The sequence below is a fragment of the Canis lupus genome, chromosome 6 (assembly GCF_011100685.1).
Source record: "Canis lupus familiaris isolate Mischka breed German Shepherd chromosome 6, alternate assembly UU_Cfam_GSD_1.0, whole genome shotgun sequence".
Taxonomy (NCBI): Eukaryota; Metazoa; Chordata; class Mammalia; order Carnivora; family Canidae; genus Canis; species Canis lupus.
Window position 1 is genome coordinate 40,488,015 of NC_049227.1, and position 553,126 is coordinate 41,041,140.

A 553,126-nucleotide genomic window follows, 5' to 3' on the forward strand; every position below is an offset into this window, starting at 1 on the left:
CGTGCTGAGGTGCGTGACCTGTGCTCGGGCCAGCTTTCAGGTGACCCCTCAGTGCCCACTCTGCGAAGCGCCCACGGCCAGTGACCAGGAAGGGCCCTTCCTGGGGCCTGCAGCTCCCAGCCTCTGAACTGCCAGCAGGTGGAGGGGCAGTGCTGGGGCAGCCAGGCTGGGGGCACGCGGGGCGCCCTCCCTTCAGCACTGACGGACAGCTGGAGGACCCAGGACGGCAAGCACCCACACGCCAGGAGCCAAGACCTGGAAGGTCAAGCGGTCCCCTACCAACAAGGGCTGACCTAAGACAGACCGGGGCACTTCAGGGTTAGGGTGGAGGGCGGGGGGGCTTCCTGGCTGGCAGTGAGCACTGCTGTTTGCATTTACGGTGGAGTTCCACCAAGTGTTCTGTGGCCCCACCCTGTGCCCCGGGGGCCAGGGAGGCTGGGAAGCCCAGGGCAGGGGCCAGGCCTGGGCGGCCAGGGGGCCAGACAGTGCACAGGCCCCTACGGGTTTAAGAGCATAAACAAAACACCCGATGGAGCCAGGCGTCCTCCCCGCTTCCAGCTTCTCCATCTGTGGGCTCCAGACGCACAGGGTAGGCAGAGGGCCAGGGTCACCCAGGGCATCAGGCTGGGGACAGGGCTCTCCTGGACCCCCACCGACCTGACCCTGGGGTTGGGGCCTGCAGCCAATGCCTCAACAGTGCCATCTGTCCCCAGCCCCCAGTTCTGCTGGTCCCACCTGTGGGCACCAGGGCAAAAGTCCCACTGACCGGCTTGGCAACAGGAGCCCGTCGCACCGCCTGCATAGGGAACTGTCCACTCTGGGCACTAGGACCGCAGGTGGGACCTGCAGTATCACTCACCCCAGACCCTGGAAAACTAGCAGGGAAGTGGCTCTGCGCAGGGTCTTGGCCTTGGACGTGTCCACACCCCAACAGCCCCCCAGGTTCCCCCTCACTGCCACCCCACAGAGCATCCAGGTCTCCCAGGCCTGACCTTGGGGACCCTCTGGAGTCCTGGGATCCCTGCTCATCACCAGCCAGGCTGTGTCCATTCACCACTGCTCTCAGGTCGTTGACCCGTGGCCAGCACATCTGGGCTCAAGCCCCTTCAGGGCCCTGCTGGGTTGGGGGTGGGGTCCTCGGCCTCCCCCAGGCCTCCGTTGGTATATCTGTGTCCAACACACAGGTAGCTCAGCGTGAGCAAGGTGGTAAATGCACGCTGGCTGCTCCTGTGGATGCCTGGGCCGCGGGCTAACAACTCCCACTTCCAATCAGCCTTGCCCACTCATCCCCAGAACCTTCTCATCGTCCTCCCTGTGATGACAGTGGTACCTGGGCTCTCCTCCCCAGCCTGGCCGCCCAGGCTACCTTCCTGATCCTGGAGCCGAATCCTGTCGGGGTGTGTGGTTCTGGTGGGAGTGATCTGCATGACCCACAGGCCCTGATCCCTGGTTACACATCCTGGCCTGTGATGTGCCCCTGTGGCCCCCACGCCCCAGGAGGGCCCCTCAGCTGAGCTCTGCCGGTATGCAGCCTGGAGGTGGCACCCTGGGGCCTCCAGGAGGGCTCTCCTGCAGCCGGACGCCTCACACCCCTCCCTGGGGGGCCGTCGGACCTCTGTGCACAGGCAGCTCTAATCCTCAGGAGACTATCGTGGCCTTGCCCCCGAGCACACAGACCACCACTGCTCTGCCTCAAGAGTCCTTCTCCCGGGGAAGGAGACAGGGTCACTGTGCAAGCGGAGGCCGGGGCGTCCGTGCAGAACACCTCCCGGCAACTCTGCTTTATGGTTACGGGGCCGCTGAGTGACGGACAGAAACAGACCTGCGTCAGCGTCCGCGGGACAGAGCTGGGCACGGAAAGCAGAGTTCCAGTATTTATTATCATACATATATATATTTTATGTGTATACACAGATAGTTTTCTCTCTTGGAAGTATTAAAAAATTGATCAACCTTCAATCTATAAAAAATACCTACTCTACATGATAGAAAAATCTCTCCTGCAAGTTTACACTGATTTACACCCAAGGCTTTCCCCAAAATGTACAATACGAGGCAACGTCTTAAATCTTAGTGTACAATGTGGGCCACAGGGAGGATGGAGGATGCAGGGGGCACACACGCCCACACACACGCACGCACACGCACACACACGCCTCACACACGCCCTCGCACACAGCATGGCCAGCCTGTGTGTAGGGCCTTGACCCACCCGGGAGCACTCAGGGGCTCCTGGTCCGTGCTCAGGCTCAGGGTGGGGGCAGGCCCAGCAGCCCCCACAGTGGGCAGAGCCTGGCAGGGGTGAACCAGGGCCAGGCAACGGCCTCCTCGAAGGAAGCCCCACGTTGCTGGGGGGCTGTTCTCTGCTCCTGACAACCTGCACCGCCCGGCCTCCCACAGAACGTGGCTCGGGGAAGGACGGCCACATCAGTGGCTTCCAACTCCCAGAGGAAGCTGCTTCCAGACACTGGGCCTCTGGCCTGGGGATCGGGACCTCACCCAGGGTGGCCACGGCCACGGGGGCGCCGTTTCTCACCAGGACACTCTCCACTCTCCACCCGCACCGCACCCCATCCGGAGAGCACACTCCACATGGAGCGACTCGCGAGTCCTGACTCAGAGCGGAGGTTCCTGCCCCGGCCCCCAGGGGGGTTAGTGCAGCAAGGGTCTGGGCCGTGGGAACAGCTGCGTGGCCTGGAGGTCCCTGGGTCTGAAGCTGGACTGCAGTGCGCCTGGCAGCTCATGGCCTGAGCAGCTGACGGGTCCTGCGGCTTCTAGCGGACCCTAGTGTGCACTGCCTCGCCCACCTGTACTCCCCACAGCACCGCCTGTGGCGAGAGGGTCCTGGGGCCCCTGTGACGTCCAGGTGAGGCACGGGGCAGCACACCGCGGGGATGTAGCCTTCCTCTCCTCCCTGATGGGCAGGGCGGCAGGGGGTCTCCACATGGGCGGGAGCTTGCAGAAGGGCTCGCCTGAGCCTGAGATGTGGTCTCTGCATCTCTGCGGACAGTAGGCCCAGTCCTACCCTCTCCTGCATGGGCCCCGATCCCAGGGCTCCCACTGTTCTCCCTCTGCAGACCCGTCAATGCACCCCAGCCCAGCCGCTGGTCTCAGCTGTGCGCGCACTGTGGCCATCTCTTGGGTGCGGATGGGGTGCTGGGCCCACCGGCTGGGCCTTCCTGCCTCTATTTAACCTCCAGGATGGAAGGGTTGGTCTCCATGATGGCCACGATGATGCGGTCAATGTAGTCCTGCAGGCGGAAGTTTATCTCCTCCTGCTTCTGAATTGCGTCCATGAGCTATGGGAAGAGCAATGGTCAGTGCCAGGCCGGTGCACAGACTGTGGCGCGTCGGGGCGCCGAGCCTGCACGGGCCTTACCTCATCTCGGGAGACAGAGCTGATCTCCGCAGCCAGGGACTCTGAGAAGGACGTGGAGAAGAGGTTCTTGGCGCCCTGGATGCTCAGGTTGATGATCTGCCCGTTGAGCTCATCATTCTGCTCCTTCAGGTTCCGGTTGTCCTGGGTCAGGGACGGGACAGCAGCGTCATTCTTGGCTGAGCCCACACAGCACTGGCCCCGACGGGGCTTGTGGCTCCGGACCCGCCCCCGCACGCCCCTGCCCCTCCTGCAGGGGTGCAGGGTGAGTCTGCCCGCACCTGCTTCAGCCTGCGGACCTCCTGCTCCAGCTCACTCTCGCGGGTGCGGCTGTTGTACTCCTGCAGGCCCACGCTGCTGCCCCGGCCCCTCCTCTGCTCGGCCTCCAGCTTGAAAAGCTGCAGGTGCTCCAGCTGCCTGCGCAGGTCCTCAATCAGCTGCGGGCAACCACGGGGGTGAGCTGGGCTCCCGGCACTCTGCCCTCGGCTTCCAGGCCAGTCCCAAGCAGATGACAAGCCCACCCTCCCCAAACACCTCACGCCCAGCACCCCTGCCCAGCACGATGCGGTTACCAGCCTCAGGTCTCAGGACATGGGCGCACCATGCTCACCTCCTGGGTGGCCTCCTTGTCCCTCTGGAACTGGTGCCTCTCGTGACTCAACCTGTCCCCCAGCTTCCTCCTGTTCTCCTGCTCATCACTGAGCCGCAGGGACAACTCTTCAATCTCATCCAGCAACTTCTGCTTCTCCTGTGAAAGTAGGGTACTGGCTGCCAACATGCCTGCCTGCTGCCCTGTCCACGGAGCTTTCCTGAGCGGGCTCAGGACATGCAGGGTGCGTGCGAGCCACCCCATCATGGCTGAGGTGCACACAGCAAGCACACAGGTGGGCCTGGGGAGCTCTTGGTGTGGGGTGGCTGTACAGGCCACAGGGGCAGCTTCTCAGGGGAGGCAGGGCAGGGACGACCCACGCAAGACCAGGATCTGACCCATGGTCACTCCGCGGAAACTGCGCACGGGAGCCAGAGCCCATGTGGTCTTGGATGTCCTGGCAGGGAGGGGAGGCTGGGGGAGCAAGGCCTCTCGAGTGAACACCTGCAGGACAGGGCACAAGGGTCCAGCTGGTCGGCCCCTCAAGGCCATCAGCCTAGAATCGGACTGCAGGTTCCTCTCAGCTGAACCTCTGCACCCATGGGTCCCATGTCCGTGGGAAAGATGGGACGCCAAGCAGGGACCAACACCTTCCAGCAAAGTGACGGCCAGGCCCAGGCTGTGCCTGTCCCCGCCAGCGTCATCAGCTTGCTCTACAGAGCAGCACGTCCTCCGGGCCTGTGGTCATAGCCCTGGCTGGGGGGCTGCCCTGCAGCTGGCCCAGCTGACCTCAGGCCGCGTGCTGGGGGCTGGGCCCCGTGTACGCAGTGCTCCCAGCTAACTGCTCACCTCCTCCAGGCGCTCGATGTTAGCCTTCAGGCAGGGCGTGCAGGACCTCAGCTCCCCGTTCTCCTCGTCCAGCTGCTGCAGCCTGAGACACAACAGCGAGGCTGCGACCTCACACCCAAGAAACGGGTCTCCTTGAGGGTGGGAGCCCACGGTCTCAGCAGCCCTGCTGGGAGCCACTGGGGACGCAGACAGGCTCCCCAACACACCCCAGCCCTTATGCACCACTCGGGCACCTGAGGGCCCAGCTCTTCTGTAAGCCAGGACGGTGATTAAACATACTCTGGGCGTGGGGATACTTCTGGGTTTATAAAACCATAAACACAACCCTGGCCCCTTACAGCTTCCCGCATGGCATGTGTTCATTGCCGCAGTGCCCTTGCCACAGCCCTCGGCCACCCCAGGACATACTAGTCACCACACCACAGTCTCCCTTTATTTCCCATCCCAGGGCCCCCCGGGCCACACTGCCCTCAGCCGCCTGGTCTCCTGCGTCCCCCTGGTCGCTGGCGGTCTGCAGGACTCCTCTGGCTTTTCAGGACCCTGGCGGTTTGATCAGTTCTGGTCCCGTATATGGTACGACGCCCCTCACCCCGGGCGTGTCTGGTGTGTCTCGTGACGGGACGGTCACAGAGGGGAGGTGCCCTCGTCACCAGATCAGGCACCTGGGTCCACACGACTCCACGGGTGATGCCGAGCCGGGTCACCCGGTGAGGTGCGTCTGCAGGTGTCTCCTCCCGTCGGGTCACTGGGCCCAGCGTGCGCCCAGGTTATCATCTGGGATTCCTCTGTAGGGAGGGCTTGTGCGCTCCCCTCCACTTCTTCCTCGGTCCTCACCTTTCCTTTCGCGTCGGGTTATGGTCCAACAGTATTATCATCAGTGTGATACTCCAAGTGTCCCGGCTTTGACCACCAGGAGCCCTGGGAGTGGCCCATCACCGTGTGGATGTGTCTGAGCACTTCCCCTATGTTCTGACGCTAGGACATGCTGCAGGCTCCGCTGGCTCCTCCCCCGCGCCAGCCACAGACTCGGCCTCTCTCCAAGGACGCTGGTTCCTTTCCAGTCCTCACCATAGTGCTGCCTCCTGCAGCCCCCTGTACTGACCACCGTGGGCTGAGGCCACGCCGGAGCTGCCTCTGGGCTGGGCTGATCTCAGGGCCCTGATCTGCCCCCCTCCAGCCCCTAGGAAGTGCAGGAGGCTGACCGGACCCAGGCGCAGAGTGGGCGGCAGGACTGCTCTGAAGCAGTGACATGGAATCCTGCCTGGTTCCCCTAGGGCGTCAGGACACCCGGTCTACGTCACACCTGGCAGGTACTGTCCTGTACAGAGCCCTAGGGGAGGAACACTGAACCACACCGCCGAGGCCCAGGAACAAGGTCAGCCAGCTGCCCGGGCCTCGCCGGCCCCGAGCAGCACCCCACTCCGTCTGCACGCAAGGAGGGCCCAAGTCCAGATGGCCGGCACGGCTCCACGTGCAGCCCCTTCCATGGCCGAACTCTGCAAAATGCACCGAGCTCTTCTCTGGTAACGACAACGTGCCCCAGCCCCAGGAGCTGGAGAGGGCTAGAGCCACAAGACATGGAGTCCTCTCACAAGTTCTGAAAGCGGCTCTGGCTCAGCTCACAAGCCCTATGAAATGCCCCCCTCCCTGAGGAGCTCTGGGGGGCTCTCAGGTGGGCTCTCAGGAGCCTCTTCACCTGTCTGCCGACACATGCAGGTTCTCTCTCAGCAACACTCTCAGAGCTCTGCTCGCTGGCCCCGCTGTACGCAGGTGGCATCCCTCCAGCCTGGACCCCGCGCGGGGCTGCCGTTGCTCTCGAACTTTTACTGATGTCGTGTGCAGGCCGTGCACCCCCCTTCCTGACTTTTCAAAGGCTTAACTCCATAGGAGCAGGAAGGCACTTCCGTCAAGTCCCAGAAAGGGCTGGTGCTCTGGCCAGGAGGATGGCAGCGCGCGGGGTCTGAGCACTCGCATCTGGAGCGGTGTGACAGCTTTCCTCAGGGGGCTTTCCCCTTTCCCCTAACCCTGCTCCATCCCCAGCAGCCCTCGGCCAGGCCAGCCCCAGGGGAGCGCCCCACCTGGCCTGCAGGCTCTCCACCTCGATGCTCCGCTCCCGCTCCAACTTGCACACCAGTTCTCGGTGCCTCCGCGCCTCCTCCAGCGCCATCTCACAGGCTCGCAGCTCCTGCTCCTTCAGCTGCTCCTCAAGGGCATTGGCTCTGTGAAGGTGAAGGGGGGGTAAGAGGCCTTCTGCTCTGCCTGTCTGTGCCCACCTGGAGGCGGGGCGGCAGAGCTGGGGAGACTCCCACCCACAGCTGTGGTCGGGGATGTTCTGAAACAGAGCGTGTGCCCCCTAGACGGCCCCTGCGTCCCATACCCGCACCCAGGGCCTCAGAACCCTGGCAACGTCCCAACAGCGGGGACGGTCTCCATCGCTCTCAGGCAGTCCCAGTGCGTGGATAGGAGCCCTCCCAGGTGCCCACCCCCGGTAGCACCTTGCACCGACACTGCAGGCTGGGCAGCCAGGTCACCACGGCAGAGGCGAGAGCAGGAGTTTGCAAGAACATGAGGACAGAGGAAATGTTCACACCGGGGCCCTGCCCCTGCCCACCACGCCCAGCTGTGGGACACAAGGGCTGACCACCCTGAAGACAAGGGCTCCAGGCCCTGCCCACGGAGCCCAAGCCCCGGCCCCAAGCTGTGCACGCACATAGGCTTCTCAACCTCTTTTTGGTGTGTCACACCTGAGAGCGAACGGAGCTCCATGGGAAGTGTGTTGACGCAATGCAGCCAATGCAAACACAGAGGAGGACCTCGCGCAGGAGAAAGGCCTTACAATTCACAGCTCAGTGGATACCACTCCAGGCAACAGGAGCAGCACGTCAGGAGGACATTTAGAAACTAATTCTTAGAAATTGACAATTTGAGAAGAAAAAAATTTTAAGTTCAGTAGGAGAGTTGAAGGAGAAAACCGAGGATATTATATTTTTAAAAAGAGAAACATGGGGTGCCTGGGCAGCTCTGGGATTCAGCGTCCGACTCTTGAGCTAAGCTTGGATTCTGAGATCAAGCTCCATGCCCACCTTAAAGAACGGGGAAGTAATGAAAAGGAAAAGAAAGTCCCAGAAGGTTTAACACATTTGATGAACAAAAGTTCAGACAAATAAGGAAATAAAGCAAAATAAAGTATAGAGAAATCATTCTGAAAACCTTCCCGTGGGCGCCCGGGTGGCCCAGTGTTTGAGCATCTGCCTTGGGCTCAGGGCATGACCCGGGGTCCCGGGATTGAGTCCCGCTTCCGGCCCCTGCACAGAGCCTGCTTCTCCCTCCACCTGTGTCTCTGCCTCTCTCTGTGTGTCTCTCATGAATAAATAAAATTTAAAATAGATTAAAAAAAATAAAACCTTCCTGAAGCTGAGGGATATCTTTGAGATGAAAACATTGGAACCCACGTGCCAGCACAGGAAACGAGATCCTCCGGCGTCCAGGGGGAGAACTCAGACCCCACAGAGGGCAGCAGAGCCCGCCTGCCAGGTTCCTGGGAGCCCTGCTTCCGGCTATAGTTCCAGACCCGGCCACACGATCAGTGCACAACACGCCCCAGGCACACGAGGCCTCAAGAGCCTGCTCCTGTGCATCCCCCACTCCCCCGCAACCATCCAGGATGTCCTCTGCAGACAACCAATGAGCACGAGAAGAAGAAAACATGGGATCCAGAAAGCAAGAAACCAAGCATGAGGGAAACCTGGGTGGCTCAGCTGGTTGTGTCCAACCCTTAGTTTTGGCTCAGGTCATGATCCCAGCCAGGGTCATGAGATCAGGGCCCATAGTGGGCTCCCTGTTCTGCGAGGAGTCTGCTTGAGATTCTCTCTCTGCCCCTCCCACTCACACATGTGTACGCATGTTCTCTCTCTGAAATAAATTTTTAAAAAGATTTTATTTCTTTATTTGAAAAAAAGAGAGTGTGCACGCACGTGCAGAGGGAAGGGTCAAAGGGAAGGGGAGAAGCAGAGTCCCTGCCGAGCAGGGAGCCTGACATGCGGCTCGATCCCAGGACCCGGAGATCATGACCTGAGCTGAAGGCAGATACTTAACCTACTGAGCCATTGGGCGCCCCATAAGTAAATCTTAAAAAAAAAGCCAAGCACGAGAGCCTGTGTGGGATCTGGGGTGCAGGGAGAGGGGCAGCAGCCATGCAGCAGGCTGGCAACAATGTGAAAACCAGGAACCGTCAAGAAGCAGCAGAACCTGCTGTCCTTAGGAGAGCTCAGGACACAGCCTGAGCCGCGCACGCCCTGGGCCGGAGAGCGTGGACTTCCCAGTCCATACATGGGTAACTGGTGTGTCCCATCAGACAGACGGTGCCTCCCCAGGCAGCGGGAGAAACGACAGGGCGGCCCATCCAGGTTTCCCTGGACGTGGACACGGAGGGAGAGCAAACGTCTCTGGAGATGTGGCATAGGCTGGGCGCAGAGCCACAGCCCAGCCTCGGGCCACGCAGCCAGCTGTGCTGTGAGAGCAGGGGGCAGCCGGCCAGCCCAGGCTCTGGACAGCACAGAGGACCTGCTCCTACCGTGCAAGTGACACCCGGGTGGCACCTCGTGACGACTCGTTCTACTCCGCATCCAGAGAGCAGCCTGCCTGCCCCACACTGGAGGCCGGGTCGGGAAGGTCAGTGGCACCCGGGACGCAAGCATCCCCTGCAGGAGCCACGCGAGGGTGTCACGGCCTGTGTCCACCTGCCGAGTCAGGGCTCAGCGAGCACACGGAGGCTGCGGGGGGTGGGCCTTTCCCTGAGGTCACAGTGTCTGGCGGGACCTCCTTCACGCCCCCGTGGGCATCGCCACCATCCTAGCCCCAGAAGACTGTCCCCCTGGCACCTAGGCCCCGCCAGGCCCACCCAGAGAACACGCTCCTGAGCCAGGCTCATAGGCTGCACGGCACAACTGGTTACACAACACAAAGTCCCTGCGGGGGAAGTCACACCACTGCCTCCGTGATGCGCCGTCCGCCTTGGTGCGTGCTGCCCCACCGGCCCACACGGTGCGTCCTCTCCATCAGCACTTCCCGGTCTCCTCACCTCCGCTAAGTGCCTGCGAGAACCCGCCTGCTCCCAGGGTGGTCCAGCCCCCAGTTCACCCGGGCCTCGGTGCCCTTGCCTGCAAGCTGGGGGCAGCAGGGGCATCTGCCTCCCAGGACACATGGGAGGGGATGGGGATGATGTGGGTGACTCGAGCACAGCAGTCGTCCAGAGTAACAAGACTGCCTCCAGCACAGGGTCAGGAAAGCTTCTCAGAATCGGGGACACAGGCCTTCCCACGTGGCCTCTGCCTCCATCGAAGGCCAGCCTCTACCTGGCACTTGGTGTGGGTGGCGGGGGTGCTGGCCCCACTGCTCCTGAGAGGGGAGGTAGTGCCTCCCCTCGCGCCTTCTTCCGGGGCCTGAAAGGTGCCAGGGGAGAGTGCAACATGCGGGAACCCCGCTCAGGAGGCCCGGGGCACTGGCCCCTGACCTGGTTCCCAGCAGCTGATGAGGAGACTGCTCCAGAGCAGTGGCCGAGGCTGCGAGGTGGGGCCTCACCAACAGGCAACCAGGACCAGAGCCCCCCTCACCTGTGCACCAGCTGCAGGTTCTCCTGCCTCAGGCGGCTGTGCTGCTCCCCGTTGGCAGCTGTGTCCTTCTCCAGCTCCGACACCCGCTTCTCCAGGAACACAACCTTGGTAGTGACACAGGGGTGTCAGAACCGGGAGGCAAGACAGCCTGCATCCCCAGCCAACTGTTCAGGAGGCCGTGTCCACTGCACTGGAGCAGGCCCATCTCAATCACGGAGGAGGAGCATGCGGGGGGACAGAAGGAAGGAGGAGGAGCGCTGGGGAGACAGGGGAGACGGGAGGGAGCACGTGGGGGGGACGGGAGGGAGTACGTGGGGGGGACGGGAGGGATAGCAGGAAGAGCTTGTGCAGGGAACGAGAGGCAGGAGGAGCACGTGGTGGGGATGAGATGGATGGTAGGATGAGACGGGAGTCAAGAGGAGCATGTGGGGGGGACGAGAGGCAGGAGGAGCACAAGGGGGAGATGGGAGGGATGGGAGGAGAAGCACATGGGGGGACGGGAGGAGGTGACCGTGTGCTGTCACACCCCTTCCACAGGAAGGCCGCCGGGGGAACCCAGCCCCACTGGCTCTGTGGTCAGCACCCTGAACCCAGAGCACCCTCACATCCTGCCTCCAGGGCCAGGGCACTGATAGGCCCACAGATGAACACGGGGTACAAGCGACCTCTCCCCTTGCACCCCCAGCCCCGGGGCCCTGAGGACACCTGCTGGACGACGTGAGGGCTGGTGAAGAATGTAATCAGCCCCCGGTGGCAGCACCACCCCTGTCAGCCCTGCAGCCAGCCCTGTCCCCCGTCCCCCAGGCCACAGCCCAGGCCCTACCTTGTCAGCAATGTCCTCCTCCATCCCCTCCACGGGGTCTGGGGCAGGGTCCTGCAGGGACTCAATGGTCAGGGCCCCCGATTGGTGCAAGTGCCTGTGGAGAAGACACAACAGGACAGTACAGACGAGGCCCTTGAGCAGTACACAAAGGGGAAGGGTCAGGGGTTCTGTCAACATGAGCGTTTCCAGTGTGCAGGCTGATGTGAGAACCAGACCCGGGCAGCCCTGGGCCCCAGCCTCCACCAAACAGGGTCCCGGCAGGACGCTGTGACCCAAGTGCCACAGAGAACCCCGCTGCTCTTTGGAACCTGACCTCCTGGACTCCCTCCCTGGCAGTTAATGGGTGAGGGTACTTTGTCCTCGGGTCATAAAACACGACGTCACTCCTCGCTCCGATGTGAAATTATCTCACCTTCCACCATGGGCCCCGGAAACAGGACTTCAGGACCATGACCTGCACACCTAGCGTCCCCACATGTGCTCTTGCTACTTCATTTGTGGCAGCCACAGGGAGGGAGCGGGGGTGTCCCCTGGGGTCGAGCTCGGGGAGGGGCAGAGACAGCATGCTCCCCTGTGGCAGCAGGCTCCAGGGGCAGCGCTGTGGGCCAGGCCAGGGGCTGTGCGGCCCAGGCACCCCGTGGGCCTGTGCGGACCCCTGCACCCTCAGAACTCCTGCCCTCACTCCTCAGCCACCGGCACCCTGGCAGGTGCTCAGCAAACACGTTTGCAGTCACTCTAGGGACAGTCCTGTTGGCTGCTGAGACAGTGTATCAGCTCTAATGTCCCTGCACGTAAACGTCTCAGGGCGTTTGCAGAGTGCCTGCGGCGCGTCCCCTGTGCCGACCGGGCCCCGAACTCGGCAGCCTGACATTCAGAGCTGTGGGGCCTTGAGAAAGCCACCGACCTCCCTGAGCCTCACTCGCCTATGAAGTGGGGATCACAAGCCACAATGAGCTGTAAGCGAGGACATGTGTGAACAGCTCCCATCAAGGACGAAACGCAGACTAAGAATTCAATGAGATGCTATTAGACATTATACCGAACGTCTCCATGTTATCACCACACAAGTTCTCTCTCCTTTTTGGTATTCACTGACGCTGTGCGTTTCTTTTTTTTTTTTTTTTTTTAATTTTTTTTAATTTTTATTTATTTATGATAGTCACAGAGAGAGAGAGAGAGAGAGAGAGAGAGAGGCAGAGACATAGGCAGAGGGAGAAGCAGGCTCCATGCACCGGGAGCCTGATGTGGGATTCAATCCCGGGTCTCCAGGATCGCGCCCTGGGCCAAAGGCAGGCGCCAAACCGCTGCGCCACCCAGGGATCCCACGCTGTGCGTTTCTTAAGTTTTTCTGAGAACTGTTTGAAGGGCATCTTTGCCCCTGGGATCCCAAGTCCCCTGACGCGTCCTGGGTGCGACGGAGCACCCTCCTGTGGATGTCCTCGGACTCCCTGAGGGACACAGAGCCCAAAGGTCATCCTGTTCTGTCCAGTGCTGCTTTTCAACGCCTGTGACTTTGGCCCGAACAAGAGCTCCTGATGTCACTGCTGGGGCAGGAAACGGCCCAGCCCAGCCCCAGAGACCAGCCTGCAGAGAAGCCACAGCCTGGGGTCACCCGTCCTGAGCTCCCAGAAGGCAGATGGCAGCACGTTAGGCACATGCTGGGGAGGTGTTTGTGCAAATCCACCCTGATACACCCCAAGGGGGGCCTCCTGCGCTGTGCCCGCGCAGCTGCCCCGTGGAGGTCCTGCTGGTGCTTTCCTGTCCTGAGGCCGGCTCTGTGCTGGCACCTCCAGGTCCTCATGTGCACACTGACCCCAGAGCCACTTGCACCTGGGTCACGCCCCCAGCCCGGTTGCAGAGGCCAGAGCTGGTGGGTCCAAACCCCACGATGCGGCGACAGGGCTGCAGGCAAAGGTTGAGACACTGAGACGTGGAAGCACCAGCTGTTTTGAGTTTCCCTAGAACTCTAGTGCTGGTTTTAAGGACAAAGAGGCAGCAGACAACTGCGTGCAGAATGCAGAACAGGCCGTTTGTGGACAGGGACTACAAACACCTGTGGACGGGGCTTTCCTACCAGGTGTCTGCGAAGGGAAGATCACGTTCTCAGAGGGGGTTTCAAAGGAGCAGGCAGGCGGAGCCCGAGCTGAGGCAGCGCAGGCCGGGGGGCGGCGGGAGAGCACTCCCTTCCTTGGTTTCAGGCCCTGTAGCCATCTGGGGTGGAACACGGCAGGCAGAGGGAGGACTGGTGATCTGCGTGTGGTTGAAACAAACGCCCTGTTCCTAGGAGTCTGGGAGCCCTGCTATCCGGGGGAGGGCGAGGACAAGTGCACAGGGGGGCTGGTGGCCTTCACCTCTGCTTCTGCTGGCTCCTAGGCCCTAGGACTCTATACAGAAAGAGCAACACAGGAGGTCCACACGCCCACAACAGAGAGGAGGCGTCAGGGAGGGGTGGCAGGGCTGTGGCTGACCCCTGCCTGGGACCACAGAGTGGCTGTGCAAAAGGCAGAGGTCTGGGGGGGGGGGGGGGGGAGTGGACGGCTGGGGGTGATGGCGGGGAGGGACGGCTGGAGAGGGACACCGGGGGAGGGACAGCTGGGGGAGGATGGCTGGCGGACAGGAGAACAGCAGGGGAGGGATGGCTGGTGGGGGATGGTGTGGGGAGGACGGGCAGTGGATGGGGGGATGGCAGGGGAGGGAAAGCCTGGGGGGGACGGTAGGGAGGGATGGCTGGGGAAGGATGGCCGGTGGATGGGGGACAGCAAGGAGGGATGGCTGGGGGGGGATAGCTGGTGGACAGGGGGATGGCAGGGGAGGGCCAGCCGGGGAGGGGATGGCGGGCAGGCGGGGGCACAGCTGGGGGGGGGGATGGCTGGGGAAAGACGGCCAAGGAGGGACGGCTGGCAGGGGGATAGTTGGCGGGGCAAGCAGCAGTACTGCAGCCAACCGACTCTAGAAGCGGAGGCCTGAGAAACGAGAGCGCACTGTGCGGCGTCCTGTGGGGGGCACTGGCACCGCGGCCCGTATGACCTGTGCTGAGCCAGCCGGGCAGGGGCAGGGAACCCGGCCATGCCGCCACCTCCCACCGCACGGACGGCCACCAAAGTGTGTCCTTCACGTCTCTGCCATCTTCTCCTCGCTGTGGTGCCGGCGGGGCGGGCAAGCCAGAACCCACGTCCGGGCCTCGCCAAGACCCTCACTCACACTGCCATGGGCTCATCGACAGCCACGCATGGGGATGCCACCGTGCCCTCCCGGACCTCGCAGCACAGGCCTGGTGAGCTGGGAGATTCCAGCACAAACCTCCCCGCGCGAGGCACGGTCTGCCCACGGCAGCGGTCACTCTTGTCACAAGCCACCCCCAAGAATTATTTTCAGTCCCAGAGCACGAGAAGTGACTTGCACAGGTTTACAACAATACCTTGGAGAAGAGTATTTTCCAAACATGTTTCTAAAAAGCTACGATCAGTGACCCGTTTCAGGAGAACGTCTCAAAGCAGCCAGGGGTCTCCTACCTTGCCACCTTCCTGCTGGAGAGCCGCTTCGCTGGACTGTGTAAAATCAAAATAAACAGGAAAATCGTGTCAGAACAGACAGGGAGGAACGGGAGGAAACAGGAAGCAGGCTGGAGAGATACGGGCTGGGGGCTCTCCCAGCAGGCCCAAGGTCGGCCGCGTATGCGGAGCACCAGCCCCGGGGCTCCCAGGGCCTTGGCCAGGCCTCTCCCACAGAAGCCCCAGATGGAGCTGTGACCGGATCGCAGCCCGGGCCCAGCGGCTGCCGGGGCCCAACGCCTCCCCGCCATGGCTGGCCATCAGATGCCCCATGGACAGAGGCACAGGCCTGCTGGCGACGGGAGGTCTCATCATCAGCCATAACGCAGGCACTGGACCAACATGGTCCAGGACCCCACCCCGGCCGTGACTCGGAGGCCCGTTCTGCGGCCACTTTGGGGCAATAAATACGGTCAATCACATGTCGTCCAGCTGACGGAAGCATCAGCAATGGCAAGAAAGGCCAAACTTACCTTGATTTATTTCTGAACGCGACTGCTAAGCTATGGGCCTCAGCCAGAGAAGACACGAGCCCCTCCAGCACTGGAAGCAGGCCCCTCGTGTCCCTTACCGCGACGGGCCTCCACTCCCCTGGCCCGGGCTACCCCGGAGGAATGCGCTGCCTCAGTTACCCATTCAGGTCGCCCCACCTCCAGGCGCGTCCCTCCTACTTGTTCCGTGGAATCGGATGTAGGCCCCCTCCCGATCTCTCTTGCGTGCTCTCCGGGTACAAGGGGGCCACAGGGACCCCGTGTCCACGGGCCCTCGGCTACATGTGGGCCCTCTCACCCCAGAACCTCCCCCACCCCTGCCCAGCGGCAGCAGCGGCACCCTCAGGGCTCTGCGAGCCTTGGGCCACGGATGCCTCTGTGGACACCCCTCCTGGGGGGCCTCCTGCAGCAAGAGAGCAGACTGCCTCAGGGTCTGGAGGGGAGGCACCCACCAAGCCCCGCTGGCGGGGTGCCGAGGGGCGTCCGTGGCAAGCCTGCCCTGAGTGCTGGTGGCGGGCTGCTCCCTGAAGCTGCTGTTGTCGCGAGCTCCCTCCCCTGAGCAGACCGCGCCTCATCGCTTGGTCCCCGGTTCAAACTGCTGTGTGCTCCCCTCTCCTGGCAGGACCCCGAGCGACACCACACTGTGCATCCTAGCATCCCCGGACTCCCGGCCCTACCAGGACAGGACAGACTCGGGGTGCATGTCGGCCCCGTGCAGACAGCCCGGCCAGGCCACCTCGGGGGTTTATAATTTGAAAACAGACCTATTACTCTTCATTTCTTAATATTCTTGTTAATTTCTACAAAACAACTTGTATTCCTGGAGGCTCCCGGGTCCCTGAAAAGCAGGATCCCTAGAGGCACGCTCTGAGGTTCACTGGGAGACGATAGATTTAACATCAAAGCTTCCAGATACAGGTGGGACCGAATCACCTTTTGCCGTCCACAAACTATGACCCAATACATCTATTTTGTGGCAACTCCAGGGAAACCAACTAGCAAGACCTAGATCTCCGTAACGTCAGCGTCTGGGACAAATTTCCTGACAGCTGTGTCTTGATTACAGCAACAGTGTTAACGGCATAGGAGCCCATGTCAACAGGGTCCTCCTTGGAGCACGGCTGGGGCTGGACTTGGAGCCACACTGAGCTGCGCCCCAGGCTCCCCTCAAAAGGCCCAGCAGAGGCGACTGAGGCCGTCCTGCAGCAGGCTGTCAACACAGCAAAAGATCACTTCTAAAGTGTCCAGGAATGAGGGACCCCTGGAGAGCTCAGCGGTGGAGCATCTGCCTTCAGCTCAGGGTGTGACCCCGGGGTCCTGGGATCGAGTCCCACGTGGGGCTCCCTGCATGGAGCCTGCTTCTCCCTCTGCCTGTGTCTCTGCCTCTCTCTGTGTCTCAGGAATACATAAATAATGAGAGATGAGATACGTGTCTCTGTGTTTACTATCAAATACAGAGATGGCACTCCTGGCCTGGAACCCATGGAGGCAGGACAGCAGCCTCTGCACGGGGAGCACAGGTGACCCCCAGCCAGGTGGAGGGGCCTTCCTGGAGCTCTGGGCACCAGCTACACACACAGGATGAAAGGCTAGTTTTCCCTGCGACAGAGGCCAGCAGCTGTTGGGAGTCAGTAAAGGCCACATTTCCCCCCAGTCTCCCTGGAAGGCTAGGTTCTCAGCAGAACTGTGGGGACCTCCCCCCAGACCCTGCTCTGAAGCGGCCGACTGGCCACAAAGATCCCTCTGCACTCGACTGGGCATTTGCTGGATTCCAGTCTGTGCGGTGGGTGCTGCACAGAACATAAAAAAAACGGGTTGGGGGCGCCTGGGGGGCCCCGTCGGTGAAGCGCCTTCAGCTGGGGTCACAGTCTCAGAGTCACGATCAAGCCCCACTGGGCTCCTGCTCCCTCGACCTCTGCCCCCTCCCCTGCTCGTGCTCTTTTGCTTGCTCTCTTACTCTCAAATAAAATCTTAAAAAAAAAAAAAAAATGCAAAAAGAAAAAGGTTGAAGATACTGAATGTGGTGCATTGGACCCAGAGGCAGGTGAGCAGTCCAACAGGGCTGCCAGCCATGGGGACCCACCGGGAGGGCCTGGCTTGGCCAGGCAGCAGTTTCTAGAGGACTACTCCTGCAAGCTTGCCGACCAGGATGGCTTCCTTCCTACCACAACTCATGTTACCTCCCAGCAGCAGCAGCCCGAGGCCCCTTCTTTCAAGAGCTCACCGCAGACAGCCGCCCTGGGGCCCACAGCACCCCTTCCCGCCCTGTCCACTAGGCGGGTGCTGCTGTGGGAAACCACCAACGGACCCCAGGGGCTTACCTGCACTACAAGCTTCATCAACCACGTGCTCAGTGGACATGCCCATAGGCACAAGCTACTCAAGCACGTTTTCTTCAACTGTCAAGTCGTGGGGAGCCAGCAAAAGGGCTGTCTCCTCCCCGAGCTCTGGCCTAAGCAGGCTGGTGCAGGGAACGGAGAGGGAGGCAAACACGGACGCACACGGGAACCGAGTGACAGGACGGGGACCAAGGCCGGGGCGGCGGGCACATGCTGGACCCCAGGGTAGTAAAGGTGGGTATCGTGGTAACAGGGTCTGAGGCAGCCTCACAGAACTGAGTGCGGGGACACCTGGCCGGCTCAGTCGGTGAAGCACAGGACTCTTGATCTCGGGGTTGTGGATCTGAGCCCCATGTTGGGGGCAGAGAATACTTAGAAATAAAAAAAAATCTTAAAAAAAAAAGGTCCAAGGGAAGGCTCACCTGATTTAAACAGACTCCTGGAAGCTCTTTACAAATGTGTGGGGTTTTTTTGTTTTTGTTTTTGTTTTTTAGAGCAAGAGATCATGAGGAGGGGGTGTGGGGGGATCCCAGCAGAGTCCACGCCAAGTGTGGAGCCTGACGTGGGGCTTGATCCCACAACCCTGAGGTCACGACCTGAACCAAAATCAGCAGTCAGAGGCCCAAGGGACAGAGCCACCCAGACGCCCCTCCAGATCTGTTTTTTTTTTTTTTGGGGGGGGGGGTCCAAGTATACCCAACCAGCGGAGCAGGGACTTGGACCCAGATCTGTTTTTAAAGACGAAGCTTACTTTACATTTCACAAAGCCCTCTCATGTGACTCCTTTAGTAAAATGAGGAAGGCTGCTCTTTCTAGGTGCAGACTTTGCCTCACACGGACTTCCCCATGCAGGACCCACAGCGTGTGAAGGCTGTTTCCACCCGGGGTCGGCGGCAGTGGCTCAGATGGAGGCATGCACACAGCAGGGGCAGAGGGCACCCGACACAGGCTTGGCGCATGCGGGGCAGGGGGCGAGCGTCCCTCCCGCTGGACGAACAGCAAGGCCAGGCACTAGCCAGTTACCTATTCTTTTCAAGGTCACTCAGACGAGCGGAAAGATCCTCGAGGCGGTTGATTTGTTTGTGGCACTGGCTACAGTAAAACTCAAAAGCCTCATCAGTGAGGATGCTGTGCAGCTTTGCAGCAAGCGGGTCGGTGCTAGAGAGACGAGAAGCGTCAGTTCAGGAGACAGGGAGGACCCACCAGGTTATCTGCGACCCCGTGGATGGGCCCTGGCTACGGGAGACGCTGGCTCTTCCTCCGGACCGCTGGGAGCCCACCTCCCTCAGCGCCACCTCAGGACTGGCTGGAGCAGTGGGGGACGTGGCCACACACCTGTTCCTTCCTGCTCAGGTGCTCGGAGGAAACAGGTGCAGCCCATCGGCTCCATTCTAAAACAAAACCCCTTCCTTAGCAGGACGTGAGCGACTGGACATGCTGCTTTCCCCTTTGTCGAAAACACGTCAGTGTGGGACAGCAAAGCACTGGCGGGGTTCTACTTGCTGTACTGTAGCTCCGAAAGCCCACCCCTGCTGAACTAAGAGTGCACGAGGAGTCACCAAGAATTAGGCCATCTTGAAGGCCTTCGTTAAAAACTCAGGATTCAGGACACCCAGGTGGCTCAGTGGTTGAGCGTTTGCCTTCAGCTCAGCGCCTGATCCTGGGGTCCTGGGATCGAGTCCCATGTCCGGTTCCCCGCATGGCACCTGCTTCTCCCTCTGCCTCTCCCTGTGTGTCTCTCATGAATAAATAAATAAAATCTTAAACAAAACAAAACTCAGGATTCTCTTTGCCTCCCTGTGATCTAATCTCAGTGGACTTTCAGGGCACTGGCAGGGCACCTGCTGAGGGAAGATGAAGCAGAGAGGGAGCTGTGTCCCTGGGGCATTGGGGCCTGCTGGCTTCTGGAAGCCTGCTTGGAAGTTCCACGTAAAGGTAGGTGGAAGGGAAACATTGGGGGGGCGGGGGGCGGGGGACACACACCTGAGAGAGGCACAGACTAAGCAGACAAGAAAGGTTCCCAACCTGGACAGACACGTATTTAGCAGTGCCCAGTCCTCGACCTCGGCATCACCACCACCACGAGTGTGCGTTCGGAGAGGAAAGCTGCTAAAAGCACCCGCACGCCTCACTCACACCAACTCCCAGGCACTTGCCACAGAGGCCCTTCCCCAGGCCAGTAGGTCCTCTGGGCCAGGGCAACAGCCTGGGCAACACAAGGGCCTTGCTGTTGCGGGGTCAGAGATATGTGGCTTCAGGTGTCAGCAAAGAGAGAGGGTCTCAAGAACTGGCCGTAGAGGGGAGAGGCGACGGACGCGGACCAGTTGTGGGGCCAGCCAAAGGCTGCCAGGTCCTCGTCTAGATACAAGTGAGGCCCTAAGAGGAAGGCGAGCCGGGGAGGACCCAGCTCCTGGAGTGAAGGTCCACCGTTTAGACCTAGCACTTCAGCTGACTGAGCAACAACTTCCCACACAGTTGGGGGATGTCTGATAATTATAAGAAAATGAATCCAGAGAGTCATCCCCGATGTTAAAGCCTCCCGCAGAGGTGGATCAGAGGGTTCAAACTTGCGACTACAAGAGGAATAAGGTCTGAGGACTGAATATAAAACATGGTAACGACACTATTACATAACTGAAATTGCTGAGAGCAGACCTTACGTCCTCTCTCCCCCTCCCTGCCCACACACACACACACACATCCCAGCAGAGCAGGGCCATATTACCTGGGGGTGGGGAAAGCGGGGTCTCTGCAGCCATGCTCCCCACTGCAGAGGGTCTCCAGGGACAGCTCTGCCTCTCTGCCCTCGCCATAGTCCTCAAAATGCTCCTCGCCACCTATCACAGTGACGACGGACTGGCTGTGCAGGTGGGATCTGCAAAAGCAAAACCAAAGGGACTCGCTGTGACTCGTGGCCCTAGAACCAAAGGGGTGACAGCACCTTCCAGCACAACATGCCCGAGCCACATGTCTGAGTTCCAATGTCCTAGCAAATGTGTTAGAAAGGAGTAAATGAATCGGTGAAAGTGACTTTAACAATATATTTTAACTTATTCCAACGTATCCAAAATATCTTTTCAGAAGCAGTATTTTATATTCTTTATTTTGTAAAACGTCTTTGAGATCTGGGGTTTGCTGTGAACGTCCAGCACACCCCACTTCTCTCAGCAGCTCCACATCAGGCATTCAGCTGCAGACACAGGCCCACGTCTCCTACAGACAGACCCCGGGCCTCTTCCAGGTGCTGCTGTCTTCATACGACTGCTGGCCAGCATGGGGACAGACTTCTGCTGCGACGTAAAATTCAGAATAACAGACTCCAACGAGGGAAAATAAAGGGCTTGCTAGCACCTGTCCTCCTCCTAAGGAGAGCACTCCTCCACACCCACCCTCCAGAGTACAAGGTCATGGGACCGGGTAGGTGCTGGCAGAGCCTGGGCCAATGCTCGGAAACCCAGGGCTTCAACATGGGCAGAGAACAGCTGTGGCGTCCTCAGAGCCTCCACCAGGGCTGGATTAAGCTCATCACCACTAATCCACGCAAAAACCTGAGAGCTGCCCCTTTCAGTAGAGGAAAGGGAGCCTCAAGGAGCCATGACTGCCCTGTAGGCAGAGTGAGGGACGGAACTGGGTCCCTGTGCACGTGCCCCAGACCCACGCGGCTGCTCAACATTCAGAACTGGTTCCAACTTCCCACCCACAAATGCACACACCCCTGGAGCAGTCCTGAAGCCACGACAGACAAATCCCATGGTCTTACACCTGCTTTCAGTTACAATGAAATCCAAGTGAACTGAAATGGGGGTGATCTTAGCACTTCATACCATCCTCTGAAGCATATCTGTAAATATGATTACATACATATAAATGAGGGCACCTGGGCGATGGAGTTGGCTAAGTGTCTGACTCCTGGTCTCAGCTCAGGTCATGATCTCAGGGTCATGGGATCAAGTCCCGTGTCGAGCTCTGCGCTCAGCGTGGAGCTCAGGTCATGATCTCAGGGTCATGGGATCAAGTCCCGTGTCGAGCTCTGCGCTCAGTGTGGAGCCTGCTTGAGATTCTCTCTCCCCCTCTCCCCTCCTCCCCACTCCCTTCCAAATAAATAAATAAATAAATAAATAAATAAATAAATAAAACAAATACATGAAGCAAAAATCTTTGTTCAAACACTAGAAGACCTGATATTATGAAGATGTTGATTCTCCCCAAATTAATCTGTATCAATACAACCCTAACCATAATCCCTGCAGATGCCTTTCTCCAGAAGCCAACAAGCTGACTCTAAAGCCCACAGTGGGGCAGCCCAGGTGGCTCAGTGGGGACACCCCAGGTGGCTCAGTGGTTTAACGATAACTTTAGCCCCGAGCGTGATTCTGGAGACCTGGGATCAAGTCCCACATCGGGTTCCCTGCATGGGGCCTGCTTCTCCCTCTGCCTGTGTCTCTGCCTCTTTCTCTCTCTGTGTCTCTCATGAATAAATAAATAAAATTAAAAAAAAAAAAAAAGCCCACAGTGTGGGACGCCCAGGTGGGTCAGTGGTGGAGCATCTGCCTTTGGCTCAGGCCATGACCCTGAGGTCCCAGGATCGAGTCCCACATCGGGCTCCCTGCATGGAGCCTGCTTCTCCCTCTGCCTGTGTCTCTGCCTCTCTCTGTGTCTCTCATGAATAAAAAAATCTTAAAAAGTCATAAATATAATAAAAATAATTTAAAAATTAAAAAGCCCACAGGGAAAGGCAAAAGGCCAATGGCACCAACACAGCGTGTCAGGAACCAGGCTAGAGGACTGACAGACAGTTCAATCCACAACACGCTCGAGTACAAAGACTGTGCTGATCCAAGAATGGACAGAGAGCACAGCGTGCGTGCTCCCGACCGAGCCACACACACTTAGCCACAGGACCAAGGTGATACCAGACAGCGAAGAAAGGAGGAATCTTTTCAAAACTGAGGCTGAGTCGACCGGATAATCATTTGGGAAATGACCCCTACTTCACACCCCAACAAAAATAATCAGTCACAGAGAAATTGCAGATCTGAATATAGAAATGAAAAAATAAAGCTTTTAAGGGAAAACAAACGTGAACATCATAGTGACGTAAAGTAAGCAAAGATTTCTACAACTATACAGAGGTGATAACCAGAAAAGAAGAATGGCTAAACCAGGCCATAGGAGAATTAAAAGCATCTGTTCCTTAAAGACACCTGCAGGAAAGTGAAAAGGTGACCTATGGAGCAGGAAATACATCCCTGTAATTCACTACCCAGAGAGAAGACCCACATCCAAAATATATAAAGGGATCCCTGGGTGGCGCAGCGGTTTGGCGCCTGCCTTTGGCCCAGGGTGCGATCCTGGAGACCCGGGATCGAATCCCACGTCGGGCTCCCTGCATGGAGCCTGCTTCTCCCTCTGCCTGTGTCTCTGCCTCTCTCTCTCTCTCTCTGTGACTATCATAAAAAAAAAAAATATATATATATATATATATATATATATAATATGAGCTCCTACAAATCAGTAAGAAAAAGATAACCCAACAGATCAGGAAAAGTCCAATCCCACCATGGCCTGTTTTTGTAAGGTCAGAGTGGGACACAGCCATGAGCCATACCACTTGTACTTCACCAGGAAAGCCTGCGTAGTAGCCACTGAGACCATACAGCCTGCAAGCCAGAGAAATACTTATTATCTGACCTTTTGTAGAAGTCTGGAGACCCCAGCAATAAACAAACGGGTAAAAGACTTGAACATGCGCTTCACAAAAAAGAATCTCGAAATGGGCAATAAATGCAAAAAAAAAGGCACTCAGTCAGGAAATGCAAGTAAGAACCATCCCACAGCAACACCACACTCGACACCCTCCAGAAAAGGAGCTCAAGGGATCCCTGGGTGGCGCAGCGGTTTGGCGCCTGCCTTTGGCCCAGGGTGCGATCCTGGAGACCCGGGATCGAGTCCCACGTCGGGCTCCCGGTGCATGGAGCCTGCTTCTCCCTCTGCCTGTGTCTCTGCCTCTCTCTCTCTCTCTCTCTCTGTGACTATCATAAATTTAAAAAAAAAAAAAAAAAGAAAGAAAGAAAGAAAAGGAGCTCAAAAAAGCAGCATAGAGCAGGCGGTTGAGGAAAGGGAGTGACCAGAACCCCACCGGCAGCTGGCAGGTTAAGCACTTGAGAGAAGCCGGCCTGTACCTTTCCCACAACCCAACAAGCATGCTGCAGACGCAGCACCAACCCCCTCCCAGGGACAGACAGGCCACCAAGACATGAGGTGCTTGCAGCAGCAGCTTTGTGCAGAAAGCCAGAGTGAACCACCCAGATGGCCACCAGCAATGAGTTAAAAAGCTGCAGCCCACCTCATACAACAGAATGATAATAGTAAAACAAATGACGGACAGCCATGCACAAATACTGGGACAGACCTCAACAGCCATGACATTAAGGGAAAGCAGCCGGGTGTAAAAAGGCTACAGTGTGGGGGATCCCTGGGCGGCTCAGCGGTTTAGCACCTGCCTTCAGCCCAAGGCGTGATCCTGGAGTCCGGGATCGAGTCCCACGTCGGGCTCCTAGCATGGAGCCTGCTTCTCCCTCTGCCTGTGTCTCTGCCTCTCTCTCTCTCTCTCTCTCTGTCTCTCATGAATAAATAAAATCTTAAAAAAAAAAACTGGTACGCTTGAAAAAATTCCCTAACTTATCAGTGAGGATTGCCTCTTAAGTGATTTATTTATTTATTTTTTAAAAGATTTTATTTATTTATCCATAGACACAGAGAGAGAGACAGAGACACAGGCAGAGGGAGAAGCAGGTTCCACGTAGGGAGCCCGATGTGGGACTCGATCCCGGGTCTCCAGGATCACACCCCAAGCTGCAGGTGGCGCCAAACCGCTGCGCCACCGGGGCTGCCCTCTAAAGTGATTTATTAGGCAAATGCTCAGTGCTGTGTGGTCACTCCACCCGAGGCGCAACCCGGGCCGAGCAGCGCGGTCCTGAGGGGCCAGGTCACCTGCGAGGCTGCGGGCCTGTCCCACACCGGCTGCACTCACGTGTCACCATGTGATACTGCCGTTAATGAGGAAAAAAACACAAGAACTCTGTGAGGGCCGAACAAGAAAGGAAATCAAATAAAATAAGCAAAACGAAATAAAATCAAACCACTTGCAAGGCTGCGAGGCATGACGGCTTCCCACACAGCACAAGGAAAACTGCCGGCTCTCATCCCAGGGCCACGCAGGCCACCCGGCACCTGTCGGACCCCGCCCTCTCCCTTCGCAGGTGTTCAAACACCCGGGGACCCGGGGAGCAGGGGCAGGAAGAAGACCTGGGAAGGGATGCGGTCCGGATAAGCAGGTTCCAAGATCCTGCTGGGAGACGTGCCCTGAATATGGTGTCCTGCCCTGGTTTCTAGGAACTTCAGTGAAGAAACCCAGAACCCAGTTCTCCCTACAGCCAAGGAAGCTGTGCCGTGGGTACAAGCAGGGTATCTGTCGCCAGGAGGAGCACCTCCCAACACAGAGGTCCGCTGTGGCTGAGAGCGGGCTCGGGGCAGTGGGCGTGCGCTCATACCAGCACGACAGGCCATGCCGCAGGGCCTCCATCCTCCCCAGGTCCCCCAGGGACTCTGCACCGCTGACTCCAAGCCCTCCACAAACCCAATGTGCCCACGGGACACATCCCCTCAGTGTCTTACGAACAATACTCGTGCCATGCCCACACCCAGCCTACAGACCTGCCCGGGAGCAGCAGCAGAGCACCATGGCCGGGATCCTCCATGGTGTCCAAGCACTCAGGCTGCAGCTCAGGGTGCACCAGGGTGCTCGTGTCCTCGTCGGTGAAGGTCTCACACTCGCTGTAGGTGCTCTCAGACCCCATGTATGCACTGTCTGTCACCTCATTGGCCTAGGAGAAGAATGCTGAGAGTCAACGCCACGCTCTAAAGTGGCCAGGCGTCAGTAAGCCCCCATGCCCCACACCGCGCCCTACTGCAGGCACCTTAGAGACCACGTGGCGGGGCAGCCTCGGCAGGCTCTCAACCACACCTGGGAGCAGAAACGTTAGCCTATAAAAGAATCCAATATGTTTAAATACTGAAACACAGGCACATGTTCCAAAGCAGAAAAGCTACGAGAGCAATTCTGAAAGTTGGTTATGTAGGTCTACCTAAAAGAGAGAAGACCTGCAACAGCACATGATAAATCCCAGTGAGCCCACCCATGTTGTCACCACCAGCACCGCAGTTAGTTCTCTCCTAAGACCAGGAGAAGAACACGCTCGTTAAAAAGTCACCATCAATATGTGTTATGTACGCTCAGGCTACTGCTTGGAAACTCAATCACGGGGTCTCACCACAACACACTAGCTCATCGATTATTTAGACAATGCATTTCGTTCACTGGTTAAAGGTCCACCTTCCACAAAACCGATCTTTGTTTTCACTCTCTGGATCCTGTGCCCAGCACAGGGCCAGGCACGCAGCACAGTGCAAATGGCTCAAACCCAAAGAATCAAGCCATTTTCATTTTATTGTCTCAGCTTTAATTACAATGCAGTTGCGCTCATTATGGAAAGAGGCCAACAGTTCAGGCTCAAAAGTCTGAAGTTGAGATCCCTGGGTGGCTCAGTGGTTTAGCATCGCCTTCAGCCCAGGGCACGATCCTGGAGTCTCGGGATGGAGTCCCACGTTGGGCTCCCTGCACGGGGCCTGCTTCTCCCTCTGCCTGTGTCTCTGCCTCTCTCTCTGTCTGTCTCTCATGATTAAACAGATAAAATCTTAAAAAAAATAAAGTCTGAGGTTAACAACATGAAAACAGGTAAGAGGGACATCTGGGTGGCTCAGCGGTGGAATGTCTGCCTTCAGCCCAGGTCGTGACCCCGGGGGTCCTGGATCGAGTCCTGCACCGGGCTCCCTGCATGGAGCCTGCTTCTCCCTCTGCCCGTGTCTCTGCCTCCCTCTGTGTCTCATGAATAAGTAAATAAAACCGAACACACACACACAAAAACCCAGGTAAGATTCTAGAAAAGCAGCTGGAGAAGAGTGCATTGTGTCCTGTCATCCTGAGGTAACTGCTCCTCCCCTAACTCTGCGGGCCTCTCCTGGCTGCAGCCCCGGGCCTCTCCTGGCTGCAGCCCCGTGGCTCCTCGCCTCACCAGGGGGCGTGAAGGCCCAGGCCGGGCTGGTGGGATCCTAGCGTGACAATGACAGCCCAGGGTCCATCCTCCATCCACTGCCAGCCCTGTGACCCCACACTGGGTCCCCACAGCTCCAAGCCCTGTTGCCTCATCTATAAAACGGGAGTGGGATCGAGAGACAGGGAGGTACGGAGAGAAACGTGGAAGACCGTGGGCTCACGGCCCCAGCTGTGTGCAGCCAGGATGAAATGAATGATGAGAGGCGGTGCAGATGTTCAGTGGTGTTACCTGTCTCCACGGGAAGACCCCGTCTTCCTTGGACTCTAAGGCAACTGAGGAACCCCTCAAAACCACTCACTTCAAAATCTGAAGCCAGGAAATCCCTTACAGAGCCTCAACGTCACCGAGCGGGTGTCACCTGCTGCTGGGCAGTGTGAGGCAGGCACTGGGATGTCAGGGGCAGGGCCCGCAGAAGCAGCACAACAGGACAGGAACTAAACCCCCCCGCCAGTCCCTGACGTCTGCTGGGGACGGCTGCTGGTTCGCTGGGCACATCGGGTGCCGCCTCGAATCACCCAAGGATGGAGAGGACGCCCACCCCACGGCCCGCTGCCTGCAGGACAGCCCAGGGCACCCTCACTCCTCAACCGCTCAGCCCCACTCCCCCCAATCCTCACCCAGCAGGCCCATCAGGGACCCTGAGATGATTTCCTGGGGAAGAGAACTTAAGTCTCGAGGTCAGCCTCTGAAAGGCTAACCGACCAGTGCCTCCGAAGAGCACAATGCTCCCCCCCAACCCCCGGCGGTGTGGACCCTGGGCCCGCGACTCGCAGCCCAGGGTGTGCGGCAGGTTAGGCCAATGCAGCCCGGAACCGAGGCCTGGCCCCGGGGCCTGCTGACCTCACGGCGAGGGGCGCATCACACAGCTGGGGCCAGGCTGCAGTGCACGCCGGACAGGCCAGGTGCGAGCTACTCTCTGCCGACGGACCAGTGACACAGCCGCAGCACACGTTCCCTTCTGGGCAACTCACCGGCCTTGGACAGCTGAGCGGGGTGGTGCTCCCCCGCCTCTGGCTCCTCACCCCTGAAGCAAAGCCGCTGCTGCACACGGAGGAGTAGACGAGCGCTGCTCCCGCCTCACCAAGGCGTCAGGTTTGCACTAACCCTTAGTTGGCCCCAAATTACAGAGCGGTCCCACCCGCGCCACTGCTCCCACACCCGCCCCCCGGGGAGCTGAGCGGTGGGAGCCCAAGGGCGCAGGGTCCGGCTCGGGAGCCGCTGGCGCCACGATTGTTGCCCCCCTGCCCGGCGCTGCTCCGCCGACGCTGGGCCGCCCTGCACAAACGCCAGCGGCCAGGCAGTTTCGCAGAGCAGCTGGCTAACATCTGCCTTTCAGGAGCGGCCGAGGTGGCCTCAATGCCTGGCCCGACGCACCAGCCCGCACCCGCCGCCACACAGGACCCGGCTCTGCCCTGAAGTCAGTCTGTGCTGTCAACTTTAAAATTATTTACAAATTACAGACGTTAGGACGAACTCCCTGGAAAACCAAAGCACACGCAGAACACTGCTGCCCCGTGCGAATGTGACCTTCCGGGCTTACCGAGGGCATGCTGGCGGGTGAGGCGGCGGCCCGGGCCATGGCAGGAGCCCACCCGGTCGGGCCCTTGGGAAGCTCCGCTCCCTGCCCTCGGCGCCGCGCCCCACGCTCCGGCAACTGCTGGGCACGCCGTCAGGCCCGGCCACCAGTCACCACCAGCCACCAGCTTCCGCGGCCAGCCACGCGGCCTATCTGCCAGTTTGCTGGCGTTTAGGCAAAACCGGCACGCTCACCTGAAGGCCCATCACAGCCTTGGAGAAAGTTTAACCTGCTCCCAGACACGCTCCATTAAACCTCCTGCTGCACGGACCGGTGGGGGGGGGGGGGGGGTGCGCGCGCAAAGTTCAGGAAGTGTCCTTGTCAGCTCCAAAACAGACCTCAGAGCAGGGGCTTCCGCTGTGACTGCCAAAGCTCTGCTGTGACAGTCTGCACACAAGACGCAGGCCCTGTCCCCAGGCCCCGTCCCTGCACCGAGGCGGCCCTTTGCTCTGGAGGCCTCGGGTGAGGAGGAGGAGGAGGAGGAGGAGGAGGAGGAGGAGGAGGAGGAGGAGGAGGAGGAGGAGGAGGAGGGGCCGAGAAGGCACAGCGGGAGGTGCTGATCGTCTCTGCCAGTGCTGTTCTCCGTGACCCTCCCGATGCCCGTCAGCAACCCTGAGACGTGGGCTGGGCCCTGCACCCGTCAGTACCTCCCAAGCAGGTGTCCCCCCAAGGAGCCATCAGGAAGCAGGAGGACCCAGGAGCCCCCAGCCGCGGAGGGCAAGGGTCCACTGACCCACACTGTTGTGTGTTCTCCCAGGGAGTCAATACGGGCTCACATAGGTCTGAAGATCCCCGCCGCAGGGTCCCCAGACGGGAGACGTGGGCGTAACGCACGTGCTCCCCACCCATATTTTTACTGAACTTTCAAGATAACATGATGCACAAGCTTCTCTAAAGGACCCTCTCTCTACGAGTTTCACAGTACCTGGTTCCAATCCCCTCAAAGTCACAGCTGAATATCCTAAAAAGCATAAAAAGACAAGGAAGAGGACAGCCCGGGTGGCTCAGCAGTTTAGCGCCGCCTTCAGCCCAGGGCCTGATCCTGGAGACCCGGGATCAAGTCCTGCATCGGGCTCCCTGCATGGAGCCTGCTTCTCCCTCTGCCTGTGTCCCTGCCTCTCTCTCTATCTCATGAATAAATAAATAAAATCTTAAAAAAAAAAAAAGACAAGGAAGAGCCTTCAGTGCACATGATGAAGCAACAGAAGCTAATCAGCAAAGGCCGCTCACAGGCTTCCAACTCTGCGACATTCTGGAAGAGGCAAAACTACAGCCAAAGACCAGCCGCTGCAGGTGCTGGCAGTGAGGGAGGGATGAGCGCAGGAGCAGAGGTGTCGAATGGAGGCTTCCCTGCGCGACAATACATGATGAACACGTGAGCTTGTACACTCGTTAAAGCCCACAGAATGCATGGGGCACCTGGGTGGCTCAGCCGGTGCAGTGTCCGCACCCAGCTCCGGTCATGACCTTGGGGTCCTGGGATCGAGCCCCGCGTCAAGCCCCATGTGGGGGGCCCTGCTCAGCGGGGAGTCTGCTTCGCTCTCTCCATCTGGCCCCTCCCACCTGTCTGTGTGCACACTCTTGCTAAAATACATAAAAAATAAAATCTTTTAAAAAATTATAATAAAAACTCCCACAGAATGCACACCACCAAGAGGGAGCCCTAATGTAAACTACAGGCTTGGGGGTCCCTGGATAGCTAGCACCGCCTTCAGCCCAGGTATTGATCCCGGGGTCCTGGGATCGAGTCCCACGTCAGGCTCCCTGCATGGAGCCTGCTTCTCCCTCTGCCTGTGTCTCTGCCACTCTCCGTGTCTCTCATGAATAAATAAATTAATTAAAAACTAAACTACAGGCTTTCGTTAACAACAATGTATCGATCCTGGATCAGCAGTTATAACTAATGCACCACACTAATGCAAGACGCTCATGATGGAGAGAACCGTGATGTGTGTGTCAGGGGGGCAGCGAGGAGAGTGAGAACTCTCCATACTGTATGCTCCATTTTCTGAGAGGGTAAAACAGCTCAAATATAAAGTATTAATTATTTTTCAAAAGTAACAACAAAAACTTAGAAAATATTTTCTCCTTTCTGAAAAAGAATCAGAAGTATCCCTTTTGCATTCTCTGAAACACTGACTTCCTAGTGTGCTTTCTGGAAGTGGCAGGTGACAAGATCAAGGTGGGAGCTGGCCCCTGGAGGGCACCAGAGGCGGGAGGGCCACAGCTTTGTGGCCTCAGGGCTCAGTCTGCACAGAGGACAGGAGGGTCTAGAGTCTGAATCTCCATAAATCTGCTGTCCCAAGGTGACCCCAAAAGTGGGGACAGTGCGTGTGCCCAGGTCCACTCGGTTTCGAAGCCTCAGGGCCTCTGTCCCCGGAGACTGTCTGGGTCAGGAACTGGCATCACACATGCACACATGAGGGCCCTGGAGACAACCCCGTGCCTACCTCCTCTACGCACCTGCTCTCACACCTGCAGGTTGTTTCATCATCATCATTAGTGAGTATTTACCGTACATTTCCCGTGTGCAATGCCAGGGTTTACACGCGGGGGGAAATGGGGCCCGCGGCCAGCCTGGGCCACCGCCAGGATGCCGCAACGGGGCATGGGCGCTCCTCCTTGCACTAGCACAGACGCTGACCTGGGCGTCCGCTCCGGGTGTGCCCACAGGACCCCTTTTGCCCAAGGCTGGCCACCAGAGCTCCGGGTGGGCGCGGGCACGGTTCCACCGAGGTGCACGCAGCTGCCCCCGCGTGCAGGCGGCCGTCAGTGTCGCCGTGGAAGGGACCGGCCCCATGTCAGTGTCCGGCGCTGCTGCAACGGGGGATGGCAGCTGGGGTTTACGACCACAGAGGTTTATCCTCTCAGAGGCCGAGGCCACGGTGTCGTCAGGCCCTTCCGGGGGCCCCCTCCTGCCTGGTGTGGCTGCTGGTGGTCCCGGGCAGCCCTCCGCTGCTCCGTCGCAGGGCTTCCGCGTCTCCTCCTCTCTCCTGTCATTGCATTCAGGGCCCAGACTCCTACCAGCGTGATCTCGTCCTGATGTCCTTGATGACATTTGCAAGGACCCTTTCTTCAAGTAAGGTCATGTTCACAGGTTCCGAGGGATCCTATCTTTTGGGAGACTACCATTTAGTGACACCCACCTCCACATAACGTGTGAGAAACTGATACGACGCCATAGCAGAAACCTGAGCAAGGGAGGGAGCGAAAGATGGTGCTGCAGATGCTCAGGCCCAGCTCTGTGGGGAGGGGAGACAAAGGTCCAATGCTCACTAAACAAGTGTCTACACGGAGTGTCTCGACCCCCCGGGTACTCCGATAAAGGAAAGGAGGATTCCCCTGACCTAACTTGAATTCCTGGAAAATGCGAGGTGTGTCACGCTGCACACACTTCCCCACCTTGCCCTCCTCTGCTCAGGGTGGCAGCCTCCCTCCATCACAGGGTCTCTGGCAGTTCATCTCACAGGTGACACACCAGAGTCCTGCACACACCAGCCGCCATCCAGCCGCACGTGCCCCAGTCAGCACGGCGCCTCCAATGCCAGGACAGGGCCTGGCACCCTCAGGTCACACACACAGAATGAATATACCATCCTCGCTCAACGGGATGCCTTGGGGAGTTGAGGCCTGGCCTGTGCTTTGGGACAAAGCTGTGAGTGCTGAAGGCTCCCCAGCGGCCCCAACATCTGTGCCACCAGAAAGGATAGTCAGAAGGTGAATCCATGTTATCTGAGCTGACTGCTACGTGGAGCAGCCCCCTCAGTGGGGACACAAGACCCCAGCGGGAGGCAGTGAACGGCTGTGGACTTTGAGAAGCTGCTCTAGGCAACCCAACCCTTGTCCCTCCAAGGTGCTAAGGCTCACAGCCACTGTGCCAAGCCCAGCTCTGTTCCCTGGGCAACAGCTTCTAAGGTGCTCCGGAGTTTCTCATGTGTATTTTTTTTTTAAGATTTTTATTTATTTATCTATGAGAGACAAACAGAGAGAAAGAGAGGCAGAGACACAGGAGGAGGGAAAAGCAGGCTCCATGCCGGGAGCCCGACGTGGGACTCCATCCCGGGACTCCAGGATCACGCCCTAGGCCAAAGGCAGGCACTAAACCGCTGAGCCACCCAGAGATCCCCTAATGTGTATTTTTAATAAGTAAAAATTCCAGGTCCACCCACATGGGCTATCTTGGCACCTGCCCACCCCTCCAACTGGTGGGACACAACGGTGTGGTCTGTCCTCATGGCTGTGCTCACAGACCTCCTCCTTGCCGTGCAGACAACAAAAAGCCCACAATTCTAGGTGACACCATGTAGTCATAGCAACTGTGGGGGCAGGTGGCAAAGAAGCATGAGGTGTTAGAAGTCCCTAAACTCAGAAAATGATTTGAAATTTGGTAAAACAAAAACTTCACAGCACGTCCCCAGCTCTGGCTTTGCTTGGCAGAGAAGGTGACAGCACCACCACTGGAGAGCCCTCAGACCCCCGCCCATCCCTGTGCTGACAACAGGCCTCATATGGGCAGCAGTGGAGCCCCCAGAGCTCCCAGTGGTATGCACGAGCTGCACGGGGAGCACTGCCCTGCCCTCCCTGCCACTTCCTGCAGAAATGGCCGGGGCACGACTAAGTGGCCATACAGAAAGACAGTCACGTCAAACTCCCTTTCGGCCCCTCGGTAAGTACCACTTGCCTCAAAGGTAACGAAGTCGTCGAACTCATCGGGGCAGGCGGGCGGCTCCTCGTCCTGGGCAGGTGCGACCCCGCACAGCTGGCCATCGGACTCTGCAGGAGAGAAGACCCATACTGAGCAGGGAACCCAGAGCACCCCCAGAGGCCAAGGGGGGAGGCGCCGGGGTGGTAAACACTAGCGGGGGCTCTGGCTGGCCCCCAAGAAGCCTGGAGGAGGCAGCGGCACGGTTAGGACAGGAGGGCAGGCCCCGCCTCCAGAGCAGGTGTGCAGGCCCAATGGTAAAGTGCTTGTTTCTTTAAAAGCCCTGACAGCACTGGGGCGCCTGGGAGGCTCAGTCAGGTAAGCATCCGACGTGGTTTCAGCTCAGGTCATGATCCCAGGGCCCTGGAATCGATCCCCGTGTCGGGCCCCACTCTCAGCGAGGAGTCTGCTTGGGAGGCTCTCTCCCTCTGCCCCTCCCCCCACCAATCTCTGTAAAATAAATATTTTAAGTAATTAATTAAGTCCCCAACAACATTGTAAAGAGAGGGAGCAGGATCTCAAATCTGTAACATGCTCATGGACTTTAAAAAGTATTAGGTACCAGGACTTAAATTTTTTAAAACTTTGTGTTTGGGGAGATGTGGGTATTAAACAAACCAACATAGCGTCTCGTCCTGGTGCTGGACTCGCTGGCGGCTTTTACATCCTTTGTTTTTGTTTAACTTTATTTTCTGTGATCAACATTTCATATAAGGAAAGCCCTTCACAACGGGCAGACTTCAAGTGTGACGTGAACAACACACACATCAGTTCTCGGGCACGATCAGTCCTCACAGCCTCAAGCCTGCAGGAGAAGCCACTTCCACCGTGTGTGGGGCGCTGTCCGGGCGCAGCCCGTGCCGGAGAGCAGGGGAGCAATAGACGCCGCCTGCTTCCCGATGTTGTGTCACAGGGCTGCCGCCCCAGGAGGAGAAGTGTTTTTGTGCTCCCTGTCCCGCCTCCTGGGAAGTTCCTAAGGGTCAGGGCTGCCAGGGAGCGGGACAAGCCCCTTGCCCCCTTACCTGGATTCACACCAACCACGTGACTCTCGGAGCTTGTGGGCTGGTGGCCAGGGGACCCGATGTGGGATCAGAAGGCTGCACACCCCGCCCACCACCAGGGGCCTGGTCAACCACGGGGCCTGCACAGAAGCCCGAGGTGCAGGGGTTTGGGAGCCTCGGGCGGGAACACATGGAGGTGCCGGGAGGGTGGTGCAACCTGAACTCCACAGGAGCAGAAGCCCCTATGTTCCAGACACTTCCAGACCTCACCCAGTGAGACCTCCTCTGGCTTATGCATCTGTAACCTTTGAAACAAACTGCTAAAGGTAAGTAAAGTGTTTCCCTGGGTTCCATGAGCCATGATAGCAAATGATCAAGCCTAAGGAGGGACCCTGGGGGCCCTGAATCCACTGCCAAGTCAGACAGAAGTGTGGGTGGCCTCAGCACCTGAAGTGGGGTCTTCCCTAACCCCCCACAACTGGGGTCACAGCAGATTACATCGTGGGACCCTAACTGGTGTCCCCAGAAAACTGGACAACTGCTTGGTGCTGAAAACCCACACACTGGGTGTCAGTGTTGACAGCCGAACACAGGCCACGGAGCAACTGCTTTCTCAGAATACACCACTTACTTACCTAACGTACATCACGTAGCCAGCAGTCCCTTGCTTGACTCCTCCTAAGTACGCCCTGTGCCCGCCCCACATCAAGAGCTGCGCCCTGTCCTGACTGAGCCGGAAGACGTTCTTGTCTGGCGGCTGTAGCAGGTGGGAAAACACTGCTGACTGCCCTCAGGAGCCCCACCGGGCTCTCCAGGCACCAAGAGCCAGGAAACTGGGGGAGGGACCTTCGCCACCAAGCAGTGGCAGGACACGTGGCTCCTCCGCCTGTTTCTAAAGGACTCAACTTGAACAGAGTACCAACCCTTTCCTTTGACGACTGTGTAAATCCAAACGCTGATGTCCTTGGCAACTGTGAGATGCCTCGGCAGCTCCAAACCAAGCTGCGGCAGTGACTACAGCCCTTATGCCAAACCCCGATGTGGCCTTTGCTCTAAGAACCACAGGTACTTGTCGCAGTGGAGCCGTTCTCCCCAGGAGCGTGGCTAGGTGCCCGAGTGGGACCCACGCAGCAGGCGAGAAGCAGCCTGCGAGCTGGTGGGCCGCCGTCAATGCGCCAGAGCTCGGGGCGAGGAGCTGGAGAGCAATGACTACGCCGGTGCAGTTCGAGACTGCACGCGTGGCTGCTAAGAAGACCGAGAGTCTTTGGCCTATTTTTCCCTCTCGAATGTTAATGGTCTTCCTTGCCCTTCAAAAACCCGAGGCAGAGAATCAAAGGTCTCAAAATGCAGCCGACCATGTTCGCTGCGCTGGACGTGTGCTCAGCCTCGAGGGGGACAAGGGGCCGAGGGGTCTTGTCCCACATCGTGAACAGGGGCACGTGGTCATCGCAGCAGCTTTGCCCTCCCGGTGGGAACTGAACAGGATTCTCCTGTTAGCTTGCTCTATCTGAACGAAAACAATTCTCGGTGAAGCGGACATTTTTAATGTGCAAGTATCTTATTCTTCCAGAGTGTGGGGGTGGCCAGCTCGCTGGCCTATTTGTAGCAATCCTCCCCCACCAACTTATTCTATTCCTGAAATAAGGCCTGTGGTATGACAGCGAAAATCTCCCCGTGCTTCGCTGCCAACTGGGTCAACACGCCACGGCCCTTGCTGTGTCGCTCCTGGGTGTGGAGCAAGCGTGCCCACCAACACAGGCTGCCCGCACCGGAGGAGGACCCAAGCGAGCTCCAGCAGAGCTCCACTCTCCCAAATGCTATCAAACACCAATTTCAACATCACATCTGACTTGCTCTTATTTTAGTTTTATTTCCACTCTCCTTTCCTGACCAAAGTAAATGATGAAATCAAACTACAGAAAAAAAGAAAAACAAAGCCTGAAGCCCAGAGCCCACCTGGCAGCATGTCCAAGACCAGCGGGGAGGCCCCAGTAGCACGGCCTGCCCCACCTGGAGGCCCAGCCCCTCGTGTCCACTCCAGGCTATGGTCCTGAGCCCAGGGGCCACTCACCCACCCCGTGGAGAAACCCAAGTCTTCCCTTGCCCACAGCCTGCTGTGACCCCAGTACCCTCACCTATACCTTCTGACCCCAGAGACCTAACCTGGACACACTGGCCTCCCTGTAGCCCCCAAACATGCCAGGGCGCACGCCCAGGCACCCCCACCACTGCTTCACCCTCCTCCCAAGCTCCTGTCACCTCCCGTAGGGGCCCTGCCTCACTGTCTGTGGGCTCTCCTCCACTAGAAAGCCAGCTGCTGAGGGCAGGGGATGCCGTGCTGTGTCCCTGGAACACTCTGGCTCTGCAGTGTCTGTGCCCACAGTCCTCACGGGCCACATCTGGGCCCTCCCTCTGCTGTGGCCCTCATCCACTCTGCTCCAAGCTCTCAGTACTGCAACCCCTGAGCCCAGCCACTGGACAGAGCCCCCCTGTCATGCACCCCAGCAGCAGACTGTCACTCAGGGTCCAGGGCCTGCCACCCCACTTCAGGAGCAGGGGTCTGCCCCACACAGACTAAATTCAAGGGAGGGGACACCACCTGCAATGTGGCATCACGAGGAGACCAAGCCTCACCCTCCAGGGACACGTCTATTCCAAAATGTTCTTGCAACAGAAAAAACACAGCATTTCCATCTTGTCATTTTGTTCAGAGAAGAATAGATGAACAAGAAAACAGGGGCACTTGGGGGGCTCCATAGCTGAGCGTCTGCCTTCAGCTCAGGGTGTGATCCGGGGTCCCGGGATGAAGTTCCACCTTGGGCTCCCTGCATGGAGCCTGCTTCTCCCTCTGCCTATGTCTCTGCCTCTCTGTGTCTCTCATGAATAAATACATAAAATATTTTTAAAAAACAAACAAACCTTAAAAAAAACAAATAAGAGAACAAAACACCAAAACAGCAACAACAACCCCAGAGAAATATACACCAAACAAATCAGAAGAGATTATAAACTGGAAAAAAAGGAGAGAGAGAGAATATAACCAGACAGGAGAACAGAACAGAGCAATACACCAGATCCTGGGTGTACTTTTTGGTCTATTTGTTACAAGAAACTAGATTCCAAAACTGTAGAGAAAGAAAAACTTATATAGACACAAAAATAAAATTAAATAGGGGCACCTGGGGGGGATCAGCAGGTGAGCACCTGCCTTCGGCCCAGGGCGTGATCCTTGAGTCCCGGGATCGAGTCCCATATCAGGCTCCCTGCATGGAGCCTGCTTCTCCCTCTGCCTGTGTCTCTGCCTCTCTCTCTCTCTCTGTCAAGAATAGGGGCAGCCCCAGTGGCGCAGCGGTTTGGCACCGCCTGCGGCCTGGGGTGTGATCCTGGAGACCCGGGATCGAGTCCCACATCAGGCTACTTGCATGGAGCCTGCTTCTCCCTCTGCCTGTGTCTCTGCTTCTCTCTCTGTATGTCTATGAATGAATAAATAAAAAATCTTAAAAATAAATGAATAAATAAAATCTTTAACAAAAAATAAATAAAATAAAATAATAAAATAAAATAAAGGGGAGAGCAGGCCAGAGCAAGCTCCGGATGGAGACAAAGAGCCCTGGGAGCTCCGCCCAGGACCTCTCCCAGGGCCTCACCTTGTGGCTCCCCTCTGCCAACCCCTGGAACGGACCCACACAAGGCAAGGAGGAGGGAGGAGGAGTGGTGGGTGTAAATGGAGGTTGGGGGGGTGCCTGGGTGTGGCACCCTGGCAGGTTTGGGGGCTGCAGGGAGGCTCGTGAGTCTCAGTTAGGGTGAGATGAGGACTAAAGGAGACAGTCTGTCCTCTCACCAGACTGATGCTCCTTAAGTCACTCAACTTCAGGACACGTGACCCACAAGACAGCCACGTAGGGTGACAGCCAGCAGCCCACAGATAAGAACCAGCCTCAGCAGGCATCCAAGGCCAGAGAGTGTCATACAGCAGCGGGCCCCAAGCCGTCCAGGAGCACCCGCAGACTCCCAGGTCATGACCACCTGGGGACCCCACAGTTGAGCTTCAGTGTGCATGAACCACGCTACTGCGGAACAGACTTGCCACCAGCCTGCCAACAGGACTGTGGACTTCGGTGGAGAGGGCCTTAGAGCCACACGATGGCACCAGCCGTCTAGCTGGCCACCACCCTGGGCTCTTTCCTGCCCACGCCCCTAGGACCAGCTGCCACTGCTGCTCCCAGCCATGACCCTTCAGAGGAATCTGGATTCCTCAACCCCCTCAACCCGGGGAAGCCCAGTCTCGCCCTCTGGCTCTGTGGTTTCAGACCCAGAGACACAGATGCTGCTGACCTACTGGTAATGCTGTGCACGAGCCACCTGCCTGACAGGCAAGGCCAGTGTTCTGTGGCCAGCAGGTCACTAGTTCTGTTTCTGTGGTCACCCAGGAAATGGGTTCCTGTTGGTAATGAGGAGCAGTCACGACAAACCCAGGGGGCAACCGTCATCCCTCCCATAGCTGGAGAGTGAACCAGTCAGTGCTGACAGGCTGAGAGCAGCAAGAGGCAGTCCTCGCACCCTTAGCCAGTCGTCCTCGTCCTTCTAAGGACTGTTTCTAAGTAGTTCCCATTAGTTTCTGGATTCTAGATTTTTCTACTGGCAACCTGGGTATAGTACCTGAGATTTCAGCATACCCTTCCCCACTTTCCCTCCCCCAACCTTCCAAAATAGCTAAGTCTAATCTTTGGTTACATAAATATTCAATTTGTTTAATTATAATGCCTACATAAAATAGCACTCATTACCAGCCACGGCGTATTCTAGGAGGACATTTTCCCTCTTTTTCAGCCTCTTGTTTCTCCTGGCAATAGTAATTGCTTTCTGGTATCTTAGGCTTGGCCTCTATGCATCTGTCACCTTCCCATCCCTAGCCTGTCAAGCAGAGCTGTGAAGGCTTCTCTGATGCCCCCCCAGTTCAGGGGGGTCTCCAGGTTCCATCACCATCAACCTAGAAGCCTCCACCCGGCCGGTCAGTCATGTGAGCATGAAGGTGAAATACAGCTGTAGAAAAGTAATGATGCCATCGCCTTTGTGGAGACGTGTCTCCCCCATGACTGAGGTCACACAGACAAATGTGGTGAGGCTCGAGGTGTGCACATAAGAGCCCGTGTACCGGGGATCCCTGGGTGGCTCAGTGGTTTAGCGCCTGCCTTTGGCCCAGGGCGCGATCCTGGAGTCCCGGGATCGAGTCCTGCGTCGGGCTCCTGGCATGGAGCCTGCTTCTCCCTCCTCCTGTGTCTCTGCCTCTCTCTCTTTCTATGTCTATCATAAATAATAAATAAATAAATATTTAAAAAAAAGAGCCCGTGTACCTCCACTAGCGGGTAGGTAAGCACTGTTAGGCACGCTCACCGCACGTGTAAAATCTGGCCGTGCCGCAGACCACAAAACAAACTCAACAAACACCAGAGAATGAACACAGAGATTCCATTCTCTATCACACACAATGAGGCTTGAAATTAATGACAAAGCTTTAAAAAACATTTAGAAATTAAAAGAACTTGTGAACAACTGATGAGTCAGAAATCACAATGGATTTTAAAACTAAGAGAAAACAGTATATGCTGAGTTTTACACACGTTAACTGACAGAAGTTGCTGGGGAACAAAGCCATCCCAAGGGTCCTGGGCACAGGTGCCATAGCCGAGGGAGGTCCTGAGGATGTGCTCCATTTAGGAAGCCACCAAAGGCACTGGAGATTGAGCAGAGGCCAAAACTTGCATGAAACCGCCACGGAAATCTTCATGCAAAAGCATGAAGGCTTAAATAACTTTATAACTTCCGAAAATCACCTAAAGATTACAACGTATCGGCCACAAGGATACAGACACAGGAATGGGACTCTAAGCCTCAAACCTCAGAAGTCATCCAAAGGCTCTCTTCCTCATCCCCATGCCCACATGGCATTACCCACATCACCCATCCCCTGCCAGTACCACCTCCCAGAGGGTCTCCTGCCCCACCCACTCTACAGGTCCCTCCCCAGGCCCCATCTGCCCAGCAGGTGGTGGCGCCCTCACCACCCTCACCATAGCCTCTCCATCCTCAGGCTCAGCCATGCTCATCATACTGGCCTCAGGACAGCTCCAACACTTGGACCAGACCTCAGTCCAGCTCCCCTTGCAGGGGGCTCCTCCCTGGAGCTGGTCTACAGGGTTCTATGGCACAGCCCCCACCCGCCACACTGACAGTCCTTCCTTTGATGGGAGCTCTGCACCCACAGGTCCCCCAGGTCGCCGGGTTATGCTGGTACTCACATATGTGTGGGCCCACTGGGTGAAGAGCAAAGGGTCACATGGGTCAGGAAACACAGAGTGCACCTCAGGCACCTGGGCTCAGTGTTTTAGGAAACCCAGCCCCTCTGGGACACTGCTGGGCAACACAGCAGACAGACAGGGAACAGATGAAATAGGGACTCTACCAACAAGTGTTGATATGACTGCAGATCCAAGGGCATCCCTGACCCGGCCACTGCAGGTCCTGCCCAGGTCCTCCAGCTCTGACAAGGGCAGGAAGAAGGGAAGAGCGTGCAACCAGTGCCTTTCTACCACCATCAGCCCCAACACCCCGGGCTGGAACTGGGGCATGAGGAAAAGAGGGCTCTCCAGAGCTCCAGAATTCGAAGTGAAGAGGTAGTGGACAGGCACCAGGGAGAGTGTAAGAGTGTAAGATACTAAGCTTACACCCACAAAACCAGCCATCCCAACCTGTGTACAGGCCCCAAAGGCATGAAAACATGTGTCCACACAAAGACAGATGTCACTAGCTTTATTCGTAACAGCCCCAAACTGGAAACACATGAGCCCCCAAACAAGAGGCTACCCCCTGGGCAACAGATAAACAAGATGTGGTACAAACATACAATGGAACAGTGCTCTGCGTCAAAAAGCAGACTCTGGTCCATGCAACATGGATGAATCTCAAAAACACCACCCACAGGGAGAAGCTGCGAGTAAGAGCCCATTCCAACGATGCCCTTTGTGTGAACGAAGCCCATGAGAGGCAAAACTGATCTCGGGTGATGAAAATCAGCCAAGATGGTGTAGAGAGAAGGGAGGGGCCACGTGAAGGCCGTGAGGGAATGGTCTGTGGTGATGCTGACACTTGGCAGGCATTTCCGTTACTAGGCACTAAGAATGTAACAAAATTCACAGAATGACTTACGATTTACTTAAGATTTGTGCATTTAACATACGTAAATTTTTACTCAAAGTAAAGCCACAAATACTAAACTCTAGGTAATGACTGGCACACATGCTAAACCGTTTATGGTAAAGTGTATGGGAGTTCATGATTTGAAATGCAAACCATTAAAAAAAAAAAAAAGGATCCCTGGGTGGCGCAGCGGTTTGGCGCCTGCCTTTGGCCCAGGGCGCGATCCTGGAGACCCAGGATCGAATCCCACATCGGGCTCCCGGTGCATGGAGCCTGCTTCTCCCTCTGCCTGTGTCTCTGCCTCTCTCTCTCTCTCTGTGACTGAAATAAATTAAATAAATTAAATAAATTAAATAAAATAAATAAATAAATAAATAAATAAATAAATAAATAAATAAATAAAAAAAAAATAGAGGTTGGCTTTGTTGTCCAGGCGGAGTGTGGACAGGTCTGCGAGAACATAATGCAGCTGCATATGGCCTGCGGAACACCAAGAGCAGTGCTCGTGCAGGTGCTCATGTGTAACCCTTTCAGTACCCTGGCATGTCCGCCAAAGGGGCAGCAGCTTTCTAACATCGTGGGCAACAGGCTGAGTTAGTTCTGGGAGATAGGATGTGTGAGGAGCAAACAGGGAGAGTGCACCTGAAACCAGGGTGGGTGCTTTAGGGGCTTGGAGGTGAAGGGAAGATGTTAAGCCCAACCAAAGGAGCCTGAGGAGGAAGGGGCTTCCTAAGGGTGGCTGAGGGCACAGCAAGGCGAGGGCTCGAACAAAGGATGCCAGGAGAAGGAAGCACACGATGGGGGGACTGACCTCCGTTCCTGATGGCAGCGATCCCTCGGTAGAAGTCCTCAAAACTGATCACACCAAGCCCGCCGGGGTCCAAGTATTTTGTTAAGTCCTTCACCTGCAATTGTCAAGCAAGAATGTTATTCGAGCCTTAAAACATCAGAGGGGGGTGCACTCTGTACTTGACCCTCTTGCCACATCCAGGCGAGCAGCCCACTTGCAAGGTGTAATGCTGAGAATACGAGCCGCCAACAGCTCCAGCCACAGACAGGAGGCCTCCCAGGAGAAAGCTGCCAACAGCACCCAGGACCATTAATGACGGAATAAGATCCTGCTCTCAAAGGTCAACATCATACTTCCCGAGGAAGAAGATCAGAAGTGTGAAGTTTGAGGGATTATTCTAGCTAGTATCTGGACTATTATTAACACAGCATAGACCTGCTCATCCATTCCAACAGGCCTTCCTGGCTGTGCAAAATCCTTAGTAAAAATAACTTAGGCAAGTAGACTCTGGATATCAAAAAAATCATAAAAAGTAAGATGATTCACACAAGGATGTTACACAGAATGAAATTCTTCAGAAAGAAGATACATTTATATTTTCAAGTCTAGACTAGGTTTCATCAAAATTTAACATTTTTGCACTTCAAAAGACACCATTAGTAAAAACCAAAAGACAAGATACAGTCTGGAAGAAGATATTTGCAAATCACATATCTCATAAAAGACATATCCAGAATATATAAAGAACACTTATAATTCAACAAGATAAACACCACTATTTTTCTTTAATGGGCAAAACATTTAAACAGACATTTTGCCAAATAAGATAGAAAGTAAGCACATGAAAAGATGTTTGAGATTATGAGTCGTTGGACAAATGCAAATTAAAACCATGATATCACTCACTAGGAACGGCTGTATTCAAAACAATGACGACAATAACAAGAGTCGGCGAGGATGTGGAGAAGCTAGAACCTCATACGTTGCCAGAGGAACGTAAAATGGTCGGGCCAATGTGGAAAACCATTTGGCAGTTTCTTAAAAAGTTAAACATAAGCTCAGCAGACAACACAGCAACTCGGCTCTTGGGTACCCACCCCAAGAGGGAGGAGAGGGAGGAAAACACATGTCCAACAAAGGCGTGCATGCGAACATTCACAGCACAACAGCAAGAGTGGAAGGAACCCAACTGTCCATCAAAGGAGGAATAGGTAGGTACACACAGTGTGGTCTATCCATACGGCAGACTATCCAGCCCTAAAAAGGAATGAAATACTGACACACACAACATAGATGGAACCTCAAACATTCCACTAAATAAAAAAGCCAGACACAAAAGACCACAAATCATATTCTTTCATATATAGAACATTTTCATAAAAGACAATTTACAGAGATGAAAAGTAGATCAGGGGTTGCCTGGAGCTGTGTGGTGCACAGGGACTGACTGCAGACCGTACAAGGGACCTTTCAGGGGGTGGAGATGTTGCATGACTACAACATGTGCAACACGACTGTGGTGGCTGCACAATTCTACAAACTTTTTTTTAAGATTTTATTTATTCATGACAGACACAGAGAGAGAGAGGCAGAGACACAGGCAGAGGGAGAAGCAGGCTCCACGCAGGGAGCCCAACGTGGGACTCGATCCTGTGACTCCAGGACCACACCCTGGGCCGAAGGCGGTGCCAAACGCTGAGCCACCCGGGCTGCCCAATTCTACAAACTTATTAAAATTCGTTGAACTGTATACTTACGATGAGTGACTTTTATGGCACATAAATTATACATCAACAAAGTTCTTAAAAATAAATGAATACAGAGGGGCGCCTGGGTGGCTCCATTGGTGAAGTGTCTGCCTTCAGCTCAGGTCATGACCTCAGGGTCCTGGGATCGAGTCCTGAGTCGGGCTCCCTGCTCAGCAGGGAGTCTGCTTCTTCCTCACCTTCTGCCCCTACCCTGCTCACTCTCTTTCAAAAATAAATAAATAAATAAAATCTTTAACAATAAATAAATAAATAAGACTCAAGGCAGTGAAAATATTGAAGACAAAAATGACCTAATAAATAAATAACAGAAGCCCCAGAGAAGCAAAATCAAAGGTACAGAAAAAATATTAAAACTATAGTTAAGAAAACTTCTCTAAAATAAAAACAGGGGATCCCTGGGTGGCTCAGCAGTCTGGGGCCTGCACTGGGCTGGGGGTGTGGTCCTGGAGTTCTGGGATTGAGTCCTGGGATCGAGTTCCGAGTCGGGATAAATAAATAAATAAAATCTTTAAAAACAACAACAACAAATTTTCCATGCATGTTGAAAAACTACAATGGATACTGAGTACCAACTCTCGACTCCAGAAGACCTATCCAGGACTTGCTCTGGTGAATTTCCTGGACTTTATTTATTTATTTATTTATTTTTAAAGATTTTATTTATTCATGAGAGACACAGAGAGAGAGAGAGAGAGAGAGGCAGAGACACAGGCAGAGGGAGAAGCAGGCTCCATGCAGGGAGCCCGACATGAGACTCGATCCTTTCCTGGATTTTAAAAGAAAAAAACCCTCTATGCAAACTTCAAGTGACTTTATAAGGGAAAATATGATGATCATTAAACTGTTGAGCAGTAACACCAAGTAATAAGGAATGTTCGATTCCGTCGTCTGAAGTGTTGTTCAGGATGGGCGCCCTCATGCAATTGAAAAAGAAGAGAAAGATATCAGAGCGAAGGCATGAAGCAAACACAACATAATCCTGAATTTAAGTATCATTATGAGGCATCACTCATGATATATTAAATAAAACAAAGACTGTCTAACGCTGTCCAACTAACTTAGCATCCAGGCTGTGATACTGAAACCCCACTTCCCGTGGAAAGAGACACGTGAGGAAGTGTGCAAGCAGAGCCTGGACTCCCCTATCGCATCCGAAAGCAAAGACGCCAGCAAAGACTCACTGGGCCACTCCCCATACCTCAGGAGCCAACATCGGAGGCCTCACAGCCCCACATGGTCACGTGGGCACTGATCAGAATAACTCAGGGACTGAAACACATCAAACATGTTTTAATCCATGAAGGTGTGATTATGGTATAAATAAATAAATAAGGGGATCCCTGGGTGGCTCAGCGGTTTAGCACCACCTGCAGCCCAGGGCATGATCCTGGAGTCCCGGGATCGAGTCCCATGTCAGGCTCCCAGCATGAAGCCTGCTTGTCCCTCCTCCTGTGTCTCTGCCTCTCTCTCTCTCTCTCTCTCTCTCTCTCTCTCTCTGTGTGTGTGTCTATCATAAATAAATAAATCTTAAAAAAAAAAAAAAAAAAAGAAAAATAAGTGGTCATCATTGGAGGACCCCAGGGAACCAGCTGATTCTTGTGAAAATTAACAAATGAAGGGAAAGAGTCAAGGCGTTAGCCTGCCTTTCCTCTACAGTCAGTCAGGGAAGTGACAGCAGATGACGGCAAGTCTCTCTTTATAGAGCACCCCAGCTAATGAATGGGGGGGGGCGGCAAGGGTCCAAGTGCCCCGGCCTGCAATCCTCCATGAAGTAACGGGCAGAATCAATGACCCTCCGCACCTCTGGACACCACAAAGACTACCAGACACCACGTGTGTCCTGAGGGAAGCTCACAGCACCAATCAAACCTCAATCTAACTACCAATTTAGAAGAAATACGGTGATCAAAGCAATATTTTTCAACAATATCACATGGATGTAACCAGTGAACCCACGGTGAACCCACTGAATGAGGACCCTGAGAGAGAGAAGCGAACTCCTGTTTTCAAGGGAAAAGATGGAGAGGAAGCCCTCGCTCAGAAACACAGAAGACGTACCTATCTGTGACCATGTAAGGGCTTTCTGGATCCTGATTCAAACAAACTTGTTTTAAATCATATTTATAAGAATCAGAAACTTGAATATGGATCCTACATACTGAATACTATTTGATATTAAGACGTCTAATTTTTGTAGGTGTGACAATGATATTTTAGTGATTCTTCAAAGGGCCTTCCTTCTTTGATATACTTACTGAAATATGTAGAGATACTTCAAACATCAGGGAACGAGGCACATACATGGTTACATACATGGAACCAATTGGCCATGACTGACAATCGCTGAGGCTGGGGGTGGGGTGCTGGGGAGGCATCACACTACTCTACCTATTTTTATATAGGTTTGGACTTTTTCTTAAGATTTTATTTATTTATTTGGGAGAGAGAGAGAGCGTGCACATAAGCAGGGGGAGCAGCAGGCAGAGGCAGAAGGAGCAGCAGCAGACTCCTCGCTGAGCAGGGAGTCTGACACGGGGCTTAATCCCAGGACCCCAGGACCACAACCTGAGCCAGAGGCAGACGCTTCACCGACAGAGCCACCCAGGCGTCCCTAGGCTTCGACTTTTCTATAATGAAAACTTTAAAGAGAGAGAGAAAACAAAACTGGGGGAAAAAAAAAAAGAGCAAAGAAAGCAAGAGAGGATCGACGTTGGAGAAGGCAGTGAGGAAAAAAGGATGAGGCAGTGGGCCAGGAAGAGATCTCACCTCTGACTACAAAAGGGGGGCAGGGCCAGCCAGGAAGACCAGGGGATAGAAGGGTAGGGACATGTGAATACCTGGCGTTGGGATGTAGACAAGGTATTTCAAAGGTAGACAACCAAGGCTGAGGTTGAGGCCAAACCCATTACTCTATACCACCCACAAAGGTTTCACGGGGCCTCCCTGCAGTGGGCAGGCTAGCAGGCTGCCGTGTTCACCCTCTCCCCACTAGCAGGTAGCGTAAAGCCAGACTGGACCAGCTCAAGCTGACTGACTCTAGAGGTCTAGGGCTCCCCGCCAGAGACCACGTCTCCCCCTTCTCCCTCCGCTACAGGGAGAAGATGGTGGCCACCACCCCTCCATCCCTGGGCCCCGAGTGCTTCTGAGATACTGGGCTTGGAAGTCCATTCATCTGCTGACTTCTTTAATTTTTTTTTTAATTTATTTATTCATGAGAGAGAGAGAGAGAGAAAGAGAGAGAGAGAGAGAGAGAGACTGAGGGAGGCACAGGCACAGGAAGAGGGAGAAGCAGGCTCCATGCAGGGAGCCCAACGTGGGACTGGATCCCAGGACCCCAGGATCAGGCCTTGGGCCGAAGGTGGCACTAAACCGCTGAGCCACCCGGGCTGCCCCCATCTGCTGACTTCTTGAGATAACTGAATCAGAATTACTTGTAAAACACCTCCTTCCTTATCTTACAAAAGCCTTCATTCCTAAAGCACATGATGTCTAGTGAGATACCTGCACGGCTATATAACCTGGAATCCATACTGGCCAATCTGTTCGTAAGATGTCTAAGAATTTTGAGGCACCTGTCTGGCTCAGTCAGTAGAGCATGTGACTCTTGATGTCAGAGTCATGAGTTCAAGCCCCATGTTAGGCATATAGCTTACTTAAAAAAAAAAAAAAAAAAAAAAAAAAGGCATTTCTAAGATTTTCAACAACAAAGCTACTAACCGAACACAAAGTACCAAGTTGTTCATTCTGAAACATTAACCCTATGCCTTTTAAACAAATCATTAACTAGGAGTAGGCCCTTTTACATGTTACTATGTTAGAAGATGAATCAAAGTATACACTTTTTAAAGTCCACTTTAATTACACTTTCTTTGCAGTTTGGAGAATACATCAATTTCCCCGTAGCTGATGACTGGGCATGATATTTTAATTCTCTAAGCCCAAAGGACTCCAGTTAAAGGTTTTTAGAAAAAACAAGGAGACTGTGAAAAATGAGAACCCGGCTCTTCTTACACAATCCAACAGAGCCAGAAGGACCAAGTCAAGGGACACACACTGGAATGTCAAAGCCAGCTAGTCCCCTCTCCCGGGTGCGGATCCCTTACGTTACAGAAACACCAGACTGCTAGCAGCTGCAGACAGACAGAGCTGGCTCGTTTTACTAACAACTTATATTGTTTCTGCTACAGATATGGAGACATGATGTGGAAGAGAAGAAACGAGAGAAAGTTTGCTAACCGTATTTAAGGCCAATTGAAGAGGCACTTCTAAAAATCAAGCTGAAAGCGTAGCTCTTCACAAGGAGAAACTAACCCCATTTTGCGACTCCTGTACCTGAACTGTAATATTTTCAGGGGTCATGGTGATACCATCAAGCACCTCAAACTCACATGTAAAGAACACCCCACCCAACCAAAGTAGGGGACACATTCCTCTCAAGTTGCACACGTACATTTACTAAGAGACCACATTCTGGATCAGAAAACAAGTTTGTATTCGAGTCAGTATCATTATCATTAGGGAAACACCAATTAAAGCTTCAACGAAGGGCATATCTGTTTGAATGGCTGAAGTTAAAAAGCCTGGCCATACCAGGTACCCCAGGGGTCTGGAGGGAGACAGGGAATGCAAACTCTCAGGCACTGTTGTTGCGAATGTAAACTTGCACAACCGCTTGGCAGGTTAACCACATACCCACCATATGATCCAGTCACTTCACTCCTACCTGTTTACCCCAAAGAAACGGAAGCATTTGTCCAAAGACTTGTGCTGAATGATCACAGAAGCTGTAACAGCCCAAAGAAATGTCAACCACCTAAACACCCATCAACATACGAACACGTGAACAAAGTGCGGTATTCCAGGGGTGGGAGCAGAAAAGAAGCCATAATGATAATAACCAAAATGTGTGGGGGATCCCTGTAGCCATTTACAAACTTCACGTCAGATGTGCAGGTGGGTGCGAGCAGGCAGGCAAAGAAGCAACTCTCAAAAGCCTGATTACAGATCATTTCTGCCGCTTGCCTACAGTATGGCATCTATACTTCTTTCTACAAGGCATATATACGTCGAGTTTTTCCTGCTGCTTTGCAGAAGTCCTCTGTCCTGAGATGCACCAGCTGGTGACCCCCCCTCAATGGCTCCCACTCAATGGTGCCCCCAAGGGAACGGCCAGTGCCAGAGGGAGGTATCCAGAGCTCATTGGCACAGATGCTTCCACTGGCCTCTGCACCCAGAGGTGGACGCCCCACCAGCACCAGCACTCAAGATGCCATTTCCAATTTTGCTTACTTTGATTTCACAGCTGAGCAAAAACTAAGTTGTTTTGATAAAGTTAGAAAACACTAAATGTCATATAATTTTCAAAGTTTATAAACAGGGAGACAGAAAGGATGTCTATGTTTTGCTTCCTTACTGACATCTCTGGAAATAAGCCTGGCATGTTTTATTTTTTTCAAAGACTTTACCTATTTATTCCATGCCAGGGATCCCTCCTGGCATGTTTAAATAAAGACAGAGCTTGGGATCCCTGGGTGACTCAGCAGTTGGGCGTCTGCCTTTGGCCCAGGGCGTGATCCTGGAGACCCGGGATCAGGTCCCACGTTGGGCTCCCTGCATGGAGCCTGCTTCTCCCTCTGTGTCTCTGCCTCTCTCTCTCATTATGTCTCTCATGAACATGAGGATTCTCAGTATAAGTTTTTTTTTTTTTTTTTTAAGATTTATTTATTTACTTACTTGAGCTAGGAGAGCACAAGCAGGGGGAGGGCAGAGGCAGAGGTAGAAGCAGGCTCCCCGCTGAGCAGGGACCCTGATGCCGGACTTGACTCCAGGACCCTGAGATCACCACCCGAGCAGAAAGCCAGAAAGCCAACGCTTCACAAGCTTCACCACCCAGGCGCCTCCTCTCAGTGTAAGTTTAAGGCTGTGGCTCTTCTGGGGAGAGAGAGGTGAGGATGGAAAAGAGGTGCACGAGGCTATGGCCTCATCTGTAGTGTGCTACTTCTTATTAAAAAAAAAAACAACAACATGGTGAGGTGTTAATATCTATTGCCTTTGGTTGGTGCTGACAAAAGAGCTGGTAACATTAAGGAACTATTTTATATTACTTTTTACTTTTTTAGGTAAACTCCACCCCCAACATGGGGCTTGAACGCAAGACTCTGAGATCAAGAGTTGCTTGCTCCACTAACTGAACCAGCCAGGCACCCCAAGGGATTAATTTTTTTAAAGATTTTATTTATTCATTCATTAGAGACAGAGAGAGACAGAGACACAGGCAGAGGGAGAAGCAGGCTCCATGCAGGGAGCCCGACATGGGACTCGATCCCAGGACTCCAGGATCACGCCCTGGGCCGAAGACGGCGCTAAACCGCTGAGCCATCCAGGCTGCCCTGTCTTTCTAATAAATAAATCTTAATACATACAGCCTTTCGATTATCCTAGAGTTCCAGATCTACGTTACTTTGAGGTCTCCTCTCCCTTTGTATGTCAGCTTTTCAGCAGAGTTAAAACGTCATCCAAGGAGGGAAACCACCTCTGATGTGGCATAAAAACCTTTTCTTGGGCAGCCACCGGTGGCCTAGCGGTTTAGCGCCGGCCTTCGGGCTGGGGTGTGATCCTGGAGACCTGGGATCGAGTCCCACATCAGGCTCCCTGCATGGAGCCTGCTTCTCCCTCTGCCTGTGTCTCTGCCTCTCTCTCTCTCTCTGTGCCTGTCATGAATAAATAAAAAGTCTAAAATTAATTAATTAATTAATTAATTAATTAATTCGGGGGGGCGGCAGTGATGATAGAACTCTGCTCCAGCCTCCAACTGACCCCCACCATCTTGCCAGACTCACCTCACCACGCACCCCAGGCCCTGAGAGAGGTCAGTCGTCAAACACGGAGGCGCAGTGCTGCCAGGCCTGGGACGGGCTCACCCCAGCCCTGCTCCCAGAGGCCTGCTGTCTGCCCTCCAGCTTTGGGTGGTTTGGGACGGACCACTATGTCCTGGCCTAACTCATGTGGTCTCGGTGCTGTTTCTGGCTTTTCCAACCTGCATCCTGCGCGTGGGCCTCCTCGCGTGGGCCTCCTTGGGGGAAGTAGGCGAAGTGAGCGCTGCCGCTCCCCGGGGTGCCGAGGCCGTCCACAGCGCTTACGCACCAACTACACAACCACATGTAAACCACGGGAACGCCTTTCTCACAGAAGTTTCTCCTGGACTTAGCAATTCCCTTGCTTTCTAGCGCCTTTATTTTCTGTCCCTGCTGCTCCATGGAGCCCTCCGCAGGACGGCACACCCCCTTCACCATCTGAGTCCCAGAGGCCCCCCCACGGTGGCCTCTCCTGCCTCTGCCGCCCCCACCCTGCGTCCTTTCTCAGAGAAGCCAGGGTCCGATCCTAAGAGCCTTCCTGACTGGGACGCCCCCCTCCACGCTCCCCCGACAGGCCTGTCACACCCGTCCCAGAGCTCTGTGGGGCGTGCTCTCTGCCCACTGCCTGTTTGCCGTGGGTACTCCCCTCACTGCTCCGAGCCCGGGAAGGGCCCTCTCCACCAGAGACCCTGTGCTCAGGCTCTGCAGGTCTTCCTGAAGGAGCCTTCGACACCACCTCGGGCCCCTCCCTGACACGTCCGTCAGGTGCTATGCCTCGCTAAACCTGTACTTGCCTTATCTTTGGTCTCCTAGTCTCGATCTTTTCCATAACTTTCTGGGGAGGAGCACCTGGCTGCTTCAGTCCAAAGAGCATCCACCTCTTGATCTTAGGGGTCATGAGTAGGAGCCCCAAGCTGGGGGTAGAGGTTACTTAAATAAACTTTAAGGGAAAAAAAAAAAAGAACTCTCTAGGATATATTCTTGACTTCATCTGTCAACCTTTCAACTGGACGCTTTTATTTTTTAACTTCTGAGGGTGCATTTCAGTTCTCTAAATCAAGTTTTATTTCCCAAGGTCTCTCCTGCTCTCTGCAATGACTCTGCCCTTCAGATGCCCTCTGCTTTCCTTTTTGTTTTTGGTTATGGTCTCTCCCTTTCTTCTTGGAGGCTTTCCTCAAAGATCTGAGGACCCTGACCACCCTTCCTATTTAAAAGTGGTCAATATAAAGCTGATTAAGAGCTTAATCTGGTCTGCGTGGTGGGCTCGTTGATGGAGGCCTTACCAGGCGCTCCTGGCAGCACCCTGGCTCCGGTGTTGTCAGCTGCTCCAGGACTGGACACTCTGGGGGCAGGACCCTGACAGAGCTGTGTAGGCCGCTGGGGTGAGCCAATACTTTGTGCATGCATCAGTTGTGGCAGACAGCTGGCCAAGAAGTGGGCGCTGTGGAGTGTGACAGGGCCAGGCACAGGTGGCTGGACCTGAGAGGGTCCACTAGGACTCAAGGGCTGTTGCCTGCCAACGAGCAGCAAGAAAACAGATATCTCGGCCCCATGACCACAAGGAATGAATTCTGGCAACCACCCGGATGAGTGCGCTGGAGAACCTTAGCTCCAGGTAGAAAAGGGCCGGGAGACAGCCTGGGCACAAGAGGTGTGGGCCATATCCCAGGCAGAGGGCACGGCCGGGGGGAAGGTGTGAGGAAGAGGGGTGCTGATGGTTTCCAGAGACCAACCCTCAAGGAGGCTGGCTGACTGGAGCAGAACGGGCGAGAGGTCAGCAGTGGGAGGGGGGTCAGAGCACCCCGGGAAAGCCCTGAGTGCAGACGCTCCGGGATTAGCCTTGACGCTGTTGCTCAGCTGCCTGCTAAGAAAAGGCTGGAGGGAGTGCTGGTGGCAGCGAGAGCCTGAGGAGAGAGCGGCCATTAGCAGGGGCTGATGGTGGTTCACATCACGGAGTTTACAGGGCAGGCCTGAGAAATGGAGGGATGCTGGGTGTGTTCTGAGGTAGGGCCAAGAAAATCCCAATGGGTCAGATGGCAGGTGAGAGGAAGAGACCCTGTCATTGCCTCTGGAGAGCGGGGCCTCTGTTCACTGAGATGGGGAGACCGCAGGTGGCACTCGCAGCCTCGGCCCTGTGAGCCCGGGGGTTGGAGGGGGGGAGGCTCTGAGCCTCTGCGACATCCCAGGGTGAGCCCAGAGTTGAGGAGCAGCCCGGCTAGACGTGGGGAGTCAGGGGCCATGTGCACGCAGGACATCTCTGAAGCAAGCCTGGGAGTGAGGGCAGATGACGGGCGGGTACGAGGACCCGGGCCTGGACCTCCAGTCCCTGGTGAGGATGGAGGACCCAGGACAGAAAAGAAGACAAACCCAGGGCCAGTGGGAGACGAGCAGGTCAGCAGGTCGTGAGCACCACGGTGACACTCCCAAGTTGGATGCACCAGGACAGGCGTGGTGACGGGGTAAAGCCTGCACAGGAGCGAGCCCATGGCTCTGCACACATCTAAGCTAGAACTCGAGTTCTTTCGTTGACAGCTGCACTTTCTGAAGATTTTTAATGCCTTGAGCTACCTTATCTTCAGAAAGACCAGGACAGGGATCCCTGGGTGGCGCAGCGGTTTGGCGCCTGCCTTTGGCCCAGGGCGCGATCCTGGAGACCCGGGATCGAATCCCACGTCGGGCTCCCGGTGCATGGAGCCTGCTTCTCCCTCTGCCTATGTCTCTGCCTCTCTCTCGCTCTCTCTCTCTGACTATCATAAATAAATAAAAATTAAAAAAAAAAAAAAAAAGAAAGACCAGGACAGTGTACCCTTAAGGTTTTGAACTGTGTGGGGCACCTGGCAGGCTCAGTCAGGACGTGGGACTCTTGATCTGAAGGTTCTGGGGTCAAGCCCCACAGATTGCTTAAAAATAAAATCTGAAAATTTTTTTTTAATTTTTTTTATGTATTTATGATAGTCACAAAAATTGCTTAAAAATAAAATCTGAAAAATGTTTTTTTTTATTTTTTATTTTTTTTATGTATTTATGATAGTCACAGAGAGAGAGAGAGAGGGGCAGAGACACAGGCAGAGGGAGAAGCAGGCTCCATGCACCGGGAGCCCGATGTGGGATTCGATTCCGGGTCTCCAGGATCGCGCCCTGGGCCAAAGGCAGGCGCCAAACCGCTGAGCCACCCAGGGATCCCTGAAAAATGTTTTTAAAGTGTTTTAGTTGTGCTGAAAGGCGTGGGGGGGACCCCTGCTTGTGTGTGGGTGCGTGGCTCAGGGGATTCAGCGCCATCCCACTGGGTGGGAGCGGGACCGCCATGGTCCACGGGGCTCCCCCACGGTCCCGACCTGGTCCCCCCCCCCCCCCCCCCCCGCGACCCTCCTGTCTCCAGGGACCTGTCGGCTCCCTGTCAGGCTGCACACGAGTCACTGCAGGACGGATCGCGCTTTGTCCTCCCCTGCCGGGGGACACGGGGGCTGCTCCAGCTCCTGGCCGCGGGAGCGGCGCTGCTGGGAGCGCAGGGGGCGCTGGGTAAAAGGTATACTTTGACGGAAGAAAGCCACTTACAAGCAGCATGAGTGTAACACAGTAGATCTCATCACTCGGCTTCTCAAAGGTGTCTCCGAGCAGTGACAGCGGCTCCCTCCCATCGCCAACCCTGCGCACAGCCGGCGGCCCAGCCCTGAGCCCACGGCTCACTCTCCCTACCACAGTCGCAGTCCGGCCTGTAACAAACTATTGCCACCTTAGCAGCCGGAATCGCCAGAAACGTGCCCCCGAGAGCGCCAAGGTCAGAGTGCAAAATGAGTCTTAGAGGCGAGAGTGGAGGAGTGGGCAGCACTGCTTCCTTCCACGGCTGTGGAGGCGGCCCAACCCCCAGCTCCCCGTCCCGCCTGCCAGCACCCCCTCCGCTTGCAGCAGTCGTATCCCAGTCTCTGTTTCGGTCTCCACATCGCCACCTCCTCTTCTGCACTCAAATCGCCCTCTGCCTCCCTCTCAGAAGGACTACGATCACCGAGAAGGTCCATCAAGAAAACCCGCCTCGGGATCCCTGGGTGGCGCAGCGGTTTAGCGCCTGCCTTTGGCCCAGGGCGCGATCCTGGAAACCCGGGATCGAATCCCACGTCGGGCTCCCGGTGCATGGAGCCTGCTTCTCCCTCTGTCTATGTCTCTGCCTCTCTCTCTCTCTCTATCATAAATAAATAAAAATTATTTTTTTTTAAACATTTTTTTCTTTTTAAATTTATTTATTCATGATAGTCACACGGAGAGAGAGAGAGAGGCAGAGACACAGACAGAGGGAGAAGCAGGCTCCATGCACCGGGAGCCCGACGTGGGATTCGATCCCGGGTTTCCAGGATCGCGCCCTGGGCCAAAGGCAGGCGCCAAACCGCTGCGCCACCCAGGGATCCCAATAAATAAAAATTATTAAAAAAAAAAAAAAAAAAGAAAAGAAAACCCGCCTCAAGACCCTTAATTTAACGACACCAGCAAAGTCCCTTTTGTCATATAAGGTCACTCTCACCACTTCCAGGAATTAGAACCTGGATCTCTTTGGGGGCAACCATCAACGCACCACACCCATCTTACACTTTTCTTGAAATAACCATGTTTGGGTTTTTTTTTTTTAAGATTTTATTTATTGGGACACCTGGGTGGCTCGGTTTAGCATCTCCCTTCAGCCCAGGGCATGACCCCGGGCTCCCAGGATCGAGTCCCACATTGTGCTCCCCACAGGGAGGCTGCTTCTCCTTCTGCCTGTGTCTCTGTGTCTCTCATGAATAGATAAGTAAGATCTTTTAAAAACATAAATAAGGGACGCCTGGGTGGCTCAGCGGTTGGGCGTCCGCCTGTGGCTCAGGGCGGAATTCCAGGATCTGGGATCAAGTGCCACGTCGGGCTCCCTTCATGGAGCCTGCTTCTCCCTCTGCCTGTGTCTCTGCCTCTCTCTCTGTATTTCTCATGAATAAATAAATAAATTGTAAAAAAGTAAAAAATAAAAACATAAATAGATAGAAATGTATACTTTTTCCTGCAGCTAATCTTCACGTAAAGATATTTCTTTTTCTAGAATGTTTCTGAAAATACAATGGAATAAATGGGGGGAAATGTTCCTTTAGGAACGTATCTGTTGTGTCACTAAACACTTTTGCACTCTATGGATACACTGCATCTAAAACAATGAGGAAAAAAAATAAATAAATAAATAAATAAATAAATAAATAAATAAATAAATAAATAAATAAAACAATGAGGAGGGGATCCCCTGGTGGCTCAGCTGTTTAGCGCCTGCCTTTGGCCCAGGGCGCGATCCTGGAGTCCCGGGATCGAGTCCCACGTCGGGCTCCCGGCATAGAGTCTGCTTCTCCCTCTGCCTGTGTCTCTGCCTCTCTCTCTCTCTTTTTCATAAATAAATAAATAAATAAATCTTAAAATAAATAGATAGATAGATAGATAGATCAATCAATCAATCAATCGAGGGAAATCCCAGGGTTCTGGTCTACTTTGTTCACAGATGCACCCTAGGGCAAGAGCAGCAGTACCTGGCCTGGCCCACAACAGGTGCCCAATAAACATTCACTCAGGAAAAAGAGGAATCCATTACAGCAACGAGAAGCTAGAAGCAACAGGGGGAAGCTCATCATGGGATCGAGTCAGTTTACCGCCCCTGGAACTGACTATGGCCAGTACAAAACATGCCCCATAGGAACACCCCTTCTGTCCTGGAGTGGGGGCTGCCCAGAGTCGACCTCATGTCTCCCTTGTATGGCAACAGACCCTCACCTCCCCAAGGGAGAGCCCAATGCCCCCCTGAGTCCCACACTCTGCATCAAGGAAAGGCCTCTCTCTCCCTTGGAAGAACAGGAATCCCAGAGCCACCCTGCAGGGCGGCCTGCCTAAGAAAGACGCCAATCACAAAAGTCCGGACGCGTAACAGTACCTCCCTGGTGCAGAATGCGTGCAATAGGGCCCAACACGTCCCGACTGGTCCACTTACTTCCGAGTAGAAGTAAGTTCTTTTTTTTTTCTTTTTAAAGATTTTATGTATTTGTTCATGAGAGACAGAGAGAGAGAGAGAGAGAGAGAGAGAGAGAGGCAGAGACACAGGCAGAGGGAGAAGCAGGCTCCATGCAGGGAGCCCGACATGGGACTTGATCCCAGGACTCCAGGACCACACCCTGGGCCAAGGCAGGTGTCAAACCACTGAGCAACCCGGGCGTCCCGAAGTAAGCTCTTAAACGACTACAATCGAGACATAGTACAAATAATTGCTTTGTTTCCTAGGAAGGTACCTACAGCCAGAGAAAAGAACTGGGATGACAGGCACACACCTCAGGGACCCCGGGTACACAGCACAGCCTGTGATGGGAGGATGCTTATTTTACTAGACAAGAACAGACACAGCTACAGGTGTCATCTGAAACAGGTAAAATCCCTATTTTTTTTTTTTTAAAGATTTTATTTATTTATTCATGATAGTCACAGAGAGAGAGAGAGGGGCAGAGACACAGGCAGAGAGAGAAGCAGGCTCCATGCACCGGGAGCCCGACGTGGGATTCGATCCCGGGTCTCCAGGATCGCACCCTGGGCCAAAGGCAGGCGCCAAACCGCTGCGCCACCCAGGGATCCCTAAAATCCCTATTTTAAGGCAGCCAACCACCCACAGCCTCAACACTGGCCCCTGTGTGTGTGGTAGGTGTTTACAACCCGAGGTGTCGACGAAAGTGGGTAAGTGCCTAGGAGAAGACAGTCTTTCCCGGGGCTCCCTGGAGGGGCCCAGCACACGAGCCAACAGCTGCCTGGACTCAGGCCCCCACAGTCCAGCCACATGAGTGGGGACAGCATCCCTCAGCTCCCATTCCCAACACCAGACCAGATCAAAGTGATTCCTGTGTAGTTTACGGGTGGTTTCTGTTTTAGGTTTTTTGAGATTTGGTTTAAATCTCAAAGTGACAGTTCCTAGACTGGAATAGTATCTAGGATCCAATCTTGAAAAGAATAAAAAATCTCAGAGGCTCTAAATGCTGAGCATGAACCCTGGAGTGTCAGACCACCACTGCCAAAGTTAACTGTAGAACAGACCCAACGCCTAGGAAAATGTTTTGTTGTTTATTTTTTTAATTACCAGGAGATACTCGACAGTGGGGAAAACGTTTAAGTGAGTACAAAATGAACGGTCTTTGGGTTCTCATACTGCTCAACATCATGCTGTTTTCCTCTGCCTTCAGCTTCTGCATGCTGCTCTATAAAAGCAAACTGTTAAACCAAAACAAAGTCAGTATTTATTCCTTAATGACACAGATCAACAGCCTATTTCTGAAACTTATAAAAAACCGTAACACAGTAGTAAGGAACTCTACAGAAACTTGTAATATTTTTTAATTTTTCTCCCTAAGATTTTAGAGGGTGCCTGAGCTGACCCCCACATCACAGGTGAAGAAGTGAAGGCTGCAGGCCAGCCAGCACCATACGATGACACAGAAGACACATGTGCACAGAAATACTTGTTCACTAACACTTTAGAGGAACATCAGTTCAAATACAGTCACAAGAGAAATGCAAATTAAAACACTGATACACCATTCCCCGTCATCAGGTTGGCAATACTTTCCTAAAGAGCAGTTTGGTCACAAAAGAAAGAAAACTTTTTAAAATCTGTTCCCCCAGCAATTCCATTTTTAAGACTTTAACCTAAGGAGATCATAAAAACTGTGCTAGAAGATTCATCTACGTAAAAGCTTATAATGTAGAAAAGTGAAAATTTAACATACCAAATTTAACAGAATTAATCAAATTCCAGCACATTTGATCATATGATGGAAAACTAGTCACTAAAATCATGTTGTAGATACACAGTTATTAAGAGATGCTGACCATATACTGATTTAGAGTAGGTTAAAACTGTAAGTTAATCAGGACTCTGGTTTCGTTCATCTCTCATATAAGTAATAATTTAAAGGGCGCCTGCATGGCTCCATCAGGGAAGCATATGCCCTCAGCTCAGGTTGTGATCTCCGGATCCTGGGATCGAGCCCCACATCGAGCCCCACATCAGGTTCCCTGCTCAGCGGGGAGTCTGCTTGTTCCTCTCTGCCTGCCCCTCCCCACTGCTTGTACTCCCTTTCAAATAAGTGAATAAAATCTTTAAAAATAGTAATAACAATAATGATTTAGGAGTCTAGAAGTTTGAAGATTTAGTGTTAAGTGAGATTTGTTTTCTCACTTATTTGCATGTTTTTATTTAAATGAACATTATCGGGATCCCTGGGTGGCGCAGCGGTTTAGCGCCTGCCTTTGGCCCAGGGCGCGATCCTGGAGACCCAGGATCGAATCCCACATCGGGCTCCCGGTGCATGGAGCCTGCTTCTCCCTCTGCCTGTGTCTCTGCCTCTCTCTCTCTCTGTGTGACTATCATAAATAAATGAAAAAAAAAAAAATTTAAATGAACATTATCTGCCATTTTTTTCTTTTCAAGTTTCTTATTATTGCTTTAAAGGTAATACCAAACAGTGAGAACAGGTTGGTTTTTTTTAAGATTTTATTTATTTAAGTAATCTCTACGCCCAACACAGGGCTCAAACTTAAAACCGTGAGATCAAGAGTTGTGTTCTCTTCCAACTGAGCCAGCGAGGAGCCCACAATAAGAACATCACAAATACTAAGATTCCTCCTACTAGAAAGTTCTTTAGTAAAACAGAATGCCAAATGGTCTCTGGGTATGTAAAGCCTCACTAACTGGTACGTCCTGTGAAATGTATAAGGCAGGCTCCTTGAAGGGGGTTTTTAAAAGTAAAATCACCACAAGGTAAGTGAATGGTTTTTGTGTGTGTTTTTTTTAAGAGTTCATTTATTTATTCTTGAGAGACACAGAGAGAGAAAGGCAGAGACACAGGCAGAGGAGAAGCAGCCTCCACGCAGGAGCCTGATGCAGGACTCCATCCCGGGACCCCAGGGTCACGCCCTGGGCCGAAGGCGGCGCCAAATTGCTGAGCCACCCAGGGATCCCCAGTGAAGCAGTTTTTTGTTATAGTTTTTAATTTATTCATGAGAGACACAGAGAGAGAGGCAGAGAGGCAGGCAGGCCGAGGGAGAAGCAGGCTCCCAGAGGAGAATCCAACGATCCGATCCGGGGCTTCCGGATCAGGCCCTGGGGCAAAGGCAGACGCTCAACCCCTGGGCCCCCGGCGTCCCTTGAAGGAGGTTTTTAAAAATAAAATCACCAAGAGGAAAGTGTCTGGGACTTGCCTTTCTCTGTCACCAGCCAGAGTGAATCACCTTGATAAGGAAGAGTTCTCACAAAAGGACTTTTTGTTTCCCCACAGCCAAAAAATTCAGCCACGTTTTCCCTGGGTTAGTAAAGTAACCCACACACCCCGTGCTAGAATGACAGGACACTCTGTAAACGAGTATACGGGGCGGTGAGGGGCGCCCGGGGGGCTCAGGGGTTGGCACCGCCTTCAACCCAGCGCGTGACCCCGGGGTCCCAGGATTGAGTCCCACATCGGGCTCCTGCACGGAGCCTGCTTCTCCCTCTGCCAAAGTCTCTGCCTCTCTCTGTGTCTGTCATGAATAAATATTTTTTTTAATGAATAAATAATCTTTAAAAAAAAAAAAAAAAAGGAGGACGGTGAGAACAGGAGGGCACCCCCTTGCACTGCTCACTCTCAGAATCGCAGCCAACAAGACAGACCGTCCACCTGTCCCTTTGTGCAGAGAGCCACCCACCAAGGCAGCCGGGCAGAACCGGCTCTGGTCCACGGTGGGTCACTCACGGAGCTGCCCTTGAAACCCAAGCACAGGTGCAAAACACCTTCTGCCACTCACATGTCTGCTTTCCAGCAGCTCAGCAAAAAGGACTGCTCCAGAAGTAGAAACCACGACAGCATCCAAACACCTCGGGGTGCCAGAGCTGAGCAAAAGGACGGCAGCTCCCGGACACGGGCCAGCCTTGCGGACAATTATCAAAGGCAAAGCACGTGCACCAGCACCCACGCTGTCCCCTACTCCCCCAAGTACCCTTCACACTGACTTGGGCCCAGCGAGGCACCCTCCCCAGAGATGGGTCCAGGTTCAAATCCAGCCTGTCTCACCAACTCCCTCTGGCCTCCTCACAGCCATCTGGCAAACAAGCCTCCCGGCCCGAGGCTGCAGTCCTCACCCGCGGAGCAGCGTTCACCCAGACCCACGAACCAGCGGCACCCACCGTGCTCCAAGCTCAAGTGCTCCCACCTGCTTGGGAAGGACAGGTTGTCCTTCACAGCAAAGTCGTCAGGCTCACAGAGGAGAGGCTCCGAGCTCTCCTCCTGGCCTCACCCCCAGGCAGCACGTCTGTGGCACAGCGGGACCTCTCAGTCTGTAGCATTGTGGCCACTCTGTGTGCAACAGACGTTGAGAACCTGGAAGTGGCCCAGCGGCACTGCCCGGGGTCTCACCCCACACAGGGCTAGCCAAGAAGGGACTGCTGGCCAGCCCCAGCCCTGGCTTCCACCAGCACTCCGGGGTGCTCCAGGGCCTCCAATGCAGAAAGGGGCAGAGACCCTGGCCCGGGGGGCCCTGTGGGAGGAGACGGGGCACAGGGCTAAAGAAGCCACACACCTGGTTCACTTTGTAACCTCCACTATCGTCCCCACACTGCCCCCCAAGGCACAGGCCGGCAGGAACATTAGCCCACGTCACACACAGAACCTCCGATTCAGACTCTGACCTGGAGCCTGGGTTCTTTCCTCCTTAGCACACAAGTCAAAACCACGTTGCCTGATCACCACACTCCCGGATGGTATTGACCATCACAGGAAGAGGGGGTGGGAAGAGGGGGTGGGGCCTGGGTGCGGGGAGACAAGGGCAGGGCGTGTCTGCCCAAGGGCAGGGCACAGCGTTCTAGCCTGGGTGACAGCTCATATCACAGTTCACGTGTGTGAGATCAATTTGTAGTGGAAGCTACAGTGTCGGGAATAAGGGATTATTTTTATTACTACTACAGGATATTTCACACATGTAATTTATTCTGTCTCCTGTCTACATACGGGCCTTTAATCAGCAGCGCTTGACTGGGCGGTGGACATGCAGAGAGCTAGATCCGTCCCAAGGGAGAACACATCCTCGCTGCCCACTGAGACTGGGGAAGGCGTCCTGTCCTGCGATAAACATTTCTGAAACATTTGTTTTCTTAATAATGGACAAATAAATATGACGTTAGCTATGAGGAGTACTGACCCAAGATAATCTTTCTCTGTTCTAAAGGAGGTTGGGTGAGGAAGAGGCGACGGGTGTGGATAGAGTGCCTGCCTCGCCTTTCACCCTCCAGCTGTGCCACCAAGGAACCCAGGGAGCCTCCTCTCCCATCAACAGACGGCCTCTCCTGATGTGGCTGCTCTCAGGCCCTGACATCCCCAGATTCAGCACTCCATCTTTTTTCAGAAGACAGGCTTTCCTCCCCTAGAAGAAAAAAAAGGTGTGTCTTTTGTGTCTTCTGAAAGTCTTTAAGAGGAAGGCTCACTTCCATCCCGAGAGACAACAGGCAGGATGCTGGAGGCAGAGCAAGATGCTCTCTTTCAGCAGAAAACATTCTCTGGAATAAAGACATGGCTGGGCCTACAGAGAAGAGCCACATTATGTGGTCCTCGGGGAGGAAGGAGGGAGGAGGAGGGAGGAAGGAGGGAGGGAGGGAGGGAGGGAGGGGGAAGGAAGGAAGGAAGGAAGGAAGGAAGGAAGGAAGGAAGGAAGGAAGGAAGGAAGGAAGGGAGGGAGGGAGGGAGGGAGAAAGGAGAGAGGAAGGAAGGAGGAAGAGGGCAGAAGGAAGGAGGAGAGATAGAAGGAAGGAAAGAGGAGGAGGGAGGGAGGAAGAGGGAGGAAGAAGGGAAGAGGAAGGGAGGAGAAGGAAGGGGGAGGTGGCGAAGGGAGGAGAAAGAAGAAGGGAAGAGGAGGAAGGAGGGAAAAGGAGGAAGGAGGGAGGAAGGAGAAGGAAACTACAAGCTCACCGTGTCATGTAATACGTACGAGTAACACAACATAATGATACAACACAACACACAACAGAGCAAATGCACCATGTTTTACAGCTTGTCTATTTAGGCAATGAGAGGATAACACTGAAAATCCTACTCACACCTACAGAAACAGGTATACGAGATTCCTAGGAGGAAGAATAAATGTTTTTCACACAATAAAAATTAAATAGAAATCAACAAAAGGAAAATGGGGTCTGATCATTTCAGAGGGCCCAGCAGACACAGCAAAAACAAACACGCAGACAAGAAACAGAGCCCCCCACACACACACTTTTAAAACTTAGAAGTTGGGCATCTGGTGGCTCAGCAGTTGAGCATCTGCCTTTAACTCAGGAAATAAATTAATTAATTAAGTCTTTTAAAAATAAAATCTTTAAATCTTTAAAAAAAAATGTTAGAAGTATTTACTACTCCTATCTCAATTCAAACAGCCTCTAAGCCATTAACTCCTAGGAGGTGAGAAATGCATTTTCCTACTTTCTTTTGGCAACTCCCATAAAAAGCCAATGCAGAGCTTAGTACACAGTGGGCCACTGGCAGTACACACGGCTTCAGGTAACCCCACAACACCCTAGGGTCAAGTTCTTGAGTCATGAGCCACAAATATACATGCAGTTGATTCTAAAATTCCCCTCAGATGTCCCAAAGGGAATTAAAGTTCAAAGAACATGGTTTTGCACACTGAGCCCGCATTGACTTATCCTTTTTTTTTAAGATTTTACTTTATTCAGGGGAATCCCTGAATAAACCGCGTGGCTCAGCGGTTTGGCACCTGGCCTTTGGCCTGGGGCGTGATCCTGGAGTCCCAGGATAGAGTTCTGCACCGGGCTCCTTGGGTGGAGCCTGCTTCTTCCTCTGCCTGTGTCTCTGCCTCTCTCTCTCTCTCTCATGAATAAATAGATAAATCTTAAAAAAAAAAAAAAAAAAAAAAGATTTTATTTTATTCACGAGAGACGCAGAGACACAGGCAGAGGGAGAATCAGGCTCTCTGCAGGGAGCACGATGCAGGACTCAATCCCAGGACCCCGGGGTCACGCCCTGAGCCCAGGGCAATCAACCACTGAGCCACCCAGGCATCCCATGCTGACTTATTCTTTGAAAAGCACCCCTGAAGGGGTGCCTGGCTGGCCCAGGGGGAAGAGTATAGGACTCTTTTTTTTTTTTTTTCATTTAATTCTTTTTTTAAAGAATTTTATTTATTTATTCATGAGAGACACAGAGAGAGAGAGAGAGGAAGAGACACAGGCAGAGGGAGAAGCAGGCTCCACGCAGGGAGCCCGACGTGGGACTTGATCCCGGGATCCCAGGATCACGACCTGAGCTGAAGGCAGCGCCAAACCACTGAGCCACCCGGGCTGCCCCGAGTACAGGACTCCTGATCTTGGGGTTATGACTTCAAGCCCCATGTTGGGTGTAGAGATATGTAGATATGTGTATGAATACAGTAAGTAAATGCACAGCACTCTCCAGATGTCAGCAAGAGTCTAAAGTGCTCTACCTGCCTGTTCATTGCTCAAAACCTCCTGGGAATTAGGTCTCATTTAGAGAGAGGCCTAGAGCAGCAGACACCTGCCAGGGCCCTCGCCTACCTTAAAATAACTGGTACCCTCTGTCACTCAGCCTCCCCCTCGTTCTCCTCCGCATATCCCGCACCTCTCACTGGACACTGTCACTGGTTTTCCCAAGGTCTCCACTGGTGTCCTGCATGGGCAGCACTGGTCACTGCGGGCTGGTTCCCGACACCACTCTCCACTTTTTCCTTGCCGGCAGACCTCAATCCTTCCTTTAATCGTTTAATTCAGCCGACCTCTAGGAGCGCTGCTCAGGCCCGGCCTGCTGGGCGCCTTCATGGCACATGGTAGGAATGGACACAACAGAGATGACAAATAAGAGATTAAGTACAATATGGAATCTCCTACATGGTGTTAAGTGCTAAGGAAAACAGTAAAATCGGGAAAAGGGAACTGAGAGCGCTGGAATCGAGGGGAGGCTGGCGCAGGGAAGGGCGCCTGTCCTCACCCACAGGCGAATGCTCATCCTAACAGCCCCTGGGCGATGTTGCTGCAGGTCCAAGGCTGAAGCACGCTCACCCCCGGCCCCCCCACACACACACGGAGGGACCTGCCTGGAGAGCCTCTGTGAACCAACACAGCTACTAATGGGCCTGGAAACTATAGAGGGGTTTCTTCAACAGAGACACAGGGGAAAGGTCCTCTTTCTGCCTGGGGACACAGCTGCCACCACCACGACCACGATGACAACGGGCAGCATGCTTAGTGGATCAGACGGGGCCAGACCTGAACAATGCTATCAGGAGCCAGCCCTGGGGCTCGTCCTGTGTGGGATGATACACGTCCTTCATTCCTGGAGCAGGGACTGTCAGCTTTCTGCTCCCTGTCACTGAACTCAGACGGTACCCCGAGCCCCAGGCCCAGAAAGTACTGCCCTTCCCGTGGTCCAGAAACAGGGCTCACACCTGCCCACTGCCTCCTGTCCCCACACACCCCTCCCACACCCACAGACAGCCCAGGAGTCACCCCAGAGCTTGCATCTTCCTCCCATAGCCCCTACTCCAAGCAGAGGCCCCTGCCAAAGCCTGCGCTGGCCCCCATGCTGGCCCCCTCCTCTCTCTCCCCTATCCGCTCCTGCCCACTCCAAGCTGAGCCTGCTTTCTAAACAACTGATCCTGTCACCTACCCCTCTCTACTTAACCCCTTTAATCCCTTCCAGAGACTCTGGGATTGCAGGCCTGTGCCCTCCAACTCCGTGCCCTCCTTCTTCACTCCAGACTCTTCCACTGCACCTCCACCTGCCTTCCCTCCTCTCCCACCTTCTGCTTCACTAATTCTACTCAGCTTCAGAATGTCAGCTTAAAAGTTCCCTTAAAAAAAAAAAAAAAAAAAAAGTGACTTCCCCAAGGGAAACTTTCTAACTAGGTCGGATTCTCCACTACACAACCTCAAATAATCTCTGCTTTTCTTGCACAGCATTTATATCAGCTTGCAGTGCTGGCAATTACCTCTTTAATATCTTAAGAAAGGGCAGGAAATGTGTCACTCTTGCTTATCATTCGTCCCCAGCACCTATGACACCGGCCAGTACGGGGAAGATACTCAATAAAAGCCGCCACACACATTCGCCATGGGAATAGAGGGACAAGTGCTGAGCCAGAAATGAAGGCCAGGCACGTCTGACTCCAAGGCTCCCCCTCGGCTGTTACCTTGGACGTAGGCAGCATCCCGCTGAGGGGTGGCCACAGAGCCCCAACATGACTGACCATGAAGAGCACTGGTGACAGCTAACCCGGCCAGCATGCCCACAGCACCTTGCCCCTCAAAGAGCAGCACCGCGCGTGGCCCCTGCAGGTCACAGGGGCAGGACATGCAGGGGGCCCTGCAGCCTCTCAAGTTACTGTCTCAGGAGCTCTATTCTACAGGAGGAGCAGGAAGCCTCTGCTCAAACAGGTGAGGGATCTCCAGAAGCACTACCTTGTCCCTCTATTATCTACTTCGGATGCCAGAGAAAAGCTCCAAAATGCTAAGAAAGTCTGACTAAACCCCTTCCAGATACCTACAATTCCAAAGCCCAAGACAATAATCCCAATTTTCCCAGCACAAAAATGAAGTCTCACTTTAAGTCAGGTATGTGAAAAGTAATCTGTATGACTGGAGATGTAGTGGCACTACTCCGAGAGAAAAACAAAAATAAATGCCTAGTCCATCAACATTATGGAATATTCTAGGGTCACAAAAACCTAATTTCATGTATGTGGACTTTGTGAAAATATGAAAACTTACACAGAATGCAAGATAGGACAAGCTAAACCCAATTGTTTCCCACAGACAACATTCAGGGGAGAAGGGGAGGGGGCACCGGTCTGTGTCCCAGAGCTGTCTCCAGCTGTGTGATGCCAACAAGTCCTGCTGTCCTCATAACACAGGACAATGGAGAGGCCAGTGAGAGAAGCACTAGGTCTGTTCTGAAGGATGCAGGCTGTGGAGGACAGAGAGGGGCTTAGCCAGAGTTCAACGGGCTGAAGACAGAACCTTCTCCCCACGCTCTCCTCCAAGTCCATTGGAAAAACACTGCTCTGCTCCAGGGGAGAGGCCCTGAGCTTCCAGAAGATGCACACAGGTGGTCATCTAAGTTCCCATTTAGAAGAACACAGTAATGGAATGGCCACAGACGGAATGCCAGATGACCAAGCAAAGCACAGGAAGTGAAGAGGGCATCAGGGGTCGTACCTGAAAAGAAAAGCCTGGGTGAGTATCTGACATGGAACCTCATGTAGGAGGCCGAGTCAGGACAGCAGAGCAGAGGTGCTCCAAAAGCAGGACACCAGCCCGGCTGTGGGGAAGTGAGCCTCAGCGTGAGAACAGGGGCCAGGACACTACGGTGGAAGGCCAGGAGCTCATACTCAATGGTGAGATCCTCAGCAGACACCGCAGAAGGCTGAACAAGTGAAAATGTATAGTGATTCTAGGAAAAGCCAGAGGTCGCATTAGAGAGGAAAGGTCATCGCTGCATCCTCCACGGGTTTGCAATCAAGACAAACATAAAATGCCTACTTAACCCACATCAGGGTTAATTATACCGAAGAACAGAAGAAACGAAAGGAAATTATGTGGGTTTACTTTCCATAAGGGAAGGTCCGTAGAAACCATCTAAAACTGGGGAAAAGAACAGGACAAGGAAAGAGCCAGGGTGCCGAGGGGCCTGCAGACCTCCTGTTCTGCAGCGTGAAGTACACTACTTGACTATTTCAACTACACACATGTTAAAAAGTTAAGATTAAGCTGAAATATAAAATTAAAATAAGTACCAAAAAACAGGGTAGCACGCTGAGGCTACAGAGTAGCAGGGATGTGTCAGGAGGAAGAGGCCACTGTACGCAGACCCCTCAGGCTGGGTTCTGGCTTCTGGGCTTCTCTACCAGACAACAGCAGTGAGGGCAGAGGGCAGCCCCGAGGCCACCTGCGGGGCCAGCAGGGGGGCCCCAAGTAAGCCTGTGCAAAGTTAAGGTCAGCATAAATACAGCAGGGGGAGGGAGGGTGATGCTGAGACGTGAGATGCAAACATTTTCAAAACTCTCAAGAATAGCAGCTCCTCACCACGACCCCAAGACCAGGAACAGCAGCATCACCAGGAACCAGCTACAAACACACTTCTAAGCAGACCCCACTCAGACAACACACACCCTCTGGGGCGGGTCCCACAGTCAGCCTTAGTTAGCAGGGTCTCAGTGACTCTCACGTGTGCAAGCAGCTGAGAGCAGTCAACAACCCAGTCCCCTCGGCAGGTAAGGTAGCTGTCCTCAACCAGTGGTCAGGGGCGCCGGGGACCCTGACGCCCGAGTGCTCCGCGAGACCACGTGAGGTTCATGACGTTCCCAGGATCCTCTGCTTCCCTTCCTCTCTCATGGATGCACGGTGGACTCTGCACAGGCTGCAGGACACAGTAATAGATGGCTCACAGCACAGATGTAAGAATCCAGTTTTCCTCCCTTAAGTCAGACACCTAAGAGACTTGCCGCTCTTCTCACTATTTCAGAAAGTAGTATTTTTCATTTAAAAATGTCATTAGGGGGATCCCTGGGTGGCACAGCGGTTTGGCGCCTGCCTTTGGCCCAGGACACGATCCTAGAGACCCGGGATCGAATCCCATGTCGGGCTCCCGGTGCATGGAGCCTGCTTCTCCCTCTACCTATGTCTGCCTCTCTCTCTGTGTGTGACTATCATAAATAAATAAAAATTAAAAAAAAAATGTCATTAGGGATCCCTGGGTGGTGCAGCGGTTTGGCGCCTGCCTTTGGCCCAGGGCGCGATCCTGGGGACCCGGGATCAAATCCCACATCGGGCTCCCGGTGCATGGAGCCTGCTTCTCCCTCTGCCTGTGTCTCTGCCTCTCTCTCTCTCTCTCTCTCTCTCTGTGACTATCATAAAAAAAATAAAAAAAAAAAAATAAACTGTTAAAAATGTCATTAATGTCAACATGTAAGGGATTACTTTTTTTTTTAAGATTTTATTTATTTATTCATAGAGACATAGAGAGGCAGAGGGAGAAGCAGGCTCCATGCAAGGAGCCCAACGTGGGACTCGATCCGGGGTCTCCAGGATCACACCCTGGGCTTCAGGGGGCGCTAAACCGCTGCACCACGGGGGCTGCCCAAAGGGATTACTTTTTAGTCAATAAAAACATGTTTCAGATTTTTTTAACTTCATTTCCTAAAAGAATCAAGATCGACAGACAGAACTCACATTAACACAAGCTCTGTATGTGTCCCAAGAACATTTAAGCATGGGTAGCGTCTAAGGCAGAGTTTACGAATCAGTAGTCTGGGGCTTCAACACGCTCAGCAAGGACTGACCTACCACTGGAGGGTCAAAGTCCATATGTAACCATATGTAAATGCTTCCTACTTCAGTGGCAGTGAAAACAGGCCCAATCACAGATGGGAAATTAATTTTTAGGCACCCTAAGTATTCCTAAGCTTTACATATTTATTCAAATATTTATCCGTTTGAATACACTCAATAGAGAAGGGAAAAGAGAGTTCTTTCCCAATTTCCTTTTGAGGGAATCTGTACACTGAACAAGACACTTACATCCCTTAGGGGAGTACCACCCCCTGATAAATAAGAAGATGGTTTCAGCATACAGCTATTCTTTTTTTTTTTTTAAAGATTTTATTTATTTATTCATGAGAGACAGAGAGAGAGGCAGAAACACAGACAGAGGGAGAAGCAGCCTCCACGCAGGGAGTCCGACGTGGGACTCGATCCCGGGTCTCCAGGCTCACACCCTGGGCTGAAAGCGGCACTAAACCGCTGAGCCATCCGGGCTGCCCCCATCTTAGAGCTATTCTTAACTTCACATTTCAACCCCTTTGTCAACAGGAAGGGTAGTTTCATACCCTGTGCAATCTATGAATCAACAAATGCTACCATGGGTGCTGAGATATTAACCAGCACCTGTGTCCATGTGTAACATTCCTTTTATTTAAGAACAAAGGGTTTGGGGTTTTTGTTGGTTATTTTTAAGACCCATAAAAGCCACAAAATGTAACATTTAAGACAAAATATAGATTACCGTCAATAAACTTCCCGTATCATATTATCCCTTTTTATTCTGAAACATGTTAAACGCACTGTAAAGTTTAAATAATACAAAGAACACCTGATAACCCTCCTCTACATCCACCAATTACTAATGTCCTTCAACATTTGCTTCATATTTCTTCCAAATACCAGTACTTTTGTTGTGGAACTATTTAAGCTGCAGAGGGGCGCCTGGCTGGCTCAGTCAGTAGAGCATGCAACTCTCAATCTCTGGGTCATGAGTTCAAGCCCCACGCTGTGTATAGAGATCACTTAAAAATACAATCTTTTGGGATCCCTGGGTGGCGCAGCGGTTTGGCGCCTGCCTTTGGCCCAGGGCGCAATCCTGGAGACCCGGGATCGAATCCCACATCGGGCTCCCTGCATGGAGCCTGCTTCTCCCTCTGCCTGTGTCTATGCCTCTCTCTCTCTGTGTGTGTGTGACTATCATGAATAAATAAATAAAATCTTTAAAAAAAAAAAAATACAATCTTTAAAAAAAAAATCAATAAGCTTTGGACATCATGATGCCTCCCTAAACTTCCAGCATATATTTATTTCCTAGGAACAAGGACCGTCCTACTACACAATACCATTATGACACCACTGATATCAAGTATTCCTCTGTATTCAATTTTTCCCAATCATCCCAATAATGGCCTTCACGGTTGTTTTGTTTCCTTTTAATCCAGTTTCTAACCCAGAACCAGGCCTTACTTGTCACAGTTCTTTCAGCTCTTCAGTCTGGAAGGGTGCCCAACCCTTTCTACAGCACCTATTTTCAAGTGTCCAGGCAACTGTAGAATGCCCTACAGTCTAGGCTGTCTGGTTATTTCTCATTATTTCACTCAGGTTAAACATTTTTGGCAAGAATGTTAACCATCCCACGACATCCCATCAAGGGGCACATCATCTCCATTGGTGGGAAGTCGGAGCTTTATCACCTAGTCAAGGTGGAGTCGGACAGGTTTCTCCAATGTAAAGTTCTCTCCCTCCGGATCAACCATCTGTGGAATGACACTTCAGGACATGGGGCTCCTGCATCCCCTCCCCCTCAGATGTTTACACCATGGTTTGTTTCATTTTTTAAAGATTTTATTTATTTATTCATGAGATACCCAGAGAGAGAGGCAGAGACACAGGCAGAGGGAGAAGCAGGCTCCATGCAGGGAGCCCAACGTGGGACTCGATCCCGGGACCCCAGGAGCACCCCGAGCTGAAGGCGGCGCTAAACCGCTGAGCCACATGGGCTGCCCTACACCATGATTTTTGACAACCACTGATGACCTGACTTGAATCAATTATTACGTTGGTTGTCACAAAACACTGATTCACAAAAAAACGGTAACACAGGGATCTCTCAATCTGTCATTTCTACTTTGAAGGGCATCTGTCTATGAGGAACCCTGCGCCTCCTTTGGGGTGTCACTAGGACTGGCTCTTACTGTGTGCCACAGACTTTTTAAATTTAATATAGCCTTTATCATCATTACTCTTTTTTGACACTCCAAATGTCCCAGATTTGCCCACTGGGAACCCATTCAAGCTGCTCCATTTTTGACTTGTCCTCATCAATTTTTGAACACCTCTTTGCTTTCCGGTCCAAGATAATCCAGGCTCGCAGTGAATTTTGCCCACCTCAAGCCTGAAATAAGGTACTTCTCCGAGGATCCCTGGTTCCTTTACGGGAAATGCGGTTTCCAACCTCGATCTGGGGCCAGGTGTGCTCGCTACTCTTAGACTCTCTCCGAGGACACTGCAAGATATCATTTTTTAAGTCATGTCTTCATACTTCAGTTTGAGTCTCAAGACAACAGGGCTCTCCCTGACCTTCTACCATGGTTTCCTCTCCTTGCTCCCAGAGAATCCTGGTTCCCAGCACCAGAATTCCCATTTGCTCTGCTCGACATACACCCCAAGTGATCTCAGACCTGCCACGTTGATCGACAATGAACCTACTCTGTAGTGAGTTTCTTTGCAGCTCTATTTTTCTTTTGAATATAACCCACTAACGGTACAGAGTACTGTGTTTATGGTACTTGAATCAATCTCTCCTATGTGGTTATATTATTAATTCCATATACTTCTAGGTTCATTCATTTCTATTTGAATTCAATTTGGTTTTCTATCATTGCTATTTTGTTTGTACTTATGTAGAATATCTGGATGGTTCAGAAGTCAAAGATATAAAAGGCAGGCTCAGGGGATCCCTGGGTGGCGCAGCAGTTTAGCGCCTGCCTTTGGCCCAGGGTGCGGTCCTGGAGTCCCGGGATCGAATGCCACATCGGGCTCCCGGCATGGAGCCTGCTTCTCCCTCCTCCTGTGTCTCTGCCTCTCTCTCTCTATCATAAATAAATAAATAAATAAATAAATAAATAAATAAATAAATAAATCTATCTTTAAAAATAAATAAAAGGCAGGCTCAGACCAGTTTCACTCCCACCCCTATACCTTACACCTTGTCCCCACCCACTTCAGTAAATCATTTTAGTTCCTTGTCTATCCTTCTTGTGTTTCTTTTTGCAAAAAGAAACAAATTATATACATATTATTTCCTCTCCTTTCTAGTTTTGCATTCTTTCTTTCCTCTCCGGGTAACTCTCACCTCCTTACAGCAGGATCCTACTGGCCCCGGCCTGTTCTGGAGCCCGTGAATATAAAAACCCCAGATGGGCTGAGGATCCTCAATACCAAACCAGGACAGTAAGGAGAAAAGGCCTGGTTTGGGGGTCATAAGGTGTGGTTTCTTTCTTTTCTTTTTTAAAGTTTATGTATTTTTAGTAATCTTTACATCCAACATGGGACTCAAACACGACCCAGAGATCAAGAGTTGCACACTCTTCTGAACGGAGCCAGCTGGTGTGGTTTCTACTATATTTTTTTTTTTTAGATTTTATTTATTTATTTATTCATGAGACAGAAGCAGAGACATAAGCAGATGGAGAAGCAGGCTCCCCATGGGGAGCCTGATGTGGGACTTGATCCCAGGACCCCAGGATCACCACCTGAGCCGAAGGTAGACACTCAACCACTGAGCCACCCAGGCGCCCCAAGGTGTGGTTTCTTATTACTACCTGTCAATTCCTCTTCCTTTGTCTATCGTTCACGGCTCTGCACCTCACATCCCTCATCTTTTCTCCTCTTTAAAAAAAATCGTGATAAATTAAGAATACAACTGTAGGAGCACTTGGGTGCTCCATCCTCCCCAACTCAAACTCTCCCCATTAAACACTACTCCCCTCCAGCCTTCCCCTTGCCTCCCTTCTTCTTCCTAACTCTATGGTGTGACTCCAGTAGAAGCCTCCCAGCAGAGGGATCACACAACACCCAGTCTTTCTTAACACAAACTTTGCACACTATTTTGTACTTTCTTTCCACTTACTGCATCTTGGAAATCACTCCCCACCAGAGCATATGAATCTTCCGCCTTTATCTCTGATTATTTTTTTATATCTCTGATTTTAATTTGCATTTATCTTTCTCATCATGAGTGAGGGTGAGAATTTTCACACAGTGGCCATTTGTGATCTTCCTGTGGGATGTCTTCCTTTTATCCATTTTTCTACTTTTGTCTTTTTCCCTTTGATTTTTAAGAGTTTTTACATCAGTCTTTTATCTGTGACTTAAGGGTTTTTTTTTTTTTTTTACAGATATTTATTTGAGAAAGAGAGATCGAGAAAGCATGAGCATGTGGAGGCACAGAGGGAGAGGGAGAAGCAGACTCCTCACTAAGCCAGGGAGCCCGACTCAGGGCTCGAACCCAGGACCCTGAGATCATGACCTGAGCCAAAGGCAGATGCATAACCGACTGAGCCACCCGGGCACCCCTTATATGCTTTTTAAAAATCTTACTGAGGAGTGCCTGGGTGGCTCAGTTACGTGTCCAACTCTTGGTTTTGACTGGGGTCATGATCTCAGGGTAGAGAGATTAAGCCCCATGTCAAGCTCTACGCTCAGTGGAGTCTTCTTGAGATTTTCTCTCCCTCTACCTACTTATGCTCTTTTACCCTCAAATAAAATCTTTTAAGTAAATAAACAGATAGTTCATTAGAAAACCTGAGTTTTGGGGATCCCTGGTGGCTCAGCGGTTTGGTACCTGCCTTCGGCCCAGGATGTGATCCTGGAGTCCAGGGATCGAGTCCCGTGTCGGGCTCCCCACATGGAGTCTGCTTTTCCCTCTTCCTGTGTCCCTGCCCGCCAACCGCCCCCCCCGCTTCTCAAGAATAAATAAAACCTAAAAAAAAAAAAAAAAAAAGATTTTATTTATTTGAGAGAGAGAGAAAGAGAGTGATAGAGAGCACAAGTGGGGAGGAGAGGGAGAAACGGGCTCCCTGCTGAGCAGGGAGCCCAAGGTGGGAGGCCTGATCCCACGACTCGGGGATCATGACCGGAGCTGAAGGCAGGGGCTTCCCTAACTGAGCCATCCAGGTGCTCCAGTATCTTATCTTTAGATAAAGATTAGATAATCTTTAGATAAAGATTTTATTTATTTATTCATAAGAGACACAAAGAGAGAGGCAGAGGCACAGGCAGAGGGAGAAGCAGGCTCCCTGCGCGAAGCCTGATGTGGGACTCAATCCTGGGACTCCGGAATCACACCCTGAGTCAAAGGCAGATGCTAAACCATAGAATTTTTAGTAGAATTTTTTTACTAGATTTCCTTTATATACTGTTCGAAATTTGTGATACATGTACAGGCACTACTTTCCAAAACAAAATCAGTAACATCACAGAAAATTTGACCAGTACTTCAAATGAAACCAACTCCATTGCCATCATACACCACCCTATAAATGTACCTTCTTTTTTTTTTTTTTTAAGATTTATTTATTTATTTATTTGTTCATGATAGACACAGAGAGAGAGAGAGAGACAGAGACACAGGAGGAGGGAAAAGCAGGCTCCATGCTGGGAGCCCGACGTGGGACTTGATCCCGGGACTCCAGGATAGCACCCTGGGCCAAAGGCAGGCGCCAAACCACTGAGCCACCCAGGGATCCCCTATAAATGTGCCTTCTTAATACACACATACATACACAGCTAAAACTAATTTTTAGTATATCCCTCAAGACTCTTCCACATGGATAATTCTTACATAGCTATAATCAAAGTATAGGCACTACTCTATTCACTTGTATCAGAAGCACTAACCTAAAGTACTTCTGACACCTTATAATTATCACCTCTAAGGGCCACATAATACTCTTCAATGGATGCCTTTTTTTTTTTTTTTTTAGATTTTATTTATTTATTCATGAGAGAGAGAGAGAGGCAGAGACACAGGCAGAGGGAGAAGCAGGCTCCATGCAGGGAGCCTGACGTGGGACTCGATCCTGGGTCTCCAGAATCACACCCTGGGCCGAAGGCAGGCACCAAACTGCTGAGCCACCTAGGGATCCCCGGATGCCTAACTCTTGTCTGATATTTCAATCATTACTAATGTTTAGACCCGTTTCCCAATTTTTTTTTTAATTTTTATTTATTTATGATAGTCATACACACAGAGAGAGAGGCAGAGACACAGGCAGAGGGAGAAGCAGGCTCCATGCACCGGGAGCCCGACGCGGGATTCGATCCCGGGTCTCCAGGATCGCACCCTGGGCCAAAGGCAGGCGCCAAACCGCTGCGCCACCCAGGGATCCCCGGTTTCCCAAATTTAAACAAAGTTAAATGTTTGTAAGATAAGCACTTCATCAGCTTGGTGCCTTTCACAACCTCATCTGTGTGGTCTACACAGAATTAAATTCTTCCTGTATGTCAGATCCTATGCTTGAATAATCCCTAATAATTCTGAATTTTCCTGGAAACCAGTAAACCTTAGGCTTCCATTAGATAACGGGTATCAGAGATCTTTAATTTCAAAATACAGATCAAAAAGTGGGTTCAGAACAAGAAACATGGGAATTGTACCATTGCTGTGTAATGGAAGCATTTATTACATATATCTTAATTTACACTTTAAATATTTAGTAGTTATACCTGGGAGGTGATTTTTATTTTTCTCATTTTGCTGACTCATATTATTCAGTTTCATTTTTTTGAACAATGAACTTTTTTTTTTTTTTTTTTTTTAGATTTTATTTATTTATTCATGAGAGACACAGGCAAAGGGAGAAGAAGCAGGCTCCATGCAGGGAGCCCAACGTGGGAGTCAATCCCAGGACCCTGGGATCATGCCCTGGGCTGAAGGCAAGTGCTAAACTGCTGAGCCACCCAGGGATCCCCAAAACAATGAACATCTATAAAAATAATTTAGCTTCTATCCAGTATGATCTCAATTGTATACAAAACTGTGTGTATGTGTACAATAAAGTCTGGAAGAAGATGCACTAAAATGCTAATGGTGTTTTTCTCAGCATAGTGGGATTATTGGTTTTTCTTTTTTTTAAATATTTCTTTTATTCATTCATGAGAGACACAGGCAGAGGGAGAAGCAGGCTCCACACAGGGAGCCTGACGTGGGACTCGATCCTGGGTCTCCAGGATCACGCCCCGGGGCCAAAGGCGGCGCTAAACCACTGAGCTACCTGGGCTGCCCTGGTCAGTTTTTTGTTTTGTTTTATATCACTCTGTATTTTCAAATTTTTTAATAAGCATGTGTTACTTTTATAACATGAAAAAAAGCACTTTTAAGACACTAACAAAGTTGCTTGTGAGCCAAGCCCAGGAAGGAACTTCATTGGCCTTTTAGCGATTCACCCAACACACACACCCAGAGGTGTGTGTGTAGACACCCCACACCAGCTCACACATGCACCTGCTCACACAGCTGAGTTCATTCTCTCTCACACTCAAATGTAAGGTCAGGAAAGAAGACAGGGAGGACCCTGAAACAACTGAAAGGTATAGCCACAGGGCTTCCAACTCCTCAGCAGGAGGGATCCCAGATGAGGAGCAGGGAGACCTGAGCACCAACAGTTCCCTCAGCAGCCTCCTCACACAAGCACTGAAGAGGACAGTGCCTACAAGGTCACTGAAGGGCACTCAGTGTTTCAATGTGCAGGTTTTCTCTAGAAAGGAAACGCTTAAGCGTGTGTATAATCATAAAATGTGGAGATAAGCTTGATAATTATAATGAAAGGCCAAAAAAACCCCAGTCTTTTCTTACAATACTCTTAGAATTTATTTTTGCAAATTCCATTTTAGGATGAGTTGGTAATGGTTACAAAAGCATCAGCCCTCTCAGTATGAGGAGTCACGTTGATGAAGAATCTTCAGCAGTGGTCAAAGCCTTAAAAATAACCTATTCCAGGGGCAGCCCTGCTGGCTCAGCGGTTTAGTGCTGCCCTCAGCCCAGGGCCTGATCCTGGAGACCTGGAATCGAGTCCCACGTCGGGCTCCCTGCATAGAGCCTGCTTCTCCCTCTGCCTGTGTCTCTGCCTCTCTCTGTGTGTCTCTCATGAATAAATAAATAAAATCTTCAAAATAAAAAAAATTAAAAAATAAAAACCTATTCCAACTTGACAAGTAGCACCTGGATGGACAGGACTATCAATTCCTGTTTCAATAATATACAAGCAGAAAACTCCACCGCAGTCCTTTTTCTCCTTCCCTTTGCTCATTGATTACTGCCAGCACTGTGTTAGCTTACACCACACCTGATCTAGCACCAGATGATGTAAGGAGACCCAAACACACCATGACATTGCTAAAGAAAGAGGGACACAAAAGCCATCTGTATTATAAATAGGAGCTGTTTCCATGAAAGATTCAGATAATCAGCTTAAATAATTTAAAATGCTTCCTTCATAAACAGATTACTCAACATGCTACTTTTCACAACTTGACAATCATTAAGATAATCTAGTTGCTATCATCAAAGACAGCTATGTGACTAGCCTAAGAGTCTCATACACTCAGTATTTTGAAATCTCAAGGTGGAAAGTACACAAACTTGTGGTCATTATCACTGTTATCCACCTTATCTCTTCCTAGGGTTTTTTAAAAATCACAAATGTTTAAAGAAGAATGCTTATCTTTTAGAGATACATACTGATACATATGATGAGAGGTTATGTCTGCATGCGCTTCCTACACAGCATGAAAGGGGGATCTACAGGGCGCCTAGGGGACTCCATGGGTAAAGCGGCTGCCTTTGGCTCAGGTCATCATCATCCCAGGGTCCTGTGCCTGGGGCTCCTGCTAAGTGAGGAGTCAGCTTCTGCCTTCCTGTGCTCCTCCCCCTCCAATCATGCTCTAGCTCTTGCCTTCTCCCTCTCAAATAAATAAAATATTGAAGAAAAAAATAAAAACACAGTGGGGATCTACAGACAAACCAAGACTGCTGAAACTGAGCAGCAGTTTGGGAGGTCTCACTAAGCGATTCTCTCTACTTTTGTGTATGTTCGGACTTTTCATCTTAAAAGTTTAAAAATACTCATCATGGGGTGGAATTCCTTGGTTTTCTTTACTTGCCTATCAGGGTGCCTAGGTGGCTCAGCTGGTTAAGCCTCTAACTTTGGCTCAGGTCATGATCTCAGCAGTCCTGGGACTGAGCCCTGCAGGGAGCCTGTTTCTCTCTCTCCCTCTGCCACTACCCCCCTTGTTATGTTCTCATCTCTCTCTCTCAAATAAATAACTAAAATCTTTGAATATAAACTACTTCACTATCAAAATATTTTTTCTTTGTTCCTCTATAATGCATTCTGACATCAAACTTGGAAAAAACAATCCTGAGTCACAATAAAGTCTAGCAAAGTTTATACGGACACAAGTATCAACCTTTCATTAGTCTGTAAATCATCCGCTCCAACACAAGAGCTCTCCTCCACCATCCCAGGAAACTTGTCCAAGTCCAGGTACTAAGATGACCACACTCAGCACTGCTTCTTTCCAGTGCAGTCTCAGCCAGCAGACAGAAGGAGCAACGTCACAGTAGATCTCACTACACTCATCTATTCCACTAAACTCAAGTCATCTGGGCTTTGCCCCCAAACTTAAAATTCCATCAGAAGAGGGCACCTGGGTGGCTCAGTTGGTTGAGCATCCAACTCTTGGTTTTGTCTCGGGTCATGATCTCAGGGTCTCGGGATGGAGGGACATTGGGTTCTGCGCCCTCCCTCTGCTTCTCCCCCTCATCGTATCCGTGCTTGCTCTTGTGCGTGCTCTCTCTCTACAAAAAATTAATAAATAATATCTTAAAGTTCCATCAGGAGCTATTAAAGAATTTTTTTAATACTTTATGTATTTATTCATAAGAGAGAGAGAGAGAGAGAGGCAGAGACACAGGCAGAAGAAGAAGCAGGCTCCATACAGGGAGCCTGATGTGGGACTAGATTCTGGGACTCCAAGATCACGCCCTAGGCCGAAGGCAGGTGCTCAACTGCTGAGCCACCCAGGGATCCCCAAAGAATTTTTTTAGAAAAAAGATTTTATTCACTTGACAACGCACAAGCGCACAAGCAGGGGGAGCTGCAGGCAGACTGAGAGGGAGAAGCAGACTCCCCGCTGAGCAAGGAACCCTAAGCAGGGTTGGATCACAGAACCCTGAGATCATGACCTGAACTGAGGGCAGACGCTTCACTGACGGAGCCACCCAAGTGCCCCCAAAGCAAAGAATTTTGGCTCATTTCTACTTTTTGACTACAAGAAAGCTCTGCCCCAAATATCCAAAGTTTTTTCCACTATGATCCATAAGGACAGTTACCAAAGGTGTTTCCCAAGTGAAAAACATTTAATGGAAGTCATAAAATCTTACATTTATGGAAATATTTTGAGCGACCAAATCTAGTAAGTTGAGAGCCCAAAGACCTGGTGCTCCCCCCTGCTCAAGCACCAACAACTCTGCGAGGTCTCGGGAAAGTTATTCAGCCTTCCTGGCCTTCCAGTTCCTTACCTGTAAAGTGAGAAGGAAAACACCTGCGCACCACTGCCTCAGAAAAAGATGGTCCAGTGAAAGCGTACAAGAGCCTCCCGGGAGGCAGAGCCAGGGCACGATACAGAACCCCCTCGCAGTGTTCCCCTCACACCTCTGATGGGACCCAGGAAGGGCACGCAGGAGGGGAGACACACGGCACTCGTAGAAAACAAGGCGCTCTCCAGCCCAGCGGCATGAAGGAAAAGCAGGAAAAATCGCATCCACACTGTCCACGTAGGACAGGGTCAGTCACATACGTCTGTGTGCCTGTTAGACTAGAAGGGGAGCCGGGCTGCAGCAGCGCCTTCCTACACTGCTCAGTAAGAGCAGCACGCGGACCCCGACCGTCAGGATGGCCGCAGAGACACCACACCTTCCCAGGCTGAAAGCTCCGCGCAGGGAGCCCTGATTCAGGAGGACCCAGAGCTTTACATGGACGCTCCAGGGACACGGCGGGTCCTGCAGCCCTTACGAGGCTGTGGATAACCCACGTTATAACCCTAACCCACACCCTAAACAGCAAGGCATCGATTTTACCCCTTTTCTTAAAGACCTCTAGGCTTAAACACACTGTGCACTTCAACACCCACCTAACAAATGTCTGCAAATACCAGAAGCCCGTAAAACACAAAAACCAGGAATTCAGCGTGTTTTGGACTTCCTACTATTTGGTAAGAGGTTGGAGAGCGAACAGCAGGAGCCGACTTGCCGCTGGCCCGTGTCTCTGTCCAGATAAACCTGCCCGAGTGCCAGGCGCAGAGTGCCAGGCACAGAGTCGGAAGCCCAGGACAGAGCCCGAAGCGCCTTGCGCCGTCACCTGTCTACGCGGAGCGGGCCCTGACCGAGCCCTCCCTCCCTCTGGGCTGCTGCACCACCAGCTGATGGTCTCCCAAACGGCCACACGACCCAAGGCAGAGTGCCCGCCAACCACACACAGAAAGTGCCCATAACAGGTGTGAGCAGAGCCCTTGCGGGAAGGCCAGGCTGGACCAGCCCGCGGGGAGGTGAGGGCCCACAGTGGGAGCGCACCGTGGAGGGTCCGCTGTACACCCCTCCAGGCCGGGAACACGGGAGGGCAGGGGGAAGGAGTCCGATGGACACCCCTCCAGGCCCGAGGGAGGGGGCAGTCTCTGGGACACCCCTCCAGGCCCGGGAACACGGAGGGGCGGTGCAGTCCCCGGACACCCCTCCAGGCCTAGGGACACGGGGAGGGGTGAGCAGTCCCCGGACATCCCTCCAGGCGGGGACACAGGAGGCGAGCAGTCCCCAGACACCCCTCCAGGCCGGGACACGGGGCGGGGGATGCAGTCCCCAGACACCCCTCCAGGCCCGCGGGCTGGGACTCACCTGGTCCGCGCCGTACACCGTTGCGAACTGGACGAAATCCTCGATGCGGACCAAGCCGTCCCCGTCGCCGTCCAGGGCGTCGAACACGGCGCGGAGGCGGGGGCCGTCCTCCGGACACGCGGCGGGCTCGGTCGCGAGCGGGCAGGGGTGGCCGAAGTCCGGGGGCCGCCCCGGGGCCTCGGGGCCCACGTCCAGGGCCAGCTCGCCCCCCGCGGGCGCCGGGAAGCCGGGGAACAAGCCCACGTCGCCGCCCGCGAGCGGACCGTGGCCGAGAGCCCGTCCGCGGAGAGGAGCGGCGTCGGGGCAAGGCGGGGGGCAGACGCCGTCGGGCTCCGCGGCGCAGGGCGGGCGCGGGCCGGGGCCGGGGTTGGCGGCCCCGCGGGCGTCCGCGCAGGCTCCGGGCTCCGGGGCGCCGAGTGTCCGGCGCGGGGCGGGCGCGGCTGCCGGCCGGTGGGGCCCGCCGGGTTCGGGCTCGGGGTCGGGGTCGGGGTCGGGGCGCGCGCCGCCCGCGGGGGAGGCCGGCCGGCCCGGCTCCATCTTCATGGGCGCGCCCCCGGCCGCGGCGCAGGCCCGCGAGGCCAGTGGTGCGGCGGGCGGCGCGGGCGGCAGACAAAGGCGCTCAGGGCGCGGCGGCGGGCGCGGGCATCCCCGCGGCGGCGCGGGCGGGTGCGCGCGGGGCGCCCGGGCTGGTCGGGCTGGCGCTCGGGCCCTGCTCCGCCCTCGCCCATCTTCGCGCGGCGCCTCAGCTGCCCTCGGCCCGGCTGCGCGGCGGGCGCGGGCCCATGGCGGCGGCGCGGCGGGGGCGGGAGGGCGCGGGGGCGGCGGCGGCGGCGGCGGCGGCGGGCGGGGGGCCCGCGGGGGCTCCCGACGGAGGCGGACGAGGGGGCCGCGGCGCGGGAGGCTGAGGAGCCCGCGGCTGCCGAGCGAGCGAACAACGCCGCCGCCGCCACCGCCGCGCGGGCCCCGCCTTCCGTTCTCCGTCGGGCCTGACGTCAGCGCGTCGTGGCGGCGCCGGCCCCGCCCCCGCCGGCCCCGGCCAGGCCCCGCCCCCCGCCGGCCTTCCTTAAAAGGCGGGCGCCGCGGCCGCCGAGTGTGGGGGGTGGTCTGTCCGCGCGCGGGCGGTTCGGGCCCTGGAGTCGCGGCCGCTGCCGGGGGCGGGGTGAGCGGCGCCGAGGCGCGTGACATGCCGCCCCGGGGCGCGGGGCGCGGAGGGCCGACCGCCCTCCCGCGGGGACGCCGAGAAGTGCCCGCGCACCGAGGCCCCGGGGACGCGCCCGAGCCTCCCGCACCCGCACGACGGAGGAGAGCCGCTGTCGCCGGGAGGGCCCGGCCTCCCCAGCCGCGTGTGCGACACCGACCGCTGGCCCTGCGGTCACCACCGTCACGGGGACACGTGGAGACAGGCTGGCGGGCAGGTGACGCGGGCCCGGGCCGGGTGCGAGATGCAGCGCACAGGGAAAGGGATGGGGGCCGTGGGCACCAGCAACAGATAGGTTTCATAAGCAGCTTTGGCAAGAACCAGGGGAACCTGAAGCTCTGTTTCCAAGTGTACAGTGAGGAGCAGTGTGGGAATTAACTGAGTCATCCGTGTGACAAAACCCCAGGGCGTTGGGAAGAGGGAGGCAAGGGATCCTCCTCCCCAAACCTGTCACTTCATTATGGGAGCTGTATGCTTTCACGAGGAAGATCTTCTGTTCAAAGAGAAAAAAAAAACTACAGTTTTGGCAAGAATCTGAAACAGAGCCGATGCATCTGGCCAGACGTGATTTTGAGAGGTACTTAGAGTGATGTGTCAACCCCGCTAAATAGGACTGTTCGTGTGGGCACAGTGAAGACAACAGGAGTCCAGAGGAAGCAGGAAAACTCCGCCTCCCCTAGTCGGCTGATGTAGCCAAATGGAACGCCGGCATGGAAAGCGCACCCCCTTCCTGCTTGGAGCCCTTCCAGACTCTGCTCGGGAGACGTTGAAAGTGACAAGTTCCCCGGGTGCCGGGGTGGCCCCCATCCATAGAGCATCTGAGTCTTGATCTTGAGGACGCAAGTTGGAGCCCTGTGGTGTGTGCAGAGATTACTTAAATGCACACACACACACACGCACACACACACAAAACTGGCGAGTCCGTGGCCAGTCAATCCAGTGTCTTCTAGCATCCCCTCTGTGGCCTGTGGACATTTTTGGTGAGTAGCATTCCAGATGAAATGGGTTAGCTGGTTAGAAGCAGCCCCTGCTGCCACTTCCATGTGCTCCTCCACACCTACCCTATCCGTATTTTTTAAAGATTTATTTGCAATAAATAAATAAATAAATAAATAAATAAAGATTTATTTGCTTATCTGATGCGGGGGATGGGGGAGGAGGGGCAGAGGGAGAGAGAATCTTTAAGCAGACTCAGCACTGATCCTGGAGCCCCACACAGGACCTGATCCCACCACCCTGAGATCACAACCTGAGCCAAAGCCAAGAGCCAGATGCTTAACCAACTGCCACCCAGCTGCCTCACTTTACGCATTTCAACTTGTTAACAGTTACACAAGAGGAAGGGAGGGTGGGGTTCAGCTCACATCTGTCGGATCTGGGGTCTGGGTGAATGTGAACACCTCCCCCTGACTCTCCTTTTCTTTCTTTTTTTAAGATTTTTATTTATTTATTCATGATAGACATAGAGAAAGAGAGAGAGAGAGAGAGAGAGGCAGAGACAGAGGAAGAAGCAGGCTCCATGCCGGGAGCCCGATGCGGGACTCGATCCCAGGACTCCAGGATCACGACCTAGGCCAAAGGCAGGCGCTGAACCACTGAGCCACCCAGGGATCCCCTGACTCTCCTTTTCAAAAGTACTCAAATAACCACGTAACTTTGGAATTCTTCAAGTAGGTGAATTTCATTCACCTGTCTTCCCTGGTGACCTTTGGCTTGTAGGGAGAGATGTGAAGACAAAGACCAGCAAGGTGACTCAGCACAGCCCTGGCATGGCCCTGTTGCACCTGCCAGGGGAGCTGAGGGAAAGAGGTTAAGAAACCTCACGTGGAAGGTAAGCTTGTCTTTCCTGGGGTAAGGCTCCTCCATCATCTGGATGAGATCTGGCCGTTGACATCCAATGTTCAATTTGATCACAAACCTACTTAAAAAAAAAAGATTTTATTAAGTAATCTCTACACCCAAAAGGGGGATCGAACTCATAACAAGAGTCACATACTCCTCTGACTGAATCACCTGGGCGCCCCACAAATCTACTTTTTTCATGCATGTTTTTAAAAAAACCTTGAGGAAATACACCAAAATCATAGTAGACAGTACATATGATTTCCCCTATCCATGCTAGTCCTTCGAATTTAAAATGACATCTTGGATGCCTGGGTGGCTCCGTCAGTTAAGCATCCCACTCTTGATCTTGGCTCAGGTCATGACCTCCACTTAGGTAATGATCTCAGGGTGGTGGGATCAAACCCTACATTGGGCTCCACACTCAGTGGCGAGTCTGTTGAGATTCTCTCTCTCCTCTCCCTCTGCGCCCCTACCTGCTCATGTGCTCACTCGCTCTCTCTTAAATAAATGAATAAAATGGTGTCGTGTCTTGTTTGAATTTAACTGTCATGGCGGTAGAGTGAGGTTTTTTTTAAGATCTGACTTATTTATTTGAGAGAGAGAGCACAAGCACGGGGAGTGAAGGAGGGAGGGGGAGAAGCAGGCTCCCCACTGAGCCGGGAGCCTGATGTGGGACTCGACCCCAGAACCCTGGGATCATGACCTGAGCTGAAGGTAGATGCTCAACAGAGCCCCCACGCGCCCCTGGTTGAGGGTTTCTTGCTCTGTCTACTGACCAGCTGGAATCCCAAATATGTGAACTGTCCAGTCATAGCACTTGCTTATTTTTCCATTGGATTATCTGACTTGTTCTGTAGACAAAATTAGTTTTTGTTTTGTTTTGTTTTGTTTTACAAAATTAGTTTTTAACATTGCAGATATCTTCTCCCCTGCCTGGGGGTGACGGCCTTAAATCATGAATGGGCCGGGGGCACAGTTTACTCCATAGCAACTTGAAAGAAACACAACAGCTGTAACTGATGGGATTCATTTCCAGAAAACTCCCTAAAAAACCAGAACAGGGAAGCCCGGTGGCTCAGTGCCTTAGCGCCACCTTCAGCCCAGAGTCTGATCCTGGAGACCTGGGATCGAGTCCCATGTAGGGCTCCCTGCATGGGGCCTGCTTCTCCCTCTGCCTGTGTCTCTGCCTCTCTCTCTCTCTCTCTCTGTCTCTCATGAATAAATAAATAAAATCTTAAAAAAAAAAAACCCTGGAACTCAGCTTGTCAGATTTTAAAAAAACAACGGAAGAACAGAAACCTAGGAGGAAAGTGAGCAATGAGAGTAAGCGGTTCCAGAAGAAGAAACTCAAAGTAGCCCTATGCACGTACAAAAGATGCTTGACCCCGTTGGTGATCAAGGGACTGAGTGAAGATACCATTTGACACCACTGGAGTCCACGTCAGGCATGAGGCCAGCAGGACGGGGACTCAGCGGACTGCACAGCTGAGGGCCTGGTACCTTCAGGCGGGCGCTCGCCCAGGTCAGTGCCTGCCGGACAGATGCTGGCCCGGGCCCGCAGAGGCAGGGACGGGGTGTTTGGTGCAGCCCTGCCAGTGCAGTTCCCCGGAGGGACTGCGGAGCGGCGAGGAGCGGTCTCGCTACGTGTGCAGCAGGTGCAGCAGGTGCAGCAGGTGCAGCAGAGGCCTGTGACCCCCCACTTGCAAAGGCTGGACACGTGGTCAGTGACGTATGTTGCTTCAACCCTGTTCGTGTGTAGTGAAAACAACAAATGAGAGTGGGAATTACATCAAGGGACCAGAAGAGGGAGGGCAGCGGCGAAGCTTAGCTACAGCGCACCACGTGGGTCTCAGCGAGCCCACGCAGAGCAGTGTCAGCGCCTGGCACGTGTAGGGCAGGCATACCTGCGTGTCTCTGGCTACTTTCCAGGCTCGCCCACGTGTTTTCAGAATTTCATGAACACTTTTAAAATTAAGGAAATAAGTCTTGTACCCAAGGTCTCAAAGATTTCTGCCTCTAGGGGCGGCTGGCCGGCCCAGCTGATAGAGCACGCACCTCTTGATCTCAGGATGACGACTCTGAGCTCTGTGATGGGTGTAGAGATTACTTTAAGGGCAGCCCGGGTGGCTAAAAACAAAACAAAACAAAGACTTTTATTTTTTAAAATCTTTAAAAGATTTTCTTTACTTATTTGAGAGAGAGAGCATGAGCAGAGCAGGGGAAGGGCCGAGGCAGAGGGAGAAGCAGACCCGCCGCGGAGCAGGGAGCCCGCCGTCGTCGTGGGGCTCAATCCCAGGACCCTGAGATCACGATCTGAGCCAAAATCAAGAGTCAGACGCTTGGCCCACTGAGCCACCCAGGCGCCCCAGGCCAAATGTTTTTAATCTACAATTTTGGAAACAAGATGAACATTCTGTATTTAGGAAGCATACTTAGAGGAAGCCAATTTTAAGACAGGTCACACTCTCGCCAGCAGCCCCCAGCAGTCAAGAGCACACAGCCAGCCACACTCGTGTTTACTGATACTTTATTCAGTGGGGAAGGATTTTTTGTCACCTTCAAATTTAGTAAAGTACATTTCTTAAGAGTAAAAATAGAGTATGAGTTTGTAAAGCACAATGTAATTCCTCCTGACTCAGCTGAGGTTTGGATGAATTTATTGAAACATTTCACTCTGAGTTGCTCCTGTGTGGACAGGCCTCTCCAGCCCCCAGTGCCCGGAGCACTTTGTGGCCTACAGTCTGCACCCACCCCGTCTCCCCCGAGGCCGAGATCCTGGCCGGGGAATGGGTGTGAGGAGCCAGCACGGAGAGGTTAGTACGGGATCCGGGATTCGTTGTATTTGTATTTTGGCCTCTGGTCGTGCTTTCCAAAAATGTAAACATCTGATTCCCCTCATGCTGTTCCCATAGCCTAAAAATTGTCCAAGTTATAAATTGTGGTGGAAGAGTTAATTCTGTGTGTTTCTGATGAACGTTTCTCAACCTTCAAAAGACACCTGTCAGGGGGCGTCTGGGTGGCTCAGCTGGTTGAGTGTCCAACTCTTGGTTTCCGCTTAGGTTGTGATCTCAGGGTTCTGGAATCAAACCCAGTACATTAGGCTCCGCATTCAGTGGGGAGTCCGCTTGTCCCTCTCCCTCTATCCCTCCCCTCACTCATGCATGATCTCTCTCTCTCTCAAATAAATAAATAAATAAAATCTTAAAAAACACACACACACAAAAGACACCTGTCAGGTCCTGTCTCCTTGAGATGCTCTGAAATAGGGATATGATGAGGTGCCCCTACAACCCCAAGTCAATAAAGTCATCGTAAAAAAATAAATAAATAAATAAAGTCATCGTCTGAGAGTTTCAGGTAGTGAGGTCCATACCGGTTACATTTGTTACTTGAAGAAATAACACTAGACATAATCAAAATAAGTGAGTGAAGAGTTTATAGAATCCTCTCTCAATGGACAGGGTTACGTGGGCCTCCTCCCAGAGACCTGCACCAGAATTCAGGGACCAACATGAAATCCATCGATTCCCTGTGGGTGTAGGACTGTTTCACCAAAGGGCCAAGTCAGAATGAGCAAGAAAAGGGGAGTCCACAGACAGATTGAGTCTCCACTACAGTCCCCAGGACACAGCCCTGGTCCTGAGATATGAGCGGGGATGTAGACAGAGTATCAGATTAAGCAGCCTCCGCCATCTTCCAGCTGGCCTTTGGGTTTCACCAAAGAGGGGACCGAAGACTCAGCTGGTCACTGGAAAAGAGTATGTGTACACACACACATTACCAGCCTGGTGGGCTACACATTGGACTTTAGTGAGTTTCTTTGCTGTGAGTTGGGATCCACATGTGATGGTCTCCTAACACCCGCTTACTAGAAGCAGCTCCTCCTCAAGGCCACGGCTGTAACGGGGGTTGTCATGTTCACAGGATGTGATCAACCCCTGGCCACGATTTACCAAATAAGAGCTGGACTCTGGATCCAGATGGAGTGGACGTGCACCTTTCCTCAGGACTTTGGATGTGAGCTCTGTGCACAGGTGCCGGCCACGGCTGTACACGAGTGGCTGGGACCTGGTCATATGGAGAGCTCCGTGCAGCAAGGGGAAGGTGGGCTCCCAGGGACAGGGAGAGGTGAGAGAAGGAAGGGATGCTCGGTCCTGGGCCCTGGGCCCCCAAGCTCCAGTGCGCCCTGCCCCTGGCGCATCCTCTTGCATTCCCCGCCTTCGGATCTGAACGGCAGGTTGGGTTCTGCTGTGTGCGTCCAACACAAACCAGCCTCGGTGTCCCGAGGGAGAAGCCTGAAGGGGCCGTGAGCCCTTCTGGGAGGCCCTGAGCCCGGCCAGCCCGTGTGCCCACATGGACGGATGCCAAGGGGAAGACCGGAAGTTCGGGGGGCCGTTGTGCTCACGCCTTGGGCCTTGGCCAGTGGCTTGCTGTCCACTCGGCGGCGGGACGGCGTCTGAGCGATGAGGTCGCCCTCGGCCTCTCACAACCTTTGTGCCCCAGAACGGAAAAGGGAGAGGAAGATGGGGGACGAGGCGAACGACCCAGGGCGACCAGAGGTGGACACAGGGAGAGCATGGGCACCCGGGCACCCGGCGAATGGTGCAGCTTGAGCCTGGCACGTGGGAAACCAGCGTTACCTGTGCTCGGGCCTGATGCAGGGGACCGAACGGGTGCAGGCCAACCACGGTCCAAGTCTAGAGGTTACTATGGCAACAGAAGGAGTAAGCACAGACAAGCTCCCCCAAACTAGCACCTAAATTAACACTCTTTATTCCAGACAACTGGGGACTCCCTTTGCTCTCTGTCTGCGAGGGAAATGCCCAGATGTGCACCGCGTCACAGCGACGGCCCAGGAGTGGCCCCGAGGCCTACTAGTGGGGTTTGCTCCACGTTCACTCCCCGGGACCCCGTGAGGATGGGGAGCCCCAGCCACCCACTCCCCGGGCCCCCGTGGGGATGGGGGTCCCCAGCCACCCACTCCCCGGGCCCCCGTGGGGATGGGGGTCCCCAGCCACCAGCTCCCCGGGCCCCCGTGGGGATGGGGGCCCCCAACCACCAGCTCCCTGGGCCCCCGTGGGGATGGGGAGCCCCAGCCGCCTGCCCGCGGCCTCCTGTGCCCACAGCCCTCTGCTCTGGCGGTCGGACGTCTCCCCATGGCCTGGAAGGGCTGAGAGCAGAGCAGCCTTGGCCGTGGGAGGGGAGCCCGGGGTTGGGCTGCGGGTCAGCCTCCACAGCTGGGGGTTCGTGGAACTGACTGGGGGTCACAGGTCGTCGGCCCTTCCGGGGACCCAGCACTTCCTATGGGAACTCAGAGATGGTTACGGTGAAGGCACCTGCTGCACCAGCCCGACCCGGGGCCCGTGAGTCCGTCCGGCGTCGGGGGCCCCCCACGTGCTGTCGCAGATGAGCCCTCGACAGCGGCCCGGCCCTGAGTCACAGCCTGGGCACCTCACAGCCCCAGCTGATCAACGTCATGTGCAGCTGATCAATGACAGACGCCGTGTGTCTGGGAGGGACTGGCATGTGACCTGCTAGACCGCGCGAAGGCCACCTGCCATTCCCAACGCGGGCAGCGGCATGGCGCCATCCACCCGGGGCCGCAGGGCAATGCAGGCGGAGGGGACTCTGCTCAGGCCACAGCGTCCCTCCTCTTGCCAGAGCACCCGTCCTCACACGGCCACCGGCTTTCCCAGGTCCCCACTTGCCGACGGAGGTCATGGGACTTCTTAGCCTCCATGGTCCCGAGAGCCAGCCCCTATAACCTCCGGGTGTCACTGTCTGTACCCCGTTGCGGCCAGTTCTCGGGAGAACCGCAGTTGAAGTGACAGGTGACCGTTCCAGAGGCGTCCCGCCAGGTGGGACTCGAGCCCGCTCACCACCCTACCGCTGGCCACCTCCAGGGCCTTCCTCAGGGAAAGACGGTGGCCCAGCCTGGTGGTGGCAGAGGGGCCCCAATGACCGCCTCGGCCCAGCTTGGCCAGCCTCCCCCGGAACCCTTCCCCCTGCTTGTTCTCCCACCCAGGAGCATGAGGAGCACCCACATGTCTGCCTTGCTGCTGGACTCAAGGCCACCAAATCCTGGTCTCTGTGACAACAAGCACCTCTATCTTAATTTTTATTAATTTCAGTAAGCTCCAAGCCTAGCACAGAGTCCATGCGGAACTTGAACTCATGACCCTGAGATCAAGACCTGAGCTGAGATCAAGAGTGGGACCCGTCAGTGGCTAAGCCGCCCAGGCGCCCCAAGGAGCACCCTGATATTCCATGTGGAGGGGCTCCCCCTGCCCAGTGGCCTCTCAGCTGGCGTGGCTCCTCCCCCGAACTCTTTTCACACGATGAAGGGACTGGGACACGGTCCCATCAGGTGGCATCCGCGGCACAGGCTCAAGCTCCGTCCTGTAGCGGTGACCAGAACTGCCCAGGAGCAGGCCCGGGCCTCGCAGGGTAAGGAAGCTCCCTGGGCGCTTGGCTGCGGTGAGCCCCCCACCCAGGAAGCGCGCCGCCTCCCCCTGCCTCGGGGTGGGCTCCACCTGCCCGAGGACAGCACTGAAGTATGAGGTGCGACGCGGTTTCTCGACTCACAGAAAAGAGACAGGAAGGAAACGTCCCCATCTCAGAATGACTGGGTCACTGGTGATTCTTTTCCAGTGTCTTCCTTTACCTTCTACAAACACTTGCAAGCTCTATTTTATAGTAAAAACTGTTTTTTAGGAAAATGCATTTGTTGGCAAAATGCTAGGATCCCTGCTTATGCCAACAGGCGGTACAGACAGGAGAGAGCCCGACAGCAGCTCAGGGGCCTCACCTGTAAGGGCAGCTCAGAGTTTCCAACAAACCACACAGAAAACAAGTCCGAGGATCTGAGTGGTCCTGGCATGAATGTCAAGGGAACAGATGAGAGGCCTGTGGGATCATGCCGGTGGCAGTGATGGCCAGAGGAGGGCCTAGAACGTCCAGCTGTGAGTGGCACAGGACCAAGTCCCCTGGGATGTCCCAGCAAAGGACGACTCCAGGGCAGGTGGGGACAACCCAGCCCATGTCACCAAAGGCTGAGAGGGGATCCGTCTGTGGCCCAAGACCCTGGTGAGGTGACCCAGGACCCCGCCACAGGGGCCTGGATCAAACACACTTCTCTCGCCTCCCTGGCCTGGCTTCCCTTTGTGGAGGAAGATTCCCATGTAGGAGAGCAAGGACGGAAGACGGGGCCTGAGATGCCCTGCGGCTGCACTCAGGGACCCCGGGACCCAGCCGAGAAGGGAACCAAGGCCCCCTGGCTGGGCAGGCAGGGCAGGGGGGCGACAGCCGTACAGCCCAGGTCACCCTCCCAGGGAGCTCCAGAATGCCAAAGTGCCCCCAGCGGACATCCGTGCAGGGCGGGCAGCTGAGCAGGTGGAGATGGATCCGTGGGGAGCACATGTGGACGCGGCACCGCTGCCGGACCAGGCCCGCCTCTGGTTTCGATGCTGTGGACGAGGTGCAGCGTGGTGGCGGGTCCTGGAGGAGCACCGCAGGAGGTGTCCAGGCCCTGCGAGCGCCGCCGCTGCGTCAGCCATCCAGCACCCGTCAGCGACGGCCAGATGCCGAGGACATGGGGAAGGGAAGACCGCAGCAGCACCCCAGCTTTGCCGCCCGCGGCCCGGGCAGCACCCAAGAGTGGCTGGCCCAGGGTAGAAGCTGCAGGTGCACACCAGCGCCCTAGAGGGTGGCAGGCGGGGCAGGGCGGGTGGGGCAAGCGGGGGGCCGCCTCAGGGCTCCTCATCCCGGGCACTGGGGGCCAGCCTGGGGCGCACGGGCCATGGGTGCTGGGAACGTGTCACCCGAACCAAAGCCCAGAGCGCTTCTCGGCCGCATGGCATCCACCACAAGCCCAGCTCAGGGAGCAGGGGGTGCGGTGCAAGCCTGCCCCCCTCCCCGAGTTTCCACAGCCCACCCCCCCACCACCCAGGGCAGGACGAAGTCAGCAGCGGCCCTACAGTGAGGAGGCACTCTGAGAGGAATCTGCTCAAGGAGGGTGAGCAGGCCTCCCAGGCCGGGGGCATCGGGCACTAGGGGGACAAGGGGAAGGCAGAGAGCAGTGGGGCTGTCCGTGACCCACACGGCCCCACGGGCCCTCAGGCCTCCGGGGTGGGGGGGGCACCCGGCGGAGCTCCCAGAGAGATGGCTTCCCACCTGCTGCAGGCCCGACGTCTGTCCTGATCTGCAGGGAGGCACTGAGGCTTGGCGGGGCCCCCTCCCAGCACCCCCCACCCGTTCAGAACACCCCTCTCAGCCTTGCCTGACGTGGCCTTTTGGGGTAGCCCAACCCCAAACGAACCCAAGAACATGTCTAGAAATACACCCAAGGGACTCGGGAAACCCATCAGGACCATATGTGGTGACGTCAGCCCACGGGGCAGGGGTTTCAGGAAGAGGGCCACGGCCAGAGGTGACCCGCGGGAGGCAGGAGCGGCATCACCTAGAGCTTAGCAGAGGCAGTGAAATCTGCCAGCAGCTTGAGGTCATTAGGGAAGGTCAGCCATGCCCCGCCGTCAACCACCAGCACAGCGCCTGTCATATAGGATGTCAAGGGGCTGGCCAGGTACAGCGCGCCGTGGGCCACCTCGGTCTTGTTGCCCAGCCTCTGCAGGGGGATGTCCAGAACCTTGGTGCTGACACTGGCCTGGTGGCCACCTGCAAAAACATAAGGCTCAGCCCCATGATAGGGGACCCAGGGCCCCCCGCCCCCCACCCTGGGCTTGGAGACGGCCTCTTCCTGGGAGCCCAAGGAACCGGTCCTTCTCCTGGGTGTGTCCCAGCCAGCTGGGAGGGGAACCCGCGGAGGCACTGTGGGGCGTGGGGTCCCAAGGGCTTACCCAGCCGCCGGAACCCCTCCGTGCCACTGATGGGGCCAGGGGCGAGGCTGTTGATGCGGATGTTCTGGGGACCCCACTCCACGGCCAAGTGCCGTGTCATCGCATCTGCACAGAGGAAGGCAGGCATGAGGGGAGGCAGGGCCCGTGCCAGGCCTCTCCACTGCTGGTTTCCAGGGACAGGTGGGAGAAGGACCCAACAGGAGCCCAGGCCAGCCGACCCGGGGGGTGCCCGTACCCACAGCTGCCTTGGCAGAGCCCGCATGCACTTGAAGCACCTGCCCCCGGGTACCCAGAGTCGCAGTGATGTTCACGATCACCCCTCCGTGGTCCTGTAACACACGGGGGAGGGCAGTGAGTGGGTGGCCGGAAGAGGCGACTCCCAGGAAGAAAGCACACGCACCCTGAAAAACTTTTCGTAGAGCACGCGAGACATGTTGAAGGTGCCCAAGCTGTCGATGTCCATCACGGTCTTAAAGGCGTTGAAGGACAGTGCACTGGCAGGGCACAGGAAGTTTCCCGCTGCACCTGCAAGAAAACCACAGCGTGCTGGAGCCCCGGCAACCAGGACACGGCCCTCGGGGTGGTCCAGGCGCCACAGGGCAGAGCCCGAGCACTTGGGGGCCCCTTTCTTCTTGGGAGACTAAGCAGGACAGATCTCATGGGCTGAATTACGTCCCTCAAAGAGATATGCTGAAGGGGAATCTGTGGCGCTCAGAGATCTTGATTTCAGCTCAGGTCATCATCTCAGGGTGGGGAGAGCGACCCCACGTCCTCTGCGCTCACTGTGGAGCCTGCTTAAGACTTTCTCTCCTGCTCCTCCCCCACATCTAAAAAAATAATAATAATAGGGGTCCCGGAATGGCTCAGCTGGTAAGCATCTGCCTTCAGCTCGGGTCATGCTCCTGGGGCCCTGGGATCAAGTCCCGTGGGGACTCTACTCAGCTGGGTCCTGCAGCTCCCTCTCCCTCAGCTCCTCCCCCTGCTGTGCACGCGCTGTCTCTCTCTAATAAATAAAATCTTTAAATAATAATAAAAAGTTAAAATGTCCACCAAGGTTCTGGACATCCCCCTGCAGAGGCTGGGCAACAAGACAGAGGTCGCCCACGGCGCGCTATACCTGGTCAGCCCCTTGGCATATGCTAAAGTCCTAATCCCTGGTATCAGTGAACGTGACCTTATTTGGAAACATAACCTTTGTGGATGCAATCAAGTTAAGCTGAGGTCACCTGGGGCTAGGCAGGCCCAGACCCAGGGACTGCTGTCCTCCGAAGAAGAGGAGAGACAGACACATGTGGGGGAGGCCGCGGCCAGCAGGCGGAGACGCGCTGGGGAGCAGCCGGGATCGCCGGCCACCCCAGGGCGGGCAGAAAGGCCTGGAACAGAGCTTCCCTGGGCCTGAGGAGGGCGGCCTACCCACACCTTGGTTTTGGATTTGTGACCTCTACAAGTATGAGAGAACACATTTCTGCTGTTTTGGGCTATTCAGCCCGCGATACCTTGTTAGCTGCAGGAGATTGGGACATGCCATGTATTTTTTTTTTTTTTAAATATTTTATTTATTTATGATAGTCACAGAGAGAGAGAGAGGCAGAGACACAGGCAGAGGGAGAAGCAGGCTCCATGCACCGGGAGCCCGACGTGGGATTCGATCCCGGGTCTCCAGGATCGCGCCCTGGGCCAAAGGCAGGCGCCAAACCGCTGCGCCACCCAGGGATCCCCATGCCATGTTTTTAAAAGGGAATTTCAGCAGAGTGAGTCTTGACGTACCGTGCAGACTCTGGTGAGCAGAACGGGTCATACGGGCTCACCAACTGTAGGAAACACAGGATGTGAACACGGGGGCTGCGGTGGGTACGCGGGATTCTATCTACGAGCTGCTCAGTTAGTCTGTAAATCTAAACCTCTACAGGTTTAGATTAATTTTTTAGAAAAAATTATGGGTTTTTTTTTTTTTTTTTTTTAAAGGGAGAGTTTTGGGACATGAGAGTGCCCTGACTCTGTGTGTAGGCCGAATTCTCAGGATGTCCACTTGAGCCTTGGCCAGGACAGGACCCCTGAGGCCCCTGAACCCACCAGAAGGCCCTGGCCTCACCCATCAGCCACTCACAGTTAACCAGAATGTCGATCTTCCCAAACTCCTTCAGTGCCTGGTCCACGGCAGCTGTGATGGCTGGAAAAGCTCGAACGTCCAGAGATAAGGGGAGGCACCGCTGGCCAGTGGCAGCAGCCAGCTTCCTGGCAGCCTAGGAGCCAGAAGGAAAGAGGTGGGCAGCAGCCCAGTGGCCTTGTGGGGGAGTCTGACAAGGGGGATGTGTCCAGGGGATGCTGGGAGGCTGCCGCTTGCTGCTGGACCCCACTCCCGGAGGCACAGCGGCCAGGCAGCCACTCCATGCAGCCACAACCCCCGGTGGACAGTTCTAAGATATCCCTCTCTCTCCCCGTCTCCCTAGGACCCTCCTTCGACATTGCCCTTCAGGCCACTGGCCATGGGTCAACGGCAGCCCCAGCTGACTTCTAGTCCCTGCCACAGAGACCAGCTGTGGCAGTGGTGACAGTCTCCTCCCAGGTGGATGCAACATGCGAACCACCCTCAAGATCCGAATGAGCTGAGATCTCTCTTGGGGCCACAGTACCACCCAACACGAGAGTCTCCTCAGAAGAGATGTTGTAAAAAACCAGGGGGTACCCTTGGGAGGCCACTCGTACTGAAGGTCCATGTTTGGGAGAGAAGCAGGATTTGGTGTTGCCATCTTCTGGGCCTCAGGACCCTCCAGGCACAGGCTCTGGGCCCCACAGCCACCCATGGGTGGGATGGACACAGGAAAGACCCCCCTCACCTTAGACACTCTTGGAAAGCTTCTGCTGGCGATGACTGTGTGGCAGCCGTGCCTGCGAAGCCAGAGGGCAGGTGTGAGGGCAGCAAGGCACAGGGGACACACCAGGTCCCTGGTGCCTGCCTGGTGCTCTAGGCACAGCTCCTCTTCCCCAAGGCTCTCTTGGGCTGAAGCACCAGCCCAGGGCCGAAGGCACAGCTTGCAGAAAACACAGGGGCCTGAGCAAAGCCGAGTGGCACCAAAGGTACCCACCCTGGGGGCCCCAGTCTGGGTCTCTCTGGCATGCGGTACCCCAGCCACACAGAGATATGGTTCCGCCCCCAAACACCATGTACTCAGCAGTGACACAGCCGGGAGCCTCAAATGCACAGCCCGGCAGCTGCATGGGCCCTGCTGGGTGCCCTGGGCTTCTCCCTCCGAGGCTGGGGTGAAGGACAGGTAGGGCCCATGCTGAGGCCAGGGTGTCTGCCTTGCCTCACTGCCTGACACACTCAGCCTCACAGTAACAGTAGTAGCTACACCTGCTAAGCAGCCCCACCTAATCCTCAAAATGACCCTCAGCACAGCTGGCCACGCTCTACTCAGAGAAGCAACACGCACAAGCCGCCAGCTTGGAAAATGGGATTCACCTGCAATGGATGAATCCCCAAATCTCATCCAGTGAGACCCATTCTCTATGAAAAGTGGAGGCCTGGAGAAAACCGGGGAGGGGTCCATATCAACAGGCTTCCTCTTCCCCCCAACCCCAGCCTAACTTTGGCTCTTTCCTCTGGGACTCACAAGTGGTCAGCCTGGGCCTAAGGTCACAGATCTTGTGTTCCAAGAGACACTGTGCTCCGCACACTGCTGGAGTCAACTCGGCTCACCTACTCTGGGTTGGCAAGGCCCCAGGGAGCTTGGCAGCAGAGTTAGCTCAACCTATTGCACCCTTCCTCTGGTACAAATGGGGGTGCTGGGGCCAGAGTCTTAGTCTCAATGAACCTCTAGGAGACGATAGAGTCCTGCCTCCTCCAGGAAAGCACCTGACCCCTTTCAGATGCCCTCTGATGGCTTGTTGCCTAGAGGGGTTCCTACCACCCACCAGCATCTTGCCCAGGGATACAGCAGGGTCCATGCAAGGTGGAGTGAGTTTCGGGGGTGGGAGGGAGTGCAAGAGTGCATAGAGCAGTGCTCACCGCATAAAAATCTCAGCAATCCGGAACCCGATGCCAGAACCACCACCGGTGATGAATGCCACTTTGTCCCTAAGAAAACAGGAGGCATTTTAAGAGATAGATCCCTAGTTTTCTTTTTTTTTTTTTTTTGAAGATTTTATTTATTCATGAGAGACACACAGAGATAGGCAGAGACACAGGCAGAGGGAGAAGCAGGCTCCACGCAGGGAGCCCGACGCTGGACTCAACCCTGGGTCTCCTGGATCACACTGTGGGCTGAAGGCAGGCGCTAAACCGCTGAGCCACCCAGGGATCCCCCAATCCCTAGTTTTCTAACAGACCAAAATACAGCATCCAGTGTATTGCTCTGTTCTGCTCACCTGATTATATTCTCTTTCTTAAAAAAAAGTTGGTTTTTTGGTTTATGGTCTCTTCTGATTTGTTTAGTGTATAGTTCCCCGGGATCGTTGTTGCCATTTTAGTATTGTGTTCTCTCATTCATCTATTCTCTGGACAGAATGGCAAGATGGAAAAACTCACCTCAGAAAAGAGAACAAGAGGCAGTACTGACCAGGGACCTAATCAGTATGGACATAAGTAAGATATTGGAACTGGAGTTCAGAGTAACAATTATAAAGATGCAGGTTGAACTTGGGGGAAAAAAAAACACATAGAAGACACCAGAAAATCCCTTTCTGGAGAAATAAAAGAACTAAAATCTAATCAAGTTGAAACCAAAAAGGCTATTAATGAGATGCAATAAAAAATGGAGGCTATAACAGCTAGGATAAATGAGCAGAAGAGAGAATTAGTGATCTAGAAGACACAATGATGGAGACTAGAGAAACTGAGAAAAAGCAAGATAAACAGCTACTCACTGAATCACCAGGGGAGGATTTGAGAGAGAAGTGATGCCGTACAGCGAAACAATATTAGAATAATTGGGATCCCAGAAGAAGAGGAAAGAGGGGAGGGACAGAAGGTATATTGTAGCAAACTATAGCTGAGAACTTCCCTAAATCTGGAGAAGGAAACAAGCATCCAAGTCCAGGAGGCATAGAGAAACCCCCTCAAAATCAATAAAAATAGGCCAACACCCCGACATATAATAGTGAAACTTGCAAATCTCAGAGACAAAGAGAAAATCCTGAAAGCAGCTGGGAATAGGAGGTCCGTAACCTTCAAGGGTAGAAACATTCTCTAGCAGCAGACCTGTCCACAGAGGCCCGGCAGGCCAGAAAGGGCCGGCATGGTACGTTCAGGTGCTAAATGAGGAAAAAGAGAGAGGTAGGAATTTAGCAAGGCTTGGGAAGAGATCAGAGACATGTTACAGATGAGCATCAAATCTCAAACGTTCAAGACACATGAGTGGGGCACCTGGGGGGCTCAGTTGGTTAAGCATCTGCCTTTGGCTCATGTCACAATCTCAGGGTCTTGGGATCGACCCCACATCAGGCTCCCTTGCTCCATGGGGAACCCGCTTCTCCCTCTCCCTATGCTGCTGCTCCCCCTGCTTGTGGTCTCTTTCTGTCAAACACATGAGTTTTTTTCCTAAAGCAAGCCCCATCAATATGCTGCCTGCAAGAGACTCTTTATTTTTTTTTAACATTTTATTTATTCAGAGAGAGAGAGAGAGAGAGAGAGAGGCACAGAGACACAGGCAGAGGGAGAGGGAGAAGCAGGCTCCATGCAGGGAGCCTGACATGGGACTCGATCCCGGGTCTCCAGGATCACGCCCTGGACTGAAGGCAGCGCCAAACAAAGAAACACCTCAAAAGGTGAGCCACCCGGGCCGCCAAGAGACTCATTTTAGATCCAAAGATACCTCCAACTCATGAAAAGAAAGCTGGGGTAAGGCAGCCCGGGTGGCTCAGCATTTCATTTATTTTTTATTTATTTTATTTTTTATTTTTTATTTTTTTGGCTCAGCGGTTTAGCACCTCCTTCAGCCCAGAGTGTGATCCTGGAGACCTCGGATGGGGTCCCACGTCGGGCTCCCTGCATGGAGCCTGCTTCTCCCTCTGCCTGTGTCTCTCTCTCTCTGTCTCTTATGAATAAATAAAATCTTTAAAAAAAAGAAAGAAAGAAAGAAAGGAAGGAAGGAAGGAAGGAAGGAAGGAAGGAAGGAAGGAAGCGAGCTGGGTAGTACTCCTTCATTAAACAAATTAATTTTTTTTTTTTATTTATTTATGATAGTCACAGAGAGAGAGAGAGAGAGGCAGAGACACAGGCAGAGGGAGAAGCAGGCTCCATGCACCGGGAGCCCGACGTGGGATTCGATCCTGGGTCTTCAGGATCGCGCCAAACCGCTGCGCCACCCAGGGATCCCTCATTAAACAAATTAAATCAAATTAAATTTTAAATCAGGGATCCCTGGGTGGCGCAGCGGTTTGGCGCCTGCCTTTGGCCCAGGGCGCGATCCTGGAGACCCGGGATCGAATCCCACGTCAGGCTCCCGGCATGGAGCCTGCTTCTCCCTCTGCCTGTGTCTCTGCCTCTCTCTCTCTGTATGACTATCATAAATAAATTAATTTATTAAAAAAAAAAAGACCACCACCCGGACCAGGGTTAGAACACCACCCGGACATCTGGATCGCCGGCCGCCAGCACCCGGTCCTCTGCCGTCGCAGTAAAACCACCCGCCCCGAGCCACCTCCGCAGCGCTGCGCCCCGGGGGAGCCCCTGACTCCGTCCTCACCTGAGCAGGTCGGGGCAGAAGAGATGGCGGTACTCGGGGAGACACTCGTCCTCACTGACGTCGGGCGGTGGCTGGGCCATGGCGCGCGGGGCGGCCGGGGTCGCGAGGACAGCAGGGACCCGCCGGGGCGGGCAGCAGCGGGGCCCTCAACGGGGATCAGCGTCCTGGCCCGGGGGTGCGGGAGCAGACGCAGCGGTGGCCTGACCCCGGCGCCGACCCCGCGCCAGCCCCGCCCACAGAGGCTCCAGTTCCGCCCCGGACGCCCCGCCCGCGGCGCCGACGGCCGTGCTAGCCCCGCCCCGCCCCGGACGCCCCGCCCGCCGTGCTAGCCCCGCCCACAGCGGCTCCCAGCCCCGCCCCGGACGCCCCGCCCACGGCGCCGACGGCCGTGCTAGCCCCGCCCCGCCCCGGACGCCCCGCCCGCCCCGCCCGCCGTGCTAGCCCCGCCCACAGCGGCTCCCAGCCCCGCCCCGGACGCCCCGCCCGCGGCGCCGACGGCCGTGCTAGCCCCGCCCCGCCCCGGACGTCCCGACCGCCGTGCTAGCCCCGCCCACAGCTGGGCCTGGGGGGGCAGGCGCAGTGGTGCGGCGGGCATCGAAGGAGCTGGCTTCGTAACCGCCTCGGCCTTGATGACGGGAGCGGGCATCAGCGCCCTGGCCCGAGCCAGGGGTCACCGCGGACACTAGGTTCCGGGTCAAGAGTCGCTGCTCCTCCGAGCCTTAACAACCTGTTTGGGGGGCACTTAGCCCCCCGAGCCCCTCCCTTCACTGCTGCGGTGGAGCCGCAAGAGCCCAGGACCGCCTCCCCCTCGCATGGGCACATGGGCAGCCCGAGCTGCCCTCGTCCTCACAATGGCCTGCCCGGGAGAGGTTAGGGCACTGCATGCGAGCCCGGGGCGGGGGGGGGGCACGGCAGCCACCGGGGCTATGGGCCGGGATCAGGGCGTCCTTTATAAAGATGTCACAGGGCAAGCGAGGCCAAGGCGGCCACAGCAGATGCGAGGACGTGCGAAGTCCGGTACCGTGACAAGTGACCAGGGTCACAGCTGAGGACCAGAGCTGGTGTGATGTGTGCAGCGCCGACACGAGAACGGGGAGCCCTGGCCAGGCTCCGCCGCAGAGGCCGGGAACGGAGCTCTGCCCTGGGGGCTTCAGGGGCCCCTACACACCCTTCTCGCCGCCCTCCGGCCCTGCCCGAGGCAGGCAGGCCCCGCTGAGCATGACCAGGTGGGGGTGCTGGGCCTCGGCGTGGATCCCCGTACATTTCAGGCTGCGGGCCTTTGCACCTCTGCCTGTCTGATCCAGTTAAAAACAACGGATCCCCGACCGGTGCGTGAGCTTAAGGTAAGCTTTATTTCTACTCTCAAACTCTTACGGCTTTGCATGAAGTCCTCACCCCTAATCTGAAAGATGGCAGGAACTGTAACAAACAACTCCCGCCCGCCACAACACAGTGATGTCTCACCCCCCTTGGGGGAAGGGCGCTTACACTACGTAATTTTGGAGACCCCCCCAAAGGTTGTCTGGCACTTTGGCATAGAAAGGATTTGGTCCAATTTCTTACTGGCTCAGGATAGTAAAAGGCACATAGAGTTGGTTGCTCAGCTCCTCAGGGTAGCATGGAGCGGAAGGTAGACGGGGTCTGGGACAGAAGGGCAGACCGCCGGGGTGGGCTCGGGGTCTGCACACAGAGGTAGTTGATCCTGGGTGGCCGCAGGGTGGCTGAGGGCAGCCCGAGTGCTCAGGCTGCGTAGATGCTGCTGTGGTGGTTTTCGTCTGCCCAGTCCACCAGCTCACTGCTCTGAAACCATAGCTGGATCTCCCTCCGGGCCCCCTCCACAGAGTCGCTGGCATGAATGATGTTCCTGCGCCAACGAGAAGCAGCAAAGGTAAGGCAGGGACTTCATTGGGAACCTTGGAGGTCCCGGGAGGCATCTGCTAACCCCCTGCTATTGAGAGGGGCAAGCCCGGTGCTGGGCGATGTTTCTCCGTTGCAAGAACAGAGCCGGAAGACTGGTTCCAGACTGACCTTGGCCTCTCCCCACAACCTCACGCCCAGCCCCGACCCTATCTGGGAGCCTCGTGTTCCCACCAGCCATCCCATGCCAGACAACACACAGTGAGTGCTTTATCATCTCCTGTGTGCAAAGGGCTTCAAAAAACCTGTTCTGGCAAACATTAGGTGTGTGTGACATCCCAGCATCGAAAATCTCTGGCTTTCCTTTGGCCCCAGCAAGATGCCCAGTTCCCGTGGACCTGCCTTAGGAGCAGACTGCCACCCCACACTCAGGCCCTCCTCAACCCCTAACGAGCTGGCCTGTCACCTCCAGTCGCTTGAGTGTATCAGGGCCCCCAGACCTGCTGATGTGGACACTGAAGTCCCCCCTGATGGTGCCGGGGGCGGCCTCAGCTGAGTCGGTGTGTCCTATCATGGTCCTCGAGGAGCAGACCACATTGGGGCCTTCCCAGACCTGCAGCACAGAGATAAAGGCCGGTGGGATGGGTGGGGATCGCCAAGGACTCAGCAGCTCTGGGCTCCGCCCAGGGCCCTCTACCCCGCCCACCACCCCTGCCTGCCCTACCATGGCCACCACAGGGCCGGAGGTCATGTAGCTGATGAGCGATGGGTAGAAGGGCTTCCTCTGCAGGTCATGGTAGTGCTCAGCAAGGACTCTCTCTGGTGCCTGGGCAGCATTGGGGCAAGGGTGAGGGGAGCCCCTGGGCACTGGGCCAGGGACCGTGGTATCCTGACCTCAGGCGCTTTATAGATAACACCTACATGGGTTGGCACAGCAGCACGTACCTCCCCACCCCTCCCCTGCTACTGCCAACACCAGGATACTCCTCATGACCCGGGGCTGAGGTAGCCCCCCACCCGTCCCCTCAAGGACACCCATGGGCCGAGGGCCCTGGTACCTGCAGCATCTTCATCCCCACCAGCTTGAAGCCCCTCCTCTCAAAGCGCTGGATCACGTCCCCCACAAGCCGCCGCTGCACCCCATCCGGCTTCACTGCAACCAGGGTCCGCTCTCGAGTCCAGGAGGACCCTCCTTTAGAAAAAGGGGAATCAGGTGCCTCACCCTTTCACATCTGCCTGAACCTGGGTTCTGCCGCCACAGCCCAAGTGTCACCTGGCCGTCAGAGGGCCTGCCTCTACTAGAGCAGCTCTGGACCGGAGAAGGGCAGGGCTCACAGCAACGGATGCCCAGCAGGACTCTGCCTTTCAGAGAGCAACAGGGGGTCCCCTGGTGCTTGCAGCCCGTCAGGAGGGGCCGTGGCTCTGCCCATGCAGTGGCAGGGGCACCCATGATGGGATCCGGGCTCCCTGAGGAGGCATCTTCGAGAGGTGGGGGGGCAAATCCCAGCTCGGAGGCCACCCAGAGGCTCAGAGATGCCACATGGGAAAGAGGGCATGTTGTTGGCCTTGCTTTTGACTGCGGGGCTCCAGAGTGATGGCACGGTCACTGTCCGAACTCCACAGCTGCCGCGTGAGGAAGGACCCAAAGCGCATCCTCTGGGTCTGAGGGGAAGGAGTGGCAGGGAACCAGGCAGTAGTGAAGTGTCCCTTTCCCACCAGGCGGGCCACGCACAGGGGACAAAGGGAGCTCGGGCCTGAGGAGGAGGGCAGGGGGAGACTCCGGAGGGCTGTGCACCTGCTGCCCCAAGGCCCCCAGCTGCGCGGCTGGAGGCTCTGAAGGCCGCCGCTGGGGGACCCAAGCACAGGACCGAGCCAGCCCCAGGGGTCTCTAGGGATCACTGCAGCACAGAGGGGGCATCGTCGTCCCTTACAAGCCCGGGCCCCTGAGTCTCACTGACCCGCAGCCCCGGGTCCAGGCCCAAATGTGCTCTCGAGAGGAGCCTACACCCCGGCCGGGGGCGTCCGGGGAAGTCCTGCAGCCGGTGCCCCTAAGACCCCGCGTGGAGGGACCCTCTGCGGAGCTGGCCTGCCGCCAGCCGGCCCGGCACCCCGGGGGGCAGCTCGCTCCGGCGGCGTCGGGAGAGCCCGCGGGCCGCAGTAACCGGGAGAGGCCCAGCAGGCCCCGGGCTCCGGAGCCCTCGGGTCCCTGCGCCCGGGCGCGGGGAGGGGGTGCGGGGGCGGGGAGACGCGCGGGCGCCCCGAGGGCTCGCGCGCCAACAAAGGCCCGGCGCGCCCCCTCCCCCCCTCCCCCCCCTTCCCCTCCGCGGGTCGCCGGCCACTCACCCGAGTTGGAGCGCGCGAGCAGGCAAGGCCCGGGGGCCCGCGGGCCACGCAGCAGCCCCGGCAGCGCGGCGCGCCCCAAGACGCCGCCCATGACCCCGGCCCGCGGGCCGCTGGCTAGCACGGGGAGAGCGCAGGCGACGGAGCCCCGAAGGCGAGGGAGGAGGGGCGGAGGGAGAGGGAGGGGCGGGGCCACCGTGGAGGGGAGGGGAGGGGTGGGCGAGGCCGGGGAGAGGGAAGGGGCGGGGCCACCACGAAGGGGATTGAGGCGGGGCGGGGGCGGGGCCACCGCGGAGGGGATGGAGGGGGCGGGGCGGGGTCACCGCGGAGGGGAGAGGGAGGGGCCACCGGGGCGGGGCGGATGGAAGGGAGGGGAGGGGAGGGGAGGGGGAGAAGAGGTGACGGAGGAGGGGAGAAGAGGTGACGGAGGAGGGGAGGAGGGAAGGAAAGGGCGGGGCCACCGTGACGGGACAAGCAGGGAGGAGGGGCGGAGGGAGGGGAGGGCCCACCGGGGAGGGGAGGGGAGGGGAGGGGAGAGGGGCGACCGAGAAGGGGAGGCCGGGGTCAGGAGAGGGCGGGGCGGAGGGAAGAGGAGGGGCCAGAGAGAAGGGGAGGGGAGGAGTGGGGAGGGCAGTGAGGAGGGAGGAAGGGGGAGCTGAGGGGAGGGCAGGGTGAAGAACCCCGCATTCTGTTGCGGTCCTGCTGAGGTGGGTAGGTCGGTGGCCAGCTACTGTTGGCAGGAGATCTAGCGGATCTTAACGGGTTTTTGAAAAATCAAATATGCTTTTTGATGCTGCTGCGAGTGGAATTGTTTTCTTTAATTTTTTATTGTTCATTGAAAGTGTACAAATACAATTGACTTTTGTGTGTTGATCTTGCCTATGCTGCAGCTTTGCTGAACTCATTTATTAGTTCCAGTAGTTTTTTTAGTGGATTCCTTAGCATTCTCCAGGTATGAAATTATGTCATGTGAACACAGAGATCGATGTTTCTTCCTTTCCAGTGCGGATGTCTTTTATTTCATTTTCTTATTGAATTGTTCTGGCTACAATCTCCAGTAAAATATTGAATACAAGTGGCCTTCTTTTTCCACTGGCTTAATTAAGGTGAGGGGTTAGCTATTGCTGTGAGATTGCTTACCTTAAAAATGAAGTAGTCCTGTGGGGCCTGGGGGGCTCAGTGAGTTAGTGGGACTCTTGGTTTCAGCTCAGGTCATGATCTCAGGGTGGCGGGATCCAGCCCCGTGCTCAGTGTGCAGTCTGCTAGAGTTTCTGTCACTCTGCCCCTCCTCCTGCATGCTCACGTGTGTTCTCTCTCTCTCTCTCAAATAAATAAATCTTTTTTTAAAAATGAAGTAGTCCCAAAAAAATGGAATAGTCCATTAATTTATCAGAAAACAGTGGCTTTGTTCAAGAATAACACAGAATTGGGCCACCTGGCTGGCTTAGTTGGTGGAGCGGATGACTCCTGATCTCAGGTCATGAGTTTGAGCCCCACAGTAGGTGTAGAGATTCCTGGAAAAATAAATCAAAATCTGAAAAAGAAAAGAATAACAGAGAATTGGAGTTTGGGGTCTGCAAGGTAAGGCAAAGCCTTGGGCAAATCCAATGAACAGAGAACTTGATTTCATGGGGACAGAAGTGGACATTAGGAGCTGCTGTTTTTGGTTTTGTTTTTAAGATTTTTATTTATTTATTCATGAGACACATAGAGAGAGGCAGAGACACAGGCAGAGGGAGAAGCAGGCTCCACGCAGGGAGCCCAACGTGGGACTCGATCCCGGGACCCTGGGGTCACCCCTGGGCTGAAGGCAGGCGATCAACCCCTGAGCCCCGGGGTGTCCCCGGTGATGGATTTCTTCTAGGAGATTCCGCGTACATCTCTCCCTGTTGGGGCTTGTGATTCATGACTGTTTGTTGTTGATTCTTCTGTTGAGGTCTGTAAATGACAGTCCTGTTGGCGTCTGTAACTGACAACTCCTCCTGTACTTGATGATGAGTCATGGGCTCCCCCTCATTTAACTACCTGGCCCCACTTTAGTGAGGTTTCCCTTTATTAATTTTTTAAAGATTTGAGGGCAGCCCGGGTGGCTCAGCGGTTCAGTGTCTGCCTTCAGCCCAGGGTGTCATCCTGGGATCCTGGGATCAAGTCCAGAGTGCCGCATCGGGCTCCCTGCATGGAGCCTGCTTCTCCCTTTGCCTGTGTCTCTGCCTCTGTGTGTGTGTGTGTGTGTGTGTGTGTGTGTGTCGTGAATAAATAAAATCTTTAAAAAAATTTTTTTCTTAAAGATTTGAGAAAGAGAGGGAGGGGCAGAGAGAGAGAGAGAGAGAAGCAGATTCCCCGCTGCACGCAGAGCCCCGGGAGAGCCCTGATATCAGGATCGGGGCTGAAACCAAGAATCAGACACTTAGACAATGAGACTTCTTTTCATTCCTAGTATAAACATTTACAGTTATAAATTTCCCTGGGGACAGCTGAGTGGCTCAGTGGTTGAGCGTCTGCCTTCAGCCCGGGGTGTCATCCTGGGATCCTGGGATCAAGTCCAGAGTCCTGCATCGGGCTCCCCGCATGGAGCCTGTTTCTCCCTCTGCCTGTGTCTCTGCCTCTCTGTGTGTCTCTCAGGAATAAATAAATAAAATCTTAAAATAAGAAAGAAAAAAAAAGAAAGAAAAGAAAAACCAAACATATGATCCAGCAATCATGCTCCTTGGTGCTTACTCAGATGAGTTGAAAATATATATATACACACAAATTTGCACATAGATATTTATAGCTGCTTTATTCATAATTGCCAAACTTGGAAGCAACCAAGACGTCCTTCAGCAGATGCATGGATAAATAATCTGTGGTGCATCCTTACAGGGAATATTATTCAGTAATTAAAAATATAAGCTATGAAACCACAAAAAAAAACATGGAGGAAAATTAAATGCATATTACTCATTGAAAAGAGCCTATCTGAAAAGGCTAAATGACATTCTGGAAAAGGCAAGGGTAAGGAGACAGTAAAAAAAAAAAAAAATTCAGTGATTGTTAGGGGGTGGGGGGAGTAGGAGGGGTGTGAGCAGATTTTTAAGGTAGCAAAACTATTCTGTATGATACTACAATGGCAAATAGACATTGTTACACATTTGTCAAATCCAGAATGTGCAACACCAAGAGTGAACTCTAATGAAAACTGTGGACTTTGGCAAATAATACTGTCAGTGTAGCTTCACTGATTGTAACAAATGTAGCACATGATGCAGCAGCAGTGGGATGCGCATAGGGAATGAAGGCACGTTTGGGGGCAGAGGGTATGTGGGGACAACACACTCCTGCTCAGTTTCCCTGTGAACCTGAAACTCCTCTAAAAACTAAAATCTGTTCAAAAACACACACAAACCATGAAGAAAGAAAAAAGAAGTCACAGAATGGGAAAGAATGTTTCCAGTGCCCTAAACCCATCCATGGCGAGGGTCTTATTATCAGAAATCAATGAGTAGAAGACCGTAAGCCAGTGGCCCAGCAAATGCTTGCAGATTCTCTCCTCCAGAGCAAGTCCAAACAGCCAAGAAGCATACACAGAAGTGCGCAGCTTCGGGAGCGATCGGGGGAATGCAAGTAAAGCCAGAGGAAAAATCTGAACTCTGGGGCGCCTGGGTGGCTCAGTCCATGGAGCTTCTGACTCCTGATTTCCATCAGAGATGGAGCCCGCATCCGGCCCTGTGCTCAGCGGGGTCTGCTTGAGGTGCTCCCTCTCCCTCTGCCCCTTCCCCCACTCACGTGCCCTCTCTCTCTCTCTCTCTCTCAATAAATAAAACCGTTTTAAAAATCTCAGAGTCGGGGATCCCTGGGTGGCTCAGTAGTTTGGCGCCTGCCTTTGGCCCAGGGCATGATCCTGGAGTCCTGGGATGGAGTCCCACGTCAGGCTCCTGGCATGGAGTCTGCTTCTCCCTCTGCCTGTATCTCTGCCTCTCTCTCTCTATGTCTATCGTGAATAAATAAATAAAATCTTTAAAAAAATAAAAAATAAAATAAAAAATAAAAAAATCTCAGTCTGGGCAGCCCGGGTGGCTCAGCGGTTTAGTGCTGCCTTCAGCCCAAGGGTGTGATCCTGGAGACCCGGGATCACGTCCCATGTCGGGCTCCCTGCATGGAGCCTGCTTCTCCCTCTGCCTGTGTCTCTGCCTCTCTCTGTGTCTCTCATGAATAAATAAATAAAATCTTAAGAAAAAAATAAAAAAACTCAAAGTCTGAAAATTCCAAGTATTAGGAAGATCGTGGCCCGTTGGAATTCACGTACCGCTAGTTAGAACCTCAACTGACAAAATCCACTTTGGTCAGCGGTTTGGAATTATCAAGAGAGTGAAAAGTCAACCTACAAAATGCAAGGAAATATTGGCCAATCATATACCTCAGAAGGGTCTTCTTTTTTTTTTTTTTAAGATTTTATTTATTTAGGGCAGCACTTGTGGGGCAGCGGTTTAGCACTGCCTGCAGCCCAGGGTGTGATCCTAAGTCCTGGGATCGGGTCCCACATCGGGCTCCCTGCATGGGGCCTGCTTCTCCCTCTGTCTGTGTCTCTGCCTCCCTCTCTCTCTCTGTGTGTGTCTCTATGAATAAATAAATAAAATATTTTTAAAAAATATTTTATTTATTCATGAGAGAGAGAGAGAGAGAGAGAGAGTGCACCTGAGCCAGGGTGGGGGTGGGGGTGGGGCCGCTGAGGGAGAGGCCGGCTCCCCACTGAGCAGGGAGCCCCACGTGGGGTGCGACCCCAGGACCCGGGATCATGACCTGGGCTGAAATCAAGAGTCGGATCCTCAACTGACTGAGCCCCCTGACACCCGGGGGTGTCACTTCCAAGGCCACTTGCAGAAAGCCCTGAATGAGGGCTTCTCCTGCCTCTCTTTGACCCACACTTTCCAGGTGGGCTCTTCTTTCCAGCTCGTCTCTTGGCTGAATGAGAGCCTGAGGACAAAGTACCCCTGGTGGCCCCAAAGCCACCTGCCCCATCGTAAGGACGGCCTGGAGCCCGCAAGCCCGTGGCCACCCGGTGACTGACCTCAAGACAATGACTAGCCTGACCTCGCTGCCCCTGCTCGTGCACCCATCGTTGCCGCCGTGTGTCCGGATAACCTGGAAGTGGTTTCCACAGCCTGGACACGGTCTTGGACACGCCAGTCTGGTCTTCACCATGTCTGTGTCGTGGAAATAACTCTTCCTTGCTTCACCGCCTGTGGATCTTGTCAGCGGCCAGCGGCTGGGCCTGGGGTGTCTGGGATCCCCGAGTCGGGGGCTCTCGTGGCCCGCACCCCGGCCGAGGCCCAGCCATCCCGCCTCTCTTCTGTCCGCCAGCCGGGAGCGCCGCGCAGTCCTGCATCCACGGCCCACGCCCCGGCCCACGGCCGCGCAATGAGGAGAGCAGCACATCCCCCCGAGTCAAGGCTGGAGGCGACTGCAGCGGGGCCGATGCCGGCGGCCTCCCGAGCCGGACTCTCCAGCCGAGCCCCAGCCGGGCTCCCGACCCGCAGAAACTGCGAGGTCCCAGGTGCATGTTGCAGTGATAAACCAGTAGATCAAAGACCGAGGAGGGGGCGGTGTGGGTGGTCTCACCGCCCGGGACTGGGACCCGGTGTCTAGGACCCACGCTGCTATCCCGTCCCTCGGGGGCCAGGGCTGTGACCGCCTGGGACCACTCCCAGCCCTCTGCCCAGCACCTGCCGCCTCTCAAGGCCGGGCCCACGGGGTTCCAGTGTTGGGGTGTCAGTGTGGGTGAGGCCTGGGCCCAGGGTTGCAGTCGGGGCCAGCACAGCCTTGGATTTCTGGCACATTCCTGTGAATGTGCTGGTGGTCTTCACCCAATGTACTTGGGGAGACCCGGCCCAGCCCCCACGCCAGCCCTGCCAGCTGCTTCCATCAGCCCCGTTTCCCGGCACTACAACGGGCACTGCCCACACTGGGATCTCCCCACCATTCTTGGGGGTTTTGTTTGTTTGTTTTTTATTTTTATTTTTATTTTTTATTTTTATTTTTTTATTTATTTTTTTTATTTTTTTATTTTTTATTTATTTACGATAGTCACACAGAGAGAGAGAGAGAGAGAGGCAGAGACACAGGCAGAGGGAGGAGCAGGCTCCATGCACCAAGAGCCCGATGTGGGATTCGATCCCAGGTCTCCAGGATCGCGCCCTGGGCCAAAGACAGGCGCTAAACCGCTGCGCCACCCAGGGATCCCTGTTTGTTTTTTAGATTTTATTTATTTAAAATAAATAAACTTGCGGGTTTTAAACTTGCGCCTCCTTTGGATAAATGGGGATGTCCCTGCGCGTGTCCCTGCGGCGGGCCAGCCCGGAGCTCTGTCCCCGCAGTCCCCCGGCCAGCAGCCACAGTTCACTCTCCTCTAGACGTCACTGCCGCAGCTCCTGCTTCGGTCTGGGGCCGGGAGCCTCGCTCTGCACCACGTCCCTCTTCTGCGTTGGTCACACCGTGGGCCCGGCGCCCGGCTCCCCGCGGAACCCGCCAGAAGTTCCGGTCCGCAGTCGGTGGATGCGGTCCGCAGTCGGTGGACACGGCCCGCAGCACATCGGCGGCTCACGGCTGCTGGCGGTCGCTTTAGGATCCCTGTCCCCATTCCTCCATCTAGCAGGTTCCACCAACCGCTGGCCGGCCTCGGGTCTGTGCTGCGGGCATGCCACCGCCAGCGCTCCCAGTGCGCCCCGTGGGGCCCCTCCCGGGGTGTGCACGCACATTTCTCCCCATGAACTCACCCTGCTGTTACTGTAAAATATTTGTGTTCATTGTGGTCAAACTCTTTCTCCTGAAGTCTACCGACCTGATAAACGTAGGCACGCCGGTTCCTTGTGCTCCCCGTAGTGTGTCCGTCCATCCATCCACCTGTCACCCGTCTGCGTCTTGTGGACAGTCGGGCTGAGCCACTTCTAGGGATAGTCCAGGCTTGCTTTATCTGTTTCTTTTTAAAATTCAGTTGAGGGATCCCTGGGTGGCGCAGCGGTTTGGCGCCTGCCTTTGGCCCAGGGCGCGATCCTGGAGACTCAGGATCGAATCCCACGTCGGGCTCCTGGTGCATGGAGCCTGCTTCTCCCTCTGCCTGTGTCTCTGCCTCTCTCTCTCTCTCTCTCTGTGACTATCATAAATGATTAATAAAAAAAAATTAAAAAAAAAAATTCAGTTGGAGGGCAGCCCTGGTGGCTCAGCAGGTTTAGCACCTCCTCCAGCCCAGGGCCTGATCCCAGGGACTTGGGATCGAGTCCCACGTCGGGCTCCCTGTATGGAGCCTGCTTCTTCCTCTACCTGTGTCTCTGCCTCTCTCTCTGTCTGTGTCTCTATGAATAAATAAATAAAAAGTTTTTTAAAATTCTGTAAAAAAATAAAAAATAAAATTCAGTTGGACAGACTCTGACTTTTTTTTTTTTAAGATGTACTTATTTATGAGAGTGAGCAAGCAGGCGGGTGGGGGAGAGGCAGGGGCCGGGAGAACCTCGAGGCCGGCTCCCCTTTGAGTGCGGAGCCCGATGCGGGGCTCGACCCTAGGACCCCCGAGGTCGCCATCTGAGCTAACACAAGGGTCAGCCGGTCACCAACTGAGCCACCCGGGTGCCCCCTGCCTTTTTTTCTTATGTGAAGTATAACGAACACACCTGATATTCGTTTCAGGTGGACACATTGATGTGACAACTGGGTACAGGACACGGCGCTCACCATGACGGTGACGAGTGTGGGCGCCGTCTGTCCCCATCACTGTGGATGGCGTTACAACTACATCCCGGTGCTGCACTTCTCATTTCCATGACCTATTTATTGTATGACTTGAAGCGTGTACCTCCTCATGGCCTTGATCTACCTCACCTGTCGCTCTACTAAGCTGCCCTCTGGCCACCGCTGCTCGGTTCGGTAGTTAAGAGTGTGTTATTTTGTTTCTTTTTTCTTTGTTCATTTGTTTTGTTTCCTTTTTTTTAAATTTTTTTTTAAATTTATTTATGATAGTCACACACAGAGAGAGAGAGAGAGAGGCAGAGACACAGGCAGAGAGAGAAGCAGGCTCCATGCAGGGAGCCCGACGTGGGATTTGATCCTGGGTCTCCAGGATCGCGCCCTGGGCCAAAGGCAGGCACTAAACCACTGCGCCACCCAGGGATCCCTGTTTTGTTTCCTAATTTCATGGGAGTGGAATCCTATTGCAGGTGTCTTTTTCTGGCTATTTTCACTTAGCGTTTCATCCTCTTGGTCCATCCATATCATCATAAGCCCCAAGACTTCATTCTTTCTTATGGCTGAGAATATTCTGTTCTTTTTAAAAAGATGTTACTTATTGGGATCTCTGGGTAGCGCAGCAGTTTGGCGCCTGCCTTTGGCCCAGGGCACGATCCTGGAGACCCGGGATCGAATCCCACATCAGGCTCCCGGTGCATGGAGCCTGCTTCTCCCTCTGCCTGTGTCTCTGCCTCTCTCTCTCTCTGTGTGTGACTATCATAAATAAATAAATAAAAAATTAAAAAAAAAAAAGATGTTACTTATTTATCCACGAGAGACACAGAGAGAGGCAGAGACAGGCAGAGGGAGCAGCAGGCTCCTGCGGGGCGACCTCGATCCCAGGACCCCGGGGTCACCCCCCGAGCTGGAGGCAGATGCTCAACCGTTGAGCCACGTGGGCGTCCCAGATTTTGTCTATTCTTTTTTTTTTTTTTTTCGATTTTGTCTATTCTTAGAGGATGTTTTTGGCAGACATAGAATTGTGAGTTGACAGGAGTATTTTTTTCTAGCATTTTGAAGACAACATTCTGCTGTCTTCTGGCCTCCATTGTTTCTCACTTCTGAGAAGTTATAAATCATTCAGACTGTTGTTCCCTTAAACGTCATTTTTCTCCAGCTGCTTTCAATATTTTCCACTCAAGTTTCGTTTCCAATAGTTGAGCCTGGTGTGGTTTTCTTTGTATTGATTCTTCTTATGGTCACCAAGCTGTTTGAATCTGTAAATGTGTTTCACTAAATCTGAGAATTTTTGGCTATTAATTTCTCACCCATTCTTTTCTGCCTCCTTCTCTCTTTCCAGTCCTCTTGGGACTCCAACTGTATTCTATTGTGTGGTCCTTATGTATGTATGTATTTATTTATTTATTTGAGAGGTAGGACGGGCAAAGGGAAAGGGAAAGGGAAACTCAGACTCTGCATTGAGCGTAGAGTCTGACACGGGGCTTAATCTCAGAACCCTGAGGTCACAACCTGAGCCGAAACCAAGAGTCAGATGTTTAGCCGACTGAGCCCCCCAGGCGCCCGGATATCCACCTTGAGACCTGTCAGACCTCTGTTTGTCCCTGCTCAGGCTGCTGCTGGTAGGAGCCAGGAAAAATGGGCTCCTTCTCCTAGGACGGCCCCCGAATAGCCTCACCAGCATGTGCTGGCCCAGGCACAGGGCGAGGGGTGCCAATGGGAGCCTCCAAACCAGAGAACAGCTCTCGGTCCTCCTGCCCTGCATGCAGCTCTCACCCACCACCCTCTTCACTTGCCCCTTAGAAGGGGACCAGGAATCTGGTCTGGTCACCATGCTCCAATGCATTTGGACCTCATCCCAGGCTCACTGCAGGCTGAGGGCCTGCGGGCACTGCTTGTACCCTTCACCCTCTCCTTCCCAAGTGCCCAGGACCTGGCACGGGAAGCATTCATTCACCCACATAAAGTGGGGATAGATAAGAACCTCACGCTGAACTTCATGGAAAAAAAAAAAAAGGTTAACTTTTATTTATGCATAATTCTTTTTTTTAAAAAAGATTTTATTTATTTATGACAGACAGAGAGAGAGGCAGTCACAGGCAGAGGGAGAAGCAGGCTCCATGCAGGGAGCCCGATACAGGACTCGATCCCGTGACTTTAGGATCACACCCTGAGCCAAAGGCAAGCACTAAACAGCTGAGCCACCCAGGGATCCCTGGGTGAAGTATTCCTATGAAACCCAGATGTCTGGGGACCCCCAGTCCGGTTTATGGTGACAAGGTGGGGCCTAGGACAAGAGTAAGAAGGGGGTCTGCATTGCAGAACCCAGACCACAGAGGTCATGACCCTGCTCCTTCCTACAGGAGCCTGCAGTGGGGGGTGTGACAGAGGCCCTGAGCACACAGGGCAGCCAGCTCCTTCCCACCTGGGGTCTTCCTAGGGCCTCACACACAAGAAACGCTGGGAGGAGGAGCCCGCGTGGATTAAGGAAGACAGGGAGGGTGACCAGGAGCAGCCAAGGTGTCCGAAGGCCTGGAGCCCTCTCAGTGGGTGCAGGCCTCTAACTGGAATGGAAGCTGTGGGGGCTGAGGCCAGATGTCAGCTGGGCCCAGGGTGGCAGCACCACCAGCCTGCAATAGCCAGGGAGGAGGGTAGGAAGGAGGGGTGGAGGGGGTAGGGAAGGGAGGAGGGGAGGAAGGGAAGGGAAGGAGGAGGGGAAGGGAGGAGGAGGGGAAGGGAGGGAGGAGGAAAAGGAAGAGGGGAGGGGAGGGGAGGGAGGAGGGGGGACTGGAGTTGCCGAGGGGCAGGTGGGACAGGGGAGGGTGGGGGTGCCGCCGCACCCCCTCCTGCACAGGGTGGGCTGGGAGGCCCTGGAGGTGCCTTGGATCCAGGCGCTGCAGAGACAGCGTCCTCGCAGTCCCCCAGGTGTGAGCGTTGCCATGGGGACCTTGAGATGCTGGAGGCCCGAGGGCACCGGGCTGCTCTGTGCGCCTCACAGGGCTCCCCTCGTTACTTGGCTCGAAACTGCTGCTCCCGGTGCCCCAGCCTCGGGCGGACCCGCACCTTCCCGCACCTTCTCTGGCGACGGCCTGTTTTTCTTCCAGTTTGTCCTGGTCTGGGGGGCGGGGGAGCATCCTTCCTCGGTCCCCTTCCTCTCTGGACTGGATGACCTTTGCCTTACCCTGTACTTTCATAGTTTTCCTACTTACACAACAGTTTTTTTAAAGGAATCTCCACCCCCAGCGTGGGGCTTGAACTCGCCACCCGGAGACCAGGAGTGCCCGCCCGTTCTGCGGACGGCCCCCCAGGAGCCCCTACTTACATAGCACTTTTGAGGACACGGTCAAGTGACCGCCCGTTGCCTCCGTGACTCCCTGGGTTCCTGGCCCTCTCGCTTATCCCTGTACCTGCTTACCCCTGTACCTGCGGGGTGTGTTCTAAGTCGCCCTCTAACATTTTAGTCATTTTGTTCTCAACAGTGGCCCAACTCCTCTCATTGGAACTCGCCCTTGTGGCACGTGATGGGGACAAGGGACGCTGCCATCCCTGGCCGGGGGGTGGGGGGGTGGGCAGCCTCGGGGCTCCACGGGAGGCCCCCCAGGGGGGTCCTGGGCTTCTTCCCAGGGCGTGAGCAGTACTTAGTGCGGCCCCCCACCCAGCAGCCCAGGCCACCCGCCCTGGACACAGCCCGGGAGGAGGGGCCCAGGAGCCGCAAACTGAGGCGACCCTCTGGAGCAGCAGAGGAGGAAGTCTGGTGGGGACCTGAGCCCAGCCCGGGGTGGGGACAGGCTTCCAGCGCTCAGCACTGACCACAGCTGCTGTCCCAGCACCGCCCTGGCTCAGCCTCCTGCCCTAAAATTGCAGCTCAGCAAAATCACAGACGTGACCTCTGTCCCTTTAAGTTGAGAATAGCCAGCTGGCCAGGGGTGAGGGGGGCCCAGCCGGGGAACAAAGGGTCTCTTTGCTGGCATCACACCTGGGCCCCGTGCTCCACCCTTCGGCAACTTTCTGGCCCCTGGGCTGGCTGGGTCAGTGTCCCCCTCCCCCCTCCCTTCCTTCCCCTGCCTTCCCCTCCCTGAGCTCTCAGCCAACACCCCCTACACAGTGCCCAAGACACACCCACAGGTAAAGCCAGCCTTCCATCCTGGCCGCCTGCCGGGTTCCCTCCCAGAGTCCATCAGCATAACCTGCCCCCAGGTGCTTCCAGCAGGTCTGGGCCTTCCGTGCACCCAAGTTAAAAAAGAAAAAAATCCTACAGGGCTTTCTGGGGACTCAATTGGTGAAGCATCCATCTCTTGATTTTGGCTCAGGTCCTGATCTCAGGGTCGTGAGCCTGAGAGCCCCTTTCCTGCTTACGATTTCCGTCTCCCTCTGCATCCCCGTAAAAAAAAAAAAAAAAAAAAAAAAAAAAACTTCCTGCAAAATTTTGTAGGTAGCTTTCTGTATACACTGTTCCGCTGTTTCCTTTTCTGAGCCAAAGTGGCATCTGGCGCCGGTTCCCACTCAGTACGTGCAGCTTGCGGGCTTCTCTTTGACAGCTGCTCTCTGTGGCTGCGTGAATCCCCGTGAACGCCCGTGGCCTAACGACCTCGATGGGGAGTGGGCCCGCCGCAGCACACAGTGGCCTCTCCCCTCCTGAGCCTCCCTGGAGAGCGACTGGAGCAGAGCGGATCCCACAGCTTCCGGGATCCCCAACCTCTGCTCCCTAACATCCTTCCGGCGGGATTGAACTTTTTGACCTTGGCAGGTTTGTCAGGCAGAAGACAAGACATCTGTGCTTTTCAGCTTGCATCCCTCCAAGGAGGGGAAGTTGGGGTCTGTTCCCCTGCATTTGGGCGTCCATCCCAGAGCCTCCTCGCCTTTGCGGGAGAGTGGGCATTGTGCTCTTGATTTGCAGGGCTTCTCCGTCCCAGGCTCTTCATTCTCAACTCACTCAGATCGGCCCTTCACTGTAGGAGCCGCGAGCCTGGCCCAAGTGCAGCAGGTTCTCACCCGCCCGAGGCAGCGCGCTCCGCAGAGCCTGCATCTCCCCTGGCTCAGTTTCAGTCTTGCCTCTAGGCTTCTGAGTTTGGGGTCATCTTTAGAAATGCCTTCGTTTCCCCAAGACTCTGAAAAAGTTCCCCCAAGTTTTTTTTTTTTTTTTAAGATTTTATTTATTTATTCATGAGAGACAGAGAGAGCTCCGGAGAAGCAGGCTCCCCACAGCAGCCTGATGTGGGACTCGATCCGGGACCAGGACCTGAACCAAGGGCAGACGCTCAACCATCCAGGCGGCCCAGTTTTTTTTTCTTTAACCCCTAAATCCTTAACCTGTTTGGAATTCAACCCCACGTGAAAGGTGAGGGCAAATTCCACTCACTCAGGCGAATCGGCACCTTATAGAGGACAAAATTCCCACAAGTACATGGAGCTTTTTCATTTTCCCGTGGAAGTGTGTTCTTTACGCTCCTGGTGGTTTCGTGGTGTGGAGGACTCGGAGGCCCTGCCTGGGGGGCCGCTGCCGGCAGAGCACTCGGTGGGGGCTCAGCGGATGCTGGGGCGCGGCTCCAGTCCCCCGCTCCAGGGCTCGGTACAAGGCGTCCCGCCCACGGCTCTGGGACCCCGACACTCACGACCCACGGACACCTGCGACTGCACCTGCACGAGACACTCGGGACGTTCCGCGCATCGCCTCCGCCTCAAACGCGGTGGATTCCGCATTCGTGCCCCGCCACCTTCCCCTCTGAACCCCTGGTTCCCGCGCCCTCTCGGTCCCACGTCCCTCGCGCCAGCCCCCGACCCCCGGGGACCCTCTCCGTCCCACGTGCCTCGTGTGCCCCGCTGGGTCTACTGTTCTCAGTGACAACTGCTGTTCTCTCTTGCTCCAGCCCCGGGCCCCGGGCCCCAGGTCTCACTACCCACCCCTTGGGTCTCCCTCCGGCTCCCACGCCCCCTGCTGGGTCTCGCCCGCCCCCCTCCCACGCCCCCTGCTGAGTCTCGCTCCGCCCCCCGCCCCCTCCCCCGCCTCCGTTGGGTCTCGCTCCGCCCCCCACCCCGTGCCACGCCCCCCCGCTGGGTCTCGCCCGCCCCTCCCACGCCCCCTGCTGAGTCTCGCACGCCCCCTCCCACGCCCCCCGTTGGGTCTCGCCCCGCCCCTGCCCCACGTGCCCCGCGCGCACCGCGTGACCTCCATCCTGTCCCGCCCCGCGTCCCCCCGTTTGCGCGCGGCGTCGGGTCGGCACCCCTAGTCCACGACCTCCCCGAGACGCGTGCACCTCCCGGTGCCCCAGGTCCGCTTGGCGCCGCCCCCGCGCCCCCTCCCGCCCCCGCCCGTGGGTCCCGCTCTGGCCCTGCTCGCGGCGGGGCGGGGCCAGGAAGGCGGAAGTGCCCGGGGCGCCGGCGGCGGGGACCGGCCGGAGGATGGGAGCCCGGGGCAGAGGCGGCGGCGGGGGCCGTAGTGGCGGCGGCTGCCCGGGCGGCGGCGGGCGGCGGGGGACGCGGGCCGGGTAGCGCCGGGCGGAGCGCGGAGCCATGGGCCGGGCCAGGCCGGGGGCCGGGGGCGCGGCGGGGGCGGCGGGGGCGGCGGCGGTGGCGGCGGTGGCGGGGCCGCTGCTGCTGCTGCTCGCTCGGGCCCCCCCCGCGGCCGCCGGCGACGGCAGGAGGAGCGGTGAGCCGCGCGGGCGCCATGGGGTGCAGCCGGGGGTGGGGGGATTGTGACTCGGCTGGGGCGCCTGTGCGCTCACCTGCGGCGGCGGCGGGGCAGGTGGGCTGGGAGGACGCCGGCGCCCCTACCTGCCGCCGCGGCCCCTCGCGGGTCCCTCCCTGGGCGCCCAGGTAGCGGCCGAACCGGCGCGCGGGGCGGTGGAGGGGCGTGGGGGGGAGTGGAGGGCGCAGGGCGGTGGAGGGGCGTGGGGGGCGTGGAGGGGCGCAGGGCTGGGCGGAGGGGCATGGGGGGTGTGGCGGGGCGTGGAGGGGCGCAGGGCGCAGCTGGGGCGCTGGGCGGTGGGATTCCGGGCCCCTCTGGCCTCAGAGGTGGGCAGAGGCGGGAGAAAGTTGTTGGGTCTGGGAGTGGGCCCCGCGGGCGTCCGTCCTCACCCTCCACAGAGTCACAGCCAAGCCCTGGGCGGTGACCCCCACAGCTGGCCTTGCTTCTTGGCCGCTGGCCTCCAGGTGGACCTGAGGAGAGGGGTAGGCCTGGGCGGTTCTGCCCCGAGAGAGTCCCCTCCCTGTACTGAACCCCCGGGAAGTGGCTCCTCAGGGTCCTGCCTGGGGGAGAGACACTTGGGGGTGTCAAGCCCCCTGAGCGTTGCCTTGGTCTCCCGGGGCCCAGATGCCCGGCGGCTGGCATAGCCTGGGGTGCTCCCCTCCACTCCTGGCTCCCTGCCCCCCCTTCTCTGAAACTCTCCGAGCTCCTGTGTCTTTGAGGGCTGGGCCTCCACTTGGCACAGCTCTACTTGAAAGGTGGTTTCCCGGGAGATTGGTTTCTGGTTCAGCTGCTCCGCTGGACGTTGCCACTTTTGTGTCCACCCTCCTCTCCATCCTGAGGTCAGGGCTGGGTGAGGGCTCCCGGGTGGGGGGCGCAGGCCTGCGGACAGGGTAGGCCACTGGTCCTGACATCTGTGCCCGGGCAGGGTGTCCTTACCGGGTACCTGCCCTGCTCCGGAGGGTGCGGGAAGCGTGCCCTCACATGGGTTCCCAGTACAGGTTCACAGACTTTCTTCCGACTGATCCTGTGTTCTTGGAGGGGCCCACAGGGCGGGGTGGGGTGCAGGAGGCTGGTGCCCCCTGATACAGGTAATGGGCTCCTGTTCAGCAACGTAACTGCATGGTAGGAGGTCGGGCCGTAGGGCTGGGATGCTGGAGGGGACATGTCGCCCTGGTAAGGGGTTCCCTGGGTCTCAGGGCGACCTTGAGCAGGTCTCTTATCTCCTGTGCACCTGGGGAAATGTCACAGCTACCACCTGTGTTCCAGGTGTCCGCAGGCTGGCGCTCCCGCGCTGGCGGCTGCCGGATGTCTTTGCCCCGTTCAGGCCAGGGTGCTGGGTGCCCCGCTGGTGGACAGCTCTAGGACTCAGCCCACAACCGGGGGAATGGGACCCGGTGGCCAACGGCCACCTGGGAAGTCTGGACTCCGTCCTGCATAGAGCGTCCCCTGAGCTCTCTGCTATGTGGGCTCCTCTGGACCTCAGACCGGCTGTGCAAGTGGGTCCCTATCGTTTCTGCCATTGCTCCTCGGGAGGGCCAGCTCCTTCCCTGCTCATCTGGCTTAACCTGGAGGGGCCCCGGCCTGCTATGGGGGTGATGGCAGGCAGCCTGTCTCCCAGTGGGGAGGAAGAGGCCACATCCTCCTGCGTCCACAGCGGGGTTTCTCCCGGAAGCACTTTAACATCCATTAACTTCAGAGGACAGGGTGCCTGAGGGGAGGTGCTGTCTGCCTCAGCCACCTCACGAGGAAGCTGGGACCCAGAGGAAGGGAGGAACAGCCAAGGTCACAGGAGGCACGGGGCCTGAGCTGGTGCTGGGGCCAAACTGCCTGCCATCGAGCCCAGGCACCTCACGGCCCGCACCCCTGGCTAGCTGCTCCTGAGAACACAGAGAACATTTAGGGTGTTTCTGTTCTGTGGGAGCCCCGAGAGGGAGGGCTGTGGGTGGGCAGTGCTCGTGGGGCCAGACGCCTGCTCTGGTGCAGGCTGTGCTGGGCACACACTCCCAGGAGGGCCCTAATCGGGGGTGAGGCCTCAGGCCTCTGCTGAGCCCTTGACGACTCAGAGCTGGTCCTAGAAACGTTGGCAAGACAGGGTGAGCATCCGGTGCAAACTCTTAGAGCGGGGAGGGCAGGGGAGCCGAGCCGGGGAGCTTTGCACACAGGTGGGGACCTGAGAGCTCTATGCCGCGGGTGGAGGGGCGCTCCAGGCTGGGGCTGTGGGCACTTTGCTGCCAGGGGCCCCTGCCGTGCCTCTGTGCGGTCTGCACGAGCCCACCAGAGTCCAGGAACCAGCTGGTCCTCTGTCATCACCGCGGGCCAGGCTTTCGGCTGGGGCTCCATCCCCCGAGGTCTCTGCTTGCCTCCCCCCCAGACTCTAGTCTGGCTGTGCCTCAGGTCATCGTGGGTCTGAGCAGGTGGCCGGTCTCCAGGCCTGAATCCCCTCACCCAAGTGGAACCCCAGCAGGGGACAGGGGAGGCTCAGAGGAGGGGGTGCAAGGGTTCAGGGGTCCCGTGCCCAGGGCCAAGGGGAGATGGGCTGGAGCTCCCACGCGGCGCACTTCCTGCGTCCCTCAGCCTCCGTCTCCTGGCCTCGGAGCTGCCCGGGCTACATGACCGCGTGTGGGAGGGTGTGCGGGGACGTGCTTCAAAGGTCTCAGGCATTTGGGGTGCCCGATGTCCGGAGGCTCATCGTGGAAGCTGCCCGATTGGCGCGTTGTTGCTGGTCGGGGGAGAGCTGGCTTCAGGGTCCAAGGCTGTGCCGCCCGGGGATCAACCACGTGGGGCCGGGGGTTGGAAGGATGCGGCCTGGCCGGGTGGGACAGCAGGCGGAGAAGCTGCCAGGGCAGGAGAGGGCGGCGCCGCGTCGGGGTTGGCGAGTCAGGCACCCGCCGGGGCTCTGCTCATGTCTCCGTGGGACCGCGTGGGGAGGCGGGCGCTGTGGGCGCTGCAGCCTGGCTCACAGCCCCTTCTACCTGCAGATGTCAGACTGGTGTCCGAGCAGTTCTCGCAGTCCCCACAGAAGCTATCTTTCTACAGCTGGTACGGCAGCGCCAGACTCTTCCACTTCCGTGTGCCCCCTGACGCCGTGCTGGTCCGCTGGCTGCTGCAGGTGTCCCAGGGTGGCGGCCCCGCCTGCAGCCACGCCGAGGTCACCGTGTAGGTACCGCTGCCCGCTGCCGCCTGCCCCGCGCCCTGGGCCTGCGCCCGACCTGCCGCTCTCCGCCTGCAGGTACTTCCGCTACGGCGCGCCTCCTGTCATCAACCCCCTGGGCACCGGCTTCCCCGCCAACACCTCCGTACAGTCCCCCTTCTTCATCAAGATGCTGCAGAGCAATGCGTCCGTCAATGTCTCCCACCCAGCGCCTGGGGATTGGTTCATGGCTGCCCACCTGCCTCCCTCATCCCAGAAGATTGAGGTGAAGGTAAAAGGGCCGCTTTGAGGGGTGGGGGCAGGGCCCTCAGTGCGGGACCCCCCCTCCCCCCACCCTCGTCATTTATGCCCTTGGGGCCGCTTTTGCTTTAGGATCCACTGCCTTGCTTCCCTGTGCACTGCTGCAGCTCAGTGGTCAGCCCTGAACTCCTCCACCACCGGCCCCATGGGCCCCCTGCTCCGACCCTGACCCCCCTGCCAGGCCCCCTGCTCCGGCCCTGACTCCGCCGCAGGCCCCTTGCTCTGGCCCTGATCCCCTCGCCGGGCCCCCTGCTCCGGCCCTGACCCCCCCGCCGGCCCCCTGCTCAGGCCCTGACCCCCCCGACCCCGGGCCCCCTGCTCCAGCCCTGACCCCTGCCGGGCTCCCTGTTCCGGCCCTGACCCCCCCCTCAGGCCCCCTGCTCCGGCCCTGACCCCCCCCCACGGGTCCCCTGCTATGGCCCCAACCCCCACATCTCTCTCTCCTAGGGTTTTGTCTCTCCCAGTTGCGTGTACACTTTCCATCCTGACATGCTGGTTGTGCGGGCCGTCGAGGTCTCTATCCTGGAGCCTGATGTTCCCCTTCCACAGACTCTCCGCTCCCATCCCAGCTACCTCAAGTGAGTGGGACCTTGGGGAGGCCCTGCCTCTGGGTGTGGCAGACTGGGCGGTCCCCGCGCCCTCACCGTGGGGCCGGGGTCTCAGGGCCCGGCGGCCCCCTCCTTCGGCCAGCACCTCGTGGGAATGATGCGGGAGGTGGTGCAAGTCAGGGAGCCTGAGCGAGAGCGTGTCCCCTTGGCCACAGAATCTTCATCCCCGAGTACACCCAGGAGCTGCGGCTGGAGCTGCAGGGCTGTGTGACCAATGGGAGCCTGGGCTGCCCCGTGCGCCTGACCGTGGGCTCAGCCACCCTGCCCAGAAACTTCCAGAAGGTGCTCACGTGCATTAGCCTCACCTGGTCCTGCCACCTGCTGCTGCCCTCACCACCCTGGGAGCGGTGGCTGCAAGTGACGGCCAAGAGCCTGGCAGGACCTCACGTGTTGGTGGCTTTCAGGGCTGTGGCTGCCCTCACAGGTGGGCTGTGTGCAGAGGGCGGGTGCGCGTGGCTCTGCCCCCGCCGGACCCCCAGCTCCCCGCAGCTGAGCCCCGTCCTCCGACAGCCTGCAGGCCGTGGACCATGAACTTGCAGCACCTCCTGCAGAGCAGCCCAAACCGCAGCTGTAACGCCTCCGCGGCTCTGCTGCCCCCCGGCGCGGGCTCCTGGGTCCCGGGCAGGAGCCGCGGGGCAGGCGGTGGCCCCTTCTGCCTCACGAGCTACCCGGTCATTCGGGAGGACACGGACGTGCTGTCTGTGCGCTTCTGGCCCGCGGACCGGGTGTCGGTGCTGGTGCGGTCGGGCACCCCGTCGGTGATGCGGCTGTACCTGCACACGGGCACGGACAGCGGGGGCTCCCTCAGCATCTCCCTGCAGGCCAACCAGGTACCTCCCGCGTGCCTGCCTCGGGCCTGGCTCAGCGTGGGGCGCACCCGCCCCGCCCCACACACCACGCTTGGCTCTTCCTGCGCTGACGGGCTCGGACACGGGGTCAGCCTTTGGGGGGATGGGGACTGCACAGGCACCGGGGCGGGGGAGGGCTGTGTTCCCGGGGCCGTGCCGAGGGAGATGGGCTGTGGCCGGGGTCAGGCCGGGGGGCCCCAGCCCTGGAGGGGCCACAGAGGACAGTGGCCAGCGCCGGGCAGAGCGGGAACGCGGGCCCGAGCTCAGCGCGGCCTGTCCCCCTAGACCGCCATGACCAACAGCACCAGGGTGGCCGTCTGCGTGAACGCCGCCTCGCCCTTCCTAAGCTTCAACGAGTCGCTCAACTGCACCACAGGTACGGGCGGGCTGCACCGCCAGCTGTCCCGCCGCTGCGCCCCTGCCGCCTCTGAGCAGGCCCCCCACTTGCCCGCAGCCTTCTTCCAGGGCGTCCGCCTGTCTCTGAGCGCCGCATCCCGCAAGGCTGACCTCATCGTCCCCTACCCGGAGACGGACAACTGGTACCTCTCCCTGCAGCTGGTGTGCCCTGAAAGTCCCGAGTGAGTACATCTGGAGACCCGGGCATCACCGGGGGCAGGCGGCTGAACCCTGATGGCGGGACCGCGCACGGGGCTGCCCTACTCGAGGTCTGGAGCCACCAAGCGTCCTGCAAGCCTCGCGCAGTCAGTTGCCTTCTGGGCAAGATGAGGCATTCGTCTCCTGCACCTGGTCACCCTTGTTGCTACAGCCCCAGGGGCAGTACAGGGAGTCTGGGACCCAGGGCAGGCCGAGGGGAAGGGCACGTCGGCCTCGCAGAGCCCGCAGCTGCTGTCCTCCAACACGTCGAGCCCGGGGGCCTCAAGTGTGGTTCTGTGTGTCCAGGAGGCCGCTGGGAGCCCTGACGAGGGCCTGGCCAGCGCAGCTCAGTAGCCGGCCTTCCTGTGCCCCTTTCCCACAGGGAGTGTGAGCAGGCTTCGGTCCTCGTGGAGACTGCCTTGTATCTGGTACCCTGCCTGAACGACTGCGGACGCTACGGCCAGTGTCTCCTGCTGCGCAGACACAGCTATCTGTACGCAGGCTGCAGCTGTAAGGCGGGTGAGGGCCAGCCCTGGAGGCTCCAGACGCTTTTTTGTTTTTTTCTTCTTACATTTATGTATTTAAGCAGTCCTCACACTCAGTGTGGGGCTCGAACTCATGACTCCGGGAGCAAGCGTGGTAGGCTCCTCCAGCTGAGCCACAGGAGCCCCGCCTCCAGACACTTCTGCCTTTGGCATCTCAGCCCCGTGCCTTCCTCGGAGAGCCCATCTTCTCTCTGTCAAGGCCAGAGTGCGACTCTGCAGAACAAGGGCAGATGCCTCCTCCCCGTGCCTACCATGCACCCACAGTCCCCCACCCCTGCACCCCAGGCACAGATGCCACCCCCGGAGGCAGTACTGCTTGCTGACCTTGGCCTCCCCTGCCCCACACCTGCCCCACACCTGCTGGGCCTAACCCACACCTGCTGGGCCTGACTTGCCCCACACCTGCCCGGGCCTGCCCTACACTTGATCCTGACTTGCCCCACACCTGCCCCCTATCTGGCCTATACCTGTCTGGGCTTAACCCACACTTGCCCCACACCTGCCTAGGCCTAACCCACACCTGCCCCACACCTGCCACTGACTAGCCCCACACCTGCCCTACGCCTGCCTGGGCCTAACCCACACTTGCCCCACACCTGCCCTACGCCTGCCTCACACCTGCCCAGGCCTAACCCACACCTGCCCCACACCTTCCCGGCTTGTCCCAGCTGCTCCTGGGTGAGGAATGAGCTTCCCTGCAGGGCTCTAGGTGCGGGGTAGGCCCTGACGTTCAGGAGCACCCCGCGGGCCTCAGCCCCCTTGCCGTCCCTCGGGCCCGCAGGCTGGCGTGGGTGGAGCTGCACAGACAACAGCACTGCGCAGACCGTAGCCCAGCAGAGGGTGGCCACACTCCTCCTTACCCTCAGCAACCTCGTGTTTCTGGCGCCCATCGCCGTCTCCGTGCACCGCGCGCTGCTGGTGGAGGCCTCGGTCTACGCCTACACCATGTTCTTCTCCACGGTAGGCTGGCCGCGCCCCCTGGGTGCAGGGCAGGGGTGGGCTGCATGGGCAGCAGCCACTCTCACCACCCCGTGTGCAGTTCTATCACGCGTGTGACCAGCCCGGGGAGGCGGTGCTGTGCATTCTCGGCTACGACACGCTGCAGTTCTGCGACTTTCTGGGCTCGGGAGTGTCCATCTGGGTCACCATCCTCTGCATGGCACGGCTGAAGGCGGCCCAGAAACACGTAAGTGACTCCTGACTCCGGGCTGGGCCCCGGCATGCGGCCTGCCGAGGACGAGACCAGAGCGAGAGCTCGGCTCTCAGGGGCCTCCCATGGCTCCTGGTGCCTCCCGCTGCGAGGTGGCTGCCGGGCAGGGACTCGGGTGGGCGGGTTCGGTGAGGCCCCCGGCCGTGCTGCTGCAGTCCCTGGTGCTGAGGACACTCTGGGGGCTTTTCCGCCTCAGGTGGCCCTGGCTGATGGAGACATGGGCCCTGGTGCCCTGCCTGGCCACGCTGGTGCCTCCGACATTCACTGTGGGCGGACCCATGGGAGCCGCAGGTCCCAGCAGTGCAGGGGCTGAGGTGGTCACCTGCCCCCCAGCCAGCAACCCTAGGGGGTCTGGGCCGTGGGGACAGCAGCATGGTCACCGTCCCCGGGCTGCCTGCGCCTGTTGGACCTCGTGTTGCTGTAAACGGCTCTGGCCTGTGACCTTGCGGTCACCCCGTGTCTTGTCCAGGTCCTGTTTCTCCTGGGGACGCTGATCTTCGCCATGTCCTTGCAGCTAGACCGCAGAGGTGCCTGGAACACGCTGGGGCCTTGTCTCTTTGCCTTTGTGGTCATGGTCACCATGTGGGTAAGGAGCTGGGACAGGCCAGGGTTCCTGCCCGGACCCCCCGCCCCCCTCCCCGGTGGTTAGGCTGAGTCTGGCTCCCCCACACACCCCTACTTGGGACAAGACATCCTGGCCCTTCGTTGGGGCTGGGTTTCTGCTCCTGGGCCTGAGTCCCCACACGTGCTGAGGGCCGCCAGGGACCCCCCACGGCCTGGCCCGAGAGCGGTCAAATGTCTGTGCGCATAGGCCCTCTCTGCAGCCGCAGGACGGTGTTGCTGCCCGGACCTGGGTGGGCCCTGGGGGGCTGTGGCCGCAGCTCCTCAGCAACGCTCACCTGGCGGCTCCCCCAGGTGTACCGCTGCGGGCACCGGCGCCACTGCTACCCCACGTCCTGGCAGCGCTGGGCCTTCTACCTCCTGCCTGGCATCTCCATGGCTGCTGTGGCCGTCGCCATCTACACTTCCATGATGACCAGCGACAACTATTACTACACGCACAGCATCTGGCACATGCTGCTGGCAGGAAGTGCGGCGTTCCTGCTGCCACCGCGTGAGGAGCACACTAAGCCCTGGGCCTGCTCGCAGAAGCTCACTTGCCACTATCAGATCTGTAGGAACCACCGAGAGGAGCTGTACACCGTGACGTGACGTGGCCGGCTCAGAGACGCCTGCAGCTGTGATTTGACTCTCTGGCCAGGGGCAGGACCAAAGGAGAAGGACCCTGTCCAGATTGATTTCCAACAGAATAAAATTGCCCAATGCACTATTTGCTTACTCCCGAGGAGAGGACCACACCTCCAACCCCCAATTCCCTTGTGCCTGCTGGCTGCCGGCTCCCTGTGCGGGGGCCCCAGGGGCCTGGGCCTGGCTGCTTGGAAACCACAGGTACCACGCAGGGGCACGTTCTGTGTTCTGCCTAGAGGTGGTTGGAGGTGGGGAGAAAGATTCCCCATGGTCCCTGTTCCTCTGTGAGGTTCTGGCTTGAGCCCACCCCCCGCAGCCCCTGCCCCGTTGAGCCTGGGAGCTGTGCCTTCCCTGCATCCCTGGCTCCCTGATGGGGATGCTCCCTGCTGACGTGGACGTGTGGGGAGAGGGGACCACAGTCTGCAGGCAGGAAGCTGATGGGCCCTGGGGCTCCAGGAGAGGCCGGGGCCCCTGGGGAGAGGCTCCTGGGGGGGGGGCCCGCCCAGCTGCCCGGGAGTGCAGTGCCGCAGCCAGCCCGTGGGCTCCTGGGCCCTTGTGTGGGGACTTGCTCCTGGAGAGGAAGAGACCACGGCTGCCCCGTGGGCCGAGCCACTGCTGGGGAGGAGGCTCCCAGGGACCCGACCGGCACGCCCCGTCCTCCGTGGGGGAAGCAGGAGGCGGCGGCTGCACCGCGGTGGGCTGCTGTCTGTGCCCGGGCAGGGCTGGGCACCTGCTGCCCTGGGTGCCCGCGGCCCCCTGCGCTTGGGCTCATAAAGGGGAAACATTTCTATGTGGCGTTTCGGGAGTTAAAAGTTGGCAAGACATTTTTATGTAGCTCTGATTTTGCTGTGATTGGTGAGTTTAATATTTTACAGTGATATTTTGAGACACTGCAGTGTTTTATTTTAGACAGGGGAGAGGGGCGGGCGGCGGGGGGAGGGGAGGGGCGGGCAGGGGTGCGGAGAGGAGAGGGAGGCGGCCCGGGTGACAAGCCCCGCCCTCCGCCGCGGGTGAGGATGCGGCCTTGGCCGACGGTGCCTGGGGCTGCGGCCCTCGCCGCGGAGCATTTTCCACGGTCTCTAAGGACAGGAAGGGGGCGGGGCGAGCGCTTGACTGACGGGCTCCTCGGCCAGCGGGCGGCGGTCGAGCGCGGCGCGTCACTTCCGGTTCCGGCGGGGCGGAGCGGGGGCGCCGCGATGCCGCTGCACAAGGTCCCGGTCGGCCTGTGGAGGCGGCTGTGGCTGCGGGAGGGCATCTGCTCGCGGCTGCCCCCGCACTACCTGCGCTCCCTGCAGGAGGCGCGCGCGCCCGCGCCGGTGCACTACAGGCCGCGCGGGGTCGGGGCCGGGGCCGGGGCGGGCGGCCGGCGGGAGCGCGTGCAGGACGTCCCCATCCCCGTGTACCGGCCGCCGGAGGCGCAGTTGGGGCTCTGGGGCGGGGAGGGCTGGGTCGTCGGCTACAGGTACGTCGGCGACGACAAGGTAGGTGGCGGCGGGCCCCGGCCCCGCTCCTCGCCCCGTCCCCCGCCCCGCCCGGCCCCGGGGAGGCCGCAGCAGCGCGCGTGACGTTTCTGTTCCTCCTTTAGCTTTCAAAGAGGGTGAAGAAGGTGTGGAAGCCACAGCTGTTGCAGCGTGAACTGTACAGCGAGATCCTGGACACGAAGTTCGCTGTCACGGTGACGGCGCGGACCCTGGACCTCATTGACGCGGCCTACGGGTTCGACTTCTACATCCTGAAGGCAAGCCGGGGGCTGTGCGGGCGCAGGGCGGGCTCCCCCGGCGTGTCGTCTGGGGTGCAGGGTCCCCAGCGAGCGTTGCTGCCTCCTTCCCCACCGTCGGGCCTCCCTTTGCTCTCGGGTGGCTGGAGGGCCTTGCCAGCAGCCCTGCCCCATGCATGGTCTCCTGCCAGACTCCAGAGGAGGATCTGTGCTCCAAGTTCGGGATGGACCTGAAGCGAGGGATGCTGCTGCGGCTCGCCCGACAGGACCCCCAGCTGCACCCCGACAACCCCCAGAAGAGGGCTGCCATCTTCGACAAGTACAAGGTGGGGGCCTCAGTTGGTGCGTCATGCTCCCTGGGGGTCCTGTTGGCTGGCGGTCCTTCCGCTCACTGTGGGCCTGGTCCCCCCCCCCCCCAACCGGGGCAGGAGTTTGTCATCCCGGAGGCAGAAGCCGAGTGGGTCGGCCTGACGCTGGATGAGGCCGTGGAGAAGCAGAGGCTCCTGGAGGAGAAGGTGAGCATGTGTGAGCACCGGCGGACAGATGGGGTGGCGTGTGCTGGCCCAGGGAGGACCTGGCCTAGGGCTGCCGCACGTGGTGGGCCTGGGGAGGAGCTGCCCCGATGGAGCCACAACCTTGGGTTCCGTGTGCTGTGCCCCCTCTCCTCAGCGTGCTGATACTCTCCTGCACCCCGGCTGACTTCATAAATTCATGGACAGAAGGATTCTCGGGGGCACCTTTGGTTTGCCCAAGTAGCACTCCCTGCCCCGGGGTCTTTGCAGTCTCAGAGTTGAGGTATTTTTGTGTCTGCATCCTGGAAAGTCTGGAGTGGATGGTTGCTGCTGGAACTGGGAACCCTCCGTGGCCTAGGACCCCAAGGCAGGAAAGATGGGGACAGGAGCCCTGTGTCCCCAGTGGAAGGTGGTCCTTGTCTCGCGGACAGGGCTGTCTTCTGGGCTGGTGGCTGTAGGCCAAGCCTGAAGGGCCACGTTCCCCCCTGATGCTTGGCCAGCAGCAGCTGCGTTCCTGCCTCCCCGGAGCAGCTCACTGTGACCCCGTCTCGCTCCTGCAGGACCCGATCCCTCTGTTCAAGGTCTACGTGGAGGAGCTGATTGGGCAGCTTGAGCAGCAGGCCCTGTCTGAGCCTGTGGTGGTGCAGAAGAGGGCCAGCAGGGAGTGACTGCGCGGGGACCTGCCCCCCGCCCCCGCCACCGTGGGCGCACGAGTCTGGTGGGGGCTGGTGGATGAACCCCATCTTCTGTGCTGGCTCAGTGGCTGCCAGGGCTGGATGGGCTTTGTGGAGCCCCAGGGGTCTCCTGTCCCAGGGCCCCCAGAGGTCTGGGGCCAGCTTGCTGCCTCTGTAGTCCCCTCTTCTCCCCTGAGGTGGAGACCCAGCTGGGGCGGCGTCAGTAAAGTTTGAACTTGTCCGTGTGTGTGCTGCTTTGCCTGGAAGCCCCGAGTGCTCCCAAATGGTTTTGGACCTCGTCTGCCCTGCCCCAGAGACCCGGATGTGGCTGAGCTGTGGAACCGGGGTTCCTTTTGGTGTCTTGCCATGTTTTGCTTTCCTCTGGAAGGGCCCAGGGTGGTTGGAGGCATCTGGCAACAGATGCTCTCTGTGTCCACATCCTCATCTGTGTGGCATTCTCCTGGGCAGAGGCAGGGAGGCTGTGGGCTGACTCTGGGAGTGGGGGAAGGCTCCGCCGGCGTACCATCCAGGGGGGTGCAGGATGTGGATCCCCTTGGGATGCTGGGCCCAGTGCCCTGAGACTTGGGGTGCCTTGATCCCCTTTCCCGGCCCTGTCCTGGGAGTACTGAGCATCAAGAGCCATTCAGATCACTCTGGGAGGACGGGGAGTGAGTGATGCCCCGACCTGGTCCTGGCAGCTGACCCAGGGGTGCCCGGCTCCCCTCAGGGTGCTGTTGACGTGAACACACCTGGGCTGTGCTGATGGAGGTGAAGGCCAGACAGAGCATGGCTGGTGAACCCAGCCACAGGAGGGCCCTGGAGGTTCCACAGCACAGGGAGGTCATTGAGGGGTGGGGCCTGCCCTCGGGGCGGTCCTGAGGTCTGTGTGCAAGGCTGAAAAATGTTCTCTCAGTCCCAGACTCCTCTGGGGTGCACTCTGGACTTGTATGTCTCTTTTTTTCTTTTCATTATTTTTTTAAAAGATTTGATTTTATTTATTCATGAGAGAGAGAGAGAGAGGCAGAGACACAGGCAGAGAGAGAAGCAGGCTCCCTGCAGGGAGCCCAATGTGGGACTGGATCCCGGGACCCCGGGGTCACACGACCTGAACAGAAGGCAGGCGCTCAACCACTGAGCCCCCTAGGCGCCCCTCTGGATTCATATCTTGATGCACATGATTGTTTCTTCACGGGATGTTCCAACATGGAAAAAACATTAGTTTTTCATTTTTCAAAAATTTTACCAAACGTTGCCAGCGCCCGGCCTGCCCCTGCCCTGGTTGTGGCCTGCAAGGCCTGGCCGGGTTACCCGCACCGCAGCGCCTGGCTCCAGCGCCGTGGCCGGCGTCCTGGACTGGCCAGCCCTTCCAGCCCCCGCTTGATGGTTCCCACGCTTGGCCCTGACCCGAATCTAGCAGACCCCTTCCTAGGGCTGTTCTGCTCGTGTCACCTGTCCACCCACCCCCTGCCCGCTGTGCACCCCGCGTGCCCCCAGGTCATTGGCTCTGGCTCCCAGCTGCCCTTTGCTGCCCTCACCGAGGCTACAGGTCAAGGTGGGCAGCTCCTACCAGGACTCCTGTGCTCCTGTGTCTGCCGGTGCCCCAGGGGCTTAGGGCTGGCCAGGGCCTGTGGCTGGGGGAGGGTGGGCCGCTGTGGGGGTGGGTGGGCTCCCAGGAGGCGCCTTCCTGTCTGTGCTGGAGGCCCAGCGGCATTGCTGCATTCGGGGGTGCAGCCCTGCTCTCCCCGAGGCGTACAGCTTGCCCCAGGGACGGCCCCCACTCGCCTCCAGTGCTGCTGCTCAGTGGAAGGAGGTTGGTGTGGCCTCAGCAGGTCACTTCCCTCCCCAGAACCTACAGTGAGTGGTTCTGGCTGTGGCCCTTTTCGGGCAGAGTCAGAATCTGTTTGATCACGTTCTCACAAATACTGTCCGCCCGGGAGAGGTTCAGCAGTCAGCGAGGGAGGTGCTCGCCGGCCCACCCCAGATAAAGCAGTAGCCCAGGTCTGGGAAGGTTGCCCCTCCAGAAGGTGGGAAGGGGGACATGGGGACCGTGCGTACTCACTGCTGCACCCCCACCGGAGCTGAGCGCTGGGAGCCCACCAGGCCACACGGCCCCCTCCAGGTCCTCTTCCGTGTCAGCTGTGTGTGCCTGCAGTTCCTCAGGCCTCTGGATTGGGGTCGGTGGTTGTACCGACCCCCGTCAAGCCTGCAGAAGGCCGAGCTGCCCTGTGCTGGCCCCCGTGCGCAGACAGGCTGCACCCCTGTCCCCCCCGTCGCCCCTCTAGGAGCCCCTAGGCAAGTCCCCAGGCTCGCCTGTTTCTGTGACGGCCCAACCAGTCAAGGACCACCACGGACACGAGGGTTGGCCGCTAGCTGTAGATGGGGAGGTCCCTTGGGACCTGGGCAGTGGAGCCCTTGCCAGTGCGACCGTCAACACCGTGGGGTCCCGAGGCCCAGTAAGGGCAACTGAGGTCACAAGGGCGCAGCCCAGCCCAGCCCACGGCCCTGTGCCCAACCCCGTATGTGAGGGCTGTTGCGAGACCCACCGTGTGCACGATGGTTCTCCCCCTGGATCTGTGCCCCAGATGCCCTCCTAGGGGAGCCCCGGGTCAGCTGAAGGGGCTCAGCAGCAGCGGCCTGGAGCCCTGCCCAAGCTCCCCGAGCCCCAGGCTGGGGCCCCACCCCCTGTTCCCACCCACACCTTGCCCCTAGACAACACCTGTGTGCCTGTGGCGTCCCGCATGTGGGGGAGGCCCTGAGGCCCAGGACTCCCCGCCCCCCCCCCCCACCGTGACCCAACAACTCGGGGTGGGAGCCAGTCCTGGGGCTGGCTGTGTAGCCTGGCCCACCCTGAGCCTGTCCCCTTGGTGTGCGAGCCCCGCAGACCCACGTCCAGATTCCCCGTTTCCCAGGCTCCTCTGGCCCGGGCAGTGGCCTCCTCCGCTGCCCCTGGGCACCCGCGGTCCTGGCTGCCTCCCAGGGCCTGGGGCTCACGCTGTTCTTCGCAGGCCTGTGCCAGCGGCTCTCTTCCTCTTTTCTGTAGCAGGTGTGGGCTGGGCCTGGGCCCGGAGGGGGATGTGGCTTCCCGGGGCTCCGGTGGATCCGGGGCCTTGAGGCGTTGGACCCGCACAGGCGGCTCTAGGTGGGCCTGGGGGGCCGGTCCCCGGGGCAATGCTGTGTCAGGCCCCCGACGGGAAGCCCCGGTCTGGAGACACCAGGAGGGCTGAGCTGTGGGGCTGGAGCTGTGGGCTGGTGCAGCGGGATGCGGGGCCCAGGCGCCCCGAGGAGCAGGTTTGTGTGGGTTGGAGAGAGCTCGCTGTGAAGGCCCAGGGTCTCTGCCGCCGCAGGGCCGGCCGGGGCCTCGGGAGGCTCTTGAGAGGCGAGCGCGGGTCTGTGTGCTCCTGAGAGTGATGTGGGAGGGGTCGGCAGGCAGGAGAGCCGAGGCCCTTGGGGTCTCGGGGGATGCAAGCTGGGCTCTGAGTCCCTGATGTGGGGCCCCGGCCCTTTGTCCCGCCACCCTCACCCGTTGTTTGCTCACCAGTGGCCTGGCCTCCAGCCCCTGGGGCAAGCCTGACCTGAAATCCTCGAGGAACCAGGGGCCGCCAGGACATTGTTGCTGCCTCCAGCAGGTGGCCGGCGGGGCACCGACGGGCCCGGGGACGCCTCACGGCGGCGCACGTGAAGTGCACCCGCGAGGCGTCAGGAGCTGGTGCATGGCAGGGGCGCCGCCGGCCTGGCCCTCCGAGGGTGCTATGACCCACGCGCGGCCGACTCCCACGGCATCGGGAGTGGCTGGGGTGTCGGTGTCTGAAGGGGCTGGTTGCCATGGCTACCGTAGGGTTCTGAGGCCGTCATCTGGTCCCCGCCTCAGCCAATCGGCGCTGGGAACCCGAGCTGCAGCCCGGAGCCCAGTCCTGCCGAGCCACCGCGCCAGGAGCAGGGACCGCGGCCCGGGGCGGCTGCAGCGCCGAGGCCGAGCGCAGCATGGCGGAGCGGGGAGGGCGGCGCGGCCGGAGCCCCCAGGTGAGGTAAGCGGGCGCATCGCCCACTGTCCCCGGCGGCCCTCGCACCCCGACCCGCGCACGCGGCCGCTGGGGCTGGAGACAAAGGGGCGCACGAGGCGGGAGCCCCGAAGCCCGGGGCTGCGTCCTTCGCTCCGATCCCGTCCGGAGGCCGCATCAAAGACCCCCGGCCGGCCGGGCCCTCTCGCCACTGGGCCACAGGCCACGTCACGTCCGCGCCGTGCAGGGCGCATGTTTTTTTTAAATTCAAAAAGAGAAAGAAGAAAGCGACAAGGGAGAAAAACATCCACCTGTACTGGGCAGCGGCCATACCGCCCGGATCAGAGGTGCCAAATCCCATTACCCGGGCCGCCTGCGGACTGCGGGGAGGCAGCTGCGGTTAGGGGCTCGCCAGTGGAGATCAAAGGGGGCCACGCTTGTGTGTGTACGTGTGTGTGAGTGCACGCGGGCGGCCGGAGCGGGCTGCAGCCTGGTGCGTCACCTGCCCTCCACTGCCGCCCTCTGAGGCGCCGGCGTCCCTGCTGCACCGGGTGGGTGGACGAGCTGGGGGCGGGCCCACCGCGGCCTGCTGCCCGCCCGCCTGGCCAGCTCCGCTCCCGACCTCCGAGCCCTGCGCCTTCCCCCGGGACCTGGGCTCGCCCCACATTGGGTGCACGGGCCTGGAGGAGCACAGGCCTGGCCGGGGGCCGAGCCGGGAGCGGGGATGGGCGGCAGCCGCCTGCGGAGGCCGAGAGCCCCCAGATGGCCTGGCCGGCTTGTCCCAAGGTTCAAAGCCTCTGTCGGCACGATTGTTGGGTTATTAGGTAAACTCTGGGAAGCAAATCTTTTAATCCACTGTGGCTAATCCAGTGCACTTTTGTTTGCTACGACAGATTCTGCAGCAACAAAGGGCCGAGGGACCCCAGCATACGTAATCACATACTTAGAGTGTGGCCGCGGCGGCTGTGGGGCTCCTAGGTAGCCGAGAGAGACGTCTCTGGACAGCGGGGGCGGCCCTCGAGGGGCTTGGGCCTGGGCGGGGGTACAGCCCCTCCCTGCCTGCCCTTCGCCAACCCCCCCGCCCCCGCTACCGGCGCAAGGGGTCAATGGGCTGCCCTGGTGTCTGGCACCGCACAGGCTTGGCGGAGCCAAACGAGGTCTGGCAGGTAGAAGGAGAGGCCGCAGCGGAGGCAGGGGCCTGTGAGCTCCCGGCGCTGTGAGAGACCCCGGGGATGGAGGGCTCGGGTCAGGCAAGGACATCCCAGGTGACAGCAGGCACAGAGAGGAGGCCTGCCTGGTGTAAGGGGCTGCCACTACCAGAAGGGGGAGTGACCTGACACCATTCGGGACTCCGGGACTTCAGCCGCTGCTTTTGCAAGTCAGGCTGAGACCCCTCAGACACCACCCATCCTGGGAAAGTGGCGCTGGGGTCGCGGAGGCCAGCAGGCCCTCCCTGCCTGCACCTGAGCCCCAGGCTCCTGACGAGGGGACGCCCACAGACCTCTGGGGCCAGCGGGGTTGGGTCGGGACCCTCACTGTGCTGAGCACAGCTGCCTGCCCTGCCGCCCTGCCGTAGGCGGGAGGCGTAGGCGGGAGGCGTGCATTTGGGGAGGTGGGAGGCGTGCATTTGGGGAGGCGGGAGCTGGGTCAGCGCTGTGTCCCCGAGGCTCCCAAGGCGGCAGGCTGCTCTCCCCCTTCCCCCAGGCGCCTGTGGCTGGCGGGGTCACGCAGGCCTCAGTGCAGTACTGTCCTCCTGTCCTTGTGTCGTGAGGACATGGCCCTGGCGGCAGATCTCTCTGGAGGCGCACTATGGGAAGATGACCCGCGGTGCTCCTTGGCCTGGAGCGACGGGATCCCCGGAGGACCCTGAGGGTGAAGCCCAAGTTGGGGCGGGTGTGGAGGGTACCCTCGGACTACTCGCCGGCTGCTGTGCCCCTGCTTCCCTGTCGGCCCTGAGCCCTGGCCCTTGACCCGTGGGGGCTGTGTCAGGTCTGCTGGGTGAGTCGTCCAGACAGGGGACGTGGGAACGAACGCAGCATCACCAGCCGGGCCTGGCAGGAGCCGAGTGCTGCAGTCCCCTACCTCTGCTGTGGGGCCTCCTAGCCTTGTTCAGGGGAGCCTGTGGCGGCTCTGAGGAGCAGGGACAGCTGGGCTGGGATGACATAGAGCAGTATGAGAAGGTGACAGTCACCCAGGTACCCCCAACAGCGAGCTGATGCCAGAGCTGGCTCGTTAGACACAGGGCCCTGACCTTACGCCCCGGCTGGCCCAGCCTGGCTTTTGGGGGCGAGATCACCTCTGGGGTGTCTGCCCCAGGCAGCTGCAGCTGAAGACGCCAAAGAGCACTACCGATGCAAAGTGCCAGCCTGGATGACACAGCCGCCCCCAGGGCAAGCGGACGGGGATCCCGACAGAGCGGGGACAGGCAGGGGCCTGCCCTGACATGCGGTCCCCCAGGCTGGAGTGTCCATGGGCTGTGCTGGGCACCTTCTCACTGGTCCCGGGACAGTCGGAGCAGCACCATTGTGCCTGGCGTGGGCAGCCGCGTCCTGTCCCAAGGGCCCAGGCATCCAGCTCGCTCCCACAGGGGCCCGCGGGGTGGTGCCCGCTGCATTTTCTCGGGCACAGAGCCTCTTCCTGAATGCATAAAGGAAGTGCTGCAAGCACCCCCGAGTCTGCGCTCCGACAATAACCTATTAGTGCCCTGGAATATGGATGGTCAGCGTTCCCACCCTACAGGCACGAGCTCTGCACCCACAACAGCGGGCACCGAGCACGGGCCGCCTTGGTGCTCGGGCTCATGATCTTGGTGTGACGGCTGTGCATCCATCTGGGGTTTGCCGTGGGGACACAGGCGACACTGGCCCTCCCCCCAGAGCTCAGAACTGAGAGAGGAAAGACACCCAGGATGAAGGGTGGAGCCCGGGCGGCTGGAGCTGTGCCTCCAAGGGGGAGTCCTCACCACCCCCGCTACAACCGTCCACAGCCAGATGAGCCCGCGCCCCCCCCTCCTGCCGGGGCCTCGCCTGCCCTCCCACCGCCACCCCCCACACCTGTTGGGGCAGACCCAGAAGGGGCTAGGCCTGAGACCCCTCCCTCCCTCCAGAGGCCCAAATCCCATGGTCCCTCCTGCACTCCCCTCCCAGGAAGACAATGGGGATGTGCCCCCAGTGTCCCATGTCTGCAGCCTGTTCTCTGCTGCTGGCTTTCATCATCACACATCGGGCCATGCTGGACGCGCCTCAATATACTTGGTGCATCTTAGATGATTTCTTTTTTTTTTTTTTTTCGGATGATTTCTTTGAATCATTTTTTATGAGTGGTGTTCCTCAGCCAAGTGGATGAACACGTGTAAGGCTTCATTTTTTTTTTTTTTAAGATTTTATTTATTTATTCATGAGAGAGAGAGAGAGAAAGAGGCAGAGGCACAGGCAGAGGGAGAAGCAGGCTCCATGCAGGGAACCTGACATAGGACTCAATCCTGGGTCTCCAGGATCACGCCCTGGGCTGAAGGTGGCACTAAACCGCTGAGCCACCCGGGCTGCCCCACATGTAAGGCTTCAAAGCTCGCTTTATTTCTAAGTATTCATTTTATGTCTACGTTGAAGAAAATTATTTCATTTTTGCTTTTAAGTTTTTCATGTAGTTCCTGGAAAGCCGGAACAAATGTCCTCTACGGTTAATCCAATCAAAGCTTCTAGTGGCAAACCCTGGCACCCCCTTCACTGGGGGTGTGTGTGTGAAAAGAGGGTGCTCCATCAAGGAACTCACCTGTTCTGACATGAGGCTCCTGGGGCTCTTTGGTGTCACGTCTGGGTGGCTGACACAGTCCCTGCCAGGTCGCCCCTGCAGCACCGCAGGCCCGGTCTGGCCTTCCCTGGGCTCCCTCCTCTGGTCCACGGCTGCTCTCACCCTGCTCAATCGCCCCTCTGTGCCCACAGTTCTAATCTGCGGTAGCTGGGCTGCTGCATTTCCTCCAGGCCTTCTGACTCCCTTCCTGTCCCTGCAGGGTGGGAGCCCCAAGGAGCCAGGGGCCCGAGGGTCCTGTTCTGGTCCTGGGGCCTGGGGACACCTGCCGCCATGGGCCAGGAGGAGGATGGACGTGGACACAACCCTGGGAGCCTGGCCCGGCCACAGCAGCAGCTCTGCAGAACCAAGGCAAGCACTGGGGACCCGTGTCTGGGAGCGGGGAGGCAACATGAGGGCCAGTGTCTGGGAGCTCTTGCTGTTTGTCCAGCCCACCCAGGACTCCCATACCCCACAGAGACCCCGCTGTGCCCAGAAGGCCACCCACTGTGTCTCGTGGTCTCTAAGACTCCTAGGCTGAACGGAGTGGGGGAGGGGCTGCACTGGGGAGCCTGGGACTGTCCCAGCTGGATGCTGGTGAGAGTGACCCCCACTGTGATCACCCTAGTGGGGCCAGTGTGGGCTTGGTCGCATAGCCCCTCATCTATAGCCCCGACTGCCCCTGGGTGGTCTGGGCCTTCGGTAGGCTGGGGATGCGTCCCTGGTTGTCCTCATCCCTCACTGCCTCCCTTTCCTATGACCCCCTGGGAGAGATGCTGTGCTGAGACTTGAGGCAGGCTGGTGTGTCCCTACACCTGCACACCCCAGACAGGCACCACCCGTGGACATCTGGGTGGGAGGCTGGCTGTGGCCCGTGGAGCCCCAAGCCAGGACTTGTGCACTGGTATGGAGCCTGAAAGATGAGGACGCGCCGGGAGGGCAAACAGGGTCCAGGAGAAGATGTGGTGGCCTGTTGGACGGGGCACGGCCCTGCCCTGGAGACTGCGGGGAGCATCTCTTCAGGTGCAGGCCTCGTGGCTCTGTGGGGCACAGGCCCTAGGTGGTCACGGGGGTGCCAGAAGCAATTCCTGAGGGGCAGTGGTAACCTTTCAGTGCCACATCCTTCCCTTAGGGAAGGGCCCGGGGCGGGTAGACAAGGAGCTGGCCGGCTGTGCTTGCAGGTCGGGCAACAGCTGCTATGGCGACGGTGAAGGGCAGAGGTGGTGGTGCAGGAAGCCCTGCTCCCCAGGCTGCCGCGCCAGTATGACCTAGGGACAGCGTAGGAAGGAAAGCCAGGCGCTCGGCGGCCGGGCAGGGCGGCTCCGCAGCACCCGCACGGGCTCCCGCCACACCGCCGCTCGCCGCCCAGGCCCACCCAGACGCCCGCACCTGGGACCTGGCCCCGCCCACCAGGCGGCCCCGCCCCCTCCCCGCGCCCGCCGCTGCCCCGGGCCCCGCCTCCGCGCCGTCCGTCCCTGCAAGTGCTTGGGCCCGGGGCTCTAGGCCCCGCCCCCGCCCCGGGCTACGTCCCCGTCCTTCTCCCGCCCCCACGTTCCGGCTCCGCCCTACGCTCTCCGCTGCGCCCTGTGTTCGCGGTCCCTCCCCGACGCTCTGGGCCCCGCCTCCTGCTCCCGGATCCCCTCCTCAAGGCTGCCCCGCCCGGTGCTCCGGCCCCGCCCAAGTCCCTGCCCCAAGCCTTCGCCCCGCCCCCCGCTCCGGCTGGTGCGTCCCGTGCCAGTCCCGCCCCACGTATCCGAAACGCTCGCGTCCTGGCCCCGCCCCGAGCCTTTGGCCCCGCCCTACGCTCCGGGCGACCTCACTTCCGGTCTGGATCACGCTTCGGGGCCCCGCCCCCCGCTCCGGGCCCCGCCCCCCGCTCTCGGCCACGCCCCCGCGCTCCGCCCCACATATCGGCCCCGCCCCCCACGCTCGGGGGCCCCGCCCCACGCTCTTGGCCCCACCCCCCACTCTCGGCCTCGCCTCACGCTCTCGGCCTCGCCCCCACTCTCCGGGTCCCGCCCCACATCCTCGGCCCCGCCCCCCGCTCCGGGCCCCGCCCCACGCTCTCGGCCTCTCCCACACGCTCCGGTTCCCGCCCCACGTTCTCGGCCCCGCCCCCACACCCCGGGCCCCGCCCCACGTTCTCGGCCTAGCCCCTACTCCCCAGGCCCCGCCCCACGTCCTCGGCCCCGCCCCCACGCTCCGGGGGCCCCCCCCACGTTCTCGGCCACGCTCCGGGCCCGCCCCCGAGCTCCGGGCTCCGCCCTACGTTCTCGGCCCCCCCCACGTTCTCGGCCCCGCTCCGGGCCCCGCCCCCGCGCTCCGGGCCCCGCCCCACGTCCTCGGCCTCGCCCCCACGCTCCGGGGCCCCGCCCCGCGCTCCGGCCCCGCCCCCGCACTTCCGGGCGGCGCCGGCGGGGGCGCTCCGGCCTGGGCTTCGGCGCTCTGGGCTCGGGCTCCCCGCTCGGGGAAGCGATCGCGGCAGCCGCCGCCGCCGCCGCAGGACCGGCCGGAGTCGGTCCGGAGCCGCGTCTCCCGGTGCAGGCGGGTGAGAGCGGGCGGCCGGCCTCGGCGGCGCCCCCGCGGCCTGCCCCGCGCCCGCCTCCGGGCCGCCGCGCCGCCGCTGCGATGGGGGCCGCCCGGGGCCGCGCCCCCGCCCCGTCCCGCCCGCCGCGCCGCCGCTGAGCGCATGGGCCGCGCCGCGCCGCTCCCGGAGCCGGGCCGGGGCGCCGCCGCCGCCGCCGCCGCCGCGGGTGAGTCGTGCGGGCCGGGCGCGGGCCTGTGGGCCGCCCATTGTAGGCCGCGTAGGCCGGGCGGGCCGGGACCCGGAAGAGGGGCCGGTGGGTGCGGGCTCGGGGCGTGCGGGGCGGCGGCGGGGACGCGCTGCGAGGGCCGGGGCCGGGGCGGGAGCGGTGCGCGGGGGGCGGTGCGCGGGGTCCCGGGGGGTGGGCGTGAGCGGGGCCGCCCGCGGGCCCGGCCGGGATGCGCGTGTGCGCGGGCGCAGGTCCTGGGGCGGCCCCGTGACTCCGGCCCCGCGCGGGGCTCCGAGGCCCGAACCCCGAACCCCGGGCACCGGCTCCGCTCCCCCGAAGCCCCTAGCGCTTCCCCGCAGCTTGGAGCTCGGTGCCCGCGGAGCAGAGCCGCCCGGCCAGGCGGGGAAACTTTCTGCTTAGCGCTGAGGACAGAGGGGGAGCCCCAGTTCCCGGAGGGCCTCCCCGCGCAGGTCTGGGGTGGTTTATGAGGAGCCCCTGCCGCGCATCCCTGCCCCTCCGTTTTGCCCCCGTGCTCACCCTGCTTCTGCACGGAAGCTCTCCGGACACTTGCTTCGAGGCCCTTCTTTGGAGAACACACATGGTCTGAACCTGGACTCGGGTGCTAGCCCTGAGTTTCAGTTTTGAGAACCTGACATTCAGGCAGGAGAATGGACAGGCGCGCAGAGAACGGCGTTGCTGTGGGATTTTCAGGAGGTGTGGACGCTTCTTGAGTTTCTAGAGTCAGAAAAGTAAGTGGAGTCCTTTGGGCTACATTGGTCCTTGAAAATTTAGGAGGTGGAGGAGCAGATCACCTTGTGGAACAGCGGCCCTAAGCTTTTCAGGGTTTAGGTACCGGACAGGACAGCGTCGCAGTCATGCTCTATTGCTTCCAGGCTCCTATAAATCAAAAGTTATGAAGTTAGGTTTTAGTGGGATGAACATGTGTCTATACGTGTAGCATGGAGCTGGCTGCTGTGGCTCCACGGGGGTATGGCTCAGCAGTGACTACAGGAGATTTTAAATGCCCTATCAGCCTTGTAGAGCATTCGTCGGAGCCGTGGAGGACTTTTATGGAATCCTTTTATTGATGGTGGTTCCAGGCTGTTGGCCAGATTCAAGGCTTGTGGGCATTTGCCTCTGACCTGAATTAACGTAACTGCTTTATGTGTGGTATGCACGTGCGTACACCAAAACGCTGGGTGTGCTTCTGCTGTGGGAACCTAGGGACGGCGGGAATCAGAGCGTGTTTCCATAATGTCAGTAACTTGGAGAGGTGTCTTTGTGCTTCTGGGGCCACCGAGGATCGTCTGTCAGTTGACAGCCGAAAACAGATGTGAGTTATAAGAGCTATTTCTCGCGGGCAATGAAAAATAGTTTAAAATGATCAGGGCGGTGTGGGGGGGAGCCTTGTTCACACGTGAATTAAAATGTTAGCTTTTAAAGATAGCCAGCTTTGTGAATAAAGGGGTAGATGTTGAGTTTTGTTGCTGTTTTTGTCCTGCTGTAGTTCAGCATCTATGGAGGGCTAACGTTTGGCATCTATGACAATTGTCGTATGTGTTCGTGCCAGTGAATAAGTGTGCTAGGTGTTGTGGGTCCTGCAGAAAACGTTTAATCAGGCTGCTACCAGTAACTTACACGGGAGATAGTTGCGTCTCCAGAGCAGGCGACGGTGACTTGTAATTAAGCTCCCGTTGAATTGCAGTGACTCGGTTCTTTCTCAGGACTGGCGAACTGGAATGTGTCTGAGGGTAGGGCTCAGGGCGCTGGGCGCGGGCCCTCCTTCCTAAGAAGGCGTCCTGAACAGGACGACATCAGGTGTCCATGAGCCAGTGTGGAGCTGAGACACCACAGGTGCCCATTCACGTTGACAGGGCTCAAAGAGAGGGACTTTGCCGTCGTCGGAGTCGTCCGTGACAGCGGGGTGCCCGGCCCGTGGGCCTTGACCTTAAGAAGCAGGCTGTTCCTGCTGAGATTACATACTGCCCGGTAGTTTTCACGAGAAGTCATTAGCTGTAGAAATGTCACCTGGGGCACGTTATTGTGACCCGTTCTCTGTCTCTGGGGGCTTTTCGCTTCTAGCCATCAGCATCTGCTGGCACACGCAGTGCGTGCAGTGTGAGGATGCAGCTGTGGGGGCGGATCGCCTGGTGGCCAGGGGTGGGGAGCGGTGGGCGGGGAGGGCTGCCCTTGGTGTTGGTACTAGATTTAAGGTGTTTATTTTTCTTCCTCTGGCTTATTCAGTGCTCTGGGTGCTTGGAGCTGACACGCTTCTCTCCAGCCCATTTCTAGCCAGACCACCTTGAGGAGTGCGGGCCGCCAGGTGGGGCGGTACAGCCCAGCTCGTGGGCAAGCTCCTGTGGGGCATGTCAGGGAGGACCGGAGACCGTGAAAGAGTCCCGACCCGGGAGAGCCTTCCTTCACACCTGAGGGGGGCTTGTCGCAGCAGCCACGCAACCTGTAGTCCCCAACCCCCGAGAGGATGTGTAGTTGGGATTTGAGCTTATGGAGGTGAATCACGCGAGCTGTGTGCTCGCTTAGTTAAAAGCTGTGATTGCATTTGGACTTCATTTTCTTTTTCCGGGTCTCCTCCGTTCTTCAGAATACTAAATTGCTATTTGCTATCAGGAGGGCGCTTTCCTTATAGGCGAGGTCAGAGGCAGCTTTGTGGTGGAAGCATGTTTTAATATTGTCCACACTGTGATGTGGGATGGCCACCATGTGTGTGGGGAGTCCTTGGGTGACCCACCACTGTTCGTACAGGTGTGTGTTGAGAGCTCAAGGAACACGTCCTTGCGTGTTTGCACACGTTAGGAAGCATATGAGGCGTGCAGCGACGGGGTAGGCAGAAAGCACAGTGGCCGTGGGCCCACAGGTGTGGGGAGCAGATGACTATCTGCCGTGTGCTGTGCGGCGAGCCTGCCTTTCCGTACCTGAGTATCACGGTGATCCCGCATCGCAGGTAGGGCGGTCATCCTCATCTTACGTGTGAGGAACCGGCTCTCGTCCCAGTTTTTGCAGCCCGGAACACTAGAAAGCACATCTCTTTTCTCCGGGCCTGTTGGCTTCCCAGAGCTTGCAGGGAAGGGCTTGTTGTGGCTGAGATGGGAGGTCCCCAGGCTGCTTGTGTCCGTGATGTTCTGGCAGAAAGACACCTGAGGGGAGTGGCACTCTGTGTCCCTGTTCTAGGCGTTCATTTTTGAGATCCAGAGACGTACCTGTGGTTGTAAAAGTTCTCACAAATTGTTTTAATATAGCATAAACCTTGTGACGAAAGACTGAAAATTTAAACTGAATTTCTGGCTTTGAGTTCGAGTGGGAGGGCATCATTACGAGTCTTGTCTTGAGAAAACCTCTGTGGTCATGTTTCCATGGACCCACCTTTCCTAATCCTTGTCCTCTTAATGGTTTCAACAGGACAGATTGATTCACTTTGGAGCTATAAGTACTGATGTATTAGGGTGCAGCGCTCATTGTTCATTGACGCACAGAGTCCCAAAATGAATATCCAAGAGCAGGGTTTCCCTTTGGACCTCGGAGCAAGTTTCACCGAAGATGCCCCACGCCCCCCAGTGCCTGGTGAGGAGGGTGAACTGGTGTCCACAGACCCCAGGCCCGTCAGCCACAGCTTCTGCTCCGGGAAAGGTGCCGGGGTCAAAGGTGAGACTTCAGCAGCCACTCCGAGGCGCTCCGACCTGGACCTGGGGTACGAGCCTGAGGGCAGCGCCTCCCCCACCCCGCCATACTTGAAGTGGGCCGAGTCGCTGCACTCCCTGCTGGACGATCAGGATGGGATAAACCTGTTTAGGACTTTCCTGAAGCAGGAGGACTGTGCTGACCTGCTGGACTTCTGGTTTGCCTGCAGCGGCTTCAGGAAGCTGGAGCCCTGTGACTCGAACGAGGAGAAGAGGCTGAAGCTGGCCAAGGCCATCTACCGCAAGTACATCCTCGATAACAACGGCATCGTGTCCCGCCAGACCAAGCCGGCCACCAAGAGCTTCATAAAGGACTGCATCGTCAAGCAGCTCATCGATCCGGCCATGTTTGACCAGGCACAGACGGAGATCCAGTCCACCATGGAGGAGAACACCTACCCCTCTTTCCTCAAGTCTGATATTTATTTGGAATACACGAGGACAGGCTCGGAGAGCCCGAAGCTCTGTAGCGACCAGAGCTCTGGGTCAGGGACGGGCAAGGGCATACCCGGCTACCTGCCCACTCTGAACGAAGATGAGGAATGGAAGTGTGACCAAGAGCAGGACGAAGACAGTGGCAGAGACCCTGCTCCCCCCGGCAGGCTCACACAGAAGCTGCTTCTGGAGACGGCCGCCCCGCGGGCCTCCTCAAGTAGACGGTACAGCGAAGGCAGAGAATTCAGGTGAGTCGGATGCAAGGCGGCCGTGTTTGTGCTCACGTCCGAGCCTTGGACAGCTGGCAGGCACAGGTGGCAGCCAGGAGTGGTCTTGTGTCCCAGGCCCCACGTGGGCGTGCTCCTGCTGCTGGGGGTGAGCGTGGCGGTGGTTCTTCCTCTTGCTACTTTGACGCTTGCAGCACAAGGTTTTAATACGTGTAAGTTGAGGGCCCTTTGGCAAGAACAGTCCCAAGTGTACGGCCTTGTATGTCACGAAGAGCCTCGGATGTCCCAGAGATCGTGGCGTTCAGACTTGGCCTGTGGCGTGCAGGGGGACTTACCCCATACGTGTAATCCTCTTGGCTTAATACAGAGAGGAGTGGATGTAGAAAGCGTCAGTGCGGCCAGAATTCTGGATGGTTGTCTTTCGTGATCGTTTCCCCAGATTCCTCCTGGAGGTTGTGCAGCGCTGGTGGGGAGGCTGCCGCAGCAGGTAGCCACAGCGCTCTGGGGCCTTCTCTGGGGATCGTGCTGGGGGACCCTGTCCCCTCTGCTCACAAATTAAGAGCTGTGGTGCGGCCCAGTCCCGGTGGCATTTGATTTTGTGCTTAGCGCCTGCGCATGTGGCGCCTTGCGACGTGGGAGGTGCCCGTGGTGCTGTCGAGAGCTGTTTGCTGTTGGGAAACCTGGCTCCTCGTTCTTTCCTCGGCTGTCCCTTCTGTGCTTACCGGAGACTTCGCTGATGCGGGTTGGAGCCCCTCGCCGGTGCTAGCCGCCGTTGGCAGGGTGCTCCCATTGCCCACTCCTCTCCCTGCACTGGGGACACCTGTGTGTGAAACTTTGGGAGCCGGGAACCCGCGTGACCCCTGCTGATTCAGTCAGGAGTCCGAATCCTCTCCCCTCCCGCGCTGCTGTTAAAACCTGCTGGTTTCTTCAGGCTCACGCTGGTACAGAAACTGGCTGAATGTTCATGAGGTTTAAGGGTCACGTAAGTGGTGCAGTTCAACATACGCCATTTAAAGTAATGTTTGTGTGCCTTTTGCTCATTGTCTTAAGCTTAACGTTATTGATATAGCAAGCTTTTTAGGACAAGACTTGCCGTAAATTTATTCTAAGTAAGGCCAGTAACTACCATGGTTCTTAAAACCCAACCTAAAATGATTTAATTAGAATAGTTTTAAGATGGAATCAAATTCGAGGCCTGGGCTTCAGGGGAAAATTATTTATTTATTTATTTTTATTTTATTTTTATTTTTATTTTTTTGAAAAATTTTTAGTTAAATTCTGATTTATTTCTTTGTTTCTTTTTTCTTTTTGAATGTGTGTGTATCTCTCGATTTTATTTTATTTATTTTATTTTTTTGATTTTTATTTTTAAATAATCTTACACCCAGCGTGAGGCTCAAACATACAACCCCAAGGTCAGGAGTCGCATGCACCCCTGACTGGGCCGGCCAGGTGCCCCAAGGCTTGGGAATCCTTTAAATCAGAAATCAGAATTGGCTAGCTCAGTTGGTGGGGCGTACAACTTCTGACCTTGGGGTTGTGAATTTGACCCCCCAGTTTGGATATACAGATTATTTAAAAAAAAAAAAAAAAAAAAAAAAAAAAAGGCAAAGTTTCCTGAGTCTTATTCTGTATGTTTTTCAGTTCTCGTTTTTTTTTTTTTTTTTTTTTTTTTTTTTTTTTATTTATTTATTCACGAGAGACACAGAGACACAGGTAGAGGGAGAAGCAGGCTCCATGCAGGGAGCCTGACGTGGGACTCTATCCTGGGTCTCCAGGGTCATGCCCCGGGCCAAAGGCAGGCGCTAAACTGCTGAGCCACCAGGGCTGCTCTTCGTTCTTGATCTCTCTTTTTTTTTTTTTTAAATATTTATTTATTCATGAGAAACACATGAGAGAGAGAGAGGCAGAGACATAGGCAGAGGGAGAAGCAGGCTCCATGCGGGAAGCTTGACGTAGGACTCGATCCCGGGACCCCAGGATCGCCCCCTGGGCCAAAGGCAGGCGCTAAACCATTGAGCCACCCAGGGATCCCCTTGGTTCTTGATCTTAAGCAGCAGCTTTGCTTTTAAATTACTAGAGTACGTTGGCTTTACTTGTTTAAGTGCGTTGAGCTGTAAGGACTGTGGCACATTTTAGTTTTGACTTGCCTGTCGTGGAGCTGCTGGTGCGGAGGAAGCCAGGAGTTGGGAGTCCCAGCCACAGTTGAACCCCATTCTGCTCGAGGTTGGCTCTGATACTTTAGTGAGTGGAAGATCTCTGATGTCACGGTCATCGTTTACTAGCACCGACAGGTATGAGGTCCAGCACATTCTGCTTTGTCCTGCTGGGGTGTGCAGTTGGGTGCACTAGGCTGGGAATCACAGGAAATCCAGCCTACCCTGCCTTAAACAGTGAAGGGGATTAGGTAACTTAAATCAACGAAAAGGTTAGAGGCAGGGCCAGTTTCAGATGTGGTTTGATCTGGACTCCAGCCAGTTTTCTTTTAAAGACTTTATTTTTTAAGAGCAGTTTCAGGTTATCAGCAAAAATGTAGAGAGGTTTCCCGTCCCCCCCAACAGCCTCCCCCACATCAGTACCCCTCACAGAGCAGTGTGTCTGTTGCAGCTGATAACCCTACATCAATACCACTGCCACCCAAAGCCTGGAGTCTCCACCGGGGTGCGTGCCTGGTGCCGGGCGCGCTGCGGCCTGGATGGTCCGTCGATGACACGTATCCGCCACCATTGTGTCGGCTGAGTAGGGTCACCGTCCTGCACACCCTGTGCTTAGCCTGCTCATTCCCCCCACCCCACCCCAGGCAACTGCATTTGTCTCCCCCACCGTCGCTTTTGCCTTTTCCAGAATGTTCTGTGGTTGGAATCACACAGCGTGTGCCTTTTCTCAGTAGCTTCCTTCACATGGTAACAGGAGGTCCCTCCATGTCTCCTCGCGGCTTCTGGGTGGTTCCTCGTGAGCGCAGGTGGCGCTCCGTGGTGCGGACGGACTCCGTTCCTTCGTGTGCTCGCCTGCTGAAGGCCATCTCGTTGCCCCAAGTTCTGGGAATCATTAATAAAGCTGCAGTAAACCTGTGGTGCGGTTTTTGGTGTGGACAGAAGTTTTCACCTCCTTTGGGTAAACGCCGTGGAGCACGATTGCCGGGTCCTAAGGTGAGCGCGCGTAGATCGGTAAGGAGCTGCCGCTTCTCTGTCCCTGCCCTCCGTGGCCGCTGTGCTCGCAGCTTGAGGGAGGCTGGAGCAGCACCCACGGGCTCGGGCTCCCTGGCTTGGTAGCACACGCTGCCCCCAGCATTCACGGGAGGTCCTGCACTTGGCTCTGCAGGCCCAGAGGGCGGTGTGTGTGCCTCCGTGGCTGTTCCAGCATAATCTTGGTGCAGGGGCCCGGGACTGTGCTGCTGGGCTTAACACCAAGTAGGGGAAACCTGGAGGGACGTAAAGTGCCCACTGCCCCAGTGGTGGACGTGGTCCCGCAAAGGAATATTGGGGTGGAGAGGACAGGGAAGGGGTGGCGGTGCTGGACTGGAAATCTCCTGACTGGGGGAGGCACTTCCTGTGGGCAGCAGGTGCCTCTCCTAAGCATTGACTCTGCATGGAGGTGTGTGTGGGGTGATTACTTAGGACAGGATGACCGCAGGGTCTCTTGAACCTGAGCCCCACGGCTCCGTCGGTCCTACCTACTGTCTGGGCTCCTCCGATTGTGCTCTCTGGTGCAGTTCAGCCTTCCTGACTGGCCCTGCTGTTCCCCATGTCCCCATGGGAGGCCTGAGCGTCAGGCTTCATTTGGCCATGTGTGCGTGCACGTGGCTGTTCTTTATAATACACCCGATCTATGAAAGGTTAAATGAGTGTTATACTTAGGTTTCTGTCAAAGCTCAGAAAATACTGGTGCCCCTGGCTTTTTCTGGATTTATCCTGCTCACCTGGGGTCACTTTGAGCCCCTGGGTCAAGCAATCCTAGAATTCCTGGCTCTCTGCGTCTCCATGCAAATTCTGTTCTGTGGGAGTCTGTTTTTTTTTTTTTTTATAAAGCTGGATTCCCATTTTAATTAATTAATTAATTATGATAGTCACAGAGAGAGAGAGAGAGAGGCAGAGACACAGGCAGAGGGAGAAGCAGGCTCCATGCACCAGGAGCCTGACGTGGGATTCGATCCCGGGTCTCCAGGATCGCGCCCTGAGCCAAAGGCAGGTGCCAAACTTTTGCGCCACCCAGGGATCCCTGTGGGAGTCTTGATGCAAATTTTCCCAGTCTGTTACCGTAGTCAGTGAACTTTGAACGTAACTTTGGTTCACACCCACCATTTTAACTGGTTTGAATTGACAAAAGGTTCTCTGATGATGCCTGTGATTTGGCATTAGGGCCCAGGGGCTGTGAGACTTAGCTGGCCGCTCCTGTTTTACTTTCCCATCAGAAGTGTGGCCTGGGGGTGCCTAGGCCCCCCGCTGCTCCCTGTTCAGCGGGGACTCTGCTCCCTCTCCCTCTGCTCCTCCCCCTGCTTTGTGCTCGTTTGCTGTCTCTCTCTCAGATAAATGAATAAAATCTTTTTTTTTAAAGTGTGGCCTGGCCCCCCAAGTGCAGTCAGGGACTATGTGGGAGGGCCTGTCTCACATTCTCTTCCTGGGCCTGGTTGGTCACCTGCTCAGGCCTCCACCACCCACACTTAGCAGTGGCTGCTGGGTTCCATGCCGGACATTCACAAATGCTTTCCATTTCTCTTTACTACCTTTACCTTCCTCACTGGCTGAGAAGTTCCCTAAGGACTGCGTCTCAGCTACTTACTTGTGTGTTCCTGGTGGGCCAGCCAGCCTGGTGAGGAGCTCCTGGTTGGGGCTGGTCATCGTGGTCATGACCAGGAATGGACCATGGGTGCCGTGCATAGTAGGAGCGACTCAGCATGGAAAGGGCTGACAGCCAGGGTACCCGGCTGGGTGGGACTCTTTTTTTTTTTTTTTTTAAATTTATGATAGTCACAGAGAGAGAGAGAGAGAGGGGCAGAGACACAGGCAGAGGGAGAAGCAGGCTCCATGCACCGGGAGCCCGACGTAGGATTCAATCCAGGGTCTCCAGGATCGCGCCCTGGGCCAAAGGCAGGCACTAAACCACTGCGCCACCCAGGGATCCCTGGGTGGGACTCTTGATCTTGCCATGGTACACTTGAGCCCCATGTTGGGTGGAGAGGTTAGTTATCAATAAGAAAAATGCATATATATATATATTTTTTAATTTATTAATTCATAAGAGGCACAGAGAGAGAGAGAGAGAGGCAGAGACACAGGCAGAGGGGAGAAGCAGGCTCCATGCAGGGAGCCCGACGTGGGACTCGATCCCAGGTGTCAAGGATCGCGCCCTGGGCTGTAGGCTGCGCTAAACCGTTGAGCCCCCCGGGCTGCCCTGGATGTTGAAGTTTATATCAGAATTACATATGGTTTCAAAGATATGAATGACATGTTTAGATTTTAGTGATGTATTTCCTTCAGGGGAAGCTTATTTATTCCCCACCCCACACCTGTTCGTTTTGTAATCATTCTGACCTCCAGAAGTGACCGCAGCATCTACCCAAACCATTGGATCCTTGCTTCCTTCACCCCCACATCCAGTAGAGCAGCAGGTTCTGGTTCCCTGAGAGATGTGTGTGGAATCCTGTACTTCTTGCCATCTGCGTGCTGGCTCCCACCTCCTCCTCTTGGGCCGCTGCAAACCTTTTTTTTTTTTTTTTGCAAACCTTTTTTTAAGTGAACTCCATGCTGGGCCCAAGTGGGGCTCAAACTCCTGACTCTGAGATCAAGAGCTGGCACTTACCCGGCTGAGCCGCCCAGGCACCCCACTATAGAACCGCCTACCCGGGCGTGTCTTCTCCCTGCAGGGCCAAAGCAGTCTTTCTTTTTTTTTTAATTTTTATTTATTTATGATAGTCACACACACAGAGAGAGAGGCAGAGATACAGGAAGAGGGAGAAGCAGGCTCCATGCACCGGAAGCCCGATGTGGGATTCGATCCCGGATCTCCAGAATCGCGCCCTGGGCCAAAGGCAGGCGCTAAACCGCTGCGCCACCCAGGGATCCCCAAAGCAGTCTTTCTAAAGTGCAGTTCCGATCAGGTCATCCCTTCTTCCAGCTCTTTCAGGACGTCCCGCTGCACCCGGACTCAACCTCAAGCTCCTCTGTCCCAGCAGCACAGGCGTGCTGTGTGCGTTTCATATACCTGTTGGGGGTAGGGCTGGCCATTAAAATTTTAAAATTAGTTACAGGAGATTCTAAAAGTGTTTGTGTTTTTTTCTCTGCTTTAGTCATACAAAACGCCATGGTCTTCAACAGGTTTTAGCAGAGTCCAGCAGAATCTCTGCCGTTAGCTAGAAAAATCTGGAATAGAGAGGCCTCTCTGCCTGGGCCTCCGTATCAGTGTATTTGTGAAAGGGAAGTGCTCGCAGAGAGCCGACGAACAACATTGTTGACCAGGGCCCTTTGCATGGACTGCACTGCCCGTGGCTCTGACGTGTGGCCGCAGCTATTTTAGGAGAGCGTGGGCTTGATGTGCTTGGCCTGGTGTGCAGCTTTTGGAACTGAGCCATACCTATAGGTCAGCTGCCTGGTGTCCCTGCCCATTCTCATGTTTGTGCCCCAGTGTCCCAGAGATTTGCATGTGACTCGTACTCCTCAGCTCTGTTCATGTTTTCTAGAATCCTGATGTCGTTTACACCAGCTTACCGTGCAGGTATTATAAGCGGGATCTGGGCGAGTAGTGTTCACTTGGGAAGGCAAGGCAGTCTAATCGATCTTTCTCCAGTCCGGCACCAGTGTGACCGTGCGTACGTCCCTGTGTGTGGAAGAGAATCTGTGTTGCTTTATTTTTCCGCTGTGTCACATCAGTACAGATGCTCAGTTTTGTGAGCCACTAAGGATCCTCTTAGAGCCTCTTAATTCCAAAATGTGTTTGATCTGAGGAAACAGCTCAGTATATCTCCTCAGTCCCTTCCTGGGACGGGGGCTGGTTGCCTGACTTTGTTAAAGTAAAGTGCTTCAGCATCTTCAGAGAGTCCACAGAAGAGGCCGTGCGTAGGGCCCTCTGGCCTTGCCCATGTCCCCTCTGCGGTTGGACTCCCATCGCTGGGTGGCTTCTGGCGTTGGCCCAAGGACCTTCTCTATGGACCACTGAAACTTCTGGTAGCAACTGGTCTTGACTCTTCTGGTTTTAAGGGACAGGGGTGGCTAGGTGGTTGGGTGGGTGTCATTTTAGCCCCCCCCCCCCCCCCCCCCCCCAGCAGCAGGGAGCTTCTGTCCATTCCTGGGCCCTCTGCTCATCCAGCTTTGTGCACTTTGAGCTATTTAAATGCTTTGGTTTTGGTTTTGGTTTTGGTTTTGACATTGACCCTCTCTGGAGCTCTACTAACTCATCTTCAGTCTATAGGGCCAGGGTCTTCTCTTGAACCAATATTAAAAGATTTACTTCTTTATTTGGGAGAGAGAGAAAGAGACAACGTGCACACGTGCGTGAGTGTGGTGCAGAGGGAGAGAATCTCAAGGAGACTGTGCTAAGTGTGGAGCCCCAATGGGCTCGATCCCAGGACCTTGAGATCCACAGCCTGAACCCAAATCAAGAGTCAGACGCTTCATTGACTGGTGAGCCACCAAGGTGTCCCTTGAACCAATATTTAAAAATAAACATAAGGGAGACTCCCGTTGGCTCAGTTGATAGAGCGTGGGACTCTTGATCTCGTGGTGGTGAGTTCAAGCCCCAGGTTGGGTGTAGAAAGGACTTAAAAAAGACACAAAGAATGTTGCTTGCATTGTTGTTTGTGGTAGCTAACAGAGTTACTCCAATACCCAGTAGTGGGTTGATTGCACAGGTTTCTTTTTTTTCTTTTTCCGTATGGTTGGAGAATGTAGGCTTTTTCTTTTCTTTTTATTTTTCTACATTTTCCAAATGCCTATAAAATATATTTATAGAAATTAGAAAGGATTTATTAAAATATATGCAAAAGTGTATTGCAGGGTGGTCTAGATTATATGCAGCTATTCAGAAGCCTAGTTTATCTTTAAGAAGGATGCGTGTTAAGTGTTTTCTTTTAATGTGATCTTGGATCTTCTCCGAGTTTGTACTACTATACCAGTATTTTATTATATTTTAACTTTTATTTTATTTATTTTTTAAAAATTTTTATTTATTTATGATAGTCACACAGAGAGAGAGAGAGAGAGAGAGGCAGAGACATAGGCAGAGGGAGAAGCAGGCTCCATGCACTGGGAGCCCGACGTGGGATTCGATCCCGGGTTTCCAGGATCGCGCCCTGGGCCAAAGGCAGGCACCAAACCGCTGCGCCACCCAGGGATCCCTTAACTTTTATTTTAAAGGTTTTATTTATTTGAGGGAGAGGGCGAGCGGGTGGGCGCTGAGCGGGGAGGAGCCAAGGGCGGAGTTGACTCCTCGCCAGGGCGCCCGGCGCCCCTGCGCACCGTACCAGTGTTTTAAATTAATTTTAATTAAAAAACTTAATTTTTATGAAAAAAATATGGAGATAAGGAAGAACTCCAGTAATGCGGACAGGGTGATAACTAGGCTCTTAGCCCCGCACCGCCAGCGCAGCCCCTCCCGCCGCCCCGCCGCCGCTGTGCCGTGTCTTCCCCGCGTGGCTCCCGTGGAGCTTCGAGGGAGCGTTGAGGGAGCGTCGTGGGCCCGCGGCCCGCGACGGGGCGAGGTTCCGCGCTCTTGGGGGCCTGAGGCTTCATTGCAGACAGACGCCGCCTCCCTCGAGGCCTGGGCTGTGCTGGCGTGCTGGCGTGCTGGCGTGGCTCCGGCTGCGGCCCGCTGGGCGTGGGCAGGTCCCAGTGGGGCCTCTGCTGCTGAGGTGGGCCAGCGCGCTCTTTCTTGTACCATTTTTTTGTTTATATTTTTGATTTTTCGTCGCTGCAGTGTTCCCTTTGGTTATTTGGGCTTTCTGACGTAAATCTTCCCTTGCGCTGGATCCACATAAGAAACGCTGTGGATGTATTTCTCCACCTGTACAGCCTGCCGGCGGAGCGGTTTTCCCCAAGAGACGCGTGTCCTAAAGCCTTACCTGGGCCCACTGCCCTTGACGTGCTGGTTCTTCAGGCGTCTGTGGTGCCATGGGGTGCCGTGTGCTCTGTGGCGCCCTGTGGCTGCCGTGTGGCTGTCATGTGGTGCCCTGCGGCCATCCTGCAGTGCCATGTGGCCGTCATGTGGTGGCCCGCGGCTGCTCTGTGGCCCCTGTGTGAGGCCGTGTGGCGCCATGGGTGGCGGAGGGCTTGAACCGGCTTCTAATTCCAGTTGCCCGGCGTCTGCTTCGGTGGTTGCAGGGCTTGCGGGCCCGTGTTGCATCCCCCCGGCGTGCGGAGAAGGCCGACAGCGGTGCTCTGGGGCCACGGGGCGGCCTCGGCTGTCCTGTCAGCAGCGAGTCTCCTGGGACTGGGCCTTGCTCCGGGGCTTTTATTCTCTCTGTGCTGAGGAAAGTTGTCCTCGAACTCTGCGAGCTTGTTAAGTGTTGTTTCTTCATTGGTTTCCTATCCCCCATTTTCACCGTTTCCTTGTTTTGGAGTTTCCTATTATTTAGATATTGGACCATCTGAAATGAGCCTTCGGGGCAGCCCGGGTGGCGCGGCGGTTTAGCGCTGCCTGCAGCCCGGGGTGTGACCCTGGGGTCCCGGGATCGAGTCCCGCCTTGGGCCTCCCGCATGGAGCCTGCTTCTCCCTCTGCCCATGTCTCTGCCTCCCTCTCTCTGTGTCTCTATGAATAAATAAATAAAATCTTTTTTTTTTAATAAATAAAATCTTAAAAAAAAAAAGAAATGTTGAAATCAGCCTTTGCGTTTTAAATCTGTTTTTCTCCTGTTTTGTGTTTCTTTTTGTTGTGTTTCCTGGTCTTCCTGGTAAATGTGTCCTGTGTGTGTTTTCCGAGTGTGCGCGCTGATGAACATATTGCTCATGGGTCAACATTTTTTTTTTTAAAGAATTTATTTATTCATGAGAGACACACAGAGAGAGACGCAGAGACACAGGCAGAGGGAGAAGCAGGCTCCATGCAGGGGCCGGATGTGGGACTCGATCCCGGGTCTTTAGGATCACGCCCTAGGCCAACGGTGGTGCTAAACCGCTGAGCCACCTGGGCTGCCCCTCATGGGTCAACATTTTAAAGTCGTCCTGCACATGTTACGATCCCTTCCATGCTGCTTGCCCCGCTTTCCGTGTGGTGTAGTCTTTGTCTTCCCGGTTCCTTTATTATGGGTTCGTGCTGGTGTCCGTTGTGCCTGCTGGAAGTTTTACCCAAATGATGGTCCTTGGCTGTCCCTGGCTGTTCCTTCTCGTTTGGAAGTGAGGCGCGTGAGATGCACGCAGGCAGGCGGTTTGCAGGGGCGCGGGGGGTCAGCCGCCAGTGCCTCTCCCTGCTGGAGTCTCTTCTCCCAGCGGTTTGCTGCCCCTGGCGTGGCCCCCTTTTTGTGGGGGAGGCTGTTGGTGCCGGAGCCAGGTAGGTAGGGGAGCTGCAGGTCTCCCGGGTGACCATGCACACTTCCATCTAGTCCCTCAATTTTCTTTCTTTTTTTCCTAATTTTATTTATTCATGTACTTCTGTATCTATGAGAGACCCAGAGAGAGGCAGGGACCCAGGCAGGGGGAGAAGCAGGCGCCCCGCAGGAGCGCGATGCGGGCCTTGATCCGGGACCTGGGGTCACGCCTGGGCGGAGGCAGGTCAACCACTGAGCCCCCAGGGCCCCTCCGTTTTCAGCCGCCATCCCTGTGAGGCCTCGCCCTCTACTTGATTTCCCAAAATAGGAGCCTTTGATTCTCCTCCAGCCGGACGCTGGCCGGGCCACCGCACAGGACGTGCGGGGGGGGGGGGGGGGGGGGGGGGGGGGGTCGTGTGCCTGCGAGCGGGGTGGGGCGCCCGGGGTACAGCCTCAGGAGGAGGCGCAAGGCATGTGCGCGTGTGCGCCTGCCGAGGGCTGCCGGGCCTGCAGGCCGCGCCCAGTTCGCGGAAGGCAGGCCGCTGTGAGCGGTCGCGGGCCACGGTGAACGCAGGTGCGCCGCGATGGCCGCAGTGGGACGGGGCCTCCTGCTTGCCCGCCGGGAGCTCCCTGCGGGCCGGGAGCCTGCTCTGTGCCGCCGCGGCTCCTGGGGCTCGCACCCGGCCAGCGGTCGAGGTCGGAGCGTGGGCGGCGCGCAGGGGGCGGCCGGGAGACTGAGGCTGGACTCGCCAGCGGTTGCCCCGTCAGCCGCACCGAGACACTGGCGGTGCGCGGTGAGCGACGCGCACAGGGCCCTCTGCCCACGGAGCTTGCAGCTTATTCCAGCAGGGAGACAAGAAGTGAAAAGATAAAATCCAGGGCCGCCCGGGCGGCTCGGCCTGTCCAGCGTCCGCCTTGGGCTCAGGGGTGAGCCCGGGCTGCTGAGGTCCAGCCCGGGTGGCCCCACTGGCTGCCGCCGTCTGCCTCCGCCTCCCTGCGTGTGCTCTTTGCTGCTGTTTTTCGCTCTCTCTCTAATAAATAAAATCTTTACAACCAATGCAGAATGTTCCCGATGGCGAGAAGTGCTGTGCTGGAGTACAGGACGAGCAAGGGCAGTGAGGAGCGGGACGGGGTGGGGACTTAGTGTGGCCGGAGAGCCCCCCATGTCAGACTGATGGCTTTTGAGCAAGACCTCAAGAAAGTGAGAACACAGCCTGCACCTGCTGTGCACTCCACGGGGAGGGAGAAGGGCAGCAGGGCTGCAACAGACGGCTGGCAGGGACAGCAGTGGCACGAGCTCACAGTGCTGCTTTGATGTTTCCGAGAGTCAGTTAACCCACTGCAGCTTCTGCATTGGTCTCCAAGTCGCCGGTGTGTTGGATCCAGAGCCCTTAGCCTGCGTGGCAGGTGAGCCGCGGTAGGTAGACACCAGGAGTCAGGTGACACGGGTCTGCTGAGACGGTGGTGAGGGCGGTGTCTTGGAAGACAAATGAGCAAACCGTGTAGGAAGGAAGGAGGGATCAGTCGTCAGGCGCTGTTCACAGATAGAAGACGTGCAGTGGCAGTCAGCAGCTTAGTGCACAGACAGTCGGTGACCCTGCGTGCTGCCGGGGGTGCTGTGGGAGAGGTAAAAGTATGTTGAAACGACTTTTTTTTTTTTTAAGATTTTATTTATTAATTCATGACAGACACAGAGAGACAGAGGTACAGGCAGAGGGAGAAGCAGGCCCCATGCAGGGAGCCCTATGAGGGACTCGATCCCAGGACCCCAGGATCATGCTCAGGGCTGAAGGCAGGTGCTAAACCGCTGAGCCACAGGTGCTGCCCTCCCCTTTTTTTTAAAAAGATTTGAAACGACTTTCTTCTTCTTCTTTTTTTTTTTTTTTTAAAGATTTATTTATTTATGATAGACACAGAGAGGAACAGAGACACAGGCAGAGGGAGAAGCAGGCTCCATGCAGGGAGCCTGATGCAGGACTCGATCCCAGGACTCCAGGATCGCGCCCTGGGCTAAAGGCAGGCGCTGAACCGCTGAGCCACCCAGGGATCCCCTTGAAACAACTTTCAAAGTCAGCTTTAAACAACTCAAAGCTTTAAAAAAAGTTTTTTTTTTAAAGATTTTATTTGAGGGATCCCTGGGTGGCGCAGCGGTTTGGCGCCTGCCTTTGGCCCGGGGCGTGATCCTGGAGACCCGGGATCGAATCCCACGTCGGGCTCCCGGTGCATGGAGCCTGCTTCTCCCTCTGCCTGTGTCTCTGCCTCTCTCTCTCTCTCTCTCTGTGACTATCATGAATAAATAAATAAAATCTTTAAAAAAAAAAAAAAGAAAAGAAAATATTAAAGATTTTATTTGAGAGAGCGCACAAGAGCAAGAGCAAGCAGGGGGAGCTGCAGGCAGAGGCAGAGGGGGAGGGAGAATGAGAGGCAGAGGGAGAAGCAGGCTCCCTGCTGAGCAGGGACCCATGTGGGGCTGGAGCCCAGCACCCTAGGATCATGACCCGAGCTGAAGGCAGACGCTTCCCTGACAGCCACCCGGGCACCCCAACTCAGAGCCTTTTGGAAAGGGACTGTGTCTTTGTCTTAGTTGTACCTCTTGGCTTAAGAAGTGGTTTACAGGTTTGATCTTCTTGATAAATGTGTTGAGTTGAAATGATTTTAGCTACTAGAAAACACACGTAGGACTTGCAGAGTTTGGCAGCTTTATGCCTTTGAGCCATGGCAGTCACATCACCTTTTCGGATCCTGTCTTTTTTTTTTTTTTTTTTTTAAGTTTCTATTTATTTATTCATGACAGACAGACAGGCAGAGACACAGGCAGAGGGAGAAGCAGGCTCCATGCAGGGGGCCCGATGTGGGACTTGATCCCGGGACTCCAGGATCCCGCCCTCAGCCGAAGGCAGACGCTCAACCACTGAGCCACCAGGTGTCCCCATTTTTGTTTTTTCATTCTTTTTTTTTCCAATATTAGATGTTTCTGTTGTATGATTTTATTTATTTTTATTTTAATTTTTATTCTTATTTTTATTTTTTAAAGATTTTATTTATTCATAGAGACACACAGAGAGAGAGAGAGAGAATGGCAGAGACACAGGCAGAGGGAGAAGCAGGCTCCATGCAGGGAGCCTGACATGGGACTTGATCCCTGGTCTCCAGGATCACACCCCAGGCTGCAGGCAGTGCTAAACCGCTGCGCCACAGGGGCTGCCCTGTTGTATGATTTTAAAACAGGAGTCAGAAGACTCTGTAAAGAAATGAGTGGTTGGGCAGCCCGGGTGGCTCAGTGGTTTAGCACCACCTTCAGCCCAGGGTGTGATCCTGGAGTCTTGGGATCGAGTCCCGTGTTGGGCTCCCTGCATGGAGCCTGCTTGTTCCTCTGCCTGTGTCTCTGCCTCTCTCCCCCTCTCTCTCTATGTCTCAAACAAATAAAGAAATAAAATCTTAAACAAAAAAAAAAAAAAGAAATGAGTGGTTGCTGATAGGTGTCTCTGTTTTTCTGGTTGTGACTTAAAATGGCCTTTGGGCAGAGGCTGGTCTGCCTCATAGTGACCATGTTCTTGTCCTGAGAGCTGTGCTCTTCAGTGGTGTTACTTTTATAGACTGTGTGACAGGTCTGCTGTCGTCAGGTACACGAGCAGAGACTGAAGTCTATGCCCCATAGTTTATAAAACTCAAGTATTGGGGATCCCTGGGTGGCTCAGATGTTTGGTGCCTGCCTGCAGCCCTAGGCGTGGTCCTGGGGACCTGGGATCGGGTCCCGTGTCGGGCTCCCTGCGTGAAGCCTGCCTCTCCCTCTGCCTGTGTCTCTGCCTCTCTCTCTGTGTCTCTCATGAATAAATAAATAAAATCTTTTAAAAACTAAAAAAAATCTCAAGTATCGTTTGAAGGATGAAACACCCCTCTTCCCTATTCTCCCTGTCAACATTGTTGGCTTCCATGCCCGGCCAGAACTCACCATTTACAAGTAAATAATGTGAATAATTTATTGTGTGTCATTCCATGATGTGTTTATGCATATACAGGTTAACATGAATGTATTGTATTTTTAATACTTAATTCATTTTATTTACTTATTTATTATTTGTTTGTTTGTTTATCTATTTGAGAGAGAGAGTGTGCATGCACATGTGAGCTATGGAAGGAGCAGAGGGAGAGGGAGAGAATCTCAAGTGGACTCTGCTGAACCCAGAGCCTGATATGGGATTGGATCTCGTGACCTGAGATCACGACCTGAGCCAGGCTTAACCCACTGAGCCACCAAGGCACCACCATAATATATTTTAAAGTAGGGATTTTCTGGGATCCCTGGGTGGCTCAGCTGTTTAGTGCCTGCCTTTGGCCCAGGGAGTGATCCTGGGGTCCTGGGATCAAGTCCCACATCCGGCTCCCTGCATGGACCCTGCTTCCTCCTCTGCCTGTGTTTCTGCCTCTCTCTCTGTGTGTCTCTCATGAATAAATAAATAAAATCTTTAAAAAAATAAAAAAAAGTAGGGATTTTTTAAGGAGAAACAGATATGATGTAAAATTATTAGGTCAGTCCCACAGAGTATGATTTTTTTTAAAAAGATTTATTTATTTATTCATGAGAGACTGAGAGAAAGAGAGACAGAGACACAGGCAGAGGGAGAAGCAGGCCCCATGCAGGGAGCCCGACATGGGACTCGATCCTGGGTCTCCAGGATCACACCCCAGGCTGAAGGTGGCGCTAAACCGCTGAGCCACCCGGGCTGCCCCCACTGAGTATGATTATGATACACGATAAGTGTAAGTTCTGGATGTTTTGCCTAAATGTTAATTTTTCGTTTTTGGAGATGACTTTATTAATTACTGCAAACATTTCTAGGATTTTCTTTGTGTTTTGGATTGCTTCGCTTTTATCCATCATAGTGTTTTGCCCCATTATCCCGTGACGAAGGTGAGTGGACGGACTGGTGGCCCGGTTCGCTGCTAGGGAAGAAGGTGAGCGTGATGAGGGACAAGCTGGAGCTCGTGGCCGATGCAGCGCTGCCCAGCAAACACGTGCCCCCGCCAGAGACGCCGTGCTCAGCTTGGCTGCCTTGAGCAGGCCGGTGTGCAGATACCTAGAACCGCGTCCTTGACACCCTTCCTGGGGGGACTCCGCAAGGCCTGCGGTGGGCCGCGCCGGAGCCGCCCTCGCCCGGAGCCCTCTGGTTCCCGGTGTGCAAATAGCAGTGGTGGCGCTGGCGCGGCGTTCTAAGCGGGGCCGGGCTGGGCCGGGCCCAGCGGCACACATGCCTCGTCGAGATCCCAGCAACGGAGCGGGGTCGAAGGAATACCGGGCTTGTGCCTCGGTTCTTTGAAATGTCATTCGCTTTGGAATGTAAAGTTCTGTGGCGCTACGTGGAGCTGTGCTGGAGATGCTTTAAAGATAAAAATATTTCCGTGCTGAACAAAGATGGGCAAGTAAGAGCATCCCAGGCCCTGGCCTCACTCGCGCAGCTGTCATTATACATTCTCTTACACGTGAGCACGTTGGATGGATCCTTTGTAGTTTGGTTTTCTCATTAGGTGGTCTTGTGAAGTTCATTTGGATGAAGTAAAACCCTTTAAAGAGAAAATTCTTTTGAAACATTGTGAGAGAAAACTCATAAGCAGAAAAATCAAATAACTCTTATGAAAACAGCTACCTAGAGATTTTTTGTTTCTCCTCTAGGTTTTCAGTTTTTGCACAGAGGCTGCTTCTCTCTGGACAGACGGGCTTCCTGCAGGTGTTAGGGCTGCCAAACAACCTGGTAGCTTAGGGAAGGCCTTGAGAATTACCTGATGACGTTAAGAAGTAAAGAGGGTGACCTGAGGTTTGGAATTTGTGGTTGCTGCTTTACTTCAAGGAAACAAATCATACATATATATATATATATTTTTTTTTTAAATCATATTGTTTTATGGACAGAGTTTTGACTGCGGCTAGATTCTTTTTTTTTTTTTTTTTTTTAATTTATTTATTTACGAGGGGGATCCCTGGGTGGCTCAGCGGTTTAGCGCCTGCCTTTGGCCCAAGGCGTGATCCTGGAGTCCCGGGATCAGGTCCCACATTGGGCTCCCTGCATGGAGCCTGCTTCTCCCTCTGCCTGTGTCTCTGCCTCTCTCTCCCCCTATGTCTATCATGAATAAATAAATAAAATCTTTAAAAAAATTTATTTATTTACGATAGAGAGAGAGAGAGAGAGAGAGGCAGAGACACAGGAGGAGGGAGAAGCAGGCTCCATGCAAGGAGCCCTACGCAGGACTTGATCCCGGGACTCCAGGATGGCGCCTTGGGCCAAAGGCAGTTGCCAAACCCCTGAGCCACCCAGGGATCCCCCTGTGACTAGATTCCTAAGTGTTTTTGTAGAAACATGTATTTATTTATTAATTTAAAAAGGTTTTTAAAAATTTATATGGCAGAGAGCTTGAATTGAGGGAGGGGCAGAGTGGGAGGGAGAAGCAGGTTCCCTGCTGAGCAGGGAGCCCGATGTGGGGCTCCATCCCAGGACCCTGAGATCATGACCTTGGCCACAGGCAGAAGCTTCACCGACTGAGCCATCCAGGTGCCCCTTAAAAATTATTTTTAATAAATCACATTTTTGGGATCCCTGGGTGGCGCAGCGGTTTGGCGCCTGCCTTTGGCCCAGGGCGCGATCCTGGAGACCCGGGATCGAATCCCACGTCGGGCTCCCGGTGCATGGAGCCTGCTTCTCCCTCTGCCTGTGTCTCTGCCTCTGTCTCTCACTCTGTGATTATCATGAATAAATAAAAAATTAAAAAAAAATAAAAAATAAATCACATTTTTCCCAAGTCACTGTTTCGTCTTGTAGCTTCAAAGCTGAGAATGGGTCTTCCCAGCTTTGTAGGATTTCTTTGTGGGATTCCATTTGTAAGCCTCTGCATCTCATTTGGGATCATGGACTGGTTCAGGTCTGTATTAAACACGTTCTGTGTAGGGTATCCTGTGGTTCTCTAGCTTGTGTCTGAAAGGCCTCGGACGGGCGGGTACAGGTACAATCATAGTCGATTACTCCCATTGCCTACAGTTTACCGGGAGTTGCTATTTCTTTCTCAATGTTGCAACCTGCAATGACCTTGTGAAGTGTGGTTGGCCCTTCTTTGGAACTAGTAAGTTCATTGGAGCTGCGGTCTGAGGGATTGAGGCTAGAGTGAGGGGTTGGGGTCTCCAGGAGAGGGCTGACCCCCATCATTGCAATGAGAAAGATTCTTAAAAAACTACAGTAGGGGATCTGTAAAATGTTTTTTGTCCCACTTTTAGGTCACTACTGTGTAAGGTTCCTCTTTCCTCTTTGGGGTACCTGGGTGGCTCAGTTGGTAGATAAACTTCCTCTTTGTTGTTTTTTTTTAAATCTTCAACTCTCCAAAGTTTTTTTTTTTAAGATTTTATTTGAGCGAGAGTGAGCAAGCATGAGCAGGGGGAGGGGAAGAGGCAGAGGGAGAAGCAGACTCCCCACTGAGCAGGGGCCCACGCAAGGCTCCAACCCAGGACCCCGGGATCATGACCTGAGCCGAAGACAGACGTCTAACTAACTGAGCCACCCAGGCACCCCTAAAATTAGAAAATACAGATGAGCAGACCCTGATGTGATAACCCGTGTGCAGATCCCTCTGGAGCCCTCTTGGCACAAACCATCTTTATGTCCCCCACCAAGACCGGGCCCCTATCCACATGCCTCACAGTCATTTTGAAGGGCTGCTGGTTGCAGGAACACAGCTTCATGTAAACGTGTGGCCCAGAGGGAACGATACCCGCAGCTCCTGGCCTGCCTGCCTCCTGTTCTGTGAGCCTGTCCTCCGTGCTTGGGCTCCTGCGAGGGTCTCCTGCGAGATTCTGACTTCAGAGTTTTGAGTCTGGTTTGTTAGCCTTTGTATCGACTCTTACAGAAAGCTAGGTGGAATGGTGGGTTTTAACTGAGGGCTGTAGGCTTTCCCACCCAGTCCCCCTGTGTGGATGTGAGGGCCTCCGTGCCAGGACAGCTTGGTTGTGGCTTGTGTGGAGCGCTGTGTGCCTCTCATGCTGGCGCTCGGCAGGTGTGCTATGTGTGCCGTTCCTCACGGTACTCGGAACCTTTATGAAGGTGGGAGGGGCTTTGTCACCCACTTGGCGGGGGATGAGTGGCAGCTTGAGCAAGGTCAGTAGCTGGCAAGTGGTGGTGAGCGGGCCTTGGCCCGGGGGCCACTCTGGAGTCAGGCTTCTCTTCTGTCCACCACTGGCGGTGGGGGCACCTGGCTCAGTCTTAGCTGGGCCTGTTCCACAGAACACACATCCTCCCATCTTACTGTTTGGTTTTGACCATAAAGGAAAGGGCCTTTGATATGTTGCGCAACTCAGACCCTGTGTTGGGTGGGGTGCCTCAACGGTAGAATAAAAATAAATAAAGAGCCTGCAGGAATCTGTAACCTGGGCAACCCCATGCACGGGGAGCACCGTGGCCGACCACGCAGCTCTTACCTGGTACCACCAGGTGACTCATTCACCCTCTAATCTCCTCCCATCCCAAATTATCTCTGACCTCTGTCGGGGCGGCACATGTGCTCTATAGTCTCTGTCGCTGGCAGGCTGTCTCTTCAGCCTCTGGTAGCACCTGCTTCTGCACCCCGTGGTGACCCCAGGTGTCTGTCATCCAAAGCTCACGATGGATATGTAAGTGGGGGCGCGTAGGGGAGTCAGTGGACAATGCTGTTGGCCTTGCCTGGTCGTTTGTGTAGAAACCAAATTCCTGATTTTTGCATAGAGCATGTAAGGTAGAGACTTTTTTTTTTTTTTTTCTATTAGGTAGAGATTTTTTTTAAACCTGACATTGGGCTCATTTCTGTCATTAAATGTAATGACAAATGTGTAAACGTTTTGATATTTAGATAGAGAGGTCAGTTATTTGTTTTATGAGTGATAATACCTACACGTGAATGTGGGCAGCGTGCCCTGAAACCATCTCGCTGCTGGAGAAACACAGAGGCACGCCCTCTCTGGGGGCCGGTGCTCTGCACCTTGTAAAGAGGGTAATTTGAAACGGCACGTCCATCCTCACCCTTTGGCCCTTTTGCCTTGGTCACTTTGTGGTGGTGAAGGCTCTGCAGGTGAGAAGACAACTCTTGGAGCAAGTTGCTTTGTTAGGAAGCTGGCCCGTGCTCCTTCCTGAGGGTGCTTATGTGAGGGGCACCTGGATGCCGGGCAGGACCCCATCCGAAGGCCGGCCATGTCGCTCTGGGTGTGGGTGACGGGCTCCTCGCTCCGTGGGTGGCTCCCTGAGGGCGATGGGAGAGAGCTCTGGCCTGGCGGCCCCGCTCCGATTGGATCTGGACCCACACTCCCTCCCACTGATGAAGTCCAAGTGTGGGAAGGGTGCTGGTCGGCGCTGTGAGGTGTTGTGCACGTGAGGAGACCCCGTGCGACTGCCGGAACCTCAGGAAGGACCGCGGGCTGTTGCCAGGCAGGTGGAAAAGCAAGCCGCAGGGCTGCCGAACCCCACGGTGCCACCTGGCGGGCGGGCACAGACTGCTGATGGGAGCGGAGCCTGCACAGATTCAGAGCAGATGTGCCCGGCGAAGGAAGCCAGACAAAAGGGAGCGTGTGGCTCCCCTGTGTGGAGAAATCTAGAAAACACAGTCTAGCCACTGGTGACTGGTGGAGGAGGGGACTGGGCAGGGGCCTTCTGGAGTGGCATGAGGACACTCCGGGGTGATAGCTGCCTCTGCTGTCTGGTTGCGGCGGTCGGGGCATGGGTGTGGACGTGTGTCAGAGGTCCTCACCGTCTGTGCTTTAACGAAGTGTGCTGTATGGTGTGTCACACTGGGGTAGGGATGTTTCTAAAAAGGCATTTTACGTGCTTTCCTCTCAGGGAGCTAGGCTTTTAGAACGAGATGCTAAGGCTTGGGCAGAGCCCAGCTGTTTGCTTCCACGGCGCCGTGACAGGTGTGGGCTCCTGCGTGCGGCCACCGTCACTTGGGCCTCGGTGAGGACGGGGCTCTAGGGAGGGGCCGGGGCCCCTGGAAGCCCCCTTCTGACAGGAGGTTGCTTGGTAACGTGTCAGCGGTGGTGTCGCCTGGCCCGGCTGCTGGCTGCTGGGTCCATGGGGCAGAGGTGACGACCTGTTGGGCCCTGAGCTCAGCCAGGGACCCCTTCCCCTGGCTTCGTGGAGGTGGAGTGACTGACCCTGACGCATCGCTCTGTTTCTAGTGTAAGGGATTGTCTGACTTGTCAAAATAATGATCAGGTAAATTGATGTATTTCATAAGCTAGTGCGTAGTTTATGATTCTGTGATCTCACGCGTAAGATTCTAATACCATCAATCCCAGTTTTTTTTTTTTTTTCCAGTTGTTTTTATTGAGCTTCCGTCCTCCCATAAAATCCGGCCAGATTCCTGTGGACAAGTCCGCGTGGAAGCTGCTGGTCATGGCCCACTGCAGTCACGTGGTCCCTGCAGCCCACCCCAGATGAGCCCGAGTCCCCTCCTGGGACTGCTTCCTTGTAGCCTCCTCGTTGGGCGTGTGTCCACACCACTGCCTGTCCAGAGGGCCTGGGAAGACTCACGCAGGAAGGTACACCCGGTGTACCTTGGATCCCTGGGGAGGTGGCGGGGAGATGAGCAAGAACTGCCCACTGGGACAGACATCACAGCTGAAGGGGAGGGATGGGACGTACAGGCGTCCAGTTGTGGGACAAAAGGCACCACACAGGGAGTACGTACGGTCAGTGGTTTCATGAGAGCGCCAGACGCGGCGGACGGCAGCTGCCCCTTCAGGGGAACCCGGGAGTCGTACGTGGGGACATACAACACTGTGTCACCTACACTCAGGTATAAAACAGGGGCCTCTGGGTGGCTCAGCAGTTAAGCATCTGCCTTCAGCCCGGGGTGTGATCCTGGAGACCCCAGATCGAGTCCCACGTCGGGGTACCTGCGTGGAGCCTGCTTCTCCCTCTGCCTGGGTTTCTGCCTCTCTCTCTCTCCCTCTCTCTCTCTCTGTCTCTCCTTTGTGAATAAATAAATAAAATATTTTATTCATAATAAAATATTTTATTTATTTATTTTTTTAATTTTTTAAAGATTTTATTTATTCACTCATTAGAGACACACACACACAGACACACACACACACAGAGAGGCAGAGACATTGGCAGAGGGAGAAGCAGGCTCCATGCAGGGAGCCCGATGTGGGACTCGATCCCGGAGCCCTGGGATCACACCCCAGGCTGCAGGCGGCGCTAAACCGCTGCGCCACCAGGGCTGCCCTAAATAAAATCTTTTAAAAGATAGATTGAGCGATCGATCAGCTTAAAAGCCGCTGATGTGGTCAGTGAGTCCACTGAGCTGAGTGACGCAGCTTTGCAGTTTGCTGACAGCAAGCACGTAGCAACTTGCCAAGTATTTTTAGGGGTGGAGACTGTTTTCTGTACCTCGGTAGAATGGCACAGGGAGCCAGAGCGCTCTCAGAGGCGGCCCGCGTCTCCTGCAGGATGGCCGGGGTGAGCACAGGTGACTCTTGCAGTGGCCCCACGCCAGGGCCGCCTGGAGGCAGGGGAGCATGGGCCATCCAGGCCTCTGCAGGGGCGGCCTTGCTGTCGTGTGGACCCGGGCCCCACTGTCTGCATGTTCGCGTCTCAGGTCAGAGCCCCGAAGGCCGTCCCGGCAGAGCGCGGGGAGGGGATGAGCCCCGGCAGGTCCCTCCTTCGGTCACTTGTCTTGCGGCGGCCACAGCTCCCCGGGGGAGGCGACGGACGTCGGCCCGGAGCCGTGGGTGGGGCGTTGTGGTGTCCAGCTCAGGGCCCAAACCTGTCGAGCCGGGCGCTGCCGGTGTAGTCTGCACCGCCTCGGTGGACGGACAGACGGCCAATCCTGGGCCACCGGCCGTGGCGGCCTGGACGCCAAGGCCTCACCGGGAGCACAGCCTGGCGGCACTCTAGGACAGGCCGCATCCCTCAGTGCTGACAACCAGCCGCCTCCTTGGCCCTTCCTGCCTGCCAGCTTTTCCACTTAATGATAGGAGGTGATGGCTTCCTTCTCTGTCCTCCTGGAGAGAGACAGGGCTCGGGAGCGTGTCCACACGCACGCCAGCGGGGGAGGGGGCGGGGCGGGGTGGATTCTGAAGCCGGCTCCTCGCTCAGCTCACAGCCCGCTGCAGGGCTTGGCACGGGGCTCGGGGCTCGATTCTGGGACCCGAGATCACGGCCTGAGCAGAAAATGAGAGTTGCTACCCAGGTGCCCCCAAGGGGCGATAACCTTGAAGTGCGAGCACTCAAGTCCGTGACGGCCGTCCCTGGTCCCCAACCTTGGTGGCCTGCTCCCTGGCCAGGCCGCCATCCCTCGCTCTGCCCCGGCGTTGACCCCCATTCGAGAGGCCACATCAGTCTCCCAAACTCTTCCGTCAGGCCCTCTGCACCGAGAACCCGGGTGGGGGGCCCGGCTGGGCTTTGCCTTCCGACTTTCTGGTCCTCTTACCTGCATTCTTTACTTTTTTTAAGATTTTATTTATTTACTCATGAGAGACTCGGAGAGAGGCAGAGACACGGGCAGAGGGAGAAGCAGGCTCCCTGCACGGAGCCCGACGCGGGACTCGATCCCGGGACCCCGGGGTCACGCAGACGCTCAGCCGCCGAGCCCCCCAGGCACCCCTCCTGCCCGCACTCTCAGCGTTCTGCAGGCCCTGGCACGGGGTACTTGGCTTCCCTCATGTGCCTCCTCATCCCGGGTTGGGCGTGTGTAGGGCGCACACCCCTCTATCGGATCTGAAAGTACGCGGGCCTGTCTCGTGCTGGGAGCACCAAGTGAGCGCACTGTTCGGAGCGGAGAGCTGTGCAGTGGCAGCACGGTGCCGGGGAGCACTCCGTCCTCTCCTGCCTGCTGCTTGGTCATCTTGATTGTTCCTTCCCAGACATTCTGTAACTCTTCAGTTCTCTGCAGAATTTTTAGGAACACAGAAGCAGAAACCGGCTCCCCACCTCTCTGCAGCCGTGTTCCGGGAGCCTCCCGGGCTGAGGCCTGCCCGCCCCCGCCTGCCAGTGCGCCTGGTGTCTCTGGTTTGCGGGCAGAGCGCCCAGGCACGGCTGCAGGGCCAGCAGAAGGCAGAGTGGGGCAGGTTCTGCTGCAAATGGGGAGACGTGTGCCGGTTAGGCAGGGTGCTGAGCGCGACCCAGGGCCAGGCCGGAGCTGCCCTGGAGCTGCCGTGGAGCTGCCCTGGATGCGTCTTGCTGGGAACAGAGTGCGCAGCGGGGAAGCCAGTGTTGGCTGCTGTTCACACGATGACCGGGCCTTCTGGCTTTCCTTCTAATTGAAGAGTTTGAGGGAAGACGCACGGGAGAAGGTGCTCAAAGCCTCCCCTTCCCACCTGTCTGACCACAGGTGGGGCTCACCGCTGCTGGGGCCAGGGTCTCCTGACCTCCTGACCAGCCCTCTGCTGAAGCAGCCTCGTACCCGGGGTCAAAGCGACGGCAGAGGCGGACGAGGTGTGCTGGGGCTGGGGAGGGATGCACTGGCCGACACGTGCTCGTCCTGGAGGGAGTGACAGGAGCCTTGCGTTCCTACATTGTTCTCTTCGCTTTTATACAAGTAAACATTTCTTAGGATAAAAAATGTGTTCAAGGATGGACCAGACTAAACATACAGAGGAAAATGGCCGTGAGCACACTGCCAGGAGGATCTTTAATTCCAGGGTCAAATTTGGGGAAATTTGGGACTTTCCTTTGTCAGCTCGCATGGCTGGGGCACAAATCCCAGCCTCGGGCCAGCAGTGCTTCTGCACTGGGCTGGGTGGTGGAGGCGTGGACTTAAGGCAGAGTCACACCAGGAGCACGGGCCTCAAGCTGGGTGCAGGTGATTCTGGCGTCTGGCGGAAGACGCCTCGTCCAAACCCATGTCTGCTCCTGCAGAAAACTTTCCACCGTAACGGCCAGTCGGCAGTGATGGGTGGCCAGACACAGAGTGAGAGCCACCGGAAGCAGAGGCCAGAGTAGCCCTTGGCAGAGCTCCAGACGTGGGGGTCTCCACAACCTTTAAAACGTAAGACTGTCAAGTCCAGGAATCCACGGTTGACCTCCAGGACAACAGGAGAGGAAGCGGTGATGTAGCGACTTCAGGGCAGTGCCGTGGACGGTCCACACTGGCTGCCCCGCTCCCCGGGCCCTGGTCGCACTGCTGCAGGAGTGCCTGCAGTGTGGCCAGTGTGCTTGAGCACCTGCACTTTTGATTTATATAATTTTGATTACATTTAAATATCCTATGTGGCTAGTGGCTACCATAGTGGATGCTTTGCAAAATTAAGATATACAACAGCTAAAACAAAAAATCCCATGGATGGGGTGCTGGGTGGCTCAGTCGGTGCAGCATCTGCCTTCAGCTCCGGTTGTGACCTCGGGGTCCTGGGATCGAGTCCTGCGTTGGGACTCCCTGCTTCTCCCCCTGCCTCTGCCCCGCCTCCTGCTTGTGCACGCTCGCTCTCTCTCAAATAAATAAAACCCTTAAAAAACAATCCCATGGATAGATTTAACAATGTGTTGATTAGAGAATGAGCCAGAAGGAGTTATGCACGGGGCCGCAAGGGGGGAGAGGGGTGGATCCGAAACCTTCACGTGGACGGGGTGCAGTGAACTCAGAGGAAGAAGTGACCTTGGAGGAGCCGCTGATGGTCCTACAGTCTGCAGGGACAGTAATGGCCAGCGGGGTTCTGTGCACGGTTCCAGAGGGGGCTGCACGCAGACGCGGGAAAGCCTAGGTGCTCACACGGTCAGTGGCTGAGGAAGAACTGATAAGTACGCGGGTGACCGCAGGCACGTCTCAGGCTTCAGAACACAGCTACACAGCGAGCTGAGTTACGTGCAGGGGTCGCTTGCTGGCGGGGACACACAGGTAGGTGCTGCCACACGGCCGTGAGGTCCTGGAATCACCTGGAAGGAGAGGGCCGGGGCGTCAGTGGACTCTAGGCTCTGCTCACTAAGGACGCCTACTGTAGTTGCTATGGCAATGGTTGATATGCCGAGGCGTGGACCTACGCGGTATGGACCTATGTGGTATGGACCTACGCGGTATAGACGTGCTGGAGCAGGTAGAGTGTAGGCATTGTGCAAGGGACAAGTCTGGCCCTAGTAGCTGGGGGCAGGGCCTGGCCAAGCCCAGCAGGTGTGGTATCGAGCAGAGGGGCTTCAGGCTGAGACCCAAGGGTGCCTAGGTCAGGGTCAGGCGGGGGTGGTCAGGGACAGGGGCTGGTTCACCGTCTGTGTGCCGGGCACCCCTGAGGACACAGCCGAAGGAACAGCAGTGACGGGGTTGGGGGTCAGAGCAGGGACTTTAACGAGGATTTATGTCAGATGCAGAGAGTAAACAGACCAGAGGAAGGAGGGAGCCCATGTGGCTTCCGTGACCCCTTAGCCGTGAGACCCGCCTTTTTTCACCTCAGCTGACCACAGCCCTCCCGACCTGCTTAGGGAAGGCAGCGTGGGGACGTAGGTGCCTGGTCCCCGACATACTCTCTAGGCTGATGTGAGTGCAGGGGGCCAGTGGGGCCGGCTCCCCAGGGGTATGCAAGCCTGGCTTGAGCCCGAGTGCTTTTCTGCAGCACTGAGTGGACTTCTGGTAGCTGTGAGACGCATGACCTCGTGTCAGAACAAACGGGGACGTGACGTGGAGCATGATGCAGTGGGCGCCGGAATTTGTGAGGAAAAGATCACGAGGCTCTTCCTCGAGGATGCTTGAGTGAGGTGGTTGAAAGGAGCATCCCTGAGGGCGAGGGCGCGGGTCACGGCTGCAGGTAGCCCGACAGATGGAGGGGCTGACCCACACTCCGCCTGCTGGAGTGCAGCTTGGGTGTCATCCTTCATCCAGAGGATTCCTAGGAGGTAAGAGGCCTCACCTCGGGTGGAGAAGCATTGCTCCTGGTATCAGATAATCCGGTAGGTCAGGGCAAACCTGCAGCGGAGAATAGCTAGAAATGTCGAGAACTAGTGTTAATTTTTTATATATATTTAGATGGTAGGAGGGGAGCACGGAGGAGCAGAAAGAGAGAGAATTTCTTTAAAAATCCGATTGAAGGCTGGACACTTGTATGGCTTGGTCAGTTGAGTGTCCAACTCTTGATTTTGGCTCAGGTCAGGATTTTGGGGTCCTGAGAGGGAGCCCCACGTCGAGCTCTGCACACAGCATGGAGTCTGCTTGTCCCTCTCCCTCCCGCTGCTCTGCATGCTCGCGCTCTCTCTCTCTCTCAAATGAATGAAATCTTTTGTTTTTTTTAAGATTTTATTTATTTATTCATGAGAGATAGAGAGGCAGACACACAGGTAGAGGGAGAAGCAGGCTCGACGTGGGACTCAATCCCGGGACTCCAGGATCACGCCCTGGGCCAAAGGCAGATGCTCAACCGCTGAGCTACCCAGGCGTCCCTTTTTTTTTTTTTAAGATTTATTCATTCATGAGACACAGAGAGAGAGAGGCAGAGACACAGGCGGTGGGGAGAAGCAGCCTCCCTTCAGGGAGCCCAATGCGGGACTCGATCCCAGGACCTCGGGGTCACACGCTGGGCTGAAGGCAGCCACTGCACCGCTGAGCCCCCTGGGCGTCCAGGAGGATTTTCTTTTCTTTTTTTTTAAAGGGCAAGACCTCTTTTTTTTTAATTTTTTTTTAAATTTTTATTTATTTATGATAGTCACAGAGAGAGAGGCAGAGACACAGGCAGAGGGAGAAGCAGGCTCCATGCACCAGGAGCCCGATGTGGGACTCGATCCCAGGTCTCCAGGATTGTGCCCTGGGCCAAAGGCAGGCGCTAAACCGCTGCGCCACCCAGGGATCCCCAGGAGGATTTTCACACACAGTGCCTGGCCCTCCGTCCAGAATAGCCAGATACTGAATGGAAAGTAACCTGGGGGCAGCTGGGGATCTGGGGTCTGGGGATGGAGCCCCGTGTCGGGCTCCTTGCTGGAAAGGGATTCGGCTTCTCCCTCTGCCTCTGCTCCTCCTCCCACGTGTGTGCTCTGCACGTGCTCACTCTCTCTCTGTGATAAATAAAATATTTTAAAAGGACAGAAAACTAACCGTATGCTCAGGGATATAAAACAATATGATTCTTGAGAAAAATGAGTGTGAAGACGACCGGGATCCAGAGAATGTGGTTAATGGTCACCGCCTGGGTGGGGGTCTGGGTGGGGGTCTGGGTGAGGGTCTCCGGCCAGGGCAGGCGGCCGGGGGGGCAGGGGCAGCTTGTAGGCCCACAGGGCCGTGGCAGGGCTGAGCAGAGACACAGTTCGTGTTCAGACCGAGCAGGTGGAGCAGGAGCCCGGGCGTCCACGCTGTCTGCCAAGGCCGGTAGGGCCTGCGGCTGGAAAGGCCAGAGGTCGGGTGGTAGGGGACGGGCACCTGCTCGCAGCCGGCGTCCCCACGAGTCACCTGCCCGTGGCAGACGGAGCACCGTAGAGCGGGAGACGGCGGCTGGTGCATGCTTACTCAGAACGGGGAGCGTGGGAGCTAAACGTGTTGGTGTGATTTCAGCATCCCCTGTGGGACGGCCCTGCCGCAAGTGCCCGCTGCGACAGCCACGGTGAGGAGGGTGAGGAGTCCAGGCGCCGTTGTGAGAAGTCCGAGCCCGCAGCCTGGGGTGTCACGTGGTGAGGGTGGGGCCTGTGGAGCCGCCCGGCTCCAATCTTAGAGGGGAAAATCGGCTCGTTGGACAATGAAACGAATCTGGGTCTGTCCTTGGGGTTAGCGGCTGGTGTCTGTGGCCGTTGGGGCTCAGCCCGGAGAGCAGCGGCCCTGGGAGGGTCGGGGCTGAGGTGCACTCTGGCCTGGGTGTGCAGCGGGGGACGTGGCCATCGGTCACCCTGAGAACCGGGGACGGGGCGGCATGCGATGGGTCCTCGCCGCCTTCCAGGAGCAGGGACGGGACGAGGGACGGGCCTCTCTTCCGGACCCTGCTGCTGTCCTGTCTGACGCACACTGTGCCATGGAGCTGCTGGATCCTAGGCCATCCTGTTTCACTGTTTAGGGACGGCCACGTGGCTCTGGGGTCCGTGGTGCTGGGCCATTTCCTGCTCCCTCCAGACGTGCGCGAGGCTCCTGGAAAATAGATGTCCCACCTGCTGAGCAGGTCCGTGCAGAGCGAGGGAGGTGCAGCCGCTCCCGCTGCCAGCAGCCCCCCAGAGGGGACAGGTCAGGGTGCTGTTCAGGCAGAAGGGGGGAGACTCCCGGTGCAAACGTGGGGATGGCTCTGGGTGACCGTCCGTGGGGTAACACCATCCTAACCGTGTCCTGTGCGGTGTGGGACGTTTACGGAGTTAAAACACGGGACACCAATGACATTGGTGTGTGAGGGAAGTGAACGGAATTAATTCTGACTCTGTGTGGCCTGGGAGAAGGGAAACGCACTTTACTTTGGTACATCGGGGTGCCTGCTGCGACCTTTACGGGAACCACTAACAGCGGAGTAACAGGGTTATTTTGTTCGAGAGAGGAGATGGAAAATAAAAGTCACCCCAAAGGAAGGCGAGAAAGAACGAAAGAGTTGGAGCAGAAAGACCCACAGAAACCAAGTTGGCGAGGTGGTGGGTGGCCCTGCCCCTTGGTCACGCGCGGTGCGGCAGGACTGGTGGCGTAATCCGAGCAGAGGGGGTCCTGCTGCACTGTGGGCCCAGCTCCTCCTCCAAGAGACCCACCGGAGTAAAAGAATTTATTCAGTTAAACGTAGAAAATAGGAAGAAAGGTGTGCAGACGGCAGCCAGAGGCGGGCAGCATCAGCATGAAGCGGGACATGTTCCCGGGTGGGTCCGTCGGGGTTTTACTCTGCCAACTTTGAAAGGTCCAGCGTGCGGAAGTTTCTTGCGGCTCCTGGGAGGTTGGCTGCGCTGGCCGTGCCCGTGTGTGTGCACACGCTCCCCGTCTTGGGTCGCGGCTGTCTTGTGGGGACGCAGTTGCCACCTGCGACCTTTGCCCTCGCGGTCGTGGCCAGCAGCCAAGACTCCACACTGGCAGCTTCGTCCCGAGGGCCGCCCCGCTGAGCAGACGTCTGAGCTGGTAACAGGTCCTCCGTCCTCCTGGCCGCTGTGCTCTGCTGCACTGGCCCCTGTCGTCTGAGCCTGGAGCCCACACGTGGCGCGCTCTGCTCGTCCTGCAGTTGCAGGAAACGCAGACACCGTGTTTGTCTTATTTTTTATTTTTATTTTTTAGATTTTATTTATTCATGAGACACACAGAGAGGCAGAGACACAGGCAGAGGCAGAAGCAGGCTCCATGCAGGGAGCCCGACATGGAACTCGATCCCGGGTCTCCAGGATCAGACCCTGGGCTGCAGGCAGCACTAAACTGCTGAGCCACCGGGGCTGCCCATAAATATAATATTTTTTTATCGAGGGCGCCTGCAGGCTCCCTAGGTAGAGCGTGCGGCCCTTGATCTCTGGCTCGTGAGTTCAGGCCCCACGTTGGGCCTAGAGCTTACTTTAAAAAATAAAAGTAAAATTTTGTGATACTTAATTTTGCTGTGGCCGGCTGCCCTCAGTTTGTCACTTTACGTCAGACATAACCTAGATGAGGAGGTGTAACCACGCGGGGCCGGGGACCAGCTGGCCGTGTCTCTGTCCACGTCCCCGTCCTTTCCTGCGGGCCTCTGGACGGCCCGTTCCTAAGCCGCTGCCCTCATTCAGCTGGAACTTGCGAGTATCCCCGGGGAGCCCTCGGCTGCAGGGTGGGTCAGGAGGCCAGGTGTGGGTGGGACAGGACCCCTGTGTGGGTGGGACCGTGGAGCTGGCGGGTAACAGTACCCTGCTGCGCCTCACTGGCTGGAATGAGGGGTCACCTGGCTGGCACTCGTCGTGCCACGCTTCCTGAGACCGTGGACGCCAAGACCCCCTGGGGGAGTTGGCCCCTCTCCAGCCGCACTGCCTGGGCCACCCCGGCCCTGCACGTTCTGCGTGATGGGCGTTCAGGATACAGAGGTGTCTGGGCCCGAGTCTTGCTTGAGCACCTTTTCCTCAGTGTGTGCATGGTTTGAATCGGGGCTTCCAGAACATTCTCTGCATCGGGTCATGGTTGTCTGTTACCTTAGAAGTAACTGGAGTCTGAGTGATGCAGTGACTCTTCCCAGGTCCTTGTGCTTGGCGCAGGCCGTTCACAATGTGACAGGTGCCCGGGTCCTGTTGGCAGCAGTGCTCTCATCACAGGTGAGGCTGGAACCCAGGTGGGTTGTGTCCCGGCCACCAGGAAGGCTTGGCAGGCCCCGTCCTGTCGTAGCCTCAGACAGCCTTGCTGTATCTGTCCCCTTCCCGAATGCCTGTATGTCACTATGTGAGCACAGTCTTTGGGTAGCGGAGGCGTCAGGGCACTCGGCAGGGACGTGGCGGTGACGGGCGGGGCGGCGCCCAGACAGCAGCACAGCCTGCAGAAGTAGAGGCACGTGGACGGAGGACGGGGCCTGGCATTTAAAGTTGTTCAGGAGGGCAGCCCTGGTGGCGCAGCAATTTAGCGCCGCCCTCAGCCCAGGGCCTGATCCTGGAGACCCGGGATCGAGTCCCACGTCGGTCTCCCTGCATGGAGCCTGCTTCTCCCTCTGCCTGTGTCTCTGCCTCTCTCTCTCTCTCTCTCTCTCTCTCTCTCTCATGAATAAATAAAATATTTTAAAAAATAAATAAAAAATAAAGTTGTTCAGGATAAGGTGGATTCATTCAGGATTTGTGCTCACAGCCGACTCTCCATCTTGATGCAAGGAAGTGAGGTGGGTTACATAGTGACCGTTTCAAGTGAAGTTCTAAATGAAAAAAAAAACTATTGGATCATTTGAGAAAAAATAAAAGAATGTATTTTGAAGGTTACGACAAGGAAGGCCTGCTTTCTAAGATAGCGGAAAATCTGAAGGAAGAGATTGGTAAGTGGTTTTGTAGATGTGAAAACCTTTGTGCGACCAAAACCAACACAAAGTCGGAAAGAAAAGTGACATTTAGGGAGAAAGTATTTTCTGCCTGTGTCACTGGCCGTTCATAGTAAGACTAGAGGTTTTGGTAAACTCTGGAAAAGCCGTGAGCCTCCCAGTGGAAAGTGGACGGAAGGGGTGAGCGGGTCCCAGGTGAGGACGGGGTGTAGATGGCCCAGATGCCAGCCTGTGGGCTCCCAGGGGCACGACGAGAACCGGGGCATGCTGTGGTGAGGCTCGGCGGCGACAGGCGGCCCCATGTCCCCCGCCCTCAGGCGCGTCCTACCCGGGTATGTGTCGGGGCTGCCACAGGCTGAGTGGCCAGCAGATTGGGGCGTCGCCCGCCGCCCAGGTAGACCTCGAAGGTACCGGGTGTGCGCCGTGATCGGGGGGCTCCATGGCTCCGCCTTCAGCCGCCACTGACGTGTGTTCCTCTTGGCAGGTGCGGGTCCTGGCGGGAGCCTGTGCATCCCTACTACGTCAGCTCCGGCTACGCCCTCGCCCCGGCCACCAGCGCCAATGACAGTGAGCAGCAGAGCCTGTCCAGTGATGCCGACAGCCTGTCCCTCACCGACAGCAGCGTGTGAGTCCCCCCTTGGGCGTGGGCCATGCCCACCGCGTCGTGTGCCCCCTGCACCCCCACCGGCATAGCCGGGCTGCATCATTAAGGATCCGGAACTTGCAGCAGCTGCTTGTCTCTGAGGCCACGGCTGCTGGCACCTTGGAACGGGGGGAGCTGTCAGGGGGCTCACCGTACAGATGGGTGGCCGAGCAGGGCGGGTGGGGCGGCCCCCGGCCAGGCCCTGCTGTGCACAGGTGCCTCGTGCTCCGTGCCTTTCTGTCGTTTGAAATTTTGTCCCTGTCACATACTCTGCGTAGGACATGGGGAGGCAAGAGCTAAGGGCACTGGTACGGCCGGTCCTGTGCAGGGATAGCGCAGGGCCGCACGTGCCCAGAGGCCGTGGGAACCATCCAGAGCCACCTGGAGCTTCGTGTCCCCCAGGGATGACAGTGCACCTAACTCTTCCATCGTCCTCTTGATGGGAAAGTACCTATTTTCTGACACTCTCCTTTGCTTTGACAGGTGGCTTTTGGGGACCCAAACGCACATCACAAGTTTGATGTAAGACACTGTGTCGTTATATCAGGGCCTTACCCAGCCAGCCTGCCAAGGTCATTCGTGGTCCTGGCTGCCCGCGAATGTCACATTCACCCCGTTTTCAGTCTGGGTGCCATCCACCATCTGACTGCCGCTGCCGGGAGGTCCCTGGCCAGGGCCCGAGCAGGTGTGCGGTGTCCCCCGACCCCCACTCCGAGACGGCAGGGGGCCGAGGGCCAGGACTGCGCAGGGGTGGGAGCAGCCGCTGTCAGCTGGCTGCCTGTGGGGCGGCGGGGGCGTGGCTTTCTTCCCCAGCCAGCTTGCTTCCTCATGGGAAAAACCGTGGACAATCAGGATTAAATAAAAAAGGAAGGGTCACTAAACCTGTAGAGAAGACATCATAAAATTGTGGTCCCACTTCCTGTGGGGTTTTCACAGTCGGTGCCTCCTCTCTGCCTGTGTCCCCATGTTCTTCCCGCCGCCAGACAGGCCTTTTCCCAGCCACAGCAGTGCGCCCCCTGTCGCTGCGCATCTGGGGCACGCACCTTCTTTTCCTCTTTGGACCCAAGCTGGACCCGTCCCTTCAGATTGAACTTCTGTGTGTGGTTTTTCTCATTCGTTACCCTTTGTTCAGGTAAAATGTTGACGTGTTTAGCAACTTCTTATTTGAAATGGCTGTGTTTTCAGCAGTACCTGCCACGACCCCCACCAGCAGGTGACGGCTCGGGATTGTGCATTTGTAGCATTGGGTTTTCTCTTCCCTGAAACTGATTACTACAGTGAAAATCCATTTGTCCGCGCACTTTTTCTCGAAAAGTCTCTTAATTCTTTCACAGAAAATGACATATGGTTCCTAAATGAAAGATTTGAAGTTTCTAAAATATGGGATGCCTGGGTGGCTCAGCCATTGAGTGCCTGCCTTTGGCTTAGGGCATGACCCCAGAGTCCCGGGATCGAGTCCCACATCGGGCTCCCCTCAGGGAGCCTGCTTCTCCCTCTGCTTGTGTCTCTGCCTCTCTTTGTGTGTCTCTCGTGCATAAATAAATAAAATCTTTAAAAAACAAAATAAAATAAAATAAAATAAAATTTTATTTTATTTATTTTTTTAAATTTTTATTTATCTATGATAGTAGGCAGAGGGAGAAGCAGGCTCCATGCACTGGGAGCCCGATGTGGGACTCGATCCCGGGTCTCCAGGATCGCGCCCTGGGCCAAAGGCAGGTGCTAAACCGCTGTGCCACACAGGGATCCCAAAATAAAATTTTAAAAATATTTTTTTCCTGATAACTCTATCTTGGTTTACACTAAGATTCAGAAATACAGGCATAGTTGATTTGGAATGTAAAATATTTGAATATATATCAAGCAAAAAGTAGGATTGTGGGTTTCATCTAAATTATCTTGTAGCGGGCACAGCTGCCCTCAGCATGCCAACCACACAGTAGAGACGGTGGCTCACTGCACTTTGTGCACGGGTGTCTAAGGACAGTGTCTAATCCACAGAGGCATGTGGAATGTTTAAATTCCTGGTCAAAGCATATAAGAAACAAAAATTTGGTGGCCCTGGACACTGGAATGGAACTCCAGGGGCATGTAAAGATGTTTTAAATGCATTTGACTCACCTGTTCCTTGACATCTGCCCCCTTGGGTGCCCCTGCCAGGCTGCTGAGCCAGTCACATTGCACACCAGCTGGTGCCCTGACAGCCAGGGACACTGAGGCAGTGACAGGAGAGACAGGCTGTCCTGGATTCTTCCTCCCTTGCTCTGGCCCAAAGTACACCCTCCCCCTGGATGGAACCCCTGAGACATGTGATTTTAGGGGGAGAACATTACTTTCCTGCCTGCCGACACAGCCACTGAGCTGCTGGGTGTGAGGCGGGGCCAGGACATCCTGGGCACCTTGGGCGGCAGGTGGCAGCTTTACTAGGTTGCACAGCAGTTAATGAGGTGAGGTCAGAATTGTGGCTGCGTGGTTGACCCCTGCTGTCAAGTGAGAGCAGCACTGTTGCCCAGCCGCCACCCTGGGGCCGTGCTTGGGAGGGAGGCCGGGTCGCAGATCTTGACTGCAGCCCCTGGGGAACACGGAGGCCGAGGCCTTCCAACAGCCAGACGACCTAGACGAATCCGTTCCCGCCGTCAGAGCTGGGAGCCCACCTGGGAGTCCTTGGGTGAGGAGGAGACGGGCCTGGGAAAGCCACTGACCAGGCGTCTTCCTCTGGCGGGCGTTGTCCGTCCTGTTGGCTCCTGTGAACCGCTGAGCTTCCAGAGGCCCTTCACGTAGCAGGGGAGCACGGGGAGTTCCAGGGATGGCGCATGTGCAGCGGGGCGTTCAGCCCGGAGTGAGTGCACAGTCGTGGTAAAGACAATACAGAACTTGATTCCTGTGTTCGTGATGATCTTCGAAAGGGCTCATCACTGAAACACGTGTCCGGGCAACAGATTTGTGCACAGGGAGGTTATGCTCATTCAGCAGTTCACCGTGGAAGGTAGCAGAGCAAGTCAGAACCTTGGAAATCTCTTCCAACGGGGTCTGTCGTTTGGGGGCCCCTGTTCCTGGCCCCCTTAGAGCGCCCCTCCCGGGTAGGCACGCAGCAGCCCATCTGGGCAGTAAAGCACAGATTGCTGCACGTTTTCGGCAAAGAACTGGTAGTAAACATTGTGGTTTCGTGCCCAGGTACGGTCTCTGTCCTGTATCCCTCCCCCGCCTTAAAAACGGGGGCGCCTGGGGGCTCAGCGGCAAGCATCTGCCTTCAGCTCAGGATGTGATCCCGGGGTCCTGGGGTTGAGCCCCAAGTCGGGTTCTGTGCTAAAGGATTCTGTCTATCCCTCTGCCCCTCCTCCCACTGACGTGTGACTCGTGCTCTCTCTCTCAAATAAATCTTTAAAAAATAAATATTTTAAACAAATGGAAAAACCGTTTTTCGCTGTGAAGCTGTAGAAAACAGCCGACTCTACTCCAGGTTGAGCCAGCACAGCAGAGTCGTGTTGAGCTATTCTGTTTGCACTCACGCCAGGCTCGCTCTCTCCTGGACAGGGATGGAATCCCACCGTACAGGATCCGCAAGCAGCACCGCCGGGAGATGCAGGAGAGCGTCCAGGTCAACGGGCGGGTGCCTCTACCTCACATTCCTGTAAGTTCCGGCTGTGCAGCCCTCCTTCCCATGTGAGCCCTCCAGCCCTCTCACACCAGGCCCATCCCTGCTCCTACTCCGCCTGGCTTCCTGTGAGCTCAGCTCACGTCTAGGCACAGCCTGCAGTCATGCGGGTGGCCCGTAGACCCAGCCTGTCCAGTCCCTTCAGGAGCGGGAGGGCCGGCCACGGCACCTGCCGGGCAGTCTGGCCCCATTCTGGTAAGTGAGGTGCTTCTCCTCGAGGCAAGAGAGCGGCTGTGAGCCTGTCGCCGGCCCCTGCCTGGGCCTCCTGACTGCGGCTCCGTTGATACCCGGCGCCCCCGGGCCTGGCCACGTTACTGTGGCACTTTCCGTGGGAGCTGCCTCGGCTTCACCCCTTAGGGTGACAACACCAAGGTGCCAGGGGTGCTCCCGACCGTGGGCGCTGGGGGCTGCCCAAAGCGGGCCGGGCAGCCTGTCTACCTGCAGAGTTGCTCTGCTCACGTTGGCGCCCTGGCTGGACACGAGGGACTTCTCAGGGCAGAGGAGGAGGGCTCGCTCGCCGCCTCGGGTGGCCGCCCATTCGCGGTCTGTGCAGGAAGAGCGCGTGCGTGCAGGGTCAGCGCACGCCCATCCTCAGCCAGGGTCCCTTGGTTCGAGGGACCTTTGAGCTCCTTCAGATCACTTTAGTTTTGAAGCAAGAAGAGAGGTAGGTGATGGTGAGAACAAAGGATGTGGCTTTGTTCTGACTTCTGAGAAGAGGACCGCCCGGCATTTTGTCGCCTCCCAGCTGACTCGGCACGGCCCAGGCACTGACGTGTCTGCTGGGAGAGGAGCGGAAGACGCTGTGGGGAGCATGGGTGCGTGCATGTGCTTGCACGTGTGTGTGTGCACCAGCGGCCTCTGAGGGAGCCCCAGGCAGGTGCCTGCTTTGCTCTGCAGACATGTAGACTAAGAGCTGGGTCTGGGCAGGGGGAGCAGGAGGGGAGCCAAGTCCCCCAGAGGAAGGGGGTGAGAGGACACAGGAGCCACGTGGAGGCTCCCCTCCCCGCAGACCCAGGCTGCTGGGCGTCAGAGTCCGTGGCGATGCAGGAGAAATCTGTGCCTGTCTGCTGGCGAAACCAAGGTGGAGCGTGCAGAGGAACGGGGCACTGACGCCCCCCGGAGTAGCCCCTGGGCAGTACCTGCTCCCGGTGGGAACCAGCGACTTCGTGTGGTCCGTCAGATGGGTGCTGCCTGTGGGGGCCGTGGGGGCTGCAGGGATGTCCCCAGGACAGTAGCCCAGGGTGAGGGCCATCCTACACAGGAACTGGCTTCCAGTTTTCTGGAGTCACCGGGGAGACAGGAGTCAGAGAAACAGCCCAGCTCAGTACTTCAGGCCTCAGTGGGAGAGGAGGTCCGGCGGCCTGCGTCAGGAGGGCCCCTGGTAGGATGCCTGCCCTGCTCTGGTGACGGGACATCGAGGAAGCAACTTGCTCTCAATTTGGGAAATGTTCTTGCTGGAGCTCTTGCAACGTTTCTGCAACAACTTCTTTTTTTCTATTTACATTTTTTTTTTCAGGGCAGCCCGGGTGGCTCAGCAGTTTAGTGCCGCCTTTGGCCCGGGGCCTGACCCTGGAGTCCTGGGATTGAGTCCTGAGTTGGGCTCCCTGCATGGAGCCTGCTTCTCCCTCTGCCTGTGTCTCTGTGCCTCTCTCTCTCTCTCTCTCTCTCTCTCTCCCATAAATAAATAAAATCTTAAAAAATTTTTTTCACACTTTTATGTCCTATTTTTATTTTTAAGAGAAAGTCACATAATTTATAGTGGTGAAAAGAGAACACCAGATAATTCCAGAAATGTTGTTTCATGTTTAAGAGTAAAAGCAAATTGAACTCCAATTAAAAAAAAAAAAAGAGAGAAAACATAAAACTCAGCAAAACCTTAGCATCTTGGGGGGAACATTCTTTCTGATTTTGTGATTTACAGAAAGGCACAGAGAGACATCTTATTTTATACACTTAACAATTTTTTTAAAATTTTTATTTATTTATGATAGTCACAGAGAGAGAGAGAGAGAGAGAGAGAGAGAGGCAGAGACATAGGCAGAGGGAGAAGCAGGCTCTATGCACTGGGAGCCTGACGTGGGACTCGATCCCAGGTCTCCAGGATCGCGCCCTGGGCCAAAGGCAGGCGCCAAATCGCTGCGCCACCCAGGTATCCCCCACTTAACAAGTTTTTAAAAGGAAATTTCAAAAGATAAGCGCAAGATTCCACTCCAAAGGAAGGTGCCTGAGGACCAAGGATGAAGATTTCTTAGAGGAGTCTAAAAGAGATGAGTGTTTCCACTGTCAAACCTCCTCACTCTCATTAAATAACTGAGTTGATAAAAGGAAAAGGATCTGTGAGATTTTTCTCTGGAGACATGTTGAACACTGAGACACCGGACCCCCATCTCCACCCCAAAAGGGGATTTAGGGATGCTAATTTGTAATCCTCCTTTTTTAACATACATTATTTTTTTAAAATTTAAATTCCATTTACCAACGTATAGTATAACCCCCAGTGCTCATCCCGTCACCCAGTCACCCACCCCCTGCCCGCCTCCCCTTCTGCAACCCTTTGTGTGTTTCCCAGAGTTAGGAGTCTCTCGTGGTTTATCTCCCTCTAGTTTTTCCCACTCAGTTTCCCTCCTTTCCGCTATAATCCCTTTCACTATTTCTTATATTCCCCATATGATATGAGTGAGACCATATGATGTTTGTCCTTCTCCGCCTGACTTATTTCACTCAGCATAATACCCTCCAGGTTCATCCACATTGAAGCAAATGGTGGGTTATTTGTTGTTTCTGATGGCTGAGGAATATTCCATTGTATACGTAGACCACAGCTTCTTTATCCATCATCTGTCGATGGACACCGAGGCTCCTTCCACAGTGTGGCTATTGTGGACACTGATGCTATAAACATCGGGGTGCTGGTGTCCTGGCGTTTCATTCCATCTGTATCTTTGGGGTGAATCCCCAGCAGTGCAATTGCTGGGTCTTAGGGCAGGTCTATTTTTAACACTTTGAGGAGCCTCCACAGAGTTTTCCAGAGTGGCTGCACCAGTTCACATTCCCACTAACAGTGCAGGAGGGGTCCCCTTTCTCCACATCCTCTCCAACATTTGTGTTTTCCTGCCTTGTTAATTTTCCCCATTCTCACTGGTGTGAGGTGGGATCTCATTGTGGTTTTGATTTGTATTTCCCTGATGGCCAGTGATGCGGAGCTTGTTCTCACGTGCTTGTTGGCCATGTCTAGGTCTTCCTCTGGGAGATTTCTGTTTGTGTCTTTGGCCCACTTTATGATTGGATTGTTTGTTTCTTTGCTGTTGAGTTTAATGACTTCTTTATAGATCTTGGCTACTAGCCCTTTATCTGATACGTCATTTGCAAATACCTTCTCCCATTCTGTAGGTTGTCTTTGAGTTTTGTTGAGTGTTTCTTTTGCTGTGCAGAAGCTTCTTATCATGATGAAGCCCCAATAGTTCATTTTTGCTTTTGTTTCCCTTGCTCTCATGGGTGTATCTTGCGAGAAGTTGCTGTGGCCAAGTTCAAAAAGGGTGTTGCCTGTGTTCTCCTCTAGGATTTTGATGGATTCTTGTCTCACACTTAGATCTTTCATCCATTTTGAGTTTATTGTTGTGTCTGGTGTAAGAGAGTGGTCTAGTTTCATTCTTCTGCACATGGCTGTCCAGTGTTCCCAGCACCATTTATTGATGAGACGGTCCTTTTTCCAGCGGATAGTCTCTCCTGTTTTGTTGAATATTAGTTGACCATAGAGTTGATGGCCCGTGTCTGGGTTCTCTATTCTGTTCCATTGATCTGTGTGTCTATTTTTGTGCCAGGACCACACTTTCTTGATTCTCTTCTTAAAAAGATTGATTGATTGATTTCAGAGAGGGAGAGAGCACAAGCAGGGGGAGCAGCAGAGGAGGAGGGAGACACAGGCTCCCCACTGAGCAGGGAGCCCAGTGTGAGGCTGGATCCCAGGACCCCAGGATCATACTTGACCCGAAGGCAGATGCTTAACCCACTGAGCCACCCAGGCATCCCTCAAAAACAATTTTTGATTCAATAAGTTAACCAGAGTGAGTGTTCATTAAAACCAGAATAGAAAATGAGAGGTTGAATACAGACCTGGAAAGGCTTCTCAGAATATGGCATGGGGAGAATCAGGAAGAGTCAAGAACAACAGGTGTCAGTGGGGGAATGTTCCAGAATGGAGGAAGGCAAGGAGTCTTCAGGTTTTGGAAGGTCCTGGCCAAGTCAGCATGAAGGTAGAGCCAAGAAAGGCAGTGGCATGGCAGGGAGAGCCTGGCCTTCCTGTGAGGCATGGACGGTGCTGCGGCCCCACAGGCTTCCTGCCTCGGTTGACCAGCCCCTGGAGGGTGGCTAAGAGCATTGGCAGGCACTGTGCCGAGCATTGGGCCTGGCCCTCAGTGACCATTCAGTGAGAGCAGGAGGTCCTGTGTGTCCTGAGAGAAGCCGGTGTTGCCTTCGGGGGAAGGTCAAATGAGCCCCTGCTCCATGTGCTGTTCACGCATCCACAAGATCAGCCCAGACTGGTCGACGGCCAGGCCAGGGGGGTCAGTGCAGACGGGGAGCCAGAGGTCAGCCAGAGGTCCTCACCCGCCTGGGCTTTGTTTCTGGGGTCCAGCGTGACAAGAAGCTCTCGATCGTGTACTTACCTGGGGTGTGAGGAGCTTCTTGGCCTCTGCAGGGCCACAGCCGCGTCCGTTGTTTGACGGTCAGCCGTGGGCGGCAGAGGGCAGGACAGAGAGGGTGGGGGCCGCAGGAGCAGGAGCTCTGGATTCAGCCTTGAGAGAGCAGAGGCCCTCAGAGCAGCACGTTGTTCGGGGCAGTGGTTGGGCAGGTGAAGGGACTCCAGGTGTCCCTTGTGGACGCCCGCGGACATTAATCGGGAGACACCTGGCCCAGGCGGAGTCGGGGGCCCAGGCGGGGGAGCTCTGGTGCCCAATGGCAGGAACTATCACCTGCAGACGCTGCAGGAGCAGCGTCAGCGGCAAGGGTCCCGAGCCACAGGGAAGGATGTGGCTGCATGTCCTGCCTGTTGGCCATGGAGAAGCCCCCATCACCCCATCACCCTGGACACCCGTGTGCGGGCTTCCATGCACAGCAGCCCCTCCCAACTTCCTCCCCTGCTCCGCAAAATAATGGCTTTTGTTTGTGGGAGTGGTTTGCGACTTTTTTACAGATTGCTTAGCCCATAGATTTGCTTTCCCGAAGAAAGCCATCTTTCCTGGTAAAATAACTGATTTTTATTTTTAAGGGTAACATTTTTTTTTTTTTAACACTTTATTTATTCATGAGAGACACAGAGAGAGAGGCAGAGACACAGGCAGAGGGAGAAGCAGGCTCCATGAAGGGAGCCCGACGTGGGACTCAATCCCAGGACCCCAGGATCAGGCCCTGGGCTGAAGGCGGTGGTAAACCGCTGAGCCCCCCGCACTGCCCCAAGGGTAACATTTCTTACTCAGCCACCCAGACAGAGGTGTTCCCCATCGTAGCCAAGGCTGTGGGGTGCTGTGGCTGGGATGGTCTTCTGTGGTGGGGACACTGGCCTGCACCCAGAGCCTGTACACATCCGTTTTGTCATTGGGCAGTGGCAGGGCAGGGGGACGCGGGCTGGCTCCTGGGTTGGGCGAGGGGCTTGTTGGTGGCTGTGCTGGGGCACGTGGGCGCCTGCCCTGCCCCTTGAGCGTCAGATGGCTGCTCCTCGTGGCTGACGGAGGAGCCCTTCCCGTGCCCCAGAAGGTCCATGGCTTTAATGACAGTCTTTTCCTTGGCGACTTTCCTGTTCCTCTGCAGCTAGAAGGCACAGGTGTGGTCATTAGCATAACTTCTTGCAATGTGTGGCTTTTCGAAGCATAACCTGCAGCCTGGAGGCTCTTCTCCAGACCACACGGGCTTGGGGGTACATCTGCCGCAGCCGAGCCCCCGCGTGTCCTCTCGCCAGCATCACCCTGCCTGTGTGCACTTTGGCCTCGTGAGGACTTTTCACTGTGCCCTTGGTCCGTGTGTGCCGTCCCGCTGTCCGGACCTTGGAGCTCTGGCCACCCGGATGCCTGGCCTTCGGCCCTCAGCCCCGTGTGGGCCCTGCCCCTCTGGTCCATGCAGCGCCCGCGGAGGCAGCACTCCCTGGCCGGCCCTGTCGGCCTCTGCGCTTCTCACATCTGACGTCTGTCCAGGAAGACCCCGCCACGGCCTCTCAGCCTCTCGCCATCCCTACCGCCTGGCCTCTTCTGGGGACACTGGCCACCCTCAGTCGCCCCGTCCTCGTGGGCCTGGCCTCCTCACATCCAGGATCAACCCCGGGCTGCCTGCACCAGCTTGTCGTGCCGTTGACGTGCTGCTTGTGTCCTGGCCTTGCCCTCCTCTGCTTCCCTGTCCAGGGCCCTCTGAGGTCCCTGCAGCTGCCCCTGAGCTCATCAAGGCCAGTGTCGGCCCCACATGGAGTGTTGGTCTCTGTGCCCTGGCCACGACTTTCTCCCCCAGGCTCACGTGTGTCTGAGGTTAGGGACTGTTGTAGACGAGAAAAGTGAACACAGTCGGCTCCGACCCCCATGGGAGGCCTCCCCCCTCCCCCCTACCTCCCCCCTCCCCTCCCTTGGTGGCCCCCCGGGGCCCCCATTGTCCCCCTCACTTAGACCTTGGTGGCTTGGAGGTTTAAATGCTACAGTGCGCCTTGTTGGGACAGCTAATGAAATTGGAATGAGATCGGCTACTTAGGTAATAGTTGCCAGGGCACTCTCCTCACTTTGTACTATTTGTGATGAAGTGCAAGGATGTGTTTGGTAAAATCACGAAAGTGTTCAGGAAGGAGCGGGCTTCGTGTCTTCTCTCATGGCTCAAGGTGCACAAGCGTGTCTGCCTGTGTGTGCACACGTGCATCTGTGTCAGCGTCTGTGAGAGGGGATGGCAGTGCTGGCGGGTGTCAGCAGTTGGGGAATCGCGGTGGAGGGTGGACAGTTCTTTGGGCTATTACGGTGTTTTTAACTTTGAAGTTCTTTCAAAGTAAAGTTACGCCCCTAGAAGACTTACAGTGTGTTCCTGAAAGCTGCATTGCTCAGCTGTTTTGTCCAAAAAGGAAGGTCGTCTCATTTCCCCTGACACTTGTGCCCTGAGTTTTGTGTCTCCCACCCTTAGAGCAGAGCCGCATCCCGAGCCTGGTGTGGGCCCTCGGGGGCTGCTGTCCCGTGCTGCGCAGGGCAGTCCTGCAGGCTGTATCCCCCAGGGCTGGGCTCGGCCCCTCCCTCACACGGTCCCTGGCCCCGTAGGTCTGCCCCAGGCACTGGGCCTCACGGGGTATTGGCCTGGCCAGGCGTGTGCGGGGCACTTCCTGGGGGCGGCTGGGGGCCGAGGTGAAGGACACACCGGAGTTAGCACACCGAACCTACTCCCTGCCTAGGGCCCTGCCGGCTGCTGCCCTGGTGACCTAACCTGGCTCCTGCCGGCCCCCGGCTGCCAGTCCTCTGGTCGCAGAGGCCAAGGACACGGTTACCAGCCTCGCGTTCCCCTCCCAGGTCAGCGCTGGGTGAGGAGAGTTTTAGTCCCACAGCACGGGGGCCAGTGAGGAGGTTGACACGGAGCGAGAGGGGAAAAAATGAACAGTTACGTTAAAATGCGGATTTCACGTGCGATGTCTTGCCCAGAAAGTGCTCGCGTGCCACCTTGGCGCGGGTGGCGGTTCAGAGCCACACGTGCCGGCTAATCAGCAGTGTCTCCTCGCAGCGCACTTACCGAATGCCAAAGGAAATCCGTGTGGAGCCCCAGAAGTTCGCCGCGGAGCTCATCCACCGCCTGGAGGCCATCCAGCGGACGCGGGAGGCCGAGGAGAAGCTGGAGGAGCGGCTGAAACGCGTCCGGATGGTGAGTGCGCCCCTCGGGGAGGACTACGCATGGGCTCGCGCGGTGAGCCGAGTGGAGGGCGGCTTCAGGCCGCAAGGACTGCGTCCACTCTGGGGCTGGCCGCCTGCCCCTCGGAGCCCCCGCCGCCTGCTCTCCAGGGAGGAGGTGCCCGGGTGGGGGGCAGCCGCGGGCGCTCAGCAGCCACTCTGGGCCATGCGGAGCTGGGGGGCAGGCCGAGAGCATGCCCCGCTGTCGTCGCCCATGGGAGCCACGCAGGGGCCACGCGGGCTCAGCTCAGGAGGAGAGTGGTGGCGTTCGACGTGTGCCCAGAGCGGCCTGGCCGGGCCTGCCCCCCCTGCTCTCCTGTTGCTGCAGGCTCTGGGGGCTGGTACGCCCCGTCTGCCCTGCTGGCCCCTCCCGTGTCCCGGGGGCCCCCGGGGAGCACTGCCGGGTCCTGTGTGCCTGTGTGTGTGGACTGGAGCGTGGACTGGGCAGGGAGGGCTGGCGGCCCCCACCTGCCATCGCAGAGCACAGAAAGGCGTGAGGGCGGGACTTGCACGCCGTGTACCTTGTTTCGGGCCTGTGGCCTTGCTGGACGCTCAACACTGTGAAACCTTCATGCAGTTTGTAACTCACTTGCTTTCATGCTTCCTGCCCTAACTGCCAAGGACACACTTTGCCTCGGTCGCCTCTGCGCGTCATCCTGTGAGATTGGCTTCCTCACACGTGCGGGGGCTCCTGTGCTGGGACTTGGGTGACGAGCTCATTCCTCGAGTGAGGACTTCCCCGAGCCCCTCACACTCCACGAGGTGGCTTGTGCCCAAGGCTCCTGCACCCCGTCCTCCTGGCCGTGGGCCTTGCTCTGCGCATAGGGATTCCCTGCTGGAGTGGGAAGTGGCCACCGCTGGGGGCGCCCAGCGGGTGGTCAGTGGAGCAGCGACTCTTGATCAGGGCCGTGAGTTCAAGCCCCACGTTGAGGTAGAGTTGACTTAAAAAAGAAAAAATGGTCACCACCAAGTTTGCAAGTTTGTATTTTCTATTGTTTGCTCAGTATTTATGCGCAGTGCCTGAAATCAAAAACCAGGTTGCGCTTTAAGGAACGACTTCTGTCCGTGACGTTCATGTTTCCGATGGAGACCCGCGCCGTCCCCAGACTCGGGGAGCTCTCCCAGGAGGGGCCTACGCGCTTCCTGCCCCAGGGGTTGTGTGCAGCTCGAGGCCGGAGATGCTGTCGCGAGGCTGCTCCTGGGCCGCGGCACACGGGCACAACTGGCGGCTTCCTTGCTGGCCCTGCCGCTGCCCCCTGGGCTTCGGGAGCTCCCTCGTGTGACCCCGCTCCCCATAGCATGTCGGGACCTGGGGTTCGTGGCGGGGACTGGGGCGCGGGTGTGGTCACGGAGGCCGTCAGCACCATATGGCCCGGTGTGGAGGCGTGTCGGAGCACCCGTGCCAGGTGGCGGCGCCATCCCCTCGGCCTGCTGGCTTCCGGCCAGGTGGGCGCACCGCGGAGCCCCCTCCTCGGGCCCCCCGGCGGCCTGGGGGAGCGGTGGGAGGACGGGCAGGCGCCAAGCCGGATGCTGGCCTGCGGGGCGCGGGTACCCGTGCTTCGTGAGGCCGCCCGGGGGGATCGTGGTCGCTGTGCGCGCAGGCAGTGGGCATTGGCACGGGTGGCGGGCTTGCGGTCTCGGCTGGCGGCCCCGAGTCCCGGCGAGCTCCGGCGGCTGCGTGGGCCCAGATGTGGAGCTGTTTGTCGGGTCGGCACCGGCGTCGGCTCCTCCAGCGGGGCTGCCCAGGTGCTGCCAGGTCCGGCGGGGGCGCGGAGGCCAGCACCCAGCCCACGGGCCCCACGGGGCCTGCCCACCCCGACCTCCAGCGCCCCTGCCGCCTTCACTTGGGAGCCCAGCCTGCTGCCCGGGCAGCGCCTCGGCCTCCGGACTGGGGGGCCCGGCTCTCCATGGCCGAGTGCGGCCTGCGCCGCCGCAGCTCCCCTGTCCCCACGGGTGCCCCTCAGCCCTCGGGGCACCAGCACCGCCGGCAGCGCAGTTGCGTCGCTCACGTTGTGTCTATGCACAAAAACTCCGGAGAAAATCAAATCCAGTAGCCTGTTTACAAGGAATCCACACCCACGTGAGATTCCCCATCTTGTGTGATTTTGCAGCCTATAAGAATGTGTCATTAATCACTGTTTTTTTTTAAAGAAAAATGACTAAATAAGTTAATTTTATTGTGGCGCCTGAGCGGCTCAGTCGGTTAAGCCTATGCCTCTTGGTTTCGGTGCAGGCCGTGACCTCGGGGTCATGGGACTGAGCCCTGGGTGGGCTCTGCGCTCAGCGGGGAGCCCGCCTCCAGGCTCCGGCCCTCGGCCTCCTCCCACTGCCTGCACCCACGTGCTCGCTCTCAAATACATTAACAAATCTTGTTTAAAAACCTTACTTTTATTGTAAAATTTGGAAAGTAAGAGTGGAGAAGAAACAAACTATCTGCTAGGAAACCTCTAACCCTCTTGTCAGGGTTTCAAGACCCTGACATTGATTTTCTGTGATGGCAGAGCCGCTGAGAGAATGTATGTGATCTGGGCCCCCCGGGGTCGAGAGCGTCCCTCTTGCTCCCTGCTGCCCTCGGGGGTCACCGCCAGTGCCCCGGGCAGGCCAAGGCGGAGGGGTGGGGGGTGTGGGGGGGCCGTGGGGGGTGCCCGTCCCTGGGCCGTCCCAGCGCCCAGCGCCTGCGCCTGCGCCCTTAGCAGGCCTGGCGGGCCTGCAGCCGACAGCCCGTGCCAGCGAGGGGTCCGTATTTCCCGCTACACAACTACATTTGTGTTGCATTTCCGAGGGTCTGGTTACAGCACAGGCCCGGTCGGGTCGCCTCCCGTTCTTCTTGGTTGGTAGCGGGTTCACTCAGCATTATGCAGTTTCTGCAGTTCAGTGAGGCGAGGAAGGAGACTTGAGATGTATCTTTGGAGTTAGACTGACCAGATGTTTACGTTTACAAATGTGGTCCTGTGGATCCAGAGGAAACTCCGCTGGTCCAGTGTGACAATGTACCGAGAAACCCGTAACTCGATAATTAAGCAGGAAACAAGAGTTCCTCTGTACAAGGGCAAAATTTCCCTTGAAAAATATAATGGAAACTATGGCAATAAAATTGAGGAATGGGGCCCCCAGGCCGGCTCCACCAGAGGGGCTTGCAACTCTTGATCTCGGGGTTGTGGGTTCGAGCCCTGTGGTGGGGATAGAGATCACTGAAATGAAAATTTTTTTAAATATTGAGGAATAGGAAAATCATTGACTGAAAAGGTAAAAGTATCTTTATTGAGAAACACGAAAGTCAGTATGGAGGTTTCTCAGCGAGCAGGACTCAGGCTGGCACTGAGACCCTTGAACCGCAGGTGGGTGGCAGCCACGGGCGCGTCCGCACACTGTGGGTGAGCGTGGCACCGCTTCCTGGGGCCCAGCGCTTGCGGCTGGGTGGGAGCGGGGGCTCCGCAGCTGCAGGGAGGGGCCCTGGAGCCAGCCCGAGGCAGCTGGCCCCCCCGCACCTGGGCTCCGGGCTCCTGACCCCTCGGACCGCGCTGCAGGCCCACTTCTGTGTGACCCCACCCGTGAGGTTTCCATGACTGACAGGGAGCTGACACGTGGCCCTTGTCCTGCAGGAGGAAGAAGGAGAGGATGGTGATGTGCCCTCAGGCCCCCTGGGGGCCATTCATAAGCTGCCTTTGGCCCCCGCCTGGCACCACTTTCCCCCCCGCTACGCAGACGTGGGCTGCGTGGGACTGCGGGACGCACACGAGGAGAACCCCGAGAGCATCCTGGATGAGCACGTGCAGCGGGTCATGAGGACGCCTGGCTGTCAGTCACCAGGGCCCGGCCATCGTTCCCCTGACAATGCCCACGTGCCCAAGATCGTGGGGGTGCTGGGGGGTGTGCCCTCTGGGCACGGTAAGCACGCACCCAAGTCAGGGGCGAAGCTGGACACAGCTGGCCCGCACCTTCACAGGCACAGCCACCACCACAGTCACCACAGTGCCGCCAGGCCCAAGGAGCAGGCCGACGCGGAGGCTGCCCGCCGGGTCCAGGGCAGCTTTGCATGGGGCCCGGAGCTGCACGGCCACACAGCCAAGCCCCGTAGCCACTCGGAGAGCGTGGGTGCCGCCCCCAATGCCAGCGACAGCCTGGCCTACAGGTGAGTGCGTGCGGCAGCCTGAGCCGTGCCCTGGGGTTGGGACCGGGCATCCTTTGTCCCTGAACCTGTGGGTCTTCCCGGCCAGGAAGGGGACCGTGAGAAGCTGTGTCCCGCGGCTTCTCTTCTGCATTTCTAGGCCACGATTCCCCTTTGAGAGTCCTTCAGCCCTGGGGTGCCCGGGTGGCTGTCGGGTGAGCATCTGACCCTTGGTGTCAGCTCAGGTCATGATCTCGGGGTCGTAAGGTCAGCCCTATATTGGGCTCCCTGCCCAGTGGGGAGTCTGCTGTTCTCCCCACCCACCCACCCACGGTGTGTGCGCACACTCGCTCTCTCTCAAATCTTTAAAAAAAGAAAAAATGAAAGTGATTCAACCATAGCTGCAGTGACTGCAGGCATGTGGTGGCCTGAGTCCTGGCGCCAGGCATGGGTGCTGGGCCCGGCACGGGGGTGCCGAGGTGGAGGCCCTGGTTTCCGAGGGAGGCGTCTGGGCGGGGAGTGGCTGGGTCCCCAGGTGGGTGAGGGCAAATGCCCTAGCCGTCCTGCTGCTGTCGCCCGGACCCCTTCCTCCGCATCCTGCCAGATGGCCTTGGGGCGGAGCCCACGAGGACACGACTGGCGAAGCCACTGGGTTAGGGTGTGGTCCGGCGTCAGGCCAGGTACAGTCAGCAGGTGACTCGCGGCTCTTGCTGTTGCAGCGGGAAGGCCGGCACTGCCTCCAGGAGGAATGCCAAGAAGGCCGAGTCGGGGAAGAATGCCAGCACTGAGGTGCCCGGCCCGTCGGAGGACACAGACAAGAACCAGAAGATCATGCAGTGGATCATCGAGGGGGAGAAGGAGATCAGCAGGCACCGCAAGGCCGGCCACGGGTAAGAGGCGCCCAGTGGCCTGGCTCGAGGGCACGGCGCGCGTAGAGCTAGCCGACAGCCTCCAGCACGGCTCCACCAGGGCCCTGGCAGCTGTGGCCCTGCCACCCCCGTCTCAGCACATGCGGCGGAAGCAACGAGTCCATGGCAGCGGGGGCCCCAGGGGAGTGGGGGCCTTGATGTAGCCTCAGCGTCCTCAGGGCCGTGCCCGCCTGCTGCTGAGCTCTATCTCGTCACCCTGCCTCTGTGTGAGCTCCTCGTGCTACGCCCCACCTGCCATCACACGGCTGCTCTCGGGAGGTTATTTCTGGGCTGGTGACGCCTCTGCATGACACTGACCTCAGTTACTGGGGAGGTGAGGCTGGTACCTGCCCGTGTCTGCAGACAGACGCAGGGAGAGCCTCCCGTGCGTGCAGGTGCCCCCCAGCCATCTGCGGTGTCGGCACCGTCTGAGCAAGGATGCAGGGGCTTCTCCAGGGGAGCTGGGCCTCCAGATAGGCTGTTGCTGCTCCACGTGGGCCCATCCACCATGGGGAGACTCTGAGGGGTTGGGGGGCTGGTCAGACACCTCCCAGCCTGCAGACACCTCACTCGCAAAGCAGCCACCCGGGCCCTGGGGCTGGTGGGATTGACCCATGGGTGGGCGGGCCTCCCATTTCCTCCATCTCAGACGCCCCTGGCCCTCCATCGTGGGGGGCAGTGCACACCTGTCCTGCCCATCCTGGGTGGTGACAAAGGGTGGGGCCCCCCCTCCTCTGGGTCCCTGTGTCTGGTCTCCAACAGCCCTGGGCACACACGTGGTCACAGAGCCCGTCCTGGGCTAGGGGTCTGTGCAGAGCCCCTGGCTTGCTCTGGTTGGGGTGGGGGGTAGATGGAGGCTGCTCTGGATTTCTTCCTTTTTTGGGTTTCTGCAAGGAATGGCTCCATCCTGGCCACTCCTCCACCCCAAATGGACAGAGTAAAAGGCACATCTGGAGACAGTCTCAGGTTGGAAGGTGCTTGCTATTAGGACAGGCCATTGGGCGATGGCCCTTCCTTGTCTGCAGCAGGTCCCTCTCGCCTTCAAGCCGGGGGCTGTGTGCCTCTGCCTTTGTTCTTACATAAAGCAGGTAGGCAGGGGGTGGGGACAGGCAGGGAGAGCTAGGAGGGGGCGGGGGGCCCAGATCCAAGGTCTCCCCGGGGCTGGCCTTGCGGCTTCTTAGGGGGCAGAGCCTACCTCCCTCTGGGGTGCCTTCCCTTGAGCTTCTGGGGTCGTGAGCCCTCTTTTTGGGGCTTCCCCCTCGCTAAACCCCTCTTTCTGAGGCTACAGCCTCAGCTCAAGGACCCTCATGTTTCCGCTCAAATTCATCTAGCAGTTGAGCAAACGCATAGCGCACAGCCGTGAAGCATCTTTTGTGCTGAATTACAAAGGCAAAGCTGTGCTATCGTGCAGAGGGGAAAACCCAGAAAAAAATTACATGTTAAGAGTTACGCCACTTAAGTATTTTTGACAGGGAAGAGGATATACCAGTATAATGGGAGTAGGTATTTTTAAGTATGATATTTTGGATTATTTATATTTTTCTTTGAATTTACTGTGTATTTTGAGTTTCTCACGAGGAACATTTGTTTTGACGTTAAAACGTTTTTTGGTTTTATTTTATTTTACTTTATCTTATTTGACAGCATGAGAGAGCGAGAGGGGGAGTGAGAAGCTGGCTCCCCAGTGAGCAGGGAGCCCAGAGAGAGACTCAGGGCTGGACCCCAGGCCCCGGAGATCAGGACCTGAGCCGAAGGCAGATGCTTCACCGACGGAGCCACCCGGGCATCCTGATCCTGAAATGTTTTTTAAAAACACTAAAAATGTTTCTTTAAAAGAAGTTTTAGGGCAGCCCGGGTGGCCCAGCGGTTAAGCATCTGCCTTCAGCCCAGGGCATGACCCCGGGGTCCCTGGATTGAGTCCCACGTCAGGCTCCCTGCGTGGAGCCTGCTTCTCCCTCTGCCTGTGTCTCTCTCTCTCTGTGTCTCTCATGAATAGATAAATACAATCTTTAAAAAACAAAATTAGTTATATAGGATAGGATTTATATATTTTTTTAATTTTTAAAAAATATTTATTTATGGGAGAGACAATAAAGTTTCAATAAAGTTACTAAAACTAAGTTACGAAGGGGGTACCTGATGGCCGGTTGAGCGTCGGCTCAGGCCACGGTCTTGGGGGTGTGTGATCGAGCCCCTTGGTGGGCAGGGAGTCCACGTGATGTTCCCTCCACCCTCCCCCACTCCCTCGCTCTACAATAAATATATATTTTTTAATTACAAAAGAAAAAAAAAGGAAAGGGAAAAAAATCACAAAAGAAGTGTGTGACATAGACATGTCTGTGTCGTGTACAGGAGGAAACTGCAGCAGCTCACATGCTGGCCAGGGTCAGTGGTGTGTGTGGCCACCCCCGCCCGGTCCTGGTCCCGGTCCCTGGCACCTGCCTGTGGCCAGGGCTTCAGGTGCTGCCACGTCCGATTCTCTTGTTCCCAAAGGTCCTCTGGTGCCAAGAAGCAGCAGGTGCATGAGAGCTCCAGGCCCCTGTCTGTCGAGCGTCCCGGGGCTGTGCATCCCTGGGTCAGTGCTCAGCTCCGGAACTCCGTCCAGCCATCTCACCTATTCATTCAAGACCCCACCATGCCACCCAACCCGGCCCCCAACCCTCTGACCCAGCTGGAGGAGGCCCGCAGGCGTCTGGAGGAGGAAGAGAAGAGAGCCAGCAAGTTACCTTCCAAGCAGAGGTATGGGGGTCAGGGAGGGCAGGCCGCGCTACCTGCCAGGGCCGCGCCAAGCGCCTCGGCACTACTTAGGGGCCAGAGCTCCCCAAGGCCCGGGGCTCCCCCAGACAGCCCAGCTGCCCGCCCCCTGGCAGTCCTGGTCTCTCCTTTCCACTAAGAGCCACCGTGGGCTGGCAAGGGGCCCTGCTTTGTGAGCAGGGTCTGGGGGGGCAGGTGGTGCTGACCCTGTCCCCGTGGGGATGGAGAGGGAGCCCTCTTTGCTCTGTGAGTGGACACTCACACTGGCTCTTGCTGGGAGCCTGCAGTGCCCCATCACGTCGTGGAACAGCTAGAGGTTGGCGTCCGGTCACCCCGGTTGCTGGGCAGGCTGAGCTCAGTGGGGGCCCTGGGGGTGCCGTGAACAGTGCCGTCGGCAGCGGGCAGGACGGTCAGCACTGCTCAAGTACATACAGATGTTCAGGTTTTCTCCTGGAAGGACCCCAAGAACAGTGTCCCCCTTGCCGTGCCCTCCTTGGCCTCGGGGACCACAGAGGTGGGCCCACTGGCGATGCAGCCTCCAACAGACCCTCCCCCGGCGGCACCCCTTTGAGGTAGCAGGTGTTCTCTTCAGGCTACAGTGTGGTTTCCCTACCTTTTCAGCTGGGCCTCGAGGTCACTTCTCCCACATGGAGCAGGGTCTCAGGGCGGGTGGCTCCACAGTGACCCTGATCTCCTCGGACTTGGCCGGCACGCCTTCCCCCGTCTTCGATCACTGGTCATGTTTCCCAGGGGCCTCGCTGCGGGGGCCATCCAGCTCTGGGAGGCTGGCGGCAGGGTGCCCGTCTCATTGGGCAGAGCCAGGGGTCTGAGTGTGTCCCCTGGTCTTGAAGGCACCCACGTTTCCGGCTTCTGTCTCACACCGTGACCCTGCCAGCCTGGAAGCAGAGCGCTGGCTGGCATGGGAGGTTGGCCTGGCGCAGGGATGCCACGCAGCCTGACAGGGCCCGGGACCTGAGGCGGATGGGGTGGCAGGGCTGGCATGTGGGAGGTCCTCCCTGTCGCACAGACCCCTTGTGGGGTGCCGTCCTTGCCACGCTTGGGGTGCAGGGCTCGCGTCTGCTCTCCCACCAGCACCAGCAGACCCCACCAGCAGACTCCTGCTGCAGAGACACCAAACCGCCCCTCGGGCCTCTCGTGTCTGGGGCTGTGAGCCTCCTGACAGGTTTTGGCCAGAGGCTCTGGCATCGCCACTTGTCGTCGGTCCAGGCGCATAGGCCTCTTATCGATGGCTGCAGACACGGAGTGAAGGTCCAGGGCAGCAGTAGGGTGCGGGGCCCCCCACGAGGTCCTCGGGGACCCCCAGGCTGGCAGACGAGCAGTCGCCTCAGGGCCGCCAGCCGGCCCCCAGGACGGAGCAGCGTCTGAGCGCCGCCGAGGAGGAGCTGTGTGCGCGGAGGCAGCGAGGCCAGCCCTGGCCCGGAGGCCCTCAGGGCGGATGAAGGGATGAGACCCTCCTGCCTTGGATCCGCGCTCCCTGCGGGTGGTCCCAGGAGCTGCGTCGTCCAGTGAGGCACCTGGAACTGTGACTGACCCTGACGGAGCCCTGACCTTCCAGCCCCACGGCCAGAACATGTTTCCTCTGCCTCACACAGGCTGAGCCGTGTCTGGCGATGACGCAGCCTCTTGGGGGCTCCTGCCCCACCTGCCAGTCTGTGGCCCCTCGGCCGCGCCGCCGCACCTGCCCCAGCGCCCCCCCAGGCACCCACCCCGGCACCTGCGGCTCACTGACCCGGTTGTTCCCTAGGTATGTACAGGAGGTCATCCAGCGGGGGCGCTCCTGCATCAGGCCAACGTGCACACCTGTGCTGAGCGTGGTGCCAGCCGTGTCGGACTTGGAGCTCTCCGAGACAGAGTACGTGCGCCGCCCTGGCGGGTCCCAGTACCGCTTACCCAGACTGCGCGCGGCCAGGTCCTGCAGTGGAGCCACTGTCCCCGGGACCGTACCTGGGGCGCCGCACTGGAAGACACGGGCCGGGCTCAAGCTTCCCGTGTGCATGGAAGGAGATGTAGGCCGTCCTCGTGTGCCCTGTGGCCAGCAGGCCAGAGAGGAAGTTGTGCTCTGCCTCCGCTCCGGCCCATGTCACCCGCACGCCGTGACTGGCCGTGGTTCCCCTGGCTCAGCACCTGCATGGTGGCCCGGCTGTGCGCAGGGGCTGTGTGCACACCGAGCCCGCTCCGTTCTTGTGTGGAAGGCAGGCGTGCGTGGACGCGTCCGCTCCCCGGGCTCGTGCAGAGCAGGGTGGGCACTGGGGAGCATACGTGCACAGGACAGAGCGAAGGAGGGCCCCCTCCTCATCCCAGGCGATGCTTTGTCATGTCCAGCCCGATGCCTGAGGGGCTTCACTCCTCAAGGGTGGTCCCTGCGTCCCTCCTGCAAGAACGGACCCCCCGGGGCCCCTGCCCCCCAGCGGGAGGGTACAGGATGCGGGCAGGGCAGGCATGCGAGCTTGGCTCGAGCAGTGGAAGGCCGCAGGCCCAATTAGGCACCTTGTGTGCCCAGGAGCACGAGGGCGAGGGAGAGTCCCCACCGAGCGCTCAGATGACCTTGTGATGCCGTAGTCCCCTCTGGCAGGGCTCCGGGCCGGGGCCACGGGCTGCGCCGAGCCCACCTGGGCCGCCCTGGGGCGGTCACGGGGGTGAGCTGGATGACAGAGGGCACTTGCTGCCTGTGCTCTCGGACGCAGAGCAGTGCTCAGCACAGGCAGGACCAGCAGGCAGGTCGGGGACCGTGCGGCCTCCTGCCCTCCCTGGGGAGTCTGGCCGCCCACTGCCTCTGCTGTCTACACAGGGTGTCCGCGGTGAGCAGGTCCCTCTCCAGATCCCGGCACAGTGCTGTGTGCAGCCACCAGCCGCCGATGTTTCCGAAGCGGGAGGGCTCTAGGCCTTTCCGAGGGCACGCGCAGTGTAGACCCGCTGGGGCTGCGCTGGTTCCAGTAGCCTGGGTGTCTTGGAAGCCAGGAGCTGGGATCCGCCGTGGGGCCTGGCCCAGAGAAACTCGTTCGCCATGTTCAGTGGTCTGCGTATGGGGTGCCGCCCCGCCGACTCAGGCTGCAGGTGGAGACCTGAGGCCGTGCAGTGGGTGCGGCAGTGGTGGGCCACTGAGGCAGCTGGGCGTGGGGCGGGCAGGCGGGCCGTGAGCCGGGTCCACGCTGTGTACTGGAGTGCGTGGGGTTGGTGCCCGCCCGGGACCCCATGGACTGAGGCCCCCCTGGCCGGGCAAGGTGCTCGGGCGAGGGCGTGTGCGTTCGGCGAGACTGGCCGCTCCTGCGCGCCCTGTGTCCTGGGGCACCCGAGGCCCGTGGGCTGTGCCCTGGGACCCGACCCAGCCGTCACTACTGCACCTCTGCCCCCAGGACAAAGTCACAGAGGAAGGCGGGCAGTGGGAGCGCGCAGCCGTGTGACAGCATTGTGGTGGCCTACTACTTCTGCGGGGAGCCCATCCCCTACCGGACGCTGGTGCGGGGCCGCGCAGTCACCCTCGGCCAGTTCAAGGAGCTGCTGACCAAGAAGGGCAACTACAGGTGAGACCCGGGTGGGGCGGGGACCCTTCACAGTGCTGGTGCCTGTGCAGCAGGTGTGCACGGCGAGGGAGGAGGGGCTGCAGGGGGGGCCGCGGGGGGCGGGGGGAGGAGCTGCGGGGGAGGGGCCGGGGAGGAGCTGCTGGGAGGAGCTGCTGGGAGGAGCTGCTTGGGAGGGGCCTGGGGAGGAGCTGCCGAGAGGAGCTGCTTGGGAGGGACCGGGGGAGGAGCTGCAGGGGAGGGGCCGGAGAGGAGCTGCGGGGGAGGGGCCCGGGGAGGAGCTGCCGGGAGGAGCTGCTGGGAGGAGCTGCTGGGGAGTGGCCCGGGGAGGAGCTGCAGGGGGAGGGGCCGGGGAGGAGCTGCATGGGAGGGGTCTGGGGAGGAGCTGGATGGGAGGGGCCTGGGGAGGAGCTGCAGGGGAGGGGTCGGGGAGGAGCCGCCGGCCAGGCGAGCGCCCTTACGCTCACCACCACCCCCACCCCCCCCCCACCCCCCCCCGCCCCTTGCAGATACTACTTCAAGAAAGTGAGCGACGAGTTTGACTGCGGAGTGGTGTTCGAGGAGGTTCGCGAGGACGAGGCGGTGCTGCCCGTCTTCGAGGAGAAGATCATCGGCAAAGTGGAGAAGGTGGACTGAGCGCCGGCCTGGCGTCCGCGTCGCCTCGGGCCCTGGCAGGGACGCAGCGTCCGAGCCGGGCAGGCGCCCGGCAGGCTGGAGGCCCGTCCTGGGGGCCCATAGGCCTCCGTCTCTCCACGGTGGTCCTGCGGGCGTGGCCGGGCCCTGCTGCTGCTGCTGCTGCGGGTGGATCGTCCCGCTGTGCCCGGCGCTCTTCGCCCCGCGTCACCGTGCAGGCTCCGCCGCTCGACCCGGGACTCGCCCGCCACCACCTACCCCAGGCAGGCCTGGCCAGGCCTGGGGTGGGTGCCTGGGCCCCGGGCCTCTGTAAATTGTACATGTCACCGAGTGCCTTCAACACAGCTTGTCTCTTGCCTGCCACTGTGTGGATCCGGCGATGGAGCCCCGTCGCGATCGCCCACCCCTCCGGGCGCGGGCTCAGCGGGTCCGGGCCCCTCCCTCTTAGGGCCCCTGTAAATATGTACATTTCTCAGGCCAGGGCCAGTGGGGGGCTGTCCCAGCCCGTTTTTCATGCGCTGACTTGTACAATTATCTTTTCAAAGGTACTTGGATAATAATGAAATAAAATCATTTTTGAACCTTCTCGGGCTGCGGACACACACGTCTCCGGTGGTGGCGCCTGGCTGGAGGGCTTTCCGGCCCCAGGGGTCAGGGTGTGCGCAGGGTGTCTCCTGGACACCGGGGCATCCCCACACCAGACCCGAGTCAGGCTTTCACCCAAAAGGGATGGGGGCTACTCAAGACGGGTCGGGGCCTGGGAGGCTCCTGGGGTAACCCCAAGGGCCAGGGGGCCAGTCGTGCTCAGGAACCACACACAGTCCAGGACCAAATCTTTATTCACTGCCCAGCTTCCAGGGCATGGATGTGGGGGCAGCAGAGCGGGACGCGGGGGCAGCAGGTGGTGATGCGGGGGCAGCTACAGCTCCTCCTTGGGCTCCGCGCTGGCATTGGCTGGTGTGTCCTGAAGACAGAGGCCCAGCTGGAAGCTGCACCCTTGCTTCACCCCTGCCACCGGCAACCCCAGTGCCACAGGCCCAGAGACGGCGACCTTGGGACGGGCACCCACCGGGAAGGGGGCCGTGGGCTCCTCTGTGGGCTCCTCAGCTGGCAGCTCGCCCCCGTTGTCCAGAAACTTGGAGAAGGTCTCCACGTCCCTAGTGCTTTTGTACTCGATCACCTGATGGACGCCAGGTTCTGCGCAACACGCCCCACCACCGGGGCCCACCCCGGCCGGCCCTCGGGCTCCGCGCCCCACGGAGGAGGCCCCGCCCCCGGCCAGGCCCCGCCCCGACGCCCTGCGTCACCGGAGGCCCCGCCCCAGCCCGCGGAGGGCGCACCCGCCTCACCTTCCGCCCCGGGCCCGCCGGGAAGTACTTGAGGGTCGGGAAGCCGTGGACGGGGAAGGCCTCCAGCTCGTTGGCGGTGGCATCCAGCTCGGCGATGACAATGTCCTCGTGGTCCTTGTACTTCTCGGCCAGGGCCTCCCAGGCTGCGGCCATCGCCTTGCAGTGCGTGCACCACGGGGCGTCTAGGGCAGCGGGGCGTTGGCGCGGCCGCAGGGCCGTCCTCCCTCTCCCGCCCTCCCCCCGCCCCCCCCCGCCCCCCTCCTTCCTTCCCCCCCACGCCCTCTCTCCCTCCCCCCTCTCCCTCCCCCCGCCGCCGCCCTCTACACTCACAGAACTTGACAAACACGTTCTTGGTTTCATCGAAAGCCACCTGCTCGAAATTCTTGCCCACGAGGGTCTTGACCGGCCGCCTGTCCCAGTCGGGGGGCACGTCCTGGCTCAGGAGGTAGGGCTGCGGGACGGGCCAGGGCTTCACGGGGGCCGCAGGCCTGGCGCCCACGCCACCACCACCCCCCCCCCCCCCCGCGGACAGCGTCAGCGCACCTTGACCTGGCCGCTGAGCACCGCGTGGCAGAAGGTAGCGACCGCGGCCGCGGTGAGTGGGCCGCCGCCCACAGGCGCGTACTTCTTGGTGGTCTCCATGTTGATGATGCGCAGGGCGGGGGCCTCCTCGGCCTTCAGGCCGAAGTACTGCAGCACGTGGGCATTGCTGGCGCCCACGTCCACGACCACGAACAGCACCTGCCGACGGCGAGTCCGCGCTGGCCGCCCGGCCCGACCCCGACCCGACCCGGCCCCCAGGTGGCCCGACCCCCACCCAGGCCCCTACCGGCAGGTACCTGTCCTCGGAACGGGGGAGCCGCCTCCCCAAAGCCCTCCAGCAGCTCCCGGTGCTCAGCCAGCGTCTGGTTCACGAACAACAGCAGGTGGTTGAGGATCCTGGCCGCAAAGATCTTCGGGGACGTCTGCAGGGGCAGGCTGAGTTGGCAGGGCGGCTGCCACGGACACCCCCACCCTGCACCGCCCACCTCTGCAAGCACGCCTATAGCCCAGCTTGCCTGGCTGTTGAACTCTGTGACCAGGTGCATGCTGTGCGTGAGCAGGAAGCGTGACAGGTCCCCCTGGTCCAGGCCCAGCTCCTCGTCCACTGGGAAATCTGCCCGCCCCTCGTCAAACTGGACAGCACCGGACAGGTCAGCAGGAGTCCCGGCCCTGACCCCTACTCCCGTCTTGGCCCTGACCCACCTTCTTGAAAAGGACGATGGTGTCCTTGGCGACACCGAACTTCTCAAAGAGCTTCGGCTGGTCAGTAAGCCCGAAGGTCATGTCCAGAGCATCCTGGGCCAGGGCCAGGAAGGTGGCCACATCCTCGTCCTGCCGGTCCTGCGGAGCCCAAACCTGTGAGGTCAGCGGGCGCCAAAGGCCCCGCTCCCGCGGCCCGGACCCCAAGGGCAGCAGCTCACCCGGAAGAAGCCGATGACCACTACGTCCCGGCTATCTATCAGCGCCTGAGCTCCCTCCGCGTCCGCCAGCCGCATGGCGCTGGGCCCCACCCGCCGCCTCAGCCACTCGGCCATGCCGTCGGCCTCCTTGGGGCCTGCGGAGAGTCCCTTCAGCCCAGGCCCAGCCGCCAGCCACCAGCCCCCAGCCCCCGGGCCCGCGCCCCGCACCGGTGTACTCCTCTGGGTGTGTGCGGTTCCCGTCACGGAAGAACTTGAGCGTGGGGTACTCGGTCACAGCGAACTCCTTGGTCAGCTCCGCCTCCGCGGGCCCATCCACCTTGGCCAGCCTGGCTTCGGCTGACTCGGCCGCCAGCAGGGCAGCTGCCTTGCTGTACTCGGGGGCCAGCGCCTTGCAGTGCCCACACCAGGGGGCATCTGGGGGACAGGGCCATGAGCGGCCCTGGCCCCTGCCACCCCCGCCGCGCCACAGCTGGCCGACCTCGGGTCAGTCAGGTCTGGCCAGGAGCATCCCGTCCACACCTCCCTCCTTCGGGGCCCATCTGAGCGTCTGCCCCAGAGCCAGGCTGCTCAGGGTGCCTGCTTGGGCGCAGGGCGGCCTGTCCTGACCGGGTTTGAGATGAGCCGTTCAGCTGCCGCCCGAGGCCTGCGCCCAGCCACCTGTGTCTGCTTGCGGGAGGTGCCAACCTAGGAACAGTTCTCCCTTGTGTAAAAGCCTGCAAAGATCCAGTGGGCGAGCAAGGCCCGAGTGCTGTCTGGCCGCCACAGTTTGCGGATGGAGACGATCAAGCGTCTTCCCTGCACCTGCCTCCCCACCTCTCTTGCTCAAGATGGACGCCCCCCTCCAGGCTCAGCTCCCAGGGCTGGGCTTCCGACACCATTGGGCAAAGCCCCGGGAGCCCCGTGGGGGCCGAGTGCCCATTGGGGCAGCCCGGATCCGCAGGTGGGGAGCTGAACCCCGGGGTGGCCCCTGGGGCTCCTCCAGCCCGCCGGCCCGGTGCACTCACAGAACTGCACCAGCAGGGTGCGATGGGCCCGCAGGGCCAGGCCCAGGTTGCGCTGGTTCAGCACCAAGATCCCATCCTCCTCAGGGACCTTCTCCTCCTCGAGGGGCTCCTCCTCGGGCCCCCCCGGCCCCTGTCCCCGCAGGCCTGAGGCCCCCAGCAGCAGCAACAGCAGCGCAAGCAGGAGCTGGCCGTCCATGGCAGTGCCGGCCCACGAGGCAGGGGGCAGATAAGGGGGCCGGGGGCCAAGCGGCAGCCGCCACGTGGCACCCGGGCCCAGTCCCAGGAGATAAGGCCACCGCCACCCCCCCCACCCCCAGGGCAGGGAGGCAGACAGAAGCAACACCCAGGGCAGTGAGACAAGGCGACTTTAATAGGGCCGTTCAGGGCACAGGGGCAGCCCGGGGGGGGGGGGGGGGGGGGGCGTCCCAGGACGGGGCGGGGGGGGGGGATCACTGAGTGAGGGGGAGCCAGGACCCCATGGGAGGACGGCCCCCTGGGTGGAGGCATTCAGCTCTTCCAGTCCTGGCAGATGTGGAGGCCCCACTCCCAGGACAGGTGGTCCGTCCTGTCGTCATCAGTGAAGAAGGACGTGACCACGTAGGCCCCCCGCACCAGGGCTCCTCGGGGTGCCTCCTCCACCGGCGTCACAAACTCATACTCCTGGGCGCGCGGGCCGTAGCTGCCCACCATGTACACGGCCTTGTCCACTGCGGGAGGGGGGCCGTGAGGGGCCACCCCGGGCCCCGCCCGCCCGCCCCGCCCATCCCTGCGCCCCCTTACCACGCAGGCCCTGGCGGTAGGTGTGGTGCACACACTTGAGGCCACTGACGATCTCCCTGTTGACCTGAGGGACACAGGCGGTTAGGGGCGCCTCCAGGCACTGCGCTGCTGCCACCGGTGCCCCGCAACCTGGCCTCACCTTGAAGGTGATCTTCACTTTGTAGTCCACTCCCTCTTTCAGGACAAACACCTGGCCTTGGAGCGCAGCCAGCTCCCCTGCCGGGGAAAGCGCAGTTGAGGCCGGGCGCCTCGGAGCCCCTGGCCGCCCCCTGCCCGCCCGGGAGCCCCGGCTGGTACCTGTGAGGTCCATGGTGATGGGCCCCGGAGCCTGCTCGGACATCAGTGTCAGCCGGGTCACCTGCACGTTGGGCAGGCTCTCGTCTGAAGAAACACGGGATGTGACCACGGTGCCCCCCCGCCCGCGCCCCTCCCCGCAGGCCCGGGCCGTGCGTACCCACGACGGGGGGCAGCGGCCCCAGCAGCGTCTGCTTGTACTTGGCCAAGCTCTCGTCCTCGGGGTCCAGCTGCTGGAGCTCCTGCAGGCTCTTCCTCCCCGGGGCCCGGTACTCGGGCACGGCCTCGTCCAGGGCCTCGTCCGGGGGCAGCTGTCTCCCCTCCTTGTCTGTCAGGAGGACTGGGGGGTGCAGAGGGGCGTGAGCCGCTGCCACTGGCTGGCCCTGGCATCCGCTCATCGAGCTGGAGGCCCCCCTCTGGCCAGCCGTGCCCCGCGGTGCCCGGAGGAACTGGGGCGGCGGGGGAGGCTCGGGGTGAGGGGCTGGGGACCTGCAGCAGCACCCACCCCCGGCCCTGGGGTTGGAGAAGCCCCTGGGAGTTGCAGCCGAGTGACATCGCAGAGGCACCAGCTGCCACCCGTCTGGGGCTCCTCCCTGACTCCGAGGCTAAACACCAGGGTGGGAGGAGGAGGACCCTAATGGACACCCCACGGACTGCAGGCCCAGCTGGGAGTGGTGACCTGGAGGGCTTCCCCAGCTCGGGGGCTGTGCCCCCGACACCTGTCAGACCCCTGCGCCTTCCGGCTCCCTAGATGCTCTGGCCCTGGTGCCCCTGGGGGATGGGGGGCGGCTGTGGGCTCTGCGCCCCCCACCCTGGGGCGCCTGGGGGTCCGGGTCGCCTAGACCCCTCACCACCACCGGCCGTGTGTCTCTCTAGGCGCCTCCCGCAGTCTCTCCCGACAGGGTGTCTCCCTCTGCGCCCCAGCCTCCGTAATGGCCACAGCTCTAGAGGGGCCCAGCCCCACCCAAGGGAGGGGGGGCTGGGGCACGGCCCCCAGGGGAGAGGGTCTCCCGCCGGCTTCCCCAGCAGACCCGCCCACTCTGGGCTCTCTCGCCCCCCAGTGTCTGGCCCCGACGAAGCCCCCCACCCCCGCCAGGGCCCGGCCGGGCCGCGTCACAGTTTCCCCACGCGAGCCCCCCAAAGTTTCCGCGGGGGAGGCCGCCGCCGCCGGCGCCCCCGCCCCGCCGGGCGCCCCCGCCCCGCCGAGCGCCCCCGCCCACGTGGCTGCCCTGGCCCCGGCCCAGCCGGCTCACCTCGGGCGCACAGCGCCAGCCGGAGCAGCTCCAGCAGCTGCGCCCCCAGCTCGCACGCGTCCAGGCCCAGCATGGTGGCCCGCGGCCCGGCCCCGCCGCCGAGGAGCCGCCGCCCGCCCCTCCGCCGCCCGGCTCGGCGCTCAGCCCCGGCGCGACTGCGGTGAGCTCATCCCGGCCGGGAGCGCCCCCCGCGCCCAGCGCCGCGCCCGCGCCGCGCGCCCCCAGCCGCTCCGCGGACCCCGCGCAGCCCCGCAGAGACGCGCGTGTCGCCCGCACGGCCGCCGCGGTCACGGGCCCGGCCCAGCCCGCACCCCGCTCGGGCGGACCAGCCGCCCCACCCCGCGGCGCCGAGGGGGCCCGGGGGACCGTCCGGGGCAGCCCTCCGGGAGGGGCGGGCGGGGCCGGGGGCGGGGGGGTGGGCAGGTGCCGCCTCCTCCCCCGGCCCCCAGGCTCTCATTACCTGCCGCCGTGCAGGCCGCACCTGCGGGCCCGCGGTTCCCCTCCCACCCCACCCCCGCCACATCCCAGAGGCTCGCAGTCACAGGCGACGGGGACCTGTCCGCACCCGGAGACGAGGGTCCCCCCACGTAGGCAGAAGCATCATGGAGTCTCACGGCCCTTACTCCCGGGTTTCGCCGGGGCGGCGACTGAGCAGGAGAGGGCACTGACCCAAAGCAGAATCCTGGGGGTGGAGCCCTGAGGGGGTCTCTGGCCTCAACGCCAGGGAAACCTTGGGGTGGGCAGATGGGGGCCCCAGTGCAGGGAGCAGGGCTGCGCCGGCCTCAGGCTGGGACAGCGAGATGAGGGTCTGCGTGGAGGACGGAGAACCCCAGCCCGAGGCCCTCTTCTTCCGCATTCCCCTCTGCCCGCCCTCCCAGGCTGAGGACACCCAGGATTCATTCCCACCTTCAAGGAAAACAAAAGGGATTGGGGCCCCCTGCCGTCCTGGCTTCACAGGCAGACCTGTCGCGCCTTGGTTCCTTTGCCCCTGAGCGTCTACCCTGCACAAACAGCTTCTCCACCCCCAGCAGAGCGCAGCCGGGTGACCATGCCTTGACTCCCCTACCTGCACCCCAGAGGAGGGCCATGGATACGAGGGGACCCGTGGGCTTGGGTGGGGATTACCCGTTGCAGTTCTGTCCACAATTTTTCCAAGACAGGATTCCCCCAGCTGCGGGCCCCATTTCTGCTGCCCTTTCCCTGGGGGTGTGGGTGGGGTTACTTGATTAGAGAAGCCACTTGTCCCCAGGTAGGGGCAGCTATGGCCTCTGTGGCCTTCAGCATCAGTAGATACCCCCCTCCCCAACCCAGAAAGGACAGTCAGGCCTGGGACCAGCCTGACCCCACCGGTGCGGGTGGGGATGGTTGGGTGTTCACTGGGATTCTCAGGGAGGATGGTGCCCTGTCGGAGGTAGGACCCCCCCCCCCCAGTCCTCCTGCCCAGCTCACCCTGGACCTGGCCTGTGCGCAGCGGAAAGGGATCAGTGCCCGCTGTTGGCCCTCCTGTCCTGTCCCCAGCACCTCCGAGGGGAGGAGGGCACCCTATCTCCCAAACAGAAATAGACCCACTCCAACTTCTTAAAAAAGTCCAGCATGAGGGCTCGGGGGTGGAAGTAGCCAAGCTGACGGCGGGGGGGAGAGAAAGGCCAGGACGCGATACTGAGTGTAGAGGCCGCGGGTGAACCCTGAGTCTGGATGGAAAGCGGGGGGCGTTCGCGCGGGCCCCTCCCTGTCCACGGCTCCTCTCCCTCGGGCTCCGATACCCGGTGTCTGAGGAGCGGGGGAAAGGGAGCCGTCTGCGCTCTCGGCCTGGCCTCGCAGGACCCCGCCCGGCTCCCCTGCGGGCCCATCAGGGTCCACGCCCGCGCCCGCTCCTGGGGCAACCCCTCCGGGGGCCTCCAGGCCGCAGTCTGGGCAGCTGCGCAACAGGCCTTCAGCTGGGTCCCGCGCCCCCCACCCTCCCTGGAGACCCTCCTCTCGGAGCGCCCCCGCCTGTCCCCGAGGAGCTCGTCCCACGGGCACGGGCCTCAGTTTCAACTGCCGTGGGGGGGAGGCCCTGTGAGCACCGAGGTTAACGGGGCCGGGGGCGGGCGGGGCGAGCGCTGCCCGGGGGCGGGGCCGCGGGCAGGGGCGGGGCCGCGGGCAGAGGCGGCTCCGACACCCACCGCCATCTGGCCTAGCCGGCGCCATGGCCGGGGGACGCGCGGGAGCGCAGCTGCCGCATCTCAGCAAGGTAGGTGCCGGCCCGGAGTCCCCCGCCCCCCCCCCCCGGGATTTCGGGCATCCGAGGCGGGAGAGGGGAGGGGGCGTGCGCACGAGAGCGGCCGCGGGCAGGGGGGCGGCGGGGAGGGGCCCGCGCCTCGCCCCCTCCCCCCGCCCCTCCGCGGTCCCAAATCCACCGTCCTGCGCGCTAATCCCCTGCGAGCTCGCTGATCCGGGGCGTCCCGGCCCGCGCGGGGAGTCAGGACCCGGGGTGGGGGCTCCCCCCGCAGTGGCCCCTAAGGCCCCCCTCGCGCAGATGGAGCGAGTGGTCGTGAGCATGCAGGACCCCGACCAGGGCGTGAAGATGCGGAGTCAGCGCCTGCTCATCACCGTCATTCCGCACACGGTGGCTGGTGAGGCCCCGCGGGGAGCGGGGGCGGGGGTCCGCGGTGGCGGAGGCCCTGCCTCGGTCTACCCGACCCCACACCCCCTCTGCTGTGCAGGCGGCGACATCGCGGAGTGGCTGATCCAGAAATACTGCCTCTCCGAGGAGGGTAAGGGGGTCAGCCCCTCGCTCCTCCCGCGCCCCGCCCCCTGCCCCGGGTCGCCGCGCGGATGCCCTGGGCAGGGAGCTCGGGCCTGGTTCTCCGAGGCTGAGCCCCCACCCGCACCCCCAGAGGCCCTGCACCTGGGCACCCTCCTGGTGCAGCACGGCTACCTGTACCCTCTGCGCGACCCCCGCAGCCTTGTGCTCCGGCCCGACGACACACCCTACAGGTTTCAGGTCAGGTGCAGCTGGGAGCCCACGGGAACCCCAAACCCCGCAGCCCGGCAGGAGGGGACTAGGGGAAACGGTGGAAGTGGTGATGTCCCCACCGGCCTGGGGCCACCGCCCCTCCCCATAATGCTGGACGCGGTGTTTTGTGTAGAAGGACCAAGTTAAGGGGAGAGACCGTTAGCAGGGACTCCTTAGAGGGTGTGGGGGATTCTCCCAGGATCCTCAAGCTGCCCCTCATTAAGAAGGGTGTGTGGGGCCTGAGACAGGACCCCAGTCCTGATGGAGCCCCCTTCCTGGCCTCCCTGGCCACAACAGGGACCCAGGCAGTCCCAGCTGGGTGGTTAGTACAGGCTGATGGCAGGCCCCACCGCACCCCACCAGGTAGTAGGGCCTCAGGGAGCCCAGTCCACAAGGTAGTGGCTGCCCCGGACCCCAGGAGGGCATGGAGCTGGGTTCCGGGGCTTCCAGGTGGGGAGGAGGGCCAGTCGTCTGTGAGTCTGCAGGCTGTGGACAGACAGGCAGGTGCAGAGGCACCACCTGGCCAGCCCAGCGTCTTCCCAAGGGAGCGGGGAAAGTGGACCACTCCTGGGGTGGGGAGGGCCCAGGAGGTCCCGGACACGCTGCTCCTCCACTACACCAGACGCCCTATTTCTGGACGAGCACCCTGGGGCCAGCCACGGAGCTGGACTACGGTGAGTGAGGAGTGGGCCGGCCTGGGACCACTCTCTGTACTGCTGCGCTCCCAAGTGGAGCACCAGGGAGGCGGCGCAGAGCCTGCTCTAGCCTGGCCTCCCGTCCTTCCAGCCATCTACCTGGCCAAGAAGAACATCCGAAAGCAGGGGGCCCTGGTCGGCCATGAGAAGGTGGGCCCCCCCGCAGGCTAGCCCAGCCAGAGGGCTCTGGTCCCAGCGCTCACCGACTGCCCTGGAGCACACAGCCAGGCCCCCCGAGAGTACAGCCCCCCAGACACATCATCCCGCTGTCTCCGTGGGGTGGTGGGTGGTCCGCACCCCAGGGCGGGACCCGTGAGTGCTCACCTAGCAGAGACCTCGGTGTCCCCCAGGAGCACTATGACCAGTTGCACAGGAAGATGAACCACGCGTGGGACCTGGTGGTGGTGCAGGCCAGGGAGCAGCTACGGTAAGCTCTTGCCCCTGCTCGCGCCCGGTGGGCACCGTGGGCAGCACCGGGAGGCCCCGTCCTGCCCAGGCCGGTCGCTGACTCAGGCTGTGGCCTGAAGCGGGCATGGGCAGGTGCTACTGTGGGCTCCACATGCCCCCCAACTCCGCCTGCTCCCGCAGGGCAGCTAAGCAGCGCAGGAAGGGGGACAGGCTGGTTATCGCGTGCCAGGAGCGGACGTACTGGCTGGTGAACAGGCCCCCGGTAAGCCCGGGTGCGGGGGGCATGTCCTTGTACCGCAGCGGGGTCTGCCGGGAGTCGCGTGCTCCCTAGGCTGTGGCTTTGGCGTCTTGGTTCTGTGACCCGTGAGCACGCAGAGTCCCGGGGCCGGGCCCGCGGCTGCGGCCATCCACACAGGGGTGTAAGGGAGTGGGCGCAGCAGGGCCTGGCTTATGGGCGGCGGCAGCACCGAGGAAGCGAGGTCGCAGGCCAAGAGCAGTGGGGCGCGGGTGGCCGGTCTGCGTGCGCCTGTGGCGGTGGCTGTGTGGGCCATGGGTGGAGGGACCTGCGGCACCTCATCAGGGGGTGCCGGGGGCGGGTGTCTGGGCAAGTGCGCACTCGTGCTCTGTGCTCTGCCCGAGGGCCCGGGCGGGTAGACGGGGCCCCAGGACTGGCAGGTGCGTCCCCGTGGGGGGGCCCTGCCACCGCATCTGGAGCTGCCGCTGGGGGTGGGGGTGGGGAGGCGACCCTGGGCCTCAGGGAGGCTGCGCCAGGACGCCAGGTGTGTGGGGACGCGTGACCGTTGGCCCCGGGTGGTTAGAGGGGCGCCTGGCCCCACAGCTGGCGGCAGCGCAGCTCTAGGGCCCCGGGGGGGCGGGGGTGAGTCCAAGGCCCAGCGCCTGCGGCCTACTTCCAAAAGAAGAGAGAAAGAAAAAAAAAATAGAAGAGAGAAAGAAGGACGTGTGGTCTGCAGCCGGAGCATTCGGGAGCTCTGGAGCGGGGAGGTGAGGTCCCGCGGGTGGGGGGGGGGGCGGGCAGAGGCTCAGGGCCTCGTGTCTCAGATCCGGGAGTTCCCCCGGACCCCCGGATGACACGCGGGTCAGAGCCTCGGCTCAAGGCGGCGAGCAGGGGGCAGGAACCCCCGCACCCACCTGGGCCTTCCTCTGCAGCCGGGCATCCCTAGCGTCCTGGAGCAAGGTCCAGAGCGCAGCTCCTGCGCCGCCGCCGGGCGAGCGCAGCTGGTGAGGACCCCGCCCGCGGACCCGTTGCTCCCCAACGTGCCCTTGACGGCCCCCTGTGCCCCCACGCCCAGGCCTCTGCTCTCACCTCTTGCTTCCCCCACCTGCTGCCCCGGGTGCAAGTAAGCATGGCGGGGCTCTGGGGGGGCCGGGGCTCTCCTTCGGGCTGGGCCAGCCTCACGGTGCAGGGCCGAGGAGCGCGGCCCGTCACCGCCTCCAAGGCCTCCAGTGGCCGCTGGACCCAGAGGGAGCCGCATGTTCAGACCTGGCGGCAGCTGAGCCCTTTGCTCCCACAAAACCCCAAATAGCCTCGCGGGTAAAGCTCCCTCCCAGTTTCCCAGCCTGGGAAACCGTAGGTTGTAGACTGTACCCGGCTCCCTGTAGGGTCGCCCGGAGGCCCCCGGCCCCCCCCCCCCCCCCCCCCCCCCCCCCGGGTGTGCAGGCTCCACCCAGCACCGGCTCTGAGCCTCTGCGCTCGGCAGAACCCGGGCTCTGGGGAGCGCAGGGCCGCAGGCCGGAGCCCCAGCGTGGCCCCGTGGCCGTGCCTCTCCCGTACCCGCCGCCTTTAAAACCATGACCCAGATACACTTGAAAACATGAACTGGGGACAGTTGGGGACGTGAAAGGGGACTCTGTTCCCCTGTGGGCTCCGTGGACAAGCTGCAAAGCTCCGGACTAGAGGCCCCCACGTGGTGCTTGGAAAGCCGGACGTGCCCTCTCACAGCGGAGGGGGCCTCAAGGGCCAAGCGGGGGGTGTGGGTGTCTCTGCAGCAGCCCCAGGAGGGCCCCTTGGGCTGGGCCGGGAGGTCCCCCCACCCGCAGGGCCTGCCCCTAACCGCAGCCGCTCGTCCCCCTGCAGACCCAGAGCCCGGAGTTCTACAGGCAGGAGGTGGGTCCCGGGGTGGGGAGGGGATTGGGGGGGGTCGGCAGGGCGGGCGCTGATGCCCCTCACGGCTGCACCCAGGTGGAGCGCTGCAGGAAGGCGCTGGCCAGGGCCCGGGTCAAGTCCTCCGTCTGCCTCGAGGCGTGAGTGCGCTGGGGGGCCGAGCCCAGACCCTCCCTCGGGCGCGTCCCCACCGCCGTGCCCCGGCCCCGCCCTGGCCCCTGGCACGCCCCCCCCAGGTACCTGAACTTCAGCAGCCAGCGTGGCCCGCACGACCCCTTCCTGTCGGGCTGCCTGCCCAGCAACCCCTGGGTCACGGACGACGACACCTACTGGACGGTGAATGCGCCCAGGTGAGCCCGGGGCGGGGTCCGTGCCCGCCCCCCCCCCCCCCCCGCCGCCTCCTCCGTGCTCCTGACCCGCCCCTTCCGTCCCCGCAGCGTGGCGGTGCCCACAAAGCTCCGCGTGGAGCGGTGGGGCTTCAGCTTCCAAGAGCTCCTGGGAGACCCCGTGGGACGGGCCCATTTCTTGGCCTTCCTGGGGACGGAGTTCAGTGGTGAGCAGCCCCTGCCCTGCGCGGCCCGGGGCGGTGGGGGGCTCCCCGGGGTGCTCCCCGGGCCTCACCGGCCGTGCACCTGCAGCCGAGAACCTCAGCTTCTGGGAGGCGTGCGAGGAGCTGCGCTACGGAGGGCAGGCCCAGGTCCCCGCGCTGGTGGACTCGGTGTACCAGTGAGCGCGGGGGGGGCGGGGGGCGGTGCGTGGGTGCCAGGGCGGCGTGCGTGCTGGGGCGGGGTGCGTGCGTGTGGGAGCGGCATGTGTGCCTGGCGGGGCGTGCGTGCGGGGGCGGCATGCGTGCGGGGCTGCGTGCCGGGGGCTGCGTGCCGGGACGTGAGTGCGTGCGGGGCGGCGTGCGTGCGTGTGTGCGTGCGGGCGGCGTGCGGGGCCCACAGCGTCTGGGCCGGCGGCGACGCAGGCAGTTCCTGGCCCCCGGCGCCGCCCGCTGGGTGAACGTGGACAGCCGCACGATGGAGAGCACGCTGGCGGGACTGCGGCGGCCACACCGCTACGTGCTGGACGACGCGCAGCTGCACATCTACATGCTGATGAAGAAGGTGGGTGTGCGGCGTGACCTGCGCTCCGGCGGCGCCGCGGGCGGCTCCCAGCACGGGTCTTAACGCGCGCGTTCCCGGCTGAGCGGCGCACTCGTGCCTCCTGCGTGGCCGTGGCGTCGCTGGCCGCTCGGGCGGGGCGTGTCCGGACTGTTGTCCGCCCCCAGGGCCCCGGGCCCCTCCCTCCGCAGCACGACCCCGGGGCCGCCTGGCGCGGACACGGTGGGGGCTTGTTGTCCCCGCGGAGCTGGCCGAGCTGAGCCCGTCAGTGGGGGCTTGTGCGCTGCGGCGGCCGCGGGCTCCGGGCTCCGGTGGGGGTGAGGCAGCGCGGGCTGCCTCCGCGGAGATCGCGGCCCCCGGCCTGGAGCCTGCGGGGACGCCGCCCCGCTCGCAGCCGTGCAGCGTCGGCCTGTGTGTCTCGTCGTCCCGCAGCGCCTCCCTGATGCACGAGGCCGTGGGGCCAGGACGTTCCGCACCGCGGGGTCGTTGGCCCCGTCGCATGCAGAGCTCTTGGCGGGGCGGGGGGCGCGGTCACAGATCTCTGGGACCCTCTCCGAGTCCCACGGCCTGCAAGTACTTAATTTCTTTTCCGTTGGCTTGAATTTGGGTATAAGCGGGTACACGTGCTAGGATTGGGTGCGAAGCCTTTAAGCCTTTTCCCCAACTAGGCCGCACGGGGCGCGGCCTGGGGCCCGACCTCCCGCCCTGGGCGCAGAGCTGAGCGAGATCTGAGGCGGGCCCCGGCCTGCGCCTGCGTTGGGGGTCGGGCTCCTTCCTGGCTCGGCGGCCCCCACGGCCTGGGTCTGCTCTGCCCGCCCTGCGGGGTCTCTCGTGGGTCTCCTGTTTCCTGCGACTCCGTGCATCGGTGGTCGTTTCACCCTGTTTGTGTATTGGTTGGGTTGCGCCGAGAGGTTGCCCTGCGGGGAGGCGTTTGCTGTGCGGTCCCTCCAGAGAGCAGGCCCGGGTCCCCTGGGGCAGGCCCGCGCGGGCGGCCTCCAGGTGTCCGCCACCGGCGCTCCGCGATGTCCGGTGACCTTCAGGCCTTGCCCGCCCGGGGTCTCACCCGCTTTGGCTCGCAGTGTCCCGTGGTGTGGACGGCCCAGCCCTCGTCCCGCAGCCGCGGCACGGGCCCGGCTCCTCCCGCCCACCCGGAGCGAGGCTGTTCACGAGCGGCGCGTGTCGCCGTCGCCTGGTTTGTGTCGGGGCTGGACCCTGAGCACAGGCGCAAAGGGCGCGTCCTGGGCGGAATCGGAGCCCCTGCTGCTCGCGGTCCTTGCCGGGCTCTTGGCCCAGCCCCGCCCCCGGTTTCCTCGCTGCTCCTCTGCGCGCCCCACCTGAGGACCACAGCCCCTCCCGCGCTCAGGGCGTCGGGCCCTGGACGCCCCCCCCCCCCCCCCCCCCCCCCGCTGCCTTGGGGCGTGTTATGTTGATGTTCGGGAATTATTATTTTAGGATTCTGTGAAGCATCAATATACTTTCAAAATCCAACCTACAGAGAAGGCGGGTTTCAGGGAAGCCCAGTCCTGTCTGGATTGTTGCGTGGTCTTCTCATGTTTTCACCAAAACTAATGACAAAACTTATACTTTTTTCTTTGAATATAAAGGATTAGGTTCTTAGGTTTCTGTTCTTTGTCGTGTGCTCTACTTTTTCTCGAGCTTGCCTGTTACCCCACCGCGTCCCGCCCTTCCCCTGGGGGTCCACGGAGGATCCGGTGTGGTGGGCCTGGGGGCGCCCCGGGGGGTCGCTGCAGGTGCCCTGGTTCGCCCCGCTGAGCCCACGGTTCCAAGGGTAACAGGCCAGGTGGCCGGGAGCCGGGGCACCGCATCGGCGTGACTTGGGGGGGCAGGTGGGGGAGGTGGCGTGGGAGGCTGGCTGGTGCCGTCTCTTGCAGGACTCGTACCCGCGGTTCCTGAAGTCGGCAGCGTACAGGGACCTGCTGGCGGTCGCCGTGGTCCCCGCGGAGGCCAGGAGACGGTGAGGTGGCGGCCGGCAGCAGGCGCCCCGGGAGGCGGGCAGCCCCGCTGGGCCCGCTTCTCAGCGCCCTCTCGCCCGCAGGGCCTTTCCGTTCCTGCGGAAGCCGCCACACCCGAGCCCCAGCCCCACGCTCCTTCCCGCCTCCACATCTGCAGAGCCTGTGGCTGCTGCAAGTGACTCTGCGTGCGGGGACAGGGGCACCTAGGTGGGCACCAGTGGGGGGCGGCCTGGCGGCTTCTGAGACCCGCGCCCGGTGTCCCCCTCTGCCCGAGGGCACGTGGGCCTCGTGGGCTCCCTTTGCCCCGTTCGAGCCCTCCCCTCCCCAGACGCACCGGCCCAGACGTGCTTCCCGGGACGATGTCCGCACGTGAACTGGGTGGCCTGGAGCCTCGGGGACGATGCGGGCCCAGCTGGGTGGGCCCCATGAACCCCACGAGCCCCGGCGGCATCTTGCACTCCCATGGATGGACCGGCTGGTGAACCGCAGGGCGTCTCCAGCAGGTGGCTCGTCGGGAGGAAGTGCGGGCTCCGGGGCAGATACACCCTCCACGCTGTGCTGCATGGCCTCGGGGACCCCCTTGCCATGCCCCCAGTTCCTGCCCTTCAGCCAGCCCAGAGCCAGCCTCCCGTGTCCCGCCCACTCTGTGGCTGTCACTGCGAGTCCCACTTCAGCTGCAGGGACACATCTAGCAGGTGTCCTCGAGGCTGTGGCTCCCGGCTCGGGGCAGGGGAGGCCCCTGGGGAAAGGAGCGGGTGCCTGAGCTGGAGTGAAGTACCCCTGCTACCCTTCCCGGTCCTGCCCAGTCCTGGCCTGGAAATAAAAGACCCTTGGTCCTCACTCTGAGCCTACCTCGTGGTCCTGAATCGTGGGCTGAACGTATGGCGTGTGCAAGAGGCACGCGGTGCCCGCGACGCAAGGTGTAAGGTGCACGTGAGCTGGGCGGTGGCAGAAGACGCTGCGGGGAGCTCGGCCATGAAAGGTGTTGGCCAGGGACGGTCCGTGGGGGGGGGCGGTCCCCAGCAGACGAGGGACCCAGGCCAGACTCAGGCTGCAGACTCGGTGGCCTTGGCAGGAGACGCTGGGGCGTGCCATCCCTGCTCTGGCAGGACCAGGGTGCCTGAGTGCCCCAGGTGGTGGGGAAACGGAGTCCTGGGAGGTTGTGGGGAGAGTGGCCCTGTAGCATCTCCCAGCCATCTAAGTCAGAGCCCCAGAGGGACAGGGCTGCGGCTGTGTACTCCAAGCCCCTGGTGCAGGACGGCCGCCAGCACGGTGCCTCCTGAGCTGTGCCCCCAGCTCCTTGCTCGCTGTGCTGGGCCTGCAGGGGTGCTGTCTGGGCACGCTCCTAGCCCCCCGCCCCCAGGGATTTCCATCTGTGCACCTGTCACCGCAGAACCCTTGTGCCTCAGGTTGCATGTGTGGCGCGGCAGCTTCTCACGGTGACAAGGGTCTTGCCCCTGACAGAGAGCGGCCTCTGCTGCCCCTGGGCAGCCGCCTGGGGACTACAGGGGGTGCTCAAGGACCCCCTGCAGGCCCTGATGGGAGCACACCCGCCACGTCCCCAGGCTGGGTTCCCGACTTGAACCACGGTGACCAGCGAGGGTTCTTCACACCTGAGCTACGCTTAGAGGCCGTGCAGGAAAAGTCCCCGGAGCCCTACGTGCGACTGGGTGGGAGGGGGCCCCCCTCTCCAGCAGCCTGGCTGGCGCCGCGTCTGCTTGAGCCCTGGGAGCAAACACACAGGTGTACACCTGCGCTCTCAGACAGTGCAAACCATTTATTCCGCTGTCTCCCGCGGTGCCCGGGTCATCGGGGCACCGAGAGCCCCACAGCGCCACGGCGGGCCTGGGGCATGGCAAGGCACGAAGGTGAGTCCTGTGTCAGCGGTACCGACCGCAGGGGGCGTCCAAGCACCAGGAGGCGGCCAGGCACCTGCTGGGGGTATGGGGACCCCTGAGGGATAAGCAGCTCCAGTGTGTACTGAGGGGTAGACCGACCCCCACGTGCTCCCGGCGGCCAGTTTCTCGGGACGTTCGCAGCACGTGCAGCTGACACAAGGATGGAAGCACCCCTGGGGGCGCCTCGCAGCCCCGTCCCTCGGGGGCCTGTCTCCACCAACCAGGCCTGAGTCCTCCCCTACTTGCTCCAGGAAAGGTTGGGACCAGGAACTGCCTCAAGGGCCCAGCTGGTGCCCCGAGGCCACCCAGGGCCAGCCACCCTCCCAGGCCCCAGGGGGATCTGCAGACAGGGACCCGGTGTGGACGAGTGGGGGTGGTGCTGTGGGGCCCCGCTCTACCCAAGGAGACACGATGAGGGCAGCGGCTTTGAGTGTGACCCCAGGGGGGCAGGGTGAGGACTGGGGGGCATGTGGCTGCACAGGTGATGGGAGCGGCCCGGGCACCCCTGGGTAGGACGAGGATCCTGGGCCAGGAGTACGGGGATTGGAGTGCACACCCAGGGAAGGACGGACTTCTTGTGGGGTTTAATGGCAGCAGCTGGAGTGTGTCCCGCATGCGCTGGCCACCATGCGTCTATGCCTCACTCCGGTACCGCAGGCGGGAGAACCGGTCCCGGACAGCTTGGTCAGTGTCAGGCCCGCCTTCCGCCAGGCGAACCACCCTACTGCCCGGGACAAGGTCCTGCACCTTGTGCTTAGCCACGGAGACTGTGCCAGGCGTGTCAGGGCCAGCCGGGCCCATCAGGAGGACGCAGGCAGCGTGGCGGCTCGGCTCAAACAGGACCGCTGTGGGAGACAGGAACCGTCAGGGCCTGGGGAGCAGTGGGCGGGACTGGCTGCAGCAGAGCCCTGCCCCGGGGAGGCCGCACGCACCTTGGAAGGAGACAATGTTGGCGGAGATGTTGGCCAGCTCCAGCAGGACGCCCGGCAGCGTGGGGTGGAACATGTATAGGCTGTGCTGCGCGTCCTGGGGCCTCTAGGGTGAGAACCAGCAGTGGACGCCAGGTGGACCCACGTCTGGAGCAGGCGGACCGAGGGTCCTGGGCCCCGCGGCTGGGCCATGTGGCGTCCATCCTCACAGGATGCTCTGCCCCGAGTGTGTCCACAGGCCACCACCGTGCTACCGTCTCTGCTCCCCGACCTGGCCCTGACCCTCCTGCGGCATACTCTTGCTGGGACTGCACCCCTGCCGTCCCCCGCGGGGCCCGTTGTGTGCCCCAGGCCGACCCCAGCCCCAGCCTCCCCACCTCTGCTGGCTGCCTGAGCCCACCCACTGTCCACAGCTTCCATTATGTGCACGCCCAGGCTCCCAGTTAGCTCCCCACTGTTTCCAGGCATGACCCCAGCCTGGCCGTGGCCTCTGCCCTGCCAGGGGGTGGGTCCCCTTAGCACCCGCCCTGCCCGTACCGTCTGGTTGGTGCCGGAGAGCTCGGAGAGCTCGTGGAGGCCCCAGAAGAAGAAGGCCGAGCGGTGGTCTGCGGTTGGCAGGCTGGCGGACTGTGGGTCCCCAGGGAGGCCCGGGAGGGCCTGGTTCCACAGGATGGCCCCGCTGCCCAGGTCCAGGAGCAGGATCTGGGGGGGGTGGGAGGGCACGCGGGTCACAGGTGGGGCTGCCCAGGCCCCGGAGCCCCAGCAGAGCTGCACCCCGAGGGTAAGCAGGAGGGCGCGGCCAACGCGGGTGGGGAGCCGGTGCGGCAAAGGTCCCTCGGTCCCTCGGCCTTGCTCACAGGCACAGCCTCAGGAGGTGCGGCCTACCTGTCTGTTGGTGCCGGTTCCGTTTTCGATGACCACGGCAGGGGTGTCAGGTTTGTAGTGGCCAAGGATGGGTTTTCTGCAAGGGAAGGGGGGGGGGTGAGAGTGCTCGCAGGCCCACCCCCCGCCCCCCGCAGGGAGGCGGTAGGAGCACTCACAGGGGCCCTGGGGGAGGGGGCCTCAGGGGAAGGGGGAAGGGGGTGGGAGCCCTTGTAGGGGGCCCAGGGGAGGGGGCCGGAGTGCTGGAAGGCACCTGCCCATCTGCATCCCCCGCCAGAGCCCCACAGGGGCTGAGGCCGGATGGAGGGGCAGCACCTGGGGCCAGGCAGGAGCCCCCCGACCACAGGCCTCTGCCCAGGGCCACCAGGGGTCAGGCCACGGTGCCGCCTGCAGCCACCGTACGGTTCCTGGGAGGAGACTGTACCTGAAGACCTGGGCAGTGCGGAAGGTCCACCGGGGTGTCAGGTCCTGGCCGTCAAGCAGCACACAGGCCTCCGAAGTCACGAGGAGGAGGTCCTCGCCTGCCTTCCCTGGCACGTGCGTCAGGTGGCGGAGAGCTCCCGGGCTGCGGGGACGGGAGCGGACAGCGGTATGGCAGGCAGGCTCGCCCCGTGCTCTCCCTGCCGGCTCCCCATGGCTGCTCTCCCCCCCCACCCCGCTGCCCGTGGAGATGAGGTGCACCCAGCGCCCAGGGATGGCCCCCGCACCTTCCACACAGACCAACCTGCGCCCAAGCGGCCCATGGGGGGTGGTGTTGAGCATGCGCTCCCACAGCAGGTCTCTGCGCAGGGGGCTCGCTCCCCCGGTCGCCGCCTCATGCAGGCCCTTCACAGAGCAGCCGCACAGGGAGCTTGCTGTCCGAAACGCAGGGGACTCAGGACAAGGCTGCCAGGCCTGCTTCCGGGACTCCGGGTGCCCCCCACCCACCTCCCCTGCGGAGCCTGCGGGCCACCCCTGTCCCTCCGGCACAAGCACCCTCCCTGGGCTCCCAGGCTTCCCCCACTCTGCGCCCTTGGGCATGTGGCTTCCACGCGAGGGACGGTCCTGCAGGCAGAGGCCCAACGTACGGCAAGGGAAGAGGATGTAGTGAGCGCCTGCCCTGGTGACGTGCAGGAGGGAGCCAGCGGTCCCGCCCACGCCAAGGCTGCCGCGGTGGCCGATCTGGCGTCCAGTGCTGCCGGAGTAGAGGTAACTGCTGACCTGCAACATGCACGATGGTGCAGAACATCGCAGTTTGAGAAAAGGCCCTGAGTCAGGTGTGTGGTTTCAGGCACCTGCCCACCTGGGGACCTGGACAACCCCGCTGCCGCGACACACACAGCCAAGCGCACGGTCTACTGTCCTTGGGGGCCCACAGCCGCCACCCGCGTGCTGGTCAGAGGTGCCAGGAGCACAGGGCCCTGGGCAAGTCCCTGACACGTGGTCAGACCTGAGTGCTGCCCAAGAAGCAGAAGCGGACCAGGGGCCGGGGAGTGGGCCACAGCGACCTGGGGGAGTGTACCTCCTTGTCCTCCTGGGCGAGAAGCAGCAGGTCTGGGGCCCCGTCGGCATCGACATCGGGCAGTTGGAGTAACGAGCTCAGGTCGGAGGTGTTCCTGTCAAAGCCAGGGGGCTGGCTCCACAGGGTCTCCCCTGAAACCAAGGACAACGTCACCAAGTACTGCCCCCACACCCCCTTGTGCTGCGGGCTGGTGGTGCGCAGCGCCCAAAGATGGAATGCCTGCCAGCAGGAAGCCAGCCGACGTGCGGTGCGTGGCCAGTGGGCGGTCAGTCACTGATGCAGCAGAGCACTCAAGTGTTGCCTCTGCAACCAGAAAGCTCCCCCTTCCTGCTGGCCTCTCATGTCCACCCCACCCCCCCGTGGCGCTAGGACATCACAGGGCCAACGCTGACCCTCCCACCGGGATGGGCGCCACCTGACCTTGACACTTCCCAGGACCCTGGGCCCCCAGGAAGGCCCTGGCAGAGTCCTGCTCACAGAAGGCACACGAGGACGCTGTGCGCTTATGGCCGGACCCACAGACAGCGCCAGCATGACAGCCTTCCTACCCGGATGCTATCTTGTCCACACCCTCTTTCATACTAATTCCTCTCTTCTTAAAATATTTCCAGGGATCCCTGGGTGGCGCAGGGGTTTGGCGCCTGCCTTTGGCCCAGGGCGTGATCCTGGAGACCCGGGATGGAATCCCACATCGGGCTCCCAGTGCATGGAGCCTGTTTCTCCCTCTGCCTGTGTCTCTGCCTCTCTCTCTCTCTCTCTCTCTCTCTCTCTGTGACTATTATAAATAAATTAAAAAAAAAATTAAAAAATAAAAAATAAAAAAAAAATAAAATATTTCCAGCCTGCTCTTTTTTCCTTCTATTTCTTTAAAACCACCACTGGTGGGGGAAATGCTCTTGCCTGGCCCCCCTGGCGTCCTGAAGCCCAGGCCTCACCCCGGCTGGTGACCCTGAGGCCCAGGGTCCAGTGCCCGTGCACACCGAGCCCTGACAGACCCAGATGGTCCCCGAGGGCTCGAGCAGACACCAGCCCCACGAGCACGGCCGGAGTGGGAGGTGACAAGGCAGGCCGGCAGCGTGCATGACTGCTCAGAGGCAGCCTCCCCATGGGGCTCCTTCCCCATCGTGCCCACAGGTCCCCAGGAGGAGGGCTGAACCACCTCAGAGCTGCCAGGTGTGGAACACCTGTGTGGAGCCGCCCACCTGTGAACAAGTCCACAGCAACGAAGGAGCTGGGTCTGCCCACGAGGATGCAGGCGGAGGACATCCTGCTGCCCTGCGTCTGTGGGACGGAGCACCGCACGAGGGCGCCATCCTGGGCCGCAGGCCTCTCCCAGAGCACGCTGCCACTGGCCCCCGACACGGCAGCCACAAAGGTGCAGGGAGAGGAAAAGCCTGTAGGAGACACCAGCTCGGTGGGGGACTCAGCCCTGGTTTGCGCCGCCCCCCCGCCCCCCCCCGCCAGCTCGTGGGGTCAGGGGTGTGCGGGGGGCCAGAGGGGGCCCAGTCCTCCCGGGAAGCAAGGGCTGTGTGCTGGTTCCCAGAAATCCACCAGCTGGTTCCCCAGAAGAGGCAGAGGGTGCAGATCCCGCCGCCTACCGCAAGTTCCTCCTTTTACAGATAAAAGCCAATCACCTTCGTCGGTGCAGGATAGGTTGAAGTTGTTGCTGCCGTTGGCATTTTTATAAAGAAAGAGAACATCCTGGATCCTGTCCCTGTTGATGTCTTCTGTAGCCAGGAAGTCATAGGTGACTGAAAAAGGAAATCACAGGCCACTCCTCAGGCCACGGCTGTGTCTGACCCCATCCGCCTGTGCGCTTCCCCAGGTGGGCACGCGTTAGCGCCTCCAGCGCGAGGCCGCCCTAGGAGCAGCGGCGACCTCGGCACCTCGCCTCCCTCGTGGACACGACACATGAACGCTCAGGTGTCGGCCGCCCGGGAAGGAACAAGCAGGGCACCCGGCTGTACGCGTGCGGGCTCTGCACACCTTCTTGTCAGGAAGAGATCCCTCCCGACCTGCGCCCAGGGCCCAGAGGCCGCACTCTTGCACACGGAAGGCTCTCCTCCTTCCATCCAAGGACTCAAATGATAAACTACAAGGGTTAAAATCAAACACCAAAAGAATGAAGCTGGGCTGACCCCACATCCAAAACTGAATGAAGGGGCGCCTGGGTGGGTAGTCGGTCAAGCATCCGACTCTTGATTTCTGCGCAAGTCATGATCTCAGGGTCCTGAGATGGAGCCTCGCGTGGGGCTCTGTGCTCAGCACGGAATCTGCTTGCCCCTCTCCCTCTGCTCTCTCTCTCTCTCTCTCTCTCTCAAATAAGTAAAATCTTTAAAAAAATAAAACAAAAATAAAGAATTCAAAATTGGTCAGAGGCCTAAGCTTAAGAGCCTCCTAGAAGAAACATAGAGAAAAATCTTCACGACATTGGATTTGGTAATGATTTCTTGGATGTGACACCAAAGGCAAGGCAACCAAAGAAAAAACAGACAAAGTGGAGTCCATCAAAATGTAAAGCTTTTGTGCGTCAAAGGACACTGTTGTGAGTGAAGAGACAACCCACAGAGTGGGAGGAAATACTTGCAAATCTAGCATCTGACAAGGGACCCAAGTCAAAAATGGGCAAAGGACTGAGAGGCCTTTCTTGCACGAATATAGATAAATAGTCCTGGCACGTGAGAAGATGCTCAGCATCACCAGCAATTAAGGAAATGCAAATCGGAGCAGTAACGAGACACTACCTCATACTCTTTTACTCAAAATAACTGGGAGAAGGAACTCCATTCCCATACAGCCAGTTCGCTGCGTCATTCATGGCAGCCAAAAAGTGGAAAGAAGCCAAACATCTGTGGACAGAGGAATGGATGAGCAGTGCAGTCCACACCCAACACACATTATTCCCCCATAAAAAGGAAGGAGAACCCGATGCCTGCTCCAGCGCGGGTGAGCTCTGAGGCCAATACGCCCGGTGCAGTCAGCAGGCGCAAGAGGGCAGATGTTACGTGATTCCACTTCTATAGAGGTCCTTGCAATAGGCAGACTTGCAGGTACACAGGCCAAGAGGCTCTGGAGGAGGGAGGAGGAGGGAGAGGAGTCTGTGTTTGCCGGGCGCGGTGCTGTTGAGATGATGAACAGACCGCATGGATGGCTGCACAGCACCACGAGTGCAGTGATGCCAACCGATGATGCTCTTTACATGTATGGGATGTATATTTCACCACAATTTAAAAATAGAAATCAAACACCAGACTCCAGGCTTGGACGGTGCCAGTCTAGCCCTCCACAGCTGGGCACCAGACTGAGGTCAGGACCAAAGGCAGCAGCTTCCCTGGCAGAGGGGAATGGCGGGATTCACAGCCAGGGGCCCAGGGGTACTGTGAGCTCCCAAGCCAACGGGGGAGGCCAGCTCTGGAGCCAGCCACAGGCTGGGATACAGGGCAGAGCAGACAACAGGTAGGGGGACTAGTCAAAAAGTGAACAGAGAGATCTGGAAAAACGAGAGGGTGACAGCTCTTCCTTGAAAGCCCCCACATATCCCAGCAGCCCAAGGTGGCAGGAACCATCAGGTAAGAGGCCATAGAGACAAGGCCCCAGCTACGTACACACCTATGAGAACAGAGTCACCCTAACAGTGAACCAGGCGAGGACACCACAAAAAGAGAAAGCGAAGTTCAGCGTCCCTCACTGATACAGACACCAGTGCTCAACACAAAGCAGCAAAATGAATCCAGCAACCAAGGAAAAGGGCTATACGCCATGATCTAGTGGGGTCTTCCTCGAGAATTCAAGGCTGATTTAACATCTGAAAATCAATATAAATTCCATATTAATAGGAATAAAGGGCAAAAACCACCCAGTTGTCTCACAACCATAAAAAAGCATCTGACAATATCCAACACCCTTTCATGATAAAAACAAACTGTTAAAGGGTGTCTACGAAAAAACCTACAGCTATCATCATACTTAATGCTGAAAGAGGCAGTTTCCTTCCTAAGCTCAAGGAGATCTTTGTTCTTACCTGTCCAACGTCACCTGTTCTGTTGGCTGGAGGTTTTAGCCAGTAAACTCCAGCAAGAAGAAGAAAGAAAAAGGAGTCAGATTGGAAAGGAAGAAGCAGGGCAGCCCGGGTGGCTCAGTGGTTTAGCGCCGCCTTCAGCCCAGGGCATGATCCTGGAGTCCTGGGATCGGGTCCTGCGTTAGGCTCCCTCCATGGAGCCTGCTTCTACCTCTGCCTGTGTCTCTGCCTCTCTCTCTCTCTCTCATGTCTCTCATGAATAAATAAAATCTTAAAAAAAAAACAACCTGTCTGCTTTGCAATATTACATGCTTATGTAGGAAACTGCAGAGAATATACACACACACCTCCTAGTCTAATTAATGAGGTCAACAAGGTCACAAGATAAAAGATCAATGTAGTATCAGTAGTATTTCTGGGGCACCTGGGTGGCTCAGTAGGTTGAGTGTCCAACTCTTGGTTTCAGCTCAGGTCAGGGTCTCGGAGTCATGAGATGGAGCCCCCCCATCAGGCTGCACTGAGGCCTCTGTACTCTGGGGAAGTCGGCTGGGGGTTCTTTCTCGCCTCTCCCTCTCCCCCTCCCTGCTGCCCCTCCAGGTGCTCGAGCTCTCTCCAAAGAAAAGAACAGAAAAGAACCTTACAAAGATGCAAAGATAAGCCACTGGCTGCAAATATTTGCAAATCATATATTTCTTAAAAGACTTGTATCTGCAATACATAAAGAACTTTTATAATTCCATAATTAAAAAATCATATTTTTGGAGGCTCAGTCATTCAAGTGTCCAACTTGTGATCTTGGCTCAAGTTTCAATCTCAGGGTTGTGAATTTAAACCCCACACTGGGCTCCGTGCTTAAAACAATAAATAACATAAAATATATGATTTTATTTTTTTTAAGATTTAAAAAAAATTTTTTTAAAGATTTTATTGAGAGCGAGAAAGATCATGAGCAGGGGCCATAGACAGAGGAAGAAGCAGATGCCCCGCTGAGCAGGGAGCCCGATGCGGGACTCGATCCCGGTACCCTGAGATCACAACCTGAGACGAAGGCAGACTGTCACCAAATGAGGCACCTAGTTGCCCCTCATATTTTTCAAATGAGCAAGAATTTGAAGAGACATTTACCAAAGAAGATTTGAGAATGGCCAGTACCCCATGAAGAGATGCCCATCAGCATCCTGAGTCATTAGAGAAATTCAAAGTCAAACCACAACGTGATGGCTCTCTATGGTCTGGGATGCGGAGAACGCAGAATCGCCGGGGTCGGGGGGAGCCGGGAACGGTGCCGCCTGACGGAGGCAGCTGGGCTGTGACTCAGAAAGCTACAAATCAACTTACCACGAGTTTCAACATCTTCACTCCTAGCAATCTACCTGAGACCGAAAAACATGCATCCATGCAAAGACCAGTGTATAGTGTTCCTCGCGGTATCAGTCATAAAGGTAAGACACTGAGCCACCCAGATGTGCACCAACAGGTGAACCTGTCGTGAGGTGTCATGTGCACAGGAAGCCTGTTCAGCCCCAGAGAGAAGCGGGGGACACGCTGTAACCGACAGATGGGCCTCAGTGAGAGAAGCTGGACCAGGACACAGGTCACGTGATCCTGTTCACGGGCCAAGTCCACAGAAGGCAAGACTGAAGGCAGGAGGCAACTGGTGGCAGCCTGGGCTGGGGGACGGGGCTGCTGGAATCTTTGGAAACGGGACTGTGCTGACAGTTACACAGCTGCTCCATGAATAGACTAAAAGTCATGGAGGCGCATACGTAAAACAAGTGACTGATCTGTCGTACAGATTATGCTTCAATAAAAGCTGCAGAAAACCAACATACTTTATTCCTCCCTCTCAAAATTAAGCTTCAGACTCTGAGGCCTAACTGAGAAAGTCCCTTGGCTGCAGGAGACACCCAGCAGCGTGGCACGACAGGCCCAGGCCGCGGCATTTACACCCGCCACTGCTCCCACTCGCGACCAAGCCAGGAGTCCAGAGAAAGGCTGACTCGGGGCTTTTCACGAAGGCTGGTTCTGCGGGAGACACGGGGCGCGTCGCAGTCAGCGCTGCCGGCCGCAGTTGGTGGAGCCCGTCACAAACCTGGCCCCGAGATCTGCGGTTTCTTTAAATTCCAAAACGTGGTCAAACGGGCGCCTCCCTTGGTGCACACAGCCCGGGGCCTGCCGGTGCCCCCCGCACCCCACCCCAGGACCGGGCCCCGGGGCACACCTGCCGCGCTGTAGTCTATCCGCCACATCCCCTGCGACACGGGCCGTTCCGGGCACGGGATGATGAACGAAACCACGAACACTACGAACAGGCAGACAAACAGTGAAAGAAAAAACACAACGGTGCGGCACCGGGAGAGGCGGGGCTGCCGGGGCGAGCTTTTCAGCTTCTCGTCTGCGTGGCCCGGGTTTCCCGGGGTCTCGGGCAGCCTCTTGTCTTCGTTCCTCAGGGGGTGGATTTCGGCTTCTAGGTCCTTGCTGTCCATCGTCACATGCACATCCCAGAGCTCCGCTCCTGGTCGCTGCGTCAATAGAACAGGGACAGTCACACAGCTGCCGCCCCCCAGGCCTCCCGGGGCCCTGCCCTGTGCGGCCTCCCCGCGTGGGTGCGGCCGTCACTGGACCATCAGCCCGAGAAGCAAAAGCTAAATGTTGATGGTGTCGCGGATGCCACCCACGACGGTCTAACTGGCAGACTGGTTGTGCAGAGCCAGCGGGTGGGGATATTTTCATCCCGAACCCCCCCACACCCCACCCCCGGCGTCGCCTCTGGTGCTGGGGCGGCGGCAGGTCATACACCCACCGCAAGGCGTTAACTAAGCCCCGTGGGCCCACAGACCGCACCATGGCCAGCACCCCCACGGGGCCGCCCCGGAGGGCTGAGCCCCGAGGAGAGCAGGCGACAGCGAAGGTGGCTCTGCTCGCCAGCCAGCCTGCGCTCACTGTGCTAAATGGGCAAACGACTTGACATGACCACGCCCCGTTTCCTTGTTTATTTATTTATTTTTGTTTATTTATTTTTAAGATTGTATTTATTTATTCATGAGAGACACAGAGAGAGAGGGAGAGACACAGGCAGAGGGAGAAGCAGGCTTCCTGCGGGGAGCCCAACTCGGGACTTGATCCCAGGCCCGGGGGTCATGACCTGAACCAAAGGCAGCCTTTAACCACTGAGCCCCCCTCCCCTCCCCCGGCGTCCCACCCCATGTCCTTACTTGTAAAAGGAATCCAGCATCTGTTTTGAGGGCTGCTGGAAGGATGTAGGTCGCAGATTCATATAAAGCACTCCTCACAGCGCCTGACATTAAGCACTCAAACGCTAGCTGACTGTTACTAATAATGACGCACGACGTGCTGGATGTCCACGGAGGAGGCAGTGGACAGCAGGCGACGGGTTCGGGGGCCCTGCCTGTGGCTGGGTGGACATCGGTGACCGTGCGGGGCCCGCCTGCAGGCACCCTGGGAAATGGGGCAGGGACGCTTCTGGGGACGGCCAGGCCGCAGCACAGAGTGTGCATGGGGCCCTGCAGCTGGAAACCAGCATCCATCCCTGGGTTCCTTACACACGAGAAAGGCCGGTTTGTCTGCCTGGTGTGAGGCAAGGTATCTGCTGTTCGGGTCTTTTTTAAACCGCCAAACCAGTGTCCTAACAAATGCAGTGTCGAGAGAACAAAAGGGCCTATGGGTCTGAGTTGTCAGCCTTGTGGACCCAAGAAGGTGGACGGTACAGGCCTCAAAGGGAGGATGAGACCAGCGGCAGGTGACCGATGGAGGCTGGTAGCTCAGAGTGGCCCCCCAAGGACAGCTTATGGAAGATGGGAGGAGACCAGAGACGGCTGGTTTTTCGGATAAACTTTTTACTTTCTGACTTTAACTGGTTTTCTCTATATAATTAAAACAATTCATTTAAACACCTGTGTGTAGCCACCTGGGTGGTCCAACTCTTGGTTTTGGCTCAGGTCATGCTCTCAAGGTCGGGGGATCGAGCCCAGCGTCGGGAGCCCCTCTCGGCCCCACCCCACAACCTGTGTACATCCCCATAAGGTTAGCTTTAAACACAAAAAAGTGAAAGATGACGAGTGCTGTTGAGCGTGTGGAGCAGGTGGGCCCCTGTGTGCTGCTGGTGGGAATGTAACCCGGTGCCAGCTGCTGGGGAAACCACCTGACAGATCCTCAAAGTTTAAACAGAGGTACCGGTGATCCAGCGATTCCACTTCTTGGGGTACACCCAAGAGAGCCGGAAATGGACTCACACAAAAACTTACAAAGGTTCAAGGCTTCGTTCTCTGTAACAACCCAGATCATCCCTCACCAGACGGATAAACACAACACAGCAAATCCACACAATGGAATAGTACTTGCCATAAAAGGAATGGAGCGTGACACCTACTGCAGGGTTGGAAGCCTCTCTGTCCCGCGAGATGCCCGGACAGAGAGAGGGCCCGGGCTAGGGCATGGGCTAGGGCTCCATGTACGTGAAATGTCCGGGACAGGCAAATCCACAGCGGGAGAAAGTAGACAGGTGGCTCCGGGGCTGGGGGCACCGCGAGCCGCTACTAATGTGCAGGGTTCCTGGGTGATGAGAGTGGTGGCCATGACTACAAACACTGTGACTGCACTCACGTCACTAATGGTAGATTCTTTAAAAAATTTTTATTTATTTATGATAGTCACACAGAGAGAGAGAGATAGAGGGGCAGAGACACAGGCAGAGGGAGAAGCAGGCTCCATGCACCGGGAGTCCGATGTGGGATTCGATCCTGGGTCTCCAGGATCGCGCCCTGAGCCAAAGGCAGGCGCTAAACCGCTGCACCACCCAGGGATCCCCACTAATGGTAGATTTTACGTTAGGTGCATTTACCACGATTTAAAGAGAGACCCAAGCAAATCTGTGTGCATTCTCCTTCATGCTGAGACAGGAGGGCTAAGGTCTTGGAAGTCAGAAGAGGTGTGGCCGACTAAGGCAGTGAGCTGCACACAGGGGAATCAAACAATGACTCATGACCAGGGACCTCATTAAACCCAAGCACCTGACACGGGTGCAGAGGTGGGACGGGTTTCTGGAGGTGTAACCAGGGAGAGAGCCTGCAGTCAGGCTCAGTCCGCAGAGAAGCTGCTTATTCAGCAGATCTAGATGCTGTGCCCCAAGGAGAGGGCATCTGACGTATCTACCTTGGGAAAAGGAAAGAAATCACAATGCTGAAATTCTTAATCTTTAGGGGTGCCCGGTAGCTCAGTCCGTCGGGTTTCAGCTCAGGCCGTGGGATCAAGCCATGCATCAGGCTCTGTACTCAGCAGGGCCTCTGCTCTAGGTTCTCTCCCCCTCTCCCTCTGCCCCTCCTTGCACATGCACTCGCACTCTCTCAAATAATACTTAAAATCTTAAAAAAAGGGGGATCCCTGGGTGGTGCAGAGGTTTGGCGCCTGCCTTTGGCCCAGGGCGCGATCCTGGAGACCCGGGATCGAGTCCCACGTCAGGCTCCCGGTACATGGAGCCTGCTTCTCCCTCTGCCTATGTCTCTGCCTCTCTCTCTCTCTCTCTCTCTGTGTGACTATCATAAATAAAAATTAAAAAAAAAAAAAGAAAAAAATCTTAAAAAAAAAAGGCTCTGTCTTTAAAGAGCACACTGTCCACCGGGGCACAGTGGGAAGGCACCCTAAGACTCTCCATCCAAGAACGAGGGGCTCCCTTCAAAGGGACGCAAGTACCCACACCTACCTGGTGGAGGAGCAAGAGGGGATGTGCTCAGCATCAGCTCCTGGACTGGGACGGCCGCCGGCACACCTGGTGACTGGGTCTGGACGGGGAATCTGCTTTCATCAGCCCAGGCAGACCTAAGGGTGGTGAAGCCATTGGTGAAGTACGCTGGCTGAGGGACACGGGTCCTCAGCAGTGGCTTCACATCGGAGTCCCCTTCACGGCCCTGAGGCCACAGCCCGACCACATCTGGACTGGGACAAGCAGCCCGAATGATTCCAGGAACAGCCAAGTGAAGCAGCACAGCCGGCCGGGAAGCCTGCTTTCTGTGGCTCTGGCTACCCCCTCGTCCCAGTCTCCTGGGCCCTGGCGGAGACCCCGCCCCCACACAGAGCCTGCTGAGACCTCTGCAACCCTGTCACCAGAGGCTATTTTCTGGGTGTTCTTCTCCTTGGAGCTCTTGGCAAGTTTAGGCGAGTGAAGTCAGATGCAGATCCCAACCCATGAGGGCAGACCGCTCCTTTCCTGAGCAGTCTCTGAATCCCTAAGTGACGTGGGACCTGAAGGCTGAGCGCAGAGGACAGTGCATTACAAGTATTACTGATGTTGAGTTTCCAGGTCAGCAGTAAATACACGTGAGACATCTGAAAGGTGTACAGGTGGAAGTCTCCCTCCTGGGCCCAAGACGGATGCGTGTTACTGGTTTCTTATACGTCCCTCCAGAAATCATTCATTCATTCATTTATTCATTTAGAGAGAGGAGAGAGAGAGAGAGAGAATCTCAAGCAGACTTCCACTGAGTGTGGAGCTGGACACGGGGCTCAATCTCACACCCTGAGATGGTGACCTGAGGCGTAATCAAAAGTCAGATGCTTAACTGACTATACCACTCAGGCACTCCCCCACACAAATTATTTTTATGTAATAAAAGTGATTTTTGCGTGTTGGCTATATTTAGTTTTATATAGTACATTATTTTTAGGCCTTCATTTATTGGGTAGAAAACTTAGAAAGAAAAGCATTCCCGGTTACTGCGGGGGGCTGAATCCAGGTTTCTAGAGCTGGCCCCGCCACTGGGGCTGTTCCTCCTGGGGCCTCACAGGGTAAACAACCCCCACTGAGCCCTGCACCAGGCAGGGGGCAGAGCAGCTCCCCCAAGTGCTAACACCTGAAAATAAGCACAACAGGCCCCTCCCCCAGAAGACCAGCCAGACGGACAAGTTCCAGGGGAAGATACTTCCCCGTGGTTCTTTTTTTCTTTTTTTTCTTTTCTTTTTTTTTGTTGTTGTTTTGTTTTGTTTTGTTTTGCTTTTTGATTTGTTTCCTTCCCCCACCCCTTTTTTTCCTTTCTTTCTTTTTCTTTCTCTTTTTTTTCTTCCTTTTTTTTCTCTTTCTCTTTTCTTTCCTTCTTTCTCTCCTCTTTTTCTCCTTTTCCCAATACAACTTGCTTTTGGCCACTCTGCACTGAGCAAAATGACTAGAAGGAAAACCTCACCTCAAAAGAAAGAATCAGAAACAGTCCTCTCTCCCACACAGTTACAAAATCTGGATTACAATTCAATGTCAGAAAGCCAATTCAGAAGCACTATTATACAGCTACTGGTGGCTCTAGAAAAAAGCATAAAGGACTCAAGAGACATCATGACTGCAGAATTTAGAGCTAATCAGGCAGAAATTAAAAATCAATTGAATGAGATGCAATCCAAACTAGAAGTCCTAACGACGAGGGGTAACGAGGTGGAAGAATGAGTGAGTGACATAGAAGACAAGTTGATAGCAAAGAGGGAAACTGAGGAAAAAAGAGACAAACAATTAAAAGACCATGAGGATAGATTAAGGGAAATAAACGACAAACTGAGGAAGAAAAACCTACGTTTAATTGGTGTTCCCGAGGGCGCCGAAAGGGCCAGAGGGCCAGAATATGTATTTGAACAAATTCTAGCTGAAAACTTTCCTAATCTGGGAAGGGAAACAGGCATTCAGATCCAGGAAATAGAGAGATCCCCCCCTAAAATCAATAAAAACCGTTCAACACCTCGACATTTAATAGTGAAGCTTGCAAATTCCAAAGATAAAGAGAAGATCCTTAAAGCAGCAAGAGACAAGAAATCCCTGACTTTTATGGGGAGGAGTATTAGGGTAACAGCAGACCTCTCCACAGAGACCTGGCAGGCCAGAAAGGGCTGGCAGGATATATTCAGGGTCCTAAAGGAGAAGAACATGCAACCAAGAATACTTTATCCAGCAAGGCTCTCATTCAGAATGGAAGGAGAGATAAAGAGCTTCCAAGACAGGCAGGAACTGAAAGATTATGTGACCTCCAAACCAGCTCTGCAAGAAATTTTAAGGGGGACTCTTAAAATTCCCCTTTAAGAAGAAGTTCAGTGGAACAATCCACAAAAACAAGGACTGAATAGATATCATGATGACACTAAACTCATATCTGTCAATAGTAACTCTGAATGTGAATGGGCTTAATGACCCCATCAAAAGGCGCAGGGTGTCAGACTGGATAAAAAAGCAGGACCCATCTATTTGCTGTCTACAAGAGACTCATTTTAGACAGAAGGACACCTACAGCCTGAAAATAAAAGGTTGGAGAACCATTTACCATTCGAATGGTCCTCAAAAGAAAGCAGGGGTAGCCATCCTTATATCAGATAAACTAAAATTTACCCCAAAGACTGTAGTGAGAGATGAAGAGGGACACTATATCATACTTAAAGGATCTATCCAACAAGAGGACTTAACAATCCTCAATATATATGCCCCCAACGTGGGAGCTGCCAAATATATAAATCAATTATTAACCAAAGTGAAGAAATACTTAGATAATAATACACTTATACTTGGTGACTTCAATCTAGCTCTTTCTATACTCAATAGGTCTTCTAAGCACAACATCTCCAAAGAAACGAGAGCTTTAAATGATACACTGGACCAGATGGATTTCACAGATATCTACAGAACTTTACATCCAAACTCAACTGAATACACATTCTTCTCAAGTGCACATGGAACTTTCTCCAGAATGGACCACATACTGGGTCACAAATCGGGTCTGAACCGATACCAAAAGATTGGGATCGTCCCCTGCATAATCTCAGACCATAGTGCCTTGAAATTAGAACTAAATCACAACAAGAAGTTTGGAAGGACCTCAAACACGTGGAGGTTAAGGACCATCCTGCTAAAAGATGAAAGGGTCAACCAGGAAATTAAGGAAGAATTAAAAAGATTCATGGAAACTAATGAGAATGAAGATACAACCGTTCAAAATCTTTGGGATGCAGCAAAAGCAGTCCTAAGGGGGAAATACATCGCAATACAAGCATCCATTCAAAAAGTGGAAAGAACTCAAATACAAAAGCTAACCTTACACATAAAGGAGCTAGAGAAAAAACAGCAAATAGATCCTACACCCAAGAGAAGAAGGGAGTTAATAAAGATTCGAGCAGAACTCAACGAAATCGAGACCAGAAGAACTGTGGAACAGATCAACAAAACCAGGAGTTGGTTCTTTGAAAGAATTAATAAGATAGATAAACCATTAGCCAGCCTTATTAAAAAGAAGAGAGAGAAGACTCAAATTAATAAAATCATGAATGAGAAAGGAGAGATCACTACCAACGCCAAGGAAATACAAACGCTTTTAAAAACATATTATGAACAGCTATACGCCAATAAATTAGGCAATCTAGAAGAAATGGACGCATTCCTGGAAAGCCACAAACTACCAAAACTGGAACAGGAAGAAATAGAAAACCTGAACAGGCCAATAACCAGGGAGGAAATTGAAGCAGTCATCAAAAACCTCCCAAGACACAAGAGTCCAGGGCCAGATGGCTTCCCAGGGGAATTCTATCAAACGTTTAAAGAAGAAACCATACCTATTCTCCTAAAGCTGTTTGGAAAGATAGAAAGAGATGGAGTACTTCCAAATTCGTTCTATGAGGCCAGCATCACCTTAATTCCAAAACCAGACAAAGACCCCACCAAAAAGGAGAATTACAGACCAATATCCCTGATGAACATGGATGCAAAAATTCTCAACAAGATACTGGCAAATAGGATCCAACAATACATTAAGATAATTATTCACCATGACCAAGTAGGATTTATCCCCGGGACACAAGGCTGGTTCAACACCCGTAAAACAATCAATGTGATTCATCATATCAGCAAGAGAAAAACCAAGAACCATATGATCCTCTCATTAGATGCAGAGAAAGCATTTGACAAAATACAGCATCCATTTCTGATCAAAACTCTTCAGAGTGTAGGGATAGAGGGAACATTCCTCAACATCTTAAAAGCCATCTACGAAAAGCCCACAGCAAATATCATTCTCAATGGGGAAGCACTGGGAGCCTTTCCCCTAAGATCAGGAACAAGACAGGGATGTCCACTCTCACCACTGCTATACAACATAGTACTGGAAGTCCTAGCCTCAGCAATCAGACAACAAAAAGACATTAAAGGCATTCAAATTGGCAAAGAAGAAGTCAGACTCCCCCTCTTCGCCGATGACATGATACTCTACGTAGAAAACCCAAAAGCCTCCACCCCAAGATTGCTAGAACTCATACAGCAATTCGGTAGCGTGGCAGGATACAAAATCAATGCCCAGAAATCAGTGGCATTTCTATACACTAACAATGAGACTGAAGAAAGAGAAATTAAGGAGTCAATCCCATTTACAATTGCACCCAAAAGCATAAGATACCTAGGAATAAACCTAACCAAAGATGTAAAGGATCTATACCCTCAAAACTATAGAACACTTCTGAAAGAAATTGAGGAAGACACAAAGAGATGGAAAAATATTCCATGCTCATGGATTGGCAGAATTAATATTGTGAAAATGTCAATGTTACCCAGGGCAATATACACGTTTAATGCAATCCCTATCAAAATACCATGGACTTTCTTCAGAGAGTTAGAACAAATTATTTTAAGATTTGTGTGGAATCAGAAAAGACCCCGAATAGCCAGGGGAATTTTAGAAAAGAAAACCATATCTGGGGGCATCACAGTGCCAGATTTCAGGTTGTACTACAAAGCTGTGGTCATCAAGACAGTCTGGTACTGGCACAAAAACAGACACATAGATCAATGGAACAGAATAGAGAACCCAGAAGTGGACCCTGAACTTTATGGGCAACTAATATTCGATAAAGGAGGAAAGACTATCCATTGGAAGAAAGACAGTCTCTTCAATAAATGGTGCTGGGAAAATTGGACATCCACATGCAGAAGAATGAAACTAGACCACTCTCTTTCACCACACAAAGATAAACTCAAAATGGATGAAAGATCTAAATGTGAGACAAGATTCCATCAAAAATCCTAGAGGAGAACACAGGCAACACCCTTTTTGAACTCGGCCACAGTAACTTCTTGCAAGATACATCCACGAAGGCAAAAGAAACAAAAGCAAAAATGAACTATTGGGACTTCATCAAGATAAGAAGCTTTTGCACAGCAAAGGATACAGTCAACAAAACTAAAAGACAACCTACAGAATGGGAGAAGATATTTGCAAATGACATAGCAGATAAAGGGCTAGTTTCCAAGATCTGTAAAGAACTTATTAAACTCAACACCAAAGAAACAAACAATCCAATCATGGGCAAAAGACATGAAGAGAAATCTCACAGAGGAAGACATAGACATGGCCAACATGCATATGAGAAAATGCTCTGCATCACTTGCCATCAGGGAAATATAAATCAAAACCACAATGAGATACCACCTCACACCAGTGAGAATGGGGCAAATTGACAAGGCAGGAAACAACAAATGTTGGAGAGGATGCGGAGAAAAGGGAACCCTCTTACACTGTTGGTGGGAATGTGAACTGGTGCAGCCATTCTGGAAAACTGTGTGGAGGTTCCTCAAAGAGTTAAAAATAGACCTGCCCTACGACCCAGCAATTGCACTGTTGGGGATTTACCCCAAAGATACAAATGCAATGAAACGCCGGGACACCTGCACCCCGATGTTTATAGCCGCAATGGCCACAATAGCCAAACTGTGGAAGGAGCCTCGGTGTCCATCGAAAGATGAGTGGATAAAGAAGATGTGGTTTATGTATACAATGGAATATTACTCAGCTATTAGAAATGACAAATACCCACCATTTGCTTCAACGTGGATGGAACTGGAGGGTATTATGCTGAGTGAAGTAAGTCAGTCGGAGAAGGACAAACATTATATGTTCTCATTCATGTGGGTAATATAAATAATAGTGAAAGGGAATATAAGGGAAGGGAGAAGAAAAAAAAAAAAGAAAAGCATTCCCAACTAATATTCTCTTTAGAGTTATATGAGTCAAACTACAAATAAAATACTAAGGTACGATTGAGGTGGGATCACTGATAATCTTAAACTAGTTTCTCACAAATTCGTTTTGATTTCAGGTCAGTTTATGACCTTCTACAAATGTCTTAATGGCTGGATCACAGTTTTTTTTTTTTTTTTTTTTTTTTTTTTAAGATTTTATTTATTTATTAATGAGAGACCCAGAGAGAGAGAGAGAGGCAGAGACGCAGGCAGAGGGAGAAGCAGGCTCCCTGCAGGAAGCCTGACATGGGACTCCATCTAGGGACCCCAGGGTCACGCCCTGGGCTGAAGGGAGAAACCTAATCGCTGAGCCCCCCAGGCGTCCCTATTTTCTCTATTTTTAAAGTAATCTCTGTGCCCAACGTGGGGCTCAAATGCAGGACCCCGAGACCAAGAATGGCATGCTTCACCCACTGAGCTAGGCAGGAGCCCCAGGCCATTTTCACTTTTCAAACACAGGATAGGGTAGCCCCGGTGGCGCAGCAGTTTAGCGCAGCCTGCAGCTCAGGGTGTGATCCTGGAGACCCTGGATCGAGTCCCATATTGGGCTCCCTGCATCATGGGGCCTGCTTCTCCCTCTGCCTGTGTCTCTGTCTGTCTCTCTCATGAATAAATAAATAAAATATTAACAAACAAACACAGGACATCTTTTCGTTTTAGGGGAGGTAGGTGGGAGTAGAGGCAGAGGGACAGGGAGACAAATCTCAAGCAGGCTCCACACTCAGCGGGGAGCCCAATGCAGGGCGCAGGGCCACACCATGAGATCATGACCTGAGCCAAAACCGAGAGTTGGATGCTTAACGGACAGATCCCCTCCAGGGCCCCAACACACGGCACCTTTAAGCAAGTGCATGGAAAGGTCTATTACTGGCAGAACTGGTTCAATGACCACTTGTGATCGATTACAAGACATTTGATGGAGATACGCACTGTGAATAGCGTGTGTTGTGAGTCACAAAATCACAGAACATTCCGTCAAACTCTGGAACCTGTATATACTTTGGGGCCATAGGAGCTGATAGTTTTATTTATAATCTTGTAAACTGCTATTTATGTATGAAACAAAGAGGAAAACATATGGGGAAGGGGTTGTGTTGACAGAGAGATTCTTTACTGTGTGACTGTTCTTCAATGTAAACATTTTTAGTACAAACTTAAGGGCATCAAGTAAAGTAATACAATCCCACGGAGTGTCCGCTGCCAAAGACAAAAATAAAACCAATCTCGTTTAAAAAAAGAGAAAGATTATTAGCACCCAAATTAAAGAACCCTGAATATGCATCCAAATGGTCTAAAATACGAAAAACTGTCGATTTTGAAGCTGGGTCTGGTAGGCAGTTCTACCTCCTTTGTGCCTTGCGGCTTTCGGCAGACGTGGTAACGAAGGCGGGATCTCCTCGTCCAGCTACGGGTTTCTCACTGGGAAGGTGAGGAGATGTCTGTGGAGAGCCCACTCCATGCCCCTGGCCACTGTCACCACATCCTGCGCGTCTACTTTCTCCAGACGCCGGGACACCAGACCCGGCTCGCTCGCCGCCTCCCTCCTGTGAAACGTACTGCCTCACGTCTGGAGCTGCCCAGGGCCCAGCGGGCCATGCATGACCTTCCGAGAGCCTGAGCTTCTGGAAGCAGCACAGGCTCTGCGTGAAGATCCCCAAAGCCTTCCGGTGAGGTCTGGTGAGCTGCCACTCTCAGGAACGGCCTCTGTCAGGGTGCTTGACGAAGCGCATCCCCCTCCCACTGGTGGTTTACAGGTGATTCAGGTGGCCTGGAAATGAATGCTTTTACTCAACAGTCACATATACATTTATGTTTTAAAGATTTATTTGAGAGAAAGAGAGAGAGAGACTGCAAGTAGGGGAGAGACACAGGGACAGAAAGAATCTCAAGCAGACTCCCTGCTGAGCGTGGAGCCCGACATGGTCGCACGACCCTGACATCACGACCTGAGCTGAAACCAAGGGTCAGAAGCTTAATGGACTGAGCCGTCCGGGCGTCCCTGCCACATCCATAGTTTTCACAGGTGACTTTTCACATATGGTTAAGTCCTTGTGGTCTTAGGTATCTGGTAACTGATCCACTTTCCTTTGCTGTTTATTTTGAGATTACGGGTATAGAGGAGGTTGCAAAGATTACCCTGACAGGGGATCCCTGGGTGGTGCAGCGGTTTGGCGCCTGCCTTTGGCCCAGGGCGCGATCCTGGAGACCTGGGATCGAATCCTACATCGGGCTCCCGATGCATGGAGCCTGCTTCTCCCTCTGCCTCTCTCTCTCTCTCTGTATGACTATCATAAATAAATAAAAATTAAAAAAAAAAAAAAAAAAAAAAGATTACCCTGACAGGTCTGGTCTTGCCCTCCAGCCAGTGTCCCCTGTTGTCACAGCACAACTACAGCATCAAAACCAGAAAACGGTTTTTCTAAATGGTGGGTGCCATTTTATCGTGTGCATGCACTTGTGCGTGTCAGCATACAGAACCATTCCAACACAAGTCTCTCTGGTGTGAGCTCTTTAGAGTCATACCCACCAAGGCCTCCCTGCCATCTCTAACCTCTGGCCATCACAGATCTGTTCTCCACTTCAAAAATTTTGTCATTTTGAGAATGTTATGTAAACAGTCACAGTGCCTGAACTTCAAAACTGGCTTTCTTCACTCATGATGCCCCTGAGGTCCACCTACGTTGTCCATTACTTTTTTTTTTTCCAAAGATTTTATTTATCCATGAGAGACACAGAAAGAGGCAGAGACACAGGTAGACGAAGAAGCTGGCTCCATGCAGGGAGTCGATGCAGGACTCGATCCCGGAACTCCAGGATCACGCCCTGGGCTGAAGGCAGGTGCCAAACCGCTGAGCCACCCAGGGATCCCCTGATCCTTTTTCCATTATACAGTGTTCCACTCTGTCCATGGTTATTTTATTTTTAAATTATTTATTTATGTGAGATAGAGGGAGAGGGTGCACATGCATGAGTTGGGGGAAGCTACAGAGAGAGAGAAAGAGAAGCAGGCTCCCCGCCCCCCTCCATCAGGGAACCCAATGCAGGGCAGGATCCCAGGACCCTGAGATCATGACCCAAGCCAAAGGCAGCCGCCCAGCCGACCAAGCCACCCAGGTGCCCCCAGGTCCCTAGTTATTTTCTTAGTTATTCCTCCTTTTTTTTTTCCCTAAGATTTTATCTATTTATTCATGAGAGACACAGAGAGAGAGCGAGAAAGGCAGAGACACAGGCAGAGGGAGGAGCAGGCTCCATGCAGGGAGCCTGATGCAGGACTGGATCCCGGGACTCTAGGATCAGGCCCTGGGCCGAAGGCAGGCGCCAAACCCACTGAGCCACTCAGGGATCCCGAGTTACTCCTCTTTTGATTAAAGTTTGCATGGTTTATCTTTTCCTATCCTTTCACTTTCAATCCACCTGTATCATTAAATATATACGAAATATTATTTATCCAAGTAATCCCTAAACACAACATGGGTCCTGAACTCATGACTCTCAGATCAAGAGTCATACGCTGTTCTGAGCAAACCAGGGCACCCCACAAACCATCATATTTGAAGTAGGTTTCTTTCAGACAGCATATGGGTCAACTTTTTTTCTATAAATACACTCTAACAATCTTTTATTTTCCTTTTTTTTAAGATTTATTTATTCATGATAGAGAGGCAGAGACACAGGAGGAGGGAGAAGTAGGCTCCATGCTGGGAGCCCGACAAGGACTCGATCCGGTGATCGTGCCCTGACAAAGGCAGGCGTTAAACCGCTGAGCCACCCAGGGATCCCCCAGACATTTTCTTTTAAGGAAATCATTGATATGTTAGGCCTTTAATCTGCCTTTTTGTTTTGTTGGTTCCCTGTCTTTTGTGTCTTGTTTTTCTCCTTCCTGACTTCCTATGGTTGCTTAACGTCATGTAGAATTCTAGTTGCTTTGGCGCTCGCGGTTTGCTTAGATTGAGTGGCTGCTCTGGGTATCACATTAGACACACTTAACTTATCACAATGACTGGCGTCAGCATTTTACTGACTCAGACAGAAGCAGGAAAACCTTACATCCCTGTGTCCTCCGACCTCCTCCTGGACAGCCCCTTCCTCCACAGACACTGAGAACCACAGGAGTGTAACACATCCTGCTTCAACCACCAAACATGACTCAGGAAAGTTTACTGGATTTACTCATAGTTTTGCTTTTTCTATTTTTTTCTTCCCAACACTCCAAGACCCCTTCTACCATTTCCTTTCTTTCAAGAATTTATTTGGGATCCCCAGGTGGCTCAGCAGTTTAGTGCCGCCTTCAGCCCAGGGCGTGATCCTGAGGTCCTGGGATTGAGTCCCACATCAGGCTCACCGCATGTTGCCTGCTTCTCCCTCTGCCTGCATCTCTGCCTCTCTCTCTGTGTCTCTCATGTATAAATAAAATCTTTTTTTAAAAATAAAATAAAGTGTATGTAACAGAAGAAATGAGGAGCACCCGGCTCAGTCGGTTGAGAGGCCGACTCTTGATTTTGGCTCAGGTCACGATCTCTAGGTCATGGGTTTGAGCCCCGCATCAGGCTCTGTGCTGGGTGTGGAGTCTCCTTGGGACTCTCTCTCCCCTTGTCTCCCGTCTCCCTGCTCACACGCACTCTCTCAAAATAAATAAATAAATCCTAAAAAAAAAGAAAGATTCTCTCTCCCTTTCCCTCTGCCCCTCCACCCCACTTGTGCTCTCTCTCCCCCTCTCAAATGAATAAATAGAAGTGAGTTGACTAAAGAAAAGTACTACATGAAATGACTCTATAGGTAAGCTGCAAGTATGGCAGAGGTCCTGAGAGTGGTTGGTGAGTGAAGTCTGGAGGAATGCAGATGGTGGAGCAGAGAAGCTGGAACCCTCCGCCGTTTACCTGTCCCAGCTGAGATTTGCTCTCCTGAAACCAGCCCCTGATCCAGATGCTGTGGAGTCTTCCAAGTGTCTAAAGAGCACCAGTGAAGAAGCCGTATCAGGTGATTTTCACGTGCTGCTCACAGGCCTGGACGGGCCCTTCAGTGGCCCCGAAGAGCCTAACCCTAATGCCTTCCTGTTGCTAAGTCTGCCTGGAACATCCTTCCCTTTCAGGTCGCATCCATCCCTTAAGGCCCACTGCAAATGCATCTTATTTAATGAAGGCTTTTCTGATTTTTCTAACCAAATGTGACCCAAAGGCCGTCAATGTTTCTGGCTATTTGTGGGGAGTGGGGACGTCAGTCACAATTTAGGAACACTGATTTCCCACATAATCTAAGTCACAAGGAAGGGCACAATCCAGGGGAGTGGCTGGGCCTGGAGGTCCACCCCCTGTCTGGGGCACCTTGGCCATATTACCTACCCAGTCTCTCTGTATGCAAAGTCCTTGCTTGCCCAAGAGATTTTACCAAACTAGGTAGAAAGGGATTTTGTTGGCAAGATATTAGACAGTATCCAGATTCATGGGAAGGCTAGAGCAACCACACTCAGGACACAGGTGGATGACTAGAAACGCTAGGTGGCCAAGATCACAGTGAGGCCATGGTCTGAGCCCCCCTCAGACAGGGCTCCCTGGCCCCTGCCTCACCTCCCACCACCCCTCCCAGGGCAGGCGGGGCCCCCCTTCAAATTGTGGGCTTTGCAAGAACCCTGTACTCTCAGGTGGAGTGTTCCAGGTGCAGCCAGTACCCCACACCTTCACCCGTGCTCCAGAGAAGTCTGGAGACAGCAGCCGACACATAGCACAGAGTCCTATAGAAAAAGACAGCCAGGGGACCCTTGGGTGGCTCAGCAGTTGAGCGTCTGTCTTCAGCCCAGGGCGTGATCCTGGAGTCCCAGGATCGAGTCCCACGTCGGGCTCCCCGCAGGAAGCCTGCTTCTCTCTCTCCCTGGGTCTCTCACGGATAAATAAATAAAATCTTTAAAAGAAAGAAAAAAGAAAAAGAGAGCCAACACTATCCTAAAGGAAGAACTTCTTTTAAATGTAGAGAAATAACATGAAAATGTTACATCCAGGTTTCCTAGTCCTGCAGGCTGACCACCTAGCTGCCCGAAGACATCATGTTACACTGTGAGCAACGCCAAAGGCCAGAGACCTCATCTTGGGCAAAGTCTGACCTCAGAGGGTTATTTTTATATTGGGGTCAATAATAAAAAAATTCTGAAAAATAAGATAAAACTCTGCCTTGTAACATCTTTGACAATTCAAAAGTCTTCGTATCGCAGGGGTGGCAGGAGGACCAGGCCACGCAGAGGAGACACAAGCAGCTACCATGACCACACGAAGAAATGTGCCCCTGGGGGAGGGCAAGACCCTCTTAGACGGAGGGTTCGGGTGCAGGGTGTCCCAGGACGCCGCAACCCTGGGGCCTGATGGCTAGAGGCTGGCAGGCAGCTCAGACCCCATCTCTGTGAAGAGCAAGTTGTCCCTGCATGTTTCTGTAGGAGTCACCGGCTCACTTCAATTACTTGTAACAATTTATTTTTCTGTTTTTAATCATTAATTGAGTTCCAAGACTTAGTCCCAGTGAAATTACAGATACTTTATAACATACAGATAAAGGATACTGTGATCCTTCCCCAGAGGTTTCCTGTCTTTGAGAGGAAACACACCGGAGTCCTATAACTTCATCTACCTCAAAACCAACTGAGGTGGGCAGATGGAGAGAGGTCAGCCCACGGCTGTGGGCCCCTCAGAAGCTCACAGCAGCTGCACCCAGGAGCTCTTCGGGGAGTGACGCTGCGCTGGGGCACTGGGGCTCTGGGGCGAGGCCAGGGCGCGGGGGGGCCCGCGCTGGCCCCTCTGTCCGACGGTCAGCTCCGCACCTGACCGAACCGCGGCTGCACAAATCCAGTTGCCGCACAGACGCACATGTGAGCAGCACAGCTGAGCACGTACAGGCCGGCGAGGCAGGAGCACGGGGCTGCGGCCCATCAAGTGCGCCAATGGCCGTTTCCTGCCTCCGATAAGACACTTGAAGGGCACGAGGACAGCTCCGCACAATTTTTGTGACATCTTAAGAGTCTATAATTAGTTCAAAATAAACAGTTAAAAAAAGAAAATGAAAAAAAGAAAGCTTCTGGCGGGAGGCCAGGTCAGAGCTTCTTCCAAGCGGAGAGGGAGAACCAGCCTCCCAGCGGGCAGCCCTGGGCGGCGCCGAGGAGACCTTAGTAGAAGCTCTTTTGTTCCGGAGGCAGGGAACTCTGTGTGCTTTGTTTTGTTTTTGGCAGAATGTCAACAACCACGGGGTTCTGTGGTAACTGGAAGGCATCTCAGAGAACAGCCAAACCCCCGACAGGCTACAATTCTCTTTTTCACAATAATGACCGGCCTCCTGAAAGCCGCCCTAGCAATCATTTCCCTTCCCACTGTGGAAAAGACAGACACTCGCAGTTCGTCAGCATAACTCGCTTGCAATCACAGCCCCGGACACCAGAGCACAAAGCAAATGCCAGAGTTCACTGGGGTCACGGAAGTCCAAGGGCTCCCTGACGCCTAGGCGCCTGATGGGCGTCTGCTCTGCTAAACAGCCTCTACGCCCTGCCCTGGAGGGCTTGCTTCAGAAAACGTGTGCCCTCCCAAGACACAGCTTTGACCAGAAACGCCCTCTGCGGGCCCAGGTAAGACTCCTGGAATGACAATCACCAGCCACCACGGAAACCCAGCTACAGCAGAGGCTTTCTGTTAAAACACAGGACCAAAAACAGGCCAACCACCAGAAGTTGCCTCCAACCTATGGTTAACCTATTATGACTTACGAGTGGATGCCCAGACCCAGAACTTTCACTTTCCCATGCTTACCTGGGATTCTCGGGGCTCTTTCTGGTGCAGAATGAGAAAACTTTCAAAGGAAAGAACACGAAGAATGTCTTTCCAGATGAAGTCTACCCCGACTGGACTCCCCACCTGGCTTTTTCAGTCTCGGCTTCATACGTACCCGAACACACCACAGGGTGTGTTCTTTACCCTTTTGTCTAAAACCACAACTTCTGTTAAGTTCCCCATAAAGAGGGAATAAGAGAAATTCAAAAGGTATTTTGCCTCTGATAACACAATGAAACCTCTAGAATCAAGAGCCTGGAACATCCCTGACACTGTGTGCATGTTTATGCATCAGTCCTCATCTGCCAGCGGAGGAAAGACCCACAGCCACAGGTCTGTGGCTTGAAATAGGCACACCCACCTAACAGAGGCTTCTGCAAGTCCCCCCAGGACATGATGTGCACCTGTGCCTTAGAGACATTAGATGTGAGAAGAGAGCCTAGTGGACTGGTACCATGTTTTTTTTTTTTTTTTATTTTTTTTTATTATTTATTTATGATAGTCACAGAGAGAGAGAGAGGCAGAGACACAGGCAGAGGGAGAAGCAGGCTCCATGCACCGGGAGGCCGACGTGGGATTCGATCCCGGGTCTCCAGGATCACGCCCTGGGCCAAAGGCAGGCGCCAAACCGCTACGCCACCCAGGGATCCCGACTGGTACCATGTTAACCCCAAGTCAGTTAAGTCCAAAAGGGGAACAGTCCATATCTATGAAATTAAATGAACACTTTCCAGCTACCAAAATGGAAGGAAGAGCTTTTCATCTAACATAAAAGCTGTTACGATATAAAAGGTGAAGAAAAGACAATACAGGAAAAGGGTCTTGATGTAAAGAGACACGCACCCAGTACCTGTTTGGATCCGCTCTGGCCTGGACCAGAAAATAAGCCAACACGATTTGGAGGCAGGCATTGACTGGGATTTTCTCCCATCAATTCTGAGTTGTTAATGGGAAAACTGAAAGTCCACTTTTTAACTTAATGTAAAATAAAGAGAAATGAGAAATGTTAACAGATAAGAAAGAAAATGTATGAAAAGATGTGACTCTTAAGGACAGGTGGAGCAACAGAGGCACACGGCCCATGCGCATGGCTTCCCTGCACAGGACTGACCTGCTCCAGGGAGCTGCAGGAACCAGACACCCAGGCACTCAGCTTCCCCGGGCGTGCCCGCCAAGGCCACCAAAGCTGCCACCTTTGCCACACTGGCCACACCTGTGGCGCCAGGGTGCAAGCTCCAATCATGGGTGAGGATAAAACCAAACAGTTCACGTGGATCATCAACATATCAAGGGGGCAGGAATACCACCACCTGTTTGCAGAAGACGCAATCACAGCCCCAGACACTGGAGCACACCGGACCCAGGAGCTCTTTGGGGAGCCCCAGACACCGGAGCACACCGGACCCAGGAGCTTTCGGAGCTGTTTCTCCGAAAGCTCTTTCCCAACAGTTTGCTAAGTCAGAACAGAAAAATTAGAAGTCTCACTCTAATTATTAATGGATTAAGAAAGTATAAAAATTGTAGCAAGGGCAGAAAGAAACCCATTAGGACGAGTAACCAGCAATTCTACAGACATGGAAGTTGGGGGGAGGGTCCAGTTTTTTAAAGTAAACTTTGATCCTTTTTTAAGAAATTATTTTTTTTTAAGATTTTACTTATTTATTCATGAGAGAGAGAGAGAGGCAGAGACACAGGCAGAGGGAGAAGCAGGCTCCCTGCAGGGAGTCCAACGCGGAACTTGATCCGGAACTCCAGGATCACGCCCTGGGCTGAAGGCGACGCTAAACTGCTAAGCCACCCAGGCTGCTCTAAAAAATTATTCTTATTAAGATTTTACTTATTTATTCATGAGAGACACACAGAGAGAGGCAGAGACACAGGTAGAGGGAGAAGCAGGCTCCATGCAGGGAGCCCAATGTGGGACTTGATCCCAGGACCCCGGGGTCATGCCAGGTGAGCTCAACCGCTGAGGCGTCCCATAAGTTTGGTTTTATAGGACAATTTTGAGAATAACTTGCTAAGATTTATCTCTGTGAGGGACAAGGTCCACTTCCCTTGGCCCAGAAGCTACAGCATAGAGAAAGGAAGGCTTCCCAGCACCCAGAGGAGATCTACTTGCATTACCCAACCTACTAGAGTGACAGTTTTACAAAGGAGGACATTAATCAAGGGTATCTGCAAACTTAAATAAACAAGAGAAAGAAAGTGTGCCTCATGTTAGACATGAGAGAGTGGGAGGGTGGTGCATTTCAATAGGCAGAGGAGAGGAGAGAGCAGATGAGCTTTGGGGTGGGGTACGGGGGGAGGCAGAGACCAAATCTGAAGCAGCTCTGAGCTCACGACCCTGAGCCAAAATCAAGAGTAGGACACTTAACCGAATGAGCCACCCAGGGGCCTCCAGATGAGCTTTTTATTTTATTTTCTTTTTAAAATTTATTTATGCTAGTCACAGAGAGAGAGAGAGAGAGAGGGGCAGAGACATAGGCAGAGGGAGAAGCAGGCTCCATGCACCAGGAGCCCGATGTGGGACTCGATCCCGGGTCTCCAGGATCGCGCCCTGGGCCAAAGGCAGGCGCCAAACCGTTGCGCCACCCAGGGATCCCAGATGAGCTTTTTAAATGAAGAAAATAGGGACGCCTGCAGGGCTCAGCGGTGGAGCACCTGCCTTTGGCATGACCACGGAATCCCGGGATCGAATCCCGCATTGGGCTCCCTGCAGGGAGCCTGCTTCTCCCTCTGCCTGTGTCTCTGCCTCTCTCTGTGTTTCTCTCATGAATAAATAAATAAATCTTTAAAAAACAAAGAAATATGTAGGGAAAACTTTGGGAAAATCTTGGATTATAGATGGACTTTAACATCTAACTTCACCAGTCATGGAAACTGAAGGGACCTGTCATTAGATGGCTTAAAAAAATGAAAGGTCACCTGCTCTTGGCACAGTATTCTTAAAGTCTGGGTGGGAGTAGACTTACCTCTTTCTGCTGGGGAAGTCTTGCCCTATTCACACTCCATTGGATTATCTTTCCAAAAGGTAAGATTTATATAAAATAGAATATGCAGGTGCCTGGGGGGCTCAGTTGGTGAAGCATCAGCCTTTGGTTCAGGTCACGGTCCCAGGGCCCTGGGATGGAGAGCCCCCTCCCCCCATCGGGCTCCCTGCTCAGCGGGCAGTCTGCCTCTCTCTCTCTCTGCCCCGGCTCCTGCTTGTGCTCTCTCCCTCTGTCAAATAAATAAATAACATTTAAAACACACACACACACACACACACACACACACTATGCTGCATCTTGTCACATATTCACTAGGCATTTGTGTTTTCTGACCTGTGAACTACCTTTTCCACTTGGCTTGTGCTGTGACTGGACCACACACTGGTCCTCCTGCCACAGCTGGCCCAGCAGCAAGCCTTAGGAAGTTCTGGGTGAGCACTGTTGACCTGGGTCAGCCACCTTCCACATCAGAGCACTCGGATACCCCCAGGGCAGATGGAGAGCTGTCATAGGGCAGGAGGACTCTGCTGTTTTCACTGGGCAAACACAAACGTCAGTTCAACGGGGTGAGAGTGGTCTGTGGGCACTTACCTGGACTAGAAGGCAAGACGACACACAATCGTCCTCTGTACTTCAGGGTCTCTGGTCACTAATCAATCTTAAAGCAAGTGGGCTCAACTGCTGGTCCCTCAAGCTGGCTGTTATGCACACACAATCTTAAAGCAAGTGGGCTCAACTGCTGGTCCCTCAAGCTGGCTGTTATGCACACAAATGGGTATGAATGTCTTCCACCTGAGGAGGAACCGCATCTGTCATGGCCAAGAGCAGCCCAAGTATTCGAACAGCAGTTCAACATGGGGTATTTGAGAGGCACCCACGTATCCTAGTAGGCAGCAGTGAATTTTTGGCTGAGCAGAGCAGAAGCCATGCCAGGGCAGCTATGTGTTCTGTTGCTTAGGGATGAACAACTATTTCCTCTCTTCACCAAGAAAATAATCTACAAAGAACAGGCCCTTAATTATCTTTTATATCAGAACAAATGTTAAGGTCACAGTTCCTGGATAAAGGCAAGTGTATCACAGTGCACAGCCGGCACTCATGAACCTCAGCACAAAGGTCACTTCCTTTACACAAGTGTAAAGCGTAAAGTGACCGAGGCGTAAAGTACCTCCTAAGCATAAGTCAAGGATGAACATCTATCTGCCTTTTGGACAAGTAACTACTACATAGAATAACTGTTATAGTTGGTCCAGAAAATAGCACAGAGTAGCCTTTTTCCTGAATTCTAAGGCAGATTTTATTTCCTTTGTCCACTACACCACTGTTACTTCTTGTCCTTACACTAAGGGAAGGGGGTGGAGGGGGGAGCAAAAGCCCTTGAAAAGATAATGCATAACTCTTACTCCATCACTTTGGCCAACTCTGCAAGACCAGTAGGTCTTAACTTTAATTTACTTAATTTTTATCATTGTTTATTTTTTGAAACCTTTTGTCACGTAAATGTTCAAATGTTCGTTAAGCGTAGAGCCCCCCAGCCCCACGTACCCGTCACCCAGGTTCAACAATTACCCACACATGGCTGACGTTTGACCCTACAGGCCCACGTACCTCTTCTCCACACCCCACCTCCAATCTTTTAGAACTGCGGCTGGATCTGTCAGAGTCTGTGCTGTTCACTTAAGAATCAGCACTCGTCTCTCTCTTTTTTTTTGACATCACATCCAAACAAGCTAAGCTCCATTATAAACTATACAAAGAGGGACGCCTGGGTGGCTCAGTGGTTGAGCATCTGCCTTCGGCTCAGGGTGTGACCCGGGGTTCGGAATCGAGTCCTGTATCGGGTTCCCTGCATGAATACATAAATAAAATCTTTAAAAAAATAAAGCTTAGAAAGAATGGGAACAAAATTCATTCAGTTCATAAAGACCAGTTTTGAGTGAGATTAGATGTTTTCAAACATCCAACAAACCCTATGGATTCCAGCGTTTGTCCCTGTTAACTTAGCTCCACCCTCCAACAGCCACTGCTTTAGGTGGTGTTCTTACGACTTCCCACTTGGGTTTCTGGAGTCCAATTTTCTTTCCTCAATGCTGCAAGAGACATCTTTCTAAAATATCTTTTGAAAATGTCATTCCCCTGCTTAGAACTCCCGAACTTAAACCCTTCAGGACTTTAGAACAAAGCTCAGACGCGCCTCTTGCCCACCACCTCTAGTGTTGCATCTCCCCAATCCTGCGTCCAACACATGCTCCCCGGTCACACTGTGGACCCTGTCCTCTGCCCTCCTTCCAGTAACCCCGTGTGGCTTCAGAGCCTGTGCTGCCTGACTCCTGCGTACACAGCTCAGGACTCACTGAGCCACTGCTGAGACCTACCCTCAGACTGTGAGGAACCTCCAGCTACACTAGTTTTTATTGCCTTTGTTTTCCCAGGACAAAGCGTAGTGCCTGGCATAAAATAAACACATCCACATGTATGAATAAATGTCCGAATCTTGCTTTGCTCTGCTCATGTTTTCTTGGAAGAGTAATTTATTAATGAATTTATTAACCATTTGCTTGAAATCGACAGCTTGCAAAAAGCAGTTGACTTTTATTATTTTTTTAAGCTTTTTTAAAAAATTTTTTATTTATTTATGATAGTCACACAGAGAGAGAGAGAGGCAGAGACACAGGCAGAGGGAGAAGCAGGCTCCATGCACCGGGAGCCCGACGTGGGATTCGATCCCGGGTCTCCAGGATCGCGCCCTGGGCCAAAGGCAGGCGCCAAACCGCTGAGCCACCCAGGGATCCCGCAGTTGACTTTTATTTATTTATTTATTTATTTATTTATTTATTTATTTATTTATTTATTTATTTATTTTATTTATGATAGTTACAGAGAGAGAGAGAGAGGCAGAGACACAGGCAGAGGGAGAAGCAGGCTCCATGCGCCGGGAGCCCGATGTGGGGTTCGATCCCGGGTCTCCAGGATCGCGCCCTGGGCCAAAGGCAGGCGCCAAACCGCTGCGCCACCCAGGGATCCCTGCAGTTGACTTTTAAAACCTGATTATAAATAACGGTATAAATCACTTGTGGGGGTCACTTTGACTCCGTGACATGCATTCTCTCTAGTAATAGCACCTCAACTTCATGCATGTTCACTGTAGTTCTGGTGGGACTGATTCATCCTCACTTTGGGGAGGGCCCCTTACCCTGGTCTAGCTAACTAATTAGAGCCCAAACGAGCATTAGGTCCAGAATTCAGCTGGAATGATGGGGAATAGGCACTATTTTCCCATAGGACTGTTAAGTGCAACAGTGGTTTTTTTTTTTTTTTAATTTTTATTTATTTATGATAGTCACAGAGAGAGAGAGGCAGAGACATAGGCAGAGGGAGAAGCAGGCTCCATGCACCGGGAGCCCGACGTGGGATTTGATCCTGGGTCTCCAGGATCGCGCCCTGGGCCAAAGGCAGGCGCCAAACCGCTGCGCCACCCAGGGATCCCGCAACAGTGGTTTTAAAATATGTTCACAAACTCTTTGATGTACCTCCCTTCAAAGGTGAAGTCTTTTATACTTAATGCTGACAAGTAGAACATGGCAGGTGTCACAGAATCAGAATTCCAAAGCTAGGCCACAGAAAGCACTGTGGCTTCCATCTTCCTCTCTGCGGGAACACCACCACCGCGTGAGGACATGGGCCCCACAGAAAGGCCCACGGAAAGGCAAGGGAATAAGGACTCTTGCCAACAGCCAGCTAGGACCCGAGGCCTCCAGTCATCGGTCATGTGAGTGTATCCTCTCGAATCAAACCCAACAGTCCCAGGCCAGACTTCACATGACCAGTCCCAGCCAATGTTTTGGTTGCGACCAGATGAATCTCTCAACCAGTCACGTCACTAAGCTACTTTTGAATTTCTGACTGACAGAAATGGAGATAATAGATGTTGGACATTTGGGGCCTGAGTGGCTCAGTCGGTTAAGTGTCCGACTTGATTTCCACACAGGTCATGATTTCTGGGTCGTGGGATCAAGCTCTGAGTTGGGCTAGTGCTGGGCATGGAGCCTGCTTGAGACTCTCTCCCTTCCCACTTCTAAATAAATAATAAATGTAGGATATTTTAATATCCCCATTTAAATATCGCCCCCATTAAATTTTGTATTGATTTTTACGCAGCAGCAAAGTAAATAAGTAGGTAGGATGGAGGCAGGAACCTAACAAAAATCGCAACACAGCAATAGGGCAAAGAGGTGGTATGTGAGAGGATGGGGGTCTGAGAAGATGCCCCCTCCATCACCAAGTCCTGATGATCTCATTAAGCCACTGGCCCCTCTATTATTCTTGGTCCTCTGAACTTTCCCATATGAAAGCCAGTGGAGTTCTTCATAGGTTGAGTTAGTTTTAATGGATTCTTGACACTTGAAGCCAAAAGCACTCCAATCAGTGCAACAAGGTCCAGAGAGCTGGTAAAATGCACAAATAAATGTCCACTTGATATTTGGTTCATTTCCATCTCATCCCTCCCTGCTCTGTATTCTGTTTATTATCTGTATCCTTCCACAGAAATGGAACCCCTTGAGGACTGGGATTCTGTTTTGTGGAGTGCTACATTCTCAGCACCCAACGCCATGCCTGGCACCCCACAGTCACTCTGTGTGTGATGTTAATGCAAAGTGCGCTAAGTGCGTGCTCCCTGTGAGGTTGCTGCAACCAAGGAAGTGGTGCAATCTGGCAGTGGCACCAGAGACACCACCAGCCAATACCTGCAGAGGAGTACCTCACACGGGCTCCTTGGCTGCAATCCCACAGCTGCCGAGAACCCCAAAATACCCGCAAAGGCCTCCTCTGGGATCTCGCCACCCGCCCGATGACCATCAATTCGCGGGGAGCAAGAGGCTCTGAGGGCAACCCTAGGTTCCCTTGCCCTTGCTCAGTGAGCCAGGATAGGTGTATGTGAGCGGTGGCCCCCCGGTGTATGTGAGACCAGTAGGTGTATGTGAGGCCCCCAGGTGTATGTGAGGCCCTGCAGATGTGAGGCCAGTAGGTATATGTGAGGCCCCCAGCTGTATAATGAGGCCCCCCGGTATATGTGAGGCCCGCAGGTGTCTGTGAGGCCCCCAGTGTCTGTGAGGCCCCCAGGTGTCTGTGAGGCCCCAGGTGTCTGTGAGGCCCCGCAGGTGTCTGTGAGGCCCCCCAGGTGTCTGTGAGGCCCCGCAGGTGTCTGTGAGGCCCCCAGGTGTCTGTGAGGCCCTGCAGGTGTCTGTGAGGCCCCCAGGTGTCTGTGAGGCCCCGTAGGTGTCTGTGAGGCCCTGCAGGTGTCTGTGAGGCCCCCAGGTGTCTGTGAGGCCCTGCAGGTGTCTGTGAGGCCCCCGCAGGTGTCTGTGAGCCCCCCCCCCGTGTCTGTGAGGCCCCCGGTGTCTGTGAGGCCCTGCAGGTGTCTGTGAGGCCCCCGGTGTCTGTGAGGCCCTGCGGGTGTCTGTGAGGCCCCCGGTGTCTGTGAGGCCCTGCAGGTGTCTGTGAGGCCCCCGGTGTCTGTGAGGCCCTGCAGGTGTCTGTGAGGCCTCCCGGTGTCTGTGTGGCCCCCCCAGGTGTCCGTGAGCCGGCGCCCAGTGCGAGCGAACCTCAACTCTGCCGTCCACCGTCCCGATGAGTGGCCGCGGGGAAGTGTCCCGAGGGGCCTGCGGGAGAGGGCTCTCAGGCGCCTTAAGCTAACTGCAGCAGCCAGCAGTGCGGCACCGTCAGAAGCACGAACAGTGAAGGTTGGCTTACCTACGGCGCGGCCAACGTTTCCTGCCCGGAGTCCTGTCTCTGGGGAAACGGAGGCTGGAGCTGGCGGTCACCGGACCCCGTGCTGCGGGAGTCGGACCTGCTGGCCCGCCGGCCCCTGCCCCTGCCCCTGCGGTCGCCTCTCCACCCGCCCGCTGCGGAGGGGGGCGGGCAGCGTGGGCGGGGTCCCTCCGGGGTGCAGTCTCCCCGCGGCGGGTCGCCCGGGCCGAGAGGAGTGGCCGCCGGGGAAGGGGTGGGGCCCCGCGCGAGCCCCGCCGCGCGCACGCGCAAGGAGGACGGGGCCGCGCTCACTCACCTGCGCCGCGCGCCCCGGCCCCGCCCCCAGCGTCACTTCCGGCCGGCGGGCGCGGCGGCGGAAGCGCGCGCAGAGGGAGGGTTCCCGTCCGCCGCCTGGGCAGCGGAGCGAGAGGCGGGCGGGCCTGGGGTTGTGCGGAGCGGGCTCGCGGGGGACGGCGGCCGCTGGCCTCCAGGTGGGCCTTCCTGCCGCCCTCTCTCGGCTTGCTGGGCTTGGCGTATTTTTTTTTTTAAGATTTTATTTATTTATCCATGAGAGACTGAGATACCGAGGGAGAGGGAGAGGCAGCTCCCTGCGGGGGGCCGGATGGGGACTCGATCCCGGGACCCCGGGGTCACGCCCTGGCCCAAGGCAGCCGCTCCACCGCTGAGCCACCCGGGCGCCCAACATTTCGGGTCTTTTTTTTTTTTTTCAAAGATTATATTTACTTGAAAGAGAGCGCGCACACAAGCAGGGGGAGGTAGTGAGGGCGACGCAGGCCGCCCGCAGAGCTGGAGTCCCGACCTGGGGCTCCACCCCGCGCCCTGGGACCGGGCCCTGAGCCATCCAGGGGCCTCCTTAAGGTTTTGCTTTTAACTGGGTTTAGGACAGATTTAGTGTGGTCAGGAAAAGAAAAGGCAATGTGGTTTCTTCATGTAGGTGACCTAGTGCCATTTATTGAGTTACTTGCTCTTTTCCCCGGCAGTGTACAAGGGCACCTGCCACATTTAAAAAAATCTGGATATGCGGGGGTAAGGGGGGGAGGCTTAAAAAAAATCTGGGTAGGGGATCCCTGGGGGGCCCAGGGCGTGACCCCGGAGTCCCAGTATCGAGTCCCATGTTGGGCTCCCTGCACGGAGCCTGCTTCTCCCTCTGCCTGTGTCTCTGCCTCTGTGTGTCTCATGAATTAATAAATAAAATTAAAAAAATAAAAGGGTCTCCCCTCCACTATGGTCCTTTGGTATATTAGTGTTTCTTTAGAGGCCTGACTGCCCCAAGGTCTCCTGGCCAGACTTTAGGACCTAGAGATGTCTCCAAATTCTGGGCCTCATTCCTTTAGTGCAAATACAGGGGAAGAGAGCACTATTCTCCCCAGTACCTAGGCAGCTAATCCAAGGCTGTAATCACTTGGCCCTCTCAGAGAAAAAAGGGAAGTTTTACTTCTGGATCAGACCACAAATAAATGGCTACGGGTCTAATGCTCATAGTAAGCGAAGGGTCTAAGGAGAAGAGGACTTTTTTGCAGGAGCATGGGGAAATTGAGGGAATTTCCTGACAGATTCTCTCTGGGATCTTTATTTTCTGTCATTATTTCATTGCTATCTCCATTTTTGTGCTGGTGCCACACAATCTCAATTACAATATCCTTATAATAACTCTGTGATATTTAGTTGGACAGATACCTCCACCTTTTTGTTATGTTGAAAAGCTTTAGCCATTCTTTCTTCAGTAAAACTTTACAACTGGGACAAGTTTCACCAAAACAAACCCATAGGGGTTTTCTGTGTCTCTGTGTGTTTTTTTTTTAAAGATTTATTTATTCATGAGACAGAGAGAGAGAGGCAGAGACACAGGCAGAGCGAGAAGCAGGCCCCATGCAGGGGGCCTGATGTGGGACTCGATCCCCCAGACTCCAGGATCATGCCCTGGGCCAAAGGCAGGTGCTAAACCACTGAGCCACCCAGGGATCTCCTACACTGTTGAGTTTTATAAGTGGCTTGCTGCACAGAGAGAAAGGACCGGTCTGCTTTACTATATGATGTGTAAGCCTTTGGAGGGGCGTGCTGGTGTGGAGGCATGCAGTCAGGAAGAAGACACAACTGTGTGCCGACAGCCCCATAAGGTGGTTCGCTGTCCCCACGGTAAAAATGGTCCACCGTGGGGATCCCCAGGTGGCTCAGCGGTTTGGAGCCCGCCTACAGCCCAGGGCCTGATCCTGGAGACCCAGGATCGAGTCCCACCTCGGGTTCCCTGCATGGAGCCTGCTTCTCCCTCTGCATGTGTCTCTGCGTCTCTCTCTCTCTCTCTCTCTCTGTGTCTATCATGAATAAATAAATAAATAAATAAATCTTAAAAAAAAAAAAAAAGGTCCACCGTCCGGGGGCTGGGGCTCTACACGAGGGTACACAGCCAGCCTCCCACGTGGCTAGCGCCAGAAGAGCGCTGGGAGATGGCGGGCTGTGAGCTCACAGACGGACCCCTACGGAGGGCAGAGCAGCCTCGATGTGACTCACAAGTCCTATGAGCCGCAGCCTCAGAACCCCCGTTTGACAGTAGAGAGGAAACTGAGTCTGAGAGTAAATGGCTCCATGGAAAGCAACACAGAAGACTTACTCATTTTGCACAGTCTGTATCTTATCCTATTTCGGTTTATTTTATTTATTTATTTATTATTTTTTTTTCCTATTTCAGTTTAGTCCCAGTAGAACATCTAGGTCTTGGGCCCAAGAACAGGATCAGGGGTGGGGGACGCCTGGGCGGCTCAGCGGTTGAGCTTCTGCCTTTGACCCAGGCCGTGATCCTGGGGTTCTGGAATCGAGTCCCACGTTGGGCTCCCTGCGTGGAGCCTGCTTCTCCCTCTGCCTGTGTCTCTGCCTCTCTCTCTGTGTGTCTGATGAATAAATAAATAAAATCTATATAAAAAAAAAAAAGGATCAGGGTTGGGACTTTTCTGGGGACAACTCGCTTGGATTAATCCGGCCCGTGGAGTTTTGAGCCCTAGACCGCCCCCCCACCGCAGAAACTACATTTCCCAGCAGGCTCAACGCCGTCCCTGACGCATTTCCTCCCGGCGTCCCCCGCGGCGGGAAGGAGCCGAGTGGGCTCGAGGCCGACGCGACCAACCTTCGTCGCTGCCGCCGCGCCGAGAGGAGCCGTCGCGGCCGTCCCTGCCGCCCTCGCCCCGGCCATCATGTCCGCCCAGGCGCAGATGCGGGCCCTGCTGGACCAGCTCATGGGCACGGCCCGGGACGGTGAGTCCGGGCGGCCGGCCGGCGACGGGTTGGGGCGGGAGTGAGGCGAGGCCGCCGGGCGGCCTAAGGCGGGGGCCGCGACCGTCTGCGTCTGCGCCTGCGCCGGACGCCCCTCCCCCGCGCGCCGACCGCAGGCGCCGGGCCTTTGTCTGAGCCGCCGGCTTCTCCGTCGCCGGCGGCGCGTCCCCGACGGGCTGCTCCCTCGGACCCCGAGCCGTCGGCGGGGCTCCAGCCCCCTCCCCTCGCGGGGCTGCGACTTTCTGCTTCTGGGCCGCAGACCGCGGGCAGCCGGGGGGCGGAGCTCTTCCGAGGCTGCTCGGGGAGGAAGCCTCGTGCCGCCCGAGGCAGCCGGACGGGCCTCTGCAGCAAGGGCAGCTGCGCACTGAGCTGCTCTAACGTGGGCTCCTGCCGGGTGCCTCCCAGCCCTCTCCCCTCCCGCCACACAGGACAGCCTCTGTCTAGCTAGTACTTGGCAGCGTTAGGGAGGTCGTGCCACGACGGTTGTAGGGATGCTGGTTGTCTCAGGAGAACGCGGTTGCGCCTTTGCAAACTGTAACCTGCTGTGGTTTGTGTTCCTCTTTCCGATCGAAGCGATGAAGTTGTAAGTTCACACTGGCACATTCGCAGGGCTGTGCAGATCCTTCGCACTCTATTTCATAGGCGAATAAGTGCTTTTTTAGCTTTCTTTGTATATTGAGTTGCTTTTGAATTGCTTCCCATATTTTTATTTCATACAAACTGAACAATTGTGGCCCCTCTATTTTATTTATAAAGGTTCAGTGTATCTTTGCCTGCCTACATCAATCTGCAAGGGAGTTGCAGAAAAGCCTCATGTTCATCGAGCCGTGAGTCACAACCAATTTCTAAGCTGTTATAACAAAAAAAGTGTTTGCTTTTTTTTCACAAATAACTTTTAAAAGTGTAGTTTAGAAAGAAAACATTTTCAATAAAGAGACACGACATTAATCCTGGATGCTTGGGAATCCTAAAATATATTCCTCCTCTAGTATTACACAGCTCTGTGTATACAGAGATTAGCTTTAAAATTTGTCACATTCCACTTTGCCTTTACTTTTATGTATCATTCCCCTGACTTCCTTACTGCAGGTTGGGCAAGAAAACTTTTCCTTTAAAACTTTTCAACAGCGGGCATAAAATTCTGCAGCTGAGGTCTTGAAGAATGCAGATGGGTACAGTATGTGTTGGAACTCACAGTGTGTATTGACTAACCTAGTTCCCTTTTTTTTTTTTTTTTTTTTTTTTTTGGTATTGTCTTGTTAAAAGTGACTCCCAGGTGCCAACTCTCTTTTTTAAGGGTGGGGGTGAAGGGGATAGGAAGACTAGGTTTAGATTATTTATCAGTCAGTGGTAGAGTTTGAAAGCTTTCTTCTTCATGTGATTTTGGGCAAAACCCTGCCTATGCATTTGTCCATAGCAAACGATTAGATTAATAATGTAGCTTCTCTTGGTGGACACTACCCTAAGTCATACGTGGTGATTCATGGCCCTCTGATTAGCATGGGATTTGGTATCATTGCCCACATGTATGTGTGGGGTTAATGGCCTTGGTGCTCAGCTCTTCAGATTCCTTGACTTCTTTGGCACAATGACGGAGTCAGATCTCATTAAGTGTGATTCTTCATGATACATTTAGCATCAGACAACATCCGTATTCCGCTCCAGTCGTAAATATCTCTAGATCAGCTTTTCATTGTATTTGGTAGTCTGCCAATCATCCAGGTGAATTGTACCAGATATGCTTTGGTGTTTAACGTGATAATATTGTCTTATTTAAAACCACAAATAAATTTCAGGAGACGAAACCAGACAGAGGGTCAAGTTTACAGATGACCGTGTCTGCAAGAGTCACCTTCTGGACTGCTGCCCCCATGATATCCTGGCTGGGACGGTAGGTGTATTCAAGGTTGGGGGAACATCATAGAACAGAGATGGGCACTGTGTAAGCAGTGACGGTTGAATTCTATTTTCCTTTACCAAACAGAAATTACCTACTGCCTTTCAAATGACTGATTGTTGGTTTGGTGAAATTTTATGTTATTGGACATACTTAACTGCTATAAAAATTCTTTCTGTAAATTGTCAGATTTTTGTAGAATCATTTATATGAAGGTATTCACAACTTAAGTCGTATGAGTAGTGTCATTTGGCCAAACCAGATCAGCCTATCGTTGCTTGAAAATTCTGGGTTGGTTGGTTGGTTTTCACCTTGAACGTATGCTAATGCTAGACTTTTGATCTAACAAAGTACGTTTCTTCCCCCAATTCTTAGATTTTTAATAAATCACTTGCGTATAATGCTGAGTTTTAAGTGTTGTGTTATGCTCCTCTTTCGAGGAATCGACACATGATCCAATGAATATAGGCCCTTAGAATTTCATGTTCACTTGCGATGAACCAAACAGATAAATGTTAGTTTTATGGAATGTGCATTTATTCAAAATCAAATAGGACTGAAGAAGACTAAAGGGTAGAGAATTATCTACAGTGATTCAGCCACTTACAGAAAAGGAGTCCTGTAAAGACCACCACCGGGGCACCTGATTGACTCAGTTGGTTGAGCGTATGCCTTTGGCTCAGGTAGTGATCCCCTGAAGTCCTGGGATTGAGGCCCACCTCAGGGCTTCCTGCTCATCGAGGAGTCTGCTTCTCCCTTTCTGCCTGCTGCTCCCCCTTGCTTGTGTGTGCTTGAGCTCTCTGTCAAATGAATAAATTAAGAAAAAAAATCTTGGGGCATCTGGGTGGCTCAGCGGTTGAGCGTTGGTCTTCGGCTCAGGTCGTCATCCTGGGGTCCTGGGATCGAGTCCCACATCGGGCTCCCTGTATGGAGCCTGCTTCTCCCTCTGCCTGTGTCTCTGCCTTTCTCCGTGTCTCTCATGAATAAGTAAAAGAAATCTTAAAAATTAAATTTTAAAAAATTAAAAAAAAAAGACCACCACCATTTTCAGATTGTACAGCCACCTCATGGAATATGAAAACTGTTTGCTCATTTTAAGAGTCAAATGTGCATCCATTAGGAAATATTTTCTTTATGACTAATTGTTTTGTTTTTTGTTTTGTTTTGTGTGTTTTTTTTTTTTTTTTTTTTTTTTTTTTACTGTTGTGTGTGGAGTGGCTTGTGGAAAGATTAGAGCTTCTCAAGCTGATCCTATAGAGAACAAATAGGAAGTGAATGGCAGACCCTATACCTTTGTTACCTGAGGTTTTATCTGTAGTTTGACCTGGTGTGGAGATAGGTTTTGCTGTAGATTGTTGTGGGTACCATCAGTGTAGATTAATAGCTTCCACTATTTTTTTTTTTAAGATTTTACTTACATATTCATGAGACACACATACACACACAGAGGCAGAGACTATTAAAAAGTAATTCTGGGGCAGCCCGGGTGGCTCCCTGCTTCTCCCTCTGCCTGTGTCTCTGCCTCTCTCTCTCTCTCTCTCTCTCTCTCTCTGTAATACTGTTGAAGGAAGACCCTCTGTGTGTGTGTGTGTGTGTGTCGGGTGGGGGGGGGCATGCATCATAACCTGGAATTGTTGATCAATCTTAGTGGGAGGAGCCAAAAGAAGCAGAGGGGGAGCAGAGGGATGAATGTGCATGAAAGTGAAGTATTTTAGTTTTTTGAGAGGGGGAGGTCAGATCCCTGGATAGTGTTGTTGCAGAATGCTGATGAGAAAAATAACTATAATGAAGGCATTTCCTACAATTATTTGTAGTGTTAGGTACAGATTGACTCATCAAATGTTTATTGAATAGCTGCTGTGTGCCCAGCACTAAGGATATGGTGCCAGTAAGATAAAATGTTTACTTTTTCCAATGGAGAAAGAGGACATGGAATAAATAAATAGATAACGGGTTATTTTAGGTAGAGTGATAAAAGGTTTCTCAGGGGCAGTGGAGCAGAGACTTGAACGGTGAGAAAGAACACATGTGCACAGGTTAGGGTTATGCCCTAGGTGAAAGATGGAGCCGAGGGACAGCAGGCATGCTGCTGCCGTGTCTGAAGTGGTGAGAGGGAGAGGCAGGCAGAGGCTGTGGAATGAGATGAGTTTTGAGAGGCCATGAACTGAGCAGGGTCACTCCGGTGTGGGGTTGGTGGGGGATGGCTCAGCAAGGGGAGTCTAACAAGAAGCAGACTGAGGAGGAGAAGGAAAAGGAAACCCAGGAGAGTCCATGTACTCGTGAAGATGCAGATGAACATGTCAGGGGCTGCTGAGGGTCGATTAGGGTGAGGATTGGAAAATTGGGTGGGGGTGCTTGTAAAAGATGAGCCTCACTGGTGTGGGCTCCGTGGAAGTGGCAAGTGAGGAGTAGAGTTGAATGATGGGTCTTCTGAGGAGTTTGTGTTTTGTGTAAAATTGAAAATGAAATGAATGTGATTAAATTTTTAGAGCATAGTGGCTAAATGAAGGTGGTTGTAACTTTCAGTCTTATAAGGACTGCTCCAGGACTAAGTTGTTGCTCAAAACCATCTCTTGTCATTAGAGAAGTGAGGCAAGAAGAAATGGAAGTTCTAGTTTTATTGAGGCTTAATGGGAAAATACAGTATTGGTTAAGGTGTTTGGGAGAGTAAGAAAGCTGGAGGGAGGGTAGTGTAACTTGTCTCAGTGGAAGAAATTTGGTTTTCCAAACATTCTGGAAAGCTTTTAGTACCCTTCCCTGTCAGCAGTGTGAGACCACCAGAGGGGAGAGAACACAGGTGTTTGTTCAGTAAAACAGATCTGACACACCAGACTTAACAACCTATTAAAATCTTGTGGAAGAGGACTTCTGTGGTATTTCAGCTCTGTTTGGTGTTTAGCTGCCAGGGGGGAATTGGCCAGTACTTCCCTGCCTCCTCAGCAAAGCTGAAGATCTACAGCCAGAGAGTAACCATGGCACCTAGGCCTGTCCTCAGCGTGAATTAACAGTGACTCCTTGAGAGTTCTCACCCAAATGAACACAGTGAATTTTTGCTTCAGGGGTGGTTCACTAATGTCAAAAATATTCTTGACAGTTGGAGTTTCTAGAATAGAATTTGATTTATACTTTTTTTTTTTAAGATTTTATTTATCTATTTATGATAGAGAGAGAGGCAGAGACACAGGAGGAGGGAGATGCAGGCTCCATGCCAGGAGCCCGACGTGGGACTTGATCCCGGGACTCCAGGATCACGCCCTAGGCCAAAGGCAGGCGCTAAACCACTGAGCCACCCAGGGATCCCCTGATTTATACTTAAGATGCTTAGTAGTAGAAGGTTTTAGTGCTTGCTTCTTCTGATGGTAGGTTTTCTTTGAGATACAGAGCTTTTATTAGCTTTTAAGCATTTCTGGTATCTGCCATTTATTTTGTAGTTATAGGGCTTTTCATTTGTGGAGACTTACTTTATTTTGTTTGTTTTTTTTAATATTTTATTTATTCATGAGAGACACAGAGACACACATGGGCAGATGGAGAAGAGAAGCAGGCTCCCTGCAGGGAGCCTGTTGCGGGACTTGGTCCCAGGACCCCTGGATCACGCCCTAACCTGAAGGCAGATGCTCAACCACTGAGCCACCCAGGCGTCCTTCCATGAAGTTTTTGAACTCAGCTGGACATAGTTGTAGTTTAAGCTTAAAGGAGGTCCTAGACTTTATAATTTTTGTTTACTAGTCAGTTAAATAGACACAAAGTGTGTGGACTTCACAGGTGTCTCCTCATTGTGATGCTGGGTTTTGTTAGCTTGCACTATGTGACTTGATACTGTGATCCTTAGACTACAAACTTTCCTTTTGCTCTCCTTTTCCTTTGGCCACCTTTTGCTTGATGGCCATAGGTGGAGGGTGCCATCACAGAGATCTGCACTCTTAGTTAAGAAATATACTTTTGTCTAATTGTTCTACATGTGCTTACAACATGTGCACATTAGGCTACTCTTACTGGTAACAACCTTTTGTTTCTCAAACAGGGCAACTGAGTGGCCCGATTCTATGTCTCCAGTTCTATCCAGGGTCATTTACTAGGTTAGGACAATGTTAGGGGGAATTTTTGACTATAAATTGGCCAATTCTGTTGCCTTCTGCCTTCTGGTATACAAAGAGATACACAAAGCCAAGCATTAGGTTGTGTTGTAATTGCCAAAACCTGATTGCTCTCTGCTCTTTCCTTTTCCTTGCCTCTACACCTTAAGCATTGAGCAACTTGCATAGTGAAGATTACAAGAAGGAATGCCTAGAAGTTCATTCTGTTGATAATACTCTTGTTTTCTGGCTCTTTCCTTGTAATCTCTCCCCTCCTCCACGCTGCTGTTTGCTGAGTAGATGCTGCTGCCTTGCTGCTGCTCCTTTTTTTTTTTTTTTTTTAAGATTTATTTATTTACTTAACTTAGAGCTTGAGTGGGGAGAGGGGCAGAGTAGGAGAGAATCCCAGGCTGGCTGGCAGGGAGCCTGATGTGGGGCCACACTGAGATCATGACCTGAAAGAGTTGGATATTCAACTGTCTGAGCCACCCAGGTGCCCCACTGGATAGGCTTTTCTTCTATGACGGATGCAAAAATACAACTAGCAAAAGCTAATTAATAATGGTTTTCATAAATAGTCCAATTATCTCTAGGTCTAAAAGAGACAGAAACTTTCACAGTTAAAGTCATAATAATCAGGGTGAAAGAGAAATAAGGTTTCTTGGGTATATACTGTTTCTTAACATTTTTATTATAGTTTAGTATTCAAAAAGGTATTTATTTTGGTGACAGTTGAAACACCAGATCATATGCTTTTTACGATGCATAGATGTTCATGTGTAAATTTTTGTTTCTTTCTCACAGCGCATGGATTTAGGAGAATGTACCAAAATCCACGACTTGGCCCTCCGAGCAGATTATGAGATTGCAAGTAAAGAAAGGGACCTGTTTTTTGAATTAGATGTAAGTTTTATTTTGTGTTAATTTCTCCCTACTGTGAAGAGCCAAATATCAACTAACAAGAATAACGTAACATTTGTAAGTTATAAAGCAAAATAACAAAAGAGATAACTTATTACTCTACCACTCAGACTGGGAGCTAGGACATGGCCAGTACTATCTGGTGTCTACCTGTAAGTCCACTACCCCAATGCTGTTGTGCATTTTGTACATATTGTTTCCTTTTAATGTGTTATTACATATTTCTCTGATTCCTTGAACTCTGTGTTTTTGTTTTTATGCCTTACGATATATAATTTCATAACATATTCTTTAATAACTTTATTTTTTTCGTTCAGTGTTCTGTTTCTGTTGACCCATTTTGTTGGCTATGGTTTATTTTCATTGTTGCTTGAGTATTCCCCCAAGCTCTATTCATTATTTATAGATTAATTGGGTTGATTCAGAGATTTGTTTTTCCTATTACAAACAGTATTATGAATGTTTTTAAATATATTCTCGGCGTACACATAGTAGGATTTATCCAGGTCTTTTCCGAGGAGAGGAATTGCTGGCTTGTACAGGATACGTGTGTTCATCTTTACAAGATAGTTCTGTAACGGTGTCCTTTTTCTCTTTTGTTTCTGTTGTTGATAAAGATATAGTATCAATTTATAACCCAGTAGTAATGTTAAATTTTTGGAGTTTAGTGTTTTTTTTTTTTTTTTTTTTAAGATTTTATTTATTGATTCATAGACAGAGAGAGAGAGAGGCAGAGACACAGGCAGAGGGAGAAGCAGGCTCCATGCAGGGAGCCCAATGTGGGACTACATCCTGGGTCTCCAGGATCACACCCCGGGCTGCGGGTGGCGCCAAACCGCTGCGCCACCGGGGCTGCCCAGTTTAGTGGTTTAAAAATGGAATTTCACAACTTTTAAAAAAATTGTTGCCTCCCAAAGGAATCTTTTTTAAGACCTTTTTTGTAATCTGTCCCCTACCCCTCTGAGATTTTTGTTCCCACAGAACCCTGTATAGTAAGTAGCTTATGTGCTGTGGTCCTTTCAGGCCACAAACCATTGTGGACCTAAGATTTTTTTTCACCCTTTAATAGCAGGGTTCATCCTTTCCCATTGAGAGTGCAGAATTTAGAGTCACTCCATTTATGTTTTCTCTTTTTCCTAATCCTCCATCACTAGTATGACCAGAGGTCAGTGAAGGGGTTTGGTGGCATTCAGATTCCTAAGTGATGGGGAAGGTACAGAGCTTGGTGTGAGGAAGCCAAGGAAAGATGTCTCCTCCTCACCAGAAGACACTTTAAAGGAGAGACTCTGTTTAAATCAGTAGTCTTGTGATTAAAATTAATGATTCTTTCCCAGATTCATTCTTTAACCACAGTGTGCTGTCAATGTTGAATCTTTAACTAAAAATGCCTTTAGCAACAGCTTGACTAAGAGTAGAGAGTTGGAAAGGAAATTTATCTATACTGTGAATTTTCATTCTTCAATAAGCTGCAGATGCTTATGCAAAGAAGCCATTACTAGGGACATCAAGGTTTCAGAGATTGATAAGTGCATAGGTATATATTTTGAAATCTCAGTTATACTCATGGTTTCTGGACTACAAGTCTTAGTGTTTCTACTAACTCAGAATGTGAGTATTTTTTTTTTGTTTTAAGATTTTATTTATCTGTTAGAAGATACGCACGTGCACAGAGAGGAGGTTCCACATGGGAGCCTGACATGGGACTCTGACCCATGAGATCATAACCTGAGCCGAAGACAGCCACCCAGGCTCCCTCAGTGCATTTTTAAAAATTTATTTATTTTTTTAATTTAATTTAATTTAATTTAATTATTTTTTATTTTTTGCATTTTTTTAATGACCCGATGAATTTAAAGTTAGAAAACAGATTAATAGAAAAAATGGAGTCACTGAGATGCACAGAGTCATTTAGTATATTTTGAAGGAGGTGTATTTTGCCAGTGTGAAGAAAGTAGGGTGTTTTTAATGAATATTGATGAAAACTATGCATTAGCCAGTAGGAAAATACCCAGTTGTATCCCCAGGAAATGAATTTTGTTGTTTTGATGCTTTGACGTATAGAAGCTATAAGAGAAAGATTAGATTATTCATTTGTATAAAATTTAAAATTTAGCATATTAAAAATACCTGTACACCTGCTTGGCTCATTCCTAAGAGCATGTGACTATTGATCTTGGGATCACAAGTTTGACCTTATGTTGGGTGTGGAGATTACTGGGGGAAAAAAGTTCCCATATATAATGAGAATAAACTGGGACAATATTTGTAGTGTGTGTGATGATGGGCTAGTTATCTTTATATGTAAAATTCATCACGATTGACACGAATGGTGTATCAATGGTTCAATAGAAAATGGGCAAAAGATAGAAAAGGACGTTTCCTAGTTGGCACATAATCCTATGTCAGGTGCTCATCCTTACTCAGAACTGAAGAAATGGAGGATTTCTTTTTTTTTTTTTTTTAAGATTTTATTTATTTATTCATGAGAGACACAGAGGCAGAGACATAGGCAGAGGGAGATGTAGGCTCCCCGTGGGGAGCCTGATGCGGGACTCAATCCCAGGACCCCAGGATTACCACCTGAGCTGAAAGCAGAGGCTTAACCACTGAGCCACCCAAGTGCCCCAGAAATGGAGGATTAAATAATCCTGGTACACCTCCTGGATAACTCAACATCTCCCGATGTGAAAGCACTTGTTAGCATGGTCAGTTCTAAGATTCTATCTCACTGATAGACTTGCACATAAAGCTAAATTTGTTCTAGAATATTTCTATAGCATTTATAACTGCAAAAAAACAGGAACCAAGTAGCTGTCCTCAGTAAGGGACTGCCTAAATCACAGTTGCTGTTTAGGACGAAATGATGTATAGCTGTGAAAAGAGAATTGAGCAAGTTCACTGTATTGTTGATGTGAAATTATCTACATGATGGGTTAAGTGGATATGCAATGTCTGATATGATGCTTCCATAGTGTTTATTTAACTTACTCTTTTAGAAGATTTTATTTGAGAGAGAGCACACAGGTGTACACGAAGTGTGGGGGAGGTGGGGAGCAGGATAGAGGAGCAGAGGAAGAGGAAGACTCCATGCAGAGCAAAAGTCAGATACAGGATTCAGTCTCATAACCTCTGAGATCATGACCTGAGCCGAAATCAAGAGTTGGACCCTTAACTGACTGAGCCACCTGGGTGCCCCTTAGTGTGTGCGCGTTTTTTTAAGATACTATTTTTTTTTTTTTAAGATCTATTTATTTTAGAGAAAGAGAGGGTGGGCGTGCACACAGGTGGTAGGAGGGGCGGGGAGGGGGCAGGGGGGAAGGAGCATCTTCCCCACTAAGTGCAGAGCTGGACATGGGCCTCAATCCCATGACCCTAAGATTGTGACTTGAGCTGAAACCAAGAGTCGGACACTGACCCAGGTGCTTCATGTCTTGTTTTTGTTGTTGTTGTGGTGGTTTTAAAGATTTATTTTTTCATGAGAGACACAGAGAGAGGCAGAGACATAGCCAGAGAGAAGGCTCCCTGTGGGGAGCCCCGATGGGAACTCGATCCCAGGACCCTGGGGTCACGCCCTGAGCCAAAGGCAGCCTCTCAATGGCTGAGGCACCCAGGCATTTCTTGTCTTGTGTTTTTTTTTTTTTTTTTAATTTTTATTTATTTATGATAGTCACACACAGAGAGAGAGAGAGGCAGAGACATAGGCAGAGGGAGAAGCAGGCTCCATGCACTGGGAGCCCGACGTAGAATTCGATCCCGGGTCTCCAGGATCGCGCCCTGGGCCAAAGGCAGGCGCTAAACCGCTGTGCCACCTGGGGATTCCCTCTTGTCTTGTTTTTTAAACAATGTTTTAAATTGTGTACATCTTTATTTTTACTTATTTTTATGTGAGCTCTGTGCACTTCACGACCCTGTAATCAAGAGTTACATGCTCTACCCACTGAGCCAGCCAAGTGCCCCTCCACAGTTTGTGTGTTTTTTAAACAAGGCTGTTGTACACCTATTAATATGTTCAGATGAGCAGAGAGATGTTCCTATATATAGGAATTAGGTTTTCATTTTAAAAGGTAACCACCCCTCCCCTCTACCCCTTAAAAATCATTTTTGATCTTATAGATGGTTCATATTAAAATGTTTGATAACAAGTGCTGTAAACACGTGGAAAAGGTCCTCCTACCCTGAGGAATAAAGGTCAGCTTGCAGTAGCTGTATTTGAAGGAGGGTAGTCAGGGCATAGTCTGCATGTGAAATGCATATATGTACTTCTTGCAGAACTCTGCTGTTGGGAACATATCTTAGGGATATGTGCAAAAGAGTACATAGAAAAGATGCTCATTGCAACCGTTTTTTATTTTATTTTATTTTGAATATTTTATTCATGAGAAGCAGAGAGAGAGATAGGTAGGGAGCCTGATGCGGGACTTGATCCTGAGATCCCAGGATCACAACCTGAGCCAAAGGCAGATGCTCAACCACGGAGCCACCCAGGCGTCCCTGCAACCTTTTTTTAAAGGGAGAAAAAGAAGCTATAATGAAGCTTAATGGTGAACGAGTTACCAAAATTGTCTTGTCACACAGTGGAATGTTGCTTTGTAAAGCCAGAAGATATCTCTGGGTGTTAGGGAGGGAGATTTTTAAAAAGTTTCTCCATTGGCTTTTAATATAATTCACATGCCATAAAATTTACCCAAGGTTCTCTTTTGTTTCTTTAAACACCATACCCAGCATGGAGCCCTTAAGTTTTGTGTGTTTTTTTTTTTTTTATTAAAGATTTTATTTATTTATTCATGAGAGACACACAGAGAAAGAGAGAGGCAGAGACACACAGGCAGAGGGAGAAGCAGGCTCCACACAGGGAGCCCGAGGTGGGTCCCGATCCCGGGACTCCAGGATCATGCCCTGGGCCGAAGGCAGGCACCAAACTGCTGAGCCACCCAGGGATCCCTGGAGCCCTTAAGTTTTTAATTTATATATATCAATAGTGTTTGCATGTACATGGGTTACTCTTAACTACAGTGATTAAAAGTGGCCTGGCTGTAAAATACCAGGCTAAGACAACTTTTTATCTCCTTAGTTTTGCAGAATACACTTTTATGGAAAAATAAAGCTTTTCTCAAAATACAGATTTATTAAGTTAATTTGATGAAAATTGGTTTTTAAATCTTTTCATAGGTAGTGCACGTTCACTCTGGGAGATTCCAGAGGTCTAAAAGGCTCCCCTTTCCATGTGACCAACCACGAAGTCAGTTTCATCTTTTAAAGATAGCTGATTCAGGATGAACAGATAGGTTTATCAGAAAGGCTAGATGTGGTTTTTCTTGTCGAAATTGCAGTTTTGAGAAGCAGAATCCTTCAGAAACATTTTAGCCAGCTGTGATCAGTGGGCTGACTCTTGCTAATCCTGACCTACAGACTATTGTAGTCAGGTCAGTGCGAAAGCTTTGCATACCAATGGTCCTGCTAAGACAGCCATGCCTTTTATTAGTTCTTTCATGAAAGAAAACCTTTTTTAAAACTTGAGTTTTTAATTGATTTGCTAATTCTTGGTACATTAGTTTAAAATTCTCTTTTTTTTTTTAATTTTTATTTATTTATGATAGTCACAGAGAGAGAAAGAGAGAGAGGCAGAGACACAGGCAGAGGGAGAAGCAGGCTCCGTGCACCGGGAGCCTGATGTAGGATTCGATCCCGGGTCTCCAGGATCGCGCCCTGGGCCAAAGGCAGGCGCCAAACCGCTGCGCCACCCAGGGATCCCTAAAATTCTGTCCTTAGGGGCTCCTGGGTGGCTCACCTCAGGGCGTGATCCCCAGTCTTGGGATCAAGTTCCACGTCGGTCTCGGCCCCCCACGGGGAGCCCGGTTCTCCATCAGCCTATGTCTGCCCCTCTCTCCTGTGTCGCATATGAATAAATAAATCTTAAAATAAAATTCTGTGTTTATAGAAGGCATTATTTACAGAGAGCATTAAGATCTATTTTCATAATTAGTTGCTGAATTTATAGATTGACATTTGACTTTCAGTAGGTCTTTTTTAAGAGCTCAGCCCTTTTTGGGATTCCTGGGTGGCTCAGCGGTTTAGCATCTGCCTTCAGCCCAGGGCATGATCCTGGAGACCCGGGATCGAGTCCCACGTCAGGCTCCCTGTGTGGAGCCTGCTTCTCCCTCTGCCTGTGTCTCTCATGAATGAATAAATAGGTAAATCTTAAAAAAAAAAAAATTCAGCTCTTTTTACAAATTTAAAACATTTAAGCAATTTTTAAGAAGCTATCCTACAAGGATATTTGCTTATGTATGAGAAGACATAAAATGTTCATTGGATCATTTTGAAATAGTGAAAATACCCAGATAGGTTTGGTTTTGAAGGGGCTAAAGTAGTTGCCTTACAGTGAAATGAAATACTGCATTAGCTGTGGATGGCAGAAGAAGGCATATCTGTTGATGTGAAGAAGAAAAAATGGAAAGTTGCCATACTGTTTGGTGGAATGAGAATTGTGTATTTAGGTTTGCATCCTAATGCAATTTAAAAAAGAACGTACCAAATGTTCTTATACCAACAAGAACAGCTTGCTTCTTACCTTCCACAAGCTGATCTTGGTTGGTTAGATTTGTAGCAGTGTTTCAGAGCAGTCTCTGGAGGCCTGTGTCACATGGCCAGTTCAAGGATTGGCTCTGGGTCAGAATTCTGAGGCTCTGCTGGCTCAAAGGAAGCAGGGAGTTGTGCTCATAGAACTGTTAACAGTTTAAAGCTATGCTTACACGGATTATTTTTCTGTAGAAAAAGACTAAGGTTGATTTACCAGGGCTTCCTTGACTGATTTGAGAAAGCAAGAGATCTCACCCATGCGTCATGCGTAAGGGTGGGAGAGGCGGAGGGAAAGAGAACCTGAAGTGGATCTGCTGAGTGCAGAACCCTTCACGGGACTCAATCCCACGACCCTGAGATAGGACCCTGGCTTCTCACGGATCTCCAGACAAACCGCACACCTCAGTCATTTCATCTGTGAACACGTCAGCTTTGCCATTGCCATGGGTATGGAGACTTGGTATCATCCTTGATGGTGACAATCTACTTGACGTGTCTTGAAGAACGTGTTACTGAGAAACTTTAAAGATACAGAAGTGGGCAGGATAATGAAATTTCCGGGGTTTGTCTCCCAGTTTTCAGTGACTGTTGATGTGGAGACTCTTGTTTCATCTTTATCATTGTATTTCCCCACTGGATTTTTTTTTTTTTTTTTTTTAGGGGTGGGTGAGTGACTCAGTCGATTAAGTGCTTGCCTTCAGCCCAGGCCACCGTCCCAGGGGTTTGGGATCAAGCCCCACGTTGGGCCCCTGCTCAGCAGGCCTGCTTTTTCTCTCTCCACGCCGCTCCCCCAGCTCATGCTTGATTTTTCTCTCTTTCTCTCAAGTCTTTTTTTAAAAAGAGATTAGGTTTTTGTAAGTAATCCCTACATTCAACATGGGGGCAAACCCACAACCCTGAGAAGTCGCATGCTCCACTGTCTGAGTGCCAGGCATCCCATGCCCCACTGCCCGTTCGGATTCCTTTGTACTAGCTGCTAGACAGAACTGCACTGCTAAACACTGTAAATACTACATCTAGAGGGAGGACTGTGTTAAAACCAGTCATTTTAAAAATAATTACTTAGTATGTGATAATGTTCAAATTTCTGAGATTGCTTCAAAAGGGATTCTTTTATAAAAGTTTTATTTCTTTGACTCAGGATTCAAAATAAGGGCTACACATTAGAATGCTTTGTAAGTCTTTTTAAATCTATTTGTTTGAAAAAATTTTTTAAAAGTCTCCGTGGATTTTGCTGATTATAACCTCATGATACCTTTTTAACATGTTTCCCCTAATCTTTACAACTTCTGTACTCTAGGAGTTAGATTTGGAGGCTTTATCATCAGATTTAAGTTCTTTTGTGACTGAAATATTTCAGAGGCAGAGCTTTGCACTTGCTGTTACATCACCTCACCTGGCACAGTGATCAGTTGGTTTGGTTGTTGCAGGCAGCCTTAACCTATTGATTGTCAAGGTCCCCTTCAGCTTCAGGTTTTGGCCTGATCCTTTAAGCAGCAGTCGAGGATTATTGCCTAATTGTAAGATGAGTTATTTCACTAAGGTTGCAGCATTACTTACTAATGTAAAAACGTGTGAAACCTCTCCACTCTGTTTTTCAGTCACCTGGGTGCCTCCAGAAGTAACCGATGTCTTCTGTTTCCTTTGGGGTTTATGTGGATACCTGAGGCAGACAGTGTCTATATTCTCTTTTATTTTTTTATATAGATGGTAATCTGTACACCTTGTTCTACACCTGCTGCTTTTTTTTTTTTTTTTTTTAACTTTTTAGTATATTTTTGTATAAAGTTCCTTATTCCTTTTTTGGCTATGTAGTATTTCAAAGGATGGGTGTCTAGTTTATATGACCAGTCCCCTGTTGATGGTTGTGGTGCTGCGTTACACGTTGCCATCATATGCACGTATCCAGGGGAGATTCCTAGATGCAGAACTGTTGGATCAGAACGGTATCTGGGGTTTTGATGGTACCATAGTGTTATCCAGTGGGGTGAATGCGTAATCCCACTAGCAGTGTAGAAGAGTTCTCCCATCTTCACATCTTTGCTAACAGTGAGTAACCATATTTGGGCATATTAAGAGGTATAGAAAGGTATTTCTTTGCGTAGGTATTGCCTGCCTGGACCCTCAACTTGAGCTTGGTGGGTGGAACCACTGGTGTTTTATCTGGGAGAAGGTGTCTCCCTATCTTTACCATTGGCTCCCTCTAGGTCAACACAGTCTCATCCTGACTGTGCCAGGGGCAGGCCTGATTTCTCGAAAGTACTTTGTCCAGAAATTCCTTAGGAAAGGGTGTAAAATGTTTTGCTACTAGGTAATCTGTATAAAGAACATTTTAAGGTGCACTGGGGTGGCTCGGTCGGTTTAACATCGGTCTTTGGCTCAGGTTGTGATCTAAGGGTCCTGGGACCAAGCCTTGCATCGAGGCTCCTTGCTCAGCGGGGAGCCCACTTCTCCCTCTCCACCTTGCTTGTGCTCTCTCTTACTTTCTGTCTCTCTCTCTCTCAAATAAGTAAATAAAATCTTTTTTTAAAAAAAACAAAATGACATTTAAAGTTTCTTAACTCGGGGATCCCTGGGTGGCGCAGCGGTTTAGCGCCTGTCTTTGGCCCAGGGCGCGATCCTGGAGACCCGGGATCGAATCCCACATCGGGCTCCCGGTGCATGGAGCCTGCTCCTCCCTCTGCCTGTGTCTCTGCCTCTCTCTCTCTCTCTCTCTCTCTCTCTCTGTGTGACTATCATTCATTCATAAATAAATAAATAAATAAATAACTCGAAAACTGGCAAGCAGCAATGTTAACACATTAATTTACCTTGTGAAAACGAGCATTTCTTTAGTGTCAATATATTGAAAATATAAAGATTTTGATTCTTCTTAATTTAATAAAAAAAGATAGTTAATTTTTTCCCCTAAATTGTCTTGCTTTGTGATGTTTTATTTGACAGGTTCTGAAACTACACATCCTAAATAATTTTCAGACTATCTTTAATATACCAAATGAGACCAGTTCTAATTATACCTACTTTTTCTATGTACAGATATAAAAATAATAGTTCCATTTACTAATTAAGTTGGATATCCTGGGTTAGAATCCCTTTATGACCTTGGGCAAGTTGTTTTAACTTTTTCTATTCATCCATGAACCAGGCTGGTGGTGACTGCCTCAGAGTTGTACACATTATGCGTAGGGCCTTTGGAGTCCTCATATCCTGGTGCCATCATTTAGTAGTTTGGAAACTACCTTAATTTCTTCATCTGGGAAATGGAGACCTTCACAGTTTCTAGGTGGCCATTTTAAGACATATGTGGACATGCAACATAGCACAAGGGCACGTGTTCCCTGTGACCAGCCTCAGGTTCCCTGATGTCTGGCCAGTGTCATTTCTACTGGGCTGGCAACAGCTGGGAACAGCACCACACAGTCCCGAGTGTGGAGGAATAGCCTCCAGCCACAGTGAGACTTCTCTGCCTACTTTGTGCCAGCACTGTGCTCAGGCATCCTCAGTAGTCCAGGTTTCATCATACCACTCTTCAGTCGTAGAGATTGGGTGACTTTGTAGTAAATGGTAGGTTGTGATAAGGTCTTAATTTGTAGACTTGAATACTTTTTTTTTTTTTTTAAGCTTTTATTTGAGAGAGAACATGAGTAGGGCAGGAAGGGGCAGAGGGAGGAGTAGAAGCAGGCCACCGGTGAGCAGGGAGCCACCATGTCAGCCTCAATTCCAGGACCCCGAGATCATGACCTGAGCCAAAGGCAGATGCGTAACCAATGGAGCCACTCAGGCCACCTGACATGAATTCCTTTTTTTTTTTTTTTAATTATTTAAGTCATATATTTTTGGACTCAATCTGAAGTTGACAAACACATTGAGAAGAAGGGGCAGTCGAACAGTGCCATCTTTTAAAGGATGTGGCAGTTAAAAGATGTCTCTCTGTTGTGGCTATTCTATGTGTGAAGTTTGCCATTTAATTTTTAGCTTATCAGATGCCTGAGTCTGTAGCTAATTTGGGTTCTGCTGAAGCTGCAGCTGATTGCTTTAATTGGTCAGGGTGCTGGCAGGATTATCTCGTGGTCTGTTCCCCACTGGACCCCTGATGAGGGGATTTATGGGTCTGGTGCAGGTGTGAGATGGCTCTGTTTGGGTAGATAATAAGGGACTCTGCACCACAGACTCAGCACCTCTGTGTGGGTGTGGACCTGGGGCATTTGAGGTTAGTCTACTAGGCTCCTTTGTCCCATATGAGCACAGGTGGCATGTGACCTGTATCGGCTTGCTGGCAACTTGATCCTGGAGAGTTATCACCCTGTCAGCAGAGTTGGCAACCCTGTATCTTTCTGGGAAGTATAATACTTGCAGATAAACACTGATCATTTGCTTTCCTAATTGTTTGATTTGAACATAGTGAAATGTTTATCAGGGAATGTTTGGATGACCAACAACAGGAAAGAGATCCTGAACTCCAAAATTGAAGTAAAATTGGGAGTTGACCTTAGTGGACAATGATGCTTTAGCCTTTCTCCAAGCACCCTTGGGGGGCTTGGCACCATCACAGAGCCTCTTTGTCTTGACCTATGTCCAAGTATGCATTTATTTGAAACGAGCGTTTTCTGGAGGAGACTATAACCCTCTTGTCCATTCTAGTGTCACACTGATCCTCGGGGAGTGCTTTCTCTTGCCCATCTTTGGGTGGAGGGTCATAGATTATCGCCGTTTGGTCTGTTGGCCTTTCATCGGCTTTATATCACCTCCACCCAGAGGTTTTTCTTCTGTATTTTTTGGTGATAGATCCTGGTGCAGTCCTGTCCTCCTGTGCTACACTCCCTTGCTGTCATACTTAACACAGTGCCACCATCTGCAAGTGGACGAGTGGGTGTAAATTATGAGGTGCTGCTTGCTCATCACTGGTCCAAGCCTGACAGATATCCTATGTGTATGTTTTATATGGAGTTATGCTGGGGCCTTTGACTGGTCATGGCAAAATAATAACTGTCTAACACATGGAGCAGCTTATTGGTGTTTCCCCACAAGTCTTTTCAGAGTGAGCAATTAGATTTCTAGAGTTTCTATTCCATTATCTCTTTGGGTAAGTAGTAACCAGTTTTCCTGCTACTTTAGACAGGCAATAACTAATCATGCTCACAGCTCTCAGTAATATTTGTTCTATTGTTTTGTTTTGAGGTGGAAGGGGGAACTCTACCCTCAGAACATGAGGGAATAATATTTACGTGGCTCACACAGACCAGTGAGTACATCATCCGCACCCCCAACAGCTCACCAGAAGAGGGCCTCTGATACTAGTCCAGGCTTTCCTACCCCTCAGAGAACGCTATTAATTATGACCAAAAAAATTCTGGGAAATGTTATTGAGGGATGGGGGTCCTTTTACAAATTTTAGAAGTAAACAGATCAGATGAGAAGATAATGCTTCTAAATGATCACTTGGTTTAACAAAGCCCCTTGGTTTAATGTGATTATGGATGTGCTAGCTGTAGTGTAGCTTAAGATCTTCCCACTGAAGTTACAGGCTTTAAAACAACCAACCCAGGAGTATATGTCCTATTGAACTGATGGGTTCTAAGACCTTACTTGTAACTGATCATAGCTCTCTGCTTCTCCTGAGTTAGGCAATGGATCACTTGGAATCCTTTATTGCCGAGTGCGATCGGAGGACTGAGCTTGCCAAGAAGCGGCTAGCAGAGACGCAAGAGGAGATCAGTGCAGAAGTTTCTGCGAAGGTATGCCTGGGAGACTTTCTCCTTGAGTTGTCTGTACAGATCTGTGTCTTCTAAAAACCATTCTGCCAACAGGCTAGCAGCTTGCCATTATCACTGACAGTGCGCCTTTGAGGTGGACAGTCCTTGCTGCCTTGCTGCTTTTCAGTAAGAAGAGAAGGCTGCCCATGAGCTCGCAGCCCCCAGGAGCTGCTTGCTGCCCTGTCTCTGCCTCTACTGTACAGGCTTTTTTTTTTCTTTTTTTTTTAACTATGATGCCACAATTTTATTTTATTATTATTATTTTTTTAAGATTTTATTTATTCATGAGAGACAGAGAGAGAGAGGTAGAGACTCAGCCAGAGGGAGAAGCAGGCTCCATGCAGGGAGCCTGACATGGGACTCGATCCCGAGTCTCCAGGATCAGGCCCTGGGCTGAAGGCAGCGCCAAATCGCTGAGCCCCCCGGGCTGCCCTGTACAAGCTTATTAAAGTTTGCTTTTTTAACACCTCCACATAAAACAGGAAAGGGGGGACAGTTATTTGGGAAATGGTTAGACTGTGGGGCAGTTGTTCTGCACAGTAAAGAAGGTAGATCTGTGTGTCATGGGCCTGTCAGCACACCCCTCTACCCTTCCCCTCTTTGAGTGCAGCTGATGAGTCTCTTCGGTGTCTTTGCCTCTCAATTTTGTAAAAGTGTTGCTTAGAATATATGTAGTTGCAGAGGATGCCTGGCTGGCTCAGTGGTTGAGCATCTACCTTCAGCTCAGAGCGTGATCCCGGATTGAGTCCCACATCGGGCTCCTTGCATGGAGCCTGCTTCTCCCTCTGCCTGTGTCTCTACCTCTCTCTATCTCTCATGAGTAAATAAATAAAATCTTAAAAATATGTGCAGTTGCTAACTGGACCATAGGTGCTACCTTTTTTTTTTTTTTTTAATATTTATTTATTTATGATAGTCACACACAGAGAGAGAGAAAGAGAGAGAGGCAGAGACACAGGCAGAGGGAGAAGCAGGCTCCATGCACCGGGAGCCCGACATGGGATTCGATCCCGGGTCTCCAGGATTGTGCCCTGGGCCAAAGGCAGGCGCTAAACTGCTGCGCCACCCAGGGATCCCTTCTACCTTATTTCTAAAATTAAATCCCAATTGATTAGACATTTTGCATATGTTACAAGTTTACGCATTTAAACCTGGACGTTTTGTGGTCCTTACCAGGTTGAAGCGTGATAGAAGATGTGAGAAGAGACAGCCTAGAAAGTGACCACCATGATGACTTTGGCAACCATTTTGGAAGTGACAGGGATGCTGCTGCTCTTACTGGAATGCAGCACACAGGTTTAGTTTAAGGTCACAGACACAATGGGGCCAGTTAGGATGTCAAAATTGTTACAGTTTGCTTGTGATCCAGCAAAGATCTTGGCTATTTCATTTCATTTAATTTTGGTGGAACAGATTAGAAGTATAGCAGGAAAAACACTCATTGTCTCTGTGTTAAGATCTTTTGGTTTTAGGGACACCCGGGTAACTCTGGTTGAGCATCTGCTTTTCGCTTAGGTGGTGATCCTGGGGTCCTGGGATTGAGGCCCACCTCAGGGCTTCCTGCTCAGCGGGGACTCTGCTTCTCCTTCTCCTTCTGCCTGCTGCTCCCCCTTTCTTGTGTGTACTTCAGCTCTGTCAAGTGAATGAATAAAAAAAAGAAATCTTGGGGCACCTGGGTCCCTCAGCGATTGAGCGTCTGCCTTCGGCTCAGGGCATGACCCCGGGGTCCTGGGATCGAGTCCCACATCGGGCTCCCCACAGGGAGCCTGCTTCTCCCTCTGCCCGTGTCTCTGCCTCTCTCTCTCTCTCTGTTTCTCATGAATAAATAAATACGATATTAAAAAAAAAATCCTTTGGTTTAGATGTTTGCTGACCTGCTTGTTTCTGTTTTCCCTCAGGCAGAAAAAGTACATGAGTTGAATGAAGAAATAGGAAAACTACTTGCTAAAGCTGAGCAACTGGGAGCTGAAGGAAATGTGGATGAATCCCAGAAGATTCTTATGGAAGTGGAGAAAGTCCGTGCAAAGAAAAAAGAAGCTGAGGTTGGTGGTAAACTGTCTTTGAGATAGAGGAAACATAGTAGCCCCAGAATGTTGACCTTTTGGGCTAAAATGAAATTATTCCATTTTTTTAATATTGGGGAAAATTTGGAAATAGGGTGTTATGTGGATAGGATTGTAGGGTTTAGAGTCAGCATGTTTCGGTTTGTGCTTTTGCTCTGCCTCCTGTGACCTATGTGTGACATTGGACCTGGAACTTGCCAACCATGAGCATAACACCCACATGCAGGCTGCAGTCCCAAGAGCTAAAGAGTCACTGGAGTGGTGTCTGTCATTTTACTCTCTCATCCTCTGGCTCTGTAGGGGTTTGCTGGGCCGTAGTGGTTACTCAGCTGGTGTGAGTGGGCCAGAGTTGTAGTGCAGATGATGTAAAGAACAAAATCTGGGTGTTCTTGGTGACACTGCATCTCTGGTAGAGAGAACCTGTGCAGATTGAGGGTAGCGTCCAAACGGAGTCAGCCTGGGTGCCAGGCCAGGATAAACTGGAAGGGTGGTGGAGAAACTTAGTCAGGGGCTCAGTGTTTGTATCATTCACAGCTGTTGTCTTCCTAGATTATTTTATCCATTGGATATGCTCTGACTCACAAGTCTTTACCACTGGAACTGGAAATGGCTCACACGGGCTTTGAGAATGGTGGGAATGGGAGAATCAGAGGGGGACGGGGATGATTGTGTTTCTGTAGTAAATGCTTGTTAAGCTCCAGCTGTGTGCCAGATAGTTTTTAGTTGTGAGGAGGCCCTCCTCGTGGAGACAACGCTGGAGGTGGGAGGAGATGCAGGTAGAAGGGTATGTGTACAGATGGATAAGATTGATTCAGATGAAGATAGGTGCTCAAAAGAAATGAGGTCTGAGTTTGAGAGTGGCTTTGTGTTTCCAGGGGTCTCCAGGTAGGGTAGGGTGATCCTGGAAGAGATCCCTTAGCTGAGACGCACAGACTGAGAAGGTTATTAAGAGTGGTGGGGTAGGGAAGCCAAATAGATATGAGAAGACGGCATGTAGGAGCCCTGGTGCAGGTCTCTCTCCGCTTATCTCCCTCCCTACCCCTGGCACAGCATGATGCTTAACCCACAGTAGGAGCTCAGTAATGATTAACTGAATGCACGAGTAATGCCAAGGGCCTGTGGGTGCTAGAGTGATACCCACTGAGGCATTGGTAAATGCAGAGAGCAGAAGGGTTACTCAAGATGGGGCCGTGCGAGGGTTGGAGTCAGGAGGGAAGCTCTGTGGCTTCTTGGGGCACCCTGAGATCCAGACCTTCGTGCTTCCAGGAGCAGCGCTGTCACCGGAAATCTGTGGGATGGCTCAGAGATTTGTATGTAAATGATTGTCGATGAGGGGCTCATCATGCGGAGATGTGTAGACAGACGAGACCAGGATGTGGGATGCGTGGCTGTTCATGCCCAGGACTTGGAGTATCCTTGCCACAGCCACTGTCCTCCGTCCCCATGGCTGACAGTACCGTGGGAGGCAGCACCACTTCCTTAAAACCACTGGCAAGACAGGATGGTGCTGGGGAGGCCTCCAGTGTGCTCATCTCTGGCACCTGTGGGTTCCTTTCTGCTCAGCGCTCAAGGATGTTGAATAGTCTGAAGGAAAAATACAGAGAGATCCTGTGTACCCTTTATCCAGTTTCCCCCAGTGATGACATCTTGGGAAACCATAGAACAATATCACAGAAAGGATGTTGATAGTCACCATACGGAATATCCATCACCACTAAGATCCCTCCCATGACCCTTATGTAGCCTCACCCACTCCTCTGACCCCTGGCAACTATGAGCTTGTCCTCCATCTCTATATTGTTGTTTCAAGAATGTTGTGAGACTGATTTTCTTTTTCACTCAGCATAATTAGAGTTTATTTTGAAAGAAATTAGAGGGGTAGTAGTTAGTTTTGAAATTACAGAAAGGTATAGAGTATCACAAATACTTGTGTGCCCACCGTATTTACCATTTTTGCCTAAGATTTTTGGTTTTTTTTTTTTTTTTTTTTTTTTTTTAATCCATGAGAGAGACACAGAGAGAGGCAGAGACATAGGCAGAGAGAGAAGCAGACTTCACATGGGAAGCCCGATGTGGAACTTGATCTTGGGACTCCAGGATCACACCCTGGGTCAAAGGCAGGCAGGCGCTCAACTGCTGAGCCACCCAGGTGTCCCTTGTTTTTTCCTTTGAATAAAAGCTGTAGCACATCATGATGGAATTGCAGGTTCTCGGTGCTTCCCTCTCCAGTCCCATACTGTCCCTCCCAGAGGCAGGCATTAGTGTGCGTTCGATTCTGTCTTCATCCTTTACTACACATGTGTGCTTCCCATAAACTCTGTGTGTGCGTGTTGTAGGTTTAAAAGCTTTGTGCTTTTAAAATATCCCACATCAATGCTGCCAACTGTGTATTTTTTTCTCTCTCATTATTCTCAGCACTGTTTGTGAGGTCTCTGCCTGTTGCTCCATACAACTTCCTTCAGTTTATTGCTGTAGGGTTCCGTTTCATGAACATGTGACTGTCCATTGGCAGTTTTCTGGTTTCTTATCTTCAAAGACAGTTCACAGCAAGTATCCTTGCACTTGTTTGTTGGCACACGTATGAGCATGTTCTAGGACATATGCCCAGAAGGGTTCCTGGTAATGGCTTGCACCTGTCTTGCTTTCGCAGCTAATTCAGTTGCATTCTGTTAGTTGCCCCAACATCATTGCCTACCAGCAAGGTATGAGAGTACCTTATTTTTTGACTTTGCCAGTTTAGTGAGTGACATTGTGTCCCATTGTAATCTGCATTTGCCAGGGAAGTTTGAACATATAAACTAATGGAAGATCCCTTTAAGAATCAGTGGCTGTGAGATCCCTGGGTGGCGCAGCGGTTTAGCGCCTGCCTTTGGCCCAGGGCGCGATCCTGGAGACCCGGGATCGAATCCCACGTCGGGCTCCCGGTGCATGGAGCCTGCTTCTCCCTCTGCCTGTGTCTCTGCCTCTCTCTCTCTCACTGTGTGCCTATCATAAATTAAAAAAAAAAAAAAAAGAAAAGAATCAGTGGCTGTGGGGGATCCCTGGGTGGCTCAGAGGTTTAGCACCTGGCCTTTAGCCCAGGTCGTGAACCTGGAGTCCCGGGATTGAGTCCCATGTCAGACTCCCCACAGGAAGCCTGCTTCTCCCTCTGCCTGTGTCTCTGTTTCTCTCTGTGTCTCAGGAATAAATAAATAAAATCTTAAAAAAAAAAAAAAAACCTGATGAGAGTTCATTAGAATGCAGTTGAGTAGAAAATTTGATTATTTAGGGACACCTGTGTGGCTTGGCGGTTGAACACTTGCCTGTGGCTCAGGGCATGATCCCGGAGTTCCGGGATTGAGTTCCGCATCAAGCTTCCTGTGTGGGGCCTGCTTCTCCTTCTGCCTGTGTCTCTGCCTGTTTCTCTTTTTCTGTGTCTCTCATGAACAAATGGATAGAATCTTTAAAAAAAAAAAAATCAGTAGCTGTTGGAATGCATTTCTTAAAACCTGGGTTTTGGTGGAGTGTTTTTTTGTTTGTTTTTGGTTTTGTGTTTTAATTCATGTGTTTTTGTTTTTTAATTCATGAGAGACCGAGAAGTAGGCTCCATGCAGGGAGCCCGATGTAGGACTCGATCTCGGGACCCCAGGACCACGCCCTGAGCCCAAGGCAAGGGCCAAACCTCTGAGCCACCCTGGCATCCCCAAAACCTGGGTTTTGAAGGCATGCTCTGACTTTGGCACCAGCACCAGGAGCCATGTCCTGCTTCGTTTGTTCTTCATTTTATCTGTTCTGACGAGTGGCTGCCAGAGGGGGTGCATTTTGGTCTGCTCTGTTGGACATGTTCTTTATTGAAGAGAGTGTCTAACTTCTTTGTCCATTAGTATTTTAGCTTTTAGGGCAGCATTTCTGGACTTTGGGACGTAGTCTTCGATGAGGAGCTTTTGTATGTTGCTTGTTTGGTTTGGTTTTTGTGTTTGTTTTATGAAGGCCCCCTTTGAAGAGTCTCCCTTCTTGATTCTGTGGTCCTCCTAGCGCTCTCCACTGCACATAACTGAGACCTGCCATTCCTGCTGGCCTCTGAGAACACTGCATCCTGCTTGTCTGAGAGTTTTTGAATGTTCCTTATTGCTTTGAAATCATGATTCTTAGTTCATTTCATAAATAAATGATGGAAATTGAATCAGTTAAAAATATCTAAAGCTTGTAAATGATTCGATTTCTGTTATTTAAAAGTCACCTCTGTAGTCCTTTCCAATATTTCCATTTTGGGGGTTGAATATTTGCTTGCAGTTCTGTGTACCTCACTTTGATTACTCTGTTCTCGTTGTCCAGGAAGAATACAGAAATTCCATGCCTGCATCCAGTTTCCAACAGCAGAAGCTGCGTGTCTGTGAGGTCTGTTCAGCCTACCTTGGGCTCCATGACAATGACCGTCGTCTTGCAGACCACTTCGGGGGCAAGTTACACTTGGGGTTCATTCAGATCCGAGAGAAGCTTGATCAGTTGAGGGTACGTTGATGTATTGTGTTTCTGGAGAAACCCAAGAAGTCTTGTGATTGTCTCCATATTTCTTGACTTTTAGAAAAACTCATGTTTTGATCTTTTCTAAGAATGTGCCTTGAGTTTTAGAGTGAAATATTCAGATTTCATCACTTCATTCACACAAGAGAACTAAGGTCTTAATCCAAAAGGACCTTGGATATTTGTTTAGTCTGTACTTCTTGTGCAGGAAAAAACGCAGAATCCAGTCTTCTGGTATAGAGAGCTTTTGCACAGCTCTGAAATAACTTGTATTTGAAGATGGGAAGAGCCAGTAGTCTCATTTTTATCCTTAGGCAAAGGTGGATGTGTGGTTAGGTTAGACAGAGATGAGGGTTGGGCAGGGGCGGACGTGTGGAGAGTGGTTAGGCTGGACAAAGATCACACTTCTGGCCCTTGCCTTTGAGCCTCCTCGGGAGGTTGAGAATGTGGTGGGGCTTTTAGGATAGTGCTGCTCCACCCCTGCCTACCTTTATTTCTTCCTCAAGGCTCCTTTTTTTCCTGGGTTAGACTGTAAAACTTACCTTGGATACAGAACACTAAGAAGGAAGGGTGAACATATGTTTCAGATAGTTTGGATTACTTTTCAGACTGGTGGAATCTTCCCTGCTGCCTACAGGGACCACTAGGATGTTGCACTGGGAACTGTGCAGCCCTTCCCTCCAGACACATGACATTTGATGGAAAGACAGACACATGGCACATGACTGGGACACTGACAGTCAAGGCAGAGAGCCTTGTGTGCCCCTAGAGGGAGCAGGGGACAGAGCCCTGCACTTGAGGGGTTGCCAGTAGGTGAGGTGTGAGTCTGGCACAGGGACTGGAGTTGGGGGGACAGCCACTGGACTGAAAATCACATTTTGCTCCTGTACTCCCTATAGAATATTGAAAAGTGATACTTTGTTACCTTTTTTTTTTTTTTTTTTAAGATTTTATTTATTTATTCATGATAGAGAAAGGCAGAGACACAAGCAGGCTCCAAGCTGGGAACCTGACGCGGGACTCAATCCCGGGTCTCCAGGATCATGCCCTGGGCCAAAGGCAGGCGCTGAACCACTGAGCCACCCAGGGATCCCTACTTTTTTTTAAATTATTTTTTTGACTGTGTGTGTATGTGTGTGTGTGTGTGTATGAGAGAGAGAGAGAGTAAGAGAGAGAGAGAGAATGCAGAAGGGAAGGGCAGAGGGGGAAAGAATCACAAAAAGAATCCCAGGGAGAGGGAGAAGCAGATTCCCACTGAGCAGGGAGCTTGATGTGGAGCTCGATCTCAGGACCCTGAAATCATGACCTGAGCCGGAGTCAGACACTTAATGGACTGAACCACCGAGCTGCCCCTTCCATTTCTCCTTTAAACTGTATTTCCATTTCATATCACCCCATAATTTTCTCCTGATACTTTTTTATACATGAAAACCTTTTACTTCTTTCTTTCTTTTTTTTTTTTTTTAATTTTTATTTATTTATGATAGTCACACAGAGAGAGAGAGAGAGAGGCAGAGACACAGGCAGAGGGAGAAGCAGGCTCCATGCACCGGGAGCCCGACGTGGGATTCGATCCCGGGTCTCCAGGATCGCGCCCGGGGCCAAAGGCAGGCGCCAAACCGCTGCAACACCCAGGGCTCCCTTTTTTTTTAAATTTATGATAGTCACACACACAGAGAGAGAGAGGCAGAGACACAGGCAGAGGGAGAAGCAGGCTCCATGCACTGGGAGCCCGACGTGGGATTCGATCCCGGGTCTCCAGGATCACACCCTGGGCCAAAGGCAGGCGCCAAACCGCTGCGCCACCCAGGGTTCCCCTTTTACTTCTTTCTTAAGACATACTTCTCCAACAGAGATGAAACTACATTGAAATTTTTCCCCTGAAGCCTTAAAAACTTAAGTTTTTGTTTTTTAAAGATTTTATTTTTAAGTAATCTCTGTATGCAACCTGGGGTTGAAACTTAAACCCTGAGATCGAGAGCAGCTGAGCCCGCCAGGCATCCCCTTAAGGTCTTAAGTATTAACTAGATCTAGAAAGCGTGTTTTGTCATTGCAGTTACAACTTGTTCAAAGTTGACCAGAACAACACAAATATATTAATAGATTTTGATTATAGCTGTTACACTAAGAACAAAAAATGTGTCAGGAAGTGCACCTCTAAACAGTAAGAAGCAGGAGTGTTCTGGGCCCTAATCTGAGATGGCTTCACTTACAGTGGTCCCAGAGGTACTCAAACCTCCAGGCCACATGCCCAGGTAATAGTGAGGCAAGGCCTTTTTTGTTACTGGTGGAAGGACAGTGTCTTGGAAGTAGGGAGGTTTGTAAAGGTCTTAATGCCAGACCATAGCCCTGTGCTTGGTCACATCTTCTTTAGGAATGTGTGTGGAAGTTGAGGGGCTGAAACTCCCCATCTTTTTTTTTTTTTTAGGATTATTTATTTATTTAAAAAAAGATTATTTATTTATTCATGAGAGGCACAGAGAGAGAGAGAGAGAGACAGAGACACAGGCAGAGGAAGAAACAGGCTCCATGCAGGGAGCCCGACGTGGGACTCGATCCCAGGACCCCAGGCTCATGCCCTGAGTTGATGGCAGGCCCTAAACTGCTGAGCCTCCCAGGGGTCCCTGAAACTCTCCATCTTTAACTTTAGCCATCTTTTTGTGCCTGCTCAGATCCAGGACAAGTGAAGCCAGGGGTGGAGAACTGGAGGTGCCAAATAGGAAGGCTCTCTCGCACCTTGTGAGTGCTTTGAGGAGGATAGCTGGCCACTCTCCTGTGGTCCTTGCTATACCCCATTGTTCAAGGACCTGGCTCCAGACTGTACTGGGATGTAGGATCATCCTTCATGAGCATGAGAAGACCGGTGACTCTTGTCTCCCTGGCCCTACTTTACTCCCCCTTAGGGCTTCATTCCATCAGTGGAGGGGTGGGGGGATCAAAAGGATTTGGGTTGGTATTGGGGGTGGGGGGTATGGAAGCTGGATCTAGTACTTTCTCTCAGCTTTGTCGATTGCATTCCAGTAGTTTCTCTGGGCCTCCTCCTTTCTGTTGGATTGGATTGTCTTTTCTATTGTGTTCACAATCAATCTTGATGAGCCGAGTATTGAACTTAATGTTGAAAGGCAGTTCTGGGCGCTCCTGGCTGGCTCAGTCAGTAGACTACATGACTCTTGATCATGGGGTTGTAAGTTTGAACTCCATGTTGGATGTTAGAGATTGCTTAAAATATTAAAGCAAACAAGAAAGCCAGCCAGTTGTGGAGTGTTCATAGACCACCTCCCCTGGCCTGCTGTCCCCATGAGGCCGGGTCTAAAGCCAGTGTAGCAGTGTAGCCCTCAGCACTCCCAAGGACAGGCTGCTCCTGGGCAGCAGGATATATTTGGTCAGACACATGTTCTTTTTTACTGTAAAGTTTGTGGAGTCTCCTTTGTAAAAAACTAACTTTCTGGATTGGTGTGAAGTGAAAGATCGGTTTCTATGACTTTGAGCTATAGCACCTCTTAGAGTATGCAGCTTGTCCCTGAATATATGAGGTGAATTTATAAAAGCGTTATTTTTGTGGTGCCTGGGTGGCTCAGTCAGTTAAGCATCTGCTTTCTGCTCTCAGGGTCCTGGGGTCCATCCCCACATGGGGCTCCCTGCTTAGTGGAGCATCTGCTTCTCCCTCTCCCTCTGCTACTCCTCCTGCTTGGTGTTCTTGTTCTTTCTGTCTCTAATAAAATCTTTTAAAGTTAAGTAAAAGCATTATTTTCATGTATTTTCCATTAAGAAGTCTTAAAGGGGGGATCCCTGGGTGGCGCAGCGGTTTAGCGCCTGCCTTTGGCCCGGGGCGCGATCCTGGGGACCCGGGATCGAGTCCCACGTCGGGCTCCCGGTGCATGGAGTCTGCTTCTCCCTCTGCCTGTGTCTCTGCCTCTCTCTCTCTCTGTGTGTGACTATCATAAATAAATAAAAATTAAAAAAAAAAAAAAAGAAAGAAAAGAAGTCTTAGAGGTGGTTATGTCCATTTCCTAAGAGTTTCTTTTAGATTTTTAAATTACTGATATTGAAATCATAAAAAAGCGCTTTAACATTCATTTACTAGTTGGTATAACTTTTTCTTCTTTCATTTTCCAACTTTTATTTAGAAAACTGTGGCTGAAAAGCAAGAGAAGAGAAATCAGGATCGTCTGAGGAGGAGAGAGGAGAGAGAGCGGGAGGAGCGGCTGAGCAGGAGGTGAATCCACAGCACACACATGTCCAAGAAGACCTTGTTCCTTCCTCGCAGTCTGGCTTGTGCTACTGACCCACATGGCCCTGAAAAAGAAGCAAACACATAGCATGTTCAGAGGAGTGGGGTTTTGGTTGGCCTCAGAGGAGCTGTGCGGTGCAGAGCGAGCCATCTGGAGCTGCACAGGCAGCTGTGGCGACCTAACTCGTCCCTGGGAAGGTGTAGGGGAGGGCTGAGCAGTAGAAGTGGGAGAGGAACCTGCTGTGCCCTCACCTGCCTTGTTGGGGACACAGCACTCAGCAGACAAGTTGGGTAGGAGTGAGACTCTGGAGCTGGAACGTGCTCCGCACACAGCCGTACTTGCTGTCGGGGAAAATCCTCCAGGGCTGAGTACACTGGAGCTGACTAAGGGTTGTGGGGCCCTGCTGAGAACACGTGTAGATGGTAAGGGTGGAAGCGGCAAGGACTGAGGAGCTGACTAGGAGAGTGCTGGTGAAGGAGGTACCTGTGACAGGTGTGGGTGAGAAGGATCTGGGTGTGTTGGGGTAGAGCTGATAAGATTTGCTGGTAGGAGGTTGTGAGGCAGGCAAAGGGGGAGTAGAGCTGGCTTCGTGGTTTCTGGCCTGGAGTTGCCACTTAGGAGGATGGAGAAACTGGGAGCGGTATATTGGGGTCAGGAGGAGGTGGTGGGGAGAATTTGGCTCTAGCTGTATTCTATTTGAGATGCTTAGGAGACATCTGGTCAGAGTTCAGGGAAGAGGCTGGAACCAAGACCACACTGTCATGGGACATGCTTAGTGTCCTCGAAAGGCCCAGAGCTGGGCTTTCGTGGGGGAATTCCTTAGCGTGTAATTCAGGAAAGACCAAGAAATGTTTGTTGCATTTTTAGTCTTCTCATTACTTTACCTAACAGATTCCGATTGTAAAGAGACTAAAACAAAATACATTCAAACGGCATAAAAATGTATTAAGCATAACACGTGAGTCCATTTTTACACACAAGTGACCACTGCTGTGGCAGGGTTTGTCTGTTTGCACGGGTACATGCAGGATCCTTGCTTCATCTCTCAGACCTTCCCCAGTAGGAGTGCCCTTGGCAGACGGGTACACATGCCCGTGCAGTGACAGCACAACCATGCCCACCTCCATAATATTTGTCCATCTCCAACCCTGCCTCCAGCAGCCACCAGCCGGTTCTCTGTGAGTTTGGTTTTGTTTTTTAGATTCCACACATAATGGAGATCATACATTATTTGCTTTTCTGTGTCTGACTGATTTTATTTTATTTTTAAGATTTTATTTATTTATTTATTCCTGAGAGAGGCAGAGACACAGGCAGAGGGAGAAGCAGGCTCCATGCAGGGAGCCCAAAGCAGGACTCGATCCCAGGACCCTGGGTCACACGCTGAGCCAAAGGCAGACATCCAACCTCTGAGCCACCCAGGCGTGCCTCTGACTGATTTTACACAGCATAATGCCTTCATGATCCGTCCATGCTGTCAGAGATGGCAGGATTTCTTACTATTTTATGGCCAAGTAGTGTTCTATTATGTATACACCTCACATCTTTATCCATTCATCTGTTAGTTGACACTTAGGTTGTTTCCATGTCTTGGCCCTTGTAAATAAGGATGCGATGAATGGAGGGGTGTGGAGGTCTTTCTCAAGATGGTAATTTCATTTTCTTTGAATAAATACTCAGAAGTAGGCTTGTGGGACAATATGGTAGTTTTATTTTTAATTTTTTGAGGACCCTCCTTACTGTCTTCCACAGTGGCTCCACAGGTTTAGTTGTCTGCCAACGGTGCACGAGGGTTCCCTTTTGTCCATGTCCTTGCCAGCCCTTATTATTATTTTTTTAAGATTTTTTTTTTTTTATCCACGAGAGACAGAGAGAGAGGCAGAGACACAGGCAGAGGGAGAAGCAGGGACTCGATCCAGGGACCCTGGGGTCACACCCTGAGCCGAAGGCAGATGCTCAACACTGAGCCACCCAAGCACCCCAGCACTTACTATTTCTTACCTTGTCTTAGACTTTTTATTTAGTTTTATTTATGATTTCTTAAGTTTTGGATGGTTATTGCTTTTCTAACAGGTGTGAGGTGATACCTCATGGTGGTTTTTATTTGCATTTCTCATGATGAGTGATGTTGGCTACCTCTGTGTTGTCTTTGAAGATACGTTTGGATCCTTTATCCGCTTTTTAAAATTTATCTTTCTTTTAAGATTTTATTTGAGAGAGAGCAAGAGGGAAACACAAGCTGGGGGAAATGGCAGAGGCAGAAGGAGAAGCAGACTACCTGCTGAGCAGGGAGCCTGATCTGGGGCTCTGATCCCTGGACCCCGGGATCATGACCTGAACTGAAGGCAGATGCTTCACTGACTGAGCCACCCAGCTGGGCATCCCAAGATCTTCTTCCTGCTTTTTTTTTCTTTTTTGTCTATCTGTTTTGTTTTGTTTTTTCTTTGGAGTTGCAGGCGTTCTTTATATATTTGGATATTAACCCCTTGTCAGATACTTGGTCCACACGTGTTTTTCCCACTTCCGGGTGGCCTTTCATCTTGTTGATGGGTTCCAGTGCCATACAGAGGCTTCTTAGTTTGATGCAGCCTCATTCCGTGTTTGTTTTTGTTTCTTACTTTCACTTTTTGATAACAGTTTCTATATAAAGCTATTTTTGTGTTTTGTTTTGTTTTGTTTTTTAAAGATTTATTTATTATTTGGGATGTCTGGGTGACTCAGCAGTTGAGTGTCTGGCTTCGGCTTAGGACATGATCCCAGAAGTATGGGATTGAGTCCCACATCGGGCTCCCTGCATGGAGCCTGCTTCTCCCTCTGCCTGTGTCTCTGCCTCTTTCTCTGTGTGTGTCTCATGAATGAGGATTTATTTATTTGAGAGCCACAAGGGAGCTCTGGGGGGGTGGGACAGGGCTAAGGGAGAGAAGTCCTGGAGTGGAGCTCAATGAGGGGGTTGGTCCCAGGACCCTGAGACTGACCTGAAACAAAATCAAGAGTTGGAAGCTGAACCGACTGAGCCACCCAGGTGCCCCTATAAAACTTTTTAAATGAGTGCTCTAATGATCATCCTTATAGATGTGCTTGAGTGCTTTATAAAATTCCTTAGAATTCCTAGGATAAATATCAGTAGGTGTTGGAAAAATTGCTTTCCAGGAAGCTGTCAGGTCATCCTCTGAATGCATGTTGTGTGAGCATCTCCTCTCACATCCCCCTCAGCACTTTGTGGTGGTGATCTTGTTGTTTTTTGCTGTAGAACAGGATGTAAAACGAGAGCCCATTGTGTAATGTGTGTTTCTTGGATTGCTGGTTGGTTATGTAGTATTTCTCAAGGAGGTCATATGACCCTCAACTAGCAATGAGCCTGTGTCTGGAACTTGAGGCTTTGCTTTAACTTTGGCGTCCTTTGGTGACTGTAGATCCTGCCCAGCCCTGCATCTGCTGTGTGACAGTCTGCATAGCTGTGTGAGTGTCCACTGCCGAGACTTTGCAGAGCCAGTTGTTGAACTCAGAGCATCGCATTTGACCCCTGGGGACTGAGGGTTGGCTTGGTGCTGTGAACGTTGACCAATGGAGCCGTAGGCCTGAGCATGAGTGAGCCATTAGAAATTAACAGGTTTCTGTGGGAAGCTGACACTCCTTCAGTTGTGGACTGAGGGGCAGGGCTGTTTGGGGGAAATTGTTCATCTTTTTTTTCTTCTTAATCATTTTAGGTCTGGATCAAGAACCAGAGATCGAAGGAGGTAGGTTTCCAAATCCATTAACATGTTCTCAGTGAAATGTCCTTTTTTTCTACATATTTGTCCTTTTTAAAATATATTTGAGAGGGAGAGAGGGTCCTAAGCAGATGCTGTCCTGTGCACGTAGCCTAATGGGGGGCTTGATCTCATGACCCTGAGATAACCTGAGCTGAGACTAGGAGTCAGCCACTTAACCAACTGAGCCACACACGCATGCCCTCTCCGTACATTTTTTTCTTAATAGTTGACTTCTAAAGCTTCACCTCGTAGGCAGGGCTGGTAAGGGGCCAGGTTTGGGCCATGTCTGTCTGTTGTCAGGTTGATTGGGGCTTAGTGTAGAAGAAGGATGTACTGTAAATGAGAGAAGTCAGAAGGTGCTGCTGAGGCATGTGGGTTGGCAGGGATTTCCTGGCAAGGTGTTTTCAGAAGCACCTGGGAGGGTTGGGCCTTAATTCTCTTTGACCAGAGGTTAGTTGGTGGGACTATTGTGAACCCCAGTAAGAGGGAAGGGGAGATGGCAGTGAAGCACCCAGCAGAACCTGTTGCAAGAATGGGCATCTTGGCCTTCAGATCCTTCTTGTTGTCTGCTGCAGGTCACGCTCCCGGGACCGGCGTCGGAGGAGGTCCAGATCTACCTCCAGGGAGCGACGAAAGTCATCCCGGTCCCGGTCCCGAGACAGACACCGGCGCCACCGCAGCCGTTCCCGGAGCCACAGCCGGGGCCACCGCCGGGCTTCCAGGGACCGGAGTGCGAAATACAAGTAACTACTCTGAATCCTTCAGTAGCTGCAACCAGGAGTGAGCCCCTTCTCTTTGTGTTCCCAGGGTCTTCTGGGGGTCTGTCAGTGGGGCCTGTTGGCCATACCTGGCAGGGATGGGTCTGGGGATTTTGTTCAGGAGCCTGGCTGGGCATCTGTGGAACTGTGTTGGAGCCTTAAGGACTCGTGAACGGGGCTCAGGGTATAGGGAGCTGTAAGTTCAGAGCCACAGGTAGATGCAGGGCTAGCGCAGTTGAGAGGCTGTGGGGGTGGTTACATGGGCACAGCTCCCTTGTGACCTGCACACTCAGTGTCCCCTTGATGCACAGAGCCGCTGAGATTTGTGTCCTGACCAGGCCCTGCTTACCTCTGTTGTGGTTTTCTTAAGGGAAAACAAAAAACATTGATACACTCTGAGGTAAGCCCTGTGAGCATCTTTGTGTTGATTGTAGCCTTTTCTCCAGTGTGTTTACATAATGGGTCATACTCCACATGTGCACTTCTGTTGTCCTTTGCTCCATTCATGTTACAGCAAAAGCTTGCCCTGTTAGGAGAAATCTTTACAAATGTCTTTTTAGTGGCTGCCTGAACACTACCTTGTAGTGGTGTGGGCACTAGACAGCTGCCCTCTGGCCTGCCGAGGCCTTCCCCAAGTGTGCTGGGTCTCAGCCGTCCCTGACCTGGTGGTGAGGGTCAGAGCTGCCGGTGCTCCAGGAGCCAGCCAGAAGGGGGATGCCGGCCTCCTCTGAACCTCTGGTTCTCTTTTCCCAGGTTCTCCAGAGAGCGGACATCGAGAGAGGAGTCCTGGGAGCACGGGCGCAGTGAGCGAGGGGCCGCTGATTGGAGGCTGGAGAGCTCCAACGGGAAGATGGCTTCGCGGAGGTCGGAGGAGAAGGAGGCTGGCGAGATCTGAACCTACTCCTGGGCCTGTAAATAATCTGATAAACATTCGACACAGCCTAAAGTTACCCTTTATATTTGCTGAATACAACTCATCTTTTGTAGTTTACGATTTCTATTGTTTTGGAGCTAGCTGTGAGTTTCTAGAGATGTACAGAGTTGCTCCTGTGTTCTGGGGTTATGTTGAGTAGGAATAAATAAATCTGACAGATGGCCTCCTTACTGCTGCGGTGGGGTCTCTGCTATCCTTCTGTGCTCTAGAGACTTCACCGTGGCCTTCCGCAGGTGGTCACATACAGGATGTTCTCCACAAGCTTTGCTCACCCTCAGAAATTGTGACTTACTGTTAGACGACCCTTTGATTGTTGGCATCTGACATGCCTGGTGCCCTGCCCTGACCGTCTGGAGTGCAGCGTGCAAGGCTGTTGGCTTGTGGGCTGCACAGCTCCGCCCTGCAGTGCAGACTGCAGCAGGTGTACTCCATTCCACATCCCCTTCTTTAGGAAGGGCTGCCTGTCTAGTGTGCTGTTAGCGCAGCCTCAGCCTGGCTCCGTGAACCACACTGCAGCCAGAGGCCTTTGGACAACATCCACATGGCAGCCACAGGGTCCTCGGGGGCTGGCTGATCTGTTCAGGTCATAGTTTGACTCACCGGAGAGCCTGTGGTTGTAGCCATGCTCTCCGCTGTTTGCCACATTTACTCAAAAAACAAAATGAGCCCTTTTGGGGGGCAGGGGTTCGTTTATTCTAGGAGAGAGCTCCTGATGGCCACGTTGTGGAAACAGTCATCCCTACTCCCTCTGTGCAGAGACTGGCTCAGTGGGTGCTCCTGCGGCTTAGGTTCTCCCTGGCCTGGTATCAGCAATGTCCTTGCACTGCCCTTGTCTGAGGCCCAGGCTGAATCAGGAAGAAGGGGCCTTGCTGGTATATATGTTGCTTGCAGTGGGAAGGGGGGCTGCCAGAAAGCAAGAGGTGGTATAGACCTCAAGCTAGGTGGGTAGAGGAATGTCCTTTACCTAGACACAGGTTGGTGCAAAGCCACGAGTGGGTTAAGGGCGGTCCTAGGAGGGAAGGGGCAAAGGGAATGAGGCCTGGGGTTGTGAGCGATGGACTCTGCCTGTGGCATGCAGAGGACACCCAGGTCAGGCAGCATGAGGTGTGTGGCTAGGAGCCAGGACGACAGAAGGACCTCTTGCCTCCATCCCTCATCTGGAGGGTTGGGCTTAAAAAAATATTAGTAAAACATGTAAAAGTTATTTCAACCATTATTAAGTATGTTCACAGGTTGTGCAGCTGTCCCCACCATTCATGAAGGAATGGTTTTGAAAAGGTAGAATGAAGACATCCCTGGACTTAGGAGTAGTAATGAAGTCTGAGCCACAAAGATGAGGCTGAGACAGACTGCTGGAGGGTGCCTGGAAGCTGCAGCTACTCCCCGTCACCTGAGTGTTCCCCACTCTGTCCAGGAGCAGATGTTTTTGGCTCTTCCAACCTTGTTACTAGAGGCACCCACTTGTCCCTGGTGCACCCCAGGCCCCTGTGTGTAGGAGTGCAGTGGACATATGGTCCTGTGCTCTGGGTGGGCCCAGAAGAGGTCAGATTGACGGAGGCCATGTACAGCACTCCCAGGACCCCCCCAGCTCACCCTAGTTGGGTTCCAGCAGAGGCGTGCTCGCAGACAGGGATGTGGGGATGTACTTCTAGGTACCCCTCTAGGATGTACCTAGAGGAAGTCACCATAAATCATAAGGGGTCGGGCTAGAGGTCATCATCCCACCCTGACTCCTCTCAAGGAATACAAAAACATGGGAAACATTTGTTTATAGAGAGAAGCAGAGATGTCGGTCAGGACGCAGTTGTGATCCCTGAGGAGGTTGGGGTGGGCCAGACTGACAGGTGCGGATCCTCCAGGGGTCCAAGCTCTTGAGGTCCACCCAGAGCTGTATGGGGCCCTCAGCCCCTCCTGCCACTGTTCCTGAGAATTCACCCCCACACACTCCGTGCTTCTGTCCAGTGGAGGGGACACAGTGGCCACCTGGTGTGGGCTGTGGCATCTTCTAACTGCATAGGGGTCGAGGATGGGGCCTTGCAGCATGGCAGGGGGGACTTGGGGTCCGCCCTCCAGACGGATCTCTCGCCAGGCCCAGAACCACAGTCTGGTGAAGGGAGGCTTGGAGTGACCATCGGCCCTGCAGCCTGCGTGGGAGACTGTAAGATCAGCAGGGCACCAGCCTTGGGGAGCACCCACCCTGGGGTCCACAGTATCCTCACTGGGAGCTTCCCGTGCGAGGTGGTGCCCAGCTGTGTTTAGAGCAAGTGGGAGAGGGGATGTGCACCATAGTGCCTTGGAAGGGGACATGCACCCCCCCTCCCCAGGAATGGGATGGTGGCTACTTGGGGATCGGGCCCATCATATGGTCCTGCTCAGGCAATACTGGGACAGTTGAGTGGCTCTTGAGTTTGATCAGGCGTCAGAAAAACTTGGAGGACTAAAACAGGTTACTGCCCCACCTCCCCATCCCGATTTTCTGGGGAGGGGCCCAAGAATGTACTTCCATTATTTTGTAGGTAGAGTTTTTTAATTGAGTTATAAAATTCAACACGTTAACGGCATTAAAGTGTACAGTTTAGTGGTTTTTAATGTACAATGTTCCGCTTTCTAGTTAACCACTGTGTAGTTTTAGAACATTTCATCGCCCCCAAAAGGAAACCTCGTTACCCATTACCAGTCCCTCCCCCTGACCAGCCCTGTAAACAACCACTAACCTTGCTCTGTCGATTTGCCTGTTCTGGACACTAGGTAAGTGGAAGCACGCGGTGAGGGGCCCGTGACGGCTTCAGTGCTGAGCAGCGTTTGCAGGGTTCACCTGCACAGGAGCCCGTGTCAGTAGCACAGGTGTGTGTCTCCTGGGCTGCGGATGCTGGAATGGGGGGCTGTAGGGGTGGGGGTGGCGGGAGTTGGGGCGGGTCTGAAGGACACCAAGAGCTGGAATGGGGGTCTGTAGGGGTGGGGGTGGCGGGAGTTGGGGCACCAGCTTCAAATCCTAGATGGCTTTTCTCTGGGATGTGAAGTGAGCTGCCCTCGGTGTCCCTAAAGCACGGGCCCCCGGCTCTCGCCATCAGAGAACACGCCACAGGCAGTGCCTGGGGCTAAGGGAGGGGGACGAAGGGGGATTGAGGTGTCCTGTCCTCAGTGTGGGCACAGTTAGTTCCTTTTGTGTCCACTGCACAGTCCCTATGCCAGCCCCAGATAGCCCCTCCGCTACTTACCTCACATCCCCACAGGCATTGAATCCCGGCATCTTCTGGCGCCTGAGTCTGTGGTGCCGCATCGCCCTGCATGCTTCATCACAGGTGACAGCTGGTGGCTGCTTAGGGATGGGCACAAGGTCTGCCATGTGTCCATGGTCCTTAGCCCAGCCCATGCAGAAGGACTGAGCATCCCTGCAGGAGTGCCAGCCCAGGGTGCCCAGTTCCCCGAGTGACATGGGGGTCACGGGGAAGGCTGAGGGGTCCCTGGAGGTCCCCTGGGGGGATTTCCTGAGCAACAGAAGTTCTCCAGTGCTTTCTGGCTCCTCGTTCTGCCTTCTGTTTTCCTTGCTGGGTCTCATCCTGCTGAGCCTTGTGGGCTGGGACTGCCCCCCAGGGAGGTTGTGCAAGAGACACCCCTGTCACCCATCCTCCCATCTAGGGGAGGAGTAGTGGCAGGGCCCCCTTCACCAGACCCATGTGCTTTCTTTTTATGGAGATATAATGGCCAAAGGTGGTGTGTTAGCTTCAGGTGCGCGGTGTAATGATTGAGCACGTGTGTATGTTGCAAAATAACAGCACCGGAAGTCGTCTTACCATGTCATCAAAAAATGTTTCCTGGGATGAGAACTTCTAAGCTGTATTCTGAGCAGCTTTCAAATATACACTGTGCTGTTATTATATGTGTGCTAATGTGACAGGTACGGTGTTGCATATGTGATACAGTGCCTTGTGCATACTGTGCAACACCTAGCACGCCATTATATGATGCTGTGCATGTGGTTATGTAATAGAACGTGCAGTATTCTATAATACCATATATGTAATTACGCAATAATATATAACCCGCAGTATTTTTTCTAAAGATGTTATATATTTGAGAGACGGCACAAGCTGGGGGAGGGGCAGAGGGAGCCAGAGAAGCAGGCTGCCCTCCGAGCAGGCTTCTCCATCTCAGGATCCTGGGACCATGATCCAAGCTGAAGGCAGATGCATCACTGACAGAGCCACCCTGGCACCCCTGCGGTTTTTTTTTTTTTTTTTTTTTTTTAGGGATTTATTATTTATTTGAGAGCACAAGTGGGAGGGGCAGAGGAAGAGAATCTCAAGCAGACTCCTGGGTTTGGAGCCGGACATGGGGCTTGATTTCACGACCCTGAGATCACGACGCAGGTAGAGGCTTAGACACTTAAGCATACTGTACATGTAACGATATGTAATATAGTACCATGTGGTATACATAGCGCTGAACTACAGTGTGGTGCCACCATATGTGAGATACTGTATAATTATGTAATATGTGGTACAGTATTTATATAATAAATGCATATAAGAAATACAAATATAGGGACGCCTGGGGGCTAAGTGGTTGAGTGTCTGCCTTTGGCTCAGTCCTGGGATCGAGTCCCACATCGGGCTATCTGCAGGGAGCCTGCTTCTCCCTCAGCCTGTGTCTCTGCCTCTCTCTATGTGTCTCTCAAGAATAAGTAAATAAAACCTGAAAAAATAAGACAAATATATATAAAATATACATATAACACTGTATATGTAATATACAGTACATGTATTCTATGTGGAATATTCTAAGAAAATGCAATATAGTATGTGATACTGTATAATTAATGTAATAATATATAATACGTACAGATTTATATGTTCCTAGGCCTTTTCCTGAGGCTGCCAGAACCTTCTTTGGACCTCTCCCAAGGTCCAGCATGCCTGGGACTCAAGACCAGTCAGCTCCTGGCTGGGCCCAGCCTTTGTCCCTACAGAAGAGAGCACACAAGAGTTCAGAGAATAAGCAAGCCCTGTGTGCGCACTTGGGTCAGGAAGTGGAAAAATGTCAGCTCCTTGGAAACCCCTGTCTTCCCTTCACAGCCCCGCTTGTCTTCCCAGAGCTTATGGCATATTCATTATCTCCTGGTGGTTTCTGAGAACCAGGAGTCAAGCCATAGCTCAGCCTTGTTACCCTCCCTGAGGTTGCAATCAAGGGGTCTCATCTGGGGCTATTCTGGAGAAGGGTCTTTCAACGCTCACACGGTTGTTGGCAGTATTTAACTATTTATTGGATGTCAATAAGAGGCCCACTCTGTGGGCAGCCACAACATGGTACCTTTGAAAGGGGGAGGGTCTCCAAGCAAGAGAGACATTATTTTAAGATTTTACTTATTTGACAGCAAGTGTGTGCATACGCAGATGGGCAGAGGGAGAGAAGGAGAGACTCTAAAGCAGACTCCGTGACAAACATGGATCCCAACTCTGGCCTGTCACAATACTGAGATAATGATCTGAGCCAAAATCTGTCTGAACCAGACACCTAACTGACTGAGCCACCCAGGTGCCCTGCAAGAGAGGCATTATTAATCATGGAGGTGACATGCCATCCCCTAACAGAATTCTGTGGGTTAAAAGCAAGGCATAGCATCCACTAGTGTGGCCATAATTCTAGAAAGAAGAGAGAGGGGAAGAAAAAAAAATATGCTGATGAGGGTGTGGAGAACTTGGATCCCTCATACTGCTAGTGGGATTTGGAAACGGCAGATGCTGGGGAAAGCTGTCTGGCGGTTCCTCAAAAAAATTAAACAGGAATGTCTAACCCAGCAGCTGCACTCCTAGGTATATACCCAAGAGAATTGCAAGCAGGGACTTCAGTACTTGTACACACACTGGTATAGCCACATTATTATGATAGCCAGAGGGACGCTCGTGTGGCTCAGCGGTTGACCGTCTGCCTTCAGCTCAAGGCGTGCTCCTGGGGTCCCGGGTGGAGTCCCGCATCGGGCTCCCCAGAGGGAGCCTGCTTCTGCCTCTGCCTCTGTCTCTGCCTCGAATGAATGAATGATGAATGAATGAATGAATGAAATATTTAAAAAATTAAAATAGCCAGAAGGTGGAAACAACCCAAATATGCATCAATGGCTGAATAGATAAACAGAAAACAAAGTGGATGGGCAACCGAGGTGGCTCAGCGGTTTAGTGCCGCCTGCAGCCCAGAGCATGATCCTGGAGACCAGGATCAAGTACCGTGTCGGGATCCCTGCATGGAGCCTGCTTCCCCCTCTGTGTCTCTGCCTCTCTCTCCTCTCTGTGTCTCTCATGAAAAAATAAATAAAAAATCTTAAAAAAGAAAAAAAAAAAAAGTGGAAAACACTGTGGAGGTTCCTCAGAAAGTTAAATATACCACATGATCCCATGATTCCACTACTGTATATTTGCCCAGAGAAAGTGAAAACACTGATTTGATTTTTTTTTTTTTTATTCATGATAGTCACACACAGAGATCGAGAGAGAGAGAGGCAGAGACACAGGCGGAGGGAGAAGCAGGCTCCATGCACCGGGAGCCCGATGTGGGATTCGATCCTAGGTCTCCAGGATCACGCCCTGGGCCAAAGGCAGGTGCCAGACCGCTGCGCCACCCAGGGATCCTGAGAACACTGATTTGAAGAGATCCATGCACCCCGTGTTTTTTGCAGCATTATACACAAAAGCCAAAATGTGGTCCCTTCGTATGATGGAACAGTTTTCAGCCATAAAAGGACTGATCCTGATGCACACTACAGCACGGATGAGGCTTGAAAACATTATGCTAAGTGGAAAAGAAGCCAGACCCAAAAGACCGCATATCATACAGTTGCATTTATACGAAATATCTAGGATCGATCAATCCATGCAGACAGAACATCGATTAGTGATCGTTCAGAGGTTCTGGGGGAGGAATGGGAGAGACTGGAAATGGGCATAGGGCTTCCTTCTGGGGTGATGGAAAGTTTTGGAACTAGATAGTGGCAATGAATGTATGAGATGCCACTCTGAAGCAATCTCCAGGAGGTGGGGGCTCTGGGGTATTTTTAATTTATTTTTATTTATTTTTTTAAGATTGTATTTATTTATTCATGAGAGAGAGGCAGGCTCCCTGCCGGGAACCTGATGCAGGACTCAATCCCGGATCCCAAGATCATGACCTGAGCCAAAGGCAGACGCTCAACTGCTGAGGCCTCCAGGCATCCCTGGGGTATTTTTTTATTAGTGACACTTTGAGTCTATGCATTTTGTCTTAGCCTACGTGTCTGATCTTTATCCTTTATTTGGATCAAATAAGTCACATAATCAATATAGTTAACATTTTAGTTTTGCCGGTAGCATTTTATCTTGGGCTTTCTATTTGTCACACTCATTCTGTTTCCACTTTTGCTTCTTTTTTGAAGGGATTGTTTTATTTTTTTATTTTTTTTATTTTTTTTTAAATTTTTTTTATTTTTTATTTATGATAGGCACACAGTGAGAGAGAGAGAGAGAGGCAGAGACACAGGCAGAGGGAGAAGCAGGCTCCATGCACCGGGAGCCCGACGTGGGATTCGATCCCGGGTCTCCAGGATCACGCCCTGGGCCAAAGGCAGGCGCTAAACTGCTGCGCCACCCAGGGATCCCAAAGGGATTGTTTTAAAATAACGTCCTACTTTTTCTTCTCGATTACTTTGGAAGTCATACACTGTATACTACGGTTGCCCATAAGGTTACAGCAAGTATACTTAATATGTGGTGGTGGTAGGCTGAATGATCGCCCCCAGAGAGGTCCAGGTCCAAATCCCTAGAGCCTGTGAGTGTGATCTCATATGGCAAAAGGGTTTTGAAAATGATTAAGATTTTTGAGCTGGGGTTGTCCTGATGGGCCTAATGCAATCACACAGGTCCTTACTGGAGAGAGGCAGGGGGAGACTGGCCTGCAGAAGGCGGCAAGATGCTACTAGCTTTACACATGGAGGACGAGGCCAAGAACCAAGGAATGCAATTCTAGGACCTGGAAGAGCAAGGAAATAGATTTCCCCCCAGAGCCTCCTGAGGGAGGAGCACAGTCCAGACAACATGTTGATTCCAGCATAGTGAAAACTGACTTTGGACTGCTGCCCTCCCAAACTATTAGAGAATAAGTTGGTGTTAAGTCACTAAGTTTCTGTTACGCCAGCGGTAAGAAACTAATACGCCTACCAAAATCTAAAACTAATAACTTTAGATTGCCTCCCGGGTAATACAAAGACTTAAGAGCACTCGAGGCGGATCCCTGGTGGCTCAGCGGTTTAGCACCTGCCTTTGGCCTGGGGCGCGGTCCTGGAGTCCCGGGATCGAGTCCCACGTCGGGTTCCCCGCATGGAGTCTGCTTCTCCCTCCTCCTATGTCTCTGCCTCTCTCTCTGTCTCTCTATGTCTATCATAAATAAATAAATAAATCTTAAAAAAGAGCACTCGACTGCCATTAAGTCATCATGACTCAGTTATTATTAGTTATTAGTTTCATGTCTATCAAGGTTTTTTTCTTTCTAACCCCATAGACACTATTTTATATGTAATCAATGTTTGCATTTACCACTTTGTTGTTCATCCCTCCTTACATCTCTTGCTTGTCCCCAGGCTCCCTTTCCTTCTGCTTGAAGTATAACCTTCACTAGAGTCAGGAGACGGTGAGGAACCAGGGTACAGAATTTCAGGAGGAACTCCTGCTCAGGGTGGGCTGGGGCTGTCGTCTGGAGAATTTATTCTAATTTATTTTATTTATTTTTTAAAGATTTTATTTGTTCATGAGAGACACAGAGAGAGAAAGGCAGAGACACAGGCAGAGGGAGAAGCAGGGTCCATGCACGGAGCCTGATGCGGGACTCGATCCCAGGTCCCCAGGATCACGCCCCGGCCGAAGGCGGCGCTAAACCGCTGAGCCACCCAGGTTGCCCAATTCTAATCTATTTTAAATTGCCTACTTCTCTCTATGACTGTGTTTTGTCTGTTGAACTTACCCATGGATTTTTATTTTTATGACTATGGCTTTTCTTCATATGTATATAGGTTTAATGCAATTCATATGAAAATTCAAGCTTTTCATACGTGCTATGTCACTTTTTATATTTTATGATTTCCTGCAGGTATTTAAAATCTTGCCTTTAATTTTTTTTTTAACATAGTAGGCACACCTGTAATTGAATCTGACATCTTCAACGCCTGACCTTCGTGGGTCTGTTGTGCTGACTCACGTGTCTGCTGGCTCTCAGACATGGTTTCTCATTCCTTGTGTGCTTGGTGAGTGTGCTGCTCTTTGCCCTCTGCGGCCTATAATGAAGTGCCTTTAGGGAGGATTTATTTGCTCTACCAGGTGCTTGGGGGAATCCAGATAATTATTATTTTTTAATTTTAAGATTTTTATTTGGTTAGTTCAACTTTGGTTGAATTTTTATTTGGTTCTCTCAACTTCCTTTTTGGTGTTTTACTATTTTTGATATAAACAACTGCTTCTGCTTGCTGTCGTTTGCCTGGTCTATGGCGAGGGCAGCTGGGGGGCATCTCTGATGAGCCTAGCACCTTCTGAAGCCTGGTGGTGGCCATCCAAGATTGGCTGGTGTTGGCTTTCCCAGGCTGGCTATCCAGGCTGCTTCCTCAAGGCTTCCAGAACCAGGTCACAGGTGACTGTGCCACTGGAGACCTGGGGAAATTCCGAGTGTTCTGAGGACTCTGTAGCCATGACCGGGAGAGTGGACTTCCCAAAAAAGAAGCTTGCCCACCAGTGACTCAGGTTGGCCGTGGGGAGACTCCAGTGGTGAGGAATGGCTTCCCCAGGATGCTCCACTTGTGCAGGAGCCGTTACTGGAAGAGGAACCCAGGTGGCACTGGTCATGGTCATGGGTGGCCACCAGCCAGCTGCTGGAGGAGATGGCTGCCATGCTGTCACTTGTGGGCTGGTGGAAATCTTGGCAGTGACCTCCTGAGGGCCTCAACGTGTGATCACAGGTGGCAGGGGACAGGGACACTGGGCCACGGAGCCTATTTGGAGGTGAGACCGCCAATGGCCGCTCCACAACCAAAGCATGCCTGGGGTGCATTTTTTGGATTTAAAGGATATAGCCATTGGTGTGTGGAGACTGGCCGTATTGCTCATGCTAACTTTTCAGGAATTCTGAAAGCTCCACTATTAAACTATATCAATTCACAAATAAATAGTTCATGTTAAAAAAAAGTAATACTGAAAACTCATTACTTTTAATTAAGTTACAACTTACTATTATTCATGTTTTTATTATCTGTGTTCACCTCTATTTTGTATCTGGGCAGTGGATATAGAACACACTGGCAGATACTATGCATCTTTTCCTAATTTTCCGTGAAAATTAGGACTTGAGATCAACCATGATGACAGCATGGAAATTGGAAACTGCTACAAATCAGCCCCCTTCCCCACCTTCCAGAGTGCCAGGCATCATTCACCAGCTCACAACGGGATACAACTGAACTACCTTCTCAAAAGGCTATTCCAAGTTACACCTCCACCAGAAGTGTATTAGGTTTGCCTTTTTAATACTTTTTCATGCCAAGTGTCTTGTTAAGGAGCATTTTAACATGCATGTTGTTGAGGATCACTGCAAATGCCTGTCAGCCGTTGGTACACTGTGAGGTGCCTAGCTATCTTTGGATTATGTTTCTTTTGGGTTGACTGTCTTTCAAAAAAGGTGGGACAGGGCAGCCCGGGTGGCCCAGCGGTTTAGCGCCACCTTCAGCCTAGGGCGTGATCCTGGAGACCTGGGATAGAGTCCTGCGTCAGGCTCCCTGTGTGGAGCCTGCTTCTCCCTCTGCCCCCCCCCCCCCCCCCCTCTCTGGGAGAAGCAGGTTCCATGCAGGGAGCTCTGTGTGGGACTCGATCCTGGGACCCTGGGTCATGCTCTGAGTTGGAGGCAGACGCTCAACCGCTGAGCCCCCAGGGCCCACTGTGCTGCTTTTGATGTGCGCTTTTTCCCTCCTCATACTGAGGTTTGTTTCTCTTTATATAGTGCAATGTGCCCATTTTTTCCAGTGTCACTCTGAGGACACAGTTTCAGAAAAGTGTCTCTGTTCCTGGAAGGACCTGGAAGGCTGTGCATCAATGTTAGCTCCATGCAGGTCGGGGTGGGGTTGCTACCGTGTGTGTCACATGCGCGCCCTTGAGTCCGACCTCGCATCCTGTCCGTTTCTTCACACACAGTTTTGCCACGTGTCAGGTGCGAGTTGCCCTAGTCATGGTTGTGCCCGACACGCTGGCGTGCGGAGGAACGTTCCCTAACTGGGCCATTTTCTGAAGTGTCTGCAATGACTAGGATTGCTTTTGTGAGGGAAAATCTAAGAAAATCCAAGCTCCTTGGAAGTGTGGGATGTAGGCGGGTCTCCGCGGCCCCCCGCTTGTCTGCGGCAGGAGCCCCCCAACCCCCGGGCCTGGATGGGGACAGTCGCACCCCCGGACCCTCCAGGGTCGGGGCCTGCGCAGGACCCCGACCGCGCCAGCAGGGGGCGCCCATCCCTCAGCTTCCCGAACCCCCCCGCCCCCCCCCCCCCAGGGTCAGACGACGGTGCGGCGCGGCTCTGCGGCTCCGAGACCCCCCGCGCCCGCCCCAGAGAGAACAAGCGCGCGCCGGCGGAGGCTTTCCTGCGTGGACTTTACTCCGAGTCCGAGCTCGCGGGGGGAGGGGGGGCTGGGGGTCCCGCACCCCCCAGTTCAGCCGTAGCGGGAGGCCAGCGCCGAGGTCACGTGGCTCAGAAACTTGTGCAGCGACGCGTGCATGGCGGGCGCGAGGTCTCCGGGGTAGTGGCGGGCGAGGGTCACCAGCAGGCAGTGGCTCAGGAGCTGAGGGCACAGGCAGCCGTCGCGCGCGCCCCCCCCCGCCCCCCGCGCGGCCGCGGCGGGTCCCGCGGGCTCACCTGGAAGTGCGCGGGGTCCACGCGCAGCCTGTGGGCGTGCAGGGCGCCGAGGGCGGACAGGGCGCCGGGCAGGTCGTCCAGGTGGGCCACGGCGGTGGTCAGCGCGTCGGCCACCTTCTGGCCGTGGGCCTTGACCTGGGCGGAGCCGGGGCTCAGGTCGAAGTGCGGGAAGTAGGTCTTGGTGGCGGGGAAGGAGCAGAAGGTCCTGCGGGAGGAAGGGCAGGTGAGTCGCGGGGGGGAGGGGGCTGCGGGGGGGGGACGAGGGCCGCGGGGGGAGGACGAGGGCCGCGGGGGGGGACGAGGGCCGCGGGGGGGAGGACGAGGGCTGCGGGGGGGACGAGGGCCGCGGGGGGGGAGGGGGCTGCGGGGGGAGAACGAGGGCCGCGGGGGGAGGACGAGGGCCGCGGGGGGGGGACGAGGGCCGCGGGGGGGACGACAGGGGCCGCGGGGGGGGGGAGGGGGCTGCGGGGGGGAGGACGAGGGCTGCGGGGGGGGGACGAGGGCCGCGGGGGGCGGACGACAGGGGCCGCGCGGGGGGGCGGAGGGGGCTGCGGGGGGAGGACGAGGGCCGCGGGGGGACGACAGGGGCCGCGGGGGGGAGGGGGCTGCGGGGGGAGGACGAGGGCCGCGGGGGGAGGACGAGGGCCGCGGGGGAGGACGAGGGCCGCGGGGGGGGACGAGGGCCGCGGGGGGGGGGACGAGGGCTGCGGGGGGGACGAGGGCCGCGGGGGGGGGAGGGGGCTGCGGGGGGAGAACGAGGGCCGCGGGGGGAGGACGAGGGCCGCGGGGGGGAGGACGAGGGCCGCGGGCGGAGGACGAGGGCCGCGCGGGGGGGACGACAGGGGCCGCGTGGGGGAGGGGGCTGCAGGGGGAGGACGAGGGCCGCGGGGGGAAGGACGAGGGCCGCGGGGGGGGGACGACAGGGGCCGCGGGGGGGGGCTGCGGGGGGGAGGACGAGGGCCACGGGGGGGACAAGGGCCGCGGGGGGGGCTGCGGGGGGAGGACGAGGGCCGCGGGGGGCGACGACAGGGGCCGCGGGGCGGGAGGCACCTCTCCAGGGCCTCGGTCGCGTAGATCCCGACGTTGCCGCCCAGCTTCCTCCACAGGGCGCGCACCGCCGCCCTGTCCGCGCCGGACAGCGCCATCGCCATCGCGCCCCTGCTCCGCGCCCGGGTCCCCGCGACCTCCAGGGGGCGCCACGCCGCGTCTGCTGCGGAGCCAGGCGCTCAGGGGCCCGGGGGGCGGGGACCAAGCCCACTCTGCACTGTTTACTATATGGAAACGAAGAATGTATTATCAGCCTTAGAATTAGGGGACCCTGGAGTGTAGCAGGGACTTTGACATTGAACGTCAGCTTATTCTCCCTCCCTTCCTCCAGAGGCTTTTAGAACACTCTATTTTCACATTTATTGTGTAAAATGAACATAAAGATGTCGTCTTCCTAAAGTTGTTGTGAGAATTAAGCGGATAAGATGTCAAGCCCCTGGCTCATGGCACATGTTCCTTTCAGGATAGCCAGCATTTATTAAGTGCCTTGCACATATCTCCATAGCAATGCCAATACCTATGGGGCGCTCACTCCTTGCCAGGCACCACTCTACACAAACTTGGTGGGGGGCATCTAATGGTTTAGTCCATTAGGTGACTCACTTTATTTTTTTTAAGATTTTATTTATTTATTCATGAGAGACACAGAGAGAGGCAGAGACACAGGCAGAGGGAGAAGCAGGCTCCATGCAGGGAGCCCGATGTGGGACTCGATCCCAGGACCCCAGGGTCACACCCCAGGCTGAAGGCAGGCACTAAACGACTGAGCCACCTGGGCTGCCCTTATTTTACTTTTTATTTATTTTTGGAATGGGAGAGAGAATCTTAAGCTGGGTGTGGAGCCAGATGCTGGGCAGGATCTCACAACCTTGAGATCATGACAGAGCTGAAATCAATTCTGAGTCTTAACCAACTGAGCCACCCAGGCGCCCACCCCCAGCATGTTGGCCATTTTGAAGTTGTAGAATCCAGTGTCTTTAACCACGTTCACATCTGTGCAGCCACCACTACCACCATCCCAAGTGGAAACTTTGTCCCCATTAACAGTCACTCTGTAACCCCTCTCCTCCAGGCCCACAAGTCAGCTGTCTCTATGGATTTGCTTATTTTGGATATTTCCTATAAGAGGAACCATACATTTTTGTGTCTGGCTTCTTTCATTTAGCACACTTTCCAGTTCCTTGACACTGTGGCCTCTGTCAGGGCTTCAGAGCTCTTAATGGCTGAATAATATTCCACTGTATGGATAGACTACATTTTCTTTATCCATTCATCCCCTGCCAGAGATCTGGGTTGTTCCCACCTGTAGCCCAGGTCCTCATTTTTCCCAACAATAAGTAAAGGAAGGCCACCTCTTACTGAGAGCTCATGCTGTGTCACCAGCTGTGCTAAAGGTATCACAGAGACCTGCCACGTCATTTTCCAAGGATGCCTTTCAGGACCAGACACCTAAGGCGCTAGGGGCTTACTCTGAGGGGAGGAAGCATTTGGGAGCGCTGGCTCCCAGGACTTGGCTCTTCTCTGTTGCAGTGTGTGTGTGTGGTGGGGCGGGAGAGGGGGTGTTGGTGGACCAGGTCTCTAGGCTATGCAGTAAATGCTGAGCTACCCTCAAAAACCAGGCCTCCAGATCCATGGTGCCCCAGGATGTCATCATGTTTAGAGCGAGTGTCCTGGAAGTGACACCAAGTGAAAGAGGTGTTGCTGGGAAAGGTCTGGCATCTACGATTGCACTGCTTACCCTGATTTCATCTAGATTGTGTGGTATTTGGGAAGTTTGATGGGTGGGGGCATTTGGTGCCACTCCCGGGAGCCTGGCCTCTCATCTCTTCCCACCACCCAAAAGCAGGAGAGCTCAGAGGTCCAGGCTGGAGGCGCATCAACTCTCAGACCAAGTGTGTGTCTTCAAATGTAAAGATGGAAACCAGGGCAGCCCCGGTGGCGCAGCGGGAGTCCCACATCGGGCTTCCTGCATGGAGCCTGCTTCTCCCTCTGCCCGTGTCTCTGCCTCTCTCTTGCTCTCTCTGAATGAATAAATAAATATTTAGAAAAAAAAATAAAGATGGAAACCAGTTCATCATTTGAGCAAATCCCAACTGAATCTGCAAAGCTCTTAAGTGAAATGCAGGACATCAAATAAAGGGAGCTGAGGACTCCTGGGTGTGGCCAGGGAGCAGGCCTGCGATTCCCAGGCAGTGGCAGTCCCCAGGGGAGGCCAGCCACACTCCCCTCAGCTGCCCTATGCTTTCCACCCCCCAACCCCCCCCTCCTGCGGGGAGGAGACTACCCGCACAGCTCGCAAAGACAACGGAGGCCTTGAGAGGCTGCAGCCCACTCAGACTTTATTCAAACATCAGGAAGTGCAGGGCACCATGGGGCGCAGGAGGCGGCCCAGGGCAGGGGCTCCCGCCTCCGCGGCTGCAGCTTAACGGTACTTGGAGGTCAGCACGGTGCTCACAGCGGTGAAGAACTTGTCCAGGGAGGCGTGGACAGCAGGGGTGAATTCGGTGGGGTGGTGGCAGGCCAGGGTCACCAGCAGGCAGTGGCTCAGGAGCTGCAGAGGGAGGGGCCGTCAGGGGGGGGCGGGCTGCACCGCAGGGAGCCCTGGGGGTCTCTGTGCCCCCCCCCCCAGGTGTGTCCTGGCCTGGCCCGCGGCTCACCTTGAAGTTGACGGGGTCCACGCGCAGCTTGTAGGCGTGCAGGTCGCTGAGGGCGGACAGGGCACCGGGCAGGTCGTCCAGGTGGGCCACGGCAGTGGTCAGCGCATCAGCCACCTTCTTGCCGTGGGCCTTGACCTGGGCGGAGCCGGGGCTCAGGTCGAAGTGCGGGAAGTAGGTCTTGGTGGTGGGGAAGGACTGGAAGGTCCTGCGGGAGGAAGGGCCGGTGAGCTGCGGGGGGGGTGGGGGGGGGGACAGGGGCCCCAGGGGGAGGAAAAGGGCCGCAGGAGAGGGACAGGGGCAGGGTGGGGGGTGGACGGGCCCCGGGGGAAGGACAGGGGCCGTAGGGGAAGTACAGGGGCCACGGGAGGAGGACAGGGGCCGCGGGGGGAGGACAGGGGCCACGGGGGGAGGACAAGGGCCGCAGGAGGGGGGACAGGGGCTGTGGGAGTGGGGACAGGGGCCCCGGGGGAAGGACAGGGGCCATAGGGGAAGTACAGGGGCCACGGGGGGAGGACAAGGGCTGCGGGGGTAGGACAAGAGGCCGTGGGGGAATAACAGGGGTCTGGGGGGAGGACAGGGGCCCAGGGAGGCGGACACGGGGCACGGGGGGCGGCCGAGCCCCAGTGCCGGCGAGAGCTGGGTGCTCACCTGTCCAGCGCCTCTCCGCCGTAGTCGCCAGCGTGGCCACCAATCTTATCCCAAGTGGACTTGATGTTGGTCTTGTCGGCGGGAGACAGCACCATGGTGGGTTCTTTCTGAGTCTGAGGAGAACCAGAAATGCACGGGGCGGGGAGGCCGTGGAGGCTTTATGCCCGGGGCGCGGGTGGGCACGCCCGTCGGGGCCACGCTTATTGGCTGGCGGGGGTGGGTGTGGGGGGCTCGCTGGGGCCAACTGACTGGAGGTTCTCTCCTGCCCACTTCTCCAGCCCCGCTAGCACCGCCAGGGCCCCGGCTGGTGGGGGTCGGTGCAGGGGGGCTCAGGGACACCCCGAGGGTGCCCGAGCGCCCCTAGCCCCCCGCTGCGTGCTCCTGAGGATCCTAAGGGACACCTGCCCTGTTGTAGGCTTGGCGCTCGCAGCCCGTCTGGGTTAACTCGAGCGGAGTCCGTGAAAGACTGAGCGGTTGAGGGCGGACAAAAGGCCTGCCTGGTCTGGGGCGGAGAGAGGTGCACACAGGCCTCCCTCCCGCCAACTCCGGAATTGGCACCTGGAGCCCCTCCTGCTCCCCTCAGACACGCTCCTCCTAACCCCTCCTCCCCACGAATTCTCATTGAGCTGTCGCCCTGCGGATAAACCCCCAGCGGCCCAGGGGGCAGGGCTGGGGCAGGCGGGATCCAGGCTCCAGGTCCTCTGTCCAGGGTGGTGGGTCTGCGAGACTCAGAGGCAGAGTTCTCCTGTTAGGGACCTTGTGTGAGCCACTGTCCCCACCGCTGTGCTCACAATGACACACCCAGTTCTTCAAATCGTGCTTGACACTTGACTCACTGGGCCAGTAGTGGTTAAGTTGATAAATAAAGCGACTTTCTGGACAGGACCTGAGCTTTCAGTTGGGAACGGTCATCCGATCGCCACGCAAGGGCACAGAGAGTGGAAAGCCTTGTTAAAAGACTCAGGAAACGTTGGCAGCCCTGGTGGCTCAGCGGTTTAGCGCCGCCTGCAGCCCAGGGCATGATCCTGGAGACTCAGGATCAAGTCCCACATCAGGCTTCCTGCATGGAGCCTGCTTCTCGCTCTGCCTGTATCTCTGCCTCTCTCTCTCTGTGTTTCTCGTGAATAAATAAATAAAAATCTTAAAAAAAAATACAATCTTTAAAAAATGAAAAGAAAAATAAAAAAAAAAGACTCAGGAAATGTGGAGGGAGTGGGTGAGGCATTGGAGGGCATCAGGGTTAGTCTGAAGGTCATGGGTGGCTTCCCTAGGGGAGTGAGGCTGGGGAATGAGTGTGCATTAGACAAAATAGGGTGGACAGGAAAGCTGACTTGAGGGTGGGGAGGGGGATAAAAGGCCTCTATGGCTGAAGAGTGGGGTCCACTGAAGAGTGGGGGTGGGGAGCTGTGGACAACGACCAGGTGCTGGGCAGACGCTGCAGTGTGGGGGAAGGGCAGGACCCCCAGCTGGTACCATTCCCTTACTGGTACCAAGTCCCCTGGGCTAGTTGGTGGCAGGAGGGTACTGAGGACACGACAGAACAGGGAGTGAGAACAGAACAGGGAGTGAGAAGCTGTTGACACGTCCTCTCCTGGGAAGAAGACTGAGCTCTGGGGAGGGGCTGGGTGGGCACCCTCCCTCGGGATCTCCCCGTGTGTCCAGGAAGAAGTATCTGTCAAACTGCCTGGTACGCAGGAGAAAGAAGCTCCAGACAAGCCTCAGCAATTCTCTCCTGCTCTGCCCCTTGAGTCTGTTCTTATTTTGTACATGCTGGGCCTCCCCCCGGCTGCTTCCACTCTCCCTTCCCACCCTCCACTCTTTTCCTGATTCTGTTACAGCCGAAGGCCCAATCCTGGCCTCCCGAAAAGGATAGGACACTGCGGGCTTAGAGGGCTCAAAGACCTGCCCCCAGGCCTGGGACAACCCCCCTTCTGCATCTGGTTCCAGTCCTCCTGCCACTGGGTCCTTTTTATTTTTTTTATTTTTTTATTTTTATTTTTTTAAAGGATTTTTTATTTATTTATTCATGATAGAGAGAGAGAGAGAGAGACAGAGAGAGAAGCAGGCTCCATGCCGGGAGTCTGACATGGGACTCCAGGATTGCGTCCTGGGCCAAAGGCAGGCTTGAAACCGCTGAGCCACCCAGGGATCCCCTACTGGGTCCTTTTTAGATGAGACTTGGGGAACATATCTCAGCCAATGGCTTAGATTCCTACTATGCGAAGAGCTCCCACATATATATAAGAGGGAAAAACAAAGACTTACGGGAACAGTTGACAAAGGTTATTAACAGGAAGTTAACAAATACAGAAATGACAATTAATGAGGCCCCTGGGTTAGCCCAGTCAGTCAGGCATCCTACTCTTGGTTTCTGCTCGGATCGTAGCCTCAGGGTCATGAGATGGAGCCCCACCACAGCTTGGAGCTCAGTGCTCAGTGGGCTTGTCCCTGTCCCTCTTCCTCCCCACCCTCTCTCTCTCTCTAATAAATAAATAAATAGATAAATCTTAAAAAAAAAAAAAAAAAGAAAAGAAAAAGGGTGGCAGTCTTAGCCTCCCCTGCTTGTCACTCCAGAGAGGAACCCTGGAAGCCTGGCACCTTCTGGGAATGGAGCATGACTCCGCTCATTCCAGGAAGCCTCAGCTTTAGTTCCAAGAGCCACTAAGGCCGGCAGAGGTCCCCTGCGGGGAGGAGACCACCCGCACTGCTCGCAGACAAAGACAACGGAGGCCTTGAGAGGCTGCAGCCCACTCAGACTTTATTCAAACATCAGGAAGTGTAGGGCACGGTTGCAGGAGGCCACCCAGGGGCCCAGGGCAGGGGCTCCCGCCGCCATGGCTGCAGCTTAACGGTACTTGGAGGTCAGCACGGTGCTCACGGCGGCGAAGAACTTGTCCAGGGAGGCGTGGACGGCAGGGGTGAATTCGGTGGGGTGGTGGCAGGCCAGGGTCACCAGCAGGCAGTGGCTCAGGAGCTGCAGAGGGAGGGGCCGTCAGGGGGGGGGGGGCGGGCTGCACCACAGGGAGCTCTGGGGGTCTCCGTGCGCCGCCCCCAGGTGTGTCCTGGCCTGGCCCGCGGCTCACCTTGAAGTTGACGGGGTCCACGCGCAGCTTGTAGGCGTGCAGGTCGCTGAGGGCGGACAGGGCACTGGGCAGGTCGTCCAGGTGGGCCACGGCGGTGGTCAGCGCATCAGCCACCTTCTTGCCGTGGGCCTTGACCTGGGCGGAGCCGGGGCTCAGGTCGAAGTGCGGGAAGTAGGTCTTGGTGGTGGGGAAGGACTGGAAGGTCCTGTGGGAGGAAGGGCCGGTGAGCCGCGGCGGGGGGTCGTGGGGGGAGGACAAGGGCCGCAGGAGGGGGACAGGGGTGTGGGGGGACAGGGAGTAAGGACAGGGGCTGTGGACAGGGGCCTCGGAGGGGGTGCTGGGCAAGGGGACAGGGGCCCCAGGAGGTGGACTGGGGCCGCTGGTGGGGGGGACAGGGGCTGCGGGGGGGGGGGACAAGGGCCGCAGGAGGGGGACAGGGGTGGGGGTGGGGGAACAGGGGCCACAGGAGGGGGATGGGGGCCATGGGTTAAGGACAGGGGCCGCAGGGAAGGGACAGGGGCTGCGGGGGGAGGACAGGGGCCACGGAGGGGGGCGCTGGGCAAGGGGACAGGGGCCCCAGCAGGTGGACTGGGGCCACTGGGGGGGGGACAGGGGCCACGGGGGGTGGACAAGGGGCGCAGGAGGGGGACAGGGGTGGGGTGGGACAAGGACTGTGGGAGGGGCACAGGGGCCATGAAGTAAGGACCGGGGCAGAGGGTGGGGCGGGGGGAGGCGGACAGGGGCCGCGGGGGTGGGGACAGGGGCCACAGGAGGGGGACAGGTGCTGGGGAAGGACAGGGGCTGCGGGGGTGGGGACAGGGGCCGCGGGGGGCCGCCGAGCCCCAGCGCCGGGGAGAGCTGGGTGCTCACCTGTCCAGCGCCTCTCCGCCGTAGTCGCCAGCGTGGCCACCAATCTTATCCCAAGTGGACTTGATGTTGGTCTTATCGGCGGGAGACAGCACCATGGTGGGTTCCTTCTGAGTCTGAGGAGAACCAGAAATGTGCGGGGCCGGGAGGCCTCGGAGGCTTTATGCCAGGGCCGCGGGGGGGCACACCCGTCGGGGCCACGCTCATTGGCTGGCCCAGTGCCCCGAGGTCCTGGAGCAGGTGGGGGGGTCCCAAGGCCGCCCTCACTCTCTGTCCTGTGTCCTGAGCAGACCGAGCTCAGCTCCCCGTGGCACCCTCCCTTCTGGCTCCTGTGGTTCCCGGGAGCCCACCACGGGGTCCCGAACCGCCCCACCCCCTGCTTTTGGCTCTGAAACTAGGGTATTTGCCGACTGGGGAGGGGAGCACAATATTTTCTGATGTGAACAAGCTGCTTTCGCCCCAAACATCCACCAGGATGGAGAGCTGTCGATTGTCCATGTAAAGAGTGGTGGTGAGGGAGATTATGTGGTCCTTCAAGCCCTCTTTGCCCCAAGCTGGGCAGGCGCTCCTGGGCAGCGCCAGGTGACTGGTGCAGGCGTGGACTGAGGAGTGCGGTGGGTAGCTGGGCAGGGCCACAGGCAGGACCTATCTCGTGGCATCCTTCGGATTGGGCACCAACAGCCAGGTCAGCGCAGTGCTCCCAGCACTGACCAAGATTGTCAACTGGGAACCTTCATTGTTCAGTCTGGCGAACTCCCTGAATCCCACTCCCTGCCTCGCTCCCTTGTCCGAGAAGGTTCTGATTAGTAGATGGCTAAGATTCCTGCCCTGATGCCGCGGAGAGGGGAGAGACTGACCCCGGGGACTGCGGTGGGATGGGACTGAGGGGACCAAGCCTTGGTTGGGGGAATCGTAGAAATTGAAAGGATCCCCTTGAGCTGGAGTGGGGGTTGGGTGGCCCTGGATCTGCCAGGCACTGATCCTGCTTTATCATCTTTTTTTTTTTTTTTTTTTTTAAGATTTTATTTATTCTCAGGAGACACAGAGAGAGAGGCAGAGACACAGGCAGAGGGAGAAGCAGGCTCCACGCAGGGAGCCTGATGTGGGACTCAATCCTGGGTCTCCAGGATCACGTCCTGGGTAGAAGGAAGACGCTGAACCGCGGAGCCCCCGGACGTTCCCCTGCTTTATGATCTTATAAATTATGTCAAAGACCCAGTGAGGAGTCAGGTTTTTTGTTTGTTTCCACGGCTCTGCATTAGGCTCACATTGCTAGGGGACAGGTCCTGTATCAGCCAGCGGCTGTGTGAACAGGGTTAGAAACCTACTCTGTCTGCCAGAGGGTGGCGGTGGGAGTTCCTACCCCAGTGCCCCACCCCAGGACCTTCAGAGGAACGGGGCTAGCCTGGCTAGAGCAAAGTTTGCTGTGGACTGAGTGTCAGGGGAATGGGGGGAAGCAAAGGCCTTGAGGAGTCCCAACCGGTTTGACCTGAGCCCAGGAACTTGGCCATTGGGGGTGGGCGGTGCTGGTATTTGTCAGCAAAAGACGTGAGAATTCAAGCTGGTAGCGCCCAGCGGGAAGGATGGAGGCAGGTTCCAGGAGGGAGCGAACGCACACAAGTGCTTTGTGAACGGTGTCGCTGTGTGAGAGCACCCGGCCAGGGCCCCCTCATGTCAGCGCCCCCGGTGCCCCCCTCATTGCCCCATCGCCCCTCGGCAACGGTTCTGTCCAAGGCTTTGGGGATCCACACCCTGCCCAGACCCGGGACTATAACCAAGGAACTGTCCCCATTTCAGAGTCCCGGGCCCCTGTCCCTGGTGCGCGAGGGTTGGGGTGGTGCCCTAAGGTGCCCCGAGGTGCCCGCCCGCAGCCCACAGAGCACACAGGCGCCGGTGCCGCTTGACCCGTGTTTATTGACACGCGGGGATGTGGGCGGGGGAGCGGGCTCAGCGGTACTTCTCCGTCAGCACCACCGCCACGCCCGTCAGGAACTTGTCCCACGCCGCCTGCATCTCCACGGTGAACTCGTCCTGCAGGTGGGAGGCCAGCACCACCTGGAAACACTGGATCAGCAGCTGCGGGGGCACAGGTGCTGGTGAGGGCGCTGCCTCCGCGGGCCCTGCTGCCCCCCCACCCCCACCCCCCCGAGGCCGCGGCGCGCTCACCGGGAAGTTGGAGGGGTCCACGCGCAGCACCTGGGCGTGCAGGTCGGCCAGCGGCCTCAGCGCGGCGCGCAGGTTGTCCAGGTGCTGCACGGCCACGCCCACCGCCTCCAGCATGCGCCGCCCGTGGCTCAGCAGCTGCGCCTTGTCGGCGCAGGAGCCCAGGTGCGGGAAGTAGGTCTTGGTGCTGGGGTACACGGTGAAGAGCCTGCGCGCCGGGCGCCGGTGAGGACGGCCGCCCCCCACCCCGGGCACCCCGGGTACCCCCCGGCCCCCGCCCCCAGCGCCCCCAGGCACCCCGGCCCGCGCCCCCGCCGCAGCCCACCTGAGCAGCAGCTCCGCCCCAAAGGCCGCCTCGTGGCCCGCGATCAGGTCCCAGACCTGCGCTACCTGGGCGCGCTCCTGGGCGCTGAGCATGGCGCTGCCGGGGCTGCTCTGCGCCCTCCCGCCCCGCCCGCCTCCTTATAGCGGCCCCCCCGCGCCCAGGCGCCGCCCGCGCTTATCTGCGGGGCCCACCGTGGGGGGCGGCCCAGCGCAGGCCGCAGCGGGTGCGGAACCGCAGGCAGAGCCGGGGGGCGGGGGCGCGGGGGGCCGCACACTCGGGGAGCAAAGGTTCTCGCCCCCGCGCCCCCGTCCCTCCCCTGCTTCCCGCCAACATGCAGAACGCGGGAGCCGCTCCGTCCTCAGCCTTTTATTGGGGACACGCGGGAGGGACGCAGGGGAGGGCGCTCGGGGCCGCAGCCGGGGGCGCTCAGCGGTACTTCTCGGTCAGGACGCAGGACACGAGCGACAGGAACTTGTCCCACGCGGCGTGGGCGTCGGCCGTGAGGTCGGCGGGGAAGTGCGAGGCCAGGGTGACCAGCAGACAGTGGGACAGCAGCTGCGCCGGAGGGAGGGCCTGGGTGAGCGCGGGAGGCGCCTGGGGACCCTGGGGACCCTGGGGACCCCCCCCCCGCCCACCTTGAAGTTGACCGGGTCCACGCGCAGGATGTAGGCGTGCAGCTCGCTCAGCCTGGACAGGGCGCCCGCCACGTCGTCGAGGCTGCGCACCGCGTCGCCCAGCGCGGCCACCACCTTGGCGCCGTGCGCCCTCAGGTGCGCCGAGCCCGCGCGCAGCTCGAAGTGCGGGAAGTAGGTCTTGGTCTGCGGGAAGCTGGCGAAGAGCCTGCGGGCCACGGCGGCGCCACTGACGCGTGGGAAGCCCCGTCCTCCCCCCACGACACGTTGTAACGGATGTTTTAGGACAGAAACAGGGACGCGAACCTCCCCGTGGACCCGCACGCCCCGGTGTGGCACAAGGGCAGGCCCGCCTGGCCGACTCTCCCCGGTCCCCGGGCCCCCACCCCGGGGCGTGGCACAAGCCCACCCCAGCGGCCCATGGCTCAGCAGTTCCTTCCTTCCTTCCTTCACTCACTGCGTGGAGGTGGGGGAGACCTGGGTGCCAGACCCCTTCCCCATGCACCTCCCCTTCCTGCGCACTGACCCTGTGCCCCCCACCCCGGGCCTCACTAACCCTCACTGTCACCTCCTGGCCCCAGCGCAGCCCATCAGGCACTGACCTCTCCAGGGCCTCGGTGCCAATAGCATCCGCCTGGGTGGAGATCTTGCCCCACATGGACAGGATGATGGTCCTCTCGGCCTTGGTCAGAGACATGGTGGAGCTGAGTGGGAGCTGGGTGTGCTCAGGGCCGGCCTGTGGGGTGCTCAGCCCCCAGCATCCCTTTATATACCAGGAGCCAGGGTGGGGGCCAGGCTGTGGCCACTGGCCTGGAGAGGGGAGAGGGCCGTGGGGGTGGGGTGTCTTATCAGACCCAGTGAGGACGGCTGGTCAGGGCCTGGTGGGACGCTGGGCTGAGGGGCTCTCACTCAGGCCTCCCCACTGCTGGGCCACAGGTCAGTCCAAGTTCCTGGGAGATAGGGGCCCAGGCCCGGGTGGAGAGTCGCCATGTCAGCCCGGCCCCGTGACTGGCCTCCACGCTCACTGTCCTTGTGATGGAAGGGTGACCTGGAGTGTGTCAGGCTCTCACAGAAGCATTCTCTCCTCCTCCCTCTGCTTCTGCTCTATGGGGCCACCTTAGGAAGCACTTTACAGATGAGTGAACACAGGGTCACAGACGGAGACTGAGACCAGCTGTCACAGAGCATGACAGTCTTCACACACAGCCTGGATGACACGAGCTTACAGTCCCAACGGCCATGTTCCCACCACAGCCTCTACTCCTTATTTCTGTCTCTTTACCCTCCTAGCTTACACCCTTTTCCCTAATCCCCATAAGGTGCTTAACATGTTCCTTTAGTTACTATGTGTTCTTGCAAAGGGTCCATTTTTAGTCATGTATTTTAAGTTAAATTATAGCTTGATTTTTAAAATTTAATGTAATGAACATTTCTTTGTAAGCACACCTTTTTTGAAAGATAGGAAGTTTTAAGGGCTCCCTGTTTAGCGGAGAGCCTGCTTCTGCCTCTCTCTCTGCTCCTCCCCCTGATTGTGCTCTCTCTCTATCAGAAAAATAAATCTTTTTTTGTTACATTTTATTTATTCATGAGAGACACAGAGAGAGGCAGAGACACAGGCAGAGGGAGAAGCAGGCTCCACGCGGGGAGCCCAGCGCTGGACTCAATCCCGGGACTCCAGGATCACGCCCTGGGCGGAAAGGAGATGCTCAGCCACTGAGTCACCCAGGCGTCCCTGCATTGTGCATATATTTAAGGTTTTTATTTTACTTTTAAAAATATTTTGTTTATTTAAGAGAGAAAGAGTGAGAGAGAGTGTGTGTGTGTATGTGTGTGTGTGTGTAATCACGGAGACTATGCCTGAGAGCTCACATGGGGTGACTTATTGTTCCCATTCCAAGGGGGCCTCAGCTCTGGAGGGGGCCAGTTAGCACTTTGTCTTCAAAGGCTTCCTAAAAGCCACCATCATTGCTCATAAAAACAATGCATAGGGGATCCCTGGGTGGCTCAGCGGTTCAGTGCCTGCCTTAGGCCCAGGGCGTGATCCTGGAGACCTGGGATGGAGTCGGAGTCCAGCGTCGGGTTCCCTGCGTGGAGCCTGCTCTCTCTCTCTGTGTCTGTCATGAATAAATAAATAAAAATCTTAAAAAAAAAAAAAAAAGAAAAAAGCAATGCATGGTTCTTTAGAGCCCTCAAGGGAGTCTGCAGACGGTGGGTCCATAGAAATCCCTTATATCTCACACACTAACATTTTAGTGCTGTTCTCTTCATTTAGCTGAATTATCTCGAAAAGCATTTTTGTGTCGTGCAGTTGCGCCCGCGTGCACCCATCACAAGTGCCCCGGGGTCAGCTGCAAGCAGCCCTCTGCGGCTCCTGTGGGCCCTCGCTGGCTCGGTGCTCCCGTCCCTGGGAGCAGGCCTGTGGTTTAGCAGGAGCTACTCCCACGCCCAGGTCTTCACACACATGAGGACGACATCCAGGCCCCAAGCTGGGGAGAGGGCCCACAGGACACTGCCAAGCCCCCCCCCCCCCATCTTGGAAGCTCCTCCCAGGGAGGGTCTCTTCCTGACCCAGCATGAGCTTGGCCTGGGGGGGGGGGGGGGCGGGCGCGGCGGGGGGGGGGGGGGGGGGGGCGGGGACGGGGGGAGGGAGCTGCAGTCACTGTGGAATAGGAATTGTTCTGGGGGTTCCAACCCTGAGCTCCCTCCTTCCAGCCTTGAATCCCCAGAGGCTCCAGCAGAGGCAGGGGCTGCAAATGAGCCCGACCTTCAGCTCCAGGGTGCTTGGTGCTTTGGTGGGAGGAGCTGGGGAGAAGGAGGGACTAGGGCGTGCACAGTATGCCCCCCTCCTACAGCTGGGGTCTTGTTTTGTCCCCGAGCCAGAGCCCATCCCAGGCTCACCTCCCAGCCTTTGCCTGAGTGCTTAGCACAGCTAAGAGCACCCTTTGCCCCCCAGATTTTCCATCCTTCCTCTCTCCTCCTTGATAGGCTTGGGTCCTGACCCCCTAAACTTGTGCTGAGGTAGTTCCTCAGTCCCATGACTTTCACCTCCCTCTGTGACCGCCCCAGGCTGACACCCACATAGACACCGTTCCGAGCTCACACTCTCTCCAGGGAGCGTTTCACCTCCTCACTTGTGCATCTTGAATCAAGCCTGATCTGGCCCTCAAAGCCTGCTCTTCCGTCCTTCCGTCCTTCCGCCTGTCCCCTGGCCATGGTGGTGGCAGCACCATCTCTTCCCAAGGCCCAGGTCAGAGACCCCAGCCCTCCCGGACCTTCCTGCTCCTGGCGTGGTTTCTGGTCTCTCCCGCTCCCTGTGCCCCTCAGCCTCCGTGGGGCCTCCTGCCTGGAAGACTCTTCCCCAACATTGTCACTCACTCAAGTGCCACTGGGTTTATAGGCTCACAGTGACCACTGCATTTAAAATGGCAACTCGCTACCCCCGCCTGTGCAATCTCCCACCCGCTCTATTTTTTTTTTTTCCACACAGAAAATAAATGTTTTTGTTTGTTTTCCACTAGAATGTGAACTCAGAAAAGCAGAGAATTTTTCTTTCAGCATAGTTTCCTGGTCTATTCCAAGCCTCCCAAAGAGTCAGGACTTCCCAGAGCAAGCTCCCCAAAAGTTCTTGTTGAGTGAATTAGAAGTCCTCAATCCCAAGGCTGCCCTTCCGGAGCCGGTGGCCCTGCCTGCCCGGCTGCCCAGACGCTGGGCCCCAGGTGGGAGCACCAGGAGTGCTCGGTCACTGCCCGCCCAATGGTAGGGAAGCGGGCTGTTCCTGCCTTCGTGGGGCTGACAACATATTCAAGTCTTCAGATCCACCACCACAAACAGGCACTGGTTTTTTGGAACGTGAAGGTTCCCTGGGGTCATCTGGGGTCTGGGGTCAACTGAGGCCCAGAGTGGAGAGGTTTTGCATAGTCACAGAGCCCCTGGGAGGCAGGGCCCTGGCCTCTGGAGACTCACACTCAGGTCACTTCCTGGCCTCTCCCATGCTGATGCCAAAGGCCGGGCTGCTGGCCGGCAGCTCTAGGACACACCTCGCACCCCACCCCCATGCTCCTGGGCAGGGGTCCTTCTGGGTCAGAGTCCTCCCTGGGAAGGGGGTCCCACCTGGGCACCTCCCCTCAGGACAGAGTCTCTCTGCAGCACTGAGAATCCCAGACCCTAATGTCGGGCCAGTAGCAGGAATAATCTCCGGCACACTCCCGAAACCCCCAGAAGCTCCATGAATCCTTCATGGATTACATTTGAGCCCCTATCCGGCACCAGGCCGGCTCCAGCAGCTGGGGACACACCGGGGACACACAGAAACACCCACTCTCTGGAGAGGAAGTGTGCAATGCAGAGTGAGTATAGTAGGTAAGCCCCAAAGTGAGAGAATAAAGCAGCCCCTGACGCCCGGGGCGTGGCCACAAAGCCCGTGTTCTCCTGTGACTACTGATGCTCCAGACAGAGGCACAAACGCTGTGTGAATGCACAGGAACCACAGGCGGGCCCAGCACGCCCACATGGCTGGCAAGCAGGACTGCTGCCTTGCCCATTGCAACTCCGGCCTCCCTTGGCTCTTCCCACCCTTTTAAAGATTTTATTTATTCGTGAGAGATGCGGAGAGAGGCAGAGACACAGGCAGAGGGATGAGCAGTCTCCCTGGGGGGAGCCCGATGCGGGGACTGGATCCCAGGGCCCCGGGGTCATGACCTGAGCTGAAAGCAAGCATCAGACCTTGATTGATGCCACCCAGACGTCCCTAATCTTTTTTTTTTTTTTTTTTTTTTTTAAGTAAGCTCTATGCCCAAGCTGGGGCTTGAACTCATGAGAGTGAGTTGCATGCTCTACAGGCTGAGCCACCGGGGCACCCCAAAATTTCATTGTTTATATATTTGCATCTATTTTTACTTACCCTGAAAATAGTAGTTCCTAATGGCATAATATTTTTGCTTACTTGCTTTTACCCTACAAAATAAATAACGTAGTTTGAAAATTATGATATCAAGCCCCGGGGCTAGTTGGCATGAGCTGACGCAGTTGGGTTATTGGTAACATACAGGGAGTCGAGCACAGAAGTAAATATGTTGAGGGCAACGAGAGCCTCACTGTTGTGGGCGGGAGGCACAAATATGGAAAGGGAGAGGACAAGAATGAGCCACGTGGTTCTGCACTATAACTAGAGACCTCAGTATAAGGTTAGGGCTTCTAATGTCCTCAGACATAGAACAGATGCAGGTGTGCATGTGGAGTTGTTCGTGCCTGTGTGTGTATATGGATATAAATACGTCTCTTGGTTCTTTCCACTGAGAAGGACTGGAAGCAGTGACACCCGAGTAGCACATCAGCCACCAGATCCTGCTTTCCAAATACCATTCTCCACTAGGAGGAAACAGAAGTGTGTGGGGAAACGGCTGATTTTAGGCTGGTGCAGGGAAAGTACAAGATGGATCTGGAACTTCTCATGGCAGAAATAAGGAAAGTACTCCAAGGATGAGGAGGACACATGAGTCAGTTTGTCCAAACCTGGGACAGTTTAGGGATCAAAATAAATATGATTGGCAGTAGAGCATAACCCACTGAAGAAAATGGGAATTAGTGAGTTAATATGATATAAATTTAAAAAGATAATGGGAAGTCAGAGCTTTTCCTCACAGTAGAGCGGCTGCCAAGCATAGAGGGAACAATGGAGAATTGCCATCGCAGTAACAGTTGATGTAGGAAGGATCACCAATGGATGCCAAGAGCGGTGGATGAAATCGTATAAAGAGCGGGACATTTTCATAGTCTCAAAGTATCACTTTGTTAAAAAATTTATTAATTATCAACGAAAAAGCATAAAACACTAATTAACTTTGTAGTGGAGAAACTTATAGACACCATTTCAACTACGTGATCAACGTGAACATCAAACATCACCAGTAAAGACAGTTATGTGTGTATGGGATGGATTAAGTAGACACAGTGCCACTTCTGCAATGTTCCTGCTGGAAATGAATAACCTAAATGTCATCATGAGGAGATATGAGATGAACCCAAACAGAGGAACACTGCTCAAGCAACTGGCAAGTGTTCCTCAAAATTAAGGTCATGGGGATCCCTGGGTGGCGTAGCAGTTTAGCACCTGCCTTTGGCCCAGGGCGCAATCCTGGAGACCCGGGATCGAATCCCACGTCGGGCTCCCGGTGCATGGAGCCTGCTTCTCCCTCTGCCTATGTCTCTGCCTCTCTCTCTCTCTCTGTGTGCCTATCATAAAAAAAAAAAATTAAATTAAGGTCATGCAAGGAAAGACCGAAGAGCAGATTGAAGGAGACTAATGCAAAATTGTTTTTTTTAATTTTTTTTATGTTTTTTAAAATTTTAATTTAAATTCCAGTTAGTTAGCTCCAAGAGTTGACCCTGGACCAGTAAAGAGCATTGCTGGAAAGGACGACGTACATGTGAGATCTTGTATGAACGGATTTGGATTCCTGTTAATTTCCTCGTTAGCTGGTTATTCTCTGGCTATGCAGTCACATGTTCTTGTCGACTTGAGGAAATGCACAAAGTATTTAGGGATTTTTTTAAAAAAAAGATTTTATTTATTTGAGAGTGAGCAAGAGAGAGAGAGAGGGAATGAGCAGAAGGAGAGGAAGAAGCATGTGCGGCTTGATCCCAGGACCCCAGGATCATGACGTGAGCTGATATCAAGAGTCATTATTAACCAACTGAGCTACCCAGGCACCCTGATAGTTTGAAATTTTTAATTGTAAAATTTTTTTAAAAAGGATTTTATTTATTTTGAGAGAAGGAGAGAGGAGGAGGAGGACGAGGAGGTGGAGGAGGAGGAGGAGGAGGAGGAGGAGGAGGGGGAGGAGGAGGGAGAAGGGGAGAGAGAGAAGGGACAGACTCTCTAGCAGGCTCCACACTAAATGGAACTTGATCTCATGACCCTGAGATCATGACCTGAGCCAAAACCAAGAATCAGTTGCTCGATGCACTGAGCCACCCAGATGTCCCTTGAAAATCCTTAAGCTAAGGGGCACCTGGGGGGCTCAGTTGGTTAAGCATCTGCCTCTGGCTCAGGTCATGACCTCAGGGCCCTGGAATGGATTCCCGCATCCGGTTCCCTGCTCAGCGGGAAATCTGCTTCTACTTCCTGCTCTGCCCCTACCCCCTTATGCTCTCTATCTCTCTCTCAAATAAGTAAAAAATAATTCTTTTAAAAAAGGTAATTTTTAAGTTAAAAGGTTATGAACATTTAACATCTGTTATTATGACCAATAAACTACTGAGTGATTATTAGGATTTCTTTGCTGTTTTTTTTTTTATCTCAGCCAAGTGGTTATACTATTACATTCTTGCACAGGTTCATTTAAGTTGGCTTTCAATTTCATGTTTTCACTTTTTGATTCTATTTTCGGTTAAAGATTTACATGATTGAGGGCAGCCTGGGGGCGGGGGGGCTCAGTGGTTTAGCACCACCTTCAGCCCAGGCTGTGATCCTGGAGACCCGGGATCGAGTCCCACGTTGGGCTCCCTGCACGGAGCCTGCTTCTCCCTCTGCCTGTGTCTCTGCCCCCCTCTCTCTCTGTCTCTGATGAATTAATAAAAAAAAAAAAAAAAGATCTACATGATTGAAAGGTCAAAACCACGGGGAGAGCTAGACTGCGGGGAGCTCCTTCCACCCCTCCTCTTCATCCCCAACCCACATTATTATTTGTAAACATTTCCAGTTTATCCTTGCATAGTTTCTCTTTGCAAAAATAAGCAAACACAAGGCGGGGGGTCTGGCTAGCTGAGTTGGTAGAGAATGTGACTCTTAATCTCAGGGTCTTGAGTTCAAGTCTCACATAGGGCATAGATCTTTTTTTTTAAAGATTTATTTATTTATTTATCATAGACAGAGAGAGAGAGAGGCAGAGATACAGGATGAGGGAGAAGCAGGCTCCATGCCAGGAGCCTGGCGTGGGACTCGATCCCGGGACTCCAGGATTGCGCCCTGGGTCAAAGGCAGGCGCTAAACTGCTGAGCCACCTAGGAATCCCCATAGGGCATAGATCTTACTTAAAAAAATATAAGGAAACAATACTTATGAACACGCACAAGTGCACACACAGGGCTAGGAACAGTCAAACATGTGTGCCAAAATGCACACACACAGCACACATTCACACATGCATGTGCACGTACACATTGGTATCTCTCATCCCCTTTTTTTTTTTTTTTTACTAAACTCTGCCTAATGGGGGGCTTGAACTCACCACCCAGAGATCTAGAGCCACATGTTCTACTGGCTAAGCTAACCACGTATTCCTCTTCTCTCCTTCCTTACAGAGAAGATACCATGATATATATATATATATATATATATATACACACACACAGGCAGAGGGAGACGCAGGCTCCATGTGGGGAGCCCCACGTGGGACTCGATCCCTGGTCTCCAGGATCATACCCTGGGCTGAAGGCAGATGCTCAACGGCTGAGCCACCCGGGCTGCCCTTCTTTCTTTTTTCTCTTACTTTTTACTTGATAAATCCCGGACATCACTTCACAGCCATTATTAGAAATTGTCCTCATTCATTTTTCAGGTGACAGTTCTCTGCTGTGTGGGTTGTCATGGTTCGGATCAACCATTCAATGCCTGAAGCTGGGCTGGTGTTTCTGGTGGTGGGAAGGCGAAGCTCCCATCCAGTGTAGAAAGCACCACTAGCAGAGTGTGGTCAAAGCCTTGGATGTTTGTCCACCGGGTAGGTGAGAAGTGGGTCTAGGTGAGGTTTCATTTTTAGTAGTGTTAAAATGCGTTTTTCTAATTATAAGTAAGATTGACCCTCTTTTCCGTTTTTATTTCTGTGAACTGCAATCTGATTCTATCACGTGTGTATCTGCTACTAGATCGTGAGCTCTGGGGGCAAGTGGCTGTTGTATTAGAGTCTGGACACATGCGTGGGTGTGTTAGGGACCCATAGAAAGTTCTGGAGCAGAGGAAGGGAGGAGTGCAACGCGCCCAGATGCATCCCCCACTCCTTCCTTCCCGCATGGAGGAGGGACCAGGAGGCAGTACAAACTCCAGAGGAAGGAGAGAGCGCCACGGGGGCCCCAGGGACAGCCTGAGGGGTGGGGGCTCAACCGGGGGATCCCCAGCTGCCCTCGCAGAGACTCTGGGGTCCGAGGGAGGATTCCAGCAGCCCCACCCTGCAGCCCGCCCCACCTGCAGCCACCCCCGCTCCCCCAGCAGTCTGCCGCTGCCTGCAGCCCATCGACCCTCTCTGCAGCCCGTCTCCCCACCACCTGCAGCCTGCCACACCCCCCCTGCAGCCCGCCGCCCCCTCCGCTGCAGCCCCCACACCCCTGCTGCCCGCCACCCCTCCCCTGCAGCTCCCACCCCCCTGCAGCCCGTCGCCCCCACCCCCTGCAGCCCCCTCCACGGTGCCAGTGACCAGGGAGGCGAGGTGGACGTGCACTGGTTTATTGGTGCGTCAGCGAGGTGCGGGGGGGGGGGGGGGGGGTGTCGCAGTGAGGTGCGGGAGCTGCGCAGGGGCGCAGCTGGGGGCGCTCAGCGGTACTTCTCGGTCAGGACGCAGGACACGAGCGACAGGAACTTGTCCCACGCGGCGTGGGCGTCGGCCGTGAGGTCGGCGGGGAAGTGCGAGGCCAGGGTGACCAGCAGACAGTGGGACAGCAGCTGCGCCGGAGGGAGGGCCTGGGTGAGCGCGGGAGGCGCCTGGGGACCCTGGGGACCCTGGGGACCCCCCCCCCGCCCACCTTGAAGTTGACCGGGTCCACGCGCAGGATGTAGGCGTGCAGCTCGCTCAGCCTGGACAGGGCGCCCGCCACGTCGTCGAGGCTGCGCACCGCGTCGCCCAGCGCGGCCACCACCTTGGCGCCGTGCGCCCTCAGGTGCGCCGAGCCCGCGCGCAGCTCGAAGTGCGGGAAGTAGGTCTTGGTCTGCGGGAAGCTGGCGAAGAGCCTGCGGGCCACGGCGGCGCCACTGACGCGTGGGAAGCCCCGTCCTCCCCCCACGACACGTTGTAACGGATGTTTTAGGACAGAAACAGGGACGCGAACCTCCCCGTGGACCCGCACGCCCCGGTGTGGCACAAGGGCAGGCCCGCCTGGCCGACTCTCCCCGGTCCCCGGGCCCCCACCCCGGGGCGTGGCACAAGCCCACCCCAGCGGCCCATGGCTCAGCAGTTCCTTCCTTCCTTCCTTCACTCACTGCGTGGAGGTGGGGGAGACCTGGGTGCCAGACCCCTTCCCCATGCACCTCCCCTTCCTGCGCACTGACCCTGTGCCCCCCACCCCGGGCCTCACTAACCCTCACTGTCACCTCCTGGCCCCAGCGCAGCCCATCAGGCACTGACCTCTCCAGGGCCTCGGTGCCAATAGCATCCGCCTGGGTGGAGATCTTGCCCCACATGGACAGGATGATGGTCCTCTCGGCCTTGGTCAGAGACATGGTGGAGCTGAGTGGGAGCTGGGTGTGCTCAGGGCCGGCCTGTGGGGTGCTCAGCCCCCAGCATCCCTTTATATACCAGGAGCCAGGGTGGGGGCCAGGCTGTGGCCACTGGCCTGGAGAGGGGAGAGGGCCGTGGGGGTGGGGTGTCTTATCAGACCCAGTGAGGACGGCTGGTCAGGGCCTGGTGGGACGCTGGGCTGAGGGGCTCTCACTCCACCAAGACCCCCCACCCCCATCTGGGGCCTTAGAGAGGGTGTTGGCCACAGCCTGACCAGAGTCCCGGAGAGATAGGGCCCAGCCAGCCCAGGAGGCCATGCCCGTGTGTGTAGCCCAGCTCTGACCACGCTCTTGTATTGGGAGTCACAGAATGGGGGAAGCCAGAGGATTAGCCCTCCACGCGCTGTCCTTGGGCTGGAACCTGCCGTTCTGCTGGCCGCACTCCTTGGGGCCCCGCAGCCCGTGCAGCCAGGCCCTTCCCTCAGGTGCTATGATCCCTGGGGGTCCTCTGAAGAAGCAACAGCTTTGCTCAGCTTCGCTGGGGAGAGATGCACCGACTGTTCTCTGAGAAGCTGGCTGGGTATCAGATTAATAAGAGTTCTAGGATCGTGCTATTAGGGATCGCAGTACTGCTCACCATATTATCACGGTAACTAAATGAGGCAAAATATTCCTTTACAGTTTATTTTATCACAAAACAACATTGAAATTTGCGGTGTACTGCTCTGTGAATTTTGACACATGTATAAATTCACCCACCCACCCCCACTCCAGTTAGGGCACACGGCAGCTCTATGACCCCCAGAACTCCCACGCGCTGTCTCAGCCTCCTCCATGCCTAAACTCTGATGACCACCATAATTTTGTCTTTTTTCAAGAGTATCACATAAATGGAATCCGCAGAGTGTGATCTTTCAGGACTGGCCTCTCTCACTCGGTGTGACACCCGTGTCGTTACAAGTGCCAATGGTTCTATCTATTGCTGACTCAGGCCCCACGGTAGGAACGTGCCACAGTCTGTTTTTTATTTGCTCACTCAGACGTTGAGGCTTTTTCCACTTTGGGGCTATTACTAATAAAGCTGCTATGAAAATTCTTTTTTTTTTTAAAGGTTTTATTTATTCATTTGAGAGAGAGGGAGAGACAGAGAGAGCACAGGCAGGGTGAGAAGCAGAGAGAGGAGAGGGAGACACAGACTCTGTGCTGACCTAGAAGCCCAACATGGGGCTCAGCCCCAGAACCTAGAGATCATGACCTGAGCCACTTAGGCACCCCATGCCTTTATTTTTTTTAAGATTTTATTTTATTTTTAAAAAGATTTTATTTATTTGAGGGAGCATGAGAGAGAGAAAGAGAGGGGAGAGAAGGGGCAAAGGGAGAAGAGGTAGCGGGAGGGGGAGAAGCAAAGTCCCTGCCGAGCAGAGAGCACAATGTGGGCTCGATCCCAGGACCCCAAGATCATGACCTGAACCCAAAGCAGATACTTAACTGACTGAGCCACCCAGGTGCTCCTTAAAGATTTTATTTTTGAGTAATTTCTACACCCAATGGCTTAAACTCACAATCCCAGGACCAAGAGTTGCACACTCCACCAACCCAGCCAGGCAGGTGCCCCGGAACTGCCTTCTCTTACTCTAAGAAATAAATTGACCAGGGGGCCTGGCAGTGGAACATGGACTTCCCTTGTGGCCCAGCTGTCCCCCTCCTAGCTGTAGACCCGAGACCAATGAAAACATCAGCTCACACAGAAACTGCTATGTTCACAGAGCATCATCAGAGCAGCCGAAATCAGCTGATGGGTTGGCGATAGAACACGGTATAAGCCAAACAATGAAATAGTATTCAGTCATAAAAGGGAACGAAGTACGTGGGTGCGAAGGAACACTGGAAGCACACACACGTGTGGTTCCACGCATCTGAAATGTCCAGAGCCGGGTTAGCTACAGAGAAAGAAAGTAGAGTAGGTTTTGGGTCGGGGGTTGGAGTGTGTGGCTGCTGGGGCACGCAGCGTCTCTCAGCGTGATGATGTTCTAAGATTGATCGTGGTGATGGTTGCACAGCCCTCTGTACGAAAACCCACTGAACTGCACACTTTATTGACTTATTTATTTGCACGCTTTATTTTTTATGGATTTTGTATATTTTATTCATTTGAGAGCGAGACAGAGAGAGAGCGCTTGCACACATGCATAAGCAGGGGGAGGGGCAGAGGGGGATGGAGATGGGGAGACAGAGGGACAAGCCGACTTCACACTGAGTGCAGAGCCCATCTTGGGACTCGACCTCACAACCCTGAGATCATGACCTGAGCTGAAATCAAGAGTCAGTTAATTTGCCCAACTGACTGAGCCCCCCAGGCCCCTGAACTGCACTTTAAATGAATGCAGTGTGTGCTCTGTGAGTTATAGCTTATAGCTCATTGCAAGTGTGAAGGATTGTGTAATAATCCCCCCACCTTGTTCTTCATTTCTAAAATGGTTTTTGTTATTCTAGTTCCTTTGCCTTTCCATATGGATTTTTTTTTTAAGATTTTATTTATTTATTCATGAGAGACACACACGGGAGTGGAGGGAGAGGGAGAGAGAGAGAGAGAGGCAGAGACACAGGCAGAGGGAGAAGCAGGCTCCATGCAGGGAGCCCGACGTGGGACTTGATCCCAGGTCTCCAGGATCACACCCTGGGCCAAAGGTGTCGCTAAACCACTGAGCCACCTGGGCTGCCCCTCCATATGGATTTTGGAGTCAGGCAAGGAGGTATCTGCACAAAACCTTGCTGGACTTTTTATAGAATCAGAAGCAAATGTCTCCTTTACAAGGAGTTTTTGATCACAGATATTTTGCTGAACCATTTCTTAGAGAAAATTTGGCTTAGACAAGGCCTGTGACATGGAAAGCACGTATAAGCCAGTATTGAGCACTCTCCGTGCGCCGCACACGGTGCTGGCATGTTACTCGTTTCTTCTGTGCCTGAGATGTGAGATGGTGGCATCGTCAGGCATCGAGGGCAGGAGTAGCATCTCACGGATGCCTCCTCTTAGCTCCACAGACCAGGTAGGGGTCTCTCCCGGGCTGCAGGTGCTGCGCGTCCTGGAGGCGGAGTGGGCCTCCCCAGAAGCCGCCTGTCTCCCAGCAGGAGTAATGGGGGTGCCTTCCTGCCTCACCCCCAGTGGGCCTCGGGGCCTCCTCTCCCCTGGCAGAGCCTCCAGCCTGTCCTTAGCCTCAGCTGCAAAGCCCCACAGACCACTGTTGTGGGCAAACGTCCCATCCTTTTTTTCTTTTCTTTTTCTTTCTTTCTTTCTTTTTCTTTTGTTGTGAAATATAATCCAGGTGCTGCATGTAGAGCTTAATGAATTGATATAAAGTGGATGCTCAGCATCCCATCCTCCCCCAACGTGATCCCTACCCTGACTTACTTTCTTGCTTTTTGGTCACATTTTACCGTCCAAACATGCATTCTTAAGCTTCAGTTGTTTGAGCCTGCTTCCGACCTTCAGGTACGTGAAACAATACCATGGGCCTCTTCTGCGTCTGCCTTCTTTCACCCGTGTCCGTGACATCCCAGCCATGTTGTGGGGTGTTAATTTTCATTGCTGTGCTGTATTTCCTTTTTTTTTAATATTTTATTTATTCATTAATGAGAGACAGAGAGAGAGAGGCAGAGGCACAGGCAGAGGGAGAAGCAGGCTCCATGCACGGAGGACATGGGACTTGACCCCGGGACCCTGGGGTCATGCCCCGGGCTGAAGGTGGCGCTAAACCGCGGAGCCCCCCTGGGGTCCCCTGCTGTATTTCTTCGTAGGAACAGACCGCAGTTCATCCACTGCGCTGGGGATGGATATTGGCTGTTCAGGTCTTGGCTATTAGCAACAATGCAATGAACATTCTGGTACGTGCCTCTTGGCGGCCACAGGCCTGCAGTTCTACTGGGCCTATTTCCAGGAGTGGAGTTACTGTTTCCAGGGCTGCTTCTAGCTGTATTTTCAACTACAGTGGATAGTGCCAGACCGCCTGTCAGCCCCACTGCTGTTGTGTGGGAGCATCCTTCCAGGCATTTCTTCAAGTCGGCCTCCTGCTCTCCTTAGGTTTTAGCTTTTCTGGTGGGTGTCTAGTGCTTCTGCAGTGCTCATAACTTGCATTTTTTTGATGACTAATGAGGTTGGGTCCCTTTTCCCATATTTGCTGTTCAACTGGATTTCCTCTTTTAAAATTTTATTCGATTATAGTTGACACCCAATATAGTTTCAGCTGTAACATTTCCTCTTTTTTGTAGTATCCATCTCATGCCTGTTTTTCTGCTGTGTTGCCAGCCTTATTGTTTATAGAAATTTAAAATACAGTCTGGGTCTAAATTCCTGGTCAGGGACGCCTGGATGGCTCAGTGATTGAGCATCTCCCTTCAGCCCAGGGCATGACCCCGGGGTCCCGGGATCGAGTCCCACGTCAGGCTCCTGCATGGAGCCTGCTTCTCCCTCTGCCTGTGTCTCTGCCTCTCTCCGTGTGTCTCTCATGAGTGAATAAATAAATAAATCTTAAAAAAAATTCCTGGTCAGATTTCTGTCATATCTCCCTCAATTCTGTTGTTTAACTCTGCTCTTTTTTTTTTTTTAAGATTTTATTTATTTATTTGAGAGAGAGAACAAGCGAGAGAGAGACAGCAGGAGTGGGGTGGGGGGCAGTGAGGGTTGAGAGATGGAGGGGGAAAGAGAAACAGACTCGCTACTGAGCAGGGACCCTGACATGCGGGGCTCAACCCCAGAACCCAGGGATCATGACCTGAGACGAAGGCAGACCCTTACCCGACAGAGCCACTCAGGTGCCCCTAAGTCTACTCTTAATACTCTTTTTGGATGAACAGAAGTTTATCATTTTATTTTATTTTTTAAAGATTTTATGTATTTATTCATGAGACACACACAGAGAGAGGCAGAGACACAGGCAGAGGGAGAAGCAGGCTCCACGCAGGGAGCCCGATGTGGGGCTTGATCCCGGGACCCTGGGGTCATGTCGTGAGCTGAAGGCAGAGGCTCAACCCCTGAGCCACCACGCGTCCCAAAGTCTATCATTTTAATACAGTAAAATTTAGTTATTTTTTTGGTCCTATTTAAAAATGTTGTACCTTCCTATTTACAAAAGCCAAATGTCTATCAGTTGAGTGAATGAACAAATTACAGTATTTCCATTCAGTGAGACATTATCCACTTTATTTGCTTTATTTCTATGAAGCGAATAAAGTGAATATTTTCTATAGAATATTTCTATGAAGTGCTTTCTATGAAGCACTGACACCTGCTACAATGTAGATGAACCCTGAAACATTCCACCAAGTGAAAGATGTCACACACCAAAGACCACATGGTGTATGATTCCATTCATAGGAAATGTTAGACGGGCAAATCCATTCCGACAGAAAGCAGATGATGGGTGCCAGGGGCTGTGGGGAGGGGAAGGGACAGTGATTGCATAATGGGTACTGAGTTTCCTTTTGGGATAATTAAAATACTCTGGTTATGGTTGCACAGCACTGTGAATATACAAAATGCCACTGAATTGTTCACTTTGGAATGATTAGTTTTGCATTATGCGAAATTTAACTCAATTTCCTAAAAAGTGATGTAATCGTTGTGGTGGACACGGAGGTGAAGAGAACCTTCCATGTTACCTTGTAAGAACTTTACTGTTTGGTCTTTGAAGTTGGGCAACAGCCCGCCTGGACTGGTCTTGCACACGGTGTGAGGTGAGGTGTGCTGTGGCTTTAGTGACATCTGTCCTGTGTGCTGTCTGAATTCCGGGTACAGCACCAAACACTCCCCATGTTGGGTGTTTGGTCCTCACAGCTCTCTGTGGGAGCAGTTTTTTTTTTTTATTATCATTACATGCTTTAAGATAAGGAAATCGAGGCTCAGGAGGGTTATGAAATGTTCAAAGTTTCGGTGAAGGAGGGAACCAGCCCCGTAGGTAGAGGAGATGCAGGTTTGGAGTGGGCCACATTGCTGGCTCTTTGGGGCTCAGGCAAGTCTCTTCTGTCTCTCGGCCTGGGTTTTTCCACCTGGGACACAAGGAGCCCGAGCTGGGCAGTGCTCCAGGACACTGGGACTTGCTGAACTCCAAGCTCTGGGCTCACACAGAGCTGGTGTAGTTGGGGCTGAGCTCAGAGGGCCCCTGGTGCCTCAGCAGAAGGCTGTGATGGGGTCAAGAGACCCTTTCCTGAGAGCAGCTCCTGGGTGGCCCTGGCCAGGCTAATTAACCTTGTAAACCCCGGTTCAACATCACCAACCTGTCAGGTGGGGTTTAAAATAGCTCCCGCTTCACTGCTAGGAGGGATGATCTGTTGCCACAGGACCTTAAGACACGGCAGCATGAATTCGAGATTAAAAGATTTTTTTAAAAGATTTTATTTATTCATGAGAGACACAGAAAGAGAGAGGCTGAGACACAGGCAGGGGGAGAAGCAGGCTCCATGCGGGGAGCCAATGTGGGACTTGGTCCTGGGACCCTGGGGTCACTCCCTGGGCTGAAGGCAGATGCTCAACCACCGAGCCACCCAGGTGTCCTGAATTCAAGATTATTGTAGTTACTATGGTGAGTGGGTGATGCTTTCTGGGCAGGAGCAGTGCAGCGGAGAAGGTGCAGAGGTTGAGGGGTCTGAAATAGGAAATGTGAGCCCACCTGGCCCTCTGACAGGCAGTGGCAGCTCTCTTGGGCCCAGAACAAGTGGCAGGACTGATAAGGCCTGACCCACCAAGTGGCCTCCTAGCCCTGCCCAGGGGGGTACCCAGGGTGAGCGGAAGGGTCAGGAATTTTGGTTTCCAAGAATCCAGTTATCTTCAAAAAAGTAGGCTACTAAACAGACTTATTTAAATTTAAAATGAGGATGTAGAGGCATGGGGTATTAGCAGGGAAGTCTGAGGCTGTGAGCGAAGGTTAGCCCTGGGCACATCATTGTCTAGGAGACTGTGAGGGCTTTGAGCTAGGACCACATTTAGAAGCCACCTGCTCCAACTGTGTCACAGATGGGGAGGCCCAAAGCAGGGCCAGCCTACCCTGGGTCCCTCCAGCTGCCAGCACCAGACTGGACTGGCCAGGGAATGACATGTACTCTGACTGCTGTAATAGCCCAGTGAGGCAGACCAGCGTGGACCCTGAGATGCTGCCAGGGAGGGTGGTGTGGGAGTCAGACCTCCGCTCCTTCCAGTCCAGTCCTGGAGAGCCTCACACCTGAGCCCTGCTAGGGCAGTCTAGGAAGGGATGCATTTGGGACCTCTGTGGCCTGGGTCCTGGTGGTCTCCCTTTACATTTCATGGGTTCCAATCTCTTGATAAAATATTAACCATAGAGCCAGAAAAATAAACAGCAGATGCTCTTGTGCAGGTTACTAGCAGAAAGCGGGCCCTGAGTCAGCAACTGGAGAATGCTGGGTTCCTCCAAGTCTGGGCCCTCCCCCAGGTCAGGGACAGCCACTGGACATCAGGCTTCCTCTCCCAAGTTCTGGAGTCATGAAACTGCCCAAAGGGGCAGCAGCATGGTCAGGGAACTCAGAGGAAGGAGGCCTGCACCAGAGTCCTGGACCCCATGTGCAGGTCCTCGCAGATTCCCAGTGTCCCTGTAGAGAGGCCGCCCTGATTGCAGCTGGCTGTCCCCCAGACGACAGTTTCCTCTTCCGCATTGCCCCAGCTCCCGGGGCATCACCTCCTCCTCCTGTGCCCACATTTCCATCCTAGGGACTTTCCTGGTAACTGAAGAACTCAGAAACCTGTGGATTTTCCATAAAATCAAAACTTTACGAGACTAGTAAAAAGGCCTGCAGAATCTGTGATAACAAATAAATAAATAATCTTAAGGAAAAAAAAAGGGGGGCAGCCCGGGTGGCTCAGTGGTTTTATTTATTTACTCGTGAGATACACAGAGAGAGGCATGTGTGCAAGTGCTCTCAAATGAATAAAATACACAAAATCTTAAAAAAAATAAAGCGTGCAGTTCAGTGGGTTTTCGTTCAGAGGGCTGTGCAACCATCACCACGATCAATCTTAGAACATTTTCATCACGCAGAGATGCGTGCCCCAGCAGCCACACACTCCAACCCTCGGCCCAAAACCTACTCTACTTTCTTTCTCTGTAGCTAACCCTGCTCTGGACATTTCAGATGCGTGGAACCACACGCGTGTGTGCTTCCAGGGTTCCATCGCACCCGCGTACTTCGTTCCCTTTTATGACTGAATACTATTTCATTGTTTGGCTTATACCGTATTGTATCGTCGACCCATCAGCTAATTTCAGCTGCTCTGAATGATGCTGTGTGAACATAGCAGTTTGTGTGAGCTGATGTTTTCATTGGTCTCGGGTCTACAGCTAGGAGGGGGACGGCTGGGCCACACGGGAAGCCCGTGTTCAACCTCCTTCGGGATCGCCTGTTTTCCAAGGTGGCTGCACCATTTCGGGTTCTCAGCAGCAGCAGGTGAGGCCCGTGACTCCCGCAGCAGGTGACCCCGGGGTCGCCAACCCGTTCCTTGGGCTCAGGTTGCCGTGCCCGCGGGTGTGACGTGTATCTGCAGGGATGTGGGGCACCTTTTCATGAGCTTGCTGGGTATTTGTCTGCATTCTTTGGAGAAATGGCCTTTCATATCCTTTGCCCACTTTTTTTAAGCTTCTGTGTATGATTTTTGAATGCCTGCACCCAGGCGTGGCTCAAACACCTCCTGCCCCGGCCGCCCGCCCTGGGCGCCCAGCTGTCCGTCGGCGGTTCTGCTCTCTGCTGAGCCCTTAGGTCCGCTGTGTCGTCCGCGAGCTCCGGACACGACTCCCTTGCGGGACGCGCACGTGTTCCCTCCTCCGCGGACTTTCCGGGCGCCCCGGGGGACGAGGTCTCTAAGTGCCACCTGACTTCTGCAGGCGGCGTGTCACCCACGCGCCCCAGCCCTGTGGGGTCAGGGGCCTCCTGGAAGCTGTCACCTGGGGCTCTGGCCCCCTGAGGAGGTGTTTCCACTTCTTTAACTTCCGTTCCTTACCGACCTGGATGGAGTTCGAGCCGCGGGCTCACGGAACGCGCTCCGCCCGGTCCACGCCGGGGGGTGGGTCCCTTCTTCCCGGGCTGGCAGGCAGCCCCGCGCATGCGCCCCGCCTTCCGACCGGCCCCGCGCGTGCGCTCAGGTCGCCTGCGCACTGGTCCCCTGCGCCTGCGCGGACGCTCCCCCGCCCCCCCCGCGCAGGCGTGTTCTGCGGGGCTGCTTGGCCTCGTCGCGCGGGCCTCGGGAACTCGGCGGACGCGGGGGGCGGGCGTGGGTGTGGAGGCTCGCGGCCCCCCCCGTCCTGCGGCCCTGGGCGCGACCTCGTCAGGCCCCCTCCGCCCCGCACGGGGCCTCCCGCCCCGCGGCCCGGCCTCCTCGGGGCCCCCGCCGGCCCGGCCCGCTCCGCCCCCACCCGCTTCTGGGCACCCGGCCCCGCCCCCGGCACAAGCCCCGCCCCCAGGCCCCGGCCCCGCCCCCCCGCCGCGGCACGATGGGCGACAACACCAGCCCCATCAGCGTGATTCTGGTGAGCTCGGGCAGCAGGGGCAATAAGCTGCTGTTCAGGTACCCCTTCCAGAGGAGCCAGGAGCACCCCGCGTCCCAGACAAGTAAGTGAGCGCGGGCGCGGGGCCCGGCGCTCCCCTCCACCTGCCCCCCTCCCCCTGCCCCTGCCCCCTTCCCTCTGCTCCTCCCCTCCCCCTCCCTGCCCTCCCCCTGCTCCTCCTCCCTCCCTGCCCTCCCCCTGCTCCTCCCTCTTCACTGCTCCTCCACTCTCCCCACCCTAGCCTCTTCCCCTACTCCTCCCCTCTCCCTTGCGTCCCCTCTCCCCTTCCCTCTCCCCCCTCCCCCCTCCCCTTCTCTCCCACCTCCTCCTCCCCTCTCCTCTCCCTCCCCCCTGCCCCCTCCTCTCAACACCCCCCCCCCCGCCCCCGCGCGCCAGCGGGCACGCGGTGGACCTTGAGGCCAATGCCTGCTCCATGCGTTCGGAAAAGCACAGTCAGAAGCATCACGGTAATCCCACCCGCCGACGCCCAGCAGTGCCTCCAGTCGTTAAGTGTGTATCTAAGCATCGTAGGAACGTTGTCAGCTTGAGTAACACGAACCTGCAGGTAGAGGCCCTAGAGGCCCTGCGTTCCCGGACCCCCGCTCCGCCTTCGCGGGCCAGCACCTGCCCTCGGGCACCTGCCCCTGCTGTAGGGCCGCGCGCAGTCCTGCCACGGTCCCCTCTCTCCGTGGAGCCCTTCCCAGGGTGTAGAAAGATCCCCCCCACCCCGACCTTCCCCTGTGGATACACACTGAGGTCGCTTGCGGTCTGTCACTATCACGAATGTGCAGTTCTTCATCTACATTTTGTCTTAAAATTACATTTAAATTCGTTAACATGGTACAGGTTTTAAAGGTACAAAAGGTATAGATGACGAAAGGGACGATCTTTCCCACACTGAACCCCAGGCACTCCTTTTCCCTCGTAGGGGCAGCTGCTGCTACTGTTTTCCTGTGCATTTTCCCTGAACCTTCCGTGTAAACACAAGCATGTGCACACTTTTTAAAAAATCCTATGTTTTTCAAATTTTTATTTTGAGTAATCTCTACATACTACGTCCGGCTTCCACTCACAACCCTTAGCTCAGGAGTTGCATGTGCTTCTGACAGAGCCAGCCAGACACCCCATGTTTTATTTTCTAAGCAGAAGTGAACACACTACACACACTTTTGCCCTGTTGTTTTCTTATTCACTTTACATCTTGAATATACATTTGGGATTATGGTCAGAGTCATGGGATGAACAAACTATGATTTATTTAGTCCTCCGTTGATGGGCATTTGAGCTGTTTCCATGGGCGCCTGGATGTCTCAGTGGTTTAAATATCCACCCTGGGCTCAGGTCATGATCTCGGGGTCCTGGAATTGAGCACCAGGTTGGGCTCTCTGCTCGGTGGGAAGCCTGCTTCTCCCTCTGCCTCACCTCCAGCTCCTTACCTTTCTCTCACTTTCTCAAAATATTTTTTTTTAAAAAAAGTTGTCTCAAAACTTTGGCTAATACAAGCAGTATCAATGTATTTTTCTGTAAACATTATCATTTTTCTGAATAGAGGATCAGTTCCCCAAAGTAGGATGGTTGGATCTAGGGGATAATGAACATATCCCAAGCAGACTCCGTGCTCAGCGTGGAGCCCCATGGGTGGTGGGGGTCAGTCTCACCACCCTGAGAGCATGACCTGAGCTGAAATGGAGTCCCACCTGAGTCATCCAGGTGTCCTGATAGTGGTTTTGATGTACATTTGTTTTATGACTGAGTGAACATATTTTCCTCTTTTTTCCTTTTTTTTTAAAGATCTTATTTATTTATTTTTTCCTGAGAGACACGGAGAGAGGCAGAGACACAAGCAGAGGGAGAAGCAGGCTCCCTGTGGGGAGCCTGATGCGGAACTCGATCCCAGGACCCTGGGGTCACGCCCTGAGCCAAAGGCAGACGCTCAGCCACTGAGCCACCCAGGCGTCCGGAAAATATAACTTAAAAAAAAAAAAAGATTTATTTATTTAAGAGAGAGCATGTGCATATGTGAGCACGCGGAGTGGGGGGAGGCGCGGAGGGAGAGGATCTTCCAGTGGACTCCTCTTGCTGAGTGAGGAGCATCTCTTCATGGAGCCTGCTTCTCCCTCTGCCTGTGTCTCTGCTTCTCTGTCTCTCATGAATAAATAAAATCTTAACAAAAAAAGTAAGCGCAGTATTGGTCCTTCTGTGTCTGGTTCCCTTCACTGAGTTTAATGTTTTCCAGTTCTCCGTGTTGTAGCATGTATCAGGAACTCTGTTCTTTTTATGGCCATTGTGTATATACGCCACGTTTTATTTTTTACTTTTTTTTTTTAATTCATGAGAGACACAGAGAGAGGCAGAGACACAGGCAGAGGGAGAAGCAGGGTCTCTGCGGGGAGCCCGAGGCGGGAGTCGACCCCAGGGCCTGGGATCACGCCCTGAGCCGAAGGCAGACGCTCAGCTGCTGAGCCCCCCAGGCGCCCCTACACCACGTTTTAGAAGCTGTCACCATCTTCCTGGATGTGGATGGATCCTGTTTTCTAGCTGCTCTCCCCTTTTTGCCCTCACTCAGATAAGCCTCGTAGCAGATATGCCGTCAACAACACTGGAGACCACGCTGACGACCAGGACGGTGATTCCAGGTAAGAGCCTGCAGTCACTGTGATGGGGCTCGTCCTGCCCCCAGGCCTGGGACCCAGAGGTGGTCTCCCGTGAGAAACCTGCTGTCCTTTTCCCGTTGGGTGGGTATTTCAGGTTGTACAGAGCTGAGGGGGTGCCACCAATGTCTGACTTGCTGCATAGTTTGATCACACGTTCCAGCCGTGGAACTGGTTCTGGGTGAAGCTGACTGGAGAACAGATGAGACCAGAGAGAACATTTGTCTTCTGTGAGAGGAACAGGGAGAGAAACAGACCCCGGTGCTGTCTTCAGACCTGACTCCTCAAGTGTGTGCCCAGAGGTCACATGTGGGTGCTTGTTCAGGTGGTGAGGAGGGCTGAGAGCCAGGGCTGCTGTGACCCTTGCTCCTTTAGGGCAGAGGTGAAAGGTCTTTTCCTTCTTTTTTAAAAATTTTTTTTAAAGAATTTATTTATTTATTCATGAGAGACACAGAGAGAGGCAGAGACACAGGCAGAGGGAGAAGCCGGCTCCCTGCAGGGGCCCGATGCGGGACTCGATCCGGGAACCCCGAAGCCGAAGGCAGACCTCAACCACTGAGCTGCCCAGGCGTCCCAGGTCTTTTCCTTCCTGTGTGTCCTCCCCCTGCTTTTCCTGGGAAGTGCTGTTAGGTGGCAAGCATCAGAAATGACCACTGTGGTCATTGTCTTATGTTCGTTGTAAAGCTTAGTACGTGGTAACAGGCCCAGTTGAAGGAGGAAGGATTTTAGGTAGCCAGTCCTGGTGCCTCTGTACACAGCTGGGACATGCATGAGGGGAAGACAGCCTGCACCGTGCCATGGCGGAGTAGCCGAGGCCCCCACCCGGCCTTTGCCGTGGAGTGGACGAGCACAGTCTCCTCAGTTCCTCAGTTCTCATGACGAGGCACCACACCTGCCATGGTATTGTGCAGTTCCACAGGTCTGGTTTTTAGCCTTTTTTGTGAGGATTTTGGGGGCCTCTGGCATGACCAGTGACTGCCTCTGAGGGCAGCAAGCTTTGAAGGAGAGGGCAGGGGGTGCGGGGAACTGACCGTTGGACATCCATGGGTGGTCCTGCTTGATGTAGAAGCCGTGCTCACCGTGTCCTCTGACGTGGGCCACTTGGAACAAACTCCACTTGGCTACAGGTGCACAGAAAGCTTTTTGCCCTGCCCCGTGGGGTGGGTGCATTTTGTCCTCCACCTGTGGCATAGATTTGTTTAGAGGAGGGCTGGCCACCTGCTTGCCCTTCCCCGAGCTCCGCAGATGTCAGGCTCAGGCTGCAGAAGATGCAGAAAGTGCTCTGGGAAAGGTCTCTGTGGGCTTCCTGGGAGGCTGGCAGTGCCTGATCCCTGCTGTTAACTCTCAAGGCTTGTAACAAAAGACTAAGAGAAAGTTTCTAGAGAATTATTTCAATATTTGGCATAAAGAAGAGGAGAAACCATGGGAAGGGAGCAAGACATTGTGGGCCTATCGGGATCACAGATACCCTGTTCAATAAGAGCTGGTTCTCCGTACTCTCTCCTTAAGTTTAAGAATTACCTCCTTTGGGGATCCCTGGGTGGCGCAGCGGTTTGGCGCCTGCCTTTGGCCCAGGGCGCGATCCTGGAGACCCGGGATCAAATCCCACGTCGGGCTCCCGGTGCATGGAGCCTGCTTCTCCCTCTGCCTGTGTCTCTGCCTCTCTCTCTCTCTGTGACTATCATAAATAAATAAAAAAAAAAAATTTAAAAAAAAAAAAAAAAAAAAAAAAAAGAATTACCTCCTTTGGTAATTGTAGCACATCATAGCATCTGATGATCCCACTCCCCACCTGCCCTTCTTTTCAGAGATACGCGTAATACCTCTGAGCGCCCAGCTGTATTTCGTCACGTTGGCTTGCCAAGCCTCTGGTGCCTGGGGAGCCGTGTCATGGCTCAGACATCTTCCTGGAGCAGTACAGTGTTCTCAGGGGTCTAAGGTGCTTTTTTTCTGGAACCAGCAGAATGTCCCTGCTTATTGTTTTGTCAGACAGAAGCCATGTTAATAGGCCACTCGTGCAGGATCTTGAGTGTGCTGAGAGATGGGCCCTGCCCTGGAGGGATGAGGATGCGGGCTGTGCTGCCCAGGCGTGAAGTCACCATTTAAATAGAAATGAAATTCAAAAAAAAAAGAAATTCAGTTCCTCCGTTGCATTTCAGGTGCTTGGGGGCTGCAGGTGACTACTGGCTACTATCTGAGTAGTTCAGATTTAGAGTATTTCCACCACTGTAGAAAGTTCTGTTGGACAACAGTGGCTTAGCGTGTGTGCTGGTTCAGGGAATAAGAATTAACTGTCAGGTTTAAAAAAGAAACACAGTAAACTCTTTTATTAAAAAAAAAAAAAAGCCTCATAGAATTCAGTAGGAGAGAAGAAAATGGATACTGTCCGTTGTCTTTAAGGTTTGAAATTCAAATGTAGGAAAGTTGTAGCACTCCTGTTGGATGAGTATTGGGGACCAGGGAGCTCATGCATTGCTTTGTTTTTTTAAGGTTTTTATTTATTTGAGAAGGAGTGAGTGAGACATAGAGCACACCCTGGGGCAGAGGGAGAGGAAGAAGCAGGCTCCCTGACGAGCAGAGAGCCTGACATGGGGCTCGATCCCGGGACCCTGGGATCATGACCTGAGCCCGAGGCTGATGCTTCACTGACTGAGCCACCCAGGCGCCCCTGGGGAGGTCATGCTTAATAGCATTTTGCATCCACCACACTTGCAGGGGCAAAAACCATCAGGAGAGGTCATGGAGAAAGCCTGCTGTCAGTCACAAAGGGTGTCACTGGCACCATCCCTCCCAGTCGGATTGTTCTGGGTACTGTCTCAGAGAAGGGGAAGCTGGTAGCTTGGAGAAGAGTCGACTTCATTTTGAAACACTCAGAAATCATTTTACTTGGGATATCATCCAGAAGACCTTGGAAGCATGAAAGATTTCTGGCCATACCTTTTAATTCTCAGTTGGTGTCGTGGGGGCGGTGGAATCAGGTGGCAGTGCTGCCCACCCCTCTCTAAGTAGTGGGTCAGCTTTGGGGCACATCCACACCCTCCGCTGGATGGGAGGGTTTGCACACTGACACGCTGCTGGTCCTCTATACCAGGTGCACAGGGGGCCCCAGCAGGCCTCTCCTGATAGCTTTGCTCCTACTAGTGTGTGTGTGGACACGTGTTAGGAAGTGGTCCCTGCTTCCTAGACCTGAAGTCAATGCACAGAAGACAGATAAGCAGTGTTGTCCTCAAGCTTGGGCATCCCCCAGCCCTTTCCTGGCCCAGCCAGTACGTCTATGCTGGCGCATCCACACAGGCTCATGCCTGCAGGCCGTGTGCTGGGACAAGTAGTGGTTTGGGTTCTGGGTGTGACTCTCATTGTGCACCTGCATTGTGTGATCTTGGGCCCCTTCCTCGTACCACAGCCTCAGTTTACCACCACCCTCAGTCTTCTTAAGTTGCCTGAGGGTGGCAAGGCACCTTGACCTCCCCCTCCCAGGTCTGCTATTGTGGGAACATCTGGGTCTTGGTGAGAGTACTGGCTGGTGCCTCTGCCTCCCTCAGAGGGGCGGACACAGGTTCATGGAACATGCCGCGGGGGTTGGGGGGCTTAACATGTCACCTCCACAGCGTTAGAAAAGACGGCTACTGATACTTGGAAGCCCTACATGCTTCTTCCCTTTTGAAAGTAGAGGGGTTTTGTTGTGACCTGTCTGCTTGCCAAAGATGAAAGTTGTAGGAGTTGGACTTGGGCTTCTAGGGGATTCTGACCAGGGTGATCTTGGGAAGGCCCACAAAACGTCTTACCCCTTCCATACTGTGCACACTGATGAACTGACCTTTGGGAGCTGTTGAAAACAGGAGCTCCCTGTTGTGTGTTTCTCTCACGTGGGTCTGTGGCTTGTGTGCCTTGGTGAGAGCTGTGGGAGCAGCAGGCCCCACAGCGCGGCCGGCTCTTGTCCCTCCAGTGCTGTCTCCAGTCTGGGGTCTGGCCTCCTTTCTGTGTCCTGGATACTGGGAAAGCAGCCTGTCCCAGAACATAGTCCGCTGCACAGTAACGTGACTCTTTTAAACGTAGTCTCTAAAAAACTAACGTTGCGCAGCGCGGAGGTCCCATACATCATGTACAGACTCGCCACAGCGTCCTTGCTGCCAGAGGGCCCGTGGTTCTGTGCTGAGCAGAGGCTCAGTGAGCGCGGGTGTGTAGGCAGTCACAGTATCTCAAGAGTTGGGGCCGAGTGTTCAGTGGCATCCTGCGGTCCTCATAAGGCTTTTCTGGACGGGAATCTCTGCGGACTTTCCCGAGATGCAGTGCTTGTGCGTGGGTGTCCGGCTAGTGTGTGTGGTGCTGGGCTCCGACCCAGATCTTCTAGCCTTGCTCTTGCTTCTGAAAACGGGCTCTCACTTGTGCCCAGGCTCTGTTTACCTGTGGGAGTCTGAGCTTTTGTGAGAAAACCGTGGTAAGTCTTCCCCTTGGCAAGCGTCTGTCTCTTCTTTCTTGTCCGGTAAGTTGCTCAGCCTTGCTCTCCGCAGTTAACATTTACGGTGGTGCTTCTGCTAGACGTTAATACCGTTTTAATGAAACAGCCTTGTAATGATTCATGATTTTTAAAATCGGTGTGTTTGTTTGGTCTTGATGGTCCTGTTCCCATTCCAGCGAGCCATGTCCTCCAACCGATGAGCGATTGGTTGCAGGGTAAGAGCAAGACTTCACCACCTGCCTGTCTTGATTCCTGCTGCCTCTCTTGTAATTGTGCTTAACTCCTGATCGCCCTCAGTGTTGAAGAATGACTAACGAGGCACACAGGCTCTGGCTCGGACCTCACTGCCCAATCCCCCATGAGCACGCAGGCTTCCCACGGCCTCTGCCCTTTCTCCACCTGGAGTTATTCAGCTTTTCCACATTACCTGGGAGGCCAAGACAACGTTGGCCAGGGCCAGGGAGACTTTTGGGACCAGGTGTGCACACAGACCTCCCCTCCTCCAGGAAGGCTCCAGTGGCCCCAGGAGGGTGGTAGGCAAGCAAGAACAGGGCTCCTTACCTCTCTAGCAGCCTCCCCCTACAGAGACCCTTGGTCGTTGCTTCTTGCCTTCATTTCTCAGAGGAGTTGTAGGAGGCCTCTCCTGAGGACCAGGTGTTGAATGTGATGCTTGGACTTAGATGTATGTGTGCTCGTGAGAGGCAGACGTGTTCCTGTGGAGCTTATATGGCCCTTCTGCCCTGTGCCCCTGATGGGGCATCCCCCCGGTTATTGGGGGTGCCTGGAGCATCTGTGAGCCACCCCTCTCCCTTTAAACGGCCGGGGGCAGAAGGGAGTTCCTTTCCACACTGTCTCTCTCTCTTTCTCTCTCTTTTTTTTTTTTTTTTTTTTGTCAAGCCAGAGGAAAAGCCCCTAATGAGTATCCCAGCAGCAGTGGAAGGCCCTGCCTGTTTTCCAGCTGGGCTGGTTCATCTCAAATGCTTTTATGTTTTTTGAACTTTGAAGTTCTTTCGGGAATGTTAGTTTTTATAACAGTTGTTTTATTCTGTTGTAACATATTTCCCAGGCTGTTCCTCCTCAAAGCAAGGGGAAAGGATTTTTGTAAATTCTGAAAACAAATATTGTCAGTTATTTTTGTTTTACTTTGCTGTTTCCATCAGTTATGTCCCCTCCCCCAAATCTCACGATAGAACTCTGACTTGGTGAGTGCTACGTCGGCAGACGCAGAACGTGAAGCATAACCCACTCAAGTTTTTTTTTTTTTATCGTAACTGTGTGATATTAGTGTCCCGTGAGCAGGTTCCTGTGTGGGTCACACTAGCTCAGACACGCAGAGCAGCTGAACACCCTCCTGCTGGCCACCCCGGAGAGGCCTCCCTGATGGGCCATGTAGGGCAGCGTGGCTTTTCACTTCAGCAGTACACGGCTCTCAAGTTGGCCTCCTCTGTTCTGTCCTTTCTGGACTCAGACGGGAAGTGCTTTTTATTTGGCTCTTGGAAGGGTACTTCTTGGGTTTGGATATTTATAAAGGTGAGCTGGGCCACCACCGTCTGCCTCTGAATCTCACAGCCAGACTTGGGTTCCTGGACTGGTGGCTAATGGCCAGGGCCGAGGCCTGTCTATGGCTCTTTGTGATGGAGCAGAGGTTTTTAGTGGAGATTTTTGGATATCACAAGAAAAAGTGAACCCTCTGGAATGGTAGGAAGTTGTTCTTCTGTCTGTTATCTCTGTATCCCTTGTATCACCGGGTGGCAGAGTGGAGGGGTAGTGTGTGTTTAGATAGCGTATGAAATATTAGCACTGGATCAGCTACTAGAGCAGATGTGTTTATTAGGGTCTTGCCATCCTGAGCCCTCTCCACCGTCACTGTGTCCCTTAGGTGGGAGTTACAGGACAGAGTGAGCCAGGGAGTTTTTGAAGAAAGCATGTAATGCCTCCTGCCTGAGACTCTGGAATCTTCCATCTCTGGTTTATTCACTCCCAGAGAGTGGTATTCCTGGGAAAGAATGACCCACATTGGGCAGCCGAGGGCTTGAGCTGTGGGTCTCAAGGTTCCCACAATGTCTCTGACAACATTGGTATCAGGAGGTCCAATTGCAGTCCTGACCGTGCAGGAGGCAGGGCAGCCCGTTCTGACCCAACCCCCTGCATCTGGTTTGCTTGGGGACCACAGAGCGACCAAAGGCACCTAGAGGACCACTTAGGTCCTGGGGGAAGGCTGGAGGGCAGTGTGACCAGCCCCCCTTGGCTTCCATCCTGCCTGCGGGGGAGAGGCCTGGAAAGAGTCCCACAGCGGCCTGCCTTGCTTTAGTGTAGGTGCTGGTGACACAGCGAGGCCCTTGCTCCAGGCTGGTTTCAGGTGTGTTGGACAGTGAGCCCCGCCGAGTGTGGGAGCCCAGAGCACTGACCCCCTCCTAGCTCACTTCATGTCAGAGCCATTCATTAGCTATTTCAGAGTTGCCCTGTGGCCGCAGTCGGCCACAGAGCTTCCCTTTGGGGTTTAGTTGCCGCCGTCCTGTAGCAAGCTCCTCTAGGAGAGAAGCATCTGGTCCCTCATTCACTGTAGCTCCTCAGTGAAGGCCCAGGACGCACACCGGAGCATCTGTCCTTATTGGCCTCTTCAGGACGGTAGCGGTCTCGTTGCCCAGGGGCAGAGCATGGCCTTGGAGGAGCTGGAGCCACCTTCCCCAGCACAGTGTGCCCGTCTGACCTGGATGTTAGAGATGCTTTCCCAGGTGGAGAAATGAGCACAGGACTTGTCTCCCTTCTGGCTCCTGATCAGACACAGCACATGAGTGTTTCTAGAGTGGAGGTTGGAGGCCTGGGCTCTGAGATAAGAGTCTGCACAGCACCCTCAGCACTCTCTTCCCTCTGGTGACTCTCCCTTATCTGCATCCCCTTGGGCAGGAAGGCACAGGGTTGCTAGTGGGGAGACATAAGTGTACAGAGGCATCTTGAGAAGGGATGAGCTCTGTAGTTTGCAGAGATCGTAGCCAAACCTGCTGTCACACTACAGCCGTTCCCACTTTACCACGGCATCCGGTCCTGTGCATCCTCAAGTTCATATCACATCATCGGTCCTACAGATTTTGCACATCTTAAAAGTTTCTTCCCTAGTTAAAAAGTAGAAGGTTGAAATGTTCAGGAGGGAACGACTGGGCAGCCGTGCCGTGAGGAAGGTAATTAGCACACTGCAGTTAGTGTTGTCCTTTACACACCTGGGGGTGGGAGGTCCTGGGGGTTGAGGGGTCAGCCCAGCAAACCTGGGCCAGTCGGGAGCCCCCCCAATCCTCGTGTGCCTTAATGAGTGGCTACTTAGGGCAGTGCTGGCTCCAGCTGTTGTCCTCCCTTTAAAAGCAAACTGCAACTTGTTTTCTCTCTTGAATTTCATAGAGCATGCCAAGAAATGACAGCATGTGCCTTCAGTCTATGCTTTTCATGCCTTTTACCTTGTAATTCTGGTGATTTTATGTCCCTAATCTTGGGGATCGCTTCAAAAGGGCAACTGATAGAAGCTTCCAGGTCCGCAGTGGGGGTAGAGCACTCCACGCACGAAGCTGCCATGTCCTGAGGCCTTTCCCCTCTGAGGGCAGGTGGGCATGGTACTGTGACACTTTGTTTACTTATTTCTACTCTGCCCTTTTTTAATTTTAAGGTTTTCAGATGTCATTCTGGCAACAATTTTGGCAACCAAGTCTGAAATGTGTGGCCAAAAATTTGAACTGAAGATTGATAACGTACGGTTTGTTGGGCACCCAACACTGCTGCAGCATGCTTTGGGGCAGGTATGGCCCTCCGGGGGCGGGTGAGGTTCTCCCTGGGGCAGGTGAGGTTCTCCCTGGGGTAAGTATGGCTCTCCTTGGGGCACATATGGCCCTTCCTGGGCAGGCACAGCTCTCCCTGAGCAGACATGGTCCATCCTGGCTCTGGAGCCCTTGGGGGGCTGTGGCTCACACTGGTTCTGGTGAGGGCAGCCATCGTGTCCTGCCGTGCATGCAGTTGGCTGCATACCCTCACACCCTCACAGGCCTCTGTAGTTTTAGTCTCTGCTCCTGGCTTTGGCTCTGTAATCTGGGTCTTTCCTGACTTCTGCCTTCCCCTGATATCTAGGACACCTGTTTCTAAAGTGGTGCAAGCATTTTTGTTATTTATTCAATGATGCCATAGCAAATCTGATTATTTCCTACAATTTGTGCTAAACCCTGTATGTGCATTCTGTGATGAAGATGTTCCAGTACTGAGAGGTTTTAGCAAGATTGAATGCATTATTACCCAGGGGAATTTTTTTTTTTAGATATTATTTATTTATTCCTGAGTCACACAGAGAGAGGCAGAGACACAGGCAGAGGGAGAAGCAGGCTCCCTGTGGGGAGCCCGACGCGGGACTCGATCCCGGGACCCAGGATTACACCCTGGACCGGAGGTGGTGCTAAACCGCTGAACCACCCGGGCTGCCCACCAAGGGAATTTGACACCAGAACCTGCTAGTCAGTCCTGTGCACGCAGGCTGAATCAGGGCTTTCATAAGACAGGACGAGATTTCGCTCCATTTATATGATCCAGAATTTGCAGTTCTCAAATCTTATCCATGAATAAGCCCAAGGAAGGAGCTTCTGAGGCAGTGGAGGTGTGAGGACGTAGGGCCATGGCTGGGTGCACCGGGCCCCACGGTGGCACCTTCCTCCTTCCCCAGAGCCCTGCAGACAGGGCGCAGTCCCCATTGCTGACTCCTGGGTTCTGGGGGAGATTTGACGTCCTGCCAGGAGTTGCACCTGACCAAACTGGGGTGATAAGCAGGATGGTTAAAGAGCTAGTTGGGATGGCCCAGCGAGATGTGACCCCCCCCCCCCCCCCCCCCCGGCAACACGTGTATTCTGTTTGATGTTTGTGACTTGGGGTGGTTGGATCCAAGCATCCCCTTGGTCTCTGCTCGCTCTGAGCGTTTTCTTGTCTCTTAATCGTCCTGAGTGGTTGCCATACCTGGCCGAGATAGATAACCCAGGTGGATGCTGAAAACAGCAATGGGGGAGGGAGAGTCCCAGCAGAGAACATCCCATCTGCTTAAGCCTCTCCCCGTCTTGTCGGGAGTGGGCACCTTAGCTGACTTCCATTGACTGGGGTAGTGTCGTCACTCAGGATCATAGCATTGACCTTCCCGCTCTTGTCTCAGCTGCGTCTCCTTCTGTATCTGCTGCCTTTGCTTGCCCATACCGAGGCGCTGAGCACTTCTCAAAGACCCAAGAGCTCTGTTTTTCTCTGGGTCAGCTCTATTCTGGAACCTTTCCCCGTGCCTGAAGAATAGCGCTAAACAGGATTTCTTGGGATGTGGTGGCTTTTACTCATTACAATTCCATTCCTTTTACAGGTTTCAAAAACAGATCCATCTCCGAAGAGGGAAGCTCCCACCATGATTCTCTTTAATGTGGTGTTTGCACTGAGGGTGAGTGAGTACAAGTGGCTGAAGAGCATGGGTGGGTCAGGGAGGAGAGTCCAGGGAGAGTGACAGTAGCTCGTTTCTGGTGAGTGTGTCATTGGCTCAGACTGCTGAGCTGGCCCAGCTGCTGCCCGGCTGGGGTCCTGGAGGAGTCTGCCCACGTTGTTTTTTCTAAATAAAATGTACATCACATAACATTTACTATTTCAACCATTTTAAAGTGTGCAGTTTGGTGGCATCCCGTAGCCACATTGTGTAACCGTCACCTGTATCGGTTCCAGAACGTTTTCATTGCCCCCCCAAGGAGACCACGTACTCCCCCTCTTCTCTCCTCTCCTAGCCCCTGGAAACCAGAATTTACTTTGTTTATGGATTTGCCTACTCTGCAATCTCATGGAAATTGGATCCTGCAATATGCAACTTTTGGTGTCTTGTCTTCTTTCACTTAGTTCCTCCATGTGGTAACACGTTTCAGGACTTCATTCCTTTTTTTTTTTTTTTTTTTTTTTTTTTAAATCTTTTTTTTTTTTTTTTTTTTTTTTTAATTTTTATTTATTTATGATAGTCACAGAGAGAGAGAGAGGCAGAGACATAGGCAGAGGGAGAAGCAGGCTCCATGCACCGGGAGCCTGATGTGGGATTCGATCCCGGGTCTCCAGGATCGCGCCCTGGGCCAAAGGCAGGCGCCAAACCGCTGCGCCACCCAGGGATCCCAGGACTTCATTCCTTTTTGTGGCTGAATTCTATTCCATTGTTTGGATGGACCACAGTTTATGCATTCATTCATCTGTTGACGAGTGTTTGTGTTACCTCTGCCTTTCGGCCATTACGGACGATACATGTTCATCAGTGTTATACTGTGACCAGCGCTATTACTGACATTTGGGTCCAAATGTTTGTGTGGACACCTGTTCTCTTTTCCTTTGGGCATATATCTAGGAGTGCAATTCCAGGGTCATGTGATAACCTGTTGAGGAACTGTACCAGACCTCTGCACCATTTTACATCCCGACCAGCAGTGTGTGTGTGTTCCAATGTCTCTACCTTCACACCAACATTGTTATTTTCTTTTTAAAAAATATTTATTTATTTATTTATTGGAAATATTTTATTTATTTATTCGTGAGAGACACAGAGAGAGAGGCAGAGACACAGGCAGAGGGAGAAGCAGGCTCCATGCAGGGGGCCCGACGTGGGACTCAATCCCGGGACTCCAGGATCACGCCCTGAGCCAAAGGCAGATGCTCAGCTGCTGAGCCACCCTGGCATCCCATGAAAGGACGCCCATGAAATTGCCTAGGAAATTTATATTGGGTGGCTGTTACATAACGGAATTCCTTTGAAATATCCCACTATCTGTTTGCAATAAAATACTCAGTAGTTCTTTCTGGCTGGGCACATGTGATCTCATGATGACATTTCATAGAAATGTCTCAGACAAAGTGACTGAGTCTCCGTGACAAGGAACAGTGTGTGCTTTGAAAGTCTTCAGGGTGGCAGAAACAACACTACGCAGGGCACCTGTAAAATCGGGTATCATTTTAAGTTTCAAGGTGCTTCTCTCTTTTGAGGGCTCTGTGTGTGGAGACCACACCACATTCACTGTGAATGGCTTAAAACCAAAATAATGCCAGAGAAAAGGTCCTTTGGAATGGAGTTTAATTTTTAAAACTAGACAACCTTGCCGATAAATAAGGAACTGTATGTTAAGACAGAATGATTGGTTAAGGGGCACCTGGGTGGCTCACCAGTTTAGTACTGCCTTCAGGGGTGATCCTGGAGTCCCAGGATCGAGTCCCCCATTGGGCTTCCCTCAAGAAGCCTGCTTCTCCCTCTGCCTGTGTCTCTGCCTCTCTCTCTGTGTGGGTCTCTCATGAATGAATAAATAAAATCTTAACCGATCATTTTGTCTTTTTTTTTTTTTTTTTTTTTTTAACACTGGCTGTCCCTAGGGTGTGTGGTTCCAAGAGGGACCTTTGCCTTTGTAGTTTTGGCATTTTCACAGGGTGAATAATATAGGGCATGATATGTGAAATTGCCTAATGGAGACACCTCCAAAGAGAACTCCAGGAAGAAACAAAAGACCAAAAATCATGACGAATGCGGTCTGTGAGCACTGATAGGCCCTGTGGGATGGGCAGTGAGAAGCAGCCACGGCCCCACCCTGCAGGCAGGCCCTCGGCTCCGGGAAACAGCATGTGATAGCAGAATGGGAGACACCCTGGCTGTAGCAATCAGGAAAACAACCAGATTCTAAAGTTGTATGAAGACTTTAAAAATAATCATTAGGGGGCACCTGGGTGGCTCAGTCATGAAACGTCTGCCTTCGGCTCAGGTCATGATCTCAGGTTCCGGGATCGAGTCCCACGTCAGGCTCCCTGCTTAACGGGGAGTCTGCTTCTCCCTCTGCCTCTGCTGCTGCTCCCCCTGCTTGCATGCGTTCTCTCTCTGTCAAATAAATAAAATCTTTTAAAAATATATTATAAAATAAATACTTAGGCTGGAAATAATCCTGGTATCCAGTAGCTGGGGAATGGTTAGACAAGGTGGTAGTTATTACACTGGCACATCTGTGGCTGTTAAAGTGAGGAGTGAGGATGAGGCCAGAGCCGAGAAGAGTATAGATGCATCGGCGCCAGGTGAAACCAGCCTGCAACCAGGTACTGGAGGACCTCGTGCAGCACTGGCCTCACTGCTGAAGAGTGGGAGGAATTTTAGATAATGTAGTGTTGATATCGTAAGGTAGGACGTTCTTTTAATGGCCATGTAAAGATGTATACTTACTTTTTACTTTGAAGGCCTTTTTTTTTAAAAATTTTTTTAAAATTTTTATTTATTTATGATAGTCACAGAGAGAGAGAGAGAGAGAGAGAGAGAGAGAGAGAGGCAGAGACATAGGCAGAGGGAGAAGCAGGCTCCATGCACCGAGAGCCCGATGTGGGATTCGATCCCGGGTCTCCAGGATCGCGCCCTGGGCCAAAGGCAGGCGCTAAACCGCTGCGCCACCCAGGGATCCCTACTTTGAAGGCTTTTAAACCCTAAACCAATGACAGTAGGTGGTGAAACTCTGATGTCCCATGATGTTGTCAGGCCCCCGGCCCTGCCCGTTGCTCCCATGTTTCAAGGCAAACCCCAGGCCTCGTATCTGTTCCTTGTATGTACTTCAGGCGCCAGCTCTATGAAACGGGAACATTTATGTTACACCGTGATGCCCTTTCACACCCGATACAGCTGGTGGTCATGGGGTATCAGCTAGTGCCTGCTCTGTTGAAACTTCCCTCAGTTGCCATGGTTTTTGCCTTTGGCCTGTCTGGACCAGGATGAAAACCTGGCCCTCCCAAGGGTATGGGCTGTGTATTAGGTCTCGCTGCCTTGGTCCCACTGAATGGCCCATGTTTGGATTCATCTCCTAGTACTTGCTCTTGTTCATGTATTGCTTGCAAATTGGACATTTGCTCTGAAGCCCTCATTACATTTTTGGTACTTTTTTTTTTTTAAGATTTTATTTATTTATAAAAGACCCAGTGAGAGAGGCAGAGACACAGGCAAGGGAGAAGCAGGCTCCACGCAGGGAGCCCGACATGCGACTCGATCCCGGGTCTCCAGGATCAGGCCCTGAGTCAAAGACAGACGCTCAACCGCTGAGCCACGCAGGCATCCCTTTGGTACATGTTTTGAGAGCAAGAGTCGCACAGGTCATACCCTAAATTTCCTGCTGTTTTGTATCACCTATGGGGGCAAATGTGTTTCTAAGAGTTCCCACTTGGGGCTGGCCCGTCCTGGGTGGTACCTCTCTCACTGTGGCCGGACGGAACCTTGTGTTCTGCAGGCACCTTGAGTGGTGCCTGGCCTGTGAAGCCAAACAGGACACCCCCCCACACCCCACCAGTGCAGGTCATCGGGCCTTGCCTGGGTGACCCCCCCTCGCGTGCCTGGGAATGTGGGACAGGTAGGCTCGGGCTTCTGACTTAAAACACTGTCCTGTCCCAGCCAATGGGGCCTTGAGCATAGGGTCAGGCTCTCAGGTGTGACTTGATTGTTTCTTTAAGGGGTAACATCTGCATAGGATCATTCTCCTTCCTCTGCTTTGCTGCTGAGACTATTTTGACACAGATTCTTTTTTTTTTTTTAAATATTTTATTTGTTTATTCATGAGAGAGAGAGGCAGACAGACAGACAGACATAGGCAGAGGGAGAAGCAGGCTCCACGCAAGGAGCCCAACGTGGGACTCGATCCTGGGACCCCGGGTTACACCCTGAGCCAAAGACAGGCGCTCAACCGCTGAGCTACCTGGGCGTCCCAAGACAGATTATTCTAAAAGTGTATTTTAAGGCAGTTGTACATACTTTATAACGTAGGTCCTCCAGTTCCACAATCTTGGGACATTTTGAGGGGCCATCCTTGACGTGAAGGGCGGGCACAGCACGAGGGCAGTGTTTACTCCTCTCCCAGCACAGAGATGCTGCTGCCAGGTATGAATTCTGTTTGTGAACATGAGATCTGCTAGGAGTTCAGGAAATCTCTCCAATTGCAGGTATGAAAGTGTTTACTGAGTCTGGGTTTTGGTCCAGAAGGCTGGCTGTGGACACCCTGCTGATAGGGCCCGGCCTGCCAGATAAACAGGAGGGGAGGCAGCCCAGGTTTTGATCAGCAGCACCATGTGTGCCTCTCACTCCTCCCACCTCCACCCTGGGTGACTCAGCAGCCCTGTTGGCCTCCTGCAATGCTGAGTCATGGTTGGCCAGTTATCTGCTGTGTGGAGTATCTTGAGAGACCCTACAGCTGCCTGCCCCACCCCTGGCCTGGGCGGGTGTGCCCGCCTGCCCTCCCTGCGGCGTCTGATAGGTTCTGGAGTTAGCGTTGGGGTGCCAAGGGAGCTTGTGGGGAGAAGAGTGGCCTGGAGCCTGCTGTCTTTGTTGTTAGCCAGGCTTGTTTCTGTTGGAAGAGCCTCTTCTGAGGACCGTGTGTCCGACCAACAGTCAGCCTGGGGCCTGCGTTTCCGATGCTCCACGCCCCCGTTGTAACGGGGTCTGTGTGGTTGAGTTCTCACGAAGCCTGGTCCTGCCCACCAGCAGTAGCAGGACACTGGTGACCGTAAACACTGCCAGGGCTTGTGGTCTGCACAGGATCTGTCAGACTCCTTGGGGAGGGAGGTGCCGCTGTTACACATTCCCAGATGGAAGCCTGTGATCACACAGTAGGTGGGTAGTGGGACCTGTGTCTTCAGCCACCCCATGGCCCCAGTGGGCTACCTCTTGTCAGGCCTGGTAGATGCTGGATCTGAACCCCATCCTGGATGGTCCTGCTGGGGTGCCCTGCAGCATGCTTGTGGGATATGCCTTTGTCACCTCACCAGCTGGGGGACCCCACAGACCCTTCTCTGTGTTGCCATCCAGGCATCTGTTCCTAAGATAGGATACTGAACACACTGGTGTTGGTGGATGGACCGTGGAGGGGACATAGGAAACGAGACAGCAGTGGCCCCTGGAGTGGGCCGTGTGGAAAAGGAGGAGAGGGTTCCTCCATGGTTTGAGGCATCTAGGCACGCGTGCTCCCTGTATGTACGCTGCGTTTGACTCACAAGTGGCCTCTCCCGCAGGCCAATGCGGACCCGTCAGTGATAAACTGTCTGCACAACCTTTCCCGACGCATCGCCACAGTGCTGCAGCATGAGGAGCGCCGCTGCCAGTACCTCACCAGAGAGGCCAAGCTGATCCTGGCGCTGCAGGACGAGGTGTCCGCGGTGGCTGATGGTGAGTGTGGCAGGAATCTCTCCTACCCCACACCACAGCACAGGCAGGCAGCCTTTGGAGGTGGGACCCTGGTCCAGGTTTGCAGAGGCGGAAACTGAGCACCGAGAGGTTATGTGATCTTGTGACCTTCCCTGGGCACGTAGGAGGACGCCTAAGGGACACAGTTGGAGAGCAGTTCTCCTGAATTGATGCCGGAATTGATCCCGCAGCCTGAACGGCGCCCCACACCCCAGCTGCAGGATGGCTGTCCGGGCAGGTCGGGGGCAGGTCGGGCATTGCCCAGTCAGCCCTACTCCTGCTGGCTGCGGTTCCCTGCGGCAGGAGGACACGTGAGGGGCCAGCGGGAACATTGAGCTGCCAAGGTGAATTGAAGGCAGACCCAACTGAGTTATCACCTGACTGATTATTAAAGATACTTTTTGCCAGTAGCTCACTGTGTGGATTTAGGCATTCCATGAACACCTCCAGCCACAGAGAAACACCTGCCTGTGACGCACTCTCCACCTCCATCTCGGGTCAGTGCCTCTGTACAAAAGAGAGAACTAGAAACAGACTTGAGGGTGAACCCAGTCTAATTTTAGCAATAAGGGGATCCCTGGGTGGCTCAACGGTTTAGCGCCTGCCATTGGCTCAGGGCATCATCCTGGAGACCTGGGATCGAGTCCTGTGTCGGGCTCCCGGCATGGAGCCTGCTTCTCCCTCTGCCTGTGTCTCTGCCCCTCTCTCTCTCTCTCTCTCTATGAATAAATAACTAAAATCTTAAAAAAAATAAAAAATAAAAAAATTTCTCTATGGGGCACCTAATATCTTCTTAAATACATCTGGATCTAGTAACTAACATTTTAGAAAGATATCTTTCCGGCAGCCCCGGTGGCACAGCAGTTTGGCGCCACCTGCAGCCTGGGGTGTGATCCTGGAGACCCGGGATCGAGTTCCACATCGGGCTCCCTGCATGGAGCCTGCTTCTCCCTCTGCCTGTGTCTCTGCCTCTCTCTCTCTGTGTCTCTCATGAATAAATAAATAAAATCTTAAAAAAAAATAGAAAGATATCTTTCCTTTTTTTTTTTTTTTTTTTTTGGATCCTGGGGTCCCGGGATCGAGTTCCACGTCGGGCTCCCTGCATGGAGCCTGCTTCTCCCTCTCCCTGTGTCTCTGTCTCTCTCTCTGTGTCTCTCATGAATAAATATATACAATATTAAGAAAATAAAATAAAATAAGAATTACCTTTAGAGTAAGAGAAAGCTTCTGTAGAGAAAAATATTGTTTAAGATTTTATTTATTTGCGAGAGGGGAGGGGAGGGCTGAGCACAAGCAGGGAGAGGGACAGAGGGAGAAGCAGGCTCCCCGCTGAGCAGGGAGTCCCATGTGGGGCTTGACCCCAGGACCCTAAGCTGAAGGCAGATGCTCAACCCCCTGAGCCACTCAGGTACCCCATCACAGAAAATTTTTAAAAATTCAATTTAACTACATATTTTTAAGGCATTAATGAGAAAAGATTAATGAAAACATTTTGATCATAAAAATGAATTGAGTTAGTATGAATGAACGGGTGGAGACGTGATGGTGGCTGTGGTGGTCTGAGCTCCGGGGCCACCAGTGACCTGGATTGTCCCTGTGCTGCCTGTGGCTGCAGGGTCAGGGGAGCCATGGGTGAAGTTGCCACAGAAATGCCCTGTATAAAGACAAACAGATCAGCCAAAGTCTTGTCTCCAGTGGTTGCACAGATTTTATAGAATGCAGTGGGGGAATAAATAGCCTAATGTTTGGTTTAAAATGACTTAAAATTTATTTTCAGCTAAACTTTTTTTTTTTAAGATTTATTTTAGAGCGAGAGAGAGTGTGTGCATGAGTGTGGGAGGGTGGGGAGGGTGGGGAAGGGCAGCGGGAGAGAGAGAGTCTTGAGCAGACTCGTTGCTGAGTGTGGAGCCCAACACAGGCCTCGATCTCATGACTGAGCCAAAACCAAGAGAGTCTGATGCTCAACCGCTGAGCCACACGGGCACCCCAGTTATTCTCATTTTAAAAGATATTTTTCAGGAATGCCCAGGTGGCTCAGCGGTTGAGCGCCTGCCTTTGGCTCAGGGCGTGACCGTGGGGTCCTGAGATTGAGTCCTGCATCAGGCTCCCCACATGGAGCCTGCTTCTCCTTCTGCCTGTGTCTCTGCCTCTCTCTCTGTCTCTCATGAATAAATAAAATAAAAATAAAAGGTATTTTTCCATTCTAGCCTTTGCAAGTTTCCTTGCTTTGGAGATTCTAAATTCTCTGTTGTGATTCTTGCAGCAAATGATGGTCCTCAGTCCCCATTTCATCACATTCTGCCCAAGTGCAAGCTGGCCAGGGACCTCAAGGAAGCTTATGACAGGTAAGACAGGTGAGCGGAGTGGTCAATGCACCTGCCTGCCTGTGGGCCTCATTGCCTGAGCTGTTCTCCTGTCGTGCCCCTGAGATGGGGGTGAGCGAGGACTGGGAGTGCCGGCCCCTCTGCTCCAGAACTGAACCTGAGGTCACATGTGAGAGCCTGAAGTTCCTGTGAGTCATCAGCTGCAAGGTCAGCGTGACACAGTGCCACGTTCCGGGTCTGAGGGTGCCTCCTGCTCTGCAGGACCTGGGGTTTGGGCCTGAGTGTAGGATGCACAGGCATCGCAGACACAGCAGAGCCTCCCGGTTGTTTCAGTTATTTTGGCGTTTCTAGTTTTCTCTGTGGAGAAGCAAAGAACTTCTTTTCTTTTTAAGAGTGTTTACTGCTCTCAGACCCTGGGTCTGCAGTGTGGGTGGGAGGTGGAGGGGAGCCTGGGCAGGTGCCCAAGTGACCGTTGCCATGAAAGCGTGGCCTTTCCACCATGCTCTAGGACTATTGGTTCATGACGGGCCACGACTCACTGCTGAGGGGACCGCATGGCACCAGGCACGTTGCTGCACAGGTGGCACAGAGGTGCGGCTTCTGTTGCTACCTGGCATGTGGCCCAATGCCCTCTCCTGGCCTTCCCAGGGCTTCACTCCATCGGTGGACTCTGCACTGCCCGCGGATCTAAGAGCTGTGGCTGGCGATGCCCCGTGTCATCCAGGCCCAGAAAGGGTGGCTTGTCGGGGGGTCCTCTCCTTTTTTGGTGTTAATAATTTCCCCGATCTCACCAACAATACGTACTTGTTATAGGTATTTAGGAAATCTAGGAAAGTAGAGAGAAAAAAAAGCCCATCTATAGTCCCGGACCCACTCATAATCGTTACGAGCATTTTGGAAGTTTTCATTCTTTTTTGCTGTTTTAACTGAAGCTTTTGAGAAGGTCCCCTCTCCGTCAAGTCCGCAGGCCAGAGGTGGAGTGTCTTCCCTGCTGTACCACCAGCAGGCCCTCCTGGTGGCAGGATGCGTTTCTGTGGGCCGTGTGTCGTGTGCCATCCCACGCAGACAGGCTGAGGGCCCGGGCGAACGCGGACCCTTTGTCCCTTTCCGCTGCGCATGCCGACCACCCCTCGTCATCTCTGTTGAACAGTGTCGCTTGGACCCTGTCTATACTGGTACATAAGGACTTCTTCTGTTTTCTTTTTTTGTTGCATAATCAGCCAGCCCTTGGACATTTCGTTGGTGCCAGCCTCTGGTGCCGTAAGAGCTGCTGCTCAGTGTCGTGCGGGGGTTGCTGTTGATTAGTAAGATGCATTCCTGAGAATGGGATTGCCAGGTCCACAGGTGAGATGCACCTGTAATTTTGGTGCGTGTCCCTGCGCGCCTTGCGCCTCAGGTTGCACCCCCACTAGCAACACAGGAGATGCCTCTTCTTCTGGCTGTGCCGGCGCCGGTCTCGGGGAGCTCTCGGATCTGAGCACCGCGATGGGTCACAACGGCATCTGCACAGCCGTGTCGATGCACCTGTGCATGTCCCCTTCCCTGTCTAGCTCTCCTCAGACCCCCGTGCATCTGTCTGTCGGGAGGAAAGGTGCCTTCGTTCAGGAGGCAGAGCTGTCTGTGGCAGAAGCTGTGGCTAGTGTTCCTTTGTCCTGATTTGGCGGCTGCTGGGTGTCCGGGCACAGAACTCTCGTGCCGCTGTACCCCCGCCTCTTTGTCCCGTGACATCACCCATGACCACGTTGAGGTCTCTGCGGGCAGAGGCATGCTGCCCTCTGGTCTGGGGTTGGCTGGTGTCCGCAATTGCTCCTTGGAAGAGGCTGCCTTGCTCTGAGTGGTCCTCTGCCTGCCTCAGCTCCGGTCGGACCACACGCAATTGAGGCTAAGCAGCAGGTGAACCCCAAGCCAGAGCCACACTCTCTATGTCTAAGAAAGACTGGACTGTGATTTCTTGGGTTTGAACTGCAAGTTGGAGGCAGTGGGTTCTGGTGAGTCGACCACCCGCAGCCACTCCGAGCCTGAGGCAGCCCAGCGCCCCCCAGTGGTCATTATTTCAGCGCCTGACAGGCTCCGTCTCCGGGAAGACTCACCTCCCGTCGCTGTTCAGCGCTTGGTGCCCTCCTTCCTCTGGCGCAGGCATCCTGGTGTGTGAGGTTCGGGATCCCTTTCCTCAGGGTGAAACCCCCCCTTCCAGTTCCCAGACCCCACCTTGCTGAGTCCTGGGTCCTGGGGCCGCCTCAGGTGCGCCAGCCACCGTTGCCTCTCTGGGGAGGTCCCAGGGCCAGTGGCGTCTTCCCCTGCACCTTGTCCCAGCCCGCCGGTAGCAGAGGCTCTCAAGTCACAGGACCCCGTCCGGCCTGAGGCCCTGCCTGGCCTGCTGCTGCAGGGTGGGCTCACTCTGAAGCCAAGAAAGGGAGACCTGAGTTGACATGACTGATCCAGTAGCACAGGACGCAGAGCTTTCTTCTCCCGTTGGCAGCTTTCCAGCAGATCCTGGGGAGGGTTTTCTCCCAGCAGAAGTGAGAGACGTGGAGGTTGGAGATGGGGGTGAGACTCCTCAAAGGAGTTGTTCTGGCTTTGCTGTTTTAAGGGAAATCCGGGACTGTGGTGTGGCCGACTGGCCTGGTGCCCTCGTGGCCCGGAACCCAAGTCCTGTGTGTGTAGGCGGGCAGCACGAACCCCACGGGAGCCCACCCTGACTGTTCCAGCATCTGTCTCTCCCCGTGGAGCTTGGGGACCTCAGCGACCGTGTCCACTCATCTGTGTGACTGTCAGCTTGTGTCCCCCATGGAGGCCCCTTCTGTAACACGGACCTCATGGTTGGCCTGCGGGGAGCACGGCTCGCCTGCTGGTAGTTGAAGGAATGAGTAAGCAGGGGTCGTGCTGTCGTGGAGTGCGTGGTTTGACCGAGTGATTGTTGGATGGTTTTCAGAGCTAAGGGGCCTGTGGTGGGACCAGGAGGCTCAGAGCCCCGGGGGGCTGCCCAGGGCCCAGCTGGGTGGGTGTGCTGGGGACTCTGCGCTGGTTCGTTGCTGCCTGTTCAGAGCAGAGATGGGCCCATGGACACCTTTCATATCCTGGGAGTTTTAGTTCTTTGTTCCCTAAAAATGCACTTATATAAGCCTTTTGTGTGAAATTTGAAGGTGGCCCTCTTGGAGCTCACCTGAACCTCTTGGACTGTGTACAGCGTCCCACTCCATGTAGTAGGAAGCCTGGCCGCGTGTGGGACCAGAGTGATCCACAGGTGCTGGGCTGGCAGCAAGAAAGGTGACGGGGAGACCAAACAGGGGGCTCTCAGCTCGGCTGAACGTCAGGAGCTGAAGCTCCTTCTCAGGCGGTGAAATGCAAGGGTGATGGAGTGAGGTTGGAGGCATGGCGTTCTCTCTGGGATGGGAAAGATAAGGGCATGTCTGAAAGGCCCATGTGGTGCCCCATGCACAGTCATCGCCTTGGGGCTCAGGGCTCTGCTGGGAGTACCTATCTCGGGTGGCAGATAGGGCTGGGTGACTGTGTGACCGGCTGGATAAGCCTCCCGTGGGGGCAGTGCCTTTCGTCCAGTGTACCCAGACTGAATGCGACTGCCCACAGACAGAAGTACAGACATAGCAGGAACCTTCCAGGCCCCGAAGCCCTGCTCTGCTAGAGTCTTGTCTTTTTTTTTTTTTTTTTTAAGTTTCCTTTTATTAACCATCTATAACACTTCCATCCAGATCACTACAGCTTAAAATAGATCACTACCCTTTTGAAGCTATTTAGTAGCCAAGAGCAATGGATAAGATCCATACAACAGTTCTGAAAAGTTTGCGATGTCAGTTCAGAACATCTGCTTCACCGAGCCTGATTATTTGAAAAGAATGATAAGAAATTAAACATCACAAATATGTTTTTATTTGTCACCATTAAATGTCTGAATTTTAAACAGATTCTTGGACTGGTGGTTCATATCCATCAGCTCGTTCAACTTTAGCACCGGTCTCATCCCCCATAGCTTTTCCAGAACTACTACCTTCACCATAAAGCTCCATGAGTTTTCCCGATTCAAACTTGGGCTTTGTCAGCATTTTTACTTTTCTAACAAAAACATCATGGAGTGGATAAATAGACTGACAAGCTTTTTCTATATCTTTTCCGATGCTGTCTGGAATCAATTTATTGACCACTTCTTTCAAGTCATTTGTCTGCACCTCTTGGGTCATGATTTCCATCATCTTTTTCCGGTTTTGGCAGACCTGTTGGTGCTGAGCGTAAGAGGTCTTCCGAATCTGATTATTGCGTTTTTTAGTAAAACCAACACAAAATAGACGAAGCAAATAACCATCGGTAGTCTTTACATCAACATGAGCTTCAATCATGGTCTGCCATTTTTTGACCATGGAGCACATTTTGTCACGGGTAAGATCCATGCCATGGAAATTAGTCAGGCAGTTTTTACCCTGCACATCCTCAGTGATTAGCTTGAATTTCCTAAATGCAACTTCATCATTCTGCAGATCAGCAAGGCTAACTTCAAAAACGCGACCCTTGAGACCATCAGACGCAATTTTGGTTCCTTGAGTTCTTGTGACTAGTGTTTTTCCAATATTTCTTATATTGAACATAGCTGGTGCTTTCACATCATACCAATCTTTCTTAGAAAATGGATCAACCACTTTCTTCTTGGTTCCCTTTTTGCCGCCTTTTGTAAGGCGCTTGTTCTTGCTGACCGCCATGGCGCTGCTCTAGAGTCTTGTCTTTTTTTTTTTTTTTTTTAATTTATGATAGTCACACAGAGAGAGAGAGAGAGGCAGAGACACAGGCAGAGGGAGAAGCAGGCCCCATGCACCCGGAGCCCGACGTGGGACTCGATCCCGGGTCTCCAGGATCACGCCCCGGGCCAAAGGCAGGCGCTAAACCGCTGCGCCACCCAGGGATCCCTAGAGTCTTGTCTTAAAGTGCACTTTATACGGCCCAGGGCATATGCTCCGTGACACTGTGATGATGTTATTTGGTGACAGGCGGTGAGCCCAGGGGACTGTGCAGGCCCACCAGAAACCCGAAACGTAGCTCACTGTGTGTCAGCTGTGCTGCTGTAAGGATAATAAATACAGGGAGAGTCTCAGAGGGGGCTCCCTCCACCCGGACGCTCCCCTCCTCTTGGCGGATTCCGAGGGGCTCCTGGCTCCTCTTGCTGCAGGGGTCCTTATGACAGGGCTTCCCTGGGGGCTCCCGTGGGGGGCGTGGTCACGGTTCTCCTCACGGCATCTCAGCACAAAGTACCCAGTAGGTGGAGGGTGCGGAGGGTGCGAGGGAGTGAGCAGATGCCTGGCAAAGGGAAGTAAAATCTACCTGCAAACCAGGGAACCAACACGGGAGTGTCTCCCACTTGAGGAGAGGACTGTGCGCCACTGTGTGCGTGCACAGGGCATCCCTAAACTCCCAGGGGAGCAAAAGCCGCTCCATGGGACGTAATAGGAGCCTCAGTGTTTAATTCTGGTTCTGCGCTGATCTGCCGCTACTTGGAGCCGCACCCTAAAGAGGACAGCTCAAAGGCAGATCTTTGTTTTCAATCTTCCAGCCTTTCTGTCCACGTATACAGTGAAACAGAGGAGGAGCTCGTGTTGCCCTTCTCAGCTCATTCTCCCTGCAGCCCTGCTGTTCCTCAGTCTTCTCTTCCCTCTTTTGTACGTGGAAGCTGAGAATCTCATCTTCTGTGCAGCCCTCACCGGGTGAGCTTGGATCTGTGAGAGGCTGTTTCTCGGGGTTTGATGGGAGCTGTCCATCTGCAAAGCTGTCCATCTTGCCCAAAGCTTGCTGAGGCTCTGGGAACCTCCCTCTGCACCCGGTTCTGGAAGAGGCCCTCCTCTGGGGCCTTGAGGAGGGATCTGGGGTCTCTTCCCTAGATTGTGACACTCATCAGACCCACTCATGGGCTTCCCCCTGAGGGACTGTGGCATCGGCAGTGACCAAACGTTTGCCTTCCAGCCTCAGCCACAGCTGCAGCCCACACCCCTGCAGCCCTGGGTGCTCTGACCCTCCCTTTGGGGGACCACTCAGGGGACAGACGTCCTGGGAGTGTGGTATGGGTTTTCCTGATGCCTCTGGGCAGGGCAGGCAGAGGGTGTTCGCTGAGCGTGGGGCAGTTGGCAGTGAGCAGATGGTGGCGCTGGCCGGCGTCCCAGGGGGTCGTGGAGGTCAGGGATGTGTTCTCTGCTTTTCGCCCTGGGTTTTCTCCTCATTACACGCTTCCTGCGTGAGAAAACTGCTGACCACAGATTCCGCTGGCCCTTTGGGCGAACCCGTGGGGAAACCTGTGGTACTTGGTCTGCCGCTTGAGGCTTCAGGGAAGAGATTGTAGGAACAGCCTGTGGGTTTGGGCTGTGAGGGCCGTAGGGCCGCCTGCCAGCACCGTGGATTTGTGTGTCCCCGCGGGAGGTCTGAGACAGCTCCCTGAGCCATGGTCGGGCCCACAAGTGGCCGGATGTGGACGTCTTGGCCTCTCTGGCCACTTGGGAATGGTAGCGTGGGTTGGGATGTGATGGGAAGAACTGGACCAGGACAGGACAGGCCTTGGCAGTGGGCACGCAGCCCCTTCTTGTCCACCTGCCAGGGATGTGGTGAGGACCAGCCACAGGGGCTTTGCCCAAGCAGCCACGTCTCTTCTGTGTCGGGTATCAGATGCTCTTGGCTCTTAGCACAACAGGGGCCATGCACCAGGCTTCGGGTACCGTCAGGCTGCTTCTCACTGGAGGGTTCAGAAGCCCCCCCCGCTGGAAACAGCTCCTTTGTGTGTGGTTCTCTGGTGCAGGGCAGACGGTGCCACCTGTCTACGGGGAGCCACCAGCAACCTGTGCTGTGGGCAGAGGCCTCCTGGGGGATCGTGCAGTCTGCAGCATGGTCCTTGGGCCCCTTTCCTTCCTCCATCCATGAGGTTCTCAGTGCCCCCCACGTACCCGACACCTGACCAGCTGTGTGGGGAGCAGCTATGAGACATAAGGCCACAGCTGGTGACGGAATTCTATTTGGGGAAGCTGCATCAACCAGCAGACAAGTGGGTGCGTCCTGTGGTCTTGACCCAGCTACACGTGGTCACACAGCAGCCAGAGTGCCTGTGGGGCTGCGTCCGGGCTCACCTCACGGAAGGTGGTGCTTGGGAAGAGACGAGAAACAGGGAAGGAACCTGGGACACCTGGGCCAGTGCAGGTGGAGCCACGTGGTCTGGGGTAGGAGGCGAGGTCAGAGAAAAGTGGGCAGGTCACGTGTGGCTCCTGGCATTTGGGGGCCGTGGCTGAGAGACTGCCAGGGTGGGAACTGGGGGACCTGAGTAGGGAGGCAGGCAGGGGGGCTGGTGCGGAGGTCTGGACTTGGTACCTCCCTGCAGGTAGAGCTGATGGGACTTACAGATGGTCAAGGTGGGATGTGGGAGAAACGAGGATTCCGGGACCGGGTGGCTGTATGTGGCCTGAGCAGTGTTTTGCCCTGAAAGAGGCAAATTGCCGTCCCCACGGAGGGGTGGGGCGTGGAAGGGTTGCAGTGGAGGCTGGCTTGGGCAGTTGCCGTGGTGCACTGGGGTGCTGCTGTCCTCTTTTGGGGTGGGTGCCATGGGCTCCTCCCCAGCAGGATGTTTTGGGGGGCTTGGAGCCCAGCCCCTCACCCTTCCTGCCCAGCCCCACTTTGTGCCAGGGCCTACCTCTCATCCCTCAGCTTCGCCCTGGCACACCGAGCCTCTGGGACAGATGTCGGAGAGGCTTCCTTTTGGATTGTCGGACAGATTGTCGGAGAGACCCGATTGGATTCCATATTCCAGGGCTACAGAGAAACACGTGTGTGTGTGTGTGTGTGTGTGTGTGTGTGTGTGTTCCTAATGCGGCTTCTTGACTTGAACATACCAAGATCTGGGAAGGTGCTGTCCTGCCCAAGGGCTTCACTTGCACTCGCAGCAGCAGGAGTAGTGTGCTGGGAGGCAGCACCCTCAGCTGGGGTTTTGTGTGCTCAGCGTGTGGTTGAAGCGGCTGTGGACCAGTGATGGCACCTGATGGGGGTGGGGTCTGCTCTCTGCAGCCTGTGTACGTCCGGCGTGGTACGACTCCACATCAACAGCTGGCTGGAGGTGAGCTTCTGCTTGCCCCACAAGATCCACTACGCTGCTTCCAGCCTCATCCCCCCCGAGGCCATCGAACGGAGCCTGAAAGCCATCCGGTGAGTGCCGGCCCAGCCTGCAGGCACGCACGCACGTGCACAGGGTCTGCGGGGCCTTCTCTGTAGCATCTGCCTGAGGCCTCAGTGGCCTCCCTAAAGAGTTGGCTTTCCCTCTTCCTGCCACAGGTACTGGCAGGTAAGGCTCTACTGTTTATAGAAGTAAAAATGCATATTTTGGGGTCTGTTTTTTTTTTTTTTTTTTTTTTTCCAGAAAGACCAACCGCAGGTCTCCTCTGGGCTGTCTTGGCACTGCCGGGGCGATCGCGCTCTGGGGGGGGGTCTGCGCGGGGCTGTTGGGGCCGAGCACCCTGATGAGAAGCCAGAGGGTGGGAGGGATCTCGGCCTCCCGCTGCTGCTCACCAGGCCTCCTATGCCTAAGTCAGAGCTTGTGGGACCTGTTCCTTCATCTAACTGATTTTCTGCAAGGAAAGAGCTAAGCTCAGGTTTTACAACCCCCCCCCCCCATTAAAGTCCTCTGTCTCCTTAGATATTTTTATTTATAACTAAAAAAAGAAATCTAGGCACATTACAGAAAATTTATAGATGAGAGAGAGCAAGGCACTGCCTAGCCTTCTGTGCTCCAAGTCTGTGTCCTTCCTCCTGGGCTTCCTTGCTGAGTATATTTTTATGTACTTCTATTCATAGCCTGTGGCGGAGATTTTGTTTTTCCATATTTGGGACTCTTTCCTTGGAAAAGATTCATGAATTTTTTCCAGTCAACAAATGTTTGCTGGGCAATCCCAGAAGTGGGAGGTGGAATTGGATTGTCAGGCCTTCTTCAGTTTTGCTCAGTTGGGTTTTTTGAGGGTTGTAGTAATCCTTGTGGCTTTTTATTTTTATTTATTTTTTTAAAGATTTTATTTATTTATTCATGAGACACACAGAGAGGCAGAGACATAGGCCGAGGGAGAAGCAGGCTCCATGCAGGGAGCCTGATGTGGGACTCGATCCCGGGACCCCAGGATCACGCCCTGGGCCGAAGGCAGATGCTCAACCACTGAGCCACCCAGATGTCCCTCCTTGCGGCTTTTTAAAGGCCCCTGGACACACCACTGCCCCTCTGTCTAACCCTTCCAGTGACCTCCCAGGTTCAGTGTGTGCTCCAGGGACGTGCCCAATCAGGGGGCCTGTAGCTTGCATGTCCCACTGACCTGTGACTGTGTTCTGCAGCCCATACCACGCTCTGCTGCTGCTCAGTGATGAGAAGTCCCTGCTGGCCGAGCTCCCACTCGACTGCTCCCCGGCCCTGGTGCGTGTGATCAAGACCACCTCTGCTGTGAAGAACCTGCAGCAGCTGGCCCAGGATGCAGACCTGGCCTTGCTGCAGGTAACCCCTGGGGGCCTGGGCACACCCTAAATGGGGGGGAAAGGGCAGGGCGGGGGAGGGCACATCAGAGCAGGTGGTCTTGGGTGAAGGTAGGAGGTCAGGGCATCAGGAGAGCAGGCTGCCTGTGTGCTGTGTCCCCAGGACCCCTGTCCAGCCGAGAGCCACTGCACGGCCTGTGGTGGGATGGCTTGGAGTTGTGCAGTCTGAGTCGGGCCTGGCTTCAGGGCTGGCTTGTGCGCTGCTTGTAGGACTGGAGTTGTCCTGTGTCCAGGAGTTGTGAGGCATGAGGCCCTCCAGGGGCTGGATGACCGGGCTGTGGAGGATGTGGTGCCAGGGCTGGGGGCACACAGGGTGTCGCCATGGAGAAGCCAGTGTGGGAGGTGAGGGCAGGAAGTTCAGATGAGGGCCCAGCTGTGTGCAGAACCAGACCTCACCCGGTGGCCCTGACACCTCCCTCGTGCACAGGCTGGCCTGCGTTCTGGGTGACATCCCTCCCTCTTCCTGAGTGCCCCTGGACAGCAGTTTCTTTCTCTCTCTCTCTTTTTAAAGATTTATTTATTTTATTATTATTATTTAAAATATTTTATTTATTCATGAAAGAAAGAGAGAGGCAGAGACACAGGCAGAGGGAGAAGCAGGCTCCACACAGGGAGCCCGACAAGGGACTCGATCCCGGGACCCAGGATCACACCCTGGTGCTAAGCCGCTGAGGCACCCACGCTGCCCTATTTATTTTAGAGAGAGTGCAGGAGCCGCTTGAGCTGGAGGAGGGGCAGAGGGAGGGGCAAAGGGGAGAATCCCAAGCAGACCCCCAGCCGAGCACGGGGTTCAGTCTCTACCCCGAGATCATGACCTGAGTTGAAAGCAAGAGCCAGAAGCCCCAGCACCTGAGCCGTCCAGGCGTCCCCACAGTTCCTGATCGGAGGGATGGCCCCTCAGTCCTGCAGTGATCCCCTTGGAGCCGTGTGGGGACCAGGGCGTGAGCAGAAGCACAGGGAGATGCTAAGGGTCCCCAGGCAGGGGTGCCTCCAAGTGAGGCTGAGGGTGGGAGCGGGGTCTGGGAACGGTGGGCACCGTGTGGCCGCCAGGGGGCAGCAGGACCCGGCGGGGAGCGGTGGCTCTGAGGCCAGGAGGCCGGAGCCTGGGCCCCCTGGGCTGCCCGCCTTTGGCCTTGGTCCTTAGCATGTTGGGCGGGCTTCACTCAGGCCTCTGTGCTGATTGTCCTCGTCTGTGCCCCATGACCTTTGCCCCCCATCCCCCGGGATTGTTTCTTGGACGCTGCCTTCCTGGGTCCTCACACAGGCTCCTGAGCTGGGCGGGAGCCGAGAGGGCCACATCCTGCCAGCCTTCGTAGCCTCCACTGGACAGGACCTCCATGGCCGCTCTGTCCACACCGCAGGCTGGTGCTCTGACTGCTGCAGGCCACACACGCGGCCAAAGCTTTCAAGTTGCTCGGTCTCTTTGGACGAAGACAGAGCTGTGTCCCCTGGTCCTTGGGAGACCGTTTCCTGCTGGTGTGGTGGCAGGTCTCCCCGGCCTGTGCTGCTGCCGGTGGCCGGTGGCCCAGTAGCCCCGAGGACAGCCAGGCTGGCCCCGTTGGAGCCCAAGCACCGATGGCCTCCCGGGGAGGAAGTGTCAGCTTCAGGTGTGGCTGTCACCACATGGTTTTGTTTTTTAAGATTTTCTGTACTTGAGATAGTTAGAGAGCACAGCAGGAGGCAGAGGGGAGGGAGAGGCAGGCTCCCCCTCGGAGGGGAGCCCCATGTAGGGCTGGACCCCAGGACCCGGTCATGGCCTGAGCCGAAGGGCCATGTGGGGGCCTCTCATCAGAAGATTTATTTATTTATTTATTTATTTATTATTTATTTATTTATTTATTTATTTATTTATTTATTTATTTATTATTTTTATTTATTTATGATAGTCACACACACACACACAGAGAGAGAGAGAGAGAGGCAGAGACACAGGCAGAGGGAGAAGCAGGCTCCATGCACCAGGAGCCCGACGTGGGATTCGATCCCGGGTCTCCAGGATCGCGCCCTGGGCCAAAGGCAGGCGCCAAACCGCTGTGCCACCCAGGGATCCCTCATCAGAAGATTTAAGACGACATCCGTTCCCAGGGCGCCTGGTGGGCTCAGCCAGCAAATGTGTGACTCCCGATCTCGGGGTCGTGAGTCGGAGCCCCACATTGGGTACAGAGGTTCCTTAAGAAAAAATAAAATCTGGGACGCCTGGGTGACTCAGCGGTTGAGTTTGTTCAGCTGCCGCAGAGGCAGAAACGTCCAGTGCCCTGCCCTGAAGTTCTGCAGTGCGGCACTCGCAGACCCAGGCCCCCCTTTGCATGTCTGTGGCCCATTCTGTCAACGTCCAGGGATGCTGGGCTGCACGGGGACGCGTGGAGGAGGTGCAGGACGGGTTCACTGACCCACACCCGCTGCCACAAGGAAACCCATCCCCGAGCGGGGCTCCTGGTCGGGTAGAGTGCTGGCCAGCCAAGGTCCTTGCTCAGCTGCTGACCCCGGGTCCTGGGCGCCTCTGAAGTCCCCGTGCTCAGGAGGCCTTCCCTCAGTGCCAGCCTGGTCAGGGTCCTATGGGAAATGACCATCGGGGAGCACAGCAGGGACCAGTGCTCTGCCACGGGCCCAGCTGGGGAGCCGGAGAGTTGGGGAGCAGCCTCCCAGCTTCTGCTGCCTGCAGGTTTTCCAGCTGGCGGCCCACCTGGTGTACTGGGGCAAGGCCATCATCATCTACCCGCTGTGCGAGAACAACGTCTACATGCTTTCCCCCAACGCCAGCGTGTGTCTGTGAGTACCTCTGGCTGCCCCTTGCTAAGCCGGGCCCTTGCTTGGGCTCAATTGCTGGCCTCTGCTGCATCCACGTTCTAATCCTGGCCTGGTCAGTGCCGTGTGCGGGGTCTGTCTCCCCTACACCTGCTGGCCAGTGGGCTCTGGATGGGGGCCTGGTGGGAGTTGGGGGCCTTGACCTTGACTTGGGGGCTCAGAGGGGCTTTGGCCTGTGCCCGTGGCCCCTGCTGCCCCTTGAGGGAATCGCACCCATGCTGGGCTGCCTGCTATGCTGTGTCTCCCTGCTGTCCACCCTGGGCTCATGCCGAGGGCACAGAGGTCACGGAGCGATGCAGAGGTCTGCTGAGCTCATGGGCACCTCACCTGTCCCCAGGTACTCCCCGCTGGCTGAACAGTTTTCCCGTCAGTTTCCGGCTCACGACCTGCCGTCTGTCCTCGCTAAGTTCTCCTTGCCAGTTTCCTTGTCAGAATTCAGGAACCCCCTCGCCCCTCCTGTGCAGGAGGTAAGTCGCTGGAGTCCAGGGAGTCTGGAGACCACCCAGCCGGTGTCATTCCCTCGTCTCAGAGCCTCAGTGCTGCTGCACCTGGGTTTTGAGGGTGTGGGCTTGCTGTGTAGGTGCTTCATGTCATGCCGGGGTGACAAAGGCTGGCTCCCCAGCCAGGCCAGGCCCCCTGCAGACATTTGGGCATTCCCAAGGCTTCCCGCCCACCTCCCGCCCTGGGGAGCCCACCCTGGCTGCAGTGAGCTGTTTTGGGGGTTAGAACGGAGTGAAGAGGCCCAGGTGGCAAGAGAGTGGTAACCTTTCCTGTTGGATGCAGAGTCACCTTGTTTTCACTGAGCTTGGGCCCAGCTTTCTCATGCTCCGTGGTCCAGGAGGCCACAGGGTATGCGGGTCTTGTCCTGGGCTCACTGGTCCCCAAAATCTCCTCCAAGAGGATCTGGAGAGGACAGGCCTGGGTGAAGGCGAGGGTCAGGGGGTGTTGCTAGATGTGGCAAGGGCTCATCCAGGGAGGTGTGAGGCATATGCAATGAACAGGTGAGTTCTGGGTAGGGTGCAGGCTGGACCCAAGAACAAGGCTCTGCCGTGTCCCCTGTGCTGATGCCTGGGGCTCTGGGGCTCTGGGCAGGGACCCAGCACAGAGCCAATGGTGCAGGTGTTAGAGGGGGCTGGATGTTTTCAAGGCTTTGTCTTCAAAAGGAAAATTTTGTGTTTTTTTTTTATTTATTTTTATTTTTTATTAAGTGTTAGGCAAAACCAGTCCTTAAACTCTTTCCCTTCTCAAGTTGTGAATGAGGAGGAGATCCTGGTGCTTGAGTTAATTGAGATGCTGAGTGCAACAGAGTTCTAAAGGCCGTCCTTCATGGGGGCTTTGGCTTCCAGGAACTGTGCCAGGCCGTGCCAGCTGAATAAAAGACGCACCGTGCATCCGGACCCCCACTTCCCCAGCAGAAGCTTCCTAATGGTCCAGACGGCGGGTGGATTTTCCAGGTCGTGCCTGGTTGAGGGGCCCAGATGGGCCTCGGGTTTGGTTCTGAGCAGTCCCGGGGTGAGGCACCTGCTTGTCACGCCTCCTGCTCCGGGGTCTGGAACGTGCTCATGAGCGCTTATGAAGCATCTTTGTTTTCATTCTTCATTTTTAAGTTTATTTTTTGACCAGGTCATAACCTGCCCATGTTCCATCCCTACTCCCTGGCTGGCCAGCTGTCCCCTCCCGGGAGGGGCCTCCCAAAGCCGAGCCGGCAGCCGTGTGACCGTCCCGTCCCGCTCCCCCATGCCCCTCACTGGCCCTGGTCAGGGGCAGCCCCATGAGAGGGGAGGACTCCTCGTGCCGGGACCGCACACTATCAGGGCTCCCTGTCCTTGGGCCAGCGTCCAGGTCGACCCGAGGAGAGGACTCCAGCTCTCAGGGCAGCTGCCTGCAGCCTGTTGGTGAACAGTGCTGAGGTCCCGGCAGGCCCAGCCCTGTGTGGTAGTGGGTCCAAGCGGGCTGGCGGACACGAGGCAGCGCAGGGGCCTCTGTGAGTGGGTGCTGCTCCCCAGCTCTGGGTGCGGAAGCCCAGACATGGGACGGCCCGGCGTGTAAGGGGAAGTGCAGGTGCGGCCCTAGTGCCCTTGCGGCCCTGCTGCCCTCCTTGGAGCAGGGAGTTGGTCTTGCAGCCTGGTCGGCAGATGAGGTCTTTCTCCAAGGGGGGAGCCTTGTGCCCCAGGGACAGGCTCCTGGAGCTCATGGACCCCTTACCTCTGGGATGACCCCCGGGGGTCGTGTCTTAGGTCTCCTTGATCGCCCCTGGAGGGGAACAGGGCCAGCCTTCCCCCACTAACCCCCGCCCCGGGCCTCCTGCATGCTCTCCTGCAGACCCAGCTCATTCAGATGGTGGTGTGGATGTTGCAGCACAGACTCCTTGTCCAGCTGCACACCTACGTGTGCCTGATGGCCTCGCCCAGTGAGGAGGAGCCCCACCCTCGAGAGGACGACGTCCCCTTCACCGCCCGGGTCGGCGGCCGCAGCCTCAGCACACCCAACGCCCTCAGCTTTGGTTCCCCAAGTAGGAGCCCCCTGCCCAGGGTGTCTGTCTGGTGGGTGGGGTAGCATTTGGGGGGGTACTTGGGAGCCAGGACCCCGACATGGGCTCTGCTGGGCGTGACCAAGGCCACCTCCCATGGCCACGTGCAGAGCAGCGCTCCCTTGAAGGCGGGTAGGAGACCTCTTTCCCTCGCCCCCCTCCCCCACCCTTACCTCACACCTCCGGGCTCTGGGCTCCTGGGCAGGGGCTGGCTCGAGTCCAGGGCAGCCGGGGAGCAGAGCGGATGTCCCACATCCCTGGGAGGACAGTTGAGGCCGCTGGGCCGGGGCCTGGGAGGAGACCCTGATGATCATTCCCTCTTTGAAAGAGCCATTGTGGCCACGGCAGGCGCCCAGAGGATGCAGCCTGAGCCCCAGGCTCGGGGGAAACGAAGGGCTGGGACGCTCCCGGGACTGAGGCCTGACCTTGGCGTCCAGCTTCGGTGCAGGGCCGAGCCTTGCTCAGGGCCCTGCCTTGTCTGCGTGGGGGCGGGGGAGCGAGCGGGCCTGGGGTGTGGCTGCGATGCCTGGTGCAACAGATGGCACGGCTGGGGCACCAGGGTGTGCTTGGGGTCAGACTTCTCCCTGACCCGTGCTGCCCACAGCCAGCAGTGACGACATGACCCTCACCAGCCCCAGTATGGATAACTCCAGCGCAGAGCTGCTGCCCAGTGGGGATTCGCCGCTCAACAAGAGGATGACGGAGAACCTGCTGGCCAGCCTGTCGGAGCACGAGCGGGCGGCCATCCTCAGCGTGCCTGCGGCCCAGAACCCCGAGGACCTCCGCATGTTTGCCAGGTGGGGTCCGAACACAAAGTGGATGGGGACTTACCCACCACGGCCCCAGCTAAGTCAGCTGGTGACCAGTGGCAGTCGCAGGTTGAGGTGGCGCCTCAAGCCCTGCGGGTGCCCCCAGTACTGGGTGTTGTTACTTCTTCAGGAGCAGCAATGGGTTCTCATCCTCACGGGGCTTAGTAGGGATCTTTCCCCACCAGGAACACAGCCCAGGGCCCCCACGTGGTGACAGACGTGAAACCCAGCTATGACTCGGGGGGCTCTGCAGGCGTACGGTCTTCCGTGTGGGGGGAGGCCCCCCGTTTAGAACCTCATGCTAGGCACCTCTTTGAAGCCGCTGGTGTGCCAGCCCCAGCTGCAAACAGCCCCTGGAACACGAGGGCCTTGCTCCACAGCAGGAGAACGAGGAGCCCCGGCAGCCCCCAGCCCCGCACGTCAGGGTGCTGAGGGCAGACGGGCCACTCTGGGGACCAGGACACTCACCTGCCCCACCCCCATCCCCCAGGCTCCTGCACTACTTCCGCGGCCGCCACCACCTGGAGGAGATCATGTACAACGAGAACACTCGGCGCTCCCAGCTGCTGATGCTGTTTGACAAGTTCCGCAGCGTGCTGGTGGTGACCACCCACGAGGACCCGGTCATTGCCGTCTTCCAGGCGCTGCTTCCGTGAGGCCAGGCCACGTCCTCGGGAGCCCAAGCAGTGTCCAGCAGCAGCCCAGGGGCCGCGGCGCCCACGCTGGGGCAGCCTCAGGGCCTGAGCTGAGGGATGGATGGACAGAGTGGCCAGGACTCCGGCCTGGAGGGGAGGCCTGCTGGCTTCTCAGACTTGGGCCACCTCCTCCCAACCTGCCCTCCCCACGGCCGCCTGAGGGGATCCACAGAAAACGCGTCACCACCACCCCTGCCAGAGCCGAGCACGGGTGGGTGCCTGGCCTGTGTCCCGAGGCCCAGCACTGCCCTGGCCTGCGTGCACTCTGCTCCTCCCAACGTGTCCAGCGCCCTTCCCCGTTAGCCGGCAGGAGGCTTGCGACCGAGCCGTCACCCAGCCACTCTGACACCTGACGCATGAGGGCCTGGGTGAGTCCGCACGGGTGCCCCCCACCCTCCCTCCCAGGCCTGAGGAGCAACGCGTCCCACCTGCACACACAGGCCCCCGGCATCCCGTCTGGGGGGAGGGCGGGCCCCAAGCACACGTCGGCCGCTGAGCGGGCTGCTGAGGAGATACAAGCAATACCGTGTTCTAAACATAAAGTGTTTATTTGGTTGTTAAAAAATTAAAAAGCCTGGTTGAAGGAGGCTGTCGCTCAGGCCTGTGCGTTCTGCTCCGCGGCTCTGTCTACCACGCTGACCCAGGGGCTGCCCCGTAGGTAAAAGCGCAGGGGCTTCTGGGCCCACTCTCCTGCGTGGCCGATGCCCACTCTGGCTGCTGCCACCACGGCTGGCTCGCTGGGCCCCGGCGGGCTGCGCTCCAGCCACACCGCTCGGTCCTTGGCCAGGTCCCGCTGGTCAAAGCTCTTGTCGATGGCCAGGGCCTGGCACAGCTTGGAGGGGCCACTGCACAGCTCGCGGTCCTTGAGGGCTCGGCCCGTGGTGCCCTTGCGGAGGGTGCTGCGGAGCTGCCGCATGGTCTCCAGGCCCCCCAGGGGCTCCAGTGCTCGCAGGAGGACGCACGCCCCATCCCCTGTGGAACAGACACCTCGCCTGGAAAGCCAGGCCTCCAGCTGCCTCCCCGAGCACCCCTGCGCGCGCTGCCCCCACCTCCCGCACACTTGCATCTGCAAGGTGCCCATGCCGCCGGCCGGGTGGGCTTTCCCCGTGAAGCCTCAGTGCCTGACCGCCACCCAGGGAGAACCTTATTTTTTAAAAAGCGTGGTGGGTGCTTGTAGGTGGCCGCCTCCCCAGCCGCCTGTGGTGCGGTGATGGGCGGGAACTGTGAGGCTGGCAAGGGGCGTCCCAGCGGCCAGTCATCCCTGAGCACGGTCATCCCACTGGGAAGCCTCGGACCTGGGCTGCATCTGACCCCTGTGCCTTGTCCTTCTGGAATCTGTTGGGCCAGCTGGAAGGCTGAGGCTGGGTAGCCCTGCCCTGTGAGCCAGCGAGGAGACATGCGGGGGATGCCAACGCAGCCCCGCCCCGGCGGGCCCTCCACCCCTGGCCCTTTGCCTACCACACCAACTACTTTAAGATTTTTTGTCTTTTTAAAGTAATCCCTCGACATGGGATTCAAACTCCCAACCCTGAGATCAAGAGGTACACGGTCCACTGATGGAGCCATGCAGGCGCCCCCGTCCAAGCTACTCTTAGAGACCAGAGGTTGCAGACACACACCCTGGCCCAGGGGCTCAAGGGGCTCAGCCAGGAAGACGCCTCTGCCCAGATGCTGTCCGGGCTGCACGGCTGGAGACGACGACCCGGACCCTCCAGCAAGGCTGCTCCCCTGGGATGACCAACACCTCTGGACACCGCCTCACGACACCCTGGTGGCGAAGTCCTCCCCAGCTGAGAGTGACCGATTCAGACCCCGTAAGTGACCATCAGCTGAGGCTCCGGCCGGAGCCCAACTCAACCCAAACTGATGTTGCCCTCGTTGCCCCACAACCAGCTCCTCCCAGGTCTAGCCTGGGTCATGGGTGACCCCACCTTTGAGCTCGGTGACCATCAGTATCCTCATGGAGCCTCTCAGCTGTGTGTTCAGGTCAACCTATGACCCCTACCCAGTGGGGGCCCTTGGCACCTATGTCCTTGACACTGGCCAGAATCCCTAAACCCCAACCTAGCTTAGCAGTGATCCCTGTTTGCTCAGACACCTGCCCCGTCTAGGCATCCTGGGGATGTCCCAGCTGCCAGCTGAGGCACTGTGGTCCCACCTGGCACCGCGGCCCTGCTCACCTTGGCTGGAGACATTCAAGCAGAAGTACATGCCATAGATGATGTACACGTACAGAGTTCCTGGCTTCATGAACATGCCACGGTTGCGGGGGGTCTGCCGGCCACCCCTAGAGTGGGCAGCTTCATCCTCTGGCCCCAGATATGCCTCCGTCTCCACAATGCGGCCACGGAGCTCTGTGCCATCGTCAAGTCGCCGGACTAGGACCTGTGGGCAGTCCGTTTGCTTCCAGGGCCAGAGGGGCATGCGTGCACTCAACCCCGACAATCCACAGCCTAGGCCTCATCTCCCCAGTTCAGGAGGCACCGGGCACCTGGCCCAGCCAGGGCCCCACTGTCCCCTCTGTCTTGCCCACCAGCCCCGGGAACAGAGTCCCGATGGTCACCGAGTGTCCCGTCCAGAGAGCCGCTATCTCAAGCTCCGGCCAGGACCAGGCTGGAGAACCAGCACCAGGGAATCACACAGGCCCCGTCCCCTTGGTGGGGCCCCCCACCTTCCCGCCACCTCCTCCCCGAGTCCACTGGGTTTAAATGCTTAGCCTGGGTTTAAATGCTTTGGGGCTCAGCGGGCCCCAAAGCTGCCCCTGCCCACTGCCCCGGACACCCAGAGCCTGGACTGAGCGGGACTAACCGCAGAGGACTGGCCCCTCAGCTCCCACCCACCCGGCTGTGAAAGGCCTTCCTGAGCAGCGGGACCAGCTGCCCTGCAGTGCCCCTGGCCTGGACCGCAGCCGGTGTGCAAGGAATGGTCAGCGGGGCAGAGCGCCGGGGAGGAGCGGGCCGCAGCTGGCAGGGGCGGGGCAGCACGGCCCGCTGAGGACGGGCTCTCAGGCCAACGGAGCACCCAGGACGCAGCCCGGGCCGCGGAGGAGCCGGGTGCCAGGGGGCCGAGTCTTCCTCGGCCTCATGATCTTCCACCTGGTCTGTGGCCACGTTAGGTTACCTGTCCCAGAAACGCCCGCGCCAGGGCGACAGCAGGCTGGTCAAAGAAGTCCGATCCCAGCTGCGCAGAGTGGCTCTTTGGGCTGGAGAAATAGATGCTGCGCCGAGGGCCCAGGGTTGCCGGCGGCCCCAAGCAGGGCTCCCCAGGGGACGGCGTCTGGGCCCTGCCCCGCGGGCTCTCACGGTCTGCCTCCAACACTCGCTGCCTTTTTTGGCCCATCCTGCAGGAAAGCTGTAACAGGAACAGACGAGACAAACCTTGTGAACAGCTTTAGTGCGGAGGTCAGACCGCGCACGACTCCTGCTGCATCGGCCAGACGGAGCAGCCACCTGGTAGGCTGTCCCAAGGTGCAAACGGAGCGCCACACCTGCAGTCCTCAGCCCCATGCCGGGCCCTGCGAGGCCTTGGGAAAGGACTGCACGGAGGACAGGCCGTCGGAGGCAGCACGGCGCAGCCACTCTGACCCACACGCCCTCCACCCGCACGAGATGCGCAGGGTGATGGCAAAGGGCTGCCGGGCCCGAGGAAGGGACAGCGGGCACCCGGGCCCAGGACAGGAGGGCTGGTATCGGATTCCCACTCATTACGCAGACTCCAGACAAACCCCTGACCTTGTCTGCACCGACCCTATCCAGGAATTAATTTTATACATTTTTTGCTCTTCTGACCGCGTCAGCCAGGTGCTCCTCTAACCAGAAGTATAAAGCACGGCCGAGATGCTGATGGGACTCAGCCAAGAACGCTGGTGACTGTGGTGTCCTCCACAGTCCCTCCAACCCGGCTGACATGCGGGCAGGGCTCCCACCGTGCCATCCCCTCCTCAGAATGGCCACGGAGGCTTGACAGGAGGGTGAGCACCAGGCGCTCTTCTTTGCTCCAACTCATGTGCTGAGGGCATGACACCTGCGGAGTCCCCAGCTACCCTCCTTCATGACCCAGGAGGTCATAATGACAAGGAGCAAGTGGGGCAAAGCCGAGGTCTCCCAAAGGACCCAACCTCCCACCTGCTGCCAAGAGACCTGACCACATCCGCCCAACTGTTCTAGGGCCAGTGGCTCCACAGCCAGTGGAAGTAGACGAAGCGCAGCTGAGCCCTGGGCCTGGCGACAGCGTCCCCAAGGGCTGGTCTGCAGAGTCCGCCTCCCTGGCGTGTAACCGACCCGTTATTTTTACTGTAAGTGCAACGAGACGGCTGGTCCACTGAGAGTGGGTGCTGATGTGACTGTCTCTGCTGGGACGCTGCCACCTGGAGTCCGGTCCCTGCCTGCCTTGCGGCGCTCAGGTCATTCTGGGTCGGCCCTGGCCCACCCTGGCTGCTGAGGGACTCCTGAAACTGCCCGGGGATTGAGAGCCTCAGACAGGCCTCAGTTTCCCTATCATGGACCTAGAATCTGAACCTGCCTCACAGGCCTTTGTGATGACGGTTTGGCCCCAGGACTGGGTACGGCAGGGTGACCGTGCTATCGTGCTCGGGTGAGCCCTGCCTGGCACCTCACAGGCATCCCTGGCCCCAGTCACAACTGGTGGCTCCCAGAACAAGGGGCCCCAGAAAGTGACCCGAAGTGTCTGTGCCTGTTTCCACATCTGCCAAAAAGGAACCAATCTGTGACAAGATGGTCATGAGGATACGCGGGAGAAGCCAGGTGGGCACGAGGTGGGTACACAGCAGGGGCTCGGGGTCAGGAAGAGGCACCCTGCAGCCACCGTGTCCCTGGGGGGCAACCCGGGCGGGAGTGGGTCTGGGCAGCGGGCGGTGGGAAGCGGTGTGGCTGCGTGTGGGCCCACCACGGCCCGGCTGCCCTCCATGCAGACGGGGGCACGCAGAGGAGTACCGGCCGGAGCAGCACCACCTGGAGGAGCACCTGCTGGAGAAGCACGAGCTGGAGGAGCACTGATCAGAGGAGCACCGGCCTGAAGAACATCAGCTCAGCCGGAGGAGCACCGACCTGAGCAGCACCACCTGGAGCAGCACCACCTGGAGGAGCACCTGGCGGAGCAGCACCGACCAGCCGTCCGGACGCGGGGTGCGTGGGGGGACGCGGCAGGGCGGCGCGCGGGCTGCGGGGGCTCGAGGGCACAGCCCTTACCTGGGCTTCACGGGCACCCGGGTCGGGCCCCTCCGGGAACCGCACTCACCTGGGCCGCGCCGCGCGCCGTCATCCCGCGCCTCGGGCGGGCTCCGAGGGGACGGGGTCCGGGTGCGCGGGGTCCGGGTGCGCGGGGATCCCGGCGGCCCCGGCCCGCCCCGACCGCGCCGCCCGCAGCCCGCCCCAGGGCGCCCCGGAAGTGCCTGCGCCTGCGCGGAGGAGGACGGAAGGCGGGCTGCGGGGGGGCTCCACCCCGGGGGCGGGCTCATCCGGGCGGAGGCCGCGGGGCTGCGGGGTTGCCGCGGCGGGCCGGGGAGGGGCTGGCGCCCGCGCGGAGGACTGGCCGGTGCCGGGTGGGGCGCCGCGGTGGCCCGGGGGCGCGTGGGGAGGCGGCGGAGCCCGGGCGCTCGGGGGCGGCCCTGAGCTGCGGGGGGTCAGGGCCGAGGAGGCTGCCGGGGAGGGTCCGGCCCGCCCGAGCCCCCCGAGGCTCCCTGGCCAGGAAGGTGAGCGCGGCCCCGCGCCCAGCACACTCGCCCCTGCAGGCCCCCGCGGTGGCCCCCGCCCCGCGCGCCTCCCGGCCTGGCCCAGGCCCCGCCGCGCGCCTCCCCCGGGCCCCCGCCGGGACTTCCTGGGCAGGGAAGGGCGCAGCCTTCCAGCCGCCCGCGGTGTGTGGCTCTCGGGCGGCTTCCGGGCTTCCGGGCTGGGCCCCGAGCATCCGTCCCTGCCTGCGGTGCTGGCCTCCCTGCGACTCCCACCCCTTCTTTTCTTCTCACCCCTGCAGCCATCCTGCCCGAACAATGAGTCCTGCTTCCTGCCTTCCTTTGTGTCCAGTCCCTCTTCCTTTCTCTAGGGGGAAATGCAGGCCCCAGCTGTGCCCCCTCTTCCCGGTGGTGCTTGGGGCAGGCTGGGTGCCATTTGTACGAACTCTTACTCCCATTTCACAACTGGCGCATGGCCTTTGTGGAAACTGTGAGGAGTCTACTCGCTTCCGAAGGGGTGTTTGACCCCCACCTTGAGAATGAGGAAACAGAGGCTCAGAGCACAGCCCGGCCTCCAGGAGGAGGACGCAGAGCTGGTGCCAGCAATGCACTCTCTCCAGATGTTCCAGCCTGAGTGCAGGGGTTGAGAAACCTCTCCTGGGTGGGCCCTGGTCCGCCCCGCCCCACTTCCTGGTTGGTGGTCTGAGGCTCCACCGCAGGCTGGAAGTGGTGGGCCAAGCATTCCCACTGTGGCCTGTTGGGTAGGACGGCCAGCCCGGGGTGAGAGAAGTTGGTCCGGGTGGGAGGAGGGGCCCAGGGCCTTCTCTGTCCCTGGTGTGCCACCCCGCTGCTGGGCCGGGAGACGTGTGTTGTGTGTTGGAGGATGTCAGTGCAAGATGGAGGTGAGAACACCCCACATGCTTTGAAAGGGATCGCTGCTGGGGTGGGCTGCCCTGGGCCCTGCTGGAGGGCCAGTGACTGAAGGCTTGAGACAAAGGATAGCACGAAGGCCACAGTGCCACCACCAGCACTGTCCCAGGGCACCCGGCACGCTGGCTCAGTGTCCTTTTCCCTAACGGAGGGATGCCGACTCTCGGACCAGAGAGTTGGGTCAGAGCCCAGTGGGCCGTGTCTCCGACGGCAGAAGGCCCTCTGGCAGCCTCTCGGGTTCCGGCATCCCAACTGTCCTCCAGGGCTCCCTGGATCTGACGGGCTCTGTGGGGTCTGAGCCTCCAAGCCTCCTCGGGCAGAGAGGGCAGCCAGAGGAGGCGTGTGGGGGCTGCGTCCTCCCTTGCTAAGCTTGGATGCAGGTACTTAGGCGACCCCTTGCCCCTTGCCGGGTACTGAGACGCGGGGAGGGGCAGCTGCCTCGGAAATAGTCAGTGACTTCAGGCCCCTGGCTGACCTGGCCCACTTTTTTGTCTCCTCCCCAAATAGCCCAGGGCTGGTGCTGGGCCCACCCAGGCTCCCCAAGGCCCAGGAACTGGCCTGCTGAGCTGAGGATTACAGGGGAGCTGATGGGGACTCCTCCTACTGGTTGGGAACTTACCGTCTCAGGTCCCGGGGTGAAGTCCACAGTCATGGGGGTGGCCCAGATATCCACTCACCCCCAGTGACCTGTGCACGTGCTGGGCAGATGCCATTGGAACGGTTCCCATTTCTCTGGGGCTGGAGGAAGAGCAAGGTGAGGGGCCTGGGTGCTGGCCTTCCGGGTCGGGGCTCCACCAGAGCACAGGGCAGTGGGGCAGACCTGAGGCGGAGCACACATACCCGAATATGTGTGTCCGTGGGGACTAGGTCCAGGCCTGAGCACTCATGTCCAGGCCTCTGCTCCCACCACGCCTTGATTCCAAGGTCCTTGTTCAGGTGCCGGGGTGTGTTGAGAACCTGGGGATTCCGGGGTTTGCCTGCCAGGGTATACTGGGGTATGCCTTGGGAGCATCACCTGTGAGGGGCACGGGTTTGTAACAGGCTGCGGGGGATCCTACTCAAGCTTAGGAACCAGGAGGGCCCTTCAGAGGTGACTTGAATGAACATGGGGGAGGCCATTTAGCTGTCACTGAATGCGTAGACCACTCTTGGGGAGGGGCATGACTTTTGGCAAGACCGCTCTTGTCCACTGAAGGTGACTCCTTGGAGGGGGCTTTCAGCTGTTAGCCAGCGATGGCTGATGCTCCTGGCAGCTGGGAATGAGTGTCTGGGTCATGGAGCGGGTCTGGGTGGCACCCTGCAGCATCCGCTGCAGGAGGGGACCTGCCAACACTGGATGCTCAGCCATGGCATGCTCTGGAGGTGAGCCCGGGCCCTGGACTCCAGAGATGACACCACCGCCGGCCCTGCCAGCTTAGTCTGGGCATCCAGGTGGGCGGGGCCTGTTTATCCCTGGCAGGGGTCGAGAATGCCTGGTATGGAGAGACTGTCCTGTCTGGCTGAGAGCCTGGCAAGGGAGGAGTGGCACGTGTAGGCTGCAGGAGCCATGAGCATCAGCATTGGGCAGCCTCCCTCTTGCCTGTGTCCCCCATCCACTGGTAGTCACTGTCCCCACCGCCAGTGAAGGAGTCCTCCCGTGGTTCCTCCAAAGCTTTGCTTTTCCCCCTCTACCTAAGAATTGTGTTGATATGCCCGTGTTCAAATAGGATCCAGTGTGTGTAGGCGGCGCTCTGTCCCCTGGTACTGGTGAGGATATGATCAAAGGTCCCTTGCCCAGGTTCCAGGGCCAGCCAGTAAGGTGGCTGCCACTGCTACCTGTCAGCTTTATTCTCTGTGTAGTCAGGAACCAGGTCTTGTCTGTAGTCAGGCCCGGCATGACTTGCTGATGGTGGCAGTGGCTCTGTTCAGAGAGGGCCAGTGCCACCTGGTCACAGGACAGCAAAGGGCCTGAGGACATCTTTGTAGGCACTGGGAGGCTTGAGGTGCTGTGCCACAGGTGCCCTAGGGTGTTCTGGCATCTAGTGAAAGGGTCCTTTGGAGACCTGTGGTTCCAGTTATGTTTTCTCTGGCGCAATAAAAGAGACCCCCGTGAGGAAGCCCCCCCAGCACTCATAGCACCTGGTCAGCCCTCTTGCGCCCTGCTGTTGGCACTGCCCTCCTGCATTTCCTGGTCTTCCTCCGGGTTCTGGGTGATTCAGGCCCACAGACTCTTGCAGTGTCAAGAGGGAGGGATCGCTGGGAAATTCCTACCAGCATCTCAGCCTCAAGGAAATGGGTCATATTGTGTCTAGCCCCGAGAATGCAGGGATGAGCGTACCGGGGGGGCAGTGAGAAGGGTCTGAAAGTTGGAGTGTGTGCCCCACACAGTACCGCCTCTGCTCTGAAGGTTTCAGGGTGTAAGGCCCACCTGGCCTAGGGGTGCCTGCTGGGGAGCAGCGGGGACTGCGGACGGGGTACCGGCTCTGATCCTGCCTCTGCTGTGAGTGCAAGTGTGTCCTGGGATGTACGTACATGAATGGGAGTGTCCAGTTGTGGTCGTGTGCACGTGTACAAGTGGATGGAGGTGGGTATGAAGGTGTGCACAGTAGTTACGTGTGTGTTTGAGCCTGTAAACAAGTGTGTGTGAGCGTCAGTGGGAGTGGCCGGAGCATGTGGGTGTGTGTGTGCATGAACGCATGGGCACGTGCGTGTGTGAACGTGGCCGGAGTGAGTGTGGGGTGAGGAGTGTGGGGTGAGTGTGGGCCTCCGGAGGTGGTGGGGGGCAGTTTGCAGGGGATCCAGGGACGCCGCCCCACAGCTTCCTCCCTCTGGAGCCCGAGTCGAGGCCCAGTGAGGTCAGCCGGGCCTCGCTGTAGAGCGAGCGGAGCCCCGCGGCCTTCCCGGAGGAGGAGGCGGCTCGGGCCGGGCGGGCCGCGCGCATTCCTGAGCCCTGAGTCAGCGCGGCCGCCCCCTCCGGCCGGGCCCGCCCCCGGCGCGCACGCCCCTCGCTCCATGGCATTCCCGGGCGGGCGGGGATCGGCGCGGGCGCCCTCCCGGCGGCGGCGGCGGCGGCCCCTCCCCGGAGGCGTCCGGACCCCGAGGAGCCCCCGGCGGCGGCGGCGGTGAGCGGGGCGCGGGGGCCGGGGCCGGGGCGCGGGGGTCGCGGCCGGGCCGGGGCGGGCCGGGGCGGGCCGGGGCGGCCTCACTCCCGTGCCCGGAGGAGCCCGAGCCCCGCGGGGCGGCCCAGCCCGGGATTCCTCGCCCGACGCGCCGCAAAAATAGCCCCGCGGGCGGATTAGCAGGTCCCGCGGCGGAGCGGGCCGGACAGCGCGGCTCCACCCGCCGACAGCTGCGGCTCGGGTCCCCCCCCCCGGGTGTCCCTCCCCGGCCGCCGCCGGGACTCGGGAGGGCGGGAGGGCCCGGGAGCCGCCGACTCCGCGCCGCCCCGCCCCAGCGCCGCGACCCCGGTGCCCGGGCCGGGGCTCCCCAGGATAGCGGGGGCGCAGCGGGGGGCGCATTGGGGCAGCGGGCCCGGCCTGCCTGTCTGCGCGTCCGTCTGTCGCCGGGCACTGGGCGGGGACCCCGGGAGCGCGGAGGCCCGGCCGGGTCCCCAGAGCTCGCTCCGGGCGCCGGGCTGCGCGACTCCAGGTCCGGCGGGCGGGCGGGGCTGCGTCGGGAGGCCCGGCCCGCTGCTGGGGAACCCCCTCCCCCCCACCCCAGGACTTCCTGGCTGCGAAGATTCAGGGATGAAACTGGCTTTTCAGGTTTGGCCCAGCTGGATGCTGGGTTTTCCCCACCCCCTCGGAGCCCAGCCCCCTGGAGAGCCCCCAGAAATTAGGAGGACGGTGAGGACCCCAGCAGCGGGCTGCGGTCCAGGGGGTCCCCAGGCTGAGCTGCCTGCCACGAGCGGCCATCCCGGGCGAGCTCGGTCCCCTTCCCCCTTCCCCCTTCCCTGAGAACCAGGCAGCGGGCTAGTAGGCAGGCACAGGAGCAAGTGGCCCCAAATGGAAGGTGCTGGGCCCCCCAGGCCCCATCCCAACCCTTCCAAGCAGCCAGCCAGCCTCCCATTGCACAGACAGGCCAACTGACAGCAGCAGAGTTGGAGAATTGCTACGACCAACGTCCCTCATGCAGCATTACTGTCCAGGGGAGCTCATACTCTAGGTTGGTTCAGAGGGGATCACCCAGGTCTCCCCTGCCTTTTCGGGCACCCCCTCAGGGTCTTCTCAGCTCCCGGCTACTGCTCAGGGCGCAGCCTGCTGCTCTTGTCCCTGGATGCGAGCCCCCCCACCCCCGCCCCCCCCTTGCCAGCTCCAGGGTCCTGTACCCCACCGTGGTGTCCGTGACAGGATCCCCTTTCTGCCCAGGGACTGTATCCTTGTCTTCCGGCTGCTGTGTTGCTTCGGTGTGTTGTTGGGTGACCCCCTCCTCCCTGAGATGCTCTGGGCCAGGACAGGGTGCAGTCGGGGCCCCGCTGGGCTTGGCAGCCCTCCCCAAGCTGAGGACCCAGATGGTCTGCCCCCGCCCCTGGGTGGCAGGTAGGCAGGCACACAGGCCTCTTGCACCCCAGCTCCTGGGCAGGCATGTCCAAGGCTTTGAACCCCCTCGGAGGCTCGGTGACCTCAGGTAGACAACTATCCTCTCTGAGCCTCAGGTTTTGTATCTGTGCGATGGGTAGGGAGGCCCCTTCCCAGGGGCCTCGTGATAGGTCAGCAGGGTCAGGTGGAGCCAGATTTCAGGCAAGTGTGCCAGGCTTCTGAGGACAAGCCGTTTGTTCTTCTAACAGACTTTGAGACTTGGCTTCCTCTCCTGGGGCCTCCCTGTACTGTCCAGCGGCTGGCCCGTCCGGGAGGAGGTCACTAAGCCTGAGGGTGTCGGGGGACCAGGAAGCGTGTGTCATGTCAGCGGGGGAACTTGTGAAGGCTCCCCTGGCGCTCGGGCTGCTCCCCTGCCCCGAGCCGGGCGTGTTGGTAGGATGTGGGCCTTTCCCCTTGGTGGCCCGAGGCGGCTTTTCACCGAACTCCTGAGGTCAGCTAGGCCTCGGATGGTCGCAGCCAGGATCCGCTGTAGCTAAGTTGGCTCCCTGTGGCCTTGCTGACTGGCCGGGTGGCATAGACCTGCCACCTCTCGGAGTCTTGGGGCTCCCCACCCTGGGGCCAGAGCTCGTGTGGGCAGGGGTTTTGCTTCGGGTCGTCGGTGACTCCCGGGTTCACACGTGCCCGTGGAGTGCCCTCTGCACCACTCTCCCCGTGCAGGTCCCACAGTGTAATTACCACCAGGGATTCCTGTGCCTTCGGGGCCTCCTGTAGCGGGGAGCCTCTTGGTCTGTTACAGGCCTTCTGCACACTCCTCTGGGGTGATGTCTGTCGTGTCGTGTGATGGGTGACGAGGGGATGTAGGGATTGGTGTGTCCTCCTGGGGATGGGCAGAGGACACTGTGCAGGCCATCAGCTAGATCTCAGGCTGCCCTGCTCCTTTCTGACCCCTTTTCCTTCACAGAAAACGCGTGAGGCCTGGGAGGCTCGAGGCGGGTTGAGGACCTGGCCATTACCATGTGTAGCACGGGGCCGTTCACACACACGATAGAGGCCCGGAGAGGCCAGGTGACTGGCTCTGCTGCACAGTAGCCTGCGGTGTGAAGGACTGGACTGTGGGACACCAGACAGCTAGTGCTCCCCACTGCCAGGGGATTTCTGGGTTGGGCCTCAGATTAGGGTCAAATGGAAGAGTGAAGGTCAGAGGTCAGGGCTCTAGTGTGGAGGCTGGAGGATTTGGCCCCTCCTGGGATCATGCTCAGGTGAGCTGGGGACATGTCTGGGCAGGTGTCCTGGGGTGGGGCCCATTGCTCCAGCTGACCTGGGCGGTGGGTGATCCCCTGGGCAGAGTGGGGCCAGGGCCTGGTGGGTCTTGTCCTGGGGCTGTGGCACCCCTGCTATCCTCTCAGCCTCCAGCAGCCCCTCCTGGCACCATCCTGCCAGCTGGCAGAGCAGGCCTGAGTGCTCTGGTGGCTGCTGCTCGCACCTGAGGATCCGGCCTCGCAGTGGCTCTGGCCAGTGTTTAGGCTGCGGCAGGCCAGAACTGCCTGCCATCTCCTCCTGCCTCTTGGTTACAGCCACCCTGGGCATCTCTGAAGGCTCCCGTGTCCAGGTGCCGCCCGTGGCGTATGCTCTGGTCATAGATGCTTGTGGGCCCTCCTGCTCCCCTTCCCTGCTCCTCCTTTGGCTGCGCTCAGGGAGCCCCCAGACCAGCAGGCGTTTGGCAGCCTGGGCCTCTGGTTCAGCTGCTGCTTCGCCAGCACCTACGGTGTGCCAGGCACTGCTGTGCTCCCTCAATTTCAGATAAAAAAAATGAGGCTTGCAGAGGGTTGCCGGTAGAGAAGGTGAACAGGGTCTGTCCAGTGGCTCAGGCCAGGCTCTCCCCAGTGGCTTCCCTCCACTGGCTTCCTGGCCCTTTTATTTTTAAAATATATTTTATTTGTTTATTCTTGAGAGACATAGAGAGAGGCAGAGACCCAGGCAGAGGGAGAAGCAGGCTCCATGCAGGGAGCCCGACGTGGGACTTGATCCTGGGATCCCCAGGTCACGTGCTGGGCCCAAGGCAGATGCTCCACCACTGAGCCACCCAGGCGGCCCTGGCCCCCTTTATACCCGAGCGCCGTGCCAGCCCGGGGGGTCCCCACTCATCCCCAAAGCAGGGACAGGATTCGGTAGGATCTGCCCCTGTTCCCCACCTCGCCCTCTGTCCTGAGGCTGTAGCTGCTCCCACCTCGCTCCCTCCAGTTGAAGCAGCCCTAGTGGTCCTGAGCTTGCGGGACCCTCGTCCCTCAGCCCCATCTCGGGCCCTCATGAGCCCGCGCACTTGTCCTGTGCTGCCCGGAGTGCCTGGGTGTAGTGTGCCCCTGTTTCTTGCCCCTTTGCTCGGTCCCCACCCAGTTGTCAGCAGTTTCTTCTTCACTTTTAGATGCCCGTTTAGGTCTCCTGATGGGGCTGGGGCCTGGGTGGGCAGTGTTGAGCATTGCCAGAGTGACTCAGAATGTGTGACCCCGAGTAGTCAGGCCCTCCCTGGGCTGTGGTTTCCTCCTGCCCTGAGGGGGTCAGCAGAGCAGAGATGCTATTGGGATTCCCCCCTGAAGGGCTCTCTGGGAACAAGAGCCCAGTGTGTGCCTGGGGGAGGCCTGGACACTGAGCCACTGTCTCCTCTGGGTGGGCACTGTGTCCCTCCCCAGCCCAGACTCTTTGTCCTCCGGGCCTGCCCCTCCCCCGCCCCTGGGGCCCACTGTGGAGCACCCCCCTTGTGAATCCCACCCACTTGAGGCCCCGATGGGGAACCATGCACAGAGAGGTGAGGCCGACCCGAAACCCGCAGCACTGGAGGCAGAGCACCCTCCTGCGTCCGCCCTGAACACTGGAGGGATTTGGGTGGAGGTGAGGGACACCGGGAGATCGGAGCGTACGGGTGGGGATCTGGTGGCTCCCCTTAGAGCTCAGCTGGCTTTTGTGTTCCTGGGACCAGCTATAGGCAGGCTGGCAGGTCCCTGTGGGCCTCACCACCCTTTTTCCGCTTCTTTGCTTGTCTGTCCCTGCCCGACCTCATCTGTGCTCAGCTCCTCCTCCCAGACCCAAGTGAAGGGTCTTTCTCAGGGACCCTGCACGCTCTGGATCTTGCGGACGACCATGTGCAGAGCGGCTCTGGGCCCGGCGCAGACAGGGCCGGGCGCATCTGTCGGGGCGGGCAGGGGTGGGTGTGAGGAGAGGCCGGGGCGGCAGGAGCCGGAGGGTCGCTGATGCGAGGGTTGCCGATGCGAGTGTCGCCGTGGGCCGCAGAGGCCTGTGCGCTGCTGGACGGGGCACCAAGTGGCTGAGGCGCCCAGACGTGGGCCGCGGGGGGCTCCTGGGGAGGCCGCGGGGCCAGGGGAGCTGCGTGGGGCGGGGCTGGGGGACAGGGCTGGCATTGCGGCATCCCGGTACCGACCCGCTGGCCGCCCTTCCCCAGGGCTCAGTTTGCCTGTTCGCAAAACGGGCGTGGGTTTTTCTCTCCATCTGCTCCCGGCAGCTGTGGGGCTGTTTCCAGAGGCGTTCGTGAGTGGGTTCCCAAACCAGATTTTTTTTTTTTTAAGATTTTATTTGAGAGAGAGTACAGGCTGGGGGTGCGGGGGTGGTGGTGGTGGTAGGGGCAGAGGGGCGAGCAGACTCCACGGCGGGGCCCCATCCCAGGGCCCTGAGGTCGGGCCTGAGCCCGAGTCAGGTTTCACCGACGGCCCCCCGGCAACCCCCGAAACCTGAACATCACAATCTGTCTGGGTCCCAAGTTCTTTGATGTAGTCACGGAAATTTGGGGTGTCTGCCCTCCGAGTACTGCGTGGCCACTCCCCTGCTATGCCGGCGCCCCAGTGTGCGCGGGGAGCCCGGGTGTCCTGTTTGCCGACATCCTGCAGCCCATCTCTGAGGAGGGGCAACCAGCGCTGCCTGGAAAGTGCCCTTTCCAGGGGGGATAGAGTCCCAGGGGGCTGTGGTCACATGCTCATTGCCTCACCAGCCCTGGGCCAGGCGTGGGGAGACCCAGGGCAAAGCCTGGCCTCTGCTCTGGGTCCCGGGTCTCAGGTGCTGAGGGGGTGTTTGGCGCCCGATGGGGGTGGGGTGCCTCGGGGGTCCCCTGACCCTGTAGCCGCGGCCGCTCCTGTGAGATGGAGGGATCGCGGCCCTGGCCGAGGTGCCCTGGGTCTTCTGTGCTTTGGGCAGGTGCACACGGTGAAAGGGCAAGGTCTGGGTCGGGCAAGCTTGGGGTGTGCGCCGCGTGCAGAGGCCCTCGGGCCGCCTCTGTCCTCCGCTCCCGTAGACCAGCGGGCTGATCCTGTGGGGAGCGGCTCTGCCCCACGCAATGGCCTGCTTCACTGTTTGGCCACCTCAGGTCGTTGCTAGATGTCACCTCGCAGGGAGGCATCACTGCCCCAGCAGCTGTCATGTGCTGTGTTTTCCTTTTATTTTTTTTAATTTTTTTAATTTTTTAAATTTTTATTTATTTATGATAGTCACACACAGAGAGAGAGAGAGGCAGAGACACAGGCAGAGGGAGAAGCAGGCTCCATGCACCGGGAGCCTGATGTGGGATTCGATCCCAGGTCTCCAGGATCGTGCCCTGGGCCAAAGGCAGAGGCCAAACCGCTGCGCCACCCAGGGATCCCTTTTCCTTTTATTTTTTAAAGATTTAATTTATTTATTCATGAGAGAGACACACAGAGAGAGGGAGAGAGAGATGCAGGCAGAGGGAGAAGCAGACCCCGGCTGAGCACAGAGCCCCACGAGGGGCTCGATTCCATGACCCTGAGACCATGACCTCAGCCGAAAACCAGTGTTGACGCTTAACTGACGGAGCCAGCCAGGTGCCCCATCGGTACTTGTAGGGTCAGGGTTTGGCTGCACCGTAAGCTCCAGGAAGGCAGGGGTTTTGTCTGGTTCCGTTTCCGTGTGTCTCCAGCAACATATCCCTAAGCCCCAGGAGTGGCTCATAGTGGGTGCTCACGTGTTTGTCACACACCTGTCTCCCGACATGAATGAGTTTGTACTATCTGGGGACCTCGCTTGGGCCCCGCATGTCTCTTGGGATCAGTGCTAAGCACAGAGCAGGAGCTCGGCCTCACGGCAGGGCCGTCCCCGTCCCAGGGAGCCTCGGGCGGTGGCTCAGCACGGCTCTTGAGTGACCCCACGCCGCGTCCCCAGGCCCGCCCTGCCCCACGCGGAACCATGAGTGAGGCCCGCAGGGACAGCGCGAGCAGCCTGCAGCGCAAGAAGCCACCCTGGCTGAAGCTGGACATCCCGGCCGCAGCGCCCCCGGCCCCGGAGGAGCCCAGCTGCTTGCAGGTAGGCCCGGCCGGGGGGGCTGCGGGGGGGCCCCCTCCAGCTTCCTCACTCTGACCCTGTCGCCCAGCCCCTGAGACGCCAGGCCTTCCTGCGGAGCGTGAGTATGCCGGCAGAGACCGCCCCCGTGCCCTCACCCCACCCGGAGCTCCGGCGGCTGGGGCTGCAGCGCCAGACGTCCATCACGCAGACCATCCGCAGGTACCAGTCGGCCTTGGCTGCTCCGCCGGTGGGGCTCGGGGGACAGAGGGCATACGGGGTCCCCTCCGGGTCCTGGGGCTGGGAAGGGGGCCAGGGTCCCCCGTCTCAGCTCCCTCCTCCATCTCGTGCCCCATGTCGCCCTGTCCTCCTGCTCTGGGGACACGCTGCTCTCACCTGCCGCCTTCTCTGCTCCCCTCCAGCACTCGCTCTCTCCTTCTCTGTCTCTCCCATCCCAATGCTCTGGCCCCTGAACAGCCGACAGGTGCGCTTTGGGCGTGTCCACACTCTGCCCCTCTTGGGACCCCCTGCTGCCCGTAGGGCTCTCCCCCAGCGCCGGTCTCTCTCTCGGTCCCTGCTCAGGTATCGGGGCAGGGCATGAGTGTATGGACAGCAGGCGGCGGGTGCATGGCTTGCAGTCTCTGGGGAGCTGCCACTGTCCTTGGTGTTCCCTGGGCGCTCCTAACAGCAGGTGCTGGTAGTGTTTCTCCGTGCATGTTCAAGAGCTGGGAGCTTGCAAGTGGCCGCCACCCGAGTTCTGTGGTGTCGCAGGTCAAGCTGCTGCCAAGGGCTGAGCTCTGAATGCCGTCTGTGGACTCGGTGCCTCCCCTTGAGCACCCGTCTCTGTGGTGTGTGGAGGGTCTGTGTAGGATACTCACTTGGGCAAGGCCTGCCATGCGCGGTTCTAGTGGGAATGTGCAGTTGGTTAATTGTGTAGGGGGGGGCCAGAGCCAGAACCTATTCATTCTCTTAATTAGGCCCAGCCCACCTGGAGCCTGGGCCCTGCAGTGATTGGAGGCTTGGGTTGGGGCATGTTGTCCAAGAAGAGGGCCTCTGAGGCCCCTGCCTGGGCCGGGGGAAGATCTGCCTTCCCCTTGCTGAGACCATCCCATGGCAGGGGCACAGCTGACTGGTTTGGAGTGAGCAAGGACAGTGACAGCACCCAGAAGTGGCAGCGCAAGAGCATCCGCCACTGTAGCCAGCGCTATGGAAAGCTGAAGCCTCAGGTCATCCGGGAGCTAGACCTGCCTAGCCAGGACAACGTGTCCCTGACCAGTACTGAGACCCCCCCTCCACTGTATGTGGGGCCGTGCCAGCTGGGCATGCAGAAGGTATGCCCATTCCCTGCTGCCTCCTCCCAGCTTCTCACTCTGCTCCCCTGGCCGGGCCTGGGGCCACAGCCACCTTGGACAGAGGAGATTCCTCGGAGCTCATGGTGTGGGAGGGTGGTCAGATGGCCCCATAAAGGTACCTAAGGTACTCTCCAGGGACCAGGGACCAGGGGAGGGGACAGGTCTTGGGATTGTACCGTGGGTCCAGTCTGGATGAGAGACCCTCCCAGGATGAAGAGCAGTGCAAAGGCCCTAGGTGAGGATGGGGGGACCCTTTTAGGTACCTACACAGCTGTCCAGGGACCCACTGGGGAGTGGGAGGGGTAGCGGCTCTAGGGGGGGAAGGAGCCCCCAGAGCGATGACCAGACCTTGACTCGTAACGTCTCCTTCCCTCTGCCAGATCATAGACCCCCTGGCCCGGGGCCGGGCCTTCCGCGTGGCGGATGACACGGCCGATGGCCTGAGTACCCCGCACACACCTGTCACGCCTGGTGCCGCTTCCCTCTGCTCCTTCTCCAGCTCCCGCTCGGGCTTCAACCGGTTCCCGCGGCGACGCAAGCGTGAATCGGTGGCCAAGATGAGCTTCCGGGCAGCCGCGGCCCTAGTGAAGGTGGGTGCTGGGGCTGGGGTGGGGTGGAGACTGTGCCGGCTGCCTCGCGGCATGCTCACCTCCTTGCTGGCAGGGCCGCTCTGTTAGGGATGGCACGTTGCGCCGGGTGCAGCGCCGAAGCTTCACTCCCGCCAGCTTCCTGGAGGAGGACACAGCTGACTTCCCCGACGAGCTTGACACGTCCTTCTTCGCCCGGGTAAGAGCACAGGGCCATCCCCCACGGCCCCTCTGCCTGCCTGCCCCACCCTGACCACGTGTGTTTGCTCAGGAAGGAGTCCTCCATGAAGAGCTGTCCACGTACCCAGACGAGGTGTTTGAGTCCCCCTCGGAGGCAGCGCTCAAGGACTGGGAGAAAGCCACGGAGCAGGGCGACCTCACGGGGGGCGCCCTGGACCGCAGCGAGCTTGAGCGCAGCCACCTGATGCTGTGAGTGCCGCTGCTCTGTGCGCAGTCGGGGGGCCGGGGGCCAGGCTCGGGCTGGCAGGAGCAGCTGGGCCCTGGGGTGCTGACGCCCTGGCGGGCCAGGGAAGGAGGTGGCTTGTGGATCATGAGCCCAGCTTGTGCACTGTGCTGGTGGGACCCGAGGCAGGGCACCGTTCAAGGCTCAGCTGCCCACCTGGGAGACAGGAACGTAATCCCAGAACCCCTGGGCTGGGCGGAATCCAGAGGGGAGGAGGAGGGTGCTGTAATGCATGTTTGTAGGTGCTCCAGGGACCCTCGTAAGGGTCAGGTCCCCCTGCTTCCGTCCCCACAGGGGCTCGGGACGGATTGTGCTGCTAAGCCGGAGGCTGAATGGCTGCGTAGGGCCCTCAATGCATGGAGCAGATCAGGGTGGGAAGGTCACCCTGGTGCTGCTGCTGAGGGCTTGCAGCAGGCGGGGGGTGACTGTGCCCCTCCCCCCAGGCCCCTGGAACGAGGCTGGAGGAAGCAGAAGGAGGGTGGAGCAGCTGTCCCTCAGCCTAAGGTGCGGCTGCGGCAGGAGGTCGTGAGCACGGCGGGTCAGCGGCGCGGCCAGCGCATCGCCATGCCGGTGCGCAAGTTCTTTGCCAGGGAGAAGCGGCCGTATGGGCTAGGCATGGTGGGCCGGCTGACCAACCGCACGTACCGCAAGCGCATCGACAGCTACGTCAAACGCCAGATCGAGGACATGGATGACCACAGGTAGGACGCAGTGGGAGTGCGGGGTGGGGCGCAGCTCGAAGCCGGCCAGCTCCAGGTTGGGGCCGGGTCTCTGGGTAGGGGTGCTGCCTCTGCTGACGCGCCGCCCCGCAGGCCGTTCTTCACCTACTGGCTCACCTTCGTGCACTCGCTCGTCACCATTCTGGCCGTGTGCATCTACGGTATCGCACCTGTGGGCTTCTCGCAGCACGAGACCGTGGACTCGGTGAGCCCAGGCACCCTCCCCGGCCCAGACCTGTGGAGTCTGGAGTCTAGGCTCTGAACTCCCTCCTGCTTCACTCTGGGAGGAGAGGGCCTGAGTGGGTTCTGTGATCTCTCTCCCCAACCTTGCAGGTGCTGCGGAACCGCGGGGTCTATGAGAATGTCAAGTATGTGCAGCAGGAGAACTTCTGGATCGGGCCCAGCTCGGTCAGGACAGGGCCTTGTGGGCATCGGGGGTGCGGGGGAAGGGGGGGGACCCTGGGCTGGTAGGGGTCAGGGCTGCAGCAGCATATCCCATTTGTCCCCAGGAGGCTCTCATTCACCTGGGTGCCAAGTTCTCGCCCTGCATGCGTCAGGACCCGCAGGTGCACAGTTTCATCCGTGCTGCGCGGGAGCGTGAGAAGCACTCAGCCTGCTGCGTGCGCAATGACCGGTCGGGCTGTGTGCAGACATCGGAGGAGGAGTGCTCGGTGCGTGCCCCACCACTGTGCGTTTGTGCTTACTTTGGGACTTAAAGCAGAGTCCCTCCGCTCACGTTTACTCCTTGCCTCCCTCATCTCCTGCCTCTTCATGTCAGATGAAGTCTAGTCTTTGGTTTGGGTGTGTTCTTTCTACACGTGTCTCAATTTTGTGCACGTGTCTTAAGTTTACGCAAGTAGTATTCCTTATTCTTTCCACCGAGCCATTAAAAGAAACCCAAAAAACAAAGAAGATTCATCCAAAGTTTTTTTTCTTAATTGCTTTTTTAAGAAGTATTTATTGAGACGGCATAATTAGGGGTGGGGGTGGCAGAGGGAGAAGAAGACTCCCTGTTGAGGGCAGAGCCAGGTGCAGGGCTCAATCTCATGACCTTGAGATCAAAACCTGAGCTGAGGGACGCTCGGGGGGCTCAGTTGTTGGGTGGCTGCCTTTGGCTCAGGTCATGATCCCGGGATCCGGGGTCGAGTCCCACGTTGGGCTCCCTGTATGGAGCCTGCTTCTCCCTCTGCCTGTGTCTCTGCTTCTGTCTGTGTATCTCTCGCGAATAAATAATCTCAAAACAAACAAACTGAGCTAAAACAGAGTTGGATACTGATTGAGCCCCGCAGGCTCCTCTCATCCAAGTTTTTACTGCATCATCTTATGTGGAGCTGCTATAGTTTATACCAGTTCCCTGATTTTGGTTGTATTTTAAAGCTGATATGAATTCTGCTGTTGAGATCCTTTTAACAGTTTCCTAACATGCCTGTACATTCTGGAGTGTAATTTTTTTTTTTTTTTTTTTTGAGATTTTACTTATTCATTCATGAGAGGCAGAGAGGCAGAGGGAGAAGCAGGCTACACGCAAGGAGCCCATTGCAGGACTTGATCCCAGGACCCCGGGATCATGCCCTGAGCCAAAGGCAGATGCTCAACCAGTGAGCCACCCAGGCGTCTTTTATTTTTTTAAGATTCTATTAATTAATTATTATTTTATTTATTCATGAGAGAGACAGAGAGAGAGAGAGAGTGTGCACAGAGGGAGAAGCAGGGTCCATGCAGGGAGCCCGACGTGGGACCCGATCCTGGGTCTCCAGGATCAAGCCCTTGGCTGAAGGTGGCGCTAAACCGTTGAGTTCCCCCAGGCTGTCCAGATTGTATTTATTTAGTTGAGACAGAGAGAGAGAGACAGAGCACAAGTAGGGGGTGCTGGGAGGGGCAGAGGAAGAAGCAGACTCCCCATCAAGCAAGGAGCCTGATTCGGGAATCGATCCCAGGACTCTGGGATCATGACCTGAGCCAAAGGCAGACGCTTCACTGAGCACCCCCCCAGGCGTCCTTGGAGTGTTGTTTCATGGAGATTGGGTTGTGGGTAAGGGTGAGAGTCTCAGTGGTTTTGCTTTTAGTTCCTGCCTCCTGAGACTGCACTGGTCAAGGGGTGGGCTCTGACCAGGGGTTGACCCTGTGTCCTCCTACAGTCCACGCTGGCTGTGTGGGTGAAGTGGCCCTTGCACCCCAGTGCCCCAGACCTTGCTGGCCACAAGAGGCAGTTTGGCTCTGTCTGCCACCAGGACCCCAGGTCAGTCTTGCTGCGGGGGAGGACCGCCTTTGTCCATGGCTTCATGGGGTGTGGGGCGGGGGGAGAGGGCACAGCCCCCCTTGTTGTCGAGTTGGACAGGTGTGGATGCCAAGGAGACAAAGCGAGGTCTGACCACATACTGGCCTCATGCAGGGTGTGTGATGAGCCCTCCTCAGAGGACCCCCACGAGTGGCCAGATGACATCACCAAGTGGCCGGTGAGCTACAGTGGAAGGGTTGTTTGGGAGTCACCCTTGTCACGTGGGGTAGGAATCCACACTTCACCGGTTAATGATGCCAGAGCGATCCCCATCGTGGGACCACCCTGTATATTCAGATGCATGTTCCTGGCCTTTGCCTGTCTGCCTACCAACACCCAAGCAGGTAGCCAGAACAGGGGAACCAGGGGGAAGCTTGGGAGGTCAAGTGTCATTATTCCAACCTGACAGATGGCTCATTGGTCTCAGGGTGTGGCAGCATGCCTGCAATCAAGGGGGGCCGGTTCCCCACCCTAGGAGCCTGTCCATCTTTGCCCCAATCCCCAGGTATGGTGTGGGGCCCAGGGTTGGGAGAGGCCCTAACCCAACTCACCTGTTTGTAACCCAGATCTGCACCAAAAACAGCGCCGGGAACCACACCAACCACCCGCACATGGACTGTGTCCTCACAGGCCGGCCCTGCTGCATTGGCACCAAGGGCAGGTAGATGTGTGTTGCGCTGGGGCTGTGCCCTTCTCCCTCAGCAACTTCTGAAATAACCCAAGATTCCAAGGGACCTGGGTGGCAGTCGGTGCCTCTGCCCTTGGGCCGCAGCAGCCCCCTCTCCAGGTCCTCTCAACCCTGGCCTGACCTTCCAGGTGTGAGATCACCTCCCGGGAGTACTGTGACTTCATGAGGGGCTACTTCCACGAGGAGGCCACACTGTGCTCCCAGGTAGGCCTCCAGGGTAAGCGTCCCTCCCTGCTCCCTCCCAGCCACAGTGGGTGCTGATGGGCCACTCTGCACAGGTGCATTGCATGGATGACGTGTGTGGGCTCCTGCCCTTCCTGAACCCTGAGGTGCCCGACCAGTTCTACCGCCTGTGGCTGTCCCTCTTCTTGCACGCTGGGCAAGTGATACCACGTGGGTTGGGCGGAGGCAGATGGGGTGGGTGGTCCCAGGGACCCAGAGCAGCTGGCCAGAGATGGGAAAGGGGTAGTCGCTCTGCTGAGTGCTTGCCCCGCTCCCACCCATAGGATCCTGCACTGCCTGGTGTCCGTCTGCTTCCAGATGACCGTCCTGCGGGACCTGGAGAAGTTGGCAGGCTGGCACCGCATAGCCATCATCTACCTGTTGAGTGGTGTCACTGGTAACCTGGCCAGTGCCATTTTCCTGCCATACCGGGCAGAGGTAAAGCTGTCCCCCCGGGTGGGGACCATCCCGTGGGCACCCACTCTCCATCATAAACTGGGTCCATATCCGGCACCAAGTTTGGGTCCCTAGAGAGCCCAGCCTGGGAGCATCTCCTTTGGGCCCCTCAATCGTGATGTGCCCTGGGTCTCGGGAGGTGGGATGGGGAGACGGGGCCCAGGCTGGGGTGGCCTGCTGGGCCCCAGCAGCTCACAGCCACCCACGCTGTCGCCAGGTGGGCCCAGCCGGCTCGCAGTTTGGCATCCTGGCTTGCCTGTTCGTGGAGCTTTTCCAGAGCTGGCAGGTCCTGGCACGGCCCTGGCGTGCCTTCTTCAAGCTGTCGGCTGTGGTCCTCTTCCTGTTCACCTTCGGGCTGCTGCCCTGGATCGACAACTTCGCTCACATCTCAGGCTTCATCAGCGGCCTCTTCCTGTCCTTCGCCTTCCTGCCCTACATCAGCTTCGGCAAGTTTGACTTGTACCGCAAGCGCTGCCAGATCATCGTCTTCCAGGTGGTCTTCCTGGGCCTCCTGGCCGGCCTGGTGATCCTCTTCTACTTCTACCCCGTGCGCTGCGAGTGGTGCGAGTTCCTCACCTGCATCCCCTTCACCGACAAGTTCTGCGAGAAGTACGAGCTGGATGCCCAGCTCCACTGAGTCGGCGGGCCGCTGGGCCCGGGGCGCGCACCGGCAGGCCAGAGCTGCCCTGGCCCGCCCCGGGCCTTCTGCGCAGGGCTTGCGTCCTGCCTGCTGCCGGGCCCTGACCTCTCGTGCCTTGTTCACCCTGGTGAACTTATCGTGCTTCAGGGCATTTACTACACTAGTTCCCACAATTATCTTCTAACTAGTTTCTTGACGACCACTTCAGGTGGCCAATAAATGGACTGGGAGCGTTTTAGCTGCCACTAACTTACCGGAGCTGCCTCGTCTTTCTGGTTTCTGGCTAGGGCCATGGAGGGAGAGGTTCTTCAGGCCTCTGCGCGCAACACCCCCCACCTTACAGTTCCCCAGAACAGGGAAGTTAAGTGTGAGATATACCTCCCCGTGAAGTCCCTCAGCAGGGTGGACGGCTATCTCCTGCCCCCTTCCCCAGGGTGACCGGCAGCTGACAATGAGAGAAGAACCCACGGCTGTGCTGTCTCATTCCGCCCCCAACCCCCACCCCTGCCGCCTGGCACACGGAGAGGCACTCTGACCCCAGCCCTCCCTCTCCAGCCAGCAGCTCCAAGTTCTGCCCCAGGCCACCTCCCTTTCCAGGAGCCAAAGGGTGAAGTGTGTCACTATAGGTGAACCCTGTGAGCCACGGCTGGAGACCTCAGCCACATGCTGGTGGGTGCACGGCCCCCGTTTCTGCAGAAGCACACACAGAAAGCCGGCCATCTGCTTTTATTTCCCCTTGCTGTAGAAATCACAGTAAAAAGGTTTTATCGCGAGGGGATGATTTGGCCACAGGGCTCAAGTGGAAGCATTCTGGACCTTAGGACTCACCTGCACCATCCTCTGCCCTTGCCTCCCCTCTGTGCCTGGGCAGCAGCGGTCCCTCCTGCTCCAGGAACTGTGGCTTTTTGACTTTTCAAACTAAGAAGCAAACGATTTATTTTGTATACAGGGCCAGGTCCATCTGCCATGTGATTAGGATGTTTGGACCTAGGGCTTAGCTCTGTTCCAGCTGGGTGCAGGCCACCAGCACCTAATTGTCTTTCTGGAGGTTCATTTCTGCCTCAGCTTTTTGATGAAGGACACCTCATCCCGGTTCCGGATACCGTAACTAGAAAAGAAGAAGAGCTCTAGTGTGTGATTTGCAGAAGGTATGTGTGGAGCCTCACCTGAGACTTGGGAGGGTATTAAAAAAAAAAAAAAAAAAGGTAGGAACAGCTTGTGTCTGGGAAGGTGAGGAGTGGCAGTGGCCATCGTCTCACGGACCTAGGTCGTGCCAGCAGGCAGCCTCTCACCTTCCCACACACTGCCCTCCTCTGGCTCTAGGAAGCCCCGCTCTACCACTGGTGAGCAGTACTCACACTGCCCCCATGCCTCCCATTCCAGTAGGGAGAGCCCTCAGGAACCTCCCTGCAGGAGGGTGTTGGTTGAGCCAGGGACTCTCTTGGTCTTGCAAATTCTCCAGTGATTGATTTAAGACTCCTCCTCCCTCGGAAGAGGCCCCAGTCTTCTGGCAGAGCCTGGGTACTAAAGGGCAACAGACCAGGTGCCTCTCTGCAGCTCAAAATGTGGTGTGAACTTACTCTCGAAGCTTCTTCCTGTCCTCTGTGAGCTTCTCTCCTGCAGAGGTCAGGTAGTAGGTCCTCCACACATAGGACCTGCAAAATCCAGATGAGGATCTGGGTAAACCACAAGCAGGGTGATTGGGCAGCTGGGACGCAGCAGCTGTGTGTGAGATGGGCTCGGGATGCTCAGCTCTGGGGGGCCCAGGGCAGGCAGCCTCTTCTTGGCTTGTCCTGTACCCTGTACACACCAGGCCCGAGGTAGCTCGAAAGAGGCACCGCTCTGAAAGAGCCGTGTGGGGTGGCTGGGGGCCAAACACACCTTCCTAATGAAATAGGCTACAGCACGGAGACAGAGACGACCCATGCTGCAGGAGTGAGGAGACCACCCAGGGGAAGATGGGGTAGGGCCGCTGGCAGCTGCACCGTCTGTAACCAAGGAGACCACTTACGCTGGAAATGCTCCAAGGTGCCCCCATTTAAGAAGCCCAGTTGCCTGGGTGAGGTGATGTAGATGAAAGAGAACTGAGGCAGGACTCCCAGGCACCGTGGCACCCACCGCGCCGGGACGCTCAGGACAGGGAACTCCTCGGTGCTCTGTGGCACACATGCAACAGTGGCTCCACTTACCAGCTGATGTGCTGAATGCCCCCTTCACGCTCCTGCCTGAGCTGCACGTATCTCTGAATGGCCTTCTTCAGGTCCAGGACTGTGGCGTTCTGCACCACAACCACAGCTGCGGGAGAAGAGCCATGTTAGGATCCACAGCCACAGCCTAGGACGGCAGGAAAGGAACCAGAAGCTCTGTCCAGACTGTTTTGGACGGAGGCTCAAATTCAGGTGGGGTAGGCTTGTGGTTGCCCCGATGCCCTTCGACGTACATGGCTCTTGAGTTTCCCCTGAGCAGCCATGGCAGCGTCTTGTCTGCGTGACAGCTTGGACTGCAGGGTCCGCAGGGAGAGGGCGAGCACTTACGCATTATCTCTCCATCCATCTTGCACACGCGGACTGTCATCGCTTGGCCATATTCTAGTGCTATCTGGGAATTGACTTCTTCCAAAGTAACCTGCAGAAAGACCAATGGTGGAGGTGGGAGCCTTGGCTGCCTTTGCTATCCCAAACCACAAGACAAGACAAGCGGATAGCATCGGAAAAGCAGTGCCGTATCTTACGAAAGACGAGAGACAAGATTTCTTACTTCTATGCTAGGGTTTCCCGGTTGCACCTACATTTTAAAAGTGTTTAATGTGCAAAGTGCATTAAAGCTCAGGAAAAGAGGAGCGCTGAAACAGGAGAGGGTGAGCGCCAGATCTGGGCTCTGGGGCTGGGAAGGAGGAGGCGCGGTCAGTCCGGGATCCAGGGCGACACCGGGCGGGGGGGGGAGGGGAGGCCGGTGTGCGAGGGTGACCGGGGCGCCCAACCCAGGAGTGAACGTCCTCGGGCGGGGCGCGAATCTCGATGCGGAGTCCCGGGGTGGAGCCGTTCTCCCCACTTGAGCCTCAACTACGGAAACGACCTTAGAACCTGCACCTGCAGCGCAGCCGCGCCCGGGGCGCCCGGGGCGCCGTCGGGGTCCGCCTTGGGACCGGACGACCGTCCGCCTGTCCCTGTCCCCTGCTGCCCCCGCTCGTGCTCGGGTCAGTGAGGTCCTTAAAGGACACGGGAGAATCGAGGCCCGCCGCATCGTCACCTCTGGCGCCCACAGGGGGAGGTCAGGCACCGAGGTCCCGCCGCGCACCTGGATCGGGAGGTCGCAGAGCAGCGGGTCCTGCACCACCATGGCGAGCCCCTCCTGGAACACGTCCACCGCCTCGGAGTGCGGCAGCGCCTCCTCTTCATCCTCCTCGGCCTCGGGCGCCTCGGGCCGCGCCGCCGCCGCCTCCGCCTCGGCCTCGGCCTCCGCCGGCTCCAGGGCGCCCGCCCAGCCCCGCGCTCCGACCGCGCCGCCGCCGCTTCCGGCCGCGAGGGGCGGGGCTGCCACGGGGACCGATGGGAGGCTCGAGGCGGCCTGCCGCAGGGGCTGCTGGGAGCGCCAACCCGGCCCGGCCATTGGGGCGGCGGCGGCCCGGGCCAATGGGAGCTCGCGACGGGCCCGACGCCGGCGCCCCGCGGCCGCAGGGGCTGCCGGGAGCGCGCGGGGCAGCCATGCTGCTCTTCTGTCCGGGCTGCGGGAACGGGCTGATCGTGGAGGAGGGACAGCGCTGCCACCGCTTCGCCTGCAACACCTGCCCCTACGTGCACAACATCACGCGCAAGGTGATCACCCGCCGCCCCCCGCCCAGCAGCCGACGCCCGCCCCGCCGGGGTGCTCCAGCGGCCCCGCCCCCGCCCCCCGCCGTATCGGGAGCGGCCTGGCCTCACCCGGCTCCCGTGGCGGCGTCCCCGGCGGCGGCCCGGGCGGCCTCGTCGGAGCCGTGGCCGGATCAGGCCCGCCCTGTGCGCTGGCGCGGCTGACTGCGGGTCCGGGCCGACGCCGCCAGCCCCCGGGGAGCAGCCCGCGCCGCGCACCGACACGGCCGCCGGGCCTTTGCACGTGCTCCCGCTGCCCTCCCCGCCCCGCCCGCAGCCTCGCCGTGTTTGGGTCGTGCCGAGCAGCGTGGCTCTGGCGGACTCGGGTCACCTGCGGACACGCCTCTACGGGACTTGCGTGCCTGGGGTCGGTGCTGCGGCCCCAACCCGGGCCCTGGACGGAGCCGCGGCGCACCGCCCGCCCCGAGCTGCCCGCGGGAGTTGGGGCCGCCGCCGCGACGCCCGGGACGGAGCCGGGGGCCTGCGCGGAGGGCCCGGGCCGAGCGTGGACGGGGTGGGGTGGGGGGTCCCGGCTGCATCCGCCTCTTGGGCCGGCCCGACGCTGGAGCCCCTGGACCCGGGCCGAGCCCTGCGCCGCGGGTGTAGAGACGCGGCTGCCCAGGATCGTGCAGCCCGCGGGGAGGAGGGCAGTCGGCGGCCGGGTCAGCACCGCGCCCCTACCCGCGGCCTGAACACCTGCCGCCTTTCGCCAGGTCACCAACCGGAAGTACCCGAAGCTGAAAGAAGTGGACGATGTGCTCGGCGGCGCGGCGGCCTGGGAGAACGTGGACTCCACCGCAGGTGAGAGCTGAGGCCGCGCTGCCTTTGAGGAAGGAAGCTCCTAAAAATAGCGTGTGTATTTTCTTCTTTAGTGATTTATTTCTTACACAGGCAATATTGGCATAAACCCCAGAGACGTACAGGTGTGGGTTAGTCTCAAAGCCACAGCCTCTTAACATCGCATGACCTTGGTGGCCTCCCTCCGTTGTGAGAGCGTGAAGGGAGCCCCGCAGCACTTGGCCTCTAGCGTGGTCCTCAAGTGGCGGCTGTGCGGGGAGCAACCGATGGCAGTAATGAAAGTCGGAGCCTAAGGAAGAGTATATGGTCCATTTGTTCAGTTGTGGATCTTTTTTAAAATTAATTATCTCTAAAAAATATTTTATTTATGTATTCATGAGAGACGCAGAGACAGAGACACAGGCAGAGGGAGAAGCAGGCCCCATACAGGAGCCCGATGTGGGACTCGATCCTGGGACCCCCCGGGGTCACACCCTGAGCAGAAGGCAGATGCTCAACCACTGAGCCACCCAGGGATCCCTGGTGTAGATTTTTATTTTTAATTAATTAATTTATTCATTCATTCGTTTGTTTGTTTGTTTATTTATTTATTTATTTATTTATTTATTTTTCTTCCTGGTGTAGATTTTTAAAAGCTGATGGCAGAGAGCATTCACATGTTTATTTCAAGTCTTGTTTCCTGTCTGATAGAGGTAGATGTGACCAGGGAAGGAAAGAAGAGAGCCCTAAACACATCTGTGTTGAGCGGAGGAAGACCCAACTCCTGTTTAGTATTATCTTTTCTCCCCCATAGAAGAACATCTAAATCTGATATGGTAAAATTAGCATTGGCAGAATTTGCCAGGAAAGAAAAGAAGATGATTTTGGTACCTAATGTTCAAAGTGCTGTTTGTGAGTGTTTGAAGGCATTATCAAGCATAGGGTCAGTTTCCCGAACTGAAGTCACTTTGCCTTGAGGTATTTGGCAAAGGTGTGGGTTGTATGGTGAGGTCTTCATAAGAACGGCCTGAGGAACTGCTGCCGAGATGGATCCCTAAATTTAATGGGAAGTGGATTTGTCATCCCCTGGGGGCTCCTCCAGGAAGTTGAGAGGGCTTAGGTGATGGAGATGCACTTGGAAGAATCTGCCCAGAGTGGACCCCATCATGCACATGGTAGCCATAAGCCACATTTCATGTCACATTTCCAGCTAGTCTTCAACCAGATTTGAGAAGAAAAATGGGACTCAGGGAGGGGAGCAGGAGTGTTTTCCAGGGTCACAAGTCCCCTCAGTGTGAGAGTGTAGTGGGAATGATGCCACTAATTACAGCCTTTCAGTCATGGCGCAAGGTGCCCTAGGCAGGGGATGCCAGATGATTGGGGTCGGGGAGGGATTTGGTGTGTTAATACCTACCTACTTCTAGCAGGTGTGTTTGGTCATGAGCATAATGTGGGTCACTTGTTTTTCTCGTTGCCAGAGTCATGTCCTAAATGCGAACATCCTCGTGCCTATTTCATGCAGCTTCAGACTCGCTCTGCAGACGAGCCGATGACCACCTTCTACAAGTGCTGCAATGCTCAGTGTGGACACCGCTGGAGGGACTAGGGCCAGGATCCAGCTGTGTCATTGTCTGCCTACCTTGTTCCCTAGGGTGGATTCACAGCCAGGAGTGTGAACTGTTTGTCCTGAACTGTCTCTGCTGATGTGGCCAAAAGCTAACCCTTTCACGGGAGCTGGTCAGGGTACCAGCCCATCTGGCAGTCAGCGGATGAGCTCATTTATATCCAGGGGGATTGTGTGTGCAGGGAAGGGTATACATAAGTAAGTGTGTTCTTTTTAATATCCTGTTTGTGGATCTTGTAGGTATATTGGCTAATTGACATCTTTTCACCATTATCCTTCTTAAATATGCACTCTGATTGCACAACTAATAAAGTAAAATGTTATAATGTAGGACATTAGATGTATCTAAGTATTTAACTTAATTGTAAACTTATCACTATCTATTCTGAATATTTAATTAAAATGGAAAGTCTAATACTGCTTTTCTAGTGTTTATTTTTTTTTAATTTTTTGCCAAGAAGTATATTTTATTTTCGTTAATCATACAAATAATTTGCTATAATATCCCAGGGTAAACTGCAGAGTTTGGCAGTCTGACTGGGGCGGGGTGGGGGCTGGGGGGCGGCCCTCAGAGACCTGCAGGCTGGCAGCCTTCAGCGTGGAGTGCCTGGGTTCACAGCACAGCTTGTCACTCGTGGCCATCTCGCAGGTGGCTCTTCCTCTACATCACGACCCGGGTGTCTCGAAGATGTTGTGGGTGGGGAACCCTCTAGATGCTTAGGAAATTTTATTCCGTTTCTACTGCTCGATGGTCTCTGGTTGGCAGGGTGTTCTCCAGCGTCTCCATTTTCTTTAGCTTGGCCTTATCGAAGCTGGCGATTTCCCCCGTGTCCAGTTTGCTATTTCTTAAAGCGATCTGTGGAGTTCCACCCCGAGTCCAGTGCTGGGTCCTCCCACTCGTGTTGCTGCAGCAAGAGACCGCTTTCTCATTGTTTTGAGTGCTTTGAGAAGCAGACATCAAACAACTGCCATGCTTAGGGCTCTCCTGGTAACAGAATACTGATAACATGCTTTTCAATTTATCATTCTGTTCTTGTTTCCTAGGATTGCAATAAATTTATTAGGTAGACTATATTTATGCTTCCTTCATTTAAAAAAAAAAAAAACTTATTTATTTATTCATGAGAGAGAGAGAGAGGCACACAGGCAGAGGGAGAAACTGGCTCCATGCCGGGAGCCTGATGTGGGTCTCGATCCCTGGTGTCCAGGATCAGGCCCTGGGCTGAAGGCGGTGCTAAACCGCTGAAACACCTGGGCTGCCCTTCATCTTTTTATTAGTAAAAGGAAAAGGACATCCTGGACTGGAGCGGGGTAGGATGTTAGTTTGTGGATAGTTTCGTTTTTTGCTCAGGACCTCAGACCTAATTACTTTTCTAAATCTCTTAATAATGAAGTCTCACTTGTGAAATCATGGGATGCAAATTTATACCTCTGATAGAAATTTTTACATTTTTGAGACGGTATCTTTTCCAGACATGAATAATCTTTAAGTTTGGCACGATGGTGATGGTTTGTTTGTTTTTAAGTAGGCTCCACATTGGAGCCCAATGCAGGGCTTGAACTCATGACCCTGAGATTAAGAAGTGAGCTGAGATCAAGTCAGGTGCTGAACTGACAGCTACCCAGGTGCCCCAACATGATGGCTTTCTTTTGCCGTAACATGTAGATCAGGTTCTGAGCTCATCATCTCTTGGTTTGGTTATTTTCCAAAACAGTTTGTTATGGTGATGATGAAATTTTACAATGTGGGTGTTTCCTTTAGTATGTTCTGTTTATGCCATCAATTGGTTGATGTGTGCATGTGTGCACTGTCAGTTTTATTTCCTCAGATTTTTTTTTTTTTAAGATTTTATTTATTTATTCATGAGATACACAGAGAGAGGGAGAGAGAGGCAGAGACACAGGCAGAGGGAGAAGCAGGCTCCCTGCAGGGAGCCCGACGTGGGACTCAATCCCAGGACTCCAGGATGATGCCCTGAGCCAATGGCAGGCGCTAAACCGCTGAGCCACCCAGGGATCCCCTCCTCAGATTTTCTGTGTTTGCTGTTGGTCAGTGGTGAAGATCATGCACTCTGAAGTTAGCCTACATCTCTGCTTCTCAGCTGGGAGACCTCAGTCAAATTGCCAAACCTCTGCCTTCATTTCCTCACATATAAAGTGGTGATAACAATTTCAGGGGTCAAACTTTCTGAAAAGGGCCAAATGGTAAATATTTTATTTATTTATTTTTTAAATTATTTATTTATTCATGAGAGAGAGAGAGAGGCAGAGACACAGGCAGAGGGAGAAGCAGGCTCCATGCAGGGAACCCGATGTGGGACTCGATCCCGGGACTCTGGGATCTCTGAAGGCAGATACTCAACCACTGAGCAACCCAGGCATCCCAGATGGTAAATATTTTAGACTTTCGTGAGTCAAGACTCAAAATCTAGAACAAACTTTCACAACTTTTTGATAGATAAAATTCAGAATGTAATCATAGTAATTGAGTACAGCATTTTGTAATGCGGGGTCTGTTGAAAATAATGGATATCGGGGTGCCTGGGTGGCTCAGTTGGGTGTCTGCCTTCAGCTCAGTGTGTGATCCCAGAGTCCTGAGATCAAGCCCCATGTTGGGCTCCCTGCTCCCCATCCCCCCACCTTGCTATCTCTCTCAAATAAACAAATCTTTAAAAAAAAAAAAAAAAAAGAATGGATATCATTTTGCTTAACCTGGGGTTCAAAGTGAGCATTTCTTATCAAACTAGATTGCAAATATGCATCTGTTAACGCTGGTTAAGTGCAAGAGAGCAAATGAAGTTAACTGTTGCCATTACCAATAGATTGAATGGAGCCAACACTGATGACAGATGCAAATAATTTCCACAAAGAATTTCCTGTAACCTGTATCAGCAGATTCCAATCCATGGTCTACTGAAATAGTGTTTTCTCAGCTTTGAAAATATTCTTGCCTGCGGTTGTTGCTTGTTCTACGCACACCATGCATACAGGCTAATTCTTCAGTCACTTCCCAGCTCAGTGCTGAGGCATTGACTTTTCAGAGAAACAGTTGAACAGTCTCAGTAACATTGGTGGATTCATCCAGATTCAAGGAAAATCAGTTCAAATCATTCGCCTCATTTTTAACTATTGATGTTGCTCCCAGTGTCCTTAGCTTTTAGAACCGTTCTCTAAAAGGCACAGTCATATTTATTTTCTCTGGACACACTTCTTCAGCTGCTCTAATTAAGCACAAGTCACCATCATAAGTGGCTTTCCTGGCTTGTTTAACGAATCAGCCACCTGGAAATTTAATTTGATTGCTTCATTTTCATATTTAAGTTTTTTGAAGAAATTCTGTGGTGTGTTGAGAATAGTGCCAGTGGCTTCGTGCGTGTTTGGATAACGGTCTGCTGCAGTGTCATTCCATAGTAACCAGTCCTTTGCCATCCAGTTTGATGATGCAGTAATCTATGCTGTGCTGTAAAAAATGTTACATTCAGGGTCCACTTTTCTTGTTTTGTCACGATGGGTATGCACTGGTAATAGGTTAAGGGGAAAAAAACCCCCACATATGTATATATTTATATGTCTGCTTCATATTTAGAACTGACTAGTCATAGTGATTTTCCAGGACTCTCCCTGGCTCCCTCCCATCACCCAGGAAGGGCACTGGGTTAACTTCCACAGATGTCCTCTTAGGGGTTTTTCTTGTTTTCTGCACTATTATGATGTATCCTTTTTATTTAAGATGCTGTGTTTTTCTCATATATTTTCCTTTTAGTTCTTTTTTATAGTGTGTATCTCTCCTCCCATATTTCCCATTTCTTCCTTGGGAACATATTTTCCTTTACATCTTTGAGCATAGTTAGAGTAGCTACTTAAAAACCTGTGCTGTTTCCAACCTCTTAGTCCTGGGAGTCTTGTCTATCGATTACCTTTCCTCTTAAGTGTGGGTCACCTAGTTCTGTTTATTCACATGTCTAATACTCTTAGATTTATTTTGGCAATTGTGAATGATACAGATTGTAGATACTAGATCCTGTTAGGTTTCTCTGGAGAGTGTTGACTTTTTATTTGTATTTAAAGCAGGCTGTAAACTCTGTCTCTGATATAGGCAGCAGCCCAAACTTCTGTTCAGGTGGTTTAACCTTAGCTGGGTTGCTTGGAGTTGGCCTATACACATGTAGTTCAGAAGTCATCCAGAGACTTTGGTAAAGTTTGTTTGTTTGTTTATTTTAGGAAGTAGAGTTTAGATGTAGAATTTGGTGCGCTCCACCCCTTTGGGATTTCCTCCCTTTCCAGCCTTTGTGGTCGTGGTGTGGGTTGTGTGGTCTGGGGGACTTAAGGTAGTAAATTCTAGTTTCAGCCTCGGGTGCTCTTCACTGGACATGGAGCCTGCTTAAGGTTATTGCTCTCCTTCTGCCCCCTCCCCCTCTCAAAAAATAGATGTGTGATTTATGTTTCTGGCCATTCCTAAGTTGTTTCATGGGCTTGAACTTTTGATTTCATCTCTCTGTGGGTCCTGGTTGTTCTCAGACTCCAGAGCTGTAGCTCTGGGGTATCCAAACCTTACCCCAGATGTTTTGATGCACAGAACACACACATGCACCCTGAAATGTGACCTTATTTGGTACCCTAAAGAACACACAGCCAATAAGTAAATGAAAAGATGCATATCTTCACTAATAACCAGTGAAGTGTAAATGAAAGCAACACTGAAATATCTTTGCCTATCAGATAGGCAAAGATTAAAAAGACTGATAAGATACATTGTTGGTGACTTCTGGTGTAGACGGTGGCATGTTCTTGGAGTGCCACTTGGTAGTACCTGTATTTTAAAATGCTGAACTTTGGGTCCCACAGTTCCATCCCTAAAATTCTTTGTGCAGAGATACTCATTCTGCTGATTAAAGATCCATGACCAGAACTGTTCACTAAGTTGCATATATGCACCGGAAATTAACATAATGTTATATGTCATATCTCAAAAAATAAAAATAGCATATAGAGGCAGCAATCCAAATGTTCATCCGTAGGTTTATTGAACCGTGGCACGTACTACCATTAAAGGCAAAAAACAGGTTTTAATGTGCTGACCTAAAGGATGTTGAAAATAGCCAGAGGAACAAGGAGTCTGCAAAGCTCAGCACAGTGTGAGTCCATCAAAAATGTGCATTTGTTTGCACATCTTTGGAAGGATTTGGCCCAATTTCTCACAGAAGCTCGCTCTGGGGTGAGATAAAGAGGACTCATTTTTATATTTTTCCTGTATCATTTGTTTTCTTTAAGAGTGCATCACTTTTGTGCTTAGCACCCTCTCCAGGGGAGTTTGTCGGAATGAATTTAACAGACAATCTGCCAATCAATGGACAGGTCATCAGTGTCCATGTTTGGCAACCTTGGGTGTTATGGGGAATGAAGGGTCATCCCACCTCCTAATTCCCAGGTTTATGATTACTGGTGGCAGTCGTCTGTCAGCCCCACTTGGGACAGCTGCTCTGTTCTGCATCGTGGTTTCAAATGTGGGCGGCCTGTGTAAGCCCGCCGTGGGAGGCTCACGTCACTGCTCACTGCACTTATATCCTGAATCAGGCTGAGAGGCTTCACTGCAAACACAGGAACGGTCACCTCCAGGTCTGGAGGGTTGGGTTCCCTTCAGACTTGCCATGGGACCCAGCAGACGCATCTGGGAAGGTGAGTCTGGCAGTCAAGTCAGCATGAGCTGATGGCAGAGAGGGGCAGGCAGCCCGGGCCCTGGGAGGAGCCTGTGGATGAACCTTGGAAGCAGTGGGGAGCATCACCCTAGTCTTACCTCCTCCAGTGTCCTGATCTTGGGTGCCTCCCAGAGACAGCATTTTGGCAATATTTGCTAAAGAATGACAGGCTGTCACTTCCAGTCCTGAGTATTGCTGGGCAGAGGGAAGAGTACTGAGTTTGTTAGGCAGAGTTTTTAGGTGTGGAAGAGACTTTTCTTCCTCAATAGCTGAGCTAGGGGTTGTTCTGGGGCCAGATGGTCTGAGCTGTAAGGACCATGAGTGGAGATGAGGTCCCGGTCTTGGGGTTGGCAAAACACCTTAAAACCCTATGTCCTGGGAGGGGGGGCCTTCGGGCAGAAGAGGAGCCAGAGTCTGGGGATCTCCCCTTGGAGCTGTGGGCAGGCAGCGGGTGAGGGTGGGATCCCAGAAGGAAGGTCAACTTGGCCAAGCAGAGGAAGGGGAGGTGAGGGTTCGTGCTTAAGTCATGTCCCAGAGCGCTCTTCCCAGGGGTCTGAAGCATTAACACCATCGAGAGGCAAGGTCAGCATTTCTTACCCTGTTGGGGCACAACATGAATCAGACAGGTCTCCCCCTGGAAGAGCCTGGTGTAAAGAGGCAGCATAGCTACGAGCTTTGCTGACGTGCTTACAAAGGAGCTATGAGGACATTTCGGGACAGAGAAGGTCAGTGTTAACTGTGGGAAGAGCAGGTGCATCATTTTCCTCCCTTAGCCCCCAGGTCCCCCAGAACTGTGTCAACACCCTTACTCTAGACCTTTCCCCCAGCACTACCTGCTTCCCTGCTCCTGCCATGAGCTGACTGGCCTCACCTGGGGGTGTCTTGTCTGGCCAGAGAGAGCTTTGTGAAGGAACAGGCACACGATGCTAAAGGAAGTCAGGCAGGGGGTATAGTGTGAGGTGGGTTAGGCCAGCAGGGGACCCAGAGTGAGCTCCCCTGGCCCCCGTCCGCCTGTGCCCCTCAGACTTCCATCCTCATCTCCCTTCTTCCTTCTGCTCTGGGTCCCTCCCCCTGTCCATGTCCACCTGAGGCCGGCCTGGGCCCAGCTCGTCTGTCTCCACAGCTCCAGCCTGGTGTTGCCACGGCTCCCAGACATGCACCTCCCAAGACCCAGATACGTGAGGGTTTCAATTGCTTCCTCTTTCCCCAGAAGAGGGAAGAAAGTGCTAGATAAATGTCCACTGAAATAGCAACCTCCGTTCCTCTATGTCTGCCAGCTTTCTGAGTGGGTACGCAGAATGACAAGGATAGCACTCCGTTAAAAGTGAATACTCTAAAAAAAAAAAAAATGAAGACTCTGTGTGAGAGGGGACAGTAAGTGGACCGGGTGGAGCCAACTTGGGAGGGTGTGTCTCCAGGCACCGGGCCCTGGGGGGATTCCCCTGGGGGCCGGGGTGGGTGAGGGGCTGTGTCTGTCTGGAGACCTGCCCCTGGGTCTGACAGTGTGTGTGGATTCTGAGGCAGGGGTCCCCGGCTTCATGGTGGGCCAGGAGAGCAGGGTAGGAAAGCTGTGAGGCCCCAGCAGTCAGACCTCACGGGCTGGACCTTGGCCCTGAGGTCATGGAGGAGATGAGTCCTGAGAAGGGAACAGAGTGCTCATGGGCTGGAGGCAGTGTCCTCAGACCTGGTGGGACAAGGGCAGCGCCAGGTGGTGGCATCAGCTATGCTGCGAGATGGTCTAGTGTTGTCTGAGCTGTGACCAGATCTCCCGGTGTCCTCCCACTGCCTGTTCCAGGACTGGGGAGTGTGCGGGTGAGGGTTTCTACAACGCCTGGCCCAGTGTCTGTAGTCAGAGGCGTGGGTAGCCCCGAGGGGAGACAGAGCAGTATGCGTGCGCTGGGCACGGTGGGCAGCTCCCAGGCTGTGTGGACCCTGGTTGAACATGTGCCGAGCACAGAGTTACCAGGTGCCAGGCGTTGGGGAAGAGCTGCTGCTGTCCCTGGTCTTGGCTTCTGCTCCTCTCAGAGGGTGGCGGCCCCGCCCCAGCCAGCTCGCTGTGTAGACAGAAGCGTTCTCTGTGGAAAGAGTTCTCAGGGGACGAGCAGGGACCATCCCCCCGTGTAGGTCTCTGCTGCTCGCCCAGAGTGGGTCCTGGCACTGGCAGCTCTCAGCTGTCCCTGCCCTGGGGTCTGCGGAGCTTGGAGCCTCCCCACCCCATGCTCCCGAACCATCTGCTTCTGGGTTGGCCTGTGGCAGGGCTGGCCCACTTCTGCACAGACGGAGGGGTGCCTCCACCCAGGGACCCCTCAGCTGGGCGGTGGCTGCTGTGCCTCAGACCCTGCAGATCTCGGTGCTCAATCTGATCCTGTCATCACCATCCTGACCGTGGGCTATTGTAGGCTGCTCCCCCATCTCCACCCTGTCACTGCGCAGGAGGGGACAGATGCTGTTGGGGTAAGCTTGCTACGGCCTCCCGTGCTGTGGCTGCTGGTGCCTGGGGATGGTGGTGCAGTCTTCCTGAGCACGGATCTTAACAGGGGTCTGTCCTGTGGGCACCTGGATGTCTCCTGGGCCGTTGGCATGGCGTCTGCTGCCTGAGCACGTGCAGGCTCCTGGAGGGCTTACGTGCTGTGGTCTGTGAGCGCATCTGCTGCTCTTTGCCTCCTTATCAGCCATCGGGCTTGCATAACCAGGCTGGCCCTGCTTCCTGCTTAGGAACTATCAGTGCACCATCTGGAGCTACAAATGGGGTGACAGGACGTCAGCAGCCTCCCCGCACCCAGGCGCTTCCTAGCAGAGCCCCTGTCCCCAGCTAAGCTCCCATCCCCCCAGGGATTCTGTTGCCCAGGTGGGCCCCCGCACTGAGGGCCCTGCTCTTCTGAGGCGCTCCCTTTGCAGGGCGGGTAGCTCAGAACAGGGGCACGGCTGGCCGAGCTGGCGGAGGGGCAGTGCACGGCCTCTGCAAGTGGGTCTTTATTTGTGGGTCCAGCAAGGGAGGGCATGGGCAGCTGTTGGCCGCGTGACCTGGGGCAAGGCTTTCCCCGCCCCGGGACTCGCCTGTCGGTAAGTAGGGACAGTGAGTCTACCCCACGGGGCTGCTGGGGGGACTCAAGTGTTCCACTCGTGCTGCGCCGGGCCCGAGGTCGCCCTGCCCCAGCTGCCCTGTGCGATAGGGACGATAGGGATGGGAGCCGTGCCGGCAGGGGGTGCCCGAGCCGAAGAGGACGCTTCTAGGCACACTCAGCCACGCAGCGGCTCAGAGTCCAGAACCCTTCAGAAAGAGCCGTGGGCTTGAGGGCAGGGTGGCCATGAGTCTGCACTGTGCCCAGCGGTGTCTCGCAGCGCCAGTGTCTCCGGAGCACAGCTGGGGCGGTGGTGCCCCATCTCTGCACGGCCTGTGGTGACGGTGCAGGCAGTGACCCGCTCAGAGCTCATGGCCAGGAGCATGCCCCACGGGGGGCAGCCCTCGGGGTCTCATGGGGAGCATCCCGTGGGGAGCGCTCTCAGCCCAGTCCTTTGCAGGCTGGTCCCTGGAGAGTGAGGCCCTGCTGCCAGAGTGGAGCACCTGGCTCCTGATCTGCACCTGCGTCGGCACCTGGGTTGGGCCCGGAGCCTCTGTCCACGGGGAAGGAGGAGGTGAGGGCTGGCACCCGTCTCTGTGTGAGGTGGGTTGGTGGAGAGCTTGGTGGGCAGGGCTGCCATCTCTCTCACCCCACAGGGAAGGGTTTGGCGGGAAGGGTGCTGGGCGTGTCCTCAGGGACCTGCCTGGACTTCATTCCCGCCCATGCGCCGGGGCTCAGAGCCCATCACCTCCCAGCCGTGCCCGTGATGCCTTCTCTTGGCATCATTCTCGGGGGACTGCCTTGTCAGAGTGTCAGCTGCCAGGCCCTAACCCTGCCCGGAGGCAGCCACGGGGGGCTCCAAGCCATCACTGTTCCCAGGGCTCGAGGCTGGATCTTTCACCTGCCTCAACAACAACGTCCTAAGGATTGACTGCCACTGGTCTGCCCCAGAGCTGGGTCAGGGCCCCAGTCCCTGGCTCCTCTTTACCAGGTGAGTCTGGAGGGCCAGGCTCCATGAAGGCCATGATGGTGGGATTCCCGCGGGGGTAGCAGCAGGCCTGGGCGGGTGCGGTGGGCCCTTGGTACCGACCTCCTCCCTTTCCAGCAACCACGTGCTGGGCAGCAAGCATAGATGCGTCTTCCGGGCCAGCAAGTGCACTGTGGTGCTGCCGCCCGAGGAAGTGCTCGTGCCTTCCGACAACTTCACCATCACTTTCCACCGTTACGTGTCTGGGAAGGAGCAGGTCAGCCTGGTGGACCCACAGTACCTGCCCCGGAGACACGGTGAGGCCTGGGCTGGGTGCCTGGACAGGGAACATCCTGGCTTCAAGGGGATTGGGAGGCAAGATCCCATTGCTCTTAACCTTCATGGCCCAGCGAATGTTCTCCGTCCCTGCTAAGAGAGGCCCAGGGCTGGGAGCAGGCTGGGCCCCTGGGAGGGCAAGAGCCCACTGCTTACCGGAGAGGCAGGGCTTTGGAGGAGGATGAAGATGTAGTGCTTCAGGTTGGGGTACAACTTGAGTCACCTGAAATGCACTTCAGTCATAGCAGGAAGGACTCCAGTAAGACACTGGCCGGCACTTCCGGCAGCAGCTTGTGAAGGAAGATGCGGGCAAGATTTGAAATCACCTTGTCTGGCTGCAGGGGCTGGAGGAACGCACTGTCCTCGTGTTGCACCTGGGCCCTCCCTGGGGGAGCTGCCTCCCAGTGAGGCCAGTGATCTGGGAGGGGAGGGCTTCGACCATGCCCCCACCCTCCCAGCATCTTTCAGACCCCCCAGTCCTGGGCATCATGACAGACATGCCCTCATGTAGCCTCACTGTGTTTCAGTGAAGTTGGACCCTCCCTTGGACTTACAGAGCAATGTCAGCTCTGGATCCTGTGTCCTGACTTGGGGCGTCAGTCTTGCCTTGGAGCCTCTGGCCGCCATCCTCAGCTACGAGCTGGCCTTCAAGAAACAGGAGGAGGCCTGGGAGGTAATGCTGGGCTGACACTCTCTCCTGGGAGCAGCAGCTCAGTGCACCTGCGTTTAGTGCTTGTAGGCCCGTGTGCTGTGCATGTGTACCCGTGCCCATGTGCGTGTGCACGGTCACGTATATGTGTGTGTGTGGGTTCTTGAGGGTCAGTGGACCCTGTCTCACCCTCAGCGCCTGCTAACTGTCCTCTGCCCCACAGCAGGCCCGGCACAGGGATCACATTGTCGGGGTGACCCGCCTCACCCTTGAAGCTGTCGAACTGGACCCTGGCTCCAGCTATGAGGCCAGGCTGCGTGTCCAGATGGCCACACTGAAGGAGGAGATGGGGCAGGAGCAGCACTATGAGGGCCAGTGGAGCGAATGGAGCCAGTCTGTGTGCTTCCCATCTCCTCAGAGCCCTGCCCAAGGTGGGGTCTCCCTCCCAGAGGGCCTCCCCTCACTCGTGCATCGCACCGTTCCACCCTCTCGCCCTCCTGGAACCCCCTCCCTGAGGCAGTCATGCCCCAGCTGACCACCCTCCCCTGGAGACAGGAGAGTTTTAAGGAGGAAACAATCACCTGCCAAATGTTGGGCCTCTCGGAACCTGTGGTTGTTGTCTGTCGCTGGTGTGAGTGTGTCCCCGGGTGACACTCCGGGCCTGTGCTTCTGTCTCTGGAGCCTGGATGTTGTCTCCTGTCCCAAGGGAGGGCAGGGCTGACCCCTGTGAACTGGTGGGAAGGGGTCTGACCCCGATGAACTTGTAGACGGAGGAGATGAGGGCCAGGGGCGGGCGATTCATTAGCAGGTGCAACACAATCCCTGTGGCCTATGAGCAAATTTCCAGTGTGGCCCAGGGCACTCCTAGGGGTGCTTTGCCATATGGAATTGGGGGAACGTCCTGGTGCCAGAGAGGCTCACAGCCCTGGGCCCTTCCTTCCCGTAGGTTCTCACCTGTTCTTGCTTCGGGGACAGCCCGACAGCAGCACCCTTGTTGCTGTGCCCGTCTTTCTGCTGCTGACCAGCCTGACCTACCTCGTCGTGTTCAAGCTTTCACCCAGGTCGGTAGCCAGGGTGTGTGTGTCTGTGTGCACACATGCTATTGTGCTAGCATGTCTCTGTGTGAGTTTCTGTGTGCATGTCCATGTGTGTGGATGTGAGTCAGTGTGTGCACGTGTAGGTGTGTGGTAGGTGGGGCATCTTGGGCCAGACCGGTCATCCCTCCCCACCGTCTGGTCTTGGATGGGGCGGGGGTTTTGAAGCCTCTGCCCTGGACCCATGGAGAGCTCCCCAGTTGCCGGGTGTGTTGGGGGCCCTATGGCTCCAAAGAGGCTCAGAAGGATCCAAATTCATCGGGCCCAAGCCACCCAAGAGCCTCATCTCTGGCCTTTGGAGGTGCTCTGTGGTTTGCTCATGTTTAAATGCATTCTACGAAAATGCAGTCTTGGGAATCTGCTGTGCTCGGAGCCCTGGTGAATGCCCCAGAGAACAAAACAGGCGCGGCCCCGTTGACAACCATCACCCCTGTCAGGTCATGGGAGGGGGCCCATAGGAGATGGACCGGGTGTGGACTGGCAGCAGGAAGGATGTGAGGAAGTGGGAACAAGAGAGTGGGGTGTTGGGGGGGAGGGGGTCGGGGAGGAGATGCTGGGTGGGCCGTGAAGGCCAGACTTGACCTGGGAGCACAGGAAAGCTCTTGAACCACGAGAAACTATGCGACAAGGCCTGGTTTGTATTTTGAGAATAGATTTGAGCGGGGCGGGGAAGGACCCACCTGGAGGCCTTGGTGGTGTCCAGAGGGTGGCTATTTGCTTGGAACCGGCGGGAGAAGCAGAGAGGGAGCCATGTAGAGGGAACTGGCAGGCCTTAGGAAGAGAAGCCGAGGGGGCGGATGAGCTGTGACCGTGGGCCCCTGAGGCGGGACTTGCTGTGTCCTGAGCCACATCTTTGTGGGGGGCCAGTGGGCCTGTTGCTCATGGAGGAGTCAGGTGGGGCAGCGGGCTGCCTCCTGGCTGCTAGGGGCACACGTGTGGCTCCCTCTGGGAGGAAGACGCCAGGGCTCTCCCTGTGGCCTTAAACCCACCTCGCAGCTCACCCTGTAAGGACACGTGTCTTGGTGTAAGGAGACCTACGGGGTCATGGGCCGGGGAGGCCGCACGGGCACGTGCTGGGTCTTGCCCCGAGAGCAGGTCTGCGCCCGGCTAGAGGCGAGAGAGGCAGCAGTGCAGATGACACAGGGCTGCCTCTGCTGCAAGGGAGTGGAGCTCCCACGGGACCTCAGGCCTCCTGAGCTGGGGCCTCCGAGGACCCCCTCCCCCAACCCCTTGGGTGTGCGTAGGCCTCCAGCTGTCCTTTCCCGGCCTCAGGATGAAGAGAAGCTTCTACCGGGAAGTACCCTCTCCGGCGCCCTTCTTCCAGGCCCTCTACAGCGTGCACTGCGGGGACTTCCAGGTGCGTGTGGGCCCGCAGCAGGAGTGGGGGCGGGGCTGGGGTCACCCACGGGCCTGGCCTGCCCAGGATGTGGGCTTCGGTGAGAGTGGGGGCTAGTGTGGGGGCCTTGTCAGTGCTTTGAGCTTTTTTGGTATACGTAGTGGGTTTAAATTTACACGCTGTGTCTCAAATGCATCAAAACAATTAGCTGTATTCTCTATTGCGGGTTTCTTTTTCTTTTGCGGGGAGCAGCTTCTGGGAGGTAGATGGTCATTCTGTGGTGCAGACTATGGTGGTGTCTTGCAGCTGCCACGTGTCTTGTGCCTGCTTCTTCTCTGAAGGTGTCTGTGGGGAGGGCCTGGTGCTGGTGCTGTCCTTGGGGCCCTTGGTGGTCTGCAGCTACTGCTCTGGTGGTCGATGGGGAGCGCCTGGCCCTCCCTTGTTCCCCTGGGTAGCGTGCTGGCACCCTGGCCACTGAGCACACTCCACATCCCCCCCTTTGTAGTGCCCCGGTGAGCGCCACCAGCAGGGTCTTCGCATCAGACCCCTTCAGTTCCCTCTGGCCTGGGGGCTCTTGCCCTCTGGGCTCCAGCAGGTGGTTTCAAGTTCCCTACTGCGGGTGGAGGATGGCATGTGATGCTTCCTGGGGTTCTTGGGCCTGCTCTTCCCCGATCCCCCTGCCATTGCTGGGCTTCCCTCTGCCTTATCATTGTGTCTCTAGAAAGGGAGCCCAGAAAACAAAATTTAGAAAGGGAGTCCAGTTTTCAGTTTCGGATTGTTGTCCAAGAGTATAACTCGAGGCTTAAAGTGGAGCATCTTGTCTTTGGTGGAGGCCACCTCCTTCTCTCGGGTAGTGGCCGTCTCTGTCCAGACCCCTGAGGTCATGTGGGCTGCACGCACCCAGCTCTCCTCTGGAGACCCATGTCACCAGCCAAGTTATTTAGACCCCTTGGGGGTGGGGTGGGGGTGGGGGTGGTCTGGAGCCATGGGTGGGCTCTCCAGGGAGCAGGGCAGTAACAGAGGGCAAGGTATGTGTGGTCCATTTGGTGGTGGCTCCTGGTCTCACCTAGGACATACTTCCCTTTGGGAGGTGGGGGCCTCTTGTGGCCCCACGGAGGGGTCCAGGTCTGCTGCCCTCAGCCCAAAGGTGCCGTTCCCGACAGCGTCTCGGTGTGAGTGTGTGAGTATGTGGGTGGGGGGTCCAGGAGAGGGGCGCAGTCTCTGTAGCCCATGGAAGCGCCTGGAGCAGCAGCCAGGGACTTTCTCTGTCCTTGGCACCTGTCACTACCTGTACCCTCTTTCGGGCTGCTGTGAGCACCGTGCGGTGAGGTGGGGGATTACTGAGGGTCCTGGGCTACGGATACGCTGGCATGTGGAGGTAAGATGGAATGTTCTGAGCACAGGCATTGTTTGGACTCTAGGCGAGGATTTCAGGAGAGCTTCTCGGAGGAGGAGGGAAGGCTGCTTCCAGGGAGAGTCCTGAACATGCGGCCTGAGCCCTTCCCCTACGCACACCCCATGCTCTCTGTTCTAGACCTGGATCAGGGCTCACAGAACTGGCCTGCTGCCGAACCCGGACCCTGTCGGTCCCCCACAAGGAGCCTCGGAGTCCAGCGACCAGGAGGCCATTGCGTGGCTGACCTATGACCCAGTGGATCCCTGGCAGTCAGTGGTCCCAGAGGACGAGGAGGAGGGCCCTGGCGCCGGCCTCCCAGAGGCTGTGCTGAAAGCAGGGCATGTGCTACAGGGAGGGCAGCCGCCTGCCTATCTGCCGCAGGAGGACTGGGTCCCTGCGAGCGCCCCCAGGCCAGCTCCCCCACAGTCAGAGGGCAGCAGTGGTGACTACTGTGCCCTGGGCTGCTCTGGGGGCTGCCACCCCTTTACCTTCCCAGGAAGCACTTGGAGCTCTGGGCCCAGCCCGGTTTTGGCCCACGGCCTTTCTGGTGACCAGCAGAGCCTGGATGCCTGGCGAGGAAGTACCTGTGTGGGAGTCGGTCACGGTGAGAGGCAAGACCCTGCTGAACGGGTCGCATGAGGACCTCAGGGTGTTGGCCTCGCTCCTACCCTCTGCAGTCACCGGGGTTGATCTAGAGCCCGGACTTGGCCAGCTGCATGATGTCCATTTTGCGGAAAATGGACCAAAGTCTCTCTGAGAACGGAGCCCCTGCACAGACATCCTGTCCGGACGGAGGCCAGCGGGTGACCCCCACCTCCCTCCCCTCCCCTCCCCTCAGCATCCTGCCACTCAGCACCCCCTCCCCGGCCACCACTTCCCTCCCTGCTATCTGGCTTCACTCGGACCCCTCAGAAAAGAAGGGTGTGGGCCCACAGCCTGTTCTGCCCTCACCTCTTTAAAGGGTCCACCTGCACCCAGCAGATGCAGAGGAGGTGCTATGACTTCTTTCTGTGCCTTCCTGAGGTCCCTCTCCTCCTGAGATTAAAAGGGGTCCAGTGGGTCTTTCAAACCGCTGCTGGCTGGGAGAGGGGCCGGAGAAGTGCGAGGGGATGGGGCCAGTCTATTCTCGGGCTCTCTGGGGTTGGAGGTGCTGAGGTTTTACAGGTAGGGTCAAGTGGAGGAGGAGGTGCCAGTCCCTGGGGCTCTGGTGACCCCTGTGGTCCACGCAGGAGAAAGCACTTGCAGCCCCAGGCTCCCAAAGGCACAGGCCCCCCTGCCTCAGACAGGCTTCCCCCTCCCCTCTGCATGCCACTGGCGCCCCCGGGGTTTGTGGGGAGCCTCAGAGGAGCCAGATTGTGGTCAGCAGCGGGGAAGCAGGACCCAGAATGTATTTTTAGCTTGTAGAGAGCGGGAAGGGTGTGGACGGAAGTGAGGTGCAGGCATCTTTAGTTCTAACCAAGGATAAAAAAAAATAGCTTGAATCCACTTCCTGGAGCCGACCCCTGGGGAGCGCTGGCCCGGTATCAGAGCAGCATCTGTGTGGCCCCCGTGGCTTCCCAGGGAACCTGCATGTGACGAGTGACCCCCACAGCTGGGACGCCTCCTCTGCGCGGCCGGAGACACTGTTTCTGTGGATCACATTTTCTCTCAGTGACACGCAGAGACCCAGCTTTGGGCTGGAGCTTGAGCATGCAGCCCCTTGGAGGCTGCGTGACCTGCCCCTTCGGCCACATTGCTCTTAGTTCCCCTGAGCGAGTCGCCTGCGCACCTCTGTGCCCAGAAAACTCTGGCTTCCCTCTTTGGAGATGAGATGACCCTTGGACACTGTGGCCCCGAGGTCCAGTTCACAGCAGAGCCAGGTTGGGAGACCTTGGGAGGAGGAAGTCGTTGAGCACCGGGTTCTGAAGGAGTCGGAGGGCCAGGGGCCGGAGCTCCAGTCCTGAGCTGCTGATTCCAGGGGGTTGGGTGCGCGGCGCCGCTGGAGCTCGAGGGCCCCACATGGGGCTGGCTGGACCGTGGAAGGCCCGGAAGGCCAGACTGAGGGCAGCGAGGGCAGGGGACTCTCCCTGACGCGGGAGGATATGCAATGGTTTCTCTTGGTTTGTTTGTTTTTAAGATTTTTTTTTTGTTTGAATTTTTAAGCCATCTCTACACCCAACGTGGGGGCTGAACCCACATCCCTAAGATCAAGACTTGCATGCTCCACCGACAGCCAGTCGGGCGCCCCGCTTTCTTGGTTTCCAGTGTGGTGAAATCCACATAGTCCAACCCTCTTTCAACGTGTGCAGTTTGGTGACATTCAGTACATGCTGATGTCTGACGTCGTCACTCCCACAGGAAAACCCCTGCTCGTGAAGCGGTCGCTCCCCCACCCCACCCCCCCGGGCTCTCTGGAGCCCCTTGCCTGCTCCCCGTCTCCATGGATCGCCTCTTCTGGGCATTTTGTAGAAATGGAGTTACAGGGTGCGTGACTTGCCCTACGGCCTTATTCTTCAGTGTAGTGTTTTCGAGGTTCGCCCACTTCGCGGCATCAGTGGCCTCACCCTTACTGTGACCCTTGCGCTGTTACCAGGTTTTCCTTGTTGCAAGCAGCACTGCTATGAACATTCATGGAAAAGTTTTTTTGGTACCTGTTTTCTCTGTTTCTGTGTGTATTCCTAGGAACGGAATTGCTAGATCACATGGTATGATCATATCTATGTTTAGAATTTTTGAGGAACTGCCAAACTGTTCTCCACAGTGACTTCAGCATTTTACATCAATGGTGTACTCGGGTTACAATTTCTCCACATCCTCACCAACTGTTGTTAGTGTCCTTTAAAAAAATATATTTTTTAAGCTTCTTAATTTAAATAATCTCTGCATCCAATGTGGGGCTTGACTCACGACCCTGAGATCGAGAGTCCCATGCTTGGGGTGCTTGGGTGGCACATTCGATTTTAAGTGTCCGACTCTTGGTTTCTGTTCAGGTCATGATCTCGGGGTCACACGATCGAGCCCCGTGTAGGACTCAGCACTCGGTATGGCATCTGTTTGGGATTCTCTCTCCCTCTCCCTCTGCTCCTCTCGGTCATTCTAACTCTCTCTAAAATAAATAACTAAATCCTAAAAAAACAAAACAAAACAAAACAAAACAAAACAAAAAACAGTCACATGCTATTCCAACTAAGCCAGCCAGGCATCCCTTAAATCACTGTTCTGGGTATAAAGTGGTACCTCAGTGTGATTTTGATTTACATTTTCCTGATGGTTGGTGATGTTGAACATCTTTTCATGTGCTTCTTGTGTGTCTTCTTTGGAGAAAATCCTGTTCAAGTCCTTTGCCTTTTTTTAAATTGGGTTGCTTGTCCTTGTGCTGTTGAGCTGTAGGAGCTCTTTATATATTCTGATACCAAAGTCATATCAGATATTCCATTTCCAAACATTTTCTTAAATTCTGCATGTTATTTGGTGCCATATACAATAAACCATGGCCTAATCCAAACCCAACAAACACATGAAAAGATGCTTAACATCCTTAGACATCAGGGAAATGAAAATGAAAACCACACTGAGATGCCACTTCACACTCAGGGGATGGCTGTCATCTAAAAAATGGAAGTTAGTTTTAGCAAGGATGTGAAGAAATTGAAATTCTCATGCCCTGTGGATGGAGTTGAGAAACAATACTGGTGAGGGGTACATATCAATGTGAATATTCACTTAAAAATGTTGAAAATGGGATGCCTGGGTGGCTAAGTTGTTGAGCGACTGTCTGCCTTTGGCTCAGGGTGTGACCCCAGGTTCCTGGGATTGAGCCCCATATTGGGCTCCCTGCAGGGAGCCTGCTCCTCCCTCTGCCTCTGTCTCTGCCTTTCTCTCTGTGTCTCTGTTGAATAAATAAATAAAAATTTAAAAAATATGTTGAAAATGGTAAATTTTGTTATGTATATTTTACCATAATTAAAAATAAAAATTAAAGAGAGAAAAATTTTATGTTATACATGTTATCACACCCTCAAAAAAAATCTCTGTAAGGATTGGTCCTGCAGGACACCTGGGTGGTTCAGCGATTGAGCGTCTGCCTTCAGCTCAGGGTGTGACCCCGGGGTCCCGAGATCGAGTCCCACGTCGGGCACCCTGCAGGGAGCCTGCTTCTCCCTCTGCCAGTGTCTCTGCCTCTCTGTCTCTGTGTCTCTCATGAATAAATGAATAAAATCTTTTAAAAAAGGGGGTTATCTTGGATATCTGCATTGAGGCAGAAGGATGGGGATCTTGAATGGGATGATCCATTCAAGGAGACTCATTTAATCCAATTTACTGAAGCTGGTATCCCTCATGGACCGACAGAAACTCTGGCAGCACCTGTTGAGGCAGTATTTCCGGGTCAGACTGCATGGGTTTGAGCAGAGGTGGAAGAAAGGAACCCTGACCCAAGTTCCTCGGATGGCTCCAGTGCAGCTGCTGGTGAGCCATCCTGCTCTCTCTTGGATGCAAGAGGCAAAAGGCGCATTTATTTATATGTTATTTGATTTCTCTCATCTGTGTTTTAATGTTTTATGAATATTTTTATGTACATTGTTAGATTTATACCTAAGAACCTTAATTTTTGTGCTGTAATTTTTTTTTCATTTCACGTCCATTTGTTCTGTATATCATTGCTGATCATCTCAGTTAATTTAGGCTGCTATCAAAATATCACAGACCAGGTGGCTTATAAACAATAGACATTTATTTCTTTTTTTTTTTAATTTTTATTTATTTATGATAGTCATACAGAGAGAGAGAGAGAGAGAGAGGCAGAGACATAGGCAGAGGGAGAAGCAGGCTCCACGCACCGGGAGCCCGATGTGGGAATCGATCCCGGGTCTCCAGGATCGCGCCCTGGGCCAAAGGCAGGCGCTAAACCGCTGCGCCACCCAGGGATCCCTAGACATTTATTTCTTACAGTTCTGGAGGGTGCATGTCTGAGATTAGGATATCTCTGGCAGCAGACTTGTTTTTTTTTTTTTTAAGATTTTATTTATTTATTCATGAGAGACACACAGAAAGAGAGAGGCAGAGACACAGGCAGAGGGAGAAGCAGACCCCATGCAGGGAGCCCGATGCAGGGACTCAATTCCGGGACCCCGGGACCACGCCGCCGAGCCAAAGGCAGGCGCCAAACCGCTGAGCCACCCAGGGATCCCCCAGCAGCAGACTTGTTGTATCCTCACTTGGAGGGAAGGTGCTGGGGTCTCTTTTACGAGGAGACCACACCCTTATGACCTAATAACCTGTTCTAACACCATCACACTTTTCATTTGGATTCTAACACTGAATTTGGAGGGAACACAAACACACCATAGTCTTCATGTCAATTGACTTGTACATTGACCTTGTAGTTTGTTTTCAGTTGGAATTTCCAAGTTATGACACTGAATACACAGAACTCTAAGTTTCAGAGATTCCCCAGGCTTTTCCTAAGTGGGTGAACTGGCCACAGCTAAACTGTGAGCTGGTGGTGGGGATGTCCAGACAGTTTGGTGTTGTGAGGACAAAATAGGGAGACGGTCCTCAGGGCGGCTTCCCCAGTGATGTGTCATCAGTAGGCGAGCACAGAAACCTCTGTTTCTGACTTTCTCACGGGTTTATTTGTACTTTCTCCTGTAGCATTTCAGCAGGACATATCTTACAGACGTGTCCCTTCATCAGGGCTTTGGCCTTTCATAGCCATGGAACACCATAGTACTTTTCACAGATTCTGCTTCTTGGAGAGGAGAACCTCTGAGAGCATCTGGCTGCAAGTGTGAGTGGGGCCTGAGTAGGTATGAGTGGGGTGGCTGCCTGGCTACCCTGGGCCTCACATGAGGTCCTCTCTCTTCCGATGTTGATAGTTTGACAATTGTCAATATGACAATTGGATGCACATTGAAAAGTTGCTGTGTTGGGACACCTGGGTGGCTCAGTGGTTGAGCATCTGCCTTCAACTCAGGGCGTGATCTTGGGGTCTGGGTTTGAGTTCCATATCTAGTCCCACATGGGGCTCCTTGTGGGGAGCCTGCTTCACCCTCTGTCTGTTGTCTCTCTGCCTCTCTGTGTCTCTCATAAATAAATAAATAAAAACTTAAAACAAAAAAAAAGTAGATGTGTTACAAACTACAACCTTATTTAAGGTTAAATGTATTATTTATTCCAAAACTGAATTTTTAAAAAATTAACTTTTCTGATTTTAATGGAAGTAAATTCATTGATCAGTTTTTTTTTTTTCTTTTATTGAGAAAGTCACAGTCAAATTGGCAGCACCTTTGTCATGGTACATAAAGTAGTGTTTACTTTGGAATCACTGGGCTCCTACATTAGATGAACCATATACATATATCAAGCTTTCATACTATAACCAGAACACTTGGGTGTTTACTATGAACTTACTTGTTCCTGGGGACTTTTCCAATGGGAGATTTCCAAGCCTTACTGTGACCTTTTCCTGTTCATTGGTCTGTTTCTGTTTTCATCATGTCAGGGCCCATTTTGTTACTGTGTGTTTTTACTTGGAAGTTACCCATTTTCTCTAGGCTTCCAGTGTCCTCTTATTAGATTTTAAAAATATTTTAAATTTTAAAAAAAGATTTTACTGATTTATTCACGAGAGATACACTGAGAGAGGCAGAGACATAGGCAGAGGGAGAAGCAGCCTCCGTGCAGGGAACCCGATGTGGGACTTGATCCCAGGACTCCAGGGTCATGCCCTGAGCCAAAGGCAGACACTCAACCACTAAGCCACTCAGGCATCCCAATTTTAAAGATTTTGTAAAAATTAGATAAAGGAAACCTTGCTTAAATTGGAGCCAGGAAGCCTGAAGGGGGAGCTCTCACACACGTGCCACTGGTTGAACCACAACCAGCAGAAAGAACTTGGTCTAAGTGCTGCCATTTTTCTTTTTTTTATTTTTTTAATTTACGATAGACACACACACAGAGAGAGAGAGAGAGAGAGAGAGAGAGAGAGAGAGAGAGAGAGAAAGGCAGAGAGATAGGCAGAGGGAGAAGCAGGCTCCATGCACCGGAGCCCGACGTGGGACTCGATCCCAGGTCTCCAGGATCGCGCCCTGGGCCAAAGGTAGGTGCTCAACCTCTGCACCACCCAGGGATCCCCCTAAGTGCTGCCATTTTTTAACGGTGTGCAACAATACTCCCTAATTTCCTATTTAAACCCAACACAAACTGACCTTTCCTTTGTCTTTTGTTTGTTGTCCTGAATTGCAGTTCTTCAGCTATTCCCAAAGCAACTCATTTTGCTGGTAAAATAACTGGCAATTCTATCTTTGAGGTTGACAGTTTCTCTGTCGATTGTATCCACATTAAACTAAGGATGAGTTTATATTGATGTCTCCAACTGCATCCACCATCTCATGGATGTTGTAACCTTTCTTCTTACCTGTAACTCTAAGGGTGGGTGATAAACCTGTTGTTAAGAAACTAAATCCAGGGCAGCCTGGGTGGCTCAGTGATTTAGCGCCACCTTCTGCCCAGGGCCTGATCCTGGAGACCCGGGCTCCAGTCCCACATCGGGCTCCCTGCATGGAGCCTGCTTCTCCCTCTGCCTGTGTCTCTGCCTCTCTCTCTGTGTGTCTCATGAATAAATAAATAAAATCTTTAAAAAGAAACAAAATCCACCTGAGTAAACTGAAAGATCCGGGTGGCTTTATTCAATGATTCATGAGTCTGGCAGTATCGTATCTAGCAAATAGATGGCATCTCCATGGAGTTGTAGAAAAGGAAAGGCTCTTTAAGGCAGAGAGAGAATGGAAAAGAAGATATTATTAGCAACGAATATGTCCTTTTAGGCATCTGTATAACTTCTTTGTGCAGATGTGTGTTCAGATATACCTATTGTCAGGTTATTTGTTTTCTTATTGTTGAGTTCTGAGAGTTTTTTGTATAGTTTGAATACAAATCCTTTATCAGGTATGTGTTTTGCAAATATTTCCTTGCAATCTGTGGGTTGTCTTTTAGTTCTCTGAGCAAGATCACTTACATAGTAGGAGTGTTAATTTTATGAAGTTCACATTAACAATTCTTTTTTACTTTTGTAAAATTTGCCTGTGTCTCTGCCTCTCTCTGTGTCGCTCATGATTTTATTTATGAGAGACAGACAGAGAGAGAGAGAGAGAGAGAGAGAGAGAGGGAGAAACAGACTCTGCACTGAGCAGGGAGCCCCACGCCAGACTGGGTCCCAGGACCCAGGGATCATGATCCCAGAGGCAGGCAGACGGTTAACCGACTGAGCCACTCAGGTGCCCCATACTTGTATATTTTAAATTTATGTATAATAATTTCACTGTAAGTTATAAAGTTTTTGTCTACATTTTATTCTATATCCTTTCCTTTTTTTAAAGAAGACTTTATTTATTCATCTGACACAGAGAAAGACAGAGCACCAGCAGGCAGAGCAGCAGACAGAGGCAGAGGGAGAAGCAGACTCCCCGCTGAGCAAGTAGCCCCGTGCGGGGGACCCCAGGGCCCCGGGATCAAGGCCGGAGCCGAAGGCAGACGCTTAACCGACTGAGCCACCCAGCCGCCCGCATTCTATATGCTTTCCAGGTAATTGTTCCTTAGGTATTTCTGGAGAAGCTGGGATATTGTACTCCATTTCACTGAGAAAGTTCTGGCATTTATTGGATTCAGCTGGGCCCTGGGAGGGGCGGGCTCTTCCCCTGAACTGAGTGCCCTCGAGTCCTGCACCGCCCCCGCCCCCTGGGTGCCCCGGCCCAGCTCCCGACCAGACCAGCGCAGGGCTGCGGGCGAGCTTCAGAGGCCTAGTCTCTGCCTGCTGTGTGGCAGGAGCCCCGCCTTCTCCGCCTCCGCCGCGGAGGTGGGGCCGCGTCCACACTGACAGGAGCCTCCTCAGGACCCGCCGCGGAGGAGGTGGGTGCGCGTCTACGCTGACAGGAGCCTCCTCAGGACCCGCCGCGGAGGAGGTGGGTGCGCGTCCACGCGGGCCGGAGCCCCCTCAGGACCCGCCGCGGAGGAGGTGGGTGCGCGTCCACGCTGACAGGAGCCTCCTCAGGACCCGCGGCGGGAGGGGCAGGTGAGGAGACGCCGCGGAGCGGGGCTGCAGGAGGCCGTGCTCACAGGACCCGCGGAGGATGGCGCGCTGCACCGACGCGGGGGTTTCCGGGCGGTGTTTGCGGTGACCTGGGGTCCCGCGCGGGGCCGTGCCCCGGGCTGGGGCGTCCCCCCTTTCTGGGCTCGGGATCCCCTGGGCGGCTGCGCTCGGCCGTGTTAGGCACCACATGGATTCGGGTCCTGCGGCCCCTCAGGCCGTCTGCAGCCGGGGAGCTCCCGCCGCCTCCGCCTGCAGGGTCATCCCGTGTCTACACCGCTTCGGGGCTGTTGGCTCCGTGCGCGTGACCAGGCCGCTGGGAGGTGGGAAGGACTGCGCTGTGTAGACGGCCTCGGGGAGCGGTATTTTCACAGCATCGGGTCTTCCGGTTGCTGAGCATGGAGGGTCCCCGTGGCCCTGTGTCGCCCTGGGTGTCTCCGGGGGTGCGGGGTCGGGGAGCAGGCCTGTCACCTGTTCATTATTCCCTGGGGAGGGAGGCAGCTGGGCGGCTGTGTTGGAGGAGCGTCCTGGGAGCAGCAGGTTCCTCAGGGCAGGGCTGCGGGGGTCAGGGTCTCGTGGGGGACCCCGGCTTCCCCTGCTGGGGCCTGTCGCCAGCGTCTCTCCTTCGGGGTCCTCCTGCTGGGGCCTGTCCTGGACACAGGGCGGGCTCCCCTCCAGCCTCCTCCCCAGCCTCCCCCCCAGCTCCCCCAGTTCCCCCTCCAGCCTCCCCTCCAGTCTCCCCGCCTAGACGCCCAGTGCACTTACTGTGGGTTCCCCTCATTCACTGTCACACTTGTCACGAGGTTTTGCTGGAGGGCTGTGGAGAATTGGAAATCCGAGTCCCCTGCCTCTTCTGCGCCACAGACACAGGGGCCTCTGGGGTGACCTCGCGCGGGCCTCTGGGTGACAGGCAGCCTCCCGCTGCGGCTGAGCTGGGTGCAGGTGGCACTTGGCCTTTGTCACAGAGCTGGACGTCCTCTGCTCCTGGCGGGGTGCTGACGTGGGTGCGGAGTCACCGACTCTGCCGAGATTTCAGACCTGCAGGAAACCTGTCTCCGCAGCACAGACACTCTGTACACCAGCCCCCAGACGCCCCGGCCGCCGTCTCCTCACCTCGGCTGCCCCTTCTCAGCCAAACACGGGACGCCCTCCGCAGGACGCAGCACACAGCCCTGTCGGAGGAGATGCCACAGATGACGCATCCTAACCCGAGCACAGCTCCCACCTGTGTCCACCTGCCCACTGTCTAAAATGTCTTTACCATTCAGATCCAATTTTCTTACTGTAGTTAGGATTATGTTTAGGTTTAGGAATTGGGGATTAGGATTACGGTATAGGGCAAGATTTGGTGAGGGTTAGAGTGAGGATCAGGCTCACATTTTGTACTCCGGGGGCATTAAACGAGCACATGGGCTTAGGTTTCCTCCAGATTTCTTCTGCTCTGCTCCTTGCCAATCTCCAAAAGTCACATTTCCTACTGTGTTGGAGGCCAAGTCTTCCGGTGTCATTCAGGTGTCTGAAATCTCTTGGGGATCAGAGCCAGGCTCTGGGACTGGGTCAGATCAGAACCCAGTCTAGGGTTAGGGCCCAGGAGCTTTGGAGGGTCCTAGGTGGGGGTAGTTTCGAGATCTGCCTTGAGAGCTGAGTAGAGGGCGAAGGTGAGGATGAGGCTCAGGCTCAGGGTTTGTGTTCAGGGGGACACTGAACGTGGGGCTTGGCTCGGGGTTAGGGTTAGGGTTTGGATTACAGTTAGGGGTTAGATTACTGGTAGGGTTAGTGTTACTATTTATGGTTAGGGTTATAGGTTATAGTTATGAGTTAGGGTTAGGGTTACAGATTATGGTTTAGGTTACTGGTTAGAATTAGGGTTACTGGTTATAGTTAGGGTTAGGGTTATAGTTGGAATCAGGGTTAGGTATATGGATTAGGGACTAGGGGTTAGCGTTTGGTTTTTGATTACTGATAGGTCTAGTGTTAGGCTAGGTTACAATTGGGGTTAGTGGGGATCCCTGGGTGGCTCAGTGGTTTGGCGCCTGCCTTTGGCCCAGAGTGCGATCCTGAAGTCCCGGGATCCAGTCCCGCGTCGGGCTCCTGGCATGGAGCCTGCTTCTCTCTCTGCCTGTGTCTCTTCCTCTCTCTCTCTCTCTCTATCATGAATAAATAAATAAATCTTAAAAAAATAAAATTAGGGTTAGGGTTATTGTCCGTATACAAGTAGAGATTGTATCTGGTCATGTGCTTGACACTGGGACTCCCAGTATCTTCAGTGGGTTAGTTTTAAGCGTTATAGTTATGTTTTGGGTTAGCGTATGTGCCTAGCACCCATCCATTCAGAGGCCTCTGCAGAGAATCAAACTCCAGGCCTCTGCTGAGGTGACAATAGCCATGGCAGGCATCTCCTGAGCTGGGATCAGGAGGGGATTTGTGGCTCTAAATACTCTTTATTTGGATTTTCAATTTCCTTTTTGTTTTTATCTCTTGTACGCATCCATTATATCAATACTAACAATTGTTATTTTATAGTTTTAATTGAATTCCCATTTGTTAACACAGTATAATATAGTTTCAGGTGTACCACATAGTGATTCAACTGTTGGCTACAATGCCTGGTACTCATCACAGATGCCCTCCGTCATCCCCATCTTCCGATTCCCCGTAACCCCCCCCCCCCCCCCGCCCCACTTCCTCTGGTATTTTTTTTTTAATTTATTTTTTATTGGTGTTCAATTTACTAACATACAGAATAATCCCCAGTGCCCGTCACCCATTCACTCCCACCCCCTGCTCCCCTCCCCTTCTACCACCCCTAGTTCGTTTCCCAGAGTTAGCAGTCTTTACGTTCTGTCTCCCTTTCTGATATTTCCCACACATTTCTTCTCCCTTCCCTTATATTCCCTTTCACTATTATTTATATTCCTCAAATGAATGAGAACATATAATGTTTGTCCTTCTCCGACTGACTTACTTCACTCAGCATAATACCCTCCAGTTCCATCCACGTTGAAGAAAATGGTGGGTATTTGTCATTTCTAATGGCTGAGTAATATTCCATTGTATACATAAACCACATCTTCTTTATCCACTCATCTTTCGATGGACACCAAGGCTCCTTCCACAGTTTGGCTATTGTGGCCATTGCTGCTATAAACATCGAGGTACAAGTGTCCCGGCGTTTCATTCCATTTGTATCTTTGGGGTAAATCCCCAACAGTGCAATTGCTGGGTCATAGGGCAGGTCTATTTTTAACTCTTTGAGGAACCTCCACAGTTTTCCAGAGTGGCTGCACCAGTTCACATTCCCACCAACAGTGTAAGAGGGTTCCCTTTTCTCCGCATCCTCTCCAACATTTGTGGTTTCCTGCCTTGTTAATTTTCCCCATTCTCACTGGTGTGAGGTGGGATCTCATTGTGGTTTTGATTTGTATTTCCCTGATGGCAAGTGATGCAGAGCATTTTCTCATATGCATCTTGGCCATGTCTATGTCTTCCTCTGTGAGATTTCTCTTCATGTCTTTTGCCCATTTCATGATTGGATTGTTTGTTTCTTTGGTGCTGAGTTTAATAAGTTCTTTATAGATCTTGGAAACTAGCCCTTTATCTGATTAGTCATTTGCAAATATCTTCTCCCATTCTGTAGGTTGTCTTTGAGTTTTGTTGACTGTATCCTTTGCTGTGCAAAAGCTTCTTATCTTGATGAAGTCCCAATAGTTCATTTTTTATTTTCTTTTGCCTTCGTGGATGTATCTTGCAAGAAGTTACTGTGGCCGAGTTCAAAAAGGGTGTTGCCTGTGTTCTCCTCTAGGATTTTGATGGAATCTTGTCTCACATTTAGATCTTTCATTCATTTTGAGTTTATCTTTGTGTATGGTGAAAGAGAGTGGTCTAGTTTCATTCTTCTGCATGTGGATGTCCAATTTTCCCAGCACCATTTATTGAAGAGACTGTCTTTCTTCCAATGGATAGTCTTTCCTCCTTTATCGAATATTAGTTGACCATAAAGTTCAGGGTCCACTTCTGGGTTCTTTATTCTGTTCCATTGATCTATGTGTCTGTTTTTGTGCCAGTACCACACTGTCTTGATGACCACAGCTTTGTAGTACAACCTGAAATCTGGCATTGTGATGCCCCCAGATATGGTTTTCTTTTTCAAAATTCCCCTGGCTATTCGGGGTCTTTTCTGATTCCACACAAATCTTAAAATAATTTGTTCTAACTCTCTGAAGAAAGTCCATGGTATTTTGATAGGGATTGCATTAAACGTGTATATTGCCCTGAGTAACATTGACATTTTCACAATATTAATTCTGCCAATCCATGAGCATGGAATATTTTTCCATCTCTTTGTGTCTTCCTCAATTTCTTTCAGAAGTGTTCTATAGTTTTTAGGGTATAGATCCTTTACATCTTTGGTTAGGTTTATTCCTAAGTATCTTATGCTTTTGGGTGCAATTGTAAATGGGATTGACTCCTTAATTTCTCTTTCTTCAGTCTCATTGTTAGTGTATAGAAATGCCACTGATTTCTGGGCATTGATTTTGTATCCTGCCACGCTACCGAATTGCTGTATGAGTTCTAGCAATCTTGGGGTGGAGACTTTTGGGTTTTCTATGTAGAGTATCATGTCATTGGCGAAGAGGGAGAGTTTGACTTCTTCTTTGCCAATTTGAATGCCTTTAACGTCTTTTTGTTGTCTGATTGCTGAGGCTAGGACTTCCAGTACTATGTTGAATAGCAGTGGTGAGAGTGGACATCCCTGTCTTGTTCCTGATCTTAGGGGAAAGGCTCCCAGTGCTTCCCCATTGAGAATGATATTTGCTGTGGGCTTTTCATAGATGGCTTTTAAGATGTTGAGGAATGTTCCCTCTATCCCTACACTCTGAAGAGTTTTGATCAGAAATGGATGCTGTATTTTGTCAAATGCTTTCTCTGCATCTAATGAGAGGATCATATGGTTCTTGGTTTTTCTCTTGCTGATATGATGAATCACATTGATTGTTTTACGGGTGTTGAACCAGCCTTGTGTCCCAGGGATAAATCCTACTTGGTCATGGTGAATAATTTTCTTAATGTACTGTTGGATCCTATTGGCCAGATTCTTGTTGAGAATTTTTGCATCCATGTTCATCAGGGATATTGGTCTGTAATTCTCCTTTTTGGTTGGGTCTTTGTCTGGTTTTGGAATTAAGGTGATGCTGGCCTCATAGAACGAATTTGGAAGTACTCCATCTCTTTCTATCTTTCCAAACAGCTTTAGGAGAATAGGTATGATTTCTTCTTTAAATGTTTGATAGAATTCCCCTGGGAAGCCATCTGGCCCTGGACTCTTGTGTCTTGGGAGGTTTTTGATGACTGCTTCAATTTCCTCCCTGGTTATTGGCCTGTTCAGGTTTTCTATTTCTTCCTGTTCCAGTTTTGGTAGTTTGTGGCTTTCCAGGAATGTGTCCATTTCTTCTAGATTGCCTAATTTATTAGCGTATAGTTGTTCATAATATATTTTTAAAGTCATTTGTATTTCCTTGGTGTTGGTAGTGATCTCTCCTTTCTCATTCATGATTTTATTAATTTGAGTCTTCTCTCTCTTCTTTTTAATAAGGCTGGCTAATGGTTTATCTATCTTATTAATTCTTTCAAAGAACCAACTCCTGGTTTTGTTGATCTGTTCCACAGTTCTTCTGGTCTCGATTTCGTTGAGTTCTGCTCGAATCTTTATTAACTCTCTTCTTCTGCTGGGTGTAGGATCTATTTGCTGTTTTTTCTCTAGCTCCTTTATGTGTAAGGTTAGCTTTTGTATTTGAGTTCTTTCCAGTTTTTGAATGGATGCTTGTATTGAGATGTATTTCCCCCTTAGGACTGCATCCCAAAGATTTTGAACGGTTGTATCTTCATTCTCATTAGTTTCCATGAATCTTTTTAATTCTTCCTTAATTTCCTGGTTGATCCTTTCATCTTTTAGCAGGATGGTCCTTAACCTCCACGTGTTTGAGGTCCTTCCAAACTTTTTGTTGTGATTTAGTTCTAATTTCAAGGCATTATGGTCTGAGAATATGCAGGGGACGATCCCAATCTTTTGGTATCGGTTCAGACCCGATTTGTGACCCAGTATGTGGTCTATTCTGGAGAAAGTTCCATGTGCACTTGAGAAGAATGTGTATTCAGTTGAGTTTGGATGTAAAGTTCTGTAGATATCTGTGAAATCCATCTGGTCCAGTGTATCATTTAAAGCTCTCGTTTCTTTGGAGGTGTTGTGCTTAGAAGACCTATTGAGTATAGAAAGCGCTAGATTGAAGTCACCAAGTATAAGTGTATTATTATCTAAGTATTTCTTCACTTTGGTTAATAATTGATTTATATATTTGGCAGCTTCCACATTCGGGGCATATATATTGAGGATTGTTAAGTCCTCTTGTTGGATAGATAGTTTAAGTATGAGATAGTGTCCCTCTTCATCTCTCACTACAGTCTTCGGGGTAAATTTTAGTTTATCTGATATAAGGATGGCTACCCCTGCTTTCTTTTGAGGACCATTCGAATGGTAAATGGTTCAACCTTTTATTTTCAGGCTGTAGGTGTCCTTCTGTCTAAAATGAGTCTCTTGTAGACAGCAAATAGATGGGTCCTGTTTTTTTATCCAGTCTGAAACCCTGCGCCTTTTGATGGGGTCATTAAGCCCGTTCACATACAGAGTTACTATTGACAGATAGGAGTTTAGTGTCATCATGGTATCTATTCAGTCCTTGTTTTTGTGGATTGTTCCACTGGACTTCTTCTTAAAGGGGAATATTAAGAGTCCTCCTTAAAATTTCTTGCAGAGCTGGTTGGAGGTCACATATTCTTTCAGTTCCTGCCTGTCTTGGAAGCTCTTTATCTCTCCTTCCATTCTGAATGAGAGCCTTGCTGGATAAAGTATTCTTGGTTGCATGTTCTTCTCATTTAGGACCCTGAATATATCCTGCCAGCCCTTTCTGGCCTGCCAGGTCTCTGTGGAGAGGTCCTCTGTGACCCTAATACTCCTCCCCATAAAAGTCAGGGATTTCTTGTCTCTTGCTGCTTTAAGGATCTTCTCTTTATCTTTGGAATTTGCAAGCTTAACTATTAAATGTCGAGGTGTTGAACGGTTTTTATTGATTTTAGGGGGGGAGGGATCTCTCTATTTCCTGGATCTGAATGCCTGTTTCCCTTCCCAGATTAGGAAAGTTTTCAGCTAGGATTTGTTCAAACACATATTCTGGCCCTCTGTCCCTTTCGGCGCCCTCGGGAACACCAATTAAATGTAGGTTTTACTTCCTCAGGCTGTCGTTTATTTCCCCTAATCTATCTTCATGGTCTTTTATTTTTTTTATTTTTTTTTTTATTTTTTATTTATTTTTTATTTTTTATTTTTTTTAAATTTTTATTTATTTATGATAGTCACACAGAGAGAGCGAGAGAGGCAGAGACACAGGCAGAGGGAGAAACAGGCTCCATGCACCGGGAGCCCGATGTGGGATTCGATCCCGGGTCTCCAGGATCGCGCCCTGGGCCAAAGGCAGGCGCTAAACCGCTGCGCCACCCAGGGATCCCCTTCATGGTCTTTTAATTGTTTGTCTCTTTTATCCTCAGTTTCCCTCTTTGCCATCAACTTGTCTTCTATGTCACTCACTCGTTCTTCGACCTTGTTAACCCTCGTCGTTAGGACTTCTAGTTTGGATTGCATCTCATTCAATTGATTTTTAATTTCTGCCTGATTAGCTCTAAATTCTGCAGTCATGAAGTCTCTCTTGAAGTCTTTATGCTTTTTTCTAGAGCCACCAGTAGCTGTATAATAGTGCTTCTGAATTGGCTTTCTGACATTGAATTGTAATCCAGATTTTGTAACTCTGTGTGAGAGAGGACTGTTTCTGATTCTTTCTTTTGAGGTGAGGTTTTCCTTCTAGTCATTTTGCTCAGTGCAGAGTGGCCAAAAGCGAGTTGTATTGGGAAAAGGAGAAAAAGAGAGGAGAGAAAGAAGGAAAGAAAAGAGAAAGAGAAAAAAGAAAAAAGGAAAAAAGAAAAAAAAAAGAAAAAGAGAAAGAAAAAGAAAGAAAGGAAAAAAAGGGTGGGGGAAGGAAACAAATCAAAAAGCAAAAGAAACCGAAACAAAACGAAACAAAACAAAACAACAACAACAACAACAACAACAAAACCACCGGGGAGTATCTTCTGATTCTGTATACTTTAAGTCCCTTGACTTCCCCTGGAACTTGTCCTTCTAGCTGGTCTTCTGGGGGAGGGGCCTGTTGTGCTGATTTTCAGGTGTTAGCCCTTGGGGGAGCTGCTCTGCCCCCTGCCTGGTGCAGGGCTCAGTGTGGGTTGTTTACCCCGTGAGGCGCCGGGAGGAACAGCCCCAGTGGAGGGGCCAGCTCTGGAAACCTGGATTCAGCTCCCACAGTAACTACGGAGCTCTCCTCTGCAGGGCCTGGAGGCTCCGGGGCGGGGCCGCTGATCTACTCAGCTCGGAGCAGGAGCGTCATTGCTGTCCTGGGCCCTCCTGGCCTCTGCCTGTCCCGGGGTAGGCCGGATCCTGGCTGTGTCCCGGCGCCCAGTGCTCCGGGTCTGCGCTATTGGATTCGCGCTCCCGGCCGGCAGCCCCCTCCGCGGAGCCGCCCCCCGAGCCCCCCCGAGCTGCTCCCGCCCCGCAGCCTCCTCCGCGGAGCCGCCGCCCGAGCCCCCCCGAGCTGCTCCGGGTCCCGCCGTGCGCGCTGCAGCCCTTAGGGAGCTCGGCGCATCTCCCGGGGCGCAGGTGTCTGTTAGTGTCCCAGGGAGCCCGAGGGCATCCCCGCCCTCCTGGGTCCTGCTCCAACTCCCCGCGAGCCCCTTTCCGCCCGGGAAGGTTGGTGCAGCTCCTGCTCCTCCGGGACGGGGCTCTCCTGTCCTGGGGACACTCGCCCCGGCCTCAGCCCGGCTCCTCGCAGGGCTCCTCCCCCTTGGAGGCCTTTTGTTTCTTTATTTCTTTTTTCCCGTCTTCCTACCTTGGTAGAAACGCGAACTCTTCTCACTGTAGCATTCCAGGTGTTCTCTCTTTAATTCTCAGGCCGAATTCATAGATTTTCAGGAAAATTTGAAGGTTTTCTAGGTAATTTGGTGGGGACAGGTGATTTGGAGACCCTACTCTTCCGCCTTCTTGCCCCTCCCCCTCTTCTGGTATTTATTAGTTTATTCTCTATGGTTAAGAGTGTGTTTCTTGGTTTTCTTCTCTCATTCCCCCACCTCGCCCCTTTGCCAGTTTCGTTGGTTTCTTAAAATCCACATGTGAATGCAATCGTATGGTATTTGTCTTTCTCTAACTCATTTCATTTGGCAAAAGTCCTTTCCGCTTCTCCCACGTCATTGTAAATGGCTTCATTTCATCCCATCTGATGACTGAGTGATGTCGCAGTGTGTATATTTATCCCATCTTCTGTGCCCATTCATCTGTCGGTGGACACCTGGGCTGTGTCCCCAGTTTGGCTGTTGTTGATAACGCTGCTACCAACATTGGGCTGCGTGTCCCCCTTCGAATCTGTACTTTTGTATCCTCGGGGTAAATACCTCGCTGTGCAATTTCGGAATCATAGGGTAGCTCTATTTTGAACTTTTTGAGGACCCTCCACACTGTTTTCCACAGCAGCTGCACCTATTCGCATTCCCACCAGGAGTGTAAGGGGGCTCCCCCTTCTGCCCAGCCTCACTAATACCTGTTGATTTTGTGTTGTTAATTTTAGCCATTCTGACGGCTGTCAGGTGACATCTCATTGTGGTTTGGGTTTGCATTCCCCTGATGATGGGTGATGCTGAGTGTCTTTCCATGTGTCTGGTGGCCATCTGGATGTCTTGTCAGAGACAATGTCCATTCATATTTTCTGCCCATTTTCGGTTGGATAATTTGTGGTTAGGATGCTGAAATTTATATTTGCTTTATATATTTTGGACACTAACTCTTTATTGGCTATATCTTCTCTTATTTTTATGTTGCCTTTTAGCTACGGTTGTTTCCTTCACTGTGTGGAACCTTTTCAACTTGCTGAAGTCCCAATAGTTTATTTTTGCTTTTGTTTCCCTCACCTCAGAGGCATATCTAGAAAGAAGATCCAATGGCCAATGTCAAAGACATTGCTGCTTATCTTTTCTTCATTTTATGGTTTCAGGTCTCACATTTAGGTCTTTAATCCATTTTGAATTTATTTTTTATATATATGGTGTAAGAAAGTGGTCCTGTTTCATTCTTCTGCATGTGACTGCCTAGTTTTCCCAATACCATTTGTTGAAGAGACTTTTTGCCGTTGGATATTCTTTCCTGCTTTGTTGAAGATTAATTGATCATAGAGTTACAGGTTTGTATCTTGTTTCGGTTTTCCATTCTGTTCTATTGATCTAAGGGTCTACTTCTTGTACCTGCACCATGCTCTTTGGATCACATCAGAGCTCTGTAATATAACTTGAGGTCCGAAACGCCAGTTTTAGTTTTCTTTTTCAACACTGCTTTGGCGATTTTCAATCTTTCATGGTTCTATACAAATTTTAGGATTTGTTCCAGCTCTGTGAAAAATGCCATTGCTATGTTGATGGGGATCACATTAAATGTGTAGATTGCTTTGAGTAGTATATAGCCTTTTAAAGAATAGGGCAGCCTGGGTGGCTCAGTGGTTTAGTGCCAGCTTCCGCCCAGGGCATGATCTTGGAGTCCTGGGATCAAGTCCCACGTCTGGCTCCCGGCATGGAGCCTGCTTCTCCCTCTATCTGTGTTTCTACCTCTCTGTTTCTCTGTTTCTCATGAATAAATACATCTTTAAAAAAGATAAACAATCTTTGTTCTTCCAATCCATGAGCATGAAATGCCTTTCTATTATTGGTTTGTGTCATCTTCAATTTCTTTCATCAGTGTTTTATAGGATTTACAGTGCAGGGCATTCACCTCTTTGGTTAGGCCTAATCCTACGTATCTTATTGTTTTTGGTGCTAGTCTACATGGGATTGAGTCCTCAATTTCTCTTCCTGCTGCCTCATTATTGGTGCATAGAAATGCAACAGATTTCTGCAAGTTCACTTTGTATCCTTTACTGAATTTATCAGTTTTAGCAGTTTTTGATAGAGATTTTTGGGTTTTCTATACAGAAAATCATTCATCATCAAGTAGTGAAAGCTTGACATTTTCCTAGCTGATTTGGATGCCTTTTATTTCTTTTCGTTGTCTGATAGCTGTGGCTAGGACTTCCAGGACTGTGTTGAATAACATTGATGAGAGTGCACATCCCTGTCTTGGTCCTGACTGTAGAGGAAAAGTTCTTGGTTTTTCCCTGTTGAGGATGATATTCTGGGTTTCTCATCTAAGGTTTCTATTATGTTGAAGTACATCCCCTCTAAACTTAATCTGTTGAGGGTTTTCATCATGACTGAATGTTATGTTTTATCAATGCTTTTACTGCATCTGTTGAAATGATCACTTGGTGGGACACCCGGGTGGCTCAGTGGTTGAGCATCTGCCTTTGGCTCAGGGTGTGATCCCAGAGTCCCAGGATCGAGTCCCGCATCAGGCTTCCTGCATGGAGCCTGCTTCTCCCTATGTATTTGCCTCTCTCTCGTGAATAAATAAATTAAAAAATCTTAAAAAAAAAGAAACGATCACTTGGTTCTTATTCTTTCTTTTAATATTCTGGTGTATCACAATGATTGATCTGTTAATATTGAAACATCTTGGCAACCCAGGAATAACTCCCACTTGATCATGATGAATAATTTATTTAATGTATTGTTGGATTCACTGTGCTAGTTTTTTTTTTAATTTTTTATTTATTTATGATAGTCACACAGAGAGAGAGAGAGAGGCAGAGACATAGGCAGAGGGAGAAGCAGGCTCCATGCACCGGGAGCCCGACGTGGGATCCGATCCCGGGTCTCCAGGATCGCGCCCTGGGCCAAAGGCAGGCGCCAGACCGCTGCGCCACCCAGGGATCCCACTGTGCTAGTTTTTTATTGAGAGTTTTTGATCTCTGTTAGTCAGGGATATTGGCCTTTAGTTCTCTCTCTCTCTCTTTTTTTGTAGTGGGGTCTTTATCTAGTTTTGGTATCAGGGCAATGCTGGCTTCATAGAATGAATTTGAAAGTTTTCCTTTCTTTTTTTTTTGGGGGGGGATACTTTGAGAAGAATAGATACTAATTCTTTTTTAAAGGTCTGGTAGAAAGGACCTGGGAAGGCCATCTGGTCCTGGACTTTGTTTGTTGGGAGATTTTTGATTGCTGACTCAATTTCTTAGTTGGTTATCTGTCTGTTCAAGTTTCTTACTTCTTACTTTTTCATTTTGGCTGTATTATGTATTTCTAGGAATTTATCTATTCTTCCAGGTTTTCCCAAGTTGGCATATAATTTTTCATGTTCTCTTATGATAGTTTGTATTATAAGATGGTGTTGTTTGTTATTTCTCTTCTCTCATTTGTGATTTAATTTGGGTCCTTTCTCATCTTTTTCCTTTTTAAAAAATATTTTATTTATATATGAGAGACACGGAGAGAGAGGCAGAGACACAGGCAGAGGGGAAAGCAGCCTCCATGCAGGGAGGCCAATGTAAGACTTCGTCCCAGGACTCCGGGATCATGACTTGAGCCAAAGCAGATGCTCAACCAGAGGCACCCAGGTGCCTTGCTGATTCACTTCCTTTGCCTGTTATGGGTCTATTCACATTTTCTGTTTCTTCCTATTTCTGTTTTGGTAGTTTGTACATTTCTAGGGATTTGTCCATTTCTTCTAGGTCTCCCAGTTTGTTGGCATATAATTTTTTAAAAAAGATCCTGGAGACCCGGGATCGAATCCCACGTCGGGCTCCCAGAGCATGGAGCCTGCTTCTCCCTCTGCCTATGTCTCTGCCCCTCTCTCTCTCTCTCTCTCTCTCTGTGACTATCATAAACAAATTAAAAAAATAGTTTAAAAAAGATTTTATTTATTCGTGAGAGACAGAGAGAGAGAGAGAGAGAGAGAGAGAGGCAGGCAGAGGGAGAAGCAGGCTCCATTCAGGAAGCCTGATGTGGGATTTGATCTTGGGACTCCAAGATCATGCCCTGGGCGGAAGACAGGTGCTAAACCACTGAGCCACCCCGGGATCCCCTGTTGGCATATAATTTTTCATAGTATTCTCTTATAATTGTCTTATTTTTCTGGTGTCGATTGTGATCTCTCCTCTCTCATTTGTGATTTTATTAGGTCCTTTCTCTTTTCTTGTTGATAAGTCTGGCTAGGGCTAGATCCATTTTATTAATTATTTTGAAGAATCAGCTCTTAGTTTCATTATTCCATACTACTGTTTTGTTGTTGTTTGTGTATCATTTATTTCTGCTCTCATCTTTGTTATTTCTCTTCTTCCGCAAGCTTTAGGCTTTGTTTGCTGTCCTTTTCCAGCTCCCTTAGGTGTAGGGTTAGGTTGTGTATTGCAGACTTTTTTTTTTTTTTTTTTTTTTTGTATTGCAGACTTCTTGTTTTTTGAGGTAGGCCTGTATCGCTATGTACTTCCCTCTTAGGACTGCCTTTGCTGCATCCCAGAGGTTTGGAGAAACATGTTTTCATTTTCATTTGTTTCTATATATTTTCTAAATTTCCTCTTTAATTTCCTGGTTGCGCCATTCATTTTCTAGTAGGATGTTCATAATCTCCACGTATTTTTGGTCTGTCCAAATTTTTTCTTGCTCTTGACTTTGAGTTTCATAGTGTCGTGGTCTGAAAATGTACATGGTATGATCTCAATCTTCTTGAACCTATTGAGGGCTGATTTGTGGCCCATGATGTGATCTGTTCTGGAGAGTGTCCCATGCGCACTTGAAAGGAATGTGTATTCTGCTGCTTTAGGATGAAATGTTCTGACTCTATCTGTTGAGTCTCTCTGGTCCAGAGAGTCAAGGCCATTGTTCCTCTGTTGATTTTTGCATAGATGATCGTAAGTGGGTGTTAAAATCCCCTGTCGTTGTATTATTGTCAGTGAGTTTCTGTATGTTTGTTGTTAATTGGTGTCTATATATTAGGTACTCCCATGTTGGTGGCATAAATATTTACAGTTGTTTGATCTGATAATCAGATAGAGATTGATACAGAGTCTTCTTAATTATGGAATAATGCCCTTCTTCATCTCTTCTTACACTATTTGTTCTTTTTTTTTTAATTTTATTTATTTATGATAGTCACACAGAAAGAGAGAGGCAGAGACACAGGCAGAGGGAGAAGCAGGCTCCATGCACCGGGAGCCCGACGTGGGATTCGATCCCGGGTCTCCAGGACCGCGCCCTGGGCCAAAGGCAGGCGCTAAACCGCTGCACCACCCAGGGATCCCCTGTTCTTTCTTTTTTTTAACTTAAAGATTTTATTTATTTATTCATGAGAGATATACAGAGAGAAGCAGAGGCAGAAACATAGGCAGAGGGAGAGGCAGGCTCCCCAAGGGAAGGCCGATGTGGGACTCGATCCTGACCCCGGAATCACACCCTGAGCTGAAGGCAGATGCTCAACCACTGAGCCACCAGGTGTCCCCAGTGTTTGGTTTCAAATCTAGTTTGTCTGATATAAGTATGGGTCCTCCAGCTTTCTTTTTATGTCCATTAGCGTGATAGATGATTTTCCATCCCCTGACTTTCAGTCTGCTGGTGTCTATAGGTCTAAGGTGAGCATCTGTAGGCAGCATATACATGGATCTTGTTTTTTTTTTTTAAAGATTGTATTTATTCATGAATGAGAGATAGAGATAGAGAGAGAGAGAGAGAGAGAGAGAGAAAGGCAGAAACTTAGGCAGAGAGAGAAGCAGGCTCCCCACCAGGAGCCCGATGTGGGACTCGATCCCAGACTCCAGGATCACACCCTGAGCCACAGGCAGAGGCTCAACCCCTGAGCCACCCAGGCATCCCGGATCTTGTTTTTTTAATCCACTCTGATATCCTATATCTTTTTTTTATTTATTTTTATTTATTTTTATTTTTTATTTTTATTTTTTTAATTTTTATTTATTTATGATAGTCACACACAGATAGAGAGAGAGAGAGGCAGAGACACAGGCAGAGGGAGAAGCAGGCTCCATGCACCGGGAGCCCGACGTGGGATTCGATCCTGGGTCTCCAGGATCGCGCCCTGGGCCAAAGGCAGGCGCCAAACCACTGCGCCACCCAGGGATCCCTTAAGATTTTATTTTTCTGTCATCTCTACACCCACATGGGGCTTGAACTCTCCACCCCAAGAACAAGAGTCGCATGTTCTTATGAACCTCACTGAGTGGCCAGGCTCCCTTTGATTGATTGATAGGTATTAATTGAAGCTGATGTGCTGCCTGTGTCAGGGCAGAAACTGAGCCTCTGCGTCGAGGTGCGGTGGAGTCACTGGGACCTTGATCGATGTTAAAGAAATCAGAGCTTCCCCAGGAGCCCAGGGAGCGGGGCCCACACACGTGAGAAGTTGGCCATTTCCTTTACCAGGAGTCATTTGACTGCCGATTTATTTAAATTGCTATTCAATGGCGAAGGTCGTTCTAGGATGGGGATACAGCGAGAACGTTCTAGGTTTGGAGGTAGCTAAAGCTCCCCCATCATGGACTAGATGTCCCAGTTGGATGCAGAGATAGGCGAGCCAGCAAAGAGATGAGAAACATGGCCCTGGGGTGCCTGGCCGGCCTGGTCGGGGGACCTTGATCTCAGGATTATGAGTTTGAACTCCATGTTGGGTGTAGAGAGGACATTAAAATAAAATCTTTAACAAATAATAAATGGATGAACTAATAAAGCATGACATCGAAGGTAAGTGCTTGCTTCAGGAAAAACCTCAAAGTGGACTATGTCTAACCTGCGACCTGTTCTTGATCTCCCCGCTTGCACTCCTTGGTCCAGATGACGTCCTCCACTAGGGACGGTCCTGCCCGAGTGGGAGTGGGCTTCCTTCCCTGTAAGGCCTGTGCTTCCCCTTGTTCTGCAGGACAGAAGAGCCGTGAAGGCACGAGCTCGGGGGGATCAGCATAAACCTCGGTGATGATCCTTCCTGATCCCGGAGCCAGATCTCGGCCTCCTTTTGGGACCCGACGTCGTAAAGAAGCCCGTGTGGTCAGTGGCTCGGATGCAGGGTGGAGGCCGAAGGAGAATCAGGAAGAACAAAATAGGGGGGAAACCAGAAGCTGAAGGAGAGGAGGACAGATGTCAGCATCTGGAACCTTCGCAGGGACCCGGCGTCCTTTCCCAGGAGGGGCCACCCTCTGTGCTTCCCGCTGCCCCGTGCTCCTCATCGGCACCCGCAGGCACATCCCCAGGCCTCCGGCGCCTCTGCAGCCGTGGTCTGTAGCATCCTCCGTGTGTCCTACCGGGGACCCTAGCGTCGTGTCTGTAACCATCTGTCTGCTGTCTGACAACAATCGGGGGATTCCGACGTTTGTTGGGTTTGGGGTGTGTGTGTGTCTGTCGCCATGCAGCGATCTGATCCTCGGGCTGCGTCATCCTGACGCCGAAATGATTGAAACACCATCATTTCTGGTGCTGGCACTGGGCAGCTAGCTGGGTTCTCCTGGCCGACCCGGGCTCCCTCGTGCCGTGCCGTCCCACAGGAGGGTCAGCTGAGCTGGAAGGTCTGGCTCGGCCACATTCCCGTGGGTGGCAGTGGGTCCCCGCCGAGTGCCGGCTGCTTCTCCTCTCCCCGATGCCTCTCCAGCGGGGAGCCAGACCTCCGGGCTGCCCTGGGGGGAGCTCCTGAGAAGCCGGCTGCCCATGGGGGGGAGCCCTGGAGCTGCCTGTGTGTGGGAGTTGGGGTGGGGACGGGGCTGGGGTCCCTCGGTCCCCAGCGCTGCCTGCCCCCAGGCCGAGCCCCATGCTCACCCAGCCCCTACTCTCTAGGGCGTGCAGGGTGCCCTCCACACTCTGTTGCGAGAGATCCAGCAGCACCAGGTGTGCACACTGAGCCCACCCGGTGAGGGTGGCCCAGGTGTGAGAGCTGCAAGGGCCTGCTGTCCTGACATCCCCTCCAGGGCCACGCTGACCGCCCCGCGGGCCCTCTGTGCCCCAGGTGCACAGGCACGGGGCAGGGAGGGGAGGAGAGGAAGCGCCCCGGAGCCCGGGCAGCCCAGGCCCCCTGAACAGAGGGAGCACAGACCTCCCAGGGTGCTTTGCACAGACCCTGGTGAGGCTCCCCGGCTGTCACTCTGTCCCAGGCCCATCCTGGCCCCGGGCACAGGTTGAGTCGCAGTAGAGTCTGTGGGGTCCTGACCCTGGCGTCTGGCCGCCCCTGAAAGGCACGTGGGGACGTCAGCTGTGTGTGCCTGGTGGCACCTCTACAGGGGCTGGTCGGGGCCTGGGCGGTGCCCCCTCCTCCTCTCTGGGGGTCTCTCCGCATCCCGTGCACAGAGCTCTGGGAGACGCAGAAACGAGCCGGCTGTGCATTTTCACAAACCAACACTTTATTGAACTTGCAGCAGCAAACGGGCTCAGAGCCGAAGGTCCGCACCTTCCCCTGGGATACCTTCCTGTCCTTAGAGGAAAGCAGGAATCCCACAGGGGTGCGGGTTCTGGAGTCCCCCACCTGGGAGCCTGTGCGGACTCCGGGTGGGGGCGCGTGTCCTGAGGTTGGGGCGTTGAGAGGCGGTTCTGGGGACAGCAGGGCTGACCTGGACCTGCGGTCCATGGGCTCCTGCGCTGGGTCCCCGCAGGGCAGCTGGATCCCGGCCTCGGGCCCCCTGGGGCCGGGTGACTGATTGCTGGAGCCCCAGCACGTGGAGGAGCCTGCCTCCTGGTGTGGGTGCGGGTGGGGCCCACGGGCCTGCCCCTGCTGCCCTGCCCTGGGGTGTCCCGGGATCCCCAGGGCTGCCCTAGGTCAGCGACCTGGATCTGTGGGGCACACCCAGGGCCCAGGAAGCCACATCCGGCTGTGAGAGGGCTCGCTCAGCCCGGGGCCAGAATGCAGGACTGGCCAGGGCCCCGGGGCGCTGGATCCTGTTAGTCTTTGTGATGGGCCTGGGGGGGGGCTCGAGTCGCCCCTGCCCCCACAGAGCCCGGGGCCAGGCCAGCCCAGGTCCCTCTGGGTCAGGGGCTGGTGTCCTGTGCAGGGGGTGCCGCCCTCCGGGAGGGACAGCAAGACGAGGCAGGGCATGGTGACGGTGGGCCAGAGCCTCCGGGCCCCCGCACTCACCGTCACGCTCTGCCCCCGAGGCCCGCGAGCATCGAGCTGCCCCGTGGACACGGAGGGCAGAGGGTCCCGGGCCTGTGCAGGGCCTCGGGGCAGCGGGCTCAGCGCCGCCCTGGCTCTGCCCTGGCTGTGCCCATCACTGCCCAGCGAGGGGCACGAGCTGCAGTGGCCGCGGGGCAGGAAGGGTGTCCTGGGCCCGACAGCGTCGTCCCTAGGGGGCTGGGGGGACCCCGTGATGGGAGTCCTGGGAGTGCTCCAGGGCCTGGTCTGTCGCAGGGCCTCTGGGGTGGCCCAGGCAGGTGCTGAAGGGAAGGAGACCCCATTTTTTGTTTTCACGCCCATGTCTGGGGGCCACCTGCCTGCACCGTCTTTTTGCACTGGGAGGATGGGGAGGGAGTTCCATCGCTGGGGGGGAAGTTGGACGATGGCCTGGCCGGGAGGGGGTCCGGGCGGCTCAGGCTGGGTGGCTGGGCCCGGGGAGGCCTGCTCCTCCACCCTGGGCAGTGTCTCAGAGGCCGGAGAAGGGAGGAGAGGCCCGGGCACCGGGAACACTCGCTCCAGGCCCAGGGGCCTCGTGGGGAACTCCTCAGGTCCCGCTGGAAAGAGGCCGACGGGGTCAGCGTCTCCAGCAGGCTGTGTGTCCCCCGCTGGGGGCCCCAGGGGTCCTCATAGCTCCCGCGTGGTCCCCCGGCCTGACCCTGTGCTCAGCCCCCCACACTGGTGCCCGGGCCCTGCAGTGGGTGCCTGCATGCCCAGCCTTGGCCTGGGGTCCCCCAGGCTAGAGCAGAAGAGGAAACCCCAGAGATGAGGACAGGGGCCCCAGTGGCTCTGTCCCCTGTGGGCAGCCCCAGCAGGCCGAGTTGGGAGGGGCCGGGGCCCTGAGCCCACCCGGGGGGGGGCGGGCAGGTCGCACCGCATCCTCCAGAGCTGGGTCATGGAGGCCCGAAGGTGTCTGAGCACCACCTCATTCTCCAGGGCCCAGGGCTGGGCCAGAGAGTCCTGGAGGAACTCCCGGAGCCCTTCCAGGGGCAGCTTCAGGAGGCGTTCTGGGCGGTGGGCGAGAGTCAGACCCAGAGGTCCCCACCCTGTGGCCCCCGGTGCCCCCAGGCCAGCGGCTGGGGTCCTGCTGTGCTCAGGAGCGCCGTGGGCAGTGCACTGGCTGGGGTGGCCCCTGCCTGCTGCTCCTCTCAGGGAGCCCCGCTGCACCTGCCTGCCCCACTGTCCCCCCGCCCCAGGTCTGGGTGCTGCTCAGAGCACAGGGTCACCGCCCCTGCACCCCCCCTCCCCGGCACACCTGGGCTCCCAGGGGCTCACTTACTCCTGTGCACCTTGAGGATGGTGTAGGCCATGGCCGTGAGCACCCGCTCTCCATCCAGTATATACGCATCCCACAGCTTCAGGGTGAGCGAGAAGGGGGTCTAGGGGACAGCGGGGTGGGAGGAGCGGCCTGAGCAGGGCCCCTGGGGGGCTCGGCTGGGGCTAGGCTAGGCCTCCCATCTGCCCACAGTCCCTGCCGCTCCCCGGCTGCCTCCGATGAGGCCCCACAGCCCCCCTGTGCGTGCCCTCCTCCCAGGGAGATCAGGGCTCCCGGCTGCTCCAGGTTCTGACCCCGGCCAGCAGCCCCCCCCCGGGGGGCACAGACTCTGCCCCCACTTGACGACACCACGCCTCGAGAGGACCCCAGGCTGGCCGCCCAATGGGCCGAGGGCCCGTCCACACCCTGGGCTGACCCGGCCTCCCCCGGGGGAGCTGAGGCAGAGACGGCCCGCCCCCTGGAACCTCCTCCAGGGACCCTCTGGGATTCTCCAGGACGGGCTGGGCTGTGAGCCTCAGCCTCAGGGCCCTGGGGTCGGGCCTGGCTCGTCTGGAGGGTGGGGCTGAGCTGGGGCCTCCCCGGGGGCAGGGGGCAGGTCCGGGAGCGGGGGTTCTGGCGGGGGGGGCCTCACCCGGCCGAGGAAGCACTGCAGGAACCACTTTGGGGTGTAGATGCCGGTGGACATCTGCTCCTCATCCTGGCGGGAGGGCAGGAGGTGCTCAGGCCCCACGCCGCGGCCCCTGGAGCCGGGTAGACGCGATCCCCATGGCCCAGACCAGCCCTGAGGGCGCTCCTGGGCCCCAGGGGGAGGAACGTGACCCCAACTCTGGGCAGCTTGGAGGGCCGTGCCCCCCACCCCCTGCCCCGGGGACGGAGCCTCAGGAGCTCCCACTCGCCACGTGCTTCCTCAGGTAGGGGAGAGCTCTTTCGAGGACATGCTCATGATGAGCCTGGAACCTGAGGAGCTTCTGGAAGCCTGGGACGAAGAAGCCTGAGAAGGCCCTGGGCCCCCACGATCAGGGCCTCCTCCTGCACCAGGCGGGGTGGGGGGTGTCGGGGCAGGGGCCTCCCCCCACGCCCTGACCCCCATGTGCCCACTGCCCTCAGAGCCCTGACTGGACCCGCTCTTCCCAGAGGGTAGGGCTGCCTCCCAGGCCGGGGGTGTGGGGCCTGGGACCCTCGTCCTCACAGAGACCCCGCGGGGTGTGGGCTGGGGGCTGAGGACCAGGCCCAGCTGACCCAGCAACCTCTCTCCTGCAGGGGCCGCCACGGGGACAGGTAGGTCCCCAGCCCCGAGGGGCAGCGGGTGCAGGCCACGGGGAGGGTGATGGGCATGCACGGCCCTCTGTGAGGCTTGGGAGTGAGGCTGGGGGCCCCTGGGAGGGGGAGACGCTGCCCCCTGGGCCCCATGTGGCTGTGGGCTGGCAGGGGGGCCTGGGGGCAAGCAGGCAGCCGGGCGGGAGGCTGGGGGAGCAGCGGGAGTGCGAGCCTGGCCTGCAGACGGTGGGGCGGGTGGCCATGGCTCCGGGACCCCGAGGCCACAGGGGAGGCGGGGCCCTTGCCCGTGGAGGGGCGGGCTGGGGGGTCCCCGCCTGCCCCCCGGTGCAGCAGACTGCAGGGAGGCCCTCCTGAGCTCCCCTCCCGCCCGGCGGCCCGGCGGGCCCCTACTGTGCATGGCGTGCCTGTCGTCTGTCATCAGCTGGGCCAGCGCCCAGAAGGCATCCTCCTCGGGCAGGAACATGAGGAGGGTGGCCGGGATCTCGGTCATGCCCTGGCAGTAGCCCACCTCCTGCAAGAGCCAGAGCCCCACGGAGGGCGTGCGCCCCGAGGCCCCCTCTGAGCCCTCCCTGCGGGTGTCAGGCTCCCCTGGCTCCCTCACAGTCCGGGCTCCCGGAGGGGGCTCCCAGAGGGCAGGGGGGCAGGTGAGGGCCACCCGGACCAGCTTGGGCGCCCGCACCCCGGGCCCCGCTACCGAGCCCTGCGGCCACCGTGCCAGGGCCCCCGTCCTCAGACCAGCAGGAGGGGCCTCCGTGAGCTGTGCCAGGCTACAGGGGACCTGCCAGGTCTGGAGACCCCTCGGAGGGCAGGTCGGGGGCCTGACTGTGGCCCCTGGGAGGTCCCACGAGGGGAGCTGGGCCAGGACACCCCGCGGGGCCGGGGAGTGTGTGAGCTGGTGTCCTCAGGGACCCTTCTGGAATGCGCCGTGGAAGGGGGCGGCCTCCTGGGCGCATCGGCCTCGTGCCCTTCAGGGGAGTGAGAGCCTTCCCCTGCCCGGGTTCTCGTCAGTAGTCCCGTCTGTCAGGGTCCAGACCTGAGCTCCAGGACAGCCGCGGTGCACACGGGGGCCCCGGGCAGCCCCGGCCCTCGGGCACGCAGGCCCTGCCTCCCCTGGGAGGTCTGCACCCTGCCCCCTGCCCGTCCCAGAGGAGAGAGACCCTCCCCGGAATATCGGGGCCATGGAGCTGGGGCCATAACTGTGAGTCCCGCTGGTCACCAGCACTCAGGACAAGGCCGCCCGTGGGGCAGAAGGCGGGGGCAGGGACACTCACGGTGTTGTACACCGAGTAGGCCGCCAGCACGTGGAACAGGGCTCGCTGCCTAAGAGGGGGGACAGCGGGGGGCTCTGCTCAGTCAGCCCCCGCCCAGCGAGGCCGCCGAGGTGCCGACACCCGCCCCACAGGCCCCGCGGCCTTCAGGGCCCCTCCGCGGGGGCCGATCTCTGGGGTCAGGTCTGCGCACGGGGACAGGCGGCGACCTCACACATGCAGTGTGCCGGGGGTTATGTGCACCCTGGGGTGTCCGATGCCTCTGTGTGGCTCCCGCCATGGGGTGTGCAGCTCCGGGCTCCCCCAGCGCCGCCAGCGCCCCCTCCAGCCTTGGAGAGGCACCCCTGCACGCCCCCTGGGAGCCAGCGCTCCCCCTGCCCCGGTCCCTGCAGCCCCTGACGCCTCTCCTCCTCTGCCCTGGCCTGGCCCCGTGTCCCGGGAACACCACCAGCCCCACATGGCCCCTGCCCTGAGCCCACGCAGCCGGGGCGTCCATGGCCCTGAGCGCACCCCCAGGCCTTCCCAGGTGTCCCTGGGCTGGACTCTGGGGGGGGGGACCCCGGGCCCGCCCATCCCAGAGCATCTCGGGGCTCCAGGTCTGAGCCGCCATGAGGAGAGCAGGGAACGTCGTGCAGGTGTGACCCCGATACAGGTGCAATCCCCTGGGGTCACTATCTGAGCACGGGGGGGGTACGGGGTGCGGCCCCCTCAGCGCTGTCAGAAGCCGCCTGATGCCTCCCGCACGGCAGCCTGAGTCTGCACCCCGGCTCCGCGGCCCCCGGGCCAGGGCTGCTGGAGGCCGGCACCCCCTGGGCCGGGGGTCACAGGTCAGCCTGACGTGGCCGCGCTCTGAGGGCCGCGGGGGCCCTGGGAGGCAGCAGGTTCCCTGCAGGGAGGAGCACCGAGCTCTTGTGAGGAGACGGTCCGAGCGGACCCCCAGGAAGCCCATCCACCCTTGCCTGGTGGGTCCCCAGCCCCGCCCCTGGCACCCCTATAGGTCACCCCTGGGGTCCTGGGCTCCCACACACCCCGCTCGCTGCACACAGAGGGAGCTGCACCCTCTGCTCCACCCACCTGCACCCCCCCTGTCGGGGGCTCCTTGCCTTCCCCCCTCCCCACGGCCCCTGAGGACTCTCCGGGACACCCGGGCTTCTGATGGGAGCAGGCCGTCCAGAGAACCCCAAGGTGGCCGGCTGAGCATGTCCCACAGGGGGCAGCTGCACCGAGTCCTTGTGTGTGTGTAGGGGGGCGGGACCGATAGTGTAGGGGTGGGGGGTGTGGGGGTGTGGGGGATGGTGTGGGGGGTGATGTAGGGTGATGGCGTGGGGGTGGTGGTTGAAGGGGATGGCGTGGGGGGCCTGCGGACACAGGGCACCCCTTTCTCTAAGGTGCGCATGGAGACGTCTACAGATAAAGGCGACCCCAGTCTGGGGTTTGCTGTGACCCCTGCCCCTGGGGCCCCGTGTGCTCAGGTCAGGGCCTGCCTGGACCGGGGCGGCATCTGGGGGTCGTCATACTATGTGTGCTCACCAACTGCAAATTGTCTAAAATAAAATGCACAGAATTCAGAAGTACATAAAACACTGAGGGTGGGTGTCACCCTGACCTGTCCGACCCTCGTCAGGTCCATGTGTCCCTGTCCAGCCACGGCCATGCACCCTGGCCCCCAGATCCCCTTACTGCCCCCCACTCCCCCACCCCGGCCCCCTGCTCTTCACGGAGCCGCCCCTCACCCCCTTGGGGTTCAGCTCAGACGGTGACCCCTGGAGGCCCCGTCCTGGGGCCTCCCCATCCCCGAGACCCCAGGAGTGGGGGCACGGGGGTCATCCCCAGCACCCTACCATGTGGCAGTGTGTTGTTTGTTGCCGTCGCTCCCCCCGGCCTCAGAGATCCCGTGTCCCCTGCACAGAAGCCCTGGGCCTCTCCCGGGCCCCAGAACCCCGCTGGCCCAGCAGCCTCACCCGACCCCGTAGCGGTCCCAGAACATGGTGTGACTGCGGAACGTCCGGCTGACGTCCAGGTCGATCTGCATGATGTCCTGGGAGGAGACCAGGGCCGCCTCCTTCATTTCCTGTGGGGAGACCCCGGGAGGAGGAGCCCGTGTCAGGGACACAGACCCCGACCTGTCAGCAGCTGCCATCCTGGGCAGGGAGCCCTGGGGCCACCATGGGAGTGTGTCCTGCTGAAACCTCCTTCCTTCCCCTGGGAGGCCGGGGATGGTGGGAGTGCCCACCGTGCCTGCGGGGCCTGCGTGAGGGCCTGTGCCCAGCTGTCTGTGCGGGGAGGGGACTGAGGGTCAGCCCGGGTGGGGAGGGGACTGAGGGTCAGCCCTGGACAGGGAGGGGACATGGAGGATCAATCCCGGGTGGGGAGGAGACATGGGGGTCAGCCCGGGTGGGGAAGGGACAAGGGGGTTCAGCCCGGGTGGGGAGGGGACATGGAGGGTCAGCCCTGGTGGGGAGGGGACATGGGGGGTCAGCCCTGGACAGGGAGGGGACATGGGGGGTCAGCCCTGAGTGGGGAGGAGACATGGGGGGTCAGCCCTGGTGGGGAGGGGACATGGGGGTTCAGCCCGGGTGGGGAGGGGACATGGGGGTTCAGCCTGGAGGGGAGGGGACAGGGGGTCAGCCCTGGACATGGAGGGGACATAGAGGATCAGCCCGGGTGGGGAGGAGACATGGGAGTTCAGCCCGGGTGGGGAGGGGACATGGAGGGTCAGCCCTGGGCAGGGAGGGTACTGAGGGTTAGTCTTGGGCGGGGAGGGGACATGGAGGATCAGCCCTGGTGGGGAGGGGACATGGGGGGTCAGCCTGGAGGGGAGGGGACAGGGGGTCAGCCCTGGACAGGGGTGGGGACATGGAGGATCAGCCTGGGTGGGGAGGGGACATGGGGGATCAGCCCTGGTGGGGAGGGGACAGGGGGTCAGCCCTGGTGGGGAGGGGACTGAGGGTCCACGGGGAGTGGAGGGGCCCCACTTGGTATTTCCCGGCATTCCTGCCCTTAACCTGGTTGACGTTCAGCAATTGCAGCCACACCTGTCCCCGCACCTGGGGTGGGACCCCTTGTAGACCCAGTGCCGCAGCTGCGGGGAGGAAGGCAGTGCTGGTGAGAGGGGCCCAGGGCGGCCCCTTGGAGCCCAGGGAGCGCGAGGCATCTAGAAGGTTCCGGCTTCGGCTCCAAAGGTGTCTGCGGAGAGGCTGGGTCTCCCTGGAGCTGGGCCCTGTCCCCCACGAGGACCAGGGACCGTGGCCCCGACCTGACGCTCCCCCACCACCGTCCCGGGGCCTGGGGAGGCTCGGGCTCCCAGCAGACTCTCCCCAGGCAGGGGGCTCCCCCGAGGACGGGGCAGGAGGACACTGAGGGCTGCTGCCCAGCTCCGTCAGGAAGGAGAGCCCTCGGGGGCACGCAGCACCCGACCTTCTCGCTGGAGAAGTAGTGGTCCCATCGCTTGAGCATTTTTATCCATTTGTCGGCGCGCTGGGTCTCCTGGTGGAGTTTCTGGAAGAGGACAAGCAGGGGCTGCAGATAAGGCTCCAGCCACGGGAGGTGGGCGCTCGGGCTGCGTCCAGTCCCCCACGGGACCCGGAGGAGCCAGGAAGGCACAGGGCCCCCCGCGGACCGTGGCTCTGGGTCTGGGGTGTGTTCCAGGCAGCCCATGCCGCGCTGGGACGGGGGACTGGGGAGATGCCTGGGGATGTCCTGGGGGATGGGGTACAGACAGCTGGCCCCAGCCCCCGCCCCCCACGTCCTGCCCGGGGCCCAGGACGGGCTCTCACCTTGGCCTCACGGGGGCTGGGGCCGGGCAACTCCTTGTCCCTGGAAGGCAAGAGACGCAGAGCCCTGAGGCCCTGGCCCCACAGCCATCCCCCCCACCCCCTGCCATCTGCACCCAGGGGCCTGGGGAGGGCAGGGCTCCTCCAGGGAGGGCAGAGGCTGCCAGCAGCCTGAGGGCGGGCGGGGGCGGCATCTGGGGGGTCTGAGAAGGGTGTTTGCTGGTGGTGGGCTGGGTGGGGACCCCTCGGCGCCCCCAGGGGGTGACCTGCTCCCCTCCTCGATGGACCAGCCCGAGAGCTGTCAGCGTGGCCCCGGGTGCCCCGTGACTGTCCCGCTGAGGTCCTCCCGCCTCCCCAGGGCCCGACTGCCCAGCGTCCAGCCGGCCTTGCCCTGCCCCCTGGCCGTCCCCCTGCTGTCCCCTGACTCCCCTCTCTGCTGTCCCCTCTGCCTCTGGCCCGTTTCACCTCCTGTGCTGTCGGAGCCCCTGAGCATGACCACCCCTGAGCCATCCCAGCAGCCACTGGGCCGTGAGCGGGGCTGAGGGGGCCCCACCTGGGGTCTCCAGCCTCTGTCAGGTTCTCGTGGGGGCTGTTGACCCATCAGCCTCGTCCCCTGCGACCTAGGCCACTGGGCTGTCCCCTCCCTCATTCCCGCCCAGGGCAGCCCCCTCTTCCTCTTCCCTCCTCCTGCCTGGTCGGGCCTTCCCTCTGTGCCCCCCGCCCCGCCCTGGCCTGGTCCCCGGCATCTACCTGCAGCCTCGCAGAAGCCTTCGGGACTGTGGGGGCCCTGGCTGGGGGGTGTGGGTGAGAGCACGCCTGCAGACTCGCCCCAGACCAGGCCGTCCCCCAACGGAGAGCACGCCCCAGCCCCAGAGCCCCTCACCCGCAGGATCCCCTGCCGAAGGGACTGGACACCTCCCCCCCCCCCCGCCGGATGCAGGAGGCAGACACCTGGGCCTGCCCGAAGCAGGTGTGGAGGCCCCTCCTCTGAGTGTCCAGGGGTGTCAGGCTCCCCTGGCTCCCTCACAGTCTGGGCTCCGGGAGGGGGCTCCCAGAGGGCAGGGGGGCAGGTGAGGGCCACCCGGACCAGCTCAGGCGCCAGCACCCCGGGCCCCGCTACCGAGCCCTGTGGCCGCCGTGCCAGGGCCCCCATCCTCAGACCAGCAGGAGGGGCCTCCGGGCCTCCCTACCGGGCCCAGCTCCCTTCCTGCCCACATCCCGGGTTGTCCTCTGGGGTGTCTCAGCTGCAGCCCAGTGCAGACATGGCCCTCAGAGGGCTCCAGGGGACGTGGTCCTGACCTGGGGGGGGTGTCAGCCTCCAGAGAGGTGTTCCTGCAAACGCCACCCCCCGCTGAGATGGATGAGGGGTGTCCAGGGGACTCACTGCAGAAAGTCCTGGTGGTCGGTGACCTTCCACAGTGACAGGTACTGCGGAGACCCTGCTTGGTGTGCCTGCAACAGAGGGGGCTCCGTGGGGAACCGATCAGACCAGGGAAATGGGGACAGGAGGGAGCAGAAGGGGTTCTCCCTCCCCTGAATCCTGAGGGAGCGCCGACCCTCTGAGATTGGCCGGGCACCAGAGGAAGGGCCTGTCTGCCCGGTGGGGGCAGCCTGACAGCCTCATCTGCTTCTATCTATCAGTGACGATCCCCACCTGGGCCTGACCTGACCTGGTGATTGTGGTCCCCACCTGGGCCTCACCTGGACCCGGTGACTGTGGTCCCCCACTGGGCTTCACCCGGACCTGGTGACTCTGATCCCTACCTGGGCCTCACCTGGACCTGGTGACTGTGGTCCCCACCTGGGCCTCACCTAGACCTGGTGACTGTGGTCCCCACCTGGGCCTCAGCTGGACCTGGTGACTGACCCCTACCTGGGCTCCCCTGACCTGGTGACTCTGATCCCTACCTGGCCCTCAACTGGACCCGGTGATGGTGGTCCCCACATGGGCCTCACCTGGAACCAGTGACGCTGGTCCCCACCTGGGCCTCACCTGGACCTGGTGACTGTGGTCCCCACCTGGGCCTCACCCGGACCTGGTGACTCTGGTCTCCACCTGGCTCTCACCTGGACCTGGTGACTGTGGTGCCCCGCCTGGGCCTCACCTGGACCTGGTGACCATGGGCTCTACCTGGGCTCCCCTGACCTGGTGACTGTGGTCTTCACCTGGGCCTCACCTGGACCCAGTACACTGTGGTTCACAAATGGACCTCACCTGTAGCTGGTGATTCTGATCCCTGCCTGGACCTCACCTGGAACTGGTGACTGTGATTCCCCACCGTGGCCTCACCTGGACCTGGTGACTGTGGTCCCCCACTGGGCTTCACCCAGACCTGGTGACTCTGATCCCTACCTGGGCCTCACCCGGACCTGGTGACTCTGGTCCCCAACAGGGCCTCACCTGGGCCTAGTGATTCTGGTCCCCACCTGGGCCTCACCTGGACCTGGTGACTGTGGTCCCCACCTTGGCCTCACCTGAACCTGGTGACTCTGGTCCCCACCTGGACCTCACCTGGAACTGGCGACTGTGATCCCCACCGTGGCCTCACCTGGACCCGGTGACTGTGGTCCCCCACTGGGCTTCACCTGGATCTGGTGACTGTGGTTTCCACCTGGCTCTCACCTGGACCTGGTGACTGTGGTCCCCACCTGGGCCTCACCTGGATCCAGTAGACTGTGGTTCACAGATGGACCTCACCTGTAGCTGGTGACTCTGGTCCCCACCTGGACCTCACTTGGAACTGGTGACTGTGATCCCCACCGTGGCCTCACCTGGACCCAGTGACTGTGGTCCCCTACTGGGCTTCACCCGGACCTGGTGACTCTGATCCCTACCTGGGCCTCACCCGGACCTGGTGACTCTGGTCCCCAACAGGGCCTCACCTGGGCCTAGTGACTCTGGTCCCCACCTGGGCCTCATGTGGATCTGCGACTGTGGTCCCCACCTTGGCCTCACCTGAACCTGGTGACTCTGGTCCCCACCTGGGCTCACCTGGACCTGGTGACTGGGCTCCTCAGCTACCAATGACTAGGATCCAGGATGGACCCTTAGTTGCTACTGACACCGGGATCATCCCCAGGGTCTCACTTGTTCCTGGTGACTATGGTCCTTGTCTGGGCTGACCTGGCTCATCCTTGGCTCTGATCCCCTCTTGAGCCTCACCTGCTCTTGCAGGTATGGTCCCCCCTGTCGTGGGTGTGTAGCGTCTATGGTCCCTTCTGGGCCTCACCTGATGGTACTGGGCCACGATATTGGCCCTTTGCAAGGCCAGCAGGGTCTCCGGGTCCTCCTGCATCGTGCTGCAATCCAAACACATCCAAGAATGACGGCGCGTGAGAACTTTCCGAGGACATATGCGTCCAGGTGCTCCCCATGGGCAGGTGCCCCTCTGTCAGACCGGAGCCGGAGACAACCCCGTAGCCCGGAGGGGCACAGGCTGGGCTGGAGCATCACACACGGGCCCTTGCTGCCTGTCTGTCCCTCGCCCACCTACAGTCCACCTTCCCAGCTTCTGTCCCAGGACACGCCGTCACACTGGGGTCACAGAGTGCTCCCACCCCGGTATCAGGAGCACACGGGGTGGGGGACCTAGGGGCTCTGGGGAACTGCCCACCTGATGCTCGGGGGTGACATCTCCCAGCCCAGGGCCGGCGAGGGGGGATCAAAGGTTTCTCTTAGATTCCACAAGCACACGACCAAGGGGAGAAAGCGACTGACTGGACTTCATCAAAATTAAAACCTGATGCCAGCTAGAGTGTGACCAAACTCCCCACCCTGAGGGCAGCAATGTGTGAATAGCCTGAAGGGGGCCTGGGGGAGCATGAGGGACTCCACCACGTTCCAGTGCATGAAGAGCAAGCCTGCTCATGGGCCAGGGGGACCCAGCGGGCACAGGGCGGGATGGGAGTGTCAGTCACCCCTGTCGGGGTCCATGCGTCTAGGACAGGCTGGAAAGGTCATGGCTTGGGTCCCTGCACAGCACAGGGCTTACAGGGGAGTGGGGGTCCCGGGGGAGCTGCCTGAGTTCCGACTGCAGCCTCCTTCCATGGACGGGGGCAGCAGGGTGGCCGCTCTCACCCCGTGGGGCTGTGGAAGGGCTGTAGGAGCTGCTCACGGTCATCACATGGGGGGTTGGGGTGTTGTGGACCCCAGCCCGGGAGGCCTGTGCCCCCACCCAAACCCACAGGCCCCACTGTGGCCCGCGGGGAGCAGGGATCAGCTGCCACTCACCTGTGACCTGTTGCTGTGTGAGCGCCTCTTCTTTATGCACTGGGGTACTGGGGAGAGTGGGAGGGTTGGGGTACTGGGGAGAGTGGGAGTACTGGGATACTGGGGAGAGTTGGGGTACTGGGGAGAGTGGGAGGGTTGGGGTACTGGGGACAGTGGGAGTACCGGGGTACTGGGGAGAGTGGGAGAGTTGGGGTACTGAGGAGAGAGTAGTACTGGGCTACTGGGGAGAGCAGGAGAATCGGGTCGCTGTAAGCCAGATCCGGAGCATGAGTGCCTCCGAAGGTCTGCGGACGCAGAGTGGGCACCAGGCAGCGGTGGAACCCGGGGGCACCACAGTTTCGCCCACAGTGGGGTCCCGCATCATCACTGTGGGCAGGCGGGGTCCAATCAGCACCTAGCCCTTCACCCTGAAGGCCGAGGGTCTCGGGGGAGGGTCCTGTCCCCACACCAGGTGGGAAGGGGATGCAGGCACCCTCCCACATCCTCAGTTCCCATCCTCGGGCCCTGCAGGCCTCTCGCCCTTCAAGGCAGACTAGGGGTCACAGATGTCCCCCACCTCCCAGGGTTCACAGCATGGGGTTGCAGTTAGGAACATTTGAGGGGCTCCTGGGTGGTTCAGTCGGTTCCACGTCGACTCCTGAGTTTGGCTCAAGTCAGGATCTCGAGGTTGTGGCGTGGAGTCTCACGTGGGGCTCGGGCTCCGGTGGGTGAGGAGTCCGCTCCAGGTTCCCCCTCTCCCCCCGCCTCCCCCCCACTGCACCCTCTCTCAAGTAAATCTTCTAAAAATTAACATGAAGACACGTGAGCATCTTTATCCCCTCTGCAGAGGTGCCTTCGTGTGTGTAACGACCGTGTAAATGCCTTTCACGGACCCACCGGGAGTCCTACCAAAAACCCCTTTTCCTTGATATTTGCTGAAGTACGGTAGACACACAATGTGACAGTAGTTTCAGGGCTACAACTAGTGACTTGACAATTCTGTGCATACTCAGATCTCCCCACGAGAAGTGTCATTACCATCTGTCCCCGTACAAAGTTGTTACAACAGTACTGACTCTATTGCCAGGCTGTACTTTCTAAATTTCTGGGATTTATTTATTTAGAACCAGACGCTTGTAGCTTTTACTATTGTTCATCCATGTTGCCTACCTTCCCCCCCTGGCCCCTCTGGCCATCAGTCAGCACGATCCATCCCATTAACCAGAGAAAGGACATGGGGCAGCCCGGGGGGCTCAGCGCTTTAGAGCCTGCCTTCGGCCCAGGGCGAGATCCTGGAGTCCCGGGATCGAGTCCCACATCGGGTTCCCTACATGGAGCCTTCTTCTTCCTCTGCCTGGGTCTCTGCCTCTCTCTGTCTCTCTGTGTCTCTCAAGGATATATAAATAAAATCTTTAAAAACAAAAAACAAGAGAAAGGACAAAAAGCATACGATCCCCTCAAGAGTTGCAGAAAAAGCATTTGACAAAATACAACATAAAAAGCACAGTGGGTTTTGAGGAAATGTCTATCAACAGAGTAAAGGCCATGTAGGAAGGCCCGCAGCTGACGTCACCCTCAAGGGTGAAAACCTGAAATCGTCTCCCCTAAGAGCAGGAACAAGCCAAGGAGTTCCCCTCTCAGCGCTGGAAGTCCTAACGTAGTCAACAGACAGGAAACAGCAGAGGTTCCACACCTGGAAGCGGGGCGTCACACTGTCCCTATTTGCTGAAGACACGGCACTAGAAACAGGAAACCCGAGAGCCTCCACCAAAACCTGTTAGAACTAAGGTGTGAATTCAGGAGCGTTCAGGGACACAGAACAACCCTACAGAGCTCAGTAGCCTCGCTGTGTCTCGACAGTGAGTCTCAGGAAGGAAATTAAGGATGTGACTCCCTTCTTGGGAGCATCACAGAGAACAAAGTAGTTAGACTGAACCAAGGGAGCGCGAGACTTGTGCACTGAGACCCTCCAGGCTCTGGGAGGCCGTCCTGGGCTTGTGGGGTGGGAGCCTCAGCTTGTGAAAATGTCCGCAGTTCCTGAAGCCACCCTCAGTTTCAATGTCACTCCTATCAAAATCATGGTTCCAGATCTTAGAAATAGAAAAAAACAAAAACAAAAACAAAAAACAAACAAAACCGTAACATCCGTCCGCCCCCACGAATGACCCCGGACAGCAAGTCAGTATTGGAGAAGCAGGACAGCGCGGGACGCAGCACTTTCCTATTTCAATCGATGTCAGAGACGCAGGATGAACCAGCGCGGTTCTCGGCCCGGCTGGCTTCGTCGGTGAAGCACCCGACTCCTGACCTCGTCCGGGGTCCTGATCTTGGGGTCGTGAGTTCTAGCCCTGGGCTGGGCCGTGGATCAGGCGTGGCGCCTACTTAAACAAACCAGACCCACAGGGGGTGGTTCCGGCATCAGCTGAAGGAGCAGAACAGAGAGCCCGGAAGGACATGTGCTCTGATACAAGGGATTTTTTTTAAAACTTAATTTAAACCCAATTAGTTAACAGTGTAGTGTATTATACTTTCAGAGGTGGAATTCAGGGATTCACCAGTTGGAGAGAACAGCAGTGCTCGTGACATCCCGTGCCCTCCTTCATGCCCGTCCCCGTTACCCCGCCCCCCTCCCCTCCCCTCCAGCGACCCGCAGTGTGTTTTCTAGGATTAAGAGTCTCTTTTTCCTCTGTCTCTGTTTCCATCTTATTTGTCTTTCCTTCCCTTCACAGACGTTCATCTACTTTGCTTCTTTAATTCCACCTGTGAATGACACCACACGGTCATTTTCTTTCCCGACTGACTTATTTCACTTAACATGATCCCTCTAGTTCTGTCCGCGTCACTGCAAACGGCAAGATGTCCTTCTCTTCGATAGCTGAGTGACATCCCGATCTCTCTCTCTCTCTCTCTCTCTCTCTCTCTCTCTCTCGCCACCATCCGTCTCCATCCTCTTTATCCATCCTCTGCCCGAGGGCACCGAGGCTCCGCCCGGAGGGCTGCCGTGGACATCGGGGCGCAGGTGTCCGGCGTCTCCCCGAGTCTCTATCTCCCAGCGAGCTCCAGGCCGCGCACCTGCGGGTCGCAGGGCGGCTCTAGCGGGAACCCCGAGGAGCCTCCGCGCTGTCTCCAGGGCGGCCGCACCGGCCCGCGGCCCCGCCCGCAGCGGAGGAGGGTGGAGTGGGTTTTGCGGGACGTGGTGAGAGTTTGGTTCACATGTCACGTCGCGTCCCATGGGCTCCAGGTCACCGTCCATCAGTCTTCCTGGGGAAGCCGGGGTTGGGCTCCGTGTCAGGGAGGCGTTTCAGCCGCTCACAGGCCTCTGCTGGAGCCGGGACGGAGGCGGGGTCGGCCCTGGGCGCGGGGACGCCGCCGCCCGCAAGGCCTCCTGCAGAGCCTGCGCGTCCCGCAGGGGGCGCCCGAGCCCAGGCCCCGCCCCGGGCGCGTGCGCAGTAGCCTCGTCCGCCTGCTGACCGGAGCCCGGGTGCGCTGGGGAGGCTCCGGGAGGACGTGGGACCGCGTCCACGCTGACAGGGCAGGGGCACGGCCTCCTCAGGACCCGCGGCGAGGCTTCCGGAGGACGTGGGGCCGCCTCCACGCTGACAGGGGCCCTGCGTCCTCAGGGCGGGGAGGCTCGGGGAGGACGTGGGGCCGCGTCCATGCTGGCAGGGGCCTGGCCTCAACAGGGCCCGCGGGGAGGCTTCTGGGGATGAGGGGAAGCGTCCACGCTGAAAGGAAACCCGGCCTACTTAGGACCCGCGGGAAGGCTTCAGGAGGACGTGGGGTTAGGGTTACGGTAGGAGTTAGGGTTAGGGGTGGGGTTAGGAGTTAGGGTTAGGGTTAGGGGTGGGGTTAGAGGTTAGGGTTAGGGATAGGGTTAGGGGTTAGCATTAGGGTTAGGGTCATGGTCAATGTCAGGGTTAGGGGTTAGGGTTAGGGGTTAGGTGTTAGGGTTAGGGGTGGTTTTAGTGGTTAGGGTTAGGGTTAGGGGTGGGGTTAGAGGTTAGGGTTCGGGATGGGTCAGGGTTAGGGGTTAGCATTAGGGTTAGGGTCATGGTCAATGTCAGGGTTAGGGGTTAGGGTTAGGGGTTAGGTGTTAGGGTTAGGGGTGGAGTTAGTGGTTAGGGTTAGGGTTAGGGGTGGGGTTAGAGGTTAGGGTTCGGGATGGGTCAGGGTTAGGGTTAGTATTAGGGTTAGGGTCATGGTCAAGGTCAGGGTTAGGGGTTAGGGTTTAGGGTTATGGTTAGGGGTTAGGCGTTAGGGTTAGGGTTTGGGGGTTAGGGCTAGGGCTAGGGTTGGGGTTGGGGTTGAGTTAGGATTGGGGTTGGGGTTAGGGTTAGGGGTTAGGAGTTAGGGTTAGGGTAGGGGTGAGGGTTAGGGGTTAGGGTTAGAGAGTTAGGGTTAGGGGTTAGGGGTTAGGATTAGGGTTATGGGATAGGGTTTAGGGGTTAGGATTAGGGTCAGGGGTTAGTGGTTAGGTGTTAGGGATTAGGGTTAGGGGTTAGGTGTTATGGGTTAGTGTTAGGGGTTAGGGTTAGGGATCAGTTTCGGGATAAGGTTTGTTTAGGGTCAGGGTTCGGGTCCAGGTTAAGGACCCAACATGCCGCTCCCTTTGACTCATTTGTCTCTTCAAAAGAGCACCCCGACATGAAGCCCTCCCATTGGAAATCAAGAGATCTATGTGATCCTGGGCTGACAGTCGCTCCCCAGCGACAACCCCTGTAGTCTCCCAACCTGCTCTGTGGAGGCATCAAAGTTCTCCTTCTGGATCCAAAGACCAATCCGAAAACTTTAAGGAAGTTTTTTTTTTTTAATTTTTGGAGAGAGGGAAAGAGAATAAGCAGGGTGAGCTGCAGGGGCAGAGGGCGAAGCAGTCTCCCCACTGAGCAGGGAGCCCAATGGAGGTCTCAAAGCCAGGTCCCTGGGATCATGGCCTGAAATGAAAGCAGGGGCCTCACTGACTGAGCCACCAAGTGCCCTTCCTTGATCTGATCGTCCATCCGAGTGGTCGAAATGTGGGTGGATCCATTCATCCCATGCAGCAGCCTTGAAGATGTCATATCTAACCAACTGTGGACATGCGTGCCTACGACAGGTAGAGTGATTGACTGTCTGACACTCTGATTAGACTTGAAACCGAGACAGTGTATCTACTGGATTCTTTCAATGATCTTAGTGCTTCGAAAGGTGTCTGCAATCCTAGGTGCTTTATCTCTATTCTTGCAGAAAGGAATCCCAAACAGCACTTTCCATCTACTGAGTGGACCATGAGCTGCTCTGCCTTCCCCAGTGACCTCTGCTCTGGGACATGAAGGACAAGGAGCAGGGCCAGTTAGATGGAATCCCAGAAGTCTTTTGCAAACAGGAAAACGGCCTGCTTTCCACGTGCTTCTGTCCACCAAGGGTGCCACAGGCTCATGAGGCTTGATGGGGAGAGCTTCTTTGCTGGGGAGAGACAGCTGCTCCACAGGAAGATGCCCAGCAGCCCTTTCGACAGGGCCAGGCAGCAGAGAAGTCAAGGCCATGTTTTCTGCCAGGATTGCCCACAGTAGCCCCATGAGGTTCATCCTCTTCCACAGCCCTTCTCAGAAGAGGAAAAGGAAGCTCAGAGAGGTGCAGTGACATTCCCAAAACATGCCAGTAGTAGAGGCGAGCCTCAGGCCCTGTGCTGTGTACGGGGTGGTCACTCACTTGTGGAGCTGCTGGCCCTGGACCCTTTGGGCTGTGCTGAACACCTGGTAGACACGGAAAATGATGCGTTTTCTGAGAGGCTCCTCTCCTGGAAGGATCGCAGCAGGGCCTGTACAAAAGTATCCATTCTGCTTTCGCGGAGCGTCCGCATGGTCCAGGCCTCACCCGGGGTCAGGGTGGATGATTCCTTTCCACAGCAGAGACACAAGGAGGGGCACTGTAGTCAGCTTCCAAACCATGGGCCATTGCGAAGAACAGGGTCTGGCGCTCAGCCCAGAGACACCCATCCTCTTGGGAAGTTGTGCAGGACAAAGGACTTCAGGGCCCACACAGAAAAAGGTTCTAGGCTTCAAAATACCATTGGTTGGTTGGGACGCAGGGCAGAGCATTGGCAACTTCAACACATTCCAGTAGCTGAGCAACACCCACATTTCTCTCAAATCAGAGCTTTTACAAAGACCAGTATTCCATGGAGTCATCCGTAAACATCCCACTGCAGATAGAACACAGAGGGTTAGCACCTTAAATGCTGCTCAAGATCCCACAGATTGGGCCTGAGAAGAGACCAAAGCATGGGCTGCATGGCATTTTCCCTAAAATGATGTACCTTGGTCTGTTCCTGACCTAGGGAGGAAGGATCAGGGGAGAACACCTTCTTTGGCAGGCCCCAGGGAAGCCAGTTGTTTCTAGTCTGGGCTCTTGGCTTGCCCTGATCATCTGTGGGTCCTGACTTTCACCATGAATGGGACTTGTTCTCAGCCCAGACCGGCCACCATGAATGGGACTTGTTCTCAGCCCAGACCGGCCATACTTGTAGTCAGTGGCCTGATGCAGAGATGGAGTAAGTGAACCCTTGGAGCAACTCATCCAATATTTCCTGTGTGGATCTCTACAAAAAAGACAGAGCCACTTGGGTCAGGAGACATCAGAGGGCTTCCACCCAAACTTGGCTTCCAGGTTATGGCAGATCAAGCAACTTAAACAGTCTGTGGGGACACACAAGGTGCTCCTTGCAGTAGGGCAGACATGGCAAGAGAATGGCATCATCTCAAGTGCCAAGGGCCTTGAATGGCTGAATCACTGTGGCAGATGGCCCCATTAATGGAGTACTACGAGGACCTCTAAGGACACAGCTCATGACCTGTTGGGTCTACAATGATCTGATGTGTTCTGGCACATAATACCTTAGAGATAAACATAGAGAATGGCTTCATCCCACCCTTCGTTTTGTCATAAATCACCCTCTTTAGTGTGATCTTCTGTGAGGCCTGCAGATGTCGTGCAATGACAGTGGAGCCGCATTCTACACAGGATACCTGGGGTGCGTGGGTGAAATAAGGAAAATGGTAGTGAAACGCAAAGACACTCATTGCTCTGAGGGAAAAAAACAAACCACCCCCACTCCTCAAAAGCATGAAATCTCTTCTGCACCATTCCAACCAAGCAGAACAGTGTCTTATCACCTCAGATGTAGCCGGAGGTTAGGAGTGGAGGTTCAGGTCTCTTTGCGTTGGGCCTGTGTGGCACTCATGTGGAAACACTACGGGAGGGCCCTAGGTTTCTCTCCATGTTTGTATGGGGGCCATCTCTCTGTGCAGAACCCTCTTCCCATTCTCACCTCAGAACAGCACTGCTCCTTGTTTGCCTGGTGCACCCGATCATTGTCTAGGGAGTTAGAAGGGTTGAAGCCACAGAACATCTCCTCCAAGATCTCCTGGGTGCAGCTCTTTAAATACAGTGCCCCGTATGTACAGGGCCAAGAGACATTAGGATACTCCCTCCACAACACAATAAGGGGACAACCCCTTTAGAAATTGTGTTCTCCGCTTCACATCACAGGGGCAGCTGAAGGGACATCTGGCAAGGAGAAGCCAGATGAAAGAGACTCTTGCGCTCATGACTTACATACTTGAAGTTGAGCTTGACCCTCAGCACTCACCTTCTCATCTTGCCTGCTATGACCTGGCGTCTGATCACCAAAGATGTGTCAGGCTTCCAAACCGTGGCAGCTGGTTTCTGCCCAGGAAGGGCATGTTCCTCTCCTCTGTCCCCATACACTTACTCACACACACACACACACACACACACACACGCAGTCTCACACTAACACACCCTCTTACACATACACAAACGGACACACACCCAATGAGGGTGAAAGCGGTGTGAGCCCCCTCAGCTGAGATTACAGTGTGGCCTGCTCTCCAATGGCTTCCCCCAGGTGCCTTGCAGTACCTGTTGACATCTCCCACACATAACCAGAAGTTTCAGCGAACAGGGCTGAGCTGACGTCCATAGCGACATGAACATCTCTCTGTCTGGATTCTCTGAAGCCCAGAGCCACTGAAAGTAGGGCAACAGCAACAGAACATCTTGTTCTCTTGAACGGCTCCAGTTAAGTGAGCTGGAAATAGGGACATTGTTCAATGCAGCTTCCTGGTTACCAGAGTTCTAAATCTGTTACACGCTTGTCCTTAAGGAAGTGACGTCACTTTTTCAAGATTCCAGTGCTTGGGCGCCTCCCTTCAGTCAGACCTATCCAGAGCCCCTTCTTGGCAGATGACTGCTTACCCCATGCCATCTCTTTCATTGTACATCAGGAGCCAAAAATGCCATAGGCACAACTCTCTGAAAATGCAAGGAAGGTCCTACTTTTCTGGAGATGGAGCTGATTTCAGACCTTTCTTTCTGTGCTTGCTTTCCCAGATCTGTGACCTATCTAACCCACCATGTCTCTCACATAGTCCCCAGGTTCCTACCCTGCACGGTGATAGAAGAGGCAGAATCTCCTTCCTAGGGACATCATCAGGGGTCTGTGGATGATATTTGTAACGTACGTGAGCTGGTGCCCTGTGTATCTGAGGCGCAATTTTAAGGATGGTGCATTGACATGAAGGGGTGAGATGTGGCATGGGGTACCACTTGAAAGTGGCCTGGGTACCAGCAACGTAATATCACAATGGTCACTTTACCTCTGGCCTCATTTTAATGGGGGCAGCATGACGGGGTGGGAATACTACAAGATGCAGCCATGGTCATCTTCTGTAGTCAAACCGTCCAATTGTGTCCTGTTCTATTTTGAATGAGACCGAGGTACCGCCTTCTGGGCTCTGGGAGTCGCAGCCTTCACAATGGCTCCCAGCAATAATGACCTGTGGCATAAATATCCCTGTGTCACCGCGAGGTGTTTCGTGATGTGTTTTGACCAACACGATACATCCAACACAATGGAATGTCACACCTAAGTTCCAAATGGAACTATGCTTAATGTTAGTGTTAGGCTTCGGGTTGGGGTTAGGGTTAGATTTGCGGTGTAGTGTTAAGGTTAGGGTTAGGGTTAGGATTAGGGTTTAGTGTGAGTGTAAGGGTTACTGTTAAGCTTATGGATTAGGGTTATGGTTTAGAGGTATGGTTAGGGTTCAGTTTTGGGTTCAGGTTCGGGAAAGTTAGGGTCGGGTGAGGGAAACCCTTGTGAGCAGCCGTTACTAATTAATTATGGCCTGTTGTGGCCCATTCAAGTCCAGTATTTCTAGATCTTTGAATTTTTAAGCTAGAATATGGATTTTATGTGAAATCTCCAGATCTTGTAGATGTTTGCTCATTTTAATACACTAAAAACTGAACAAATTACACCTATGGGTTAAACTTCGTTCTTCTGCAACAAGTTTGCAATCTTTGTTATAGAGTAGTGGTTCTCCAGGTGGTCCCTGGATCAGTAACATCAACATCACGTGCAACCTTAATAGAAATGCAAGTTCCCAGGCCTCACTTCATCTCTCCTGAATCAGAATCTCTAGGGCTGAGGCCCAGGAATCATGTTTTAATAAATCCCCTGGGTGGTACTGATGTGTGCTGAGTTTGAGAACCATTCTTTTGGAGCCTGGAAGTTGATAGCACAATTTTTATCTGGGGATAGTTGTAAAGACAAAAGTTCATTGAATACCCTCCTGTAGATTTATCAAGTGCGTGTATCAAAAATACCAGATGTATATTGTTGCAGATACAGATGACTGTTTATGTATATATAGATTTTTGCCAGCATCAGAATATACAATGATTAAATCACATTTTGTTCTTTTTTTCCTTCTTCTTCTCCTTCCTTGCCCCTCTGCTCCTCCATCACAAATGAACTTAATAGTAACTCTGCCACATTTTGACTTTACTAGAACACATCTTAGAGTTTATTTACTGGTGATTAAAAGATATGTTTGTTGCTTAATTGAGTTCTATTTGTTAGAACTTCCATCTCTAGTTATATTTTAATTTGAGAGTGAAGTTTAACTTATAGGGTTTTCTGTAAACCTGGCCTCCTAATAGCTGACCAGGTTGTTCACATTTTAAAGGCCACATATACCAATATTTTTCTCCATTCTCAAGTGTTGAGATGATTGCTATCCTGATGATTGTTCTGAAAATGCTCCCTTTTGTGTTACCCATAAGCACAATTTATTCATTTAAAAGTCCTGAATATCTGGCTAATCAAATTAATCATGCATTACATTTAGATAATTTCCTTACATTTTAAAATACACAGAAAACTTTTTATAAAAAGTAAAGCTTTTTATGATAGGAAAACTTCATGTATGTCTTGTATAATGAAGTGCTAAAAGTGTCCTTTCGAGTATTTATAATGCTGAGATTGAGAAGTTTGGTATAATATGACTTAAAGTAATGGATAATGGTATTTCTCTGACTTATTTCACTTAGCACAATAATCTCTAGCTCCATCTATGTGATTTTGCTCATACGTGGAATTTAAGAAACAAAACAGAGGTGCCGGCCTGGCTCAGAGGAGCATGTGACTCTTGATCTCACGGTCGTGAGTTCGAGCCCCACATTGGATGTAGAGATTATTTAAATAGGTAAACTTAAAAATCAAAGGGGAAAAAAAGAGGCAAACCAAGAAACAACTCTTTAGTTATAGAGAACTGATGGACACCAGAGGGGAGGGGGTTCTGGCATGGGTTAAATAGATGATGGGGATGAAGCAGTGCACTAGTGATGAGCACTGGGTAATATATGGAAGTGTTGAATCACTGTGTTGCACACCTGAAACTAATATGGCACTGTATGTAAACTAACTGGAATTTAAATAAAAACTTAAAAGTAATGGATAATGAATTAATAAAAAATGGACCAAATTATATTTATACATAATATTTATTAATGAAAACATGCTTATATCCACCAGGTAAACCAGACTTGAATGCAACATTGCCAATTAGACAAACCGCATCAATTTTCAAACAACCAGTAACCAAAGTCACAATTCACCCTAGTAATAAAGTGAAATCAGACCCACAACGAATGAATGAGCAGCCACGTCAGGTAAGGATCTAATTGGTTCTCCAATCCTATTTTTCAGAAAATTCTGTTATTTTTACCAGACATAGTTCAAGTAAAATGGTTAAAATGGAAGATATTTGGAAAGAAAATTGTTTTATGTTCTAGGCTATTACATGAACGCTGGAGAATAACTGTAATATAATATTTAGGTAAAATATTTTAAGAAAAAAGTTACTAGATTGAATCTAAATATTATGGACTACATTTTTATGCTTTTGTGTGGTAATGTACATCAGATTTGCTTTGGTAATATTAGTTTTTTTTCAAGATTATCTTTCCAGAGGATAATATTTCCTAAGGGGATGAAGCATGCAGTTTGTTTTGCTTAGTTTAAAAATATTTTCTATTGCATAAAAACTACTTTTGTTCTGATTTCTTATTATATGACAGCTGTCCCTCCCCTTTTGAAAAACAGAATTAAATAAACTTTGTCAATGTGGTATATTGTCCTGTGACTTCTTTTTGCATAAATTGAGTTTATATTTCTCTTTCTTATTGCTTCAAGCTGTATTACACCAGAATCTGTTCTTAGAAAAAAAGTATTATCTGAGAGGCCTCCCTGCAGGCCTTAATAATAATGTCACATAGCCAGGGGAGGGAGACTTGACAAAATGTTTACCTTTCCAATTAACCTTGCTTATTCACTCCCTAGTTGTGGTCCAAAAGTTTAGGCACTTTGGAAATTTTTAGTAGCAATTGGGGTGAGGGAGTGGAGGGATAAACATCTGTGCCTATTTTTTCTCTCCTTTCTCTGTCTCCTCCCACTTACAGATTAGAAATGCTGATTTACCTATGACGGTCGGTCGGTTTTCTTTTGCTCTCGTATTCCCCATTTAGATGCCTCACTCCACCTAGTCCCTCGCGAGGGACTTGAATTTTGTTTTCCACTAGTCCCTCAAGTGTCTCATCTCCAGTCTTCATAAAGGATTGGGCCAAAACTTTCAGACAGTTGCTCTAGAAGAAACTACATAAAGAAATTCAGTTCCCACATCCTCTGTAGTGTTTTTTCCTCTTCAGGTGAGCCAGGAAAACAGAAGATATTTGGAACCACATTGGATCAGCATCTTGCTAGAGATGTCTCAAGATATGAAGTTCTAAACTTGCTTTACTGCTGGTCCCCAAGAGATTCAACAGGGGCCATGTAAGTAGATCACATCCAGTATAAAATATGTGTGCCTGTATGTGCCTTTAGGCTCTTGTCACCACTTAGGTTTTCTCTGAGGCAGTCAGCTTTCTGTACCAGGCTTTCCCCTTCTGTTTTACTACTGTAACCAGTGATAGTCACCAAACCGCTGGTGGTTTTCATATATTCATTACAACAGGGAAGGAATTCCGCCATTCTGACCTCTGCCCACCTGATTGTAGCCATTTTCTGATTGTATTCTCTCTTAGATACTGTCTAAAGTCTTGAACATCTCATCCTTTGGCGTTTTGGTGATTTTTAAATCGTTTCCTTGTACAGATTTTTATCAGTTGAAAATTTTCAAAGCATGTAATTGGGTAAGACAGTTTGCCTCAAAAACGCCCAAAAGATAAAGAAAGTGGAATAACTACTAATAACAGTTCCAAACTGGAAACTGGAGTTCTTATTGAGAATAAGTAGTAGGTGGATTTTATCCTCAACTTTTCTTTGCCAAATCATTCTCAATATAGTCTATCTATAAACGCACGTATTTTACAGGCCAATTGAGTAGCAAATTATGGCTATTTAAACAGTAACTTAATTGTTTTCTGTACCTAAGTTCAGTCACAGATTTTAACAACTGTACTAACTATATTTGCCGGGTATTTACCTGGCTCTAGAGAACGCTGGTAACAGAGAGTTTTAAAGCTGAAGTAATCAGTCAGTTGTTCCTTATTCACTGATACATTGAGTCGTTTTGTATTTTCCTTCTTTTATTAAAGTTTGTGGCATTGTGCTCAGATGAAAAGAGTATTTCAGAAAAGCTAAATCCCTCCCCTCCCCACCTGCACCCAATCTTATGTCATTTTAACCCAGATCTTTTGAGGATTTTATCTTCCTTTTAGCTTGCATAGACAGGAAGTGTTAAAAATATTTAGGAGGTCAGCTCTCCAAATGTTTGAACTCTTTTCCCTTTATCCTCATGTCATCTGACAGTTTTGGCTGTTTTTGATTATAACAAGGCATTAGTTATCTTTCCCCTGTCTTTACCTTCAACATAAGAATTGAGGTAATATTTGGCTACTGTCCCACTAATAGGATTTCAAAATAAAGGATGGGGCATTGGGCAACTGTAGGAAAATAGCAGAGACAACTTTTATATTAATGTTTAAAAAAATCTGTCATTCTGATTATTGCAGTATAGATTCAGGTTTTTTAAGTAAAGGAAAGATGTTGATTCAAAGTATATTTTGAAAGATATGTGCTAATCAACTGTTGTTGTTGAGGAGATAGTTGACCAAAAAAATTGACAAATATAATTCTTGCAACTGTGCTTTTACACAGCCTCGTTGAACTAGATTGGCAGTATAAATTGCCAGATATTCCATTTGGAGAAGTTATTTTGATCATTCAGAAAAAAAAACTACACAAAGAGGTTTTTATTTTTGAGACTCCTGTAGATACAAATGTTTTTATTCCTTCATGCCACAGTCTTTTAAGAAGGCACTCAAGCTAGTGGTATTATAATTGTTTTTAGAGGGTTGAATTTTGAGACCTAGAACTAGGGTTAGATTTTTGGATTTTAAATAAGTCCAACCTTGAATAGGATAGGTTGAAGTGATTAACTTAGATGTGAAGCTATCATAGAAATTAATAATTCTGTCTTATATAACAAACATGCTTGCATCATAATATGGCAGTTTGATTTGAATTCTATAAATTAGATGACGTATAAATTTCTAATGTATTGATTACTTGAAAAATGCCTTAGCTTTAAAATTGCAAATTAGGGGAGAGGGGGAGGGGTAAGATGGCAGAAGAGTAGGGTCCCCAAATCACCTGTCCCCACCAAGTTACCTAGATAACTTTCAAATCATCCTGAAAATCTGCGAATTCGGCCTGAGATTTTAAGAGAGAACACCTGGAATGCTACAGTGAGAAGAGTTCATGCTTCTATCAAGGTAGGAAGACGGGGAAAAAAGAATTAAAGAAACAAAAGGCATCCGAGGGGGAGGGGCCCCGCGAGGAGCTGGGCTAAGGCCAGGGCGAGTGCCCCCAGGACAGGAAAGCCCTGTCCCAGAGAAGAAGGAGCTTCACCAATCTTCCTTCCCGGGTGGAAAGGCGCTCGCAGGGAGTTAGAGCACAACCCCAGGAAGGGCGGGAATGCCCTCAGGCTCCTTGGGACACTAACAGAGCAACTGCGCACCGGGGAGAGTGCGCTGAGCTCCCTGAAGGACTGCAGCGCACACGCATTGACCCGGGAGCAGCTCGGATGGGCTTGGGTGGCGGCTCCCCAGAGAGGGGGCTGTGCGGCTGGGAGCGCGAATACAACAGCGCAGCCCGGAGCACAGGGCGCTGGGGACACAGCTCACGATACAGCCTCCCCCTGGAACAGGCAGAGGCCAGGAGGGCCCAGGACAGCAAAGACGCTCCTGCCCCGAGATGAGCAGATCAGCGGCCCCGCCCCTGGAGCATCCAGGCCCCTGCCTACGGAGAGCTCCGTAGTTACTACGGGAGCTGAATCCAGGGCTCTGGAGCTGGCCCCGCCACTGTGGTTGTTCCTCCTGGGGCCTCCCGGGGTAAACAACCCCCACTGAGCCCTGCACCAGGCAGGGGGCTGAGCAGCTCCCCCAAGTGCTAACACCTGAAAATCAGCACAACAGGCCCCTCCCACAGAAGACCAGCTAGACGGACAAGTTCCAGGGGAAGTCAAGGGCCTTAAAGTATACAGAATCAGAAGATACTTCCCCGTGTTTTTTTTTTTTTCTTTTTGATTTCTGTTTGCTTCCCCCACCATTTTTTCCCTTTCTTTCTTTTTCTTTCTCGTTTTCTTTTTTCTTCCTTTCTTCTTTCTTCTTTTTCTCTTTTCTTTCCTTCTTTCTCTCCTCTCTTTTTCTCCTTTTCCCAATACAACTTGTTTTTGGCCAATCTGCACTGAGCAAAATGACGAGAAGGAAAACCTCACCTCAAAAGAAAGAATCAGAAACAGTCCTCTCTCACACAGAGTTACAAAATCTGGATTACAATTCAATGTCAGAAAGCCAATTCAGAAGCACTATTATAATGCTACTGGTGGCTCTAGAAAAAAGCATAAAGGAGAATTTAGATCTAATCAGGCAGAAATTAAAAATCAATTGAATGAGATGCAATCCAAACTAGAAGTCCTAACGACAAGGGTTAACGAGGTGGAAGAATGAGCGTGTGACATAGAAGACAAGTTGATGGCAAAGAGGGAAACTGAGGAAAAAAGAGACAAACAATTAAAAGACCACGAGGATAGATTAAGGGAAATAAACGACAGCCTGAGGAAGAAAAACCTACTTTTAATTGGGTTTCCCGAGGGCGCTGAAAGGGACAGAGGCCCAGAATATGTATTTGAACAGATCATAACTGAAAACTTTCCTAATCTGGGAAGGGAAACAGGCATTCAGATCCAGGAAATAGAGAGTTCCCCCCCTAAAATCAATAAAAACCGTTCAACACCTCGACATTTAATAGTGAAACTTGCAAATTCCAAAGATTAAGAGAAGATCCTTAAAGCAGCAAGAGACAAGAAATCCCGACTTTTATGGGGAGAAGTATTAGGGTAAGAGCAGACCTCTCCACAGAGACCTGGCAGGCCAGAAAGGGCTGGCAGGATATATTCAGGGTCCTAAATGAGAAAAACATGCAACCAAGAATACTTTATCCAGCAAGGCTCTCATTCAGAATGGAAGGAGAGATAAAAGCTTCCAAGACACACAGGAACTGAAAGATTATGTGACCTCCAAACCAGCTCTGCAAGAAATTTAAGGGGGACTCTTAAAATTCCCCTTTAAGAAGTCCAGTGGAACAATCCACAAAAACAAGGACTGAATAGATACCATGATGACACTAAACTCATATCTTTCAATAGTAACTCTGAATGTGAATGGGCTTAATGACCCCATCAAAAGGCGCAGGGTGTCAGACTGGATAAAAAAGCAGGACCCATCTATTTGCTGTCTACAAGAGACTCATTTTAGACAGAAGGACACCTACAGCCTGAAAATAAAAGGTTGGAGAACCATTTACCATTCAAATGGTCCTCAAAAGAAAGCAGGGGGTAGCCATCCTTATATCAGACAAACTAAAATTTACCCCGAAGACTGTAGTGAGAGATGAAGAGGGACACTATATCATACTTAAAGGATCTATCCAACAAGAGGACTTAACAATCCTCAATATATATGCCCCAAATGTGGGAGCTGCCAAATATATCAATCAGTTAATAACCAAAGTTAAGACATACTTAGATAAAAATACACTTATACTTGGTGACTTCAATCTAGCGCTTTCTACACTCGAAAGGTCTTCTAAGCACAACATCTCCAAAGAAACGAGAGCTTTAAATGATACACTGGACCAGATGGATTTCACAGATATCTACAGAACTTTACATCCAAACTCAACTGAATACACATTCTTCTCAAGTGCACATGGAACTTTCTCCAGAATAGACCACATACTGGGTCACAAATCGGGTCTCAACCGATACCAAAAGATTGGGATCGTCCCCTGCATATTCTCAGACCATAATGCCCTGAAATTAGAACTAAATCACAACAAGAAGTTTGGAAGGACCTCAAACATGTGGAGGTTAAGGACCATCCTGCTAAAAGATGAAAGGGTCAACCAGAAAATTAAGGAAGAATTAAAAAGATTCATGGACACTAATGAGAATGAATATACAACCATTCTAAATCTTTGGGATGCAGCAAAAGCGGTCCTGAGGGGGAAATACATCGCAATACAAGCATCCATTCAAAAACTGGAAAGAACTCAAATACAAAAGCTAACCTTACACCTAAAGGAGCTAGAGAAAAAACAGCAGATGGACCCTACCCACAGCAGAAGAAGAGAGTTAATTAAAATTCGAGCAGAACTCAATGAAATCGAGACCCGAAGAACTGTGGAACAGATCAACAGAACCAGGAGTTGGTTCTTTGAAAGAATTAATAAGATAGATAAACCATTAGCCAGCCTTATTAAAAAGAAGAGAGAGAAGACTCAAATTAATAAATGAATGACTCATGAATGAGAAAGGAGAGATCACTACCAACACCAAGGAAATACAAACACTTTTAAAAACATATTATGAACAGCTATACGCCAATAAATTAGGCAATCTAGAAGAAATGGACATATTCCTGGAAAGCCACAAACTACCAAAACTGGAACAGGAAAAAATAGAAAACCTGAACAGGCCAATAACCAGGGAGGAAATAGAAGCAGTCATCAAAAACCTCCCAAGACACAAGAGTCCAGGGCCGGATGGCTTCCCAGGGGAATTTTATCAAACGTTTAAAGAAGAAACCATACCTATTCTCCTAAAGCTGTTTGGAAAGATAGAAAGAGATGGAGTACTTCCAAATTCGTTCTATGAGGCCAGCATCACCTTAATTCCAAAACCAGACAAAGACCCCACCAAAAAGGAGAATTACAGACCAATATCCCTGATGAACATGGATGCAAAAATTCTCAACAAGATACTGGCCAATAGGATCCAACAGTACATTAAGAAAATTATTCACCATGACCAAGTAGGATTTATCCCTGGGACACAAGGCTGGTTCAACACCCGTAAAACAATCAATGTGATTCATCATATCAGCAAGAGAAAAACCAAGAACCATATGATCCTCTCATTGGATGCAGAGAAAGCATTTGACAAAATACAGCATCCATTCCTGATCAAAACTCTTCAGAGTGTAGGGATAGAGGGAACATTCCTCGACATCTTAAAAGCCATCTATGAAAAGCCCACAGCAAATATCATTCTCAATGGGGAAGCACTGGGAGCCTTTCCCCTAAGATCAGGAACAAGACAGGGATGTCCACTCTCACCACTGCTATTCAACATAGTATTGGAAGTCCTAGCCTCAGCAATCAGGCAACAAAAGGATATTAAAGGCATTCAAATTGGCAAAGAAGAAGTCAAACTCTCCCTCTTCGCCGATGACATGATACTCTACATAGAAAACCCAAAAGCCTCCACCCCAAGATTGCTAGAACTCATACAGCATTTTGGTAGCATGGCAGGATACAAAATCAATGCCCAGAAGTCAGTGGCATTTCTATACACTAACAATGAGACTGAAGAAAGAGAAATTAAGGAGTCAATCCCATTTACAATTGCACCCAAAAGCATAAGATACCTAGGAATAAACCTAACCAAAGAGGTAAAGTATCTATACCCTAAAACCTATGCCACACTTCTGAAAGAAATTGAGGAAGACACAAAGAGATGGAAAAATATTCCATGCTCATGGATCGGCAGAATTAATATTGTGAAAATGTCAATGTTACCCAGGGCAATTTACATGTTTAATGCAATCCCTATCAAAATACCATGGACTTTCTTCAGAGAGTTAGAACAAATTATTTTAAGATTTGTGTGGAATCAGAAAAGACCCCGAATAGCCAGGGGAATTTTAAAAAAGAAAACTATATCTGGGGGCATCACAATGCCAGATTTCAGGTTGTACTACAAAGCTGTGGTCATCAAGACAGTGTGGTACTGGCACAAAAACAGACACGTAGATCAATGCAACAGAATAGAGAACCCAGAAGTGGACCCTGAACTTTATGGTCAACTAATATTCGATAAAGGAGGAAAGACTATCCATTGGAAGAAAGACAGTCTCTTCAATAAATGGTGCTGGGAAAATTGGACTTCCACATGCAGAAGAATGAAACTAGACCACTCTCTTTCACCATACACAAAGATAAACTCAAAATGGATAAAAGATCTAAATGTGAGACAAGATTCCATCAAAATCCTAGAGGAGAACACAGGCAACACCCTTTTTGAACTCGGCCACAGTAACTTCTTGCAAGATACATCCACGAAGGCAAAAGAAAATAAAAAATGAACTATTGGGACTTCATCAAGATAAGAAGCTTTTGCACAGCAAAGGATACAGTCAACAAAACTCAAAGACAACCTACAGAATGGCAGAAGATATTTGCAAATGACTAATCAGATAAAGGGCTAGTTTCCAAGATCTATAAAGAACTTAATAAACTCAACACCAAAGAAACAAACAATCCAATCATGAAATGAGCAAAAGACATGAACAGGAATCTCACAGAGAGAGACATAGACATGGCCAACATGCACATGAGGTAATGGTCCGCATCACTTGCCATCAGGGAAATAAAAATCAAAACCACAATGAGATCCCACCTCACACCAGTGAGAATGGGGAAAATTAACAAGGCAGGAAAACACAAATGTTGGAGAGGATGTGGAGAAAGGGGAACCCTCTTGCACTGTTGGTGGGAATGTGAACTGGTGCAGCCACTCTGGAAAACTGTGTGGAGGTTCCTCAAAGAGTTGAAAATAGACCTGCCCTACGACCCAGCAATTGCACTTCTGGGGATTTACCCCATGATACAGATGCAGTGAAACGCCGTGACACCTGCACCCCGATGTTTCTAGCAGCAATGTCCACAATAGTCAAACTGTGGAAGGAGCCTTGGTGCCCATCGATAGATGAATGGATAAAGAAGATGTGGTTTATGTATACAATGGAATATTACTCAGCCATTAGAAATGACAAATACCCACCATTCGCTTCGCTGTGGATGGAACTGGAGGGTATTATGCTGTGTGAAGTAAGTCAATCGGAGAAGGACAAACAGTATATGGTCTCATTCATTTGAGGAATATAAATAATAGTGAAAGGGAATAGAAGGGAAGGGAGAAGGAATGTGTAGGAAACATCAGAAAGGGAGACAGAACATGAAGACTCCTAACTCTGGGAAATGAACTAGGGGTGGCGGAAGCGGAGGAGGGCAGGGGGTGGGGGTCAATGGGTGTCGGGCACTGACGGGGGCACTTGACGGGATGAGCACTGGGTGTTATTCTGTATGTTGGTAAATTGAACACCAATAAAAAATAAATTTATTATTAAAAAAGGAATATATTATGTGTAGCTATTAGTAACACTACATAGTGTAATATGAAAATATGTCAGTTGTTAGAATGAAAATAATTTTATGGTATTTTTGAGTAGAGAAAAGCAAGATAAAGAGATATCCTTAATATCTCTGTGTCTGATGATGAAAAATATTAAAAGAAAAATATAAGGGCTTATGCAGACGCTTAGTTGGAAATTTTATCTGCATAAAAACCACAGCATTTATTAAAATAGGGGTATGAATCTAAAAAATGTCAAAAAAATATTTCACATTAAATTTTTACCAAATCTGTACAATTTTCTGGCCTCTGTATTAAATATATAGAGAAATAAGGTCTTATTCTAAGGGGTAACTCATTTATGTTAAAATTTGACAGATGAAATGTACATACTTGATATAACTGGAAAGCAATTTGACTTTATTACCAAGTGTTATACTGTGGTCAAGTTTAATAATGAAGAGGAGACAAAATTATTGGTGATTGTGATTATTAGATAAAATTTATGAAAAGCTGAGCTTGAGCTGACATTTAAGGAACTATAATTTGCTGATGGGACCTGTGTTCAGCCAGTAAGTACCATCAGTTATATTTTGAACTTTGCCAAGTACTGACCAATCCACCCATGTATCTATATTAAATGGCGATAGTGTTTATTGAGCCCTTGCCATGAGCCAGGAAAGCTAAGTAGTATGATTCCTAACATTTTATTAACAATTTCGGGGCTGAAGGGCGGGGGCGGGGGGGCTGTAGTGAACACCACAGCCCATGCAGTCCCCAGCCCAGAGGTCTGGCCACAGGTGCAGGCTCCAGCCCCAAGGCCAAGGCACAGGTGCAGCCTCCAGCCCGAGGTCCAGGTATAGGTGCAGCCCCCAGCCCCGGGCCCCGCCGCAGGTTTAGTCCCCAGCCAGGGGCCCGGCCCCAGGTGCAGCCCCCAGCCTGAGGCACAGGCACAGGTGCAGCCCCCAGTCCGAGGCACAGGCACAGGTGCAGCCCCCAGCCCGAGGCCCGGCCACAGGTGCAGTCCGCAGCCCGCACCACCTCCTCCACGACCATGCTGCTATTTTTCAACCTCATCCTCTGGGAGCAGCTGGTATTTATGCTGTGTGGGCGCCTATGTCCTTGTCACTTGAGATGCCTGTGGCCATTTCCTTGAGGATGTGCCTGCCGTCTGCACACTGAGCTCAGGGGTGAGGAGGCTGCTTTCGCCCTCGGCCTGGCTGGCGCTGCCCCCCCTGTCTTGGAGAGCCGCCTGCATCTGCACACCTGCCGCCCCCCACTTCCTCCGGGGTGTCCCTACAGCAGCTGCAGTGGCTTTGGGACCGGCTTCCGAGCTGGGCCGGGGGGTGGGGTAGCCGTGCAGCCGCTCTCAGGTGAACAGATGGCAGCACCTGCCCCCTCCCCGCGGAGGGCTGCAGGGATGGGGGCCGAGGGGCCGGGTCCTTCCAGCCCCGGGGTGGAGAACTCGGCCCAAAGGCTCTCGCAGGAGGAGGAAAGGAGCTGCAGTTGAAGTGGACATCAGACGGTGCCCTCCTCAGCGTCCTTTTAAAAACCGTATACTGTAGTCCAATAAGATAGCAACTGTATAGATTTGCTAAAATAGATTTTAGGATCCTAAAAAAAAGAATTAGGGAAAAATCCATCCAAATGTAGAGCTTTAGTAAGTGCACAGAATTATAATTCAAACTGAGAAAATTGAAATAAAAAATACAAAACAGCAAAAAGAAGAAAATAACCAAGTTCAGTTTTTTTTTTGCAAGTTCAGTTTTATTCCTGTAGTTCATACCTTGATTTTTTACTCCATTGGCCAGAAACTGAGAGTTAAGAGGTTGATTTAAGAAATCTATTTAATCAGGGATCCCTGGGTGGCGCAGCGGTTTGGCGCCTGCCTTTGGCCCAGGGCGCGATCCTGGAGACCCGGGATCGAATCCCACGTCGGGCTCCCGGTGCATGGAGCCTGCTTCTCCCTCTGCCTGTGTCTCTGCCTCTCTCTCTCTCTGTGTGTGTGACTATCATAAATAAATAAGAAAACAAGAAATCTATTTAATCAAATGAAACCTACTCTCTAAAGTTGTTTTAGGTTTGTCTACATACATATGACAGCATCCAATGACTTTTTTTTTAAAGGATTTTATTTACTCATGAGAGGCACAGAGAGAGAGAGGCAGAGACACAGGCAGAGGGGGAAGCAGGCTCCACGTGTGGAGCCCGATGGGGGACTCGGGGTCACGCCGTGGGCCCAAGGCAGATGCTCAACCGCTGAGCCATCCAGGCGGCCTGACAACATCCAATGACTTAAATAAAAATCAAAATACAAAGATTAAGAAGGAAAACATAAATGAATGAAAAAAATGGTGAGAATAATTGAAAATGTTCTCTTTTTTTAAGATTATTTATTTATTTATTGATAGACACACACACACACACAGAGGAGAGAGAGAGAGAGGCAGAGACAGGCAGAGGGAGAAGCAGGCACCATGCAGAGAGCCTGACGTGGGACTAGATTCAGGGCCTCCAGGATCACGCCCTAGGCTGCAAGGCGGCGCTAAACCGCTGTGCCATCGGGGCTGCCCAATTGAAAATGTTCTTAAGAAGCAAGACCTTTGATAATTATAAAGTAAAATAATAAAATGCAGATGGAACTAGAGGGTATTATGCTGAACAAAATAAGTCAGTCAGAGAAAGACACCATATGGTATCCCTTATATGTGGAATATAAGAAATATCACAGAGGACCATAGAGTAAGGGAGGGAAAACTGAATGGGAAGTCATCAAAGAGGGAGGAAAACCACGAGACTCTTAACTATAGGAAACAAACAGCATTGCTGGAGGGAAGAAGGGTGGGGGGAATAGGGTAACTGGGTGACGGGCATTAAGGAGGACACATGATGGGATAAGCACTGGGTGTCATACACAACTGATGAATTATTGAATACTACATCAGAAACAGAGTATGTACTATATGTTGGCTAATTGAATTTAGAAAAATAAGAAAATATGTTGATCACTTCATGTTATTATTATTTTCTGTCTTATTTGTCTGAAGTTAATGATGGGAAACCAGATATCAGTGATAGAATTCATTCTTCTTGGACTGACGAATGACACTGAGCTTCAAGCTGTGCTTTTCCTTTTTCTGCTGCTAACTTATGTCTTAAGCATCCTGGGAAACTTGACCATCATCATTCTGACCCTTTTGGATTATCGCCTTCAGACTCCGATGTATTTCTTTCTCCGGAATTTTTCTGTTTTGGAAATATCTTTTACTTCTGTCTTTGTTCCCAAAATGCTAGTCAATATTGCAACTGGAGACAAGACTATCTCCTTCGCTGGTTGTTTCACTCAGTATTTTTTTTGCCATCCTTCTGGGGGCAACTGAATTTTATCTTTTAGCTGCCATGTCCTATGATTGCTATGCTGCCATTTGTAAACCCCTGCATTATACAACTGTAATGAGCAGGAAACTGCATTCAGCTTGTTCTGTGTTCCTGGTTCTCTGGTTTTTTGGTTGTCATTGTGCCACATACAATGACTCTCCAACTGCCTTTCTGTGCCTCCAATGTCATCAATCATTGTTGCTGTGACTATACCATACTGCTGCATCTGTCCTGTTAAGACACACAGTTCATAGAAGTGATGGAGTTTATCTTTGCAGCAGTTACCCTCATCTTCACCTTGGTGCTAGTGATTCTTTCCTACACGTACATAATCAGGACAATTCTGAGAATCCCTTCTGTTCAACAAAGAAAAAAAGCCTTTTCTACATGCTCCTGTCACATGATTGTGGTCTCACTTTCTTATGGAAGTTGTATCTTTATGTACATAAATCCTTCTGTTAAGGATGCAGAAACTTTTAATAAGAGAGTGGCTGTTTTAAATACCTCAGTTGCCCCTCTGTTGAACCCTTTCATCTATATCCTAAGGAAAAAGCAAGTGAAAATAGCCTTCAAAGACATGGTCAGCAAGATAACAATGTTTTCAGGAAAATGAAAGTGAGGTTCATAATAATAAAAAATAACAAATAAATGTTTGGAAAATTATAGATGTACATTATTATAACATTGAAGTGTTTGCTATTATCTATCATCAATATTCCTAACGGGACACAAAAACAGTAAAACTACTTATTTAATGAAGCCTATTTTGCCATCACTTTATTTCTTAAAATTTTACAGGCCTGTGTGTATATGTGTGTGTATCCTCAAACATTTTCATGCTACTTTTCCTTATCTGTACCTCACTTATAAGGAAAGGATTTGGGAGAAAAGCAGATTGGGAATATGACTTCCAATAGTTTACTTTTTGCTACTGAGTTTTGCTTATCTTACTCACTGCCATATGGTGTTCAAATGCTGCAGTTGATAACTGAATAGTCAAATATACACCCAGAAGAAATCTACTTTGGTTTGTTAATAATAGCTTAAATAATATATTAGTGAATTAATAGAAAGTTGGTTATTTTCAAATTATATTATTCAGATTTAAATTTAGTGTTTCACTTACTGAGAACTTAGTCTACTAAATATTTGAGATAAAGAAAGTTCTGACGAAGGGAAAATCAATACATGTTTGTTTTCAAACTGACAAGAAATTCGTTAATAATGATTTATACACACATTAAACTCTGAGTGAATCCAGAAAAGAGGTAAAGGGATGATTCAAATTTAGGTTAATTAGCGACATATCATTATGGCAAATTCTTACAATTTAGTGATGTGCCTAATCATTGTTCTGGTTCTCTTTAACAAGCATATGAAACAAAACTATATTAACAGTATCTATGGTGTTAATAATCTTGTAAGCTTAAATCATATTCTTTCTAAATTTCATACTAAACTTTACATTTTTGTAATCTGATCTCCTCAGGCAGAATGTCCATCACAAGCTGATATTTTCTGAACATTGCTTGTTCATATTAATTTCTCAGAAAGCATGGGCCAAACTCATACTATGATTTCTAAATTTTTAGATATAAAGAAGCCAAAAAATGAATTAAAGAAGCTATAAATGTTTCTACTTTAATCCTTTCAATGTACAGATGAAGAAAATTGAATCTTAAAGATATTAACAAACTTTTATTAAAGTATATAGTTATATTTGTACTCTTGAATTCTTTACTCACCCATCATTAGATGCAGATTCTATTAAGTAGCAGAAATACTAAAACAGTGCCCTGAGAAGCCATGGGGAAAGACAATTGAAAATGTAGAACTTGTTAGTTCATATACACCTGCCATAATTTCATCAGAAAAAACACCTAAGTACCTGACACATGGCTGATGTTAACAGGTGAGTAAGTTAGATATTGTGTTAGTTACTTAGATTGACAGGTAACTGATTCATTAGTTCACTTGATTATTTGTTTTCTACATCATCAGTGTATGTCAATCATAGTTATCCAAAACATTACGTCACATTATAGTGGCTGCTCAATTTCAGAAGACAGATCACATAATGATATGTAGCTGAACACTATTGACAGAGGTGACTGCTTTTCAAACAGACAAAATTCTGTTAATCACTGATTGGATTAAAACACCAAAGTAAATCAATCAACCAACCAACCAATCAAAAATCCAGGAACATTATGTTGAAGTAGTTGAAAATCTGCAGAAGATAGGGGGAAAAAAGTTAGTCAGGATGGAGGAACCCTAGGACATCCAGGAGAATAATAAGAGGGAATAATAACTGAGTCTCTTAATTCTTTTTTTTGTTTTTTTAATAATAAATTTATTTTTTATTATTTATTCAATTAGAATCTGAGTTCATTTCAGGCTGAGTTGCAGGTTTTGTTGCTGTTCTATTTTCCCTTGTTTGTTTAGTTATTTTTACAATTTTATGGAGTTAACAATTTATGCAAAATAAAGTGTATCCAATAAAGTTTAGAACTTGAGATTTGATACCTGTATATACCTGTGAAACCATTACCAAAATCAAGATAATGAACTTCAAAAGTTTCCTTAGGCACTCTGGTAATATATCCCTGGAGGCGTTGTAATGTTTCAATTGGCTAGGCTGAACTATTTCTCTAGGATGTTCCTTCCCTGTTTGTTTCCTGTTAGGGTGAACCACCAGAGAGATTATTTGGGATATTTGGAGAATAGAATAAAGCAGAAGCCATTTGGTAGCTCACACAGGTTGTGTTTATCTGCTGGTTTACCTTGTTGGTAGGAGACGGGTGGGTTTATTTTGTCGGTAATTGTTCCATTTTCACCTGGATTTTTTTTCATCTTCTCCAACTCCAAATCCAGTTATCAATGTTTAGCTCTGTGGCAAAACGTCCAAGCTTTTATAGGACACCAGTAAACCTGAGCTCAGAGGCGACAACAGCTAACACAGTTTTCAATTCTTCCTTATGCTATGTTAGACACTGGCTTTACATTCATCACATAAATGAACTCAAAATTGAGAGTGGACTTATATGTACATGACAAAACTTTAAAACTCTGAAAGTAACAGAGAAAATCTAGATGACTTTGGGTTTAGTAATGGTCTTTTAGATACAACACCATAATCCATGAAAGAAATATGGATAAGCTGGACTTCATTAAAATTAAAAACCTCTGCTCTGCAAAAGATAATGTCAAGAAAATGAGAAGACAAGGCACATAGAGGGAGACAAGATTTGAGAAAACATATCTAAAAAGAATTGTCAACTCAAATACACAAAAACTTAGAATTCAACAATCTGAAAAAGAACAACAATATTAAAAAATGGGCCAAAGATCTTGACAGACACCTCACCCAAGATACTACAGAGATGGCAAATAAGCACACAAAAAGCACACAAAAGGATGATCCACATCATGTGTAATCAGGAAAATGTAAATTAAAACAATAAGGAGAGAAGAGAAATCTCACAGAGGAAGACATAGACACGGCCAACATGCACATGAGAAAATGCTCTGCATCACTTGCCATCAGGGAAATACAAATCAAAACCACAATGAGATACCACCTCACACGAGTGAGAATGGGGAAAATTAACAAGGCAGGAAAACACAAATGTTGGAGAGGATGCGGAGAAAAGGGAACCCTCTTACACTGTTGGTGGGAATGTGAACTGGTGCAGCCACTCTGGAAAACTGTGTGGAGGTTCCTCAAAGAGTTAAAAATAGAGCTGCCCTACGACCCAGCAATTGCACTGTTGGGGATTTACCCCAAAGATTCAGATGCAATGAAACGCCGGGACACCTGCACCCCGATGTTTCTAGCAGCAATGTCCACAATAGCCAAACTGTGGAAGGAGCCTCGGTGTCCATCAAAAGATGAATGGATAAAGAAGATGTGGTTTATGTATACGATGGAATATTACTCAGCCATTAGAAACGACAAATACCCACCATTTGCTTCAACCTGGATGGAACTGGAGAGTATTATGCAGAGTGAAGTAAGTCAATCGGAGAAGGACAAACTTTATATGTTCTCATTCATTTGGGGAATATAAATAATAGTGAAAGGGAATAGAAGGGAAGGGAGAAGGAATGTGTGGGAAATATCAGAAAGGGAGACAGAACATAAAGACTCCTAACTCTGGGAAATGAACTAGGGGTGGTGGAAGGGGAGGAGGGCGGGGGGTGCGGGTGAATGGGTGACGGGCACTGAAGGGGGCACTTGACGGGATGAGCACTGGGTGTTATTCTGTATGTTGGTAAATTGAACACCAATAAAAAATAAATTTATTAAAAAAAAACAATAAGGAGATACCACCACTACACACAATCCTGGAACATGACAACACCCAATGCTGATGAAGATGTGGAGAAAAATGAACTCTCATCTGTTGCTGGTAGAATGTGAGATGATCTAGCAACTTTGGAAGACAGTTTGGCGGTTTCTTGCAAAATTAAACACATTCTTACCATAGGATCCAGCAATCACTCATCTTGATATTTACCCAAATGAGATGAAAACATGTCCACGCAAAAACCTGCACACGGATCTTTATAGCAGCTTTATTCATAATTGCCCAAACTTGGAAGCAGTTAAGATACCTGTTAGTAGGTAAATGGATAATCTATGATACTTCTAGAAAATAGAATATTATTCAGTGCTAAAAATAAATGAGCTATCAAGTCATGAAAATACACAGAGGAAACTTAAGTGCACGTCACTAAGTGAAAAAAACCAATCTGAAATTTTATGATTCCAACTACATGGCATTCTGGAAAAGGAAAAACAATGAAGACAGTAAAATCAATGGTTTTCAGTGGCTGAGCGATAGGGAGTGATGAATAGGCAGGCCACAGAGGATTTATGTCTGTATATCATCAATATCTGTATTATTATCAACAACCTATATATCATCTACCTAGCTATATCTTTATATGTCTATCAATCATTATACATTTTTTCCAAATCTATAGAATGAACACTCACTGAGAGTGAACCATAATGCAAAATATGGATTTGGGGTAATTATGATGTATCAATATAGGTTCATCAGTTGTAACAAACATACGTCTCTGCTGAAGGAGGTTGTAAATAGGGAAGGCTGTGTGTGTATGAGGTCCATGGGTATATAGGAAATCTCTGTACCTTCCTTTCAATTTTGTTGTATATCTAAAAGTGCTCTAAAATTAGCACCTTAAATATTGTCCCTTTCTGAAACAGATTTCTAGGACTATCTGGCCTGATGGTATTTGCATAAACATTAAGTAAAATGTAGTAGACAAAAAAATAGGGAGTAAAAGTTTTCTTTTACTCTTGCTTTCATTTTCATTTTCTCTTGCTTTCTACCTGAGGACAAAGCCACCAAGGGCCAAAAGGTACACCCCTACCCACCAAGGGCCAAGGGGCAAAGAGAACATTTAGTAGATAGGACAATTAGATAGATTCACCGTAGTTACGAGTCCCACCTGAAATTCCAAGGGATGAGCTTTCATTATTATTGGTTATGGAGAATCAAATTAAGTTATTGGCATTCATATTCTTTCAGTTTATTTCTTGGCTCTGCTTTTCTTTACCCTAGTTTCATAGTGAGGTAAACATGCTCTATTTAATGAACTCCTGAAAGTTCTGGGTTTATTTTTATAGCTGTAATTATAACAGAAAAGAATATTCTAACATTTACAAAATTTTTATCACATCAAGTTTTACTGAACTGACTTTAGTTTCATGCCCAACACTAATTGAGTTCTTATTTGTAGAGAGAATATGATCATTTGTAAAGCCCAGAGTAGAAGTGTAGTCTTGAACCAATCACGGAGTCCAAAGCCTTGATTAGCTAACTATGGTTTATAGATCCACATATGACTTACAGAAGTCATTCTACCAAAAGAAGATAATGAAAAAAAGAAAAAAAGAAAAGAGAAGAAATGGAAGAAAAAAGAAAAATTTATTGAAATAGAGAAAGATGTGTATGTGTGTATGTGAGAGAGGGAGAAAGAGAGAAAAAGTCAGAAGAGACAGCGAGAGAGAGGGAGAGTATTTAGGATATACAAAAGCAATTATCTACCTCACAACAATTTGACTCTATACCAGACTATATGGTAAAACTGTAGGAAGCATCCTCTAAGTACATAACTGCTACATTATGAAGTTTTCCAGATTTTTAAGTAGCATATCACATATATAAAATGACAAAGCTCTACAATAAATTACATTAGCAGGCAATGGAATCAGCATGAGAATCTCTAATTGCATCTCTACACTCAACCCCAAAACTGAATCCATCATCATTTCAGAATACACGTAGACGAGTCTTTGCTACAAACTGATTGGGGATTGCTGGTACTGGATAGACATAGCCTCTGGAATCAAGCAGAAATGAATTTGAATTCTGTTTTTCTGACTAGCTATGTGACAAGAGTAACTTATCGTACCTCTCTGAAGTGCATTTTTTTACAAGATAAAATCAGAATAATTTATTCTACAAGTTTTCATTTTATTTTTTTTTATCTGGAGAATACTGATTTTATACTTTCAAATTAGCCTTAAAATATCTCAAAATAAAAAAAAACTTGTTGCTATGTTATAGATGTAGAATTTAAGGAACACAGTTCCAAGATGAATAAGGAATAGCTGATAAAGCATCAAATGTGATCTCTCTCTCCAGGATGCATTTTATTCTTTTTTTTTTTTATTGGTGTTCAATTTACTAACATACAGAATAATACCCAGTGCCCGTCACCCATTCACTCCCACCCCCCGCCCTCCTCCCCTTCTACCACCCCTAGTTCGTTTCCCAGAGTTAGCAGTCTTTACGTTCTGTCTCCCTTTCTGATATTTCCCACACATTTCTTCTCCCTTCCCTTATTTTCCCTTTCACTATTATTTATATTCCCCAAATGAATGAGAACATATAATGTTTGTCCTTCTCCGACTGACTTACTTCACTCAGCATAATACCCTCCAGTTCCATCCACGTTGAAGCAAATGGTGGGTATTTGTCATTTCTAATAGCTGAGTAATATTCCATTGTATACATAAACCACATCTTCTTTATCCATTCATCTTTCGTTGGACACCGAGGCTCCTTCCACAGTTTGGCTATAGTGGCCATTGCTGCTAGAAACATCGGGGTGCAGGTGTCCCGGCGTTTCATTGCATTTGTATCTTTGGGGTAAATCCCCAACAGTGCAATTGCTGGGTCGTAGGGCAGGTATATTTTTAACTGTTTGAGGAACCTCCACACAGTTTTCCAGAGTGGCTGCACCAGTTCACATTCCCACCAACAGTGTAAGAGGGTTCCCTTTTCTCCCCATCCTCTCCAACATTTGTGGTTTCCTGCCTTGTTAATTTTCCCCATTCTCACTGGTGTGAGGTGGTATCTCATTGTAGTTTTGATTTGTATTTCCCTGATGGCAAGTGATGCAGAGCATTTTCTCATATGCATGTTGGCCATGTCTATGTCTTCCTCTGTGAGATTTCTGTTCATGTCTTTTGCCCATTTCATGATTGGATTGTTTGTTTCTTTGGTGTTGAGTTTAATAAGTTCTTTATAGATCTTGGAAACTAGCCCTTTATCTGATTAGTCATTTGCAAATATCTTCTCCCATTCTGTAGGTTGTCTTTGAGTTTTGTTGACTGTATCCTTTGCTGTGCAAAAGCTTCTTATCTTGATGAAGTCCCAATAGTTCAATTTTGCTTTTGTTTCTTTTGCCTTTGTGGATGTATCTTGCAAGAAGTTACTATGGCCGAGTTCAAAAAGGGTGTTGCCTGTGTTCTCCTCTAGGATTTCGATGGAATCTTGTCTCACATTTAGATCTTTCATCCATTTTGAGTTTATCTTTGTGTATGGTGAAAGAGAGTGGTCTAGTTTCATTCTTCTGCATGTGGATGTCCAATTTTCCCAGCACCATTTATTGAAGAGACTGTCTTTCTTCCAATGGATAGTCTTTCCTCCTTTATCGAATATTAGTTGCCCATAAAGTTCAGGGTCCACTTCTGGATTCTCTATTCTGTTCCACTGATCTATGTGTCTGTTTTTGTGCCAGTACCACACTGTCTTGATGACCACAGCTTTGTAGTACAACCTGAAATCTGGCATTGTGATGCCCCCAGATATGGTTTTCTTTTTTAAAATTCCCCTGGCTATTCGGGGTCTTTTCTGATTCCACACAAATCTTAAAATAATTTGTTCTAACTCTCTGAAGAAAGTCCATGGTATTTTGATAGGGATTGCATTAAACGTGTATATTGCCCTGGGTAACATTGACATTTTCACAATATTAATTCTGCCAATCCATGAGCATGGAATATTTTTCCATCTCTTTGTGTCTTCCTCAATTTCTTTCAGAAGTGTTCTATAGTTTTGAGGGTATAGATCCTTTACATCTTTGGTGAGGTTTATTCCTAGGTATCTTATGCTTTTGGGTGCAATTGTAAATGGGATTGACTCCTTAATTTCTCTTTCTTCAGTCTCATTGTTAGTGTATAGAAATGCCACTGACTTCTGGGCATTGATTTTGTATCCTGCCACGCTACCGAATTGCTGTATGAGTTCTAGCAATCTTGGGGTGGAGACTTTTGGGTTTTCTATGTAGAGTATCATGTCATCGGCGAAGAGGGAGAGTTTGACTTCTTCTTTGCCAATTTGAATGCCTTTAATGTCTTTTTGTTGTCTGATTGCTGAGGCTAGGACTTCCAGTACTATGTTGAATAGCAGTGGTGAGAGTGGACATCCCTGTCTTGTTCCTGATCTTAGGGGAAAGGCTCCCAGTGCTTCCCCATTGAGAATGATATTTGCTGTGGGCTTTTCATAGATGGCTTTTAAGATGTCGAGGAATGTTCCCTCTATCCCTACACTCTGAAGAGTTTTAATCAGGAATGGATGCTGTATTTTGTCAAATGCTTTCTCTGCATCCAATGAGAGGATCATATGGTTCTTGGTTTTTCTCTTGCTGATATGATGAATCACATTGATTGTTTTACGGGTGTTGAACCAGCCTTGTGTCCCAGGGATAAATCCTACTTGGTCATGGTGAATAATTTTCTTAATGTACTGTTGGATCCTATTGGCCAGTATCTTGTTGAGAATTTTTGCATCCATGTTCATCAGGGATATTGGTCTGTAATTCTCCTTTTTGGCGGGGTCTTTGTCTGGCTTTGGAATTAAGGTGATGCTGGCTTCATAGAACGAATTTGGAAGTACTCCATCTCTTTCTATCTTTCCAAACAGCTTTAGGAGAATAGGTATGATTTCTTCTTTAAACGTTTGATAAAATTCTCCTGGGAAGCCATCTGGCCCTGGACTCTTGTGTCTTGGGAGGTTTTTGATGACTGCTTCAATTTCCTCCCTGGTTATTGGCCTGTTCAGGTTTTCTATTTCTTCCTGTTCCAGTTTTGGTAGTTTGTGGCTTTCCAGGAATGCGTCCATTTCTTCTAGATTGCCTAATTTATTGGCATATAGCTGTTCATAATATGTTTTTAAAATCGTTTGTATTTCCTTGGTGTTGGTAGTGATCTCTCCTTTCTCATTCATGATTTTATTAATTTGAGTCTTCTCTCTCTTCTTTTTAATAAGGCTGGCTAATGGTTTATCTATCTTATTAATTCTTTCAAAGAACCAACTCCTGGTTCTGTTGATCTGTTCCACAGTTCTTCTGGTCTCGATTTCGTTGAGTTCTGCTCGAATCTTTATTAACTCCCTTCTTCTCTTGGGTGTAGGATCTATTTGCTGTTTTTTCTCTAGCTCCTTTATGTGTAAGGTTAGCTTTTGTATTTGAGTTCTTTCCAGTTTTTGAATGGATGCTTGTATTGCGATGTATTTCCCCCTCAGGACTGCTTTTGCTGCATCCCAAAGATTTTGAACGGTTGTATCTTCATTCTCATTAGTTTCCATGAATCTTTTTAATTCTTCCTTAATTTCCTGGTTGACCCTTTTATCTTTTAGCAGGATGGTCCTTAACCTCCATGTGTTTGAGGTCCTTCCAAACTTCTTGTTGTGATTTAGTTCTAATTTCAAGGCATTATGGTCCGAGAATATGCAGGGGACAATCCCAATCTTTTGGTATCGGTTCAGACCCGATTTGTGACCCAATATGTGGTCTATTCTGGAGAAAGTTCCATGTGCGCTTGAGAAGAATGTGTATTCAGTTGAGTTTGGATGTAAAGTTCTGTAGATATCTGTGAAATCCATCTGGTCCAGTGTATCATTTAAAGCTCTCGTTTCTTTGGAGATGTTTTGCTTAGAAGACCTATCGAGTATAGAAAGAGCTAGATTGAAGTCACCAAGTATAAGTGTATTATTATCTAAGTATTTCTTCACTTTGGTTAATAATTGATTTATATATTTGGCAGCTCCCACATTCGGAGCATATATATTGAGGATTGTTAAGTCCTCTTGTTGAATAGATCCTTTAAGTATGATATAGTGTCCCTCTTCATCTCTCACTACAGTCTTTGGGGTAAATTTTAGTTTATCTGATATAAGGATGGCTACCCCTGCTTTCTTTTGAGGACCGCATTTTATTCTTAATCAAAGTTACTTGATTTAGTACACATACATGAGTCAGTATTTATTTACTTATTTACTTATATGGCATAAAATGTAAAATAAAAATAATATACCACATAATATTTTATTACACTAGCATAGTGGGTTTTTTTTCAATTCTCAAGACAAAGGATGATATTGATATTTTAATCTCAACTTCCCACTTTTAAATATATTTATTTAAAACAATAGAGAATGTGTATCAGGACATAAAAGCCAAGGAAAGGTAAAATCCCAAGGAAGATATATAATTGTTTCGAACTTATCAAGATTTTGCAGAAAATCAAATATAAGAACAAAATATACCGCATAGATATAAAAATAATTAAGTCTCCATGAACTAATATATAAAGTTGACTAAAATAATTTTTCAAGTTTTTGCTACATTTAAATGGAAGAAGCAGAGAAGAAATGAGTCAAATTTGAGAATGTTGGGATGCCTGGGTGTCTCAGTGGTTGGGCATCTGCTTTCAGCTCAGGGCGTGATCCCGGGGTCCTGGGATCTAGTCCCAAATCAGACTCCCAAAGGGGAGCCTGCTTCTCTCTCTTCCTGTGTCTCTGCCCCTCTCTCTGTGTCTCTCATGAATAAACAAGAAAAATATTTTTAAAAAATGTTTTTAAAAATTGAGAATGCTTACAATGGAACAGAAAAATAAAATGCTTGCTTCACCTGTTGTTTCCTTAGAGTATAAATAAAGGGATTCAAAAGTGGAGCAACAGAAGTATTGAGAACTGCCACTCCCTTCATCAAGGATATCCTCTGTTTGAGGGTTTAAGGTACATAGATGCAGCTGCCATATGAGAGGGAGATGACAATCATGTGAGAAGAACAGGTGGAGAAAGCTTTTTTCTGTGGTTGGCAGAAGGAATTTTTTAAATTGTCAGGGCAATATATGTGTATGATAGAATTACTAAATTACTAATGCCAAAGTGACCAGCAGAGTCACCAAAGCTAAGATGAAACTCATCATTTCCAACATGTGTCTGTCTGTGCAGGAGATCTGCAGGAGGGGAACAGTGTCACAGTAGAAATGATCAATGACATTGGAATCACAGAAGTCCAGGCTTAAGCCTAAAATGAGTCCTGGAAAGATGGTGAGGAAACCAGTGATCCAAGAGCTAAGGACTAGCTGGATACAGATTTTGCTGCTCATAATGGTTGTGTAATGCAGGGGCTTGCAGATGGCGACATAATGATTGTAGGACATGACAGCCAGGAGGTAACATTCAGATGCTCCAAGAAGGAAGGCAAAGCAACTGAGTTGCACAACAGTTATAGGAAATGGTTTTGTCACCAGTTGCCATGCTTACAAGCAATTTGGGGATGCAGACTGTCGTATAAGAAATTTCTAAGAAAGAAACATTTCGAAGAAAGAAATACATAGGGGTCTTGAGATGTGAGTCCAGCAAAGTGAGGGTAATAATAACTAAGTTGCCTGAGATGCTTAGCAAGTAGGTGAGGAGCAGGAAGACAAATAGCACAATCTTCAGTTTTGGGTCCTCCGTCAATACTGTCACAGTTGTATGGTTTTCCATCTTGACCTCTTGATACGCTTCTGCTCTGGTAAAAATATTGAGAAAACAATATGCACAGGAATCAATAGTAAATTATGAAGATAATTATGTCAGAATATTAGTAGTTGCTATTGATTTTACATACTAATAGGGCACATTTTTGAAATGATTAATGTAAGATAAACTCTAACAAAAACTAGTACTTATATTTATTATTATTATTATTATTATTACTTTATTTTTGAGGAAAGACAAATATTTTCTACAAATCTGATGAATAAAAAACTATCTTATAAATCATCTTTGTAGTCTGGCTTAGATTTATGGTAATGAGGTAAAGAAATGAACAAGCATGTGAAAAAATTATTTCTACTTTTCTCAGTATGTAAGCACTAAGATGTCACAGTACTACTCAGCCTGATGACTGTATAAATATCATTGCCTCAAGGAACTGACCATGAGTGCAACAGAGAAGCAAGGTGATATATAAATACTTATGATGGTTGAAAATAGAAATCAAGCTTAGATTTAAGTTTAATTGAGGCAGTGCAGGCCAAACCAGGGAAGAGCTACAGTTGTTACCAGTAATTCCGGAATTAGCTCTTCCCTGGTTTGGCCTGCACTGCCTCTACTTAGATAATGAACACTCTTTCTTGGTCCTGATTTTTTTATTCCTATAAATCAGTGTTTTGTCCCTATTCCATCTCTTCATTTCTTCACTTTTACTGCCTCCTATGCCAATATTAAACTTATCTGATTCCATAGTAAAACTGACTTGAACAGAATTAAACAAATTCAGTGTTTCTTCTGGTTATAGTTCTGAAAACAGGAAGAGAATAAGAATAATGAAGTGAAATGCAAAATAAAGTGAATAAGTGTTCAAAGAGAAGGGAAATAAAGAAGAAAAAGTAAACAAGAGAAGGAAGACAAAAGAAGTAGAAAAGAGGTAAGACAGTAAGGGAAGACCATAAAGAGAAAAACTTACCATTAAGATTGGATTTTTCTTCAGATGTGACAGTGACTGGTATTTAGCTCTGGGCCTCTTACCTGATAGATAGAAATGAGTTACAGCAAAGCTGTAATTTACCTCCACCAAGAGGAATACAGAGAAGAAACTCTGGCAAATTTTACTCAGATGATCAGTCACTTGGCAAGTGTTTTTAGACACTTGCAAGTAATGCTGACTGTCCCCAAATAATGTGGTAAGTCCACAGATAAGCCCGTGCAAATGGAGTTGACTATGTGGTTGAATATTACATAAGCTCTCATTAAGCTAAATGTCATGAAAACTCCTAGGTATAAACATTTCATCCCTTGAGGGCAACTTTCTTGTTTGATGACTTCGTTATCAGTTACGCTTCTCTAAGGAGTTCATCATCAATATGAATCACTTATTAAACAATTTTTTTAGTTTCACTGGTAGAATTTAGTGTATTCATGTGTTGCATACAGCACCTGATGCTCATTAACATCAAGTGCCCTCCTTAGTGCCCATCCCCACACACATCTTCCCTCCAGAAATCCTCAGTTTGCTCCCTGTAGTTAAGTTTCTTATGGTTTGCCTCTCTCTAAGTTTTTATCTTATTTTATTTTCCCTCTACTCTCCTATGTTCATTTGTTTTGTTTCTTAAATTCCACATGAGTGAAATCATATGATAATTGTCTTTCTTTGACAGACTTATTTCACTTAGCATAATACACTCTAGTTCCATCCACATCATAGCAAATGGAAAGATTTCATTATTACTGTTATTTCTTTTAATAAATTTATTTTTTTATTGGTCTTCAATTTGCAAACATAGAGAATAACACCCAGTGCTTATCTCGTCAAGTGCCCCCTCAGTGCTCGTCACCCATTCACCCCCACACCCGCCCTCCTCCCCTTCCACCACCCCTAGTTCATTTCCCAGAGTTAGGAGTCTTTATGTTCTGTTTCCCTTTCTGATATTTCCCACACATTTCTTCTCCCTTCCCTTCTATTCCCTTTCACTATTATTTATATTCCCCAAATGAATGAGAACATATAATGTTTGTCCTTCTCCGATTGACTTACTTCACTCTGCATAATACTCTCCAGTTCCATCCACGTTGAAGCAAATGGTGGGTATTTGTCGTTTCTAATGACTGAGGAATATTCCATTGTATACATAAACCACATCTTCTTTATCCATTCATCTTTCGATGGACACCGAGGCTCCTTCCACAGTTTGGCTATTGTGGACATTGCTGCTAGAAACATCGGAGTGCAGGTGTCCTGGCGTTTCACTGCATCTGTATCTTTGGGGTAAATCCCCAGAAGTGCAATTGCTGGGTCATAGGGCAGGTCTATTTTCAACTCTTTGAGGAACCTCCACACAGTTTTCCAAGGTGGCTGCGCCAGTTCACATTCCCACCAACAGTGTAAGAGGGTTCCCCTTTCTCCACATCCTCTCCAACATTTGTGGATTCCTGCCTTGTTAATTTTCCTCATTCTCACTGGTGTGAGGTGGTATCTCATTGTAGTTTTGATTTGTATTTCCCTGACGGCAAGTGATGCAGAGCATTTTCTCATGTGCATGTTGGCCATGTCTATGTCTTCCTCTGTGAGATTTCTCTTCATGTCTTTTGCCCATTTCATGATTGGATTGTTTGTTTCTATGGTGTTGAGTTTATTAAGTTCTTTATAGATCTTGGAAACTAGCCCTTTATCTGACACGTCATTTTCAAATATCTTCTCCCATTCTGTAGGTTGTCTTTGAGTTTTGTTGACTGTATCCTTTGCTGTGCAAAAGCTTCTTATCTTGATGAAGTCCCAATAGTTCATTTTTGCTTTTGTTTCTTTTGCCTTCGTGGATGTATCTTGCAAGAAGTTACTGTGGCCGAGTTCAAAAAGGGTGTTGCCTGTGTTCTCCTCTAGGATTTTGATGGAATCTTGTCTCACATTTAGATCTTTCATCCATTTTGAGTTTATCTTTGTGTATGGTGCAAGAGAGTGGTCTAGTTTCATTCTTCTGCATGTGGATGTCCAATTTTCCCAGCACCATTTATTGAAGAGACTGTCTTTCTTCCAATGGATAGTCTTTCCTCCTTTATCGAATATTAGTTGACCATAAAGTTCAGGGTCCACTTCTGGGTTCTCTATTCTGTTCCATTGATCTATGTGTCTGTTTTTGTGCCAGTACCACACTGTCTTGATGACCACAGCTTTGTAGTACAACCTGAAATCTGGCATTGTGATGCCCCCAGCTATGGTTTTCTTTTTTAAAATTCCCCTGGCTATTCGGGGTCTTTTCTGATTCCGCACAAATCTTAAAATAATTTGTTCTAACTCTCTGAAGAAAGTCCATGGTATTTTGACAGGGATTGCATTAAACATGTAAATTGCCCTGGGTAACATTGACATTTTCACAATATTAATTCTGCCAATCCATGAGCATGGAATATTTTTCCATCTCTTTGTGTCTTCCTCAATTTCTTTCAGAAGTGTTCTATAGTTTTGAGGGTATAGATCCTTTACCTCTTTGGTTAGGTTTATTCCTAGGTATCTTATGCTTTTGGGTGCAATTGTAAATGGAATTGACTCCTTAATTTCTCTTTCTTCAGTCTCATTTTTAGTGTATAGAAATGCCATTGATTTCTGGGCATTGATTTTTTATCCTGCCACGCTGCCATATTGCTGTATGAGTTCTAGCAATCTTGGGGTGGAGGCTTTTGGGTTTTCTATGTAGAGTATCATGTCATCGGCGAAGAGGGAGAGTTTGACTTCTTCTTTGCCAATTTGAATGCCTTTAATGTCTTTTTGTTGTCTGATTGCTGAGGCTAGGACTTCCAGTACTATTTTGAATAGCAGTGGTGAGAGTGGACATCCCTGTCTTGTTCCTGATCTTAGGGGAAAGGCTCCCAGTGCTTCCCCATTGAGAATGATATTTACTGTGGGCTTTTTGTAGATGGCTTTTAAGATGTCGAGGAAAGTTCCCTCTATCCCTACACTCTGAAGAGTTTTGATCAGGAATGGATGCTGTATTTTGTCAAATGCTTTCTCTGCATCCAATGAGAGGATCATATGGTTCTTGGTTTTTCTCTTGCTGATATGATGAATCACATTGATTGTTTTACGGGTGTTGAACCAGCCTTGTGTCCCAGGGATAAATCCTACTTGGTCATGGTGAATAATTTTCTTAATGTACTGTTGGATCCTATTGGCCAGTATCTTGTTGAGAATTTTTGCATCCATGTTCATCAGGGATATTGGTCTGTAATTCTCCTTTTTGGTGGGGTCTTTGTCTGGTTTTGGAATTAAGGTGATGCTGGCCTCATAGAACGAATTTGGAAGTACTCCATCTCTTTCTATCCTTCCAAACAGCTTTAGGAGAATAGGTATGGTTTCTTCTTTAAACGTTTGATAGAATTCCCCTGGGAAGCCATCCGGCCCTGGACTCTTGTGTCTTGGGAGGTTTTTGATGACTGCTTCAATTTCCTCCCTGGTTATTGGCCTGTTCAGGTTTTCTATTTTTCCTGTTCCAGTTTTGGTAGTTTGTGGCTTTCCAGGAATGCGTCCATTTCTTCTAGATTGCCTAATTTATTGGCGTATAGCTGTTCATAATATGTTTTTAAAAGCGTTTGTATTTCCTTGGTGTTGGTAGTGATCTCTCCTTTCTCATTCATGATTTTATTAATTTGAGTCTTCTCTCTCTTCTTTTTAATAAGGCTGGCTAATGGTTTATCTATCTTATTAATTCTTTCAAAGAACCGACTCCTGGTTCTGTTGATCTGTTCCACAGTTCTTCGGGTCTCGATTTCATTGAGTTCTGCTCGAATTTTAATTAACTCTCTTCTTCTGCTGGGCATAGGGTCCATCTGCTGTTTTTTCTCTAGCTCCTTTAGGTGTAAGGTTAGCTTTTGTATTTGAGTTCTTTCCAGTTTTTGAATGGATGCTTGTATTGCGATGTATTTCCCCCTCAGGACCTTTTTTGCTGCATCCCAAAGATTTAGAATGGTTGTATATTCATTCTCATTAGTGTCCATGAATCTTTTTAATTCTTCCTTAATTTCCTGGTTGACCCTTTTATCTTTTAGCAGGATGGTCCTTAACCTCCACGTGTTTGAGGTCCTTCCAAACTTCTTGTTGTGATTTAGTTCTAATTTCAGGGCATTATGGTCTGAGAATATGCAGGGGACAATCCCAATCTTTTGGTATCGGTTGAGACCCGATTTGTGACCCAGTATGTGGTCTATTCTGGAGAAAGTTCCATGTGCACTTGAGAAGAATGTGTATTCAGTTGAGTTTGGATGTAAAGTTCTGTAGATATCTGTGAAATCCATCTGGTCCAGTGTATCATTTAAAGCTCTCGTTTCTTTGGAGATGTTGTGCTTAGAAGACCTTTCGAGTGTAGAAAGCGCTAGATTGAAGTCACCAAGTATAAGTGTATTTTTATCTAAGTATGTCTTAACTTTGGTTATTAACTGATTGATATATTTGGCAGCTCCCACATTTGGGGCATATATATTGAGGATTGTTAAGTCCTCTTGTTGGATAGATCCTTTAAGTATGATATGGTGTCCCTCTTCATCTCTCACTACAGTCTTTGGGGTAAATTTTAGTTTATCTGATATAAGGATGGCTACCCCTGCCTTCTTTTGAGGACCATTCGAATGGTAAATGGTTCTCCAACCTTTTATTTTCAGGCTGTAGGTGTCCTTCTGTCTAAAATGAGTCTCTTGTAGACAGCAAATAGATGGGTCCTGCTTTTTTATCCAGTCTGACACCCTGCGCCTTTTGATGGGGTCATTAAGCCCATTCACATTCAGAGTTACTATTGAAAGATATGAGTTTAGTGTCATCATGGTATCTATTCAGTCCTTGTTTTTGTGGATTGTTCCACTGGACTTCTTAAAGGGGAATTTTAAGAGTCCCCCTTAAATTTTTTGCAGAGCTGGTTTGGAGGTCACATAATCTTTCAGTTCCTGTGTGTCTTGGAAGCTTTTATCTCTCCTTCCATTCTGAATGAGAGCCTTGCTGGATAAAGTATTCTTGGTTGCATGTTTTTCTCATTTAGGACCCTGAATATATCCTGCCAGCCCTTTCTGGCCTGCCAGGTCTCTGTGGAGAGGTCTGCTCTTACCCTAATACTTCTCCCCATAAAAGTCGGGATTTCTTGTCTCTTGCTGCTTTAAGGATCTTCTCTTTATCTTTAGAATTTGCAAGCTTAACTATTAAATGTCGAGGTGTTGAACGGTTTTTATTGATTTTGGGGGGGGGATCTCTCTATTTCCTGGATCTGAATGCCTGTTTCCCTTCCCAGATTAGGAAAGTTTTCAGGTAGGATTTGTTCAAATACATATTTGGCCCTCTGTCCCTTTCGGCGCCCTTGGGAAACCGAATTAAACGTAGGTTTTTCTTCCTCAGGCTGTCACTTATTTCCCTTAATCTATCTTCATGGTCTTTTAATTGTTTGTCTCTTTTTTCCTCAGTTTCCCTCTTTGCCATCAACTTGTCTTCTATGTCACTCACTCATTCTTCCACCTCGTTAACCCTCCTCGTTAGGACTTCTAGTTTGGATTGTGTTACATTCAATTGATTTTTAACTTCTGCCTGATTAGATATAAATTCTGCAGTCATGAAGTCTCTTGAGTCCTTTATGCTTTTTTTTCTAGAGCCACCAGTAGCTTTATAATAGTGCTTCTGAACTGGCTTTCTGACATTGAATTGTAATCCAAATTTTGTAACTCTGTGGGAGAGAGGACTGTTTCTGATTTTTTCTTTTGAGGTGAGGCTTTCCTTCTAGTCATTTTTCTCAGTGCAAAGTGGCGAAAAATAAGTTGTATTGGGAAAAGGAGAAAAAGAGAGGAGAGAAAGAAGGAAAGAAAAGAGAAAAAGAAAAAAGAAAAAAGGAAGGAAAAAAGAAGAAAAAGAGAAAGAAAAAGAAAGAAACAAAAAGGGTGGGGGAAGCTAACAGCAATCAAAAAACAAACAACAACAACAACAACACGGGGGAATATCTTCTGATTTTGTATACTTTAAGTCCCTTGACTTCCGTCTAGCTGGTCTTCTGGGGGAGGGGCCTGTTGTGCTGATTTTCAGGTGTTAGCACTTGGGGCAGCTGCTCAGCCCCCTGCCTGGTGCAGGGCTCAGTGGGGGGTTGTTACCCTGTGAGGCCCTAGGAGGAGCAACCCCAGTGGCGGAGGCCAGCTTGGAGCCCTGGATTCAGCTCCCGCAGTAACTACGTAGCTCTCGGTCTGCAGGTGCCTGGATGCTCTGGGGGTGGGTCGCTCATTTGCTCAGCTCGGGGCTGGAACGTCCTTGCTGTCCTGGGCCCTCCCGGCCTCTGCCTGCCTCGGGAGGAGGTCGGATCCTGGGCTGTGTCCCCGGCGCCCTGTGCTCCCGGGCCTGCGCTTTTGGATTCGCGCTCCCGGCCGGCCAGCCCCTTTCTCTGCGGAGCCGCCCCCGAGCCCCTCGGAGCTGCTCGCGGGTCAAGCCGAGCTGCTCCCGGGTCAAGCCTTGTGCGCGCTACAGCCTTTCAGGGAGCTCGGCGCACTCTCCCCGGGGCGCAGGTGTCTGTTAGTGTCCCAGGGAGCCTGAGGGCATCCCCGCCCTCCTGGGGTCTTGCTCTAACTCCCTGCGAGCCCCTTTCTGTCCGGGAAGATTGGTGAAACTCTTGCTTCTCCGGGAGGGTGCTTTCCTGTCCTGGGGGCACTCGCCCCGGCCTTAGCCCGGCTCTTCACGGGGCCCCTGCCCCTTGGATGCCTTTTGTTTCTTTATTTCTTTTTTCCCCCCGTTTTCATACTTTGATAGAAGCGTGAACTCTTCTCACTGTAGCATTCCAGGTGTTCTCTCTTAAAATCTCAGGCCGAATTCGTAAATTTTCAGGATGATTTGAAGGTTATCTAGGTAATTTGGTGGGGACAGGTGACTTGGGGACCCTACTCTTCTGCCTTCTTGCCCCAAGATTTCATTATTTTTGATGGCTAGGTAATATTCCATTGTATATGCATACCACATATGTTTATCCTCTCATCCCTCGATGGATATCTGGGCTCTACAGTTTGGCTATTATGGATATTGCTGCTATAAACTTATAAACATTGAGGGGCAAGTGTTTGCATCCCTTGGATAAATACCTAGTAGTGCAATTGCTGGGTCATAGAGTAGTTCTATTCTTAACTTTTGAGACATCTCCATGCTGTTTTACAAAATGGCTGTACCAGTTTGCATTCCCAGTTGTTTTTTAGGTCCATGGAGAACGCATTGTTATACACCAAGGAGTCAAGGAAGTATATGTCAATATCCCTGCCTATTGTGGCTTACCAATGTATTGAGGTGACAAAATCTGTGCTTGAATACAGCAATGTACAATGTGCCATAAACTTAATGGTAAATGAGATTCACTCTTACTATGGGGCTTATGGATGGAAGGAGATTAATAAGAACAGATGTTTTTGTTTTTGTTTTTTAAAAAAAGATGGATCCAAAGCTAAGCATTGAAAATAGTTTAGGAAGCAGAGTAAGGCATTTTAGGTAGGATAAAGACTGTGAAAAGGTGTTTAAGAACGAAAACTCATAAATTAACAAAAATTTATCAGAGAGAATATAATAACGGTTTTCTCCAGGGAATATTGAAGGTTCTAGAGATCCTGGTTATTAGTGCTAAAGTCTAATAGCATCTTCCTAGTAGTAACACACATTCTCCCAAACCTAAGGAACAATTCCTGAGGCAACTAATTTTATTACAATGGCTACAGTCATTTGAGTCAAAAACAGATCCATCACCCCCACAAGTAATAATTTTATCAAACCAGACCTAGTTTTACTCCTGCTCCCCAGTTCCCTAGATATACTGGAACAGTGTGCTATAATGTTTAGCAAGCCTATTACTTTTATTTATGTTTACATTTAAAACTGAAAGAAAATTTTCCCTAACTATAAAATCATGAACACTTTTAGTAAAAAATGGTGTCATTTAACAAATCAATTTCAGATCCTCTACAATTAAAATGAATTAGAATAAAAAATTATTAATATAAATTAAGTACTCAGAGTTTTAGATTTGTTTTCAGTATGTGAATTATAAATCAGTCTACAAAACACTAAAACTTACAAACTGTTATTCTTAAAGCCATAGAAACAGAATTACTCAGGCAAAGGTTTTCGTTTGGTGATGTTCATACTTTTTATATTTCCATCACAGGATAAGGCACTTAGGTTTACTTTTTTCCTTCTTCCCAGACATCACACTGAAATGTGTAATTCTTAAAATAAGTTTTAACACTTATAGACATTTCATGATTACCTATTAAGCTATTACAATATGGTACTAAAATTAAACAACTATTTATCCTATCAAATGATTATGGTTTATTCCCAGGGAATGCTGTAAACTGTGTGCATATTTCTCCAAGGAATTCAGATTCAGAAGCAATATTTCCCTGAGGATCTTTGGCTTGTTTACTACACAAGAGATGCCAAAATACACAGACTCCTTCCTATCTCCTTCCACTATGTTTTCAGGAGATGCTGTATAAAATATACTATAGTAAAGCACCATGTACCCCCTTTACCTTCATTAATTTATTAATCCATTTATTCCTTCCTAAAATACCTATTCATTTTGTGTTTGAAATGTAACAAGCACTTCTGTATATCTAAGGCATATGTCCTGAGAGCTCCCCTACCCCTTCTTCCCTGTGAGAACCTGGCGACAAGTCTATGAAATCTATGAAGGGAGCTCTTACAGATACTTCATCTTTCAGCATGATAAAATGCCTATACACATCATCATCAAACTGATAAACACCAAAGAAATGAGAAAATCTTAAGTGTAGCTATAGAAAGAGGCTACATTACATACCATGAATATTAGAGAACAATGGCTCAAACAATTTCTAACTTCTTTTCAGAAGCTATGGAGTCCAGAAAACAGGGGAATCTTTAGAGTGCTGAAAAAAGCTAATTTAGAATTCTATACAGTGAAACTATCCTTCAAACATGAAATGGAAATAATATGGTCTCATTCATTTGGGGAATATAAATAATAGTGAAAGGGAATAGAAGGGAAGGGAGAAGGAATGGGTAGGAAATATCAGAAAGGGAGACAGAACATGAGGACTCCTAACTCTGGGAAACTAACTAGGGGTGGTGGAAGGGGAGGAGGGCGGGGGGTGGGGGTGAATGGGTGATGGACACTGAGTGGGGCACTTGACGGGATGAGCACTGGGTGTTATTCTGTATGTTGGCAAATTGAACACCAATAAAAAATAAATAATAGTGAGAGGGAATATAAGGGAAGGGAGAAGAAATGTATGGGAAATATCAGAAAGGGAGACAGAACATAGAGACTCCTGACTCTGGGAAACGAACTAGGGGTGGTGGAAGGGGAGGAGGGCGGGGGGTGGGGGTGAATGGGTGATGGGCACTGAGGGGGGCACTTGAGGGGATGAAGCACTGGGTGTTACTCTGTATGTTGGCAAATTGAACAATATAAAATTAAAAAAATAAATTTATTATTTAAAAAAAAGACATTTTCAGATAATCAAACTAAGAGCATTTTTCAATAACACATTTGTACTACAAGAAATGCTGCAGGAAGTTCTTTAGCTGAGGAAAACAGAATCCAGCTGGAAAACTGGAATTTCATGGAGGAATTAAAAATACCAAACATTGTAAATATGGGGGTAAATATCAAAGACTAAATTGTTTTCAATGAAAAAAATTTTTTTCAATGAAAATTGAAATAAATAAGAATTCTTCACAAAAATTTAAATATATGTACATTAAAATAAATTTTTAAATACTATAACAAAAATGCTTTGTAGAATAAAAGAAAAGTGGATGGGCTGAACAGCAGAAAGGTGATTATGAAACAAAAGAGTCAGTGAACCTAATGATTAATAGAGACCACTCATTTTGAAAAACAAAAAAAGTAAATTGTATTTATTTAATAAACAGGGTCTATATGACCTAGGAACAATATCAAAGGGTCTAACATATATATTAGACCTTTAACACACATACAGATACATAATGTGAATTTTAAAAAGCAGAGGATATAAATCAGCATTGTCCAATAAAAAATATAATGCAAAATACAAACGTAAGACACATTTGTAACTTCAAATTTTCTAGTAGCCTTATTTTTTAAAAGTGAAAGAAAACATGTGAAATTAATTTTAATAAATTAATTTTAATTAATTTTAATACATCCAAATTATTCTCATTTCAACATCTAATACATATTTAAAAATTAATGAGACCTTTTACTATTTTGTAAAATATTTGAAATATGATGTATGTTTATATTTACAGCACATCTCAGTGTCGACTAACCACATTTCAATTTTTTAGTGGCTACCAAATTGAGTAATGTAAACATAGTTAGACAATATAAACTATTTGTGGTTTACTTCTTCATTTTGCCTTCTCAGTGGCTTTGGACCAAATTTATTGTATGTATGAAAAAACATGTGGTAGTTAAAAGCACACCCATAAACAACTAATGGGTCAAAGAAAAAATCACAAAGAAAATTAGAAAACACTGGGGACAAATGAAAACAGACACATAAGATACCAAAACCTATGAAATACAGTGAAATCAGTGTTCAAAAGGAAATTTATAGCTTTAAATATCTGCTTTAACAAAAAAAATAGATCTCATATGAATAATATAACTTCAAACTTACAGATACAGAGAAAAAGAGCAAAAGAAACCCAAAGCCAGCAGAAAGAAAGTAAATAATAATTACTAGTGAAGATAAATTAAATAGAAGAGAAGGGAAAAAATAGAGAAAATCAATAAAACCCAAAGTTGGTTCTTTTGAAAGGTCAACAAAAGTTGACAAACCCTTAGCTAGATTAACCAAGAAAAAAGGAGAGAGGGCTCAAATTGCAAAATCAGGAATCAGAGTTCGTTCATGACTATTGACCTTGTAGAAATAGAAATGGATACCAAAATAAATTATGAGAAATTGTGTATCAACAAATTAGATGACCACAAATTACCACTTACATGGTGAAATAGAATATCGAATAGACCTATGGTTATTAAAGAAATTGAATCAGTAATCCAAAATCTCTGAATAAGACTGAGGCCAGATGAATTTTCCCAAAGCTTTAAAGAGTTAAGACTAATCCCTTTCAAACTCTTCTAAATATGGAAATTATGATACCCTTCCTATTTATGAGGACAGCATTACTCTGATACTAAAACCAGCTAAACACATCACAAAAAAAGAATAATACAGATCTATATCCCTTATGAATATAGATGCAAAAATCCTCAAAAAATACTAGAAAAGCAAATTTAGCTGCATTTTAAAAGTAAGATTCCATGATAAAGCGGGATAGAATGTAAGGTGATCCAACATAAAAAAATCAATTTACATAATACATCAAAGATGGAAGATGAAATAAAGGGGGAAAAACTTGATTATTGCAATCGGTGCAGGAAAAGTCAACCTTTGACAAAATTCAAAACCCTTTCATGATAAAATACAGCAAACTCAGAGTAGAAAGGAACTTCCTAACTGCTAACAAATGTTCATGAGAACCCCACAGCTAATGTCACTCTCCCCTAAACATTAGGAACATGACAAGGATGTCCAGTTTCCCAACTGCTATTCTTCATTGTTCTTGAAGTTCTAGCCAGAAGGGTTAGACAAAAATAAATAAATAAAAGACACTTGAATTGAAAAGAACTCTCAGTTCTTTATGGAAAAAAATGCATGGAATTGTTAAGTCTAGAATAATCCCATACATCTATGGCCAATTAATTTTCAAATAGTTTACAATGACTACAGAGAAAATCTGGAAAAAATATTTTCAAATCACATATCTGATAAGATTCTAGTATCCAGACTATATAAAGACTGTTACAAATCAGCCACAACAAAAACATGAAAACAATCACAAATAACCCAATTTGAGGGTTTGAACAGACATTTCTCCAAATGGCCAACTAGGACATGCAATGATGTTACACATCATTAGTTATCATAAAAATGCATATTAAAACCATAGTGAATTACACTTCAATTAAAGCAGATGTGGCTATAGAGAAATTGGAAACCCAGTACATTATTAGGGGGAATCTAAAATGACCTAGCCACTGTGGAAAGTTCCAGAGATCCATTAAAAAAAAAAGTTAAACATAAAATTGCCATGATTTGATAACACCATTTCTAGGTATTGACCCAAATAACTGAAAGGAGGTTTGCAAATGCTTGTATAATTAATGCTCATCATTATTTGCAATAGCCAAAAAATAAAGTGGGACAACTCTGACGGATGGATACAGAAAATGTGGTATATATTCATAATGGAATATTATCCAACCAATGAAGTATTAATACATGCTTCAATATGGATGAACCCTGATATCACGATCCTAAGCAAAAGAAGCCAAACATAAGAGGTCACACATGGTATGATTTCACTTACATGAAATTTCCAAAATTGGTAAATCCACAGGGATAGAAAACAGATTGGTATTTGTCAGGGTCTCAGGAAAGAAGAGATGGGAAATGACTGCTAAATGGGTAGAGTTTTCTTTTGAGTGAGCAATGTTTGGAACTTAATATGAGTGGTGATTGTAGAACAGTGTGGATGGATTAAACACCACTAAACTGTACACTTTAAAATGGTCTACTAAAAAACCCTATGGCAACATCATCAAAAATACAATTAAAATTTTTAAGGAAAGAGAGTATTAGAGAATTATAATATCACATAGTTAATGCAAATTTTATTTTCTGGACTTTATGATTTTAATAGCTTAATTAAATGTGTGACTGGTTATCATTGTCTTCATCCTAAACAAATCTCATGTTTGTTCCTAATTCTATGTTTATACATGTGCATTCATAATTTGGGGATTGTTTTCTTAAAAAAGAGCACTGCAATGTGAAGAAACTTAAATATCCTCAAACTATCCACACTTGGGAATAGGAGAAAGGTAAAATGAATCTCCATGTTGCCATATTGGAAACAAGCATTTCAATCAATACAATAAGTTGTGCATCAGGCCTTGAAAGCAATGAATTCCAATAAGGCTGGAAGGAAAAAAAAATCAGAAACTGTTAGAGCTGAGAAAAAAGAGAACAAAAAAGGGAGAGTTTGCCAAATGTATTTGGGTCTACTGAGGGCATAGCTGCACTTTGGGAGGTTACCTGAACAAAGAATATTGAATTTTTACATTATGAAATTTTTAACAATTGAGGTATAGTTGACATACAGTATTATATTAGTTTTAGGTGCCCAACATAGTAATGTGACACTTAGATGTATTACTAAATGCTTGCAACAATAAGTGTAGTTACCATCTGCTATGCATTTATTTTAATGAGAAATGAAACCCAGTGGAAACAGAACATTGTTTAAAAAAAGACAGAGGGATCCCTGGGTGGCTCAGCGGTTTGGCGCCTGCCTTTGGCCCAGGGCGCGATCCTGGAGACCCGGGATCGAATCCCACATCGGGCTCCCGGTGCATGGAGCCTGCTTCTCCCTCTGCCTGTGTCTCTGTCTCATTCTCTCTCTCTCTCTATGACTATCATAAATAAAAATTTTTAAAAAAATAAAAAAAATAAATAAATAAAAAAATAAAAAAAGACAGAGTACAGGCCAACATGTGGCTCAGATGGAAGAAAATTTCCGCTGTCAAGATAATGTAAATTAGTATAAAAATCCAACTGATAATTACAATAACAATTATTTTCAAAATCATAAAAAAGCTAAAAAAGAGATGTGTATAGGAGGGATGGGAAACATAAGAATTTCAAATGCTTATCTTTCATATTTAGGCCAGTAAGTAATTTCTAACTCAACATATTAAGAAGTAGTAATGTATAGAATAGAGGAAGCAAAACTGTTAACAGCTGAGGGCTGTGGAGAAAAGAAGTTGGGGTGGATGAGGGCTGGAGCAAAGGACTACTAATTTCCATTAATAGGATTCTTAGATTCTTGACTTTTTGAACTTTGAAGATGTATACCTTTAATAAAAACAGAATCATAAATTTACTGAATTAATATTCTGAGAAAGAGGAATAACAACACAATAATGATGTCATTTCGTACACACACAATTCCTTAGAGTCATAAAGAGCATTTTTGGGGGTAGTTTGTATTGGTTTCTTTAAGATAAGACAAGGAACTAAAGAGGAATTGAAGTTCATTTTATTCAATTGGTAGTGACCCTTGTTTTGTGATATAAAACTTACATTTTTCTTTCTTTTTTTAAGTTAAGACTTTTACTATTATTACTACTACTACTTTAGAGCAGATTTAGGTTCACAGCAAACTTGAAAGTCCAGGGATTTTCCATAACCTTTCACCCACAAGTGATATTGGAGCCTCCTCCAATATCAACAGCCCCTGTCAGAGTGATACATTTGTTACAACTGATGAACTTTAACTGACTCATCATAATCACCCAGAGTTCATAGTTTACAGTACAGTTCACTCCCACGTAGAGTCTTTGGGTTTGGACAAATGTATGACACATATCCATCATTATGTTATCATATAGAGAATTTTCATTGCCCCCCAAATCCTGTCTATATCTACTCATCCCTAACCCCTTTTCCCAGCCTATGGCAACTACTGATCTTTTTCTATTTCCATAATTTTGCTATTTAATATACCATAGAGTTACAATCATATGGTATGTACGTTTCAGATTGGCTTCTTTCACTTAGTAATATGCATTTAAAATCCCCCATGTCTTTTCATGGCTTGATAACAATGTTTTTTTTTAATTTTTTATTGGTGTTCAATTTACTAACATACAGAATAACCCCCAGTGCCCGTCACCCATTCACTCCACCCCCTGCCCTCCTCCCCTTCTACCACCCCTAGTTCGTTTCCCAGAGTTAGCAGTCTTTACGTTCTGTCTCCCTTTCTGATATTTCCCACACATTTCTTCTCCCTTCCCTTCTATTCCCTTTCACTATTATTTATATTCCCCAAATGAATGAGAACATATAATGTTTGTCCTTCTCCGACTGACTTACTTCACTCAGCATAATACCCTCCAGTTCCATCCACGTTGAAGCAAATGGTGGGTATTTGTCATTTCTAATGGCTGAGTAATATTCCATTGTATACATAAACCACATCTTCTTTATCCACTCATCTTTCGATGGACACCAAGGCTCCTTCCACAGTTTGGCTATTGTGGCCATCGCTGCTATAAACATCGGGGTGCAGGTGTCCCGGCGTTTCACTGCATCTGTACCTTTGGGGTAAATCCCCAATAGTGCAATTGCTGGGTCGTAGGGCAGGTCTATTTTTAACTCTTTGAGGAACCTCCACACAGTTTTCAAGAGTGGCTGCACCAGTTCACATTCCCACCAACAGTGTAAGAGGGTGCCCTTTTCTCCGCATCCCCTCCAACATTTGTGGTTTCCTGCCTTGTTAATTTTCCCCATTCTCACTGGTGTGAGGTGGTATCTCATTGTGGTTTTGATTTGTATTTCCCTGATGGCAAGTGATGCAGAGCATTTTCTCATATGCATGTTGGCCATGTCTAGATAACAATGTTTTTTAACAGATATTTTCCTCATTTTAAAATATTTTGTATTAAAGTTATTTTCAAATGTTTCCAGAATTGCATGAGTTTGAATTATTAGTTTTCAGAGCTGCTTATTTTATTTAAAAATTGGGAGGAACTACACCAGAAGGTTTTTATGGAGATGACACCTCGAATTGAGTATTTTTAAAAAATAGCTCATCATTATTCCTCTCTTCTCCAAATTTCTTCCATGCTCATTTCCCAGGATTTTGCTTATTATGCTACGATTTACTTAATGACATTGTCTATTTCTTATTTCATCACGCTCAAAACTTCAGAATAACCACGAATTGATCTCATGTAAAAAAAAAAAAACCTCAATTTTTAAATTCTTCAACACAGTCTCTAGTTTGAAGGATACCCCAGAGACCCCAGATCCTAAGTATACAGGGATGAAAAAATATAGCAGACAACTTTCTGCCCTGAAATGACTTAGAGTTATCTAAGAGTTATCTAGAACAGAAGGATAAAAGAGACAGTGAGAGAGAGCAGAAAGACATGTAGAAATTAATATTAATGGTGTCATAAAGAACAAAAGACTGAGATAAAGTCTATAAAGAAGGGAAAGTTCTCCTCACATATCGTCTTTTTTGAGAATGACTCTTTTGTGGAGAATACATTTAATTAGAGGCCTGGAATTTGGAGGTAGAGTAGGAGCAAAGGTGAGGATAGAGGTGAAAGAGAACTTGAGGAATGGAAAGAGCGTCAGCATTACAACGGGTAACAGCAAATAAGAAAAGAGTGAAAGAGGATGAAGATGAGCAGTGAGGAGCTGTGCCAAGGATTCTTACCGGCTACTCATTGTCTGCAATTCAATTAGGTTTTAGGACATAATGTTAGCAAAGAAGTAGCAAAAATGAGTTAAATTTTAGAGAACATACTTTTATCTTCTCTACATAAAATAGATTGGGTGAGGGAAGGAAGCAAAGATTCTTCAGAAGGTTATTACAGGCTACTAGTTAGACCAGGTGGAAGGCAATGGTAGACTGGATTTGAATGTTAACAGCTGGAGAAGACACTGAGTCTAATCACAAATGTTTCCTGCTGGACACACATTGAGACTGGACGTCCTGGACATTTTGCATTTTGGTGTGCTAAACAATTGGATTCTTATGAATGGAGATTATGAAAACGACCTCCAGGCTTACCAATAAAAACCTCCCATGTGACACCACTCTCTCTTCCTCCATCTGCTGGCTGACTGTAGATACCTGTTGAAGATGGAAGAACCTTCAAAGTCAATTTCTGAATGATTGGATAGAGTAGGGTAGGCACATCCCACCCTACAAACAAAATCTCTGCCATCCATGCTGCATGTTTGACTTTAAATTTTCAGGAAATAGTTTTCCATTGTATTAAATCTTTTCAAAACATGAACTGATTCCTTGAAAGTAAGCACAGTGGCTAAGCCTTGAGAGGGATAATGACCAGAAGAGAAAAAAAGGAGGATTCCGTCGTATTGGTAATATTCTGTTTCTTTATCTGAGGGCTACTTATGTGGGTATGTTAAATTTGTGAAAAGTGACCAAGTTATATAGTATAATAGTACATTCTGTACATACATTTTTACTTCATTGAAATATCTTTAAATATCTAATATGTAGCATTGCGATGATTTTAAAGTTTATTTGTTACAACAGTAGTATTTGTTTTAGGTACTTAGCAGTAGAAATAAAGAAGGTAAAATGAATTGAAATAAAATTTTCTGTAGAATCAGCCAAATTTCCTACAGATCGGATGTAGACAGATAACAGCTGCAAAGATTAGACTCCTAAATTCATCTCCTTTCAATCTAGATCTCATGAGTTTGCCCCTTCCATGGTATGTCACACATTTAATTATTTCCTTTGTCAATGATGACATGTCTTGGTTTTCAAATCCTGAAACTAATCAGGTCCCTATAACTGCCACTCTAGAGGATGCCTTGAGAGGTTTAATTTAGGTAAATATAAGCCCCTTATTGAATCAGGATTCAAACTTTTAGCAATAATCCGCTTAAAGTCTTTCACAATATGGGTTGGGGGATTTCATATTTCCCGTGTGGAATGTATACTTGTCATGGTTATGTAAGCTGTAACCTCCAAAAACTCTTGGCTTACAATATATAGCTGCTTTAAAAAGAAGATTTTTGTCTTGGTTTTAAACTTGAGTTTATAGATTTCAGAGTTTCCTCACTTAATAAATAATTCACATATTTTTAACATATTTGTACAATGATCTCCAGGGAAATCTTTCCTTCTTTTAAAAATTGTTTCATCAGTTAATCCTCTTGAGATCAGTGGGAGAGTATGCAAGAATGATGATAGTTCTTGCAATCTGAAAAACTATAAAAGAAGCAATTGCGCTTCTCATGCAGGCTAGAAACATCACAAAATAAACAGTGAGACTGAAATCTTTTTTTTACCACTCCTTCTAAATATTAAAAAAATAAATATATTTATTTTAAATGTGATGCAAAAAATGTTCTCCAAATTTAATATAATCTAAATTGGAGGTATGGCTTTAAAAAATAAGAAATGAAATTAGGTTTCTGTCCTGATAAAATCTTTAAGCTAACACATCTTTTTTAAATAAATTTATTTTTTATTGGTCTTCAATTTGTCAACATACAGAATAACACCCAGTGCTCATCCCGTCAAGTGCCCATCTCAGTGCCCATCACCCGGTCACCCCCACCCCCCGCCCTCCTCCCCTTCCACCACCCCTAGTTCGTTTCCCAGAGTTAGCAGTCTTTATGTTCTGTCTCCCTTTCTGATATTTCCCACACATTTTTTCTCCCTTCCCTTCTATTCCCTTTCACTATTATTTATATTCCCCAAATGAATGAGAACATATAATGTTTGTCCTTCTCCGATTGACTTACTTCACTCAGCATAATACTCTCCAGTTCCATCCAGGTTGAAGCAAATGGTGGGTATTTGTCGTTTCTAATGGCTGAGTAATATTCCATTGTATACATAAACCACATTTTCTTTATCCATTCATCTTTCGATGGACACCGAGGCTCCTTCCACAGTTTGGCTATTGTGGACATTGCTGCTAGAAACATCGGGGTGCAGGTGTCCCGGTGTTTCATTGCATCTGTATCTTTGGGGTAAATCCCCAGCAGTGCAATTGCCGGGTCGTAGGGCAGCTCTATTTTTAACTCTTTGAGGAACCTCCACACAGTTTTCCAGAGTGGCTGCACCAGTTCACATTCCCACCAACAGTGCAAGAGGGTTCCCCTTTCTCCACATCCTCTCCAACATTTGTTGTTTCCTGCCTTGTTAATTTTCCCCATTCTCACTGGTGTGAGGTGGTATCTCATTGTGGTTTTGATTTGTATTTCCCTGATGGCAAGTGATGCAGAACATTTTCTCATGTGCATGTTGGCCATGTCTATGTCTTCCTCTGTGAGATTTCTGTTCAAGTCTTTTGCCCATTTCATGACTGGATTGTTTGTTTCTTTGGTGTTGAGTTTAATAAGTTCTTTATAGATCTTGGAAACTTAAGCTAACACATCTTGAGTGTAAGATGCTGAGGTTAATGTATTTTGGATGAGAATGCAAGATAAAAGCAGGTTAAAGGAATATAAAAAATATGATGGATATGCAGTATTCAGAAATTGCCTCTGTTTCGAGACTTGAATCAAAAGAAGACAGTTGAGAATGAAATTGCTACTAAGGACAAAAACAAGGTTTGGGAAAATTTTTATTTTAGTCATACTAAACTAATTTCATGAAGCTGGACAAAAAAGTTGATTCCTTTGTAAGCCATTGAGATATATGACATGAAGTTAGAACTATCTTTTTTACTCAATTGAGTTATCTTATAAAGAAATCTCTGAACTTCCAGTTTGTAGGAATCAAGCTTTGAATAGATATCCTTCACAGCATTGAACAGAATCTCAGAATTTTTTTTATTTTTTATTTATGATAGTCACAGAGAGAGAGAGAGAGAGAGAGGCAGAGACACAGGCAGAGGGAGAAGCAGGCTCCATGCACCGGGAGCCCGATGTGGGATTCGATCCTGGGTCTCCAGGATCGCGCCCTGGGCCAAAGGCAGGCGCCAAACCACTGCGCCACCCAGGGATCCCTTTTTTTTTTTTTTTATTTATGATCAGAAATTTATTTTATTAAATAAATATATTGTTTTCCTGAGATAATTATAATTATATATGCCTTTAATATACAGGGTTAATGTGAATATTATAAAATATGACACTGGAATATAAAATATGACATATTAGGAAAAAGTAATTAGTCCTAAACTTGAGAAATGTCCTTTTATTGAATTCAATAGAATTTAAACATTTCATGAAATATCCAATTTTCATATCCCAAAGGAATCACTTCTCTCTTACCTATAAATTGCCAAAGTAATTACAGAAGTCCCTGCATTTATAAAAATGGTCAGAAACAATGACTATTTTACCAACATTTACCAAGTATTTTATTCAGAATTCAAGCAAAATAATGATGTCAAGCAATTTACAAGAGTTTTTTTGTTTTGTTTTGTTTTGTTTTGTTTGGGTGATTTTTGTTTTGTTTTGTTTTTGTTTGCAATTTTGTAATTTAAATTTAGCCTGGGAGTATTCATGTATGAATTCTCACTTCTAACTTTATAATTTGACACCCTATAAAATTCATCCTTTGCTGATTGACATTTCACTATGCTTTTGACCTTAAAAAGTAGACCAACCTTGAAAAAAGAAAATAGATCAAATCTGGATTTCAAAAACCTGATTACTGAGCATAAATTGTGCTTTAGTGGCCAGAATGTAGACATTTTCAATGTGATGACCGAAAAAATAATAGTTTTCCAGAGTGGCTGCACCATTTCACATTCCCACCAACACCTGCCCTACGACCCAGCAATTGCACTGTTGGGGATTTACCCCAAAGATACAGATGCAATGAAAGGCCGGGACACCTGCACCCCGATGTTTCTAGCAGCAATGTCCACAATAGCCAAACTGTGGAAGGACCTCGGTGTCCCTCGAAAGATGAATGGAGGGCAGATCCGGTGGTGCAGCGGTTTAGCGCCGCCTGCAGCCCAGGGCCTGATCCTGGAGACCGGGATCAGCCCCACATTGGGCTTCCTGCATGGAGCCTGCTTCTCCTTCTGCCTCTCTCTCTCTCTCTTGCTCTGTATATCTCATGAGTAAATAAAATAAAATCTTAAAAAAAAGAAAGATGAATAGATAAAGAAAATGTGGTTTATGTATACAATGGAATATTACTCAACCATTAGAAATGACAAATACCCACCATTTGCTTGGACGTGGATGGAACTGGAGGGTATTATGCTGAGTGAAATGAGTCAATCAGAGAAGGACAAACATTATATGTTCTCATTCATTTGGGGAATATAAATAATAGTGAAAGGGAATAGAAGGGAAGGGGGAAGAAATGGGTAGGAAATATCAGAAAGGGACACAGAACATAAAGACTCCTAACTCTGGGAAATGAACTAGGGGTGGTGGAAGGGGAGGAGGGCGGGAGTGGGGGTGAATGGGTGACCGGCACTGAGGGGGGCACTTGACGGGATGAGCACTGAGTGTTTTTCTGTATGTTGGCAAACTGAACACCAATAAAAAGTAAATTTATTATTAAAAATAAATAAATAAAAAATAAAAACAAAAAATAATACATTGAAGGGTCTGGGGGAAAGAAAGAAAAATAGGTAAGTAAAGAATGAAATAAAGGGAGAAAGAGAGGGGAAATCTTAGTTGTATTGTAATTACTTATAACCACTGGAGATATCTGTATATTTTTAACAGCTGAACTGGACTATATGAAATGTTATGTTTAAAATGCAATGTAAGATATGACATGATATTCTTCTTAAGGAAAATACGGTCATGATATCATCACACTTTAGAAAGAATTGGTGATAGACATTTAAGCTGATAAACATGCGAATGTAGGCATGGTATGGAAAAAGATGGAAGATGAGAAAAAAATGAAAAGGTTAACACAATTCTGAATTTTAAGAGGCTAAGCAAAACACAAGAGAATAAGAGAAAAGAGGGAGGACAGGACTAAGAGGGAAGAGACCACCATGGCAACAGAGCAACACAATGACATGGAAACAAATTACCAGGTATGAGTAGATAACATTTTTTAAATGTCTTGTTTTCTAGAACTCTCCTGCAAAAACTAAATAAAGAATGCTATATAATATAGTCATCACGCATGAGGATATACTTCCTATCTGCTTGGGTCCATAGCAGTGAAAAGAGAATAACACGTGAGTGAGACAAAAGTAAATGCAAGTCTTCAGGAAAAAGGGAAAAGCAGACCTACAGGTGGTCATGAGGATTTCAATCCTGAAGAGTTTTCAGAGGTTTGGTGAACGCACTGAATCCCTACTTGTATGGGCGTCAGATGTTTAGGTCAAGTTCATGTTTTTTAAAAGGCCGAGAGTCCTCAGCTGAAATCTGACTTGCAGAATACTATCGTAAGGAGCAAGAAACAGAAAGGAGATGCATTTAACAAGAAGAATGAGTCACTTGATGGTGTAAGATATTAATGTAAACTAACTAGACTGCAAAAAAGCAACTATAGAAGATGTAAGTCAAAATATTATGACAATTTTTCTATTTCTTTGTTTCTATTTTTTTTAAAGATTTTATTTATTTATTCACGAGAACACAGAGAGAGAGGCAGAGACACAGGCAGAGGGAGAAGCAGCTCCATGCAGAGTATCTTTAAATAAAGGGATAGCCCTGCTCAGTACCTCTGTTGCCCCCATGTTGAATCCCTTCATATATACACTGAGAAACAAACAAGTGAAAGATGCTTTTATGCACATGACCAAAAAGATGGAGATCAGTGAAGTGAACCATTTTAGTGATATTACTGAGATCATGAGTAAAATAAAGCAAGAAATGTGGGGTGCTTCAATGCTTGTATTCAAAATAATATTGACTATTTTTCCTGACATAATTTTCATGTGGCCTGACTAATCTCCAAAGCCTCATTCTCTCCCCTATCTGTCCTTATTTGGGCCAAAATCATTTGTGTCTTTATTTGGTGTTTTATCTATATCCTCTTAAAATTCTCTCAGAGGAAGACAAAGTTAGACTTTAATTTTTCCATGTTCCTTTCCACTGTTGTGGAATTCAGAGATTCAATTTTACACATATTCTATATAGAGTTAATGCACCACCTAGATTTTTAAAACTTAGCTGAAAAGCACATATTTCTAGGAACCCACAAACTGTCACTGACTCAAGGCAAAATAAAAAATGGTAATAGACCTATAACTATGAGGGAAATTGAATCACTATGTCCTTAAATAATATGGATTTTTTTTTGTTTCTGTAAATAGAGATCATGGCAATCATTTCAAACAATCAGTTTCTAAATTTCTTTACCTGTTATTATTATTCTTTATCACACATTCTACCAGTAAAAAAACAAAACTCAAACAAAACACTTCAATTTCATACTATATGTATATTTGTTCATAAATTATATATTTACTATAGTATAGAATATTTAAACATGTTAATAGAAAAATAGAAATTGAACAAGGAAATTAGGCAAAAGAATCAATATATTTTATAGTATAACTGTGATATAAATTAATTTTAATGTTAATGGTACGACTATTAGATTCAATTTGTTAAAACATATATTATTATATTTGCAAATAACTTAATTTTGTGATAAATTATGTGAAAGTCTTATTCTAAGCCTATTTGATCTTTGTACTTGGAAGAGCCTTCATAGCTCAAAATGGACACTTCACAATGCATGCCAGTCACATCAGAAGTGAAAATGACAATAATTTTTCTTCTGTCCTATTTGAATTTTTTGATATTAAATTACTACATTTCTGTCTTCTCTAATGTAAATCTGCTGCCTAAATTTTTATTTCTATATAAATAGGTTTTTTTTTAAATTTTTAATTATTTATTTATGATAGTCACAGAGAGAGAGAGGCAGAGACACAGGCAGAGGGAGAAGCAGGCTCCATGCACTGGGAGCCCGATGTGGGATTCGATCCTGGGTCTCCAGGATCGCGCCCTGGGCCAAAGGCAGGCGCTAAACTGCTGCGCCACCCAGGGATCCCTATAAATAGTTTTAAAGTGGACAGAGTCTTTATTTGGAATATTTTAATAGAGATTAAAATATTTCCAGGTTTTCCAAATGGGTGGATGAGCATTTTCATACTCAATGAACTTATGTAATCTTCAGTAACAATAACCATGGCAATAATTTCAAGCAAACAATTTCTAAATTTCTTCAGCTTAACACATTTCTTTTGAAAACTTCTTACTTTTTTATATACTATTAAAATTCATGCATTTTGGGACAGAGTGGGGGGAAATGTCTTGATGAAGGTATACTATTGATGGGTTTTGTTATTATAGAAAAGAGAAATTTGGAATTTGTCTACTTGTAATGTATATTTAATGTGTATTTAAAAATGTGTATTTAAAAATACTTTGTGTGAGAAATTCTGATTCTCATACATTTTTTGAAAATATACCATTAAATGCTTCCTCCATTGCCCTATTCTCCCTACTTCCTCTTCTGACCCTTTGAATCTAAAAACCATCCCTAGAGATAAGGCTGTACAAAAACAGCCTGTGGGCTTGTTCTGAAGGTTGTGGTTTGCTTGTCAATGGTCTAAATTATATCAAAAGGCCAGAGATGACCCTAAAGCCAGGATGAAGGTCTGCTATCTTGTCTACTTTACTATATTAAGGTGATGCAATCTACCTGTTATGTTCTATTAGTCCATAAAAATAGGTTCAGAATTCAGTAACTTAGTATTTAGTCCCAAGACTGTTTTGGATTTAAACTAACAAATGGGCCATAATTTAAAACACAGTTGCAATTGGTGTTACCAACTTATTCGGTATATGAATCTACTGTTATGCTTTAAGATTCATCTGGGGTAGGGCAGGTAAATATTTTAATTAAATGGTTATGTGGAATGGATCACCATTCCTACATCATTTTTAAAAGTATTTGATGGTGGTACCAAATACTGCAGTTTTGCCGAGGAAAGATGCTTTGATGTATTATTTGTTAATGAGGGTGAACTCCATGGTTTTCTACTTGGCTCTGAGCATATCCGTGTTAATATATTTAGGATGACTTTTCAGATGCAGTAGAATCACTATAAATATCCCACTTTCATTTCAGACCAGCAATTACGATTCCTTTCAATGTTGTTCATACCTCCTTGTGAATCAATACCTTGTACAAATAATTTTCTTCTGGATCTTCAACAGTTACACAGTTAAGGGATATATAAGTGGATTGCATATTATAAAACTGTTCCAAGTTTTGTCATTTTACATCTTTGGATTTATTTTTCCAATATTTCAAATTTAATCAGGATAAATCATTCACAAATCCAAGTTGCTATGTAATTGAACAAAAAATTATAGCCATCATCAGAAGTTTGAATTCCATTAAATCCACAACCACTACTCAGGCTTCACTCTGACCTGTGATGTGCTGGTAAGCTAGCTTTCTGAAACTAACAGCCTAGTTTAAAAAAAAAAGAAGAAAGAGAAAGAAAGAAAGAAAGAAAGAAAGAAAGAAAGAAAGAAAGAAAGAAAGAAAGAAAGAAGAAAGAAAGGAGAAAGAAAGAAAGAAAGAAAGGAAAGAGGAAAAGAAGAAAGAATGAAAGAAAGAAAGAAAAGAAAATCACAATCATTGAAAATATATCAATAAATTCACCCTTATGTAGAATTATATTTACTTTCCCCTGGTATGTCACCCTTAGAATCTACTCTCACATATATTTCCCCAGACTTTTGTCAATTTTAGTTGATAAATTATTGCTATGTTCTTAATATGTACCCCCCAATTATATATTGAAATCCTAACCCCCAAAGATGATGCTATTAGGAGATAGGGCTGTTCTAGAACAGACAAATTTATAGGGAAAGAAAACATGTTAGAGATTGCCAGGACTTGGGAGCTGGAGAGTTGAACAGTTGAGGCACAGTTTTTTATTAGAGTAGGAAAGCGATTGCATATGACACTACAGTGGTCATGATTATATCACACTACAGTTGCCAAAACAAGTAGAAAGAACATTACAACACAAAGAATAACTCTAATGTGTGCAAATTTAAAAAAATAGATCCAGGATCTTAAAATATAATGCAGAAGTATTTAATAGTATTATGAATGTATGAAACAACCTCACTGAATGGAGAAGGGGAAGAAAAGATGCTAACCTATGTGTAGAAATGAGTGAATTAGTAAGACTCAAGTCAAAATTCCCGTATTCTGGTTGATGAAGTTGTTTCCTATAATACATTTCTATTGTAATGTAATAATTGAGTCATTGGCAGATGGTAGGAGCCATTGTTTCACTGCTGGAGTGATACATATGAGCAAGAGGACAAATGTAGAATGATTCATGTGATATTGGGTTAAAGTGGAATATATTAGTATGAATTCATGAGTAGCTTAACATAGATACAGAAGAATACGTATGCAAACACATATTTGTGTGTATAGATCTGGTTAGGTATAAACATATATTCCCTTGCTCGTCACCTGAGAGTATCCAGAACAGAAAAATTCCAATAAAGTGAGATTCTAGAAGTTGCTTGACAAGTACTTCTCAAAATTGTCTTGGTTATCAAAATAAGAAATGTCTAAGAAATTGTCATAGTCTATAGGAACCTAAGGGTACTAGTCCAATAAATTTAATGATATCACCCAAAACGTTGTTATCTTATTGCTTTAACAAACTCAAATTAGTTTGTTTGATACACATTCTAGGTGGTAACATGGCCACAAGGAGTCTAATAGATTTAAGCTTAATTCTGGATAAGTTTTATTTTTTTATTTATGATAGTCACAGAGAGAGAGAGAGAGAGAAAGAGAGAGGCAGAGACATAGGCAGAGGGAGAAGCAGGCTCCATGCACCGGGAGCCCGACATGGGATTCGATCCCGGGTCTCCAGGATCGCGCCCTGGGCCAAAGGCAGGCGCTAAACCGCTGCGCCACCCAGGGATCTCTGGATAAGTTTTATAAAAATGTCCTTGTCCCTCATGCACCTGACCCTTCTAGATGAAAGTATCAGTAGGGGATAACTGGAAACCAGTGAAATTACAGCCCTGGAATGGACTACTCAGATTTTGTGGAAGTGGAGACAGAGAAAAACCCAGCATCAGGCAGGAGGACACCTTAGACCAACAGATCTTATTTTTTATCTTAGAATCCTCCTATAAACGCCTCTAGGTATAACTAGTAACAAATTTTATTTGTACTTGTATGTTTATTTTTACTTATATGTCTTTGAAATAATAATGTATGTTTTTGAGATTGGAAATAATTATATTTATATTCTCAGAGCAGAAAACATAGTCTTATCTGGGGCCCATTATTAAATTTTAATCATTTTATGTATTTGATGTGAAGATTCCAAGGAAAGAATTCTCCCTTAGAATCAATTTTTTTAAAAGCACTATAAACTGACCTATAATCATTGGTAGAAATTGTACTTTTCAGAGGACAACTAAGAAAAAAAAACACTCTTTCAAACTGATCTCTAATTTGATAGCTGTGCAAACCAAAATAATCTGATTATCTTATTTCATATATGCCATGTATTGTAATAACTATACTTATGTATAGTTTATATTTATTTAATTATGTGTTAGCTTGGGCAGCCCGAGTGGCTCAGTGGTTTAGCACTGCTTTCGGCCCAGGGAATGATCCTGGAGACCTGGGATCCAGTCCCACGTTGGGCTCCCTGTGTGGAGCCTGCTTCTCCCTCTGCCTGTATCTCTGCCTCTCTGTGTGTCTCTCATGAATAAATAAATAAAATATTAAAAAAATAAAAATTATGTGTTAGCCAAATATTTGAGTATTCTTATGATGGGAAAATACATTTCTTCTAAAATTTTGTCTGTGACTCACTCTGTTTGAAATTTACCACATACCTCTTCATCTCTTTTAGGTCATGCTGATCACAAATTGTTCCTCCTTTCTTTATTTTAGACAAAGAATAAAATAGTAAGTGTAAAGCACAGAAGCAGATGGAGAGAAATTTTATGGTAAACATTTTCTTATAGTTTTTATTTACTATACTGACTAATTTACATACTTTAATTTTAAGATTATTACTAATTTTGAAGCTTTAGTCTTCTTTTAATCTTTACTTAATAATTTGCTTCTTTCAATTTTTTCCCTAAGCTTACTATCTTCTTTTTTTTAAATCTATTTATTTATTTGAGAGAGAGAAAGAGACAGAGAGCAGAGGGAAGGGAAGAGGGAGAGGGAGAGAAGCGGACTCTGCTCTGAGCACAGAGTCAGACTCGAGACTTGATCCCAGGGTCCTGAGATCATGACCTAAGCCAAAATCAATAGACCACCACTTATTTGGCTCAGCCAGTCAGGCACCCTTCACTATTCTATTTCTAAAAACCCCTTCATGCTTCTCTAGGTTTCCATAAAACTTTGTCTATATATTTTTCCCCCACTCATATGAACAAATATTTATATATTTCTATCTCCTTCTGTATTCATTACTCTCATTTAATTTTTTTCAGAATCATAACCTTTAAAGTAAAACTGCCCTTTCTTATTATACACACCAACATGCTGCTTTTGTCTGGGAATACACTGTGTAGGAGTGGAGATGATAACAACATTGATGGGATGGAAATACTACTAAGGCCAGAAAACAAAATTAGTCATGATATTTCATATTCACTTCTCTGAAACTGTATCTCATTAACCATGAAAGAAATGACAGAAAAATCAGGCATTTGAATATAATTAGTTAAGTAAAATGATAAAGTTGTATTAATCCTGTTTATTGATTATTGGGAGGTATGTGTGTGTATATTTTATGAAAATCATTTCCTGATGTACTTTAATGACAATAATCATATTGGTTCTAGAATGCAAACCTCTTAATTGAATAAGGAATGATATCCATCTCAACTCCTGCACAAAATCAAGAGAGAAGAAGAATTTTTCCATGCTTTGAAAGTCTAATTTCCCTCTGATATTTCCTCTTATATAAAAACAATCAACAATTGCTATCATCACATAGATTATTCTCTGGTAGAACTGCAAATTAAAGATGAAATTCTCTGTACAGATACTCTGGAAATGCAAACTATTGTTTGTCCCGGCATATCCATCTTTCAAAACATGAATAAGCATTATGTTATTCTATTTGAAACATCATTTTGCTAACTTTACCTTAAACACTTAAATCACTGTCATTTTTCCATTGGGATCATCAAATTCTCTCTTTTTTCTTTCCTATTTAGACCTGGGAAAATAGAGGACAGTAGTGGGAAACCACACGCAAGGGATAGTGTTTATCCTGACAGGTCTGACTTATGATACACAATTGAAAGTTGTGTTATTTGTCTTCCTGCTTCTCACCTACTTGCTGAGCATCTCTGGCAACTTAACCATCAGCACACTCACCCTGGTGGATACTCATCTCAAGACCCCATGTATTTTTTCCTTCTCATAAATTTCCTATACTATTACATGCATCCCTAAATTGTAGATCATTTCTACTGTGACACAACCCCATTGCTGCAGATTCATGAGACACACAAAGAGAGAGAGAGAGAGAGGAGAGAGAGAGAGAGAGAGAGAGAGAGAGGCAGAGACACAGGCAGAGGAAGCAGGCTCCATGCAGGGAGCCCCACATGGGACTCGATCCCAGGTCTTCAGGATCACTCCCTGGGCCAAAGTTGGTGCTAAACCGCTGAGCCACCTGGGCTGCCCAAAAACCATTTCCTTTAATTGCTTGCAGCTCAATTGTTTTTTACCTTCCTTCTTGGTGCATCTGAATTTTGCTTGCTGGCAGCTATGTCCTATGACCGCTATGTTGCCATTTGTAAGCCCCTGCATTACACAACCATCATGAGCAATAAGATCTGCATGCAACTTGTCTTCTGTTGTTGGTTTGCTGGGTCTTTTGTCATCTTTCCACCTCTCCTCTTAGGCTTAAATGACTTCTATGCCTTCAACATTGTTGATCATTTCTACTGTGCTACAACCCCCCTGCTGCAGATCTCCTGCTCAGACACACAGCTCTTAGAGACAATGGGATACATCTCTGCTTTGGTGACACTCATAGTCACATTGGTAATGGTGATAATATCATATACCTACATTGTATTAAGAATTCTAAAAATCCTTTCAGTCAATCAGAGGAAAAAGGCTTTTTCAACATGTTCTTCTCACATGATTGTGATATCCCTTTCTTATGGCAGCTGCATCTTCATGTATGTTAAGCCATCAGTCAAACAAAGAACATCTTATTCCAAGGGAATTGCAGTGCTCAACACCTCTGTTGCTCTACTTTTGAATCCTTTCATCTACACTTTGTGGAACAAGCAAGTAAAAACAGCCTTCATGAACATGGTACACAAAATTGTTTCTTTCTCAAACAAATGAGTATCCTATTATATAACATATATTGGAAATGGGCAAAGAAGTTTCAAATAGTGCCAGCATATTCAATAGTAGCTTTCAATACACAGATTCCTCTTCTTTTTTCGTTTATCCCTATAATATCTTAATCTCATTCAAGCTTTATTCACAAACACTTTGTTCCACAGAAGTTAATGTTCCTTAAGTTAATGTTAAGTTATATTCTTTATTAGATATATACTTTTTCGCATCTTATTTCCTTTTTCCTCTAGATAAAGGAATGAAGTTGAACTACATTTTTCTTATATTTTTAAAAGACTCCATTTATTTGTTTGACAGAGAGAGAGAGAGTCAGAGAACACAAGAAGGGGGAATGACAGAAGGAGAGGAAGAAACAAGGTTCCCGTTGAGCTTGGAGCCCAATGCAGGGCTGGATCCCAGGACCCTGGGATCATGACCTGACTGAAGGCAGACGCTTAACTGACTAAGCCACCGAGGCTCCAGAGCTACGTTTTTCAACATGTCTCCTTTGTCTTTAATTTGTAATTAGTCAAGACTATAAAATGTTGTTTAATTTGAATTATACTTAATGTAACACACTATTCCAAGGTTATTACCATCTTTATTTGTAATCAGGTATATTTTTTTAAATACTGAGTTTATTTACTTACTCATTTTATTTACTTAAAATTAATTTTTATTTATATTTCTATAATATAGTTTAGTAATAATGATTGTGTTTAAAGTAATTAATTTAAAATTTTAACAGATATTAGCCATCATTGGTGATGCTCATCTTTGAAATTGTTTGTCTATTAAAAATGTGATTGTTTTGCTAAAGTATGTTCTATATGAACCAGTTATTTAGAAGAAAACATTTTTGAATAACACTATCTTAAGAAGTAGAATAAAATACAGGCAGGAGGAGGATTACATTAATATATAATCAACTGGACTATATTATATGTTTGGGTACAACTTGTAGAATGAACTGCATCTTAAAAGAGATTTGAGTCACAAATGTGATTTCAAGCATGTTGAAATACATATATATGTATATAAAACACACATATATATGTAAAACACACAAATATATACATCTCTCTCTCTCTCTCTCTCTATCTATCTATCTATACAAAACATATTGAGACAGTCTAACTCAGTTGACCCTTGAACAACATAGTGATTGGAGCACTGCCTCCCTGGAAAGTAAAATCCATGTATAACATTTTACTCTCTAAAATCTTATCTGCTGAAAGACTACTATTAATAGAAAGGCTTACTGGTAACATAGTCTATTAACACATATTTTGTATGCTATATGAATTATATATATATATTTTTAAAATTTTTATTTATATGAATTATATTTATATATAATTCTTACAATTCTTACAATAAAATAAGCTGGAGTAAATAAGATGTTAATAAGAAGAAATACATTTATAGTACTGTATGTATTTATAAAAAAATCCACATATAAGTGAAACAGTGCAGGTCAAACTTGTGTTGTTCAATAGTCACCTGTACAAGTATAACTTAAACTAAGGCTTTCTCAATATTCTGATTATTCTGATCCTACTAATGAGCCAAACAATGAGTTTACTTAAAACAAGTCCAAGTAAAAGCACTAATTTTTGTTGAGATATTCTGATAAAGCTTCTCATTTTTAAATGTCTGTCACTTACAAGTTTGTTACCACAGATTATCTAAACCTTAATAAGGGTCTAGCACTTCTAAACTAAGATATTCCTTTTTTTAAAAATTTTTATTTATTTATGATAGTCACAGAGAGGGGGGGGGGGCAGAGACACAGGCAGAGGGAGAAGCAGGCTCCATGCACCGGAAGCCTGATGTGGGATTCGATCTCGGGTCTCCAGGACCGCGCCCTGGGCCAAAGGCAGGCGCCAAACCGCTGCGCCACCCAGGGATCCCAACTAAGATATTCCTATTCAAACTTCTTCCCACTCCCAACTAGATTAAGCTGCACCACCTGCCTTTTCTGTTGTTTGTCTATGACATATCACCTTCTATTATGTCCACTAGAACTGGTACATTTGGCCTCCAAAACCTGCCTCCCTCCCAGCGATTATTACTGTTGGTTTTTGCTTTTTTTTTTTTTTTTTGCTTCTGTTTTTGTTAACTTTTTAAAAATATTTTTTTGTTGGAGTTCAATTTGCCAACATATAGCATAACACACAGTGCTCATCCCGCCAAGTGCCCCCCTCAGTGCCCATCACCCAGTCACCCCATCCCCCCACCCACCTCCCCTTCCACTACCCCGTGTTCATTTCCCAGAGTTAGGATTCTCTCATGTTCTGTCTCCCTCTCTGATATTTCCGACTCATTTTCTCTCCTTTCCCTTTATTCCCTTTCACTAATTTTTATATTCCCCAAATGAATGAGACCATATAATGTTTGTCCTTTTCCGATTGACCTATTTCACTCAGCATAATACCCTCCAGGTCCATCCACGTCGAAGCAAATGGTGGGTATTTGCCATTTCTAATGGCTGAGTAATATTCCATTGGATACATAGACCACATCTTCTTTATTCATTCATCTTTCGATGGACTCCGAGGCTCCTTCCACAATTTGGCTTTTGTGGACGTTGCTGCTTGAAACATTGGGGGGGCAGGTGTCCTGGCGTTTCACTGCACCCGTATCTTTGGAGTAAATCCCCAGCAGTGCAATTGCTGGGTCGTAGGGCAGATCTATTTTTAACTCTTTGAGGAACCTCCACACAGTTTTCCAGAGTGACTGCACCAGTTCACATTCCCATCAATAGTGCAGGAGGGTTCCCCTTTCTCCACATCCTCTCCAACATTTGTAGTTTCCTGCCTTGTTAATTTTCCCCATTCTCACTGGTGTGAGGTGGGATATGATTGTGGTTTGGGTTTGTATTTCCCTGATGGCCAGTGATGCGGAGCATTTTCTCATGTGCTTGTTGGCCATGTCTATGTCTTCCTCTGTGAGATTTCTGTTCATGCCTTTTGCCCATTTCATGATTGGATTGTTTTTTTGCTGTTGAGGTTATTAAGTTCTTTGTAGATCTTGGATACTAGCCCTTTATCTAATAGGTGATTTGCAAATATCTTCTCCCATCCAATCCCATCCAGGTTGATTGTTGACTGTTTCTTTTGCTGTGCAGAAGCTTTTTATCTTGATGAAGTCCCCTTAATTCATTTTTGCTTTTGTTTCCCTTGTCTTAATATATTTATCTTGCAAGAAGTTGCTGTGGCCAAGTTCAAAAGGGGTGTTGCCTGTATGCTTCTCTAGGATTTTGATGGATTCTTGTGTCACGTTTACATCTTTCATCCATTTTGAGTGTATCTTTGTGGTGTAAGAGAATGGTCTACTTTCATTCTTCTGCATGTGGATGCCCAATTTTCCCAGCACCGTTTATTGAAGAGACTGTCCTTTTTCCAGGAGATAGTCTTTGCTGCTTTGTCGAATATTATGACCATAAAGTTCCACTTCTGGATTCTCTATTCTGTTCCATTGATCTCTGTATCTGTTTTTGTGCCAGTACCACACTGTCTTGATGACCACAGCTTTGTAGTACAGCCTGAAATCTGGCATTGTGATGCCCCCAGCTCTGGTTTTCTTTTTTAATATTCCCCTGGCTATTCGGGGTCTTTTCTGATTCCACACAAATATTAAGATTATTTGTTTCAACTCTCTGAAGAAAGTCCATGGTATTTGGATAGGGATTGCATTGAATGTGAAAATTGCCCTGGGTAGTAGCATGGACATTTTCACAATATTAATTCTTCCAATCCATGAGCATGGAATATTTTTCCATCTCTTTTTCCTCAAATTCTTTCAGAAGTGTTCTGTAATTTTTAGGGTATAGATCCTTTACCTCCTTGGTTAGGTTTATTCCTAAGTATCTTATGCTTTTGGGTGCAATTGTAAATGGGATTGACCCCTTAATTTCTCTTTCTTCAGTCTCATTGTTGGTGTATAGAAATGCCACTGATTTCTGGGCACTGATTTTGTATCCTGCCACACTGCCAAATTGCTGTATGAGTTCTAGCAATCTTGGGGTGGAGTCTTTTGGGTTTTCTATGTACAGTATCATGTTATCTGCAAGGAGGGAGAGTTTGACTTCTTTTTGTCACTTTTTTTTATAAATTTATTTTTTATTGGTGTTCAATTTGCCAGTATATGGAATAACACCTGTTGCTCATCCTGTCAAGTGCCCACCTCAGTGCCCGTCACCCAATCACCCCCACGCACCGCCCACCTCCCCTTCCATCACCCCTAGTTTATTTCCCAGAGTTAGGAGTCTTTCATGTTCTGTCTCCCTTTCTGATATTTCCCACTCATTTTTTTCTCCTTTCCCCTTTATTCCCTTTCACTATTTTATACTGGCTTGAGTGCAATTGAATTTTTTCTTGTGGTTCCTCAAGCGAATGTTTATCTTTGAACTAGTACTTCACAGACTCTTTGCAGATGCCCTTAAGGATTTCTGTAGTTATACATTAACTATTTGAATAATGCAACCCTTATTAGTGAATAAAAGGGTTCAAATAAGTTTATTCTTTTAATCTAAGCAATAATCGTGTTTTCCAAGGACTTGAAATTCCTAATTATGAAGCTTTCAGAAGAAATGGAAATTAGAATTATGAGATTAGAGTATTGAAAAAATGTTTTTTAATAGTTTTAGAAGATTCTCAGCATCATTGAATGAAAGTAAGAGTAATCATATTTTTAGTAATAAATTTAAAAAAAATTGCTTGCAAATTTGTAAGTCAAATGAGAATTCCCTTTTGACCAAAATTTCTATAAAAATACCAAAGTCAGGGATCCCTGGGTGACACAGAGCTTTAGCGCCTGCCTTTGGCCCAGGGCGCGATCCTGGAGATCCGGGATCGAATCCCACATCGGGCTTCCGGTGCATGGAGCCTGCTTCTCCCTCTGCCTGTGTCTCTGCCTCTCTCTCTCTCTCTGTGACTATCATAAATAAATAAAAATTTAAAAAAATACCAAAGTCAGTTTTTTTGTTTGTCGAATTCTAAAAACAGTGGCAAGCAATTGAGGTCAGATGCATTTACATAGGGTTTCTAAATAGATTGAAGTATTAATCTAATTACCACGAACAAAAAGAAATGAGGTAGATGAAAGATATGGTTCTATCACTTCCCTAAACCAAAATTAAGGGTGGAATATCTACACAGGAAATAAATCTTTCCTGGCTGGAAGTTTACTGAATTTTTTTAATATGGGGGCTTACACTATTGTTTCCAAAGGAAAAGAATCTGTGCATTTTTTCTTCAGGTCAGAATTACTTAACATAATTTTGCTAGGTAGAAAACAAACTGGAATTGAGAGAAAGATTTTGGTAAATAAACCTTATGTCAGGTAATGATTTGACACTATGCTGCTATGGAAAACATTGCATTTATTTTACAATTTTAGAAAACAGATTAGTATCATAGAGTATATTGGTTATATTCCAGACATAGGAATGAAAGAAATAGGAATAATATCTACATTTGTAAGACTACCAAGGTGAGTCTTACACAAAACCTTTCAACATTACTAAAATACTAAGTTTAAGTCCAAAATACAGTTGTGGTATACAGATCCCTTCAATTTCTCTAGGGTTGTTTTCTCTATCTGTATAACAGCGTATGAAGTACTAATTGAACCACATTTTTGAGCATTCAAAATAAGTGATATCTTTTACTGAGTGCTAAACAGTTTTAATAGCATATATTTAATGAACTATGAGATGTGGATTAAATTTCTCCTATTATTCTCCTATTCTCCTATCTGGGGTCCCCAGATGCTCAACTGTTAAGCATCCAACTCTTGGTTTTGGCTCAGATCCCGATCTCAGTGTCCTGAGATCAAGCCCCTCATGGGCTCCAGGCTCAGTGAGGAGTCCACTTCCCTTTCCCCCTGCTCACCCCTACTCCCTCCCACACACTTTCTCTAAAATAAATAAAATAAAAACTTTAAAAGAATTTTTCTCAAAAAAAAAGAATTTTTCTCCTACTTTATATTTGGAAAATCTGAGGCACAAAAATTTTATATATTCTGTGCAGTATTCCATTTTGTATTTGTAAGAAAACCTTTAGTGGATTCAGGCTGAATATCTCGAAAACCCTTTTTTAAAACATGAGATATACGAATTCTCCAAATGTGTGTCATTATCTAACACCTCTGTGCTATTTGCATACATTTATAACTCAGTCTTCTTTCCTTATGTATATTTTTAGCCTCAATATAATTATTACCTTCTTCTAAAAGTCCTCCCAGAACTCCAAAATTACTTAGAAGCTATACGGTATGCCCTATTGTATTTTTTTTAAGATTTATTTATTTATTTATGATAGAGAGAGAGAGAGAGAGAGAGAGAGAGAGAGAGAGAGGCAGAGACACAGGAGGAGGGAGAAGCAGGCTCCATGCCGGGAGCCCGACGTGGGACTCGATCCCGGGACTCCAGGATCGCGCCCTGGGCCGAAGGCAGGCGCTAAACCGCTGAGCCAGGCAGGGATCCCTGCCCTATCATATTTTAATATCCTTTTATGACAACACTAATTATACACTATATATCAATCTTAGAGTTAGGTGTTTGTCTCCTTACTTAGGGACAAGCTTCTCAAGCATAAGGATTGAGAGCCTTGCAACATCTGAAATAAGAGAGATACACAATATATGTTTAATCAATTAACAAATTACATATAGCAAATTATACTTATAAAAGGCATATTTTATTTAAAGTCATGGTTTCTAGTAGCTAATATACAATAAAAATGCTATTTAAATTGAACACCTATAAAAAATAAATTTATTATTTAAAAAATGCTATTTAAAGCTTGCATTACCGACTTGAGAGAGTAAGTTATTGTAGCAGGGTGTTTTCATTAGGAAGAATACAATGTGAGGGTGAGACTGAGCTGCAGGATTCTTCAAGAGAATGTCCTATATGAGATAAGTAATGAAATAGAAAAACATGATCAGAAGAAATGAATAAGGGCGCCTGGTGGCTCAGTTCGTTGAGTGTCTGCCTTTGGCCCAGGTCATGATCCCAGAGTCCTGGGATCAAGCCCAGCATGGGACTCCTTGCTCAGCAGGGAGCCTGCTTCTCCCTCTCCCTCTGGCCCCCACTCTGTTCCTGCTCTCTATCTCAAATAAATAAAATCTTTTTTAAAAAAGAAATGAATGAAAGATTTTTTGTTTTTATGGCAATGTTGTGATTTGTAGCAATTATTACAATTGTTTTTTTGAAAGACACAACCTTTTTTGTAACATATCCCAAAATATTTCTTTCACCTGCTGGTTCCTTAGGGTATAAATGAAGGGATTTAGTAAAGGGGCAATTGAGGTATACAGCAAAGCTACATCTTTGGATACAGTCACCCTTTCTTTGGCAGATGGCTTAATATACATAAAGATGCAGCTCCCATATGTCATGGAGACAACAATCATATGGGAAGTACAGGTGGAAAAAGCTTTGGTCCTTTGCTGTGCAGAAGGGAATTTCATAATGGTCTTCATGATGAAAGTGTAGGAGAGAACCACTAACACCAATGTGACCACAAGTGTCACCACAGCGAATATGAAAGACATCAATTCTAGGACATGTGTGTCTGTGCAGGATATCTGCAGGATGGGGGAAGTTTCACACATAAAGTGATCAATCGTTTTGGAAGCACAGAAATCCAGCTTGAGTCCCATGAGCAATAGGGGAAAGATGATTAGGAATCCAGTCAGCCAGGAAGAAAGTACAAGCCAATAGCACACTCTGCTGTTCATAATGATTGAGTAATGCAAGGGTTTAGAGATGGCAACATAGTGGTCATAGGACATAGCAGCCAGAAGGTAAAACTCTGCAACTCCCAGTAAAATAATAAAAAAATAATTGAGCCACACAGTTATTATATGAAATGTTTTTTTTCTTTAGTCACTATGGTTTTCAAGTATCTGGGAATACATACCGTTGTGAATATGATTTCTAAAAATGAGAAATTACGGAGAAAGAAATACATTGGCATCTTGAGGTGAGGATCCAGCAGAGTGAGGAGGATAATGGTTAAGTTCCCCATCAGGCTCAATGTGTAATTAAGAAATAAAAACACAAAAATCACAACTTGCAATTGTGGGTCATCCGTCAGTCTTATGAGAATAAACTCTATTTCCGTTGAATGGTTTTTCATCTCTCTTTTATAAGCCTTATCAAATATACATAAGAAAAGAGGACAAAGTCAAATATATACATGAATATAATATACTGTAGCATAATGTAAATTAACCTATATGTACACACATTAACATATATATATATAACTATATAAAACCTAAATATATATAAATAGGCCTAAATGTATATAAATTGAATATATAGAAATTAACCTAAATACATATAAACTAAATGAATAGGTGCAGCCTGGGTGCCTCAGCGGTTTAGCGCCGCCTTCCGCCCAGAGTGTGATCCTGCGGTCCCAGGATCGAGTCCCACATCGGGCTCCCTGCATGCTTCTCCCTCTGCCTGTGTCTCTGCCCCCTCTCTCTCTCTCTGTGTCTCTCATGAATAAAATAAAATTTTAAAAAACCCTAAATGAATATATATATTAATTACATATTTTAACTAAATATATATATTAACCTAAATATTTATATATGTACCTAAAGTGGAAAAGGACACATATTCTCTAATTTATCTATTTGTAAATTATTTTTCCATCTGAAATTTACAATGATACATAATTACATGCTAAAGATAATTCTAACTTCTTTCCTAACCATTTGTTCTCTTTATTGTAATATTTCTCACAATTTTTTCTCTTTTTTAAAAATTTTTTTATTTATTTATGATAGTCACAGAGAGAGAGAGAGAGGCAGAGACAGAGGCAGAGGGAGAAGCAGGCTCCATGCACTGGGAGCCCGATGTGGGATTCGATTCCGGGTCTCCAGGATCGCGCCCTGGGCCAAAGGCAGGCGCCAAACCGCTGCGCCACCCAGGGATCCCTTTTCTCTTGAACTTGAATATTTTCTTTGGCTAATATGCATTTTTACCCATTCTTCCTGAGTCGACTCAACTCTACATGCATAATTTAAATAAAAGAACATGAATCATTTTTAGTGTAGTTTTCCATCATTTTTATTCCACCTGAGCAAAAGACACAAAGTTGTTCTGTGTTTTAGAAATTGTATCCGAGTGATTTTCAAAACCAGGATTTAGAGTTATATATAATTCCTATGATAGTCAATGACTAAGCAGGATTGACTTCCATTAATTAGATAAAGTGAATCTTTTTCTGTACTAAGAATACACAATTATTATCAACTTTCTTGACTGACTAAGCTATGGCATTCAAATGGTTGGTTGTCTTTTAGGAAATATAATAAATACAACAAAGGAAAACATGACAAAAACAAACAACATATTTTAATGAAAATATTCTGTATTTTTTCAATTAACCTTTTTGAGGTGTATTCCTAATGTGTCTACATAATTTGGGTCACTGCTTTTTAATATTCCCCAATATCTTTGTAAAACTATTGATTACTTCAGAAATTATTGTAGGAAAGTAAAATCTGCCATCCCAAAATGTGTCTCTTTGACATGACGATTAATTTAAGATGATTATTTTTAAGAAATGGAGGTCTCAGAATGTTTTCCTTTTTACCTCCTCAAATGTCTAAAAGAATTTAGATAAAAGACTTTCTTCAAAAAGGGAGATATTACCACAAATAATTATGGTTGTTTGTATGCTAATATGAATTGGCAAGATCTAAAATGTGGTCGAGAGGGAGGACCTTAGCAAAGTCTGGTTCTTAAAATTCTTCTTTATGTTCATTCTTTCTGTGTGGCCCAGCAAAAATTTGTTTCCCAAACACTTACTCTTTTTCATTTTCCTTTGAAATCTCTTCCTTGTCTTTGAAGTCCCAGACCCCTACATCCTTTGTAGCTTAAAATGGTAGTCTCAAATGCCTGACTGCCCATAATTCTCATAATCTTACAAAGCTCCCTTCCCATATATATGCTATTAATTTGATATTTTCCTGTTAATGTCTCATGTCAATTTAATTCTTAAACCAGCAAAAAGAATCTGAATAGTAGAGTAAAATGTTTCCTCCCAAACATTATATTACTGTCTGTCCTTTCTAAGTGTAAAAATTCTGTTTATTTCCATGTTATAGTATTCCATTTTACGTGAAACATTCTAGTTTATTTCATTATATGCATTACCTGCAAACTTTTAAAGGAAATAAATTATTAAAGCACTCTGTTATTTTTATTCTTTTGCTTTTGTCTTATTAATATTGCTATCTGTTTCTTAATTTTTTTGTTGGGAAAAGAACAAAACTAAGATGCTCCATGCTTAACGTGGTTTTCTGAAATAGATTTTAGGAATAGCTTAAATTTTATTAATGGCAATTGAAGACGCAGTCTTCAGCTGAGTGGTCACAAACTTTTTTTTTTATAAAAATGTATATTTATGTTCTTCTTAAAACTCCCAACTTTGCTCTATTTCTGACTTGAAAAAGTATGCTCTAGGAGTTACTCATACAATTTTGGTTACTGCGTGGATCTATCAGACTGTTCTAGAACTATATTATTACATTTGAGAGAACAGTTGCTCAGCATTTTTTCCATATCACTTAACCAAGGGCAATACTTAATTCATACAGAGAATCAGAGAAAAATGAAATTTAGAAGCAACTGTATTTGAATAAGACAGATTACAATATCTGTTAATACATAGCCAACAAATGACTGTACCATTAAAAACATTTATAGACCTTAAAAATTGAGAACTCAAATTCAACTCCCTGAATTGGACTTGTGCCTTTGATATAACTTCTGATTTTGAAGTCAAGTTAAAATTATAGTTGCTTTACCTCCTTGAACCTATTGTATCTAGTGTTCCCTTAAGTGTGCATGGCAGAGATGTATGTTGACATAATTAATTACGATTTTAGTCTTTTATCATCATATTTTATTTTCTGAGCTGGATACTTACTATGAATGATTTTTGTGGGAAGGACCATGTATATACAGTCCTTCTGTAAAGAATTTCCAAATTCCCTCAGATTCATACTCACTTTGAAGTTCAGAACTCAAGTATTAATAATTTTAATGGACATCCATCTTCTATTCCAGATAAGTTGCATTTTGTGAAAGCTTGTTGTTATTTATTTTTCTCCTGTCCTCAAAAGCTTGTTGTTATAATTGCTGTCATTCAAAACCTCAAAATGAGTAGTTGTACTTTAAAATATAATGAAATATGGCAACTGAAAAAGACTCGGGGCATCATCTGATGAAAGATAAGCAGCTGTTCCAAGAGAAATTCCATATTAGTCCCTGTACACTTATGAAATGCTGCAGTTTTATCACTTTCTACTTACTACAGACCCAGAGGTTCTACTGAAATAAAACAAAGGAAAAGAAAACCTAAACTTTGGGGATCAAAGGTCCAAAAGTACTAATGACTGGCAATAAGAGACACCACTGTAATCCACTTTAAATAAAAGCTGAAGTAAAAGTATCCCAGAGGAGTATCATAAGTGACTTAGAATAATTGATGAACTATTTAACAGGATCATCATCAGTTCACTGTCCTGGGGCAACACTGAAAAATCCCAGACTGGTTTATACAAGCCCAAGACACTACCTTGCTTCCAATTAGCAAAGAAGCAATTTCAGACATTAATGTAAACCATCTTACACTCTGACACCTGGTAGTGAGTTATATTTACAAGTAACAAGCATAATATTTTATCAAATTAATAAGTTGAGGCTTCAGATGGATGTCTGATGAAATTATTTTGATCCTTCAAGTAAACTGATTTTACCTGTAAAATATATTTTATGTTAATACCCAAAACTAGTGCTCGCTTCGGCAGCATATATACTAAAATACCCAAAACTAGAAATGATCCAATATCCAGCATCTTGTAAATAGTTTAACAAATTACGGCATATGTATATAATGCAATGAATTAGATATTTAAAAAATGATTGAGGGGATCCATTGGTGGCTCAGCAATTTAGCCCCTGCCTTCAGTCCAGGGCATGATCCTGGAGTCCTGGGATCTAGTCCCACATCGGGCCCCTTGCATTGGGCCTGCTTCTCCCTCTGCCTGTGTCTCTGCCTCTCTCTCTCTCTCTCTCTATCTCTGTCTCTCATGAATAAATAAAACAGTGTTTAAAAATGATTGAATCTTAGAAATATTATGCTAAGTGAAAGAAGCCAAATGCAATATCTATATACTCTATGATTCTATTTCTATAATTCAGAGAAACACTGAACTATAAGGGTAGAAATCTAATCAAAAGTTTTAGAGGCTAATAGTGAGAAGTGAATGACCATAAAAGTGTCATGAGAAAACATTTTACAATGGATATATTTTATATCTTGATTGCAGTAGTGGTTGCATGACTATATATTTTTCAGAGTTCATCAAAATATATCCCCCCCAAAAGGTGATCTTTTTTGTAGTTAAATTCTATCTCAATAATCTGGCAAATATATTTGGATGTGACCTACTTTTTTTTACTAGATTACTAATTAGATTACTTAGATGTGTACTGTCCGATATGACAGCCATTAGCCACATGTGGATATATGCATTTAAATTTAAAGTGATAAATATTAAATTTAAAATTAAATATTTAGTTCCTCACTTGGGGGTCATGGGACGGGGGACTGCTACTGTGCTAAGATCTAAAATCACCAAAATTAACAGTAATTTATCATCTCAGCCTTCCTCTGGGAGTTACATGCCTTCATTAGACTCTAAAGTTCTAAACTGATTCCATCAGACAGATTCTCCCAATGCAAACGATGCCCAGGTAGGGAGCAAGATTCTGTGTGCTTCCTATTTCACCATCTTCTTAAAGTTCCCTCAAGGATCCACTCATTTTCATGACATTGAAAATGACATGTCATTTTCATGACAAGGTTGTGAACTCCAAGTAAATAACATACTTGATTGTAACAGATTCATATTTAAAGTCAATATATTCCTCTTTTTTCGACATTGATCAGTGTATCAAGTATCAGGTTTTAAATAATCATTCTTTAATAATTTTGAGTACAATATATTATGATGTAAGTATTCAAATTTTGCAGATAAACTCCAATATTGATTTCTTTTATTAAAAAGAAACAAACTATGTCCTTAACATATTAATTTGGTTTGGTGTGGTTTTTGTTTTGTTTTGTTTTGGTTTGGTTTTGGTTTTGGTTTTATCTTCTTTTTCTATAATTCATGAGCTACAGATACACCTAGAAAGGAATTCCCTCTAATCTTGTGACAACTTCCTGACTTTTTCCATAGTGATACATTTGTCAAATTTCACATAATCTATTTAGAATTTGTGAAACTGTAATAAATAAATACCACAAATAGCTGTTAGTTTTCTTTTTTTATTGGAGTTTGATTTGCCAACATATAGCATAACACTCAGTGATCATCCCGCTAAGTGCCCCACTTAGTGCCCATCACTCAGTCACCCCCTCCCCCCGCCAACCTCCCCTTCCATCACCCCTTGTTCATTTCCCAGATTTAGGAGTCTCTCATGTTCTGTCTCCCTTTCTGATATTTCCCCACTCATTGTTCTCCTTTCCCCTTTATTCTCTTTCACTATTTTTTATATTCCCCAAATTAATGAGACCATATAATGTTTGTCCTTCTCTGACTGACTTACTTCACTCAGCACAATACCCTCCAGTTCCATCCACGTCGAAGCAAATAGTGGGTATTTGTCGTTTCTTTTTTTTTTTAATAAATTTATTTTTTATTGGTGTTCAATTTGCCAACATACAGAATAACACCCAGTGCTCATCCTGTCAAGTGCCCACCTCAGTGCCTGCCACCCAGTCACCCCCACCCCCCGCCCACCTCCCCTTCCACCACCCCTAGTTCTTTTCCCAGAGTTAGGAGTCTTTCATGTTCTGTCGCCCTTTCTGATATCTGCCACTTATTTTTTCTCCTTTCCCTTTTATTCCCTTTCACTATGTTTTATATTCCTCAAATGAATGAGACCATATAATGTTTGTCCTCCTCCGATTGACTTATTTCACTCAGCATTATACCCTCCAGTTCCATCCACGTCGAAGCAAATGGTGGGTATTTGTTGTTTCTAATGGCTGAGTAATATTCCATTGTATACATAAACCATATTTTCTTTATGCATTCATCTTTCGCTGGACACCGAGGCTCCTTCCACAGTTTGGCTATTGTGGACATTGCTGCTAGAAACATCGGGGTGCAGGTGTCCCAGCGTTTCATTGCATCTGTATCTTTGGAGTAAATCCCCAGCAGTGCAATTGCTGGGTCGTAGGGCAGATCTATTTTTAACTCTTTGAGGAACCTCCACACAGTTTTCCAGAGCGGCTGCGCCAGTTCACATTCTCACCAACAGTGCAAGAGGGTTCCCCTTTCTCCGCATCCTCTCCAACATTTGTGGCTTCCTGTCTTCTTATTTTTCCCCATTCTCACTGGTGTGAGGTGGTATCTCATTGTGGTTTTGATTTGTATTTCCCTGATGGCAGGTGATGAGCATTTTCTCATGTGCTTGTTGGCCATGTCTATGTCTTCCTCGGTGAGATTTCTGTTTATGTCTCTTGCCCATTTCACGATTGGATGGTTTGTTTCTTTGCTGTTGAGTTGAATAAGTTCTTTACAGATCTTGGATACCAGCCCTTTATCTGATAGGTCATTTGCAAATATCTTCTCCCATTCTGTAGGTTGTCTTTTAGTTTTGTTGACTGTTTCTTTTGCTGTGCAGAAGCTTCTTATCTTGATGAAGTCCCAATAATTCATTTTTGCTTTTAGTTTACAAGAGAATATGAATCAATATGACTGCCATGAATAGATTCTCTGAAAATCTTCATTTTCAATCCCAGCTCCAAACCACTTAGCTATACTGTAATAGTCAAGTTAATTGATCATTCCAGCACTTATTTCCTACTTGGCTAAAAGTAGATAAGAAAATTTTTCTATTATGGGGTTATTTTAGCTTCGATGAGATGATATTTGTACTGTGATACACTTAGTGGTAGTCAATACATAGTATAATTTGTCAATATAACTATCACAATATAGAATATAAAAGTAAAGAAACAAACTTGATGTATCACATAAAATAAATTTGATGCTATGAATCAGGATATATTATTTTTTAAAAACTGACTTCTGAAAAAAATGATCATAAGAACTTTAAACTTTACATCTGTCCATGATCTTAGCCACCAAATTAATTAACTCCATCTTAGTATACCCAGAAAGATAAGTAACTAGAATAATGATAATAATAAATGTGCTGGTAAGGAGATAGTGATGATAACGTAGCTGAAAGTGGTAGACTGATAGATGTCCTCTAAAATAATGAGATCTAATCCCTGGTACCTGCAAATGTTACCCAATTTCCAAAAACAAGTCTGTTGGCTATGATTAAGTTAAAGATTTTGGTTGCCTAGGTGGCTCAGTGGTTGAGCGTCTGCCTTTGGCTCAGGGCATAATCCCAGGGTTCTGGGATCGAGTCTCACACCGGGCTCCCTGCTTTAAGCCTGCTTCTCTCTCTGCCTTTGTCTCTGCCTCTCTCTCTCTCTCTCTCATAAATAAATAAAATCTTTAAATAAAAAAAGTTAAAGATCTTAAAATGAAGAGATTATCTTAGATTATCCATGTAGCATTTAAATATAACTACAAGTTTCCTTATTAAAAGAGAGGTAGAGAGATATTTCACACAGGCAGAAGAGAAGTCAATGTAAACAGAGAGGCAGAGATTGGGTAATGAGACCACAAATCAAAGAAAGCCAGCAGCCTCCAAAAGTAAGTCGAGGTAAGAAATGGAGCTTCCCCTAGTGCCTCTGGAGGAGGCCTAGCTCTGCCAACACTTTGATTTTGGCCCAGTGAAACTGATTTCAGATTTTAGGATTCCAAAATTGTGAAAGAATTAGTTTTCATTGGTTTCGGCCATTTATCTTATCATAATTTGTTACAGTATCCACAGAAAATTAATACATTGTCCAGTAAAATAAATGGCAATATATACAGTTAGAGTAAAAAAAAAACAATAATAAAAATCAAGCCTTGGGAACATAAAGAGCCTTCATTTCCTAATAGATGGCACTCAGATCCTTCAAAGATCTTCCTGGTAAAAGAATTCTAAAAGTTCTGAAACAAAAAGAAAATGAAAGGATGAGTGGTTGAACTGGTGGAAAAGTAAGTAAAATCTACAATGTCTACAAAGGTAAAAAGAGTGAACAAATTCTGAAACAGATCATCATAGGTAAGTGGAAGTGTCGGCCCATGTTTTGGATTTTTCTGGACTTTATACAATTAAGTAACAAAGCAGTTCAGTGTTCATACACAGTGGATAATTTGTGTTGCTTGTAGATATATTGAGCCTGAACCAGGAAAAACCATCTCTCTCAAAACTTGAATAAGAAATATAAATCTTCACAAAAGAAAGATAAATGTGGACACTTGCCTCCTTGATTGAAAATGAGTGCAAGAAAAACAAAACAAAACAAAACAAAAGCTTTCTCTAGGATTTTTTTTTAATTTAAAAAAAGATGTCAGAAAACCAGAGAGGCTGAATTTCATGATTTCTTACAAACAGAGGGACTCAAAGCCTGGAATTTTAAAAATCAGTGGCTCATTGGTGGACCTGGAAGGCAATAGAAAGCTGAACCCCTGTCCTTAAAAAAAGCACAACAATCAGCCCTGCAGAGAAGCAGCAGTTTGAAAAGCACCTGGGGTGGGTTAGAGCTAGGATGGCAGAGAAGGAGGGGGACCTGGGCTTTCCTCATCCCTGGAACACAGCTGTATTGATAATTTGAAATACCCAGGAAATGGATCTGAGTATTGGAAGAAGGATTTCCATGGTTGGAGGGAGACAATGTGACAGGTGGAGGTGTGTGGAAGTGAGTTAGGGGAGAGAGCTGCCCTGCTGCACAGAGGAGGGAACCCTTTGCATAGGGAAAGTTAAGAGAAAGAGAGGTTGAGAGAGGAGATGTAGGGTTCACAAAAAAAGAAAACCTATTGGACCACAGACTGGGGAGTTGGGGGAGCTGAGTGGCACAGGTTTTTTACAGTGATCATAGCTCAAACTCTGAGCTTTGGGAAGTATGATACTTTTTCCAGAATGGAGCTGTAGTGAGTGCTCCTGGTGAGAAGGAAGACTTTGGATGGGGAGCAGGCACAAAGTGGTGTAGGGTTCTCATGGGTCACACTGGGAGAGATTGTTCCCCTTTCTGGATTACATAGGGAAGAGGATATATACTGTCTCCAAGGACAAAAGACACTGTAGGCATCAACAAATGGCCTTTAATCTCCAAGGGACAGAGGCCTGTGCAGAGAGGGGATAACCTGGTTACTGCTATTTGAGGTGCCACAGCATAGAAAGTGCCCACTTCAAGGGCAGAAGACTGGTTTTCTGTGACAAAGAACATAGTCAGAGTGCATGGAGCCTCTAATGCAGAGGAGGAAGCACATCCAAGTGGTGGTGGCTCCTTTATGAATTGGAGCTTTGAATCCCAGCCCACCAGAGATAAATGCAAGATACCTGGCACTGGCTCCCTGATGACCCTGGCTTCAGTGAGGGCTTCTTGAACAGAGGGGGGTGTCACAATTTTACCCAGGCTGAAAACACTGTTGGACATCAGAGGGCAACACAGTGGCCCCCAATAGGGGTGGAAGCCATTGACATCAAGTCCTGCACCCTGGTGCTAGGCAACTGTTTTTCTTTACTGGGACAGGTGACTCAGAGCCAACTCAGCTATCCTTTCCCCCAGAAGAGCACACAGACAGGACTCTACCTGAAACAAGTTTACTGAGAATACAGTGTCCCATAGTATCCCCTTCAGTTCTGGAAGAAATAGAACCTGGTGGCATATTTTTTCATTTGTCTTACTCTTTTTATTCCTTTTCCTTTGGAATTGGGCTCACAGTATTCTGTTTGTTTTTACATTTCCTTTTCACTCTTCCCTTTTCACTCTTCCCTTTATTATTTTTATTTTTTTACTCAGGAATCTTTTTTTTTTCTTTTTCTTTGAAATCAGACTATAGTTTTTTATTGTTTTTGTGTTGTGTTGGTTCCCTTTCCTTTTCTTTTTGGAGTAGGCTTCTCCCACCCACTCCCTTTTTTTCTTTTTCTTTCTTTCCTTTTATTCCAGGCATTTTTTAACAAACAAATCAAACCACACCTCAATAAAGGTCTCAAAACTCCACACTGCCATGAAGGAGGAACTCTACAGAGGATGGATGTGTGGGAAACAGCTGTCAAAACACAACAGCAGAATTCACACAGCATACACCAAAAACACTTCCTTAAGTGCCAGGCCCTGGACACTGTATGACTTTTTTTTAATTTAGTACTACTCCGAGGTGCAAGAAACAGAACAACCCTTAATAACATACAAAAGATAAAAACTTAGCCAAGTTGACACGATGGAGGAATTTGCCCCAAAAGAAAGGTCAGGAAGACATTTTAGAGGCGGGGAAAGATGGCAGAAGAGTAGGGTCCCCAAGTCACCTGTCCCCATCAGATTACCTAGATACCTTCAAATCGTCCTGAAAACCTACGAATTCGGCCTGAGATTTAAAGAGAGAACAGCTGGAATGCTACAGTGAGAAGAGTTCACGCTTCTATCAAGGTAGGAAGATGGGGAAAAAAGAAATAAAGAAACAAAAGGCACCCAAGGGGGAGGGGCCCCGGGAGCAGCCAGGCTAAGGCCGCAGCGAGTGCACCCAGGACAGGAAAGCCCTGTCCCGGAGAAGCAGGAGCTTCAACAATCTTCCTGCATGGAAAGGCGCTGGCAGGGAGTTGGGGCAGGATCCCAGGAGGGGGGGGGGATGCGCTCAGGCTCCCTGGGACACTAACAGAGGACCTACGTCCCAGGGAGAGCATGCCAAACCCCACGGCCAAGCTCCCTAAAGGGCTGCAGCGCGTGCATGGCTGGACCCGGGAGCAGCTCGGGGGCAGCTCAGGCAGAGGCTGTGGGCAGAGGGAGCTGTGTGGCCGGGACTACGATTCCAACAGCACAGGCCCGGGAGCACAGGGTGCTGGGGGCACAGTCCAAGATCCAGCGCACCCCCCAGGACAGGCAGTGGCCGGGAGGGCACAGGACAGCAAGGACGCTTCTGCCCCGAGCTGAGCAGATCAGCGGCCCCGCCCCGGAGCATCTAGGCCCCTGTGGACTGAGAACTCCATAGTTCCTGCAGGAGGTGACTCCAGGGCTGGAGAGCTGGTCGCTGCTACTGTTGTTTTACCTCCTGGGGCCTCACAGGATAAACAACCCTCACTGAGCTTCACACTGGCCTCACGGAATAAACAGGTTAAGCAACTTTCACTGAGCCCTGCACAAGGCAGGAGGCTGAGCAACTCCCCCAAGTGCTAACACCTGAGAATCAACACAGCAGGCCCCTCCCCCAGAAGACCAGCTAGAAGGTCAGGGGAAAAGCAAGTAATTGACCAAGCGGCACTAGAAAGTTCTGGGGGAAGTCGAGGGATTTACAGTATACAAAATCAGAGGACACTCCCCCTTGTTTTTTGTTTTCTGTTTGCTTCCCCCCTTTTTTCTTTCCTTCTCTTTTTTTCTTTTTTTCTTTTTCTTTTCTTCTTTCTCTTCTCTCTTTTTCTGCTTTTCCCAATACAACTTGTTTTTGGCCACTCTGCACTGAGCAAAATGATGAGAAGGAAAACCTCACCTCAAAAGAAAGAACCAGAAACAGTCATCACTCCCACAGAGTTACAAAATTTGGATTACAATTCAATGTCAGAAAGCCAATTCAGAAGCACTATTATAAAGCTACTGGTGGCTCTAGAAGAAAGCATAAAGGACTCAAGAGACTTCATGACCATAGAATTTAGATCTAATAAGGCAGAAATTAAAAATGAATTGAATGAGATGCAATCCAAACTAGAAGTCCTAACGACAAGGGTTAACGAGGTGGAAGAACGAGTGAGTGACATAGAAGACAAGTTGATGGCAAAGAGGGAAATGGAGGAAAAAAGAGAAAAACAATTAAAAAATCATGAGGATAGATTAAGGGAAATAAATGACAGCCTGAGGAAGAAAAATCTATGTTTAATTGGGGTTCCCGAGGGCACCGAAAGGGACAGAGGGCCAGAATATGTATTTGAACAAATCATAGCTGAAAACTTTCCTGATCTGGGAAGGGAAACAGGCATTCAGATCCAAGAAATAGAGAGATTCCCCCACCAAAAAATCAATAAAAACTGCTCAAATCCTCCACACTTAATAGTGAAGCTTGCAAATTCCAAAGATAAAGAGAAGATCATTAAAGCAGCAAGAGACAAGAAATCCCAGACTTTTATGGAGAGAAATATTAGATTAACAGCAGACCTCTCCACAGAGACCTGGCAGGCCAGAAAGGGCTGGCAGGATATATTCAGGGTCCTAAAGGAGAAGAACATGCAGCCAAGAATACTTTATCCAGCAAGGCTTTCATTCAGAATAGAAGGAGAGATAAAGAGCTTCCAAGATAGGCAGGAACTGAAAGAATATGTGACCTCCAACCAGCTCTGCAAGAAATTTTAAGGGGGAATCTTAAAATTCCTCTTTAAGAGGAAGTCCAATGGAACAATCCACATAAACAGGGACTGAATAGGTATCATGATGACACTAAACTCATATCTTTCAATAGTAACTCTGAATGTGAATGGGCTTAATAACCCCATCAAAAGGCGCAGGGTGTCAGACTGGATAAAAAAGCAGGACCCATCTATTTGCTGTCTACAAGAGACTCATTTTAGACAGAAGGACACCTACAGCCTGAAAATAAAAGGTTGGAGAACCATTTACCATTCAAATGGTCCTCAAAAGAAAGCAGGCGTAGCCATCCTTTTATCAGATCAACTAAAATTTACCCCGATGACTGTAGTGAGAAATGAAGAGGGACACTATATCATACTTAAAGGATCAATCCAACAAGAGGACTTAACAATCATCAATATATATGCCTCGAATGTGGGAGCTGCCAAATATATCAATTAATAACCAAAATTAAGACATACTTAGATAATAATATACTTGGTGACTTCAATTTAGCGCTTTCTACACTCGATAGGTCTTCTAAACCAACATCTCCAAAGAAATGAGAGCTTTAAATGATACACTGGACCAGATGGATTTCTCAGATATCTACAGAACTTTACATCCAAACTCAACGGAACACACATTCTTCTCAAGTGCACATGGAGCTTTCTCCAGAATAGACCACATACTGGGTCACAAATTAGGTCTGAACCGATACCAAAAGATTGGTATCTTTGGGATACAGCAAAAGTAGTCCTGAGGGGGAAATACATCACAATACACACATCCATCCAAAAATTGGAAAGAACTCAAATGCAAAAGCTAACCTTATACCTAAAGGAGCTAGAGAAAAAAACAGCAAATAGAATCCTACGCTGAGAAGAAGAAGAGAGTTAATAAAGATTCAAGCAGAACTCAATGAAATTGAGAGCAGAACTGTGGAACAGATCAACAGAACCAGGGAGTTGGTTCTTTGATAGAATTAATAAGAAAAAAAAGATAGATAAACCATTAGCCAGCCTTATTAAAAAGAAGAGAGAGAAGACTCAAATTAATAAAATCATGAATGAGAAAGGAGAGATCACTACCAACACCGAGGAAATACAAACGATTTTAAAAACATACAATGAACAGCTATACGCTAATATATTAGGCAATCTAGTAGAAATGGACACATTTCTGGAAAGCCACAAACTAACAAAACTGAAACAGGAAGAAATAGAAAACCTGAACAGGCCATTAACCAGGGAGGAAGTTGAAGCAGTCATCAAAAACCTCCCAGGACACAAAAGTCCAGGGTCAGATGGCTTCCCAGGGGAATTCTATCAAACGTTTAAAGAAGAAACCATACCTCTTCTACTAAAGCTGTTTGGAAAGATAGAAAGAGATGGAGTACTTCCAAATTCGCTCTATGAAGCCAGCATCACCTTAATTCCAAAACCAAAGACCCCACCAAAAAGAATTATAGACCAATATCCCTGATGAACATGGATGCAAAAATTCTCAACAAGATACTAGCCAATAGGATCCAACAATACCTTAAGAAGATTATTCACCATGACCAAGTAGGATTTATCCCCAGGATGAAAGACTGGTTCAACACTAATAAAGCAATCAATGTGATTGATCATATCAAGAAGAGAAAAAAACAAGAAAATATGATACTCTTAATCGATGCAGAGAAAGCATTTGACAAAATACAGCATCTTAAAGCCATCTATGAAAAGTCCACAGCCAATATTCTCAATGGGGAAGCACTGGGAGCCTTTCCCCTAAGATCAGGAACAAGACAGGGATGTCCACTCTCACCACTGCTATTCAATATAGTACTAGAAATCCTAGCCTTAGCAATCAGACAACAAAAAGACATAAAAGGCATTCAAATTGGCAAAGAAGTCAAACTCTCCCTCTTCGCCGAGGACATGATACTCTACATAGAAAACCCAAAAGACTCCACCCCAAGATTGCTAGAACTCATACAGCAATTTGGCAGTGTGGCAGGATACAAAATCAATGCCCAGAAGTCAGTGGCATTTCTATACACTAAAAATGAGACTGAATAAAGAGAAATTAAGGAGTCAATCCCACTTACAATTGCACCCCAAAACATAACATACCTCGAATAAACCTAACCAAAGAGGTAAAGGATCTATACACTAAAAACTACAGAACACTTCTGAAAGAAATTGAAAAAGACACAAAGAGATGGAAAAATATTCCAGGCTCATGGATGGGAAGAAATAATATTGTGAAAACGTCAATGTAACCCAGAGCAATTTATACGTTTAATGCAATCCCTATCAAAATACCATGGACTTTCTTCAGAGAGTTGGAACAAATCATCTTAAGATTTGTGTGGAATCAGAAAAGACCCCGAATAGCCAGGGGAATTTTAAAAAACAAACCATAGCTGGGGGCATCACAATGCCAGATTTCTAGTTGTACTACAAAGATATGGTCATCAAGACAGTGTGGTACTGGCACAAAAACAGACACATAGATCAATGGAACAGAAGAGAGAATCCAGAAGTGGACCCTCAACTTTATGGTCAGCTAGTATTCGACAAAGGAGGAAAGACTATCCAATGGAAAAAAGACAGTCTCTTCAATAAATGGTGCTGGGAAAATTGGACATCCACATGCAGAAATATGAAACTAGACAACTCACTTGTACCATAAAAAAGATAAACTCAAAATAGATGAAAGATCTTAATGTGGGACAAGATTCCATCAAAATCCTAGAGGAGAACACAGGCAAAATCCTTTTTGAACTTGGCCCCAGTAATTTCTTGCAAGATTCATCCATGTAGGCAAGAGAAAGAAAAGCAAAAAAGAACTATTGGGACTTCATCAAAATAAGAAGGTTTTGCACAGCAAAAGAAAGAGTCAACAAAATTAAAAGACAACGGACAGAATGGGAGAAGATATTTGCAGATGATGTATCAGATAAAGGGCTAGTTTCCAAGATCTACAAAGAACTTATTAAACTCAGCAGCAAAGAAACAAACAATCCAATCATGAAACAGGCCAAAGACATGAACAGAAGTCTCACAGAGGGAGACATAGACATGGCGGAGAAGCACATGAGGAAATGCTCCGGATCACTTGTCATCAGGGAAATACAAATCAAAACCACAATGATATCCCACCTCACACCAGTGAGAATTGGGAAAATTAACAAAGCAGGAAAACACAAATTTTGGAGAGCATGTGGAGAAAGGAGAACCCTCCTGCACTGTTGGTGGGAATGTGAATTGGTGTAGCCACTCTGGAAAACAGTATGAAGGTTCCACAAAGAGTTAAAAGATAGATATGCCCTATGACCCAGCAATTGCACTACTGGGGATTTCCCCAAAGATACAGATGCAGGGAAATGCCGGGACACATGCACTCCGATGTTTATAGCAGCAATGTCCACAAAAGACAAATTATTGAAGGAACTCATGGCCGCCGCATGGGATGAATGGATCAACCCACATTTCGACCACTCGGATGGATGATAAGATCAAGGAAGGGCACTGGGTGGCTCAGTCAGTGAGGCTCCTCCTTTCTGGTCAGGCCTTGATCCCAGAGACCTGGCTTTGAGACCTCCATTGGACTCCCGGCACAGGGAGCCTGCTTTGCCCTCTCCCCCTGAAGCTCACCCTGCTTATTCTCTTTCCCTCTCTCCAAAAATTTAAAAGCTTCATTAAGTGTTTGTAAAATATTAAGTAAACCTCGGATTGGTCTTTGGATCCAGGAGAACCTTGATGCCTCCACAGAGCAGGTTGGGAGACTACAGGGGTTGTCGCTGGGGAGCGACTGTCAGCCCAGGATCACATAGATCCCTAGGAATAAACCTAACCAAGAGGTAAAAATTCTATACACTAAAAACTATAGAACACTTCTGAAAGAAATTGAGGAAGACATAAAGAGATGGAAAAATATTCCATGCTCATGGATTGGCAGAATTAATATTGTGAAAATGTCAATGTTACCCAGGGCAATTTACACATTTAATGCAATCCCGATCAAAATACCATGGACTTTCTTCAGAGAGTTAGAACAAATTATTTTAAGATTTGTGTGGAATCAGAAAAGACCCCGAATAGCCAGGGGAATTTTAAAAAAGAAAACCATATCTGGGGGCATCACAATGCCAGATTTCAGGTTGTACTACAAAGCTGTGGTCATCAAGACAGTGTGGTACTAGCACAAAACAGACACATAGATCAATGGAACAGAAGAGAGAATCCAGAAGTGGACCCTCAACTTTATGGTCAACTAATATTCAATAAAGGAGGAAAGACTATCCACTGTAAGAAAGACAGTCTCTTCAATAAATGGTGCTGGGAAAATTGGACATCCACATGCAGAAGAATGAAACTAGACCACTCTCTTTCACCATACACAAAGATAAACTCAAAATGGATGAAAGATCTAAATGTGAGACAAGATTCCATCAAAAATCCTAGAGGAGAACACAGGCAACACCCTTTTTGAACTCGGCCACAGTAACTTCTTGCAAGATACATCCACGAAGGCAAAAGAAAATAAAAAATGAACTATTGGGACTTCATCAAGATAAGAAGCTTTTGCACAGCAAAGGATACAGTCAACAAAACTCAAAGACAACCTACAGAATGGGAGAAGATATTTGCAAATGACGTGTCAGATAAAGGGCTAGTTTCCAAAATCTATAAAGAACTTATTAAACTCAACACCAAAGAAACAAACAATCCAATCATGAAATGGGCAAAAGACTTGAACAGAAATCTCACAGAGGAAGACATAGACATGGCCAAGATGCACATGAAAAAATGCTCTGCATCACTTGCCATCAGGGAAATACAAATCAAAACCACAATGAGATACCACCTCACACCAGTGAGAATGGGGAAAATTAACAAGGCAGGAAACCACAAATGTTGGAGAGGATGCGGAGAAAAGGGCACCCTCTTACACTGTTGGTGGGAATGTGAACTGGTGCAGCCACTCTGGAAAACTGTGTGGAGGTTCCTCAAAGAGTTAAAAATAGAGCTGCCCTATGACCCAGCAATTGCACTGTTGGGGATTTACCCCAAAGATGCAGATGCAATGAAACGCCAGGACACCTGCACCCCGATGTTTCTAGCAGCAATGTGCACAATAGCCAAACTGTGGAAGGAGCCTCAGTGTCCATCAAAAGACGGATAAAGAAGATGTGGTTTATGTATACAATGGAATATTCCTCAGCCATTAGAAACGACAAATACCCACCATTTGTTTCAATGTGGATGGAACTGGAGGGTAATATGCTGAGTGAAGTAAGTCAGTCGGAGAAGGACAAACAGTGTATGTTCTCATTCATTTGGGGAATATAAATTATAGTGAAAGGGAATATAAGGGAAGGGAGAAGGAATGTGTGGGAAATATCAGAAAGGGAGACAGAACATAAAGACTCCTAACTCTGAGAAACGAACTAGGGGTGTTGGGAGGGGAGGAGGACGGGGGGTGGGGGTGAATGGGTGACGGGCACTGAGGGGGACACTTGACGGGATGAGCACTGGGTGTTATTCTGTATGTTGGTAAATTGAACACCAATAAAAATTAATTTATTAAAAATGGTTAATAGAAAAAAAAAGATCTCTTGATTTCCATTGGGAGGGCTTCATGTCGGGGTGATCCTGTGAAGAGACAAATGAGTCAAAGGGAGCCACAGTGGGTTACGTTACCTAGACCTGAACCCTAACCTTAAACAAACCTAATCCCAATATCGAAACCAAATGCTAACCCGAACTAGAACAAGAACCCTTCCCTAAACCTGATGCTAACCCTAACCCGAATGCTAACCTGAATCCTAACCCCAACCGGAACATGAACACTCACCTGACGCTAACCTTCCAGAACCTGAACCTGAAGCCAAAATTGAAACCTAACCCTACCCATAAACCATAACCCTAATCGCTAAGCTAAACAGTAACTCTTACACTCACCCTAAACACTAACCCTAACCCTAAACATAAACCTAACCCTACACTATAAAACTAACCCTTACCCCAACCCAAATGCTAGCCCTAACCCTAATCATAGTTCCATTTGGAACTTAGATGTGACATGCCATTGTGTTGGATGTATCCTGTTCATCAGATCCCAGTCACGAAACACCTTGGGGTGACACAGGGATATTTATGCCACAGATCATTATCGCTGGGAGCCATGGTGAAGGCTATGACCCCCAGAGCCCAGAAGGAGGCACCTCGGTCTCATTCAAAATAGAAAAGGACACAATTGGATGGTTTGACAACAGAAGATGACCATGTATGCATCATGGTGCATTCCCACCCCATCATGCTGCCCCCATTGAAATGAGGCCAGAGTTAAAGAGATCATTGTACTATTCCATTGCTGGAACCGAGGCCACTGTCTTTTTTTTTTTTAAGATTTTTATTTATTTATTCATAGAGACACAGAGAAAGAGAGAGAGAGAGAGAGAGAGAGAGAGAGAGAGAGAGAAAGGCAGAGACACAGGCAGAGGGAGAAGCAGGCTCCACGCAGGGAGCATGACGTGGGTCTTGATCCCGGGCCTCCAGGATCACACCCCAGGCTGCAGGCCACGCTAAACCGCTGCGCCACAGGGGCTGTCCTGAGGCCACTTTCAAGTGGTACTCCACACCACATCTCACCTCTACATGTCAATGCACCATCCTTAAAATTGCACCTCAGATACACAGGGCACCAGCTCACATGTGTTACAAATATCATCCACAGACCCCTGATGATGTCCCTAGGAAGGAGATTCTGCCTCTTCTATCACCGTGCAGGGTGGGAACCTAGGGACTATGTGAGAGACATGGTGGGTTAGATAGGTCACAGATCTGGGAAAGCAAGCACAGAAAGAAAGGTCTGAAATCAGCTCCGTCTCCAAAAAAGTAGGACCTTCCTTGAATTTTCAGAGAATTGTGGCTATGGCATTTTTGGCTCCTGATGTATAGTGAAGGAGATGGCATGGGGTAAGCAGTCATCTGCCAAGAAGGGGCTCTGGATAGGTCTGACTGAAGGGAGGTGCCCAAGCGCTGGAATCTTGAAAAAGTGACGTCACTTCCTTGGGGACAAGCGTGTAACAGATTTAGAACTCTGGTAACCAGGAAGCTGCATTGAACAATGTCCCATTTTCCAACTCACTTAACTAGAGAACAACATGTTCTGTTGCTGTTGCCCTTCTTTCAGTGGCTCTGGGCTTCAGAGAGTCCAGACAGAGAGATGTTCATGTCACTATGGATGTCAGCTCGGCCCTCTTCGCCGAAGCTTCTGGTTATGTGCGGGAGACATCAACAGGTACCGCAAGGCACCTGGGGAAGGCCACTGGAGAGCAGGCCCCACTGTAATCTCAGCTGAGGGGGCTCGCACCTCTTTCGCCCTCATTGGGTGTGTGTCCATTTGTGTATGTAAGAGTGTGTGTTTGTGTGAGACTGTGTGTGTGTGTTTGTGTGTGCGTGTGTGTGTAGAGGGGACAGAGGAGAGGAACATGCCCTTCCTGGGCAGAAACCAGCTGCCAGGGTTTGGAAGCCTGACATATCTTTGGTGTTCAGACGCCAGGTCATAGCAGGCAAGATGAGAAGGTGAGTGCTGAGGCCTAAGCTCAAGTTTGAGTATGTAAGTCATGAGCACAAGAGTCTCTTTCATCTGGCTTCTGCTTGGCAGATGTCTCTTCAGCTGCCCCTCTGATGTGAAGCGGAGAACACGATTTCAAAAGCGGATGTCCCCTTGGGTGTTGTGGAGGAGGTACTTTAATGTCTCTTGGCCCTGTATATACGGGACACTGTATTTGCAGAGCTGCACCCAGGAGATCTTGGAGGAGATGTTCTGTGGCTTCAGCATATCAAACTCCCTAGACAATGATCCGGTGCACCAGGCAAACAAGGCACAGTGCTGTTCTGAGATGAGAACGGGAAGAGGGTTCTCCACAGAAAGATGGCCCCCACACAAACATGGAGAGAAACCTGGGGCCCTCCCGTAGTGTTTCCACATGAGTGCCACATAGGCCCAACCACAAAGAGACCTGAACCTCCACTCCTAAACTCCAGCGACGTCTGAGGTGATAAGACACTGTTCCCCTAGGTTGGAATGGTGCAGAAGAGATTTCATGTTTTTGAGGAGCGGGGGTGTTTTGCATGTTTCACTCAGAGCAATGAGTGTCTTTGCGTTTCACTACCATTTTCCTTATTTCCTCCACGTGCCCCAAATATCCTGTGTAGAATGCAGCTCCACTGTCGTTGCACAAGGTCTGCAGACCTCACAAAAGATCACACTAAAGAGGGTGATTTAAGACAAAAGGAAGGGTGGGATGAAGCCATTCTCTATGTTTATCTCTAAGGTGTCATGTGCCAGAACACATCAGGTTGTTGTAGGCCAAATAGGTCATGAGCTGTGTGCTTAGAGGTCCTTGTAGTACTCCATCAATGGGGCCATCTGCCACAGTGATTCAGCCATTCAAGGCCCTGGGCACTTGACATGATGCCATTCTCTTGCCATGTCTGCCGTGCTGCAAGGAGCAACTTGTGTGACCCCACAGACTGTTTTAGTTGATGGATCTGCCATCACCTGGAAGCCCAGTTTTGGTGGAAGCCCTCTGATGCATCAAATTTCTCCCACTGGATTCAAAGACCAATCCAAGGTTTACTTGATATTTTACAAACACTTTTAAGGAAGTTTTTTAAATTCTTGGAGAGAGGGAAAGAGAACAAGCAGGGTGAGCTGCAGGGGGAGAGGGCGAAGCCGTCTCCCCACTGAGCAGGGAGCTCAATGGAGGTCTCAAAGCCAGGTCCCTGGGATCATGGCCTGACCTGAAAGCAGGGGCCTCACTGACTGAGCCACCAAGTGCCCTTCCTTGATCTGATCGTCCATCCGAGTGGTCGAAAAGTGGGTGGATCCATTCATCCCATTTGGTGGCCATGAAGATGTCACATCTAACCAACTGTGGACATGTGTGCCTACGACAGGTAGAGTGATTGACTGTCTGACACTCTGATTAGACCTGAGACCGAGACAGTGCATCTACTGGATTCTTTCAATGATCTTAGTGCTTAGAAATGTGTCTGCAATCCTAGGTGCTTTATCTCTATTCTTGCAGAAAGGAATCCCAAACAGCACTTTCCATCTTCTGAGTGGACCATGAGCTGCTCTGCCTTCCCCAGTGACCTCTGCTATGGGCACATGAAGGACAAGGAGCAGGGCCAGTTAGATGGAATCCCAGAAGTCTTTTGCAAACAGGAAAACGGCCTGCTTTCCACGTGCTTCTGTCCACCAAGGGTGCCACTGGCCCATGAGGCTTGATGGGGAGAGCTTCTTCACTGGGGAGAGACAGCTGCTCCACAGGAAGATGCCCAACAGCCCTTTCGACATGGTCAGACAGCAGAGAAGTCAGGACCATGTTTTCTGCCAGGATTGCCCACAGTAGCCCCATGAGGTTCATCCTCTTCCACAGCCCTTCTCAGAGGAGGAAAAGGAAGCTCAGAGAGGTGCAGTGACATTCCCAAAACATGCCGGTAGTAGAGGCGAGCCTCAGGCTGTGCTGTGTACGGGGTGGTCACTCACTTGTGGAGCTGCTGGCCCTGGACCCTTTGGGCTGTGCTGAACACCTGGTAGACACGGAAAACGATGCGTTTTCTGAGAGGCTCCTCTCCTGGAAGGATCGCAGCAGGGCCTGTACAAAAGTATCCATTCTGCCTTCCCCGAGTGTCCGCATGGTCCAGGCCTCACCTGGGGTCAGGGTGGATGATTCCTTTCCACAGCAGAGACACAAGGAGGGACACTGTAGTCAGCTTCCAAACCATGGGCCACTGGGAAGAACAGGGTCTGGCGCTCAGCCCAGAGACACCCATCCCCTCGGGAAGTTGTGCAGGACAAAGGACTTCAGGGTCCACACAGAAAAAGGTTCTAGGCTTCAAAATACCATTGGTTGGTTGGGATGCAGGGCAGAGCATTGGCAACTTCAACACATTACAGTAGCTGAGCAACACCCGCATTTCTCTCAACTCAGAGCTGTGACGATGACCAGTATTCCATGGAGTCATCTGTAAACATCCCACTGCAGATAGAACACAGAGGGTTAGCACCTCAAATGCTGCTCAAGATCCCACAGATGGGGCCTGAGAGGAGACCAAAGCGTGGGCTGCATGGCATTTCCCCTAAGCTGATGTAACTTGGTCTGATCCTGACCTAGGGAGGAAGGATCAGGGGAGAACACCTTCTTCGGCAGGCCCCAGGGGAGCCAGTTGTTTCTAGCCTGGGCTCTTGCCTTGCCCTGATCATCTGTG

At 52.8% G+C, this 553,126-nt stretch overlaps 25 protein-coding genes, 3 long non-coding RNA genes, 1 other non-coding gene and 4 pseudogenes across 66 annotated transcripts; 12 read left to right on the top strand and 21 right to left on the bottom strand.

The window, feature by feature from the left end:
- Positions 1-1,861: 1,861 nt before the first annotated feature.
- RAB11FIP3 (RAB11 family interacting protein 3) lies at positions 1,862-81,534 on the bottom strand. The gene is made up of 15 exons (XM_038538943.1): positions 80,992-81,534; positions 42,094-42,187; positions 33,064-33,155; positions 25,347-25,516; positions 20,356-20,505; positions 18,654-18,788; positions 14,762-14,797; positions 11,250-11,343; positions 10,427-10,530; positions 6,893-7,033; positions 4,815-4,896; positions 3,987-4,124; positions 3,658-3,813; positions 3,380-3,520; positions 1,862-3,299 (listed from the first exon to the last, which is right to left on the bottom strand). Exons 1-15 carry the CDS (start codon positions 81,532-81,534, stop codon positions 3,186-3,188), a joined length of 2,190 nt encoding a protein of 729 aa, XP_038394871.1. The 3' UTR covers positions 1,862-3,185.
- Positions 57,356-68,257, bottom strand: LOC111096336. The gene is made up of 3 exons (XR_005360997.1): positions 67,945-68,257; positions 64,345-64,535; positions 57,356-57,940 (listed from the first exon to the last, which is right to left on the bottom strand). It is a non-coding gene; the product is annotated as an uncharacterized LOC111096336 (long non-coding RNA).
- A 717-nt stretch (positions 81,535-82,251) lies between the features above and the next one.
- On the top strand, positions 82,252-83,312 carry LOC119872345. The gene is made up of 2 exons (XR_005360391.1): positions 82,252-82,406; positions 82,801-83,312. It is a non-coding gene; the product is annotated as an uncharacterized LOC119872345 (long non-coding RNA).
- Positions 83,313-90,121: 6,809 nt separating this feature from the next.
- Positions 90,122-99,810, bottom strand: DECR2 (2,4-dienoyl-CoA reductase 2). Of its 5 annotated transcripts, none has more exons than XM_038540941.1 (9): positions 99,576-99,727; positions 98,090-98,142; positions 96,899-96,967; positions 95,727-95,778; positions 94,997-95,132; positions 93,290-93,414; positions 93,125-93,218; positions 92,890-92,994; positions 90,122-92,707 (listed from the first exon to the last, which is right to left on the bottom strand). In XM_038540941.1, the coding sequence occupies exons 3-9, from the start codon at positions 96,901-96,903 to the stop codon at positions 92,493-92,495; spliced, it is 732 nt and encodes a 243-aa protein (XP_038396869.1). In that variant the 5' UTR covers positions 96,904-96,967; positions 98,090-98,142; positions 99,576-99,727; the 3' UTR covers positions 90,122-92,492. The 5 variants fall into 5 exon arrangements, with proteins under 5 accessions (XP_038396869.1, XP_038396870.1, XP_038396867.1 ...); XM_038540942.1 differs by having other exon boundaries at positions 98,057-98,142; XM_038540939.1 differs by lacking the exon at positions 98,090-98,142 and having other exon boundaries at positions 99,576-99,810.
- Positions 99,811-100,908: 1,098 nt separating this feature from the next.
- Positions 100,909-103,927, bottom strand: NME4 (NME/NM23 nucleoside diphosphate kinase 4). Of its 2 annotated transcripts, none has more exons than XM_038540945.1 (5): positions 103,776-103,927; positions 102,491-102,624; positions 102,157-102,258; positions 101,899-102,045; positions 100,909-101,439 (listed from the first exon to the last, which is right to left on the bottom strand). In XM_038540945.1, the coding sequence occupies exons 1-5, from the start codon at positions 103,864-103,866 to the stop codon at positions 101,368-101,370; spliced, it is 546 nt and encodes a 181-aa protein (XP_038396873.1). In that variant the 5' UTR covers positions 103,867-103,927; the 3' UTR covers positions 100,909-101,367. The 2 variants fall into 2 exon arrangements, with proteins under 2 accessions (XP_038396873.1, XP_038396872.1); XM_038540944.1 differs by having other exon boundaries at positions 101,933-102,045; positions 103,776-103,926.
- A 14,068-nt stretch (positions 103,928-117,995) lies between these two features.
- Positions 117,996-126,762, top strand: PGAP6 (post-glycosylphosphatidylinositol attachment to proteins 6). The gene is made up of 14 exons (XM_038538944.1): positions 117,996-117,999; positions 118,051-118,131; positions 121,149-121,326; positions 121,400-121,592; positions 122,069-122,199; positions 122,385-122,653; positions 122,740-123,059; positions 123,363-123,453; positions 123,532-123,655; positions 124,054-124,190; positions 124,998-125,176; positions 125,256-125,402; positions 125,896-126,012; positions 126,342-126,762. Exons 1-14 carry the CDS (start codon positions 117,996-117,998, stop codon positions 126,636-126,638), a joined length of 2,268 nt encoding a protein of 755 aa, XP_038394872.1. The 3' UTR covers positions 126,639-126,762.
- A 1,078-nt stretch (positions 126,763-127,840) lies between these two features.
- On the top strand, positions 127,841-129,818 carry MRPL28 (mitochondrial ribosomal protein L28). Its single transcript, XM_038540946.1, has 5 exons — positions 127,841-128,155; positions 128,260-128,412; positions 128,583-128,717; positions 128,820-128,906; positions 129,464-129,818. Exons 1-5 carry the CDS (start codon positions 127,871-127,873, stop codon positions 129,569-129,571), a joined length of 768 nt encoding a protein of 255 aa, XP_038396874.1. The 5' UTR covers positions 127,841-127,870; the 3' UTR covers positions 129,572-129,818.
- A 7,766-nt stretch (positions 129,819-137,584) lies between these two features.
- On the top strand, positions 137,585-200,479 carry AXIN1 (axin 1). Of its 4 annotated transcripts, none has more exons than XM_038540948.1 (11): positions 137,585-137,733; positions 143,532-144,492; positions 176,246-176,386; positions 179,939-180,035; positions 187,788-187,925; positions 191,554-192,083; positions 192,779-192,949; positions 195,461-195,706; positions 197,487-197,594; positions 199,096-199,263; positions 199,770-200,479. In XM_038540948.1, the coding sequence occupies exons 2-11, from the start codon at positions 143,615-143,617 to the stop codon at positions 199,894-199,896; spliced, it is 2,604 nt and encodes an 867-aa protein (XP_038396876.1). In that variant the 5' UTR covers positions 137,585-137,733; positions 143,532-143,614; the 3' UTR covers positions 199,897-200,479. The 4 variants fall into 4 exon arrangements, with proteins under 4 accessions (XP_038396876.1, XP_038396875.1, XP_038396878.1 ...); XM_038540947.1 differs by lacking the exon at positions 137,585-137,733 and adding an exon at positions 140,058-140,114; XM_038540949.1 differs by lacking the exon at positions 137,585-137,733 and adding an exon at positions 140,518-140,863.
- LOC119872226 (mucin-1-like) lies at positions 195,266-199,235 on the bottom strand. The gene is made up of 2 exons (XM_038540952.1): positions 196,335-199,235; positions 195,266-196,171 (listed from the first exon to the last, which is right to left on the bottom strand). The coding sequence occupies exon 1, from the start codon at positions 197,312-197,314 to the stop codon at positions 196,382-196,384; it is 933 nt and encodes a 310-aa protein (XP_038396880.1). The 5' UTR covers positions 197,315-199,235; the 3' UTR covers positions 195,266-196,171; positions 196,335-196,381.
- A 235-nt stretch (positions 200,480-200,714) lies between the features above and the next one.
- PDIA2 (protein disulfide isomerase family A member 2) lies at positions 200,715-203,930 on the bottom strand. The gene is made up of 11 exons (XM_038540951.1): positions 203,710-203,930; positions 202,913-203,119; positions 202,706-202,839; positions 202,488-202,625; positions 202,301-202,417; positions 202,082-202,207; positions 201,786-201,983; positions 201,573-201,693; positions 201,243-201,424; positions 200,963-201,073; positions 200,715-200,857 (listed from the first exon to the last, which is right to left on the bottom strand). Exons 1-11 carry the CDS (start codon positions 203,903-203,905, stop codon positions 200,813-200,815), a joined length of 1,575 nt encoding a protein of 524 aa, XP_038396879.1. The 5' UTR covers positions 203,906-203,930; the 3' UTR covers positions 200,715-200,812.
- A 198-nt stretch (positions 203,931-204,128) lies between these two features.
- ARHGDIG (Rho GDP dissociation inhibitor gamma) lies at positions 204,129-207,241 on the bottom strand. Of its 3 annotated transcripts, none has more exons than XM_038540969.1 (6): positions 207,103-207,241; positions 204,944-205,123; positions 204,787-204,870; positions 204,629-204,705; positions 204,490-204,553; positions 204,129-204,416 (listed from the first exon to the last, which is right to left on the bottom strand). In XM_038540969.1, the coding sequence occupies exons 1-6, from the start codon at positions 207,122-207,124 to the stop codon at positions 204,217-204,219; spliced, it is 627 nt and encodes a 208-aa protein (XP_038396897.1). In that variant the 5' UTR covers positions 207,125-207,241; the 3' UTR covers positions 204,129-204,216. The 3 variants fall into 3 exon arrangements, with proteins under 3 accessions (XP_038396897.1, XP_038396895.1, XP_038396896.1); XM_038540967.1 differs by lacking the exon at positions 207,103-207,241 and adding an exon at positions 206,706-206,916; XM_038540968.1 differs by lacking the exon at positions 207,103-207,241 and adding an exon at positions 206,037-206,177.
- A 907-nt stretch (positions 207,242-208,148) lies between these two features.
- Positions 208,149-216,179, top strand: RGS11 (regulator of G protein signaling 11). 5 transcript variants are annotated; one of them, XM_038540962.1, is made up of 18 exons: positions 208,149-208,269; positions 208,555-208,651; positions 208,742-208,792; positions 208,916-209,022; positions 209,657-209,708; positions 209,821-209,879; positions 210,080-210,156; positions 210,318-210,399; positions 211,305-211,376; positions 212,233-212,262; positions 212,338-212,399; positions 212,496-212,609; positions 212,697-212,812; positions 212,898-212,985; positions 213,230-213,368; positions 215,258-215,340; positions 215,422-215,545; positions 215,839-216,179. In XM_038540962.1, exons 1-17 carry the CDS (start codon positions 208,225-208,227, stop codon positions 215,543-215,545), a joined length of 1,398 nt encoding a protein of 465 aa, XP_038396890.1. In that variant the 5' UTR covers positions 208,149-208,224; the 3' UTR covers positions 215,839-216,179. The 5 variants fall into 5 exon arrangements, with proteins under 5 accessions (XP_038396890.1, XP_038396889.1, XP_038396892.1 ...); XM_038540961.1 differs by having other exon boundaries at positions 215,842-216,179; XM_038540964.1 differs by having other exon boundaries at positions 212,239-212,262; positions 215,422-216,179.
- Positions 216,180-217,095: 916 nt separating this feature from the next.
- Positions 217,096-253,383, bottom strand: FAM234A (family with sequence similarity 234 member A). Of its 2 annotated transcripts, XM_038540953.1 has the most exons (13): positions 253,150-253,382; positions 230,286-230,401; positions 226,788-227,088; positions 222,183-222,299; positions 221,751-221,942; positions 220,549-220,679; positions 220,115-220,247; positions 219,772-219,901; positions 219,472-219,612; positions 219,051-219,126; positions 218,703-218,867; positions 218,169-218,271; positions 217,096-218,081 (listed from the first exon to the last, which is right to left on the bottom strand). In XM_038540953.1, exons 3-13 carry the CDS (start codon positions 227,050-227,052, stop codon positions 217,870-217,872), a joined length of 1,665 nt encoding a protein of 554 aa, XP_038396881.1. In that variant the 5' UTR covers positions 227,053-227,088; positions 230,286-230,401; positions 253,150-253,382; the 3' UTR covers positions 217,096-217,869. The 2 variants fall into 2 exon arrangements, with proteins under 2 accessions (XP_038396881.1, XP_038396882.1); XM_038540954.1 differs by lacking the exon at positions 230,286-230,401 and having other exon boundaries at positions 253,150-253,383.
- Positions 253,384-255,790: 2,407 nt separating this feature from the next.
- Positions 255,791-256,489, bottom strand: LOC111096337. The gene is made up of 2 exons (XR_005360998.1): positions 256,286-256,489; positions 255,791-256,074 (listed from the first exon to the last, which is right to left on the bottom strand). It is a non-coding gene; the product is annotated as an uncharacterized LOC111096337 (long non-coding RNA).
- Positions 256,238-292,069, top strand: LUC7L (LUC7 like). Of its 6 annotated transcripts, none has more exons than XM_038540956.1 (11): positions 256,238-256,413; positions 257,188-257,258; positions 258,228-258,322; positions 263,209-263,307; positions 275,529-275,639; positions 277,556-277,699; positions 282,035-282,211; positions 286,351-286,439; positions 290,163-290,192; positions 290,783-290,950; positions 291,719-292,069. In XM_038540956.1, the coding sequence occupies exons 4-11, from the start codon at positions 263,212-263,214 to the stop codon at positions 291,858-291,860; spliced, it is 957 nt and encodes a 318-aa protein (XP_038396884.1). In that variant the 5' UTR covers positions 256,238-256,413; positions 257,188-257,258; positions 258,228-258,322; positions 263,209-263,211; the 3' UTR covers positions 291,861-292,069. The 6 variants fall into 6 exon arrangements, with proteins under 6 accessions (XP_038396884.1, XP_038396885.1, XP_038396883.1 ...); XM_038540959.1 differs by having other exon boundaries at positions 256,335-256,413; positions 257,188-257,603; XM_038540960.1 differs by lacking the exon at positions 256,238-256,413 and adding an exon at positions 256,730-257,014 and having other exon boundaries at positions 257,188-257,603.
- A 2,368-nt stretch (positions 292,070-294,437) lies between these two features.
- Positions 294,438-305,009, bottom strand: HBQ1 (hemoglobin subunit theta 1). Of its 2 annotated transcripts, XM_038540970.1 has the most exons (4): positions 304,852-305,009; positions 303,802-304,006; positions 295,118-295,215; positions 294,438-294,781 (listed from the first exon to the last, which is right to left on the bottom strand). In XM_038540970.1, exons 1-4 carry the CDS (start codon positions 304,950-304,952, stop codon positions 294,685-294,687), a joined length of 501 nt encoding a protein of 166 aa, XP_038396898.1. In that variant the 5' UTR covers positions 304,953-305,009; the 3' UTR covers positions 294,438-294,684. The 2 variants fall into 2 exon arrangements, with proteins under 2 accessions (XP_038396898.1, XP_038396899.1); XM_038540971.1 differs by lacking the exons at positions 294,438-294,781; positions 295,118-295,215 and adding an exon at positions 303,521-303,727.
- A 2,211-nt stretch (positions 305,010-307,220) lies between these two features.
- On the bottom strand, positions 307,221-308,272 carry LOC100855540 (hemoglobin subunit alpha-like). Its single transcript, NM_001270886.1, has 3 exons — positions 308,154-308,272; positions 307,506-307,710; positions 307,221-307,399 (listed from the first exon to the last, which is right to left on the bottom strand). Exons 1-3 carry the CDS (start codon positions 308,246-308,248, stop codon positions 307,271-307,273), a joined length of 429 nt encoding a protein of 142 aa, NP_001257815.1. The 5' UTR covers positions 308,249-308,272; the 3' UTR covers positions 307,221-307,270.
- Positions 308,273-310,895: 2,623 nt separating this feature from the next.
- On the bottom strand, positions 310,896-312,225 carry LOC100855558 (hemoglobin subunit alpha-like). Its single transcript, NM_001270885.1, is given in 3 exon segments — positions 310,896-311,127; positions 311,237-311,441; positions 312,107-312,225. Coding segments are annotated over 3 exon segments (429 nt in total). The 5' UTR covers positions 312,202-312,225; the 3' UTR covers positions 310,896-310,998.
- Positions 312,226-313,997: 1,772 nt separating this feature from the next.
- Positions 313,998-314,718, bottom strand: HBM (hemoglobin subunit mu). The gene is made up of 3 exons (XM_038540973.1): positions 314,592-314,718; positions 314,270-314,474; positions 313,998-314,179 (listed from the first exon to the last, which is right to left on the bottom strand). Exons 1-3 carry the CDS (start codon positions 314,681-314,683, stop codon positions 314,051-314,053), a joined length of 426 nt encoding a protein of 141 aa, XP_038396901.1. The 5' UTR covers positions 314,684-314,718; the 3' UTR covers positions 313,998-314,050.
- A 224-nt stretch (positions 314,719-314,942) lies between these two features.
- On the bottom strand, positions 314,943-316,174 carry LOC100855600 (hemoglobin subunit zeta-like). Its single transcript, XM_038540974.1, has 3 exons — positions 315,826-316,174; positions 315,227-315,431; positions 314,943-315,146 (listed from the first exon to the last, which is right to left on the bottom strand). Exons 1-3 carry the CDS (start codon positions 315,918-315,920, stop codon positions 315,018-315,020), a joined length of 429 nt encoding a protein of 142 aa, XP_038396902.1. The 5' UTR covers positions 315,921-316,174; the 3' UTR covers positions 314,943-315,017.
- Positions 316,175-324,746: 8,572 nt separating this feature from the next.
- On the bottom strand, positions 324,747-325,745 carry LOC100855634 (hemoglobin subunit zeta-like). Its single transcript, XM_038538893.1, has 3 exons — positions 325,555-325,745; positions 324,956-325,160; positions 324,747-324,875 (listed from the first exon to the last, which is right to left on the bottom strand). The coding sequence occupies exons 1-3, from the start codon at positions 325,647-325,649 to the stop codon at positions 324,747-324,749; spliced, it is 429 nt and encodes a 142-aa protein (XP_038394821.1). The 5' UTR covers positions 325,650-325,745.
- An 8,204-nt stretch (positions 325,746-333,949) lies between these two features.
- On the top strand, positions 333,950-372,797 carry NPRL3 (NPR3 like, GATOR1 complex subunit). Of its 5 annotated transcripts, none has more exons than XR_005361000.1 (14): positions 333,950-334,097; positions 337,758-337,827; positions 342,478-342,516; positions 345,957-346,086; positions 347,667-347,741; positions 353,336-353,489; positions 355,771-355,852; positions 363,869-364,006; positions 365,177-365,333; positions 368,034-368,140; positions 368,514-368,643; positions 370,499-370,688; positions 371,339-371,503; positions 372,006-372,141. XR_005361000.1 is itself a non-coding variant. In XM_038540983.1 (14 exons), the coding sequence occupies exons 1-14, from the start codon at positions 333,965-333,967 to the stop codon at positions 372,169-372,171; spliced, it is 1,764 nt and encodes a 587-aa protein (XP_038396911.1). In that variant the 5' UTR covers positions 333,954-333,964; the 3' UTR covers positions 372,172-372,797. The 5 variants fall into 5 exon arrangements, 4 of the variants coding, with proteins under 4 accessions (XP_038396911.1, XP_038396912.1, XP_038396913.1 ...); XM_038540983.1 differs by having other exon boundaries at positions 333,954-334,097; positions 371,311-371,503; positions 372,006-372,797; XM_038540985.1 differs by lacking the exon at positions 333,950-334,097 and adding an exon at positions 335,104-335,255 and having other exon boundaries at positions 371,311-371,503; positions 372,006-372,797.
- Positions 359,697-360,548, bottom strand: LOC100688025 (annotated as a pseudogene).
- RHBDF1 (rhomboid 5 homolog 1) lies at positions 372,441-396,301 on the top strand. Of its 8 annotated transcripts, XM_038540977.1 has the most exons (22): positions 372,441-372,578; positions 373,706-374,024; positions 375,557-376,984; positions 377,141-377,354; positions 388,522-388,662; positions 388,730-388,860; positions 389,116-389,220; positions 389,756-389,969; positions 390,371-390,580; positions 390,654-390,776; positions 390,849-391,006; positions 391,484-391,741; positions 391,853-391,964; positions 392,093-392,167; positions 392,269-392,430; positions 393,898-393,998; positions 394,152-394,215; positions 394,604-394,698; positions 394,854-394,929; positions 395,004-395,104; positions 395,232-395,385; positions 395,621-396,301. In XM_038540977.1, exons 5-22 carry the CDS (start codon positions 388,546-388,548, stop codon positions 396,038-396,040), a joined length of 2,676 nt encoding a protein of 891 aa, XP_038396905.1. In that variant the 5' UTR covers positions 372,441-372,578; positions 373,706-374,024; positions 375,557-376,984; positions 377,141-377,354; positions 388,522-388,545; the 3' UTR covers positions 396,041-396,301. The 8 variants fall into 8 exon arrangements, 7 of the variants coding, with proteins under 7 accessions (XP_038396905.1, XP_038396906.1, XP_038396904.1 ...); XM_038540978.1 differs by lacking the exon at positions 372,441-372,578 and having other exon boundaries at positions 373,761-374,024; positions 375,557-376,973; XM_038540976.1 differs by lacking the exons at positions 372,441-372,578; positions 373,706-374,024; positions 375,557-376,984; positions 377,141-377,354 and adding an exon at positions 378,352-378,798.
- MPG (N-methylpurine DNA glycosylase) lies at positions 372,738-379,493 on the bottom strand. 3 transcript variants are annotated; one of them, XM_038540987.1, is made up of 4 exons: positions 379,446-379,493; positions 375,331-375,561; positions 374,391-374,595; positions 372,738-373,182 (listed from the first exon to the last, which is right to left on the bottom strand). In XM_038540987.1, the coding sequence occupies exons 1-4, from the start codon at positions 379,476-379,478 to the stop codon at positions 372,806-372,808; spliced, it is 846 nt and encodes a 281-aa protein (XP_038396915.1). In that variant the 5' UTR covers positions 379,479-379,493; the 3' UTR covers positions 372,738-372,805. The 3 variants fall into 3 exon arrangements, with proteins under 3 accessions (XP_038396915.1, XP_038396917.1, XP_038396916.1); XM_038540989.1 differs by lacking the exon at positions 379,446-379,493 and adding an exon at positions 378,191-378,344; XM_038540988.1 differs by lacking the exon at positions 379,446-379,493 and adding an exon at positions 377,467-377,599.
- A 453-nt stretch (positions 396,302-396,754) lies between the features above and the next one.
- On the bottom strand, positions 396,755-399,549 carry SNRNP25 (small nuclear ribonucleoprotein U11/U12 subunit 25). Of its 2 annotated transcripts, XM_038540990.1 has the most exons (5): positions 399,341-399,549; positions 398,578-398,668; positions 398,233-398,338; positions 397,624-397,698; positions 396,755-397,151 (listed from the first exon to the last, which is right to left on the bottom strand). In XM_038540990.1, the coding sequence occupies exons 1-5, from the start codon at positions 399,380-399,382 to the stop codon at positions 397,094-397,096; spliced, it is 372 nt and encodes a 123-aa protein (XP_038396918.1). In that variant the 5' UTR covers positions 399,383-399,549; the 3' UTR covers positions 396,755-397,093. The 2 variants fall into 2 exon arrangements, with proteins under 2 accessions (XP_038396918.1, XP_038396919.1); XM_038540991.1 differs by lacking the exons at positions 396,755-397,151; positions 397,624-397,698 and having other exon boundaries at positions 398,246-398,377; positions 398,484-398,668; positions 399,341-399,515.
- Positions 399,550-399,698: 149 nt separating this feature from the next.
- Positions 399,699-402,712, top strand: POLR3K (RNA polymerase III subunit K). The gene is made up of 3 exons (XM_038538894.1): positions 399,699-399,858; positions 400,605-400,692; positions 402,147-402,712. Exons 1-3 carry the CDS (start codon positions 399,748-399,750, stop codon positions 402,272-402,274), a joined length of 327 nt encoding a protein of 108 aa, XP_038394822.1. The 5' UTR covers positions 399,699-399,747; the 3' UTR covers positions 402,275-402,712.
- Positions 402,713-407,816: 5,104 nt separating this feature from the next.
- On the top strand, positions 407,817-420,636 carry LOC611642 (interleukin-9 receptor). 3 transcript variants are annotated; one of them, XM_038540993.1, is made up of 9 exons: positions 407,817-407,968; positions 411,511-411,624; positions 411,930-412,041; positions 412,156-412,334; positions 412,881-413,026; positions 413,229-413,433; positions 413,949-414,063; positions 415,369-415,453; positions 416,967-420,636. In XM_038540993.1, exons 1-9 carry the CDS (start codon positions 407,941-407,943, stop codon positions 417,465-417,467), a joined length of 1,485 nt encoding a protein of 494 aa, XP_038396921.1. In that variant the 5' UTR covers positions 407,817-407,940; the 3' UTR covers positions 417,468-420,636. The 3 variants fall into 3 exon arrangements, with proteins under 3 accessions (XP_038396921.1, XP_038396920.1, XP_038396922.1); XM_038540992.1 differs by having other exon boundaries at positions 407,818-407,968; positions 413,226-413,433; XM_038540994.1 differs by lacking the exon at positions 411,511-411,624 and having other exon boundaries at positions 407,818-407,968; positions 413,226-413,433.
- Positions 479,004-479,941, top strand: OR6C57P (olfactory receptor family 6 subfamily C member 57, pseudogene; annotated as a pseudogene).
- On the bottom strand, positions 490,525-491,426 carry OR6C260P (olfactory receptor family 6 subfamily C member 260, pseudogene; annotated as a pseudogene).
- LOC119872308 (olfactory receptor 6C74-like) lies at positions 521,657-522,646 on the top strand. Its single transcript, XM_038540995.1, has one exon. It carries the CDS (start codon positions 521,749-521,751, stop codon positions 522,337-522,339), a length of 591 nt encoding a protein of 196 aa, XP_038396923.1. The 5' UTR covers positions 521,657-521,748; the 3' UTR covers positions 522,340-522,646.
- Positions 529,540-530,486, bottom strand: OR6C6LP (olfactory receptor family 6 subfamily C member 6L, pseudogene; annotated as a pseudogene).
- MIR8799F (microRNA mir-8799f) lies at positions 541,284-541,396 on the bottom strand. Its single transcript, NR_128828.1, has one exon. It is a non-coding gene; the product is annotated as a microRNA mir-8799f (primary transcript).
- Between the last annotated feature and the right edge of the window lie 11,730 nt (positions 541,397-553,126).

Excerpts from the sequence above, each read along its gene's own strand:
- MPG (XM_038540987.1), bottom strand. The coding sequence starts at position 379,478 with ATGACTGTGGACTTCACCCCGGGACCTGAGACG. Across the intron at positions 374,596-375,330 it reads CGCGGGCGTTTCTGGGACAG|GTCCTAGTCCGGCGACTTGA; the intron begins GTAACCTAACGT and ends GACTGCCCACAG. Across the intron at positions 373,183-374,390 it reads CTTGAATGTCTCCAGCCAAG|GGGATGGGGCGTGCGTCCTC; the intron begins GTGAGCAGGGCC and ends TCTGTTCCACAG.
- PDIA2 (XM_038540951.1), bottom strand. The coding sequence starts at position 203,905 with ATGGACGGCCAGCTCCTGCTTGCGCTGCTGTTGCTGCTGCTGGGGGCC. Across the intron at positions 202,840-202,912 it reads ACACCCAGAGGAGTACACCG|GCCCCAAGGAGGCCGACGGC; the intron begins GTGCGGGGCGCG and ends GACTCTCCGCAG. Across the intron at positions 202,626-202,705 it reads TGGTCATCGGCTTCTTCCGG|GACCGGCAGGACGAGGATGT; the intron begins GTGAGCTGCTGC and ends TGGGCTCCGCAG.
- LOC119872308 (XM_038540995.1), top strand. The coding sequence starts at position 521,749 with ATGTCCTATGACCGCTATGTTGCCATTTGTAAGCCCCTGCATTACACA.
- ARHGDIG (XM_038540967.1), bottom strand. The coding sequence starts at position 206,892 with ATGCGGAAGAAGAGGGCCTCGGGCTGGGGTTCTCCGTCCTCCACGCAG. Across the intron at positions 205,124-206,705 it reads CCCCCAGGATTCTGCTTTGG|TCCTCCTGACAGACAAGGAG; the intron begins GTCAGTGCCCTC and ends TGCACCCCCCAG. Across the intron at positions 204,871-204,943 it reads GCCGCTGCCCCCCGTCGTGG|ACGAGAGCCTGCCCAACGTG; the intron begins GTACGCACGGCC and ends GTGTTTCTTCAG.
- AXIN1 (XM_038540948.1), top strand. The coding sequence starts at position 143,615 with ATGAATATCCAAGAGCAGGGTTTCCCTTTGGACCTCGGAGCAAGTTTC. Across the intron at positions 187,926-191,553 it reads GGCTGAAACGCGTCCGGATG|GAGGAAGAAGGAGAGGATGG; the intron begins GTGAGTGCGCCC and ends CTTGTCCTGCAG. Across the intron at positions 197,595-199,095 it reads TTGGAGCTCTCCGAGACAGA|GACAAAGTCACAGAGGAAGG; the intron begins GTACGTGCGCCG and ends CTCTGCCCCCAG.
- NME4 (XM_038540944.1), bottom strand. The coding sequence starts at position 103,866 with ATGGGCGGCGTCTTGGGGCGCGCCGCGCTGCCGGGGCTGCTGCGTGGC. Across the intron at positions 102,259-102,490 it reads TGGGGATGAAGATGCTGCAG|GCACCAGAGAGAGTCCTTGC; the intron begins GTACCAGGGCCC and ends AATGCTGCCCAG. Across the intron at positions 102,046-102,156 it reads CCGGCCCTGTGGTGGCCATG|GTCTGGGAAGGCCCCAATGT; the intron begins GTAGGGCAGGCA and ends TCTGTGCTGCAG.
- LOC611642 (XM_038540992.1), top strand. The coding sequence starts at position 407,941 with ATGGGACCCAGCAGACGCATCTGGGAAG. Across the intron at positions 412,042-412,155 it reads CCCTGGCTCCTCTTTACCAG|CAACCACGTGCTGGGCAGCA; the intron begins GTGAGTCTGGAG and ends CTCCCTTTCCAG. Across the intron at positions 412,335-412,880 it reads GTACCTGCCCCGGAGACACG|TGAAGTTGGACCCTCCCTTG; the intron begins GTGAGGCCTGGG and ends ACTGTGTTTCAG.
- RGS11 (XM_038540962.1), top strand. The coding sequence starts at position 208,225 with ATGGCCGGGGGACGCGCGGGAGCGCAGCTGCCGCATCTCAGCAAG. Across the intron at positions 212,400-212,495 it reads TCCTCCGTCTGCCTCGAGGC|GTACCTGAACTTCAGCAGCC; the intron begins GTGAGTGCGCTG and ends CGCCCCCCCCAG. Across the intron at positions 215,341-215,421 it reads CCCGCGGAGGCCAGGAGACG|GGCCTTTCCGTTCCTGCGGA; the intron begins GTGAGGTGGCGG and ends TCTCGCCCGCAG.
- LOC100855634 (XM_038538893.1), bottom strand. The coding sequence starts at position 325,649 with ATGTCTCTGACCAAGGCCGAGAGGACCATCATCCTGTCCATGTGGGGC. Across the intron at positions 325,161-325,554 it reads GGCACCGAGGCCCTGGAGAG|GCTCTTCGCCAGCTTCCCGC; the intron begins GTCAGTGCCTGA and ends CGTGGCCCGCAG. Across the intron at positions 324,876-324,955 it reads TGGACCCGGTCAACTTCAAG|CTGCTGTCCCACTGTCTGCT; the intron begins GTGGGCGGGGGG and ends CCTCCGGCGCAG.
- RHBDF1 (XM_038540976.1), top strand. Across the intron at positions 389,970-390,370 it reads GCCAGCTGGGCATGCAGAAG|ATCATAGACCCCCTGGCCCG; the intron begins GTATGCCCATTC and ends TCCCTCTGCCAG. Across the intron at positions 394,216-394,603 it reads ATGACATCACCAAGTGGCCG|ATCTGCACCAAAAACAGCGC; the intron begins GTGAGCTACAGT and ends TTTGTAACCCAG.
- LOC100855600 (XM_038540974.1), bottom strand. The coding sequence starts at position 315,920 with ATGTCTCTGACCAAGGCCGAGAGGACCATCATCCTGTCCATGTGGGGC. Across the intron at positions 315,432-315,825 it reads GGCACCGAGGCCCTGGAGAG|GCTCTTCGCCAGCTTCCCGC; the intron begins GTCAGTGCCTGA and ends CGTGGCCCGCAG. Across the intron at positions 315,147-315,226 it reads TGGACCCGGTCAACTTCAAG|CTGCTGTCCCACTGTCTGCT; the intron begins GTGGGCGGGGGG and ends CCTCCGGCGCAG.
- POLR3K (XM_038538894.1), top strand. The coding sequence starts at position 399,748 with ATGCTGCTCTTCTGTCCGGGCTGCGGGAACGGGCTGATCGTGGAGGAG. Across the intron at positions 399,859-400,604 it reads TGCACAACATCACGCGCAAG|GTCACCAACCGGAAGTACCC; the intron begins GTGATCACCCGC and ends GCCTTTCGCCAG. Across the intron at positions 400,693-402,146 it reads GAACGTGGACTCCACCGCAG|AGTCATGTCCTAAATGCGAA; the intron begins GTGAGAGCTGAG and ends TCTCGTTGCCAG.
- NPRL3 (XM_038540983.1), top strand. The coding sequence starts at position 333,965 with ATGTTTTCATTGGTCTCGGGTCTACAGCTAGGAGGGGGACGGCTGGGC. Across the intron at positions 334,098-337,757 it reads CGGGTTCTCAGCAGCAGCAG|ATAAGCCTCGTAGCAGATAT; the intron begins GTGAGGCCCGTG and ends GCCCTCACTCAG. Across the intron at positions 370,689-371,310 it reads CCTCAGCTTTGGTTCCCCAA|CCAGCAGTGACGACATGACC; the intron begins GTAGGAGCCCCC and ends TGCTGCCCACAG.
- LUC7L (XM_038540958.1), top strand. The coding sequence starts at position 256,923 with ATGCTGGTTGTCTCAGGAGAACGCGGTTGCGCCTTTGCAAACTGTAAC. Across the intron at positions 263,308-275,528 it reads ACCTGTTTTTTGAATTAGAT|GCAATGGATCACTTGGAATC; the intron begins GTAAGTTTTATT and ends CTCCTGAGTTAG. Across the intron at positions 290,193-290,782 it reads AGAACCAGAGATCGAAGGAG|GTCACGCTCCCGGGACCGGC; the intron begins GTAGGTTTCCAA and ends TGTCTGCTGCAG.
- MRPL28 (XM_038540946.1), top strand. The coding sequence starts at position 127,871 with ATGCCGCTGCACAAGGTCCCGGTCGGCCTGTGGAGGCGGCTGTGGCTG. Across the intron at positions 128,718-128,819 it reads CCATCTTCGACAAGTACAAG|GAGTTTGTCATCCCGGAGGC; the intron begins GTGGGGGCCTCA and ends CAACCGGGGCAG. Across the intron at positions 128,907-129,463 it reads AGAGGCTCCTGGAGGAGAAG|GACCCGATCCCTCTGTTCAA; the intron begins GTGAGCATGTGT and ends TCGCTCCTGCAG.
- LOC119872226 (XM_038540952.1), bottom strand. The coding sequence starts at position 197,314 with ATGTTCTGGCCGTGGGGCTGGAAGGTCAGGGCTCCGTCAGGGTCAGTC.
- PGAP6 (XM_038538944.1), top strand. Across the intron at positions 121,593-122,068 it reads CCCAGAAGATTGAGGTGAAG|GGTTTTGTCTCTCCCAGTTG; the intron begins GTAAAAGGGCCG and ends TCTCTCTCCTAG. Across the intron at positions 122,654-122,739 it reads GGCTGTGGCTGCCCTCACAG|CCTGCAGGCCGTGGACCATG; the intron begins GTGGGCTGTGTG and ends GTCCTCCGACAG.
- HBQ1 (XM_038540970.1), bottom strand. The coding sequence starts at position 304,952 with ATGGCGATGGCGCTGTCCGGCGCGGACAGGGCGGCGGTGCGCGCCCTG. Across the intron at positions 295,216-303,801 it reads TGGACCCCGCGCACTTCCAG|CCACCAGCTGTCACCTGTGA; the intron begins GTGAGCCCGCGG and ends ATCCCTAAGCAG. Across the intron at positions 294,782-295,117 it reads AATGCCTGTGGGGATGTGAG|CCCCCCATTCCAGCATCCGC; the intron begins GTAAGTAGCGGA and ends CCACCCCTACAG.
- FAM234A (XM_038540954.1), bottom strand. The coding sequence starts at position 227,052 with ATGGACAGCAAGGACCTAGAAGCCGAAATCCACCCCCTGAGGAACGAA. Across the intron at positions 219,127-219,471 it reads CGCACTGCCCAGGTCTTCAG|AAAACCCATCCTTGGCCACT; the intron begins GTACAGTCTCCT and ends CTTCCCTTGCAG. Across the intron at positions 218,868-219,050 it reads GAACCGGCACCAACAGACAG|ATCCTGCTCCTGGACCTGGG; the intron begins GTAGGCCGCACC and ends CACCCCCCCCAG.
- HBM (XM_038540973.1), bottom strand. The coding sequence starts at position 314,683 with ATGCTCAGCGCCCAGGAGCGCGCCCAGGTAGCGCAGGTCTGGGACCTG. Across the intron at positions 314,475-314,591 it reads GGGGCGGAGCTGCTGCTCAG|GCTCTTCACCGTGTACCCCA; the intron begins GTGGGCTGCGGC and ends CCCGGCGCGCAG. Across the intron at positions 314,180-314,269 it reads TGGACCCCTCCAACTTCCCG|CTGCTGATCCAGTGTTTCCA; the intron begins GTGAGCGCGCCG and ends GTGCCCCCGCAG.
- RAB11FIP3 (XM_038538943.1), bottom strand. The coding sequence starts at position 81,534 with ATGAAGATGGAGCCGGGCCGGCCGGCCTCCCCCGCGGGCGGCGCGCGC. Across the intron at positions 33,156-42,093 it reads CGCTGCCATCAGGAACGGAG|AGTCCGATGGCCAGCTGTGC; the intron begins GTCAGTCCCCCC and ends TCTCTCCTGCAG. Across the intron at positions 14,798-18,653 it reads AGTGACCTTGAAAAGAATAG|TCCAGCGAAGCGGCTCTCCA; the intron begins GTAACTGGCTAG and ends GATTTTACACAG.
- LOC100855540 (NM_001270886.1), bottom strand. The coding sequence starts at position 308,248 with ATGGTGCTGTCTCCCGCCGACAAGACCAACATCAAGTCCACTTGGGAT. Across the intron at positions 307,711-308,153 it reads GGCGGAGAGGCGCTGGACAG|GACCTTCCAGTCCTTCCCCA; the intron begins GTGAGCACCCAG and ends TTCCTCCCGCAG. Across the intron at positions 307,400-307,505 it reads TGGACCCCGTCAACTTCAAG|CTCCTGAGCCACTGCCTGCT; the intron begins GTGAGCCGCGGG and ends CTCCCTCTGCAG.
- SNRNP25 (XM_038540990.1), bottom strand. The coding sequence starts at position 399,382 with ATGGTGGTGCAGGACCCGCTGCTCTGCGACCTCCCGATCCAG. Across the intron at positions 398,339-398,577 it reads GATGGATGGAGAGATAATGC|CTGTGGTTGTGGTGCAGAAC; the intron begins GTAAGTGCTCGC and ends CTTCTCCCGCAG. Across the intron at positions 397,152-397,623 it reads GACAGGAAGAAGCTTCGAGA|TTACGGTATCCGGAACCGGG; the intron begins GTAAGTTCACAC and ends CTTCTTTTCTAG.
- DECR2 (XM_038540939.1), bottom strand. The coding sequence starts at position 99,655 with ATGGCCCAGCCACCGCCCGACGTCAGTGAGGACGAGTGTCTCCCCGAG. Across the intron at positions 95,133-95,726 it reads GCTTTCCAAGAGTGTCTAAG|GCTGCCAGGAAGCTGGCTGC; the intron begins GTGAGGGGGGTC and ends TCTGGCTCCTAG. Across the intron at positions 92,995-93,124 it reads CTCTGCCAAGGCAGCTGTGG|ATGCGATGACACGGCACTTG; the intron begins GTACGGGCACCC and ends TCCTCTGTGCAG.